The sequence below is a fragment of the Ceratotherium simum genome, chromosome 26 (genome assembly GCF_057802395.1).
Source record: "Ceratotherium simum simum isolate JZ-2026a chromosome 26, ASM5780239v1, whole genome shotgun sequence".
NCBI lineage: Eukaryota > Metazoa > Chordata > Mammalia > Perissodactyla > Rhinocerotidae > Ceratotherium > Ceratotherium simum.
Genome location: NC_141925.1, coordinates 11,058,486 through 11,635,201, shown reverse-complemented (window position 1 = coordinate 11,635,201; position 576,716 = coordinate 11,058,486). Strand labels below are relative to the sequence as shown.

The 576,716-nt window shown below is 42.7% G+C and overlaps 2 protein-coding genes and 1 long non-coding RNA gene across 3 annotated transcripts; 1 reads left to right on the top strand and 2 right to left on the bottom strand.

Moving 5' to 3' along the window:
* Positions 1–97,634: 97,634 nt before the first annotated feature.
* LOC147913565 (uncharacterized) lies at positions 97,635–116,232 on the bottom strand. The gene is made up of 2 exons (XR_015556437.1): positions 116,102–116,232; positions 97,635–97,776 (listed from the first exon to the last, which is right to left on the bottom strand). It is a non-coding gene; the product is annotated as an uncharacterized LOC147913565 (long non-coding RNA).
* Positions 116,233–300,298: 184,066 nt separating this feature from the next.
* SHISA9 (shisa family member 9) lies at positions 300,299–574,986 on the bottom strand. Its single transcript, XM_014793427.2, has 4 exons — positions 574,301–574,986; positions 560,506–560,633; positions 330,747–330,902; positions 300,299–304,382 (listed from the first exon to the last, which is right to left on the bottom strand). The coding sequence occupies exons 1-4, from the start codon at positions 574,984–574,986 to the stop codon at positions 304,003–304,005; spliced, it is 1,350 nt and encodes a 449-aa protein (XP_014648913.2). The 3' UTR covers positions 300,299–304,002.
* Positions 387,593–388,600, top strand: LOC101404228 (inositol oxygenase-like). Its single transcript, XM_014793428.2, is given in 4 exon segments — positions 387,593–387,683; positions 387,686–387,814; positions 387,817–388,226; positions 388,379–388,600. Coding segments are annotated over 4 exon segments (852 nt in total).
* Positions 574,987–576,716: the final 1,730 nt, after the last annotated feature.

Genomic DNA, 576,716 nt, shown 5'->3' with positions numbered 1-576,716 from the left:
ACTCCTATTGATGAGTATTTAGGTTGTTTCCGGTCTTTCTGTTTTATAAACAATGTTGCTGTGAACTTCCTTGTGCATATATCTTAATGCATTTCTGCAAGGCTGTGTAGCATAAATTCCGGGTAGATCATAGGATATGTGTCTTGCAGTTTGTATCGTAGCGACTAAATTGCCTTCTCAGAGGCTGCCCTGATTTGCACACTCAGTATTTGCACAAGCTCTCACTAACATTGTGTATTATAAATATCTTTATAGTTTCCAGCCTATTGGGTGAAAATTAGCATCTCGTTGCTTTAATTTGCATTTCTTTACTTATGGGAGAGGTTAGGCATCTCTTCATATGTTAATTAGCCATTTGTTTTTTTCTTTTCCTCTCCTTTGAACTACTTGTTTGTGTCCTTTGTTGATTTTTCTACTAGGATATTAGCTATCTTTTATTTCTTTGAAAGAGCACTTATTCAATGAAAGAAATTGATTGTTTCTCTGTCATTGGTGTTGCAAAAATAGTTTTTCCTCAGCTTATTATTTTTCTTTTGACTTTATTTTTGCTGGGCAGCAATGTATTTATTCCGATTTATTCAAATTCCATAATAGTTCCTAAATGACATCCACTCCTTTGGATCATCCACCTAATATCCTCTTAGTTCTTTGATTCATTCACTCAATAAGTATTTATTGAGCACTTATTCTGTGTCAGGCATTGTTTTAGTGTCCAGAAATAGAAAAGAGAAAAAATAATCACAAATCATTGCCCTCTAGGAGCTAGTGAGAAAAGTGAGATAACCAAAAAGCAAGAAAAGTAAAATATATTGAATGTAGATGACGATAAATGCTAAGGAGAAAATAAAGCAGGTGAAAGCAATAGTGTGTCATGGGGTCTGGTCGGTGGGGTGGGCTGGCATGGGGGGATGGTGGTGGGTAGGGTGGTAATTGCAAATTTTGAATTTTCAAAGCCTTATGTTACTGTAAATGTGACATTTGCATATAGATCTGAAGGGGGCAAGGGAATGAGCCACATGAATCCCTGGAAGAAAAGCCTTTTGGCTGGGAAAACAGCAAGTGCAAAGAGACCACGATAAGAATAGCGGGGCAGCCAGTAGGAATTGAGGCCAGAGAGGAGGGCAGATCAATGGCCATTGTGAGTGGTAGAAGCCAGGAAACGAGCATGGAGACTATGGTTCTGACCCAAGTAGTAAATGATGGTTTCTTGGATCAAGGTTGTGGCAGAGGTTGGACTTTGGATGTATCATGAAGGGGGAGCTGATGGAATCTAATGAAGGATCAATATGGGATTTGACAGAAAGAGAGGAGCCAAGGATGGCTCCAATTTTGGTCTGAGAAATAGATGAATGGTGTCAGCATTCACTGAGATTGAGAAGGGATGGATTCAGAAGCACATGATCAAAAGTCCAGTTTTGGACATGTTAAGTTTTAAATGCCTATTAGGCATCAAGAAGAGATGTTGAGTGGGCAGTTGAATATATGGGTCTGAAGTTCAGGGGAGAGTTCTAGGCTGGTAATAAAATTTGGGAGTCATTAGCTTAGAGATAATGTTTAAAGACATGAGGATGAATGAACAAGGAAATGGAGATAGAAAACAGACATCCAAGGACAGAGCCTTGGGACTCTTCAAAAGGTGGCAAGAAAACCAAGGGTCTGTGGTGTCGTTGATCCATAGCCTCTGATACCTAAGGTGAGTAAGAGTTTAGTAAGAGTCTGAAGAGTAAGAGTAGGAAATCGTGTACCAGGCAGAGGGACCAGCACGTGCAAAGGCCTGGAGATGTGGAAAAGCCTGGTCTAGGTCAGGATTGTAAATTGCGGGCTGGCAGGCCTCATCTGGCCCACTAATGTATTTTGTTTGGCTCAAACAGGTTTTTTGGTTTGTTTTAGTGGAATTAGTTGCCAACATTGAAAATGGGGAGATTTCACATTTTAAAAAATTCAGATATCTGCCATCTCTTGAATAATCAGTATATTTGGCAACACTGGGCTCACATTCCCACAATTGCTAAATAGCAGCTGCCCACTTAGAAAGCATTGTGTGGTTTGCTGCAGGAGACCCTGGTCTGCATCATTCACTTGTAGTACCCATTGCAAAAAGCTATGCCCTAAAGCTTATAAATCAGCACTTTTTTCAGTATGTGCTCCTCTTCCCCCTACCCCAGGACAGGGTGTTGGTGAGTTACTCCTGTTGAGGGCACCTTCCAGCTGGGTGTCAGGAAGCCTAGGGTTATGTCCTGGTTCTATGACTCACTGTGCAATCTGAGTCAGTCCTATAATTAAGGCGACCAACTGTCCTGGCTGGCCTAGAACTGGGAGATTTCCCAGGATATGGGACTTTCTGTGCTAAAACGAGGAAGGACTCAAGCAAACCAAGATGAGTTGGTCACTTATCTCTTCACTTTAAACCACCTGGTCCTCCAAGTTGAATGGCAGGTATCAAAACTCATTGTGTTTTTCCCTAAGATACTGACCTGCCTTCTGAAACCAGTTGAAGACGAAACTTGCGATAGAAAAAAGACTGAATTTGAAATCAAATTTTTATAATAGTGAGAAATTACAGACAGGCCTTGATGATCATCATCATATTATTATTATTATATCATAATTATCATTGTTACTATAGTTATAATAATATAATAACAATAGATAACGCTTACTCCATGCTGGACCCTGGACTAAGCATTCTGCCTGCATTGTAACTGCGGGCGCTCCAGGACCAGTTAACTGACCTCATCTTATCAACAGAGTAATTCAGAGTGGTTTTTCAGGAACGGAGACCCCTTGTCCAATTCAGGCCACTTGAGACCACCTACCCATCAACTGGGCCTGTGCAATGCCCAATAAGTGAACTTTTTGACATCAAGGAGCTACAAACTCCACCCTCAGATCATGGTAATGCTGCCATTTTGTGAACATGCGTCCTATGAATAGGCATGAAGCTGGACTATGCTTGCACAGGTCATCAATTACCTCACTTCTCCTCACCTCCAGTCATCTATTCCCATACTTCAGACCACCCTGCCCTTCATCCCATATATTGTGCCCCAAGCCCTGGATCAGGGAGACAGATCTGAGAGCACATGCCCCTGTCTCCTTGTGGATTGATCTCGCAATAAAACTGATTTCTTTTCCCAAAAACTGATGTAGTAATAATTGGCTTTTTTTTTTAACACACATTGGGCAAGAGAAGCCCAATTTTGTCCAGTGACAGTACGGACTGTTATTATCCCCTACTACAGACGAAGAAGCTGAGTCTACTTGTGTAAAGTCACAGAGCTAGTAGGTGACAGAGCCAGGATACAAACCCAGGTCTGTGTGTCTCTGAAGTCCACACTATTCTGACCAGAGTCAAAAATCCAAACAGAGATTTCTCTGTGTGGTTGGCATTGCCTGGATGGTTGTATGCTGAATAAAGTACTTCACCCTGTATTCTTCCAGGTCAAAGACCTTCCTGTGCCTGAGAAGTTGGGGCCCAGCAAGCCTCAATGAAAAGTCACCTCCTTCTATTGCATTAGTTATCTCGTTATCTTGTTTTATGACAGTGGCTGAAGATCTTGGCAACACAAGCCACATGATCCCCCCTTACTATTGGAGTTCTGAAATTTGCAACCAAATGAGAAGAATGGGGGAGCTGCCTTTTCTGATGGGCTTATGGAAAGTTCTCCCCTCCTCCCCTCCTGGGTTCCACAATTGGTGGGGAGAAGGAAACTGTCTGCTGCTCTCTGAAGCTGAGCTGTGAGTCTCAGGGATAAGCCTCTGAGCTATTTCTTTTGTAGGAGTCATTTGACAACTTACCTAGAAACCAAAGCCATATGCAAGCCTGATCAGAGATGCAGGTGCATGAGCTCCCCTTCCATTCTCATTTTGAGGATTCTGACATCCGTGGGAGGCTGGGCACTCTATATCAGACAACTTTAGTGAAAAATACGCTCTTTATGGCTTCCACTCATTGATTCTACCCACCTCCTCTTTTTCACCTATCACCTTGGGTCTTTGCAGCAGACCCAACACTAGCCCCAAACTTGCTTGCCTTCACTTGACTAATTCCCACTTATGCTTCAAGAAATGCCACTTTTCCAGGGAAGCCATTCCCAATGCTTTAGACTAGGTTAAATCCTCTATTACATGGCCCCACAGCACACTGTAGTTACCTTTCCTCAATACCCTTCCCACTTGTAATTTGCTTAATGTTTCTCTCCTAGTCGACTAGAAAGCTCTATCAAAGCTCTACCTATAATTTTCAAAAAGTTAAAAACATGACTTTCATGCAAATATAAATTGAACACATGTCTAGATTTTATTTCACTCTTTAATGAAGGAATCAGTAAAAAGGTAAAACTTATTCAAAGAACATTTTGAAGAACTGGGTATTAATAGGCATTTTGAAAATAAAAAGTTAGAATAAAATTACTAGATTAAAAGAACATGAAAACACCAATGCGTAAAGATACATGCACCCCTGTGTTCATTGCAGCGTTATTCACAATAGCCAAGACTTGGAAGCAACCTAAGTGCCCATCAAGGGAGGAATGGATGAAGAAGATGTGGTATATATACACAATGGAACACTACTCAGCCATAAGAAAAGATGAAATCCAGCCATTTGAGACAACATGGATGGACATTGAGGGTATTATGCTAAGAGAAATAAGTCAGAGGGAGAAGGTCAAATACCGTATGATCTCACTCATAAGTAGAAGATAAAAACAACAATAAACAAACACATAGAGACAGAGATTGGATTGGTGGTTACCAGAGGGGAATGGGGGAGGGAGGAGGGCAAAAGGGATGATTAGGCACATGTGTGTGGTGATGGATTGTAATTAGTGTTTGGGTGGTGAACATGATGTAATCTATGCAGAAATAGAAGTATAATGATGTACACCTGAAATTTATACAATGTTATAAACCAATGTAACCACAATAAAAAAAATATAAATAAAATTACTAGGTTAGGTACAAAACTGAGTAATGTCCTATAGGACAATAAAACTGTAACCTCTAGGGCTATCTTTTCCACTGCATAGAAATCTGTAAGATGACATGTCACTTCATAGTATTTGATATCTAATCCAAGAACAAATAGCAAAGGCAGTACAGGTACATTCTCTAAGAGAATTAAATAAATCTCAAGTGAGCAGAACTCTTAAATAATGCTGTGACATGACATTGAGAAGACATGTTATGCAATTTTTTGGTCTTATTTCTAAATTTTGGATAATTTCTCCTAACAGCCATGTGGTCAGGGTCCCTTTTGTGACGTTGCTCTAGTGTCTAACACAGTACTTGACAGAGGATTTTTGCTATGGTCAGGATCTAGTGGGGAAGCTGTCAACCACTCACTGAAATCAAAGAATACTACGTAGCAAGTTAACTTGAAACCCGTATTAGTCGTCTCAGGCTCCATCACAAACTGCCATAGGCTGGGTGGCTTAAACAACAGAAATTTATTTTCTCATAGTTCTGGAGGCTGGAAGTCCAAGATCAAAGTCCTGTGACTCAGTGCTGGTGAGAGCTTTCTTCCTGGCTTACAGAGAGCTGCCTCCTCACTATGTCCTCACATGGCCTTTCCTTGGTGTGTACACAGAGAGAGCAAGAGAGAGGGCTCTCTGGTGTTTCTTCCTATAAGGACACTGGTCCTATCAGGGCCCCATCTTTATGACCTCATGTAACCTTAATTACTTCCTTACTCCAAGTACAGTCGCACTGGGGGTAAGAGCCTCAACATAGGAATTTGGGGGAGGGGATACATACATTCAGTCCATAACAAAGCCCAATTTTTGTGAGTTGAATTGAATTGAATCAGATGTGAATCAGGTTTATTCTCTTTTATACATGAGAGATTTGTCTCTTTTATACATGACAGACCTTCAAGGTCTCTCCTTGTTCTGGATAAACTGTGCAGACTTCACCATTAAATTAGTGTCCATCCCATTACTATCATCACTCTCTCTTCTGGATATAAAACAGTTCATAGAGATCAGTATTAAGCAGTGCAATAAAGCTTTTCTTCTCTTATATGGAATCAAGTAATAACTACTGGCTAAGATAGTGTAACAAATATCTGTCATTTTTATCTACTTAACATCCATTCCCTCTTCTTCTGGTATCAGATGCTCAATTATCCTCTGGGGAAGCACACCTCCCCTGCTCTCAATGTATGTGGTTCAGGAGGGGTTTACTCCATTCTCACTTCTGGCTATAGCCAAGAGATTCAGGCATAGCCAATCAGAGCACAACTGGACCTCACTGGTTTATGGTTGGGCATGTGATTTGACCTGGGACAATCAAAGCCTTACCTAGGACTTCCCCTAGAGCTACCAAGAACCAGTCTTTGTCTTTTCTTTTAAGGATGCTCAGCTTTTAGAACATAAACTTGAAGGGGCTGGTGGCCATTTTTGCAGCCTTGTGATGATATCCTGAGAATGAGGATATTGGAGGCTGGCTTCCCAGAATATCACCAAAACAACCTGCTGATAACACAAAGTTGAGTTGGTTTTTACCACTTTACTACCTTGATAGGATCTCAGTAGCATCTCAGAGGAGGGAGGACAAAATTGAGATATCTATTGAGATTTTGAAGTTTATTTCAGATGGGTCTCTAATGTGGGGACTGTTAGAATTAGTAAGGATTGTGATCTAAGAGTTTAGAATTAGTAGACACAACGCAGCAAGATGAGAAATTTGAGATGAGAGGTTCAAAGAATCTTGGGCATAAAATATTGTTGAATGCTTTTTATTGAAGAATTGATGGGTCTTTCACAAAGTTCCTTGAACAAACAATAAGGTTATTTGCAACTTTTATCTTGCTGGGCAAGAGTTTTCTGGAATAGTAAAATTATGTTGATGAAGACAGTGAAATAGTAAAGTCATGTTAACATAGAAAGTAAGCTGTGGTTTACTTTGGTTTAAGCACTCAAAGTCAACATAGTGAAAAGTAGAGAGATGAAAGAAATGATTTCTGTTAGCATCATTTGAATTACTGAATCTGGAATGTGGGAGATTGAATCACTCTCTCTCTGCATTAGAATTACACATTCATGTCCTTTATCTTGCAACCACAATATCTCCTAATAAACAGGGTGGATTATATTTCCCAACTCCACTGATGCTGGGCTGGTCACATGACTGGTTCCGGCCAACAGACTGCGGTCAGGTGTGACGGCTGCCAGTTCCAAACAGAGACCTTAAAGCATTCGTATTTCCACTCACCCCTTTTAAGATCCTGTGATCAGCCATGAGGTGATTCTGCTCAAATTGCCACTGCCTCTTTGGCTGGACCCCAGACTGAAGACCCATAGAGCAGTCAGAGCCAACCAGAAGTTCTGAGTCCAAGCCCAACCTCTATCAGCCAAAATGTAGCTGCTGCTATGGACCTATGAGAAAGAAAAATAAGTGTTTGTTGTCGAAATCCACTGAAGTTTGCAAGTTGTTTGTTACACATTAAAAAATGGCTAACATTCAGAGTTCACCTTTGGACTTTTATGTATATGATCCAGTCAATTCTCCATGTTGCTTTAATCAATTTGAGTTGCAGTTTTGTTATTTATTAGCCGGGAGAGTTTTCTCTATTAGCATCTTTTTACGGCGTTGCATCACTTTTGGCTTGCATAAGCCTCTAAGACATCCTGGGACTTTCTCATGGGAACCACAGCCAAGCCTGATCCTCTCCATTGTCTACTTGAGAAATTGATTTTTTTAAAGCAATATTTATCCCTGTTAACGCACATCTTTTGGCTGGTGCCCAATGTTCCAGTCTAATGAGATCTTTCTCAATTTGATTCTTTCATTCTGGAGATTAGCCGTCCCATTCAGCATTTTGTCAATCATAAATTGGACCCTCATGCCACGCGAGTCTCTGCCAAGCCCTTGATTTCAATATAATGATATCTCTTGGCATTGCACTAAAGACTGACCTCCAGGTTGACCCAGAACCACACAAATAATCATTATTTAGGCCAAGTATTCTAGATGAATGCCCACAAGACAGAAATATCTTTCAGCCCATTTTTTTGCCACCATAATGACCGCAGAGGAATTGAAATCAGGAGATATTACGTAGCCGTGGCCTGAAGCAAATCTTCCCTGATGATATTTTCCATATCTACCAGCAACAGAGTGACCCAATTTTCAAGACACTGAAACCGGCAAACAGCCATTGATGATTAAGTAGCTAGTAACTATGGGGGACTGGAATTTGCAAACTCAAAATTTGTTTCTGCCTGAATGACATTTTGACCCCCAACCCCACTAACTGACCAAAGGAGTTTGGGACGGGAGGCCTGTCCCCAGTAAAGGCCATTACTATAGATATCTCTGGGTACCTGGGTGGGTCTTGCTAAGCCCATTCTTAGTTCCAGTTACCCTTACTGAGAGGCATTTACATTTGGAAAGAAAAATCTCCATTTGTAAAGGTTTCTTCCTCCTTGCACCAGAAAGCAGGGGGGATGGCCTTACCTAGAAATTTATCAGAATGGAAGGTGAGGACTTAAATCTGCATGATAAACTTACTCATTGTTAACTGTGCTGTTTGGGCAATATGCTATCTGACTCCCACTAGGTTCCTATAGATGACATCTCCCTGGAGCCTGGGTCACCATGGTAATGGGTGTTTTAGCTTTTTTTTTTTTTCAGGAACTGAACCCCTTGTCCACTTCAGGCCGGATTGAGACCACCAACCCATCAACTGGGCCCTTTTGATGGCAAGAGGTTGGAACTCCACCCTCAGGGCATGCTAATGCCGCCATTCTGTGAACATGTGTCCTACGAAGAAACATGAAGCCTGACTGTGGTTGCGCAGATCATCAATTACCTCATCTCTCCTCACCTCCAATCCTTTCAGACCACTTTACCCCCTTCCCCATAAGTACCCCTGAGTCCCTATTTTTGGGGAGGTGGATTTGCGACTTGTTCTCCCGTTTTCCTCACTTGGCTGCCTTGTGATTAAACCCTCTCTTTCGCTGCAATCTCGTCATCTCAGTGATTGGCTTTCTGGGCGGCGGGCAAAAACGGACCTGGTGAGGTAACAACAGTGAGTAGGAATCCATATCTCTCTTGAAAAAATAAAATTGCCCAGCTCTTGAGTTCTAGTACTGCCCATGATGTAAACCAATTGACCTTGAGTGAGTCACTTATAGCTTTCCTCTGACTCTCTCACCGTAACTTGGACAGGATGTCTAAATACCTCTTCAAGTCCAAAAGACCAAGGCAGTTTTATAAACTTGTTCAACCTACCTCTGCCTCCTAGACTGACTATGTATCAGGTATAATTTAAAAATCTAGGGAACATGCTTCACATCAGTTTCCGTAATACATTTCCCAATCCAGCAATTCACAGTATTGCAATTTTCGATTAGCTCGTGTATTTGTCCTGCTTATCTCTGAGCAAGGATCAAGTTGATGTTGTTATCAAGATGCTTGACACTGTTTCTGGCACGTAGTAGGTATTCGGGTAAATATTTGGTTGGTTGAATGACTAGAACTTCTTCTGAAGCTCTGTATCTGTGTCTTTGTTGGAACAGCTGGATGATGTTCATCATTAGCCTGAAGCATTGGCTAATGTTAAATTTAAATTAAAATACACTCTTGGGTGACTACATCTTCAATTTCATGGTTGATTCCTTTGTGATTGACTTATTAAGCTAAACCAAGTGTTGCAAACTAAGATACCTTGAGGGGCCAGGAAGGAAACATAATAAATGAAGATGGCCAGGTGCAACTGAAAAATAACTTGTCTCTTCACGGGAATGGATATCCAGTGTTGCTAGATAGTCTACTTTTTCAGCATTGGATTTTTTTATTTTTATTTTTTTAGTTTTAAAATATGCTTTTAATAAATGTAAAATTTCCTGATTTTTAGGTTTTTTAGAAATTGGAAATGCTAAAATTTCTAAAATATTATATGGGTCAAATAAAATACATCTGTAGCCTAGATCCAACAGAGAAAGAGAGTTAAATGTTTTACACCTGTAATGGTATTTTAATTTGCAATGAATATTTAATTTACAATGAACAACTTTGGGTAATATCAAATACTGTGTTTATTGTTGAACAATACCAACCCTATAACATTGATAAGGATTCAATTAAGGCCCAATTTTGAGGCCTGAGGTTCGATTTTAGTGAGCATGTATCACAAAGGGTTCCCTGGATAGCAATTTACAGGAAAGATTACGGAATTAAAGATCAATCTTTAGCAACATGCACTAGTATTTTACTAAATAAGATAGATGCCTTGAGTCAGTCTTGTTTCCAGGTAACTGATCTGCATTATGGCTGAAATAATGGAAGTGTTGTATCACCCTTGAAAACTCCCTACCATACTCCCTGACCTTGCCCCACAACGTTCTCGATGGTTAGCCATTAATATTCATAGATGGAGATGGGTCTCTTAATTGCTTATAGCTTTCAGCCCATCAGTTATTGTTCTTGGTTCATCCCACTCAGTTTAGCAAGTTGGAATTTTCTGATGTATTTGCCAAGATAGAAACTGGAATCTCTTCTTGGAAAAATGGGCGCGTTAATCAAACTCTACAACGCCCAACAAGCAGAAATCCATCTGAGGGTTTCATTTTATTAAACATTAATTGAAAAACATATTTAAAATTCATGCCTAATTAACTCTAGATACCAAATTGATAAAACATCATATAGCATTAAAAAAAAAAAGCATAACAAAATATTCGAATAAGTCTGCATGTTATGTCTAAAAGGACCTCCTGTGTTTCAGATTTTGCCTGCTTATGGGAATCTGAATTTAATTCAGATCTTATTTTATAATAATTAATTTTATTTACTTAATAAATACAATTTAATTATTAAATTAGAATTCTAGATTCCTGAGAATGATAACTCCAGTGAGGAGAGAAGCAGTGGGAGAATTAAGACAGGGAGGAACTGAATGGAGTGTAAAAGTGGGGTGCTCACCCACAGCAGGGATTTGATCTCTTATGCCAATGCCTGTCAATTTGTAAGAAGGGTGGGCATGCTCTATTGAGAATGACTTTAAGACCACACACTAATTCAGAGGGGAAGAGTGCTGTAATCAATTAGTAATGTCTGCTACCGGCATAGGAAGAAGAAATAGCAGTATGTATGCCATATGTATGCCACTCATTGTTTAAGTAGAAGAACTAAAACTGAAAATATATGTAGGATTATCATAAGTTCCAATTTGCCTAGGACAGTCTCAATTTATGCCTGATCAATTAATCCCTATTAATTATGCCCAGTACCTCCTTTATTTTCAAGAGATTCCTAGTTTAGATAATAAATTATATATAGCCACCCAGCAAAAATTCTTGCATAATTATCATTAGTTCATTAGTTTACTCAAGAAATCCCTACTTTTGGGCCCTGATTACTCATTATTAGCCACAACCTTCCTTTCTCTGGGCCAGAGTTTTCTCAATATTCTGCTCAAAACATCTCAACACAACACAGCCTTTGTTTCTTTAGACACATGCATGAGTCACACTTCCCATCTAAATCAGTCTACAATATATTCTGGAATACAGCCATAAGATCACACTCCTCAGCCACTCCTATATCCCTGATAATTCTCCCTTCTTCCTCCCCACAGTAGCTCCTGAAAAAAACATATTTTAACCTCTCTTCTGAATGGAGCTCCTTTGTATTTTCTGCCATCCCAGGTATCCTGTCTATATCAAATAAGTGTTGATCTTCAAAAGCCCAGGTCAGCAAAAGACTGAAGAATACGTATGTCTCATATTTTTTTCCACAGCAGTTTCACAAGACTTTAACATCTTTGATTCTGTCTAGATTTTCCAGTTGAGTTCCCAAGGGTATAGCCTGTGTCCTCTAAAACAAACATCCACCACTATTGAAGTTCCTAGCCATACTTGCTCTAAAAGACACACCCATCAATTTGCTTGCTGTCACCAGGCTCTGGAATAAGCCAGAGTTTCTCAACCTCAGGAATATTAACATTTTGGACTTGATAATTCTTTGTTGCGTGGGACTATCTGTCCACTTTGGGATATTTAGCAGCATCTCTGGCCTCTACCCACCAGATGCCAGTAGCACTAGCCCTCCCCCAATTGTGACGACAAAAGTGTCTCCAGACACTGCCAAATGTCCCCCGCAGGTGAGTTAAAATTGCTGCAAGTTGAAAAATACTGGAATGGGCACTCTGAATATCATGACAAATAAACCACTCTTTCTGTCCTTGAGCAAGTCGTGTGAGCAGACTCATGGGTAGGCCGGTATGGTACAAAACCGTAAGTGCCCTGGTAAAGGGTTGGCAAAAATTCTACGGGAACCAAAGAAGGAGAGATGAACATCTTCTTGGATAGTCAAATAAGGCTTTACAGAGGATGTGCCTTTGGGGCTTTGATGGTAACTTAATATTCCACAGACGGGAAAGAAGGGAAGGTCATTCCAAGCAGAGGAACAGCATATGCAAAGGTGCTGAGATATGAAGGAGAATAGTGCGTGTGAAACAGAGTAAGAAGTTTGGAGGGGATGGAGTGATGGGTACATTGGGAGAGTGTCAGGGAGTTGGGGATAAGATGGGGACCTAGATTTAAGCCCAATTTGGAAACCTGCTAGGATATGGAGCTGGACTTCATTAGTTGGGTAACAGAGAATCACAGAAGGCTAATAGATGGATATGGTCAGATCTGGGCTTTAGAGGGTCCACCTGGGTGTTGACTAAAGGCAGGAAAGCCAAGTGGACAGCCCTGTCTTTGGCATCGGGCTGCCCTGGACTGGGATCTCACTCTACTGTTGACTAGTATGTGGGACCTTGGGCAAGCCATTTCCTTTTCCTAAACCCCTGCTTCCTCCTCTGCAAAATGAAGATAATCCTACCTACCCCACTGGGCTGTTGTGAGGATTAAACATGTTAATCCATGTAATATGCTTAGAGTATCTGAATGTAGTCGAAGCTCATTAAATAATTTTTTTTTTTTTTAGATTGCAAGGAGGGCTTAGAATTGAGACTGAATGCAGGAAGACCAGTTCAGAGGAGGTAATGAAACATGATGGCAGCATAAACTAGCACAGTGATTGGGTGATGGAGAGATGATGAATTAATTCCCACTTGATGAGTTGACTTAAGAAGTTTATATTCTCCAGGCTCCCAGCAGCTAGAGATCCAGTTCTCCAAAGAGATGCCTCATCCCTGGTTTCCTACCACATCCAGCTCTGGACAGTCCCACTCAGGAAGTTTCCACCACCTGCAACCTCCTGACAATGCGAGCCTGCCATCTGAGAACTCTTTGTTCAGAAAGGTTAATTAAATGCGGAGCCACACTTGGAGAGTACATCTTTTTTTTTTTTTAATTTTTATTTATTTATTTTTTTCCCCCAAAGCCCCAGCAGATAGCTGCACTTCATAGTTGCACAGCCCTCCAGTTGCTGCAGGTGGGACGCGGCCCCAGCATGGCCAGAGAAGCGGTGCGTGGGTGCGCGCCCGGGATCCGAACCCGGGCTGCCAGCAGCGGAGCGCGCGCACTTAACCGCTAAGCCACGGGGCCAGCCCTGGAGAGTACATCTTAATATCATTCTGCCTCATCTGTGTTTTCCTGTTCTTTTCTGCAGCCTGCCTTCTGTCCTGAGGAAGAGGGCTACAAATGACCTGCTTCAGGACCAAATAACAATTTAAAAGAGTGGAGATTCATTAAGACAGCACTGATGGTGACTGAAGTCTCCGGAACGGAGAAACAGCCCAGAGGATTTCCATTCTCTACCAGTTTTCTGACCTTAATTTACAAGGCAGAATTAAGTTCTGGAAACCTCAGAACAGAACAAAATAATGGAACTACAGGATTTTAATCACTGGTAGAATCATGAAGAGTTAGTAAACCTCTAACCTTGTCATTTAGTTCTCTCTTTTAAAGGAAGTTTCTATATCAGTGACACATAGCCTGAGGGGATTACTATTTCCTTTCATTTTCAAAATTAATTCACTCAAAGATATATTTTAAAAACAAACTATGTGCCACAGCAGTGCCAGGTGTTGGGAAAACAGTGATAAACAAGATTGATCCAGTCTCTGCTCTTAGGGAGCTAACTTCCAAGGTGGGCCAGACAACAAAGAAAGAACTCCTAGGAAAATTGTGGCAATTATGAAAAAGGTCATGAGCCAACTTCTCTTTATGTAACTAAAGGAAATGGATCCCAGTTTTAAACATGCTTCTCAGGGTTTTTTTCCAGATCATAAACGTATGAAGCAGACAGACAATTTCATATCCACCTCTGGAAATTTTTGGAGTTGACTTAACTAGATTGAGTCATGGGTTAATGATCCAGAGTTATTATTACTTTCTTACACATCTAGGAAGTCAGGGCTCCGTGGAAAAAAAGAGAAATCTTCCTTGTTTTAGTTTTCCATAGCTAGATGGAGTTTGGTTTCTTAGGGCATTTTGGAAGGACTTGAGTAACAGTATTAAAGTAGAGGATGGGAATGTGGGCCCTGGAGTCAGATGCTCAGGTCCAGATCTGTGCTCTGCTACTTACTAGCTGTGTGACTTTGGCGGACTGGTTCACCTCTCCATGTCTCAGTCTGTAAAATGAGATAACACCCCACTTCTTAGGGTTGTGAGAACTGAATGAGATAATGCATATAAAGGCTTAGCAGAGTGTCTGACACACATTACACATTTTAAAAAACAATATAGCAGATAAAGGGAGGTGTGTTTTATTGCCAGGCAGGATGGAGATGACCGAATTGGTCTCTCAGCAGCAGGAACTGGCGGCAAGGGTTAATAAGTTCAAGTGTAGGTTTGCTAGCTCCTAGCTTTATTTTTTTTTTTTTTTTTTTTTTTTTTTTTTTTTTTTTTTTTTATTTTTTTTTTTTTTAAAGATTTTATTTATTTATTTTTTCCCCCCAAAGCCCCAGTAGATAGTTGTGTGTCACAGCTGCACATCCTTCTAGTTGCTGTATGTGGGACGCGGCCTCAGCATGGCCGGAGAAGCAGCGCGTCGGTGCGCGCCCGGGATCCGAACCCGGGTCGCCAGCAGTGGAGCGCGCTCACTTAACCACCAAGCCACGGGGCCGGCCCTCCTAGCTTTATAAGTGTGGGAAATTCTGTTCCCCCCTCTAAACCCCAGCTTCCTCCTCTGCAAAATAGGGATAATAACGATCATCTTCTGAGGCTGTAGTGAGGCCATGAAGAAATGTATGTAAAACATCTAGCATGGTCACCAGTACATATCGCGGTCCTCAATACATGGTAAGGGTCACCGTCATCATCTCATTATTGGGGTCAATTGTGTTTGCTGCTTAACATGCTTTTTCCATTCCTGTCTGCCTTAGGTTGTGTTGCCTGGAAGCAGAATTTGCAATAGGGATTCTTGTGCAAGTGGTTTATTGAGGGAGTGCTTTCAGGACAAAACTGTAATGCTCCGTTATAGTTCCCTTTCCAAGGGAAGCAGGAGAAGGAAGGAGAGGAAGGGACACAAAGAAGTGTTTTCAAACAATGTAGAGCCTGAGCAGGATCCCACAGGGAGCTCTGGAGCCTGAATTGTGACACAGAGGTTGTCCTATCCAGAGACCAGGGAGCTGGGCCTTATAACCCGGTATCAGTCAGTCATTGGTTGCCGGCCATTCCAGGGGAAGGACACAATTCCCCAGGCATGTTTGGTGAGAGGGCTCCTATCAATAACAAGGCAATCCTCCAGAGAAGGGAGTAGTTTGAGCTGTTAGCAGCAAGCATCTGCAGCTGGGAGATGGATGCACGGGTGTTGTATTGAGGATCTGGGTGGGGCACCGAGAGCACTGCCTGCACCCTTCTAATGCACTTTGATTTTCCTGGTGGATCCACTTTTCATACTCTCAACTCTCAGGGTAGGCTTGTGACCTGGCTAACAAGAGTATCTGTTTTGCCCAGCCATAGTAATTGGTTCAGGGATGATCATGTGATCTCATGAGAGCCAATGAACACAAGGAAACTTGTGCTAGGAACGCTGGGAGAGAGCTGCATGGTCTTTTATGCAGATGTTGCTAACAATTATGGGTTTATAAACTGGGTCCCCCAGGGGCCCAACATGGAGTTTAAGAATGAAGATAGCCCAGTGAGTGGTAGAGTCAAGTGATAGAAACAAGGCAGAACGCAGTTAAGTCCCTGTATCAAGACGTACTTGAAGTTTACTCTTAGACTTTCAAATTATATGAGCTCATTTTTGCCTCTCCTTTCCTTAGTTCTCTGAGCTGGGAGTTCTGGATAGAGTCCTGCCTGATATCATCGCTGTAATGGACCCAGAAGCACTATGCAAATTAGAAGCAGTCAATCAATTTATAGGATTACTGTTGTTATGTAAATAAACTTCTCTTTTAACTGAGTGAGCAGAGCCTTCCAAGATAGGGCAGCTTTCCAAATTAGGTTTCCATTGTCTCCGGAGGAGGAGAGGCACATAGGCGACTCAGAGGACACTAATGCTGCCCCTATCTCTGAGAAAGAGATTCTCCTGCCAGCTTTCCCTGAGAGCCGAGGTCCAGATGCCAGCAAAGTGACCTTCAAACAAAGTGGCCATTGCAAGGCTGATGGCCCAAACCAGGCCAGAGGAAGGGATGGAATCACTTCAGAAGGAAAGGCAGGCAAAGGTAGAGGTGGGGAGGGGGGCAAATGGGCAATGTCTTGATATTGTTAAAAGATAAACTGAGGCATATTAAAAATTTTACGTTTCTTTGAGCAAAAACCTATTTGAATTGGGCAGTTCCAAACCGGAAGTGGTTAGGAGCATTCCACCAATAGGAGCTGGGGAGAGACTTGTATAGAGAAGATTTGGAAGCAAAGCAAGGAAATTATTTGGCTGTAGCTTGAGCAGTTGTGTTATTTGGGAAAGCCTGACTGGCTGTTTGTGATTGGCTGTCTTTGGGTTTCAACTTCTGAACCTTGAGGCATTACAAACCTAGGTTTTGGTTTGCTTCCATAGGCTACTAAGTCATTAAAGCCACCTCAGTCTAATGACTTCTTTGTTTAATTAATTTAAAAATATGGACAGAAGCAGTTCACTAGCAACAACAAAAAACCTTTTAGTCACACAAAGACACCTACTGATAAGGCAAAATGCATTAACCTTACTCATGGTTATTAGCATCTTTTTAAAGTTTATTGTATTTTTATTTCCATTTCTTACTCTTTTTTTTTTTAATTTTTCTATACGAATACAATATGCACTTGTATTACCCACTGACCTCATCACAAGATCTCAAAACTAGATGCAGTCAGAAAAAGAGACACAAAAATTTGTGAAAAAAAATAAAGGTGTTTTAAGAGCCACCGACACATTTCCACTAGACTGAACGTGGTTTCTAGCCTTTCCAGGCAAAAAGAACACCTCTACAAGTCAATTTTGGAAACTTTGCGATGCCTTTTCTCTTAGTTGGAGGATTCTTCCAGCTTAAAGGTGGGGAGGGCTCTGGCAGTTTTGGGGTGTTTAGGGGAATGAGAATTCTAAAGCCACAAGGTAAAGACTTTTTTTGTGTGTGTGAGGAAGATTGGCCCTGAGCTAACATCTGCCAATCCTCCTCTTTTTTTTGCTGAGGAAGACTGGCCGTGTGCTAACCATCCATGCCCATCTTCCTCCGCTTTATATGGGACGCCGCCACAGCATGGCTTGCCAAGCGATGCGTCGGTGCACGCCGAGGATCCGAACTGGTGAACCCAAGGGGAAGACTTTTGAGGAGGGCCAGCCAGAACCAGTGGAGTGATAGGTAAGAACACTAGACAAGAAGTGACAGGAGAGAAAAATGAACTGTGGATGAGCCAGTGTGGAGAGAGGGAAACAAAAAGTGTGGATCCAGGTTCCAGTCAGGTGGGTCCTGCCTGCCTGGCTGATTGGGTCAAGCTGGTCAACTGTGCCTGGCATACGGTACCCCTGGCTGGGTTGGTGTAGCCAAGAGATATATTTTCCTTGAGCAGCATTTTTCAAAGCGCAGTTCAGGGACCACGAACATCAGCTGATGTTCTTTTCCAGTTATTTTAGCAGTTTAGATACTTTGCATTTCCATATGACTTTCAGAAGTGGTTATCCAATTTTACACAAATAAAGCCAACTGGGATTTTGAATGAGTTTATATTGACTCTATAGATCAATTTGAGAAATGACACATTACCAATATTAAATCTTTTGATCCATAAACGCCATATATCTCTCCATTTCTTCAGATGTTCTTTAATTTCTCTCAGCAATGTTGGATGATTTTTAGCGTACAGATCTTGCACAACTTTGGTCAAATTTATCCCCAAGTGTTTCATATTTTTGGTGCTGTTGTGAATAGTATTATTTTATAAATCTCAACTTCCATTTATTCATTACCAGTATATAGAAACAAAATTGATTCCCAAAATATATTAACCTAATATCCAGAAACACTGTTAAACTCACCTTTTAGTTCTAGTAGCTTTGTGGTAGATTCTATAAAATTTTCCTTATAAATGATTCATATGTCTGTGAATAAAGACAGTTTTACTTTTTCCTTTCCAATATGGCTGCTTTTTATTTCTTTTTCTTGCCTTACTGCACTGCTGGAACCTCTAGAACAATGTTGAAAAGAAGTAGTTCAACGAGGAGAATCAACTTACCTGATTCCTGATGTTGAGGGGAAGGCATAGAATCTTTTACCATGATGTTTGGTGCTGGCTGTAGGTTTTTCATAAGATGCATTTTCTTAGGTTGATGGAGTTCCATTCTATCCTAGTTTTCACAGTTTTTATAATGAATAGATGTTTGTTTGTATAGAAAGCTTTTCTGCATCTATTATTTTCTGATCATACTTTGTTTTTTTCTTGTGGGCTGCTCTTACAGTGAATTCAATGGATCAGTTTTCAAATGTTAAACCAAGCTTGTATTCCCAAGGTAAACTCCACATAGGTATGATGATTCTCTCTTTAAAAAATGTTAAGTTTGAAAAACAAACACAGATACAGAGGACAGATTGGTGGTTACCAGAAGGGAAAGGGGATGGGGGGAGGGTGAAATGGGTAAAGGAGGTCGATTGTATGGCGATGGATGGAAACTAGACTTTTGGTAATGTGTTAGCCGTGTATATGTTTTCGATCTTTTTGCTTTTGTCCTACTTGTGTAATTGTATTCAAAGTGGCTTCACGTAGTTAGGCTTTAGTGGGAATTTGCTTGTTCATCCAATCTGACAATCTCTGCTTTTTAATTGGGGTGCTTAACCCATGTATGTTTAATGTGATTATGTACATAGCTGGATTCAAATCTTCTATAGCTGGATTCAAACCTTCTATATTGCTATTCGTTCTCTATTTTCTTCCTATTTGTTCTGCCTTCTTTTCGTTGAGTTTTCTTTATGATTCCATTTTGTCTCTTTGTTGGCTTGTTAGCTGTAATATTTTGGGTTTTCTTTTCAGTGGCTGCTTTCTGTTCATAGTATACATCTCTAGCTTATCACAAATTATTTTCAAGCAATATTATACCACCTCCATATAATATAAGAATCTAATGATATTTTCATTTCCTTCCTACTTTTGGCTTTGTGCTACTTTTGTCATATATCGTACTTCCACACAAGTTATGAATCCCATGATACGTTCTTATTATTTTTGCTTCAGTCAATTGTCTTATAAGGAGATTTTTAAAAATAAGAAAAAGTCTTACCTATTTACCTACACATTTACTATTTCTGATGCTCTTTATTCCTTTCTATGGATCCAAATTTTTCTGGTATCACTTTCATTTTGCATGAAGGAAATTCCTTAATAATTTTTGTAGTATAAACCTGGTAATGGATTCTTTCAGCCTTTGTATGTGTGAAAAAAATCTTTATTTTACCTTTAAAAAATTTTTATCTTTATTTTTGAAATATATTTCCACTGTGTATAGAATTCAAGGTTGATGATTTTTTTAAAATTCTTAAGGATGTTGCTGAACTGTCTTCTGGCTTGCACAGTTTCCTGTGAGAAGTCTTCTATCATTCACATCTGAATTTCTCTGTGCATTTTTATTCTCTGATTACTTAAAAAAATTTTGCTTTCTCACTGGTTTTCAGCAATTTGATTATGACAAGCATTTGCATTATTTTCTTCATAATTCTTGTGTTTAGGATTCATCATGCTTCTTGGATCTCTTGGTTTATAGTTTTCATCACATTTAGAAATATTTGCATTATCTATTCAATTACTTTTTTTTCTTGCCACTATTTTCCTTTTGGAATTACAATTACATACATTTTAAGCCATTTGAAATTGTTTCACAGCATACTAATCTTCTGGATTTTTGTCGTTCTGTCTTTTTTTCTCTCATTACTATTGCTATGTCTTCAAGTTCACTAATCTTTTGCTCTGTAGTGTCTAACCTGTTTTTAATCTCATCCAGTGTATTTTTTTTATCTTAGAGATTATACTTTTTCCTTTCTAGAAGTATGATTTGGGTCTTTTAAAATATCTTCTCTACTTAACTCATTCATTTTCTCTACCTTCTTGATCGTATGGAATATAGTAATAATAGCTGTTTTATTTTCCTTGTCTACTTATTCTCTAATATGTGTCATTTCTGGGTCTTTTTCTATTGATTAATTGTTCTCCTCATTATGAGTGATTTTTTCCCCTACTTCCTTGCATGCCTGGAAGTTTTTATTTTAATCAGCCATTTTGAATTTTACCTTGTTGGGTGCTGAGTATTTTTGTAATCATATAAATATTTATGGGCTTTGTTCTGGGACATAGTTAAGTTTGATGCTTTCTAGGCTTGTTTTTTAAGTTTTGCTAAACAGGCCCTTTAGTCTATGGCTAACATTTCCCCACTAATAAGATGACTTTTTTCAGTACTCCTTATATCCCATGAATTATGAGGTTTTTGCTCTCCAGCTGGTAGAAACACAAACTATTCCTGGCCCTTTATCAGCTTTGGGGATTATTCTGGGGTTGAGTTTTTGACAAGTCTCCAGGGGACTTTTAGGTACACCTAAGTTGTGAGTTTTGTCCTAGGCAATTTGAAGATGCTGGTAGAAACCAGAAGTGACTGGGCTTATGAGATTAGTCAGGAAAAGGGCACCCACAGACTCATAGGCTACTTTCTGATCTAAGGAATCTCAAGTCTGTGGAAGTATTTTGATAAATTTTTTATCATTTAATCAGAAGGGAAAGGGATTATATACCATGTTGTTTCTAATAGGCTCTGTTTCAAGCCTGGGTGTTCTGTAGGCTTCATGAGCATAGCACATAAGGTGGCTTAGATAAGACTGGAGTAAGCTATTCTTATTGATCATGCAGCCTTAAGACTGTTAAGCTCTTAAGGACTTGTGTTTAGATGCCCCTGGAGGCTGGAGCTGAAGGACTTGTGGTTAGATGCCCCTGGAGGCTGGAGCTGCTGGACACTAAGAGGCCAATGGGAATACTGTAGACTCAGAAATGCCATTATTAATGCATAACATATCCAGCCAACACACAGAAAGACTCTTGATTATCTGGTAGACAGCAATAGCAACCTCTTGGGAAATGGTTTATACCCACTTAACTTGCATTTGAACCACATGCCATCCAGGCCAGGGGATCACTTCAAGTCCCTCATTTAGTCACCAAACTCAGAGATCATTCCAGACAGGCATTTTTGTCCCCATCACCCCACTGTTTCCACAGGTCTTAATCCACACAAAGGCAACAGCTGTGAAGGCATCATGTCTTATCCCAAATATGAGTATTAGCATTAAAAAAATTATTAGAATTTTATTAACAACTTAAAAATTTATTTGATTCCACTAGAATATAAGCTCCACTAAAGCAGGGATTTTGTCTGTTTTTCCTACTGCTATATCCTCAGAAGCTAGAGTAGTACCTGGCACATAGTAGACGCTTAATTAATTTTTGTTGGATGATTGAATTTTAAAAGTGACATGAGGGCCGGCCCCATGGCTTAGTGGTTAAGTGCGCACGCTCCGCTGCTGGCGGCCCGGGTTTGGATCCCGGGCGCGCACCGACACACCGCTTCTCTGGCCATGCTGAGGCCGTGTCCCACATACAGCAACTAGAAGGATGTGCAACTATGACACACAACTATCTACTGGGGCTTTGGGGGATAAATAAATAAATAAAAAAATTAAAAAAATAAATAAATAAAAGTGACATGATAGCTCATGCTTGTCATTGAAAGTCAAATTACACAGAGTAATATATCAGGAAATCCAATGATTAACCTCCTTGTACTCCAAACTCTTCCCCCCGCCAAATTAGATCACCAATGTCTAGTTTTGGTATTAGATATCTTTTTTCATTTTTCACAATGCTCAGACAGAGATATATAAAATTATACACGTTTGTGTTGTTTATTCTTTTGTTTTTTTCTCCTGCTTTTATTTTCTCTTTTCTTTCTTTTTCCCTCACTTTCTTGCTTTCCTACTTAATATATCAATGATGTCTCTCTAAGCTGGTGGTCTCAACTCTAATTGCACATTAGAATCAACTTGAGAGTTTCAATCAATTCCAAAGACTGGGCTCCTCTAAGGTCAGTTGAAGCACTTTGGACGTTGGCATTTTAAAGTCTCTTTAGATGATTCTAATGTGCAACCAGTGTTGAGAGCCCCCGATCCGGTCTGGTACTTACAAATGTAACTCATCAATTTTAATAGCTACATAATATTTCATAGTAAGGATCTATCAAAATCTATTCATCTGCTTTTCTACTCATGTTCATTCAGGCTGTAACTGATTTCCTTCCTTTACATTCTGTTGTTTGGTGCAGAAAGTTATATTACTATACCATTTTCTCCATGGGTTATACCTATCATTTTATAATCTCTCATTTTGGCTCTTGGTCTTGAATTGTATTCTATCTGACGCCAATGTTATCACTGATGCTTTTGACCATTTTTGTGTTTGCCTAGTATATCTTTACCCATTGATTTATTCACAAACTCTTGTGTCACTTGTTTTAGACGTAAACAGCACATGGCTGGAATTAAACAAAAAATCCTTATCTGAAAGTCTTTGCTTTTTTATAGGGATATTCGCATTTTAAATAAGAATCCAGAAAGACTGTAAAGTCTTCAAGCCTCAGATTAATGGGCATCAGAGTGGAGTGTCAGGAACCATGCCAGCCTGATAGATCAGCAGGACGACCATCGCCTCCTCACCCTCCCAACCCTCTGATTCCTGCATATGCAGCTGTCACACCAGGCACTTATTGCAAATGTAGACTGTTTCTTTCTTAATTTTATCACTTTTTCCCTCCTAATTTTCAAGAGGCTTAAATTATTAGCACTTGTCTAAACAATGTAGCTTCGCCTGGTATCTCTGAGGAAGTGTTGCTGATAACTTCCAAATGATGTCACCCTTGAAAGCACAGCTCCAAAGCACCCATTCCATCATGGGCATTGTTCAGAAAGTGCCTGAATAATTCACAGTGACCCACATCCCTGACACATTTATAAAAGTGAAAATTGAAAAGTAAATGAGGGCCGGCGCTGTGGCTTAGCGGTTAAGTGCGTGCGCTCTGCTCCTGGCCGCCCGGGTTCGGATCCCCGACGCACACCGATGCACCGCTTCTCCAGCCATGCCGAGGCCGCGTCCCACATACAGCAACTAGAATGATGTGCAACTATGACATACAACTATCTACTGGGGCTTTGGGGAAAAAATGGAGGAGGATTGGCAATAGATATTAGCTCAGAGCCAGTCTTCCTCAGCAAAAAGAGGAGGATTAGCACAGATGTTAGCTCAGGGCTGATCTTCCTCACACACACACACAAAAAGAAAAGTAAATCAGAAACTTTACTTCCATGTCTGGGGCTCTCAAAGCTCCGTGTATTCCCTACGTACCAACATGTCTCATCAGCAGGGGTGGGGAGAGGCAGAAACAGTCTCCTATGGGAGCTGAAGGATCAAATTCCCTCCAGGATCTCTTCTCATATCCTCAGCAGCAAAGTAAGCATTTTGGGGAATTATGATTCCCTGCCCCACCTTTCGGGAGCTCTCCATGGTAACATTTATTAAACATGTATTCAGTGCCAGGCACTGTGTTAAGCATCTGAATAGATTATTTTATTTAATCATCACTACAACTCTATATGAGGTAAGCACTGCTAGCTTCCCATTCTGCAGATGAGAAAACCAAGGCTCCGAGAAGTGATGTCACTTGCTCTAGGTCACCCAGCAGGTTAGACAAGGATTAGGGATTTGACCTCAGATCAGTGTGGTGCCAGAGTTATGACTTTACCTCCTATGATAACTTGATTCAATGTAGTATGAAGGGCCCGTCCTGATGTGGTCCCTGCCAACCTCTCTGGTCTAATGTCTCTAATCTGGACCCCCACATTCCCTCACAACTATGCTCTAGAGATACCTAATGCCCCCTAATGTGCTTCATTATCTTGCCCCTCCACTCCTTTGTTCACACTGTTCATGCTGCCCAGAAGCGACCACTGTCCTCCATGAAGAATTCTATCACAGCTCCAGTACACGTTACAGCTTCCTGTGCATTCACATCTCCCCACTCCACCCCCTTCCAGAGTGAGCTCTCTGAGGGCAGGACTGTGTCTCACTCACCTCTGTATCCCGAACACCTAGCACACATCTGGCACACAGCAGATGCTCAATAATAAACAAACTGGACATTGTCCCCCACAACTTTTTCTTTCTCCCCACTGTGAAAAAAAAAAATCAAGTCCTTTTGTCATTACATTCCTCTTCAGACAAGTAGAAGGCACATTTGTTTCCATCACTTTATTGGTTTCCCCTTATGTTGTTGAGCTTGAACACTGGATTATCTACAGCACCTACAAGGCCTTGGGCACGCTTAGGTTTCATCTCCAGAAATTAGAAAGACCAGTGGGGCATATGTTTCCCAAAGCTGGTTCTACCTGACTGCTCTGCTCCCACGAGGTTTAGTCATATGCAAATCTCAAGGTGAATGGGTCTAGAGATTTAATGCACAGCATGATGTCTATAGTTAGTGTATTGGATGTTGGAAATTTGCTAAAAGAGTAGATTTCAGCTGCTCTTACTATACACACTAAAAAAGGTAACTATGTGAGAAGATGGAGATGTTAATTAGCTTGACTGTAGTAATCATTTCACTCTGTATACGTATATCAAAATATCATGCTGTATACCTTAAATATATACAATTTTTATTTTTTCAAAAAAAGATGAATGGATGGCTTCCATCAGCACCATCTTGGGCAAAGTTTCTTTTCCTCATCTTACTTCTCACGTGGTAGAAAGAAGAGTGATCCAACGTTGATTCTGGGCTAGGGGCTAAGTACTGGGGGTGTGACAATGATAAAGGCACATAGGAGGATGCCCTCGCGAATTCCAGTGCCCCCAGGGGCTGAGAAGGAAACTTAAGTGAGAGAGACGCTTCAGGTGGAGACTGGGGCAAACTGGAGAATGCAGCCGTGCTTCAAGGGGCAGCCTCTTCTCACTCCTGCCAAACGTTGCCATGTGGGAATTCTAGTCTACTGCTGTGAGAAAACTTCAAAATACTACTTGAGAAAACTCCTCAAGACTACTTAGAAATCTAGATGTTTGTATAAAATGTGAATTTTAATGATAGCTAATAGTTTTAAATTTAAAAAATCTTTATGGTCCAAACAGAACACATCTTTTGGTACGATCTGGCCTGGGTTTGCCGGTTTTCACCTCTGGCTTGGATTTTCACACAGGGCTAAGCAGAAAAATTGATCTGGGTTTGAATTTCCATTCCATCACATGTTTCCTCGGTGATGATGGGCAGGCTGTTGAACATCTCAGAGTGCTGGTTTCTTCATCTGTAAAATGGGATGTCCTCCCAAGTCTTCTGAATCTAAGCCCATGGAAAGTCAAAAAGAGCAAGAGTTTTGCCCATTTAGTTTGCTGAGCTATCCTGGGCACCTAGAACAGTGCCTGGCACATAGTAGGGACTCAGTGATATTACTAGAAAGAATATATGTTATGCTCATCTGTCTTCAACACAGGGGATATGACGAATGGAACCCCAAGTGGTGCCATGACATGATTTGAACAAAACAGTCCATTATCAGTTAGGACTCATTTGCTTGCAAGTGATGGAAATGTAACTCCAATGGTTTACACAAAACAGGAAATCCATCGGCTTATGTCTTTATAAGGCTCAAGGCTTCAGGTACAGCCAGATCCAGGAGCACAAAATTGTCTCTTTCCATCTTTTGGCTCCACTTTCCTTTGTGTTGGCTTTAGTCACAGACAGGATCTCCTTATGCGGTGCTAAGATGACTGCTGACAACTTGGTTTTAGACCTTCCTAGGTGTAAACACCTTTCTCTGCAACAATCCCAGCTAAATTCTCATTGACTCTGATTGGGTCCTGTGTGCATTCCTGACCCATTCCCTGTGGTTGGGTGAATGAGATGCTCTGATTGGCTGGACCTGAGTCACACACCCATCCTTGGTGCAGTCAGTCCTCTCCAAGCCATGCAAATTAAGAACTGGGGAGAATCGTTCCCTAGAGGAAGAAGAGAGAGTAAATGCTGGTGACAAAAACAGTGTCTGTTCCAGACGCCACATCTGGATGATTCGGGTTTATAAACGGCTGCACCTAACCTTGCCTTTAGAGGGTCCTTGCATCTCTCCATTCCTAAAGATAGAGATGGCTACAGAGTGGTGGGCACCAGCTGCATACCTCCCACTACGCAGCAAGCCCAGGGCTGCTTTGGCCCAAGGCTAGTGAGGTAAGGGGTATTTGCAAACTCCTCCCCAGAGAGCAAAACACAGAAGAAATTTAATAGTATCATCAAGTAATCACGCCACACACTGGTCTCTTTAAAATGCACTCTTTCTTCCCTTTGATCTTGTTCTAATGGATAATGCCCATGGTACTTACTGTGACCTAAATCCCTCACAAGATTGCTGGAGAGGAAAACCACACCAGAAGAGAACAGCAGCCGGAATAGCAAGTGTAAGGGGCCAATTATTCCTGCTCCTTGAGACCCTGTCTACCCGGGTTGCATATTCATGGGATCTCAAACGCAGATGAGATGGCAGCTGCTGATTAAAACAGGCTCACTTTGTTGTAAGGGAATTTGGGGACTCCAGGGAAGCCTCTTGAAGCTGGTCGGTGGTGAAATGTCCTCTTCAGGGGTTGTTCTGTTCCTGCTCAGTGTAGTCCTTTGGAATAATAAAAAATCTGGATCTTTCAGCTTCGAGGAGCAGATGCTTGCCCTCCAGCTGGGTTATGTGGGGGGTTGAAAGTCTGGATATAGTTTGGGAAGGACAGGGTCTTAGTTTATCTACTGCGCAGCTGTCCTAATTTAGAGTCCCCCCTTTTTCAAAGGGACAGGAATGGAGGTAGGGTAGAGATGGGAGGATCTGTGGAAATTTGAATTGGAAGAGTGCTGGAGACTTGGTGTTTCCTGTCTGGGATGGTCTACAGCAGTGCTTCTCAAACTTTAATAGACACAGAAACCATCTGAGTATCTTGTTAATATTGCAGGTTCTGTTTTAGTGGGTCTGGGGTGGGCACCGAGATACTGCATTTCCTGCAAGCTCCCAGGTGATGTCAATGCTGCTGGTCCATGGACTACTCTTTAAGTACCAGAGTGTAGAGTGATGGTTCCCAAACTTGGTTGCATATTAGAATAGCCTGGAGAGCTTTTAAAAATCAAGATGCCCAGACCACACCCTGGACCAGTTAAATCAGAATCTCGGGGTGGCACCCAGGAATCAATATCTTTGTCAAGCCTCTCAGGTAATTCCTATGTACAGCCACGTTTGAGAATCAGTGGTGTAGCGGTTCTCAACCCTAGCTACTGCACATTATAATCACCCAGGGAGTCTAAAAAGTACCAATGCCTGGCCCCACCCCAGGCTGAATCTCTTGAGGGATTTGTGTTGGGGGGATGGACCTCAGCATTTCTATATTTTAAAAGCTTCAGAGCTGATGATCTGCAGCCAAGATTGGTAATCAGAGATGTAGAAGGAATCAACCTACATCAGAGTCATCCTCTCCAACCCTGAGATCTTGTGAATTACTTTTGCCATTATTATCGTTAGGGATATCATCACCACTTTTGGACTCAGGCTTTATCTCCTGAGGCTGATCTGCAGAAACTTCACTTCTACACTCCCATTCCCTTCTTCACCTCTTTTGCCTCTCCCCCCTAATTTCATGATTACAAAAGTAATACATGTTAATTGTTGGAAATTTGGAAATACAGAAAAGTACACAAGATAAAATGTACCCCAACATACCTCCAAATATAACTACTGTTCCAATGGTACTCCTTGAATATAACGACTGCTTCCTTTTTGGCTTCTATTCTTTTTTTTTTTAATTTTATTTAATTGTGGTAAGAACACTTAATATGAGATCTACTCTCCTAAATTTTTGTGTACAGTACAGTTTTGTTGACTATAATTACATTGTTGTGCAGATCTCTAGCGTTTATTCATCTTGCTTAACTGAAACTATATGCCTGTCGATAAGTAACTCCCCGTCTACCCCCTCACCCTAACTCCTGGCAACCATCATTCTACCCTTTGATTCTATGAATTTGACTATTTTAGATACTTCAAATAAGTGGAATCATGTAGTATTTGTCTTTCTATGACTGGCTTATTTCACTTAGCCTCATGTCCTCAAAGTTCATCCATGTTGTAGCATATTGCAGAATTTCCTTCTTTTTTAAGGCTAAATAGTATTCCTTTGTATGTATATACCACGTTTTCCTTATCAATTCATCTGTCGGTGGCCATTTATATTGTTTCCACATCTTCGCTGCTGTTGCAATGAACATGGGAGTGTTAATATCTCTTAGAGATCCTGATTTCAATTCTTTTGGATAAATTCCCAGTAGTGGGATTGTTAGATATTATGGTCATTCTAATTTTTGGCTTATATTCTTCTAGTCTTTTTTATTTTGCAAGTTTGGAGTTATTTCATAACCATATTTTTCTTCTTTTTAATATATCACTTCCCCATAGCATATCTTCTTCTATAAGATATTTCTTAATGACTGCACATTATCATGATTCATGTAACCATTCTCCTACTCTTGATAAATATTTATATTGCTCCTCACTTAAATATAGTTCTTTAAGAAAACTTCTTACATGTGGAATAGTGGGCTCAAAGGGCAGGAACATTCCTTTAGGAAAATAGATTCATACTGTCAAATTACGGCTTTGAAATTGTAATTCATTTTTGAATATCCAGTGCCTTGATATAGTAATCACCTAGTTGTTGAATGAACGAGTGAATGAATAAAGTGAGTCATTGCATCTCCAGCATTTAACAGGGCACCAGGCCCATAGGCTCATTCAACAAGTGTTCTATGAATAAATGAATGAATGAATGAGTAAACTCGGAAAAAAACATTAAAAAAAATGTTATCCATGGCTTAGATATGTCAGGAGGCTGACTCTAGAATATAATTTACTTTCCCCCTCATAAGCAGCCAAGCCCAATTACCTACAAACATTTCCCATAGTGAGGGCTAACATCACACTTTGCTCTTGGTAAGGCGTTGGGAAATTAATTGTTCCATTTCTCAAAGACCTTTACTGTGCAAAAAAAAAAAAAAAAAAAAAAACCCTCCACCGTAGCAATTATCTATAATTACTAATGAAAACAGGTGTCTTAAATGCCTTTTCAAAATGAGACATGAATGGTTCATTATCATAGCAGGCAACTACCAATACCCAATTTTCAATGGGATGTTGAGATCAAACAAAATGTAGAGGATCGTGGGGGCACACAAAGGGAACAGGCGCTTCCTGGATGCTGCTCATTAGACGAAATTTGGCGGAGGGGCAGAGGTTGACAAGCATTAAAATGAGAAGCAGAAAATTTCTTGGGGATGTGGAGCACTGCGTGGCTGAGAGAAGTATAAAATAGCAACAATGTAGGGGGATAAAAATCTCTTATTCCAAAAGCCTTTTCATGGAGTGAAATTAGCTCAATCAAGCTATTGTCTCTGACCTCAGTTTCTGCATCTGTTCAGTGGCCATGAGAAAACCTAAACTTACTTGGCCATAGAACTCCTTTTATATATAAGACATAGGGGTGTTGTGGGCAAGTAACTGAGAGAATGGATGAAAAGGGACTAGCATAGTGGCTGGTATGTGCCTGGAGGTCAAGATGTGATTCCATTTTCCTATTTCTCCTTTAAAGTTCTCTTGAATTCCCAATTACGGTGAACTTGTGATAATAAAGGGGACCAGGTACAACAGGGTATCTAAGCATTGCAGAAATTAGAAACCCGCATTCCCGTCCCTACACTTCCGGTTGCATTGCATGTTGGGAGTTATAACTCATGAGCAGATGCATAAAGCAAGGAGTCGACAGGAGAGAAGTGGAGAGGTGTCAGAACTTGGCCTGGCTGGCTCAGGACACAGTCTCCACACATTTGAGGGATGGGAACATTTATCTGGGGGCATTTGCTGTCCCAGCATCCTAGTTTTAGTTGGAAATAGTGAAGTGGGATCAATATTTCCTCTAATTTCATTCTTCAGGGACACCCTGTTGTAATCCAGAGGATGGAGCTAGTGGTATCCATCCCATTGACAACACAGCTAGCAGCATGCCCCCCTGGACATTGTGATTTCCACAAAATGCAAGCCCCAGGAGTTGTTCTGCTCTAAAAGGTTTCCACGGCTTAATACATTGGAGGAAAACTGAATACTCTCTTTCCTCCTGGGAAATTCGCAATGGAAAGTGACATATTACTGCAATGTGAGTCCTACAGCAAAGAAACCCGATTAACTGGGTTTACTCAGTCTTTCCTAAACCTATTTGGCCACAGAACTTTTTATATATAAGAACTGTTAACATCCCACTGAACTAGTGTTCTGTGGAGCACATTTTAAGAAACATCGGTTTATAGTCTTTTCTCTGGTTTCTCTATCAAGTTTTGGATTCTTATGTATCTTTATGAGTATGTTAATGAGAGACTGAGCAGCAGAGAGCAATTTTGTTTTTGTCCATATAACAGTCTGTGGATTTATCCTTCCTCCTCTCTAGCAGGTGACTCCGGGGAGTTTCCAATCACAGAATCCTCATCCTGACTCCATTACAGGGTTGCTAGACAAAATATAAGACACCCAGTTGAATCTGAATTTCAGATAAACAACTAATAATTTTTATTACATACTTATTTTGTCCTTTTTTTGTTTTGTTTTGTGAGGAAGATTAGCCCTGAGCTAACATCTGATGCCAATCCTCCTCTTTTTTTCTGAGGAAGAGTGGCCCTGGGCTAACATCTGTGCCCATCTTCCTCTACTTTATATGGGATGCCGCCACAGCATGGCTTGACAAGCCGTGCGTTGGTGCGCACCTGGAATCTGAACCTGCGAACCCCGGGCTGCCTAAGCGGAGAGCATGCACTTAACTGCTACTCCACCTGGCCAGCCCCTATTTTGTCTTTTTATTTGCTAAATCTGGCAACCCTACCATTAGGGTGGAGTGCACCCCAAGGCTGGCCAGTCATGGAACTCCTTTCCTCTAGTTCATAAAGCCTCTTCCAGGGGTTAGTATCCTAACTAAGCCAGGTTATTCAGAGAACTTCTGCAATTCCTGATTTGGTGCTGGAGGAAAAGGACTTTGCCTTTTGCATCACAAAGCTGACAGAATGGTAGTCAGTGACTGGGGACAGCCATCTTCTTCTCTATATGGAGAAAGGCTGTCTGTGGGAGGTGAAGATGAGGCCACCACCTACAGAGAAGGAAGCCAAGAAATGGAGAGAGACAGAGCTCTTGCAGCCTCAATGATGTCCTTTGATATTTACTCCTGCCTGAAACTAGTCCCATCTTCAACTTGCTAGTACACAAGCCAATACATCTGTCTTTTCCTTTATTTATTTTTTCTTTTCTTTTCTTAAGCTAATTTGAATTGCAACCAACATAGAAGCATACCTGGGACTTCTTTTCTGCTGTCACAGTCCTATGTATTATTTAACACTTAGCATCTAGTATATTCCAGAGCTTGTGCTGGGTGTTTCTCTTTGCCCATCGCCTGACATTTAAGACTACTCAGGTCACTGACTTGACCTTTATCCCACAATCAAACTCATGGAACCAGCACTTCCTCTAGGGGTCTTCCTCCCAACCCCAGCTTCCCACATCCGAACACTGCTGGATTGCTAGTGGGATTTGAATAGAGTCCTAAAGGATCAGCATACTTTAGCGCAAAACCCAAGCAAAAATATCAGATGCAGTTTTGCTGCAAACCTTCTGTCGATGGAACAAGGAGAGGTTCCTGTCCAGAGTTTGCTTTCTCACTTGGAATGCTCGACAGTGGAGCAGTTGTTCCACGTCAGCATGAGGGTGAAGTCATGGGAATCTCTTGGGTATGTTGTACGGGAAGTGAGGCCAAATGCTCCTCATTCAAGCCCGTGAGTTATGTAGGGAATGCAGTGACTGATGGAAGGAGGCAGCTGCTTCCCTCAAAGACATTCATGTGAGTGAGTCATGCTTTTCTAATATTCTGGGACTAATAGCTGCCAAAGAGTTCACTTGACTTTGCAAATTTCTGACTTTCATGTATATATCATTCAAAAACATTTTAAGAAAATAAATAATGTGGAAACAATTTTTGTTGTTGTTCAAGGACTGAGATGGCCCTGTCATTTCTCTAGCTTCCTCTCCCCTTTTTGTGTATAGCTAATGATCCCGCTGCTGTGAATTACCAGCAATTCTTTGGGCAGTCCATGGCCTCTCAACCCTGTCTCTTTGCATACACTCTTCCCTCTTATTGGAATAGTTTTTCCATCCTGATTCTTACTTTGAAATCTACCTGTGTAACTGCTAACATTCTTTGGACATCTGGCTCAGTCATCGTCTTCCCCTTTGAGCTCTCTTTACCCTGCAGGTGGTGCCTCGCCTCTTTGATTCCACAATATCCTGAATTTACCTCTATCATTGAACTAACACTATATTGTAATTATTGGTATATTTCTTCACTTCATCTCTAGACTGTGAACCTTTTTAGAGGTGGAGATTGTGAGTTTTTCATCTCCATGTCTCTAGAACCTAGCATGGGACCTGGCACAAGAATATTTGTGGATTAATGATTTTTTTTTTTTTAAATAGCAATTTCTGAAATCTCTGTTCTTACTTTTGTGAGTCCCTTGAGGGTGTTTGGCCTCATATGTGTGTCATAGTGTAGCGGAAGACTGTTGTTTTCCTTGTATCCATTCCCCTTTCTCCTCTTTCTACCAGTCTTGAATTTTGGTAGATTCTTCAGGTACTGGGAAAGCTGATGCCAACAGCTGGTTCTATGGTTAGAGTATGTGACCCAGCCCAGCCAATCAGCAGTGTCCATCCTGCTGGCTATGGAGATTGGTTTGGAGTGGCCATGTGACCTAAGCCAATCCAATCAGAGTGAATCTCAGGTCTTTGACGGGAAACTGCACCACAGAAGCTCTTTTCTTCTGGATGCTGTGTTGGGTAGATGCTAAGTCTCAGACTCTCACAGACATTTTGCTACTGTGAGGGAAGCTATCCTCAGGACACAGCTAAGAGAACTGCAGAGAAACCGAGCTGCAAAACTGCAAAGCCAATGATATTTTCAATCTCTGGAGCCACCCACCTTGGAAATCCATCCTAACTGTAGACTTTTCTGTTGCACAAGTCAGTGAATTCTCTGTCTTGCTCATTTTAAAGCCAATTTGAGTTGTTTTCTATTACTTGCAACACAAAGTCTTGACTGATGCTCAGAGCCCCTCTTTCTTCTCCACGAACTTTTTCTAGCAAGAGCTACTGCTTAAAATCAAGTCCTTCATTCCAATTGGTGTGATTGACTTTAGCTGAAAGTGTAGGCTGCATTTTGATCTTCTGGGAATATCCTTTACCTTATTTGTAATCCACCTTGTCAGCATTTATTGAACATCTGCTCTGTTCTGAGCACTGGGCCAGATGCTCTGTGACATCCTAATAATAGCAAAGATCCCATCTGCAGATTGCTGGTAGTATAGTGAAACGGAAAGAGCCCTGAACCGTGGCTTAAGAAATACATGCTTGCTTTGACCCTATTTGCTTTGTGACTTTTGGTTGATCACCACCCCTCCCTGGGTTTTAGCTTCTCATCTATGATGTGAGGGCATTGGTTGATAATTCTCCAAAATCTTTTCCAGTATTAACATGCCACATTCTGATTACAAATAATGTAAATATGCTTGATGTTGTCTGGTCAAAATAGAACTTCAGGCTTATTTACCTAACCAATATTTGTTAAGTCTACTATGTTCGAGGTGCTGAAGACACAGCATTGAACAGAACGGACAAAAGCACCTGTTCTCCTGGAGCTTATGTTCTTATGAGGGAGGCAGACGATAAACAAATACCTAAGTAAGATATATAGTCTGTCCTTAATACTCATGGATTCTGTATTTGCGAATTTGCTAAAATTTATCTGTAACCCCCAAATCAATATTCAAGGCACTTTCACAGTCATTGGCCAATGGGTGCAGAGTGGTGAAAAATTTGAGTCACTTAATGCACACATTCCCAGCTGAAGTCAAACCAGGTGATGTGCTGCCTTCTTGTTTCAGCTCTGACACTGTAAACAAATGTCCTTTTAGCAGTCTGTTTAAGGCCGAGTTTTTCACATTTGTGCTTTTTGTTAGTGATCTCTCTGTTTACACCGGCCCATACGTGTAGTCTAGTGTTCCTAAGTGCAAGAAGGCTGCGCTGTGCCTTGTAGAGAAAACAAACGTGTTACATAAGTAAGCTTCATTCAGGTCTGAGCTTTAGTGCTGTTGGTTGTGAGGTCAATATTAATGAATCAATATATATTAAATAAGGTGCCTTCACATTAAAACACAAAAAACAAGGTGATATATTGATTGGTTGACAAATATGTGATGACCAGATGCTTGCAAGAACCTCATCCTGTGTTTTCCCAGGAACGAATGGTTCAGTGTTTGCTAATTCAGAGTTCACTTCAACTTCGTGGACCACAACTACCGCAAATAACAAGAAGCAATGGATGCTATGTCCGATTGTGGTAAGAGCCACGCAGAAGAGGAAAGCAGGGAAGCAGGAAAGGGAGTCCCTATTTTAAAAGGGTGTTAGAAAAGTGTGTTTCAGGCAAAGGCAACAGCAAGAACGAGAACTCTGCAGGGGGAGTGGGCTCTGCACGTTGGAGGAGCAGCCTGGAGGCCGGTGTGGCTGGAGAGGAGAGATCCAGGGAGGGGGACAGCGGGAGGAGATGGGGTTGAGAAAGTAGCAGAGGCCACGTCTTGTAGGGTTTTGTGGGTGGCGTATGGACTTTGGCTCCACTCTTCACCAAATGGGAAACCACTGGAGGGTTTTGACAGTGTATGGATATGATCTGAGTTAGTTTTAACGGAGTCCTTCTGGCTGTGGCATTGAGGATAGACTGAAGCGGGACAAGCAAGAGGGGAGGAGACCAGTTAGGAGGCTGTTGCAATAACTCGGGCGAGAGCTGATGGTGAATCTTGAACAAAAGACCTGCATTGTCACCATTAGCCTCCTCCCTGCGCAGATGTTGCTGGGAGTTTGAGAGGCTTTCTCCTGTTGCAAAAGTCCTTGAACTTGAGTAGTAAATTATTCTCAAAGTTCCATTAGCGCACCTTGGCACGGTTCTCTCCTCAGACGCCCTGTCCCGTGCTCCTCCTGAGAAGTGGCTATAAATAACCTGCGATTCTGCTCTCCTCAGGGAAAAGGGACCAGGAGTCGCCTTCCAGACACATTAATAACCACCCTCTCCTCGCCCCCAAATTAATCTTGTTATGAGGCAGCTTTGCCACAGGTACCTTCTAATCATCGTTTAATCCCGACACTCAACCATCCTGTGATTCAGCAGGCCGTGCTTCTCCTTAGTATCCTCAGAGGAGCACTGAGTTCCATTGAATTTCCAGCCAAATATCTTTTCCAGAAAAATCCATTGCATTGCATTTGGGAGATTGTATTTTTGATCTAATTAACTGAATTCATCTTTATGACTGATCCACGATTACATGTAATTTTGAACAAACTGTGTGCAAAATCTAAGATTCAAGAAGAAAGCAAGAGATTTGAATTCGAGTTTCACTAACTCCTTAGGGACAGCAGGGGAGAGGAGGGAGGAGGGAACTGGCATTTGTTGGGCACTTACTCTGTTCATTCATTCATTCATTCATTCAATATTTATTGAACACCTATTATGTGCTAGGCATTGCTCTAGGTGCTGGGGATAGAGCGGAGAGACAAGACATATATTAATCAATTAGATGAGAAGCAGAATGGTGCACCAGCTGAGAGCATGGACTCTGGAGCCAGAATGTGCTCAGACCTTAACCTCGGTTAAGTGTGTGACCTTGGGCAAGTCACTTAACCTTCCTGTGCCTCGGTTTCATCATCTATAAAACAAGAGATAATAAAAATCCCTGGGTCACAACTCATTAATTAAATGAGCTCATGTTTAATGTGTTTAGTGCCAGGCTGGTTGATAGTGGTTGGGAAGTGGAGTGAATAAGCATGTCTCATAAAGGAGGAGTTTAGGGAGATCTGAGAGTGTAAAGGGGATTGGCCTTGTCTAGTTAGGCACTGTGCTCAGTGCTTTGCATAGCTCATCTCATCTAAGTCTCTGCACAATCTCAAGAGGTCCACCACATTTCCTCTTCTTCCCAAAAGGGGAAACTGAGAACCAGGAGTACGAATTTGTTGCTGCTGAGTACACAGAGCAAAATCTGTATGGCAACATGGGTAATTGAACCTAAATAGATTTGATTCCAAAGTCCTACTTCCCCAAGCCAAACTTCATTTTGAGGCTGAGAGGTGGAAAGTTATTTTACCCCTAAATACGAAATACCCTGCCCCTTCCCTCCACCTGAGTAACATTGGGGATGGGGGTCTTTAGGAAGAGAACAATGGAATACCAATGCAGTAGGCAGCCTTAATGCTCAGCCAGTCCAACACTCCCTTTATACTACACGATAACAAATGGCCACGATGTGTTTTCTTGAACTTCTCTGGGGGTGGGGAACTCACTACCTCCCCAGGTAGTTCATCTCATTTCCGGACCTCTTGGTTTGTCTGAGATGCCTATTGTACAAGGTCGCACATTCTCTCTCTTGCTCGTGTTTAAAGCAATTTGACTTCTTGTTCATTCAAAAATTGTTTGTTCTCATTCAGCCCACATGTGCTCTTTGTTTTCCCTGCGTTTGAAGGAACTACCCAACCTTCCTGGGTTTAGGTGAAAGAATTTGTTTTCTTCCCCATAGCAATTTTTTAGGAAGGCTCTGAGAGGGGTTATATCGTCTTTATTCACTGTAAAAAAGGCCTCTATTTTGGAGACAGGACTGATGTTTTCTAAACCAAGACTAGGTAGTAGAGTCTGTGATACAAGTTTTGTACAGGTAGAATATTCTAGAGATAACAATAGCTAACATTTATTAAGTGTTTTATGACCAAGCACGGTGCTAACATTGTATGTGGATTGTTTGCTCACTTGATCCTCACAATAACTCTATGAAATTTTTATTACCCCTGTTTAGTAGATGTGGAAATCAAGGCTCAGCGAACTCGTTACTTGTCTAATAACATGTAATGTGGTGGAGTCATTTTTAGAACTTATGTCATTTGACCCCAGAGTCCACTTTCTGAACCATCAGGCCACAGCCTTCCTGGTTCATAAAAGTTCTAATGATGTCATGTAAAGTACTGTGTATAGTCTACATTACTACATGGCTGCAAGACTAACAGTGTGTTTCTGTGCCTAGTGGCATACTTGGCATATAGTAACTACTCAGTAAACACTAAATGAATGAATGAATGACTTCATGCATAGGATTCATACAGCCTCAGAGTGGCTTTTTAAATTTACTATAAAAAAATCCTTCATTAAGTAGTAGATAATAACAACAATAAACAAACACATAGGGACAGAGATTGGATTGGTGGTTACCAGAGGGGAAGGAGGGAGGGTGGAGGGTGAAAGGGATAATTGGGTACATGTGTGTGGTGATGGGTTGTAATTAGTATTTTGGTGGTGAACATGATGTAGTCCATGCAGAAATAGAAGTACAATGATGTACACCTGAAAAAAAAAAAAAAAAACAAACTATTGAATTGTACACTTTAAATGGGTGAATTGTATGGTAATGTGAACTCTTTCTCAATAAAACTGTTAATAATAAAAAAAAATCAATTTTCCTTCATTAACCATCAAGTTAATATTGAATATGAAAAGCCTAATTTCTTGGAATTGGAGTTTTGGAAGCATACTGGTAACAGTAACCTTGGGTTTGGGGAATTGAGAGCATTTTTTGGACCCAGAATCCTGCAGTGACTCACCTTACCTGCTTTTGTCAGCTTAACCTTGGTAATTACCGGGTCTCCTCTAGGTTCAACCTGGGGCATTAAGAAAACAAAGTTGAGAGCTCCAGTGTCAAAGAGATTTCAATGCTATTTATTTTTTCATGAATTTACTATAAATAAATTCTTGGGTTCTTGAAGGAAGCAATAAGCTGTGGATCATTTGCACACTCATGCAGCCCATTCATTTATTCATTGGCCCAGCTATGCAATGGAATGAAGGGGACTGTGTTCATTGTGCTACAAGCAGCTGGAGAGTGCATGCCACTTCATGCTCCAGACTAATGCGTCTGCAGGAGCTGGTGATTCAGAGGTGGGAGGTCTGGTGGAAGGCGCAGCTGAAATTTGGAACCAATGAGTATGTGTCTACTCATAGTTAGCAAAGTCCCCAGGGATCGCAGTCAGGGGCCATGAGAAGGTCAGGGGCACAAGCTCCTTAAATGGCAATATTCACAATTTACCAATCCCATTTAAACAGTTTGTTTGGAATAGTTGTACCATGAGCTGAAGAAGTCCCGCAAAGCAGTTTTCCAGAAGCAGGAGGATACGGTGTTTTGAAGATAGGGATTCTTTGGCTCCCAGGTCCACTACTTAGTTGTTTGAATTTCTTGTCAGTCTCATCAGTCTGTGTGGAATTTGGGTGAGGCAAGGTGGTTTACTACAAATAACAAGCTTTTTTAGAACTGATCAAACTGGGTTCAAATCCTGGTTCCACCACTTACCAGTCTCTTGGCCTTCCCAAGCCTCAATTTCCTCATCTGTAAAATGGCAATGAGCATATGTAATCATTCAGAATTGTTTGAGGACTAATGCAATAATGCATGTAAAGTTTCTGGCATAGACGTGATTTTCAAGGTCAGGTCTTATTGTCTTCCCAAGTTCCAATACAAAAAGATACATACTACCAATGCAAAAGGATAAATTCTATTCTTAGCTAGTACTAATTGTATATCAGAAATCTGATGCTTGAAGTTAATAGAAAATCCAACTCAAGTTGCCTTGAATAGCAAAAGGGACTTATTGACTTGGGTAAACCAGCATCCCAGAAGATCTGACTTCGAACAGGATTTGATCCAGCTTACACGGGTATTTTCCATCTCTCCTCTTGGAATACCTTTCTTCTGCCTCATCCTAAGAGTGACTCACCTCATTATTCAAAATGGCTGCCAGGAGCCTGCAGGAGCCCTATGCTTCCTTTCCCAAGGCAGCAGGAACCAAGAATGCCTTTCCCTATAGCTATCTCAGGTAGGCGGGGAAGATTTTTTTCCTCTAGCAAATAGATTTCTTATCTCATTGGCTCAAAATGTATCAGATGCACTGAGCCAATCAGAGTGGCTTCCTGGAGAATGTGGATTGTTTTAAGCCAGTCAGAGCCCATCATTGGAGGTGAAGATGGGGCTGTGTGTGTAGGAGCTGGACTAATACCCAGCCCCAAACTGTGGCTTCATTACCAAGTGGAAAGGAGAGTAGATGCCAGTTGATTTTTTTTATTTTGACTTTCCCCTAGAATAGAATAAAAGTCTTGCACCATTTTAGAGGAACTCAGAGGTTCCTCTAAATTTTAATAGGATGTTGTTTTTAATCTTTTGCAGCCCTGACTCATTTATTTTGTGTCACAAAGAGATGAGGATCATCATTTGGGTTGGACTCTAAGGTCTCTGGGCCTTCCCAGCTGGAAGATTTCATGCAGCCCCTGTAACAGTGGAAACATGCTCAGTGGTAAGGGAGTTAATTGGTACTAACTAAAGCACAGTGTTACAGTTTGGTGGTGATTTAGGGGGAAATGATGGTCAAGGCTTAACAACGATGCCACAAGAAATTTGCTTTAGAATTCAGTTGCACAATCTGTTTTTTTGTAAATAGTGGCTCAGATACTCAAAATCACTATGCCAGCTCACAAGCCAGGAAATGCTCAAATGAAAGCATGTGTTCCTGTCTGGGAGTTTCGATCTAATCGTTTCTCTCTGCTAGGGCAGTGATATATTAAACCTGGTGATATTTTAGACTGCAAGTCACATGACTCAAGTCCGAATCCCTGCTCCACCTTTCACCAGGTGGACCTCTGTTTTCTCACATGTGAAATGGAGATATTCATGGTATCTCCTGCAAAGAGTTGTGGTGAAACTTAAAATGGATAATGTAAAGCACCATGGCTGGCACAGAGTGAGTGCTCCATAGCTATTATTGGAAGTAGAAGAAGACTGGAGAGGAATAACTGTAACCTTAGTCAATTATAATCTACACTCTTTGTGTTTGTTTCCCCATCTGAAGACTGGGGGTATCGATGGTACCTACCTTACAGAGTTGTTGAGAAGAGCAAGTGAATTACAATACATCACTCAGTGTCTGGTGCATAGTAGGTGTTCAGGAAGGATATAGTCCATTGGTTCTCAATCAGGAATGATTTTGTCCCCCAGGGCCACTTGGCAATGTCTGGAGACTTTTGGTTGTTACAACTGATGGAGACATCTTGTATAGAGACCAGGGATACAGCTAAATATCCCCCAATGCACAGGATAGCCCCCCCCCAACAAAACATTATCTGGCTCAAAATATCAATAGTGCCCAAGGTTGAGAAACTCTGCTACAGTCCAAATCCTGAATGTGGTTGTCTTTTGCTCCTTTTGAGGCTTTTATGACTTCTGTTTCCCATGGAAATTTGTTCCCATGGAACAAAGGCCAACCATCAGAAGAGAAGAGAGCCAGATTAGCCCCGTGAAGTGGGTTCTGGTTATGCTCATTTAAAAAGTCTGTTTAAAAATACAGCTTTAAAAAAAGTCTCATTATTCTAAAACACCCCAGGGTCTCCGCCATCCTGTGTCTGTCTTCCAAATCCAACCTGGGTTCAAATACCAGCCTCATCAGTTGTGACCTGGAGCAAGTGATTACCTCTGTTATCCTCACTTTACTCAACTGCACAATGGTGATAATAATACATTTACCCCCTAGGGTTGTTGCAGGGATTCTGTGAGTTAAAGGAGCAGAAGCATTTAACAAGCACAATGCCGGGCACCATAGAATATGTCTCATCGCTACTGCGGTCTTGGTGGTTGTTAACTCTTAAATGGCATCGTGACACCTGCCCTTCCCACCTTTTATTGAGGTTTAAGAATAAAAAGAGAACACAGATGTGAAAGCGTTTTCCCCCCAAAAGTCAAGAGGAATCCTAAACGTAAGGGCTGCTGTTAATATTAATTTACGGGATGGCGAGGAACATCAGGGAGACTCCCTCTGGTGAGGATTTCATGAATTTCAAGAGCGCATATCCAGTTCCCTGCAGAGCCTAACCTCCTCATCCTCAATTTCTTTGCAGAGATGAATACCAGACCTCTTGTTCCCTGGGAGCCTGCATCTTATTTTCTGACTGCTTCATGGATTCCACTACAATTGATTTTCCGTTTTGGAACAGAAAAAAACACAAAGCAGGAGCAAAAATGCATCCTCCATCCTTTACAAATTGTATTTTTTTTTGACCTGATCATTTAGGAAAACAGTGTGAAGCCCCTTAGTGTGTGTGTCTGCATGCCAGGGGTGGGGGGAGGGGTCGCATGGGTGTCGTGTGAATGCTTCTAAGTACTTATGTATGCGAATGCATGTCCATGCATGTGCCCACAGTTGCATATGTGTTACTGTATGTGGCCCTGTGTACCTATGTCTTTATATGTATGAGTATCTCAAAATTCATATATAAGTCTCTATGTGTGCCTGCACATTTGTTCTATGTGTGACTGTGTGAGTTCACTAGTTTTATGTTTGTGTTTGTAAATACTGTCAGAGAAGAGGGAGAATCCCCCTCCGCCCTTTCCCTCAAGGTTTTTATGGCTGGCCAAATAATTAAAAAGACAGGCTAGTAGGAGAACTTAGTACCAAGTTTAATAACATGTATACATGGGAGAAACCAGGGAAACTGAGTTTCTCAACACAATAGTGGCGATTCTCATCTTAAATACCATCTTCAGCTAAAGACAAAGGAAGATGTTGGTGGTGGGGAGAGAGACAGAAATTACAGTAATCAAGGGTATGCAGATTTAAGGCCTCATCCTCCACAATGATAAGTTTCTAGAGAGGCCATCTCCCCTTCCCCCCAGCACAGAGAGGGAGATACCTTTACAAATGGAGATTTCCCTTATAAATATAAATGTTTGGCTGGCAACTCTTTGCAGGGCCACCTAGAGAATGTGGCTGGGAAGAGACAGAATTTTTGATAAGAGGGGCTTGTTGGGGCCTTTCCTATTGTAACATCTATTTTGCATTAGATTACAGCCATCATATGATAGTGGCTCCTTCCTGGAACAGGTCTTCTATGTTAAATTCTTTAGGCAGTTTGGGGGACGTCAAGTGTCCGTCAGAGAAAATAATCAAGGTAAAGAGATATATTTCAGGGTGGCCAATTTTGATCTCCCACGGTACATAAGTGGATGAATGTGTTTGCTCATGTGACTATTTTTTTTTTTTTTTAAAGATTTTATTTATTCAGTTTTTTCCCCCCAAAGCCCCAGTAGATAGTTGTATGTCATAGGTTCACATCCTTCTAGTTGCTGTACGTGGGACTCGGCCTCACGTTGGACGGAGAAGTGGTGCCTCAGGGCGCTCCCGGGATCCGAACCCGGGCCGCCAGCATCAGAGCGCGCGCACTTAACCGCTAAGCCACGGAGCCGGCCCATCATGTGACTATTATTATAAGTGTGTGGATGCATGTGAATTTTCATACATGTAGGCACACATGCATGTGGATATCTGTGCATACACTGAAGGCTGTGAATACAAGTCTGTGTTTGTGCTTGTGTGTATTTTAGTGAATATTATCAATGACTGTGCATCTGATACATTTGTGTGTGCTTGTAGAGACATGTGTGTGTGCATGCATGTGTGTGTGTGCATGTGTGTGTGTGTGTGAAAGAGGGAAAGAGAGAAAGAGGAGCCAAGATCTCCAGTGGATTTTCGTCTTTGTGTCCATCACTCCTTGGACTGAATGTGCTCTCCCCACTTGGTCAACTCGAGGAAGAAACAGGGGCAAAGACCATGTACACTCAGAGGGAAAAAAGTTATTAGTCAATTAGTTCCTCCTCCTTTCACAGTAACTGCTTACTGATATTTTAAAAAATGAGAGTGTATTAAAAATGTGGGGAGGAAGCAATTTTTAAAAAGCTTCTTTGTGTATCTGACATTCCCAGGAAGACCTGGAGTCAGAAAGGCCAGAATCTCACCCATGAATCTCATGTCATTTCCGTTCCAACGACCCACACATTTGAGAGAATGTGCTGGAAATTCCTAGCTTAGCCATGTGTTTGCTGATCCATGCTTACGAGCTGCCACTTGGACAATTTCAAAAATGATGAGGAGGACATTTTGCTGGTGTGAGAAGGAGAAGCTAGTGGATTTTAACTCTATGATCTCAGAAAATTCAAATTATATAGAGAAGGTTTGGGCTGGTGAGGCCCTTACACATTATATAGTTTAACTTTCTTGTTGCATGGATGAGGAAACTGAGGCCCAAGGCAGGAGAGTTTCTAGGGGCTGGAGAGACAGTGGTGAACAAGATGGGCCAGGCTCTATGGTGCTTAAAACTTAGCAAGGGAGAGGTGGAGGTCTAACCCCTGCTGGCTCTGCTCTAGCCGCTCTGCTTTCTTTCTGTTCCTCCAAGCTCTCTCCTGCCCCAGGGACTTTGCACTTGCTGTTCCCTCTTCCTGGAATATTATTTTATAATTTCCATTTTTTTAAATAATTTTATTTTATTTATTTTTCCCCCCAAAGCCCCAGTAGATAGTTGTATGTCATAGCTGCACATCCTTCTAGTTTCTGTATGTGGGACGTGGCCTCAGCGTGGCCAGAGAAGCAGTGCCTCGGTGTACGTCCAGGATCCAAACCCGGGCCGCCAGCAGCGGAGCATGCGCACTTAACCATTAAGCCACGGGGCTGGCCCCCTGGAATGTTCTTGACTTCACATGGTTCACTCCTTCTTGTCATTCAGCTCTCAGCTCCAACGTTGTCTCAAATACTCCCTATCCTCATTGTCACTTCCTAGCAGATCACCCTGTTTATTGCCTTCCTAGCTTTCTCACTAAGTAAAATCATCCCATTTATTTGTGTTCATATGTTTACTTTTTGTTTCTCCCAACTAGAATGTGAGCTCCAAGAAGACAAGAATCATTTATGTCTTGTCCCCTGGCAAATATCAATTGCCTAGCACACAGTAGGAACTCAAAAAATATTTGCTCAATGAATGATTTAAGTAAAGGAATAAATGTAGAATTTCTCAAATGAATAAGTTTTATGAAGAAAAGAAAACAGTCTCTCTGAGGCATTTGAGGTAAGAGCTTGGCGATGAAGAGTCAGCCGTGTGAAGAGAGAAGAGAAGGACGTTGGCCCAAGGCGGGGAGGAGCTTTATGGAGGCCAGTGTGGCTGTGGCAGAGGAGGAAGGTGGAGAGTCACATGGGTGAGCCGGAGACAAGAGCCAGATGACGTCGGGCAGGAGTAGGCAGATTTTTCCAGTAAACGGCTGTATAGTAAGTAGTTCAGGGTTTGTAAACTATAAGGTTTCTGTTGCAACCACTCAACTCTGCCGTTTCCAGAGAAAGCAGCCACAAACAATACAAAGTTGAATGGGCTTGGCTGTGTTCCAATAAAACTGTCTTGACAAAAACAAGCATTGGGCTGAATTTGGCCTGAGGGCCGCAGTTTGCAGAGCTCTGATGTAGGGCACCTGTAGGCTGTGGGAAGGGGCTTGTGTTTCATCCTCAGGGCATTAATCTTATGACTGATGTTTTTAAAAACCATCACTCTGCAGGCTGAGAATAGAATGCAGGGAGCAGGAAGAAGCAGGGAGAATGAGAATCTTATCGCCGTTGTCAAGGGAAGAGAGGTGGTGGATTGGAAAGGTCAAAACACACAGGAAGTTAGTGGAGAGCTGGACAGAGCTGTGAATTCCTAACTCTCCTCTCTGGTTCCTCATTTCCTTTCTTAGGGCCAAAGCCAGCTCCCACATCGTTCAGATGTACCTGAACTTGACTTTCTTGTTCATCTTCCTCAGCCCCTTAAACTTACAAAAGACCCATCTGGAAAATGGACTGCTTGGGCTTTCCCCAGGGGAGAAGACTGAAGGGGGGCTCTGAATGGATGGTGCTGGGGCAGCAGAGGCGGGACCCAAACCCCCAGCCAACCACAGCCCACGACTTTGTCCTCCAAGATCCAGAGGCTAAGGAGTGAGTGCCTGAGCTCATTTATGCTCAGGAGAAAATGGAAGACACACACCACACACCATGCACACATAACACAAACATACACGTGCATTTACACACAACCACACACATAAATACACACCATGCACACAGACATACACATAACATAATCATACATAAATGCACACCCCACATACATATCATACACACGCACACACACATACACACACACACACGGGCCCAGAACTTCGAGTGAGACAAACTTAGGGTCCAATCCTATGTAGACTTGGACAGGCAACGCAATTTCTCTGAGTCTTCCCTTCTTCAAAAGGGACTCGTAGAACTTTGATCAGGATCCAAAAAAGGAAGTATCTTATGCTTGAAATCCTATGGTCTCATCACAGTTGACAACCTATTTTTATTAATATCTAATAATAATATTAACTATTAATTCATGATGATATAGTATAATAATAATACATATTATAATTATTAAATTATGTAATATATGTAGAGGGCTTGGAATAGTGCCTGGTGCATAGTAAACACTCAGTAATCAGTCATTATTAAATGTTTATCATGCGCTTTACTGTATTAACAACTTTAACCATTCCAACAACCCTATGAGATAGGCATTATTATTAATAAAGCAAAAAAGTACAGGTGAGATCTTCCAACTATATTTCTTCTGGAGTGATCATGTCGACAAACACTAGTGTGAGGCCCTGGGGCATGTGTGTGTGCATGCGTATGTACACGTGCTTCACAAACCACAAAAGATCCTATAAATGGAAGAGTTTATTGTTCTACCAAATAAGTGATTTAGAAAGAAACATATTTGGGAACAATTTCTGAACAAACCCTGTATATGTAATCTTTTTTTTTTCTTAATAAATAACAAATTTATTGCTCACATTTCTCGAGGCTGGAAGTCTGAGATTAGGGTGGTTGGGTGAGGACCCTCTTCTGGGTTGTAGACTTTTTACTGTGTCCTCACATGGCAGAGGGGGCGAGGGAGCTCTCTGGGGTCTCTTTTATAAAGGTACTAATCCCAGTCAATGAGAGCTCTGCCCTCATGACCTAATCACGTCCAGAAGGCCCCACCTCCTAATACCATGACCTAGAGCATTAGCTTTTCAACATATGAATTTTGAGGGAACACAAACATTCAAATGATATGACGAATATGTAAAAGAAAAGAAATTCTTATGGTTTTTTTTTTTTGGCACTCTGTGTAATCCTAACAATCAGAAAATACATCCAGGGTCATGCTAACACTTGACTAGGAAGCAAGATGTGGCCTGTGGTTCATAATGCCCATTTTCTCTAGAGTTCAGTGGGGGATGGTTTGTAGACTGCATCAAAATTGGTCACTCGGAGTTTATGGCTGCATTGGGAGACAGTGTGGAATCACACTAGGAGGTCCAGGCTTGTAGTCAAATCCTGGCTGCCTCACTCGCTAGTTGTGTCATCTTCAGCAAATCCCTCAATCTTTTTGATCCTCGGTTTCCATATCTGTAAAATGGGCAAAATAGTAGTCTTTAATACAAGGCAGCTGGGAGGATTAAATGAATTAATCCATGTAAAATGTTGAGCAGTTTCTAGCATAACAAAAGTGCTCAATGAATTTTAGTTATTCTTAATGCTCACTTTATACTTTGAGATGCTGTGATTTAGTACCAGCACAACCTTTACTTAAGTCTGGAAAATAAGGGCCCATCAACATTCTGCTCTGAGAGCTTCAGTTCTCAGCCCCAATTATTCTGGCTTTATTTATCATCTTCTGGGCATATAAAAGCCTTGAAGGTAAGGGCCAATCCCATTTATTTCTCTTCCTCACTGGACTGAGCACAGTGGATCCCATATTGTGAGTGTTGTCCCTCACTCCAAATGTCAAATCTTAGCCTTCTTCCTCGAACCACAGCCTTTACTACTGAAACCTACCCAAGTCTGACTCCCTGAAATTTCCTGGCAATGGTGTTTTTCTCAAAATTGCTCCTCTAACTTACTGCACATCATTATGCTGTTGCACTTTGAGATTGGAAATGGCCTCAGTAAGCCATAGGCCATGTTTGTTGCTAGTCACTGACTCAGTACCATAGCTGGAGTCAGTCTGACACCCACACACTCAGTCCTACGAAGGAAAACGTCAGTAACCTTGTTGTGTAGTGATTCACCAGCTCTTCTCACCCACTCCGAGCTTCCTCTTTCCTAGATCACATCACTGTTCAGTTCTTGACTCATGGCTCTGGTTCCATTTTTTCCTGCAGTTCCAACCTCTTGGGATTTTGCCCCACCATTTCTGAACTCTGCTTGGATTGTCCTCACAGGTTCCTTAGTTCATACTCCTTAAGATCATCTGTTTTTTGTATTTCCTATTCCTGTGGGGAATTGACTCCTAGGATGTTCATTCATTCAGTGTATTGATTAAGCACCCGCCATATTGAAAATAAACACTCTCCTATCCTGTTACAGTTTATATTATAATGTGGTTTCATTTTCTTTCTAGTACTTTTCACCATCTAACATTATACTATACTGTACTTATATAATTATCTTCTTTTGTTTGAATCCCCCAACCCACCCACCCCTAGGAAATAATGCCCTTCCTAAGTGCAGACATCTTTCCTGTCCTGTTCACTGCCGTATCTCCAGCACTTCACAAAGCACCGGGCACAGAGTAGGTACTCAATAAACATTTGTGGAATAAATGAATGGGCAAAATGTTGAAGTTAGTATGCTGCAGAGAAATGGCAAAGGCAAAAGCTTTGGAACCAGACAGACCTAGGTTCAAATCACCATTGGAATTGCTAAGCTGGTAGGGTGCAAACCACTACTGTTGGTGGCCATTGCTTAGCAGAACCTGCCTGACACTAACGCCAACACAGGGGAGACATATAGGATGAGGAGATTGAGACGTTTCTAATGATGTCACTTGATCCTCAGATCCATCGTGCCTAAAGCTGGGCTACTCCTTGATTTTTCTTTGTGTCAGCCAATGAATCCTCCCTTTTGTGTTCAGCTGTTTCTTTTGATTTAAGTAAGTTAACTTACACTCCTTGCAGCCTAAAGAGGCCTGATTGATACACCTGTGCATTTTGCTGTCCTTGAGGGTGGGCGTGGAGAACAGAGCAGAGCAGAAAGGATAGATCATTCTGCTTAGAGTTGGGGGGAGCACACTTATTCTTTGTGAGTCCCACAACCATACTTCACCTCAGTTTGGGCTCAGAGGCAGTAGAAAGACTGCCTGAGATCAAATCCCTGCTTTGCCAACTGGGAGCTGAGTGATCTTGGGTGAGTCACTTACCCTCTCTGAGACTTAATTTCCTCCCCTATACAATGGGGATAATGTTATATAACTTGCAGGGTTTTTTTGTGATAGTTAAATGGCAGGATCGTTGTGAAAGTTCATCCCCTGTTCCTGGGCAATCACCCCGTGTAATAATTTCCTAGGGCTGCTGTACCAAACTACCACAAACCTGGTGGCCTAAAACAACAGAAATCTATTCTCTTACGGTTCTGGAGGCCAAAAGTATGAAATCAAGGTGTTGGCAGGACCATGGTCCCTCTGAAGGCTCTAGGGGAGAATCCTTTCTTGACTCTTCCAGCTTATGGTGGCCCCAGGCATTCCTTGGCTTGTGGCAGCATCACTCCAATCTCTGCCTCTGACTTCACATGATCTTCTCTGTGTCTCTCTGAGTCTTTTTGAAAATCTCTTATAAGGACACTCATTGTATTTAGGGTCCACTCTAATCCAGTATGATCTCATCTCAATTCTTACCTTAATTACAAAGACTGTATTTCCAAGTAAGTCACATTCTGAGGTTCTGGGTAGGCATGAATTTTGAGGAGGACATTATTCAATCCACTATACCCCATAACCCGAAAACTCGGCTCTTTGTGTTGGATCCTCTCTTGTCCTTCATTCTGTGAGTTCACCATCCTTTCTGAGTGACTGATCCACTCACGGATATGAGTTCCCAAGGATCATCCTCTCTCTCCTGAGCAGTCTCCTCTTTCAATCAGTAGGGTTGAATTAGATAGTGGTTCAGCTCTTAACAATCTTGTGAAGAAGATGCTGTCACTGAAGACCCAAACTAGAAACTATCCACATGGCCATCAACAGAGAATGGGTAAACAAATTGTGATACATCCATACGATGGAATACTCTTCAGCAATAAAAAGGATAAAACAATTGTTTATGCAACAACATGGATGAATCTCAAATGCATTATGCTGAGAGAAAGAAGACAGACACAAAAGAGGACATACTGTATGATTTCATTATATGAAAATTTAGGGAAGGCAAAGCTAAACTATAGTGAGAGAAAACAGAAAGTGATTGCTTCTGGGGTTGGGTAGAAGAGGTATTGACTGGAAAGAGTCATGAAGGAACTTTCTGAGGTGATAGATATATTCAAAATAAGTTGAAAATAATGATGGTTACTTGGGTGTATGTATCCAAACTCCTCGAACTTCGCTTACATGAGTGCCTATTACTGTATATAAATTACATCTTTAATAGAGTTGCTTAAAAAATAACTGAATAATAGAGTGAGGGAACATGCTGGGGCACTAAGAGAGTCTTCTATAAAGGGTTTAATGTGTGTATACCTGTATATTTGTGTATGTATAACTGAATACTGAGTTCAGGAAAGAATGTAAGCATTGGGTTGAAAGTTAAGCTAAAGACCCTTAAAGGTCCCTCCAGCCCTACTGTTACATGACACTCCAGCACTGACAGGATATGTTGGTTGCTGGGCCTTATTCTCCATGGATCATGTCTCCTGGCCCCCAAGATGACGTCAAAGACTCTCAGAGAGCATGAGAACTAACGTTCAGAGCAGGTTCCTTGAGTGATCAACTTCCAACTGTCAAAGTTCTGGCTTTCCAATTAACTCATTGAAGCCATTTCCTTTCTCAGTATGAATCAACAGCCTTTTCTTATCATCCCTGTACACATTTTACATCCAATGGCATTTTTTAATCCAAAAAGATTGTGTTATTAAAGTTTTGTGTGAAGCTGTGATTGCCATCCTTGGAACTGAAGACGCAATCAGAGGAGAGAATTGATGCCTTATAATTCAATGAATGGATGTGTTTCTGTGGTAATTTCTTCAGTAATTACTTGTGTAAACTGTGTTTCTGTAATTGAAACTCAACAGTGTGTGGTAATTTATCAAAATCTATAATTTATTATAGCTTTTCCATCTTGTTTCTTGGTTTCTCTGCTTGTCCTCATTAGAATGTTGTCCCCTCACCACCACTTCAGCCCATCGTAACCATTTAGACGAGGAAGCAAAAACACACATTACATTTGGGAAAAAGGTTCTGAGGGTCTTAGACGGAAGTTTAAAATCCATTTTCCAAAGGACACAGTTGTTATTGTTGTTTGCAATATATATCTTCTGACAGGCTCTAAGATGTGATTTATGAAATGGTTTTAAAGAGATTGTCTACTTCAAGTGTCTAGATAATAACACCATTTTTCTCTTGTGGTCCCCGAGTATTCTGAGTGTGTCTCACTTTTGTTCACAAAAGCCTGGAGAGGGAGGCAGATATTGGGGTGTGTGTTTTGCCAGCAGAGGACATTCAATCACAGAGCCTTCTGAGAGAAAAGCTATACCTCCTGACCTGAGGAATTGACATGGGGCAATGGCATGGGGCAGCTATTTGAATCCCATTTCAAGCCCATGCTAAAGCCACCCAAATACCCAGGAGCTGTCCATGGTGCTTACCACCATTTCCTCTCCAGTAGATCACAGCTATCAAGACAGGTGTGTTGGGCCAGCCCCGTGGCTTAGCGGTTAAGTGTGCATGCTCCACTACTGGCGGCCCGGGTTCAGATCCTGGGCGCGCACCGATGCACTGCTTCTCCGGCCATGCTGAGGCCGCGTCCCACATACAGCAACTAGAAGGATGTGCAACTATGACATACAACTATCTACTGGGGCTTTGGGGAAAAAAAAAAAAGGAGGAGGATTGGCAATAGATGTTAGCTTAGAGCCAGTCTTCCTCAGCAAAAAGAAAAAAGAGGAGGATTAGCATGGATGTTAGCTCAGGGCTGATCTTCCTCACAAAAAAAAAAAAAAGACAGGTGTGTTTGAAGGACCCTAAACTCAAAGACCATTGAAAGAAACTTTAGAGAAATTTCCATAATCTAACATATTTTAAAGCAAAATTTATTTGTTTCATTATCAGAATGAGACACAGAAAAGAAAAAAAAAAGTAGAAAATAACATTTGTTCTCCCACCACCAAAAGATAATCTGTTAGTATTTGATGTAGTTTCTTACAGTATTTTTTTCCTCTGCATAGTTTATATGTTACTTGATATTATTATTATTATTATTTTGCTGGGAAAGTTTCACCCTGAGCTAACAACTGTTGCCAATCTTCCTCTTTTTTTTTACCTCCCCAAAGCCCCAGTACATAGTTGTATATTCTAGTTGTAGGTCCTTCTAGTTCTTCTGTAAGCCACCACCACAGCATGGCTACTGACAGATGAGTGGTGTGGTCTGCGCCTGGGAACCAAATCTGGGCAGCCAAAGCAGAGCATGCCGAACTTTAACCACCAGGCCATCAGGGCTGGCTCTTACTTAATATTACTTTATATTGTATATATAGTTTCTCCACAGCATTCAAAAATAATCAAAAATTTTCTTCAGGATTTTTGAGGTACAATTTTCACACAGTAAAATTCGCCCATTTTGGTGAACAGTTCTCTGAATTTTGACAGACGAGTGCCACCACCATAATCAAGTTATAGAGCAGCCCCATTGCCACTAAAAATTCCCTCATAAACCTTTTAAATCAGCCTCTCTCCGCACCTCCAGTCCCTGGTAACCACAGATCTTTTTTTCTGTCCCTCTAGAAAAACATTATTTTAATGACTGTATAATACTACAGTGAGTAGATACCATATTTTTCTTAAAAATTTTATTTCTGTAAAATATTTAGTTCTAATTTTTCCTATTATAGATAATACTGTGATGAACATTTTTGCACAGATAGCTCTTCCAGGATTTTAGGTAATTACCTTGTTATGGAATTCCAGAAATGGGATTGATGCATGAGAGGTTATGAAAATTTTTATGCTTGAATCTAGAACCTGACACCAAATTAATACCCTTGATACTAAAAGTCCAAAGGAACCATTTATAAAAGCTTCATAGGAGAGGGGGGAGTATGTAGAATTTGGAGAAGGACAACAATAGCGTTGGGTACCAACATTTCTGATCATGCCACTATTCTATTTAGTCTTCAATAACTTCTCAAGTCACCTCAGAAAAACTATCTCAGCTTAACATTCAAAGTCTTTTATCATCTATGCCCATTTCCACCCCCAAATCCTGATCTATATCTATGGTATACTCTATATGCGCCTACTACTTGTGCTTTCCTAAGTGTGCCGCATTCTCTTATGGTTCCTGTCTTTGCACATTTTCTCTCCTTTCTGAAAAACCTCCTTTCCTCTCTGCTGTCCCCTTCCTTTCTAACCCTCTTAACCATCCCTCAATGCTAGGATGGGCTAGGTGCCATTGCTTTGTGCTCCCACAGTCCCTTCTGCTTATCTCTATGTTTGGACTCATTCACTCATCTATTCAACAACTATATAATGAGAGCCTACTGTGCTGGGTGCTATGGACATGGCAGCGAATGAGAGAGACAAAATCCCTGTCAAATGGGAAAAGACACTCCTGCAGGGGGGGAAATGATATTGGGGCAGAGACCTGAATGATGAAAAGAAGTAGCCATAGGAATAGGAGGAGGAAAGTGCTTTAGGCAGATGGCAAAAGAAGTGCAAAGGTCCTGAAGAGTGAAAGTACTGGCCCATTTGAGGGAGAGTAAAAAGGCTATATGGCTGGAGTCTAGTGAGTAAGAATAAAAGTTGTAGGAAAGAATGTTGGAGAGGAAAATAGGTCCAGATCATTTAAGGCCTTGTAGGTCATGACCCAGAGTGTGATTTTATTGTAAAAATGACGGAACAATTAGAGCTTTTTAATTAGGAGAGTGACAAGATATGATTTGTATTTTAAGAGCATCATTCTGACTTCTGGCTGAAGAAGAGGGAAAACAATGGAAGAAAGACTACCAAGTAGGAGACCATGCAGTCACTTTGGCATGAAACAATGGGGGCTTAGGCCAGTGGCCAGCAAACTTTCTCTGTAGTGGGCCCAATGGTAAAAATTTTACATTTTGTGGGCCAAATGGTTTCTGCCACAACCACTCAATTCTTCCATTGTAGCATGAGAGCAGCTTAAGGCAATATGCAAGTGAATTAGGGTGGCTATTTTCAAATAAAACTTGATTTACTGAAACAGATGGTGGGCCAGATTCAATCCAAGGGCCATAGTTTGTTGACTCTTGCCTTATACTAAGAGTTATGGTGAAGGTAGTGACAAATGATTAAATTAAGCCTATGTATTTTTGGATATGGAGTAGGTTTTGTCAGAGAAATCAAAAGTTCTGTTTTTGACCTGCATAATTTAAGATGCACATTAGATGTTTACATGAAGATTTTGAATCAGTAATTGGAGAGTTGAGTAAAGAGTAGAGTACTGTGGAAAGATTGGCTAGCAATATTAATTCTGGGATTATCAACATACAAGTGATATTTAAAAATAATAAGAATGAATGTGGCCCTCCAGGGAAGGAGTTTAGATGGAGAAGATGAGAGGAGAGGAGATGGGAGGAGGGGAAAGATGAGGTTAAGGACTGAGCCTTGGAGCATTTCAGCAATTAGAAGTTAGTATATGAGGAAGATCCAGCAAAAGAGATGGCAAAGGAGCTTCCAGTGAAGCTGGAAGCTGGAAATAAGAGTAACTTATTTCCAAATTCAGGTGAAGACAATGTTTTAAGAAGGAAGAGTGGCTAAATGTATCAAAGATTGCTGGGAATTCTTGTAAGAGGATGACTGAGAATTGACTGTTAATTTTAGCAACATGGAGGTTATTGGCAAGCTTGGTAAATGAAATAGTGGAAATAAGAGTCATATGGATATAGTTAGGATAAGCCTGGAATGTGGGGTAGTTTGCTGTAAATAGGAAAGAGAAATGGGTTGGTGGATGGAAGGAGACGTAGTATCAAGGGTAGTGTTCTTAAAAATGAGAGTTACCATAGCTTATCTGTGTGCTTATGGGAATGATGCACAAAAAGGAGAGAATTGATGCAGGGGAGAGAAGGGATAATTGAAGCAGTGAAGTCTTTGAGGAAGAAAGAGCCATAGTGGAGGGGTTGGCCTACCATAGACAGTCTATCCAGCGTAACAGGGAAGTCAGAGTTAGTCTGTACAGAGGCTTATAAATTTAGTGGTGGGGGTGGGATGATGAAGACGCTCTTTTGAATGCTTCTAGTTTGTCAGTGAAATAAAAGAAAGGTCATCAGTTTTATAAGGGCAGGAGAAGAGTCATTGGAGGTTGGGGGAGAAGATGTTAAATAGTCATCCTGGAAAAATACATAGAAAGGCAAACTTTCCAGGGAAACATAGTAAGATTTTCTAGTAGGACTCTGGTTATAAGGGTAAAGTGAGGTCAGTCAGCTTGGTGTGTGTTTTCTCCAACCATGTTGAAAAGTGGGCTGCAGGCACAGAAGAGGTGAAGTACTGGGTTTAACCTGGGCTTGACTTGGCTAGGGAAACAAAATAGAGGGAAGGAGAGGTAAAAGAGTTAAGAGTGTTTCCAAGTGATATGGTTTAGTGCTTGACCATGAACCTAAACTGAAGAAGAAAGTAAGAGTGGACAAGAGGTGATCAATAGTGAGGTACTGATGGGAGACCAAGGATTAGAGGACTCAGTGGTGGGGATGAGTTATTGGACTACAGGGTCCCACAAGGAGTGAGCTGGAAAGATAACAGGGTATACTCAGAGAATGGAATACTTAAGTTTGAGATCTTAGATCTGGTGCACTCAAAGTTCTAGGGTGTAACTATGCAAACAAGTGGCCAAGGTGAGGCAGAAGAATGGATTTGTGGAGGTAAGGTGGTCAAGGACCTGAGAAGTTAGATCCTTGGATGGATAATTGGATGGATAATTTATATGGATATTGAAGCCACAAGGAAGGATGACAGGAATAATAGTGGACAGCAAGACAGTGACCCAATTGCTAAAATCTTCAGTGAACGAGAGTGAGTGACTATGAAGTCAGCAGAAGACTATGTAAAGAAGGGACTGTGGATGGTAAAAGCTTGGTGTGAACTTCAAAGGAGCCGAAATTTTGGAAGCAGAAAGGAAAAGAAATGACCTGGAAGCAGCCACATTGAAACAAAAAGGATACTTTCCCACCTTCTGGCACATGAAAAAGAAATTATTGCTCTAAGGGGATAGTCGTGTTTTGGTTAGCATATATATACATGTATAGTAATACTCCATTATACAGGCAAGAAAACTGAGGCTCAGCAAGATTAGGGAACCTGCCCGAGGCCATAGCGCAGCTTGGATTCAAGCCCACATCTGCCTGATTCCGGAATCTGTGTTCTGGTTTGGTACAATTCATGAATCTGAACATCACGCTCTATTCGGTTCTGCCATGTGTTACCTCTTCCGCCCTGGCCATGTAGCTTCCTCCTTCGAAGATCATCCACTGAGGTTATTCAGAAGGCTCTTGGCATTTGTAGCCTTGTCCAGGGCTGGGGTTGGCCTAGAATCCTTGATTGTGGCCCTTGAGGTTAATGACCTCGATAGGGAATTGACCCTTGACTTCTCCTCTCTCCCAGATTCTATTCAGGGCAGGGACAAGTTGGAAATGACAGCTGGTTTTCATTCTCTTGGTGCTGACAAGGAGATAATGAGTCAAATTGGCCTCAGTTATGAAATGAAGCCCTGGAAGGAAATCAACATCAGACTCTGTAGTGGGGAGAGCAGAGAAAGGGATTTCAGTTAAAGTGGTAACTGCCAACTTGGTTGGCATTCACCCAGTCTCTTTAAGTCTTCCTTCCTCTTCATGTCATCATTAAATGAGACAAAGCGGGCAACTGGTAAATGGGAGAAAAGTAGGAAAATGCTCAAATACTGTGATAGTTAATCTTTAATACCTCTCCTGTAGGCTCTGAGCCATACACTGAACATGGGGCATTCTACCTGGCCCTCACAGCAATCCCACGAGATGGGTGTTTCCCCCACTCCTTGCCCCTTTTACAGATAGGCAATTGAGTCACAGTGTGATCTTACTTGAGGTCACACATATATCTCTGACTCCAAAATCAGCCCTCTCTCCACCTCATGGTGGTCCTTCCCTAGGGACCCTATTCATCTGCCTTGACTTTGCTTAGAAGCTGGAGGGAAGAAGAGAGGCCAGATCAGGAGGCCAAATCAAATTACCTTGTGGTCTTCCTCTCCTCTGTATCATGGACTCTAGTACTTGGCTGCCTGGGTTTAAATATTGCCTCTGTCACTTACCAGCTGTGTGACCTTAGGGAAATGACTTACTCTCTCTGAACCTCATTTTCTCCATCTGTAAAATTGGGATAATTATGACACTCATGAGGTTGTTATGTGGATTAAGTAATTTAAGTATGGTAAGCATTTATAACTGTGGCTGGCACATAGGAAGAATTAGCTATTATTTTTATAGTTGCTGCTTTTGTTTTTATTATTGTTAGCTAGTAACAATGATAATGATGCTGGTGGCATCAATGATAAGAGCTAATCATCTGTTGTCCCCTTACTGGGGTGCCAGGGTTGACTGTAACAAATGGTTTACATGTAGTATCTTAATTAACTCTCATCAGTTAGGATACTTTTGGGTGTAAATAACAGAAATTGCACTTCCAGCTGGCTTACAGGATGGGTCACTAATTCCTGCCTGTAACAGGAAACTCAGAAGTAAGGCAGGTTTCAGTGTAGGTTGATTCAGAGGATCAACAGTGAAACAAGGAGCCAGGCTCTTTTTATCTCTCTTCTCTGCTTTTCTCGGTGTTGGCTTCACCCATAGGCTGGTCACAAGATGGCTGAAGCAGTGACAGGCATCCCATCTAGACCAGACAACATCCAGAAATGGAAGAGACTCTTGGAGGAAAGGAACTCTTCCCAGAAGTCCCCAGTGATCTTCTGATCTTGTCTCATTGACCAAAGTTGTGTTCCATGACCATTCCTGAACCAACTGAGAAAATAGGATTTCCTCCAGCCCAAGCAGGTCCCCCTTGGAGCTGAGGAGGAAACTAGCCTTCCAGAAGCATATGGCTGCCTGGGAAAATCACGCTCTATGAGGAAGAAAGGAAGGGAGATACATTTGGGCAAAATTAGGGTCCCCTATAGATAGATGCTGTTATTCCTTTTTAATAGAGAAGGAAACTGAGGGTCTGAAAGGTTAAGTAATTTCACATGGTCATCAAACCAAAAGTGGAACTCAAACCCAGCTATGTATGACCCTAAAATACATGTTCTTTAGGGCCACACTAAAGTTTATGGGGTATGGAGAGGAGATGTGACCATTTTTATTGAGCACATACCACGTGCTGGGCACTATGCAGACACTTTACAAGAATCTTATTGAATTCTTTTAATCAATACAATGAATTAGGCATTTTAGTTCCATTTAATGAGGGAGGGTAAACTGAGGTTAAAACAGGAGACGTGGCTTGGGAATCTCATAAGTGACAAAGCCAAAATTTGGCTGACCTCAAAGCCCAAACTTTCCCTATGACCCCAAAATAATCAAACATCATTCTCACATTCCTCTACTATTAGGGATTCATATGAGGAAAAATCAAACTTTTAATGAGAATCCTGATGAACTACAATTCAATGACCCAGTTTTCTTGAATTTTTATTTTGGAATAAGACATTTTCAAAGCATGCGCCCCAGTGAACTTTTTCCTTTTTTTTTGTACTCTGAGCTCTGTGACCTCTTCTTTCCACCTGACTTCACTGAGAACTTTTGGATGAAACCTCTTAATTGGCTGCTCTGATGCCCTCTGGGCTGTGTGGAGTCAGGAGTGTGGGAAAGGCCTCCTTGGATTATGAGATGGGTTGCCTCATCTTCTCCCTTAGCCATGAGCGAGGGGAGAGGTGAGGTGATTATGATCACTTGAAACCCAGGTCACACTCAGATCTTGGCTGGCCAGCCCTCAGCAGTTTCTCCTCTTTGTTCCCTGAGATCTCTTCTGGTTCTAAGACACAGAAATTCTGGTTGGTTGAGGCCCCAACAAAGCACCAGGCAGTATATTAGTGCTTAATTTTTACAACATCCACGTGAAATATCGGTATCCTTTGTAGAGACGAAAAAGACTGTGGTTCACAGAGGTAAACTAACTACTCAAGATAACACAGTGGGTGAGTGAGGGGTTGAACTGACCTGTGTCTGACTCCAAGTCTTCCATTTTTCTATTGTGTTTCCTGGATTGTAAATTCCTACAGGGTATCTACCAAAGTCCTGTACTTCTTTGCATCCCTGCTCTATATCCTTCACATAGCCATATTAATTTGTTATTTTGGTTGCAAGCAACAGAAACCCACTCAGACTAGCTTAAGCAAAAAGAGGAATTAATTTTAAGAATACTGATGTCTCACAGAGCCCAAGGGCAGGTCTAGACTCAGGAGCAAATGGGAATGATCAGGGTCTTAAATGCCCTGTAGACTCCCCACCCCCACCCCCTCCCACCATTATATGAGCTTCTTTGTGTATTTGCTGCATCTTTCTTATTCATTGTATGATAGCTTCCTTTACTTCCCACAAAATTACCAAAAAAGTGACTGCTGGAACCTTGAGTTTATATGTGACTAGATTATTCACGCAGAAGACATTTCTTCTTCCTTTCTTTTTCCCTCTCTCTCTCACCATCTCAACCCGCTCCAAATTCTGTGTTCTCAAGGAAGGGATTACTTGGGCTGCCTAAGGCTTGTACCAACTCTAGTCCAGTTATCTGTGTCTAAAGCCTGAGAGTAACGTTGTTTCAAGATGGAGTCTCCCCTCGGAATATCGTGGATGAGGGAGGGGGACGTGATCTCAGAAGAATGTGAGGGGGAGATTCTAGAAGTTGTGGTCATGCTGGATAGACAACCTAATAGTTCTCCTTTACAATAAACATTATAATAGTGCTTACACATTAAGAATATCTAGTGAATAACATGTGAAGCATATGGAACAGTGTCTGTTGAAGTAAATGCTCTGTAAATGAAGCAGGTTATAGTACTGGTCACTCAGCAGTGTTTATTTCTTCTTTTTTTTTTTTTGAGTCTTGAGATGGAAAACATTGAGTTACCATTTGGAGAGGAGAAAAAGTCAGTGTATGAGCTCAGAGGGACATGGAAAGAAAAGGCCACGGAGTTCTTAGAACTGAAACTGGTGCATGCTTATTTCTAAGGCAGAGGTCCTTTGGTTACAGAGAGACTCGAAGTATTTGTGGATTTTTTTCTCCTTCACTTAAAACGGTATTCGTAACCATGGATGCACATACGCTTTTTTAATGCAGAAGTGATCTCAACTACTTCTGCATTAAAAACCTGATGCTTAGGTCCCACCTCCAGGGATTCTGCTTCAATTGGCCTGGGGTGGGGCACATGCATCAATTTTTCAAAAAGCTTCCAAGGTGAGTCTAACACACACAGAAGGGAGAGTCACTGTTTTAACGTGAGAAGCAGTTGCCTGAGGACCTCAGCCTATTCCAAGATCACATTAAGACCAAAAAGCCACAGGATCACAGACAGGCAGGGAAGGTGCAGTTTGCCACAGGCAGACATTGGCAAGGCTCTGAAGTGAGGTACTCTCCAGGAGGTGCTGTGCTGAAGCCATTGACGGGTCTCTTCTGGAGTAAGACCTGCTTTTGATAATTACAAGAGAAATAACTGAAACTCAGGTGGATCTTGTTAGTGTCAAGCACACTGCCACTAGGCTCCAATTTGCTCTGCCCTTTTAATTCATCATCTCCCATTTGAAACAGTATAACAGCATATTAGGAAGAGCTCTCGAAGACCTAAGATGATGGGATAACAGGTTCAAGTGGCCATTCCTGATAGACAGCCAAACTTTAAGAACAGAAAGAGAGTGTACACTGGCTCCATTAGCTCACACCAGGGAAGGCCACTCCAGTCTTGCTGTTGGCTTACTTTCTACATAGTTATAAATGCCCTGCCTAGACAAAGCTGATAACAGCACCTTGAATCTGTACAACACTTTGCAACCAATAAAGCTCCCTCACAAATATCTCAGTGTTCCCCAAAGTGTGATAATATGAACCATAGGAAGTATAAAAGATGATTTTAAGTGGTACATGGAGATTTTTAATAGTTCTCTTAATGCATATTAGGGGAAACATAATTATTAAGTGAAAAAATGATTTCACAGGTATTATTTCTTTTGATAAAGGAAATGATTAAAGTTTTTTCCTCCCTCTCGTAGTGAGTTGATTTAAAGAGAGGTATTAATTTAAGGTGGTAGGTAGATATGGTAAGAAACTGTGCTGGGTTTTGAGGATGATCAAAGTTTGGGGAGCACTGTGTTATTTCACTGAGTCACCAGCAACCCAGGGTAAGTAGGTTGTCACTTGTTCTTAGCTTCATTTTATGGGTTAGAAAATTGGGGCTTTGAGAGTTTAAATAACTCATCTGGTTTTTTTTACAGATTAAATCCATGTCTTCTGAATCTAACTCCAGGCTTCTATGACCTGGCTCTTCTACAGAAAGTCCAAGTCTAAGAGAAAGCCTGTTTTTCTAGAAGGTGAGAAAGGACTTCTCAGAGTCATTCGCATGCCCTCTATTGTACCTATTCGGATTAGTGATAGTGTGGCTCTGCATACATAATAGAGTGGACTAATTTAGTGGTTCTCTAAAGGTGGTTCCTGGGACAGCAGCTTAAGCATCACCTGGAACTTATTAGAAACACAAATTTTTAGACCCACTCTAGAACTACTGAGTCAGAAACTCTGGGAGTGTGGCTCAGAAATCTCTGTCTTATCAAGCCTATAGGGTGATTCTGATGCACACTGAAGTTTGGGAACTATACTGTGCTTCTCAACTGGAGGTGATTTTGCCCCTAGGAGACATTTTTGGTTGTCTCAACTGGGGCTAGATGGACATCTAGTGAACAGAGGCCTGGGATACTGCTAAGCATCCTACAATGCACAAGAAAGCCCCCCACAACAAAGAATTATCCATCCCCAAAATGTCAATAGTGCTGAGATTAAGAAACCCTATGTCAGACTAATTGATCTTGTCTTGATTAGCATTGTGGTTAGCCCAGTGGAGCTATACTAGAGACTAAAAGTTTCTTAAAATCTTGGCTTACTTTGGCCACTGGTTGACTAAGTAGCATGATTTCCATTTTCCAGTGCTCAGAGATGAATGGTCAGTGGGCAAGGATCTTCTCCAGGCTGCCTATGGCCATGTTAATGATAACAGAAATAGATATCAAATTGTGGTCAGAGTTGGTGGTGGAGTCCAGCCCAAGAAAACAGGGCAGCCCAAGGCAAATGTGTGGAACTTGTGTTTGGTGCACCCAACCTTGTCTCTCTCAGCACCCAGAACTTCAAACTGTCCCCTTAAAGCTAAGATGCCACCCCTCCAGAAAAGGATGCATATCCAGTTCCCTGTTAATGAGACAGTATAGCATAATGGTCATTAGCATGGTTTGGGGAGTCAAATTATTTGGACTCAAATTTTAGCTTTGCTATTTCTTGGCTGTGTGACTCTAGGCAAATTCCTCACTTTCCTGAGCCTCAGTTTCCCCACCTGTAAAATAAGGGTGATAGTAATAGCAGTATTTTCCTCTTATGAGGATCAAATGGGAACAGGCAGGTAAAACTCTTAGAACAGTGCCAGACCCATAGAAAATGCTTGCCATATGCTAACTATAATTATTATTAATTCTCTGTACAGTCTCTCTAGGTCTTGCATTTGTCAAATGGCAAATCTGTCCCCTTCGTGCTCGATAAGAACACTTGATGCCCACCTCTTTGGGCTCATTCCAGCTCTGGTCTCTTCCCTCCACCTCAGATCTGACAGTGGATGCTACTTATCCAGAACCAACCTTTTCTCTCTCCTCACCTCTGACATGTCAGCTAATGAAATGCATCATGTTCTCCCTGCTTCCTGGACTTCATCCTGGCCCTGGAAGGTTGGTGTGATTATTACCAGTGGGGACGGCACAGGTGTCTGGCACTCCACCAGCTGCTCTAAATCTCAAAGAATGCATTTTCAATGATGGGTTATCAGCATCAGGGAAGTTATTTTCAGGCAAGGGGTGGCTTCACCCCACATAGGCAGGCTCTTGTTGCAGCTTTCATAAGGTCGGCCTAGCCCAGGTTAATCTGGCTGTCAAAATAACAAAGGGGAAGAATCAAAATCTGTCTGCTTTCATTAAGTCCAACCCTTGCCTGCATATTAGACTATGTGTAAATCAACCCAATATAGAAGGATGGCTGGCCTCCAAGTCAAGCTAGGTACAAGGGATGGGGGGGTGGTGGGACTCCTCATTAATGGTGGAAGCAAACAGGGTCAACATCATTAATAGCAGAGCATCTCCAATTTATCTTCAGATGATCAAACCACCAAGGAAGGGGCTGATGAGGGAAGCTCTGAACGTGTTATTAGGATGAGAACTGTTCAAGGCTCTTTTCCTTCTGTGTAACCTCAGAAATATGTCAAAGGGCTCCCAAAGGGCTCCCAGCTCATACCATCATCTACCTGATGCAAAAGCCTTTTTCTGTCTTTGCATCTGAGTATCACAGTGGGAAATCTCCAAGTCAAAACAGAAAAAAAATGGGGAAGTTTCACACAGGTGTCTATGCAGTCTTCTTGATAACAATGTTCTCATCTTATCTGGAATTATTGGAGAGCAGGTTGAACAGTCTTTGGAATCCAAGGCTGGGTGAGGAGAGAAGCCAGGGGATTCAGACATTATGGGAGCTCCTGTCAGATTTGTTGTTGTTGTTGTCGTTTCAGAGTTCTGTTTCTGGGCCACAAAGTATCTCCCAGGGTAAGTGTGGGCTTCACGCAAAAATAAAGTCAACAACCAGGCTCCCTCCTTCAGAGGGAGTTATTCCTCAAGTGTTTCCGCCAACCTAGGAGGAGAATACTGATGGATGGAGACTTCTACTTCAAAAGTTTGTTTCGTTTTTCAGGGAGAAGTGATATTTTGGTAACTCATCCTAACTACAGTTGTAGGGAAAATCTGCTAACGGTTAAGAGCATTAAACATAAGAAACATGAAACAGTTAAATGGCAAAGAGGATGACGTGCCAAGCCCTATGCTGGGCATGGGGCAGTGGTCTCACCTCGGCTGTGCATTAGGATCGTCCTTGGCCTTCAAAAACAATCCAATAAAAAAGCACAATCCTGTGCCAAACCCCAAACTAATTAAACCAGAACCTCTGGGGATTCTCCCAGGCATCCGCATTTTTTAAAGCTCCCCAGGTGATTTCAGTGTGAAGTCAGGGTGGAGAACCACTGACCTAAATGGACAGAGTTGAATAGGGCACAGCTCCCTCCCTTGGGAAAGTAAATGGAGGCGATCTGGGACATAAATACAGGTGATTCAGGATATTAGATGCACTGATGGTAATGTACATAAGTTATAGGTGTTTGGAGAGAATGGAATGACTGGTTTTTCTTGAGAGGATCAGGGAATACGTCTTTGAAGAGAAAATGTCAGAATAATTTTGAAGACAAAGGATTTTACCAACTTGGGAAGCGAGAAAGAAGATCGGAGGGAAAAGGAAGCGCACATGCTGTGTGTGCAGGTAGAGAAAAGCCAAGAAGATGCGGGAGATTTCCAACCCATACCTATCCGATGTGGAATAATTTGTGCAGAGTGATCACATCCAACCTGAAAGCTGATCTTGATTGAGGAGAAATCAGCGGCTAGAAAAGTCCCCTTTTCCCTTCAGTGGAGCTCACAGAGTCAGAGCGAAGAGCTGGAGGGCAGGGCACCTGCAGAGATGCCCTACCCAGATTAGAAGGTGACAGAGAGGACATTGGATAACATCCAAACTTTAGTGCTATTAATAATTTTTAAAGCATTTGTTAGCATTTAATAAACTCCATGTGGCTTTGAACCAGGACACCAGACCTCTCCCCCTGACTTTTTTCTTCTCCTTGGCTCTCCCGCTGAAGAATTTGATCTTCATGATGACAGGCAGCTTTAGGAACCTTCTCTTCCCAGAACGTTTTAGTGGCTCTATTACACCACATCCATGATGGGAGCACCTCAGTCGTGTTTTTGGTAGCATTTACCCATGTCTGCTCACTGACCAAGATCCATAATTCACCAAGATTGACAGTTGAGCAGAAGCTCTGAGTCTTCTTTAAGCGGTAACGCCCCATAGTAACCTTGCCGAAGTAACCTGGGTGTATTTGTCTAAGTTGATCCTGTGGTGATGCCTGCCATCAGCATTACCTTGGCCTCTCTGGTGCTTCTAGTGCTTGCTGATGTGGCCATCATTATGGCTCACATGGCCCTAAAGTTTCTGGGTCTCCTTCAGTCTGGATAGCACATCAGTGACCAAGACAAATGAGATATGTTTTAGAAGTTGTGACATTTTCATGAGTGGGTGCTGTAACTAATAGAAACAAAGACAACTGTGGCTACAGACATACGATTAATGAAGACTTGGTGCTTGGTGCAAATTTTAAAGACATGGTGTGAATTTTGACAAGAGCATTCATGTTTAGAAATACTGCTTGAGGTCAATATCATTCAAGCCATATCCCCATGGCCAGGTGAGTTGTGAACAGGCTTATCCATCATCTGACATCTTGTCAGTTACCACAGTTAGTAGCGGAATTACTCGTAACAATGCTGCAACGAATGCTACAACGACAATAATTTTTAAGAAATTATTGAGGGCTTACTATGCCCTAAACGTGTTGACTATTTTAAGAAACTTTGATTATTTTCTGCCACTTACACTCCACTTATTTTACTCTTAATAGTCATCAAACGTTTTATTCACATCTTGGTTTACTCACATTATGAGGGTAATATTTTGAAAAGTTTAAAGAGATGCTTTTTCTCTCTTTTGTGGTCAATCACATTCTTCCAATACAGTATGAGGGAAGAAAAATGCCGCCTTGGGAAAGAGAAGGGTGCAGAATAGGGAACGTTATTGTGAGAGAGGGAGAAGTAGCAGGAGGCCCATTCCTGCTCTTTCAGGTGGGGTGGGAAGGATCAAGTTAGCAGCTCAATGAAGCAGGTGGTGAAATGCATGGATCTTTATCCACCTCTCTGGGCTGAGGAGCAGGGAAGGGAGACCAGTTGGATACACTGAGGGGGAAGGTTAAAGCAGAAGAAAGTTTTCTTTTCCTGCTTCCTATTTGGGATCTGAGAGGAGAGGGATTTATAAGATGTCCCCCACATCAACATGGGGTAGCTACTTCAGAGCCAACTCAGAAGCATGCTGTGGTTAGGGTAAGAGTTAGTCTGAGACAGCATCTTAAACCTCCCCTGGCTCTTGTGGGGACTGGAAAAAGCTAGAATTTTTTTAAATTATTGAGGGACCTGGATGTTAGCTGAGAATGACTGGAGAGCCCGCCTTAGGGGTTGCTGCTCCAGAGGGGAAGCAATGTATGGTAGGGTGCCATAGCTTGGGCCACCTGGCCTGGGGGCTGAAAGGGAGTGGTCACCTCACAGGGATCTGCAGCTTGAGGAGAAGCAGGGAGGGACTCATCAGAGGCCCTGTCTGGGCTGGGAGAACACAGATCTCAAGTTCACCAGTCACTGGCTTCCAGGTCGTATGCCGCCAAGCAGGGTGCCCAGAAACCAGGCAGCGAGGGACATCGCCATGGAGACCAGAGGAGCTGCAATCAGTGGAGGGTCTGGGTGGGTGGCTCCAAGCCCCCTCCTTTTCCTGCCACCCCAGTGCTTTGTACTCCTGCCTCCAGATCCTCATTCAATACCCAATGGAGAGGAAGCATAAGGAGAGGAGGAGGAGATTGGGAACACTGGGAAGAAGCTGGCGTACCCTGAGAGACTGAGGTATTACATCAGACTGAGATAACTTGATTCAACTAAATTTGGGTTTTCCCCACTACCCCTGGGGATAAGGATTTGTGAGGATTATCAGGTTAATTCAGGAAATATAAATGGTACATTTTCTTTGAAATCTGAGTCTAATGTTCAAATTTGTGACCCAACTCTATTAGCTTCCTAGGGCTGCCACAACAAATCATCACAAACTGGGTGGCTTAAAATAACAGCAATTTATACTCTCGTGGTTCAGGAGGGCAGAAGTCTGAAATCAAGGTGTCTGCAGGGTTGGTTCCTTCTGGAGCCTCTGAGGGAGCTTCTGGCGGTTGCCGGCAATTCTGGGTGTTCTTTGGCAAGTAGACATCACTCCAAACTCTGCCTCTGTCTTCATGTGGCATTCTCCTCCATGTGTCTGTGTGTCTCCTTTTCTTTTCTTATAAAAACACCAGTTATTGGATTTAGGGCCCACTCTAATCCAGTCTGACCTCATCTTAACTAATTATATCTGCAAAGACTCTCTTTCCAAACATTCTGAGGTTCTGGGTAGACATGAATACTTGGGGACACCATTTAACCCACTACACCAACAATATTATTTATTTCTTCCTCACTACCTGTCAGCTCAATGAGGGTGGTGAACAGGTCAGTTTTATTTACCATGTTTGACACCTCACACAGAATGTGTTCCCAGCATGTATTTATTGACTAAATCAAAGAACGGATGCACTCAATCAGTTATGACTTTGGCTCCTTTCTTATAATCTTTCCATCCATCCCAGTAGTACCTCTGTAGTCCATCTTGGGTCAGACTACACTTCTGTCTTCATCACCCAGGACCTGCGTACCCAGCTTCTGCCCCCGCGCTTGCCTGCAAGAGCTTTCTCCAACACTATGGTTTCAATCTTATGTGCAAGCCCCCAAAACTTGTTCCCCTCTGCTTCTGAGTAGGGAGTTGTTACTGAACCTTCGTTCTGCCTAGCAATTGTTGAGAGAGAGAGGGTTCTTGCCTCTGCGCAAACACGGAGGACATTTATTCCTCACATTGTATGGCTGGAAGAGGCCAAGCTCTGTCCACCCTTCCTGACCCTCCATTAACTCTGCTGTTTATCTGAGTTGAGGATTAACCTGGGCAAGACACGTCCTCTGCAGGAGGGAATGTCTCCATGCAGAATTTCGGAAGGCTTTTGATAAGCCTGCCGTGTAATTAGGAGATAAAATAAGTCATAGGCAACTGATGGGAAATGCAAAAAAATAGGTTATTCAGTCTGTTGAGGCATTGTGCCTCATCTGTAGTGTAACGGTGATTACTTCTTATGGTTTATTTTTGCTGTGTGCTTGCAACAAAAGAGATCACTTAGGCAGCCTTGGTCAAATATTTAGGACCTGAAGACTAGATTTAATATAGTGACCAGGTGCCAAAACTGCTCTCAAATCCCTGGGAACTTACATTTTCCCTGTAACAAGTGCATCCCCGGATCTAAGTGTGGTCAAAATCAGATCCTTCTTCTATCCTCAGCTCTGCCAGCCTACTCTAACCCATCTCTCCTCCAAAATGCTCCTACGTTTGCTTGCAAACAGTGAAACTCAAGGTTAAAGCCCTGTCTGTGGAGTCAGACAGAGCCTAGTACAAAGGATTATACAGTTCCCAAAATGTAAGTAAGATAGACACTGGTCAAAATGTGATCCGCTGACCAGCTATACACTTAGTTGTGTGTCCTTGGCCAGTGCTCTCAGCCCTGGCTGCGTGTTAGAATTACCTGGGGAGCTTAAAAATCCTAACACGCAAGCCCTGCCCCAGACCAATGAAATCACTGTCTTTGGGGGTGGGACTGAGGCAACAATATTTCTTGAGACTCCCCAGGCAATTACAATGTGCCTCCACGTTTCAGAACCAGTGACCTCAGACAAGCCATTCGTCTCTCTAAGTCTTGGTTTGCTCTTCTGTAAGTAGAGGCAACTTCTATTTTCATAGAGTTTTTTTGAGGAATAAATGACAATCTGTGAAACATGCTTAGTACAGCGCCTGGCACTTAATAATCTCTCGGTATATGATAGCTATTTTTTTATTATTTTTCTCAAATGGTTTCTTATGTCTTATTTCAAAAATAAGATGGCAAATTTTTCTCTGGAAACTGTCTAATACATTTTGTTCTTAATTAGCTAATTAAACAAGTATTTATTATGGTACATCTCTGTATTAAATACTATTAGGGAAGAGGGCTTAAAAATAGATAAGGCAAGGCTTCTTATCTCCAAGACCTCAACATGTATGGGGAAAGGTGATGTAATGTACGTGGCTCAAACACCAAGTGGTTGGCGTACTTGGAAGACTTCTTAGAGAAAGTAGAGCCTGACATAATTGGCTCTGTAGAATGAGTAAGTCCGAGATGGACATCTCAGTACTGGGCAAAGAGCATGCAGGGAGAAAGAACAGCTTTTACAAAGATGAAGGGGATGAAGAACATTGAATGTTTTCCCAGAAAAGCAAGTAATTTGTGTCTCAAGAATGCAGTCTGTGAGGGACTACAATGGTAGAAAAGAACATAAAGGTAGGTAGAGACAAATTATGGACGGCCTGGAAACCCAAGGTAAAAGAGTTTGGACTTTTTTGTCTTTTACTGGTTGGGAGTACAGGTTGTTGGTTGTTAAGATCTTCTTACTTTTAGGGGTTGAGTTGTGCAGATAAAGAACAGTCCTGCTTGCAGCATTCTATGATGCCCAACCACACCAGGCTTATTAGCACCAAGCCTTGTACAAAAGAGTATATACTTTCCAAAATGTGTGTGAGGTAGACACTGGTCAAAATGTGGTGCATGGACCAGCAGCATTGGCATCACCGGGGGCTTGTTAGAAGCGCACAATCTTAGACCCAACTCCAGACTTATTAAATCTAAATCTGAATTTTAACAAGATCCCCAGTGATTCATATGCATATTAACAATTGAGAAACATTGGGCTAGCCTCTTCTCTTTGCTACATCTTTCCCAATCTCCATCCAGGTGAGCACTTGTCTCATCACCATGACAACTTGTATCCCATAATAACCAATAAGGATGTTAGCAGAAAGGACAAAAGGAGGAAGTCGGCAAATATAACCTTTACCCCCAATTTAGAAATGTTTTGTTTCCAGGAGTCTCTTGTGGTGATACCAATTTCTTCTTTTGGGCACTCCTCGTGTTTTAACATGCAATATTTACTTATTAATGCTGGAAAAGTCACCAGTAGATCTGGGCATTGTTGCCACCAGTGACCTCATTCAGATGCATACGTGCATTTTCCGAAGTTCAGCAAAAATACTAAGTGTACATAAGTCTTAAGAACTGTATCCTTCTCTAATCACCTGATATCTTGATTGCCAACAGATAGTATTTAAGTTATGCTCTATTAGTAAGAGTTGCACAAATAAGGGCAAAATAGTATGAGAAACATGGTACATTTTCTTTCCTCTCTTAGAGATTTATAATGTATGCTAACATATTTAAGATTCTACGGTATCCTATAGGAAATAAGCCTGCTTAATTTACTGTTCGCAGTATGTGTCACCACAGGACTCACTTTGTGGATGCATTAATCTCTTGTGGAGCATAGTTAGAGAAATTCTGCTCAAGGAAAGAAATGGATGAGCAATGTAAAGAGGCATAAAATGAACTGCTCGCAACGCACTATTCATAGAGAAATAGAGGGAGAGAGGAGATTGTGCCAAGATAGACCCAAAATCCATTGATCTCAGACTTCTATGCTCTAACAAGGTCCTCAATTAGTCCAGATCAATTCTAATTGAATAACTTTTTAAGCCTCTCCAAATTTCTGAATAAATTGTTGGTGAATGGAAAAAATATTAACCAATTTCACAATTAGAGCCATATACAACTTCTGTGAGAGGGATAAGGGCTTTGGTGCCAGACATATCTGTGACCCTGGGTAAGTTCTTCATTTGTATGAGTCTTAGTTTTCTCATCTCTAAAATGGGGATAATGATTTCCATATGACAGACCTTTGTGCGTATTATTCTTTTTGCTTTAAATATTCAATTATGTTTTAAACACATTTAAAATGTAAGAAAAAATTACGTATATACCCATGTAGTTACCATTTCTGGTGTTCTTCATTTTTTCATGTAGCTTCAGATTTCCATCTGAAATCATTTTTCTTCTGCCTGAAGGAATCCCTTTAACATTTCTCTTAGTGCTAATCTGCTTCTGGTGAATTATTTGGATTTTGTGTCTGGAAAGTTCTTTATTTCACTTTCATTTTTGAAAGATATTGTCACTGGGTTTAGAATTCTAGGTCACCAGTTTATTTTTTCTTTTTTTACTCTAAAAATATTGCTCCACTGTCTACTTGCTTGCCTTGTTTCTTATGAAAATTGCCGTCATTCTTATCTTCATTCCTTTGTATATAATGTCTTTTTTCCTCTAGCTGCTTTTATGATTTTCTGTTTATCACTGGTTTTAAGCAATTTGATTATGATGTGTCTTGGTGCAGTTTTCTTCATGCTTCTTGTGCTTAGATTTGTTGAGTTTCTTGGGTCACTAGGTTTATAGTTTTCATGACATTTATAGAATTTTTGGTCATTATTTCTTCAAATATTTTTTCTGTTCCCCACTCTTTAGGGTCTCTAATTACACATATATTAGGCCAATTGAAGTTGCTCACAGCTCATTGATGCTCTGTTTGTTTTATTCTTATTCTTTCTTTTTTTTCTTTGCATGCCACTTTGAAAGGTTTCTATTGCTGTCTTCAAATTCATAAATCTTCTCTTGCAATGTCTGATCTTCTGTGGATTTCCTCCAGTGTAATTTTCATCTCTGGAAGTTCAGTTTAGGTCTTTTGTATGTCTTCCATGTCTCTACTTAACATGCTTAATCTTTCTTCTACATTCTTGAACATATAGGATATAGTTATAATGACTGTTTAATATCCTTATCTAATTTATTCTATCGTATGTGTCATTTCTGGCTCTGTTTTGATTAATTTATTATTCTCCTCATTATGGATCATATTTTCCTGCTTCTTTGAATGCCTGATAATTTTTGTTTGAATATCAGATATTGCAATTTTAGCTTCTTGGGTGTTGGATTATTTTATATTTCTATCAATAATTTTGAGCTTTCTTATGGGATGCTGTTAAGTTATTTGGGAACATTCTGACCCTTTTGAGGCTTGCTTTTAAGCTTTGTTAAGAGGGATCAAAGCAGCTTTTAGTCTGGGGCTAATTTTACCCCACTACCAAGGCAATATTCTTCTGAGTACTTTACCTAATGCCCTACAAATTATTAGGCTTTCCACTCTGGCTGGCAGGAATAGAAACTTGTCCTGGTTCTTTGTGAGCTCTGGAGACTATTTTCTCTGCTAGTTTCAGGTGGTTCTTTCCCTAGACTTTGGTAGATTTTTCACAATAATGTGCTGATCAATAGCCTAGGACTTGAGAGGCATTTTCTTCAGATCTCTCTCTCCTCTCCAGTACTCTTCCCTGTGAATTCTAGCCATCTTGGTATCTCTGAATTTCCAGCTCCATCTCAACTCAGAGAGATCACTGGACTTTGCCTGAGTTCCCCCGCCCTACACTGTGGCCTGAAAACTCTCACAGTAGTAAATTGGCACAATTTGTGGGACTTACCTGATTTGGTTCCTTTCTTTCAGGGATCACTATCCTGCACTGCCTAATGTCCAATATCTTAAAACAGATGTTTCATTTATTGCACCCAGTTTTTCAGTTGTTTCAGGTAGGAAGATAAATCTGCTCCCTGTTACTTCACCTTGGTTGCAAGCAAAAGATTCTATCAAGAGGGCTCAATTTTAAAATATATGTGAAAAATGCCAGATGCAGGCAGTCAATAGATAAACAATATCCATTTACTTCTCCTTATAATTTGTGATCTTAAACTGAGGTCTCCTTCATTTATTCTAGACCTTTCTGCCTCTTCATTCAAAATAATTCTTTACGGGCCGGCCCCGTGGCTTAGTGGTTAAGTGCTCACGCTCCGCTGCTGGTGGCCCGGGGTTCGGATCCTGGGCGCGCACCGACGCACCGCTTCTCCGGCCATGCTGAGGCCTCGTCCCTCATGCAGCAACTAGAAGGATGTGCAGCTGTGACATACAACTATCTACTGGGGCTTTGGGGGGAAAATAAATAAATAAAATTATAAAAAAAAAAAAAAATTCTTTAAAGGGCCAGCCCTGGTGGCCTAGTGGTTAAGTTTGACATGCTCTGCTTTGGTGGATCAGGTTTGGTTCCTGGGCACAGACCCACACCACTTGTCTGTCTGTGGCCATGTTGCAGTGGGGGCTCACATATAAAAAGAGGAAGATTGGCAGCGGATGTTAGCTTAGGGCAAATCTTCCTCATCAAAAATAATAATAATAAAAATGCTTTAAATATCACAACCGTGTGCAAATTCCCCATGTTTAGCAATAGGGTCTTATATCAGTTGCAAATTTCCCCAGATGGTTTACAGAGAAGTATGAGAGTCTGATTTCATCCTATAAATGATTTTTTATTTGGATACAACTACAATCTGGGCTGTCCTTAATTGATTTATTAGTAGTTACTCTCAATTTATGAATATTAGCCAAAGTTTTGTCTTTAGCCAAGATACATGGCTAATGTAATGATGTACCAAAAAAGTGAACCATGTGCTAAATTTTGCTTTCTCTAGGTATCCAGGCTGGGAGAAAAATCTAACTGGCCTATAAGGGCGGAAACAGATGCCATCTAGTGGCTGCTGAGCAAATTGCAGGCATAGTTCTAATATGTATTAACAGGTTCTACTGTGATAGTTCCAAGGCTAAAATACCTAGATGACAGAGGTCCTTGATCACAGAGATGATTAACTCCTGAGCTAATTTTTTATTTTACAAAAACTTAGAAAATTTACATTTCTCAATAATGAATTTGCACGTAGTAACTACAGTGTCATTGATCATTCTTTCTTTGGGTCTGAAATTATAAATATATAAAAATAATGACTACTACTTAATAAGCAAATATGATGTTCAAGTCATCATTTCTAGGCCTCAAAACAACTGTGCAAGAAAATCACAAGTCAGAAAACAGAGGTACTTTTATCAATACAATGTGCTTGTCTGCTTGTCATAAACTGGTACGAAAGTCTGTTTGGTAGTTACAATTTTGTTTCGTAAGATTATGAGAATGAATGAATGATTACCACACCAGTACAGTTTGTAACATGATATAGAAAAATGGATATTGTCTTTGGAATCAGGTAGATATGGATTCAAATCTCCACTCACTAATTAGTTTTGGGATCCTGGGAATATTACTTAACTTGTCAGAATGAGCCTTAGCTTCTTTACTATTAGTAAAGTAAATAATTAGTAAATAATAATAAGATCCAGCATTATTTGAGCACTTACTATGTGCCAGCCATCATAGTAAAATGAGGTAGGGCTGATTATCATTATCTCCATTTTATGGTTGAGGAAAAGGAGGCTTAGAGAGGTCACTTGCCCTAAATGACATGGTAATAAATGGAGAGCCAGGATTTGAATCCCAGTTCACATAAGGATCATGCAAAAATAAGGCAAAATGACACCAATCTTAAAAAGCAGTTGATAAGAGTGAAATATCATGAATTATGTTCCTGATACATAGTCATCAGTAAATGGTACTCCTCTTTTCATCACTGTAATTTCTTAAAACAAGGAGTCCATAGGGGGAGATTTAATCATTAAAAAAAAATAGTTCTTGGTGGTGAGAACACTTGCCGTCAATGGGCAAATTCAAATGCAGAAAGTGAAGGAAACTTTTAGGATATCTTAGGAATAACGTTGATTTACTTTATGTGGGCCCCAGGCCTGAGGGTTTATGTGGATGTTCTCAGATCATCTTTGCAGCAGTCATATGAGACAGACACTTTTATCATCATCATTTCTATTGTGAATTGTGGGGGACATGTCTACTTTACTCAAGTTCATCAGTAAGGGCAGAGGAACAGAGATAATCTTTGAGTCTAAGCAGTCAAATCCAGAGTTCCAACTCTAACCACTAAAACATACTGCCCCATCGTAGTTCTTACACTCTGTTCTCAACCAGCATTTTTGCATTTCTGACTGAAACCACCTATGGGCTGGCTTCCAGGATTGTCATAATCATTCAAGAAGATTCTACCCCACTCATGGATGTAGCATCCCATTTCAAGTTAATATCACAAGTTCAAGACAGGTTATGCAAATATTTCTACCGCACTTCCCATTTTGTAATTACCCTCCTGTCACAGCCTGATTTCAGATTCCCATTCATGAAAGCCAATTTGGAGCCAAGGAGGGTTGAGCACACAAAATCCTGGAAATCGTATGAGAAATCCCTTTTCCTCCCAGATTTACAACAATTAAATCCTTGCTAATGAAGTGCTCATCAGTTCTTCAGGCGATGGAAGTGATTGCCTCTGCAGGTAGCAATCATTTCCTGCAATTGCCACAATTATCAATTTCCACCAGGATGATTGGAATTTAGCAATAGAGACTCAATGAGTGGATGGTTTTTCAAGATATGAACTAATATTAGAAACTTGCCAATGAGAAATTGTGTCTTTCCCCTGATGAAGGTCTCTTAGAAAGAGAGCAGTGGTTAGAAATGATCAGCATTTTGGAGTCTCTTCCCTTATAGAGTTTAATGCACTGTGTATCCCAGAAGACTGGATGGTTTTTAAAATCTATCACGGATTTTATCTTTCATCTTCACTGCCCCTACCAATTATTTTCCCGGCACACATTCACTTCTGACATAAGTGTTAAATTCTAGGTAATTTTTAACGCTGGTGATGGTATCAGAAGTATATGCCGCCACCCCCCTCTGAAAAATACTTTGGCAGCATGCATGAAAAACCTTAAATTGTTCATACTCTGTACTTAAAGCAGAAAGGTAGGAGAAGATTTAAACACTCAGTGTTGTTTCTAATAGAAAAATATTAGAAAACACTTCAAAGCTCGACAACAAGAGAATAGTTAAATAAATTATAGTTCATTAAATGATGGCATGTTATGCAGGCATTAAAAGTCATGTTTTTGAAGAGTAGTTAATGACACGTGGAAAATGCTCATTATAGAATGTCAAGTGGAAAAAAATAAACACAATCAGAGTTAAATAATAGTAGGTGTAATGTAATTTATTAAGCATCCATAATATGATCCAGAAAAGTAGGTATTTTTATCATTAAAACATTCTGGGCACCTAAGAAACCAACAGCTTTGGAAAAGAACGTCTTCTTGAGCCAGGCTACGTGAAGCAGGAAGCGTACCTCAGTTCTGGCCTTCGGACACCCAGGCTCAAGGACAATCTTTGCTGCTCTGGCCCCTGGTTGGGGTGATTCAGACGTGGGAATACGCCCCACCTCGTACAGGGCTGGCAGTCGCCCTGCAGCTGTCTCCTCTCATCATGTATGATTCCCTTCCCAGAATGAAACATCTGGTAAGCTCACCCACACTCAGGTTTTTGGCACTAATAGTGACTAATAGTGAGCATGGCCCTGGAACCCCTGACATAGGAATTTAACAAGGAGCCCAGCCTCCTTAAAAACATAGATTAAAAACATAGATTCCTGGGTCTTTCAGAACTCCCGAGTCAGGATGAGGCTGTGGATTCCACATCTTCAAGAACTCCAGTGATTCTTATGTACACAATTGTCAGGGGGCCATTGCTCCCAAGGAACCCACTGCCAAAAGGAAGAGAATAAAGAGGGGAATCTTTAACCCAGTGACAGGTTCCACAGGGATGATGTCTGGGGGCAGAAAATCCCTTTAATTACGTTAGGTCAGCAACCTCCTACTAGGATCCTGGATCTGTTTGTCCCACTTGGGTGACCTTGGCCTTGGGAAAGTTACTTTGCTTCTCTGAGCCTCATTGTTTTCATCTCTGAAATGGGAATGACAACAACAGTAACAATAGTAGTGAGAATAAATGTTATTATTATGGCTAGACCTACCTTATAGAACAGCAGCCAGACTAATCCTTGCCTGAAATGTGAGTGTGCAGTGATTCCTCAAGCCAGATCTTTAACATGGCCAGCAAGATCCTATATGATCCACTCTCCACCCCCATAAGCTCTGTGACCCCTCTGTGCTCTTTGCATTTGTTTGATCAAGCCAAGTACACCCCACCATAAGGCTCTCCCATTGGCTGTTCCCTCTGCCTGGCTAGCCACATGTCTAATTCCACTGAGTCTTGTGCTCAAGGTTGCCTTTTCCAGGAGACCATCCTATTTAAAATTTCACCCCATTCCTCCTCATCACACTCCCAATCGCCCCTCCCTTGCTTTCTTTTTTATTGTGCACTGCACATGTCACCTTCAAACATACTGTATAATTGGCCTTTCTATGATCCTTATTGTTTTTTGCACACCTTCTCCTCTGTATACCTGTTGGAATATAAACCACCCCAAACCAGGGATCTTTGTCTTTTTGTTGTTGTTAATCAACAACACCAACACCCCAAACACCTTGAACAGTGCCTGGCACATGGTAGGTGCTCATAGATAGTTGTGGAGTGAATGCATGGGCAAATGAATGAACGAATCAACAAAGAACTTGATGAATCTCTAGTCTCTCTTTCACAAAGGAGATTGATAGTTTCTTAAGGCAGGATGGCTTTAAAGTTCTAGTATTTACTTATTTACCTCTTGTTTTATGTGAGTTTTAGCTAAGTCTCTGCTAATCTACTATATCCTTCTTGCCAAAAGCCTTTGTGTCTCTGAGAGGGACCTAGATCTATGTACAGTTGACTTGGACTGTTCAACAATTGGCCAGTGAGTGAGGGTTTAGAGACGCTGTTTGCCATGGATGTCATTAGAAAAAAATGTCCCGGAAGAAGATGGGTTAAATGCATTGCCCCCAGAGACATTCTGCAATGGAGGCAGACCCGGGCCATAGTGTGTTCCGTTAAGACAAGCTTGTGCCATCATGTGGATCACACCAGAGGACCTTCTTGATGCCATGAATTTAATAAAATTTCCCAAGTTACTAAAACCAGTTCTGACTCTCTGTCTTCTCTGAGTTCCTCCTGAGACCCCCAGAAAACAGGACTACTGGCTCAGAAATCAAAATGTGTTTAGTGGGGAGATATTGTAGACTGTAAAACACACCACATTTTAGTGGCAGGTGGTGTTATTATTATAATTATTGTCATTGTTATTATTTATTTGGTCTCCACCATACGTGTGAAGACTCTTGGGAACTGTCCCTGCTTCCTTGCTAGAAAAGCCTTCAAATTTGCCTCAAATTGGACTGAGTGATATAATTAGCCCAGAACAGCCACTCATTGTTAGCCTGATAAAAGCAAGTTTTCTCCAGGCCAGCTTGCTTTCTCCATTATCTCAGGCCTCCACTGAGGTGATCAATAAAGATATATAAAGCACCCAGAAGGGCACCATTCCCGGGAGATGGGACCAGGGGACAAAGCCACTAAAAGCTTCTCAGTGCTGCTTGGACCCCCTTATGCCAGGCCCACTTGACTTTAATGATTGTTTTTATCATTCTGCACTGCAAGATGCAATTTATCCTTTCTGAGATTTCAGAACAGGATGCTCTTTTCTTGTGCTTGGGTATTTTTCAGATAACCATACTGGAATTCTTTAGCAATCCCTCGCAGTGGCACAAACTAGAAAGCAGAAAGAGAAAAAATGATCAACTCATGGAACATTCAAACTCGATCTAGCAGCCTTTCTCTAATTCCTAGCATGGAGGGCAGAGAACAAGAGGAAGCCGGGGGAATCAGAATGACTTTATCTGATTATCTCAAACATTATCTAAAACAACAGGGCAGTGGGATGGTCCAGGGTCTCGGTTGGGGAAGACCTCAATCCCAATCTTGATTCTGTCACTTTTCATCAACACGAACTTGGGTAATTTATGGAAACTTTTTGTGACTCAGTTTCTTCATCTGTAAGATAAGAACAGTAATACTTCTTGCGGAGTTGATGTGAGAACTAGAGATGATTACTTAAAGATCTTGGCACATAGTGGGTACAGAATACATTATTGTTATGTGGAGAAATGCCCATTTCGAACTCCCTGAGGGCTGGTGGCCCATATGTTGTAAACAGTGAATTTCATCACATCACAACTAAAGTCCTTCTATTTCTCAATCCTTCTGTATTACTGGTTGTTTTTCCCCCTTAGGCAAAGATCTCTGGTGATGGTGATGATTTCCATAATCTTGTCACCTTGATTGCTGCTGTCATTGTAAGTATTGAAATTAATTTTGATTTCTTTTTGTTTCTGCTGAGCACTTCGAATGTGACTAATGGGATTATTTTTGGATTTGGCTTAGAGCAGTGTTCTCAGCAGCTTGAAGAGCAATGCTGGCCTGAGTTTTCCATGTGGGGCCACTTTCCGCCCAGGGACTGCAAGGGCACTGGAAATCTCAGCGAAGAGCATCAGGTGGTTGTGATCATTTCAGCCAAATGGCACATAAATGGTCTGTGCTTTCTGATTGTCAATTCCCTCTTGTACATCTCAATGAAACCTTATGTGTTGATCTTACTACAATTTGGGTACTGAAAGGAAGGAAGAAAAAGAAAATTGAGTGCCTAGGCATTATGTTGCTTTATATGAATTATGTGACTCCTCACAAAAATTCCAGGAGCTAGGAGTAGCTACATGACTTATGCTAAGCCCCTCAAATGCTCCTTCCCTGGATTTAGTCCTGAGTGAAACGGTGGATTCATCGTGATCGACCCTGTTGCAGCTTCCAGAAGAGACCAGCCTAGCATTCTAAAGCTTCCTGAAGCTGTACTTTCTGAGCCTAGTTTTTCAACTTTCTTGGTGCTTCTTGGAGCAACCCTACATTCTTCCAGAAAGCTCCCTTTCTCCCTTAGTTAGAGTCAGTTTCTGCGATCAATGACCAAAGAACCCAACTGGTACATCCTCCTATGCACTTTACAATTTTTAAGATACCAGTAGTCACTAACTCTCTCTCTCTCTCTCTGTCTCTCACTTCTGTTGCTGTGCCTAGAATACCATGCCGACCTGGCCCATCCACCTGGTCCTTCATCCTTCAAGACACAGATCAAATGTTATTTCCTTCCCTGAATATCCCAGGGAGACTTGATGCTGGGTCCTCCATTTCCCCCATAGGGCTGTGTCAAGCCTCAAATGCGGCATTTATTACACCACACAGCTATATCTGTTTGCATGTCTGCCTTCCGGCCATGTAACTCTCCTTTGGGGTGAGAATGGAACCTCTGAAGGGTACCTGTGTGACACCGAGCACAATGCCAGGCACAGTCCCCTCAGTTATTGTTCTTGGCGCATGTCAGTAGATGGATGGATGCACCGACCCTGTGCAGGGAAAAAAGGTCTGAGAGTTGTCAGCTGTCCAGACTGAGAGCACATGCACTGAATTGTCTCAGAATAAACCTTTAGTGGGTTTGTAATCATATGTTCAAAATGCCCTGGGCCAAAATCAAAGAGTTTATTCTTCCTGATGTGCAGAGGACAAATAGTGCAAAGTTACTGTGACCTCTAAGATTCTGCTTTCTTCAAAAATAGCATGGATTTTTTTCTGATTATAAAATCTGTACAAACATATTGTAGAGAATTTATATAATACAAAAAGGCATAAAGGAGAAAATAAAAGAGTCACCCATGACCCCAGCACCCAGAGCTAAATGCTGGCACTTTGAAGGACTTTCTTCTGGTCTTTTCCACTATGTATCACAATTTATAGATGTAGTTATTTATGCACTATTCTTTGTTATGAGCTTTCTCTGATTTGATCTTAAATACTGTCCATTTTCCTTTATGTACGACTTTTAGAGTCTGTATGGTATTCCACCCTATAGAGAAACTAATATGGAGTTATCAATCCCCTCGCTTGCCATAACTATGTTGTCCTGCTTTGGGGGCATGGTTATAACTAACACTGAGTTGGGGGTTGTGAGGGGGTTTAATAAATAGCACCCTTCTTGTTCCTGCCCAACTTCAGAGCCAAGTGAATGTTGGACACCCAGGGAGTCAGGACAGATGGGGACCAAGCTGTCAACTTGGTTACTGATTGGTTACTAATTTGGAGGATGTGGCTTAGGTGGGGCAACAGAGAACTCTCTGATACTGCACGCTAGAATATTTTTTCCAGCTTTATTGAGATACAATTGACATATAACATTGTGTAAGTTTAAGGTATTCAATGTGATGGCTGATATATGTATATATTGTGAAATGATTGCCACAATAAGGTTAGTTAACACCTCCGTCACCTCATATTGTTACCATTTTTTTGTGTGTTGAGAACTTCTAAGATCTATTCTATGGTAGCTTTCAAATATACGATAGAGTATTGTTAGCTATAGTCACCACGCTGTACGTTACGTTCCCAGCACTTATTTGTCCTATAACTGGAAGTTTGTGTCCTTTAACAGACATCTCCCCATTTTCTCCAGCCCCCAGTCTCTGGCGAACACCAATCTGTTCTCTGTATCTATGAGTTCAGTTTTTTTAGAGTCCACGTATTAGTGAAATCATACAGTATTTGTCTTCCTCTGTCTGACTTATTTCACTGAGCCTAATGCCCTCAGTGTTCGTCTATGTTGTTGCAAGTGGAAGGATTTCTTTCTTTTCCAGAGCTAAACAATATTCTGTTATATATATATGAATATTATTATATATGATTATATTCATATATATTATGTTATATAAAAATGAATATTACATATATATGATTATATTCATTCATTCATTTATATATATATAAATATATATTGCATATGTATGTAAATATATATGAATATATTCCAGAATTTGACAGGCTTACTCATGCAGGCACAGGCAGTGTGGGCAAACCTCAGGCCTCCCGGGCAGGCCTCTCACCATACATTGGGAGAAGATACCAAAGGCATGCTCTCTGAGGGAAGGCAGATCCCATAGGAAGGGAGGAGGGAAGGGAAGGCAAGACTGCTCAGACCCAGTGTCTTCTCCCAACTCACCAACCAGACGGGTCTCTCCCCTGTCCCTGGAGCGACCAACAAGTAGTACTCCAGTGGGTATCTTCCACCTCTCTGATTGCGTTGGATATCCTGGAACACAAATCCATGAGTATTTTCTTAAGGTAGATTTCTAGAAGAGCCACTTAAGGAGACTGAATATTTTTAAGACTTTTGAAACTTATTTCCATCTTGTTTACTGCAAGGTGTTTTCCATTTTGCTTTGCCACCAGCAGTGTACGCAGTTGCCATGTCACTGAACCTACATCAGCATCCAGTAGTGTCACTTTAAAACTTCTCTTTATTTGATGGAAAAAAGGCAGCTTATTTTTTCATTTTTGTTTATCTGAATAGTAACAAAATTGATCAATTTTTTCATCATTTTGTCATTTGAGCTTCTTTTTGCTCTGAATTGTCCACTCATGTCCTTTGGCCATTTTTCTACTAAATTTTAATATTTTTTATGGATTCATATGCTAAGTATACCAAATTTATCTGACATATTTTTAATTTGTTTTTTTACTTTTATTTTGTTTATCATTTAAATAAGTTATATATTGTTGAATTTGTTGAGTGTTTGCTTTGTGATTCTTCCATTGCTTATAAATTTCTTCCTTTTCAGTTTTAAAATAAATATTTGTCTACATATTTTATGATTTTATTCATATATTTGCATTTAACATTTTAATCTGGTTAGAATTTATTTTGGTGTGTATTGTTGGGTTAAGTTTTCTTTGCTTTCATAACAAACAAATAATTAATTGTCCTTGCACCGTTTATCTTTTACTGCTATTTTATGTAGTATCTTATTAGAATTTTAATATCTAGCAGGATAAGATGCCCCTCACTTTGCAACATTCCTCTTTCCTCCCAAATTTCTTGGTCACTCTCATCCATTTATGTTTCCAAATGAACTTTAGAATAATTTTATTAAGTTCTAAAACAATCCTTTTTAGAATTCTTATTTGCATTGAATTAAGTGCATTAATTAATTTTAGAAGAAGTGATATTTTAATAATATTGAGTTTTCCTATTTAGGTAAATGGCGTATGGAGGACTTCAAATCTTCATGTGGCTCCCTCGGCCAAGAATGCTCGTGTGTGTGTGTGTGCGTGTGTGTGTATGCACTTGTGTGTGTATGTGTGGGTGTGTTTTGCCTCTTAGATCTGGGTGTTTTTCTTTTTTTTTTATTATTGCTACTGTAAATTGATTTTTTTGTATTTTCTAATTCCTTTATTTCAAATATATAGGAAAGTATAGACTTTGATTTTGTAACTCATCACCTTTAAAACATACTTATTATTTCCATTTTTTTCCAGCTCATTTTTTTCTAAGTAGGCAAACATATCTATGGAAGTAGTAATAAATTTCCTTACTCCTTTATTTCTCGGATAGCCTAGAATATTCAGTACATTAATAAGTAATAGTGGGCTTTCTTGTCTTATTATTAATGTCAGTGGAAATATCTCCTTATTTGGTGTTGACCGTTAAGACAATTAAAAAATTGTTTTCATTTTATTCTAATGGCACTAAGCCTTTGTTTTTAATGTAATGATTGTTGACTTTATCAAGTGCCTATTTTACATATTAGGATGCTTTTATCATTGCCTCATATACTAATAGCAACTTGGAGAGCTGGTGGAGATTCTTGAGTCATAATCTCCTCCTCAAATCTTGATTTTATGGAAGAAAAGTCTGAGAGCAGTTTGAAGTTTTAATCTTTCTAGGTAAACCTTTTTGTTTTTTCATGAGGAAGATTGTCCCTGAGCTAATCTGTGCCCATCTTCCTCTACTTTGTATGTGGGACACTGCCACAGCATGGCTTGGTGAGCGGCATGTATGTCCATGCCTGGGATCCGAACCTGTGAACCCCAGGCCACCGAAGCAGAGCATGTGAACTTAACCACTATGCCACTAAGTAAACCATTTTATAAGTTGTTTTGTTTTCTGCCTGGCTGCATGTAGCATTTTTAAAATTTATCCTCAAAATTTTGAAACTTTATCAGGTTATTTCTAGGTGGTGTCATTCACTGTATCTATCTGCATTACAAATTCAAGTCATCCATAAATATAGAAGATGTTTTGCTATTTTATCTCTCCGATTATTGCTTTTGTCTTATTTTTTATGATTGCCTTTTTAAGAAACATCAGTTAGTGACGTGCTAAATCTCTGTGTTTGGTCCTACACACCTATCCTTGTATATCTTGCTATTTCATATCTTTGTTCTTTTACACTGCATTCTGGGTGAGCTATGTTTGTTTTTGTTACACATTGTTGGTTAGTTTCTATAGTATTCTGCACTGCTTTCAATGTATGATCTAATTTTGCAGTTACATTTTGTATTTCTTTACAATGTTCCTGTATCTCATCAGGACACTTTCTTCTCTGCCCTTCTTTCACCCAATCCCTTTTGTAACACTATTACATATACTTTTCCTTGAATATTCTTCATGGATCAAATATTTTATTTCAATCACTAAACTTTGAATTAATAAATTCTTTTCAGATTCTAAAAGTAACATATATTTACTGCAGAAAGTTTAAGAAATACAGAAAAGTACACAGAAGAATATAAAAATGACCATTATTCCATTAGCCAGGGGGAAAAAACAATCACTGCTAATATAATGGAGTATTTTTTTTAGTCAAAATTTGTAAGTCTTTGGTATATATTTATTTCTTAACTTTTATTTTGAAATAATTATGGACTCACAGGAAGTTGCAAAAATAGCACAGGGAGTCCCAGGAGCCCTTCACTCTCCTTCCTCCAATGGTGCCATCTTACAGAACTTTAGCATAATATCAAAACCTGGAAGTTGACATTGGTAAAATACTGGTTTCTAGACACAGACCTTATTAAGATCTTATTTTCACCATTTTTTACATGCATTTATTTGTTTGTGTATGTGTATAGTTATATGCATTGTTATGCCATGTATAGATTCATGGAGCTACTACTATAATCAAGATATAGAATTGTTCCATCACCACAAAGGAGCTCCCTCAGACTCCTTCCCCCTTATATTCACACCCTCCACCCAATCCTTGTGCCTTGGCAACCACTAATCCGTTTCCATCTCTAGGGTTTGTCATTTCAAAAATGTTATGTAAGAGGAACCATACAACATATAACCTTTGGAGATTGACTTATTTTATTACGCATAATTCCCTTGAGATCCATCCAGGAAGTTGCATGTATCAATGCGTGGGTGGACCAGAATTTGTATAACCATTCATCCATTGAAGAACATTTGAGCTGTTTCCAGCTTTTTTCTATTATGAATAAAGCTGCTATGCACATTCATGTGCAGACTGGGATTCTTTGGCATTCATTGTTTTTAAATCCCACTTTTAAAATATAGCATTCTATTGTAAGCATTTCTCCATGTCATTATTTAGTCTTTGAAAACATGGTTTTTAATGGCTGCATAATATTCTACCATATGGATGTGCCTCAATTTACTTAACCATTTCCCTCTAAGTTCCTGTTTCCTTGAATTTTATCAAGAGCATACCAGATGCTTTTTAAAATTTTCTTCTCTTTCTCAGTAAATCTTTTGAAAATGTGAACACTTTCTATGCATTTTGAGTGCAATGTTCCATGTTTTTTATGATAGGAAGTTGTTTCGTAGACCCCAGGTGGTTAGCTTGTTATTCTTCTTCTATTTTCTCAAAAGTGAAGAGCAGTTTAGGCAGGCTTGGTATTTGCTGAGAGACAGGTTGGGTGGATTTTCCCCTATGTCCTTAATTGTCTACCTGGGTCCAATTGGACCTCCATCCCTTAAACCTTTTGATGGATGGCTGATTAAAGTACCCCGCTGCCAACCATATTTCTGAAGCCTGGTGGCTATATTTTGAGAGTGGCAGAAGAACAATTTCTGCCCCACTGATGTTGCAGTGGGAATTTATTCAAGGATTATTTAACATAGTATGTAGTCCTTGCTTTGTCACAAGCAGCACGTTAAACACTACCCACAGTACATCCTTTCTACTTCTCCTTCTCTCTCCCCGATTCCTTCCACTTTAGTTCTCACATCTTGCATCCCAGATGGCAATAAGCAACTGCTGTTCACTCTCTCTCTTTGCACCCTGCACCATGTCACAATTCCGGCCATCAAGTGAATATAATAAAAAAGGCAGTATTGAGGGGGGATGGGAGTCAATGAATTAGGAGTCATGACCTCATCAGAATGTACCTCCTATGTATCAGAGCCCCATGTGTCTCAGATATCAGGGGTCAGGGAAAATCTATTACCTTTTCCCTTCCTAATCTTGCTGTTCTGCCTCAGGTGGCCAAGAGTGAATTCTTCATGGAAATTTCTTCTGGAGTCTGGCCAGTGCTGTTGCAACCACGCATCTTGGAGTGGTTTGAAATTATTTTAACAGAAAAGAGGTGCTGTAAAAATCAGGTGTCTCTAGACTTCCACCCTCATTCCCCAGAAGTCTGTTATAGCTTTGTGAGCTAAGAGAATGATACTGGGGGCATTGTCTTTTCTCCTCCAAATGATGATGACTGTCAATTCCTCAACATTTCATTGTTTAAAAAGCACTTTATATGCATTATCTCAGCTCATTCATCCAGTTTCTGAGCACCTGTTATATGCCAAGCACTGGGGACACTGAGTGAATGACATCTTTTTTTATTTTTTCTCCTTTTTTTTGCTTAAAACTCTTCAATGGCTTCACATAACACTTAGAATCAAATTTCGATTCCATACCCTCACGACAGGAGCTGGCTCTTTTTGTCTCTCCAGCCTTATCTCCTCTTACTCTCTCCATTCTCCATTTCTCTCCAGCCACAGAGGGCTCTGGCTGTTTCTCAAATATACTCTTTCCCGTCTCAGAATCTGTTATTCCTTTCGCCTGAAATTCTCTTTCTTCATAGTCATATAACTTGCTGCTTCTTGTCATTCAAATCTCAGCTTAAATGTCACCTCTTAGAGAGGTTAAAACATTCTGCTTTGAATTATCTAATATTGGAAACAAAAGCATTCTGCCCTAACCACATCATTGCTTGTGCTATCTGTGATCAATCAATTAATATATCAATAATTATTTATCAATAATTAGTAAGTGCCCACTATGAGTGCACTGTGCTAAGCCCTGTGTACTCAGTGGTGAATTGCTGAACATGGGTTCTGACTTTTTGGAGTCTACATTCTTTTGGGATTTGACAGTTTTCAACTAGACCAGACCTTGGCAGAGGATGGACAAGAGAGGTGAGACGAGATGATGTCAGCCTAGGAAGACAGCTGTGAGGCTCTGAAATCCCTCCCAGGAACTCTCACGTACTTCTCCCGTCTGATTTCTAATCTGATCATTTATGAGCTCAGATTCTGAAGGAAAAATGATTAATTTTCAAAGTGACCCAAAGGCTCTGCAAGAGCACCATTAACCTTAGCTATTGAGGAACCTGGCCCGCCTCCCAGCTCCAATGCCAGGAGTGATTCATCCTATTTGAGTGAGGACACAGAGGCCCGAGCACGCCGGCCCTGGTGTTTGCCCATAGAACCTCTGTTTGACTTTTGCTTTTCCCCTCCTTGTGAGGAAATTGACTAGGGCTCGTTGTCATGGTGACACAGGATGCTGAGAACGTTGCAAAGGGGAGGTTTCCTTTGTTCTTCCTTCTTGATGGAGGAGAGGTGAGATGGGGAGGGCCAAGAGTGGGTTCTGGAATCTAAAACAGGTAGATACCTCAATTCCATAGGCCACTAGCTCTGGTTTAAAATCCCAACCCTGCCACGAACAAGCTATTTGATCCCAGCAGGTTGCTTAATGCTGGTTAGCCTCAGTTTCCTGAAATTGAGTATCATGAGCTTTGTTTTAGAAGGTCTCTGAAAAATAAATGAAATTATTTCTGCTTAGGATAGTAGCTGGTACATAGCAAGGCAATCAATGTTTGCAATGATTACTTTTATGTCTACTGCCATCATCATCATTGCCGCCATCATCATCATGGTCATCACCAATAGATCCCAGTAGCATCTTTGTAGAGGAAAGAGTCAAGGCAAAGAACAAAGAGAACCAAGTTCAAATCCTGATTCCACCATTTATCAGCAAATCTATTCATGTATCTGTCTCAGTTTCCTTATCTATAAAATGGAGACAATGAAATCTATTTTTCAGGCTTATTTTTAAGTTTCAGTGAACTTAAGTGAAAGTATCTGGTACATAGGTGCTTAACACAAATCAGTTGAACCAGAATTTGAATATAGATCTTGCAGCAATATAGCCGTTGGGTTTAGGAAGTCTTTCATGGCTAAAACTTGAAAGGGTCTTAATAATTAAAGAAAAAATAAAAACAACGTTCCCCTTCTCCAGATAGTGAAAACCAGAGAACATCTTACAACCTGTTTGAAATAACAGTTAAGCCTTTGTTAACTTCTCTGACAGTCTGATATTATCATCTTCACAATAGAGTGTTGAGTAGTCAATTGGCTGATCAACAGGCTTGCGGAGCACCTTTGTGTTTTAAGTGTTGTGCTTGGCACTCTATAGGAGGAAGGAAGACACAGAAAGCTTGAGTTAATCAACACATAGATTGCACCACGAAGAAATGGAACAAGGAATAGGAAGATCCTGTAGTTCCCAGAGGAAAGCTTCAGACTCAGTTTTTCCCGAAGACTCCCAGGTTCTGGCCACTATATGTCTTCTTAGCCACATTTCCTACTGTTCTTCACAAACACCCAAAGCCCCCGCAGGTTGATTGTGTTGTGCACTTTCACATCCCAGTAACTCTGTTCCTGCTGTGGCTTCTGCCTGGATCAGCCTGTCCAAAACCTTCTCTGTCTCTTCAACTTGGCAAACTCAGCAAAGCTCCACATCCCCCAAGGGTACCCTCTTTGACCTTCCATCCTGTGTGCCTACCATACTTCTGTCTATATTCTATTCAGTTGAATCATATGAAGTTGCCATTTTGTAGGTTAAAAGTGGTTGAATATAATCATTTTCATCTGGTTTGATCAAATTCCCAGTATTCTATGTATGACTCTGTGCACTGGTTCCAACCCCAGCTCCACCACCTCCCTGCACTGTGGTCTTGGGAAAGTTACTTAACCACTCTGTGCCTCATTTTCCCCATTTGTGAAGTGGAGATAATATAACCTATCTCACAGCATTCATGGGGGATTAAATGAGACTGTATATATAAAATTTAATAGAATCTCAGGCATATAATCAATGATAAATGAGTTAACTGTTATGTTATAATCATTGCTTTATTTTACTGGGCTCCTCTTTTAGACTATAAGCTCATTGAGGTTATGTACTGAATATTATTTGACCTTGTTCTTCTATTGCCAATAAAAGCATCAATGATAAGTGACTAATAGATGTTTATTGAATAAATAGAGACCTAGGTTTGAGTTCCAGTTCAGGTATACACTAGCTGTGTGATCTTGGGCAAGCCACTCAACCTCTCTGAACCTCTCTTTTTTTTTCATCTGTAAAATGAGAATGATAATTTTAAAATGACTTTTCTATCTCCTAACATTTCTCTAGCTACCAAATGGCATTCATTAATTCTACAAATATTTTTTAGTGTCTGTTTTGCATGTGCCTGGGAGTATGCATACTGCTAAAATATTTTGGGGGTGAAGATTCTTTGTCAGCTGTAAAACTCTAATCACATGTAAGGGGTTACTTATAGAAACAATCAGCCATTGGACAGGAGAAAAAAGATGTCTTATTGTGAAACTTCCCAGATGATAGAAAAAAATTAAGCATTTATACTGATTATGAGACTTGAGGTCTGACAGTAGGTCAATAACAGTCCATAATTAGATTTTTAAAAATTGTCCTCAAATAACATGTCACATTCTTTGACGTAAAATTAGAAATAATTTCTTTTTCTACAACTGGAGGAAGTTTGATGTCCTTAGGCCATGTGTATTTAACGCAGAGGGAAGAAAGGTAGGGAAATAAAGCCGTTAGGGGTTTAAGTGGGAAGAGAGGGCAGAGATGGCTGCTGGGGTCAAGTTTGCTGGCTAACAAGCCTCCCTGGTGGCCCATCATCTTTCTAAAACACCAGATGGAATGGTTGGAATGGACACTATGGTTTGTTACTTTGGATATGAGTCAAAATCAGGTACTGACCTTGTTAGAAGGTCTCTGACCTTGTTGAGTAAGATCAGTTGCTTTAAAAGGGATTCTCCTCCTTCATTCCAGACTATCCCCACCATCCCATGCTCCCAAGAGTATCTCCATTGCCCCAACCCAGACCGTCCCGGCCCAAATGCATATGTAAGCAACGGAGAAGGGGATAGGAGGCATTCATTCAGAAAAGAGATCAGGAAGATGGGCAAGCAATCATTTAGCCTGGTGCAAAACCAGGAAGTAAACATCTCCAGGAGAAAGGGGGTGTGGAGAGAATTACTGTGAGTCCCCGCTGAGTGCCTACTATGTGCCCGGCACTGGAGTAGATGATTTACACACATCCTGCTAAAAAGGGATTGTTCTGGAAAATCATTCTTCTCATATTATAAACGGGCAAATTCAAAGCATAAATGATGTGGAGTAAAAATGAGTTGGCAGTAAGTCTAAACTTATTTCAAAATAAAAATTAAAAAAAAAAAACAAAAAACGAGTTGATAGCTGTTAATCTGCTCCCTGGATGTTGACTCTTGGTTGCAAGTGATAGAAATCCAATGAGTCTCAGAAAAGTGGAATACTGGGGTGACCCACAGAAGCCAATAGGGCAATGTGACTGGGCCTCAGGTCTAATTGGAACCTGGGTCTTGAATACTCTCAAGATGATCTCTTCTCCCAATCTACCTCTTCTCTGAGTGGTTATTCCATTTTCTTTCTCTCTCTCCCCAGACTGGCTTTCTCCAATTCTTACCAACACCTCTCAAGCTTTCTATAGTCCTGAAGGCACATACGACTTCCTTCTCAGTTCCAGGTCCTCGAATCTCAGAGAAGGAATCTGATTGGATTAGATGCCCATTCATGGACCATCTGGCATCACCTCTATCCAGGAGTGGGGTAATATATTTCTAATATGGAAGCTTCTAGGATAACCCTCTGCATGGAGTGGAGAGGGGTGACAAAGGATGTCTAGGTGGATACTCAGCATGGGGGTGAAGAGGTTATATGGCAGAAGAACAAGGAGTTAAGTGTTGTTACTGCAGCATAACTTGACTGATACACCTGCCGTTGTACAACCAAGAGGCAACATTACCCAACTAACAATTGCTAGTCTCTGAGGCCTGGCTGTAAGTGTGCTGGGCATCTGATTTGGATGTGGACTGGAGCAATATGAGAGGGAGAGGGATGGAGGTCAATAGTTATGCATGTATAATCTATGTCTTGTTCTAGTGCTTTATATACATACATCTCATGCAGTTCTTATCCCCATTTTGGTGACATGGAAACTGAGGCTCAGAGATTGAGGGGTCTTGCTCAAAATCACAATTTTAATAAGTAGTAAAAACAAATTCTAAAAGCTGTGCAGTTTCCCAAACCTTTATGATGCTGAAATCAAGCTCATCTGTGACTGGTTTTCTCTCCTCGCTGGTTATCTTTTCAGACTTAGAAAAAGTTCTCAGAATAAAGTTAGGCAGCAAATATCTGGTTTCCTTCCAATTTCTGTAAAGCCTTTGGTTCCACTTTGGCCTCAGGGGTGCTTGCCAACATCTCTGAGTCAGTCAAACCATCCCTTAAAAAATAAAAAGTGCAACCAACTCAGCCCTAAATGATTCATAGGACCCAACATGCATATTTATAGGCTACATCCAAGAGTGAAATCCACTCAAGGCTCTCTTGTTCACACCCCCACGCATCTGCACGCCTGTATCAGGCACTTGGAAGAACCAAAGACCCTGCCACTTATTCACCCACACGTGTCTATGATGGAGTCTGAACTCTCAATGAACCACCACCAACCCACGGAGCCAAACTCTAAGTGGCCATCTGTGGAAGTGGAGTTCTGAAATGAGAATTCTGCTCTTGGCCCCCAGTAAACATTCTTCTAGTCAGTTTTTCTGAGAGTTACATCTCAAGCTTGAGGCACCACCACTCTCTTCCCTTGGAGGTAAGGGAGCGAGGGCATTGGCATTAGAGTTGGACAGGTATAGGTTTGAGGATCTGCTCCTCCTGTCTCGGACCTTGGACGTCCTCTTAATCTCTTTGAGAACTTAATGTCCCCTGTTTAAAATGGAGCTGTTAATAACCTGCACCACAGAACTGTTGTCGTGAGAAATCATGTGGACAGAGGTTAAGGAAACCCACAAGGCATAGCAAATGCCCCTGGGGTAGTAACAGAAGGCAACTGACACCGTCCCAAAGCCTGAAAGGGTAAGAGGAAGAGGTGGTTACTGGCATCCAGAGAAGGCAGTTGTATGGACAGGGCTTCAAAATAGGAACTGTGGTCTTCAGCAGGGTGATGCAGACAGCTCACCCATGGTGACCTGGCAGGGAGGCAGCCAGAGGACTAAATACCTTGACCATACTCTACTCATCCCCTCCAACTTCTGCTGGTGCCTCCCGTTGGTTGAATCCATCTGGAAGCTGGAGGTTGAAAGAATATGTGCAGTCTATACAAGTTAGCATTCCAGCACCCAGAGCAGGATGGAGAGGGGTGGAGAGTGAACTTGGAAGGGCCAATAGAAGACATCCAACTCAAGTACCAAAAGGAGGGAGGGATGCACGTAGAGTGCTTCATCACAGTGTTTGGCATGTGATATGTGTTTAATAAAGAGTGGCCCTGATTATTTAATCAAAGCATGTAGAATTGGAGATCTACCATATTGTGATTTTTTTCTGTTTCAGTTTTGACATTCAATTTTATAGAAATTTGGGGAAGATAGTTTCCATTCTCAGTGTTATTTGCCTTGCAGATTTGCAGATCCTCATCATCCCAGTGATAATCTCTGGCACATTCTACCTTTCTTCTTAGGGAAAGCATTCATTGATTCATTGGTTTATTCATAATGATTTACTCAGCACCTTCTGTGTGCCAGGCACGGTACGGTGACCTGAGCCCACGGTGGTGGGCACACACCTGGTCTCAGTGTTTACTGGCTGGCGGAGGGCAGAGACACATAAGCCGTCAATTACAAAACAGTGTGTGAGATGTGAGATGGGGAAGGACAGACGGCTGGGGGAAGCGTGGAGGATGCACCTCCACAGCACAACTGGAGCTCCAGCCTGACACTGTCACTGCCAAACCTTTGAAAAGTGAACATTCAGGGATTAGCAAAGAGGAGAAGCTTTTCAGAAAGGAAGATCAGTCGTTAAACGCAGAGGTTTGAGGATTAGCAAAGGCAGTTGTCAGCTCCAATTTTGGTGTCTTTCCAACTCTTTGGTGTCTTTCCAACTTTGTGGCGGGGCATGTGTTTAAATGAATAAGATTAGGGTCGTTTCTAATTGCGTATAGAAAAAAGGCTCTTGTTTATGTGCTGAGCACATTCTTTCCCAATAATTAGCTTGACAAAGCTGAACAAAGAGTAGTTTCTGACCCTTCCTAGGCAATTAAACATAAGTGTTTTATCCTGTCTACAACGCTTCCACTGCCTTCTGAGTTTCTGCTGCCAAGGAGTGGTGTGCAAGGAATGCACCCACATATAGTTCCTTTTCCAGCAAGGAAATCACTGTGGCATCAGGAGCTAGAGTCGTGATGGCTGCTTTGCACTATTCTCAGCCTCTTATCTCTGCCTGTCTACAAAAGAAGGCAACTGGGATGAGAGTCTGACATGGTTTGCTCCAGAGGATACTTGGCATAGTGTGGTGGAAAGAGCACAGTTCAAAAATGGCAAGACCCTAGAATGCCCCCTCCTGGGAATGCCTGGGAGTAACAGAGGAGAAATGGAAATGCCAATTGTCCTGAGAGAGATGCACCAAGATTCCCAAGATTCTGAATGATGGGCATGGTGCAGAGAGCAGGGGGATACGACAGAGTGGGGATTGTTTTGAGCATCCTTCTCTCCCTATTCCTCAAGCTCTGAGAAAGAGCAACCAGCTGCCTCTCATGTTCCAGAAAGGCTGAGAGGGACTGAGGCCTGGAGCAGCCATGGCTCTGACCAGATGGGATAGAGTGCTTCTCAGGGGGTGCTAGCACAGACTGATAATGACAGCCCACATAGACATCCCTTAGCACAATGTTACTCTAGAAACCCCAGAACTTAGCCACAACTCTTTGAGAAAGGAGAGGAGAAAAACCCTGAAATAGTCCAAGATTTAGTTTTCTCTGCTTGGTGGAATTGAAACTCAAAACAAAAATTAAGTGTATTACAGAAAAAGAAAGAAAGTTTCCTTTCTTGCCATCATTCCTTCTCTGCCACACATACACCAAGCAAAGCACAGGTCCAGGAGTCAGAGGAGCAGGGCATAGGGCTCTAGTCTTAATTGCCAGTTAACAGCTGTGAGAACCCATTTTACAGATGAGGAAACTGAGAGACAGAGAGGTTAAGTAACATGTGGCCAGTAAGTGACTGAGGCAGGATGCTAATTCAGGTCAGGCTGGTCTCTGAACCATCTTGTTTTCATAGACATGACTCTGTCCTCTGGGAGGAATATATTTGCATTCCTGAAATGGAGGGTTCCAAGTGACATATGATGCAGGTGATTGTCAATTACCTGGTGGAATATAGATTATTATTATTAGCAAGTATTTCAATGGCATCTCCTAGAGTCAATTCATTGGCTCTTAACAAGAGAAAAATTGCAGCAACAAATTCTGAGGGCCTTATATCAGTGCCAGCAAAACCAAGGGAGCATGTGATTGGATAAATAATGGTCCCCAAAATGTTCAAGTACTAATAACCAGAATTTGTGACTATGTTACTTTACTTGGCAAAGGGACTTTGCAGATGTGGTTGAATTAAGGCTATTAAGATGGGGAGATTATCCTGGATTATCAGGTGGACCCAATGTAATTAGAAGAGTCCTTAAAAAGGGGAGGGAGGAGGGTCAGAGACCGATTCCAAGATGGAGATGTGACAAAGGAAACAGAAGGAGGAGTGATGCAGGGCCAAGAGCCAAAGAATTGGAGCAGCTGCTAGAAGCTGGAAAAAGCAGGGAACTGAATTCTTCCAGAAGGAGGCCTTACCAACTCCTTGATTTTAGCCCAGTGAAACTAAACCTCTAGAGCTGTAAAATCATAAATTTGTGTTGTCTTAAGCCACTACCATAAATTACCTTTATGGCAATTTGTCACAGCGGCAACAGGAAACTATCACAGGGCGTTACCTATGGAAACGTTGGATGCCCTGATGGTGCATTAGAACCACCTAGGCAGCCTGTTAAACGCATAGCCCCCAGCACCACCCGAGACTTTAAGATTCATTAGATCTGAGTCCAGCCAGTGAGTCTGCATTTTTAACACCCTCCCCTTCCCAAATCCCTAGGTGGTTCTGATTCAAGAGGACTGAGAAATACTCAAGTAGAGAGAGGAAGACTAAGAGGATGTGGAAGGTTGTTTTTCAGAAAACAGGTGATGATTTTTGGAATATGTGTGGCAGAATCACTAAACCATAAGTAAGTTATTTATAAAATGCTAGACATCCCTTTCAGGGATGATCTAGTTCGATGCCTGCATTTTACAGACCTAGGAATGGATGCAACAGGAGGTACAGGGTTTCTGGAGAGTAAACTGTAGAGTCTGAGTCTGGACCAGACTCCAGTGTTGCAGGATAACTCCATTTGACCAAAGCACGAGGGCAACCTTGGTTCTTTCTAGAGTGTGATTTCTTGTTTTGGGAAGACCACATTTATATGAAAGTGTATGTTTTTTCTTAGGTCTACAGACAGCTCAAGCCAGATTGAAAACCCATATGCTCATATGTAATTTTATGGACTGTATATTTACATATTATCTTTTCCTTTTTTCTTACATTCTTATTTATTTTCTATCTATCATCTATCTATCCTATCTATCTATCTATCTATCTATATCTATCTATCTATCATCTATCATCTGTCTATCTATCATCTATCTATCTATCTATCTATCTATCTATCTATCTATCTATCTATCTATCTATCTATCGATTTCCCTGGCTTTTAAGAAAGTTTTCTATTAATTGAATTTCATGAATTCTTATAGGTCACCTTGGGTTCCCAGTGAAATGAAAAGAGGGGTGTATTTTTTAAATTCTTTGAGCAGTTTCTCCAAAACTGGGATAAAAGACATTAAAATCAGCCATGAACATAAAATAACTGTAGGGGGTCCTCCCTGAAATTCTCTACAGTAGGATCAGGAGCCGACAATATTCTCAAACAAATTATAGCACAAACACTGGTAGACCAGAACCCTAAACTGGGGCGCTGTCCTCAGAGATTCCTGCAGGAGTTTATATTTCTGGAAAAAAAAAATAACTTGAGAATGTGTGTGCATGCATGTGTGTCTGTGTGTGCTCATGCACATGTGTGTGGTACATGTGTGCTTGTGTGTGCATGAGTTGGAGAGCTAAAAGGATAATGAGAGCCCTCAGGTGAAGAATTAAATATATTTGTCCCTACAAGGTAAAAACTTTCAAGGGCTTAACCCAGGAGAGTTCTCTAACATTGCTCTCTAACTCCACGAAGAAGCCCCAAGACTCTCAGCATTGACAGGAGAACTTTGGTGACAGTCCCTAGAACAGAACCACAAGGAACAGGGAAATGCCCCTAAGTGACTCAGGATTCCTTTTATGTGTTTTAAAATATACACAGACAGTAGATTCTGTCAAGATCCTGACATGTTCCCCTGGCAGGTTCCCTTTTTAGTTAAAGAAACGGCCCGATGGAAGAGGGACAGAAATAATTTCAGATGAAAATGCTGAGATGGCCCCCAAATGAAAGAGGATCCATGATCAGAATACAGCGGGTCCCCAGATAACAAGATGGGGAGAAAACCCAGAAAGTCTGATCTTTTTAATGCAGATTCCAGTTTGCATTGGGAAATCTTTCCCCTCCTCTTTTATTTTGGAAGAAGGAAATGAGAAAGGGAGAAAGAAAGGGAGGGAGGAGTGTGGGAAAAAGAGGGTTTGTAATGAATTTCACATGAGGACAGGCTGGGACCCCTTCTGCAACCTCATCTCCTTCCACGCTCTCTTTCACTTTATGGTCCAAGCACATCATAGTCCCCTGAACTTGTGTGTTATTTCAAACACCTGTGATTTTACTTGGACTGCTCTGTCTGCCTTCGAATGCCTTTTCTCTCCTTTTTGTATGGCAAAATCCTTCTCCTTCTCTTAAATCACTTCCTCTAAGAGAATCTTTCTAATTACTTTTTCCCAGTCTGTGGAAGGTGCCCTCCCCTGTGGTCCGATGGTGTCCTGTGCTTATCTCTATCATGACACTAGTTATACTGGATTGAAATAATCGCTTCTGATTCTGTTTTCCAATTGGACTGTGGGCTCCTTGAGGACAGGAGGATCTCGTACTCATTTTTGATTCTCTAGTGACCAGCCCAGCACCTGACACACAGTAGGTATTCAATAAATCTTTGCTAAGACTCCTGCAATAATTTCCAGTGGAGCATGTGAGGAGAAAGATTAAAGGAAAAAATCCGGAGGTACTTGTGGCTGAGTGACAAACAAGCACAGAACAAGCAAAGAACAAGGTGGCTAAGTGGGATGGCAGGGAGGGTCTGTACAGTTCTGACTCCTGGGTTTCTCCTTTCAAACACTGGAAAATTCAACAACCATAACATGAGGTTAAAAAAACTAGATGAGATTAACAGGAGATTAGTGTGGCAGAAGAAAAGATTAGTGAACTTGAAGACATAGCAATAGAAACTATCCAAAATTAAATAAAGAGATAAAACAGAATTTTAAAATATTAACAGAGCATCAGTGAGCTGTGGGATGAATTCGAACAGTCAAATATAAGCTTAATTGGATTCCCCAAAGGAGGGGAGCAGAAAAATGCTTCAATAAGGGTTACAGAGCCAAGATTTCAGAGCTAGTTTAAATAGGAAAATCTACTGAAAGCAAATTGGAATAAGCAATGGTAGGAGACATTGCTTCAATCGTTCGTATGTATAGGCCAGCAGGTATATGTTTTATAGATCAATGAGCCCATTTAAAGAGTCAAGAGCAGGGCATAGAAGCATAGCACTCAGATTCCTTTTACTTTTTAGGAAGAGTTTGATCCATATCTGCTCCCATCAAATTGAACAACTCCCTCTTGAGCATCTCATTCTGCAGAAATAGGACATTTCCATTCATTGCTTAGGTCACTCACCTGACCCTTTCTTCACTTGTCTTTGATGCTCTGTTTGTTACACTGAGAAGCACAGACAACAGTTCAGCCCTTCTTTATCCTCTCCTGGTTTTTTGATGTAATACCAGCTGACACATATCAGATATCCTGTGTAAGGAATATCCTAGAAATTACAATGACCCTTTGCTCCTCTGTGGCTGTATTCTCTAAGGCTGCGTGTTATTCAGGGTAGGCTAGGCTTTCCTGTAATAAAAAAAAAAAAGCCTTAAATTCCAATGGATTGACACATAAAAGCTGATTTATTGTTCATTCAAAATCCACTGCAGGTCAGTCAGCTCACTGGGGTAGTCCCTTCCAAGATCATTCGGGGATCCAGTCTGCTTTCTTCTTGTGGCCATCACTAGGTGCATTCAGGGCTGCCACTGCAAGGGAAGAGAAAGATGGAGCATTGGGCAGAAACTGTTACTACCTTAGCTTGCAGGTAACACACACCACTCTACTCTTGGTCTATTGACCAGGATTAGTCACTTAAAGGGGGCTGGAGAACAAGATATAGATGAGCACTAATAATTTCAAACAGAGCAGTGTTCCTACATTAAATACATAGAATACAAGTATTTTGGATGTTAATAACTTAGAATTCTAAAGTTTTTAAAGATTATATGGTATAGCGGTGCTTGTGATGACCATGTACCTCCCTTTAGCCCTCTGATTTCAGCACTGTTGTAGTGGACAGTTCTCTGCCCCATTGTCAGTGTCCCATATGAAGAGTCATGAAGTCTCTCCATTCTGCTTTTCCCAAAGCTGGAGAAGGCTTAGCAACTGATCAACTCAGAAGTACACGAAGGTTCAAGTCCCTTAGGGTAACTTCTAAATAATGAGGGATATGAGTCAGTGGATAAATGCCTAAGCTTTTTTATCCTCCAGCAGGACAATTCTGTGATGCATTCTACATGAATCTTTAGGGGGTCCTCAGCAAGACTAAACCCCAATTGTCTAGAGCAGTAATGACTTCATTAATACACTCTTGACTGGTTTTCTTCTCTGTCCTGCCTCTTTTTTCCCACTCCCTCACTTCTGTTCTCTGAAATCTCTCAATAAACTAACTATACTCCAGTCCTTATCCTAGTGTCATCTTTTGGGGGAAACACAAATATGGTAAACACAAATATATGGTAAAATAAATTTGAAAAATATTGGGTTAGCTGTAGTTAAACATGTTTTCTATGTTACAAGAGTTTCAGCGCTTGAACATGCTAATGTTAATTATGACTCTTCAAGAGGAGAATATAGAACTTTGAGCTTCCCAAACCCAGATTATAAACTTTTACCTCCAAGGCAAATTGCAGAATTAGCACTCCATGAAACACATGTTAAGGATGCTTGATCTAAAGTTTTTACAACTTTTATTATTTTTGAATAAAGAAAAATATTAAAAATTTTAAAAGGTGTAGAAGAATAGATAGGGGAAAGAAAAAGATTTTAAAATGTATCAAAATATGAATATCTCATTTTGTAACACCAATAAGAAAAGGAATATTGGCTACAACGTTGGTACCTGGCCTCAAGAAGGAAATGTCCAGTGGCAGGTCCCAAGAAGGGGCATGAAATGGCCAGATATTCCTTGGAAAACTTCCTGCAACTTCTGTTGGAGAATGGAACCATGTGCTCTTTAGTTGACAAGAGCAAACTCTTCTCTCCTCCCCCACCCCCCTTAATTACTGTGCTGGATGGTGAAATTAAACTCAGCAGGTAGGCAGCTCCTATACAGATTTCTGGAGCTATCTCATGCTCTGGTTAATTGTGTCAGCCTGTGGAGGCTGATTAGCATAATTAATCTTACCCTGTGATTACCTTGAGGAGGAAGAAGTTCTGAATGCACAGGTGGGATGTGCTGAATGAGCCACTGTGCCTATCTCTAAGTGACAAGGAAGCATGGGCTGGAAAAGGTATGAGAACCAGAGCTAAAGTCATTTGGGTGAGCATGGAACTGGTCTTCATGGGATAGGAGAAAAGAGGAGAGGAGAGGCAATTTGCACAGGTTGAGACCCATGGGCCAGGATGTGTCCACATATCTTTATATTTTTGCAGAGTTTCAGATCTAGTCTCTGCTAGGAGCTCTCTGAGGACCAGGTCTTTGTCTTCTACATTTCCTAGCGTTCTCTCATCATTTGGTGCGGGGATGGACCTCCTATAAGTTTTGGGTCAAGTAAGATATTTAGGATAAGATGGGAAAAGCAAATAAAAAAGAATAGGATGGAATTTGAGGAAGAAAAGAAAGTATTATATTGGAAAAATGGAGGAAGATAGCAGGTTGGGTAGATGGATGGGTAAGTAGATGGAAAGATAGACTGATGTGTGGCACTGACCATGTGCCGGGCTCTGTGCTATAAAGCAGCTCCAAATCTGCTTTATATATAGGATCTTGTTTAATCATCACAACTCACTACACCCATTGGCTCTCAACTTAAAGATGCATGAGAATCACCAATAATGCTTGTTAAAATGCATATTGATCAGTTGCACCTAACAAGATTTTAGTTCTATAATCTTCAAATAGGAGCTAGGAATCTGCACTGTTAATAAGTGGTCCAGGTTGTTCCCATGCAGTTGGTCCTAGGACCTCACTTTGAGAAATGCTCTTTACTGAATGAATGAATGAACATAACCTTTGAGGCAGTTATTATACTAATCACTTTAGAAAAGTAAAGAGTGAGGAGCAGAGCAAGAGAGTAGCTTGTTCAAGCTCTCACAGGTAAGATTTGAGGGTATATATGTCCCATATTTGCCCTCCCTGCTGTAGGAGACATTTAGGGGAAGTTATAAAAGAGATCCTCCATGCTCTTCAGCCCATTTTATTAGTGTGGAAAAGGAGGCAGAGGCCAAGGAGGATGTACCCAATTTGAATAATTCCTTCCTTCATTCATTCAACCAATATTTTAAGCATGTACCCTGTGCCAGACATTGAGATTGTGATAATGAACAAAAAAAGACATGATTCCAGCCTTTTTGGAGTTTATGGTCTAGAACAGATAGACATGAATGAGAATAATCTCACAAATACAACCTTCTAAACTGCTCCAAATATTTTTTTACAAATACAGTGTTTATGGTGTTACAAGAAGATGTAATAAGGGGCCCTGACCTGGCCTTGAGAGTCAAGGAAGGATTCCTATTTGAGTTGGTGTCTTCAGTATGAGTATGAGTTAACCAACTGAACAGGGTAGGAGGGAGAGCACTCCAGGCAGTGGAAAAAGCAGTTACAAAACTCTGGGAGGAGAGGGAGCAGAGGGCTTGAAAATCTGAGAGGATGCGAATTAGGCTGGAGTATCTTTAGAGCTACATTTCTCGGGAACCAGAGTATGGTCTGGGTAATCAGACAAGGCACATCTCTAGCTAAGAAGGATGGAGACACAACCATGGTTTGGGGGTGGGGAAAGGCAAAACTATCTTAAGGCAGGTCTATATGTCAGAGAAACTAAATCGGAAGGAGAATCTGACACGTCAGAAGCTGGTCTGGAACGTAAGGAGGGTCTAGGAGAAGAAGTTTGGGACTAAGCTTGTGAATGAAGTGAGGGTGTTAGGGACCTGTTTATTTGATGCCAGTTGCAAAATCCAGGGGCTTAAAGGAGCCCTGTGGGATTAAACAAGGCTTTTGAGGGGCACATCATAAAGGAGGATGGAAAGACAAATTCCCGCCAGTCCCATTGTCCATTATAATGCAAACGTCTGCTTTTCTCTCCCACCCCAGAGCCTGACAGCCATTTTGGCTAGTTAATCAATACACGAATACTGAACATCCACAATGTGTCAAGCGATATGCTGGGCAGTGGTTATACCGCAGTGAACAGAATAACTAGCTCAGTTACCGCCTCCATGAAGTTTACAGAAAAATGGGAGAGACTCTCATTAAGTAAATAATTACAGATGTGATCAGTGTGATGAATAAATAGGACAAGATAATGAGAATTTCACCAGGAACCTCACCTAGCCTGAGAAGTCAGTGGTTGGGAGAAGAAGGGGGTGCTTTGAGGACATGATGTTTAAACTGAGACCTAAAGAATGAGGAATGATTAGGTGGGTGAAAAGTGGCTGGTGGGGTGGGGTAGGATGAGTGCATGTAGGGAATGCACAACTGCATAGCCCCTGTGATGGTAGGTACTGCAAACAACACAAGCCACTGACAGAGGGTGTGTGTGGCTCAAGAGAAAAGGTCCATTGAGAGAATAAACCAAACAGGTCACGAAGGTTTGGACCATGTGGGGGCTTGCAGCCATGGCTCACTGAGTGACTTTCTTCCAAGAGAAATGGGTGAATATTGACAGATTCACACCAGAAAATGGCAAGAGCTGGTATTTTTATTCTCCAGCGTGCTACATCTCAGCAGAGCATAGGAAAGGCATTCCTGTTCCAACCAGAGGCTGTGCCTCACCTCAAGGGAATGGAAAGTATCCAACAGCTATAAGAAGGAAGAAAATGCACAAGTGTCTGGACTCTCATGCGGCTGTGTGACTCTGAGCAACTCACACCCCCCTTCATCTGTTCCTCCAGCCACCAAGCCACTGCGCCCAGTATCAGTAAGTATTTGTTGACTCATTGGAGATAAATATACTTGCTTTCCAGCCACAACCTTTCTCTAGAGTGGAGCTATTTTTTCCGCTTTAAAAGGCCTCTTGAAATACTAGAACATCATTTAAAAATGAAATCTTGCTGTAGATTGATATGTTCCAGTATTCCACGAGAAGGGGAATAAAACCACATCCTTTTAAAACCTGATGGAAGAACAGGGAGAATAAAACTCTCTCAGTCTAACGGTGGGAGTGAGATGAGTTTTGTTGTGATATTAGTTGCTGATACATTTCTCTGTTCTTTTGAAGGGAAATAAAATACTCTCAAGATTAGCGACGCGTATAAGCGGAGAATTTCTGGAGCATTCACACGTGCAATGTGTGTTGCAAGTCTTCCTTTCTGAATCGTTTTTGCTTTTCAGTTGAGGGATTCTTCTAGTGGAGACAAATGAACCGAGTATTAGGCGAATAGGGAAGAAAGCAGGAAACACAGCTGGCGACCCATGATTCCACATGGGAGTAGGAGAAGTGAAATGAGACAAGCTTCACATCGTGCTGCCCCCTTGGCTCCATCCGGCAGTGCAACCACTGGAATCTATCAGTAGAGAACCATTCTCCAAATAAAGGGGCGGGAGACTTGTTCAGTTTAAAGGTCAAATAGCAAATCATTTAGGCTTTTGAGGCCATGCAGTTTCTGTGGTTGTAGAGTCAAAGCAGCCATAGGTAATACACGAACGGGTTCGCCTGTGTTTCAATAACACCACTTATAAATACAGGTGGTGGGCCACGTTTGCCCCGTGACCTGTAGTTTGCTGATTCCTACTCTAAATCACCTCAGTGGCGTCGCCTTCTTTCTCAAGAGGCAGAGAGAAAGCAGAAAGGACTGGGGGAGGTCAGCCATATGTGGGCTTGAACCTGGCTCTATCTTTAAAGGCGTCTGATCTTGAGATAAATGACTCCAGCTTCTTCAGTCTCTGTGGTGGGCATGTGTTGTAGTTGCTGCCTAGCCTCCCCTCCTCCTTCTTGAGATAACAAGATCACAGGTTTTTATGGGCTGGGGATCTACCTCTCCACCACTCTCAACCCAAGTGGTTCTGGTGAAGAGGACTCCATTCCTGGATCCAGAGGTGAATCATGTGACCTGGGACACAGCGACCAGGTCACCCCATCCTCCTGGCTTCAGCGCTTGGTTCAAGATGGACACATGACCAAGTCAGGCCAATCAGAGTCAAGGGGATATATTCTAAGACCTTTGCTTGAGTTTGGAGGGCAGCATGCTGGAATAACCAAACCTAGATAACCTGGAAGCAATTACTCAGGATCTGCAAATGCAGCCAACACAGAGGACAGCAGAGCCAACAGAGAGAGACTGAGTCCTGATGTCACCATTTGAGTCCTGGATCCAATTGGACTTGAAGCCAAATCTATGGGTGGATTTTTCAGTTTCATGAGCAAATTAATTTCTTTTGCTTAAGCTAATTTGAATTGGATTTTTAGTCCCTCGTCTCCAAAAATATTCTAATCCATAATCTCCTAATCCACCTCAATTTCCTCATCTGTAAAATGGTAAGAGTGATGCCTGGACAATACAGTGTGTTCTGATGAGGAAATACATGCGAAGCTGTACATAAAGCATGTATCACAGAGCGCTAAAGGTAATTTGGTGCCTGCAGTGACTGCTGTGGTTTCCCATGAAATCTCTTTCTTAGGACCAAGGCATTTATTCCCCAAGCTGTCAAGAGTTTTAGCTTCTGGGGACTCATAGCTTAGTCTCTGCCCTGGACTTGCCATTGTTTATACCTCTGCTAGGGGTAGCCCACATCCAATAAATGGTCAGCAGGGGCGTGCAAATGCCCAGTCCCTGTGTGTCAATTTGGGACAATCCTGAGGGGGCATCCTAGCTCCACAGCTCCCCATAGTACCACCAGAGGCCTCTGTTGTTCTGCTCAATCCTTGTCTCTTACTCTCTCACGGATGCTGTTCCTAAGGTCACCCCCTCAAATCAACCTGGCCAAAGATGGTGGCATTTTACCTTCATGCCCCACACCCCACTAGAGATCCCGTCCTTGCTGGACAAAATCTTGTGCCCTGGACTTTTCCTTTGGCCTCCAGATCTACCAGAAATGACCTGCACCATGTACATCACCATTTGAAAGATGATTCCTGGGGTTATTCTGTGCTTTAGAGCAGTGGTCCTCAACCAGGGGCAATTATGCCCCCCGAAGACATTGGGCAATGTCTGGAAACATTTTTGGTTGTCACAGCTCAGGGGAGGGGATGCCACTGGCATCTAGCGGGTGAAAGCCAGAGACGCTGCTGAATATCCTACAGTGCACAGGACAGCCCCCCATAGCAGATAATTAGTTCTCTGTCCCCAAATGTTAATGGTGCTGAGGCATAGAAACGCTGCTATAAAGTTAATAGCTAACAGCAGCATTCTCTTTGATAAAAGGTTATGTTTTAGAATGCGGCTTCCATTATCCTTTATAAAAACATCTTTGATCACCTGGATCCATAAATATCAACGTTAGAAGGAGACTACCCACCTATCTGAGAGTTCATGAAAGTCTTTATCTAGATGTAGGACTTCATACATTTTTTAGGTCCTTATTTTTCTCAACTGTAAAATGGAGATAGGAATAGAACCTACCTAGAACTTTTGTGAGGACTGAAGGATATTATATGCATGAATCCCTTAGCAGAGTGTCCAGTACATAGTAGGCACTCAATTTCAGCCACCATTATTATCTTATTATTATTGTTAGTCACTGTGAAAATTTTCCAGTTGCTCTACTAAGGGGAAGTGGATCGGCAGTTTTGGGAATAAAGGAGGCAATTTCAGCTTGGACCAAAACAAAATATAAATGAAGTCCCAAGAAGGATGCTTTAGCCTGAGACAAGGAAGTCTGGTTCAGACTCCAGTTACAGAGTTGAACTGTATATCTAAAGCCTCTGAGCACTTAGACCAAGATGGAGAGACCTGAGTGGGGAAAATACAGCCTGCCCTGGTTTTGTGGGGTTGTGAGTTTTGGACTAATCTTGGACGAAGCTTAGCAGCCATCCATGAAGAAGCCATGGTAAGAATGATGAAATCTACCAAGTGCAATTCTCAAACTTTGGAGTCCTCTACTAGATCAGGGAAGGCTTTGGTAAATTCTTCCTGCAAATGGGGTGATTATTATTTACAGCTCCCCTTTATTAAACCCTCACTAAGTGCCAGGCAGTACACTAGCTGGAAAGCTTCTGCTATTCCTCACAATTACTCTCTAAAGGAAGTTAACAGAGTTAATAGAATTATGCCCATTTTACAGACAAGGTAACAGAGGCATGGAAAGTTTAAATGAGGAAACTGCTATGTAATTCTCACAACACACATATAGTGGGGTGAGCAGAAAGGAGTACGTACTTTGAGTCTGGGAGAGCTTAGACTTTTCTTTCTATTAATTAGCATTCCTTTAGGGCATAAGGTAACTAGGAAAATAAAAATAAAAAAAGAACAACCCTGTCAACTAAATAGTGAAGTAATTAGATGAAAGTCAATATTAACAAGCTTCTGTGATTCCAGGGACCCTAAGGCAAGGATTCAGAAGCCTCTGCTACTTAGCAATTTTGTAGACTTGTGGCCTGTGGGGAAGGGATGTGACATAGGAATCGATTCTTGGCCAGCTGATTAGTTGCTCAATATTTCCTGAGCAGCCAACAGTCCTGTCCCAGCCAGAACCATGAGGATGCTGCAAACAGTAACAGGTTAAATACAGAATCTGCTGAGAAAGCTCTTTTTTAAGGAAATAGAGCCCCCTGCCCTATACATATACACAATTTGCAAAGAGCGTTTTCTCTGCTTCTCGACCTTGGCTAACCAAAGCACCAAGCCAAGTAGAGGATCATCACTCTCAGCATAGTTGACATTAAATTCCCTCATTTCTGCAACTGGAGAGGGTAATGGAGCTCAAGGGCAGGTCTTCAGAGAGTAAGTCAAGCTGTCCAACCAGAACGGGCCCAGGAATCTCCCTAGACTCTTCTCTCTATTTCAAGACATTTAAGCAGTCTATCTCCAAGTAATATCGGTTCTACCTCTACTTTCCTTCTACTGCCCACCTAGTCCTCTCCCTCCCCTTACCAAAAGAGTTAGTTCCCATCCTCAATTTCCTAGAAATGTTGCAACATCTTCCTAACTGGTCACCCAACTCTGTGCTCATTCTTCCTGATCCATCTACCCTTTACAAGAAAGCCATGGTGAACAATCTGCAGTTTTGATTATACCATCGTCCTGTTTAGATGGTCCCAATACAATAGGGTAAAATGAAGCTCCTTAACATGACATAATATGCTCTGAAATCTAGGCCTTACCTACCTTTCCAGCCTCATGTCTCACCCCCTCTTCCTCCAGGCCCCCATTATATTGAGTGATTTTCAGTTCCTCAAATTTCTTTACATTTATACATGCTGTTTCTTCTGTCTGAATTACCTTTTCCTTCCTTCTCCAAGCTGAATAAGATTAAACAAGGTTTAGTTTTACTCATTTTTTAAAGACTCAAGGGTTAAAAATCCCCTGGATTGAGTCAGGCACTAATCCCTCTGCATTTCTGTGGCCTCCTCTTCTTACCTCTTGTGGTGATTTAATCCTATGTCCACAAATTCTTTGACATGCTTCCCTTCGAAATGAAGAACCTAATTCCCCATCCCTTAAATGTGGACCAAATATAGTGACTTGCTTCTAACAAATACCATGTGGCAGAATTGATGGAGTATGACTTCTGAGGCTAGATCATAATAGATATCTCTGCCCCCTCCTTGCCCCTTCTTGGACCACTCACTCTGGAGGAGGCTGGCTACCATGTTGTGAGGACACTCAAGAGCCTGTGGAGAGGCCCATATGGAAAGTAATTGAGGACTCCAGGCAACCACAGCAACATGTGGGTGCGCCATCTTAGAAGTGGATCTTCCAATGCCAGTCAAACCTTCAGAAGACTGCAGGCCAAGCAGATATCTTGACTACACCCTCATAAGAGATCCTGAGCTAAGCTATGCCTGAATTCCTGACCCACATAAATTGTAGCATAATACATTGTGATCTTAAGTCTCTAAGTTTTGGGGTCATTTGTCATGCAGCAATAGATAACTAATACATCTCTAGAGCCCAACTGCCTGGTTCAAATCCTGGCTCTGCCTCCAGCTAGCTCTGTGACTTTCAGCAAGTTACTTCATTTCTCTGTGCCTCAGTTTCCTCATATGTTAAATGAAGGGAATGGTGTTAACTGTTTCCTAGAGTTATTATGAGGATTGAGATAACGCATATAAACTACTTAGCTCAATTCCCTGCACAAAGTGCTTAATAAATGCTTGATATTGTCATAGAACCATCACATTCTACTGTAATTGTGGTTGAGATGTCTCTTCCACTAGAGTGCAGGGTACTTGAGGGCGATGTCTAAATCTCATTCTTTTTTGTCACCTTCTACCTAACACATGGATCCGTACCCTATGTGAATGGTAATAATCAAACGAATGCCTTTCAAATTTCTTTTGGAATCAGGAACCAGTATAGCATTGCAGCTAGGAATTTGGAATCTCAATAGGTTCCAGTCAGGGCTCTACTTAAAGCTACCTCTTGTAGCTGTGTGACGTTAGGCAAGTTATTTAACTTTGCCAAGGTTCTTGTTGCTCATCTGTAAAATGAGGATTATATTAAGATTAATCTCAGCATTTGTTTGGATTATCAATTGCTGCATGGAAAACTATGTCAATACAGAGGTATATTAGTCAGCGTTCTCCAGAGAAACAGAACAAATAGGAGATATAGATAGATGTAGATACAGATATATAGAAAGAGGTTTATTATGAGGGATTGGCTTATGTAATTATGGACACTGAGAAGTCCCACAATCTACTGTCTGCCAGCCAGGGGCCCAGGAGAGCCAGTGGTGTAATTCATTCTGAGTTTGAATGCCCAAGCGCCAGTGTCCAATGGCAGCAGAAGATGGATGGCCCAGCTCAAGGAGAGAGAACAAATTCACACTTTCTTTGCCTTTTTGTTTTATTTGGGTCTCAATGGATTGGATGATGCCCACTCCCATTGGTGAGAGCAATCTTCTTTACTCAGTCTACCAATTCAAATGCTAATCTCTTCTGAAAACCCTTACACAGACACACCCAGAAATAATGTTTTACCAGCTATCTGGAAATCCCTTAGCCTAGTCATGGTCACACATAAAATTAACTATCACAAGAGGCTTAAAAGCCATTTTCTTGTGCATCTACAATCTAGTCAGAGATCAGTAGGGAAGGCTTCTCTATGGCTACTCCCCTTTGGGCCAAGGATCTCCTTCTAAGATGGGTCATCCTCATGGTTTCCAAGTTGATGCTGTCTATTGGAAAAGTTCAACTGAGACGAAAGGCTGGGGACCTTGGTTTCTCCCCATGTAGACATCTTTAGGTGTCCTAGGTTTCCTCACTGCATGATGGCTGGGTTCAAAAGTGACTGTCTCAAGAGAGAAAGCCAGGCAGAGCTATATCTCCCATTATGATGCAGCCATGGAAGTCACATAGCATTATTCACCATACTCTATTATCCTAGACAGTCACGCAAGCCACCCAGGTTCAAGGGAAGGGGACATAGACTTCACTTCTTGTTAGGAGTGGCAAAATTCTGTAGGGCATGTGGAACAGGAAAATCCAAACTATCATGGCATTATTGTGAGAATTAAATAAGATAATGAATATAAAGTGCTAAGCTTGGTATCTGGCACAGAGTATATATTTGATAAATATTTGTTAGGTGAATGATAGATGATAAATTCCACTTTTCCTAAGGGACTAGACGATGTGCTATTTATCTCTATATCACCTGTGTCCAGCGCACGGCAAGACACATAGTAGGTGTTCAATAAATGTTTGTTGGATAAATGAACACATCAATAGGCCTGGAACATAGTAGGTACTCAACAATTATTTGTTGGATGGGTAAATACTTTGTCAGCAAAGTGAATTTACAGTTCTTTAGAGATTCACTAAACCTGGAGGGTCAACTCTCTTGGGTTCAGCCACCAGGAGAGTGCCTCAGCTAGTCTTTGAGGACATTAAGGACTGCCTAAGAGAGACAAGTGTGCCCAGGTTGAGAGAGCTGTCATAACTCCAGGCTTGGGTTTTCATTAACATTAATGCTACCTCAGCAAGGGCACGTCCTTCATTTGCCAAATATTTTTGGAAAAATCAAAGTTGCCCTGTTGCTCTTTTGTTTATTGGGTAAATGACATAGTGAGAAATGGGTTACTGCCTGAGACAGCAAAAGACACAAATGGAAAGCTAAGGGTGGCCTAAAAGGAGCAATGAAGACAGGATGGTTGTGTTCATGCCACATTGAGGAGCTGATTGGGAGAGAGTGATGGTTCTGGAAAGCAAGTCCAGTTTCTCTGAATGTGGAATGGGATTTACTTCAACTCTAATCATGGTCTGCATCATTATAAATCCAGACCAACTGCAGTCAACCTAAGATAACTCATACCAATGAGAAGATAGTTAATGCCCATAATATGGACCTCACTTACCTTGGGCCACATCATTGCTAGACCCATTAGTTCTCATGAGCTTCTCTTGTTCTCAGATACCTTCCTGATAAGCCCTGTTACATTCTTTTAAGTATCCAACAAGTCTATTGGAACCTATACCATATGACAGACACTGCACTTGTCCCCAAAATAGAAATTACTGGAAATTCATGGGCTTTGGAGGAAACAGTTATTCTTGCATGCCAGCCCTGATCCTGGCATTTACCAACTGTCTGACACTGGACAACTCACATAACTTTTAAAATTGAGCTTTCTCATCTGTAAAATGGGACTAATATGATGGATCTTGGGGACTTGTACAGATTAGAGAAGTGAGCATAAATTTTTCAGCATACAATAAGCAATCAATAAATGCTAAGTCTTTGGGCCGGCCCCGTGGCTTGGCGGTTAAGTGCGCGCGCTCCGCTGCTGGCGGCCTGGGTTCGGATCCCGGGCGCGCCCGGACGCACTGCTTCTCCGGCCATGCTCGGGCTGTGTCCCACATACAGCGACTAGAAGGTTGTGCAACTATGACATACAACTATCTACTGGGGCTTTGGGGGAAAAATAAATAAATAAATAAATAAATAAATAAATAAATGCTAAGTCTTCATATTATTATTATTGTGACCCTAATGGTACCATTCTTCGCCTCAAGGCACTCACAGAGGTGATACATTTTGAGGTTGTTTATGTGCGTTCTGTTTATGTAACAATAGACACCATCTCCAAGAGGGTCTATACCTCTCCTTTGGCATCTTCCATGAATCCAGCGTTGCTGGGTATGCAGTAGACACTCAATTATTGCCCACTGAATATGCAAATATATACGTCTAAGGATCATATTAATAATCATATGGAGCTTGATACTGATGGTAAGGATATCTAAGGACACAAACTTGTTTCTTTCTCCATACTCATTATCTTAAGGTAGAGTAGCTTCCAATGGCGAGATATCAGCACGATGCCTTTCTTTTGCTTCTTTGCTTCTAAGTTAATTGTGTTAGAACACCTCCAGTAAGGTCTCCAGACATGATATGTAGAGAAAATCACAGCCTAATATTAGCAAACTCCAGGCTGGAAAAGGTGAAGAAGAATGCATATTTCCCTCTCCTCTGAAATATAAACTTTCTCTATCTGATACATAAACTCCAATGATTTCAGCTTTTGATGTATGGCCTGGGGCACCAAATAATCTGGTTATGGCTTATTTGGAAAAACAAAGGAGATAAGGCCCTCTGAAAAAAAGAGAATGAAAAATCAATAGGCTAGGACATCTCCAGGCAAAGGGTGAAGGTTCTACACTAATTTATCTTGTTTCCCTTGATAATACTCCCTTTACATCCTACTCCCCTTGTCATATGTCTGGTGACATGACCATGGTGGAAGGAGGGTGGAATTAAGTGAGGGAGAGTGAAGCTTTGTTTTGCAAAGTCTTTGTAAAATCCTCTCTCCCTGAGGCATGCCTAGACCAAGACTGCTTGACTCATAAGGCAAGGGCGTATGACAAGAATATCTAAGATCCTTCCAGTCAAAGAGTCTCCATAATTTTTATATCCCATGACCCCAAAAGAACCACAATTGTTGGAAGGAGAGGGTGAGCCATAATAGAATAAGTGTCCTCAAGAGGTTTTTCTTATTATTCCCTTTGTTTCCTTCAGATATGCTTCTTCAACAGGCTGACTGTCAGGATGAGTACCTCAAAGTTGGAATATGTCTTTATTATCCATTACTGTATCCTCCGTGCCCAGCACAGAATATAAAATATGATAGGTGCTCAGTAGGTTACTTCATCCATTCATGGAACAAATATTTATTGACCTTCTAATGGCATGACATTGTCCTTGACATAAATGAAGGAAAGAATGAAGGAAGGAAGGAAAGAAGGAAGGAAGGAAGGAAGGAAGGAAGGAAGGAAGGATGAAAGGAAGGAAGGGAGATGACAAGCGAGGAATTTTTCCTAAGGTCTTGCCTATAGAGGCCCTAGTCATATTTCCTATTTCTCATATGGAACCATTACTTCATTAAATTTTCTTCTTGTTTCTCAGGTAAATTACTTGGACTTTCAGTTCCTGTTTAGGGGCTGTCCTAAGCATAAAGGGTGGCAATAGGAAGTTTTGGAAACTGTTTATTGGTAGCTGAGTAACCAACACAAAGAAACTCAGTTCAAGACGAATCAATATTATAGATGGTAAAATGTTCTGCCTTGAATAAAAAGGACAAGGGAGAACAAACAGCAGCTGGAAGGGTGAAAGGCCAGACAGAACTGGTATCTGTATAGAGAATCAGCCAAAGGGAGGTATTTAGAAGTATGTGCAGGGTCCTTCTTTTTATGTGATGACATGGGGCAGGTAGGTGGCTGCGAGAGTTTGATAACCATATAATTAGAGGGAACAAAGTCCCCACAAGGACGCTTTCATTTCTGACACCAATTGCAAGTTCAAGGGGTCCCCAAAGCCACCCTTAGTTTTGATAATTTGCTAGAAGGATTCATGGACCTCACTGAAAGCTGTTATACTCATGGTTACAGTTTATTGTGAGGAAAAGATACAGATTAAAACCAGTCAAGAGAGGAAGTGCATGGGCAGAGTCTAGGAAAAGTTTCAAATGTGGAGCTTCAATTGTCTTCTCTCCATGGAGCAAGGGACAGCGTGACTTTCCCAGGACTGGTGTGTGACCAAATGCACAGAATATTGTCAACCAAGGAAGCTCGCTTGAACTTCTAGGGTTTTTATTAGGGTTTGATCACATAATGCTCATGGGACAGATGTTCTGGAGTTAGAACTGATAATGTGGAGCTTGCCATTAGTCTTCAGTTCCCTCATAGGTGGAACTGATATTCTATGGCGCAAAGCCTCCATTATAAATCACACTTTTAGACCATCTGGTGGCCAGGGTCCCCAGGCAAAGGCACTTCTATTAAGACTGACATTTCAAAAGTCTAGGGATTATATCCAGTAGCCAAGGACAAAGGGTAGACCTCTCCTTGGGTAAGATTAATTCTTCACTGCACAGTGGTCTTAAAGAATCGACATTAGCATCCCGGAATTGCTCCAGTGAATCATTCATTCATTCACTTCTCTCTGCAAAATACTGTGCTGGGCTCTGTAGGGGACATGATTCTCGCATTGACTCAGATGTGACCAATAATGGGAGACATGGAGCAGGTGGAAGATGGAAAAGTGACCTAGCTAGCTAGAGAGGATAACACTAGAGAGGGAAACAGTAAACTTCAAGTGCACAGTCTAAGGGGAATGGTACTCTCAGTTCTTACTCCAGAAGAGTGAGAACGAGAAAGTCCAACCATGTGACCAGGGGGTGGTGACAAATCATTCACATCCGTAGGAAACAGGAAAAGAGGAGTCACTGGCCAGATGTTTATCCCATTTTCTTTTCTTTTCTTTTTCCCCCCCATTTTATTTTCTGCCTAGCACTTACTACATCTGAAATTACCTTCTTTACTTATTTTTTTTTCTTTAGTATTTGTCTCTCTCAGTAGAATAAGAGAAGATGTTTGTTTGTCTTTCTCACCACTCTAGTCCCAGTTCCTGAAAGAGTGCCTAGCACAAGGTAGGCACTCATTATTCATTTGTTAAATGAGTTTTATCCCAATCCCATGCCACAAGAAGGATCTCTGAACTTTCTACCTACGGGGCTTAGGTTTCCCCCGCTAAATCAAAGAGAAACTCACAACCACCAACAGGGTGTCTAGCTCCATATCAACACCCGTTCCTTCTTCCAGCAGGGGAGTGATGCACTGTATTAAGGGAAACAAGAGGCTACTGGAGGTGTGGTTCATCTGTCCATTTAGACCCGCTTGAAAGCTGAGGGGTAATTGTAGATGCAAACCTGCCACATTTAACTGTAAAAACTCCATATTGAGTTTATAAAGAATCGGGCACTTAGCTTCATGTTTTTACATCAACACATGAAGGCATTTTGCAAGGGGTTGAATGAACATAATTATCAATTTCCACATGTGTATTACAATTCAGCTGGGGTCAGGCAAATGCTCCTGCTGACACAGGCTGTTGACAATGGCAATGAGCACTTCCACTCACTGCTCTCATCCGTGTGCAAATTTGTGTCACTTTCTTATGATGCCATTTTATTGATTTCCACATAAATCCCTGGTGAATGCAAAAGGCTGAAGCTGCACTTGAAATCAATCCAATTGGGGATGGGGGACAAAACAGAATTTGACTTTGCTTTCTGTAGAGGAAATTAGAAGTACATTTTGATGGTGAGGTGTATAAATTGGTACGGAATGACTTGGGAGCAATGCAGAGGTGGGCTTCTTTTAGTTACTGGGACATAAGAAATTCAGACAAAGGCTGGGGCCGGAGATGATACAAAATATTGAATAGCAGAAGAATCTTTTGTTTTGGAGAGGAAACGTGTACTAAATTATGTATATAAAATGAATTTGGATAAATTGTTGATAAAGGTATAATTATGTAGTTATATATATTTGGAAATATTCTGGTGTAGAAATTGAATGGACTAAAATAGCAGAGTTAGAACATTATTTGGGCAGTAAGGTAGAAAAGAGATAGCTGATTACATTTTTCTGGTAGCGATAATGAGGTGAGCCAAGATCACAGGTGGAATTCAACCAAGTGGAGTGGAGAGTGCTACTAGGGGTGAAAAAATAGGTTAAACTCCAAATCGCCTGGCTCTGACAACTCCTTTCCCTCAGGTTAATGCCTTTGTAATGAAGAAAGCCACATGCCTAGAAGTATAGAGTAATCAGGGGCAGGACAACGTGGGTCCAACAGCTCCAGTTTGGAAGAAGGTCTAAAGTGGAGTATCAAAGACGCATTCTCCTTCCTTCTGTCCATTCCTACTGATCCACATCCAACGTCTAATGTCACTTAATGGACTACCAGGCACAGTGTGGCTTCTTTTCCTTGAGGCAGTGTCTACACGGGCATCAGAGAAACTCTGCCTGCATTTGAATCCCAATTCCATCACTTACTATCTGTGTGACTTTGGGTAAGTTACTTTCTGACTCTTTTGTCCTCTTCTGTAAAATAAGGATGATAACCCACATCTAGAGTTATTGTGAGAGTTCAATGAGTTTGTACAATGCCTGGCATGTAGCAAGCAGTCATCAAACATTTTGTATTATGATATGTAATAATTTTTTTTACGTGAGCCAACACCACAGCATGGCCACTGACAGATGAGTGATGTTCATCTGTGCCTGGGAACCGAACCTAGGCTGCCGAAGCAGAGCATGCCGAACTGAACCACTAGGACACAGGGGCTGGCCCATGATATTTAACACTTTAAAGGCAGGACCCACGAATGTGAGTCTGGGTGGAAAGTGTCAGTGAAGGCAAAATCCCTTCCCAGTGCCTCTCATACTCTGCCAATCTCTTGGTCCTTTTTCCTCTTGCCTGAACCTTTGCCCTCCATTTTCTCCTTAGTTGTTTACATTGAAAAAGTTTCTCCTTCAATTCCAAAAACAAGCAAGCAAACAAACAAACACTTATAGGGAAAGAGGGTGTACAATGGTTTTGGAAACTTCAACTTTTATTAACTGTGCATGGGTGGTCAAACATGTCCTGTAGGGGGAGCCATTCCCCTTCCCTCTTGTCTTCTTAGAACCAGGCTCTAAAAGAGAAAGTTCTGCCCTCTCAAAAGGATGAAGTAGATATGGTTGCCATCTTGTTACCTCTCATTGGTACTCCTTGAAGGGGGAAGAGTTTCTTATCTGATTTATGAGATGAGAGGATTATAAGATAAGTTGGACCAGCCTTCTCTATTGGAAAGAATTAATGTGCTAAAGGCACCTCTGTACTCTTGATGAGTGAGGTGACCTATGGTCTTTCATGCAGCCAGTTGGACAACAACCAGTCAGACCTAAACCTTCCCCTACGTGGCCCTTATATAATTTAGCAATTGGCATAAAACAAAGTACCTTAAAGCGTAGGCTTAAAACAACAACCATTTCTGATTTTTTTACATGTCTATGGACTATCTGAGTAGTTTTGCTAGTTTGGGTGGGCTCATTCATGCATCTTCAGTCAGCTGGAGGATTAGCTAGGGGCTGGCTGGTCTATGACGGCCTTGCTCTGCTCCACGTGTCTCTCATCCTCCAACAGGCTAGCCCAGGCTTGCTCTTGTGATGGAGGCAAAAATCTGAGTGAGTAAAGATTTTATTTATTTATTTATTTTCCCCCCAAAGCCCAGTAGATAGTTGTATGTCATAGCTGCACATCCTTCTAGTTGCTGTATGTGGGACACGGCCCCAGCATGGCTGGAGAAGCAGTGCGTCGGTGCGCGCCCGGGATCTGAACCCGGGCTGCCAGCAGTGGAGCGTGTGCACTTAACTGCTAAGCCATGGGGCCGGCCCAATCTGAGTGAGTAAACCTAGTTGTACAAGAGGACGAGAACAGACCCCCACATATTTCAAGCCTCTGATTGCATGAAGCTTGCTATAATCTTATCTTACAAAACAAGTCACCCATCTGCGCCAGAAAACTACAGAATGACAGGCGAAGTGTGTGGACACAGGTAGGCCAGTCATTGGGGCCATTAATGCAATCAATTACCCCAGTCCCAAAGTCTGCAATATGGGAGTTGGGATATACACAGTTTGCAAAGGTGAGAACAAACAGTCTTACCTGGGGAGGCTAGGACAGCTTTATAATAGAGGAGATTCTTGAGCCAATCTTTAGAAGAAGAGCATGTATTCTCTAAGAAGAAGGGAGTGAGCAATCCGGGAAGAGAGCACAGCTCACGCGGAAGCTCAGCGGTTGACACAGCTTGGTGCGTTGGAAGAAATGGCAGTAGCTCAGCTGACTAAGTACAGAGGTGCCTCCTGAAAGGTGAGGTTGAGCTAAATAGCTTATGTTTTACCTTACTGGAAACCACCGGAGGTTTTTGTACTGTTGAATGGTGTGATCTGCCTTTTTTTAGAAAGCTCACCCTGTCCAAGGGCTAGGGAGAGGAGGAAGAGCCTTACACTCACCTGATCTACAAGTCAGGAGACTTTTGTTGTTAAATAATGCTCTTTCCTCCACCCACTCCATTTTGTTTAGTTCTATTGTTCCTGTCGGGAACACAGCTTAGTGATTTAATTCACAAACTTGGAAGCCAGCTCTTTTCATAGTCGTCAGACAATAACATACCCGGACTCTCGCCACTAGAAAAAAAAGGAAAAGAAGAACACCAGAAATAATGGCTGGAATAAGAAGTGAGGCCCCAGTTCAAGGCTCTTTCTTGCATTTTCATCCTGAAGCATCTATAATTAGACTGGGGAGAAATGATTCCTTTAATTCATGTTATTTCGTGCAAGATCGTTAGCAGTATTCAGTCCTATCTTTATTACTCCTGTGCACGCTACCTCTGTAACAGTTGAGAGCAACAATGGGGTTTTACTTATCTTCAGGAAGCCAGCCCATTCTTTTGATGAAGGAAAAATGGCCCCAGCCCCAGGTTGCCATAGACACTGGAGAAGGCTGTCACCAGAGCCACAGCACACCTATTTCCTGGTGACATGCAGAATTAGAGGTACTGGGGAGTCAAAGGGAAAACTAGCCTGATGAAACAAAGGGTCCCTTCAGCTCCTCCTGACACACTGTTTGCAGAAGCACCTCCCACCCCCGTGCCCCTTCTCCCTCTCCCTGCCTCCCTGAAACCAGGTGAATGATTTGAATTCCAAGGATGGAGGCAGTAATCTCCACGCTTGGCTCAAATTCATGTACAAAGCAAAGACCTTCCTTAAACCAGGTGAGTGGCTTCCTGCGGTTTCAAACTTCTTGACGTGCCTATAAGCCCTGAGAGATTTGTCACCTGCCTATGTCTCCACACTCCTCAGTCACTCAGCTACTGCCATACTGTCTCCTTTGAGTTCATAAATATGAAAAGCATTTTCCCACATAGGGCACCTCTGTCCTGTCCCCCTTCCGAAATTCTCTCTCTCTTTCCCTTTGTGTGGCTGGCTCATTCTTGCTCCCCAGGTCTCAGTTGGAAGGTTACTTTCCACGGAGACCATGCCAGACCGTTATATCTAGAATAGTTCCCCCACCTTGGTTATTCTCTATCATATCATCTGGTCCTTGCCTGGTAATTTTCACAATCTATAATTATCTTTTTTTTACTGTTTGTTTATTTGTGGCTGGTCTCCCCCATTAGGGTGCAAGTCACATAAAGGCAGGTGCCTGATTGATGTACGTGCTTATCTCTGCCTGGTTTCTTCCCAAAGCAGACGCTGAGGCACGGATTCAAACGGTTTATTTGGGAGATGAAGGAAGTGCAGTTGGGAGATGGGAGTGAGACAAGGAAGGGAAGGCAGCCAATGAAGGGCTGTGTTAACAAGTTACCATAGACTGATGGCTTATAACCAACTGGAATTTACTGCTCACAGTTCTGGAGGCTGGAGGTTTGAGATCAGGGTGCTAGCCTGGTCAGGTTCTGGTGAGATCCCTCTTTCAGGTTGTAGATGGTTGACTTCTCCTTGTGTCCTTATATGGTGGAAGGGGAAGTGAGCTCCTGGGGTCTCTTTTATAAGGGCATTAATCCCATTCATGAAGCCTCCACCCTTATGATCTAATCACTTCCCAAATCTCCCAAATACCATCACATTGGAGATTAAGTTTTAACATACGAATTTTGGGGGACACAAACATTCAGTCCAGAGCAGGTGTGTTATCAAGTGAGTTACCATTGGGACGACTAGGGTATAATCCTCCTGGGGATCTCTAGGAGCCAGCGTAGAACACACACCTCAGAGTTGCCCCACCTGAGGAGCGACAGAGCTGTGGTAGTTACACACCAGCTCCCATCAGTCCTTGAGGGCTGTTCCCACTGAGCAGGAAGTCTCCAGCACTGTCAGCCTGCCATGTCCATGGGCAGAGCAGGCCCTGGTGGCCAGAGAAAATCTTCAAGTGAAGAGTTGTGGATGCTAGTGCTGAGAGTTGGGTGGTGTGTACCACACTGATAAGGTGTAAGAGGAAATGGAGGGGACACTGATAGCATCTGTTACAGTGCTCTAGAGACATCTTTTGAATGAATACATATTTGCTATGCCTTTTGCTGTGGCTACTATCTGACCCTCAAGAAATGTTCAACCTATCAGGTCAGACAACTAGCACACATCAAAGAAGAAAAAGCACACATTTGGGGCTCAGGCAGAGCTGGGTTCAAATCCAGCTGCATGACCTTAAACAAATTCCATGACCTCTCTGAGTCTCAGTTTCCTCACCTGTAAAATGAGGATAATAATTCCTACCTCACAGGATTATTGTAAAATCATAGAGATGGTGTAACCAAGTTCATAAGTGTGTCTGGTGTATAATAGGTGACCAATAAATCTCATTCTCTTCACCATGAAATAGCAGCAAGTTCTACATGGCAGTGTGTGGTTAAGGGCTAGATTGGACAACAAAACTAGGAGACCCATGAAAGCCAGAGTGGTCATGAATGGCTTCTAGAGGAGGTAGATATGTTTTGAAGAATGGGTGGGGTTAGCATGGATCAATGCAAGATGGGAGACCCTGGCTAAGAATAATATCCAACTCTACTTATCAGTGGCTCATCATGTCTTAGATCCGGTGGGAGGCACTTTGTGTATGTAATTCCTCATCTGCCTACAATATAACCCTGTGAGGTAGGTATTATTAACCCCCTGCCCTCAACCCTGAAGATGAAAAAACTAAAGGATAAGTTACTTATCTGAGGCCACTCAACAAGTATGTAGCTGAATATGGACTCAAAGTAAGAATTGTCTTTGGAGAGCTTTGTAGGCAACAGTGTGGTTATTCCCAGAAGGTACCTACAACATAAAGGTGGGGGTAGGACATGTGGGTGAGAGCAACTGAACAAGAGTGACAAAAGCCACGTGGAAATAAGGGGCTGGCCAAAAATACTACGGAAGAAAGTCAAGTGTAGGCTTTATATGATTAAAAGGATGCAAGAGTCAACACGCTGTAGTTTTTAAATTGAGGTGAAACTTACATACAATGGAGTACACACATGTTGATGCTACAACCCAATGAATTTGCATCTCTGTATACACCCATGTAACCACCACCCAGATCAAGATACAGACTGTTCCAACACTCCAGAAGGTCCCCTCATGCCGCTTTCTAGTCAATAGCTCCTCCCTATCCCCAAGAAATCACTCTTCTAACTTTCGTCACCAAAGATTAAATTTTTAAAGTAACATCTCTTTAATGGTTAAAAGGAATACATGCTTGTTGTAGAAAATTCCTACAATGACAAACAGATAGAAAAGAACAAGTTAAATCACCCATAATCCTACAGCCCAGAAGTAATCACCTTGAACATTTTGGTCTATTCCTTGCTGTTTTTATTGCACGTTTTTTATTTTAACTTGAGACCATACCATATATTCAATTTTATATTCTGTTTTTTTAATTAATCTTTAGGACATAAGCATTCTCCCAGGTTAATTACAAATTCTTTGTAAACTTCATTTTACGTGGTTTCAAATATTCCATTGAGGAATTCAGCAAAAAGTACTGACCAATTTCCTAGATGTTGGCTATTTTAGTTTGTTTCCAATGTTTCGCAGTAATGAATGTCTTTTTCCAGAAAGCTGTCTGGGTTTCAGGCTGTTTATTAGAATGGGAGTGGAAATACTGTGTTAAAACAATACATATTCTTCAAACCCTTGATACGACTTGTCAATCAGCTTTCCGGAACAGATCAATCTGCATTCCTTTCATCTGGGTACACAAAGGGCACCCATGTGCTTCACACTCACCAGCATTAAGCACTATTGTTTTTTTTTTTTAAACTTGAAGGACTATCTGGGAAAGCTCAGAAAAGCTCTCGAACTAAAAGCTCTCTTTAGTGTCCACTCTGAAGAACAATGCTGGTTTATTTTTTCTCTCTTATTCTGTTATGTTGAAATATTCTGAATAGGTGACCTCAGAAGTCACTTTGGCTCAACATCTGGAACCATCAATGAACAATGAGTAGGGAGCACATACAGGGGACATTCGTGGGCTGCCTTGGAGCAGGGTCTCAGATGGCCTCCCGTTATATAACCTCCTTCAGAAGAGTACATTCTGTTTACCTCTTGCTTCATCACAGGCATGGAGAAGGAAGAAGTTGACAGACCCCATCTGTGACTTGGGCAGCTTCAGAGGGTGCCTTTGTGAGGATGGGAGCAGTGTGAGAGCTGATAATTACAGTGTAGATCACAGCTGAGAGGCATAAGGATCAGGACCAACCTAACATTTAGGTCAGACTTGATAATGGCCTTTGAAGGCATGTTCCACTAGTTAAAATTACCCTCCCATCTCCAGGAAATCTGGCCTTTTGCACTGGAATAAAAGTCCAGGGTATGTGTGTGTACTCTCTATAGGACACTTCCAAACTTGCTTCCAGGAAAACCACTCCAGTGAATATTCTTCTCCACTATAAGCAGGAAAACCCACTTCTCATAGACTTTCAAAAAGCCCAAAGGAGTAATTCCAATGATGGGGGTATCTGGGATCAAGAGGTTCATGTGATTGGATGGTCTCCATCTAAGCCACCTTGGAAGTACAGCTTCCTTGTCTGAGGTTAGATACCCCTGGGCCTGTGCTTATTGAATATAGCTTTCCTCTCCAGGGTCTCCTCCAAGTGACTTTGGATCACAGGACAGTCACCATCACCCAATTACTTTTGCACCTCTATTCTCAAATCTCTCATGTTAAAATGATGGGCACACAATGATTTTTGTTGTGAATATGTGTGTATGTATATGTGTCTTTTCCAGGATACATTGTTACGTGCTGTAATGTTTATCTACAACAATAGTTAATGACATTTCTGTGACAGTCTTTCAATATCTAGGGGGGGAAGGAAAAAGAAAATATTTTTGCATGTAAACAGTATGCAACTGTTGAGTTTACGCTCTCTGAGTCTCCTGAACCCTCACATTCTTGGTTCCTTTGTGTTTATTCTGTGATTTGCTGTTTATAATGCATGTCCACCTAACCCCACCCAGAGAAAACGATTCCAATTTCCCTGGAGATTAGACTGGAACTACAAAGGCAAACGCCTGGATGCTGGACAGCCCAGGAGGCCCAGATTTACCCATAGGTGCAGCATCTGTACAGGGTTGGCAGGTGCCCTTCCTTCCCCCACCCGCTCCATGTTGCTGGGTTAGCTGCCCCACCTTGTAGCCATGCCATGAGGCCAGGGACTGGGCAACAAGGCACCAACCTTTCTACCCGTCTCTGTCATTCCTCCCAGAGCTCCCCCACCTCCATGGGACACAGTGAACGTGTAGGGTGCAAGTCCCCAAACCACTTCTGGACTTAGGAACCCACCTATTGCTCCTGCGGGTTCTCATTAAATGTATCCAGAAACATCCCCCCTCCTCCAATCCAGATACTCTCGTAATGGATTTTTTTTTTTTTTTTTTTTAAAGATTTTATTTATTTTATTTTTTCCCCCCAAAGCCCCAGTGGATAGTTGTGTGTCGTAGCTGCACATCCTTCTAGTTGCTGCATGTGGGACTCGGCCTCAGGATGAACGGAGAAGTGGTGCCTCGATGCGCACCCGGGATCCGAACCCGGGCCGCCAGCATCGCAGCGCGCACACTTAACCACCAAGCCACAGGGCCGGCCCCCGTAATGGATTTTTGAGAATAAAAATCTGAAAGGGGTGTGGTGGTGTCTTCAACTTCTGGCCGAAAACACTCAAGCCAAAGGCACACATATGCCAGGCTGCCTTCTTCAAACGGGGGTGGGGAGAAAACACAAAATATAATACAAAATATGGATGGATTCTGATTCCATCCACAGCCACACACACACACACACACACACACACACACACACACACACACACTTAATCTCAACTCTACTGTCTTGCCATACATATATGTTCTCTTGTTTAACTCCTATTTATCCTTCAAACCCCAGCTCAGAATCTCATTCTCTGGGACACCTTATCGTCCCACCCCACTGATTCAAAACAAATCGCCTCCCCCTTCTGCTGGCCTTGTTTTACTTGCCTCGCTGAACTCATGACACCAAATTATATTTTTGGTTTTTACAGACTATGAGTGACTTGTGGACAAAGACCAATTTGTTCCCCCATATTTGCCCTCCTAAGGTTTAACTCAGCGCCAAGCACACAGTAGGTGCTCAGTAAATGTTTTAAATTATATTAAATGTTACAGTAAAACTGATCCCTAGTTTGTAGAAATAACAATACTTACAATGACCACTTACCATATGCTAAGCATGATTCTAAGTGTCTCTTTTGCACTCACTAAATCCTTACTGGTCTGCGAGATAATATTATTATCCTTCATTTTACAGATGAGGAAATAAAGGCCCAGAGAGGTTCAGCAACTTGGCCGAAGTCAGACAGCTGGTAGGTGGTGGAGTGAGGATTTGAGTCCAAGTCATCTGGTTTCAAGTAGAATCCATGAGTTTATCCTGCCACTCTTTTATATTGTCCCCTGAATAATCACATAGCCCTGTGAATTAAGACCAAAGGGTTCAATTATAGGAAAAGAGTAGTGAATTAAATGATTTCAAATTGACCTAAGAATAACTCTTTCCACTGTCGCTAATACTTATGCCAATATATGTTCATTCATTTCTTCCGTCCTTCACTCCTTCTACAAATATTTATTGACTGCCTACCGTGTTCCAGGGACTGTTTTAGAAACTGGCTTTCAGAAATAGCAGGAAAGGACATAGCCTTTATCTCCAAAAGCTTAGAATATAAATTCATTTCAATTCAACTCTCTTTCAACAACATCTCCTGAGAACCCCCTTTGTGTCAAGATTATGCTTGATAATAGAAATACAAAAATGAATCAGGAAGAAGCTGAGTTCCCTGAAGAACTCATAAGTGGTAGGGGAGACAGACACATTGGCAATAATTAAAATGGAAAAGGGGTGAAAAAAAACAGAAATCTGTGTGAGGGAGACTGAGCCCAATTCTAGGACTCTATGGAAGGCTTTCTGGAAGAGATACAGTTGCATTAGAACCTTGAGGGATCCACCAATGTCAACCAGGTGGAGACAGCTGGGACAGCCCCAGCAAAGGCACAGAGATGAGGAATAATTCTGCATATCTATCTACAAGCAGTTTGGTGCTGCTAGAACAAAGTGAGAAGCAACAACAGGAGATAAAGTTGGACCATAGGAACATGGATAACAGAATGTGCTGGAGAAATAAAGAAAATGTTTCCATATGACCTATGAGTACTTCCATTTCCTAGATCATATGTAACAGAAACGAAAAGGAAACAAAGTGGTCTTCCTGAAGGGGAGGGGAGGTGATCTTCCTTCTAAGATGGTCGTGTAAAACATAGATCTTGAAAGATAGCTATTAGATGGACAATTATTGCTTCTCCAGGCCAAGAATTACTTCTCAAAGAAGTAACTGGACTTCCAGGCTGGACTCCTACTTGTATGGGAAGAAAACTGCCCTTAAACAAGATTGATGTTCATATTATTCCATAAGCAACAGAAAATAATGTCAAGGGGGAGAAAAATGAATAAAGACAGGCCTGAGAAGAATAATGAAGGGGCATTAGTGGGTGGTTTATGATGCACGGCATTTTGTTAATGTTAAGCTTTCCCAGGTGTGTCATATAAGTCACAGAACAAGGCAATGCATGGAAGTTTTATTTTCTTGTGTGAAACAACGAACCCCTATGAAGTAAATAAAAATAGAAGTGCTTGGGTACATGAGGAGTTGATTACCAGGGCAGAAAATTGATCAAAGGGATTATGTCCCACCATGTAGCAACAAAAATAACCACTACCACTTATATTTGTTTGCTACTTTAAGATCATCGGGTGCTTTCACAATGCATTATTTCCTGTGGTCTTCTCTCAGCTCTGGGAAGCAGAAATTATGCCATCCCCATTTTACAGATAATGGACAATGAGATGGATGGGTCTTGCTCAAGATCTTTCAGCCCATAAGGAGCCAAATTGGAATTCAAACTCAAGTGCACTGACTCTAGAATTCATTTTGTCTGTATAACACCCTCCCCCAAACACCACCTCCTAGCAAACACTCTTTAAAGAAGGTTAGTTAGAACTCCTCCATCTCCGTAGTTCCAAAGTCACATTTAACCATCAACCTTGATAAAATCTCTTCAACACAGATGAAGGTCATATATTTGGAATAGCTGGAATTCAAATAATATTGTTTTCTACTCTTCTCTAGTGAACGTCCCCAGAAGAAATGGCTTGTTGTCTCAAAAAAAAAAAAATGTGTAATGAAAAATCTTCTCACAGGCAGCCTTAAGACTGTCTGCTCTTGCCTTAGAGTGAGTTATAACTCCAGAGAAGCAAAGCAGACTCTCAAAACTGGAAGAGAGGTGGGTAAATTCAGCTGCCCAACATAGTTTTATTTTATTTGCAGAGAGTGTTGTTCTGAGCCCTTTCTTTCTTTCATTTTTAACTTCTTATTTTGAAATAGTTATAGATTCACTGGAAGTTGCAAAAATAGTACAGAAAGTCCCATGTACCCTTCACCCAGCTGCCCCCAGTGGTAACATCTAACAGATCTATAGTACACTATCATTTCAGAGCTTTTTAATTTTTTTTCTGAATTAGTTACCAAAACTAAATAAAACAAACAAGGAAAAGGCAGCATCAAAACTAGGAGATCTAAAAGTTAGAGTTCTGGTCTTTCTTGGAAACCTGGAAGATCTCTGGTAACGTGCTTCTGCATGGGCACTATTGATGGCTAGCTGGTGGCTGCCCCTTCTCAACACGCAAGCACCCTTCATGTCTATGAAGCTTCATTCACTGGCATTATCTACCTGGCCTCTGGAGGCAGCTCAGTTTTAAATACATTCTTTAGAAGGTGAATGACCTTGGGGCAGCACCTCCCTTAAGGTATGGAATTATACGGCCTCAGACCCAAACATTACAGTTCCAGGGCAGAACACCTCTGAAACTGGGGTTCTTAAACTGGGGTCCACAGATCCCTATTGTTGAGATTTGGTGATCCAAGGAACCTAGGGACATTTTTGTGCCCCTGTGACTCTAGAAGGTTTAAGCATTTTCAGTTTAGAAGGATGTGTGATTGTTGCTTACATTTCGTCTTCTATGATTCAGCTCATGCCTCCCCCACAGACAGATATGGAGTTCCAAGCACATCTCACATATATATTTTTTCAACTTTTATCTTTGCTTAGGTCATTGTGAAATAAAATTTATTCCTTCTCTGCCATCTACTGATCCTCTCCACTCCTTTCCCAATCCCTACTACTTGGTCTCATTATTGCTGTTGTGAGTTGGATTAATCCCAGGCCTTGGAACACCCCCATACCCCTTCTTTACACAAAATATATGCAGGTTTTAGGCTAATGGAAAAGACATTTGGAAAGGAAATTCGAAGCAGAAAAAGGGTATCTATGAATAGAAAAATTAGGAGACATGAGAAGAGATAGTTCAGTCTTGACATTTTCAAATCTGGATGTCTTGTAGTTGCTGTTTTGAAGCCAGACAATGGCAAAGGCCTTCTTTCTCCTTTTCCTCCTCCAGTAAAGAAGCTTAAACTCTATCCCTGATCCCCAGTGCAGCAGGAAACTGGATAGACAGAATGGAATGACTGACACCTCTCCCCCACAGCCAAAGAGAAGAAGAGAGGAACACTACCGGAGAAAGTGAAAGCCTTAAAGGGATAAGGGTGCCACAGATTAGGAACGGGAAGTAGAGGAGATATAAAGGAGAGAGGTTTCCATCTAAGGAAAGGGATCCTCAAGTATCTAAAATGAACCCCACTCCCACCCCCCCCACACACAATATTAAGAAGCCATCTCCAAACTCATAAATTCTGTGGGGGCATTTGATAGGGTTGTAAGGGAGGAAGGCATATTCCTCTACCCTCTAGGTTCTTGTGGCTGGTCTAAGAATGAAATTGACATGAGACAGAATAACAGGAGAAAACCAAATAAATTTAATAACAGGTATACATGGGAGAAACACAGGAAAACTAAGTGACTTGCTAAAATGGCCAAAGCCACCACCTTAAATACAATCTTCAGCTAAAGACAAAAGAGGATATTGGGTGTAGTGGTTTGGGACTTCAAAGGGGAGGAAGGCAATTCACACGCAGCTGGAAAAGCGAATGTTTGGTAAACAAATGTTTGCCATGCCTTGCAGACACAATGGGACACGGAGAGGACTTTGATGAAATGGGCCTTGCTCAGTTCCTCCCTGTCCACCACACTAGTTCATGTTATATTATAGTTATCTATGGTGATAGCTCCTTCCTGGAACAGGCTTTCTATCTTAAATTCTTTTAGGCAGTTAAGGGGAAGGTCAAAGTTTCTTCCTGAGTCTTTTGTTCTTAAAAATAATCAAGCCAAAGAGACAAATTTTGGGGTGGCAAATTTTGGTCCCCCACAGGGTAATAGTGAAACTGGACTATTTACCAGATCTCCAGTCCTCCAATAAGAGAGAAGACTGTGACCCTCCCAGAACACACATCCTCATCTGTTGTGCCTGCCTAAGTATTAACTCAGCCCTTAATAGCATTTCATCTAATCATAGCCCCAGCTGCCCATGCTGGTAAATCGCTGAGATCACTGCCCTTCTAATGGAAAGTTTGGAAGGTCAAAAAAAGCAGAGTTGACTCCCAGCTGGGCTTTTGAAAGCTGACCTTTTATTTCCTCCATGGCTCTGCAGCAGAAGCAAATCCTCATTTCCCAAGAAGGTCCCTGTAATTGGGTTTAACACAATGGCTGCAGCGGAGACGCTTGATGAGCTGGAGACTCAGACTCAAAATCAAAGAATTAAAGATTTGAGAGCTCAAGGGTCCCCAAAAGCCATTTGGTGCAGTCTCTTGCCTTTGGTTTTGACCATTCTTTTATGAAGATGTAACAAGTCCTCCGCCTTGGCCCCCACATTCTGGGCATGTCACACCTGAAAGACAGGCTTTCCTGGACAGACAATTCTAGAATCACTTCAGGTAACCTTTTAAGTGTTTACTTTATCAAATAAAAATGTCCCAAGAACTGTGCCTACATTTCCTTTGCCTTCTTGTTAAGGTCAGCTCCTCTAGTTTTCTCATTAGTGGAGATGGAAGTGATGGAAGGCACCTCATTTTGTGAAGGAATGAAGACAGTAATTAAGTTGCCGTGTAGTCTTTTCCTCTCTGGGCTAACCAATCCCAAGTATTTTTAACCTTTTCACATGGGCCCTTTTTTCTGACCTTTTAATGAATTTTCACTGCTTACCTCTGATCCTTCTCCAGAGGTTACATATTCTTCACAGTGTGCCAGAACTTTTCAATAGTAATAATGAAATGATTACTATTTTCCCCGCAGTTGTAATAGCAGACTTTAGTTTTCTGGAAAATATCTAGTAACGATTATATGCCTAATTTTCTTTTCTTTTTTATATTTTATTTATTTATTTATTTCCCCCAAAGCCCCAGTAGATAGTTGTATGTCACAGCTGCACATCCTTCTAGTTGCTGTATGTGGGACACGGCCTCAGCATGGCCGGAGAAGCAGTGCGTGGGTGTGTGCCCGGGATCCGAACCTGGGCCGCCAGCAGGGGAACGCACGCACTTAACCACTAAGCCACGGGGCCGGCCCAATATGCCTAATTTTCAGCTACATTTCTGCAATGACATTCCCACCAAATGCATCAGCAATGCTCTCTTCTTTTGCAACTTAATGTTTCATCTACAAAATAAAATGATTATTTAAGGTTTTTTTTCAAATAGTTATTGAGGACATACTAAGTAGGTAAGAGTGTGTTATGTGCTGTAACAGATAGAAAATAGGTAGCTATTTTGAGGTTCTTGTAATATAAGCACCATAATGATGAGCAACAGGAACTGAAACCCATTGAGCACCTACTCTGTGCCCAGTCCATACTTGATCTCTTAATCTTTCTAGAATCTCTGCAAAATGAGCGATATTGTTACCAAACCTCTTAATCTCAAGTTCTTGTGCCCAATGCCCAGCAAGCCAAACACTGAGATATTGGTGCTTGCAGATGAGAAAGATTTATTCGAATTGGCCAAAACAAATAGGTGGGAGCCTGGGTTTGCTCAAATCCACCTCTCTTAGAACAGAAAGCAGGAGGGTTTTATAAGCTAAGGGACTTGGCAGGATGGGCTTCAGGGAAACAAAGGGGTCATTCCTGATAAGCCTCTGGGCAATCTGACTTCTGGGCTTCAACAGCTGCTGAGGGCCAGCCATCTGGTGATCACAACCTCCCCGAAGGCATTCTCTTTCACCTGCAAAACAAGCTCACAAATCCTCGAGACACCTGAGTCACCCCTCAAGTTAAACAGGAAAAACAACAAACTGGTTTAATATCTACAGTACCCCTCAGATACCGGGCTTCAATATCATTGCTAATTTCCAGATGAGCAAACTAAGGCTCAGAGAATTTCAATGACTTGCCCAAGTTCTCACGATTAAGTGGTAGAAAATTTCTATAACCCCAGTCTTGCCTTGCCCTAAATCCAAAACATTGAATTTTCAGTGCTTTGGTTGCTTTTGCTATGCTCACATTTATGACCTTAGATCCTTTCCCCTATAAGTCAAGGGTCACCTTGAACAGACACAGCTGATATTAGTACCTGTTATATGTGATAAATGCCATTATCCCCAAGAAGTCAAGGGGGAGTTTACAGGAGAGCATTTAAACCTATCAGGATCTTCACAATGGAATCGCTGTGACCCTGTTCTTTATGGTTTGAGAAGCAGTACAAAATGGAGAGTAAACACATGGACCCTGGGACCAGGCCGGTTTTCATCTCAGCTTCTCCACTCACTGACTGTGCAGGCTTGGGCAAAATGCTTCACCTCTCTCTGCTTCCATTTTCTCATCTGTAAAATAGAAATATTGACAGTGTCTATCTCATTGTGCTGTTGGGTGTATTAATATGTCTAAAGTGCTTAGAACTGAGCCTAGAATAGATAAGTATTGAGTAATTAGTAACCATCACGATCACAGAAATCTCTTCTCCCCAGGGTGTAGCAGCCAGTAATGTCCATCTTTTAATGTCCATCTTTTCTGGAGCCAAATCATCTTTATGGTAACCATGGCAAACAGCCCCTCAAGACGTTTCCATGACATTATTTTTTTCTTAAGCAAAAACTTGAAAATCTCTTTTCAGAACCAAAGATATCTAATTTTTGCAGGCCAAAGGGAATCTAGCTTTCCGTCAGAGCCATAAAAGGCTTTAAGCAAGGATATGGGGGATTAGACAGGATGTCCGAAAGCAATTAACTACACAAATGGATGAGACAAAAATCAGATCTATCTGAAATACAAGGTCATTATGTTTAAGGTAACTGTAGAAACTTCAGCCGGAATAGGAAATGGGAGAGAATTCTAAAGTGTTTTGCTTACCTGAGTAATTTATTCTTTTCTTTTCTTAAATATAAAATTTATACTGAAGTATAACATATGCATGGGAAAGGACACAAATCTTAAATGAACTTTTACGAAGTGAGCACACAGGTGTAACCAGGGCCCAGATCAGGAGACAGAGCATTGCCAGAACCTCTCTTACCTTATTCCACTATTAAATTTTCTTCACACAGCCCTAAATAGGAATGACAATTTCAAATGTTTAAAAATAAACCATTTTGCTTGAACTGTCAGAAGCTATGGGATGAACTAATCTTTTTTTCTCAGATTTTGGCCAAGGTTGAGTCCGCCAAAAATAATTTTTCAAAGAGTTTGGATAGTTTCTATATTAGCTGCTCATTGAAAACTACCTTTTCCCAGTTATATTCCAGTGAACCCAAAATTGTAAAAAAAAAAAAAAAATTCCCATGGAATAGACGTCATTTTCCACCAAGTTGGGCTCAATCATGCACAGTTGTCTGTCTGATGTTTTGTTATCTAACTGGTGTGTGTGTTTTATCGTCTCTTCTCAGCCACATTTCAGATTCCTTAAAAGGAGAGTTCTCGTTGAACTTTTTTGAAGTCTTGGCAGTTCTGAATACTCATGACATATAGTTATCTCACTATATTTACTGAAGAAATGATTCAAAGAATGGGTGCATCTATCCTGTCAGGCAGTATGTACTGTTAAAATAATAGAAGTTCTACTACACAAAACAAAGCAAAACCTTGATACGTTCCTGAAAGCTGGTGTTTTCATTAATTAGCATAACAGGTCAAGTAAATAGGGAAGAAATGATGTTTGAAAAAGAATAGATTACCTACAGGGCTGAAATCTTGTCATACAATACATTTGCAGTGTTAGTGTATTTTTCATTTTAAAGAGGGATTATTAATTAAGCCCAAAGGCATTCTCTGTTCACAGTGTTTTCTGAAATGCACCAGTCTCTTTCCAAACAAAGGAGAACAAAGAATCCAACAAAGAATCCAACTACTTTGTAATAAGAAGATTGACTAGTAGGCTGGTTGAATTTCCCTGAGTTACTTAGCTAAAGTTCTGCTAAACACCTGGAAAGCCAATCCCCCTTAACTTGCTCACTCATTCATTCACTCATTTATCCCTCATTCCAATGAGAATTAGTGAGTACCTACTGTGTACCAGGCATAGCTTGTCCTAACAAGCTGCCAAAAATCAGGCAATACGTGGTCTGGAACCAAAGCACATAGAGGCTCTCTATCCTGGGGATATGAGGTGAAGTCAGGGGCAAATTCTTCCTCCAAGCTCTGCTCAAATGCTACCACCTTGTAGGGGAGCAAAATTTGTCACCCTGAAATGCGTCTCTTTGGCTTAAGGATTATTTTAGGCTGATTATTTTAAGAACTAAAAGACTCAGGCAGTTTTTCTTTTTTATCTCCCCCTTAACCGCCCAAAAGAATTTAGATAGAGGATGTGTTCCAGGAAGAGAGCTATCACCATAGATAACTACAGTGGAGTATGAAGTAGATGTAGTAGACAGGGAGGAACCTAGCAAAGTCTGTTAAAATTCCTCTCTGTGTCACATTGTTTCTGCACGGCCCAGGAAACACTTGTTTACCAAACATGCGCTCTTTTCATCTTTCTGTGAATTGTCTTCCTTCCCCTTGAAATCCCACACCTCTACCCACTTCTCCTTAGCTCAGGATGGCATAGAAGCCTCAATTGCCTGACTGTCTTTGGGCCTTGTATTCTTATGGAGTCTCTGTACGTATGAAATTAAAGTTGATTTTCTTCTGTTAATCTGTTTCATGTTAATTTAATTCTTAGACCAGCCAGAAGAACCAGAAGAGTAGAGAAGAAAGTTTTTCCTCCTCGACATCCTCCATGAATCCATCCATCTGTTCCCCCTGCATTCCCAAAGTTTTTACCCTATATCTCCATTTTCGCTTATTTCCTTTTGTGTTATGTTGTCACCTTGGATGCAGTGAAACACAGTGGTAAGAGCATTTTAGAATTTTAGAATTCTACATTTTGAATTTTAGAGCCAGATTGAGATTTGCGTTCTAGCTTTACCCCTGACTTGCTCTGTGTCCTTGAACATAGGAATGAATCTCTCTGGACCTCCGTTTCTTCATCTGTGAAGCAGGGATAATAAAAACTTGCCCTGAGATCTAATAAATGTAATGTGTTTCATGCACATAGACATGATAGCAATTATAACTAACACATACAGCACTAACTGAATTTCTCTGAGTACTTTCAGTATATTAACTCATTTAATTCTCACAATAACCCAGTGAAGTAGGCACTTGGGTTATTTCAGATGAGAAACTGAGATACAGAGAGGTTAAGGAACTCTCTCAGTGTCTCACAGTGAGTTAAGTTGTGGGTCTGAGTTTTGAATTGAGGTGTATTGCCTTCAGCCTTCATGACCTTACCACTCTGCTCTACTGACTTTTCCAGAAGAACATGGTAGAAATTAACGGTAGCGATTATTATCCTTATAACAAACACAATTTTAATCATCTTTTCCCGCCAGTCTGTTAATAACATCTCGAAACAAAAACCATGCCATATTCATGCATCTGTCTTCCCACGTCTACGCTTAGTGCATAGTAGGGCCACAATGTGCGTTTGTTCAATTGAATCGAAAGACTTTTCCTAAAAACAAAACAAAGCAAAAGAAAACAAACAAATACAAATCTAAGGGATACACTACGTTAAATTATAATTCTGTCAGTTTTTTTAGATAAACGTTTGTTCCATGACCCTTGAGACTTGTGCAAAATGCAAATTTTGGAACACGTTAGAAAGTCACCCTCCATTTCAATCATTTCACAGCTCATCAGCTTCCAATTCTCTTTTTCCTCTCTCAACCCCTCACCATAAGCCGTTCTTAGAAAATACTCCTCACCTTCCATTCCAGATTTGCAATTTCTATTTATTTGCAGCCTTGCAAATAGTCACCTGTACCCTGGCCCGGGGGAACAAGCATCTATGCTAAGAGATTTAAAGAGAACACAGATGTCCTACATCTTCTGAACCTGGAAGTACAGAGAAGAGGAATGAGGACAGACTAACCATTTCAATTGTTCATACAGCTTTTCGTCTTTCAGAGACTATGAGATAGAAATTTATAACATGAGACTTTACAAGCCTGGGCATAACATAAAGACAAGTTATTTTTATTCTGATATTTGAATTGAGTACCTATTTCCTTACAAGTCTTAATTCCCCAACAGGTCTTTGACCTGAACTCACTGTTAGAAGTCTGGGTCAATCCAGAACCAGTTGTTTAAACCAACTGACTTTCAGATCGACCAATCAGTGGGGAAAATCATGCCTACTACAAATTGGGTCACTGGGTATGGTGTTGGAAAACAAAAAACAAAAAAATAGTGAACTGAATGCTGTTCTTTTCCCCCCTCTTTCTTGCTTCAAGCTGTTGTTTTGCTGCTGGTTATTCAGCTTGATAAGGCCTTGGTAAAAATAAGCTGGATATTAGAAAATATAACCAAGAAATCATCCCATATTTGAATTGGATGGATATTTATAGGTGATCAACTTCAGCCCCTCCCTAAATCAGAAATCTCTTCTGGCCATTCAATTATTTCTGCCATTTGACATCTTCTGGGTGTTTCCTCAGTTCCAGGTATTATGACAGGCAATGTGGCTAAAGAAGTGAGCAACTGAGTTCTTGTCCCAAAGGAGCTTACCCTGTACATGTGGAAAGAGGCAGTTAAATAGGCAACTACTGTGAAATCTTGGGGGGTCAAGTTCAGGATGCTGAATTCAGGCTGGACCATGAAGGTGGTCTGGGCAGGTTTCCTTAGGTAGAGACAACTGAGGTGGGTCTTGAAGGATGTGTAGGAGTTTTCCCTTATCCAGATGAAGAGGTTTCCCAAACAGCCTCTGCTCAACCATTTCTCACGAGGAGAACCTCCCTCCTTCTCCAGAGGTTAACCATGTTGGTACAGTAGTCAGAAGACTCGAGCCCAAATATGCCTTCCTTTAACACCTCTCTTGTCTCTAGTTCTGTGTTTTGGAACAATTCTTTTCGTTCTACAGGGTCCCATCAGATGCTTGAAGACAGCCCTTACGCCCCCTGTCACTCCCTTTTATCAAAATAAGCATCTTTTAATCACTCCTCAAATAACTTAATATCCAGTTCCTTCATCTTTCTAATCTCCCTTTGCTGGTAAAAATAAAATGAAATATCTACTGAGTCTTTTTCAGGGCCTATCCCAGCACTTTTCACTTATTATCTCCCTCCTCACAACAAATTCTTTGAGAGACTATTTTTACCCCATTTTACAAATGAGAAAACGAAGACTCAAGAAAAGTTACCTGCTCAAAGTACACACCAGAGCCCTAGCTTTTAGTAGTTAATAATACTGCCTCCCAGATTCCCACTGATTTCATTAGAATGATCAGAGACAAAGACTTGAGATGCCCTTTGCCACCTTTTAGCCGAGGAAAAGCATTATCTCAAAGAAGCAGGATGCCCTGGAACCAATTAGGATATAGAAGTGAAACCTCTTTCTATAGTTGTATTTGGCTTGGCTGCCCACGTTCTGAGTAGGGAGGACAATGTTTTTGTTAGAAGAAGTGTGACATAACTATCACAAGTTCGTGGAATCCACTGTCTAAATTGTGAGGCCTACGTCATATACCCTATAAACACAGTACATCGTGTGCTGAACCCCCCACCACATCCACGCAAAGACCCTGACACTGTGGGAGTCTGCAGGGCCCGTGCCTGCATCCCTGTCTTCCTATCTTTACGTGTTTTTATGAGGTTCTTCACCTTCTGCCCTTCATTCTAGAAAATGAAAATGATCATTTACATATTTTATGAGAAATTGTACCATAGACCATGGGCGATTTTGCCCATCAGGGGACATTTGGCAATGTCTGGAGACATTTTTGGTTATCACAACTCGGGGTGGGGGGGTGGATGCTACTGGCATCCGGTGGGTAGAGTCTGGGTATGCTGCTAAACATCATGCAGTGCACAGGACAGCCCCCATAGTGCTGAGGCTGAAAAGCCTGCAGTAGCTACGTTAGCTCATTTGTCTCTCATTTTCCATCCCTTTTTCCTCTTCCCATATTTCTCTTTTTTCCTTCTTCCCTTTTGTTTTCCCTTTCCCATTGTCTCTTCCCTCTCTCTCTAATCCTCTCTTCTATTCAACTTCTTTCCCCTCTCAATGACAGATAAAATAAAACACTGCTTTTCCTCACTGAGCAAACTTTACATCTAAAAACCCAAATGGTAATGTTGCCAAAGGCAAACAACATGGTAGCCTTTAGGATGCCAGGACTTGTGAAAGTGGGGTGCCCCATAAATATTTCTTCCTCTGAGATACAGACCTGCTGGAGTTTGCAAACCATCACATCACTAAAGGGCAGCATGAATCTTGTGCCTTGGCAGGTAAGAATCCAGGTATCTGGAAAGACTCAATGTTCCCCACTTTCAAAGGTCATCTTCTGAACTGGTCAGACACAGTACCATAGAGGATCATCATTAGGTTATTAAGGACTGTATTAATCAGCTTGGGCTGCCATAAAATACCACAAACTGGGTGGCTTAAACGACAGAAATTTATTTTCTCACAGTTCTAGAGGCTGGAAGTCTGAGATGGAAGTGTCTGCAGGGTTAGTTCTTCCGAGGCCTCTCTCTTTGGCTTATAGGTGGCCGTCTTCTCCCTGTGTCCTCACGTCATCTTTCTTCTGTGCTTGTCTGTGCCCTAATCTCCTTGTCTTTCTTTTACTTTTTATTTTCTCCAGCTTTGTTGAGGTATACTTGACAAATAAAAATTGTATATATTTAAGGCATACAATGTGATGTTTTGATATATGCATACACTTTGAAATGATTACCAAGCTAATTAACATATCCATCACCTCTTCTTATAAGGACGCCAGTCATATTGGATTAGGGCTTACCCTAACGACCTCATTTAATGTTAATTACCTCTTTAAAGGCCCTTTCTTCAAACATAGTCACATTTTGAGATGCTGGGTATTAGGACTTCAACATAAGAATTTTAGTGGAGGAACATAATTCAGCCACTAACAAGGACATTGCCACTACCCTTTACCCCTTGCTAAATTGCAAATACCCCCATTATATGCTAATATCCTCTTCACCTGCAAACTATCTTAATTCATGCATAATAAAAACACGTTCAATTAGTCACCAAGTCATTTTAATTATAACTCTAAAATACCTTTGAAATGAGACCTGTCATGGGTTGAGTTGTGTCCCTACCAAATTCGTGTGTTGAAGTCCTAACCTCAGTGCCTCAGAATGTGACTTCATTTGGAAATAAGGTCATTGCAGGTATAATTAATTAAGGTTAGGTGACACAGGAGTAGGGTGGGCCCCTAATCCAATATGACTAGTGTCCTTATAAAAAGGGGAAATTTGGACTCAGACACAGATGTACACAGAGGGAAGACGATGTCAAGATATACAGGAGAACGCCTCCTGAAGATGAGAGCAGAGATCAGGGTGATGCAGCAGTAGCTAAGGAATGTGTGATTACTAGCAAACCACCGAAAGCTAAGAGAGAGGCATAGGAGAGAACAGTCTCCCTTACAGCACTCAGAAAGAACCGACCCGGCTGACACCTCGACCTTGGATTTTTACCTCCAGAACTATAAGACAATACACTTCTGTTGTTTAAGCAACCCAGCTTGTTGTACTTTGTTACAGCAACCCTAGCAAACTAATACAGGTCCCCTCCTCTACGTGCCCATAACCACAGCTAAAATTGAGGTCTTCATCATTTCCCACAAGGTCTATTGCAATCAACTTTAGGCACTGTTGCCACTGCAAGACTTACACCCTCTTGTTCCACCCATTCTCCACCCACCTGCCTCATGATATTTCTACAATTCAGGCATCCCCTTGTATGAAATCTTCACCATTATCCTCAGGACATGAGCCAAGATCATGAGACCAGCACACAAAATCAAGGCCCTCCATTAATAAAATCACTTCTCTTCCTGGAGCATCATCTATCCAATTTTTGGATCTCCTAAGTTTCTTCTTAGGGTCAGGATTCATTTGGGCATGAAATGGAAAGGATGACCCACTCTCAGGAAACTAAGTTACCTTCAGGAAGCTATCCAACAGGATTGGAGATCACCAGGGTCTCCCAATCTGACTTCTCTTTCCTCTCAGAGTGTGTGTTTTTGGGGATAAGAAACCTTCCAATTGTTTTGAGCTCTTGGTCACTGTACTTGACAATCCAGCCCTTGTTATCTCCTTGGTGGTCCATCCAAGAGGGTCCCCACTGATGGGATCCAGCCAAGGGTATAGCTCAGTCATACAAGTGTTTTATGACTGCATTTCTTTTCTTTTCCTTGTTGGTGATGCTAAGCATGAATAATTGGTTTCATCACGCTGGGTTATGAGGACGCTCTTCCACAGAAAATTACCCACAGCAAATAAAAACAATTCCATATGGCAGCCCCATTCACTGCAAGACTGGTTAAACCTTGACCACACAGTTTGTGCTGGCGTTTCATCTTTCTTATTGTCTTGGCTGTTTGCCAGCGTCATGGTGTTCTGTGTCCTCAGTGACAAATTCAATCCAGAAACTTCCTTGCAAGGTTCTCTTCATCCTTAGATTCCTAGTAGTTCTTTCTGTTTTGTCCTCAGGGCAGAGTTTAAACCTCAAATACACTTCTTCTCCTGGAAATCATTCAATGTCCAATAAATATTTATTAAACACCTACAATGCTATGTACCAAGCATTCCATAGAACTCCAGAAATGCTATATTTCTATAAAAGATGAGGCTTTTGACTCATTATTGAGTGGGTTTTTGCCTTCAATGCTTTTTCTAGTTGCGAGTATGAGTTGTTCTGGAATAATACCCTGTTTGCATCTCCTACGGCTAGATCAGTACTTATAGTCTGTCACCAGTCTACTTTTTACCTCATCTCCTGCTGCAGCTCTACTTATCTTCTCTCAAGTCCCTCTTCACACTCTAGCCACATTGCATTTCAGTCCTGACCTATCCGTGCTCTCCCATCTCTATGCATTTACTTCTCCTCTACCCTGGACCTGAAATGGAACTTCCCATCTTCAAGATCCAACTCAAGCCACATCTCCTCCACAAGGCTTTGTCTATCCTTTTTTAGTTCTTCCACCTCTCAATTCGAATTATTCATCCCCTACAATTCTTTGAGCTTTATTTTTTGTAATTTTATTTATTTATTTTTTCCCCAAAAGCCCCAGTAGATAGTTGTATGTCATAGCTGCACATTCTTCTAGTTGCTGTATGTGGGACACGGCCTCAGCATGGCCAGAGAAGCAGTCCATCGGTGCGCTCCCGGGATCCAAACCCGGACCTCCAGCAGCGGAGCCCGCGCACTTAACCGCTAAGCTGTGGGGCTGGCCCTGAGCTTTATTTTTTGGTTAAACTGCGATCGCATCTTAAACTATTTTGTATTACAGTAACCTGTTTACACTTCTGCCTCTATCAGAGAGGGAGAAGAGGGAGTCAGAAAGTCAAATCTTGGCTCAACCTTTGATGTGCTCCTTAGCTTCTCTTTCTTCTTTTGTAAAAAGCAGGATAATAATAGTACTTGCCTTTGAACAAATATTTCATTTCTTTCCCTTTGTCATGTGACTCTGGCTAATGAGTTTGGACAAAAGGGACATGTGACGTTTCTAGGCTTGAGTGTCAAATTGATGAAATGAGATGCTCCAGAGCTCTTTTCCCTCTACAGTGCCAACCAGCAAAGTTCCAGATGCCAATCAGTATTTTCCAGATAATACCTGCTCTGCTGCCTGGTCTCAGAGCAGCAGAGTTTCCAGCTAACTGCAATAGACATGTCGCATGAGCATGAAATATACCTTTGTTTATAAGCCTGTGAGATTTTGGGGTTGCCTGTTACCGCAGCATAGCCTACACTATCCTGACTGATGTACAGGGTTATGATGAGAATGATGAGAATTAAATATGATAATGTAAGTCAAATCCTTGGTGATGCTTGGCAGATAGGAAGTGCTCAATCATTGCTAACACCATTTATAAAGCACACAGTGAAGCAGAGGTGATGTCAATTCTAAATCATCTACGTCCAGCCATTCAATTTCAGTGTTATATTTTGATGTGGTCTGAAAGTTTCCACAAGTGAAGAAGCTTTATTAGGTTAACTCTGCGGCACTTGATTCCTCCTAATATATTGTTCTGTCTGAAATTCAGCCCTCTAGCCTGTCTTGACCTTATTTACTAGAACATCAATAGAAATATTCATTAAGTGGCCGTGGTTTTAAGAGAATGTCAAGAATCTCTATGGTGCCCTTCAGGAGAGGGGTCATTTTCTTCCATCACCTTGGGGGCAGAAGGAACGTACAGAGATAGTGTGTCCCAGGGGGACTTGGTCTCCTAGATACAGAGGCTCCTTGGTGCAGTGGCTAGGAGAATGGTTTTGGAGTCAGAGAGATCTGTGTTCAAAACTGACTCTACTACTTTCCAGCTCTGTGAACCTGTCACCGAACAAAATTGGGATTCTCTGCTCAATGGACACAAACAAGCCAATTAATTATGGCACCAGCCTCTGGGGGGAGAAATCAGCTTTTATTCTGCAAGATCCAACTGCAGGGAGACAGGGGGCATGTGCTCTCAGATCTGTCTCCTTGATTCAGGGTTTGTGACAAAATTTAAGAGACTAGGGAGAAGAGGCTGGCATGTGGAAATGCTGGTGAGACAGGTTTTGATTGGTGGCCTTTAGGCATTTATGAGAGGGTTCTAAACATTTATGATGAGGTTCTAAATATTTATGATGGGGTTCTAAACATTTTTGCATGAAGTGAGGAAGGAATTTTAACACTGGATCTTCCTGAATGTGGGACCCCTCACTTCTGATAAGAGCCTGACTTTCAAGTTCTGGTTGTGTCCTGGTCCTTGGGTTCCGTGGGAAGGAGGATCTTTGGTTCTGAGGTTGTTTCAGGTCATGATTTCTTCTTTTGCACATGCCCTGGCCACACGACTTTGTAATTTTTCTGAAAGACAATCCCTTAATCACTTTGTTGATGAGAGATGAGACTGTTCTAACTGGCTCTAAATGGACCTGTGGTTACAAATCTAGGGGAGCTGACTAACCTCTTGACACTACAGATTTCCTTGCATAAAATGGAAAAAGGAACAGTGCCTACCTCACAGAGTTGTTGTGAGAATTAAATGAGATAACACATATAAAACACCTGGCAAAGTGCCTGGTGTGTAGTAAGTTCCCAATAAATGGAAGCTATTATTATTACAGCAAGTTGCGGCTCAGACTACATTTTCTGCCAAATACTCCACAGAATCCATTGAACTGTGAAGTTCCTATTATAACAGGAAGGAAAAAAAGAAAGAAAACAGTGACCTTTGATGTTGGCTTGGGAAAGAGGAGATAACTCTTCTGTAGTCTGTTTCCCACCCATTAGCTTCCCCTTACAGAATGGCTGTTGGGAAGGAAGCACAAGTAACTTGACCTTGAACTGTGCTTAAGAACTCCATCTCCATCTATAGGATCAGCAAAACAACAATACAACTCTAACTTCCTTGTTTCTTCTTGATCTTTGAGTTGCTTAAGAATTCTTGGAGGAAACAAATGAGTAAATAAACAAAAACAACAACTCTCAAATTGTTTCTTTCCAAGGTGATATTAATCCAGAATGGAAATCAGGAAAATAGAAAGCTAAAACTTTTTCCTGTTAACGTAAATGAGTGGTTCTCTTGGAAGGGAGAGTTTATATGGATGTTATGAAGTTCTTACTTCCTTCTGGTGGCCTGAGACAGGAGTTTCCTACAACCTGGAGGGATAAGGAAGAGACTCAGTTCCAAGAGAATGCGTCACAGCCTCAAGGCTCACAGAACTCGGAGAAACGTTTACTTATGATTATCAGTTTATTACAAAAAATATTATAAAGGATAGAGGTGAATAGTCAGATGAAGAGGTACATAGGGTGAGGTCCAGAAGGATCCCGACCACAGGAGATTCTGTCACCATTGAACTCGGGTTCACCACCCTCCTGGCATATGGATGTATTCATTGACAGCGAAGCTCATCAAATCTTGTTGTTCAAGAGTTTTTAGGGCCGGCCCAGCGGCTTAGCCGTTAAATGTGCACGCTCTGCTGCTGGCGGCCCAGGTTCAAATTCCGGGTGCTCACCAACGCACCGCTTCTCCGGCCATGCTGAGGCCACGTCCCACATATAGCAACTAGAAGGATGTGCACCTATGACATACAGCTATCTACTGGGGCTTTGGGGGAAAAAAGGAGGAGGATTGGCAATAGATGTTAGCTCAGAGCTGGTCTTCCTCAGCAAAAAGAGGAGGATTAGCATGGATGTTAGCTCAGGGCTGATCTTCCTCACACACACAAAAAAAGAGTTTTTATATAGAAAGCTTTATCTGTAAGGCCCTCCCCTCCCTCTTCCCAGTGGACAGTGGGTGGGGTTTAAAATTCCAACCTTCTAATCAGTTGGTCTTTCTGTTGACCAGCTCCAGCCTGAGGCTATCTAGAGGCCCCACCCTAGTGACCTCATTAACATAAATTCAGATGTGCTCAAAAGAGGTTCCTATGAACCACAAAAGACACGCCCATCACTCAGGAAGTTCTAAGGGTTTTAGGAGCTCTGTGCCAGGAACTGGGGACCAACACCAAATACATTTCTTATACCACAGCCCCTGCCTAAGGCAAGAGATTACCAGTAAGGGACTTATTCTGAAAGGGATAGTGTTGCTGGTACCCAGGTATACATGATTTCATTATTTCCTGTTTTCTGATTGTCCCAATTGGTCCTTTCCTCTCCCAATCTTACTGCATCTAAGCATCAGCCCATTGCTAGTGCTGCCTTGGAGGGCTAGGTCTGTGGGGTTGATGCACAGGAGACAGAAAAGCCTTAAAGACAGTGATGATATGGCCAGAGGTAACCAAGAAGCGGGTGGCACTGGAGTAGCAAATGAGAGGGGACTGTCTACAACGAAGTCATTAAATTCAGGAACACTTTGATTCACTTAACGTATGCTTATTGAGTGCCAGCTATGTGCTGAGCACTGTGACAGATTGCTTTCCAGTGAAATACGCAGGAAGGGAGGTGATTTTCTATAATTCCACAGAATGGGGGATGTGTGATAAGTAACATACTAAGATGGCCCCAAGATTCCCGTCCCTTACTGGAAATCGTCTATATAATCCCTTCCCTTTGAGAGTGAGTGGGACCAGTGAATATGACTGGATATAACTCCCTAGATTAGGTTACTAATCCGTTGACTTCAAGTGAATCAAAAGAGAGATCGTCTGGGTGGGCCTGACCTAATCAGATGAGCACTGAGAAGGGACAGGAGTCTTCTCGTAAAGAGAGTCACAGCATGAGAAGGACTCAATCTGCCCTTGCTAGCATAAAGTTGAGGAGACGGACATGTGAGGAGTGTAGGCATCCTGTTGTAGCTGAGGGCAGCTCTTAGTTGAAAGGCAACAAGTAAACAGGGACCTGAGTCCTACAGTTGCAAAGAACTGAATCCAGCCAACAATCTGAATGAACTTGGAAGTGACTTCATTCCCACAGCCTCCAGAATGGAGCATGGCACAGCCAACACCTTGATTTCAGCCTCATAGGACCCTGAACAGAGGTCTCAGCCATATCATGCCCTGACTTTGTTATTAGCTCCTGGATTGGTGGTAATTTGTCATGCAGAACCAATACAGGGGAAATGAATTATTTTATTTGGCTATTAAATGAAAGACTGCTCCCAGGAAGCTGAAAGACTTAGGGATGATATGAGCAAATGATGTGTCTCACTTGGATATTGAAAACAGGTCCAGAGGATATAAAACAATATTTAACTGTGAGTATCTTTGAGGGGTGGGGTAGATGATAGGTGCTATTTCTTCTTTTTGGTTTTCTCTTTATTTGAACGTTTCACTTTTATGATAATAAAGATAATAACAAAAATAAAGAAAATGATTTCCAGATAAACACAAGGTCTCAGATGGCTAGAGGCTGGTGGTCCTTCTGCAAAATGAGTAGACAATAATTTCTGTTCTGCTTGGAAGATCAAAGCCTTCATTCCTCTCAGGCAAACATTTGGATACCTGACCCCTGAGCTCAGGGAGGCTGTTCCGAGAAGATACCCAGAGCAAGCCCTGTGCGTCACTGACTCATAAAGCTTACAGCTGATCGAGGCCACTCCTCTCATTTTATAGGTAAAGGAACTGATTCCCAGAGACATTGGGGAGGCTGTGCCACTGACGTGTGGTAAAGTTAGGATAGGAATCCAAGTTCTCTAACATCACGTCCAGTGCTCTTTTCTTTCTACTCCAAAGTTGCCACACTGGACTGACATATTATCAGGCCTAAGAGACTGGTGTACAGTGAGATGGAACAATCTACCAACTCAGCCTCTGGACTGTGAAACTTCTTGAAGTTTCAAAGGTGGGAATGTAGGGGATCAGAATTTTCCACCCCAAAATGTGTCTCTGTGGCTTGATTATTTTTTAAGGAAAAAAAACTCAGGAAGAAACTTTGACCTTCCCCCAATTGCGTAAAAGAATTTAAGATAGAAGGCCTGTTCTAGGAAGGCACTATCACCATAAATAACTATAGTGTAATATGAACTAGTGTGGCAGACAGGGAGAACCTGGCAAGGTCCATTTGATCAAAGTCCTCCCCATGTCTCATCATCTCTGGAAGGCATGACAAATATATTTGTTTACCAAACATTTGCTTTTCCATCTCCATATGAATTGCCTTCCTCCCCTTTGAAATCCCAAACCACTACCCTCAACATCCTCCTTTGTCTTTAGCTGAAGATGGTATTTAAGATGGTGGCTTCAAGCCATTTTGGTGAGTTACTCGGTTTCCCTGGGTTTCTCCCATGTGTATGTGTTATTAAACTTTGACTTTCTCTTGTTGTTCTGTCTCATGTCGATTTAAATCTTAGACAAGCCAGAAGGAGCTAGAGGAATAGTTCTTTCTCCCCTACAGTGTCCAGCGCTCCCTTCTCTTTACTCAAAATTTCCCACGGGAACATTCGATTTTAGAGCAGGAAGGAGTGAGGCCCTCATTAGACAGATGAGGAAATAGAGACATAGAATTGGTGAAATGATATCACTAAGATCTCTCTCCAGACAGTGGAAATTACAGGGTTAGAATTCAGATGTCACTGTGTCATCCAATTGTCTTATATCAACCATGTCAAATGTCATTTTTCTCCAGTCTATTTGAATGTTGGTGGCATTAAGAAACAACATTTTTTTAATGTCATTTTTTAATCTAATGCTTGTAGCAGGGAGAGGAACGTATTTGCCACTTACATTGTGCCTTAGCCTGGGGGCATAAGTCACCCCCACATACACGTGCCTTTGGTGCCTCCCTCACTTCTGTGCTGGCTCTAGGGGAGCATCTGCAGAAGGCATTTGAGTGTGACATCAAGGGCCACACTTTACTAAGGGGTCCTTCAGAGCCCTCTCTCCTGAGCCCTCCTTTTCCCGTGGCCACAGAAGGAAGGGAAACAAAGCACCTCCAGTCGGCGGTGGCTCTGCGATCTCAGTCCTATACTAGATGATAGAGGGAGCAGAAGCCCCATGTTGGGTATAGGGCCCCACGTAGGCACACCCCATGTTTGTCACCAGGCATTTAGCTTTTCCTCTGCATCCTGCCCATCTGACATTTCTTCCAGTGTAACTGGAAAGGATTTGCTCCAACCTGGGATGTCCCCAAGGCATCTGATGAAGTGGAAAATGTGGCCCCTGAGAGGTTTTATGAGATTTCAGACAAGAGTTGTGCAGCAGAATGGCCTGGAAGGGGAGAGAATTAATATTTGCCGATACCTACTGCATGTCATGCATTGTGCTAGGTCTTTTCCATACAACAAAATACTATAAATTAAAATTTACTGAGTGTTTACTGTGTTCAAGTGGATGAAGTTCATGGCTCAGTCAATTAGAGCCCGAGGATGATATATCAGAATGACATGGAATGCAGAAAGTGCTTGTTGTCAGAAATGACACAGAGAAGAAATGGCGCTGCCTCCAGGAGATCCGAATGCAGTGGACCCTCTCCTACCTGGCATGGGCAAGGGATGAAGACTCTTAGCCAATTACATATTCTCTTTGGAGGGAAAGGCTCACTTCCAAGTGCTCTCTAGGTTTGCATTAATCAGTGCCAGTTTAATCACTGTTGAAAATGATGTGGAAATCTACTCTCTCCTTGCCCAATGTGTGGGAAGAGTAGCAGTTGGATCACTGCTTCCCCCTGAAGCAAATTTTAGCTGATTGGCTTGGAGTAGCCATAATACCATCTTCTCCCGAGTGGAATCAATTCTAGGTGAGAGGATTTCAGTGTTTGGCATCTGCAGAATCTCAGCTGTTTCCAAACAAGGCTGATTATGATACATCCTGATGCTAGAGAGGAGATGAGTGTGTGCTGGGGCCAGGGACACTTCACCACTTGTGTATTTCTTGGGGTAATTCCAATTTCTTGAGACCTCCAGTTTCTCTTTCTCCCTCCCTCTCTCTGTTGCAGCCGTACTGAACTTTCATTAGATTCTCTAATGAAACTCTCTCTCACCTCTGTACCTTTCAAACAGCTGTTTCTTCCACATGGAACACTTCTCCTACCCTCCAGAATATCCCTACTTCCACAAACCATCTGTGCTAAGAACGAGATGCTTCCGGTCTCAGGTTAAATGTTGCTTCCTCAGGGAAGTCATTTCTGGCTCCTCCACCCCCTAAGATCAGGTTAGATCCTGTTGCGTCTTCCTTTCTCTCCTCCAGGCTTCTCCTCGGCTGAAAGCTCTGTGAAGGGAGGGTCACATCTACCTGTTTAGCATTATATCCTACTTGACCAGCACAGTGCTAAGTACACAATGGACCTAGAGTAAATATCTGCTGGGTGAACAACTTTTGCATCATGTTCTTGTCAACAACAGTGAGCTTAGTGTAGATTTCAGTAAACATTCAAAGGTTGAGATTGAATGTGAAGAGCGGAGCCCTAGCAAGCTATGGCTTATGCGCCAAATGCAGCCTGCCACTTGGTTTTGTTGGAATTGGTTTTACTGCAACACAGTCATGTCCATTTGTTTACAGATCATCTCTGGCTGATCTTGTGCTGCAAAAGCAGAGTGTAGTAGTTGCCAGAAAGACTACATGGCCCACAAAGCCAAAAATATTTACTATGGCCAACCCCTGGTCTAGATTCTTTCCTTTCAATTCCAAGAAGAGATGTAAGTAAATAACTACTCCAAAATACCTCCTCTCCTTTTGATTTTTCAATCCTTTCTTATAACCACATTTAGTTTTCCCATTAATCTTTACAACTCCAGAGTTCCATGCATTACACACTAAAAATGGCTAAGGTTTAAAAATTAAAATTGTTTATGAGAAAGTAATTGCATCTTGGGCCAAAAGTCATTCAAAAACATTTCACAGTTTTGAGATTTCTTCCATTCTCTGCTTCTTCTCTGCCTAATTAAATTTTACCAACTACCAAAGCACAGATCAAATTTCCCTCTTCCAGGAGGCCCCGCTGTTCATTCCAGCTCTCAGAATGTCTTCTTTCTCTGAGGTTATTCCTACAAAACTTAATACGTGAGCCCTTTATTTGGGGCTCCCTGGTGACAGCTCTTCTGTTGTCTCATGCCATTATTTAATGTATATTAATTTTATTTTCCCAATTAGATGCTACACTCCTGAGGGTGAGATCATTAAGTACAAAGCTTGAACTAAAAATGTTATCAAATGTAATCCACGTCTTCACAATCCAGTTTGTACACATGGGTTTATATAAGATTGAATACCCACATTTCACTAGTTTTGCTTCAACTCCTCACAAAGAACCACCAGGTCCCTGTAGAGTGTCCCTAGTTTATTTCTGAGAATTTCCCAAGAGTTGTCTCATTTGTGCTCATTAACCATGCTGTTAGCTCGGCCACTGTGTGGTATGCAACATGTTCTTTCTCCCCTGCTCTGCCCTTTGCTGTTGATTCTACCTCTTGGGCTGGCTGAGGGTGTCTCAGTGTGACCATGCCAAGTGTACTATTTCTTTTGTTCCCAAGGTTAGACTGTGACTTGCAGGTCTTAAGATGCTTGAGCCATATTGTATGGCTCTGAAATCATGCAGAAGGTGAATAGAATTACCCCACCCATGTGCTGCTTTACCATCTGGGCCACAGAGCTTCTCTGCTTGGTCCCACATCACCAGAGCTCCTGTAGCTTCTGCTCACTCCATGGGTCCAGGCAGGAGTCTCTGGGTCTGGTTGAGGGATCCAACAGACCTCTTGTGATGCTGTTTATTTCCTCTGTGATAATGAGTCTCCAAAGACGCCCCATCCCTAAGAAACTCACTTGCTGGTATTTATGCCCTTAAGTTGTCTCATCCCACAGTGAATCTGTGCTGGCCCTGTATAACTAATAGAATGCACCAGAAGTGATGCTGTGGGACTTCCAAAGCCAAGTTCTAAGAGGCTTTGCAACTTCCACTGTGGTCTCTTTCAACACTTGCTCTGGAGGAAGTCAGCTATCATGTAACTAGGTTGAGTATCCTGAGACTGCCATATTGTGAGGAAGCCCAAGAAAGTCATATGGAGGGAAAGCAGTGCTGGTCAGCCTGCAAATCTTCTAGCCACCTTAGCCCAGGCGCCAGGCATGTGAGTGAAGTAGTCATCTTGGACATTCCAGTTTCAGCAGATGCCATACGGTAAAGAAGAGACCCCAGACACACAGGCCCCTGGTTGAGTCATTCCTGCCCTCTCCAGCCATTCCAATTACCCCTGGCATTGTGGAACATGGACATGCAGGGTAGCACAAGCTACCCTTCCATGTGCTTTCAAATTCTTGACCCATGAAATCATGAACATATTAAAATGGTAGTTCTTTTATGCCACTAAGTTTGGGCTATTTTGCTATGCATCAGTAAATAACTGGAACACCTCTTTCCACTTCCTCCTTGAAAGATCATGCTAATAAACATGTGTAGGTCAATCACTCTAACAGCAAATTAGACATGCCTCAACAAGCCATATTCTCAGAGATGAATATAATCTAATTTCAGGCTAGAGCCTGTATGCCCAAATGTGTCCTGTATCTGTTGAATGAAGGAGTAAAGGAAAAAAGAAGGAAAAATTTAAAGAAGGTAGGGAGGGAGGAAGAAGATAAAAGGTTCATGGTTTCAGCAAGAAAAATACAAGATGGGGTTTATGTGGGGCATCATTTGGCATTAACCTTCCAAGGTGATTTTCAAAGTTCCTCCAGCTTTACCGTGCCAAAGTTTAAGCACCCTCTATTTGACTCTAGTGTTTGGTGGATAAGTCATAGTGACCATGTTACAGGGCAACTGGACCCACCCTCCTTGCTTTGCTCCTTGGAATTAATCAGCCCATAATTGTCTCCACTCAGTGAAGCTGCAATAGGCTGTTCCTTAAGCAGGGGTGGCCACACATCTTCCCACCATCCATGCACAGGTTGTCTTTGCAAGGGCTATCTACTGAAGTAGCCTGTGATGGTGAGGCCTGCCCAATGTGTGTGATGCATGTGACTATGCCATTCAGTCAACCTGCTTCTGGTTTAAGAAAAAGGGATACAGTAGTAGTCAGTGGGTTGAAAGAGACTGACAGAGAAGACTTGCAGAAAGAAATGAAGACATTATGATAGAAAACCAATCGAGAATTAACTGAGCAAGTAGCTGGTCGTTCAGCCTTCTGCTGTTTCTGGCTACTTCTTGGTTCCAATTCAGTTCTTATGAGTGACTCCTCTGCCCTTTAATGGACAGAGCCAGTCTCTGATTTTCTTCTTTGTAACTTAAAACCTTCCAAATAACACAAGTGACAAGAAGAGAAAGTTGGCTTCCATTTTCACTTTATAAGTGCCTCCACCTCTGAATTCCCCCGAGTGACAAAACATCATAAAACATGAAACATGTACCCTTCTCTCCTTCGGGTGCCAACCATCCTTCAACATATTGTCACGATCCTGTGCTGATGTTAACAGTCCTCTAACTTCCCGAAATGACTGCATCTATCCACGTCTTCTCCAGTTGCCACAGAGTGATAGAAGCAGTGATTTATTCAAAAGGAGCTTTCGGCAAGCAGAAAGTTATAGCCCTCATAATTTTCCCCGTGGCTGCCCTAAATTTGAGATAAACAGCCTTTCTCCATCTCAGTTAACATTGGATTTTGATTTAAACATTTTCTTTACTTCCAGCACTAACTTAAGGGAATTTATCCCAATATCTTAGGTTTCCAAGTGGTTTTCACAGGAATAAACCTGTGAATCAAAGTGCTTCTGGGCATCCCAGGTCCTCCCATCATGAAACGTGATGTCACATGATGGTTAAGATGTGGACCCCAGAGGCGGGCTGCTATGGTTGAATACCAGCTCTACTGCTTATCTTCTGTATGATCTGGGGTAAGGTAATTAAGCTTTTAAGTCTTTTTTTCCCTTCTAAGAGTGGAGTGACAATTGTATTCACTTTGTGATGTTGAAAGAATTAAGTAAACTCATGTATAAAAATATGAGACTCTACTGTAAGCCTATCATAAAGTACCAGATACTATCCTTATCATATATAAATATTTCTAATAGCCTTCATCTAGCTTGTTCTTAACTTTGTGTGAATTTCCCTTTATTTTTTCATGTTTTGAGATTTTATTCATGTATAATAAATCTACAAAAGGGTGCACAGGTCATAAGAGTACAGCCCAATGAATTTTCACAGACTGATCGCAGTTGTGTAACCAGCCCCAGATTAAGAAACAGAACATCACCAGGACCCAAGAAGCATCCACCCTCATGTCCCCTTCTGGTCACTACTTCCCAAGGAGAACTGTTATTCTGACTTCCAATACCATAGATGAATTTTGCCTACTTTTGAATTCTATATAAATACAGTCTTCCCATATGTACTCTTTTGTGTCTGGCTTATTTTGCTCAATATTATATTTGTGTGATTCACACATGTTGTTGCATGTATAATATCCCATTATATATAATAGCCCACAATGTGGATATACCACAGTTTATTTATCTTTTCTACTGCTGATGAGAATTTGGGTAGCTTCCAGTTCGGGGATGTTCTGAATAGTGCTACAAACATTCTTGTACATTTCTTTTGGTGGACATATGCACACATTACTATTGGCAATGGAAAGGGTAGTTCATAGAGGATGTCTATATGTGGTTTTAGTAGACAATACCAAACAATTTTTCAAAGCCATGGTGCCACTTTACACTCCCAACAGTTGTATATAAGAGCCCCAGGTGCTCCTCATCATCACTAGTATTTCTGTCTTTTCTATTTAAAGCAGATATGTTGATTTTGCTTTTGAAAATTAGTCTGGCAAAGAACAATGAAAAGAACACTACAGTTTTAAAAAATCTAATTTGAGCCCCTAATTCTGATAAATAAATGGCAAGCAACAGGATATATTGGAGCATATGAGGAAGCCATTTGGAGTAAAACTAATTCAGTGTGAGCTTGTCTTTCCAAAAGTGCTTGTGGCCTTTGAACATGCATTATACATCTGCTTTGAGCAATTAACATGTCTCAAAGACAAGAACAAATGCCTTTAAGATAAGGATGCAACTTCCCCCACATTGGCATTTCCTTAGGGAAAAGCATTTCTCCCTAGGCTAAGATCTGATTGCTGCACTCATCCTGTGACCACCCAACTCGAGACAACAGACCTGCTACCTGCTGTGCCCATCAATCACTGTGCTGGTTGGGCAATCTCATTGCTATTGTATAAGGGACATTGCAATCATGTGTTAAATGCTCTTTGGCAGTGTATAACCGCTCTGTACACCCCACTTCTTTAGTGCCCTTCCTTCCTTGGAGAAGGAAGGCCCCAGGCTATATGGTCCTCAAATTTGGCTCATAATAAGCTCATCCCAATTTTGATTTATAGATTGATTAATGATTATTTGTTGACAATTCTTTAAATATCCACTTCCTAGATGTATGATGTAATGAGTCATTCTACTTCTCTGAGCCAATTTCCTTGTGTTTAAAATGAGGTAATAATGTCCCCAGGGAATTCAAAGCCCTTGTTTCAAGGAATGCTGTGTGGGCATTTGTGTACTCCTACTCCATCCTGTTTTCAAGTCCATTTTCTCCCTGTTTGCTAGAACTTACTCATCCACTGGGGCTGTATACCAGTAACAAATTGTAATCGTTAGGTTGAGGTAGTAATTTCTCTGGTTGGAAAGTCAGGGCTTAATGGGCCATGCTGCTGTCTCCACAGGACTTTTGAATACAAGATTACCACACAGAGAGGTGGCATAGGGTTTGTTTTCCTCCTGTTTACTAAATTAAGAAGTGAAAACAGAACCTGGTGATAATTTAAAACTGTACACATATTTTAGGACACCAGAGTCTATCTCATTTGTTGGCCAAGTGTGATATCTCAGCCATGAGGACGCAAAATTTAAGTCACGGGGGAAAAGCCACAAAAAGGACTTATCAAGATGATCTGTAAATGTTGGGACTCAGAGAACAGATTAATCTGGTCACAGAAATCACCTGTTTGCTCTGCAATTGCCTTCAGCTCCAGCCATTGCTACAGTTCTAGGATGACCTCAGACAATGTGATAAAATGATTCAGGTGCAGCCTAGGGAAGTCTTGCTGCCTCTTTTTCTCAGTATCCCACTAAATATATCCTAGTAGATACCCAGAGTAGCAACTAGCTGATTCAGACATCTGGTAAACCAATTTATGCCCACATGTATACTTGCAGACTCCCAAAACAACAATGCACATTTAACTAGAAACTCAGCATCAAAGACCCTTTCATTCACTCTACAAGCCAAGGGTCTTTAATGTTTTCAAGAGAGAAATTTCTTGTTTTTAGAGCTGTAAGGAGCCTCAGAAATAGTTCCATCTGCTTGTTTTACAAATGATAAAAACTGATGACAAGAGAGGATACATGACTTACACAAGGTTAAATTTAGTGACAGGCCTTGTCTGTCCAAATTTCCAGATTTTAGTTCGTGGAATTTTTTTCAAATTCCATGAGGAAATTTGGAGGTGGGCATGTAACTGAGAGTAAAGACCCTTGTTGTGATTACATGGGGGTCTCTTTCTGCTGAAAAATGTTACAAACTGCTCCTCATCCTTGAGAGTCAATTTCATTGTCTCCTTTGTGAAAATTTCCCTGAGCTTTCACTTGATCCAGATGAAATTAATCCCTTCTTTTTGCGTGTGCCTAGAGTAATTTTGTATATTTCTCTATTATACCACTTCATTCATTCATCCGTTATGTATTGATTCATGTATGTATGTATGAATGCATTCTCCAAGCATATCACATTTTATTGGAGTTTGTTATATGATTGTCCCTCTCCTCCTTGAATCCGAGAGCTGCCTGAAGTCAGGGATCACAAGAGGTTCATCTTTGCATCTTGCAGAATGGTTATCACAGTGAGACAAAGACAGACAGAGACAAAGAGAGAGATGCAGAGAGAGAAAGAGAAAGAGAAGAGGGGAGGGAGACAGAGAATGTAGGGAAGGGGAAGGAAGAGAGAGGAAAGAAAAGAGAGAGGAGAGAATGTAGATGTTATGAACATCTGTTGTTTTTGCCTTCTGAGCAGCCATATTCCCTTCTTCTCTCTCCAGCATCTCTATTTTTATCTGAGAAACCAGCCTTCTCTACTCCCAGCCCATGTAACTCATGTGGGGCTGACCTCACAGTCTCTAACTCCAGGGATGGGCACACAAGTCAGGCTGTCCGATCTGCATGTTCTACTCTTTGACCATAAGGATGGGCAAGTCAGACTAGTATAACTCAATTCTGGGACTTCTATTAGAACTACTGAAAAGGGAAACTGTCTTTCCTCTGGGTTCAAGGGAGTGGGTCTGAGTCTGCTAGCAGCAATTTTGTCACCATTAGGAGAAGAATCTGCCAGTGACAGAAACGTATTCAGACAGAAGCAGAGATGGATAAAGACAGATTCCTGATGCTGTTATTTGAGCCCCTTTATCCAGCTGTGCCTGAAGCTGACATCTTTATGAATCTAGTTACATGAGCCAATATATTTCCTTCTTCCTGCTAAAAAAGTCCAGTTTGAACTAGATTTTTTTATCTGTAACCAACAGAGCTCTGATTAAGAGTTATAAGAGAGAGAAAAAAGATAAAAGAAGAGGAGAAGCTTTGAGCACCATTGAGTTCTACTGGTAGGTCTCCTCCACTGATTGGGTGTTCCTGGTCTAACACTTCAACAGATCTAGTGAGTGGACCTTCCTGTTAGGCGGGAGGGAAAGGCCACGGTGGAAGACCCATGGTGAAAGTATGTTTGGAAAATGGCCTCCTTCTCAGCCCTCTGCAAATTACTCTACCTACCTCTACACTTAGGAATGGCATAACCGTGGGCAAATCTCTTTCTTATATACAGCAACTTTAACCATAAAATGAGGGTTTGGCCTATTTTTTCAAAGCCCCTTCTATCTCTGACACTCCAGGAGCCTCAACTGGTTCTCCCGAAGCTCCTACTCGGTCTCATTCCCAAAGGTCTCTCTGAAGCCCACTATAGGGCATCTTGGGTGAGCAACCATCTTGGTTTTCTCAAGGTTGAGAGGGATCCTGAGACATGGGACTGTTAGTGCTAAAACCTGGAACATCCCAGGAAACGGGGACAAGTTTGTCACCCCAGACTGACATCCTCTCCTCAGCTATCACAGCCCAAGGGTAAGGCTTCCTCTGACAGATCATATATTAAAGAGACTAAAATGACTGTGACTGTCTCCAAGCATTTCAGAGCTTTGCAACAGTGAGTGCCTTGTAAAAACATTGTTTTACTTTTAAGTCTCATGATGATAAAAGTCAATCATGGTATTTGTAGAAAAGTAGATAGAAATGATAGATAGATAGATAGATAGATAGATAGATAGATAGATAGATAGATAGATAGATGATTGATGATAGATGATAGATAGATAGATAGATAGATAGATAGATAGATAGATAGATAGATAGATAGATGATAGATAAATAGATAGATAGCAGGTCAAATATTTCAGCATGTGCTGACAGTTTGATGAGTTTTCCCAGGATGGATATCACTTCTCATTGAGTAGAGGATAAGCTGCTTTATAATTGATAACCCAGAAAATGATTTAATGGAGTCCATTTGTAGATCTCTTAGAAACTTGCCGTTTTCTGCACTTAGAGCAGGGAAGAGGCCCTGGGGGTGCTACGGTGAAACTTCTCCGAAAGATAGAGAATATGGTGTACAAGAGGAGACTTAGGCAGAAAGGATTAACTGGGATTCCCCTCTCAAAATTTTTTTCACACTTGATGACCCTATCATAAATGATAATAACAGCTACAATTTATTGACCACTATATATACTAAAAAGTTTGGATACTGTGACAGCCAGCTCGATGTCTCCCCGTGTGAGTTTTCTTCTTCTTCTTGGCAAAGAACCCCTGTGTTTTAGGTGGGCTTGTAGCCTTCCAGAATAAAGTCTACATGATCCAATTTCTCTTGAGGATATGGGCAGCCACATTTCTAAGTTCCAGCCAATGAAATGTGAGCAGCAGTGTCATGTGCAACTTATGGGTTGTATCCTTAAAGAAAAGGGATATGTCCTTAATCCCCTTACCTTGCCTTCACTCATCTTACTGCTTGGAATTCAGATGTGCTGTCAAGCCACCTTTGCTGACGCAAACTAGAACAGCCTAGGGATGGCAGAGCAATAGGAGGGAGGAGACTGGATCCCTGAATGACCTCATGGAGCAGAGATGCCCTACTAGCCTGGACGGATTGCTTTGGGTCTCATCTTCTTTATATTTAAGTCATTATTATTCTGAGCTGCTGATACACAGGGATGAACTAACTAATTCACACACATTATTTCATCTGACCATTGCTATAGCTGTTTCTGAAGGAGAGCAGTTAAGTACTCTGCCCTTGACCACGTACCTCTGCTAGTGGCTGAGCTTCTGGCAGAGTCTAGCCCTGATTCACACAAAGTTTGGGCTCCTAATCACCATGCTCTACTGCCATTTCCACTTTTCCTTTAATGTAGTGCCTTCTAGCTTTCAGTATTCTATAACTATTATCTCAATTGAGGCAGGAATTATTACTGTCCTTATTAGCCAGGTCAGTTAGATAACTTGACGAAAATCATCTAGTGAATTGGTCATGGATCGAGGATGAAAATCCCAGTCTCCAGACTTGAACCTTTGCCCTCTTCACTTGTCTCCACCAATATGGCTCTTCTAGAACTCCATCAGCCTCTCCTAATTTTTTTTTCTTAACACTCTAAGCAACTCCTTCAAGTTTTAGGTTCAAGAATACCAATGACAGTTGTTTTCTTTGAATTAAGGTGTATTTGACAGAAAAAAATGAATTTTTTAATCAAACGTAAATGAAGTTATGGTCAATTTCAGTCTCTTCTCCCACAGATAGTATCTTTCTCACTGGGTTTATTCATAATTTTTATCAGTGAAAGGGAATTTACTTTAAACACCAGCTCTTTGAGCAAACAAATGATCTAATTCAGGCATAACCTGATAGGATTTGTTTATTAAGATTTAACAACGGTACATGATTCTTATCATCAATTTAGCATCCTTGAAACAGCTGCTTTTTCCCCCAGTGCTAAAGTTTCTGACAAACGCTCTATTTTTCTTGCATATTTTCTGAACTGTAGGTTCTAATTCTGTGTTCCAGTTAATTAGCACCGTCTGTAATTTTAGACAACCCATATCTGTTAAGGCACCCAAAATTCCATCTTTGTTTCCAAAGGTGGCTGTTTGTTGTACCAGAAGGTGCTTAGCTGCCGAAATAAACAGATGATGTACCACTGATGAAAAGCGCTGCTGCCTCATTGGGCAGATGCCTCTTGGTGATGGTGACTAAATATAGCATGCCGATTTTAGGGCAAAGACGTAATTTTAAAGAGTAATAATAAAACTATGGATTGGAAAGATGGCACTTTGATTTCCTGGTGACCGGGATTATAGAGACAGTCACCCTTTTCAGGGATGGAAATGTTTAACCCCTGAAAACCAAAGCCTTATCATGAACAGATTTCATACTGGAAAAACCAACTTTAAAGGTATGTCCACCCAGAGGAAGAAAAGTGTGGGTCAAATGCTTGTTTTGGTCCTTTGATTATAGTAATGAAAACACATTCGGGAGACAAAAAAGAAAGTATTGTGGGAGGTACCATCTTAAACAATACTAATACTACTGGAAATATAATAGCTGCTGCCACATTTCAAAGCTCATTATGTGCCACATGCTGTGCTGGGCACTTTATATTACAGGTTCATTTAATCCTCGCAACATGCCTATGATCAGAGGAGGATGTATTTAATGTGAAGCAGACAAAGCTTGTTTAAGGGCCCTCTCACTTGCATGGACCTTTCTAAGGCCCTAGCAATGTGCTCACATGATCACATATTTTCTTGAAAATTTTCAAAAGTCAAATGTTTTAACTGCAATGGTTTGAGGCTGCTAATTCTTTCTACTGGACATTCTCCTTTGTTCCATGTTCCCTCATGTTGGTTGGTGCTAGAGATGCTGAGAGCATTTGGGGATTTGGGATTTGGGATTTGGGATCCAGCTATGGTAATGCATTAGGGTAGGGTTTAGTGGGATATGCTTATGTGGTTCTCAGTCATTTCTGTGTATAGTTAAGTTACTCAAGCTGCCCTAGGATAGGGATGGCTTCCCGGAATACTCCTGCCCCCACTGTGCTGACTCACCTGCTATCTTGATACAGCAGGGCCAGAGGTGTCGTTGCAGTGGGAATGGAAGAAATGAAGGTAACAGAGGAGAAATTAGGTTTGAAGTGTTTGGAGCCAGAAGCTAGTCTTTGGGAAATTCTTCTACAGCATACAACTCGTATATGAAACAAACTCATTAGAGCTTTTCCCAAATTTGATAAAAATCCTAAAAACTTACATGACATTACTAACAATGAGTTGTGAAGCTGAAAGAAAATTTTCTAAGCCATCAATAATAATAATTTTTTATCAACCATGCTAGAAAAAAGTCAGAATTATTTATTCTTTCTATAGAAAATATACATATATATATTTTTTTTTTGGTGAGGAAGATTGGCCCTGAGCTAACATCTGTCACCAATCTTCCTCTTTCTGCTTGAGGAAGATTGTCCCTGAGCTAACATCTGTGCCAATCTTCCTCTATTTTGTATATGGGACGCTGCCACAGCATGGCTTGATGAGTGGTATGTAGGTCCATGCCCGGGATCTGAACCTGTGAACCCTGGGCCATCAAAGCAGAGTATGCAAACTTAACCACTACACCACTGGGCCAGCTCCTGCAGAAAATATTTTTCTAAAGTTATTGTCATAGGAAGACAGAGTATGCAGCCTGAATATAAAGAATAAAACTTTATAGAGGTTTATTAGTCAGTTATTAATAGACTTACTAGTCAGTTATTAATAGATTTATTAGTCAGTTATTAATAAAAACTACTATTTAAAAATTTTGTGATGTTTGGGCATTTATCAGCTTTTAAAATTTGGAATCTGTTATGGCTTTCTTTTTCATTCTAAATAAATATTCCTTTTTGACACCTAATTTTTGTATTTTTAATTTTTTATTCTTTTACTTAGAATGTATGGAACAGTGTAACCTTCAGATCTCAGAAAAATGTAAAAGTGGCTTAAGCAATAGAGATTTTTATTTCTCGTATAATAAAACATCTAGAGATAGAAGGTTTCAGAGAGAGTAGATTCAGCGTCTAAACACTAGGCTCTGTATGGTTATTCTGTGATTTTATTGGCTTTCCCCTTATGGTTGCAAGATGGCTGCAGTAGCACCAACCATCACAAAATCATACAAGAATGTCTAAAATAATGAAGAAAGGAAGATGGGCTCACTCTCTTCTCAAGTCTCTTTCTTGTTGTTAGGGAGGGAGATCTTTCTCCAATATTCTCCAGCAGATTTCCCTTTATATATCATAGTCCAGAAATGGGTGACATGGCCTACCCTAAAGCAGTCATTCACAAATGGGAATAGAATTATTATGATCAATCTAGAAATCAAAATTCATCCCCTAGGACAAGACACATTGCCTTGAATGCCTGAAGGAAAACACCACTCTATTGTCAACAAAGATAGAATGACTATTGGTTAGGCAACAATATGTATTAATAATAGCATCATTGTCCCCTTTTTGTACATGAAGAAATTAGGGCTTAGCGATACAATGTGATGTGTGCAAAGTCACACCATAGAAAGTGGTGAAGTTAGAAAACCCGTACATGTTTGACTCTGAAACCCAAATGATGCCTTACACTGTGTCATATATCCTTCCCAACCCACAAGGCCACGCCTCTGGCGTGTACTAGGAAGTTGTGGGACTTTGGGGAGCAGGCCAAGTGCTGAGGAAGGAGTATAGGGCAGTAAAATGCTGCCAGAAAGTCTCACAAGATGAGGGAGGAAGAGGGGTACTCCAGGTCTGAGTCTGGAGAGCAAATTTTAATAGGGACCATTATAGTTACCCAAGATACATTTTATTGTTATTGTTGGGTGAACAGGGAATTTCAGGTGGTGGGGGATGACATACATAAAATAATAGTGGAAAGTGCCTGAGTTGAGGGTAAGGAAAGACTGGGTTTGAATCACAACTCTACCATTTACGAGATGTGCTTCCTGGTTGAGTTATTGGCTCTTGCAATATCTTGCGTTTTCAAAGAAGAGATATCTAGCTCTGGCTTGATGGGGTCAAAGAAAAGGCAGAGGAACCACCGGCTTCATGCCCCTTCCTTTTCAGGAGAGGAAACAGGCCAAGAGAGGTCAAATGATTTGCCCAAGAATGTCCACCCAGTTGGTACCAAAGCCCTCATCTACAAAATTAGGTTACTTATCTCTCAACCCATCTTTTCAAGAGCACCATTTTAGACCTCAAACTGGGAAACCATCATTCTGTCCTTTGTTACTTGGAAAACCTACCCAGAAGATGAGTTAATGTTAATAGCATGCTTCTTTTCTTGTGGGAGCGTGTGTATGATGATTCTTAGCGGCACCATCTAATACTGTGATTAACTGCTGCTTTTGAATTACTGTCTCCATTTCCAACACAGTGTTTGGAAAATGTCAAACCAAATAGTGATCAGGGATAATGTTCCACATGGGATTAGCATGATTGCTACTCAGAGTGCATTCTGCAGGGGATGGGCTCTCTCTTCTGGTCCTACAGAGTTACTCATTCATCCATCCATCCATTCATTCATTCCACAGAGATGTACCACATGCCAAATACACTGCTCTGAACTCAATTTAAGACTGCAATCAGAAAGAAAAGAGTTATTTTTTAAAATTAGGTCCTGAAAAGCAGTTCAAATTTATTTCTAGTTTATTTCTGGTCACATAGTAGGGATATGAGAGAATGGACATAGGACAGGTAAGTTTTGATAAGGGGAATGAGGAAAACCTCATGGAGCTCTATGGGTCAGAGTCTTTCTTAGTCTGCTCAGGCTGCTCTAACATATACCACACATGGGGTGGCTTAAACAACAGACATTTATTTACTCACAGTTCTGGAGTCTGGACAGCCCAAGATCAAGGTGCTGGGCAATTTGGTTTCTGATGAGAGCTCTCTTCCTGGCTTAAAGTTATTCTTCTTCTTGCTGTGTCCTCACATGGTGAAGAGAGAGTGATCTCTGGTATCTCTTCCTCTTCTTATAAGAGCGCCAGCCTTATTGGCTTAAGACCCCACCCTTATGACCTCCTTTAACCTTCATCACCTCCTCACAGGCCCTATCTCCAAATACAGTCACATTGGGGATTAGGCCTCAACATGTGAAGGGGGAGGGCATAAACATTCAGTCCCTAACAGGGTCTTTATAGGGAATTGAGATAGCACATATGGGCCTTGCTCAGTCTTTCCGCTATAGTGTGGTGGGAAGGGTATGGCTCTGGGGCCAGATTGGCAGTTTGAATCCTGGCTTCTCCATTGTCTAGCTGTGTGACTTCAGGCAAGTTCCTTAACCTAACTGTGCCTTACTTTTCTCATTTATAAAATGAAGCTGATATCCATATCTAACTCATAAGGTTTTTATGAAGATTAAAGAAGTGAATGCAGGTTAAAAGCTCAGAAGAGTATCTGCCACATAGGCACTCCACAAATGCTCTTTAATCCTTGGGAATTTCATTACCCCGACAACTTACAGCAATGTTTCCCAAAGTGTGGTCAAACTCTCCAGATCTTGGCCTGGAAATACGCATTTTAGCACATTCCCTAAGTGACTTGGATGCAGGCTTAAATTGGAGAATCACCAGCTCACCGGCCAGGAGAGAAGTTGGTTAAATTTGTCTGGTTCATCCACACTATCTTCATTTGGTTCTCAAATACAAAAAGTTTCTTTCTTCCAGGGGTTGAAAGAAGTCAGTGTCAATAAGAGAGTGGCCCCCTCACTGCTCTGGACCACTGACATCCAGCCTCCTAGGCTGTGTCCTGCCACACCTGGCTCATTTGGGGTCAGTGCGATCTAACAGCTGGTTGCCAGCATGAAATGGAAACAGGCAAACTGATATGTTTAGACATGGAGTGAGGATTGTTGAATGAATTTTTCACTTGTTACCTGATGGAGGCAGCATTGTGGGGACCCTGGCAGCAACTGTCTCCCTTATTTGAGATGATGCCATTGAGGGGCAAGGAGAGCTGTGGCTGAAGCTCCTCTGCTAGATTCAGTGGGGGATGTCTGGATGTGGCCTCCATGAGCACACTGGGTCTTTCTGAAAAAAAGTAGTGATTTTATGTTATGATGATTTGGCTCTGTCCAAAACCCAGAAATAGCAAAATTAAAACCTCCAAATCGATAAATAGTATTTAGTAAGAGTTTATGGTGCATATAAGAACAGTTTTCAGACTGGGAGCTTTCAAATTTAGAACTGATCTGAAGCTCAGGGGCATGATATTACAGGATGGCTTATAAAGTGAAAATGAGGAAGTTGTTTAACCTTTAGAATCATTGGTTATTATAACGGGAGCCTCCAGATGGCAGGGGATTGGTTAAAAGTGATTACCTTATTCCCTCACATAGGAGAGATGTTGTTTAAGGGCACAAACTTGCAAGTAGCAGATAAATAAGTCCTGGGGATCTAAAACATAGAATAGTGACTATAGACAACAATATTATAATATAAACATCAAACTTGCTAAGAGAGAGAACTTAATTATTCCCACCAAAAAAAGAAATGATAATCATGTGACACAATAGAGGTGTTAACTGATGCTACAATAGCAATCATATTGCAGTATATACGTGTACAAAATCAACATGTTGTACACCTTAAACTTACACAATGTTCTATGTCAAATATATTTCAATAAAAAATAAATATGAAAAAGTGATTATCTTATATCATTTTTAGGAAGATGACTTAAGTTTCTTTTGATTGATGAAATAAGCTAGATTTAGTTTGGCTTAAATGGTTTGTCTGCTTAGGGAATTTTCAAGTCCGGTCTCCATTTTGTATTTAATTCGAACAGCCCTAAAAGGAAAGAAGACTTTGGTCTCAGTTTGGTCCCCCAGAAGCAGACCCAGAGGCAAGGATTTGAATGGAAAGAGTTAACTTGAGAGGCGGTTACTGGACACACCGAGTTGGGGAGGGAGAGCAGAGGGAAGTGTGACAGGGGAGAGAAGAAAGCCAATTAGTGGCCGTTATCAAGCAAGCTACTAAGGTGGGTCATTGTGCCTCCATTCTCTGGGCGCTCATTTAATAGGTGCCTCAGAGTGATTCTACTGAGGAGGAGGGAGATGGGGCATCTACTTCCCAGTTTCCTGTCCCTCATTGGTTGAAGATTGATCTAGAGAGCATTTACTTTCCAGCATTTCTGGCCTGTCTCACTTGAGGGCCAGTCTTGCTCTCGTGGGCTGGAGAAGTAGCAGGTATCCACAGTTGGACATTTGGGGTGTGTAGAGGTGAGTTCTCACACAGGTGGGCAGGTTACTGACAGTGTCTGCTATGCTCCGAAGTATTGGTAGAATGACTGCCCCTGTGCCAGGTGCCTTAGAGGGGTGAAAATGATAACAGCCAACATGGATTGAGAATTTATTGTGCCCACTGCAAATATCCTCTACATCCTTGCTACTCAAAGTGTGGTCCATGGACCAGCAGAGTCAGTATCACCTGGAGGCTTACTAGAAATTCAGAATCTCCGGGCCCAGCCCAGGACTGAATCAGAGCCTGAATTTTAGCCGGATCCCCAGGTGTTTCAGATGTACACAGGCACCCTCCTCATTTCCATGCTGGAGAATCATGGCCACACCTCGCCGGCCTGTTGTGCAGCATGGAAGAAGTGGGGAGCTCCAATGTAAGGCCAACAAGCCACACGCCCATGGAAGGAACCAGAAACAACAGTGTCAGGAGTGACGTGGCAACTGGTCAGGAGGTTATGGATGAGAACATAGATGGACTGGTCTTAGAAGACATGTGAAGCATTCCTGGGGACTCAGAGAAATATTTGCGGGAGACCTTGGGGGAGGGTAAGGTTATGTGGTTCTTTGTTGGGGACAAAGAACCATTGCAATTTAGGTGTTGGTGTTAATTTGGCTCTATCTGTGCTTAAGCCAGGCAAAGCCTGGGCCCTTTAGAATACATCTGTGTATGTCTCTGTACTAGACAGTTAGCACTTAGAAGGAAGGACCCAGATCTTGTATCACTTTGTATTCCCAGCATCTGGTGCACAAAATTGGTGCTCAACTGATGCTTGCTGAAAGGCCCAGTCAACTCCATTCATTAATTTATTCATTCACTCATTTAACAAACAATTAGTGGGTGTCCATTATAGCCCAGGCACTGTGTTAGAATAAACCACATTAGTAGCTGCCCTTGTGAAGCATATAAACCAGCAGAGGATGGACAAGCTCATAAAGTTAATATATAATTGCAAATTTTGAAAAATGCTATGTATATGGTATGTAATGATATGGATTAATGGGGAGGGGGTACTCCTTCAGACAGGGTATCAGAAAAAACCCCTTTGAGGACTGAGGTTTAAGCCAAGAACTGAAGAATGAGAAGGATTGAGCCAAGGGAAGGTGGAAAAACATTCCAAGCAGACATCACAGCATGTGCAAAGTCCCTGAGGCAAGAATTAATGGAGTGGCTACATGACATATAAGAATTATAAACCACACCCCAGATTTCTGCTCACAGAACAACTATCCTATTTAGGCGACAGAAAACCTGAAAGAGGAGTTGAGTCAAGTCTGTGTAAGAGAAACCAGGTATGTGTGTACCTTCTGGATTGATTTAGTTTGACTCCAAATAAAAGGGGAGCCATCCATTTGGAAAATCCAGGTACCATGGAGTTTGAGATTCTATGTGACATTAGCATCTGGAGCCTCAACATAAAATCCTGTCTTATAAATCCTTCTCATTTGTTACACTTTCCCCCACTCTTGTTCATAGGAGATGATAAGCATGAGTCACGGGATTCAGGATGTGTCATAGTGTTACATTTCAGGGCCGTGTTCCAAATAGAAAAGAATTATTATTTTTTTTTCTGAATATAATGAAGAAGTTCTAGCTCTGCTGTTACTATTTATGCGACCTTGAACATGTTACCTAAACTTCCCACACCTGGTTTCTTCCTCTCTAAAACGTTCATAGTGAGGCCCACCCCACATAGATCACACAATGTTTACGAGAATTGGTTCAGTTTAGTTCAATAAGCATTTATCGATCACCTAACAGGCAATCACTCATTTGACAAATATTGATTGATTCCCTCTTTATGTATTCCAGGCACTGAGTTAGGCTCTGGAGATATAAAAATAAGCAAGATAGGACTATCCCAGCTTCCAAGAGCTTAGGGTCTACCAGGAAAGACAGAGGCTTAAAGTGTAGTGGATGTGAATTTAAAACCTAAAGGTGAGGATGCAAGAAATAGTAAAGATATTTATTTTCTGTAAATCAAATGAAGTACCATTCCCTGCCCCCATCATGTCTGGTTGGCAGAGAATTCAGCCTCAGGCATTATTAGGGCTCACTCCCTCAATGTGGGGCTTTGCAAAGGACCTTGATTTCAGCCTCCTGAGACTCTGATCAGAGAACATAGTTATGCTCCTGACCCCTAGAAACCGTGAGATAATAAATTTGTGTTGTTTGGAGCCACTAGATTTGTGGTAACTTGTTGCACAGCAATAGAAAATGAATACACAGGTGTCTCCAACCTTCCTTTGGTTTCCTCTGGTTTCTGTCGAGCACCCTATTGTGCAAGCCTTCACAGGTCCTGCTGTTGTTTCCATGACACTTAAGAAATAGGCATTCTTGCTGACTGGGAGCTCAGGCGTTGGGGCTTAGCCCCTCTTCAGTGCAACAGACCTCCAAGTCCTTGTGCTGAGCACAGGTCCTCATTGTTCATCCTCGCTGTGGGGGAATCTCTTTTTCTCACAGGTAGACCCCAAAGCCACACTTGTCTCTTACCGTTCCCCTTCTGAGATGACCCCAGCATGGCTTAGGATTTCACAAGATACAGAAAAAAACAGATTCTGATTTTGCTTTAAAATGACATGGAAGCAAAAGGTCCTATAGACTCCTCAGAATTAGTGTGGGGGAGAGAGGGAGTGTGGAAAGCAAAACATTGCTGTCTCTTGTTTGTTTTGATCCTTCTACAGCAGTGAAAACAAAACACAAATAAATATCTCAATATATTTTCCTACCCCACCGGTGATGACAATATTCTGTGACAAGTGCTGTGACAGGAGAAGCACATGGTGCAGCAGGGACTTGTAGCAAGGGCCACCAGCATTTTCTGGTGAGCCTTAAGGAAGATTTACCGGTGGAAGTGGCATTAGACTGAGAGCTCAAGAAGGAGAAGGAGTAGCCAGGTGAAAGGGTAGTGAGGTGGGGGTGTGGAGAGAGAGAATGTGTTATTGGCTCAAAGCCAAGCGAGACATCACATTTGAAGAGTGGAAACGCTGAGCATGTAGTGGAAAGAGAAGCGGATGCAAAGTAGGGGGAGATATGGCTGAATACATAAGGAGGGGCCAGGCCAGGAAAGATCATACAAACCCAGTTAAAGAAATTACATTATTTCTGTATCAGTCAGCTTTTGCTGTAATAATTCTGTGTAACAAAGACTTCCCAAACTCACTGGGCTATGAAAACAAGCATTTAGGGTTTGCTTACAGGTCTCTGGAGAGGCTGTGATGTTTCTGGGCTTGGCTGGCATCAGCTAGGTTTGAATCTAGGCTGGGTGTCGGGTCTGCTCCACCTGGCTCCTCATTTTCGTTGGACCAATGGCTACGTGGGACATGTTTTTCTCATGGCAGATGGTAGATATGCAAGAAGGTGAGAGGAAACATAATGTTTCTTAAGGTCTCAGCTGGGAACTGGCACAACGACAGTTCCATTCAAGTTCTATTGGCCAAGTCAAATCACATGGCCAACTCAACATCAGTGGGGCGAGGAAGGTCACTTTGCCCACAGTGGGACGCACTGCAGAGGCCCACGGCAAAGGGCATGGATGTACAATTTCTAACTCAGGGAGGGAGGAAAGAAGTGGGAATAATAACCCAACTTATCATAGCATCCTGGGGATAATAGAAACCTATGCCAGGGTTTCAGGGAGAGCTGTGAACAAAATGATCAGATCAGCAAAACACTATGCTAATACGAGCAGCCACCACTTTCAAGAATCCTGAGGGGTACAGCTCTCCCTCCGTGATTCTTGGTCACACTTGGTTACCTGAGCCCTGAACAAATTGGAATACCCAATTTGGATGGCCAACACAGTCCCTTTCTGCCATCTCCTCCTGCTCTAAATCTCTACAAATGACCAAAACAATATTATTAATAGGAGAAGTTCCTAACATCGTTGGAAAACAAACGGGAAGTGACATTAGTGGAACAGCAACAATGAGAAATTCCTGTGAGGAAGTAGACGGGATCTGACTGAAGGAGGCAAAGTTGGTGGGAGGCTTGGGGACAGCACTGGCTACATAATGTGCAGGGCCCAGTGCAGAGTAAAAATGCTGGGCCCTCGTTAAAAAATTATTAAGAATTTCAAGATGGTGACACCAGAGCATTAAAATAAGCCCGGGCCCTTCTAAGTATGGGGTCCTTTGCAACTGCACAGGTCATTTGCTCATGAAGCTGCCCACTTGGGGCATTTCAATCCCCCTGATGGTGGATATAGTGAGCAGGAGGGGGTCGGGAGCAACCATTATGGGAATTGGTTTGGAATCAGGTTTGGAACTGGGGTAACTGAGGGGTTCAGAGAACATCTTCTCCCAGGCCTGAAACCCTCCACTTGTTCCAATCAGTGGACAGAGTTGGTTCTCCCAGGCTGGGGCATTGTATTCATTTGTTAGCACTGCTGTAACCATGAATCACAAACTGGGTGACTTAAAAAACAGAAATTTATTGTTTTACAGTTCTGGAGCCAGAAGGGTGAAATCATGGTGTCAGCAGGCTTGGTTCCTTCTGAGGGCTGCGAGGGAAAGATCTGTTTCATGCCTCTTCTCTAGCTTCTGGTTTGCTGTCAATCTCTGGTGTTCCTCGGTTTATAGAAGCATTACCCCAATCTCTGCCTTCAGCTTCACATGACATTCTCCTTGTGTTATGTCTCTGTGTCCAAATTGCCACTTTTTATAAGACACCACTCCTACTGGATTAGGGGCCCATCATACTCCACTATGACCTCATCTTAATTGATTACATCTGCAATGACTGTATCTCCAAATAAGATCACATTCTAAAGCGTGGAGGGTTAGGACTCCAACATATGAATTTGTCAGTGACACAACTCAACCGATAACCTGTATGGTGGGTGGTTGAGCCAGAGGTGCAGGGTCATGCCCTGACATAGACTACTTCACTCCTAGGAGACTAGCAGGAGACTAGCACACCTCACATGGCAGCCCACCGCTCCTCTTCCCCGCAGTCACAGGCAGCAGATGGCTGTAAACAGACACCAGCAAACCTGGATCATCAAGCACTTGGGGCCAATCAAATGTCAGGTAATATGATAGTTGCTTTTGAAGAACATCATTTGATTAAACTGCATCACTTATCCAAAACAGATGGACTTTTCATAGTCCTCTGACAGTCCCTGAGTTATTACCTTAATTACCCAACAGGTGCAGTCATTTCTTGAGCTACCTTATCTGCAGTCAGGTTACAGAGCTCAAAACCTTGTGACTTGGCTCACTGGGTTATCAGAGATCAGAAGTTGTCCACCTTGGCTCCACACTAGAGCCACCTGGGGAGTGTTGAGAATACTGATGCCTGAGTCTCACCGTTTAATTGGTCTGGGGTGCAACCTGGGCAAGAGATTTTCCTTTTTAAATCTCTCAGGTGATTACAGTGTGCAGCTAAGGTTGAGAACCACCAGCTTGGAACTCTCCCCGAAGCCAGCCATCTGCGTGACTGTAATGATGCGTATTGATCGCAGACGGCGTTGCATGGGCTTGTTGGGGGTTGTTTGTTGTTTGAGGCTTTCAAATTAAATGCTTCAATATCTGTAGGCTTTAACTCTGTAGCACCATGGGCTCTATTTTCTTTTCTTTAGCCTAACTTCTTTCAGTAGCTAAGGAGACAAATATTTGCTGTATGGAGCTTTACTTTTGCTTACAAAGACAGCACCTCAGCTGGAAACTGAGGCTGGCAGCAGCAGAGTGAATTGAAACTAAAACTGAATTGAATAGATAATAGGCTTGCATTTAGTGCAATTTTTTATAAAGAGCAATAATGGGGGACATAGCATCTTTTCTCCGAGGATGCAGGTTGATCTTGCTTACTCTATTCAGCGGAAAATGTTGGTGTACGGCTTCCGTGAATCTCTAACAATCTCTCTCCCTCTCCCTCTCCTCTCTCACATTCTCTTCCTTTTCCTTTCTCTCTCATTGACTTTCTTTCTATCCTCTTTTATTCTCATTGTCTTTCTCCTCTCTTATGTCATGTCTCATATCGTCTCTCTCTTTCTTCCCTTCTCTCCTCAAAATTCTTGGTTTCCCAGATTGTCATGGTTAGGTGGAGGGAGGGGGTAGATTCAACAGCCAAAGTGCTATGAGAATCAAGATATGCTATGTGCATACCCTGAAATCTCATGGGATATCTCATATTGCCTCTTGCAAAAGCTGTGAGGAGAAACTGTACAGCCAGGAGAAGTGACCTAGGTCTTTGTGTCTGTTTCCATCAGCCCGTGAAGTCTTTCTCTCTCAGAGTCTTCTCTCTCCAATCTGCTGTGGCCTTCTGTTTGCTGGTCCCAGAAACTACCTGGGGAAGCTGGCTACACAAATCTGGGAAATAATAATAGTGAATGATGATAACATGCTTCTTACGTGCCAAGCACCCTTCTAAGCGTGGTTGACAGATAAGGACAGATGCACAGAGACTGGAGGTGATTTCAAGCCCAGGCTATCTGCCCCAGAGTCTGTGCTCTTAAAATTTGACTTTCCATTGCAAACATTTCAGAAAGAGGCAGTGGGAGAGGGAGCAAGATCACAGACAGAGAAGGATAGAGAGACAGAAAGAAGAAAGCAGAAAGACAAAAGACAGAGACACAGAGGGACATAGAGAGTCAGCCACCAGAGAACCGGAGACAGAATGGGACCACAAAAACCACCACCCCAACGGAGCTGAGAGAGAGAGACCTGGTGAACACACTTCATACTGCTCTCTGAATTGGGTAGAAAAATTCCACGTCTGGGGTCTCATTTAGATAAGAGACTTCAACTGTATGAAATGTGGGTTTGGTTCAGGTTCGGTTCAGATGTGGTTTGGAAAATATTCTGATGTCATGGTTCACTGGTTTTAGAAAATGTCTGTTTGCTTCTGGTTCACCTGGTGTCTTTTGAAAGGAGAGAGAAAAAATTTCCTTTAGTTTTAGGCTCAGTCCAGAAAAAACAAATAAAAAGTAAAAAATAATATTTAACTTCTATTTAATTCAGTCTTCAGCAAACCAAGGCAAAGCATTCTGATTTTTTTCCCCAAGGTTTATCATTTTCACTTACCAATTGGGATCTTCAACGACCTTTTTTTTTTCTTTTTAATTGATTTTTTTTACTTTATTTTTTTATTGCAGTAACATTAGTTTGTAACATTGTGTAAATTTCAGGCATACATCATTATACTTCTATTTCTGCATTGATTACATCATGTTCACCACCCAAATACTAATTACAATCCATCACCACACACATGTGCCTAATCATCCCTTTCCCCCTCCTCCCTCCCCTCATCCCCTCTGGTAACCACCAATCCAATCTCTGTCTCTATGTGTTTGTTTGTTGTTGTTTTTATCTTCTACATATGAGTGAGATCATACGGCATTTGACCTTCTCTCTCTGATTTATTTCGCTTAGCATAATACCCTCAATGTCCATCCATGTTGTCACAAATGGCTGGATTTCGTCATTTCTTATGGCTGAGTAGTATTCCATTGTGTATATACACCACATCTTCTTCATCCATTCGTCCCTTGATGGGCACTTAGGTTGCTTCAAAGTCTTGGCTATTGTGAATAACGCTTCAATGCACAGGGGTGCATGTATCTTTATGCATTGGTGTTTTCATGTTCGTTGGATAAATACCCAGCAGTGGAACAGCTGGATCATATGGTAGTTCTATGCTTAATTTTTTGAGCAATCTCCATACTGTTTTCCATAGCGGCTGCACCAGTTTGCACTCCCAGAAGCAGTGTATGAGAGTTCTCTTCTCTCCACATCCTCTTCAACACCTGTTGTGTCCTGACTTGTTAATTATAGCCATTCTGATGTGAGTGAGGTGATATCTCATTGTAGTTTTGATTTGCATTTCCTTGATAGTTAACGACGTTGAACATCTTTTCATGTACCTGTAGGCCATCTATATATCTTCTTTGGAGAAATGTCTGTTCAGGTCTTTTGCCCTTTTTTTAATTGGGTTGTTCATGTTTTTGTTGTTGAGAGATGTATGAGTTCTTTATGTATTTTGGAGATTAACCCCTTATCAGATATATGGTTTGCAAATATCTTCTCCTAACTGTTAGGTTGTCTTTTCATTTTGTTGATGGTTTCCTTTCCTGTGCAGAAGCTTTTCAGTTTGATGTAGTCCCATTTGTTTATTTTTTCTATTGTTTCTCTTGCCTGGTCCGACATGGTGCTTGAAAATATGTTGCTGACACCAATGCGGAAGAGCGTACTTCCTATGTTTTCTTCTAGAAGTTTCATGGTTTCAGGTCTTACATGCAAGTCTTTAATTCATTTTGAGTTAATTTTTGTGTATGTGTAAGACAATGGTCTACTTTGATTCTTTTGCATGTGGCTTTCCAGGTTTCCCAACACCATTTGTTGAAGAGACTTTCCTTTCTCCATTGTATGTTCTTCGCTCCTTTGTCAAAGATTAGCTGTCCATAGATGTGTGGGTTTATTTCTGGGCTCTTGATTCTGTTCCATTGATCTGTGTGTCTGTTTTTGTGCCAGTACCATGCTGTTTTGGTTACTATAGCTTTGTAGTATATTTTGAAATCAGGTAATGTGATACCTCCAGCTTTGTTCTTTTTTCTCAGGATTCCTTTTGCTATTCAGGGTATTTTGTTGTTCCATATAAATTTTAGGATTCTTTTTTCTATCTATGTGAAAAATGTTGTTGGAACTTTGATAGGGATTGCATTGAATCTATAGATTGCTTTAGGAAGCATGGACATCTTAACTATGTTAATTCTTCCAATCCAAGAGCACGGAATATCTTTCCATTTCTTTGTGTCTTCTTCAATTTCTTTCAATAGTGTTTTATAGTTTTCAGTGTACAGATCTTTCATCTCTTTGGTTAAGTTTATTCCTAGGTATTTCATTCTTTTTGTTGCAATTGTAAATGGGATGGTATTCTTAATTTCTCTTTCTGCTGCTTCGTTGTTAGTGTATAGAAATGCAACTGATTTTTGTATATTGATTTTGTATCCTGCAACTTTACCATATTCGTTTATTAATTCTAAAAGTTTTTTTAGTGGATTCTGTAGGGTTTTCTATATATAAAATCATGTCATCTGCAAATAGTGACAGTTTCACTTCTTCCTTTCCAATTTGGATCCCTGTTATTTCTTTCTCTTGCCTGATTGCTCTGGCTAGGACTTCCAGTACTATGTTAAACAGAAGTGGTGAGAGTGGGCATCCTTGTCTGGTTCCTATTCTTAGAGGGATAGCTTTCAGTTTTTCACCGTTGAGGATGATATTAGCTGTGGGTTTGTCATATATGGCCTTTATTATGTTGAGGCCATATATTATATTTCCTTCTATACCCATTTAATTCAGAGCATTTATCGTAAATGGATGCTCTATCTTGTCAAATGCTTTCTCTGCATCTATTGAGATGATCATGTGATTTTTATTCTTCATTTTATTAATGTGGTGTATTACATTTATTGATTTGTGGATGTTGAACCATCCCGGCATCCCTGGAATAAATCCCACCTGATCATGGTGTATAATCTTTTTAATGTATTGTTGTATGTGATTTGCTAGTATTTTGTTGAGGATTTTTGCATTGACGTTCATCAGTGATGTTGGCCTGTAATTTTCTTCTTTTGTATTGTCCTTGTCTGGTTTTGGTATCAGGGTAAAGTTGGCTTTGTAGAATGAGTTAGGGAGCTTCCTCTCCTCTTAAATTTTCTGGAAAAGTTTGAGAAGGATAGGTATTAAGTCTTCTTTGAATGTTTGGTAGCAAAGACCTCTTTAAATCAAGTGCCTAACTCAGTATTTTCCTTAGAAGTAAGAGGGGATGATGATGCGTGATGGAGGCCCATTTCTGGGATTTGATCATCCAAAAGCATCCATCCTAGGAAGTGGGTCAGCTCTTTGGGGGCAGATGGAACTCATCAGTGATTATAGCCAGTGGAGATATTGCATTGTGATTTTTAGGCCAATCCTAGTCTCCCCAGCAAATCAGTTTTGTTTCTTCAATTTCTCAATGCAGTGAATGTTTTGACATTACAGACCAAAGACCTGTCCTCTGTGGTACATTGGTGGGACCCTGGGTCATTGAGGGGAACTGTTTCACTTCCAAGTGATCTTGGAATGCTGCCATCTATTCATTTTATGCAGTAGTCACTCAGCTATTAGGTGGAGACCTAATTTATTTCAATAAAAGGTCTACATCCTTCAGGAGGTGAATAGATAAATAAACTGTGGTACATCCAGACAATGGAATATTATGCAGCATTAAAAAGAAATGAGCTGTCAAGACGTGAAAAGACATAGATGAACCTTAAATGCATATGACTAAGTGAAAGAAGCCAATCTGAAAAGGCTACATAATATATGATTCCAACTATACGACATTCTTTAAATTTTGCTGTGAACCTAAAACTGCTCTAAAAAATAAAATATATTAAAAAATTTTGAAAAGGTCTATGTATTAAAGACTTAATAATCTCATTTGTTAGGATGCTATTAGACATGGAAACTCCCTTTCCTCCTCTTCTTTTCCACCCTCTCTGGCATTAGTTCCTATCTTTCATTTGTATGGGGTTCTCTCTCCAATCCAAATTTATTCATGATGGAACACCTACCATGTGTCAAGTTTTTCTGTTTTACAAAGGAGACTTAGCTTCTGAAAGGCTACAAATATTGTTGAAGCCCAGAGAGCTAGCACGTGATGGAGCCAGGATTTTCAAACACAAGATATTCCAAATTCTGGGCTTTCCCACTGCCTCCCCATCCTGAGAGTTTGCTGAAGGTTTGGCAATCATTCCCATGCAGGTTTCTGTAGGTTCCTATTTGACTCCCCGGATTGAATGCTCCTCATTCTCCTGTTCCATATTGCCATTCACAAAGACTATCCCAGGACTTGTAAGTGGAAGCCACCAGGACTCAAATTTCAACTAATAGGAATTGGTTTGCAGGGTGTAGAGCTCCCCAGGGTAGAATGGGCTGCCTCAGGCAGTGTGGACCTCCCCATCACCACAGATATTCAAGTAGACAATGGGCAAACAGAAAGACCAAGGATTCTTAAACTGGGGCTCATGAGTGGGCTGAACTGGGAGTCTGAAATTGCCAAATTTGGAGTGTTGGAGATATATATACCTTTTTCTTGGAGGAGATTATCAAACCCAAGTTTTCAAAATTGGGTTTGACCCAGTGGTTGAGAACTGTTGAGACCAAGGGTGGAGGAGAGAATGAAATGAAGTTATGTCTCAAACTTAACCATCTAAGACTCTCCTGTTGAGTCATTTTCATGAGCAAAAATGGGTCATCAAGAATAATACTAATGCAGGCCTTAGCTGAAAAATTTGGGTCTTCCCCTGTACTCCAGCATAGGGCTCAGGACTTTCTTGGGGTCAGAGCAAAATATTAACTGTAAATAGGCATAAGGGATCTTACTGAAGTGATGGAAATGTTCTAAAAGTGTTTATTCATTTCCTAGGGCTACTGTAACAAAGCCACACAAACTGAGTGGCTTAAAACAATGGAAACAACATAAATTCATTCTCTCACCGAGGTTAGAAGTCCAAAATCAAGGTGTTGGCAGGACTGTGCTCCATCAGAAGCCTTCTAGGGGAGGATCCTTCCTTGCCTCTTCCAGTTTCTGGTAGTCCCAGGAATTCCTTGGCTCATGGCAGAGTAACTCTGTTGTCACAGGGCATTTTGTCTCTGTCTAAATTTCCCTCCTCTTATAATAAGACATCATTGGATAATGACCACTGGATGTGATCCAAGGACATATGGGATTAGGGACCACCCTATTCTAGTATGACCTCATCTTAAACTTAACTAATTATATCTACAACAACCCTATTTCCAAATAAGGTTACATTCTGAGGTACTTGGGGTTAGGACTTGAACACGCCTTCTTTGGGGGACATAATTCAATCCACAAGGAAATGAATCATAGTGCTGCTTACAAACCTGTATAAATTTACAGAAATAGATGAATTTTATCATATGTAAATTATACCTCAATCAAGTAATTTTTAAAAGTGGCAAGAAGATTTTTCAAACCATTGCTGGGGCCCTGAAATTTATATAGACAGCACTGAATTTTAACATATCATCTGAAAATTTCAAAGCCATATTTAGTGAACCAGCTATTCCACTTCTCATATATAGCTCAGAGCTCACTCACCTGAGCTTAGATATAAAAAAATTAGAAACAATCTAAATCTCCATCAATAGGGAAATGGTAAATAAATTTAAGTATAGCCAACCATGGAATACTTCACAAAAATTACAAAGAATGAAATAGTTTGATATTTAGTGACATGGAAAGGAATCTAAGACATAATGTTGTGGGGAGAAAAAAAGGCAAATAACAGACTGATACAGAAGGCATGATACCATTTATATAAAACACAAAAATCAACATCAAAGAAAATTATGCTACATGTTTTCTGAGGATATATGTCTAATAAAAATAAGATTGAGCAGTTTACTATGTGCCAGGCACTGTTCTAACAGACTGACACATATTAACTTATTAAATCTCAAAACAAGTACTATTATTATACTCTATTTCATGGAGAGGAGGCTGAGGCACAGAGAGGTTAAGTCACTCCTCCAAAGCTACTGAGTGATGGAATCAAAATTTGCATCCAGGCTTGTCTGAATTCAAAGGGCTATTTCTTCTCCTGCTGTTTCATGTATTCTAGAAGAATACACATAAAAGTAACGAGTAGTTACCTCCAGGGGTGAGGTGGAGGGGAGTCAGTGACTCTAGACAGTAATCAATGGGATTTTAGCCTCTAACTTTTTTTGACAATTGTAGGAAATAATACAGAGAGGTCCTGTGTACCACTTAGTTTCCCGTAATGATAATATCTTGCAAAACTGTAGTAAAATATCATAGCCAGGATATTGACATGGCTGTAATCCACTGATATTGTTCATATTTACCCACTTTTACTTGTGTTCATTTGTGTGTGTGTATTTAGCTCTATGTGCTTTTTTTAAGACTGTTTTTTGAGCAATTTTAGGTTCACAGCAAAACTAAGAGGAAGGTGCAGATTTTCCCATACAGCCACACATGCACAGACTTCTTCATTATCAACATCCCCCACCAGAGTGGTACCCTTGTTACAATTGATGAACCTAGACTGATGCATCTTTATCACCCAAAGTCCATAGTTTACATTACAGTTTACTCTTGGTGTTCCCTAAAAATCCTCTCAGTTCTGCATATTCGCCTCCCCCCCCCCCACATACCTGGTAACCACTGATCTTTTTATCATTTCCGTAGTTTTGCCTTTTCCCGCATGTAATATAGTTTTCTTCTAGTAGTTTTACAGTTTCAGATCTTTCATTTAAGTCTTTAGTTCATTTTGAGTTGATTTTTACATATGGTTTGAGATCAGGGTCCAATTTCATTTTTCTGCATGTGGACATCCAGTTTTCCCAACACAATTTATGGAAGGGATGTCCTTTCTCCATTGTGTGTTCGTGGCACCTTTGTCAAAGATCAATTGACAGTAAATGCATGGATTTATTTCTGGGCTCTCTATTCTGTTCCATTGGTCTAAATGTCCGTTTTTAAGCCAGTACCATACTGTTTTGATTTGATTGTTTGTAGTATATTTTAAAATTACGTAGTGTGATGCCTCCAGCTTTGTTCTTCTTTCTCAAGATTGCTTTGGCTATTTGGGGTCCCTTGTGGCCCCATATGAATTTTAGAATTGTTTTTACTGTTTCTGTGAAAAATGCCATTAGAATTTTGATAAGATTTGCATCAAATCTGTAGATCTCCTTGGGTACTGTGGACATTTAAAAACTCTTAATTATTCCAACCCACAAACACAGGATATCTTTCCATTTATTTGTGTCTTCTTCAATTTCTTTCATCAATGTTTTATAGTTTTCAGTATCAAACCTTTTACCTCCTTGATTAAATGTATTCCTAAGTATTTTATTCTTTTTGATGCTGTTGTAAATGGGGTTGTTTTCTTAACTTCTTTTTCAGATACTTTACTGTTAGTGTATAAAATGTAACCGATTGTGTATGTTGATTTTGTATCCTGCAACTTTATTAAATTCCTTTATTAGCTTCTAACAGTTTTTTGGTGCCATCTTTAGGGTTTTCTCTATATAAGATCATGTCATCTGTAAGTAGAGACAATTTTACCTTTTTCTTTTCTATTTGGATGCCATTTATTTCTTTTTCTTGCCTAACTGCTCTGGCTATGACTTCTAGTACTATGTTGAGTAGAAGAGGTGAGAGTAGTGTCTTTGTCTTGTTCCTGATCTTAGAGGAAAAGCTTAGAGCTTTTCACCATTAAGTATGATGTTAGGTGTGGGCTTGTCATTATGGTCTTTATTATGTTGAGGTACATTCCTTCTATACCTAATCTGCTGAAAGTTTTTATCATGAACCGATCTTGAATTTTGTCAAATGCTTTTTCTGCATCTTTTGAGGTAATTATATGATTTTTATCCTTCATTCTGTCAATGTGGTGTATCACATTTATTGATTTGCATATGTTGAACCATCCTTGCATCCTAGGGAGAAATCCCACTTGATCATGGTGTATGATCCTTTTAATGTGCTGGTGAATTTGGTACTGTTGAGGAATTTTGCACCTATATTTATCAGGGATATTGGCTTGTAATTTTCTGTACTTGTAGATCCTTATCTGGCTTTGATATCAGAGTAATGGTGACATCATAAAATGAGTTTGGGAGTGTTCCCTCCTCTTTAATTTTTTGGAAGAGTTTGAGAAAGATTGACATTAATTCTTCTTTAAATGTTTGGTAGAATTTACCCATGAAGCTATCCAGTCCTGGACTTTTCTTTGTTGGGAGGTTTTTGATTAGTGATTCAATCTCCTTATTAGTAATTGATCTGTTTAGATTCTCTGTTTCATCATGATTAAGACTTGGTAGGTTATATGTTTCTAAGAATTTATCCATTTCTTCTAGATTGTGAAATTTGTTGGTGTAAAATTGTGCTTAGTAGTCTCTTATGATCCTCTGTATTTCTGGGGTATCAGTTGTAATATCTCCTCTTTTATTTTTTATTTTATTTATTTTAGTCTTCTGTCTTTTTTTCTTAGTCTAGCTAAAGTTTTGTCAATTTTATCATTACAAAAAAAACAACTCTTAGTTTCATTGATCTTTTCTATTGTTTTTCTAGTTTGTGTTTCATTTATTTCTTCTCTGACATTTATTATTTCCTTCCTTATGCTAACTTCACTTAGTTTGTTCTTCTTTTTCTACTTCCTTGAGGTATAAAATTAGGTTATTTATTTGAGATCTTTCTTTTTTCTTAATGTGGGCTTTTATTGTTATAAATTTCCAGCTTAGAACCGCTCTGGCTGTCTCCCATAAGTTTGGTATGTTGTGTTTCCATTTTCTTTTGTCTCAAGATATTTTTTAATTTTCCTTTTGATTTCTTCTTTGACTCACTGATTGATCAAGAGTGTGCTGTTTAGTGTCCACGTATTTGTGAATTTTCCAGTTTTCCTCCTGTTATTTCTAGCTTCATACTATTGTCATTGGAAAAGATACTTGGTGTGATTTCAATCTTCTTAAATTTATTAAGACTTATTTTGTGACCTATCATATAATCTATTATTGAGAATGTTCTGTGTGTGCTTGAGAAGAATGTGTATTCTGCTGCTGTTGGATGGAGTGTTATGTATATGTTTGTTGGGTTCATTTACTCTAAAGGTTAGTCCAAGCCCAATATTTCCTTATTGATTATCTGTCTGGATGATCTATCCATTGTTGAAAGTGGGGTATTAAAGGCCATTGGTATTATTGCATTGCTGCCTATTTCTGCCTTCAGAAATTTGCTTATTATATTTAGTATTTGCTTAATATATTTAGGTGCTCTGATATTGGGTGCATATATGTTGACAATGATTACATCCTCTTGATGAATTGTCCCTTTATCATTATATAATGACCTTCTTGGTCTCTTGTGACAATTTTTGACTTAAAGTCTATTTTGTCTGATATAAGTATGGCCACCTCTACACTCTTGGTTATCATTTGCATGGAATATTTTTTTTCCATTCCTTAACTTTAAGCCTATATGTGTCCTTAAATCTAAAGTGAGTCTCTTTTACACAAGATATATTTGGGTCTTGTTTTTTAATCCATTCAGCTACTTTACGTCTTTTGATTGGAATATTTAATCCATTTACATTTAAAGTAATTATTGATAGGCAATAACTTATTATTGCCATCTTGTTAATTATTTTCTGATTATTTTGTAGTTCCTTTCCCAACCCTTCCAGTAAAGTCATCTCAAACATAATTAAACATTCAATGTTTACAATATAACTACTTGTTCATTGATAGGCGTGACCTAGTTAGAATATGTAAGTTCACTGCTGAGTCAAGCAGTATACTTTGATTATTTTTTTCAGTTATGTAACTTTATGTTTTCCTGGAGTTGATAATTGTCTCAATTTTTCATTTCCTTAGTTTTCTATGTATAAATTACTTCATACTTTCCACAGAACTCTAGAAATCCATTTAACACTATTTTTCTCACCATCAAATGATTCAGTTATTCTATTGATTCCATTGTTTTCCTGGAGATACTCTATTCCTATCTCTCAAATCTCTCTGTTTTCCTGCTTCAATCTGTTTTAGTTGCTCTCTAGGCCTACTTCCCAGCTGTCACCTAGGGACTTCCCTTCAAAACCATTTTTGAAATTACCTTTGCCTCTATTCTCTGTTGGATCCCTTCCTTAGGAATTTTATTATATTTTTCTGTATTTGGTTTACTTCTTCTATTTGGTGGAACACATTGTCCAACAGCTTTCTAAGAACTTGCAAATTTGAAAAAAGAAAGAAAGAAAGAAAAATTTCTCCCTTGTACTTGATCTATAGTTTGAAAGAGTATAGATTTTTTGTAGGAAATCATTATTAATCAGAATTTTGAAATCATTGCTCTGTTGTTTCCTAGTTTCTAATGCAATTAAAAAAAAAAACAAACCTCTAATACCATACTAATTTCCAATTCTTTATACATTATCTGCTTTTTTTCTTTTTTAAAGCATTTTAATTTTTTTCTTTGCTCCCTTTGTTTTAAAACTTAATGATGATATGTCTTAGTTTGGCAATATTTTTTTCTTCTGGGCACTGGGTTAGGAAGAGAGTGTTTTTCAAACCTGGGAAATTTTCTTGTCTTTTTTCTTTGATAATTTTCCTTCCTCTATAATCCCTGTTCTATTTTTTGAGAACTCTTTTTAGTGAAATATTGGACGTCTTGGGTTGATGCTTAAATTAAAAATATGTTTATAAGTGTCTGTGTGTGTCTTTATCTTTAGGTCTTACTTCTTTGAGATGGCCTTCATTTTATCTTGCAACTCTTATGCTTATTTAGTTCTTTAAAATGATTGGTTATGATGTTTTAATTTAAAAGGACTCTTTCATACACTGATAGTTCTCTTATATGGTATGCTGTTTCATAGGTGTTTCATGAATTATAATATAATGTAATATTAGCAATCATGATAGCTAATATTAATTGAGTCAGGGAGTACTTTTTAAGAACTTTACAAAATTAGCTATCTAATCCCTGGAACCACGTTGATTGAGGTAAAGGAGTGGTTCTCCAAAATAACAGAAAGGCATTGATAATAGAAGAAAAGGAAATGGATGTGGAACATCAAAGGTGACAGATCCCATGACAGAATGATTCAAAGCATTAAATGTCTCCCGGGACCCAGGCACTGTTGTAGGCACAGGGGCTGTGAACATGGAGAGGGGAATCAGGCACCATCCTTGCTGTGCTCACATCTTTAATATAGTTGGAAGCTAATGTCATTTGCCACTTGTCAGCCCCTGATGAATTCCTCCCCCAGTGCCTTGAAACAGCCAGAAGCTCTGCAGGAAAGGCAGGCTGGAGCAGGAGAAAGGAAGGGAGGGGACCTAGGAGTTTCTCCTTCTTTGTGAAAAACTCTGATGAGAAAATTGTCAGCTGTACTCCTACTCTCTCTGAAAGTCAGTGTGATGTTGCATCCATCTTAATCACCATCAGAGAGAGCAGGCATTTTAATAAGCAGCATTATTCATGAAAACTTTGTTCTCCTTTCCCACTTCCTTCCAAAATAAGATAGACATGAACTTAGAATGAACTCTTCATTTGTCTCCTTCTTGCTTCTTCTTCATATTCAAACCTACTACCTTCTCCTCATGGCCCCCATTCTCTGAACATCTTCTGTGGAATAGGTGAGGAGCAACTGACCACCTGGGGAGAGGGAAGGTGTGGCTGGAGGTGCCTGGGTCCCTAGAGGGTAGGGCTCGCTGGACCTGCCACGGGGAATTGAGACATGAAGGAGATGGGATCCCTGCTGTGGTGGAACTGAGAGCTCATTCACTCAATCAGTTGCTTATTTAACAAGTATTAATTGGTCACTTAATGTGTGCTTTGCTGATAATAGAATCAGAGATGATTTCCATCCCCAGAGGAACTATCAATTCTTTTAACAAATATTTTTGAGCTGTGAGACAGACCCCAGACAAGATCATTAGAATGCATATGGTCCCTGTAATTCATTGCATTGTAGGAACAGTTATTGATCACCCATATGTTTCAGGTATTATAATAGATACCAGGCTTATGGAGACATAGTATAGAGTCCAAAACCTTGTGCTGCTCAGAGTCTAGAAGAGGAAAAAGTTAGGAAAAGAAAAGAAATCCATAAAACACATTATGTATTATAGTAAGTGACATGGATAACAGGCCCATCCCGCAGCTTCACCATGTGGTTCAGGGAGCTGACCCCACTCTACCCTCAGGGATGCGCATGTGAACAAGGGCTGACCAAGGAGAGCATTGCATCCTCCTGGACCCAGCGATTGTTTCAGAGACAGGTGCAGGACTCAGGCAGGATTAATAACACAACTCAGAAACTTTGATGGGACAATTTGTAGTAGGCACTCTATTTATGCTAGGGTTTCTCAGTGTGTACAGTCATCCTGTTACCACATGGAGAGAGTCTGCCTGAGAAGAAAATCAATGCAGAGTAAAGTGGAGCAAAGAGGTGGAAAGAGACCAAGCCCTCATGACATTATTTGCATGTCTGGGCCCAGGCATACCTAAAATAGTCATGTCAGGGTAATCCCTAAACTGTTCCAGTATGTGGGTCATTAAATCTTCCCCTTGACCCAAACCAGTTTGAGTGCTGTCCTTAAGTAAGAGAAGACCTGAGACATCATCTATCCCAACTTTGCACGCTTTGCAGAATCAGGAAGTGTCACATGTCAGATGTCCCCAATTTCCACACTGAGGATTTTTTTTTTTATACAGAAAAAAACTGACAAAACCAAGGCTTAGAGAAGTTAATTATTTTTCCCAAGGTCACACAGCAACCATGTGACAGGATTGAGATTTGGATTCAGGCTTGCCTGATTCCAAAGAAAACGCTCTTAATCATCACGGTGGAGGCCCCACGAAATTTCCACTCAGAAAAGGTATTCTTAACTGTCAGTCACTGGAAGTTTTATGCAGAAATTCTGTGTGTGTGTGTGTGTGTGTATCTAATGCTCACAAAATTTCTATGAACTGGACAACTTTATGCTCATTTTATAAATGAGGAAACTGAGGCTCAGAGAGGTAACTTGGACGAGATCACATTACCATTAAGAGCCAAATCGTGCATTAAAACCTAAAACCTTCCAGTTCCAAAGGTCCATTCATGCTCTTTCCAGCAATTCAGTTTCCCAGACTTATTCCACAGTGGCTACAAGGGATCTATTTATATCTCCAAGAATATGTAATCCACGGTGCACATCTGCAGTCCATCTTGCCACCGTTCCATAAGTCTTCACCTAGTGCACATTCCAGACCCCAGGGGAAAGAAAGGTGCTGAATTATTTGGGTCAAAATGGCATTTTAAAAAGATACTCTTCCTATCTTCACCTTCAACAGTCACAGAGATATCGTTGTGTAGTTTACTTTCAATCTGACTTTAAAAATAGCACACACATGGTGAAACTCAAACAATACAAAGGTATTTACAATGAAACCTGGGTCTCCCTCCCACTTGAGATCCCAGGATCTCTCTACAGAGGCAGCCGCCACCAATGAAGAGGCAGCCGCCACCAATGATTCATATGGTTATTCCAGAAACTATCTGTATACACCAACACCCATAGCTCATAAGTTCCACGCATCTAGAGCAATGGTTCTTAACGGGATGCTTTTGCACCCCCCTCCCCAGGGGACATGTGGCAATGTCTGGAGACATTTTTTATTGTCACAACTTGAGAGTGGCAGGGATTGCTACTGGCATCTAATGAGTAGAGGCCAGGGATGCTGCTAAACATCCTACAGTGCACAGGACCGCCCCCACAACACAGAATTATTTGGCCCAAAATGTCAGTAGTGCTGAAGTTGAGAAACCCTCATCTAAAGGAATCATTTTCTGACTTGCTTTTAACACTTAGCAACATTCGTTGGACATCTTTCCATACCACCTTATGCTGATATTTTTCAGTGTTTTAAACAGCTTCATGGTATTCTATTATATAGATAAGCCATAATTCATTTAATTAGTCTGCTCTTGATAAACGTTTAGGTTATTTACAGTACGGGGCAGTTGCAAACAATGCAGCAAGGGGAAAGCTGGTCTAAATGTGTCTTTGCACACAGATTAATGTACCCTATATGATATATTCACAGGGGGTCGATTGCTGAGCCAAAAGGAAAACATTTTTTCTTTGTTGTGACAGGTATTTCCAAACTGCTCCTCAAAGAAGCTGCAGTGGTTTACCCACCCACATGGGAGTGAATGCGAGTGTTTATTTCCTCACACTCTCACCCAAACTGGGTTTTACCAAACATTTTAATTTTTGTCCATTTGATAGATAAATAATTGGATCTTATTGCTATTTAAAATAGCATTTCATTAATTATGAGCATGGTTGAACATCTTGGATGTGCCTAAGTTCTCTGAAGTTCCTAGAAATGGCCCCCTGTTGCTACGGGAACGGAAGATGTGCCCTTTCAGAAGGAGGATTTATTTTAACACCTCTTTCCCCAACTCTGAGAGCCTGACTGATTCGCTGGCAGAGCCCTCAGAAAGTGTGAAGATGATGTCAACACACTTATGTTGGCTTGAAGCCTACATATTAGAGCCAGGTGGGGAATCCCAAGCCAGACCACCTACTCCCCAATGTATCCGAGGCCATTCTAGTCCTTACCTCTATGAACAGAGGTGGTTTTTCTAGAGAGCCCAACAGACTTGAAAGCTGCAGAAAATTGGAAGCTGGACTGTGGCTGTGAATAAGCAGATTAATTTGTCTTAGGCTGATTAAAAACTAAATTTCTGTTTCTAGGAGTGGAGCTGAGAGAATATTCCTTATTCTGTAAATGATGAGGTCTCTATATCAAGAAGGAAGATAACCAAAGGGAAAGTAAATCACAAGAAAGCTTTAATGTCCCTTCCATCCTCCCAGGAGGCAGAGGAGAGGGAAGGATTATAACATCTCACCACCCAGCAAGGGCACGATGCACACCAGTGGTGGACTACCTAGTGAGCCCCCAAGAGCTGGATTGTGCCTTGAATGGTTAAGGAATGAGGAGCTCTTCTTCCAGCGTGGACGACAATAGCAGCCCATGAGCAGTGTACCTGTGCTGTTGCTCAGGCTGCCCAGGGGACAGAAAGCTATGGGCTGGCTTTTTTACATGGCAAGCTGAGTATCGAGATCAACTAGGTGTTCAGGGGGATGAGCTGCCCAGGGTCACTCACCAATTCTTTCGCAATTGTGTTGCCAATATCAATCATTCATTTATATTTCAAACACTAACATTTGCTCTTAATTTTAACGCCTTATAAACTTAAAGGGAGGGGAGGGCAAAGAGAACTGTCCCAATAAATCTATTGTTATGACTAGATCCCAAATCATGCCATCAATCTCTCTGAAATATTGCCTGTGGTATATTTTATAACTGCCCAAATATTCACCGCCCCTCCCTAAGAGAGGGTTATACATTTTTGCCCATTAATATCGGGCTTGGCCATATGGCTTGTTCTGGCAAGTGGAATGTGAACTAGAATGATATGGGCCAACTATGAGCAATGGTTTGAAGAGTCATTGTGTGGTATTTCATCTCCTCTTTACAACACTATCAGCAGATAATGTTCATGGGCTTCTTCCTCCAGCCAGGATACTTGTTTCGAGTGCTATAGCTTTTTTTTTTTTTTTTTTGGTGAGGAAGATTGGCCCTGAGCTAACATCTGTGCCCATCTTCCTCTATTTTATATGTGGTTCGCCACGACAGCATGGCTTGATAAGTGGTGCATATGTCCATGCCCGGAATTCGAACTTGCGAACCCTGGGCCCCTGAAGCAGAGTGCACAAACTTAACCACTACATCAACGGACCAGCCCACTGATTCCTATAACTTTTGAAATCAAGACCTGTCAGCCCTCTAACTTTGTTCTTCTTCTTCAAGATTGTTGTGGTTATTTGGGATCCCTCGCATTTCCATGTGACTTTTAGGATCAGCTTCCAACTGCTGTGAAAAGAGGGGCTAGGATTTTCACAGGCATTGTGTTGAGTCTGTAGATGAGTTTGGGGAGCATTGCCATCTTAACAATATAAAATCTTCTCCTCCATGGACACAGGATATCTTTCCATTTATTTAGGTCTCCTTCAGGTGCTTGCAGTGATGTTTTGTAGTTTTCAGTGTACAAGTCTTCCACTTCTTTCATTAAATTTCCTGTGTATTTTATTATTTTTGATGCTATCATTAATAAAACTTTCTTAATTTCCTTTCTGGATTGTTCCTTGCTAGTGTTTAGAAATACAGCTGATTTTTGGAAGCTGATATTGTATTGTGTTACCTTGCTGAAATAATTTAATTTATTAGCTTTAATAGTCTTGTTTTTTCCTTGGGATTTTCTGTATACAAGATCACGTCATCTGCAAATAGATGCCAGAATGCCAGTTTCACTTCTTTCTTTCCAATATGAATGCCTTTTATTTATTTTTCTTGCCTAATTGCCCTGTCTAGAAACTCGAGTACAACGCTGAATAGAAGTGGCAAAAGTGGACATCGTTGTCCAGCTCCTGATTTAAGGGGCAAGCTTTCAGTCCTTCACCATTAAGCATAATGTTAGTTGTGGATTTTTCATAGATGCCTTTACCAAGTTGAGGACGTTCCTTTCTAGTCCTAGTTTATTGAGTATTTTTATCAGGAAAGAGGGTTGGATTTTCTCAAATGCCTTTTCTGCAGCTACTGAAATGATCATGTGGTTTTGTCCTTAATTCCATTACTGTGACATATTGCATTGACTGATTTTTCATATATTCAACCAACTTTATATTCCCCGAATAAATTCCACGTGGTCATGGTGTATAATCCTTTTTGTATCTTGCTGGAAATTTTTTTTTTTTTAGCATTTTGTTGAAGATTTTTGTCACTATATTCACAAGGGATATTGGTTTGTGGTTTTCTTTCCTTGTGATATTCTTGTCTGGTTTTGGTATCAGAGCCTAATATTGGCCTAATAGAATGGGTTGGAAAGTATTTCCTCTCCTTCTATTTTTTAAAAAGATTTTTGTAAAAGATTGTTGTTATATCTCCTTTAAACATTTGGTAGAATTTACTAGTGAAGCCATCTGGGTCTGGGATTTGTTTTGTGTGAAGTTTTTTCTTAACATGATATTCAGATCTTTTTGAGCCAGTGTTGGTAATCTGTCTTTCTAGAAACTTGTCCATTTCATCTAGAGTTTCTAATTTGTTGGCTTACATTTGTTTATAATAGTCTCTTAAAGTTCTTTTTATTTCTGTGAGGTTGGTAGTAATGACTCCACTTTCATTCCTGCTTTTAGCAATTTGAGTCTTCTCTCTTTTTGTCTTGGTCAGTCTAGCTAAAGGTTTATCAATTTTGTTTATATTTTCAAAGAACCAAAGTTTGGTTTCATTGATTTTCTCTATTGTTTTTCTTTTCTCTATTTCATTAATTTGCTCTCTAATCTTTATTATTTCCTTCCTTCTATTTGCTTTGGGTTTAGTTCATTCTTCTTTTTGTAGTTAATGTAGAAGGCTAAGTTATTGACTTGAGATATTTCTGATTCTACCACCACCACCAAGGTTTGTTGTTGTTGTTTTTGCCACTGCTTTTCGTTTATTGACTTTCTTGGACTAATTATTTAAAATCTGTATTCCTTGCTATGTGTGGACATTGAAGTTTCTACTTGCTTAGCTTAGCGGTCAGCTAATGATTAGACAGAGATTTCCTTAAATTCTTGAAACCAGTAAGTCATCCAGCCTTTGTCCAGGGTCTCTCTGTGTATGTTCGGCCACCCCTTCAATGCTCAGACAGGCAGTTCACAACTCTTCCTTAGCGTTCACCTCCTACTTGTGCAAATCTTCAACGTCAGCCAACAGTGAGAAGTTAGGGTCTTCTCAATTCTTTCCTGAGCATGTTCATAGCCTGGGCATGCACACAGTCATATGCATGTGTGTAGCCTTCTAGATGCACAGGAACATATCAGAGATTTTCAAAACCCTCAATGGACATCTCATTTTTCACTTTTTCCTTTTAAGTTTTTTGATCAGCTCTTTGTTTGCTCAAATTTTTATTGCTGCCTTAGGCAGCTGCTATGTTAAACAATTGCCACTGATTGTTTTTGACAAATGCCTCCAGGGAAAGTGTTGTTCACACAGAGAAGGCTCTGAGTCAGGTCGGATAAATACAAGCCTTTTTAGTGGGTGTTTGCAGGGAACTGTCAGACAGGTCAATAATGACAATTGTTGGAGAACAGTGCTTCTGGAGAGCGCTAATCTTGCTCTTTCCCTTCCAATGGCTGCTAGGCTGCTGATTTTCACTATGGTTGCAGGCTATTGGTTTTCAAGGCTATCACGGAACTGAGGAGGAGAGTTAGAATGGAGCAAGTTAAAATGCCACAAAGCTCTCTGTTCTTACCACCATTTAGCTGTTTTTCTTTTTCTTTTTTTTTCTTTTTTGCAGGGGAAGATTCACCCCAAGCTAACATCTTCCCCCTTTTTTCGCACCCCCCCAAAGTTCCAGTACATAGTTGTGTATAGTTGTAAATTCTTCTGGTTCTTCTATGTGAGCCACCATCACAGAATGGCTACCAACAGACAAGTGGTGTGGTTCCATGCCTGGAAACCAAACCCAAGCTGCCAAAGCAGAGTGTGCCGAACTTTAACCACTAGGCCATCAGGGCTGGCTCTAGCTGTTTTTCTTGAATAACTGCTCCCTAGATTGTTGCAAGCCTTTGGTTAATTTCCAGAGTTCTGAAAAAGTTGACTTTTGACAATTTTTACTGGTGTTGCTTATATAGAAGAACAGATTTTTGGAGGTCTTTACAACGCCATTTCCACTGATGTCCCACTGATGGATGTTAAACCTGAGTCTAAATGCTTTACTTTTATAATAATTTTTTTAAATGTCTCTCTCATTAAACTGAAGGTTCCACAAGGGCATTAATTCAACTTTTCTTGTTTACGATCATATCCCTCTGCCTAGTACAAGGCAATGTAGCAAGCACTCACCACATATTTGATGAATCAAGTAAGGTATGAATGAATGAATGTTCCCCATAACCAATCAAGAATTAAACCTAATGAAAATTTAAAACTAATCAGTTATCTTACTCAGGTTAGGTCTTATTGCCATATTATCTCTATTCTAAAATGCCTTAAGTTGTAAGATACACCATCAGTTTAGAAACTGACAGGAAAATTGACATTTTAAATATCTAAATCAATTGTATGTCACATTCCAATTTGAGAAATGTTTTAAAAAATGTGAAAACAATGTGTGCTTTAAATTCGGAAATGTGGCAGTACTCCTTATTTTATAGAAAAGGAAACTGGGGTTCAGAGGTCTGTAAGAATCTTCCCAAGATCATATAACCAGCATGCAGCAGAGTCAGATGTTAACCAAGGTCTGATTTCAAGAATGGCATCCTTAGCCATGAATCTGTGGAGGAATTAGTACAGGACGGTAGCCAGGAACACAAACTTTGGAGTCAGAAATACTTAACCATCTTAGGTGGTGCTTAATGAAGGCTATGAACTGGGGTGAATGACTGACCAGAGCCTGCTTCAAGAGACCAAGGTCTGCAGTCTCAATTGTCCCAAATCTCAGCAGTGTGGCCCTCATTCCTGCCATTGAGATGGTGCTGCTTGTATCAGGGTGTCAGAGTAGAAGTTAGTTGGGACATGCCACAGCCCCTTTTGCCTTACGATGAGTTACAATTAGGCCTAAAATTCTGTGTCTGCATCATATTTTCCAGGAAGAAGCTGTGTCATCCAGTCTTATCACAGATAGGGTGAATATAAGCCCCATGGGGACAAGAATCTTGTCTGTCTTGATCAGCCTTATTTTCCCATGATCTAGCCCAGTGCTCAGAACCAAGCTGATATTTGTTGAATGAATGAATGAAAGACATTGGGCATTAAGAACTCTGAGGTTACCATAAGCCTTCTCCAGCTTAGAGCATCCTACCCACTTGGAGACTTTCAAAAGCTGACTGAAGGATGCAAAATCCCAGGATTCCACAAAAGGAAGGTAGGACCATGATACTCCCCAGCTCTCTTCCCTAAGGACAAACTCTTCAGCAGTGGCAATGTATCAAACCACAGTCAGGCATTTATATAGTCTTTGATTCTATATATCTCCCTACCAAGCTCACTGTACGTTCTCAGTATCTATATGTTGATTGAATTGATGCAAAAATGAATATACAGATGTCAGGTAAGGAGCAGATCTTGTATCATGAAGGAATATCACTGATCTTACTCCCTTTATCACAAACCTCACCTCATCAGGAGTACTTCAACCATAGGTGTTCACTTATCGAATCAAATTAGAGTAGGGAGGTACTATGGCAGTGGTTCTCAACCTTGGCTCCCACGGTGGAATCACTCAGTGGGCTCTACCCCACACCTCATGAATCATGACTCCCTCAGGTGATTCTAACGTACAGCCAGGGTTGAGAATCATGAAGTATAGAAATTACCTCATTTGGAGGGTCTCAGACTTCAGACTCATTGGCTTCGACTGGAGAGCTTGCTTAAAAAAATCCAGATTCCAAGAATCCTCCCCTAAACCTGGTGTCTCAGAATCTGTGAAAGTGAGGAGAGCCATCTGGATATTAGCAAGCCTCCCAGTTGCCCAACCCAGATGAGAACTGATGATCTGGCTTTACCCTTTCACTGTACACAGGAGGCAGCAGCAGCCCAAAGGGGAAAATGATTTTTCCGGGTCTGTATCTCTCAGGTTTCAGTTCCTCCTAATAGACATAGCGCTCAACCAGAGTAGACACAGCATAAACGTTTGCTGACTGAGTAGTTTTGAACAGTTTTTACTCTCTTAAGAGAGGAAGTATATCATTGTAGTTAAATTCACAGGATCTAGAGCCAGACTTCCTTGGTTCAAATCCCAACTCTGCCACATACTAGCTTGGTCACTTTGAGCAAGCTACCTAACACTCTGCCCCCATTTCTCATCTATATCATGGGAATTATAATAGAACCTACCTCATAGGGTTGTAAGGATTAAATGGAGTTAATTCACTTTGTTGAGTTGACAGAAGCAGGAAAGAAAATAGAGAAACTTACTTATACTAAAAGATTCCTCGTTGTTTATCTGAAATCCAGGTTTAACTGTGTGTCCTGTATTTTTATTTGCTAAATCTGACAACCCTATCACTTAGAAACCTAGAAGAGTGCCCAGCAAGTGCTAATAAGTGTTTGCTATTATTATATTTTACTTTTTCTTATTGAGCCCACTCTATTCCATGCCTTTCTCAGAGTAAAGAGCCCTTCAGTACCTTATTAAATTGGCTTCCAATAATGTTAATCCATGGCCATTCAAACAGAGGATAGATTAGAGCTTTTCATTACCAAGCAAACACACACTCAAAAATAATATAAATTTATGTTAAAAACAAGATCATAGTGGGAACACTTAAAATAGTTAACTGAATGAGATGTTTTTGTGAACCTTCACATGTTTGAGCCACTCTCATTTCCACACAATTAGGAAAATTATAAATTATTTTGCTCTTGAAAGAAGGTGCACTCAGTAACACCTTCTCAAGCCAGTTCAGGTTAACAGTGTCGCTTCTGGGAAATAAACCTTTTTTAATAGAACTTCCTTTTATTTGTTTTCAAGATGGTACCAGAAAATCAGCGTTTGAATCCTGGATCTACTACTAATTAGCTCTTTGGGTGAAGGAATTTTGTGTTTCAGGACCTTCGTTTCTTCATATTGGAAACAGGGCCACCTTATCATGTGGTCTCAGAGATTCCTTTAAGGACCATTGACTCTACTCTCCCTTTCCTACTGAGGTCTGTGTGTGAGCAGAAAAGGCAGCCAGCAGGGCAGGTAAGGTGAAGTGTATTTGCAAACACAAGTTACATTGGTGGTTACCAGCCCGGAGGAGTGAAAACGGAATCCGTGGTTACAAAGCCCTGGAACACGTGTTATAGCCCAACGTTCTCAGTCTAGGCTGCACATTGGAATTGGGAACTTGTAAATTCAACACCCATGCCAGATCCCCACTCCCAAAGATGCTGCTCCAGCTGGTCTGGGGAGGAGTCAGGCATACTTAAGCGGCCGAGGTGTTGCTAATATGCAGCTGGGGTTGGGAACCACTGGCCTAGCTGGCCTCTATGAGCTCAGATTTTGTCCTCTCATATCCCTCTCCAACTTACCCCAAATCCTCCAAGATGAGGCTCACAGGATCACATGTCACATTGCTCCGGATCACTTGATTTTCATTTGCAGGTGGCTCTGCTCATTAGGATGCAATTAGCACGAAGACAGAGCCCCCTACTGGATCAACCTGGAAGTGACGGCAGCAGAGTTGAGTCTTAGCTGTACCTTCTGCTTCTCCCTGCTGAACACCCTGTTATCGGCTCATCTCAGTAAAGCGTCTGCAGCATCCCCATACTGTGACTTATACATCTCACTGTCCAGGATAGGTTTTCCTCACCCCACCAATTTATAACATTTCATCTCTTTGATTACTATGAAATGTTTTGAACATACTGAAGAGTAGAGATTCATTTAATAAACTAGCATGCCGCCACTCCCATCTCCCAGAGTGAACAAATGTTAATGCTTTGTCAGACCTTCGTTTGTGGTTTGCCCTAATCTTGTGCCCCTAATTTACTCCCAGGTGTTAACCACTACCCTGAAATTAGTGAGCACCCCTCTTATCCATGATATTATAGCCTTTCTATATACGCAAATGTAATAAACCACATAGGATATTGTTTTGTACGTTTTTTTAAAACCATACACAAATGGAATCACAATGAACACGTTATTCTGCAGCTTTCTTTTTTCACTTGGCATTAGTTTGAAATTTATCTAAATTCAGTTTATTCATTTTAACAGCTGTCTAGTGTTCCATTACGTAAATATTTAACACTATTTATCTATTCTAGTACATTTTCTTTCTATAAAAATAACACTTAGAATATTTCTAAACACACATATTCACATGTATATGATCTTACTGGCTAAAGAGTCTCCTCTCCACCAGGAAAAATGTTTGATTATACACCCAAATGTGTGCGTATTCATTTATACATGGTGCTCTTATCCCACTGTCGATCATATGTTAAATATTTGTAAAGCTTAATCTCTTTCTTAATTTTAAGTAAAAATAAACTATTAGAAGTTCTAATTTTTCTTTCCATATCCCAGTGGGATTTTTTTCACACAGCTTGCTTTGGAGGCAATTGCTCTCACCAAATGCATTTTGTGTATTTATTACATAATCTAATGTTTTTCCGTCCTCTAAGATAATTCACTGCTGATCAATACAACCTATCAATTTCCCACCAGCTGTATGTGTCTTTTAAAAGTCTTCTCTCAGTGTTAAAACAAGCCCACACTGCATTTCCCACGTTCTTTCTCCCCGTCTATACCACCTGTCCCTCTCCCATCAGGCTTTAAAACCTATATAATCCAATCAGGTTCCAAGTTACCAACGGACTTGCTCCTGATAGTCTAAGTCATGTTCCCTCCAGTTAGTATGTTTCTGCATGTAGTGGTGATACCGTGTATGTGTGATTTCAGAAACATATGAGGTTGGTTTCTTATAACACCTTGGATAACAGTGACAAGTAAGAGTCTACCTGTGCTACCAAAATTCCTTGAAATTCCCCTTTTCCCATATCTATGTGTCAGAAGCCACCTCTGACTCCCCAAGGACTGGAAAAGTCTGGTTGCAAAATCATCCCCATGATTCCACCTGCTAGTGCGCACTGCTCAGATATGGCTGATTAGAAAAGCCTTTGCAGGGGATCTCAGCCCAGTTTTTTTTATTTATTTATTTATTTATTTATTTATTTATTTATTTATTTATTCATTTATTCATTTATTCATTTATTTATTTATTTGTGAGGGAGATCAGCCCTGAGCTAACATCCATGCTAATCCTCCTCTTTTTGCTGAGGAAGACCGGCTCTGAGCTAACATCTATTGCCAATCCTCCTTTTTTTTTTGTTTCCCCAAAGCCCCAGTAGATAGTTGTATGTCATAGTTGCACATCCTTCTAGTTGCTGTATGTGGGACGTGGCCTCAGCATGGCCGGAGAAGCGGTGTGTCGGTGCGTGCCCGGGATCGAAACCCGGGCCGCCAGTAGCGCACTTAACCACTAAGCCACAGGGCCGGCCCTCAGCCCAGTTTTAAGGACTTGTTGATTGACTTGGTTGATTAATCACTTGAAGCACAGTAGGGAATTGCCAGTCTGTGGACTTTTTGGAGAAGGCTTTTCTGAATTATAGATGATTGCAGCCATTGACAATATGGATTTGGATTGTAGCTACGGGGCTAATGGCCTGGAAGACTGTGGGATGCCCAGGGACAAGTAAAGGCTCATTAGCAGGTCCATGTTCTCAGCCCAAATTTTAGGGAAGGAGACCAAGATTGGCTCGGTCATGTGTGTGTGTCTGTTTATGTGCATGCCTATTTTGGGAGGGATCTTCATTTTCTCAGCCTATTCTGCTGGCTGTTCATCTTGTTTTAAGATTGGGAGCTGCATTTCCATTCCAAATGATGCAAAATTTGATGGAAGCTTGATAATGAGTCAACATACTTAAGGTTCAAATTCTGGGGTTTCCCAAAGTGCCTGGCACAGCATAAGAGCTTAATAAATGGTACCCATGAGTGGCATCTTCCCTTCCTCTGTTTTATGTCTCCAGTTTGCCTGAATTCAGACCTCAACATGACTGGGTACCACAGAGTGAACTCTGCACGGTGCCTGGCATTCAATAAGCACTCAACACATGGTAGTTGCAAAAAGCATGATCTCTGAGTGGCTGTCGGCAATTATTGTTGGACAATTATTTAGATGTTCACCCTGGTGGTTTGTTTAATTCTTTGAGTTTAAATTTTGTTGATTGGAACTCCTTGTGGCACTAGTTTGACAGTTGAATTTTGAATTTTATTAAGATCTTTGAGAGACAAGAGGAATTATACATTTTAGCTCAGAATTTTACAAACTAGATCCTTGCTACTCAAAGTATGGTGGGGACCAGCAATATTGGCATGATCTGGGAGCTTGTTACAAATGCAGAATCTCAGCATCCCCAGACCTACTGAATCACAATCTGTATTTTAACAAGATCCTCAGGTGATTTGTATGTGCAATAAAGTTTGAAACGTATTTACCTAAATATTTATATTATATATGAAAACATACTTCCACTCTCCTTAAACAGACATGTTCTCTATTTGTGCATGCTGATTCTGTCTATAGAGTCAGAGTCTACAGACTCTGTAACATTATATCTGATCAGAATGTTATATTAAAGCACAACCTGTTGAGTAATCTGCAAGATCTTTTTAAATGACATGAGCTGCTTAAACAAAATACTGGCTATTTTGTCAATGAGTGAGTAACTGCTGGCAGTTTTGTATACACATTTTTCACATGGCCCTTGAATTATCCATAATTTTCTAGACCCACTGCAAGACAAAATTATCAATATTATACCATGTGATGATAACACCAAAGTAGGAGCTCTATGCCTTTCAATACAAGGCAATCTAGAAGACTTCAGTGGAGCTTTTATCTTCTATGAGATAAAACTTTCCTTGGGGGAAATTTCTTGAGTTATGGAGTCATTCCACTGTTGTCCTCGATTTTTTCAGAGGTTCAAATCTATAGATCGTTCATGAGGTCCCACAAACAGATGCAAACCTGAGAGTCATTCCTGACTCATCACCATCATCATCACCATCATCACCATCACTATTTTCGGAACATAGTTAAGAAGTTCCAAAGTCCTTGTATGTTACCATCTACTTCTGCCTCCTTCATTGTTCTTTACCACAAATTGTTCAATTCCTCATTCTTACAACCCACACAGGGACTGAATTCCTAACCCTGACATTGCCAGCAACATGCTCAAATGAGCACAATGCTCTGACCAAAGAAATAAACCAGATACCGATTGTTTCATTGTTAACTGTCACTTGCATTATTCAAAAAGTGATTAATGTTCAGAGAAGGAATCCGTTCGGAGAGCACAATTCCTTAGATATTGGGCATAAAGCCTCTTCCAGAGGTTGATCAGAGAATAAATGAAATATGAAAAAATCTTTCAGGAGCCTCATCATTAAACTGTCTATTCAATAAAAATATTCCCCAATGTTCATTATAATTGGGTCTTGTCTGTTTAATATTGTCTATATGGTATATTGTCTGTTGAATAAAAATAGCAAATGGTGTTAATTACATTTGGGTGAAAAAAATTGTCTTGCATATTCATGGAAAGACATAACCACCCAAATTCTCCAAGTTGAGTGAATGTTGAACGGGGAAATATCTCGTGGTGCTTGTTCTAAATTCGCTTCTCTTTATTTTCTCTGGGTGTCTCTTGTCTTTGCGTAATTCAATGTCTTCGGCAAAGAGATAGTTGCTTTTCCCTCCTCCTTGGAGCATGTGAACATCAGAGACTAGCCTCTCCTCCCTCCCCGGATTCTGGTCTATTTCATATTTTTGTTAAGGATCTAGTGGACACAGGTCTTTCCGAGGAAGCCCAAGCTAGTTCTAAAAAGCAGAGTAAATCTGTCAGTGTGGTGCTAAGCCAATGGCAATAAAAATAAGGAACACCTCTGGAGTGAAGGCTCTCAAACTGAGCGGATCATCAAAGATATGTGTGTTTTTGTTTTGTTTTTTAGTATAGATTTTTAGCCCCACTCTTTAGATCAGGGATCCTCAATCTTGAGCATGCATCTGAAATCACACGGAATGTTGGTTAAAATACAGATTGCTGGGCCCCACCCCCTGAATGTCTGATGCAGAAGGTCTGCAGAGAATGTGCATTTCTAACAAGTACCCAGGAGATGCTGATGTTGCTGGTCTGTGGACTGCCCTTTGAGTACTTCTGCCCTCAAAGTCCTGAATCAGAATATTCTGAGACTTGAGAATGCATGTGTCTACCATGCATGCCAGGGAACTGTACACCCAAAAGTTTAAGACCACCAATGTAGTGCATTCTTATTCTGAAGCCAAGACTGTGCTAGATCCAGCACAGATGGTGCAGTAGAGGCTGGGCCCTGCTTGCTTCTGGAGCCCTATCCTCCAAGATCCCCAGCCCTGCTGAGGTCCTAGCTCTACCAACCCACTTAACAGTTCTCCAAAGTCAAAGCTGTTTGGCACCTTCACTTCTTTGCACCTGGTTTTTCGTCTGTCCAGAATGCTTGTCCCCACTTCTCTGTTTCATCCTTCCAAGCTCAGTTCAGAAGCCGTATTCCTCAGTACCACCCTCCCCTAAGGAGACTTAGTCCTTCTTCAAGGAAAAGCTTCCCTTCAAGGAAATTACCTTACCCTTAAGGAAATCTGGAGGAGGAGTCATGAAATGAATAACTCCAAATTGTAATCCTGCCTCTGTATTTTGCTGGGCCTTATGCATACTTCAATGTTGGGCTTATTACCTATCATTGCAACAGTTGTTTTCTATGCTTGATTCTCCTCTTAGACTGTGGCCCCTTGGAGGGTCAAATCCACATCTTTTTATCTCTGTGTACCCACTTCCTACAGAGAGTTGGTCACATGGTTCAGTATTTCCTAAATGTTTTTGAGTTCAATACAGCACAGCTCTTCTTCCCAAAGGGATACAATCTTATAGTAACACTAGGGCAGCAGATGTGGAAACCTTAATTATATTATTAGTTGGCATCAGAATTCCTTTTATACGTGGGGACTGTTTTTATTGAGAGGAATCCTTGGAGAAGTCACTAGGGGCTTGAAGAAAAGCTCAGAGTGCCTGAACTTTGGGGAAAAAAATCCAAGTAATGAAAGAAAAGTATCCGTGGCTCCATGTGACAAGAAGAAAGGAAGGTGTCTTTGCTCCTGGGGTGGGGAGAGAAGGAATATAGAAAAAAGGAAAAGAGAATGGGGAAAGAGAAGAGAGAAAGAGATCGAGAAAGAGAGGAACTTGCTGCCAGCGAGATGGCGTGAGGCTGAGGCACAAGATGGGATAAGTGGCACATGAAAATTCTCTAGTCCCAGGATGACCAAGGCACTTCAGTAACAGTTGAAGTTTTTTGTGTAACTTTGATTGGGAATGTTTCTATGTCTGCCCTGTGCACCTCGTAATTTCCAATAAAATTCTCCAACTCACAAATGCCTTCTACAAGTGCTTCTGTTAGTGTTTGCTTTGGGGAATAAAGGAAGAGGCTGAGTTTTGTCTCTGGGTCAGCACAGTGAGGACTGAGGCAGGACTCGTGGAACAACGGCAAGATGATCTGTGAGATGAAGCGATTCAGTTGCTTTAGGACGCCGCTCAGTCCAGAGACACTCACGGAGCATGACAAGGTGCTGGGCATTCTTCTAGAACTGAGGATACTGCAGTGAACAAAGTGGAAAAGTTTACATGCTGGTGGGGGAGACATTTAACATCCCTGGGTGCTGAGGGCTAAGGAGGAAAGTTAAGTACGACAAGATGAAGGTGTGATGATGGTACCTGGCAGTTGACGGAAGCCTCTTTGAGGAGGAGATGTTGGAGCAGAGACCTGAATGAAATGAGAGGGTGAGTTGTAGCCTATCCAGGATAAGAGACCTCCAGGCAAAGGGAATAGGTGGAAAAGCCCTGAGCTGAAGAATGCTTGGCCTAACTGGGAACAGCAAGGACACCAGCATATCTGGAGCAGAGTGAGTGCAGGGAGGAGTGGAAAGAGAGGAGGTCAACCAGACAGCAGGGGCAGATCATGTGGGCTGTTGAATGGCAAAGAATCTGGATTTTACCCTGAGTGGGGTGGGGTGTGGGATGGGGAACCATTGAAGGGTTTGGAGCAGGGAAGTGACATGGTCTGATTTGAGATTTTAAAGGCTTTTTCTGGCTGCTATGTGGAGAATAGACTATGAGTGGCAAGGGTGGAAGGAAGGAGAACAAATTACCTTAAAAATTAATGGAAATTTTGAGGAAGGCTTTGAACTTTCCCTGACCTTGGAATTGAGGTTTATGTCCAACTCTTGCAAGGTTGCATGTGGTTGGGAGACCCTCGTGACATCTGGATTTAGTACTGCTGCTACTTCTACTATTGTTTACTATTACTAGTAGTAACAGTAATAACATTACTTCTACTACTATTACTACTGCCATTGCTGCTGCTACCACTACAGAGTAATAAACATTTACTATGTGGCAGAAACATTGAAGAGTGATTTGCATATATAAATGATCTCATTCACTTGTCTCAACAAACCTATGGGATAGGAGCTATTTTTAATCCATATTTTACAGATGAGGAAACTGTCAGTGTACCATGTTCAGTGAGTCACCCAAGGTCATGTGACTATTAAGTGATGGTAATGGGACTTGACCTTAGGCCTTTGACTCCAAAGCCTGAAAATCTGTACCCCTCTTCAGTAATGACAAACAACAGTGAACAGTTAAGTGTGAATGCAAACAAGACATATGGGGGGAATAACCGATTAAATAAAGGCTCGTTCATTCAAGAAATCATTTGTGGGAGACTACTGTGTGAAACAGAGGAGACATCAGCATGGGTGAAGGCAGAAGGGAAGAATGTGAGAGGGAGAGAGTGGAGATGATAGAGTGGGAAGTAACAGCTTTGGGGACGCGATGCCTTGGGAGACGTACAGGTGGAAAAGCAGAGTGGCTAAGAACATGAGCTCTGCAAATAGGAACTGGATGAACCCTCCAGGTCCCCAGGTACTCACTCAAACAACTTTGGGCAAGTTCCTTGACCTCTCTGTGCCTCAGTCTTGTCACCTGTAAACGGGGATAAAAATAGTACCATCCCTATAGGGATGTAAATGAGATAAAGTATGTAAAGCTCATAAGATGCTTAGCATATAGCAAATACTCAAAAAAGGTGAGCCATTATTAATTTAGAGAGAAGTGGACAACACTGAGAAACACTTAGGGTTTGGTGATTGATTAGAGGATGAGAAGAGGAGGACTCCCATGTTTCTGGGTTAAGCAACGGAGGGGATAGTGGTGCCATTCATTGAAATAGATGACCCTGGTGGAAAATCAGGCTTTTCCAAGACAACATAAAAGTTTTGACTCTAGAAAGAGAGTAGTCTCATTTCCCTAAGAATGAAAAGAAAGAGAAAGGTGGGCAAAGAGATATAGAAGAAAGGAAGATGGTGGATTTTCTCAATCTTTAAGGGAGAAATTGAATCATCCATGAGTGTGGGAAATGAAGAAGGAAGAGTGAGTGTTAGAAAAAGGGAAGAATACGAGCTGGCTTGGTGGTGTAGTGGTTAAGTTCGTGTGCTTCACTTTGGCAGCCGGGGGTTCACAGGTTTGGATCTTGGGAGTGGACAGACACACTACTCATCAAGCCATGCTGTGGCGTCATCCCATTTACAAAAATGGAGGAAGATGGGCAGAGATGTTGGCTCAGGGCCAATCTTCCTCAGCAAAAAGAGGAAGATTGGCAATGGATGTTAGCACATGGCCAAGATTCTTCACAAAAAAAAAGAAAGAAAGAAAGAAAAAGGCAGGAATATTTCACATAGCTGTGGTATTAGTTTGAATCTCCCCCAAACAGAAGCTGAGACAAGGACTTGGGTGCAGGTAGTTTATTTGAGAGGTTTTCTCTAAAAGTAGGAATGAGGGAGTAGGGCAAGTGAGATGGGAAAGAGTGGAAAACTGACAAAGGGGGCATTATTGAGCTGATTACCACTGTGAGCAACCAGAGAGAATCCCACTGGGGACCCTCCGAGGAACTGTGTGGTTGTAGAATGCACCTCAGAATGCCCCCTCTGGTGGCTGGGAGGTTGGGGCATTTACCCACTGACTACCATCTCCTATTGGCTGAGGGTTGCCATGTTGGCGTTAACTCCTCAGTGTTTCTAGGCTCTGCCTATGTGTGGCCTGAGTGAGCTGCCACCATTTTGAAAAAAGCCCTGAGACAGAAAAGTGGAGAGACACAGTGGGGACTTGAGGTGGGACACTGGCAGTGAGTGACCATTCAACTACAGTTAAAGTCAGAGGTGGGCTGAGGGAAAGTGACACTGGGCACCAATAACATCTGCTAGAAAAATAAGCGAGTAATAAACCTCCAATCTTACGAAAATCCTGAAATGTGTAAGTACCTTTAGTGTCATTTAAAATAGGAAGACCTGAGGCTCAGAAGGTGAAAGTGAGGTGGTAAATTGGGGTGTAAACCCACATCAGATGGAATCCAAAACTTTCACAATTTTCCCACCCACCACGCTGCCAGCCTTCAGCAAAGAACTCTATTAAAATGAAAATGGCTGCAGTACTAATGGGCCAATTCTTCCGAGTACTAATTATTGGAATTTTGCTGACTTCTTGTTCTCCTGACCAGGATCTAAAAATATGACTTCTTGAGAGACTGGATACATAGACTCTAAAGAGGAAAGTGAGAGCCACAGAGAAGCCAAAATTGAATATTCTTCTCCGGTTGAAGTCCAATGGATGAGAATTGCATTTCTCAGCCCAATCAAGAAATTCTTTACCTCCAGAATATGTAGCTATTAAAGTTCTAGGCTTCCAGCCTCAGATGAGAAATTCCAAAAATTCCATCTGTAATTTGCTTAGCTCAGCATTGTGCCTGGTGAACTGAGGTATTTTTCTGTTTTCCTCATTCTGACAGATACTTCTAACACTGTTTGGTCCTAAAACACCTTGTCTTCTAGGCCTGTCTACCACATCGTGTTCATCTTCCTATGGCCATGCGGAAAATAGCAAAGAAAGCAGGTGTTAAAGCTGCTGTTGAGGGGCCAGCCCCGTGGTGTAGTGGTTAAGTTCGGCACGTTCTGCTTTGGCGGCCCAGGTTTGCGGGTTCGGATCCCAGGCACGGACCTACACCACTTGTCAACCATGCTGTGGTGGTGACCCACATATAAAGTAGAGGAAGATTGGCACGGATGTTAGCTCAGGGCTAATCTTCCTCAAGCAAAAAACGAGGAAGATTGGCAACAAATGTTAGCTCAGGACCAATCTTCCTCAGCAAAAAAAAAAAAAAAAGCTGTTGTTGACATCTGGAACTCAGCCCTTAACAGTCTGACGTAGGTCAGGCATACGGTAGGGGAGAGGGTTCCAATCCTTCTCTAACCTGGGACCTTCCACTGCCTGGTTGAAGCACTTTGAATTGTGCTGAATTTGTGAGAGGTCTGAAAATAAAGTTTTCTTATGATCTGTGTGTCCTGCAGGATGAAAAGCAGAGGAAAGGGGAGAGCAGGGGAGAGAAATATCTACTTAGCTTTTACTTCTGCCAGCTACATCCTCATAGATTATTTCATTTAATTCCCACAGGTTAGTAACAGATCTAAGAAAAATTAGGGTGATTTTTTTTAAGGTTCAAAACCTCAGGCTCAAAGCCAAGATGTGAACTCAGGTGGCTGACTTCAAATCTAGGTGGCAGATATAGCACCTCATGGTGCCACTTCCTCTCCTGCCCCCAGGTAGACATCACTAATCAACCAGGCGTCTCCTTCCACTGATGTCAGAATCCTTCTCACCTCAGTGTCCCACAAAGTCATCACACCAATCAAGTAGAGAGTAGTAGAGCCAACTGACACCCTTCCCACTTACCACAGATTTGCTGGCAGAAGGAAGACTCTCCTTCATCAAGGAAGGCCATACCCATCACAGGGCCATACTATTGCCGTCCAGACCAATCTGAAAGATCATCTCAAGACAATACAACAGCACTGACATTCCCACCAGGACCCCCTTTTATAGTAACAAGGAGAGCTGTATATACCCTTCCTTCCGTCACCCAACAGCAACCACTGATAACAGGTCAATGCATTTATTTCCAGTCTTTTCTCATTCCAGAAATTTTGCAGTTGACTTGAACTTATCTGTGATCATACTGCAGCTGCATCTCAAATCCTGCCTTCTCATGTACAGTCATGTGCCACATAACGTTTCAATCAACAACAAACCACACGTACGACGGTGGTCCCATAAGGTTAGTACCATACAGCCTAGGTGTGTAATGGGTGACACCATCTAGGTTTGTGTAAGTACACTTTATGATGTTTGCACAATGATGAATCACCTAACGACGCGTTTCTCAGAATGTATCCTGTCGTTAAGGGATGCATGAATGTAATGGCATAACAAAAGCATAAAACAAACTCCTATACCATAATAAACTCTCCATTTGTTAATTTTTATTTCTGCCTCAGATACATGAAATCAAAGAAATCAGACCACGCACTCCCTTCTCCCACTCTTCTGCACCCTGTGGCTTAGAATGCTTCTTTAAGGGAGATATAAGAAATGGGCATTGCTACTCAGCTTGGGTGAGGCGGAGGGTTTGGGGTGGGGGAAGTATGTTTTGGTGTTAGACCTGGAGGAATTCTCCTTCAGCTGTCACTTCCTCCCTCCACACTCACGATTGATATTCATCTCTGCAGCCTCCTTTGATGTCAGCAAAACCATTTTATTTGGGCAGTAGCCAAAAGGACCGTGGCTGATTCACCACCTGTTGTCCTTCCCCCCCCGTTCTTCCAGCAGTGAATTTAGACAAACTCTTCATAGGAGAGCAGTGTCTGCTATGGTACCGCTGTTCCCCATGTTTGATCTCAAGTCTCTTGCCGGGAGCTTATATTTCAGACTAGAGTAAATTATTTACCGGCGTTAGCAACCAAGTCCTGTGTTATTCAAAATACAAACCTGAAATATCGGAGCAATCAGACCTCACCAGCTGATACTATTTATGCTTTGCAGATATAGAGACAGATCAAAGGATGAATCATAATTATCCCAACACATCAATTTTTCCAAGTGAAAGAGGGGGAGAAGCCATTTCCTCTGGTGACTATGAACTTGGGCAAGTGTCAACTTCTCCTCCCCAGATCCATTACAGCCTGGGAGGTGGAGGGCAGGGATGGGCAGGCAATCAGGACATGGGGCTGGCTTTAAAACTGTCCTGGCTTCCTTCCTTTGCACTTTCAACCTCCTTTCCACATCAACAGTCCTTGGTTCATACCTTTGCTCATCACAGTGTGTTGTTTTTCTTTCTGTCTCCTTCCTCTTCTCTGCCACTCACCAGTCTAGGAGCTCTTGAAGGACAGGAAACCAAGTTATACCGAAGAACGTGTTTTATGGAAGCAGTTACCATTTGCTTTTTTGTCCACCTGCTGGGCAGCCTCCTTTGGGATGGAGAAAAATAAGTGGCTAGTGGCAGGCAGCTAGGTAAGTAGGTAGGAGACTGGGCTTTGGAATGGCATAGATCTGAGTTGAGTTCTAGCTCTGCTGCTTTTTGCTGTGTGACCTTGAGAAAGTTACTTAATCTCTCTGATTCCCAATTTGCTCATCTGCGTAATAGGGATTGTTCTGAAAATTGATTGAGACACTTCCTATAAAACAATTTATGCATAGAAAGAGTTTAGCATAGCGCACAGTACCTGCACACCAGGGCTCAATAAATGATAGTTATTATTACTGTTGGGAAGACCTTGCAGGCCTTTTTATAGGTCTATGAAGCACTGTTGGTAGAGGATACTGTGGGCATCATGTTCTCTGGAACAGCTGGGTTCTGTGTAAGATTAAGTTTTCCTCACCCTGACTTTGCCAAAGCCTCTTTTGGAGAATAAAGAGGGATTCTGTGTAATAAGGAGCAACATCTTAAAACCAGCGACTCAATAAGCCATTCAGAGTTAATACTTCATTGCTCGCCCTTTCCCTCACGGCATCTCTCTCTCTCTGCAAAAATGAGCATGGCAGCTTAGCCAAGTCTTGGAGTGACTTGTGCCTCTGGTGCCTGAAGGCACACCTGGAGAGGACCCACTTCTGCAAATGCATCTCTGCCTTTGGGATGCGGAGGCACAAACTGAAGCTCCCAAGAATGGCTTTCAGAGGACCAAGCCCTGAGTCTGAATGGGTTCCAGCCTCAGCTCAGCGGACAAACGTGTGCATTTATCAGTTTAGGGGCCCTTCAGAGAGCTCTAGTAAAAATAATGGACCACCTAACTTCTGCACATCTTCTAAGGAATTAGATCTATCTTTATACCTCCCTTCCAGACCAGATAAAGACCAGACCCCTTATCTGCTCAACTAAACAAAAGTAACCATCCCTACGTGAGATTTATTACCACGTTTTCGTGATTCTGAGACTCCCTATTTGTAAGACACGTCACTGATTTGACAGCACCTTTCTGGAAGAAAAATACAAAAACAAATGCACACATCAATTTTCAGTTGTAGTGTGCTTTCATAAATGTTACATTGTGGAAAGATGTGCAACTTAGAATAGAAAGAAACTCAGTCATATTAAATAAAAGGGCACTCGTTGCAATAGAAATGCTAGCACTGTCAATGGATTAGAAAGCCCAGCAAGGGCTGTGTGAAATTAGAGTCCCCAGCTGCCCTACCCTCCTTCTATTTCTATCCCATGGTCCTGAGGAACCCTGCACCTGGCATCCAGAGAGCTGGAGCTTAACCAGAAAAGTCACATACATATTTGTAGTGTCTGTCCCCATCATTCTAACCTCTCTCCTCATTTAGGCAAGTTTTATATGTCCTGCAGAACTCAAGGCGGCCACTATAAGAGACCCCTGCCCCTGTAACTCACCATGTGTTAATGTTGTGGGTGATTAAGATACACCGAATATCAGCAACTAGGAGAATCTAAACTGATGGCTGCATTGTAAATCTCATTGGTATTTTGCTGGTGGGAACTAGAAAGACAAAGTGGGTTGATATTTACCACATATATGACTATCTACATGGGAATTACATGCTTCTTTATTTATCTCTTTGGTCCAAAAAATAGATCTATTTCTTCGGTTACAAAGACCCCCTTACCGGAGTAAAGAATAGAGTGGACACATTAGTTTGGTAATTCCAAAGAACAAATTTCAAGAGTGCAAGTGGGCATGAGTGGGAAGTCTTTGAAAGTGTCCTTATGGCCACTAACCTACCCACGTCAGATGTCCGTTTTGGCAAAGGGGAATTTTAGTCCACATCAAATGGAGAGTGGGAGGGGAGAAGAGCTGATGAGGCCACAAAATATACAAAGGAGGGGACTCTGTAATAGACAGCTTTTGGTGGGATGAAAAGTGGTTCCATGTATCATTCCCTTCTCTTCCCTGTGGAATCTACAGAGGTAGATCGGGCCTCCACAATTGCTGTACATAATCCCTCCTCCCTAAGCATCAACTGCCTAGACCAGAGATGATCACCTGATTCAAACAGGGCCAATCATATTCTCTCTAACAGAATTCAGAATCCAATCAAGAGCAGCCTTTCAGTCTCTATCTGTGGTTGGCTAAGAGAACAAGTTATGGACTCGGATGCTTGGGGTCAGCTCCACCACTTCCTAGCTGCCTTACCCACTGAACCCTTTCTTTCTTTCAATTGAAAAGTCAAGGCAATAATAGTACCCACATCATCTAAGATACTTGGCACATTGTTCTTGGCTGCCAAAAGTGTCAATGTCAAAAGTGCTCAATAAATACTAACATTATTGTTGTATTAGTTTTCTATGGCTGCCATAACATTTTATCACTAATTTAGTGGCTGAAAACAACACTAATTTATTATCTTACAGTTCTGTTAGAAATCCAACACAGGTTTCACGCTTGTGATTATGTGATTACATCGGGCCCAGCTGGATAATCCAGTATAATCTCCCTACTTTAAGGTCAGCTGATTAGCAACCTTAATTCAATTAGCAATCTTAAATCCCCTTTGCTGCATAAGGTAGCATATTCACAGGTTATGGACATTAAGATGTGAACATCTTTGAGTGGACATTATTCTGCCTACCACAATTGTCATCAAAAAATTGGGAGCTCTGGGGCAGCAATAGAACAAGGCGAAGATGGTGAAGAAGAGGAATCTGTTCTGCAGGAGAGTGAAGACAGGCCAGACACGTAGAGTTCTGGGGGTTTCCCAGTTGGCAAGTGTAGCCCTCCTAGAGGCCCATCTTCATTCCTTCAATGGCTTCCCTGAGACACCTCCTGATCTTTATAGCAAATTCTCCCCCTCCATTTTTTTTTTTTTTGGCTCCAGCAAGCCTAAGTGGGTTGCTAATACTTACAGGAAGAGGACCTTTATTTCCTTGACATGAGAGAAGTAAGCCTTTATTTCCTCGTTCACAAACAAAGCTGGCTGAGTTGGTTGCTTTTGGTGGTCCTTTGTTGTTCTTGAGTCAAGGAATGAAGGCAGAGAATAGGAGATGACCAGAACACCAGAGACCTGGGTGCCATATTTAAAGAGAGCAGCGTGAATAAGTCTCAAAAACCTAGTGCAAAGGAAGAAAAGTAAGAAACAGGATGGGATTTATAGCATAATACCATTCATGTAAATTCAAAACATGCACAAACACCATATTTTTTCAAGGGTAAAGGTATATTTAAAATGTGCATAAAATATAGAAGGTGACTTGAAGGATGTTTATTAAGTGCACTCACATGGATACCTGGTAGAGAAAAAGGGGAAATAAAGATAATACAATAAAATAAAAGAGGCTCATACCACTGGATGATGATGATGACATACCATGGATGGGAGAGTATGTCATTTCAGTTCTTTGTTCCTGACGTCTGTAGTTAAAGACAACAGCAAAGGTCAATAATGACCTTTATACTTCAACTCCTATTTCAAAGGAATTGTCATAAAATGCTACCTTTAATAGAAGAGTTGTATTTAGTCCACAGTGGTGCAGTAGACTCAGAGACCTCCAAGTATTGTAGATAACTGAATCGCCAAGTCTGGACTAGTCTACAGTAAACTAGGTTTTGCCTGCGAGCTTGACCATCATATGCCCTATAAAGCTGTAAGGGTCTTCATCACATGAAGATCTCATGGTATCACAGCTGGTTTAAACTGTCCCCTCATTCACTGTGCCTTTAAATGTACCCAAGCCAGTAGCTGGGTGATCCATTAAATGAGTCACAGCAGAGAGTCACTCAGAAGCTACAGTTGGCTGGCCACCCTCCACTTCCTTCTATATTCTACACGCACTGGGGATACTGCACCCCTTTTGGGACTCAGTTTTCTCTATCTGCAGAATGGACAGAATGTCTTAGCTCTTTCCTGATCAGGGGAGCAAAGAGGGCAATATCCTCTAAAAGGATACCCTCTATTATCCTAAAAGAAGGATACCACCTTTGAGGTCCTTACCATAGTACAATGACCAAGAGAACAGGGATTGGGATCAGGTATCATTGGCTTGAACTCAGGCTCTATCATTTACTGGTTGTGTGATTCAAAGCATATAACTTCACCTCTCTGTGCCTTCAGTTTCTCCATTTGTAAAATGAGAATTACAATGTTATCTGTCAAAGGTGCTTAACATCATGCCTGGAAAAGGGTAAGAACTCAATACATATTGCCATTGTGTTATTATTGTTGCAACTATTATTATTGTCAACATCATTACCATATTATCCTATTTGGAGGCAGATGTGCAAACATATTGCAAGGATCCCATCTTTAGAAAATAATTTTGAAATCTTCAGCAAATCCAGAGAGACCTCAGAAGTAAAAAAGAGCATAGAGAAGGAAGAAGGAAGAGCCAAGGAAAGAATGATGGAGCATTTGGAAAAATTTGCAGCACTTGGAACCATTCCTGGTACATAGTAATTTCTTCTCTCTATCTCTATCTCTATCTATAGATATGTCTATAGATATATAGACTTATAGGTATATATCACATATATTCATATACATATGATTCCTTAGTAGATGAGCTACTATACAACCAAGATCTAAATGATGACCAAATACAGACCTGTTGGCTAGGTCTCCAATCTCATCACTCCTCTCCTTGATCGTCCATAAACTCAGAGTCAGGAAAGCTCTGATTCTTCTCTGTGAGTCACACTCAGCGAGTTTCTTGGATGATATCATTAAAAGTATAATAATCACAGGATTGTCTTGTGAATGGAATGGTACATACTGCTGATGAAATTGTCATTTGTCTCTGCCAACAGTTAATGTTTTGAAAGCCATGGGCTATGAGGCTGAGAGTGACCCTAAGGCTGTGGCAGAGAAGGGCATGGTCTTAAAAGCCCTGGACTCAACTTATAAGATGGTTTTTGCTTTTGTACTATGACAACGATGATTAATTTCATTCAAATTATCCTTTCTCTCATTGTTACTCCAGCGTGTTTTTCTAAACGCTTTGCTATGGATTAGTATTGATACTGAGGTTCCTTGGAGGGCCCAGCCAATGCAGCAAAAGCTTCCCAGGATGTTTACTGATGCTCTTCTTCTATTGATCTAATTAAAGATCATGATGCCTAATATAATTAGTTCAGTTGGCCTTTCTGTCAGGATGGTTCTTACACCTTTAGACATGTACACACCACAGCTAAATTGCTCTGGGATAATGAATTGCAATTCTGAAGGAAATGGCTTTCAGGGTACAAATATGTGAATCAACTAGGACTTTAATTATAGGATTTCCCTTTTTTTTTAGCAATTGATGTTTATTTTCCTCCTAGACTTTCTTCACCTAGAAGCCAGATACCCAATGCCATTTTGTAGAATATGCTTTAAATTCTTGACTTAACGGATTGTCCAGAGCATGGGGTGTGGCAGCCGGTGATTAGTACTTTAGTTCAGATGATGGCTAGAATTTTATTTTATGGGACAAGAGTGAAAATGGGAAAATGTAAAGGTCTTAAGAAAGCAAAAGTATATAATATCTAGATCACACGTTAAGGGATCGACTTTGGGAAGAGAAGAATGAAATCAGTAGAGGTATTGGGAAGCTTGGCGATTTGGTGACAGCAAGATTAGGGAGTTTTCATCTGAAGTTTTGCAGTTTCTCAGTTAAGTATGAGGTAAGCTCATCAGGTGAGAGGATAATGGGTTAATGACAATGATAATAATAATATTAGCAGCAACAGTAGCCAACATTCATTTAGTGCTTCCCATGCACCAGGTAATATTTTAATCATTTTGCCTACTTCCCATGCACCAGGTAATATTTTAATCATTTTGCCTATATTCACTCTTAATCTTCACAACAACCTTATGAGGCTGGACTGGATCTTGGAGAGCAAGCTCAGTAGAAAAACATCATAGGCTGTAAAACCAGTATCTTGGTTTCATTTTCTCTCTCACGTTTTTATTGGCTCAGATATAGCACAGAGAAGGCAGGTGGCATCCTGCATCTAGGCTTGGGTTTTGCCAAGCAAACAGGGTGGAGAGAGAAAAGGAGTCAAGGATATTGAATAAATGGGCATCTGGAAGCAGGTAATTGCAGATAAGTCATGAAATCAGAATAAAAATGGGAATGAAAAGAAGAAGGGGCTAACGAATGTGGAGAAAGTAGTGGGGTAAATGGCTTTGAGTCATAGTAAAGTTGAAGAATTATTGTATTAGAGTTAGTTGCCTTTAGACTGGAAGAATGGGAGTTTGCAGCCACAAAGTAGGAAGCTGGCATTTGTGATCTTTATAGATAGTGCAGTGTTCAGTGATGAGTTCTAAGGCACGACCCTGAGGTGGTAGCTGAGGTATAGAGGAGGTGACATAATAGACATGATCAGATTTGTGCTTGGAAAGATAAGCAATATGGACGGGGCAAGCCTGGAAGCAGGGAGACGATTGAAAAAGAATTCCAGTCATCCTGGGAAGAGATCATGGCAGCTTGGCTACGATGGTGGCAGTGAGGGTGCAGGTGATGAAGCAGATGGGTTGGGGAGATAGTTAGCAGGTAGAATGGTGGATGAACTCGGTGGGCTTGACTGAGTCGGGGTCAGGGAAAGGGATGAAGCAAAGTGATGCCCTGATTCTAAGTCCTGGTTTAGACAACTGGGTGAATGTTGGTCTGGTTCAGTCACAGAAAAGGACTGGGAAGGAGAGAAACATTGAATCCAGAGTAGACATGCAGAGTTGAAGATACTTTAAAAGGTTTAAGATAAACTAAGATTTCTGTGGTACATATAGACAGGATCCTTAGATGTTGTTTCAATGTTTCATCTTCTGGAAGGAGTTTTGCATTTGACTAGGTTACTAATTAACTCAAATAAGGTCTGCGGGGGGAAAGAGTGTTGAAAATGGAGAAATGAAGATAAAAGTTAGAGAAGGCATTATAAGAACTGAAGATAAGACCCTACCAGAACTAGAAACAACTGATGGGGCGCTCCCTGGCCAGGCCGGGGAGTCTGCTGAGCCAGGATATAAATAACAACAGGTAAAAACTACAAACATCTTTTGTGTTTCTCAGAGCTGTGGTCAGTGTTGTTGCCTATGTTGTGTATCCTCATTTTGAATCATCTTGGAGGAAGAAAACTCTCAGGTATTTTCACAATCTCCATCTCCTGATGGCAGCATGAGGGGCCTCATCAGGTTGCAGATAAGAGAACCCCACTCACATAAAACTAAACAAAATATAGGAATTCAGTGGAAGGATGGTGAGGGCCTTTCATGGAATCTAAAGAAAATGTGGAGAAAAGCAGGCTTCAAGAAGGGTGGGGTGGGTACCAGGACAACTCTCAAATCTCACCTTCTTGTTCTATCCATCCCTGATACTTACTCATTAGCTCAGCAAGTATTTATTGAGCATCTGTGATGGGCCAGGCACTGTGCCACGTACCAGGGATACAAAACTGAATAAAAGTAAAGATGACTCACCCCAATTCAGCCTGGAGTCTGCTGGGAGATATGGTCATTAATTAAATAATCACACATACAGATATATTATTGCAACTGGGGCTAGTGTTAGGATGGAAAGGCACAGTGCAATGAAGGCCCACAGTAGACAAATTTGACCCAGGCCGGGAGGTAAGAGAAAGTTTCCTTGAGAAAGTAAGCACATAAATGGTACTGGTAAGATGAGGAGGAGAGTAGAGGTACTGGTGTTTCAGGCAGAAGGAAGAGCATGTGCAAAGGCCCTATAGCAAGAGGGTGCATGGTGATCTCAAGGGTCAATGAAGCCCATTGTGGCTGTAGCACTAAGAAGAAAGATGAGATGGCATGAGATGAGGCCCTGTAGGTGCATGATGTCTAAGGCCAGACTAAACAGGTCCTTATCCCAAGAGCAATAGGGAGCCACAGATGTGTTTGAAGCAAGGAGAGGGTGATTGTTTTTCAAAAAGATCACTCTACCTGAACTGTGGTGTAGGGTTTGCAGGAACTCAGCTTCCAATTCTCAGCTCCTCAGAGAGTGAATCTGATTGGCCCAGTTTGGATCAGGTGTCTAACCCTGGCCTAATCCTATAACAGGAGGTGGGTTCACATGGCTGCTGAGGACCACTTCAAGGGAAGTTTTCAGAAAAGATGAACTGGATAGAATCCGCCAAATAACTATGACATCAATTCACATGGTACCATCACTTTCCATGTTATGAAAACGGAAAGACTATCACTGTCCCCTAAATGTTCCCAACATCCTTTGGCAAAGGCAGCATCTGGGAATTGAAGAGTGCAAAGGATTTTGGGAAAGACACTTGGCCAAACTATTTGTGTGTCTGTGGGCAGATGGCTGAATCTCCCTTCCTTCCTCCTCTGTAGAGTGACAGATCATCACTACAGCCACTGTCTCCCAGGCTGCTACACCATGGTCTCATTCTAATGTCATTTTATCCCCAAAGGGTAGAGATAATCACCTCCATTTTATAGAAGTAGAAATGAAGGTTGAGCTTATTTTAAACCAGGAATAACTTCAAAGTCCATATACGCTTCATCATTTTCCTCCTCAAATCTCATAGCCCTCTACATCAAATGAATAATTATTATTATGATAATTATTATTTTTTTTTGCAGGGAAAGATTAGCTCTGAGCTATCATCTGTTGCCAATCTTCCTTTTTGTTTTCCTCCCTAAAGCCCCAGTGCAAGGTTGTATATCCTAGTTGTAAGTTGTTCTAGTTCTTCTATGTTAGCTGCCACCACAGAATGGCAACTGACAGATGGGTGCTGTGGTTCTGTGACTGGGAAGTGAACCTGGGCCACCGAAGTGGAGCACACAGAACTTTAACCACTAGGCGATCAGGGCTGGCTCATCATTATCATTCTTAACAAAAATAATAGCAGTATTGAATTAATAATGCAATTTATACAGATAGCTAAAATGTATAGTACACCATGTGTCAGGCACTGTTCTAAACACTTTCCATGTATTCACTCATGTAACCCTCATAACAACTTATGAGATAAAGTATTATTATCATCTCCACTTTACACTTGGGTAACTGAGACACTGAGAAATTAAGCAACGTGAAAGGAGATCAAAACAGTAATCAAAAACCTCCCAAAAAATAAAAGTTCAGGACCAGATGGCTTCCCCGGTGAATTCTACCAAACATTCAAAGAAGACTTAATACCCATCCTTCTCAAACTCTTCCAGAAAATTGAAGAGGAGAGGAAGCTTCCTAACTCATTCCATGAAGCCAACGTTACCCTGACACCAAAACCAGACAAAGACACCACGGAAAAAGAAAATTACAGGCCAATATCACTGATGAACATCGATGCAAAAATCCTCAACAAAATACTAGCAAATTGAATACAACAATACATTAAAAATATTATACACCATGATCAAGTGGGATTTATTCCAGGGATGCGAGGATGGTTTAATATCCACAAATCAATCAATGTGATACACCACATTAACAAAATTAAGAATAAAAATCACATGACCATCTCAATAGATGCAGAGAAAGCATTTGACAAGATACAGCGTCCATTTATGATAAAAACTCTGAATAAAATGGGTATAGAAGGAAATTACCTCCACATAATAAGGGCCATATATACCAAACCCTCAGCTAATATCATCCTCAATGGTGAAAAACTGAAAGCTATCCCTCTAAGAACAGGAACCAGACAAGGATGCCCACTCTCACCACTCCTATTTAACATAGTACTGGAAGTCCTAGCCAGAGCAATCAGGCAAGAAAAAGAAATAAAAGGGATCCAAATTGGAAAGGAAGAAGTGAAACTGTCACTATTTGCAGATGACATGATTTTATATATAGAAAACCCTAAATAATCCACCAAAAAACTTCTAGAAATAATAAATGAATATGGTAAAGATGCAGGATACAAAATCAACATACAAAAATCAGTTGCATTTCTATACACTAACAACGAACTAGCAGAAAGAGAAATTAAGAATACCATCCCATTTACAATTGCAGCAAAAAGAATGAAACACCTAGCAATTAACTTAACCAAAGAGGTGAAAGATCTGTACACTGAAAACTATAAAACACTATTGACAGAAATTGAAGAAGACACAAAGAAATGGAAAGATATTCCATGCTCTTGGATTGGAAGAACTGACATAGTTAAAATGTCCATGCTTCCTAAAGCAATCTATAGATTCAATGCAATCCCTATCAAAGTTCCAAGAACATTTTTCACAGAAATAGAACAAAGAATCCTAAAATTTATATGGAACAACAAAAGACCCTGAATAGCAAAAGGAATCCTGAGAAAAAAGAACAAAGCTGGAGGTATCCCACTCTCTGATTTCAAAATATACTACAAAGCTATAGTCACCAAAACAGCATGGTACTGGCACAAAAACAGACACACAGATCAATGGAACAGAATTGAGAGCCCAGAAATAAACCCACACATATATGGACAGCTAATTTTCCACGAGGGAGCCAAGAACATACAATGGAGAAAGGAAAGTCTCTTCAATAAATGGTGTTGGGAAAACTGGTCAGCCACATGCAAAAGAATGAAAGTAGACCATTATCTTACACCATACACAAAAATTAACTCAAAATGGATTAAAGACTTGAATGTAAGACCTGAAACTATGAAACTTCTAGAAGAAAACATAGGCAGTACACTCTTTGACATCGGTCCTAGCAACATATTTTCAAGTACTATAACTAACTGGACAAGGGAAACAATGAAAAAATAAACAAGTGGAACTACATCAAACTAAAAATCTTCTGCACAGCAAAGGAAACCATCAACAAAATGAAAAGACAACCTAAAATTTGGGAGAAGATATTTGCAAACCATACATCTGATAAAGGGTTAACATCCAAAATATATAAAGAACTCATACATCTCAACAACAAAAACAGAAACAACCCAATTAAAAAAAGGGCCAAAAACCTGAACAGACATTTCCTCAAAGATACACAGATGGCCAACAGGCACATGAAAAGATGTTCACGGGCTGGCCCTGTGGCCCAGCAGTTAAGTTCGCATGTTGTGCTTTGGCGGCCTGGGGTTTGCCTCTTCAGATCCTGGGCATGGACCTCCTCACCGATCATCAAGCCATGCTGAGGAGGTGTCAGGTATAGAAGAGCTACAACTCTACAACTATGATACACAGCTATGTATTGGGGTTTTGGGGAGAAAAAGAAAAAGAAAAAGAGGAACATTGGCAACAGATGTCAGCACAGAGCCCATCTTCCTCAAAAAAAACAAAAAAGAAAAGAAAATATGCAACCGGTATTTAAAAAAGAAACCTGAATTAAGAAGTTTCCTTCATAAAAAAAAAAAAAAAGATGCTCAACATCATTAACTAAAAGGAAAATGCAAATCAAAACTACAATGAGATATCACCTCACGCCTGTCAGAATGGCTATAATTAACAAGACAGGAAACAACAAGTGTTGGAGAGTATGTGGAGAGAAGAGAACTCTCATACACTGCTTGTGGGAGTGCTAACTGCTGCAGCCACTATGGAAAACAGTATGGAGATCTCTCAAAAAATTAAGAATAGAACTATCATAGGATCCACTATTCCACTGCTGGGTATTTATCCAAAGAACATGAAAACACAAATGTGTAAAGATGCATGCACCCCTATGTTCATTGCAGCGTTATTCACAATAGCCAAGGCTTGTAAGCAACCTAGGTGCCCATCAAGGGACGAATGGATAAAGAAGATGTGGTATATATACACAATGGAATACTACTTGGCCATAAGAAATGATGAAATCCAGCCATTTGTGACAACATGGGTGGACCTTGAGGGTATTATACTAAGCGAAATAAGTCAAAGGGAGAAATTCAAATACTGTATGATCTCACTCATAAGTAGAAGATAAAAACAAAAATGAACAATCACATAGAGACAGAGATTGTATGGGTGGTTACCAGAGGGGAAGTGGAGAGGGAGGAGGGTGAAAGGGATGATTAGGCACATGTGTGTGGTGATGGATTGTAATCAGTCTTTGGGTGGTGAACATGATGTAATCTATACAGAAATCGAAATATGATGATGTACATCTGAAATTTATACAATGTTATAAACCAATATTACACGCGATTAAAAAAAAAAAGAAATTAAGCAACATGAGCAGGTTACGTAAGTAGTAAAGCCACAACTTGAACCCCAGCAGGCTGGCCTCAGAGTCTAGGTGATTAAATACCATGCTGTTTATATTCTCTCTCTCTCTCTCTCTCAGTACACACACACACAAACGAAAGGGGGAAAATAACCCACTATGACTATTAATCATGATTTCTTATCTGAATACATTTAAAAATGAAGTACAAGGGAATGTCCACTTGTGAATATGTGGTGTGTATGGTGTTGTTGCTATTATTATTGTCTCCATTTTACTGATAAGAAAACTGAGGTTCAGAGAGATGAATTGCTTATTTGGGATAACACAGATTGTAACTGTAGGAACCAGGATTCAAATCTAGGTCTATTTGACCCCAAAGCCCTATTGATATTAGGAAAGAATTTCCCATCATCCTCTCTCTGCTGGTCCATTTCAGCCCTTCCTGAATGAACCTTGGGACCCTTGTGAAAGAATAAAGAAAAAGACCAAGATGGTAAAAAGTGCCTATTAGCCCTTAAGTCATGCCAGCTCCCACTCTGTGACATCCATACACCCATACCAGGCTGTGTCCTCATTTTCAAAAACGAAGTCACAACATGGGATCGATCTCCAGTATTTTCTGCTTTGGTTATAATCTCTGGCATGGAATGAGTTATTCAGACTGTTAATAGCTAACAGTCCCCATAAATAGCAAGAGGTGGGCCAGCAGGGTAACAGGTGACACTACTTCGCTCTCTGCCATACTGTATCTCTCTCTCTGGTTACAACCCCCCACCCCTACCCCACCGCAATTCCATGTACCAATCGGCCATGAATTATACATGTACCTTCTGGAGTTTGATGAAAGTTCTCCCACCTATTAAATTGCCAGGTTCTCAAATCTAACATAAGTCTAATCCAAACACACTTAGGAAAATATTGTGCCATTTGTTCTTCTATTATTGTGCCTTTTGCTTTATTGTATCATGTATTCAAAGTGCCGGGAGCTTCTGCTTATTATATATTCAGCTGGGGATTACAAACCAGGCAAATGAGTCCGTGACACAGCTCAGAGATGTTAGAAATCCACAAAACATGGCCTCAATCATTCCACCCCATCACGCAGGAGGAAACACCTCCACTGCCCTGGAAGCAACTAGCAGAAAAAGATGGAACCTATAGTAGAGAAGCAGAACTTTGAAATAAAAATCCCGAAACAGAGAAAGCAGGGGCCCCTTCCTAAACTTTTCCCTGGCTTACTATTGCCCATGAGTGAAGAAATAAACTTTTTAGGGAAGCATCCTAGGTTCTTTATGATACATCTTCTTTCTATCTGTGCAATTGCTCTGGCCCCAATACGCTTTCTTTTCCAGCCATTTAAAACTACAGCAGATCCTTGGCATGTCCATATTGAACAATCCTGTTATCAACTATCTATGAATGACTCTGAGGTCCTTATATTGATTAGGATTTTTTTTTTTTTTTTAGTTCCAAGTGAAAGAATCATAACTCAAACTGACTTAAGCAAAGGGAAGATATTGTTAGGCTATACAGTTGGGAAGTTCAGGGATCAGAAGCTTCAGGTGTGGCTGGATCTAAGGGTTCAAATGACATCAACAGGACTCAGATTCTCACCATCTCTCAGTTCTGCTTTTTTCTGTGTTGGTGTCATTTTAGATAAGCTCTCTCCCTAAGAAGACCTCTAAGATTGTTTGGCTCACATCCTATCACTTTAACCAACCCAAAACAAAGATCATGCCTATTTTTTTTAAATTAATAATAGAAAAGCTTCAAGTACTTACTAAAAACTTGAGTTGAGAAAAAAATCAGAATATTGCACATGAATATTCCAGTTGAGAGAATCTCGAAAAGTCAGATGATCTGGCAACATCAGGCCTTCGTTGGTAAATGGTGACCACGGGCTGGCTGCTGAGAGGAGGCCCCCTTGATACATGGCATGTACTCTCCAGTTTATTACCATCCCTCCCACAGCCTATTGTCTCCCAAACTCTAGAGCCAGGCATCAGTTGTCATTTATCACCATGCTTGCATTGTTGCATTTGTTTTAGAAGAAAAGTATTTCTTTGTGGTCACATCTTTAAGTGGGACAATTAAACACTGAGTTTCCTTACACCTGCTCTGCTTTTGTTATGTATATTGCCTACCTAGCTTCTGAGGGCATGGAAGTTTGAGCCTCCATGGGAAAATAGTCCCACTTTGATGGTGTGGTAGGTGGGAGAACCAGGGTCCAGGGGCGGACAAAGCCATGCAGACAGAATGAAAGACAGCACCGGTAGATGTTCATCCACAATTTGAATACTCCACCTCCCCCTCACCCAAAACTGAATCCTCCGCCCAACATTTGGTCCACAGCTAAATTGATGGCTCTTGGCAATTGTCCAAAGGCACGTATGTAGGAAATGTATTTCTCATCTTCCACATTGGTCATCCTCCTGGGATGGAGAGAAAGCCATCTCCAGCTATTTTAAGAAAGCAATGCCGTAGGTTGCTACGTGCCTTCAACAAGGAAGCTTCCTTCTGGGATGAGGATGATTCACTGGGTGCTTTTTGCCTGGGACCAGGAAAAAACATATATCTGTACATCTTTTGTATAAATCCCAGTATATCTAAAACAAGGACTCACGTTCATAATAGGAACCACGAAATGCGCATTTTTTTAGTTATTGGTGGTTTACTTGGATCCTCCATGATCTTAATTGGCTCTTTCTTTGGCATAGAGGCCACTGCTGTTAACCCTTTTTAACATAAGGAAGGACAAGTATTATTCCTCCACTTTTGAGTTGGAGAAAGTTCATTCTGGAAAGGTTAGACAGCATGCCTGAGTGCACCTGGGCAAGTCTGAGCAGAGTAACTACACAGCCTTTCTGCTAACCTCCTGGAAAAGAGGAAACCAAGGGACTTCTGATCTGACGAAGTGCCACGCTGAAAGTCCTCCCTTTAGTATTTAACTATAATTAGCGAGAACCATCCATATGGCGACTCTTCTCGGGCCAGATGGCTGGTTGTCAGGCGGCACATGATCTTTGCTTTACTTTGAAGGAGACATGAGTAATCCTGGGGATATTAATCCAATGAGGGTTATATTTATCTCCATTTGTTGGGTTGATAACACATCTCTATTTCTTCTCCAGGCATCAGGGGGTACAGGGCACAAGCACCAAGATAGTCCTGCCCAGAGCAGGAAATAGGAAAGGAAATAGGCTGCCTGCATTCTGTGGTTCTTGCTTGACTCCACAGACCCATCCTCTAATGGCCTCAGCCACCCTCAAAGGAGCATGGGAACCTTGTCAGACGTCCAAGCCTTAGAGTTTGTCCAGGCAGTATGACAGATGAGGAGACTGGGGTTCACAGAGGGTGTGCAGCCAGTCCAAAGCAAGTTAAAGATGGGACTGGGGTGACAGTCACACGACCTCTCTTCGGTTTTATGTGGAGGTGACATCCCATTTTGCATCTCCTGAGGCAAAACATGAAAAATTATATGGTTACCCTATTTTCATTCTCAAAACATGAAAAATTATTTGCGTATCCTGTTTTAAGGGACTACAGTCACCTTCAAAAGGAGGCAGAGCGTAGGTATTTTCAGCATACATATGGCAGGAGTAGAACCAGAATCAGGATTCAAGGCAATTCTACAAACAACCTATTCCATCCATCTCTCTCTTAGTCCACAAGCTTTCTCCCTAATGATGGCTCTGCCTCTTATCTCTCAACTCCGTTACCCTCTCCCTCTCACCTAACTGGTCCTCCTCATATTTTACGGGCCGTAGCCCAGAGGAAGCCAGTCCGATTGGCTCTGCTAATAGCCATCAACTTAATAGGCCATCTTCCTTTGTGGCAGGTGACCTCAAAGGTCATTGGCCAACCAATGGATGAGCTACAGACCCCAGATCCAATCAGAACTGCCCCAGGGAAAGGGCAGCTTAGCTGACAGGGACTGGGGGTGGGGCCATTTTAGCTAGAAGAGGGTGTTGGGCGTGGTGAACTTTTAGTTGTAAAAAGCAGGGTCCTCCTTAGGACTTTGTTAATGATCTTTCTTAAAATAATAACACACTTTTATTGAGCACTTCCTGGCACCAGCTAAGGTTTATTGCATATGGAAATCAATAGATATTTTTTAGAAAAAAGGTTAGAATAAAGATCTCACATTTGTAAAGGTACATATGAAACATTTTATAGCAAGGACAAAGGCAGTGAGAACATAATCCACAACTAGGACCAATATCTAAATAAGACTTTATATAAGCTTTACGCTTATTTTCTTATTTAATCCTCACACAATTTTACCCAGTATGTGTATTCCCCATTTCACAGATAAGGAAATGGAGGCCTAGAGATTCTATCATTTGCTTGGGGTGACTCTAATACAGCTTTTAAAATGCTGTCTTGACCCCGCTTTGAGGCCCTGGCTAGAGGCTGGTCAGTTCTCCATCTTGAGCAGACAATTAAGTTCACAACCAACCACCTCCGTTATGGGGTTCCAGCACTCCAGGCCAATACATCCGCCTAACCACTCTGGCGCCAGGTACCGGACAACCTGGGACAGTGCCTATGCCCCTGAGCCTGCTGGAATTATTCGAATTAGCCAATCCTAAACCTGCTTACCCTGCCTCACCTCTGAAGAAACCACAATAAAGGTGCTTTCCCACAGTCCGTCCATGTGTCTCCTCCCCCACCCATGACAGACCTGGGTGCTTCCCCTGAGGGGCCCTGTGTGGCATGCTGTTTCTCCCCAGGGAACCGTGAGTGTAACAAACTGCGAAACTCTTCGTGGTTTCTCTCCCTTGATCTGCACCTGGTCACACCATACTTCACCCAAGGTGATATGTTAAAAAGTGACCTAGCTGGGAAGAGGTGGAGCCGGGTTTTGGACCTAGGCAGCCTGGCGTCAGGAACTACACATATGATTGTGCTGCACTGCCTCTCATTCACTGCCAAATGCACCTTCCAAGGACAGCTTGTTGACAACCAGCTTGTTGCTCTGTGTTGACTCTGACCTTGACACAGACATAATTGCTATAAACAGCTCCAGCCCTTCCTTTCAGAAGTTGTCTTTGGTATCTTTTACCTCATTTTCCAGTCTTTTTCCAGTGTAGATATCTATTCAATCCTACCCTGAAGTTCCTTGATATCAAGTAAAAGTTTCAGCCAACATGATTTGGCAAAATTTACAGTATCTTTATTATTTCTTATTGTTGTTATTTTTCAATTTATTAGTAGTCTGGAAAGCCCACACGATCTAAAAGTATGAACTTCGGCTGTGGTATAAAAGAAAAAGGAAAAGACTCAAAATATGGGTAGCACCTCCCTGTGACTTTGGTTAAGTTATTTAATCTTTCTAAATCTCAGTGTCTTCATCTGTAAAATGGGAACTATATTTTCTACTTTCTAGGGTTATTGTGAGGGTTGAATGAGAAAATGTCCATGGAAGTGCCTAGGAGAGTCCCTGGCACCTGGTACTTGCCCAGTAAATATTTATATCCCGGCCCAAATAGTTCCTCAGGCATCGCCACTTAGCTATCTCGTGTGGACTTCCAACAGTCACGCATCATTTTCCTTCTTCATCTTGAAGTCTTTGCCCTGAGTTCTTTCTTTCTCCAGGATATCTGACTATAATTACCTCTGAGTCTGATTCATTACCTACTGACATATTCTCCCATTTTTGACCTCAACTAGCCCTTCACACCCAAAGCCCTACTCTTCCTCCCTACTATGGTCATCAGCTTTTGTGGATGGTTGACTTGCCTCATCTTTGCCCCATCAAAGAGACCTAAATCAATTAGGTCTTCTCGCTTTTACTGAGCTAGAGATAGCAAATATCTTTCAAACTGAAAGCTGACTGTGATTGTGTAAGGTGGCTGAGTTCTTAAGATTCTAAGTCCATGAATAGATTCAGTGAGAAGGAGTTCCATGATTGATAGCAATGTCTGCCTGGGCACAGAGTGGATTGATTAGCAATGTCTGCCTGGGTCAACCCATATTCCATCCCTACTCTATGCTTACTATACTGATTTGCTCCTAGAATTGTTGGCACACCATGCTGCTGGTCAGAATGCAGATGAGCTCATGGGGAAACACTAAATGCATAAGCCTCCACTGTCAGTTGACAAACCACTCAAATTCTTTCTCTCCTGGTTCATCAGGAGCTCCATTTTCATATACAAAAATGCACGTTATGTGATTGACTTGTTATTGCATAAGGAAAACAGATCCGCTGAACCATCCTTCCCGGGTAGTTCAGGGAATTAAGCCATTAGATTCTCTCTCCATCTTTTTCAACTGGTTGCAATGAGCCATGGAATTAGGAAAGAAAACTCAGGAGAAACAAGGTATGACTGTTTCATTTTTTTAGGACACAACAGCAATTGCATTATTAGTGCAATTACTCTTTTATTAATTAATTACCCTTTAAGGGATACCCACTACCATCCACCTAGCAGTCTGATAAGATACAATCCTTATGACATCTCATTCAACTTTATAACAACACTATGAGGTCAGTACTATTAGTATCTTCATTTTACAGGTGAGGAACTTGTCTATATTCACACGGCAGCTGAGTAGCAGAGCTGGATTTCACCTTGGATGCTGCTTGTGTCCAAAATCTGAGTTCTTTCCAAAATATCATGTTGTTTCTGGGCAAGAGTCTGGAAGTCTGTATCTACAGGTCAGCCCTCTTCACCTAAACATGTCCTTTCCTTATTTGTTATTTAATTGGCATTTGAGATGGAGACTCCTCGTGTGTGTGTGTGTGTGTGTGTGTGTATGTGTTTCTGCAAGCAGCTTGGCTTTCTGCATTAGATTGGATTTAGAAGATTTGAGTCCAAAAGACGAGGCTGTGAAGCATTCATCAGCTGGGTCATAGAACAGAGGCCATGGGAGAAATCTGAATTGGGCCACACCCCCAAGCCAGGAAGCTCCAAATGAGCCCGTCTCCAACCCCTGGTGTATTAGTTTCCGAGGGCTGCTGTAACAAAGTAGCCCAAATTGGGTGGCTTAAAACAACAGAAATTTATATCTCACAGTTCTGGAGGCCAGAAGTCAGAGATTAAGATGTCAGTAAGGTCATGTTCTGACCTTACTTCTGAAGACACTAGGGAAGGAACTGTTCCATGACTCTCTCTTGTCTTATGGCAGCCTCAGACATTCCTTGGCTTATAGATGCATCACTCTAGTCACATGGCCATCTTCTCCCTCTGTGTCTTATCATCATCTTCCCTCTGTGTGTGTTTGTTTCTGTGTCCAAATTTCCCCTTGTCATAAGGACACCAGTCATAAGTCATACTGGATTAGGGCCCACGTTAATGACCTCATCTTACCTTAATTACCTCTGTACAGACTCTGTCTCCAAATAAGTTCTCATTCTAAGGTACTGTGGGTTAGGACTTCAATGTATATTTTGTGGGGAACACAATTTGACCCCTAACACCTGGGTTCTCTGTATGGGAATCAGAACACAGGAATTAGCTTTGCAAATGGAAAGAATGAAAAGTTACCAGAACCAAAGGTGGGATTCACATAGCCTCTTAGAAGGTTTCGGTTCCTAGCACATAAAACTGGAGTGGAATATCCTGCTTTAGGAGGGGTGGGCAGGGTACATGTGCTGAGTACCTACTATGTGCCAGACTCCTTGTTCAACACTTTACAGTCGTTACCCTATTTAGCTCAATTAGTAGTGGGTAAACGAGCATTCATATCAGTTCATTAATCCTTCACAACAAACCCAGGAGGTAGGGACTGCTATTGTCCCCATTTTACAGAGGAGAAAAGTGAAGCCCAGAGAAGGGAAGACGTCTCAGCCAGCAGGACTAGAATTCTAGATCAGGAGCAGTGAGATTGTTCTTCCCATCATTGGCCATATGTGTCCATGACGATTGGCTGGTGACCACCACTGGCTCAGACTTCAGACAATTGGGCCAATGACCACCAAGAGGCAGATTCTTCACCTTAGGGGTGGTGGAAACATGAAAAGCCCAAGAAAGAGGAAACCAAAGACAGAGTCCATTGACCAGTGACAATTGTCCATCCCCAGTGAGGAGAGAAAGGGATTAGATTTCTAGTCTTGACGTTAAACTTCGGCATTAAACTTTGAAACTTGGCCTCAAAGTCCAAAGATCACCAAATATCAGTTTCCTCATCTGAAAACTGGGGACAGGAACATGGCGAGGTAAATCAAATGGAATGAGATATGTGTGAAAACGAAATGACGAAAAGGTTGATCTTTTTTAGTTTCCATGGTTGTAGTTAGAGCAGACACAGACACTAGATAAGATGACCTTTTCTGAGAGACAAGGCCTTTCTTATCCTTTGTGACAATGTTATGGAGTTTTAACAAGGAAGCACAAAGCAGAAATTATGTCAGCTAGCAGGGGCAGTGGCGAACTCCCCCAACCCACATCTTTTTGCTGCTAAGGACTGGATGGTCACAAGGCCAGGTAGTTTATGTACCAGATATTCCTTCTGTTCCTAACTATTTTAGGACATCCCTGCTGATCTGCCTCATCCTTGTCTCCCAAACCTTTTAGTGGATGAATGGAAACCTGGGTTATTGTCTCCTCAAAGTTAGACAACTTGTCCTTCAAATGCATTATGTGGCTCTTGGTTCTGGAAAGTCTGAGATTGTTGGAAGATGTCCAGAAATTCCATTCACCCTGAATGCCATGAAATATATATGGCACTAAAATAGGCAGACTTGGAAACCTCCCTCCTTCCTGAATGTTGGGAGGGCAATGTTTACGATCTGTGTGCATCTCAGTCAAATATATGTCTGGGGATGAGCTTGAGACTTATCAATGAGTCCATCAGGGTGATAACATTTCACACGTTACCCAAACCAGCTTCCTCCTTTGCAGATGACCTGAAGAACCAGACGAACCTGAAGAACTTTGCAGCTGGAAGGGTTCCAGAACCAAAATGGTCCTGCCTGCCCCTGGCTGTGGCTTTATTTCCCTTCCCTTGAAAGAGAGAAGACAGGCTGTTTGGTGTTTGGATGGATGTTCCAATCACACACGTGCGCTGATGACCCCAGTTTTGAAGGTCTGAGAGCTGAACCAGAGAACACGAGTTCCTTCTCTCTTCTCCAGCGAAGGGTAGCTCCTCCAGACCTCCGGCTTCTAAGACAGACACTGCAGAGGACCTCTTGCTGAGTGAAGAAGAAGGATGAAAGGTTGGATATTTTTAAAAGACAAAAACAGACTTCAAAAGAGAAGTCAATTTGGAGAGGGCAGAACAACTCCCGAAGCAGCTCAGCACACATCGGGCATCCCTGGGAGTTGCTGACAGCCCAAATGCCAGACCATTCAGCACCTCTGGCCCCGGAGTGGATAGGGGAGGATGAGTAACACCAGGACAGCACACAGAAATGCTCAAAGTCAAATGCCCAGTTATTCTATTGTGTCACTAATGATTCTCCTACATGGGGCTTCTGAGAGCCCTCCTGGACCCACACCCCTGTTGGACATTTTCATCCCCAGTTCCTCTTCTTTCTCTGTGGAAAAATCCACCTTAGCTATGCTGGGGCCTCTGAGGACATCTGAGCAGTACAGCTTCTTCGCTGCTCTGAGGGAGGGTTCTTTGTCCTTGTTTGGGGGAAGGATATCCTTTTTAATCAAATTTGAAGCTTCTTTAGGAACACAAATGGATCTGGGAGTGAGGATGGGGACTCGCCCAGCCAATTAGAGCAATGGAATCATTCCATGGTTATCATCTCCCTCACCTCCAGGGTTTTCTTGGGCCAGTATTCTCTCACCTGCCCTTTCAATATTTCTCCAGCAAGAAATGGTGATTACTCAGCCACCGTGTTTACAGTAAGTCCTCCCAGTCCTTCATGGGCATTGAAAGGATCTGTAGGGGAGCAGAATTTGTCACCCCAAAATGTGTCACTTTGGCTTGATTATTTTTAAGAACAAAAAACTCAAGAAGAAACTTTGACCTTCCCCCTAACTGCCTAAAAGAATTTAATATAGAAAGCCTGTTCCAGGACAGAGCTATCACCATAGATAACTATAGTATAACATGAACTAGTGTGGTAGGGAGGAACCTAGCAAGGCCCATTTGATCAAAGTCCTCTCCATGTCACATTGTCTCTGCAAGGCTTGACAAGCACTTGTTTACTAAACATCTGCTTTTCCATCTCTTTGTGAATTGCCTTCCTCCCCTTTGAAATCCCAGACCACGACCCCGAACATCCTCTGTTGTCTTTAGCTGAAGATGGTATTTAAGGTGGTGCCTTTGGCCACTTTGGTGAGTTACTCAGTTTTCCTGGGTCTCTCCCATGTATACATGTTACTAAACTATGCTTGCTTGTCTCCTGTTATTCTGTCTCATGTCAATTTAATTCTTAGACCAGCCAGAATAACCTAGAAGGGTAAAGGAAAATTTCTTCCTCCTCTTCTTCCTTCCTTCTCCTTCATAACTTCCAAAAGCTCAAGACATAGGGGACCAACTTGTCCCAGTCAGTCTGGGTCTCTTCTGGCTCTAGCACTTAAAGTCCCACATCCAGGGACTCTTCTCAGGCGCAGACAAATCAGGACAGTTGGTCATCCTAGAGGTATGTCCCTGCCTCTTCCAAAGGGACAGGCATCTTCTGTATAAATACAGAGGGTCTCTAATTATTTTTTTTTCCGGGTGTCACATCTTTTACTTGAGATCTACCTCTAGTCTTTTCTCTTGATTTCTGGCCCCTCATTATTCCCCCTAAACGCTAGTACCTAATTTCTACCCCATCCAGGTTAGCAGGAAGGACAACTGGTCCAAGATAACAGGGAGCATTTTCTGAAGGGTATCAGGAAGGGGAAACAGAGCAGGAAGCCAACCTAAGGCATGCCAAGCACTGTACCAGCCACTTAACACACACCACGTTATCATACCAATGTGGGGTAAGTAGTATTGTTGTTTCCATTTTCCAGATAGGAAATTAAGGATTAGAGACATTAAGTGACTCACTGGAAGTCACACTGCAAACAAATAGTGGAGCTGGAATCAGATTCCATGTCTTGTCTGGAAAAGAGTAGAGGTCATCCTGGAAAGGAAGTTTGAAATTACAGCTATAAAATTTCCCAAAATGTTGAAGCCAAGGGAAAAAAAATCTACTGCGATGGAGGAGAGCAGATGAAGCAGCAATGTGGGAAAACTGAAATATATGCATTCCTCTTTTTTAAAAAAAATTTCAGCACTCTTTATGGAACTTAAGTCACTTTGTAAGCTTTGAAACATAAAAATGTGTTATGTATAATGTGGTTTGCTCATAAAATTATCATGTTTGGTGTATTTAAAGACGTGAGAACATAGGAAGAAGGAGCTTTTCTCTTTTCTGAGAAAAGTTAAAACATTTTGTAAAAAAAAATATTAAAAAGAAGTTTTCTATCTTTTCACCAGATGTTCACAATTCTGTTTGCAGCCAATAACTTCTCTCTTTCTCTGTTAACCTTTAGGAATGTTCAGACTGACCCTCTGGGGTCCCCTCACCTGCCCAGGGGCCAATGCTCAGCATCACTATCCCCCCTCCACTCTGCATGCCCTTCTTCTCTCTAGTTGGGGGGTACTTCATGGCTTTGCAAGCCTTGATTTCTATGGTTCTTCCTCAAGTCCCAAGCTTTCATCCAGCTCTCTACTCAGTAGCTATTACTTGGTCTGCCTCTTCATAATTAACTATTCCTGGTGAGTAGTTATTGTCTGTGATAATTCATGGTGGCCACTGATCTCTGGGATAGGCTAGGTGCCAGGTTCAGAGGACTGCCTCTTTCAAGTGTTTAGAGGAGTGAGGCCAGGGGGCTGCCCTCTTACCACACCTGTACATCTGGTGGATATAGTCCTACATTAGGGTTCCTGGTTTGACAAGTGAAGTATGGGCTTGAGTGTCACTCCCAGTTGGCCTCTTGGCCAAGTGTCCATCACCAATGGCCCCAGATGAAGCCAAGGTTTTCAAAAGAGTTTGATCCAAAGACTAGAAATAACCTAGATGCCCGCAATAGGGATTGCTTAAATGATGATATATCTATAAAATACAGCTATTGAAATATCAAGACAGAGCTATGTCTTCCCAATATAGTATTATTTTTAAGGAAATTTAAGTGAGAAAGGCAAAACACAAAATACTTTGGAAATATGCTCCATTTACATAAAAAAAAGGGTAGAAATGTGATGGTAGGTGTATGTTTGCTTGTATGTCCATAAAATATCTTTACAATGTTTATGATACTCAAGAAGCTATAACAGAGAGATGAAGTAGGAGATTAAAGATAAAGAGCAAGAAAGACTTAATTGTGGCTAGATATCCTTTTATACTACTTATTTTTTTTTATCATTTGCATGTATTGCTTTTTTCATAGTTGGTTAACCAGATAGCTAGATATACAAATAAACAAATGAAAATTTAAAGGTAGTTTGACACATTGTATGCATTTAATAAGTATGCTGTAAATTAATTAAATGAAAAAAAATTGCTGATTGATCAAGTACCACTGCACAAAGGATAGCATGCATGTAGTCCAGTGAATCTGAAAATATTTGTTTGCCTCTTAGAAAGGAAGGTAAATGAACTTGCTGCCTGTCTGAATGTGCCTCTGGATGGTCCCCTCAGTCATTTAGTCATCCTTATAACAAACACTAACCGAGAACTTCTTATGTGCCAACACTGAGATGGACTCTTGTGCTGCAGAGATGAATATGACATGGCTGATCCATCTGGATCTCACAGTGAATGGGAGAGGCAGACACCTCAATACATCACTATGATACAATGTAATAAATGCTCAACCCAAAGATACTGGGGAATGATCCACTGATGGGATTATTGCAGTCTGGAGAAGAAATTGAGTAATTTCAGAGCTAAAAGGACCCTTAAGAATCATCTAGTTCAATCCCTTGGTGAAGAAGTTGAGGAAACAGACTTGACCCAAGGTCACACAAGGATAAAGTGGCAGAACTGAGTGTATGAGCCAAATACAAATTTTCAATTCTGCTGTGTAACAAACATCCCGAATATCTCAACAGCATGCAACGATAAGCATTTATTTAGCTCAAGTTCTGTGGGTTGGCTACAGGTGGGCTAGGGATTAGCTGGAGGAAGGGATTAGCTGAGGCGGCTCTGCTCTGCCCCATGTGCCTTTCCTCTAGTGGGCTATCCTGGGCATATTCTTCTCCTGGCATGGCAGAGACACAAGAAAGCAAAGGGAAGCACACAAGGCCTCAGAAGGCATAGTCTCAGAATTGGCATGGCGTCACGTCTGCCTGATTCTATTGGCTAAAGAGAGTCACATAGCTGAACCAGCATTAGAGGAGTGGGAAATTATTTTCTACTCCTTTAGTGGAAGAAAATCAAAGTCCCAAGTCAAAAGCCATGGACAGGAAGGGTGAAGAATTAGGGTCGACAATACAACCTACCACATGGATTTTTACTCATATCTTTGGGTCACAAGCCCAGTGCAGTAGGCTGCCTCTTAGGGAAAAAAAAAAAATTTCTAACGTGGGGAAGTCTAAATGCCCTGGTGGGTAGGGGTACCTATAGACTGTGCGCATGTAATCACACTGGTATTGTCAAGGGGAAACCAGACCCTTACTAGAAACCTGGCATTTAGGAGTTGATCGTTTCTTCTTTTCCAAAGCTATTCCAATCTATCAAGAATTCTGCAGAGGTGTGCAAGGGCTAGAGGATGTGGTGGTGAGGGGCACCTGCTCCACGCCCAGTTAGCAACTGAGAGTAGGGGTAAGGGGACAGAAGTGTATTTAAAGGAGTAGAAGAGACCGTTGCTTTCCTCCTTACATACCTTTCAAAAGTGGAATCTTTTCAGTTATTTATTAAAAGCTAACATATAAACATGATGTTGTTATGAGTATGATGAACTGTTTTTAGATGAGACAAGTGTCAAAGTGCAACCTTGAGGCCCAAAGAAAGGCAAGAACTAGTGCCTTTTTATGAGCTTGCTGATCTGCCAACCAAAAGGTGCAGGCTCAATCCCTGGCCTCAACAGGCCCCGCCCCCGACAGGCCCCGCCTCCAGGCTCCTTTCCTCCTCCATTAGGGCCTGGCTGCACCTCGAGCGCGTTAGGCGGGGAGAAGGGCTGGTAGGACTCTGGCTTGGTGTATTAGGAAGAGTAACCTGGAGTATTACTTTCATGGAGTGATAATGCCTGGTGTTTCCTGGAGGCGAGACTCTTAAAAATTGGTAAACACTATGGCAAGAGCTGAAATAACTGTTATCACACTGTTTAACACCTGAATTGTATATATTGTTGCTCGGGAAGAAGCAAATTTGGCTGGTGGGTGCTGAGGAGGTTGTTTTCAGGATAACTGGGTTGCAAAGACATTCTGAGATGAATCATTGAGTTACTGATAATAAAGCACAGAAGAGGAGAGAGACAAAAATAATAACAATAGCTATCCATATGTGGAACATGTATTATGTACTGGGTATTTCTCCCAGATCATTTTTCTCACTACCCCAATACGGTAGGGACAGGCACACAACCTAATAACCAATCAGACTCTTTCCTGGGACTTTGACTTTTACACGAAGTGATGCAAGGACTGTGGAAACCACTGAGGTTTGCTTATTCCAATGCTGGCACCTGAGTGAGACCACTGTGATGCTTAATTCTATGTGTCAACTTGCCTGGACCACGAGATTCCCAGATACTTGGTCAACATTATTCTGGATGTGTCTGTGAGGGTGTTTCTGGATGAAATTAATTTAAGTGGATAGACTGAGTAAAGCAGATGGCCCTCTTTCAATGTGGGTGGGCCTCATCCAATCTGTTGGAGGCCTGAATAGAAAAAAATGCGGGTTAAGGGAGAATTTGCTCTCTCTGTCTGACTGTTCTCAAGCTGGGACATCAGTCTTCTCCTGCAATGGAGTGGAACTTACACCACCAGCTCTCTCGGTTTTCAGGTCTTCTGACTCAGACAGGAATTACACCACCAGTTTCCTGGGTCTCCAGCTTGCAGATGGCAGACCATGGGACTTCTCAGCCTCCATAGTTGTGCGAGCCAATTCCTTATAATAAATCTCTGTATATACATGTGTGTGTATATATATATGATATATACGATATATATGTATCCTATTATATATCCTATTGGTTCTGTTTCCTTGGAGAACCATGACTAATATAACAATCAAAATCTCTTTATATATCTATATCTATATCTATATCTATATCTATATCTATATCTATATCTATATCTATATCCTTATCTTATTGGTTCTGTTTCTATGGGGAACCCTGACTAATATAACCATTAAGAGGTTTGTTCCAGGCCTTTTGGAGATGCCCAGACACTTTGTACTGTCTCTTCCTTTCTATCCTAGAGGCTACTCCATAATTTTCTAACTAATTCTTTTTTGTTTAAGCAATCCAGGGCCAGATTCTGCTGCTTCTGACCAAAGAACCAGAGCTGATAATGTAACCCTAGTAGATGGGTAAATACTATTCCCCTTTCAAGGTAAAAACAAACAAAAACATGAACAAAAAACAAAACAAAAAAACCCACCAGCAATTCACAGAGGTGAAATTAAGTCACACAGCTAGTGAGTGGTTGAGTTGGGATTTGAACCCAGTCTGCCTACCCCTAGAGCTGGCGCCCTTTATCATTCTTCCTCTGGGGTTGTTGACCAGAAGGTGGCTGAAAGCTGGGCTGGGATCCTGGTGTTGGCTCTTCACCAAAGCGAGCTACGGAAATTCCCAGAGACAACTGACCTGGCTCAGTTTGAAGCAAGGAAGATGCTAAGAGGTCAAAGATTCATAAACCTAAGGGTGTCAATTCTGATTCAGAGCCAAGTGCCAAATTTGGGGTCTGCTACTCAATGACTGGGGATTCTGCCTCCTGAGGGACCTGGGAGACAAGGTGTATGCATTGGCCCCACTCTGGGTGCAGACTTTGTGACAGGACATTGCCGGCCTGACTCCTGGCCAAAGACTGATCACATTTCATTTCCAAAAGCATGTTTGGTACAAATGGAATGATAATAAGAGCCAGCATTTATTGAACATTTATTTTGTGCTAGGTACTACCGTAAATGTTTCCCGTGGATTATCTCCTTTCATTGTCACATCAATATGAGCAGTATTATTATCTCCATTTAGAAGGGAGAAAACACATAGATAGAAAGTTAGGTGACTTTACTAAGGTCTCAGAGCTGGGATTTGAACCTAACCAATTTGATTTCAGAATGCACACTTTTAAGCAAACATAGCAGGACAATCCTGGGACCCTCAGATGCCTCATCTACCAGGAAAACCCTCCCCCATACATCTGTGTCTTACAGTGGTGGCTCAGCTGCTGGGACATGAATCAAGACACAGACTGGTTGGCAGCATCTTAGATTTTATTGACTGGATGGTATCTCTCATGACATGGGAGTTGAACAAGCTTTCAGGCCATGTTTGATCAAAGGGAGAAGATTTCACAAAGATTTTACTGCTCCAAAATTACAATAATGCTTCAAGTTTCCCCCACTCCACCCAATTTTGTCTCTCTCGGAAACACAACTTTGCAGCCACCCACATCTCTAGGATGGAATGTGGATGAGGGAGTGGGTAGAGGGAAGCTCATCTGGAGAGGCAGCTATTGTTATTTCCTTATTTTCTGACCTGAACTGCTTCACCTCAGCCTTTGGCATTCAAAATAGGCCTTGACTAGCCTCCTTGGCACTCCTGCTACACTTCATAAATCATACAGTCTAGGTTTTGCATGTGAAAAAGAAGGAAACAGGCACTCTCCACTTACCCACCTACAGGCTAGTTTTCATATGGCCCTAACTGGCTCTGAGCCTGGAGCCATATCCAGCTAGTTGAATTAGCTGTTAAAACAGGAAAGGATGGAAAACCATTACACAGATAGTGTCTGGCTACTCAGGGCCTTGTTGGCTCCAGGGTCCTTAGCAGCATTGAGGGAAGGCTGCAGATCTGAAGTTCAGTCTGTGCTCATTTCCAATTATCTTTTCATATTAGACCACTAAATGTCCATTACTGTTATACTTCAACACTGGCTGATTTGCAGATCTAGTTGGCTGAACTCAGTTAAGACACTTAGCTTTTTTGCGTCCATTCCAATCTGTAAAATGAGGATAATATACTACCTAGCTGACAACATCATTATGAGAATTAAAGGAGAGAATATTTATAATGCACTTAATACAATTACTAAGACATATACAATACATAGACGTACATAATATATAATCACAATTCTATTATGTTATTTAGAAAGCATTTCCTGAGTGCCTATTATCTGCCAGGTATTGTATTAGGTACTTAAAAAAATCTTATTTATATAATTTCTATTACTATCCCCATTTCTCAGCCAGAGAATTCTAGAAGGTCAAGTACTTGCTCAAGGTCACATTAGCTATTAATTGGTGGAGATTATTACTATTGTGACTATTATTATTATTTTCGTCACATGGAGCCCAACCCTCAAATAATACATAAATCCCATCTATAGATCACACACATCTATGTGCAAATGCAACCAGAGATTCTCAGACAGACATACCTGAATACATAAGGCAACACATACATTATACAAGCCATAGGCTACTTGGATTATAGAATTCCCCTCCCTCCATTTGCTGTCAGAATGTTCTTTGTGTTTCTCATTTCAGTGTTCTGCTAATCTGATAGATTAATGCAGGTGGGATTCTAATAATGGCTTTATTGCAATAATTTCCCCAGGGTAGCTGCATCTTTTTTTTTTTTTTTTTGATTTTTTGTTTATTGCAGTAACATTGGTTTATAACATTGTATAAGTTTCAGGTGTACATCATTATACTTCTATTTCTGCATAGATTACATCATGTTCACCACCCAAATACTAACTACAACCCATCACCATACACATGTGCCGCATTATCCCTTTCGCCCTCCTCCCTCCCCGCTTCTCCTCTGGTGACCACCAATCCAATCTCTGTCTCTATGTGTTTGTTTACTGTTGTTATTATCTACTACTTAATGAAGGAGATCATACAGTATTTGACCTTCTCCCTCTGACTTATTTCACTTTGCATAATACCCTCAATGTCCATCCATGTTGTCACAAATGGCTGGATTTCATCGTTTCTTATGGCTGAGCAGTATTCCATTGTGTATATATACCACAGCTTCTTTATCTATTCGTCCCTTGATGGGCACTTAGGTTGCTTCCAAGTCTTGGCTATTGTGAATAACGCTGCAATGAACACAGGTGTGCATGTATCTTTATGCATTGATGTTTTCAAGTTCTTTGGATAAATACCCAGCAGTGGAATAGCTGGATCATATGGTAGTTCTATCCTTGATTTTTTGAGGAATCTCCATACTGTTTTCCATAGTGGCTTAACAGATGAATTGTAGACCCCATAGTGCAAAAGCTGCCAGAATTATTTGTTCTTAGGGGAATTTCAGGCCTATAGTAGGAAGAGGAAGTAGGAAGGTCATTCATTCATTCAGTGTAATGTTATTGATCACCAGCTATGTGCCATACACTATACAAAACTCTAGAGAGAAAGCCATCACGAGAGAGACATGATCCTTGACCTCACAGGAATTAGAATCTGCTGGTGTTACAATTGTTCTTAACCATGCCCTCTCAATGCCATCCATAGATGGACGGAGATAGTCACAGTCTGGGGATCGCAGTTCCATTTAGAACCCTCGTTGTGGATTCCCAGAATCCTGGAGCTGTGCCATCCAATATGGTAGCCACCAGCCACATGGGCTATTCATGTTTGAATTATTAAAATTAAATAAGGTTAAAAATTCAGTTCCTGGTTGCGCCAGTCACATTTCAAGCGCTCAATATCTCCACCTGGCTAATGGTTACCATCTTGTGGGGCACAGATATAGAATACTTCCATCATTGCAGAGGGTTTCATTGAACAGCACCAGACTAGAGTATGAAAAAATGAAGACAGTTTAGAGACATTCAAATTCTACCCTCCTCTTTGTACAAATGGTGATACTGAGGTCCAGAGAGTGGTGGCCAGAGATGAGCCCATAGTTAGCCCAGCTATAAATGGAATCTTTCCGTTTCCAAAAAGTGCCTTTGCCAAATAATATCCCCACCCTCAGCCCTGCGCATCCAGCTTGTCAGCCTCCCTTCCCAAACCAAGGATAAGGAATCATTGACTTCAGATTTGACGTTGCTGTACAAGTTCCAGGGTAAGACTTGGCCTTCAGAAGAAGCCATTCTCCAGAGGTAACTTTGCTATCTCCCCAGGAGGTTGTGTGCATAAATAACTACAAGACAACAAGAAAGAAACCTTCCCTTTATGTGTGGTGAACTTGGCATGCATTACCTCTTTTAAGTCTTCCCCAAGCCCCAAAGAGTTGGTATCATTATTACATTATTACATTACATTACATTATTACACTATTTCCTTACTACGGATAAGGAAACCAAAGCTCAGATAGGTGAGCGAGTTGCCCGAGGTCACCCAGTTATGAAGAGAGAAACCTGAATGGGAACCAGGTTTCTTGACTTCTGAGCCCATTGCTGTTTGCCTCTGTTCTAATCTACCATTTCATTTTAAACCTTCATTTTAACAGGATAAGAAGCAATTATAATTGCAGATTTTCGTCTTTCCTGGCCTCGCTTCAAATTCAAATATCAAAACAAATGTAAAACCAAAGTTTAAACAAGAACCATCCCCACTGGAAAAGCCACACGCGTTCTGTTCCTTGCCCCATTTTTATCAGCTGTGTGCACATCTCCGCAATGCAGCCCCTGAAAACCTTCCCGTGGGACCTGGAAGGAGCCATAGTTGAGAGACCAGGTCTCCTGCTTGAAACTCAGTACTGCACCTAGTGGTTAAAGGGTTGAAGGGTTAAAACTCAGATCTGGAGAATCACCGCTCCCCACCAACACTCAAACACTCCCTTCTCCATCCCGGAAGTCAGGGAGGGAGAAACAAATGATGGGAAGGCTCACCTGAGGTTGGGCTCTGTCCAACCACAGCCTCGGCTATGCCATTTCAAATCTGTGTCAGGCAAGGAGGAGAGTCGGCTTCATTCTTGTGCAATAAAGCGTTATCATCTCTCATTTGTGTAGGGTTTACCTCCTAGTGTCATGACGACTGAAATATTTGAGTTCTCCCGATAGATCTCTTAGGGAAGGAGAAATGCAGCTGGCTGGAGAGCTTTCTCACCAAACAGTTGAGTTTGTTTTGCAAAAATAAATATGGTGAAATGAGTTCCCGGGGAGTGCCTGAGTCCTAATGGGAGCACAACCCTGAGAAAGTAGACTAGACCCATATCTTGTAGGGCTTTGGATGTCAGCTAAGGAATTTGGACTTGACTTAGGAAGTGATAGGGGATGGTGGAAGTGGGTTTTTGTTTGTTTTATTTTTAGCAGAAGATTGCCATGATCTGGGTTCATTTGATCTTTTTGCAAATATTAAGCATGTACTGTGTGCCAGCTACTCTTCTACGCCCTGGGAATTTAAGGATGAACGAGACAGACATAGGCAAGTTCTTACGGAGTTTATATTTATGTAGAATAGTGGTTCTCAACTGGGGGCAATATTGTCCTCTCCCCCCGAGGGACATTTGGAAATGTCTGGAGGCAGTTTTGGTTTTCATAAGTGATGGGGAGGGGCATTTGCTACTGGTAAGTTGGAATAGAGGCCAGTGATATTGTTAAACATCCTACAACACACAGGACAGCCGCCCACAACAGAGAATTGACCAAATATCAATGGTATAGAGGTTGGAAATCTCTGACCTAGTAAGTCATAAATTCATGAATGATACAGATCTTTTCTCCTTGCATAGAAATCATAGACTCCACCACCGGTCTGGGCACAAAGTACATTAATAGTGGATCAAATAAAATAAGGCATTTGTGGGATGGCTTTAGAAATTATCTATTTATTTACTAACGCAGATATTAGGTATTTCAGACATAAAAATTTGAGCACCTGGGATTTTTTGTTTCCAAGTGAGAGCTCCAGAAAATTAAACGTGAGGCATTTCCAATTTTAGGGATTCCAGGTGCTTCTGGAAAAAATGCTTCATGAAGCTCTAGCTATCAGGAAGATTCTGCAACAAACAGCCATCACCATTGACATTTGCCACGTGAAGGGACGAGCAGTAGCTATCATTTGTTAAGCACTTAATATGTGCAGGGTACTATGCTTTATCTCATGCATTCCCCTAACAACCCTGTGAGATAAAGCTGTCGTAATCGCCATTTTACAGATGAAGGAACGGAAGTACAGAGGGGTTAAGTAACTTGCCCGAGGTCACCCAGCTTGTAGGCAGAGGCAGCACAGGAGAGAAGGCAATTGGACCCCACAGCCTGCACTCTTCACCCAAATTTCCTTTTGGGGGACTCCTACTGTACGTGGTACTGGGGGACCACCAATGAGCATCCCCTGCCATACTCATACCAGGCCAACAGACTCTGTCCTGAAACATTGATTCTTGTACTTTGTGACACAAATTTAGGAAAATTAAACAGCTGGTCGATAAAGATCCCTTCAAGCAGATGTTTGAAGACTCCTCGGCATCTAGACTCCTGGGTCCCACTTCCCTATCCATTCTGTGAGCTGCCTCTCTTCTCACCACTAAACTTCCCCTTCTGCTTATGTAAATCACTGTTAGTTTCTGCTGTTTGCAACCAGAGAATTCCGGTACAAAAAGACCCAAGAAGGGGATTCTGGACTTCCTGGGTCCTACTGGTTTCTGAAAGCAGCTAGGGAGTCAGTCTGTGGGACAGAGAAGGTTGGAAGGTGTGAAGACAGGCCCGAGGCTCAGCTGAGGAATGGTGGAAAGGAAGGATAAGGAGCCATCAGGCCTTGTGCCTTAAGTGCGTGGAGAACAGATTACGTGCAGCTTCCTGGAAGTGCATGGGCTTGCATCGAGCTGCCGAGATTTAAACTTTGGCTCTCTCTTACTGGCTGTATAACTTTGAACAAGTTATTTAATGTCTCTGAACCAGTTTCCTCTTCTTGAAGAGGGTGTATATTAATATCTACTCTGTGGAGTTGACGAGAGGACCAAATGCGCTAACAGGGTATTTCATCACCTCTATGGTACACATTTCCCACGTTCTATCATCTCTGATAATTGGAATGTGGCTTACAATTGATGGTGTATCATAGATTATTGGATGGAGTTTTTTCATTTTTCTTAGTGGTGCATAAAGTAAAAGTGGAAGTTATTGATGTCTTCTTAGATTCAGTGATACAGTATGCCTGGACTGTTGTTTGGGCTTAAAATATTAGGAATTATTGTTCCTACTTACATCATCAGCACCTAGCACATCATAAGCTCTCAGTAATTGTGGGCTCAAAGAAGGTCCCTCATGAGTTTGAGCCTGACCTGAAGGTGCATTTGAACACCTGAACTCCATAAAGATCAAGGAGAGGTCCTACGCCCGGCTCCCTTCCTGGGGAGAGAGGTCAACAGAAATCTACAAACAGAATCCCCTAGACAGGAAGAAATGATGAAACTCCGGTTGCAATAAATTACTCTGGACAGGTTCTCTGTGATTTCAGGGAACTTTTGCAATCATGTTTCTTATTTACTCCACAATTTTCAATACAAAACCACTGACTCCCCCACCTCTGCTTCCTGGCCCACGAACAATCCATCCAGACCTATGGGTGGCAACTAGGGACTTGACAGTGAGTAAGTGATTGCTTTATGCCCAGTCTTTGCTTGGCCAGTGATAAGCTCTTTCCAAATGCCATCGCTCGCCTTCAGCTTGGCCACAAAATGGGACATTTGCAGCTCTCTGGTATTGTCCTTGTAATTGTTCAGATCACAACACTTTTTATCAGCTTTTATTTACTCCAATTCACAGATGCAATTGTGAGCATGCAGTTCATCTGGACATTTTTATCAATATTCACTCATGTTAAATAGTTGCCCGGGGAGAGGGGGATTATAGCATGACGATTAATAAAGCAAGCACTGGCATATAATTGCCTGGGTCTTCACTCCTAAATATGTGACCTTCCTCCTTAGGAAAGCTGTCCAACTGCTTTTCAGCCTCATTGACCACATCTGTAAACCAAGAGTAATAATAGCTAACAATATTACGTACTAGGCACCACTCCATGCAGTTAACATAAAATACTTTATTTAATCCTCACAACCATCTACAAGGTGGGTGTCCTATTAACACCCTCATTCTACAGATGAGGAAAAGGGCACTTCAAGGTGTTACATAACTTGCCCAATTACACAGCTAGACAGTGGCAGACTGTCTGTCTCCAGAGTTTATGCTCTTAACCACAATTCTGTGTTGCATCCCAAACCTGAGAGAAATGCCTCCCTGATGGCAAGAGTGTGGGAAGATTAAAGGAAAGAATGAGTGTGAAGCATATAGCTCAGTGCTAGGCTTTATAAACACAATGTTGGCTACTGTTGCAACAGCTTCCATTTATCAAGCACTTATCATGTGTCATACACTGTGCTATGTCCTTGAACGTGCAATCTCTCTTGTCCTCACAATGACCATAGGAAATAGGAATTATTATTACCCTCATTTTAAGGACAAGGAGCTAGGTTTAGAGAGGTTTTACTTTACAAATTACTATGTACCAGGCACCATTGTAGGTTCCATGCTAGAGGCGATTTGTCCCAGGACACACAACTATTGAATGGACTCTAAGACCCATTCTCTCTCCATTAAACCCATGGCTCCGTCAACAGGTTCTATCTGACAAGAGTGCATGGATCATTTCAAGAGGACCAAGTTAAGTCTGGGGTACTGTTATGAACCATGATGACCAAAGAATAGGAGTTGTTCCCAGCCCTAGAATTGATCCTAAGATGCTAGAGCAAGAAGGGAGCTTGGCGATCATTTAGTTTCAGCCTTCTCTTTGCAGTAAGAGGAGGCTAGAGACCTGCCCAAGGAACAAAGCTTGTTAGCAGAGCCAAAGCAAAACCCTTTGGCTTCTGACTCTCAGCCAAAGGATCCTTTTTGCTAGCCACGCAACACAGAGAGAGGGCAGCAAACTGCACTGAAGGGCCTCCATTCAAGTCTTTTAACATAGAGTTTATTTTGGCATTATAAAAGCTGTGCATGTTTGCTATAGAAAATATGGAAAATACGGAAATGAAGAAAGTTGCGACAAAAATAGAATGATCCTGTTTCCCACCACCCAGAGATTTGTAGATAACTTGGCATGTTTCCTTCTAGGCCTTTTCTTACGCATAGCTTTTTGTTTGTTTTGTTTTTAGTTTTTATATACTTGTGAATGCACTGTTATACAATTTGTTACCAGCCTTCCCACTTAAATTATAAATATTTTCCCTGTTATTACAGACTCTTCATAAAGTTTTTTCTTCTCAATAATGAAATGCAACAGTCCCCTCCCCTGTTCCTACCCCCCTCACACCCATACCTATTAAGATCCCCTTGGGAACCACTTTAACTGTTTACATTTAAAATTTTTATGGATGTTACCTCTATATGGCTAAATATTGTGTGACTAGTAGATTTCTCTACTTCAGGAATTACCTGTTGATTTCCTGAGATAATAGATGGGAACTGAGTTCATTTCCACCACCACCTATAGATACATCCTTCCCTCTGCCTCTTCTCCCAATAGTTATGTCTTCATTATTTTTTATTCCTTTCTTGGTTACCATTACACTTATAAATAGCATCTCTAAACCTCACTTGCTCTTTCTATTAATTGTATTGATTTTTTATTCAACATTTTGTAAGATGAGGATCTTGTTCTCTTCCTTGACACTTCTTAACTTTTATTAACTATAGTATTTCTTATAATTTGTCAGTTTTGATAATGTTTATATTCTCTCCTGAATCCGTAATTGAGACATTAGTGCTTTCTCTATAGGTTGATTCTGGAGCTTGAAAACTAATAAACAACATTTACATTATTATGAAGAATGGGAATATGTTAAAGACTGCATAATATTCCATATTATGGTTGTACAACAATTTATCTAACCATTATAAATAAAAATTTAGAGGTTTTTTTTTCTATTTTGCTATTATAAATTACATTGTGATGAAAATCTTTGACTTTTCGTGTCTGTGTCTGCTTCTCTGATGATTTCTTTAGGAACGATACCCAATAGTGGCCAGTATGGTGCCCAATATATTGTGGATTCTTAATATTTGTCAAAGTAATGGATGAAGTGTGGCAGGTCTTAACAGTTTTAAGGCTCTTGACTACTGAAAAACTGCTTTCCAGCAAGTATACTAAATAGACACCATGGAATGACCATGAAATTCACGATTGAGGGTGGGGATAGGAAGAATAATTTCTATTAGCTCAGTTGAGAAATAAAATAGGAGATTGTGACAATGGAAGTGCTAGAGCAGAGGTTGGCAAACTATGGCCCACCAGCTAAACCCAGCCCACCATCTGCTTTTGTAAATAAAGTTTTATTGGAACACAGCCATGCCCATTTGTTTGTAAATTGTGAATGGCTGCTTTCCTGCTATGGCAGCTCAGTTGAGTCATTGCAACAAAAGCCATAGGACCCATGATGTCTAACGTATATACAATCTGGCCCTTTACAGAAATATTTGTAGATTTCTGGGCTAGAAGGTCTTGAAGAATAAAGCCAAAGGTTAGCATACACTGGTTTCAGAAATTGAGTGAATCAGCTGAAGTGGTTCCTTATCCCTCTTCCTGGACATCCTTCCTGAAAGCCATGAGACATGTGCCCATAGCCCATAGATGTGTGCACCATGTCTATTGCAGGAGAAAAATAACAAACAGTTGTATAGTTGTACTACGTTACAAGCAGGATACTAAGGACTTTACATATTATTAACTCATTTAATTTTCACAACAGTCCTATGAAGTAGTTACTGTTATCATCATCATCTCATTGTTATAGATGAGGAAACTGATGTCAAATAACTCGCACACAATCGTAATTCTGGTAAGTGGTAGAGGGAGGAATCACATCTGGAAGTCGACTTCAGAGCCTGTGCTCCTAACTGCCACATTATAACACCTCACAGAGAAATGAGAGGAGAAGGAACCAAATAGAGCAATCTCCACTTGCTTGAAAGTGAAGTAAATACAAATTTTCTGGAGTGGACATTTTGTGTCCTCCCAGCTCACAGTCGCCTTCCTTAATTACTGTCCTAATCCCAGGGGTAGTCTTCTGGTGGCACTGCTTAATCAACAGGACTCAGCCTAGAGCTGTCTAAAAACCCACCAAGGCACTTGACCTGAGCTGGACCAATCAGAGTTTTTTCCCTCCCAGGAACTGAGTGGAAGAAAAAGCCAATCTCTCCATGGGGCTGGGCTTGAAACTCACATCCATAGAAGCTATTTAGGATTGCCAGATAAAATATAGGATTCTCACTGAAATTTAAACTTCTGATAAACAATGAAGAATTTTTTAGTGTAAGTATGTTCAAATACTGCATAGGACACACACTAAAAAAAAAAATTCTTCATTTTTTTATCTGAAATTCAAATTTAACTGAATGTCATACACACACATAAGACATAATGTATAAACTGTATCATATATAATACGTAACATAGAAAAATATTTTTGTGTATATAATTTTCTTGCTAAATATGGTAACCCTGTGAATACCCTTGTTTTGGAGAAAGCTTGCATGCAAAGCAGGAAAGATCAAGCAGGCACACAGAGAGAAGCAGAGACAAGAGAGAGGAAGTGTCTCCCAGACCATGACTCAATCCCGTCCTATGTTCTCGTCCTTGGATTCCATGTGAGCTCCCTCACATACAACCAAAAGCACCCTTAGAAGATAACCCTTCAGTAAAAAATGTGAATGTTGAAGTGTAAAATCAATGCCATTAATTATAATGCAGTGGGGAATATAGACCAAACATTTAAATCCATCTCTCAAATTTTGCTAGTATTCTTCAAGATAGACTGGTTTACATGGACTTACAATCACACAAAGAAGTTTTTCTTTCATGCCCACCTGATTGAATTAGAAGACCTCTATTAAACAAACATGGCTCTAGGCATGATTACATAAAAATCAAGATAGCAATTCTAGGGGTTAAAAGGGGGCAGGATAAGACTGAGGATGGACATGCAAAGGACTTCAATTGAATCTATAGTGTTTCATTTCTTAAACCATGTGATAAATACTTGATGTTCACTAAATTATTCTTTATACATGTTTTATGACCTAACTATTTCATAGTAGAAAAATAGAACTTTTTAAAAAGCCTGATGGCAGTTTTTGAACGTAGTTAAAACTGTCTACACATGGGTTGGATGGAAAAGCTTTAAAATCTCTTTGCTCTCTATTTGATGTTCAAAATCCAAAACTGTGTTTTTTGAGGTTTGGTCCGGAGATCCCAGGAGTGTGGTCATGACCCATTTGGAATCAGCTTTCTCAGTACAAAGGTTTCAGCACCTAGAACAGTGCCTGGTAAATAGAAAGCCTTCCATGGATATTGAATAAATGGATGGCAAAAACACTAAATTCACAACTGGACACCCTCCTTTATGTTAAGGCTTCCTCCATCTCCTGCCATACACCTTGTCCCCTGAGATATGGTTATGCTAGGTGCTATGCTGAGAGTGAGACAGGATTGGCAGGAGGGAATTTGAAGGAGTTATTGTCTTTGGGATATTTAGGATATCTTTTATCCTGTATGTTTGTCTAAGACCCATGCTCAGAGGGACACAATGTGGCCAATATTGTCTCCACCGATTTTCCTGCCTAAATGTTCTACCTTGAATAGTGTCACCCCCAACCCTTGGTGCCATGGTTACAGGAGATGGGATGGAGAAGGACCAGAGACCATTATAGTCTTGTCCTGCCATTCCACCTCAACTAACAATGCCATCTGAAATTTATATGGTGCTTTTCTTCCACATCATCACTTATAAGCACTAGAACAAGATTCTCCCCAAAAAGGATGGGCCTGGAACAAAGACTACTTTGATGAATATAAAAGAACAGTTCATACAATCTGCTGCTTCGGAGGTTAAAAAGTCCCAGAACATTCTATTTCCTTTCTTCACGGTCCTGTTATTCATGTGGTGCCTCAAAATAATTATTTTCTGAGAGGATCTTAGCATCCCAGATGCACTTTGAATGTCATGAAAGAGCAGAGGAAACATGAGCATTAGACATGGCAAGAGGTAAGAACAGAAAACAAATTGCCCGTGGCCTGTGACGTATGGTGCCCGGAATAAACACAGCGAGTTTCGTGAAAGCAAGTTCATTTTATTTACAGTGAAATCCAACTTTGATTGCTGGCAAGGCCATTAATTGCCCTCACCTAATCGTGGAAATAAACCTATATAAATTTTCCTGAAAATCCCAACTCATTGGGTGGATAAAAAAGATGGTCTTTTTTAAAGGTGAAACATTTAAAAGTCACTTTCATAAAGTAGCAATACCTGCTTTCTGTTCATTTCCTCTCTGTTAAAAGTGTCTAAACAACTTATTGATTCCTATAAACAGAAAAAGCAGAAGAAAAAGATCATGCACAAACCGAATAAAGACTTAGAGGTTTATTATATTAGAGCTATAATTCAAGCAGGCTTTGGAAAGAACTTTTGTCTAATTAGTCATTGTAATCAGGTATCTATGGGAATAAGTGTTAATGCTTGGGATAGACAACCAATTAATCATATCTACAGTCAGCATAATGGCTGGCATCAGGCTCCATGCTTATTAAACTCCTATACAACAAGTACAAAACAGGCAGATACTCTGTGCTTTTACTAGAACAGAAGGCACATCCCCTTTCTGCATTGTGAGACCCCTGTGATAGCTCATCCCCAGATGTCTGAATCCCAAAGCCTCAACCAAGAGCCAAGGGGAAAAACAGCAGCAGAAAATACAGGGGAAGCACACGAATGGTCAATCCATTCAGGAATGCATGATATTTACAATAAATGACATTTAAAAAAATAATTACCATGTGCCAGGCAGTGGACTGAGTCCTGTGTGTATATTAGATTATTTAATCTTTATAACAACTCTGCTATATAGGTGATATTATTCTCATTTTACAGACAATGAAACTGAGCTTCAGAGTAGTTAAACGACTTGTTCAAGTTTGCACAGATGGAGCTGGGCTTCAAATCCAAGCCAGCCTGACTATAAAGTCTGTGACTTATCTATTTCTTAATATCACAGAACCATGTGTGTAATATGTTAAATGAAATAGGATAAAACCTCTACATGCAGTGTAATTATTTCATTCATAAATACTTATTGAGTACCTACTATGAGCTAGGCACTGGTGCATATACCTAAATAGATATACATACACACACATACACGTGTGTGTGTGTGTGTTAGTTTTAAGATATGTCCACAAATTCTTTGATGTTTCTCACTTCTAATGAATAGAATAAAGCAGAGTGACAGTGTAGGACTTAGGAGACTATTATAAAATCACTCTGGCTTCCTGATTATTCTCTCACTCGTGGATTGCTTTGCTCTGGTGGAAATTAGCTACTGTGTGAAGCATCTCTTCGGAGAACCTCACGTGGAGAGGAACTGACACCTCCAGCCAATCACCGCATGGATGGGCCATCTTGGAAGTGGATCCTCCAGCCCCAGTCGAGGCTTCAGATGACTGTAGCCATGGCCAATGTCTTGATTGCAATTTTGTGAGAAACCCTGAGCGGCTAAGCCACTCTCAGAACTCTGACCTTCAGAAACTTAGTGTTCATTGTTTTCAATAACTAAGCTTTGGGGTAATTTGTTGTACAGCAATAGATAACTAATTGGTGTGTGTGTGTGTGTGTGTGTGTGTGTGTGTGTGTGTGTGTGTAATATCAAATAGTGACCAAAGAAAGCTAAAGAACAGCAGTGTGGTACATATCTGGGACCTGTTCCAAAGGCTCACTGCTTTTTATAATCTTCTTGCGTTCTCCATCAGAGTTGACGGCACGTCCACTCATTTGTTCAACCAAATAAAAAAAACCCAGATCACCCTTGACTCCTTCCTGCGTCTATTCCTCACTTCCTACAGATTGGTTCACCAAATCACGACAATCCCACTTCCTGTATCCTAAATGATCTTGCTTCCCATCTTTTACCACTCTGGCGTACTCATTTGTTCAAAAAGCATATTATTTGCAGCATCTTCTTAGTGAACTCCTGCTCATACATCAAGGCCCTAGAACTCTTCATTAGTGCTAGATCCCCTCCACCAGCTATGTATCCTATGCACACTTCTAGCTTTCCATTTTCAATTATTCTCTTTTCATGCTGCTAGCCCATGAGTTACTGGGTAGAGACTGTCTCCTTCCCCTCAATGTCTCCTGTCTCTACCAAGGGCCTGGTAAATGCTGTGCTTTGAAAATATTACTGTGCTGATTATCTATTGCTGTGTAACAAATTATCCCAAAACTTAGTGGCTTAAAACAACAAACATTTATTATCTCACACTTTGCAGGGGTGGGGCGGTCAGGAATCTAGTGTGATTTAGTTGGGTTATTTGACTTATGGTCCCTCATGAGGCTGCAGTCTTCATCTCAAGGGTGGACAGGGGGACAATCCACTTCCAGGCCCACTCATGTGGCTATCAGCAGGCCACAGGTCCTTGTTGCCATGTGGACTGCTCCATGGGACAGCTTGCAACACAGCAGCTGGATTCCATCAGAGCAAGGGAGAGAGTGAAAGAGAGGAAGAGAGGGTGAGCAAGGTGGGATCCAGCATCTCTGTGACATATTCACAGGAGGGACATCCCATCACTTTTGCCTTATATTTATTAGAAGCAAGTTACCAGGCCAGCCCAGAGAGGTGATTACACAAGTGCCTGACTACCCAGAGGCAGGGATCGCTGGGAGACATCTTAGGGGCTGTTGACCTTGAATATCTTGACCTTGTCTCTCAGGACAGGTCCAGCCTTGAGTCTCCTTCACCTTCTCTAAGAGCCATCTACAACTCCTCCGCTAGGTGCCCCTCCTGGAAAACATGAGCTGACTCCTCTGCTCCCTGGCAATCAATGAATGGCAGTTCTTTTCTTAACTCAGTTCATCCATTCATTTACTCTGTATTTCAACCCTCGGCAGTGCTTAACCTCACTCATGTTCCAGCTCCCCACCTGTAAAATGGGATTAATAATAGAACTCATAAGGTTGTTGTGAGGATTAAAAATACACATAAAAACTCTTAACATGGTTCTCAAAACAATGTAACTGCTCAATAAACAAAAGCAACCCTTTATTGTTGTTGTTTTTGTTATTACTATTTTGTCCATGAAGGTCAAGATACCTAGAAGGCAGCTTCCGTGTGGTGGGTGATGAGAAGACACCACTCATAAAAATCTTCCCAGAACTAGAAGTTGAAAAACCTCTCACTTCTAATGAATAGAATAAAAGCAGAAGCGACAGTGTGGGAAGAAAACATAGCAGCTCACTGGTGCACAGGTTGGATGCTCCAAAACAGAGGTTGGAAATGGATTGAGAATCAGATCCCCCAAATTAAGTATGAACAGAAACCAGGCTGGCGAGTGGGACTTTTTGTACATTTCCTGCTTTAAAAGAACCCAGTTGGTTTCCTAAGCAATTAATGTGGTCCTTTCAAAGTTCAGAATAATTCAGCTAGGCTAAGGGGCCCCAGGGATATGAGCCTTACTGTAGGTGAAAGATGAAGCCTAGGAAGAGGAAGGGAAATGACATTTATTGAGTGACAGTTGTTAAGTCACTCAGTACATTTGGAGTTCTACTTGCATTATCTCATCATTCTCACCCAACCACGTTAGGTGGACAGTTAGTCCTATACCCCCTCTATAAAAAATTTTAGTGAAATTCACATAACAAAATTAACCATTTTAAAGTGAACAATTCAGTGGCATTTAGTACATTTGCAATGTGTGTAGCCACCACCTTTACATAGCTTCAAAACATTTTCATCAACCTAAAGGGAAACACTATACCCACCAAGTACTGGTTCCCCATTCCCTCCCCACCCCCCAGCCCCTGGCAACCACCAATCTGCAGTCTGTCTCTGTGGATTTACCTATTCTGGATATTTCACATACACGGAATCATACAATATGTAACTTTTTGTGTCTGACTTCCTTCACTTAATGTTTTCCTATAATGTTTTTGAGGTTCATCCACAGAAATCCTTTTTTTTTTTTCCTGAGGAAGATTTGACCTGAGCTAACATCTGCTGCCAATCTTCCCCTTTTTGTATATAAGCTGCCACTGCAGCATGGCCACTGACAGATGCGTGGTGTAGGTCCAGGCTGGGGAACTGAACCCGGGCCGCCAAAGCGGAGCACACTGAACTTAACCACTAGGCCACTGGGGCTGGCCCCAGCATTCCTTTTTATGGCTGAATAATATTCCATTGTGTGGATGTAGCACAATTTGTTTATCTACTCATCCACTGATGGACATCTGGGCTGTTTCCACCTTTTGCGTACTGTGAATAGCGCTGCTATGAATATGCGTACCAGTATTTGTTTGAACACCAGTTTTCAGTTCTTTGGGGTATATACCTAGGAGTGGAATTGCTGAGTCAGATAGTAATTCTATGCTTAACTTTATGAGGAACTGCTTCATATTCTCTTTTTACAGATGGAGAAAATAACATGAATGCTATAAAATGCTTTAAGTTTAGAGTAATCAAGCCTCTTAGAAAAGTCATTGCCATTTTCACTGGATCATAGCCCCAGGAGGGAAGGCTTCCTGGAGGAGGTGAGATTAACTAAAGGGAAGCAAGTCACTCCTGGGGGACAGAGCAGAGCAGGAGATGCCAAGGGGAAGGAGATGCTCAGCAGAGTGGCATGGCTGAGATTCTCTCCTTCTGGGATGTCCTAGGTCGAGTTTTGTGAAAGGAGACTGGGTCCCACGGTGACAAGAACAGAGGCAGTGGCAGGTGGCTTAGTCTGGTTGCAGCCGAGAGCCTGCTTAGAAAGACCTCAGGCCAGAGGGCTCCATGCATTCCTGCTGGGGTATCTGGCTGCCGGTATCATTATTCACTTCCCAGAGTTGGAGAAGCTGATCTCTGTTGGCTTTAGTCTTAGAACTATTTCTTCCAGGAGAGGCTTTGGGGCTCTGTCCGCTTTCTGATTTAGACACATGTACCCACACGTGCACACAACTGTGGGCTTTTTTGCTTTCTAAAAATATAGGTTAATTTCCTGCCTGCACACCTCAGTTCTAACAGGCACAAATGAGAGATTACAAATAGATTGTTGGCTTTTCTGTTTCCCCATTAACAATCACAACACAGCTGGTTGTGACAAAACCAAGAGACAAAAATCTGGGTCCTATTGTGTGATGTGAAAGGAAATGACCAGCCTAGATCATGCCACCCCATTCTCTAACAAAACCTTCTGTAGATGTCCGTACCCTTTAAACTCAGTGTGTATTCCTCTTGCCAGGCACTCCAATCTCTCTGCAATAGCAAAATTGCCACCATTATCACTATCATCTCAGTTCCCACCTTGCATCATGTACGTTCCACGAAATATCTTTTTAGCCTTCACAATAACTCTTCCAGATAGACGAGATTATCTTCATTGTACAATAAGGAAGGTGAGGTTCCAAGAGAATAAATTTGGCGGGATCAGGGTTTGAACCCAAGTCTTGGCTGAACTCTGAAGCCTGTGCTCCTTCTGCAGGGCTGTGTCTCCCCAACTTCATTCACCACTCTGTAGAGTAGATCTCTAGAACTTATTCACCTTCCACAACTGAAACTTTGTACATTTGACCAACATCGTCCCATTGTCCCCTCCCCCCAGCCCCTGGCAACCACCATTCTGCTCGCTGCGTCTGAGTTTGGCTATTTTAATAGCATTTTTGAAGGAAGGAAGAGATAAAAGAGGAGAGGAGGAGCCACAGAGTGAAACTAGACAAAGAAAGAAAGCTGACCCAGGAGACAGAGACAGAGAGAGAGAGAGGAAGGAGGGAGGGGGGGGAGGGGAGTAAGTAGAGGTGCTGAGGAGAGAAGGAGGAGAGAGAGATCTTATCACAAGGCTCAGAAGTGCCCAATTTTGTACATTTGGCAGAACCCACATTTCTCCTAAATAAAACCTGGTCCCTTTGAACGATTTCCCCCTGGCTGGGGGCCAGCGGAGGAGAGTGTAGACAGGAGACAGCCACACAGGCACATTTATTGATTCCAAATAGACTCCTCTGGGAGCACATCAGAATGATTTTCAGGATTCAATTGAATTGATGCGTTCTTTAAATTAAATTCTTTCATTGCAGCTCAGCTTCTCAACCATCACCCAGTTCTGTCCTAAAGGGGCTCTGATTCCCAATTAATGAATAAGACCTTGAGTAATCTGACACTGCGTTTCGCTGAGGGGCAGACCAGATGACAGAACAGGTCTGGGAAACGCAGGAACACATACCTCTCTGGTTTTTCTCCTGGAGGACACACCTGAGCTAGTTTTGGGGAAGGGAGGGGGAGGAGCATGGTTACATTTGCAGGGAAGCTCTGAAAACAGGTCCTTGTTCTAGGGGAGCTGGCTTCTCTTTGCAGCTTGGTACAGCAGGAGATCCCACTCAGGAACGGAATCCGGAGGTGGAAGGGGCTAGGAAGTCAGCACATCTTAAAACGCAGAATTATTGGAGAGAAAGGTAGGCAAGAACTTGCTAATTCTGGGCTCTGTTTCCTCTGCCTCCATCACCTTGAATTCTTTCTTTTGCTTGGATCCAGGTGAAGTTTCACATCCCGGAGGAGGGAAACTGCTTTGAAATAGGGGCATTGAGATGGAAGTGGAGGCTGAACACAAACCTGGGAAGGTGAGTCCTTTTGGGAAACCACACTCCTACCTGGAGCTCCACGTGCACTATCTCATGTAATCCTCACAATAATCCTATGGAGTAGGTAGAACTAGCACGTGCATCTCACAGACGAGGAAACTGAGGCACAGAGGAGTTAAGGGATTGCCCATGAGCATGTAGTGGGGATGTGGTATAGCCAGGATTTGAATATAGATTTATCCATCTCCAGTTCTACAGAACAGTTAAAAGCATGGATTCTAGAGCCAGCCGATCTATATTTGAATCTGAGCTCTTCTCCCTACCAGGTGTGTGACCTTGAGCAAATTACATAATGTCTCTGTGCATCAAGTCACCTTTAGTAAAAGGGAGATAAGTCTACCCACTTCACAGGGTTGTGAATAGTGAATGAATATCAAAATCTAAATGATCTAAAAGTTCAATCATGTAGAGCAGTGACGGCCTATACACGTGCTAATGGGAGTTTGGCAATGAATTTTTACATTCTTAGCCACGAAGCAATATTCAGTGAAATAAGAGGGAGCGTCAGTCTGTGGGAGGGTGTGGTTTGGATAAGGGGAGAGGGATATCTCAGCTGGACTTGACTGGATGAGCAGGAAGTCATGGGGCTGCCTTTAGGAGCATCCTTCTGTGGGTCCCTTCCAAGGCAGTCTTTGCCCTGTCCTTGCAGCTCCAAGGGGAGCCAAAGAGACTGCTCATTTCAGCCATGAGGATCTGGGGACAGGCCTCCAGGTGCCCTGCACAGGGAGCTTCCCTCTCTGTGACCAGCACCCAGTGCTGTGCAGGAGGGAGGCTGCACGTGCCCTTCTGACAAAGTGAGCCCTTTCCGTGGCTCTGAAAGCCATAACTAGGCTAGATCTCAGCATGGCAGCCAGGATGTGTTCGAGTTTCCAGCTCTCCTTCCTTAGGGTGTGTTAACTGAATAAACTCTTCCAAAGAGCTGCACATCAGCATTTCACCAGATAAAGTATGGTGGTGGCAGAGTTCCCGCTGTGAGGCAAACTGGAAGGCAGAGTCCATCAGACAGAAGTGGGTTCAAATCCCAGCTCCACCACTTACCAGCTGTGTCCCTGGAGAAGCTACTTAACCATTCTAAACCCTGATTTCTTTCTCCTCCGTAAAATGAGAATAGTAATACTACCAACTTCTTAAGGTTGTTGGTAATGATTAAAATGGGATAATCCAGATAAAGCTTTCAGCAAAATGCCTGGGAGATAATCTCTTAATATTTGTGAGTTATTATTTTCATTATTGATAACATATTGATGCTAATAATTAGTAAAATTGATAATGTTAATAGAAAATTAGAGTTTTCAGGTCAGTCTTTCCAGTAGGAGCTTCCTCATCAGTTCCTTCCTGTTTAGTAGGGTCCATCAATGGCTACATCCTCTCTGAATTTAGGAGCCATCTGAAGGACAGGATCATAGCCAGGAAGCCTGCTGAGAGTTTCTAGAAGGAAAGGAGCATCTCTATATGTGAATCAAGATCACCTCGTTTTTTCAGTTGAGCAGCAGATGTCAATAGTTTGGATTGGTCACCTGAGCATAATTCCCGCATCCTAGCAGGTGCATTGAAGGTAAGTGTTTCAGAAAGCAGTGAGATCAGTGTTGGCGGACAAGGGAGCATCTGAGGTTAAGTTCCCCTTCTTGCTCTGACTGTCAGGAAGCTCGAAGCCAACAGTCAGACGATTCTTCCTACTATTCCTCACTAAGTCAAACCTTTTCCTGCCTAGGGGACTTTGTATCTGCTATATCCTTGCGGGGGAGTCCCTTCCCTTAGGTATGTGTATGGCTCTCTCACCTCATTCAGGTGTCTGTCATTGTCTTAGTTCAGGCTGTTATCCCACAGAATGTCATAGACCAGGTGGCTTATAAATAACAGAAATTTATTTCTCACAGTCCTGGAGGCTGAGAGTCTGAGATAAAGGTGCCAGCATGGTCGGATTCTGGTGAGGACCCTCTTCTGAGTTGCAAACTGCTGACATCTTGCTGTGTCCTCACGTGGCAAAGAGCAGGGAGAGAAAGCAAGCTCTCTTGTGATTCTTATAAGGACACTAATCCCATTCATGAGAACTCCACCCACATGACTTCATCTAATCTAATCTGCCTTTTGAAGGCCCCACTTCCTAATACTATCACATTGCAGGGTAGAGTTTCAGCATATGAATTTGTGGAGAACACAAACATTCAGTCCGTAACCGTCATCTTGGGGACACCATCCCTGACTGTCCTATTTCAAATCTCAACTCTGCCTCAGGCACTCTCCAGTCCCTAACCTGTTTTTAACTTTTTCCTAGGACAATGGGAAGCCCCAACTACAGGCTGAAGTTGATCTAGTCACAAAAGACCCCACAGTGAAAATTTATACCAATTTCCTGTAAAATTATCAAGAACCTTAAAAATATCCATTCCCTTTGACTCAACAATTTGACTCACAGAAACAGCCTAAGGTAATAAAATGAAATACAAAGAATGGTGGGCAAGAACATTCATCCAAGTAGCATTTATAGAAGTGAAAAGTTGGAAATCACCTAAATATCTCACCATAAGGGAATAGATTAAAATGTTATTGAACATCAGTGTATTGGAACATCATGCAGGCATTTCAAGTCTTTAATACGGTGGGGAAGCCATTAGATGCAAAATAAATCTGGATATTAACATTTACTTACAGTGTAATTCTGAGTGGGTGCATGGAAGATGATATTTCAAATCGTTAAGATTATGGATGGAAAGAAATGCGGGTGATTATTCTCTTCACTTTTATATTTTCTAAGATATGTTTACAATGAATATGCATTACATTTATAATAAGGAAATAATATTGTCATCTACATGAGGGATTTTTTTACAAGTCCCATCATGTGTCTCATTGCCATGAATGCAATTGTCAGTCCCATCAACAGAATGTGGCCCCTGCAGGAGGATGTGATCAAGTACATTCCCAGCATCCTGGACACAGTGAGGCAAGGATCTGCTTTTTTTTTCTTTTTTGTGTGCTGTTCAGAAAACAGCAGGCACAGCAAATAACAACCCTCTAGATAATACAAATGGGTAAATATTGCCAGGATTTGTTACATAAAGTGCTAAAAAATATAACTTGAGGATGTAACCACTTATTTTCCCACCTTCAGAAATCTCAGCATCTGTTCCTGCCAAAAAGATGGAGGGTGGGGAATTTTGCTGAAAAAAAATTCATAAGTCTTTTCTTTCATACTGACAAAGGAAGAGGTGGGGTTGATAATGGAGGAAAATGCTTCATTAAATAAAATAAGAGATGTGGCTGTTGTCATTACTGAAAGCACAGGGAGCTGGGTTGTGCAGCATGAGAGTGACAGGTGAGACCTATGGAGGGACTGGAGATTAAGGGACACTTTTTAGATTTGCAAGGAAGGTGGGGAAAATCCTTCCCCTTCTCTATCTAGTAGACACACACACAGACACAGGCTCAAGAGAGGCAGGCTGATTCCCCCAAGACCTGTCTTGTGATTTGGGGCAATTCAAGGAAAAGGAGAAAAAAAGTCCTCTCTGAATCGATATTCCTTCCTCTGCATTTTCAAACTTTCTCTTTGGCAACCACAGGCATTGTTCCTCTCTGTGTGCCTTGTGTGATGAATTTTTCATCACTGGTTTTCACATCCGTCTTGCCTTCCTAGGGGTTTTCCTTCCTTTACCCACCTGTCCCCTTCCCCTCCTAATTCTTGACAACAATGTCAAACCACACCTGCCTGGCACCTGAGACAGCACTCACCTGCCCAAGCCCCTGCAGGAAGGTGAACCACTCAAGGTGAAAAGGCTCACAGCTGGCCCCATGCCTGCTCTGCAAACAAAGGCCAGTCTCCGCCCTGGGATCCAGTTCTAATTTCCAACGCCCTTTAAAGGACTGGCCAATGTCAGGCAGTGCCTACCTGACACCCTGGGCTGATGCCAGGACAGGAGAGTCGGCCAGAGTTTTATGAAGACACTACTGGGATCTTGGAGATTGATTTTTGAAGCTTTGACTGAGTTCGGTACTTTTCCAGAAGGGTAGGAGGTCCGGAGTGGCTGGGCAGCTGCCCTAAATTCAGGCTGATAAAATTCTCCTGATCAGACCAACCCTGTAGGTTGGATAATGATTTTGTGTGTGTGTGTGTGAGGAAGATCAGCCCTGAGCCAACATCCATGCCAATCCTCCTCTTTTTGCTGAGGAAGACTGTCGGCTCTGAGCTAACATCTATTGCCAATCTTCCTCCTTTTTTTTCCCCAAAGCCCCAGTAGATAGTTGTATGTCATAGTTACACATCCTTCTAGTTGCTGTATGTGGGATGCGGCCTCAGCATGGCCAGAGAAGCGGTGCATCAGTGGGCGCCCAGGATCAGAACCCAGCCAGTAGTGGAGCATGCACACTTAACCACCAAGCCACGGGGCCGGCCCCTGGATAATGGTTTTAAACTGGAGGTCTTAGTCAAATTCCAGCCCATAAGTATATTTTCCTTGGCCCGCACAATGATTTTTATTTATTTAATTACTTGCCAAGATGTAAAACTTGAATGATCCCATGCGAAAGTCTGCATTTCTGACTCTTTTTTAATAAAGACATTTGGTTGTAGAGTGTGATGTTGAAGAATGCGAACTTGGGAGCCAGATTTTCTGGTTTAGAATCCCAGCTCTGTGATTGAAGGCAAGTTACCAAACTGCTCTGTGCCTCAATTTTTTCACCTGTAAAATGGGAATAATAATAATAATACCTATCTCAAATGCTTGTTGTAAGGATTAAACAAATTAATATAAGCAATGTTTTTAGAACAGTGCCGACCATATGTAAGAGTTAGAACAGTTACTACACTATGTTGCTATTAACAGTGGGCAGACATTCACAACAGTCATCTCCCTCGCTCAAGATAGGGCATAACCTCGCCATTTAGTTATGTTTCCCACCCCACTCATGTAATTCATTCATTATATTAGCTGTCTGACCTCCGTAAGTATCTGAGTTTGAGGCCCCCGGTACAAATGAAGATACAATATTTGCCAATGTGGGACCTTTGTAAACCCATGAGGGTAATACCACCTTGGACAACAGCCTGGAGATCCCATATCTGCATATTTCCTGGCCAGGAAGTCTATGAGCATAATGACTGGAACATTATTTCCTGCTTCTGACTTGGCCATGTGACTTGGTTTGGACAACCGCATGAAACAGAACTGATGATGTGTCGGTTCTGAGCCTAAGCGTTACATGTGTCCTCTTGCATTTTCACCATTACTATTGAGAAGAAAAGGCTCAGGGTAGATGCTGGTCCCAGGAAGAAGAGAAGTGATACATGAAGCAGGCTTCCCAAGTTAAGGTGACCTATCCAAATCCAACATAGAGTAAGGTCCCAGCTGACCTGCAGAAGTATTAGCAAACCCAGCAGAGATCTGCTGAACCCAACCTACATCAGCCAATCCATAGTGAGTCCATGCTCATATGAGATATGAGAATAAATAGTTGTTATTTTAATCCTCTGAGTTTTGGGGTGGGTTGCAAACCCTAGCTGATAAACTGTTAAATGGAACCCCTTAGCCCCACCCAGTGACTGCACAAGGCACTGCAAATTTTTCCAGGATACAGTGATGATGCCCTCTGTGCTAGGTATGACCAGAAGCTCTCTGAGAAGTGGGCTGCTCTCTAACTGACATGAAGAGTCAAATATTCAAAAGTCAAAGTGTTGGATAGACAGCTGGCAGTTGGGTGCCCCAACCCTTCACACAACCTTGGACAAAACCCCAAGACAGAGCAGGATACAACCCAAAGTGCTTCATGGATTTTCTCAGTTCCCGTGGCTTATTTTCCCATGGTTCTTGTCATCTCCACATCCTCATCCATACACACAATGTCACCAAGTTTTTGTTCCTTTGTTTGTTTTGACTATTTATTCTGGCTACACCATGTAAGAATGGACTGATGGAGGCAGAGTCAGGAAGAAAAGTAAAGAAGCTATTGGAGGTGTCCAGGTGGGAGATAGTGTTGGCTTGAATGAAGACTGTAAGAGTGAGGAAGGAAATCAGTGAGCAGATTCAATAATAAAAACATCAATAACAACACTTATCAGGTGCTTGTTATGTGTCAGCCACTGTTCTAAGAGCATTACATACATTTAATCAACAGTCTTATGGATCAGGTACTATTACTCTCTCCACTTTACAGATGATGATGATGACGCCAAAGTGACCCAGCCTATAAGTGGTAGATTCATACCCAGGAAGTCTAGATCCTGAGTCTGGGCTCTTAATCACTGCATGATTCTGCTACTGCATTATTTAAAAGCTTTGCAGGTGGTAGAATAAAGAGGACTTCATGGTTGATTAGCCATAGGAGGTGAGGAACAGGGAGTTCAAAACAGTTAAAAAAAAACATAGCCTTCTCATTTGTTCTAGGGAAGAGTGTGCATGTGTGCCGTGTGCATGCCCACTTACAATGACAAACAAGAAAAAGTTCACTCACAGAGTAAGATTTTGATTAAAGAAGAGAAGACTCATGAGAGGATGATTACTGTCACCAAATGTTTGGAGGACTGTGAAATATTTGGTTCTGACTTGTTCATTGGGGATCAAAAAATTAGGATTGGGACAAATAGGTAGAAGTTTCTGAGAGAAGGATTTGATTTCAATGTAAGGAATAACTTTTAGTGGTGAGAACTTTACATGGATGGGATGAGCTGCCTTGGAGGTATGGAGAAGCCTGGTAGTTGTCTGAGCAGGGTCTCAGCATCACTTGGCAGGGACAATGAACAGGAGAATCCAGCAGGTGTGTGTGTGTGCGTGCGTGTGTGTGTGTGTGTGTGTCAGATAACAAATAAATGATTTCAAAACAATTACAGGACGACTGTGTGAGAGAACTTGTTTTGAAGTTGTCTGCCACAGCTAGGTGCTCATTTCAATCTTGAGGAATAAGTGGAGGCTATTTGAAATCTGTTTGCCTCTCTGATTTTTCCAGTTAATGCAGTAGCCACGACTCAACAAGATAGACAACAATTTGGAGGGCAAAAAATCTAGGTATTCTTGGCTTTGTCTTGTTCCTTAAAAAATGATTCTAGCTTGATGAGGAGCACATTCCTTCTCTCTAGAACAGAGATCGATACTGGCTTTTCTATTAAAACTACCAAGTGTATTTTCTTTATTTCCAAGAGGTGACTGCTGGGAGCAGGGAGGCAGAGTGTCCTCATTGAACTGGATGCCCTAGAATTTTGCTCTTTAGAAAAACTTTTAAAAAGTGCTTTGTAAGAGGTCACCCTCTAGACAGCCCCTTAGGGCACCATATACAAGGCAGCCTCAGAGTCCTTCACTCCCTCCCTGCTCTTGTCTTGAAGTTAAAATTTCTTTCTGTATGAGTCCCCCTTATCTGAGTGGCTGGTGCTATCTGGTATGGACCAGATTACCAATTCTAGGATGAAGAGTGGATCTCTGGGACTTGGACTTGACCACATGATGGAGGCTACCAGGAAGAAGAGAGATCAGTGCAAACTGGATATTTGAGATAGAATTCAAAAGATGGAAAAAAAAACCTCAGAAAATCTGCCACTAGATTTAGTATGAGCACAGAGCTAGGTAACAGAGTCTAAATAAAAATATAAGGGAAATGTAAACATAGGGTCATTCCAAAAGGTGAGGTACAAAGGTAGGAACTAGGAGGAAACCCCAGCCTTTCTTGAGGTCTGAGCAGGGATACCCAACTCCTCTGTTGTAGGGTTCCAACTGTTTGATATGAAAAAGAGGTTTTTAGGAGTGGCCTGGTTTAGAAGCAGCAGTCAGAACAAACACATACACATATTTTGAGTTGTAATTGGACTCCTGGCAGTCACAGCCTAGAGGCTCTTAGAAATCGAGGTCTCAGTCCGCTTTTGGCTTTTGCCTAGTTCAGCACCATGGACAGACCACAGAGGCCATGGTGGCTCCACACTTGGTCTCTGTTTTTTAAGATCATATTTTAAAACAAAAATGAAACTGACCATGGGGAACCCCATTTAAGCTACAAAAAGAAAAAGAGGAGAAATTTATATGACTAGGTCATGAAATCCAAGGGAGAGAATGCAATTGACAGGAGGCTCTATCACCAAGAGATGAAAAGTCATTTTCTCCATCTCTCTCTGCAGTAGCCATGTGTCATGTTCTTCATGATGTCTCCTAGGAAGCCCAGAGTCAAGGTAGTAGCTTGCCTTCAAAAGTGGTTAAGGACATAATGCTATGTATTTTTTTTTTTTTAATAATTTTTTATTTATTTATTTATTTTTCCCCAAAGCCCCAGTAGATAGTTGTATGTCGTAGTTGCACATCCTTCTAGTTGCTGAATGCTATGTATTTTTAAGTCGTTTCTGGCTCCATTTTAGTGCTGTTCTCTTTTGTTTTTAAATTACCTTGCATCTGTTTTGAATTTGGGCTTTCTCTTTTGATATTACATATTCTTTTGTGTTATATGAATCTTTTCTGAAAAATAAATGTCAATATCAAATTAAAACACACACTTGAACATAAACTGACATGTATGCATATATGTGATCACATGATCTACATACACATGCTTATATTTTCTCTCAGCACCACCCCCATACACCACCATCACAACAAAAAAATTGAGAGGTGTTTCATAAGCAACATGATCCAGAGAAAATACGTAAAATGTATTTCTATAATGAAGTTAGTAGGGTTATTTTGCTGTTCTTGTGGGGTCTTTAAATTTCTAGACTGTCAGAGATGAAAGATGCAATTTGCAAAGATTACCAAAAAAATAAGTTATATCCCATATGACCCGTGGCAATGTAACTTTGCCACCCCTCTCATGAAGAGCTGGAGTCTGTTTCTTTACATCTTGAGTTTGGGTTAGCCTCATAAATTTCTTTGACCAGTTGAAAGTGGCGGAAGTGATATTGTGCAAGTTTTTGGAGTCTAGATTTCAAGAGGTCTTGCAGTGACCATGTGCACTCTCTTGGAGGGCTTTTCTGAGACCGTCATGTAAGGAAGTAGATATAGCCTCTTGAAAAATCAGAAGCCACATGGAAAATAACCAAGGCATCCAGTCAGCAGCCAGCCTTTCCTTCCATAGCAGCTTCAGTGCACAGAGCAAGCTGATGACAGAGGATTAGAACTTAGATCTCCAGGCTTCCAATCTCATGTCCTTAAAGAGCATGTTCAACAGTGTAACTCTCCTCTGTGGGAGAAGGCAGCTGCTGTGAGAGAGAACTCTGTAATACAGTAGGAAAGGGACCACGCTGAGTGTCAAAAGACAGAACTGTAGCCCCAGCCCAGTCAACAACTTGCTGTGTATCTATAAGCAAGTAAAATGACCTCTCTGGGCCTCAACCCCCTCCTCTGTGGGATGAGCAGGTTGGAGAAGCAAATCTCCAAGGTCCCTTTAAGTTCTAATAGTCCCTGATGGTGTGACTCTAACGCATGCCTTCTCAACTCTTTAGTCACAGCAGGAGCTCAGAGATTTTACCGTGACAGGCTGGAAGCCAGCGAGGGGGAGGCAGGGGGTTGCATTTCATTCTGTCAGCTCCCCTTCTTCTAAAGGGTAACATTGTCACTCACAGCTTATCTTGCTGTGAACTTTCCTTAATGGTTTAGTTGGATTCAGGCTCAGATTAATCATCCTGGGCAACAGGCAACACGACAAACTCATCACTAATTAATTGGCAGCAACACAAGATACCACTTTCCCTGGTGCAGAAGGTCTGTTTTTATAACAGCCTCTAGCCTCCTAGGTCCTAACAATGGTGTGCCATTTCATTTTCTGTGTGCTTATCTTTGCTAAAAGCACAGGTGAATGCTCACCATGGGGAGGAATAACAAGGGGAAGATTCAATTCAGGAAAGTGCGTTTCTGTTTACATCTTCATTCCCAAAACCAATGTTGTATTTAGGGGAGAAGTTCTGTTTTGGCTATCTTTTGTAAATAAAATGTTTTCCCTTGCAGTGTTAAATAAAAATTCAATACTATTGCTACACATGCAGTACTATAAAAGTAAAGATTAGGTCATACCATAAATAGGCTCTCAATTTTGAGTTTCAACAGAATATTTTTATCAAAGAGGTATAATCACACTCAGCTATGCACGCACCATACCACCTATGTTCAATGCTAAATCTCCAGTACACACAACAGTAAATGTTCATTGAAGGAATGAATGAGTCTCTCTTACAAAATAACTACACTTTTATCCACTTTCTCACCCTTTATTAATTCCTCAAATCACAGTATTCTTGCTTTTATCTCCATACCAGCAATCTCAGTATTAGTCAAGATTATTAAAAAATTATAGAAGCATAAACACAACTCAAACTAGCTCAGGCAAAAAAGGGAATTTTGGGATCGTATGCCTGGAAAGAAAGTTGTGTAGCTCACAGTGATCAAAGGAAAAGATTTGGGAGTTTGGGACTTGAAGATTCATCCTGAAACTCAATGCTGCCAGAAATCAATCAATCCACAAACCCATCCCCCACTCCCTGCCCCCACGTGAGGACACAGCAAGAAGGTGGCTGTCCGCAAGCCAGGAAGCAGGAAGAGGGCTCTCGCCAGAATCCAACCGTTCTGGCATCCTGGTCTTGGACTTCCAGCCTCCAGAACTGTGAGAAAATGAATTTCTGTTGTTTAAGCCACCCAGTCTGTGCTATTTTGTATGGCTGCCTGAGCTGACTAATACACCAACCTAATCTAGTTTTCCTCTTATCTCTCTGATATTTTACCCTTTTATGCTCTTTTCTTGGTTGATTTTTACCTAGTCCCATGTTTTCAATAATCATTGCCACTTAAGCCTCCCAGATACAGTCTTCAGCTCAGATTTCCCACATGAGCTACATATTAACATATCTTGCTACCTACTATCTAGTTCCACTGGTGCCTCACACTTAGATAACCTAAACTGAACACATTATCTTTTCCCAAAGCTCCTCCTCCATCATTGTTCCCATCTATACTCTTCATCTCTGTGAATGGACTTGAATTCACCCATTAGCAAAAGGGTGTAGACATTGATGCAACCTTCTCCCTCACCCTCAGATTCTACTTATTATAGCTACTGAGTCATTCTAGAACTCCTCCATTTATCCTCACTTTTGCTAACAACACCTTAGTGAAAGTGACTGCCATTGCTCAGCCGGATTTCTATAACACTCTCCTAAGCGGTCTCCATGATTCCAGTTCTGCTCTCTGTAATCTATTCTACATTCTGCAGCCAAACTGGACTATGCCATTCCCCTGCACAAAATTCAGCACAGATCAAAGATCCTGCATGTACTGATTCCCACTTACCTTTCCAGCATTATTTCTAGCTCTTCCCCCCTGCACACTCTTTACTTTAGCTATGTGGATCTACTTACAATTCTTTGGGACCATATCGTTCTCACTAATGCCTCTGAATGCTTGAATGATCTCTTTTATCTAAAAACACTTTCCATTTCCCTTTATCTGATTAACTCCTACCAGTCCCTCTGGTTTTAGCTTAGCTATTCTTCCTTTGAGAAGCCTTCTCTTCCCCCCAAATTTAATGAGGTTCTTGTGGGATCTCATAGATCACGTTATTAATCTTATTGTAGAACCACTTTACAGTATTATAAATGAAGTGCTTACTTTTTCCCTCTTCTGTTAGACTGTGAGTTCCTTAAGTGTAGAACTAGTATTTGGTGTCTGTTGTGGATACTTAACTGATATTTGTTTAATGAGGGAATCAATAAAGTAATGAGTGAAAAAACCTACAAACCCATACCCACACTCCAGTTGCATAGTGACCATAATTCATTCAGCTCAGCTCTTGCTAAAAAAAGAAACCACAAACAAACTCTACAATTTCACCTTTTTAATGAGAATGTTTATAAGATCTCTAAAAAGTATCAGTTTAATGGCTTTATATAAAAGGTCAAGAAGATTATGTGTCCTCTATGCTAATGCCATTACCCTCTTCTTGGAAATCTCTTCTATCCATCAATGTCTGCTGTTCTGGGGTACTTTGAATGAAGATCTGTTTTATCAACAATTGTCCCCTAGTGACAGACACACATTAAAGCTCTCAGAAGGATTTGCAAATGGCGTGTTCCTTCTTGTTACTCTTTTCCCTAATATTGGCTTAATTGTTTTCTAATCACTGTGGAATAACAAACACTGGCTGTTATATTTTACCCAGACAAGTGGCTCACTCAGATCTGTTTGCCTGTTTTATCTAAATTCTTGACTTTGATTTTACATGGGTGTGAATAAATTTAGTGACAAAGGAAATGTTTGGGTATAGGTTGTTACTGAAAAATAGGATATAAAATTATAATTGGAGACTTCTGGTCAAATGTGCATGACTAAAATGACAGAACAAAAGTATACACATATTCAAAAAATTCATAGCAGAACTGGAAAGATGGGAAGAGCACTACCAATACACTATGAAGGAAGAGAAGAGCAGCTGAAAGTACTCACAATGGGAGTAGATGAGATAAAGAACAAATGGCCATGGGTTGTCAGCAGGGTGAGGAATTAAAAGATAGAGCAGTTAAGCCAGGCCCTGAGTATCAGAGTGGCTGTATTGTCCTTTGTCCCTAGGATAATGTTTTGTATACAGATCTTTTACCCAGAAATTCTGACAAAGACTCCCAGAGTGGGATCTATGGCCAGTGCAGTGGGGCTGTGCCTCAGACAACTTACAGCTTCCAGGAAAGACAGGGAGATCCTATACTCAAAATGAAAAACCCTCCACTTATGCAACTTATGGGAAAGCCCACTTAGTCTCCCATCGCCTCCTCCACTCCCTTCTCTTATAAAAACACCAGCATTAAGGTCTTATGATCTAAATCTGCATTCACTGCCAAGAGAACATGAAATTTCACTTGGACTGAGGAATTACTCCCCAGCTGCCAACATCAATCAATTGAAATTTCATCAATAATTATGAACAGCAACCAATAAATCTCATACATTTGAAGAAACCTAACAGTGTGAAAAAGAATTTCAAAATACAGTAAACAGCAAATTAACGTGTGAGGGAACAGTTAACACAATAAACTGAAGGAAACTTATTGAGTTATCACATCAGTAAGAAAGAACAGGTTGCAAAGGAAAAGAAAACACCAGAACTCTCAAAAGCAAAATTTTAGAAACACAATTGCCAAACTAAAAATGAAAACTTAGTAGATGGATGGTCTGCATAGAAGAAGGGATGACAATAAAGACTAAAATATGGACTGGGATACTAAGTTGAGGGATTTGCTCAGAACTGGTGAAAAAATGTCAGACATGGGGGGAAATGTTAAGATATATCAGAAGGTCCAACGTATGTTTAGTAACTGTTCCAGAAAGAATGAGAGAAAATTATCAAACAAATAACAAAGGAAAATTTTCCTAAGCTGAAAAAAAGACTGGCCAGGTAATCAGCCAGGGTATTTCATTTATTCGACAAATTTTTATTGACCACCTGTGTGTCAGGCATTATTTTAAATGCAGTGATAAAGAAGACAAACATCACATGTAAATACGTCCTGGTGAAGTTATCTGAATTCCAGATATTAAAACAAAATGCTAGACTCTCCTGCTTCTGGCTATGATAGAATAACTGGTACTGAGCTAGTCTTCCCTATGTAAACAACTCTAAAACTAGACAAAATATATGTCAACAGATTTTCAGACAGTGGAAAACAGGCAGCATAAGACAGTGAAATCTGAAGGAAAGGACACTCCTAGTGAGCCCCATGATAGCACAGCTCTCTGCCTGGGGAAAATTTCCCCCGTGTGACACAGGGAACTAGGGTATGAGAAAAGAACAACAGTTCTGGTAAGCTGAGGAAGCATAGGTCAGAGTTTGGGACATCTGAAACGAAGCAGCTTGGAATCTGTTTAATGAACGAATCAATGAAATAACGAAGTAACGTTCGATGAAGGCATCAAAGAGACGGAAGCTGTGCAGAGAGGGAACCCTAGAAGTCCATGCAGGGGGTCCCTTGCAAGTCCACGGATGAGAGCTAGGTTGTCCATTTTCAAGGTGAGACCTCCCAAGTTTTACTAGACAGCATCTGCTGTGGGTTGAAAATGGAATTAGACACTAGAGGTCAAAACCACAATGAGCTATCACCTCACACCTGTAAGAATGGCTATCATCAAAACGACAAAAAGTAACAAGTGTTGGTGAGGATGTGGAGAAAAGGGAACCCTTATGCACTGTTGATGGGAATGTAAACTGGTACAGTCACTATGGAAAACAGTTTGGAGGCTTCTCAAAAAATTAAAAATAGAACTGCCATATGATCCAGGAATTCTACTTCTGGGTACTTATCCAAAGGAAATGAAAATACCAATTCAAAAAGATATATTCACCTCTATGTTCATTGCAGCATTATTTACAATAGCCAAGATATGGAATATGGAAGCAACCTAAGTGTTCATCCATAGATGAATGGATAAAGAAGATGTGGTGTGTGTATATATATACATATATATATATGTATATATATATAATTCAGCTGTAAAAAGAATGAAATCTTGCCATTTATGACAACATGGATGGACCTAGAGGGTATTACACTAAGTGAAACAAGTCAAACAGAGAAAGACAATTACCATATGAATTCACTCATATGTGGAATCTAAAAAACAAAACAAATGAACAAACAAAACAAAACAGAAACAGACTCATAGATACAGAAAACAAACTGGTGGTTACCAGAGGGGCAAGGTATTAGGGGGCAAGTGAAATAGGTGAAGAGGATTAAGGGGTACAAACTTCCAGTTATAAAATAAGTAAGTCATGGGGATGTAATGCACAGCATTGGGAATATAGTTAATAATATTGTAGTAACTTTGTCTGGTGACAGATGATAACTAGACTTATTGTGGCGATCACTTTGTAAGGTATGTAAATATCGAATCACGGTGATGTACACCTGAAACTAATATCATAGTGTACTTCAATTATACTTCAATTTAAAGAAGTGCTAGAGGAAGAAGAATGCCAAGAGATGTTGGTGTTCTGGCCCTAGAGTGGAGGGATCTTCTTAACACATCCTTAACACACCTGAAATCCAGCTGAGACACAAGAATGCCTTATTTTAGAATAAAGACACAGCCTAGAGTAAGACCTACTCTTGGCATGCCTTAATAAAGCCTAAAAACAAGCCCTACTAGGATCTTCAGGGGAAACAGAGTTTAGAGGTTGAGTTAGAGCTGAGTTAGAGAGGTTTGATAAACACTTTTTCATAGATTTACACCAGCAAAACATAAAGCCAAACATGCACAAGTTCATGGTGATCAGCCAGTAGTTGAACTGCCTACTAGAACAAGAATCAACATTTTTCAGAGAAACAGAATCCAAGGTCTCTATAATATATTAGTCTATGTCCAGTATTCAATTAAAAACCACTAGCCATACAAAGAAACAGGAAAAAGTGACCCATAGTCAAGAAAAATAAAGTTGTCATCCCCAGCTTGTCCAACTGCGGGGCTAAGCAGACAAAGATTTTCAAGCAGCTATTACAAATATGTACAAATGATTGAAGGAAAGTCTTAAAAGAAAATATGGCCATAATGAGTGAATTGACAGTAAATCTCAGCAATTAAATGGAAACTATAAGAAAGAAACAAATGAAAAGGCTAGAAATTAAAAGTATAATAATTAAAAGTAAAATAGCTGGAATTTAAAAACTCACTGGATGGGCAAAAGAAAAAGTCAGTGAATTTTAAGATATTTAATTGGAAGTTATCCAATCTAAAAAGTGAAGAGAAAAAATATTGAAGAAAAATTAACGGGGCCCCAGGATCCTGTGAGACAACAAATGATTTGACATATACGTTGTTAAAGTCCCCCAAAGAGAACAGAGTGAAACTGGAGCAGGAAAATTATGAAATTAATGACCTAATATTGCACTTTATGAAAGCAGAAAAAAAAGAGCAATGTAACTTAAAGGGAAGGAAATAATAAAGAGCAGAAATTGATGATATGGATAACAGAAAAAAAAGAGGAAATGAACAAAGCCAAAAGTTGCTTCTTTAAAAATATCAACAAAATTGATAAAGCCCTGGCTAGACTGATTACGAAAAAAAGGGAAAGAATGCAAATTACAAAATCAGGAATGAAAGAGAGGTTATTAGCTCCACAGATCCTAGAGGCATTAGAATGATAATAGGGAAATATTAGCAAAGAAATTGAATTTATCAAAAACTTTCCCACAAAGAAAATTTGAAGTCAAGGTGGTTTCATCGGTGATTTCTATTAAACGTTCATGGAAGAAATCACACCAAACTTACACAAGCTCTTTTAAAAAATAGAGAAGGAGGAAGCTCTTCTCAACATGTTTTGTGCAGCGAGCTCAATGCTGATATTTAAACTGGACAAAGATATTCCAAAAATGAATAAAATCACGCATTAAAATCACTTCTGAACACAGATGCAGATATCCATAAAGTATTGCTAAATCAAATTCATATATATGATGATACATTATGATCACAAAAATTAAAAAGACAATGCTGAAATATTGAAGAGAAAGGAAAGAGATTTATATAAAAAGAAATCAGAACTATGTTGACTGATCGTCTGTTAGAATAACAGAGCAATGTCTAAAGTTCTGATAAAATATGATTTTGAACATTTATTTCTGTATCAAACAAAATTGTGTATGCAGTGCAATTTCAATTATGTAAAAATATGCATATAAAATGTCTGAAAAGAAATGTGTGTTGAACACCTAGCCAGTCACAGTGTTAAGAGTTTGAGAAATATTATTACACTTGATCCTCACAGCAGCCCTATGAGGTAAGGATTACTTGCTTCTTTAGCGACCAGTCTCACACAGCTGGCAGAGAAGAGAGCTGACCTCAAATCCTTGCCTTCTGAATAGGAGAATATTTGACCGCATGTCTTGTCATCAGATTTGAAGAATTTACACTTCACATTGAGCGACAGATATCCCTGCTACATCCAATAACCATTGCCCCAACTCAGAAACTCAGAGTGGACCCAATGACCAGCACTCTGGGCCAGACTTCCAGTGGAGCTTGGCAATTTGTGCTTGACAAGGGGACAACTAACTGAATTCTCAGCATTGGCTGATGTCTTTCTGCGGAAGGGGATTAGCAAGGTCTCCCTGAAACCAGGAGGAAATCCCCCTGGGTTTCCTCCAAAGGGATGGCTATCATTACTAAGTGGCGTTTCCAGCTTCAAGGCAACATGAATGACTTTTTCAAGCGTTCTGATTCCACACAGAGTGGGCATGTCATGGAATTCGAGCCACTTGACATGATCGGGAGCTTTGTCCTCCCTGCTCCTTTCAGGGTCAGCCACCAGAAATTTGGCTCCCTTCTGTCTGCCCACATTATGTCCACCATGGGGAATTAACAACAACTTCACTGCACAGCTGCTAAAGGCTGGAATCACTAATTAAAATTTAAAATAAACCATTTACAAGCCTTAGCATCCGAAACTATAGGAGTGGGTAACCTCTTCAAGGCATTTCAGCTGATTAGCAAGGGAAAGAAACCTTTTTTTTCGAGAGGATATTAGCAGTATAAAGTGTATTCCTTAAGCATATATATAAGTAATCAAACCATAAAAGCTGACATTAAAGCAGGACAATCTTGGTGCGTATAACAATGGGAAATTTATCCAGAGCATCAAAATGGACTCGTGTGGGGAAAGTGAGAGCTAGGATACTAAATTTAAAACATTGATGAATAAAAGTGGCAACTCAAAATGATGGCCTATCTTTCCTTTTTATCAAGTGCCCCAGCAACTCTGGAATAGTCCAATAACTCATGGGCAAAAACACATTTTTGTGTTTTGATTTTATGAGGCTCCAAATGAGAAGTAACCAAGCTAATGGCACATGTTCTAGATACTTGTCTAGTCAAATAGGTTACTTTTGCCTAGGTGAGAAAACTGGTGTCTTTCTCAAGTCACTAAAATGACTTTCTCAAGGTCACACAGCAAGTGATTCATTCCTAAAAACAACCTCGTTGGAAGAGCCCAGATTCACTTTCAACCTTGGTATTTTCAGTTCCAACCCGCTCAAAACTAATGTTCTCATTGATGACCCTGGGACTGCTAGATTTGCAAGTGCTTTCTGATCTCAGAGACATAAAGAGCCACAGACTTAGATAATTCATGACAATCCTTCAGTTTCTTAGTTTACTGAGGTTTGGAGGAGAGAACAAGAATTCACTGAGCCTCTACCCTGTGCCTGGACCTATGGCCTCTTTGTATAAACAATCTTGTTGAATTTTCATAACTGCCTTGGGCAATAGCCATTCCCATTTAACAGACCAAGAAAAAGTCTGGAGAGTTAAGCGACTTGCCCAGAGTCACACAGCTGCTCAACTGCACTGAGCAGATTTTGAAATGCCTCCATTAGGACACATCATGGAGATGTCTCACCAGTAGGCTGAGGTCTCTTTGTTTGCACTGGTATGGGAAGGTGCATAGTCGGAAAGTGGGTGCTTAATAATACTTCTGTAGACTGTTCACTCAAAGCTATGCCACCGGTACTTCAAATACCAGCAGAGTCACCCATGGTGGACAGGTTTCAGCGGAGCTTCCAGACTAGACAGACTAGGAAGAAGGACCTGGCCACCCACTTCCAAAAATATTGGCCATGAAAACCCTGTGAATAGCAGCAAAGCATTGTCTGATATAGCACCAGAAGGTGAGGGGATGGCACAAAAATACCAGGAAGGGATCCGCTCTGCTGTACAGGGTTGCTAGGAGTCAGAATTGACTCAATAGTGTTAACGACAACAAGACTGTTCACAGCTGATGATGGGCTGAGTCAGTGTGATGCAGTGAAAACTACCAATTCTGATGGTAATCAGCTAGGGGCATGGCCAAATCACCACCACTGCTGTGATTCCATGGCTTTCCCGGTTCAGAAAATGAGAGAAAGCAATAGTTTCAGTTCTCCTGAGAGTTTAAAATCCCAAATAAAAACAGAATGAGTGAGAGAGAGAGGGAGAGAGTATCGGTGAGTCAATCAGGAAAGGCTTGAGTACCGACAAAGGACACAGGTGGTTCTAAGGGCGGTGGAGAAAATGAAAATCCCATTTGACACACCTATAGTTCTGGTGGTGAACAATGGGATGGGAGTAGATGATAAAGAAGAAGAGAGAAAGACAATAGGCTTTTCCTGAGGCAGAGAACAAGCAGACTGATACTTATTGTACATCTTCCACCTGCAAAGCCACGCTACCTGTACGTGTGTCATTTCACTTAATCCTCACATAACTGGTCACAGCTATTCTATAAACTTAGTGTGCAAATATGGCGACACTTCTTTTAAATTTCCAAGTAATCTTCGAGTCCTCAGCTACTAGATTGGCAAGAAATCAGATCAAAAAATCTGATAGCCCTCTCATGGGTGTCCCCATCAATTTCACACACACCAGAAAGAACTATGGTTTTATGCAGTCTACATGCAATGGCGCCAGCCCTGGTGGTCTAGTGGTTAAGATTTGGTGCTCTCACCACTGAGGCTGGGGTTCATTTCCCCATCAGGGAACCACATCAGCCATCTGTCAGTTGTTATACTGTGGTATAGTGCTGGAAGGTGAGAGTGCAGTGCAAAAAGACCAGGCAGGGTTCTGCTCTGCTGTACACGGGGTCTCTAGGAGTCAGAATTGACTCTGCAGTATTAACAACAACATCACATGCTAGAGGGTGGGCGGAGCGGAGTAGTTGTCCAATTTCCACACTCAAACAGGAAAATCCATGGCTTTTAAACAGTCCACTACCACCATTGCTTCTTGCTGCCTCACTGAATTGCTTTTATAAACACCTTTATTGAGGTATAGTTTATGTATCATAAAATTTATCCATTTCGATTGTGTACTTTGACAATTTTCAGTAACTTTACCAAGTGGTGCAACCATCATCATAAATCAGTCTGAGAACATTTTCACACACACACTCCCCCGACAAGATCCCACATCCCCATTTACAGATAATCATTATTCCCACCCCCAGCTCCAAGCAACCACTGATCTGCTTTCTTTTCTATCTTTTCTGGACATTTCATATAAATAGAATTATACAATCTGTGGTCTTTGTGTTTGTTTTTTCTTTTTCATTTCACATAATGTATTTGAGGCTCATCCATGATGTAGTACGTGTCAGTAGTTCATTCCTTTTTATTGTTGAAAAGTATCCCATTGTATGGATAGACCACATTTTCGTATCCATTTACCAGTGTCCACACAGACTTGCACATGGATGTTCATAGCAGCATTCTTTATAATAGCCCCAAACTTAAAACATCCTAAATGCTTTTGAAAAATTGGTCTACACCTGTGGTTTTCAAGCCTGGCCACACAGGATGATTTTGATTTAATGGGCTTCAGGTAGAGCTCACAGCACACGCTTGTTTTCAGAGCTTTCCAGGTGATTCTACAGGCCAAGAGAATCACTGTTCTACAGAGTGTAACAAATAACGTTTGTCTTCTCTCTCTACGTTGATGTTACAGTTCCTGGATCATCATTGTGTTAATTTTCATTTTATCTCATTCCTTCTGAATTAAGCTTGGCCGAGGATGCCCAGATGTGAGCTCCATATTACAGAACTTCATTTGAGTGTCAGACTTGGGACGTACCCCTGCTATGTCCCATCCATTTCCCGTCTCAGGGTCTGAGGTCAGTGGTCAGGTGACTCTTTCTCTTAAACCCTCAGAAACCAAATGCCTTATATACATCTTCTTTCCAAGAGAATAGGGCCACTTGATCTACATCCCAAGTGAGTCTCCAGACCCTACTCCCTATTCTAGGAGATGCTACTTTCAATGGCTCAAAAGTGACTTCCTCTCTAAGGGAGACTCCAGGTGATTCCAAGGCACCAACTACTAAACTTCTAAATAGAGGCTACTTTTATGACTCCAAGGCGCTCTGTTCCTCCTCATTTCCTGTGTATTGTACATTTTTCTTGATTAATAAGACAGAGGAAAAAATACATTCAGTAACTGCTGTGTCACAACCTGAAAAATCATCGCATTGTGTAAGTTTATTATCATCCTTATTTTCAGACATTGATTCCCAGCTAGGTTAATTGGCCGAGGTCATACAACTGATAATTGCAGATCAACACTTCAACTCAAGTCTTCTTGACTGTGTCACTTTCTAACTTTCTGCTACAATTTGCTGGCTTCTCTCCACCTTGCTTCTTTTCAGAGCAAGGATTTCCACGTTCCCTTTAAAACGCAATTTAATTGTAAATACATTCTTGCAAAGCTCATTCTGTCTCCCTCATTTTCTCCTTTCCTTCCTCACTCTCCTAAGAGAGAGTCATTAGGAAGGTACATTCTGTTTCTGAGTCTGCTTTGCCTTGTACAAAAGGTCTCCTTCCAAAAACCCAGTAGAGGTGCCCTGGAGAGTTGCAATGGTGTCCTTACACCCTCCCAGTTGGGTCTTTAGAATCCTATAGCCTTGAGAAACACATCAGCCCAATGCTATAGAGTCCTAATCCTTGTCTCAGGCAGGCTGCAGCCTACAGACCCTCACCATCAGGGGAAATATAAATTAAAGGCAAACTCTATTTTTCATTGAATAAATAGTTGCATTTTGTTGGAGTCTGGTAAACAAGGCAGGGCATTGCTCCATTTAAGCCCTTATCAGAGCCCAGCAAACACTTCCTCCCAATGTGGCTGGTTTTAAATTTTCTGTGGCAGGCAGAGTGATGATAACTGGGTCAGCCTCTCAGGTGTCTCATTCCAACACCCTTGCATCCAACTATAGCTAACTTCTGTCAAATGTCAGTCTTGCTATTGGCTGGGGCGGGTGTGTAGGGGTTTGGAGGGTGGGGGTGTGGGCAGCTTTCTAGAGGTCAAGTCTCATCAAGTTTATGGTGATTGCAAGGGCATGGATTTTGGTTACCTGGACCTGGGATCAAATCCCAGAGCCCCTATTTATCAGGTATATGGCCTTGGGCAGGTATATCACCTCTCCAAGTCACAGATCCCCACCTACATCTACAGATTTATTTCAGCCATTGCCTCCTTTATTCTTTCTCTTTATCCATTCTTCCTTGAGTATATGACCCCCAGGACCTTTGCATATACTGTTTCCTCTGCCTAGAACACACACAGAACATTATAGCTGAAAGAGGCCATTTTGCCTACTTCCCTCATTTTATAGATGAGGAAACTGAGGTACAGAGAAGGGAAGTGACTTTTCCAAGATCACACAATGAATCAACAGCACGAGAGTATACTTGGCAGAGGCCCACAAGGGAGCAAACAGAGAGGTGTGGGCGGGGAGCACAGGAAGCATAAAAATCTGCCTCTTACGAGAAGTGTGTTCTGTTTATGATCATCAGGCATCTGCGCCTTCCTGGATACGTGGAGAAAGATTCATTCCTGTGTATGCCCCAGAGGGTAAGTAGTGCTTTGCCATTTTCATATGAGGAAAGTGAGGCTTAGAAAGATTGATTAGCATTTTCAGTATATACACTGGTAACTGACGGAGCTAGGATTTAATCCAGTGCTCTCTGCCTTGAAAGCCATATTATGCACCCTAGAAGGACACAGGTGTGCTTCAATACACTACATTGCTTTGCTTTCAAACATCCACAGACTATTCCCTTCTCAAGGATCAGCTCAAAATCACCACCTCCTGAGCACCTTTCTTGATACCCCTTCCTGAACAGACATTCTTCTCTTTTCTCTGTCACCATGGCACTTTGCATGTACCATTGTGGAGCTCCCCTAACTCCATGTTATAGTTATTCCTTGACCTGGATGTTTCCACCACTCGATCCTTGCTTATTGAGGACCAAGACCATGTATTAACTTCTACCTCTGTCCACTGCAGACACATAATAGCTACACCTATAACTGGTAATGGGTTTATAGGTACACCTGTTGTTGTGTGTCCAGTTGAGAACATAACGAGTATTCAGCAAATACCTGCTGGATCTGTCACAAAGCTGGTGATGGAGGTTTTCTCCAAGAATTGCTATTTATTCTGGATGCAAGTTGATTTTTTTTAATGAAAATTCCCAGGATTGGCGTGAAGACATTTTAGCTCATTGGGAAAGAAATATTGTAAGGAACTGTGCCCACCATAGGAAAAAGGAAAACATGCTGACATTGAAGATGGAAACAAGACCATTAACACTACAGGGAGGGGTTCCTTCACTTGCTCTGTACATGGAGAACGTTATGTGTTGCTAAGCATCATGCAAAGCATGAGTATTTCAAAGAGAAAATTTTTCATCGAACATGAGGAATGGCTTATTCATCTCTGCATCGTAAACGTCTCCCCAACTCCACCCCCTTTCTCAGTGTCTAGCATATAAGCATCTATTCAATCCCAATCGAATTGGGAGAGTTTCAGGAGAGGAAAGATGGGTGGTATGTGGGGTCCTTGAAGCCCTTCCCCATGGATTTATGTGGCAGTTACATCCGGCTACATCTCTCCTGGACCCATAGTCCTTTAGTCTGTTTTCTCTCCGCTAATGCTTTCCTGGTGAAATCCTTTGACCACAGGAATCCTTTGAGTCACAAGAATGTCTATCCCAACACTCGGAAGAACAGTGCCAGGTGCTAAAGCAAGAAAGACTAAGAAACAAGAAAAGCACCCCCACTCAACGTACTAAAAACCGAGCCAAATTCTCACAACCACCCTGCAGGGGCCCATTAGTTTGATTTTACAGATAAGGAAGCACAATCCGAAAAGTCAGCAGCACTCCCTGGGACACAGAGAGGAGAAGCAAGGAACAGACCCAGGTTGGTCTGACTCACTTCTAATGCCTTATAATAACCCAGCCAATGGATTCCATCGTTTACTCAACTATCCCCCCTCTAGTTATACATTTCGATTGCGTTCTCCTTTCCACCATTGTAAACCACACTGCAAGGAAGTCTTTTAATACAAAAAGCTTTGGTTGCATTTAGGGCTGCCGCCTTGGAGGTAGAATTGTTGAAATAAGAAGCATGGGTATTTTTAAGGATCTCGATACACATTGCCAAATTGCCTTCCAAAAGGGCTGTTCAAACGCACATTGCCTCCAGCAGTGCCCGGGAGTGTCAATTTCACGACACCCCCATCAGTTTGGGTATTCTTGTTTTTTGGAAATGTTACACATTTGCTAGCTGAAAATAGTATCTCCATTTTAATTTGCATTTCTTTGATTACTCGTAAGGCTGAGCATTTTCCCGTATGTTTAAAGCCATTTTGTTTCTTCTTTGTGATTTTTATTTTCCTGTCTATTTTAGCTTTCAGAATCTTGGTGATTTTCATAATGATGTTATAAGCTCTGTTACATTAACCATATAAAGCCCTGGTTTGTCATCTTTGCTTAGAATATTGTCCCATTTTGCTTCCTTTTAACATTTTTCAAACCAAAGACTTCAAATATATATCTAGTTAAATACATCAATCTTGTATTTTGTGATTTTTATACACCCATAGTCCTCTCTGTTTCAGCAACTCAATAAACATTTAATTTCATTTTGTTCTGGTGCTTATTTTTATCAAAGGCTTTTATTCTGTCTGGAAGGTTTATCTTTTTCTTTTTTCAGTGTTAAATCTGATGTGAGGATCAATCTGACTTTTTGCCAAATTGCCAACCAACATTTGCCCCAGCAGTGTGTACTGAATAATCCCTCGGCTTCCCCAAGGCTTGTTATCATTTATTCAAGTCTTATTCCCGAAAGTGACTGTTTTCCTCCTTCTCTGAGCTGTGGAAATACCTGTGCAAATGTCCTTTCTTCTCTCTGTCCCACCCACCACCACCTACCCGGTGGTTCCTCCTCCAGCAGGGTCCCCAGAGCTCTCTTTGGACTTCCAGCCTCACAGTTTCCTATCTTGAAAGTTTTTTGCATTTGTAATGCTGGCCTACATTCTGGGAGACCTAGACCACTCTGAGCAATTCCCACTGGGAAAGAGCAACAGCCAGTGCCTGTGGGAAGGCTGCACGTGTGTTTGAACCTGCCAACACTGCCCCCATCCAAGCTATTTCTCTCTAGCCTGGACAAGCCTCAAGGTGGGAACAGCCTGCACGGGATTCTAGAGAAGGATTGCAGGTTCTGAGAATCACAGAACCCTCATTTTGGTCCAAGATTGGGAAAAGAACTCACCCCTATATAAGAGAACTAAATCCTTATCGTCCCAAAGAAGGAAATCAATAAATAATGTCTGGGAAAAATTAGTCAAGAAATAATAAGATATGTATATTTAGAAATATAGAACTAACTTCCTGGAAGAAAGGGCTAACCATTAAAAATCCTTGCCTTTGGGAGGGTACCCAAGTGGGGAGACATGGGAAAAGAGGACTTCTGCTTTTCCTTATAAAACTGAGTGATATTTTTGACTTTGCACATGCGATTGCTTTGATATAAAAATAATATATTTTAAAAAGCATCCACTGAACATGACAATGCAAAAACAAAACGAAACAAAATCTGCACCTACTTTCTTATCTGATGTCTGCTGAGCAGAAGTGAATCTTTCTTAAGATCTTAAGAACAGAAATTCTCACCATCCAAGCCTGCAGATGGAGATGAATTAAAGTTTAGAAGATTGCAATGTGAATTGATGGCCAAAACACTTTGGATGTTGGCAATTATTCTTTTAAAAACAAATCCTCTCAAGCTGCTTGCTTTTCTTTGATTATCTTTTGCCCAGAAAGGAGTAATTTCTGTCTCCCATAATAAACTCTCCATTCTTGGAGAGAAGGGATCAGTACGGTATTAGTTTCCATATCCTCAGCATATATCACGTGGTTTGATGATATGGATATGCTTGGTGAATATTTGTTGAATGAAGGATAGGATAGGATGGAATAGAATAGAACAGAATTCCCTTGGGTCTCGGGAAGTCAATGTGTCCACTCCCTTTCCTCCATGTGGAAATACATTAAAACCTCCTGTGACTGAGATATATCTTACCTTTGCTATAGGTCTCTGATTCTGGCAGTGTTTTTCATTTAGATAACATTTGTAAAGTACATGGCACAGATTTGGCCCATCTCCAGATTCCATACCCAGGTCATTTCTTTCCTCATCTTTCTCCTTGATGATAACAATCTCTCAGATTTGCATCTTACTGTGGAGTTTTCGAAGTTCTTTCACGTGCCTGTTGTATGCAATCCTCATGACTCTACCATGAGGGTAATGTTACCCCACTCAATTAGAAGATAGGCATGGAAAGATCACATGGCTTGTCTGAAGTCTCAAAGCCGATAAGTGGTAGAACCAGAACTCAAACTCAGTTCTTCTGTCTCCAGGTCCAGCCAATTTCTGAATCCAACACAGCTGCCACACTGTCTCTTTCATGGGGTAGGATCCACAGGCTGTCATGTTGCCAGTTGGAGGAAGAGACCTGGGGACTCGGGGTGGCTCTGGTATTGAGCGCCATGGTTTGCCTACAAATTGTCCAGAGCCTCTAGGACTCAAGGGCTGGAAAGGCCAGTGCCAAAAGTAAGTACTCTTTTCACTCAACATTTATTATTACTCCTAGACCAGGACTCATTGTCAACTCAAACCTAAAGTTATTAAGAGGATACTCTGTAACACAACTCAAAGCTAGAAACAAGAGAGATAGTCTGTTTAGCATAATAAAGTATAAGAGTGGGGCCGGCCCCGTGGCTTAGCGGTTAAGCACGCGCACTCCGCTGCTGGCGGTTCGGAGCCCAGGTGCACACTGACACACTGCTCATCCGGCTATGCTGAGGCGGCGTCCCACATACAGCAACCAGCAGGATGTGCAACTACGACATACAACTATCTACTAGGGTTTTGGGGAGAAAAAGGGGAAAAAACGAGGAGGATTGGCATGAATGTTAGCTCAGGGCTGATCTTCCTCACAAAAAAATAAAATAAAATAAAGTATAAGAGAAATACTAGTATAAAACTAATCTTCGCAGTACAAAAGATTTTACTATATTTTCGATGCTTCATCCTGAGGTCAGACAACCAAGAGTTTCTTGGTTGTCTGGTTTTCTCTACTCTCAAAATCTAAAACAATCCCTCTTTTCCCCCACCTCCATTTAGTTGTGAAAGTAGACACAGGTGATGGCAAATGACAGCACACAGGGAGGACATACTATGATGGGGGACAAAGGCACTAAGGCTCAGAATTATGTAAGTAGTTATATCAGTGCTTATAAAATTTTGTGGATCAAATTCCACGTTAAGAAATGGAGGAAGGATATGAATCTTCTCCTTGAAAAGTGAATAGGTACATACACAATATTTTTTTTCAATTTTACATATTTGGTTGCTTCACAAGATTTTTAAGCCTTTTTATTCTAATTTATTTATAGACTCATGGACAAATTTTTGAAATAGTACAGAGAAGTCCCAGGTACCCTTCATCCAGCTTCCCCCAATGGTGGCATTTTACATAAACATAGTACGTTATCAAAACCAGGAAACTGATATCGGCACAATCCCACACCAGATCTTATATCCAGTTTCACAGGAATTATGGATCCCTGCAGACTATCTATAAACTCCATGGCTATAGACTCATCAAGTTAAAAGCCCTTGCGTTAGGTTGTAACAACTCCCCTCACCAGGGAAAATAGCTAAGAGAGACGTTCATGAGAAAGGGTGGTATAGTTGGATTGAGATGAGAGCAGCAGAGTGAAGGGCCTGGAAATGGGGTTTAAGATATGAGACACATTCTGAATGCAAGGAAAAGTTAGTCATGTTGTAAGGCAATTTAATGTAAGTAAACAAGGGTTTTGGTACTTAGATTGAGAGGAGGAATAAAGAAGGGATCCCCGTGGATCCCTTGGGAGTGGAGGTGAAAGACATGCATGTACCTAGGAAGAGTGATTTAGAAGGAACAGACTAGAGAGACAGTTAATGTCCCCTTCCGTAACTTAAGGCTAAATGACCAAGAGTTGGCTTTACCTCGCTCAGTTGGATGATCATAGTGAATGTGGTAGACCTCAACCACCATGCTTCATGTTGGGGTGGCCCATCACTTGGGGGGAATGCTAGAATCTCTTCTTTCATTCCTTTCTTCCTTCAGTCATTCAACGAAAAAGTTTTGAGAACCTGCTACCTGGGTTAGAATAGGGAAGCTCTATTGGTCCTACTATGGGCCAAGTTAAAAAGATAAATACGATAGAATTTCTACCTTTAAGGGCCTTCCAGGCAGGTAGGCAAGGCAGCAAGTCAACAGTGTAATACAATCTGATAGGGCCTCTAGTTTAGACAGAGTGTGGTGAGAGCTAAAAGAGACTAGTGTGGTTGGAGAAGAAGGGAGCTGAGAAATGAGGCTGAAATTCATCAGAAGGCTGTGGATTCCAGAATCAGGAATTTGGACTTAAAGTTGTTTCATGAAAACCAATACATTCTAGCTGTGATTACCCGTGTAGGTGTTCAAGCTGCCACACATCAATTTATAGCTGGAATCAACCCCATTCTTTTCAGGCACTGAGCATATCAGGACCAGTTTTCCTCATTGCTTGGTTGATAGCCTGTTTTTTTGCCAGATAGTTTGAGGGCATTCAAAGGTGGTGAGGATGTTGGTTTCCTTTCACTCTGAACCTCAAAGGGAACTCTTGGCTCTTATCTCCACTTTCCAGTCTCTGTAGAGGAAGCCCACCTGGGCTGGCTGACTTAATTAATGTCTGTTATCTCTCTGCCACTTTTGAAGCTGTTGTCAGGTTGTTGATGTTAAAGCTGCACAATGACACACCTGTGGGCTATACCTGCCAGCAAACTCCCATCTACTGTCATCCTCAGCCAGAGAACTTAGAGACAAGGCAAGACAGGTTTTGATTCCTGAGGGTGTTCATATCTGATCCTGAGAGAGTTGGCCACAGACGTGTTTGAATCTCACTAACGCCCATCTCACAATATTCTTTGTCAAAGTCTTCTTAGGCTCATGAAAGCCATGGTCACAAGCCCATAGCCATTACAGGGCATAGAAAGTGTTCATGATCACGTGGTCTCAGCACATGGCATTTGGTGGACAGAGGACACCATTAATCCACCAGCTTCAACCTATAGGAAGTTATTATTTAATATTGAAAACAGTGGGTTTAGATTATAAGAAAGGGCATAGTGAATGTCATCACAGTGCAAGGATCTGGATGCCCAAAATTTCATTTCTGGTCCACTTGAGAATAAATTTTCAAGCTCCATGAGCTTGGAGAGAGCTGGTGAGAGTCTTGGGTTCTGGAGTTAGAAAGAACCTCAGTTTGAACTGGACTCTGACACTTATCAGCTATGAAGACTGGTCAAGTCACTTAATGTTCAGTGCTCAGCACAAAATGTGAGTACTGTCATCATCATCATCATCAACAACAGCAAAATCGTGATCGCCATCATCACCATCACCGTGACCATGATGATCCTTGTCATCTATAATCCCAACTATAATCTACAAACAGATCCAGGCTGGGTTGGATTCCTCTCCTATGGACTCCCAATGCACCCTAAACATCCCCATCTTAGAATATATCACATTTTACTACTATACTCCTCAAGGGCATAGGCAATATAGTTTTGGTTGGCATTTTATCCCTAGTTCCTAGGAATGTGCTGGGCACACAGTAACTATTTAATAAATTATTAAATGAATGAATGAAAAAGTAGAAGGGAAGGGAACCAACTCTTACTGAGCACCAATTGTATGCCATATGCTTTATAAATTTATTTCTAATCCTCAAAGTAACCTTGAAAGGTTTCCATTTCCATTCCCATTTCTTGGCTGGAGTAATAAAGACCCTGGAAAGTTAAGTGACTTGGCCAAGGACACACAGTTCATAAGTGGCAGTGACACTACTCAGACATATGTCTGTCCAATGATTTTTTTTCTACCGGGATGATTCCCTAATGAAGCAGAAAATTAATTTATTCAGAATCTTCTTTACTTTGACTATTTTAGGTAATCAAAGTTTTACTGTCTCCAAATGGGGCTGTTGGGGTGGGGCACTAAGGTTGGAGAGGTGGATGGCAGATGGCTGAATGGAGTCAGAAACACTAAATTACATGACCTCAGGGCTGCAAAGATTTTCTAGTCAGATTCCAGCTACTTGGAATCAAGAAAATGCACAATTTTTGTCCACTTGCAAAACTATCCATCCATACAGGGCGTGCTGAGAAGTCTGGTTGTGATGTTTTTATTTACAGAGAGCTGCTTTCAAAATCTCAGACTTCTTTGCAAAGAAAATGGCAAACACAGGTTTAAATCACCAATAAAATTAAGTGTTTAAACTGAGTTTTCCTCCAAAAAGCACATAGTGGGTAGATTTCTGATATCATCAGCTTCTAAGTAGCACAGACGGGAGTCTAAAACATTAAGGGAAGAAGAGCATTCCAACACTAAAGGTCAAGTTAAAGGCTTTTGCATAAATGTTTGATCCCAGGTGGACACTCGTAAAGAGGTGGCAACATTAGCAAAGACATCTGGATTATTCCTTAGAAGCACAATACTTAAACTGGTGGAAATGATACCTGGAGGAAATGATATCTGCCCACATCTTTCTGCTTTACAAAAAGAAGTGATCAAAATAAGATGATATTGTAAAGGTAAAGCATCACATAGTCAGACCAAGAGACCTGAATCCTAGGGATAATAATGATGGTGGTGATGATAATGATGGTGGTGGCGGTGGTACGATCATTGAGTAAGTATCATATGACAGATATTGTCCTAGTCAACACCCTTTGAATTTTATCTATTTAACCCCTTACGGATTTGTTATTATTAGCCCAATCTTAGTGATGAGGAAAGAGAGTACCAGAAATTAAGTAACTTGCCATGTAATTAATAAGAAGTAAGACCGACGCAACTTAGACCAGCTTAATTACTTTCAGTTGCCCTATGCAGTATCTCCAAGAATCAACGAAGTCGCTTTCCAGGGTGATAACAAAGCACCTCATGTCAGTAACAACAAAGAAAGAAAACATTATCCAGGGAAGGTTTCCATACTGAAGGCCAAACTTTTTAGCCAAGAGGAAGTGTGATGTCCTGGGGGAAACAGAGAAGGTACAGAATTCTAATCCCATCTCTGCTCCTATAAAACTTCCTGAATGGACAGAGCATCTCTGGCAGACCATTTGTACCCTGGCTTCATTTCTAGAGATGGAGTTCTTAATACTGGGCTCAAGGGAGCCAGAGGTCAACATATATGAGCATTGGGAACCCATGAATTCCCCACAACTATACCAAACATATTATGTGTGTGTGTATTTTCCTGGGGAAAGGGTCACATCAGATGCTGAAAGAAGTCTAAGACACCACTCACCCTCAGCCCCACCACCAAAGGAAGGTTTTCAGTCCCTAGGTCTATAAATTGTCCCTTGTGCTCAGTAAGCCCTGGACTATCACTGCTCAGAAAGGCAACAAGTTGTAGTAAAAATAGCATTCTTTCATTTACTCATTCATTCATTCAAGTAGTTATCAATTGCCTTACTTTACACACAATTCTAGAAAATGAGAATTCAGAGGCAAATTAATCTTGAGGACCTGCCAGTCTAGCAGAGAGAAAGGCACCTAAGCAGATGATTATAAAACAGTATGTTACAATTTCAACACTGGAAATTTACCGGCCATGAGGAGGAGCATTTAATTCAGGCTGAGAGGGCCAAGAAGATTTTGATCTGAGTCTTAAAGAATGAGGAGAATTAACCAGATGTAGAAGGAAAGTCATTCCAGGCAGAGGAAAGAACCAGGCCAGGTGGCAGGAAACAGTATGGTGGATATAAGGGGAAACTTCCAACAGCCTAATTGTCTAGAACATGAAAAGGTAGAGAATGGTGAAAGATGAGTCTGGGGAGGTTGCAGGACAGGTCATAGGGGGTGTTCTATGACAACTTTGTATTCTACAGGGAAGGGATCCTATTATAGGGTTTAAACAAAATTTTAAGTGATCTGGCTGCTGTATGGAGAGGGGGTTGAGAAAGATTTGTTATATTAACCCAGGAATGAAGTGATGAAAACTTATACAAAGATAGTGGTCATCTCTTTCCCTTGTAGACTGGACTCATGTCCTAGTCTGTCTTTTCTGTCACTTGCCCCAGATCTACTACAGAAATCAACATATAGCAGGTACTCAAGTAGTATATGTTGATTGAATAAATTAATAGTAAAAATAGGGAGGTAGATAACATGTCTGAGAAATATTTAGAGTATTAACTTGGCAGAAACTGGAAATAGTTTGGATGTGGAAGGTGTGAAATAGGAAAATTGAGGCAGCTTCTCACAGCCCAAGCTTTGGAGTCAGCCAGATCTGGGTTTAACTTCTGTCTTCTGAGCTTGAATGGTGTTCGTTTGGGATAACACACATAGGAATGGAAGATGGGGGTGATGGTTTAATGTGGATGGACCTCAAGATAGAATTAATCCTTTGTATGTAGATGAAAAAGAGAAAGAGTGAGAGAAACAGAGAGAAGGAAAAGAGAGACATAGAATTCCAAAGATAGAGAGCAAGAGGGGAGAAACAGAGAGTCAGAAAGAGAGACTGTGTTTTAAAGGGAGGCAGACTTTAGAGGCTGAGAAATGCCTGAAACAAAAAGGAAGAAAGAGATCCAGACAGAAAGAGAATGTTAGAGAGAGAGAGGCAGAACCAGAATAGAAGAGGGAGAGGGAAGCATGAGAAGCCAGGTGTCACTGATGCTCTTGAACTGGTAAAATCAGGTATACAAGTGTGTAGAGTTATTAGGCAGGTGCTCAGGAGGATGAGTAGAGGAGAGAAGAGGAAGACAGAGAAAGAAGAAAAAAAGCAAAATGAAAGAGGCCCCTGCTGGGAGGAGAGGGAAACAGACCCAGCTCCTCTCTTGCTGTGCAGACAATCCCAGCTCACACCGGATCCTGCGTTACCTGTTATTAATCTGCTGATCCTCACAAGACCACGTTGCCCCTGGGCACACCTGCTCAACAAGACGACTGGCACTTAACAAGCCTGGAAGCAACTGTTCCTTCCTTTGCAAAGGAAGTTCTCTCACTTTGCCCTCAAGGTGTCCACCGAAGATTCACTGGGAAGCCCCAGAGACAGCAGAAGTTTGATGTCACATCAGGAAGATTCGCCCTGAGACTGGGTCAGGTTCTGGGCGAGGTGATTAGCTGGGCCAAGAGGCCCCTTTCTGGAAAGAATGTCGTAGTAGGTGCTGACAGCCCTCTGTACGATGGATGGAATAGTTCAGAAACAACAAGAATAATGAACAAGCAATCCGTCTACTCCAGGGTCTGCTATTACTGCCCTTCTAATTGGGTGTCTCAGGGTCTCTTGGGATTCCCTAAACTAGCACTTTTCCCACAGAGACCCAGGCTGGAGACATAAGAACTCATAATAAACATGCTGATTGGAACTGATGTCCATTCTGGAAGCGGTGACAGGTTATCCTGTTATTTTATCTTCCCTCAAGATCCCCTGTGAAGGCTGGATATGAAAAGTTGTTGACCAGAGAAGAGACTTGAGTTTGAATCCCAGGTCTGCCATTTCCTAGCTGCATGGCTTCAGGCCCATCACCTCCCCAGCCTGAGCCTCACTTTCCTCATCTAAAATTAGGGTTAATAGTTCCCACCTCATATGATTTTTGCTAATGTATGCAAATTGCCTGGCACATAGTAGACTTTCAATAAATGATAGCTATTAGCATTATTATTATAGAGGGCATCTTCGGCCAGGATGCAAAAGACTGACAGCCTGACAAACAAGAAACCAGAGCTACATTTTGAAAACTACCACCGGAGTGTGCAGTAGCCCTAATTAGAATTCTCATTAAGTTCTGATAATGAGAAATGTGCGAGAAGACACTTTTCAATCTCCCAAGAGAGAACAGGAAGTGGGAGGAATTAAAAAAAAAGTGAAGAAAAGAAAAGTAACTTTCGATGGCATCTTATTTTTATCTTCTTAATCGTAGTGAGTGTCAAGAGAAATTAGATGAATCCTCTCTTCTGTGCTCACCTTTTGACCGAACGGGGGTGGTTCATAATACTCTTGTCCAAGGATAATTTGTGCCCAAGTGGATGTATAGCCCTCCCAGCTCAAGAACTGGTGGACCCTCAAAATAACTGAGTACATTATAGGACGGAGTATGGTGTGAGCAGGTGGATTTGGATAAGAGGTTCAGGATTAAGGTTGTAATTGGCAGAATTGCTCTGGAGAACCCCTTTATGTGAGGTTTGCCCTGTGACACAGGTACAAAGTAGATGCTTAAAGGTGGTTATTTTGGGAAGTGATCCTAAAGAAAAGGAGGAGGGGCTGGGAAGAGTGAAACAGGGGAAAAGGAAAAGCCAATCCCAGAGAGCTTTGTGGACCTGATATCCACTGTGGATAAGTGGGCCCCAGCCCGCTAGGACCTCTGAGGAGCTGATAGAATGCACTTAGAATTGCCTGCCCAAGACATGGAAAGTAGGGAATATGAACCATCAGTTCCCATCCCCCATTGGTGAAGGTTTGGCCCATGGGGTGTTAACCCCCTCACACTTCCAGCATTGCACATGCTTCAGAATGGCTGAGCAGGTTCCTGATGTTATCCTACATGATGCAGGCAGGCAGGAAGGTGCTGAGGCAGCAAGTAAGAGCTCTATAGCACACCTGAACCAGGTATCATCTGGGTATCCCTGCTCCGCTGGTTGCCACAGCCACGGCTAAAGTAAAAACAATTGGCCAAGAGGAAGTGAAGTGAGGCTCAAGAGGTATGTGATATAGGAGGTAGGGTGAGGGGCTGAAGTGTTCACTAGAATATTCTCTGTCTGAAGTCCTTTTGTCTCTGAGAATAGAGAGGTGGGAGCTTGCAGGTGGTGCAACCTCACACACAAAGTCCACCATCTTTGATTCTGTGGGGCCTCTTAGAGTTTTCCCATCTGCTGTGTCATCTGTTCCTCACAGAAATCCTGCAGGAATACAGGGCAGGGATGAAGAGCCCTATTGCACAGACAAGGAAAGATGCTCAGAGATCTTCCACAACCAGGTTGGAGTACTGGGGGCAGAGCCAAGCCAGAGCCCGGGTGTCTAGAAGCGATTCTCAAACAGTGGTCCACCAACCACCCACATCAGAATCCCTGGTATGTTCCTTAAAATGACAGCTCCAGGGCCCCCAGAGCTACTGAATCATGATATTTGAGTCTCAGAACTGTTTTATGCAAGTCACCAGAGTTCCCTTCTCCATCTGCTGCAGCTGCCCCCACTTCACAATAAAATGGTAACTGGGTTCCAGCCAACAGAGTCTGCTTCCAGGGCCCTGAATCTAGATCTTTCTCAAGCCCAAAGCTAATTGTCCCCCAGAATCCTGGAATGAAAAAAGGTTGGTGGTTATTATAGGAGCACCTAGTGGGTGCCATTCCAAGACTGAGACACAATGAAGGGAGAAATCAGAGATTTTTGAAAGCAGAGCTCCTGGCCAAGATGACCAGAGCAGTTGTTAAAGATCACAGCCTGTACACACATGGGTGAGGGAAATAGTGTCCAAGATCACGCAACGAGCTCAGAACTAGAATTAAAAACACATTTCCTGGCTCCTATCCTAATGTGCTTAGGAGTCCACCCATTGGCAAAATAACAAAGAAATAGCCCCAAAGCAATTAGCCATATATTCTATTTGCTGTTCCCCAGGACTCAAGACTGCTAGTTGCACTCATGCTCCCCCACCACAGACACTCTTCTGCACCCCCAATCTTTAACTGAAGCTCTGGATGGTTTTCTGTTATCTTCAAATCACCTTCTGTCACACCTGAGGGTCTGGGTTGAATTGAATTCCCCAGAACTTCATAGACTCTGCAGCCTTCAGAAGGGCCCTCGGAAAACAGCAGCAGGAGGCAGGAACTTGACAAGGCAGAAGGCTGGATATTATCCAGTTAATGTGAAAACTAGGTCTGTGGTGAGGGTAGAAGGATGCAAGGCAGAAATGTAGACAGGAAGAGAAGGAAGAAAGAAGTGAGCTGGAAGGAAGGAGAAGAGAAGCAATGGCATCAAAAACAAGACATAGAAAGAGAAAGAGTCAGAGATAGAGAGAGGGAGAATATATGAGGACACAGAGTCTGTAATTTACATGTCTGCCTCCTCCACTAGATGCCAAGGTCTTGGAAGGTAGGACCTGTGTCTGATTTGTTTCAGTGTACCAACGCTTACCCCTGAGCCTGGCATCTAGCAGATGCTCAGTATATATTTGTGAAATAAATCGGTGACCACAAAGACATCTTTGTAGAACAAACCTACAAAAAAAAGTGTATTGTGGGCGTAGCAGTTGGGTGCACACTCTGCTTCGGCGGCCCAGGGTTCGCAGGTTCGGATCTCCGGCGTGCATCAATGCACTGCTCGTCAAGCTATGCTGTGGCAGCGTCCCATATAAAGTAGAGGAAGATGCATATGGATGTTAGCCTAGGGCCAATCTTCCTCAGCAAAAAGAGGAGGATTGGCATCAGATGTTGGCTCAGGGCTAATCTTCCTCACACACCCACACAAAAGTGTATCATTATTCTTATTTTATAAATGAGAAAATTTAAGTCAGAGGCTAAATCAGTTGCCCCAAGTGCCACAGGCTATAAGAAAGGGACCGAGACTGTATCTTAAACCACATTGACCCCAAAGTCTCCCATTAGCCATATTTGGACAGGTAAATCCTTCCAACTTCCTCTGCTTATGAACCAAGGAAAATTCATCTTACTTACTGGGGCTAGTTGGGCCAGGGCTAATGTCCCCCAGAAATCAGAAAAGGGAGGTAAGACTGACATAGTTCGTGCTTCATCCAGATGCCCTCATATCCCTTCTCCTATTTTCATGCACCAGTCTTCCAGATTCCATTTGCCTTTGCTTCTAACTACCATCACCTGAGACTGTCTTTGGAGGCCTTCCCTAGAACTACTGGCACTGCTTTCCCCTCACACACAGCTAGCCAGAGTGCCTGGGGGTTCCCAGCCCTTTGGCTAATGATGGGCAGGTGTGTAAGAATGAGTGCCCAGCTTCCCTGCTTGGAATAGGTGCAGATTCTGAGGAGTAGTACACACCAGAGCTACTTTTGTGGGATGTTACCTGAAACTGCACTCTTATTTGGCTTCTTCCCCTTCTGTCTAACTTGGGTCATTCCCCTACCAGTTTCTCTTGGGATCCCTTTCTTCCTTGCACAGGAATCCTTGTCTTGGGATCTGTTTCTGGGGATCTCAACATAAACAAAAGGCAAAAACTGAGCTACCTCATTAGCCTGGTTTCCAATAAGTAGGAATCAATGCTAAGCAAATGCTTCGTATTAACAACAGCTCCAGTTTATTGAAGATCCACTGTAGTTAAATGTTTTACATTTCTTATCTCAAATGCTCACACAACATTGCACGGTAGGGATGATTGTGTTCCTTCTAGAGACGAAAAAACCTAGGCTCTGAGAAATCTTCCCCAAGGTCACATAGCTAGAGTGCTAGGGAGGGGATTTGAACCCAAGGTTATCTGACATCAGGGCTTTCCCCTACCCATGATGTCTCTCTGTATGGCACTTGCTTATCCACGTGTCCATCTTCCATCTTCCTTTTTTGGAGAGGAGGGAGAGATAGTGGCAGAGGGACCCTTGTATCCTCAAGGCCCAGGACAACACCTAGCACATAGTACATGCTCTGTGTTTGTTGAGTGAATAACTAAAGGAGGTGCTTTGCGAAGAACCAAACACTCAGAAATATCTCTCAATTTTCTCCAAAATTCTGTTGACTCCGTTTGAGAAAGTATGGAATACCCATGCAGCAGATTCCCATTACAAATCATGAGACCCAGGATAAAGTCTTTAAGACCTGCTTGGTGTTAACTTTCGGTATCCTGAGGACTCAACTGACACCCAACCTGTAGAATTCCTGTATATTCAGCTCAACCGCCTTTGATAAGTGGACAGCAAAACATGAAAACAAAATTACAGCATCAAAAACAGCTTCCAATTACCAGATAATAAGGCACCTGTGCCTCATAAATTGCTTCTTTAGAATCTTCCCATTTTGTACCTTTTAAGATGAAGACAGTGGAGTGTTCTATTTGGATGTTGAGATTTTAGAAAATGAGGTGCCCTTTTATAATGTTTTAAAAAGAGGCATTATAAGATTTGAATCTAACTGAAACCTCTGAACTTGCAGAGAGGAAAAATTCAAGAGGATGTGACAAAATTATTTCTAGCAACCATGACATTTCTTGATGTGAAATGCTTTCTTTGAACTGTACAACACAGCACGAGTTGGAATTTGGAATTTGACAAGAAAATAAGCGAGATGCCAAGCTGAAGATGGTAGACATTCTTCTCCTATAAAGATTTTACCTCCATAACCTGATCATACCTGTAACTTTGAGAGAGCTAAGTGGGATGCTAGAAATGGTGGAACCAGACCATCTAAACCAGATTAAGATTACCACTCCAGCACTCGCTCTCTGACCTTAAGTAAGTCATTTAACTTCTCAGTTTCCTTATCTATTCAATGGAGTTACTAACCTTTTCAGAGTTTCTGGGAGGATTAAAGATCAGGTATGCAAATCTCTTAGCACAGAGTAGATGGTTAGTTAAGATGATGATGATGACAACAGACGACATTTATTCAGTGTTTTTTTGTGCCAGACTCTGTCCAAGATGTGTCATCTGTTGTACTTGTTAAGGAAATTCTAGCTACTGTAATAGATAAACCTTGAAATTTTAGGGCTTAACACAACATAAGATTATTTCTCACTCATTTAAGTTCAATTAGTGGTGGGAATGGTTGTAAGGGAAGTCACTGCTTCACAAAATTATTAAAAGACTCTTTGAATGAGTCTTTGGAGCTGACCAAGACTCTGCCATCTTCAACATATGGTTTCCAAGGTTGTGCTGGGCGTTGACATCTATCCAGCATATAAGGGAGAGAGTTGGGAGGATTATCCTGGAGGTTCTTATGGACCAGTTTTGAAAGTGTCCTATGTCACTTCTACCCATATTGTCAAAAACTCAGTCACATGACCCCCACCCAACCAGATGCAAGGGGAGAAGGGCTGGGAAGCATGGTCCTTCCTGGGCAGTCATAACTCTACATTATGTCTTTGTTGGGCATCATCCATTTTGCTGCTCATGCATTCCATAGGAAAGGCCTCACACAACAAACTTGAGGTGTGGGTGCTATTATTTTCCCTATTGTTGAAGATGGAGAAACTGAGGCATATAAAGTAATTGATTTGATCCCAGGTAAGTTAGTTGGCTATCTCTCTGAAAGTGATAGAAATGTGATATTGTGCTCAGACACTTACTACTCACAAAAGACATAATAACTCAGACTTTTGCACTAGAGGGGCCTTAGATACAATCTGTGGCATGCTACTTCTAAAATGGCCCTAAATGAACCGAATCTTATGGTCTTCACAGCCTTGTGTAATCCTTTTCCCTTGAGCAACTTGCTTCTAACCAATAGAATATGGCCATGTTGAGAGGTTGTCACTTCTGTCGTTAGATAACAAGAGACTGTGACTTCTGTCTTGCTAGCAGATGCTCTCTCTTGCTGTCTTTGATGAAGCAAGCCACCATATTGGAGAGGTCCACATGGCAAGGAACTGAGGATGGCCCCTGGCCAAGAGCCAAGTAGGAATCAAGGCCCTCAGTGCAACAATTCTTGAGGAACAGAATCCTGCCAACAACTACATGAGTGAGCTTGCAAGCAGATCTTTCCCCACTTGAGCCTTCAGATGAGACTTCAACCCTGGCTGACACCTTGATTGCAGGCTCGTGAGAGACCCCTGAAGCATAGGACTCAGCTGAGCCATGCTCAGATTCCTGACTCCTGATAATAAATATGTGTTGTTTTAACCTGCTAAGTTTTGTAGTAATTACATAGTTATGCAGCAATAGACAACTAGTAAACCATCTAAAGCCAAGAGTTCACAATATTTTTTACTACCATGGATCTCATTAATTATGATTTTATCCCCTATAGACCTCTAGATATGGAAAATTCCTTCTATTAAGTTAACCACATTCATTGAGCAAGAATTCATTTTCTTTCCCATTTAAAAAATTCATCAAGACTATATCTAATAGGGTCTGCAGTAAAATCAAGTCTCTGACCTGCTCACAACATTACCAACAGCCTAAGAATCAGAAGAAAAGGCACCACATCAAGTTCAGATATGTCTTACCCAAAGCAAAGAAGCTTAGTGTTTCTTCTAATCTCTTCTGCAAGGCCTAGGGTATGTGACGATTTCTGAATGAGGTTTTAAAATACTGAAGATAATATTATCTGGGAACTGCTCTCAGAGCTTTGTGTAGATTGTCTTATTTCATGCTCATAACAACCCTCAATAGGTGCTATTATTATGCCCACTTGGATTCAGACATGGATCCTCTGACTCCAGAGGTCCTATTCTTAGCCAAAAGATTACACTGCCTCCTAGAGAGGGGAAACGACTTTCCCAAGGTCATACAAAATTAAGGCACACAGAGTTACAATTCCTTGTTTCCTGTCTGCTTGCCTCTTCTTGTCCTGCTCTCTTTCCACCTCACAGACACTAAAGCATTCTGAAGATCAAGTCTGTTTTGTTGGAGAACACTTGATGTTAAGTTGAAGGACATTAACATCAACTGAGGCAGCATTAGGCCAGTTCAATGCATCCAGCTCATGGTAGGAGGGGATACTGACCATTGGATACTACCTGAATCCAGAAGAGTGTACTTTTCCATGGACTTAACGGTATATCCTTTGAACAATCAGAGTATACATTACAGTTCCCAATTATTTATCCCAAAAGAAGTGAATGCAGGTGTGGATCATGCAAGAATGAAGTGGACCAGTGTGATAGGATTGGCTTTCGAACTATAAAAATCTGGGTTTAAATTCCAACCCTGCCACTCACTGGATGCATGATCTTGGATGAGTCATTTCACCTCTCTGAGCCTCAGTTTACCCCATCTCGAAAATGGGAATAATGCCTCTTCTTCAGAGCACTGTTGAGAGGACAAAGTGAGGCAATACATGTACAGTGCCTAACTCAGTGCTGGGTGCATAAGAGAAGCTCAAAAATTGGTAACAGAAGGAATTATTGCTGTTATTATCACTATGATGAGTATTATCTTTCAAGGCGGAGACTGTCTGAATTTATGAGGATACTTATTTCGGTCTTAGGTGATGAATATATTTCTAATGGGATTGATTTTTAAAAAACAGAATTTGAAAATTCCGGGATAGTGAGGTCTTTATAATTGAGATTTTCTAAGCACTGGGCTGGGGAGAGCTTGCTTTGAATGGTGGACGTTATTATTAACTGCTTCCAACATATCTTTGACTAAATAGTCCCCAAACAAATCTGACAAGAGCTTCCTGAACCTCTAACATCTGACTTTCTCCTCGGGGAGGAGTGAAGAATAGAGGACATCACTACAATCTACCCCAGGGTAGTAGTGAGGACATTTAATATAATTGCTCAAGAAATTTATACAACATGGTATGTGGTCAAGAGCTTGAGGTTGACTCAGAGAGATCTTGGTTTCAATTGACTCCGCCCCTGACCTGCTGTGCTAATTTGTACAGGTTTAACCTCTCTGAGCCTCAGTTTCTTCTTCTGGGAGTGGGAGATAATAACAATGCTATTTCATAGGGTTATCATCAGGATTCACTGAAATAATAATTATGATAACAAAAGCTAACTCATAAGTGTTTACTGGGAGTTAATGAATGTCTTTTAATCTATTATTTTATTTCTCACAACAGCCAATGATAGAGATCCTATTATTATCCCTATTTTAAAGATGAGAAAATAGAAAGGTGGACAGAATAGGTAAGTAGCTCTAAGTCCTGCTAGTCTGTGGGTGCCTAACCTAGACCCACAGATCCTCAAGGGGATCCATGGATAGAATTCAGTAGGTTTGGTGACTTGGATGGTAAAAAAAAAAAAAAATAGTGAAAATCTTCATTTTCACTAGCCTCTAACTGAAATTTAGTATGTCTCTCAGTTATAAATGTAGGCAACAAGGGGCGGAGTCAAGATGGCGGCGTAGGCAGACTCTGAACTCACCTCCTCCCATGGACACAGCCAATTTACAACTACTCGTGGAAAAATTACCCCTGAGACAGAACTGAAAACTGGATAAGAGGAACTCCTGCAACAACGGACAATCCTAACTGGGGTAGAAGAGGCAGAGACTCCCTTCTGGAGAGGAAAAACGCCGCCTTCACAAGCCGCCAGCTTCACGGCCGCCGGGAGCAGCTCACAGGTACGCAGCCTCCCTGGAGGCGCGGGGTCCTGAGCCGGGGAGCGCCCCCGCTGTGGGCATTTTGTGGACCCAGCACAATCGACACCAGTGGCATAATATCTGACTTTGCTGCTACTAAAGCATTGGGGAGCACCCCCAGAAAACCCGGTTCACAAAGAAACTAAAACTGGCTCTTAAAGGGCCCGCGCACAAACTCACCCGTTCCAGAAAGCATCCTAAAATCACCAGAAAGAAAGGTGCACAGTGCTTCGGTGACAAGAGACTCACCTAATAGGCCCTGAGTGCATCTCGGTGAGGGGTGAGACCTCTCCGGGGACTGGGACATTGGCGGCGGCCATTGTTGTGGCCTGGTGTGAGCGTGCTGACACAGACGCCATTGGAGTTCTCCCTGAGGCCTGCTAGCCCAGGGTCTACCCCACCCACTAGAGCACCGATTTAATCCAGCTCAGCCAGGGCAGGCAGCCCACCCTAGAGACTGGCCCCACCCAACAGCAAGCCCTCAGGCAACGTGTGGGCCTGCATAGATTGGTGACAGGATGCTCTGCAGCCTGGCAACTGAGCTGACTTGAGCGGGGCAGGGTGTGCACAAGGAGCGGGTGGAGAGTGTGGGGTGGTGGCGGAGTGTGTGGGGCTCCCGCCTTGGAGAGACTGGGTCCGCTTGGGGAGGTCGGGGCGCTCACACGGGGCAGGACTGTGTTGACTGTGTGTGTGGACCTCTGGGCGGCAGGGCTTGTCAGCTGCAGAAGACTTGTGCTTCTCAAAGACCCACATAGGAGGTTTGCCCCACCTTCCAAAGCCTGAAATAATTGGGTGCTCCTGTGCCTGAGGGCAGCCCCACCCAGCTGCAATCCTCAGAGAACTGACAAGAGACCTAATAGGCTAGAGGTTTACACCAATTGTAAGGCCCTGAGCCTAACAACCTGCCACACTGGGGGCCTACTCACTTAAAAGAAATACTGCAACACAAATGTGGTATTAGAACTTACAGCCAACTGTGCTGGGGCTCCCCACACCTGATAAAGAGACTGAAGGGCCCACAACAACTACAAGCAGCTGAGCATTACAACAGCTGGCCAGGAGCATAACTCAGCCTCCCTGGGCGCCTATAGGGAGAGCTAACAGGCCACAATAGAAGGACACACGTAGCCCACATAGGGGCCACCCCTGGAACATTGAGAACTGAGGGAAGCATACTGGAAGCCTCCTAAGGCATCACTTACATAAGGTCACCTATCCAAGAGCAGGAGACGTAGCTGACCTACCTAATATGTAGACACAAGCACAGGGAAAGAGGCAAAATGAGGAGGCAAAAGAATACATTCCAAGTAAGGGAACAGGACAAAACCCCAGAAAAGGAACTAAGTGAAACAGAAATGAGCAATCTACCCGACAGAGACTTCAAACTAAGAGTGTTAAGGATGCTCACTGATCTGGGGAGAAGAATAGATGAACTCAGTGAGAATGTCAACAAAGAAATGGAAGATATAAAAAAGAACCAATCAGAAATGAAGAATACAATACTGGAAATGAAAAATTCATTAGAGGGACTCAAAAGCAGAGTAGAGGATACAGAAGAATGGATCTGTGAGCTAGAAGAAAGACTAGAAGAAATTACCCAAGGTGAACAGGTAAAAGAGAAAAGAATTCAAAAGAGTGAGGACAGTCTAAGGGACCTCTGGGACCACATCAAGCGCACTAACAACCGTGTTATAGGTGTCCTGGAAGGAGAAGAGCGAGACAAGGGGGCAGAGAATTTATTTCAAGAAATAATAGATGAAAACTTCCCTAACCTAAGGAAGGAAACAGACATCCAGGTACAGGAGGCACAGAGAGCCCCAAACAAGATAAACCCAAAGAGGCCCACACCAAGACACATCATAATCAAAATGTCCAGAATTAAAGATAAAGAGAGAATCCTAAAAGCCGCAAGAGAATATCAAGTTACATACAAAGGAAACCCCATAAGGCTATCAGCTGACTTCTCTGCAGAAACCTTACAGGCTAGAAGAGAATGGCACAATATATTTAAAGTGCTAAAAGGAAAAAACTTACAGCCAAGAATACTCTACCCAGCAAGGTTATCGTTCAAAATGGAAGGAGAGATCAAAATTTTCCCAGATAAGCAAAAATTAAAGGAGTTTGTCACCAAGAAACCAGTGTTACAAGAAATGTTAAAGGGACTGACTTAAGGGGAAAAGAGAAGACCACAAATAGGAAAAATTATCTATTTCCACGATTAGAACGTAATGGACACAAATGCACAAAAAAGAGGTTAGATATGATATCAAAAACATAAAAGGAGGGAGGAGGGTAGTTAAAGAGTACAGGTTTCAGACAGAGGTCAAACTAAAGTGACCATCAATTCTGTATAGAAGAAGTAAGGAACAGAGAAGGACTACTAAAACACTGAGGAAAAAAAAAAAGTTAAAAAATGGCAGTAAGTACATACTTATCAATAGCTACTTTAAACATCAATGGACTAAATGCTCCAATTAAAAGGCATAGGGTGGCTGACTGGATAAAAAAACAAGACCCATATATATGCTGCATACAAGAGACACACTTCAGACCTAAAGACACTCAAAAACTGAAAGTGAAGGGATGGAAAAAGATACTCCACGCAAATGGCAATGAAAAGAAAGCTGGGGTAGCAGTACTCATATCAGACAAAATAGACTTTAAAACAAAAACTGTAAAAAGAGACAAAGAAGGGCATTACATAATGATCAAGGGAACAATCCAACAAGAGGATATAACACTTGTAAATATCTACGCACCCAATGTAGGTGCACCTAAATATATAAAGCAATTATTAACAGACATAAAAACAGAAATAGACAGTAACACAATAATAGTAGGGGACTTTAACACTCCACTTACACCAATGGATAGATCATCCAAACAGAAGATCAATAAGGAAACATTGGCCTTAAACGACACACTAGAACAGATGGACCTAGTAGATATATACAGAGCATTCCATCCAAAAACCGAAGAATACACGTTCTTTTCAAATGCACATGGAACATTCTCAAGGATTGATCACATATTAGGCCACAAAACAAGTCTCCATAAATTTAAGAAGATTGAAATAATACCAAGCATCTTTTCTGACCACAACGGTATGAAACTAGAAATCAACTATAGGAAGAAAATCAGAAAAGCCACAAATACATGGAGATTAAACAAAATGCTACTGAACAACGACTGGGTTAACGAAGAAATCAAAGAAGAAATCAAAAAATACCTGGAGACAAATGAAAATGAAAATACGTCATGCTAGAATTTATGGGATACAGCAAAAGCGGTTCTAAGAGGGAAGTTTATAGCGATACAGGCCTATCTCAACAAACAAGAAAAATCTCAAATAAACAATCTAACAATGCACCTAAAGGAACTGGAAAAAGAAGAACAAACAAAGCCCAAAATCAGTAGAAGAAGGGAAATAATAAAAATCAGAGCAGAAATAAATGAAATAGAGACCAAAAAACAATAGAAAAATTAATAAAACCAAGAGCTGGTTCTTTGAAAAGATCAACAAAATAGACAAACCTTTAGCTAGACTCACCAACAAAAAAGAGAGAAGGCACAAATAAGTAAAATCAGAAATGAAAGAGGAGAGGTTACAACAGACACCTCAGAAATACAAAAGATTATAAGAGAATACTATGAAAAACTATATGCCAACCAATTCGACAATCTGGAAGAAATGGATAAATTCTTAGAATCATACAACCTTCCAAAACTGGATCAAGAAGAAGTAGAGAATTTGAATAGACCAATCACCAGTAAGGAGATCGAAACAGTAATCAAAAACCTCCCCAAAAATAAAAGTCCAGGACCAGACGGCTTCCCTGGTGAATTCTACCAAACATTCAAAGAAGACGTAATACCTATCCTTCTCAAACTCTTCCAAAAAATTGAGGAGGGGGGAAGCTCCCTAACTCATTCTACGAAGCTGACATTACCCTGATACCAAAACCAGACAAGGACAACACAAAAAAAGAAAATTACAGGCCAATATCACTGATGAACATCGATGCGAAAATCCTCAATAAAATACTAGCAAATCGCATACAACAATACGTTAAAAAGATTATACACCATGATCAAGTGAGATTTATTCCAGGTATGCAGGGATGGTTTAACATTCGCAAATCAATCAACGTAATACACCACATTAATAAAATGAAGAACAAAAATCACATGATCATCTCAATAGATGCAGAGAAAGCATTTGACAAGATCCAGCATCCATTTATGATAAAAACTCTGAATAAAATGGGTATAGAAGGAAAGTATCTCAACATAATAAAGACCATATATGAGAAACCCACAGCTAATATCATCCTCAATGGTGAAAAACTGAAACCTATCCCTCTAAGAACAGGAACCAGACAAGGATGCCCACTGTCACCACTCCTATTTAACATAGTATTGGAAGTCCTTGCCAGAGCAATCAGGCAAGAGAAAGAAATAAAAGGGATCCAAATTGGAAAGGAAGAAGTGAAACTGTCACTATTTGCAGATGACATGATTTTATATATAGAAAACCCTAAAGAATCCACCAGAAAACTTTTAGAAGTAATAAACGAATATGGTAAAGTTGCAGGATACAAAATCAACATACAAAAATCAGTTGCATTTCTGTACACCAACAACGAAGTAGCAGAAAGAGAAATTAAGAATACCATCCCATTTACAATTGCAACAAAAAGAATAAAATACCTAGGAATAAACTTAACCAAAGAGGTGAAAGAGCTGTACACCGAAAACTATAAAACATTTCTGAAAGAAATTGAAGAAGACACAAAGAAATGGAAAGATATTCCGTGCTCTTGGATTGGAAGAATTAACATAGTTAAGATGTCCATACTTCCTAAAGCCATCTATAGATTCAATGCAATCCCTATCAAAGTTCCAACAACATTTTTCACAGAAATAGAACAAAGAATCCTAAAATTTATATGGAACAGCAGAAGACCCCGAATAGCTAAAGGAATCCTGAGAAAAAAGAACAAAGCTGGAGGTATCACACTCCCTGATTTCAAAATATACTACAAAGCTATAGTCACCAAAACAGCATGGTACTGGCACAAAAACAGACACACAGATCAATGGAATAGAATCGAAAGCCCCGAAATAAACCCACACATCTATGGACAGCTAATCTTTGACAAAGGAGCCAAGAACATAGATTGGGGAAAAGAAAGTCTCTTCAACAAATGGTGTTGGGAAAACTGGAGAGCCATATGCAAAAAAATGAAAGTAGACCCTTACCTTACACCATACACAAAAATTAACTCCAAATGGATTAAAGACTTGAATGTAAGACCTGAAACTGTGAAAGTTCTAGAAGAAAACATAGGCAGTACGCTCTTCGACATCTGTCTTAGCAACATCTTTTCAAACACCACATCTGACCGGGCAAGAGAAACAATAGAAAAAATAAACAAATGGGACTACATCAAACTAAAAAGCTTCTGCACAGCAAAGGAAACCATCAACAAAACGAAAAGACAACCTAACAGTTGGGAGAAGATATTTGCAAACCATACTTCTGATAAGGGCTTAATCTCCAAAATATATAAAGAACTCATGCATCTTAACAACAAAAAACTACCAACCCAATTAAAAAATGGGCAAAAGACCTGAACAGACATTTCTCCAAAGAAGATATACAGATGGCCAACAGACACATGAAAAGATGTTCAAAATCACTATCAGGGAAATGCAAATCAAAACTACAATGAGATATCACCTCACGCCCGTCAGAATGGCTATAATTAACAAGACAGGAAACAACATGTGTTGGAGAGGATGTGGAGAGAAGGGAACTCTCATACACTGCTGGTGGGAGTGCAAACTGGTGCAGCCACTATGGAAAACAGTATGGAGATTCCTCAAAAAATCAACGATAGAACTACCATATGATCCAGCTATTCCACTGCTGGGTATTTATCCAAAGAACTTGAAAACACCAATTTGTAAAGGTACATGCACCCCTGTGTTCATTGCAGCCTTATTCACGATAGCCAAGACTTGGAAGCAACCTAAGTGCCCATCAAGGGACGAATGGATAAAGAAGCTGTGGTATATATACACAATGGAATACTACTCAGCCATAAGAAACGATGAAATCCAGCCATTTGTGACATGGATGGACATTGAGGGTATAATGCAAAGTGAAATAAGTCAGAGGGAGAAGGTCAAATACCGCATGATTTCCTTCATTAAGTAGTAGATAATAACAACAATAAACAAACACATAGGGACAGAGATTGGATTGGTGGTTACCAGAGGGGAAGGGGGGAGGGAGGAGGGTGAAAGGGATAATTCGGTACATGTGTGTGGTGATGGGTTGTAATTAGTATTTTGGTGGTGAACATGATGTAGTCCATGCAGAAATAGAAGTACAATGATGTACACCTGAAATTTTTACAATGTTATAAACCAACGTTACCGCAATAAACAAAAAATTAAAAAAATAAAAAAATAAAAAAATAAAAAAAATAAATGTAGGCAACAAACCATCATGATATTAGCACTGACCTGGGACTATGTCTCCAACAGAATCACGAATATTGTCACATCAAGTTGTGACAAAACTTGTAGCAGATAACTCAAAGAATCATCTGTGCTCCTTACTACATTGAAACCTGTCATTAGATCTTGTTACTTAATGCATTAGTTAAAAATCACATATATTACTGTATCACAACTGTGGGTTTTTAAAACATTTTCATCACTGTATTTCAAAATAATAGGTTTCTTTTTAATTCTGTGTATTTTATTTTATGCATTTAAAATCATTATTCTGAGAAAGGAGCCATAGGCTTCACCAGATCTCCAAAGAAGTCCATGGCGCAAAAAACGTTAGGAACCTCCAGACTAGTCCATAGCTATTAGAGCAATGGAAAGCCCTTAGCAAAAAGCCAGGTACTTAGCAAGTGCGCAGTGTGCAGAAGCCATTACAATAATGATTATTGTTACACCCAGCAAAATCCTGTTCACCCAGGAGCAAACTTTTGGAAGTGATAAGGGACTCAATCCTGTTAACTATACCAAATGCCACAGTGATGAGGAGGGGGAACACGCAATCAAGTGAGAGAGCAGGATTGAGATTATCTAGCCCAGCCTCCTCCTTCTTGGAATGAAGAAACAGAATCCCCAAGGCTAGTTTCAAACCCCAAGACACATGGCAAATTAGTGCTGGAATCAATACCAGCAACCAGTTCTTCTGGAGTCAGTTCTCTGTCCATGATAAGACATGACCTTCCAGAACTGGACATAAAGCCAAAAGGTGCAAGTTCCTCTCTCTGGATGCACATACCTCCATACCATTTCCTTCTGTATCCAGGGCCCACAGGCTGAGTCCACAGATGCTGCATGATTAGGGAATGCAGCATCGTGCAATGCTTCTCCGGGTGTGGTCCGGGAGCCACTGCATTGCGACGAAGGGGTATCTGTTACAAACACCAAGTCCTGGGCCCCCATTCAGACCTACTTCACCTCTGTGGGAGGAGCTTTGGAATTAGCATTTTTATCTGGTTTCCCCACTATTTACATACTCATCCAAGTAAGAACTACTGGTACATTAGTTAAAGTATGAGATCTGGAGTTCAAATCCCAGTGCTACTGCTTAATAGTTGAATCAGTTGGGGCAAAATTATTCAAGTTTTAGATAGATCTCTCATCTCCAAAGCTAATAGTGCCTACCTTATACAGTTGTGAGGATCAAATGTGGCAATGCATGTAAAGTCTTCAACAGTGTTTGGTACAAAATGAAAGCTCTACAAATATACTTTACATGATTGTTGTTGTGTATGAGTTGTAACCAAGTGGCGGCTTTACTAGTGGATTTTTTTTTTTTTTTTAGTGTTTAAACCCCCCCACCCCCAAAGCATGATTCCCTGTCCTTCTACTGCATCCATGGGGCTGTGATGCGTGCTGATTAGCGACTCTACCCAGAACCATTCCTGAGTACTGCAGGAGCATCCTCTGCCGTCCAGAATTCTCTGATAACCAGAACTCTGACCCAGAGAGAAAGAGATAGCCCATGGGATCTCCTCTGGGAAATACAAAGTGACCCTGTCACCAATGAAGGATCTCTAAATCCCAGAGAAGGGACCCTTACTCTGACTGCAGATAGTGGTCCACTATCCCCTTTACTTGACATTGACAACTTCTCTAAGTATTCAGAGAGTGGAAGCTTCATTCCCAGGAGACCTCGGACCTCTGGCTTTGAGCAGCCCCTGTGACTCCTGCCCCATCCCTTGTGTCATTAGGACTTGTGTCCTTAGTACACAATGGCTGACTTCCAATTACTGTAGGTGCATCTCTGTGCCTGGGGCTTTCTCCTACGCCATGGAAATCTCTCTGCCCTTGCACACAACAGCTTGGGAGTGTCTGAACATTATTGATCCCCGAAAGCAATGCTCAAATGATGTCTGATGGGAGTTGGCGTGTAAAGAGCCCAGCTCCATCTCCACTTGGGTGGGATAATTCTGAGTGTGTGTTCTACACCCTCTCCCGAAGTTTCCCTGCAGCATTAAACTCCAGGTGCTCACAGTGGTAGCTGGCATGATGAGGCGTTCTTTATTGGCTTCTTTCCCTTCCCCATCTCACCTCCCCACCAGTGTTCCCTTCAGTTCTCAAATAAACTGCTTGCACTCAAATCCTTGTCTCAGAGACCCTTTCGGGGGAAACATATTAAGGTAAGTTTCTGCCTGAAAATTTCAAACTTAATGCTAACAGAAGCCAGGCAGGAAATAAAATTTAACAAATAGAGGAAGAATCCAGTCTCCTATCCTTTCAATATTTGTGTTTTCTACAACCCTGGTCGCTGGTAAAAACAAAAGTGCACATATCAGCAAGATTCTTGACCATTAAGGATAAATTTGTTAGGATAGGAGACCTAGTAACAGTATATTTTTGTAAGGCAGGAAGTGAACTAAGAGATGTGACACAGACTCTTACCAAAAAGGTTTCAAACAAAAAGTCTTTGTATATGTTGCTATTAACTAGAAATTTCCTTTACCTCCAACAATTTCCCACACATTCTGAGTATTATAGATTTAGCCCTCTATGCTAATACTTGAATTGCTCAGTGAAAACTCAGATTAGGATGCAGGGCCCTGGAAAAATACATGGCGACCCCAAGAGCATCACATATAGTCAGTTTTATTGCCAGGTAAGAAATTCATATTAATATAGTGAATACATATGTTTACAAATAAACATTCTTAGAAAACAAACAAATGTTTTTTTTTCTTCATTGTAGGAATTATTATTGGTATCATAAACTCTGCAGTTGTCGACAAGTAGTAACACAGGTTTACTTGCAGAACATACGGTTACTAAAATATTTGCACATAAAATATCCTCCATTTACACAAAAAACTGGGTCGGGGGTTTAGATGGGGATGCCAGGCAGAGCCCAAGGTGGATGGAGGCTGAGATGCTCTGGGAGGGCAAAGGGATGTCAGACTCTGGTCCCATTGGGTTGGAAGTAAGGGGACAGCTAAAAGCAAGAAGCAGAGGCTCACTGAGGGGGAAGGGATGATCTTTCCACTTTCTTCTGGTTTCTTCCATGTCTCCTCACTCTAGCTACAGGATCCTTGTTGATACGTGACAGTCATAGTTCAACAGGTCATCCTTCATGATGCTCTTTGAGTATCATGAGGTCTGTCCACCCTCCCTAGAAGAGGCCAAAGAATAACTTCCCTGCCCAAACATCCCCCCTCAGTTCGGCTCCCAAAGCCAATTGGAAGGTAATGAGCCTGAGAAGTACTCTTCTTCTCGGGCTGTCATCACTGCTACATTGCTACATCTTACTGACCATGCCGCAACTCTGCTGCCAGAATTATAGCTACAGATCCCAACTAACAACATTCACTGGATGCAGTTTACTCAGAAGAGAAGGAGCATGGAGGATAAATAAAATCCTGTAGATTCAGAGACCAAGAAAGGTCCTTAATCAGAGTTGGGATAGAGGTGAGACGAAGTGAGTTGAGGGCAAAGAGCAAAGATGAGCTAAAAGGGAGACGAGAACTACAGAACTTTTGAGCTGGAGGGAATTTCATAGAGAAGCCGACCCCGTATTTCCTGACGTATGGGCTGTGTACCACTAGTGTATGCAAAATGATTTTAATTTGTACATGGATATAGCACTAATTAACATGGCGTGACATAGGAAATGATTCCCTTTTCATTTTTGTCAGTCCATCGATTACTTCAAGGAGAAAGTCACCATTGGGTGCTCACATATCTTTAACAAGTCTTTAACATCTGATAATCTCTTTTTAATAAAAAAGGAGAGAGAGCTCGCCAGACTCTCAGTTCAGACTCTTCCACAGGCAACAGTATCTAGCTAGAACTTAACCATTGCTTTGTTGCCTCTGTATTTACTTTTATACTTACTTTCTATTTATGATGGTTGATACTGGTTTTCTATTTGTGATGACCGCGGGAAGTTTTCCTTTTAAAAGTTAAGTGTGGGGGCCGGCCCCCAGGCATAGTAGTTAAGTTTGCACGCTCCACTTCGGTGGTCCGGGTTCGTGGGTTCAGATCCTAGGCGTGGACCTACACCACTCATCAGCCATGCTGAGGTGGCAACCCACATACAAAATAAAAGAAGCTGGCACAGATGTTAGCTCAGGGCGAATCTTCCTCAAGCAAAAAAAGAGGAAGATTGGCAACAGATGTTAGCTCAGGGCGAATCTTCCTCAAGCAAAAAAATAGGAAGATTGGCAACAGATGTTAGCTCAGGGTGAATCTTCCTCACCAAAAAAAAAAAAAAGTTAAATGTATTAAAAATGAATCAATTTAGATACAAATATTATAACGGTGATACACAGAGATGTCAAAAGTGCAAGTACCCAAACAAATAACATCAGTCAAGGAAACACTGACCAAGCCCAGTGGTGTTTGCTCCACATTGGGGAGGGCTGGAATCTCAGCAGAGGCTGACAAAGGGGGCACAAAGTCTCCCAACCCTGCTTCGCCCAGCACAGAGCCTTGCTATTTATGTGGATCTTATATAGGGTTTCTGTGCATCATTTCATTTTTTTAAATGGGCAAAGAGCTTAAAAAGCTTGATCTAGTCTCAATCCCTCATGTTTCAGATGGGAGACTAAGGCTCAGAGAGATAAATATCATTGTCAATGTCCCCAGATCAGCCAGGAATGAAAAGAATAAACACTTGGTTTCCCCAATTCCACAAGCGGAGCGCCAGGTAAGGCAGAGTGTTGGAGTTCAGCATTCCAGGAAAGGCTCTGAGTGTTCTTGGACCAGATCATGTGCAGCTTCTGACACCAGAAGAGCTAGGGGTCTCTTGGAGTTTCCTGTTAATTAGCTAAGACCTTTAGGGACTGGTTGCAAACTTCTCACCTTAAATGAACATCTCTTCTCTCTCAGCTCCCCTCTTCGGGCTTCCACTAAACAAACTGAACTAGTAGGGATGTCTTTGTTGGGACACCCAATGGCCATTGGCTATGAGAATCAAGCAGAAAATTCTGGATGGGCAATGAATGCATTTTAGTATCTGGGGAAGTGGTTTGGAGGGATCGTGGGATACGGGACCCAGAAATGCGTGATAGGTTTGGGGAGCTAGAAAATGGTAGGACTCATGGATTTTTGACAGTGTGGGAGGTCTTCATCTTTAGGTACCCCTGGCATTGCAGCAGCCCCCTCAGAGGGTGTGATAGGGTGGGCTCACCAACGAAGGGAGGATGGAAACATCTTCTACTACTGCAGAAAAACAGGAGGGAGGAAGGCAAAAAGAACACAGGTTGCACTTAAGAAACAAGACTGTCATTAAACAGTAACACATTGAAGGCACCACCCACGCTTATGACATTTTCAGTCCAAAGCAGTTGAAATTTGGCGGCAGCGGCAGCGGGCTGAAGGGGGAGTCGGGAATAGACAGTTAATAGAGGACTAGTTTCTGTGTCTCTGTCTTATCTTGGAGGCAAGGGGAAAACACCAGAAATCAGAAGCTCTGGGTCCCCCTCTCACCTCTTGTCAACTTTTCAACTGTGATTTTTCTTTTTATTGTTCTTGATGTCACTGTTGATTTCCTAAGTCTTGAAGATTTTGGACAAAAATTAATTTGCCGTTCTTGTCTGTTTTTTAGCGGGCTTACATTTTATTTTTCTTTTTTAAAAAAAGTTATTTAAGACTCTCTGGACCCTCTCCCCACCATAAAAGCCCGTCCCTCCCATTTCCATGATCATGGTCTTTATGGGAGTTCTCGAAAATGTTCTTTCTTTCCCATCAGTGTCCGTGGGTTCAGGGTCTATTTTTTGTGTGTGAGTTTGAGTGTGTGTTGTTTTTTGCTTCCAACATTGATGATATGAAAAAGTTCTATAAATAGAATGGTTGGGTCCAGTTACTGCTCATGCTCATCAAAATTTGTGTCCATGTCACCTTCACCACTTCTTGGGATTAGAAAATGCTTATAATGTGCACAGATTTCTCCCCAAATGACTCCTCTTCTCAAGGACACTTTTCTCCTGTGTCCACCCTCATTCTCTACCCCCACTTCCCGCCCCGGCTCTGTCACCCCGACACAGACAGCCCGTGGCCAATGGTATATGTGCTCAAATGGGCAATTTCTCTAAATTGTGCTACTTTTTTGTTTTTCATCATGGATTTCAGTTTCAAGGTAGGAGGAAAGGAAAATTAGCCCCCTGGTTTGGGCATGTGACTCTGCCACCTTGGGCCTGAAGTCGAAAGAGTGTGCCTCAGTCTCCCCTTTGCTGTATTGCTGAACGTCCATGCTTCGGTCTTGCTCAGCTGCCTGCCGACACGTGTTAGGCATGACCCAGGACAAGCGTGATTCCGTGCCACTGGTAGGTTGGTGTGGAGAGTGAGTGTGTGGGTGGGCGTGTGGGGGAGGACAGGGAGGGTGTGGGCCGGGATATTTTTTGCCTCTCTCAGTCGCGTGTGGTCTCCAGGATGCTCCCTGCAGTGAAAGCTCAGACAGTCACTTCTGTTTTGCTGTTGGTGATGAAGTATGGCTGTGGGGGCGGGTAGTGCTGGGTGCGAGTTCCCAAGGGGTCACTGGAGCCCGACTCAGCCGTGCCAAGCTTGCCCTTGTTGCCGTAAGCCTGCCGCCGGAGGGACTGCTCGTTGGGGTCCCAACCCTTGAAGTTGGTGGTGGAGTTGTAGGCCAGGGGATGTGGGGGCATCTTGTTGGTGCGGGACTTCTGTCCGTTCTGCTTGGCAGGGCCGTGCTCAGGACTGAAGGCCCGTGGCTCGTCCTCCACCCTTACAGGGTGCAGAGGTAGGTTCCCCTTGGAGGCCAGCTCTGCCAGATGCCGTCGCTTGGAGTAGAAGTCGTCATTGACCTTGTCGGCTGTACAGTGGGACAGGTGGACGGAGCAGGGGAGGAGGGAGCAGAGAGAGGGAGAGAGAGGAGAGAAAGACAGTTAGGGATTGGCAAGTCAACCCAAGAACAGCATCAACGTGGGTCAACAGTCCAAACGAGACACACACTAGAAACTCCACCTGGAACAGACAGAAGGAAGGACAGGGTCATGCCCTTTTCACAAACAAGAGCAGGACAGAGAGAGGCAGGGCATCCCCAATGGAATCTCTAGATTCCCTGAAATAAACACTTCTCCCCCACAGCGACACTAGTACTCTGCCATCCTTGGTTTTCTTATAAAATGCAAGTGTTGTTTCTTCGTTATTAAAATGATGCATTCTTGTTAGAGAAAATATTGAATACGTTGAGAAATATTCGTATCTATCACCTACCACTCAAGACAGCTGATATCAACACTTGGGTATATTTTTTTCTGATCCTCTCAATAAACAGAGTTTCATTTTGGACTTTTATTAGTATGTTTGTTTTTGCAGTTAAGCAGATCTGTGTTGAAATTCCAAATCTGCCACCTACTCATGGTGTAATTTTGGCTACTTAATAAAAGTTAAGTAACTTCTTAACTTTTATTACCATCAGCTTCTGCCGAAAGGAAAGTAGTTACAATAAAAAATACATTTCATAGGGTTGTTTGGAGGGTTAAACGATACGATGGTGTCAAGGGCTTAGATATTAGCCATCATCATTATCCTAATTATCATTATAAATAACTTTAGTTTCTTATGTAACATTCTATAAAGCATTTCTCCATGTTGCTATAAATTATTAATAAACAGCATTTTAATGCCTTCATAATGTTTCTTTGAGTGGAACTATTAAAATTAATCAGTCCTCCTATTGATGGACATTCAAGTTGTGCCAATATTTTGCTAATATAAATAAAGCTGAGATGAGAATCTTCTAGACTAAAGCTCCCTTTGTATTTAGAATTTTTAATTTAGAATAATTCTAAAAATATTTTCTTAGTCTACATCAGAGGATGGCAAACTATAGCCCATGGACCAAATCTGGCCCCTGCCTGTTTTTGTAAAGTTTTATTGGAACACAGTCACATCCATTCATTTACCTATTGTCTGAGGCTGCTTTTGCTCTGCAATGGTAGATTTGAGTACATGTGACAGAGACTGCATGGCCCACAAAGCCTGAAATATTTACCATCCAGCCCTGAAATGAATTACCTGAAGTAGAATTATTTGGCCAAAGGGTGTAAACATCATTAAGGCCCTTGATACATATTGCCAACTACACTACAAAAAGAGTAATACCAATTTCCACTCCATTTCACCATACTCTCTCCAGCACTGATTTTTTTCTTTCTTCTTTTTTCCTTTCTTTTTTTCATTCCTTCCTTCATCCCTCCCTCCCTTCCTTCCTTCCTTCCTTCCTTTTCCTACCCCTATTTGCTTGATAATTTTATGAGATCTTCTTTTATTTTATCTTACAATTCCTTTATTATAAGATCCTCTACACTTTTTAAATTAATTTCTTAGCAATAAACCTTTGAACTTACATCTGTCAGGAGACTGGAAATATTTACTGCTCTTTCATGCACACTTCCAACACCCCATACTGTTAAATGTGTGAATTTATGTAAATTCATGGAGACCATCACAGTTTCATGTTTCTTTTCTTGTTTTATCCTCTCAACAACCCTGAGAGGTAGGAAAGATGGGGATTTTAACTCGTGCTTGACAGATTAGGAAACTGTCAAGCTCAGACACACTAAATGATTTAACTAAAGTTACCCGCAGCTAGTGGCTGAGCCAGGGTAGGACCAGAGTCCTGTAGACAGTATTTGATGCTTTTGAGAGGCTGTAGAGGGAAAGCTTTGGTTTCAAGGCCAAGTGGCCAAACATATGCCCCACTTGTCCACCCTGGGTCTGTAGCAGACACCAATCATTGATCACAGCACTCTTTCCCAGCAAGATTCCTTCGCAACACCACACCCCAGGAAGCCACATGTTAACTTTCCAGGCTTAATACAGTGTAAGATGTTTCCGTCCCTGTTAAGGTAAATAGCCCTGACTGATGCAGTGTTTCAAGAGAAAGTCCCCTTTCCTTAAATTCTAGAGCTGTCTGAAGATACAGAATGTTAATGCCAAAAGAAACCTTGGAATAGGCTACTGAAGATGTGAAGAGCACACATTCCTGAAATACCCTTCATTGCTTAAGGTGGCATGAGTTAAATTTGAGTCAATATTAGAACCCCATCTTTCTTGCCTTCCAGAGGAAAGTTCTAGGTTTCCAATGCCATGATGTTTCAACAGCAGGATGCTCTGATATTCCCCCTTGGACTTCAAAATTCATCTATCCAGTTACCTCCAGGACAGCTTCACTGGCATCTCTCACTCATGTGGCCAAGCCTGAACCCATTAACCTTGCTCAGATCTGTTCTTCTTCATGCTCTTCCTTCTCTCTTGCATGGGAGTACCAAGGATCTAGTCACTCAAGCCAGAAACATGGGAGCGGTGGTTGACTTCATCTTCCTCTTCTCCTCCAGCACAACTGCTAACCCACGAGGTCCTTCCAGCTGTATCTAACAAATGCTTCTCTAACCTACTCCATTCCTCCTCCCTACTTTGAATATTGCCCCACTTCAGCCACCAAACTGGTCTCCCTGCCTCGAGTTTCACCTCCTCCAGTCCATTGTCCACACTGCAGGCAAAGGCATATTTCTAAAATGCAAAACTGACCATGTCCCTTGTCTGCCAAAACCCCTTCCAGCAATTTGTTCAGTCATTTAGTCATTCATCAAATAGGATGGGCCATGTGCTAGACACTGGAAATATAAAAAAGAATCAGAAACAGACATGGTTCCTGCCATAATGGAGTGGGCATCCTAGTAGGGAGGGACAGACAGTGGCCAAATAATTCCACAAGTTACATAAAAGTAGAAATATGGTAAGTGCTGTGAAGAGATATCCAGTCTTATGAGTATTTGTAATGAGGTCTCTGGGCTGGTCTGAGAACCAGATGTTGGAGCTGAGGTGTCTCACATCAGAGTCTGCTATTCATCTTTCAACACTCAGCTAAGGTGTTGCCTCCTGAGTCCCTCGGGTTCCCTCAGCTACCCCTGCTCTCTCTATCATTGCACTGACCATGCTGTTTTGTAATCTTCCATTTTCTCCTCTATTTCCTCCTGCTAGACCATGTGTGCTTTGAGAGCAGAAATCTCATCTTTTCATCTGTGTGGCTCAGAGGCTCTCCATCCTGGCAGTATCTGGGGGAGATTTTAAAGCATTCAGATTCCTGGATCCCTCTCCCAAACAATTTAATCAAAGTCTCTGAGGGTCTGGCCCAGACATAGATTCTTTTAAATCCCCATGCCCTCACCCCAGGTGATTCTAATGTACAGCCAGAGTTGAGAACCACAGGTACAGTTCCGGCATCTAGTAGGGAGCCAGCACATAGTTTTTTGTGGAGAACTAAAGGGAAGTGACCTCCCACTCCACTCCTGCTATCCCCAGCTGCCCTCCACCTCCTCAGGTACCCGTCCCTTCTAGGACATCTGACAAGGCCAGATCCCTCCATGATAGGCTCTTCTCCATGGCACAGATCATAGCTGCATTTTTACACTTGTTTATGCAGTTCATTCATTCTTGTCTGTCTCTACCACTAGGGTTCTAAGAGGGCAAAGTGAGGACTGATTTTTGCCTATCATTGCATAAGCAATGTCCAGTCTAGTTCCTGATATTAGGTACTCAATAGATATCAGGTAGTCAATAAATATTCAGTGAATGAATGAATGAACAAAATACCGTGAAAGCATAGAGAATATCAGGGCAGTAGGGGCGTGGCAGCTCCTTTCTCCCTTTCCCTCCGGTAGTCCCTTACTGAGAGTCTCACTCATGCTCATTATGCCCCCAGTCATGATCCAGAATCACTCATTCCCACATCTCTCTTTCCGGACAATGGACTAGTCTAAGGTCTGCTCAGAGTGAGGGATGCATTTGAGGGTTCCCGTTTCTGACAAACCAAGAAAACTGATTATGAAGTAGGTGTCCCAACAGCTGGGTTAGGTGATGTCTTCTCAAAAAGTTCAAAAGTAAAACCAACACAGAGGCATTCAACACTTGCCATATCAGTGCAAGTGTGGGTAGAAGCCTTCTTAAAGAGGAATCATGGATTCCCACGTGGAGAATCTACACTCTTGTTCCCACCCAACCTTGAGTTGGTCTCTTGATGCACCAGGCATTGGGTGCCTCCTGAGCACAGAAAGTGTTTGGTACTTGGGGTAAGAGTGGAGTGGACAGGAAAATCTGTGGGCTCTGGAATCAAACACACCTGAGTTGATGAGACCTCAGGAATGTCACTTAACCTTTTGCACCTCTATTTCCTTTGGTGTGAAGTGAGGATAATAGAACTACTCTCAGGTTTATGGTGCGGAATAAATTATATGAGCTGGATAAGCTACACAGCACAACCCTGGAATATAGTAACTATTCAATACATCTATTTTGTCTGTCTCCTGGCTTACGAAAGCAGCACTGGATTAAATCCAACAGACATTTATTGAGTGCTCACTCTGTGCCAGGCAACCTGCTAAGCACGAAGGAGGCATCCATCCAAACCAACCACCCTTCTTGCCTTTCCGCCTTCCCTCTTTGCTTCCCTCCACCTACCACGCGTGTTGAGCGCCTAGTCTGCCCTACGAAAGGGCATAAGTGGGGCCCTGATCTGTGTGGGATGAGAGGCTGGTTAGGGAAGGCATCCTTGAGGATGCTCTTTTAGTTGCAATCTGAAGGTGAAGCATAATAAACAGTGTTCTAGGTAAGGGACCATGCGACGTATTGCAAAAACAGCCATAATACTTTGCAGTTCCTTCCATTAAAAGGTGGATTCTGTTTCCTCACCCTCTGAATCTGGCCTGGACTTGTGACTGGCTTTGACAAGTAGACTGTAGCAGAAGTGATATCATGCATATCCCGATACTGGGCTTTTAGATAGCTTCTGCTATCAGGCTCTTGGAACCCTGCCTCTGTGTGAAGAAGAAAGTCCAGGTTAGCCTCCCGAAGGATGAGAAGGCTCCAGGCCAGTTGCCCACGCTCACCACAACCAACAGCCTGCTGACTGCCAGATACCGAGTGAGGCCACCCTAGAACACACAGCCATTAGTTGACCTGCCAACTGACCCCAGATACTGAGTAAACCCAGCTAAGAACAGTCAATCCAGAGCAAACCAGAAGAACTTCCCAGCTGACCAAGCATCACAGGCCCAATAAATCGTTGCTCTGTTAAGCCACTAAGCTTTGGGGTAGTTCCTTAGGCAGCAGTAGATAATTGATACAGAACAACATTTGCAAAAGCCCTGAGCTGGGAAGGAGTGTGGTAGTTTCAAAAAGCTGAAAAGGTATCTGTGCTGTAAAGGGAAGAAAGCCAGGGGTCACCAGATCATGCAATGTCATCTAAGCAAGTTATGCCATCCACAACTATCTATTTGTTTGACCATCCTCCCTCCACTAAACTCGGAGGTGCTTTAGGGAAGTGCTGAGTAGACACAGATTTGTTGCCTGGGGCATGAAATTGTCCTTCAAAGAGTTATTTTCAAGATTATTTCAACAGGGATGTGGTTGGTGGCTAGGTGGATGAACTGTTCCCATAACCAGGAGATGCAATTGTCACGAAACCCAGTTTCTGGGACCCTCTGATTTGGATCCAGAGGAGGAGGAAGAAAATGCTTACCCAGCCACACTTGGCTTCATGTGGTGTGGTCCCTGTCTTAGTATATTAAAAAGCTCCTTGTGAAAGAAATAACAGATTCACTGAACAGCCTTGTAAGCCCCATTAATAAATGCATTAACCTAATCAGCCCCACTACCTCGTGGGCAGACGGCCGACAAGCCGACCACGAAACAGATGTGTGAGCCTTTGAACAACACCAGTCCTCTCCGCTGTGATTTTTCTTCATTTAAAAAGAGGACGAAAGAATGAAAAAGGTGCTTTCCTTCCAATGAGCCTAATTGCCTTGAAGGAACCAAGGTTGTAAAATTAAACTGTACCTTTCTCCATCTGTCTCTGTCTTAATTAGCAGCAGACACTTGCACAGGTGTGGGTGGGATGGAGCCTCGCTTCCGTGGAAAGGGAGAGAGTCAAGGTAATAACCAGTTTTCAAAACAAGCTGCTCATCTGAGGGTCTCAGCAGGTGGCCTCCCACCTACCTTCTTTCCTTGGGCCAAAGATACCTTAAGGAGGGGTTCCTACAGCTCATTCTCACTTGGTGATATTCTTGGGTCTCAGGTGATGAATTTCACCTGGTAAGCAATGTCCCAACCTAAGCTTTCACCATTCCTCATTTGTCCCTGTCTTCGTTCCAAGAATAGGTCAAAATGGAGTGATTAATCTTCCCATCACACTTAAGAATAAAACCCAAATTATTTGCAGTGGCCCTCGAGGTCTGCATGACCCAGCCTCTCGCTATTTGTTCACCCTCATCTCTTCCACACTTATTATGAACCCATCACAGAGTGCATTCATTTCCTAGGGCGGCCATAACAAATTACCACAAACTGGGTGGCCTAAAACAACAGAAGTTTATTCTTTCACAGTTCTGCAGGCCAGACGTCCAGAATCAAAGTGTCGGCAGGACCACGCTCCCTCTGCAGGCTCTAGTGGAGGATCCTTCCTTGCTTCCTCCAGCTTCTGGTGATTGCAGCAATCCACAATGTTCTGTGACTTGCAGCTGCATCTCTCCAATCTCTGCCTCTGACTTCACATGGCCGTCTTCTCCGTGTGTGTTTATGTGTCCAAATTTCCCTCTTATTAGGACACTAGTCATTGGATGAGGACGCACCTTGATCCAGTGTGACTTCATTTTAACTTGATTTAATCTGTAAAGACCCTATGTCCAAGTGTGGTCATATCCTGAGATTCAGAGTGGACATAGATTTTAGGGGGACACTATTCACCCCAGTACACACAGCATTCCTTTCTCTTCCTAAACACACCAAGCTTTTCGCCATCTCAGAGCCATTGGACCTTGTCCCTACTGTTGTCCCTCTGCCAAAACGCTCTTCTTTGTCACTGTACATCTGGCTCCTTCTTGCCAATTGGTTCTCTGATCAAAGGTCACTTCTTCAGAAAAATCCCTCCTGATGACCCAATCAAAAGAGAGTCCCCCATGCCCAATTGCTGTCCTCACCTCTCCCTATTTTAATATGTTCTTAGACTGTATTGTTATATGAGATTATCTTTCTTAACTACTTGTGTATTGTCTGTCTCTCTTGACTAGAATATAAGCTCCAATTCAAGTAGAGATCCTATCTGCTCTGCTCACTACTGTATCCCCAACACTTAGCCCAGCGCCAGGCACATAGTAGGGCTACAATAATATGGAAGGAAAGGAATGTACCAGAGATATTTCAATTCCAATGACATTCTCTAAAATATTAGAAATGGGCATGATGTTTCATCTTCTCATCATCTAGTCTGTGATGGTTAATTTTATGTATCAACTTGACTGGTCCACGGTGTGTCCAGATGAAACATTATTTCTGGGGGTGCCTGTGAAGGTATCGCTAGATGAGATCAGCATTTGAATTGATGGACTCAGTAAGGTAGATTGCTCTCTGCAATGTAGGTGGGCATCCTCTAATTTGTTAAAGGACTAAATACAACGAAAAGCAGAAGAAGGGTGGAACCACACCCTTCCCGCCTGCCTGCTTGAGCTGGGACATGGGTCTTTACAACATCGGCTGGCTCCCCTGGTTCTCAGGCCTTGAGACTTGGACTGGAAAAATCCTAATACCTAGTCCATATCACAGAAGACTGAGTGACCTGTGCTTTCCAGAGATAGAAGTACTGAAGCGTGGGTTAAGTTTCTTTATTTCTGGGGCCGGAGAACCAGGCTACTGCCCAGCTCCATACCCTTGGCTGAAAAATGAATATTCTTTAGCAGTCCCAGCTCCGGGGAGGTAGAATGAAGTTGGGAGAAGGAGACAGAGATTGGTTAAAGAGCCTGCTTGGGTATAGCAGAAGGCTGAGTATTAACGTGGTCTTCCTCCCAGTTCCCCCATGGCAAACTGAGAAAAGCTCACCTTTACTAAGGATGTGCTCTGTTCAATACTCAGCTAGGCAATTTACATTTGTTCCCCCTTTAATACTCTCGATATCAAAACGAGGTAAGTGCTATTATTGGTCTCACTTTATAAATGGAGAAACTGAGGCTAGAGAGCTTTGGCAACTCATCCAAGTGAGGGAGCTGGGATTTGAACCCAGGAGACCTGGCCTGGAATTGATGAATTTGTGGCTATAACACTCACCATTTATTTAACTACTTGCCTGCTGTATAGAAGAGAGTCTTGTTTCCTTAACAAGGTTCTCTCTGCAGGAAAATATTCCTCCAAAACTAAATAAAATAGAGGACAGAGCGAGAATTATGCAGAGAAGATGCTTTTCTTTATTCCTCCTCTCAAAACATCAGGGCTTGGGGTAAACATGTAAATACCATATTCTCAAGAGGAAACATCAAAATGTCACAACCGGAAGCATAACAAAGCCCCAAACTCCCCCCTGAGGCAAAACACGTTTATCCTTTTCTTCTTTAAGGTGGGGCAGGAGAAAGGAGCTGGGGGTGATGTGAGACTCTCCCTGCCAAGTTCTGGTTCTTCCGGCATTCAGGTTGGCTACTGCATTACAAGAGGTATGGGTCTCACATCCTCTGAGGGGCACTAGCATTGGCTGGAGTGCTGGCCAGTCACCAACTGAAAGATGGCCTCCAGTCACAGAGCTGGGTTGGATAAAGAGCTCTATGCCTCTCAGAGAACTGAGAGGAGACCGAGGTTTCTTCATCATCACTCTAGGATAGGCACTCTCCAGATGCTTTACATGTATTATCTCATTTAGTTGGCCCCCCACCCCACCCCAAGCCAACGAGGTAAATGCGGTTGCCTGGGCTCTTCACACTACATCACACTAATTCCCTCCATGACAATGTAGTGGATCATAATTTGAGATGTTAACCAATATCTCAACATCGCTTCAATAAACGGTGTTGGGGAAACTGAACAGCTACATGCAAAAGAATGAAACTGGACCGCTTTCTTATACCACGTACAAAAATAAACTTAAATTGGATTAAAGACTTAAATGTAAGTCTTAAAACCTGAGACCACACAACATTTTTCCTTGTGCTTCCACTATCCTCTCCCCACCACTCAGAAAGCAGCAATCACTTTTGATGATGACAAAGAGCCAAAGTGTTGGTTTTGAATCCTATAATGGTGGGCTCCTGAGTCTTGAAAGGCAAGACTTCAGCAGTAAGATCTGGGAATGTTGAGAGAGAAGAAAGATTAATAAGATTGAGAGCTAATTGCATCAAGAAGAATAAAATATCTAGGAATAAATTTAACCAAGGAGGTGAAAGACCTGTACTCTGAAAACTATAATATATTGATGAAAGAAATTGAAGATGACACAAATAAATGGAAAAATATACCATGCTCAATCGACTGGAAGGATTAATATTGTTAAAATGTCCATATTACCCAATGTAATCTACAGATTCAATGCAATCTCTATCAAAAAATACCAATGGCATTTTGCACAGAACTAGAATAAATAATCCCAAAACTTGTACAGAACCACAAAAGACTCCGAATAGCCAAAGAAATCTTGAGAAAGAAGAACAAAGCTGAAGGTATCACGCTCCCTGATTTCAAACTATACTACAAAGTAATCAAAACTGTATGGTACTGGCACAGAAAAGGACACACAGATCAATGGAACAGAATAGAGAGCCCAGAAATAAACCCACACTTAATTATTAATTAATTAATTAATTAATCTATGACAAAGAGGGCGAGAATGTACAAGGAGGAAAATACAGTCTCTTCAATAAATGGTATTGGGAAAACTGGACAGCTACATGCAAAAGAATGAAACTAGACGACTTTCTTACACCATATACAAAAATAAACTTAAAATGGATTAAAGACTTAAATGTAAGTCTGAAAACTTGAGACCACAAAACTCCTAGAAAACTCTTAGAAGAAAACATAGGCAGTCAGCTCTTCAACATTGGTCTTAACAATATTTTTATGATTTGTCTCCTCAGGCAAAGGCAACAAAAGCAAAACTAAACAAATGGGATTACAACAAACTAAAAAGCTTTTGCACAGTGAAGGAAACCATCAACAAAATGAAAAGGCAACCTACCAAATGGGAGAAGATATTTGCAAATGATATATCTGATAAGGAGTTAATACATAAAATATATAAAGAACGCATACAACTCAAAATCAAAAAACAAACAATCTGATTAAAACATGGGCAGAGGACCTGAATAGACATTTTTCCAAAGAAGACATACAGAAAGTCAACAGACACAAGAAAAGATGCTCAACATCACTAATCATCAGGGAATTGTAAATCAAAATCACAATGAGATACCAACTCACACCTGTCAGAATGACTATTATCAAAAAGACAACAAATAACAAGTATTGGCAAGGATGTGGAGAAGAGGGATCTTTGTATACTGTTGGTGGGAATGTAAATTGGTACAGCCATCAGGGAAAACAGTATGAGTTCCTCAAAAAATTTAAAATAGAACTACCATATAATCCAGCAATTCCACTTCTGGGTATTTATCTGAAAAACAAAAACACTAATTCAAAAAGATATATGCAGCCCCATGTTCACTGCAGAATTATTTACAATGGCCAAGATATGGAAGCAACCTAAGTGTCCATCCATAGATGAATGGGTAAAGAAGATGTGGTGTGAACAGACAGTGGAATATTAGCCATAAAAAAGAATGAAATCTTGCCATTTGTGACAACATAGATGGACCTAGAGGGCATTATGCTAAGTGAAATAAGGCAGATAGAGAATGACAAATACCACATGATTTCACTTATATGTGGAATCTAAAAAAGAAAACAAACAAACAAAACTAAACAGAAACAAAGTTATAGATACAAAGAACAAACTGATGGTCGCCAGAGGGGAGAATGATGGGGAGATGGGCAAAATAGGTGAAGGGGATTTAGAGGTACAAACTTCCAGTTATAAGTCATGGGGATGTAATGTACAGCATAGGGAATACAGTCGATAATAGTATAATAACTTTATAGGATGTCAAATGGTTACCAGACATCCATGGAAAAAATTTTGTAAGGTATATAAATGTCAAATCACTATATTGTACATCTATATTGTACACTATATTGTACACCAATACAATTGAATTGTAATATAATATTGTATTTCAACTACATTTCAATTTAAAAAAATGATATTGAGAGCTTGAAGGATTTAGTGCACCAAGTTTATACAGTATATAACAATGTTTGGAAGAACGCACACCTGATTTTTGTGACTGTAAATTCTTCTTTACAATGTGGTAGAAAGAGCATGAACCTTGAGAGTAGGTGGATCTGAGTTCAGATGCCAACTCTTCCTCTTTTAAGCTTGAGATCCTGAGCAAGTTACCTACACTTTCTAAGCTTCACCATAAAATTGAAAATAAGAATGCCTATGTGGCAGGGGGTTGAGGGTATTGAAGAGAATCATGTAAAGTGCCTTGTATAATGTAAAGTACAAATGTCCTTGCCTCATAGTAGGTATTTAATAGATGGTAGCTGCTATTGCTATCATTGTTAATACATAAAAAGAATATAAAATGAGGATAAAAAGGTCTACTTTGCAGAGTGCTTTGGAGGAGTAAATGAGACAAGGAATGTGAAAGCACAAACCATTATGCATGGCGCGTAGTAGGACTCCTTAAATGTACACTCCATTTGACACGATGTTGTAGCAGACTGCTATTTGTCTCCCAGATCTCTTATACCTTTTTCGCTGGGGCACATAGCTGCCCAGCCCTGAACTAGATTTCTCCAGCCTTTTGGGGAGCTAAATTTGGCCATGTGGCTGATCTCTCACCAATGGAACATTAGCAAAAGTGATGCATTCAAATTCCACTTCACCTTACTTGCTTAAAAGAAAATTACTCGCCCTGGCTCTCTTCCTCCTGCCCATAGGCTATGACAGCAACCAACTATAACAATGCAGATGAGGACAATACGATAGGGGGCAGTAAAGCAACAATGTTGGAGGAACCTGGGTCCCTGAGTGATAGCTTGGAGTAAAGCTGCCCCACCAACCTGGACCACTCCCCTTGGGACTATTATATGAGAGAGAAATTTACTTCTTTCTCTTAAGCCACTGTATTCGTGGGGACTTTTGGTTCAGTAGGACAATATTTACTTTTTACTTCCATAGGAATGTTTTCTAGGTCTCTGCTTTTTTTTCTCCTTCACAAGCTGAATTAAAAAGTAAAAGGGGGTACAGTTCATGTTGTTAAAAAAATACCCAGATATTTCTCTCTTTTTTTGACATATATGCTATAAAGCTGTGCAGGTTCCTGAGGCTGTCTCAGCAGGCAGAAACAAGAAAGGTAGGAAAAAAGCCTGGCTTGTCGGGCAGGAGAGGGCTGGTGAGGAGACGGGAAGACTTGTCTTTATGGCAAATTAGCCCCATTCCACCTGGTTCTGGGCCTTTCTGCAGAGACACAAGTACAGAAAATCACATTTGAACCAGGTCCTAATGAAGCTCAGGGCTTCTGGCTCTTCCCGCAGGGCTCCACATCTTTCCTGAAGTCATAGCTCTCTAAGAGAGAACATTGGAAAGGGGAATCCAGGAGCCTGGTCTTTTGTTTCTTCCCCTGAGGTCTCCCAACAGGAGGTATCGCTGCCTTTGCTGGAGAGGATTCTGAAACAGTGCCTGGGTTGAGCTTTGCACCAAAGTTGTCCAGGCTGCGCCATGAGCCCCTTTGTTGTGGCTGCAGGGAGCCCTCTGTGAGTGTCTTGCTGCCAACAGACCTCTGAAACCTCAAGCCCTTTGTCTCTTCCCATAGGCAGTCCTGCTGTGCAGTCTCCACTTTCTGAAAGGCTGTTGAACAAAGGTAGATGGACTCATGCTCCAGCCATGGCTGACCATACACAGAAGTGTCCTGGATGGAAATTGTGCATTCATTCACTGTCCTTCCATGTATCCTGCATTGCTGCTCCATAAATGGAGATATTTCTTTTCAGAAATTCATTATATTTTTTGTCTTCTGATCCACCTCCCAGCTGGTGAAATTTTATACAACTGGTGGTTTTTCAAATGAAGTAAATAAAGGTTAACTGTCCTTAATCCTACATACCTCCTTCCAATTTGCTGTAGCAAAGGACCATCTCAAAGTAGATAATTCTAAGATTTGGGACCCTATGTTAGATTAATGCATGAATGATCTTAATTCTTCACCCTTCTGTGTATCCACACTCTTTTTATGTGACTTTGAAACTCACCCCCAAAAAGGAGGATCTTGTTTCCCCACCACTGGATTCTGAGTTCACCCGTGTGACTAATGAATGTTAGCAGACATGACACAAACAGAAGTTTGAAAAAGTGCTTGCTGGTCTTTGGTTGCTCTCCTGCACCTCTGCCATCATCATAAGAACATTTCTGGGCTACCCTCTCTGAGGATGAAAGATACCTGGATCAGAGCCAAGTCACCCCAGTCATTCCAGCTAAAACCAGCCTGGATCAGCCAACATCTAGCCAACTCCCAGATACATGGACAAACTCGGCTGAGACTAGAAGAACCTCCCACGTCAGCACAAATCAGTGGCACATAGACTTCTGATCTAAATAAATGCTGAGCTAAATAAATTGTAAGCCACGATTTGAGGTCATTTGTTACACAGCATTATTGTGGCAACAGATACCTGATACAAATACCAATCATTCAGTCACCCTACTTCCAGAAAGAGCCTCAGATTTTCAGGTGGGGATCCACCTCTCCCCTACCCTTAATCTATGTGGTTTGGATGTCATACCCCTCCACTCCCCCATTGCCCAGCCATTCCCCAGTAACTACAAACTACCCATTTCATTGCCCTCACCATAACAATTTGTTCAGAGATGGGCATATATCAAGGTAAGCCAGTCAGAGCAAAGCCTGGGATCTTTACTTATAAAGATAGAGAGGGCTAAAGAGATCAATGACCCAAACCTTCCATTTTATAGAAGAGGCAGCTGAAGCTGTGGGCCCAAGGACCCCCAACCGAGTAGAAGCAGCACTGGATCTAGAATACAGGTCTCCTGACTCCCATTTGGTTGATTTTTATGCTATTTCCCAGAGCCTCTTCAGAAAAGACAACAGCATGCTCAATTTCGTGTAATAATTTATTAATAAAGTGTATGTCAAGTGTCTACCATGTGCTGGGGGCACTGTGCAAGGTGCTGGGGAAGTTTGAAATGAATGGGATCTAGTTGGCTTAGCCTCAGAGGGACATACTTTCAAACTCATGAAATGTTTATTGCAATCTTGCTGCAATGGCATTTACTGTAAAGCAGAGAACCCTTCACTGGCTCACTTCATGCCCTTTGGGTTCCCAAGGAAGCTCATCAAAACTCCAGTGCTTGCTGTGTGCTTTTCAAAAGAGGCCAAACTCAGGAGCTGGTGGGATTTGATTTTTATTAAAAAAAAATCACCTCCCTATCCTCCACCTGCTCTGTACCCTAGTGCTCACCAGCAAGCCAATAACTCAAATCAGAAAACTGCAAAAGCCTGAACTTCATGAAGTAATGTTTTAAGGTTGCTTTTAGGTGGGCATTTCCACAGGGTATGTGCACTCCAACAGAACTGTAACTCCACTTACACATTTTTTATTGCCTTGTGCCTTCTGTAGCATCTCTTGGATGAACATGGATCACTGAGCTGTATCCATTTTCTTAGAAAAAAGAAAGAACTAGAATATATCAAGTACCTACTATGTACTCGACATCGTTTTAGCCATCTCCCATACATTATCTCACTTAAACCCTCTTAAAGATAGGTGACAAATCAATATTATTTTTCCATGTGACAGAAGAGAACTCAGACCCAAAGGTATTGAGTAATTTGACTGTCAGATTACCCTGCCACGGCTGATAAGTGGCAGAGCAAGAAACCAATCCAAGACTGACAACCTCCAATTCTCCAGCTGTAGCCCCAGCTCAAACCCCAACTAAGAAAACAGTTTTATTTCAGCAAACAGCAAAAACACTCATGTTTGGAGGATGCTGGCATGTGAAAATGGTGTTCTAGGGCCAATTGTGTTTGCATATAGGATTTGATCTTAGGAGAAAGTAGGTCCAAACTTTAGTGTACATCGAATTACCCAGAAAGTGGATTTAAAAAATGAATGAAAAATGAAAAAATGTTGAGGCCCCACATCCAGTGGTTCCAGTTCCTCGGGAGTGGGTGGGTCCAGGATTTACATTTCTTAACAAGCATCTCCAATAACTCTGGGTCAAGTCTTGAAGCCATTCTTTGAAGCCTGGGTCCTGGTCCTGGGTGTGATGCAATTTTCCTATATGACTTTGGGCAACCTCATTTATCTCAAGGGGACTCAGTTCCCTCACCTGTAAAAGCAGAAAGGCTGAACACGGTGTACTTACTTCACTGTCTTCTTTGAAGTGTATTACTTGCATGGTCTCGTAAAATTACTCCCCCAAACCCGATGGAGTGTGGATATTACCATTGCCTCTGTTTTGGCAATGGTGGAAATGGACGTTCGGAGCCTGTGAGTGGCTTGCACAAGAGCACACAGCCTGATTCAAATCACAGTACTATGTTGGCAGTTTCCTCCAAGTTCAGTGCTCCCTTGTTGCACTGGACTAAGGGACAGGTCAGGTTCAAAGACTCATTTTGCAAATTAAACATATTTTGAAAGACATGGCTTCATATTTAATAAGAGAGTCCACTGGGCTTGAGATGGTGGTGTCTTCCATGGCAGGTTATAAACAAATACGCCAGGAGTTCCCAGAGCTGGGCATGGTGGGTCAACAGCAGTGCTCCCTAAGGGGCGACTTGCATGGGAAACTGCCAGTAGTGAAAAAACAAACAGTGCTAAGTGGTATGACCTGTTTGCCATTTCCTATCCTCGCAGGTATGGTTCCTCTCTAAAGTGAGTTACAGTCAATGCTGTGGAAGCAGGAAATGTGTATCTTCAGGGACCCTGTCCTTTCTCTTTCGCAGCTACCAGCCTCCTCAGGTGGCATCTGCCCCAGTGCCTACTTCTCTGCTCATGCCCTCTGTTCCCAAAGCAGGCTCCTTGCAACATTCATGCCACTGGATGTTAAGATAACTGGTTTTCTTGAAGAGAAAAGAGATCAGACGTCAAAAGTGTTTGGGAGCAACTAAGAAGGATGTGCAGCTATGACATACAACTATCTACTGGGATTTTGGGGAGAAAAATGGGAAAAAAAGGAGGAGGATTGGCAATAGATGTTAGCTCAGGGCCAGTCTTCCTCAGCAAAAAGAGGAGGATTGGCATGGCTGTTAGCTCAGGGCTGATCTTCCTCACACACACACACACACACACACACACACACACACAAAGTGTTTGGGAAATGATGTGTTTTACAGAGTTTGACAGTTTTTGTAACCACGAGATTTTTTCAGAGCCTTTCATTTGCTCACCTGGTAATAATAGTAATAATAATACTAGGGATAGCCTTCCTGTGTTTATCACTTTCCATATGCCAGGCATTGTGACATGTGCTATACATGTTATCCCATATTATCCTCACAACATCCTCTGAGGTAGGTGACAGTATCATCTCCATTTTGTAGATCAGAAAACAGGAGCTCAGAGAGGTTGAATGACTCGCTTAAGGAACAAGAGTCCAAAATGATGGGGCCACAATCGGAACCCAGGTATGTCTGAGGCCCATCACACACCTTGCTTGTGTCTCCCTTTCAAGAAGATGGCAGAGTGTAGGAGGCGGGGGCCATACAAACCCTCCAACTTGTTATCATGTCTCACGCACACTCAGGTCTGGAGGTTGAGTAGAAAAACTAGAGGAAGGTCAGTGACCCCAGAAGAACTTGGGCCTGGCCCTCTCTGGGACCCCTTTTCTCCTCCCCAGAAAAGACAGGATTCCTAAAGCTGCATTTAGCAGGACAGGTGAAATTAGCCTGGGTTGGGTAGAAAAACAGCTTCCATGCCCTTGCTTTTGACCCGTCCTGAAATATTTTCTAAATGCATCAGACAACAACTGGCTGATACAAGCACAGGGATGCTGACTTGCCTCCAAATGTTGTCACGGGAATCATAATAGCTTTGTTTTTCACAGGGGAGGGAAAAAAAAGTTTATGCCTCAAATTAGTAGGTCTGTCATGTTCCAAATTGTTTGCATTTCTAAAAATGGCCATTGACATGTGAATAGCTATTATCTAATGCAAGACCCAAAAATCTGCCTCTCTCAAGGCAACAACTGGGTAGTCAAGGGATTCTCATTAGACACGCGGGTCTCAAGTGATCTCTCCCCAAACTGGAATACAGTGCAGCCCCCTTCCCTGCCTCCTGACCCTCCAGTGCTCAGGTCGTTTCCAAGCCTCTGGGACCTTGATCAAACTCCCCTCTGCAGAACCCTCAGTTCACAGAGAGATACCTAGAGACCCAAGCGAAGGGCCTTTGTTTCCCAGAAAGATTTCTCTACTGCAGTGGTTTTCAAAGTGTGGTCCCCAGACCAGCAGCATCAGCATCATCAGCATCACCGTGGAACCTGTTAGCAATTCAACCCAAGGCCTAGTGAATCAGAAGCTCTGGGGTGCGGCCCACGAATCTGGGTTGTAACAACCCTCCATGGAATGCCAGTGCATGCTCAAGTGGCTCCAATGTGAGAACCACTGGTCAGCCCACTGCTCCCTCCTCCCCACTCACGTGCACTCATTTACTCTATTCTGCAGTCTCTTAATTATCCCTCTAGTCCATTTTCTTCTCTCTATCCTCTACCCACCCCAGTTCAGGTCACTGCCCACTTGGATAATTGCCTCCAAGTGGGTGTCCCAACTCTAGTTTACCTACCCTAATCCATTCTGCATTTGGAAACTAGAGCTATCTTTTGAGAATGCAAAAAATGGTCGTGCCAGTATCCTGCCTAGGGCCCTGCAATGTCTTCTCATTTCCCCAAGTTCAAGGTCACTAGAGAGTTCTACCTTCACCTCCTTGGGTCAGCTACATTCTGTCCACCACCAAATCCAACAAAGCATAAGGAGTGAAGAAAGAAGAGAACCAAGTTTCCGATCTGTTCTGAAAAGAGCTGCTCCCATTGCAGCCCAGTGGGATATAATTTAGGCATTAGAGTCAGATAGACAAGGTTCAAATGGCAGCTCCACCACCTAACAGCTATATGACTTTAGACAAGCAAAGACACTTCACCCAGACACCCATGGTCTCCTCTCTAAATAAGAATGACAATGCTTTCACAGCTGGGTCACTGGAGAATTAAATGATAACATGACGTAAAGGGCCCGGCACTCTGCCTGACCCACAGTAGGGAGTTAATAAATTGGTCCAGTCACCTAGCTAGTTAACTCACAGACTCAAGTTGACCAACTCCTTAACTTTGATGCTCACCATGCTACCTCAGGAAAGTTGAAAATAGTGTTCTATTCCCTACAAGGCTAATCATTCCCCAGAGCCTGGGCCAATAATCTGACTCTGTCGATCTCCCTCAGAAGTTGTGTTTTTTCCGCTGCATTAATTTACCTCGTGTCTTGCCACTTGTCTGTGCAGCTTTCTAAGAAAACCCAACATTTCCCGGATGTCTTACCTGGAATGGTTTCTGATAGTGACATTTTCCTTCAGGCAACGAATACTGCAAAGAAGCAGCAATTCTTCAACAACAGCCCCAAGCGCAGACACACCACACCAGGCCCACACGTACACACACACACACACACACACACACAACACCTACATGCTGGAACTTAGACGGACTTGCAGGTCCACCCAACGCGGACACACACGAGCACTGGGTCACACACAGACACCAGGACTCTCTGTGCCTTCACTGATTAATGTCATATCCAACAACACCTGGACAAAAAGGCTAGAAAAAGCCATACGGTACCTTTCGGTGACTTAAGTGTCGCCACTGCCCAGTCACCATCAGAACTTCCTAAAAAAATAACAATCAAGAGATGCTGATCTGTTTGCTGGCTGCCCGTGTTCGCTGTGCCCTCACACCCAGGTGCTGCTGCTGGCAGCCCCAGCTGCAGCCTCCAAGCGGGGCAGGCCTCCAGGGACCTTGGAACAGGGCAAGGGACCAAATGTGCAAGTGCAATTATGTGCACATCTCTTTCTGCAAGGCCTTGAAGCAGTCAGTATCAAGATAACGCCCAACAGAGGATCAAAAGAAGTCTCCTGGAAAAGGCCTAGATGTTTTACATAAGGGAGAGAGAGAATTCTTAGGCGGTGAATCTGGCTCTAAATTTCAACCTTCTAAGAGAGAAAGGAAAATTTAAGTTACATGAGGTCGCTTTGGCTAATGACAATACTCTGTTGACAAGAGATAAATTTTGGTCCTGTTTTACTGCAATCCCCCTCTTGAAAAGGAGGGGTGCATTATTAGCTCCAATTCAAGGCTGGGGCAGGCTCTGCAGACTGCAATTTTAAACGTTCGGTGGCAGGCCCCCATGGGGTAGGGACTGCCCAGCACATACTCTGTGTTTGAAAACTATTGTTGAATGAATGAATGCTTTCAAGTTTCTCCACGGAGTCACTTTTCCTAAGGTATGAAAATTCCCCTAAATGCTAAAGGGATGGAGGTTGTTATTTGAAAATTCCATAATGCCTAGAATTTTGGTTATAAATCAGTTTCTCCAAACTGAATCTCATTTCAGATGTACTGAATGAGCCCTGGGGGAATCTCACAGTATTAGCAGAACCCCATGGTGACCTCTTTCATAAAGTAAAGGATGGTGAGAATGACCTTGGCTACATCCTACCCCGGTGTCCTTGATAGGGCTTCTCTGTAAGACTGGGTTTTACTCTGGGGCGGGGCAAGCCTACCCACGTATCTGTGCAGCAGCCTCTGCCCATTGGCTGGAGGCCTGACCAATCAGCGTGCACTACTAGCTCCCCTTTCCTTTCTTAGGAATCTACCTGGAAAGACCAAGTCCTCAATATTTCAGCACAATTTCCAGAGACACATCAGGCTGCCAGGGAGGAGACGCAGGGAACAGTCTGTGATCGGAATGATTACAGAGCACAGATCTCGCCCCATTTAAACTTTTCCGGTTGGCCTCCCAGGCGTGCCAAAGGACACTCAAATCGCCACAATCCCCCTGCGGATATGCACTCTGCACTCTTATCACTCACAACAGAGGAGAAACTGGAGTGACAGGGGAAGAGTGACGAATTTAAAATTCAGTGGGACTCGCCCAGGATGACGATGTTTCTTCTCCCTCTGAGCTGGGGTCATTGACATCTGGAAAGAGTGATGTCGCTCCAGATCTTCCTATGTGGGTGGACACAAGCCCGACCCAGTCACTGAGTCATGGACCCCAAGGAAGCCTTCTTACTCCCTATCAAATCTGTCACTGTTTGCCTTGACGGCAGGAACCACGCCAGGGTTACCTCTGTCCCCACTACCTAAGACAGGGCTTAGCTCTGGCAAGGCAGGAACAAGTTTCATCTCATAAATCCATTGCTAATAAGGGCACTTACTCAGATGCACACATTCTACCAAGTATCTAGTTAAGGTCCTACTATGCCCTTAGTGTCCCTAGTGGACATTAGATAAACACTTGTTGGGTGAAAAATTAAATGCTTATTAAAAGGAGATGAGATGGAATCTAAAAAAATAAACAAAAAACTGAACTCATAAATAGAGAGAACAGAACAGATTGGCTTGGTGGTTGGGGGGACTTGGGGTGGGAGGGGCAAAATGGGTGAAGGAGGTCAAAAGGTAAAAATTGGCAGTTATAAAATAAATAAGTCATGGGGATGTAATGGTGACTATAGTTAATAATACTGTGTTGCATATTTGACAGCTGCTAAGACAGTAAATCTTAAAAGTTCTCATCACAAGAAAAAAAATATGTGCGGTGATAGATGTTAACTAGACTTATTGTGGTGATCATTTTGCAATATATACATATATCGAATCATTATGCTGTACACCTGAAACTAATATAATGTTATATATCAATTATATCTCAATTTAAAAACAATTTTTTAAAAGGGGATAGGCCTAATGCATTGAGAGGAAGGGGACATGAGGGAACTTTCTGGGTGATGAAAATATTTCTTATCCTTACTCTGATGTTGGTTACCACAGTGTATGTATATTTCAATAATCACACTATTGTAAAATCACGATCTGTGTATTTCACTATATGCAAATTACACCTCAACTATAGTATACTTTAAATATGTTATACCTCAATTATGCTCAGCATCATGGGAAAACTTTTACCTTCAAACAAAGAAAAACAATTACTACCTTAGTAAGCTCTCCCTTAAAAAGGAGGGAGAGCTCCTTCTTTTTGTCTATATCCTTCTGATGCCAGGAATTGCTCTGTGGAAGATAGAATCATTTCGTGGAAAGAACATGGATTCTGAATCAGGCAATCCTGAATAGGACTCTCAGCTCTGCCATTTACTAAAAGTGTGACTTTGGAAAATCACTTAACTATACTGAGCCTCAGTTTCTCTATCTTCAAAACTGTAGCACTAATATATCCCTCAGAGGTGTAGTGCTTGGGAGTTCAATGATATCAGCTCCCTTTCTGTCATAACTTAAAACAAAATTAAACTAGTAGAAGTCAATCCATGGCAGGAGCTCAGGCATCATTTAGGGTTTCACTCATGATTCCCACAGCAAGAGTAAAGAGGGAATTCCCACCACGTTGAAGTGTATTGTTGCTGTGGTTTTAAAAACTGCTATTGGAAAGTGTAACATGGTCTGGCAAAATAGTCTATCGTCTGTCAAATAGCAACAGAGAGAATATTTTCTTAAAATTTTCAATTGAAAACAAAGACACCACAGCACTTTATCAATAACGCTGGTACATCCTTTATCTTTCTCTCACTGAATAGCCAAGGTGGCATTGAAGCAGCTCAAGGGCACGTGGTCAGGAACCTTTGGCAGCCGAGGAGTTCAACTCTTAGACACCTAGAGGAAAAGCCAGACATGGGGTCAAGAGGAGATAAATGCCAACATGTGGGCAATTTTCTGTTTGCAAAGCCCATCAGGAATTACACGAAAGGGCAGTCTTTTTCCAATTCTGGAGGCAGGAGTCACTCCTCTCTGAACCATGAGGTGACACTGAGGGATATTTTCACAAACACCTCTGCCTTATAAACATTGACCTATGAGGAAACCATACAGTGGGTTCACATTGTAACCATCCATCATGTGGGTGGCTCAGGCCAGAGAATTTTTGTGTGTAACTGAATTTTCAGGGTACATTTTGGCTCAGTCTATTACACGACACACTTCTCCACTTCAATCTTGGTGGAATATTTCTAAAATGTTTAAACCCACAATTCTGACTTAGTAAGGAGAGAGGCCATTGAGTGAAACGGAACTTTTCTTTGACGGATTGTAGTAGCCATATATCTGGGCATGGGTGTTCATTGTCCATGGATATTCACTGTCTGGCTATCAGTGGGGAGAGTGAAGAGGTTTGGGCTGCATCTGCTGGCTCTCAGGGCAGCTCAGGAAAGCCATTTGCTGTTTTCTTGCTTGTTTATATAAACAGATTCCCAAAGTGAGTTAGCTTTCATGTATGTCTTTCCCATCAAACTGGAGTGAAGAATATGGATCCAATTCCCCCCTTCCTTCAAAATGAAATCTGGGCAATTGCATGTTAATCAAGGTACCAGTGTATCTTGGGGAATCAAGGAAAAATCAGACCAATGAGCAACTCTAGTCTGGAGACTTTAATATGCTGCAGTATTTACTGAGGGGCTGACTATGTGCAGGTTAAGCACTTCCCGTGCACTATATCATTGAATCTTCCCAAACTACCGTTAGCGGTGTATTATTATTATCTCCATTTTACAGATGGGGAAACTGAGACCTGAGAAGGTTATGTAATTTCTGCAATTACTTGATAAATGTCTGGGCTAGATCTTGAACTCTGTCCTGACCAATTGCAGAGGCCATGCTACATTCTGTGGTCTTGCCAATCATCTCATGCTCCTGACTAGATGTGATGGCCATCACCTGGTACATTCACTGGTTTTACAAATATGTATTGGGACTGCTTATTAAGTTCCCCACCTGGTTCTAGGTGCTAGGGATATACTGATGAATGGGATAGACTTGGTTCATGCCTCAGCAGACCTACAATCAAGGGACACCAGGTTAAATGTTTGGAGAATGAATGAATGAATTGAACAAATGATAATTCAACCCCATCACTGCTTCTTGTACAGAATCCAACGAAGTTTATCCTCTGACATTTCCCCAGCATGTGCTGATCTTTTACCCCTAACTGGGCAGTGAACTTTTTGGGGACAGAGACCATTCTGCAGTCACGTGCTTTGTATGACCACATGTTTTATGCCCAAATCCATGAACCGTAGACAGAAAAGAGCTCTCTTTAAACACAAATGAGTTTGATTACAACAAGCAAACTATAAACTAAACTAAACTAAACTAAATTAGAAAGGAAGGCAGGTTGGGGAAGTATTTGTCTCAGGAACAACCAACAGCTACCACCCTCGTCTCCCCAGAGTTGGTTGTGAATGAATGGGACATATTTAATGGCCCCCAGGTATTCTAATAACTGGAGTGAGTGGAATTGTCTAATCTTCTAATTTTAAAATTAGAATGGAGCTTGGAAACCACATAGTTTAGCTTACTCATTTTTCACACGAAGAAGCTGAGGTCAGAGAGTTTCAGTGACCGGTTCAAACCAACCTGATGTTCTGGATATTAAAGCCGCCAAGAGAAATTTATTTTTCAGAGGTATTTTTGAACTTTGCAGTTAACCTTAAAGGCTGTCCAAGCCTCCCCTTATTTACTGGATTGAAATTTTTAGAAAATGAGTCTGGTTAGCAGAGGTTGCAGAGCTTTCAACAGCAAACCATTTTTTAAACAACTTCTCTCCTGCGTGGTAATGATTTCGTTAATGAAATGCATTTCATCATTCACACCATGGTCACATTATGCCTTAATAAAGAACCCTTGAAAGAACGTTTATTATGATATTTGCATTCCATTTTGTGCAGGCACATGCTGGATTCCTGGGTAACCCTGTGGGTCAGACAGTCCCTCAGTCTGCTCCTCACCAGACCTCCACTCACTGGAAATGCTCAAGACCTCCATGAGTCAGATAAAGTCCCGTGAACTCCCACAACAGTCAGAGAAGAAGGGTGGAGGAGAAGAAGAGCACATCAACCGTATCCAAGGTTGGGGAGAGCTCCCCATGTGAGATCCTTCAGAGTTTTCTAGAAGATTAGGGGTGCCCCCTTACAACTAAGCTATTCTTTGGTTCTTGTCAAAGACAAGCTCATTCATTCATTCAGCAAACATTTCAAGAGTTCTTCCTTTGTGGAAGAAAGGGTTACTCAAGGAGTGTCAAATAAATTTTCATACTGCACATTTAAATCCAAATGCACTGCAGACATTTGCTATGTATAGGCACCTTGCATAAATCCTGGAGAGAGTTAAGAAACTCTGTTGTAATATCCATCCATTATTTAACCAAAGAGCTACTAGGTTTTGAGGGAGAACAAGACACTGGGGCTAAGTGGAAGAAATGAGTTGTTGAGGGTAATGTGATGAGTTCAAAAAGAAAAAGACATCTGGGTTGATTTTTTTAATGCCAAAAGAAGAATCAAATATAACAGCAGACACTATTTATCACCTAAATGCAAAGCTCAGAAAGGGGGGTGGGCCACCAAATAGTGTATGAAGGCTTCCACAGTTACATTGGCACAGATGCCCTGACTCTCTCCTAGGCAACAGCTCTCATCTCTTCCCAGTAATATTTGAGTCTATTTGAACATGCTTAGGATGCATATGCTATGCAAACATGCAGTATGGAATAGAGCGAATCTGTGGTCATGGGGTATGTGTGAGGGTTGAGCTGGGTGTAGAAATTCAACATGAAACGTGGGGGAGTGGTATGCAAGGTCTCATGAAGCTTCAGATTTAGCAAAGCCTGTGTCAGTCAGCACAACCTGTGTCCTTGGTATTATAAATTTGGCTCAACCCCTCTTTGAATGATTCCATCTGGAAGTCCTAAGAGATTGGGGAACTGGAATTCCTAAAGATAGACTTTTGGCTCCAACACTTTCTAAGCTCCCAAGTATTTGCCCGGCCCTCTGCTGGGCACCAATATGCTGTTTTGTGAATCTGATGTTTGTAGACCATGGCTACCACAAGCATCAGAGACGTGTGAGAGTGTCTGTGCTTTGGTTTCTGTTGTTAGTTTATAACAGAATTAGGATATTTCATACTGGAGTCGATCAGCAAGCGTCTCCCATCCCATCTCTAACGAGGAGCTTGGCAGCGGGGGAAGAAAAGATGATGAGAAGCTGATAATAAAGGAAAGCACGTGGTCTGTGAGTCTTCTGCCTGCCCAAAGTTTGACTTTGCTGTGGTCGTTGCTTCCATCCTATAGAATCCTTCCATGAGTGATGTGGTCAGGAGCCTGGGTCACTGTCACACTCCCTCACTTACGAGTGGGGGAGGGTAGTGGCTGGAGCACAGGCCCTGAATGATAAAGACACAGGTTCAAGTCTCAGCTCTGTCACCCACAGGCTGCTTGATTTGGGGCAAGTTAAATTAGCCTCTTTGAGTCTCAGTTTCCTAATCTGCAAATTGGGATAATAATTGTGCTTCCTCTTTGGATGGCTGTGAGATAATGAGACAGTGTGTATGAAAGGTCCAGCGCAATGTCTCCTGCTTGGTAAGAACTCAGTTAGTGATAGCTCCAGCCTGCCCACCCCAGTAAATGTTTCCATCCTGAAGAGCAGAAGCTGCCTGGGATGGGAACGTGCACGCTTACCGACTTCTCAGAGATGGGACAATGCACGGATGACGGGTGTTACCCACTAAAGGTCGAGGCATTCAGAGACAAAGTGTCCTGGATTCTATGCCTAGGTTCCCTGGGAATTCGCTAGGACAGATGGTGGACAATGAAGGGGCTGAGGTGTCAGTGGGACCACACAAGCATCCAGCTCCCCCACGTACCCCTCGCCTACCCACCCTGCCCCATACACCAAGGTAGAACTTGATCTGGGTCAGAGAGAAAGCAGCCGAGGGGTCTGGTCCTTAATAACCTGCGTCCCAAGTAGAGAGACCCAGAATATATATAGAGATATAGCGAGATAAAGAGAGACAGAGAAATAGAGAGAGACAGAGAAAAAAAGAGAGAGGGAGAGACAGAGAGAGAGTGATAGAGAGACAGAGAGAGAAAAAGAGAGACAGATATTTTAAGAAAGAAAGAGAGAGACACAGAGAGATAGAAAAGAGAGTAGAAGAAAAAGTTGGAGAGAAAGATCTAGAAAGAACAGGAAAGTAGAGGAGAGAGGGGAGAAACAAAACCACGCTTACCGACGGCCTTCAAGGAGGCATACTTGTTGAGCTCTTTGCCCGGTGGCTGCTGTTCGTAGGGGTTGGAGATCTGGCCCAGGTTGGGGTAAGAATGTGGATGGCCCATCTGCTGGAGCAAAGGGGAGGTGGGCACTGCGTTGTTCATCTGGGTGGTGTCTGGAAGTGAAGAGACAGAGGGAGATGGTCTCAGACAAGGCAGGGCATTCTACCCATCCCCCCCATTGTCACATCTCTGAAGACCAAAACTCCCCACCCTTTGGGGACACCCTCAGGGGACATGAGAGGAAGAACAGCAGAGGATGAGCAGACACATTGAGGATAACAGACTCATAATCTTCATTGTTGAGCAGCCAAGGATGGATGGGTAAACGGTAAAGGATGTGCCTAGAACTTCTCCACCCCCCCCCAATAAACATAAGGTCCTATCATTGTAGGGGCTATTTTTGTTATCAAAACAATCTATGTACAAAAGGTAATCAACTTCAGTCATAGTCAAGGACACACAAGTCAGAACAACGAGAAGCCATTCCTTTGGCAAGAGATCGGCAAAAATTAAAAGGATTGAAGGACACTGGCAAAAATGTTGGAGACTGGGTAGTCTCACAAATTGATGGCAGACATGTGATTTGCGATATTTGCAGAAAGGAATCTGGCAGTGTGTATTGAAATTTAAAGTGCATGTGTATGTTGACCGAATAATACCACTTCTAGGGATTGAGCCTTCAGAAATGTAAGCATCAGGATGTAAGGAATTTGTTCAGAGATATTCTTTGCACCATTGTTTGTAAGTGAAAAAAAAACCCCACACACAAAGACAATATGAACTCCTATCAATATGGGAATTCTTAAAGAAATTATTATACATCCATATAATGTACATACGTACATATATATGATGGTATATCATGCAGATGATAGAAAAAATAAGTTAAAAATCAGTTAACTCTATACATGTCAAACAGGACAGTTTTTTATGGTTTATATTAAGAGGAAAAAAGCAAATGTCAAAGTAATACAAATAATATAGCACTTTTGTTAAAGAAAAGAAAATCTATGTATATTTTTGTGTGCTATGGTTTGCAAAGACAAAAAAAAAAATACGTGAAGACACACAAACTGAATATTGGCTCCTTCAAGGGAATGGGATTTGTGGGGAGAGAGTTCAAGAAGGTTTCTCTGAGGAAAGTCTTTGAGTTGACATCTGGAGATTGAGTTGTCAGTTAAGTGCGGTGGAAGGTAGAGGGTGGGGGAGGGTGTTCCAGGCAGAGGAAACAGCATGGACAAAAGCCTTGAAGTTGGAGGGAACACTGCATTCTCACAAACTGAAAGAATGCCCCCTGGCCTCTAGCCATGCATGGCTGGAAAACAGAATGTGAGGAATGTGGGATGAGGTGGGGCTAGAGAAGCTGGCAGGACCCTGTGGACCTCATTAATGGTTTCCATCTTCACCGTGAGAGCAATAGGATGGACGGACTGGAGGCAAGAGTGAAATAGGACAGGGAGTCCAGGTGAAATCATTATGGCTCAGTTTCAGGCCGGAAATACAGTTCTCTCCAGCTTAATGAAGCACATGTGTAGATCCAGATAAACATTGCAGTAGATGCTGGTGGTGCCTTGAAAGATCCCCAGCATGCGCATTCATTTCCCAGTTGCTGTGTTGGCTGCTAATAGCTCACAGCTGCCCCTAGTATCCTAGTACCTAGTACTCTAGTACCCTAGAGAATTGCTCTTTCCACTGATGGGAGCCACCACTCTGGGCTTAATGCACTTAATGCACCTCCCCTCAGCACCTTGGGTGGTGAGCAACCAATGCCCAGCTGACACTAAGGTACAAAGATCAGCCTCTTGCCTCAAGGTGGGGATGACTTTATGGAGCAATGGGTGGCCCAGGGCTCCCATGGAGTGGGACAAGTTTAGAGCAGGGGTCAGCAACGTTTTCTGTAAAGGGACGGATTGTAAGTATTTTAGGCTTTGCAGGTCATACAGTCTCTGTTGCAACTACTCAACTCTGCCCTTGTAGCAAGAAAGCAGCCATAGACATTACGTAAATGAATGGGCGTGGCTGTGTGCCAAGAAAACTTTATTTACAAAAACAGGTGGTGGCTGGATTTTGTCTAAGGGCCATAGTATGACAGCCCCTGGTCTAGATTATCTGAGACTGAGACCCCATCCTTGTGTGGTTCCTTTATCTTTCCTATTTTGTTTCCCTCACAACCTTAGAGGTGTGTGTGTGTGTGTTTTACCTAAAGAGCACTGCCTCAGATTCTCCTGCACTTGAACCCCTCTCTCAAACCCTGCTTCTAAGCAATTCAACCCATGACACGTATGGAATATGCTTGGCTTTAGAAACCAATAAACCCAAATGGAAAGAGGCAGGGATACCACAGGCAGACACAGAGATAAGGAGAGTGTTTTTACCCCTGCACATGCATGGGCCATCACACAAGACCAACTGTCTAATGGGAGTGTCACCAAACACATCCAAGTAACCCAGCCTCTGGCCGGCATCCAAAGAGGCGGATGTATCATTCTGCCATGATAGCTCTTTGGCTGACATTCAGCTGGGGCAGGAGAGGCCCAAGATTAATGAAGTAACGGTGGAAAAGGGGTTGCATAAGGTACAGCTTTCACTGTAGCCTGGACCCCAAGATCCTCTGACATTTTCCTCTCCAGAGCAACCTGCTGGAGAGGTCTGTCTACTTCCCCTGGGCAAGTCAGTCCAGACATGTTTTGTGCCTAAAGGTTGGTCCAGGAGAAAGTGGTTTGTTGTAAGTTCTCATTGTTTGCTGTTATGTGGTTTTTTTAGTGGACAGCTACTCTTTTTGTGTCTTCAGAACCACCCCTTCCGTTGGCACTGCTTCATCCCCATTTGAGTCATGAATGAGCTGCCAATCAAGGTAACTGTCTTAGTTTGGATTTTCCCAGAAGTCACTGAGATAAGGATTCAGATGCAAGCATAAGTGGGAGGTGATCTCAGGAAATACTGGTAGAAAGGGGGGGGGGAGTGAGACAGGGAAGAGAAAGGAACAGATAAAAGTGCAGTGCCAAGCACAAGGAAACTCTGGTGAACTGGAGTTTGATCCCACTCTGGAATTCTGGTAAATGGTGTTGAATGCATGTCTCAGAATTCTGTCAGCCCTGGAGCAGGGAGCCCCTTAGTATTTATACACCAATTCTCATTAGTCATTGGTTGAGGGCTGCTTCTGGGAAACAATAATTCCTCAGCATTTGCAACCCACCATGTTCATGGGCAGAGTGAGCTCTGGTGGCCAGAGAAACTCTGACCTAGAGATGTAAGAGCTGGCAGTGGAAATCAGGCCAGGACCTCACTCCTCTGACCACAGAAGTGAGCATGTGACCCAAATCAGACCAATCACAACACCTCCTTCTTCTCACAGTGATTGGGCCAGAAGTGAGCATGTGATCTAGGCTGGGCCAATCAGAGTTCTGCCCAGAATTTTTCTGTTTGGAACCTTTGGAGTCAAGGAGCTATGAGGCCATGAATTTAACTGAGTTTGAACCTACCACGTGGAGAAAATGTTTCTTGATTGTGAGGGAATAAGGACAACAGGAGAGAGGCAGAGGGGATAGGGAAGCCCCTTTCTAAATAACCTAGTATGCTCTGGAGTTACTGTTACTTGCAACATAGAGTTCTGACTAATGCGTTGTAGTCTGGATTCACTCTGGGAAGCTGGAACTGACCAGAAAGGAGGCTGCTCATGGGGCTATAAGGCAAGTCCTGAGTACTGTGTCAAGATGGAAAAGAAAAAATTTTTCTTTTCTATTTCCCCTGGGTTTTCTACAGAGCTTTGGTAGAGATTTCACACAGCAAGTTGCCTTAGTAGTACATAGAGAATGTCCAAGGACATTCATAAACTAATTAACTAATATCTTAATGGCAGGTCTTTTTTTTTCTGGAAATAGATGCCAAACACTAACCTGTCTAGTTAAAGAGCTGACACCTTCCAAGCCCATCATCCAACACGAGGCTTTTCTCCCATTGTCTTTGCTCCCTCAGTCCCAGATCCCACTCACTATGCTCAAGTCCTGTTTCCAGTCCTACCTGGGGAAATGCTACACACTTCATTAAAGAAAAAAAATCTGTAGAGATGTTCCTTACCACTTGGGACAGCCTTTTATATTATTAAACAGAATATTTAATATTCCATTATAAAGCATTTGCTTTTGGATTATTTCTCCCAAGTCCTGAGCTACCTCAAGGGCAGTGAGTAGTTACTTAATGTAAGTGGGCATGACCGAGGTGGCCCACCAAACTGATCCCTCACAAAAGAAGAGACCAGGCTGCCCCAAAGTCACATTCCTGCCATAGGAACCATAGGAAGCAAATTTCTGGCAGTTTTAGATAGCCATTTTGTGCTAGCTTCCAGGCACTGAATATTCAGAAATATTGAAATCCAGTCTCAGGGCAGCAATCAAGAACTATTAAACAGATATTTGTGACTGGGCTTTTTAAATGTTATTTTCCTTTTACTGAACAGGAAGATGGACCAGACCTGGCAACCCAGTTTCTCTGTGAGTTTTCCACAAATATATCCAGCTAAGGAGGAGAAACAAAAGTGTAGACGGGAGGTCAACCCAGGTTGGCATCCAAGAAAACAGAACAGTAGGGTGAGTGAAGAGTGAATAGTGGGCAAAATCTGGGTTATAATCTGCACATCCAGCCCTTGCCAATTGCGAGAATAAATATAAAGATAGCTAGCTAGCTAGCCAGGTAGATGGATGGAAGGAAAGATATAGATAGATAGATAGATAGATAGATAGATAGATAGATAGATAGATGGACATAGATATAGATTCGAATATATGTAGTATGTGTATTTATATGTATATATGTACACACACATATATAATATTATATATATATATATATATATATATACACACACATATACGTAATTTATTTTGCACAGTCATGACCATAGAGGGAATCCATTAGGACCGACAGTGTCTTGCCCTCAGCAGGATGGTTTCTCTTCTAGACGTACCTTGGCCCCAGAGATATCTTACCCACCTCACCCCTGTAGAAAGGTACTTCCTACCCAAGGCCACAAGAAAACTTTCCCTGCCTCATTATAATTTTGCAACTCATTCTGACCCTTAGAAATAACTAGGGACCTGCTGTTCTGTGATGCTGCATTCCTTCAAGCCCCCCAGTCAGCAAACAAGAGGTTGATGATGTCCCTGTGTTCCCCTTCCTAAGACAGAAAAGGAACCTCAGATAGTTGACAATCATTGTCAAAGAAAGTTAAGATACAATTACCTAATTGGAAGCATCTGGCAGACTTACACCAAGGTAACTACCGTGTAAGTACCTTGATGAGGTATATCTTAGTCACTAAAGAGAAATGAAATGAATGCAATTCAGATGGGGTTAGTTAAGGTAAAAATGCTCAGTTACAAACACCGGGATGGGGCTCTAGGTTTCTCAGTGCAGAAGAGACAAATAACAACTATCAGAAACTAGACCAGTTTGGCTCATCTTGGAGGGAAGGTAACAATAGTAAGTCTTTCAAGGCATATAACAAGGAAGAATAGCACAGAAAGACACACGAAGGTCAACTAGTACTGTTTTATGGAACACATATGATGTGCCAGTCACCTGGTAAAGAACTTCTCATACACTATCCCCTTTAATCCCAATATCAACCCTATGAGCTAGTGCTATAGGAATGATATATCTTTTTAAATAAACTTTTTATTGTAGAGCAATTTTAGATTTAGAGAAATACTGCAAAGATAGAACAGAGAGTTCCCATATGCCCCAGACCCAGTTTCCCCTATTATTAGCATCTTATATTAGAATGGTACATTTGTTACAATTAAGGAACCAATGTCAATATATTACTATTAACTAAAGTCCACAGTTTATTCAGGTTTCCTTAGTTTATACCTAATGTCCTTTTTCTGTTATAGAATCTCATCCAGGTACCACATTAAATTTATTTTCCATATGTCTTTAGGCTCCTCTGGGCTATGACAGTTTCTCAGACTTCCCTTATTTTTGATGACTTAGACAGTTTTGAGCAGTACTGGTCAGGTTTTTCATAGAATGGCCCTTAACTGGAATTTGTCTGCTGTTTTTCTCATGACTAGACTGGGGTTATGTGCTTGGGGGAGGAAGACCGTAGAGATAAAGTGACATTGTCATCCTAACATCAAGGATACATACTACAATGTCTTATCACCATTGATGTTTACCTTTCACCTGGCTGAGGTACTGTTTGTCAAAGTTTCTCACTATTAAGTCACTCTATCTTTCCCTCTCACCACACCAACCTCTTTGGAAGGAAGTCACTATGCAACCCACACATAAGAAGTAGGGAATTGTGCTTCACCTCCTTGAGTACAGAGTATCTACATAAATTATTTGGAATTCTTCTTCGTGGGAGATTTGTCTCTTCTTCTCCATTTAATTATTTATTAAATCCTTTATCTATATCAGTGTGGACACATGGATATGTATTTTATACTTTGAGTTATAATCCAATACTATTTTATGTATTATGTATGTATTTATTTTTGCTCAAATTGTTCCAGGTTTGGCCACTGGAAACTCTTTCAATTGGCTCCTATGTCCCCTTTTTTTGAGAACTTACTTTCTGGCAATACAAGATACTCTAGGTTCATCTTGTATATTTCCTGTCTCAGACCTAGAATCAGCTATTTCTCCAAGGAGCCTGGTTCCTTTCTATTGGAGAATGGTGTTAGAAACCAAGATCTGGATGCTGGGTGTGCTCATTGCTTCCAGTACCTCTCAGCTGACAGAGTAAGGAAATCTATGTGTGTATACTAACTCGTATATATACACATATCTATAATTTTTTATATATGTAACCTATATCTATATCTATATATGTATGTTTTATATATGTAACCTGTATCTATATTAAGCTAAACATGAATTCATCCTGATATCTCCAATTCTAATCCATTATCACCTGGATCAGTCTAGCCTCTTCCCCATGTTCATCTGTAACCTCTCATCCCAACAACGAGAAACCTGGCTCCCATTATACACCACCCATTTACTTTGTTTAGTTCCAGTATACATGTCTAGCAATATCAGAATTGTTAACTCATATCCCCATGGGAAACAACTTTATCAACTAGAGTGCAGCCTTAAGGACAACGCGTTTTTCAAGTTATTAATATGTTTTTCTCTTTTGTCTTCCTGAGTATATGAGCTTTGCCCTAGATGGCCCACGGCATCGATATCCCTGGGTGAGGCTGGGAAATTGGGATTTATTACAGAAGGAACACAAAGAAAAATGATGATGATGATATTGATGATAATGATGAAGAAGGTGAAGACACTTATATACATAATAGACATTTATAGAGGTGTTATTAGGTGCCAGGAACTATTCCATATATGACCTAATCTAATCATTCCAAGAATCCCTGTGAGATACTATTATTAACCGCATTTTGCAGAGGAGGAAACCAAGGCACAGAGGGGTTTTGTAACTTGCCCAAAGTTACACCACTTACAAGTAGCAGAGCCATGCTTTGGACCTGGCAGTCCGACCCTAGATTCCGTGATCTTGGGCACTTCCCTACTGCCTATAAGGGAGTTAAATTCAAATTTCTGACTTTCAAAAAATGATTTTGTAACCAGACAATAATAAAATTTTAAGTCATACTTCTGACTTTGGAAGGTGTTTTTTACTAAATTCTTTTATCTCCACTCTTTAGCATATTAAGGACCAGACTTGGTTGGCAAGACCACAGAGTTCTTGGCAAGGGTGGAAAAGAGAGAAAAAGGAGTGGGAAGCCTGACTCCTCTGACTCTGGGAGATTGTGCGAATGGAAAGAGAGATATGAGGGAGACTAAGCTCATGTCACTCAACTTTCCTTCTTTGGTCTTCAGATCCAGGTTGGGGAGAAGAATGGTGGATGAGCTGAGTTGAGGGAAATGCTGAGGACAGGGGTCTCTTGTCCTATTTCCTTGTTTGGGACTCTGGGAAGAACTCACAGTGAAGAAGCTCTGAGCTGTCATAGAGTAGCTGAGCCAGTTAACAAACAGAGTGGTGTGGTCTGACTACAAGATTGCCTAGTTGGCACTCCTCAATGACCCTTATCTACCAGGCCTGAGAGCAGGGGTCCTGACACAGAACCTCTCACTGTGGGGCAATGGGTCTCACATAGTGGTGTGGAGTGAGTTTCCTTCCAGTTTTTTCTACTCTCCTTTCTCTCCCAAGCAGATGGTTAGCACAGGCAACTCAGACAAAAGTCATATACTCAGAAGGGCCAAACAGAAAACCACATTAACCATGTAAAAAATTTACCCGTTTCTCTAAGTATTACAATCCCATTTTACAGATAAGGAAACCGAAGCACCTCAAGCTTTGAGGTGCTCGCTCAAAATCACACAGCCTGTTAGTAACTATCAGAATTCGATCCCGGGTTTGTTTGATGGCAAAATTGGTGTTTCCTCCGCTAAGCTAGGCTGCCCCTAGCATGGACCAGGAAGAAACTGGCGGCTCAGCATTGAGCCTCCTCTATGGAGAGAGATTCTTTGATCTTGAGTATCTTCCTTCCTGTAAAATTTCCCACTCACACAAGTAAACCACTGGCGAGATCTACACCTTTTTGTTTCCTCTTTCATCCAGAGCAGAGAACTTACTGCTATATCCAGGGAACAAGCAGGCCTCCTCCAATCCTGAGAATCCCCTACTGCCTTAGGGAACCCACCTGTGCTCTGTCCTCTCCAACTTGGCTTATCCACCCATTCCTCCTCACATCTTTGAGTGTCTGTGGTGTGCCAGGCGTTGTGCTTGGTGGACAAGTACTAGTCCTTACGCCACTTACTAACTAGAGGAATTCACACAACCGTTCCAGAGCTTTTTCAGCACTCAGAGGTACCACATTTCTGCCTGGCCTGCGAGGCCATGTTGGTCCTGCCCAGGGTCCTTCTTCATCCTCTGTCTTTCCAACACACTCTCTGTGCCCCATGTTGTAGCCCCGTGGTCACTCTCCACAGAACACCATCCAGAATAACATAATGAAAGAAGAAGGGAGCTTTGAGTCAGTCAGTTTTGGATTCAAATTCTGGCTCTTCCATTTACCAACAGCATCTTTGGGTGTGTTATAAAGCCTGTCTGAGCCTTAGTCTTCTCGGCTCTAAAATGGGACCATAATGGCTTCCTCATGGGGTTGCTGTGAGGCTGCAGGTACACCATGCTTAGCATCACACTGGAAACATAGTAAGCACCTGACATATTGTGGCTAAAGCTTTACTGCCTCCAATAGTCCAGGAAACCAAGACAACATGATGGGGTGGCCATGAGAAGAAGAGGGTGTTAAGTTTCCATAAGGCCCCCTCTGGACTCAGAAGTCTTGGACATATTCCAGATATTCAGTTGTCTCAGAACTGGACAAATGAGAGAGAAAAGGCAGAAGATGTTCCTGCAGGGGCCAATTGCACCAGTAATTCTAGTAATGACAAGAAAAGAGAATAGACCTTCACAAATCGTAACAGGGCTCTGGCTTTTAGCTCTCTTTTCTTTTCTATCCCTTCCAAACCTTTATGCCCAGCATCCTTTTTTAAGAGAAAATCTGAAAATTGTAGTTTGAAACACCATGTAAATTTTTCTCTGGCCACAAGCAAGCAAGCAAAAAAAAAAAAAAATCAAATCCAACTCAAAATTACCCTGAATTTGTCAAAGAAGAACATAGCAAGTTAGGCTGTCACAAGAAAAGGTTTACGTAGAAAGAGAATTAAATCCATTATATTGAATCTTGATGGCAGAAGGATCATCAGGGATTTTCAATGGATAAAAAAGTGGACATATATCATTGCAAAATCTTTGGCAAATAAGGCATTTGTGTGACCCAAGCGTTTATATCTTTAAGCATGCGATTTTTTTTTATTTTGACCATTTAGGATGGTAATATTTTGAAACTGGAGTTGTTAAATATTTATTTAATGTTCACTTTCAGCCAGTTTTTATGCAGGCTCTCGGCGAGAGAGGTTCATTTCAAATCTCAGTGTTGTGCTCCAAGGAGATGACAGTCTAGGGTAGGAGGCAGATTAAGAATAAGTCGGGTGAGATGGAGGACAGTTGAAATCTGCACAGTTAGTGCTATGATCCAGCAAAACACAGAGTCCCACGAAGGCACAAGGGAGAGGGTATCGAACTCAGCTTTAGAAAGTAGAAGACCTTCTTCAACCAAATTTTGAAAAAGTGAAACTATCCGAGACAGTAACAAGAAGAGAGGGCCATTTTAGTTCAAAGTAGCATCGTGTTCAAGAAACTACAATCTATTGGTATCACTTCTGAAACAGGACATCTCTAAGATGATTTAACTCACCACCAATGGCTCAGCATGATTATAAAAACCAAAGGTTGTTTTATGTTCCCAGCAGCCATTTCCCCAGAAGTCAATTTCATGAACCAGCGCAACAGTGGATGTTTGCCTCTTCGCTCAATAGCCCCAGAGTGCTAAGATTGTTTAGTTTCTGCTCCTTCTTCTCTTCTCCTCCCCTAATTCCATTTATTTAATAGTGTTCTTTTCTCCTCCATCATGGTTAGCCTGTTTTATCAGCCACATGGTGAGCAGCAGCCAGTCCTCTTGGACTTCATTGTGTGTTGTTTCCAGTCCTAATGTGTTGTGGATGAGAAACTAGGTAGCCAAGCTTGTTAGAATAAATTGTAAAGTAACAATTAGCCGTATGTAAAAACACTATTTTCTTCTGCAAAATGCTTTCCTTTTTTTCTCCGTCTTTCCCAAGCTAACTCGGAATCATCTTTCCAGTCTGAGCTTAAACATCATCTCCTCCAAGGGACCTCCCTTGCCCCATCCTATCCTAAACTCTCCTGGAGCGCTCTGTATTCGCTTGCGAGGGCTGCCATAACAAAGCACCACAGACTGGGGGGCTTTAACAACAGAAATTTATTATCTCACAGTTTTGGAGGCTAGAAGTCCAAGATCAAGGTGTTGGCAGGATTGGTTCCTTCAAAGGGTAGTGAGGGAGAATCTGTTCTACACCATTCGCCTAGTTTCTGGTGGTTCGCTGGCAATCTTCGTTGTTCCTTGGCTTATACTGCATCACCCCAATCTCTGCCTTCACCTTCATGTGGCATTCTCCCTGTGTGCGTGTCTGTGTCCAAATTCCCTTTTTTATATGAATACTAGTCATATTGGATTAGGGGCCCACCTACGCCAGTATGACCTCATCTTAACTAATTACATCTGCAACAACTCTATCCCCAAATAAGGTCACATTCTGAGGTCCTGGGGGCTAGGACTTCAACATATCAACTTGGTAGGGGACACAATTCAACCTATATCACTCCCTTTACTTCCCTTCTTTATCCATATGAGTTCTTTTATTTACTTTCAACACCTTTTATTCCCATGCCTCTGAGGTCAGAGAAGTTGTTCATCTCTTCCACCCCTCCATTCCAGTGCCTAGTCTAGCTCCTTGCATGGAACTGAATTCTAACATAGGAAAGGATGAGAAAAAACATTTTTCAGGCACCTGCTATGTGACAGGCAGTATGCGAGGAGCTTTACCTAAAAGTCAGCTATTTCTCTAAGAAAAATGCGTTGAATGTTTTGGCTTATCAACAGCCATTTTAGTTGCGCTGAAATTTCTTTTTTCCTTTTGGAGTGTATGTGCAGTGGATAAGTGTTTTGTTTATGGACCATTTGATGCCTGGGACAGCAAATGACAACAACAAAAAAGCAAAGTGATGTAACAAATGAGAAAATTGGGCTCAGCTTAACCAAACATGAAGGATGCTGCATTGCTCAGGAGTGTGTCCTTCGGGAGACACCACAGCGCACCTGCCCCATGGATGGAGGATGAAACACGTCCTACACCAAGTCTCTAGTGGAGACGATTCTATACTGGGGTTGGACGACCCTCTGAACAGTTCCACATCAGGGTTTGTTCAAGGAATTTTTCAGTGTGCATCAAAAAGGCCTTTTTAGCTCATGCCAGTGCATGAGGCATACTACCCATTGATTTCCTTTTCATCCATTTATTTTGTCTATTCAAGAGCCCACTTGAATTGGGGTGCAAATCTCCCCTACTTAGAGTCTGTCACAAAGAGTATATGTGACATGAGTCTCAAAGTGTCTCATGAATGGTCATGAGATTCACAGCGATGAACACTACTATCTCTCTCTCCCTTTTCCAGATCTTCTAAAGTTCCCCCAATAGCATCCTTTGTCACTCAAGATGCCAATCCCTCCTCTTGAGAAGTGTCTGAGAGCAAAGTGAGGTGACAGAGAGAGAATAGATTGTTTAGAGACAGGAGACGTGGGTTCAAGTCCTCTCCAGCAACATATCAGCTGTGAGGCCTGAAGCAAATTAATTGACCCCTGGAGCTTGCATTTCATTGCACATGAAATGGGGGCAGTGGGAACTAAGTATTACTGAATGCAGCACACATGCCAACAAAAGAATTGAAACAGAATCTCGAAGAGATATTTGCACACCTGTGGACATTGCAGCACTATTCACAATAGCCAAGCTGTAGAAGCAACCCAAGTGTCCGTTGACAGATGAACGGATAAACAACACATGCTACAGGAGTCCCCCTTATTCATGGTTTTGCTTTCCACGGTTTCAGTTGCCCATGGTCAACTATGGTTTGAAAATAACACTACGTCACAATGCCTACGTCATCCACGTCACTTCATCTCATCACATGGGCATTGTATCATCTCACAGCATCACGAGAAGAAAGGTGAGTACAGTACAATAAGATATTTTAAGAGAGAATGTATTCGCATATCTTTTATTATAGTATATTGTTATAATTGTTCTATTTTATTAATTATTGTTGTTAATCTTTTATTGCACCTAATTTATAAATTAAACTTTATTACAGGTGTGTACATATAGGAAAAAAGATAGTATATATAGGGTTTGGTACTCTCCACAGTTTCAAGCATCCACTGGGGTCTTGGAATGTCTCCTGCATGGATAAGGGGGGACTACTGTACATTCAGACAATGGAATACTATTCAGCTTTAAAAAGGAAGGAAATTCTGACAGACGCTACAACATAGATGAACCTTGAGGACATTATGCTAAGTGAAATAAGCCAGTCACAAAAGGACAAATGCTGTATGATTCCATGTATATGAGGTACCCAGAGAAGTCAAATTCATAAAGACAGAAAGTGGAATGGTGGTTGCCAGGGTCTGGGAGGAGGGGGAATGGGGATTTATTGTTTAATGGGTACAGAGTTTCAATTTTGCAAGATGAAAAAGTTCTGGAGATGGTCACACAACAATGTAAATATACGTTATGCTACTGAACTGTATACTTAGAAATGGTTAAAATGGTAAATTTTATGTTATGCGTTTTTTACCACAATTTGAAAGAAACAACACCACACACGCCAAGTGCTTTATCCACACACACATCCTTCATGATACCCAAACCCATTCCATAAGTTAGGCATTACCGTGCTCATTTTGCAGATGAGGAAACTGAGGCAAAGGGAGGCAATGAACCACTTATTTAAGGTCACATGCAGCAGAGCCAAAGTCAGCTGTACCCAAAGCCAGTGCTTCTCTTCCACACTAACTGATTATCTATGAGGAGATATAACTAGATACTTCCTAAAAACACTGACCTTAATGTTTGGCATATGTAAGAGTCTGTAATGTTAGATTCTTTTCCCCATAACATTTCTATTTCTAAAAAATATCAAGCCCTAATAAAAACAACCTGAACATTTTTTTCTCTGAGAACATTCAAGGTGCTGATTGTTGAATAAACCAAATCCTTTCTAATTATAGGTTGAGCAAATTCATTCATTGAATCACCCACTTATCAAGTAATCACCATGTGCCAGTTGTAGGCCAGGTATCTTTCTGGGTGCCGGGGAAAGAGAAATGGATAAGACCCTCTCCTGCCTTTGCGAAGGTCATGGTCCAGAGCGGGGACAGATAGGTAAGCAACGTCCCTATAACACACATGATATTAAAAGTAGGTACAAAGATCAGAGGCAACCTCTTTTCAAGCTGGGACATACCTTATAGTAATCCCTCCTATACCAGATTCCTAAAAACAATTATCAAAATATAAAAAGTTAGCTTAAAAATGCAAAATGAAACCAAGATGAGCTATCATTACATATCTACAAGAGTGGCAAAAATGAAAGAAAATAAAAAATCTGACAATGCCAAGTCCTAGTGAGGATGTGGAGCAACTGAAACTCTCACATTCTGCTGGTACATTGTAAATGTATACAACTAATGGCCCCTTGGAAGTGTAAGCCTTGGGTTCCTGGACAAGCTGTTAAGAAACTAAGTTAACCACAGGCCATTTGCTTCACAGACTCTTAGGAGAGTTTCCTAACCACCTGATAACTCTCTCAGGTTATAAAGCCATCAATGTCCTGGGCCAACATCAACCCAAATGAAGGACCTAAACAAACATTTCAAGCCTTATCCCACCAACACTATCCTGCTCCCAGCATAACACTTAACACCCATATCCTTCAGCCAGGGAGAAGTAACAGAGGGAGGTTTTGGCTATGACCCTCCTAATGGCCTTGTCTCATCCCTTCTTTTTCCAATTGGACCACGGATTCTTGGATTTCCATCGTGAACCTCAAAATTATTAATTCATAGAAGAGATAGAAGAAAACCTTCACTTTCCCCAGCCCCATCCTCCTTCCCGGAGGACCATCATGGGCGCCAAGGCCAGGAGGCATGCTTACTTCACAGAGGATTTTCCCTCAACTACTTGAGAAGGAAAGGAGGAGGAACGTGGGTTTGCTTGGGTGTAAATCCTGGCTCTGCCTTTTAGTAGCTGTACAACTTGGAGTAAATTTCTTAACATCTCTGATTCTCTGTTTCTTCAGCTATAAAATGGTGATAATCATAGTACCCATCTTGTAATAGTGTTGTGAAGATAAAATAAGATAAAGCTCGTAAAAATGTTTATGCCTAGCATATAGTCAGCACTCAATAGATATTAGGGAGTTTTTATTATTGTTGCGGAAATATCCGGTCACCCAAAACTTTACATGTCAATAAATGAGATGGGAATAAAGTTTGCTTCAATTCTCAGATCACTTTATATTTAATATCAGGCCTTTCTAGAATTACTGATATTATTGCTGAATAGGGCAGCAAAAATAATCCTGCTGGCCTCTGAGAAATTGGACCTAGAAATAGACCAAGCTAGTTAATGTGTCTGGACACCACCTCATCATCTTCTGCTTCTGGGTAAGATTGCTGAGCCCAAACGTGGCTTCTCTCTAAGGCCTTGTAGACCCAAGGCTGGAGGCTGGCTTCTCTGTTCCACGTTCCCAGGTCCCTGGCATAGACAGAGGCATGGGAGTGGGAAGTTGTCTGCATTGCTGGGGACAGGGAGGGCTCTCCCAGTGTCTCAGAGCTGGATGACTCTGCCACATAGCCAAGTGGTTAAATGTTAAGGGCTGTAAATGAGGCTCATCTGTCAGTCATGGGCAGGCACCAGCTCCATTTGCTGTGTCAGGAGCCTGGAGAGTGATTGGAGGAAGCAACTCATAAAGCAACCCAGGCCAAGACGGGAGGCAGAAGCTTCTTCGTGAGATTGTAGAACTCTGTATCTTGAAGACTCTCCCAGGCCCTTCAAAAGTTTTACAGGCGGAAAAGAAAAACACAAGACCTAAAGAAGGAGTAGGCTTGTCCATGGTCACTCAGCAGATGTGCATCGGTGCCAGGATGTGAGTCAGCTCTCCAGAATTCTAGACTACTTCTCTCCCACACACACACCTGACCCATCTTACACCTAACCCATGGGTGGAGGACACGCTCTGAGCAACTTAAGAAAAAATATCCCAGTTCTTTTCTCTATGCTCACACTTGTTCTCCAAGTTCAAGCCTCTCTTCCTTTCTAGAGAAGCTCAGAATAGACCTGATCACTCACTCATTCACTCATTCATTCCTTCAACAGATATTTTTGGAGTGCCTCTATGTGCAAGGCATCATCTCAGGCATTGAGAATACCTCAATGAAACAAGGGACCTGCCTCTGGGAGCTCACACTTTAGTGGGCAAGACAGATAGTACACAAAAAGAAAATCACATGAATGGATACTTACAAATATGTCAGACTTTAAAGAAAAGGTATTGGACACTAGCTGTACCTAATTCATGTGTTATGGGATATTATGAAGAATACTACTTAGCCATTAAAAAAGACAGAATTGTGCCACTTGTGACAACATGGATGGACCTTGAGGGTATTATGCCAAATGAAATAAGTCAGACAGAGAAAGACAAATACTGTATGATTTCACTCATATAGGGAAGATAAACAAACACATAGATAAGGAGAACAGATTGGTGGTTATCAGAGGGGAAGGGGATGGGGGAGGGCGAAAGGGGTAAAGGGGCACATATGTAAAATGATGGATGGAAACTAGACTTTTGGTGGTGAACACAATGTGGTCTATACAGAAACTGAAATATAATGACGTATACCTGAAATTTACACAATGTTATAAACCAATGTGACCTCAATAAAATAATTAAAAAGTAAGTAAATAAAAAGAGATTACAGAAAAAAAGAACTGACTGCCACATTTTCCCTCCAAACTTCTTTTTATATAGAGACCCTTCCTCATTGGGCAGACGGCCATAGGGCAGGCAGAGTCTTGATGGGGACTTTGCGCAACAGAATCAGACAGCAAAAGAGTCAGATTCCAGGCTTTTGAGCTTCAAAACATAGCACTGATATGGGTGAGCATTTGCTGAGCTAGTTTTTTGTTTCTGGCCCAGAAGATATGAGGAATTCTGGGCTACAGGAGAGGATGAAGTTAGATAAGAGAGTAACTGAGTGAGCCGTTATTGTGTGTTCTCTGACATGGGGTTCTGTATGCTGCCCATGGTAGAAACAACATGCAGATCTCTGCAATTCTCAGATCCCCAAGCACAACTGAGAGCTTGGCCCTGGCTCGGGGATATTCCCAGCTGGTGGGCTGAGCAGGGACAAGGTGAGGCAGAGAGAATCAGGCGTCCCCCAGGCAGCAAATGAGGAGGCTCCCAGCCCTGGGTCCTCAAAGATCAAAGGCTGGCAAACAGTCTATAATTGGAGTCCTGTGCCCTCCCCAGCCTCGTAGTAACCACACGGATGAATAACATTATGGCTTACTTATTGTCTCAACAACAGATTAAAAGCAGAAGAGATGTGGGGGATCCAAGAGCTGCAGCCCTATGAGGCCATTATCCGTCTTGAGCTTCTGCCCACTCCACCACCCACTCCTCCATGTGAGGTTATAATATAACAATAAGCCTGCAATTATATTTTACTTGTGAAAAAAAAATGGTGGTGAGTCAAAAGGGCAGCTCCCAGATGTAACTGGCACCACTGGTTATGTAAGTGGGAGGGGGCCAAGTCTTGGGCTGGATCCAGAACCTCCACTGCGTGTCCATGTTCTTGGGTGTGTCTGGCTGCCCTGGGCTGGGCCTCCCAGTGTCTTCGCCCTGGCTGGTATAAGACCACCAGACACAAGAGAGGTAGTGGTTAAGATCCAGGTTCTGAAAGGAGACTGTAGGACTTTGGACAGACCTTGGGGTCAGGACCAAGAGGCATAGCAGCAGGCATGGCACGGACCACATGACTTGAGACTGAAGAAGTAAATGGGCCCCTCCGCAGGTGTAAGGACGGGTGCCTCGTGTCAGCCAAAACCAGACGGGCTGATGCAGCCATCAGTAGAAACCACCGTAGACACAGGATGACCAGAGGCCGGGCCTGCACCCCAAATACGCCTGGATATTATGTCAGCCCCTCTGAATTCAGATACAATCCTAGGGACAAGGGGGCAGGTAGAATAAATTGAGTAAGGAAATGTTAATTGGCTGATGTAAGTTTTTAACATCAGGCAGGATAAGAACATAAAACAGAGATTTAGCTAAGTTATAAATGTAAATATATGTGCATATATGTAAATATATATGTATATATACATGTATTATATACATATAGATATATGTATGTAAAGAAATATGAATATATTTATTTTTATTTATATTTATATCTTAGCTTAATCTCATATATTTATATAATTACATTATTTATAATTACATTAATTATAATATATTATTATATATATTACTAATAATATATAATATATATTATATTATATGTATAATATATACATATACATATACATATATATGTATACATATATATACATACGTATATATACACATATACATATGTATATATACATACATATATATATATATATACATATACGTATGTATATATACATACATATATATATACATATACATATACATACATATATATACATATACATATAACATATAATTATATTAATTATAATATATATAATTATAATAAATATGTATTATTATATAATATATAAACTATATTTGTTTATATAATTGTTTATATAAATATATAATTTATATATTATATAATAATATTTATAAAATGCTTTCTATATTTTACATGTATTTATTTATATTTATGTATATATGTGTATATATATTTACATTTCAGAGGGAGAGAGAATGAGAATGTCCCTCAGTTCAAATCCCAGTCATGCCGCTTAATAGCTTTATGGCTTTGGGCTTAATTAGTTGCTCTTTTGCTTGGTTTTCTTATATGTGATGTTCTAACCAGAGGGATTCTTGGAAGCACGTGGAAGTGTGGGAGAGGCCATTTTTTATTGTCAAAGTAATGAAGGGGAGGCTACCAGTATTGTGGTTAAAAGTCCTGCAATGTGTGGGGTCCCTCATAGGGGTTCATCGCACCCAATATGCTAACGGCGCCCCTGCTGAGAAACCCTGGAACTAATCCCAAGTCACTTTAAGACGAGCTGGAGAATTGTTTCTAACCAGCCCTGCGTCTCCTACAGGTCACATACAACCCTCACCTTCTGCCTGGCCAGTAGTGGGTGTGAGACTGTCTATGCTACCTCAGAACCCTGCCATGGGCATGTCCCACCCAAATCACTGAACCTTCCAGCCTCCAAAGAGCTCTTATCATCCATTCTCTCATGTACTCCTCACAGCATCTCTGGAACATAGGAAGAATCACCTTGTTAAAAAGGGAAAAGTGAAGCCCAGAGAAGGCATCCCATGGACAGACCTGAGATTCTGGCTCAGATTATCTCACTCCAAATTTGAGTCCCTTTTGGTGCCCCATGCTGAGGGCTAGGACCGTCACAGATTTCTCTAGTATTCTGGTTGAGGTCTGTTACAAGCACTCAGGTAGTACCTGGGGGTGGAGCATAATGTGGCTTTTTCCCCACATGAGGAGTCTTCCCTCTCTCAGAGCTCCCTTCACCCAGAGAGAGTAAGGGAATCCACTTGGCCCCTTTGGATCTCTCTTGCTCCCACGGGCCTCCCCAACCCCATTACCAAGAAGAAAGAAGGGCCTGGAGCGCCATCGTCATATGAAACTGGCTTCTCCTACACCTCCCCATCTTCTGAGAGAAGGGCACACCACTCACCCACTGCTCAGGTCAAAACTCAGGCCTCCTCCTGGACTTCATCACCTCATCCCACAAGCCCCAGCAACCGACCGAGTCCTATTCATCCTTTCTCATAAACTTTCCTCAAATTTTGTGGTCCCCATCCCTTCTCCCAGTTCTATTTCCATGTTCCCTGAGCTAATACAGGCCACCACCGTCTCTCCAAAGGGAGGAGATAAAGGCACCAAAGGGCTCACAGCTCTTCAACCCACAGGAGATGCTCAAGGGTGGTGACAATGATGGAGGGGAGCTTCTGTGAGCAAATGTGGGGGCCAGATATTCACTTGCATGAGGAGGAGGAATATGTTTATTCTCAGAACCTAGAGAAAATTCATTTGTTGGGTAAACATACAGGAGGCTGGAAGTTGTCATATAAGAAGGCCCAAAACAAAAAAAACCAAAAACAATAATTGACTATTTTACCAATGGATGCAAGCTAGAGGCACAGAATAATAAACACGGAGTTAGAAAAGACTTTGGAAATCATCTAGTCCAACTCCTCATTTTATGATTGGGGGTGGATGGATGGGAAACTGAGGCCCAGCGAGGTGATGTGACATGTTTGAGCCAGCCTGTGGGCTCTGCCATGACACTGACTCTCTAGTCAATGTTCCCAGAACATCTTTTTCCCATTTATTTTTCTACTTAATGTCCTCTCACCCCTGAAGGCTCAGTGCAGCCATCACCTCCTCCAGGAAGTCTTCCTTGAACTCCTAAGTTGGGTTAGGTACTCTACTCCTTTGGCCCTGGCAGCCTTCTCAGCTGCCTCTGGCATAGAAACCACTGATCAGACCCTACTGTAATTGCTGGATTTTTCATTTATCTTTTCCACTAGACCCCAGTTTCTTAATCTTGGCACAATTGAAATCTTGGGGGGCTGTTCTGTGCATTGTAGAATATTGTAGAGGCCAGCATCCTTGGCCTCTACCCACTAGATGCCAGTAGGAACATCCCCCCAGCCCCCAAGTTGTGACAGCCAAAAATGTCTCCAGACATTGTCAAACATCCCTGGGGTGTGGGGCAGGGGCAGGAGAGCAAAATCACCCCAGCTGAGCTGATGTAGACTGTGAGGTCTGTGAGGGCAGAAACAGTGTCTTTTCATCCTGCATATTCCTATCATGCAGCACAGGGCCTGGAACATGGGATACATACAATAAATTGAATCTATACTTACGGAAATGCATATATGGGGTGTGTGTGTGTGCGCGTGTGTGTGCTTGTGTGTGTGTGTGCATGTGCATGTGTCTGTGGGCATGCAGACACGCACACGCCATTCCCACGTTGTGGTTTCCAAAATAAATTGTCAACGGATACAAGATTTTTTGTTCTACTGGGATGCACTCAACACTTCTGTCTGTTTATGTTGCATTGTTGAAACAAAAGTAACAAAAAATGTTGGTGTTAATCAGAATTTAACAACCCTTTGTTTCTGGATTGGTGATTTTGTGTGTGTGTGTGTGTGTGTGTGTGTTCATCTCTTTTGACTGATGACAGTTCCCTTTCAAACAATATTCACTTGGAGAAGAAAATGAATTTTCAGTGAGACAAGAAAACCCTTTCTCCATTCCATAAAAGAGACATTCTTGGGTCATTAAAGCATCGTTATACGTTGAGCTCCTAATGTGCTGATCTTTACTTGGGAGCACATGGCAATCACAAGGAAGAATTTTTATTGCCAGATAAACAGATTGGGAAGTAAGATATTATGAAATATGCTATTAGGTGGCAGATAAGTAATTAGGTGACAAGCGAAATACATTATTCGGCATTTCAAAATATTTCCACTTTATCACTAGTTCATTAAAATCTCGCCTCCTCTCTCAGGGCCCACCAGGAATTTACATCAAGATTATTTACCAAAAAAAAAAAAAATCATCAGGATAAGTGAATTGTGATTAAGTCATATGATTGTTTTTAACACTATTCTAGGAGCCTAAACAGGCGAAAACAGGCTCAAATTGTCGCTGGAAGGCTGAGGGATTGCTATTCTTGCCAGCAAGAAGGTGGTGGTGAAATGCTGTTGTCATTATTATTCCACAAAAAAGTATCTGAGGGGCCATGGATGGTGCCAGAAGAAAGGAGACTAGTCCAAACCATTATGAAGATGATTGTGCATCTTTAAAGAGGCTCTGCACGTTCATTTGATGCCGTGACTAACGACTGGACTCAGGAATGAATTCCCTGAGGAAGAGCAGTCAGCGAGTTACCTGGTTTCTGCGCAGCCATCTATTCCTAACGCCAGCTGTTTGTTTCAGTAAGGACTTCTTACGCATCGTGCCATAGAGATGCACAGGTGTCATAACCAGGAAAAACTTGCTAATCCCCTGCTCATCTCTGCAGAACCAAGCAGAGGGTTAGTGCCCACTTCATACTAACTGATTGACCAATTTGATAACCAACTGGCTTAATAAGAGCAATAAGCAAAGCAGAGTCCCTAGTTAAAAAAAAAATAGCCTTGAGTCCTAAAAGGTAAAAGAAGCAAAATATATTCTTCAGTTAGTTGGTTTTTTTCTCACTGGGAATATTAGCTTGATAAAGGCAGAAGAGAGGAGGGAGGGAGGGGTGGGGGGAGAGAGAGAGATGAGGGAAGGAAGGAAAGAAGGAGGGGAGGGAGGGAGAAAGGGAGGAAAGGAGCAAGGAAGGAAGGAGGGAGGGAGGAAGGAAGAAAATTTTCTTACACACATGCATACAGCATACCAAACACTAGGAGAAGCCTTTGCACTTGGATTATTTCATATAATAGCTAAATTAAAACTAGAAGTAAGTCCTATTATTAGTATCATTTAATACATATGGAAAGGATCAGAGAGAGAAAGCAATTCATTCAGTATCCCATAGTTAATGTTACATCTTCATCTATCGTATGTATGTGTGTCTGTGTGTACATATATTTGCAAACATGATCATGTCACCATCTAAAATGCCCCAATGGTTTTCCATTCTCTTAGAATAAAGATGACAGTCCTTCACATGCCCTCTACAGCCCCTGCCCACCTCTCCAGCCACATATGCATTCTCTCCTAGAGCAGGACCCTTGCCAATACTGTTTCCTCTGCCTGAAACATCCCCCTTCATCCACTCACCCCTACCTAGTTAACCCCCTCCCTTCCTTCACATCAGCTTCAGAGGGAGCCTTTCCTGACCCACCCTGACAACATCAATGACCTCAGTTATTCACTTTCTCAGCACTGCATACTTCCTTCATCCATTACATCTACCCCGTTTGCAGTTTTGCACCTATCTCTGTAATTTACTGATTAATGTATATCCCCTCCATTACACTAGAAGCATCTAAGTTCAGGGACGACTTCATTCACCACTGTATCCTCGGCAGCTAGCACAGTACATGGCATGCAGAGTGGCTCAATAGATATTATCATAGGGATGAATACATGAATATATATTTTAAATGCCTATATTCTTAAGTACATGTGTAAGAATTCAGAACTAGATTCTGATGTCAGCCAGAGACCCAGTGCAACCCAGGAAAGCCCCAAGAGAAGACAGTGATCAGGGCTGGGACACAGAGCATAAGTTTCCACCCAGAGCAATCATCCGTCATCATTAGTTTTGAGGGAGGCTAGAGATAGTCCTACAAAGACTGCGTTGCTCTCTGACTCCTGGCCCGGGCTGCTCGTAATGGTTTTAGAAACCCAAAGCCAGGAATCTGACAAAATGTTTTGTTTTTTAATCTCTCTTGAAAATGACAGATCAGCTGTTTGATATTTTTCATAAATTCTTCAGCCAGAGTTGCGTTTTTCCATCCACATTTCACATTAAGGATTCTCTATGAAAATGGCTATAAGAGAGGAATTTAATGAGATTAGTATATTTTTTTAAAGCTCTTTCTCTCTAATTAATACCCCAGAGGGGGAAATTTTTCCTAACATAATGGCCTTTCAGTGTTAAAAGGGCTTAATATTATGGTAAAATATGTTAACTTCCCTGGCACTCTGACCCAACTGATAAAATGAAAGAGGAGCGCATCTGTCTTCCTGGAGCTTCTGCCACCGCAAATGGTGTTGTTTTCGGTATTTTCATAATGAACTAATCAGCTGCTTACTCACTAATTGCATCTACATTAAAAACTTATTACCCTGAAAAAAGGCTGCACTGTAATTGACCTTCCGACTAGAGCTGGGAGGGTGAGGATCACGTGGCAAGTGTAAGACAGAGGAAAGGGCCAAACCCAGGGCAGGACATTTTTTCTACTCTGAGACAGGTGTGAGGTCTTCTGGGGGGTCACCATATGCGAGGAGCTGGAATTCCAAAAGCTGGAAGCTGCTCCCACTTTGCTAAGTAGGGTCCATGCCTCAGTGGGTCTCACTATAATTATCAAGATGATGAAAAACAGCAACTATAACGGTGACAATCACTCATTCAGCAAAGTGCTCACACCAGGCACAATGCACGCATAATCTCCAATTCTCCTGACAACTCTGTAAGGCATGTATTGATGCCACCCTTACTTATAGAGAAGCTGGAGCTCAGACAGGTGAAGCAACTTGCCCAAAGCCACACAGCTGGTCAATGGCAGAAGTGGATGTGATTCATGCCCTTCTAACTTCACATCCTGGGCTCCTAGCCTGCCAGGCGATGCGGGAAAAATGAGAAACTACATGCCGATGAGATCTAGAGCAAATTTAAGCTCTCTAGCTGCTCCTAAGCTCTCACTGCCTGCTAGCCAGCTTTCTCATGGCAGCAGTTCATAGCCTCTTCAAAGGCTCCCTCCTCCCTTTCATGGTGTAGTATAGAGAGACAAGGCTTTGCAGTTCACCACACCTGGGCACACAGGAAGACTACATTTCCCAGCCTCCCTTGCTGGTAGACTGCAACCATGTGATTAAACGTTGGCCAATGGAGTATTGGCAGAAGTGATGCAAGCCACTTCCAGGCCACTGCTGTGGCAATTTTGGAGGCCATGTGTTTGGATGGCATTGCTACAAGATGGAGGTGGGCTACCCAATAACCAGCAGAGTTTGTGTAAATAAGAAATAAAGGTGTATTGTACTAATCTATTGAGTTTCTAGGTTTATTCATCACTACTGCATAGCCTAGCCTCACCTAACTAGACTACCCTCTCAAAGAATAATCATATGTCTCTATTCTGCATTCAGTCAACAGACATTATTAAGCGCCTCCTATATGCAAGGCACCAGAGATACAGAGATACAATGGCAATCAAGACAGATACGGTCCTGACTCTCTGTGATGGTTAATTTTATGTGTCAACTTGACCAGGCCACAAGATGCCCAGACATTTGGTCAAACATTATTCTGGGTGTGTTTGTGAGAGTGTTTCTGGATCAGATTAACATTTGAGTCAGTAGACTGAGTAAAGCAGACTGCCCTCCCCAGTGTGGGTAAGCCTCATCCAATCTACTGAACACCTGAATAGAACAAAAGGCTGAGGAAGAGGGAACATCACCTGCCTGACTACTTGAGCTGGGTCTTGAGCCTACCGGCTTTTGAATGGAACTTCTACCATATATAGACAGATAGATAAATAGATAGATAGATAGATAGATAGATAGATAGATAGATAGATAGATAGATAATCTCCTGTTGGTTCTGGTTCCCTGTAGATCCCTGACTAATACACCCTCAAAGAGTCTAGTGGGGGTAGAGAGATAGTAAGTAGACAAATGAATGTACAAATTAAATAATTACAACCTATGGTATTTTCCATGAAAGAAACCAACACGTTCACTGATATTGAGAATTATAGGCGGTCAGGAAAGGGCTCTCTAGGTAGATGACATTATTTTAAAATGTAGGTTTTATGATTATGCAGGTATGGCAAGGTCAATAGATCAGGACACAATTGCCATTGAAAAGATAGTTTGTTATACTCGCAGATCCCAAGAGGAGGAGGCACATCACACCATAGGGGCCGCATGAGGAAGCACCAAGGTCACTCAGGAGGCAGAGGAAGGAACAAGGGGAAAACACGGGCAAGAGCCTTTATTGTGGTTTGTGCAGGAAGGAATGGGAGAGGCAGGGTAAGCAGGCTTAGAAATGGTTCCTTTGAATCATTATGGTGGGCTCCGGGGTATAGGATTGTTTCTAGCTGTCTAATACTTAGATGTGGATGATTGGGACAGGAGAATTGTGAGTGGCCTGGAGTGTAAGGACCCTGTAAAGGAGGTAGTTGGGGGTATGGGCTCTGGATTTGGTTGATTTGCATATGAAAGTTACGCTTGAGGTGAGTCCTTTGCTACCTCCAGGAACTGGCTAACCCCAGGATGAGCAGTCCCTCCGGGGTCCAGCAAGGCCCCAAGATATCAAAGCATCAAGTACTGAAACTAGAAAATGTGGTTATTTCAGACATGTGAGCTGATACTTGAATAATGAGAAGCCATTGGCCATGGGAAGAGCAAGAAGACATGCTTGAAGCAGATAGAACAGCAGGGGAAATCGAAGCTATGAAACAGAGAAGAAGTGGGCAGAAATGTAGGGAGAAAACCAAGTCAAGGTAGGTGAGAGTTCCAAGAAGAAGACAGTGGTCAATTGTGCCAAATGCTAATAGGAAAGGAAGTAAAATGAGAATGGAAAAGCATTCTCCTAACGAAAAAAACATCTTGATAGGGTATTCTACCCACTGCCTCCTCTGTGTCCCTACTTCCTCCATCATGGTCTGGCTTCTTTACGCAGAACTACCTTGTTAAGGTCACTGGTGGCTTCCCCCTCATCACATCCAATGACCTTTCCTTTGCCCTCATTTTTTTTTTATTGATGTTTTAATGGTTTCTAACATTGTGAAATTTTGGGTTGTACATTTTTGTTTGTCCATCACCATATATATGACTCCCTTCACCCCTTGTGCCCACCCCCCACCCCCCTCCCCCACCCCCACTGCCCCTGGTAACCACAGTCCAGTTTTCTCTGTCCATGTGTTGGTTTATATTCCACATATGAGTGAGATCATACAGTGTTTGTCTTTCTCTTTCTGGCTTATTTCACTTAACATAATACGCTCCAGGCCCATCCATGTTGTTGCAAATGGGACAATTTTGTCTTTTTTTTATGGCTGAGTAGTATTCCATTGTATATATATACCACATTTTCTTAATCCAATCGTCAGTCGAGGGACACTTAGGTTGCTTCCACTTCTTGGCTATGGTGAATAATGCTCTTTGCCCTCATTTTTGACAGCTTCTCTGCAACATTTGGGGGAGGTTCCAGGGACACAGCGGTAGACAAAAGAGACAAAAATACCTGCCCTCATGGTGGTGACATTCCAGTGGGGGAGGAAGACAACACAATAGACAAATATATAATGTCTGGTAATACTGAGGCCATGGAGAAAAATAAAGCAGGAAAAGAGAGAGAGAGCATGGGGGGAGAGGGGAGAGGGCTTTTATTAAAAGAAGGGGCTAGGGCCGGCCCCGTGGCTTAGCGGTTGGGTGCACGCGCTCCGCTGGTGGCGGCCCGGGTTCAGATCCCGGGCGCGCACAGACGCACCGTTTCTCCGGCCATGCTGAGGCCACGTCCCACATGCAGCAACTAGAGGGATGTGCAGCTGTGACATGCAGCTATCTGCTGGGGCTTTGGGGGAAAAAATAAATAAATAAATAAAATTAAAAAAAAAAAAAAAGAAGTGGCTAGGAAAGGCCTCCCAATCTTGCCTTGTCCACCATTCTTAAAAGTGTGCACTTGATGCTAAAGCAAAGGGGATGTTCTAAGACTGCTAAGCAGGGGAGTGCCATGACCAGATCTGTTTTATCAAGAAGGCTGAGAAGTGAGGGAGAAGTTGGCCAGTGCCTTATAAAGAGGGAGCAGGCAGGAGAAACAATGAGAAGAAAAGCCCAGTAGTGTGAGAGAGTAACATAATTGTGAGGACTGTTTGTAGTCTGACATGGCTGCCGTTGAGAGAAGGGACTTGGAGAAAAACCACAATTGTGGGCAAATCCCTTCACTTCTCAGGACACGGATTATCTCATATATGAAATGGGAGATAATAAACTTACATTTGCATGATAAAAGAGAACACATCTAAAATCCCAAACACAGTCTTCTTGTAAGATTGAACAGCAGGCATTAAAAACATGATAGCAATTATTATGAGAATAATTTCTCATTGAGAATTCTGTGGCTGGAGAATCACAGACTCCAAATGCTGAGTGGCTGATAATATCTGCCATTTTCTTTAAAGGTTGTACTGAGCCCACCTTGTGGGACCAATGCTGTCTCATGGGCCCAATTTAAAAGCTCCTCACTGTTTTTATAAAGATCTGTTGACATGATTTATTGGGAACTGTGTCCATTAACATTTTTAAGTTCTCAATAAATCTGCCAACCACCCTAGGAAATTAATCCTAATAATTCACAGCAGAAAGAACTTTGCTCGCTGATCAGCGTATGAGAGTGTGTCCATGCTCCTGCCTGTTGCGGGAAGGGATGGTGTGTATGGAACTGTGAACATTCTGAAGACAGAGAAGAAAGACATTGTAAAGTGCCTTCTCCACTCACAGTTGGAGGAATCTAAACTTCAGCCTCAGTTTCCCCATTCATCCAATGGGATATGGAATGTGATAGAAAATTTCCTAAGCTTATGACACTTTTATAGTTTTTGCCAAATTTTCCCACTACCTATTCATTAAATAATTAATTAATTAAATACTGTTTGTTAAATATTTCTTCCTAAACTCAGGTCTAATATCAGTGCCTTTGCTTTCTTCTAAGCAGTGACACCTATAAAATTGCAGATTGATGTGCTAGTTATATTTTTTCTAATAAATCGTGATTGAAATTATAATAAATTCATTTATGTACTCCCTAAAGTCTTCTTATGGGCACTTTGGGACACGTATACTACACTGAGCTGATGTACTAGATAGGCAGTGAGTTGTAGAGGTTATGACTCCAGGCTGTGAAGCCTGACTGTCTGAATTCTTGCCCTACTTCCGTTGCTTTCTGGGTGATTTGGAGCAACTCACTTAACCTCTCTCAACAATACATAAAAATAATACATCATGGCTGATTGTAACGATCCCATGAATCCAAGGTTAGTTTAACATTTGAAAATCAAACAATGTAATTCATTACAGTAACAGTCTAAAAAAGAAAAGCCATATGATCATTTCAGTAGATGCAGAAAAATCATTTAATAAAATCCAACATCTTTCAGCAAACTATGAATAGAGGAGAATTCTTCAAACTGATAATGGGCAGCTATGGAAAAAATACAGCTAACATCATATTTAATGATAAGAAACTCAATACTTTCCCCCTAAGGTCAGGAACAAGGCAAGAATATTTCTACTTTCACCATATCTATTCAACATTTTACTGGAGGTTCTAGAAAGCATAACAAAACAAGAAAAGAAAAAGAATCCATATTGGAAAGAAAAAATTAAAACTGTCTTTATTTTCAGGTAAGATCATCATCTATGTAGAACATTCTTCGGAATCTACAAAAATGAAAACCCTATTACAACTAATAAATGACTTTAGCAAGGTTGCAGGATACAAGATCAATATACAAAACTCAGTTGTATTTCTATAGACTAGTAATGGACTATTAGAAATTGAAAGGTGAGAAAAATACCATTTGCAAAAGCATCAAAATAGTAAATACTTAGAGATGAATCTGAGAAAATATGTGCAAGTTCTGTACACTGAGAAGTACAAAACCTTACTGAGAGAAATTTAAAAAGACCTAAATAAATGGAATGATACACTGTGTTCACGGTTTAGAAGACTCAGAGTTGTTAAGATGTGAGTTCCCCAAATTAATACATAGATTCAATGCAATTCCAATCAAAATCCAAGCAGATATTTGTTGTAGAAATGACAAGCTGATTCTAAACTTTGTATGGAAATTCTAAAGATCTGTAATAACCAAAGTAACTTTGAAAAGTAGAGTAAAGTTGGCTTAGAGATGTTAAATAACTTTCCCAAGGTCAAATGAAGATCATGCCTCTCCTCCCTTAAATGACATTTGGGACTTACTGGGTACTCATCTCGCCTCTCTCCCCAGGACCTGTTCTAGGGAGGTTACTTCCAAACACGTTTTCTCATTTCATCCTTACCATGACCCTAGAAGTTTAGCATTCTTAGCTTCCTTTACAGACAGGAAGACTGAGTCTCAGGTAAGTTAACTGACTTGCTCAAGGTTACTTAGGTTCTGTCCATGTTCTTTAAGAACATGTTCTTTGAGAAAAAGAAAAAGATATGGGCTGACTTAGAATTTCTTTCTTCTCTCTCTCTCTGAGATATTATGATTTCCGAGAAATATATATTTGATCATTCAGATGACCAAAATATATATATTTGGTCTTTATCCATGGTTCCTGGCTCACAGTTCCCAAAACCCTTGGAATTTCCTAAGTGAAGAGATTAACAAATGTGTCTTTTGTTATGTTAATGAGATAACTTTTGGACCACACCTACGAATGGGGGCTAGTTTCCAGTGGAGCCAACCATGTGATTGAAGGGTTTGAATTTTCAGTCCCATCTTCCCCACTGACCTTCAGGGAGGGGAGAAGGGCTGGAGGTTGAATCAATTGCCAATGGCCGATGATTTAATCAATCATGCCTATGTAATGAAGGCTCCATAAAAACCCAAAAGGACTGGGTTGAGAGAGCTTCCAGGTTGGTGAACACTTGGAGATTTGGGGAGATTCGGGCACTTGGAGAGAACAGGGCAACTCCATGCCCTTTCCCCATACCTCACCCTGTGCATCTCTTCCATTTGGCTGTTCCTGAGTTATATCCTTTTAAATAAACCAGTAATCTAGTAAGTAACATGTTTCTCTGAGTTCTGTGAGTGGCTATAGCAAATTAATCAAATCTGAGGAGGGGGTTATGGGAACCTGTGGTTTACAGCCAGTCCGTCAGAAATACAGGTGACAACCTGGGCTTGTGACTGGCGTCTGAAGCGGGGGGCGGGGACACATGACACATTGAACCCATAACGTGTGTAATCTGACACTCTCTCCAGGTAGACAGTGTTAGAATTGAGTTAAATTGTAGGACGCCAGTTGGTGTCAGAGAATTGCTCCTCGTTAGTGTGGGGAACCCACACACACATTGGAATTGGTATTAGAACCTTCCACACACTCTCTCTCTCTAGCAAATAGAAAACATTGTAAATAATGCATTCACCTTAAGAATTAGGATAGAGAAGAGCAGTCTTTGACAGCTAAGATAACTACTCCAAGGTAATAAAACAAGATGTGCTCAAAACCACTTCTTCTTCTTATATCAGGATTTTTTCATGTAAATGACTAACTTAATTTGCTTTCCTTCCCAGAACACTTGCAAGTGAAGTCTTTTTCAAGTGTTCTGACATCTACTTTGCTGAGATTCTCTCCCATTTTCTCTTATACAATGATCATATAGCTACATGGTAATAGGCACCTACTATGTCAAATGGCATTACAACAAAATCCTGTGTGTAACACACTGTCAAGGCCCCAGAGTGGCCTACTTATTTCCAAGTCCATTTGCTATAACCCAGTTCTATCACAGAAAAGAATTTGGACAAGTCTTAAATTTGTTTTAATGGAATTTCGTTTATCATTCTAACAATCTGTTGTAGGTATTAAAGATGTGCTCTACACCAAGCACAGTGATTGATGCTAATGCAAGGTATGAAAGAACATCTCTACCTCTCTGTTTTTCCTTGACAGCCCTATAAGAATCACCTGAAAATCTTGTTTAATTTGTATCTTAATGATTCCTATATCCAAACAAATACCTCCCTTCTCTGTTTCCCAAGAAAGAATTATACCATCCTACATCACTCATAAATCTTAAAAATTCATACTTATTCTCCTCATTTTTCTAGACCAGCTAGGCCTCCAAAGAACCTGAGACTGATATGCATACTCCCTGTCCCCAAACACGGAGAATGCATATCACCACCCCCTTCCAAACACCCATCCTTCTGGCTACTTTTACCAAACCTTATGTTACCTACTTGAGACTGTTGGGGCCCACATGGGCTAATTCATCTTCTATTGACAGCCACGTCTGAGGTCTACCTCTGTCATCACATTTTCCCCTTCCCCAGTATAAAGTCTCTACAGAAGTAAATTTTTAGAAACCTCCATTTCTACACTGGTAGGGAAAAATAACCAGAAATGGGTTTTTCTTATGGGACAGAGTTCAAACTCTCTACCCCCAGCCCACCCTTGATAACTTTATCTTGCATGTAGTGTTTATCCCAAAGGACTCACTGTCTATGAAAGAAGCTGGATGATATAAGAGTCAGGGATGAAAGAGCTAGAATGCAGAGACAAGGAAGATAGATTGGTTCATCACTGCCTGGGTCCTGGCCATGGGTTTGGGCCAACATAGGAGACTCAGGATGGCTGGGACAGAAAATTGCTTGAGTCCATGTGGACGTGGCCTCTTAGCTGTAGGGAGACAGTTGAGGTTGAGATGGGACAAGTGCCAAAAGTCAAGACCAAAATGAAAGAGTGTGATTAACTGGGTCAGAAGCTGGTCAGAAAAACGTTGCAAGATAGGTTAAGAGAAGTTGCCCAGAAATAAGACAGAGCATTGAGAGAGTGTTAGGCTCCAGGTCTGCTGTGGGGCTAGCCACATGAGCAGCTGAGTCTGATGACATAAAGGCCTGGGCAGCTGGGGAAGATACCTCAGGTGATGTCACAAAAAGTGACCCATCAACATAGTAGAGGCCCCTCCTCCCTTGACTTTTGACCATCCTGGGAGGTTCTACTTTTCCGCAGACATCTCCAAAAGCCTGGAGCTCCCCATAGCCTATAATTCTCTCTGCTTACAACTCGCTGGAGCCAGCCAGGACAGAAAAGTCTGAGAATTTCTATGGCTTCTTCAAAATACATATGTCTTTGGCTCTAACCAAGGTTTGCCTTTTCTAGCAAATTACTTATAAAGCTCTGGCTCAAATGCCAACCTTTCAATTTCTCCTGTCATGGGGACTGGGGCTAGAGAGAGACACCAGGGTCATTTCAACACCAGTATCTACCCCGAGGCTGAGAATCTACTTGTTTCGTTGAAGCCATTCTGTCTGAAAGGAGAGTGTTGATTTCTCACCTACCCTGTCTCAGCCAGAGGCAGCGCAACCAGGAGGCTTCAGGGAGACATCACTTCCCTCCCTCAGAAGGCTCCTAGCAGAAGTATTCTGATAGATCTATGTACTTATGTGACAAGGAGGTTGTTAAGTGTTAGGTTCAGAAGGCCGTATCTTTAAACTGAGCCCAAAGAGGTATAAAAACTGTCCCCACACAGCACACACTAGAATCGTCTCATCAGACTTTGATTCTCATATTCGATGTTTGGGTTTGGGCCTCCTGATTTGATTGCATTGGCAAAACAGGACCTAACTTTCATTATATGCACCCCACTTAACCCTCATAGGACTTCATGATCTTCTGCTTTAGGTTTTGCTATTTTGTAGGACATAATTTGAAGGGACCAGGACCACCTATGCAGCATAATATGCAACTACGGGAGGGACTAGTGTTACTCAACAAGTGTCAACGGAAGTACCTCTTTGATGAACAGTATACTCTAGTCACAATAGCAGGCAGAGACCAAGAGGTAGAAGGCACAAGTTTGATTGCAGAAAACCCAATTAACTAAGCCAAGATACTAAGTACTATTACTCAAACCCTATATACTACTCTCTCCTTCACTCACTGTTCTCTAGCCATGTCAACTTTGTATGTACCCAGAACACACCGGCTCCTACCACCACAGGGCCTGTGCACCTGCGGTCCCTCTAGCTGCAACTCTTTCCCCAGGGTCTTCACATGGCTCACTCTTCCTTAGAAGGGACTTCACTGACATCCATTCACCAAGTTTCCCAACCTTCCCTGATATCATAGTTTGAGTCTTCCTAATAGTCACCCACCACATTGTGAAATTATTTTATTTCTTTACTTGTTTATTTTCTCTCTCCCCTACTAGAATGAACATTCTCTAAGAGCAGATTGCTTGTTTGTCTTATTATCTACCTCATCTCTAGGGCTTGGCACATAGTAGGCCCTCAGTAGATATGTGTGGAAGGAAGAACAAGGTAGAGGAAAAAGGGGAGGCATGAAGTATGAGCTTACAGGTGCATTCACAGAAGGGAGAAATTTCTGAAGACTGAATAGTCATAGAGAGCTTCACCCAGGAGGTAGACTTGAATCTGGGCCTTAGAGAATGGGAAAATGATTTGGACATCTCCATGAGCCTCTATTCTCTTCTAAGAGAGGCCACCTATAGGTATCTAATACAAGGAAGGTTTTGGTGACATAGAAATGTAGCAAACGTTTATTAAGAGAAAAGCACATGCTCAAAGGAAGCTCTAATTAATGAATCCAGAGCCACTCAAATCTTTTTATGTCAATCTCCTGAGTGACATTTTACTCATTCTAGGCAAGGGAACAAGACCATTGCCAATGATGAGCTCCTTCTCAGAACTGGACAGTCCTGGGTTCCCTTCCCTCATATCGCACAAGTAGCTATTCTCAGGAATTTCCATGAACCACCGGAGGTCTGGAGACAAATCAGCATCATAGACCAAGGCAACCTCTACCACTTACAGACCTGGGAAAGGGCAGCCTTCTGGGAACCACCCCTAAAACTCAGGCTCTAAAGTACTTTCTAGAAACAGGAACAAGACACAAGCATTTGTTGAGCACATATAATGTGCCAGGTACTATGCCTAAGCACTTCATGAGGCTTAACACATGTAACCTTCACAATAATTCTTAGAGCTGGGTCTTGTTTTCCCAATTTTACAGAGGAGGAATCAATATTGTAGTTGACAGTGTTAGTTTATTTGAGTTAGTTTTTGTTTTGTTGTTGTGTTTTCAATCATCTTAATCACTTCTTCCTCTGTTTGGGGAGCTCCCCACCTTATGAGAGAGAGTCTACCTCCTAGAAGTTGAAAAGACCAGATACTTGCTTTCCCAGCATCCCTTGCTGCTCAGGCAAGAGCATGTGACCTAGGCTTGGCCAGTCAGACGCGTCAGCCGTAGACTTCGCATTGGGAGCTGGTGGCACAAGAAACATGGATGGTGAAGAAACCATCTTGGCAGCAGAAATATGGGGGCAACATCCAGTGTTCTCGGGGGGCAACAGCAGAGTCCTCACAGGAGGGCTTCTGTGGCATGGTTTTGGTAGTGATTCTGGCTGCTGTGTCTCTCTTTGTCTTTGCTCGTTTTCAAGGCTAGTTTCCCAGACACCCTGGAAATTCTATGACCTCCTTAATATCCTTTCAACAAATTCGTTTTCTGCTGGAATCATTCAGAGTCAGGTCCTTTTGCTTGCAACTAAGAACTCAGGCTGATTCAGCCTTAGAGAAGACAAACAAGTCCCAGTCAGGGAAAGGCAGAGCTGGGATGGGGACGCTGGGCAGTCTGAAGGCAAAACTCGTGCTTTCTCCATTATTTCTACTGCTCTGAGGGGGAACACTGGAAAAACTCTGATCCCGTTTTACAGATAAGGCACAGAGAGGAGAGGGAACCACCCAGTCTGGAAGGGACTGGGACCCAGGTTTGGGCTGCAAGCCCCTGGTTCTTTCTAATGTACCATAACTCACCCTCTACCCCTCCATTCTGCACCACCACTTCCTGACATAAAAATCTTGTTTCAAACTAACTGAGGAGTCCACGTTAGAGGGAATGAGACCCTGCAGATGAGTAGAAGCAGGAGCATGTTGAAACCAGACAAACAGAGAGGTGGGGGCTCGCTGGACCTTGAAAAGCTATTTCTGCAACTTTCTTCTCAGAACAAGATTCAAATCTGTGATCACCGCCAGTTCTTGGGAAACTGGGAGAGGGAAAGAATGATGGTCTGGGGGATGGGGGCGGGGGGTCTCCCTCCTGATAGCAAGCAGCGAGGACAGCTGAGAGGCAGCGATAGTCATCTAGGGGTAACAATGAACTGCTCTGATCCTGTTTTCACATGTGCAAAATGGAAATAACACCGTTAGCTGCACAGATCTGTCCACAAGAATCAGCAACAGCAATTTTAGCAACAACCTATAGCACTGAACACGTGCCACACACTGTTGTAAGGGCTTTTCATATGTGAAGTCTTTCAGTCCTCACCAAAACCTTAGGAAGTGGGTACTTTCGTGATGTCTGTTTTACTAATGAGAAAGTGGAGCACAGAAAGGTTAAGTTGTCCAATTACAGCAAGTAATGAGTACAGCTGGGATGCAAACCCAGGTATTCTGGCTCCAAACTCAGAGACCTTCAGTACTGTGCTAATCAAGTATTACAATGTATGCAATAGAGCTTTTCAACTGTAAATGGCTTCACACATATTAGCAAATAACTTACTTGATGCCAGGATACATTAGAGGCTCTAAGAAGAGAGATATATCTGACTTGTAGCTCAGCACCCAGCCCCATGTTTAGCCTACACTAAGCATAGAAAGCATGTTAGTGGAATGAATGAATGAATGAATGAATGAATGAACGAATGAACAAACACGTAAGATGAGGATTCAGATGGTAGCAAGGAGATGGAGAGGAAGGAGCCACTTGGAACCAAGAAAAAGTATAATATAAAAATAAGGCTCTAAATAGGGATTGCCTGATGTCTGCTTGAAAAGCCCTCGGCCAAGTTTCCAAAGGAAATTTGCAAATCACATCTATATATCTTTCGTATAAAAAAAAACCACTCCATAAGAGTTCAGTTCCTCCTCTTTCATGCCTTCATGTTTTGATGGTGCACACAGCATGGAACCGTGTGCACAGATGAGAGCACATCTGGTTTTACCTATGCATAGATAGAGGTGTGCATAGAATTCTGTGTATAAACAGAATCCCACAGGTGTGCCCCACTTTGGGTTGTGCAAGGACATAATTTTATATTGTACACAATTGGACATATCAATGAGCGTTTGCAAGATTGGGCGCATATGCACATGTGCACGCAGTTAATAATCAGCTAACACTAATTTGAGTTTACCACGTGCCAGGCTCTGTCTTAAGCACGTTGCAAATATCACCGCATTTAATCCTCACAGTGGTTATGGATGCATCCATTTAAGCACGTGCGCATGGCTCAGTCTGAGCTGTGCACACACAGATTTCTGTTAGGTAAGCACAGGCTCAGACTGGCTGTCAATTCTCTGCTGCTTAACCCAAGCTACATGAATAACACCAGAAAGGCACACTTTTCTGGGCTGGAAGGAGTAACAATGAATTAAAAGATAGATCATAAAGTCCTTTCAAAATACCATCCACTTAAGAAACAGCAGACACCCAGCCTGCGTTTTCTTGCTCTGTAAACACGTTCCCACCACCCCACTCACTTAAATCAGGCTCACTCCACTTTGGCATCCCCGCAAACACATTTTTTCTACAGTTTCTTTTTCAAAAACAAGATTGCTCCCTCGGCAACTGTTTCCAAGCACATTCTCTCGTTCTGGGAGAGGGAAGGAAAAAGCAGAGAAAGACTCTTGTTACTATACAGGGAACACAGAACAGAGGCAGGGGGAGAGGAGAAGTAGGGAAGAGGCAGAGAAGTGGATGGTATAGTAAGATGTGCTTCCCCAAAATGGAATCGGCCAAATGCCCCCCCTGACCCAGAAATATTTCCCCGGGGCCCAGTGATTGCTATCTGGTTCAAGGCTGTGGTCTAGGTACCCCAACTAGGATTGTCCTTTACCCCCACCGTGTGTGTGTGTGTGTGTGTGTGTGTGTGTGTGTGTGTGTCTGTACACACGCCCATACTATTAAAGGCCAGGGTGTATCTCTGAAGCAGCCAGGTGGAGCTAATGAGGAGATCAAAATCATTTCCCTCAGAGAGGGGACATCTTTTAACAACGGCCTTTTCTCAATCATATGTTGACTACTTACAGTAGCAAAAATAGTCTCTGTGGCAGGATGTGGGGGTGGGGTGGGGATGGGAGACTAGAAGAAAAGAACTCTTTCCATCCCCATCTATTTCACTCTAATCTATGCCTTTAATCCAATAAGTAATTCTGTTCATTCTATTCTATCTGAATATTTCATTCTACGTCATTCCACACATTCCCAAGCTATTCCATTCACAGCCAGTCCTTCCCATTCAAATTGCAACTCATTCCATTTGATTCTAGTTCCATCCATTCTGTCCTAATCTGCTTCCATTTCATCTCATTCCATTGCAACTCAAGCTCTTCCCTCTCAAACCATTGTGTTCCAATTCATTCCATCCCATTCCATTTCATCCAATTTCATTATTTCATTGTCTTCTTAACTATTTCAATTTGTTCCAGTAACTTCCACCACAAGTATTTCGTCAGCATCTACGATGTGAGCAGCTCTGTGTGCCATGAGGGATATGGAGAGAGGGACAGATTCCCCATCTTTGCACTCTTCTTGGGAAGACAGAAAGCAATCCCTACAAGATAATATGAGAACAATGTAACCCTATCTGCCTTCACAAACCCAGTTGAATCAAGAATCACAGGCAAAAATTTGAATTCCTAACTCTACACAGATCATGAATAAATAACCAAGACTGCTTTGGTGCCACACAGAGTAAAAGCCAGACTAATAAGGGGTCAAATTCCAGATCTTCTCCTAACCAGCTGTATTAGACAGGGTTATGTACCAAATAACCTCAAAAATCTCAGTGGCTTAAAACAAAGTTTTATTTCTCACTCATGATTCATGTCTCTCATACATTGGCTGGGGGTCTGCTGCATGGCATCTTCACTGCCAAGACTCAGCTGACAGAGCAGCCTCTATCTAGAGTGTTGTCCTAGTGTGGTGGAGGGGAAAAGCACATGGCAAATTATGTATCAGCTCTCAAAGCTTCCACCCAGAAGGGATCCACTTCATTTCTGCTCACATTTCACTGTTCTAAACAAGTCACATGCTTCTACCCACATTCAAAGTTCAGAGAAGAGAAATCGCACTTTGGAAAGGACAAAGACTAGGGAAATTCTCATATGCTTGGGTGGAGAATTGGAAATATTTGGTTGACAGCTCTAATGACTGCCACACCAGTTGGGTCTCTATAGGCCCCTAACTTAACTTCCTATAGCCTCAGTTTTCTCACCTGTAAAATGGGGATAATTAAAACCTACTTCTTAAGTCTGTTGTAAATGTTCGATGAGATCGATATAGAAAGAACCCAGGACATAGAAGGCACTTAATAAATATGAATTCTCTTCCCCAAGCCTCTGCATTTATCTCCCTGCCAAACTCCCTGCAAAAACATCAGAGACACAAACTAGATGGCTCTTATCTGGGAATAGAGAGGAGCTTTCAACCCCCCACCCCCATCCCAGCACTCAGATCTGTTGCCTCTTTTTGCAACAGGAGTTTCAGCCACGTGCTTGTTGACGATCCATCTGCTTCGCAAATGCAATTATATCACAACACTGATTTCCAATGGGCACAGCCCAATACCCAGAGATGCTTCGTTCTCAAACATTGCAGAAAAAAAATACCATCCTCCCTGGAGCAGAAATGTAATCAAAATGAACGATCGGCAAGTACAATATTTTCTCACACTCCAGAGAAGATTGGCGAACATCCTGGAACATCGGGTTTGGACCCCTCCAGAGGACCACATCTCTCCGCTTGGTGGAGCTTGTAATGGGTGGAACTGGTAATCTGGGGCATGTTTTGGCCTTATGTAACGACCTTGTCAGAAGCAGGATCTGAGGACCCCCTCACCTTATGGGAAGTCACACATTGGAGTTCTACCGCAAGGTTCTAGGACAAGGGGCACAGGATACCTCTACTATCCACTGAACACCCCAACTGGGAGAAGAGCAGGAAAATTCCACTGCCTATCAATTTATGAAGCCAATATTTATCAAGCAGTTCCTCTGTGCTAAGTTTAGGGACAAAACTATGATTTTCCATCCCTGAGTGGATTGCAACCACCAAGCTTTCCATTAAAAGCCCAACATGGAAACAAACGTTTAGAGGCAAACCCTGTTTTGGACATGTGTTGTTTCCCCAGATTGATATCTGTATCTATTTCCTATTGCTGCTGTGACACACTACCACAAACTTAGTGGCTTAACACAACACAAATTTATCATCTTACATTTCTTAAGGTCAAAAGTCCAAATGGGTCTCACAGCGCTAAAATCAAGGTGTTAGCAGAGTTGCATTCCTTTCTGGAAACTCTGGGGGAGAAGCATTTTTTTTTTTTTTTTTTTACCATTTTCAGCCTCTCTAGAGCCTAGAGACTTCCCTCATTCTTTGGCTCCTGGCCTTCTTCCACCTTTAATGTCAGCATTGGCTGGTTGAGTTTTTCTCATAATGCATCACTCTAACAATCTTCTGCCTACCTCGTCCGCATTTAAAGGACCCTTGTGATTACATTAGCCTACCTGGATAACCCACTACAATCTCCTTATCTTAAAGTTAACTGATTACCAACCTTAATTCCATCTGCAGCCTTAATTCTCCTTGCCATGCTCCAGAACATATTCACAGTTTCTGGGATTAGAATGTGGACATCTTTGGGGGACCATTATTCCACCTACCATGTTATCTATTCTTCTTCTAATGCAGTTTTGATGAATCCATCAAACTGGGTGTTCTATCCTTGAACTGGGTATTCTATCCTGAATATGTGACCCAAGGCAGGCCAATCAGACATCCTGCCCCTACGATTTGAATCTTGCTTTGAGTGACCCAATCATGGAAAATGGCTGAAGTTCAATCATCTCAATGACAGAGCATGCTGAAAAGACCACTTTAGTTCCAGTTCTCTGAAACTTCCCTGGTCTCTTTCCTTCCTAAATTGAGGTTCTCTAGCATTGCCTCTGATTCTGTGAGCTATCCCACATTTCTTCCAATAGACTATTTATTTATTTAAGTCATCTAGAATTAGTTTCTGTTGCTTGCAACCCACAAGCCCTGAGAGATTCAGACTCAAAGAAAGACATACGGAGATAAGCAGAGAAACCCACAGAACCTAAAGATAAAGCAAACACACAGACAAACTGTCCTAAGTTGTATGGAGGACAGCAGACTTATTTTGAAAAAAAAAAAAAGTGTGTCTGAAATAAATAGCTCAACCAGATGAATTTATTTCTAGGGAGTGGTAGACTCGTCATATGCATCTCTGGGTATTTTCACAGCTCCATTGTTGGAACTAGCCCCTTTTATTTATTTATACGAAGTGAAAAAAGCAGTATGATAAAATGCACGAAATAAGGTTTTTGCTTTGTTTTCTTCTCTGATCTTTTTCTCACATAATTTAATCTAGGGAGCCATACTGATCCCTACAGGCAAAAGCTGCAGAACTGACTGCTACTCGTGTCCATTCGTTCATTTAAAATAAATTATAACACCTACTCTGTGCCAGGAACCTTGGGGATGTGGAGATGAACAAGTCAGACTCCCTGGGCCCAAGGGTCCTATTTATTCATTCATCTAAGAAAAGTTCTCTGAGCATACCTACTAGGTGCCACCTAACACGTGGTCCTGTTCTCATGGAAATGAGAGTCTAGAGATAAGGCTATAAAGAAGGCGTGTGCTGATGTGCAGAATGGTCAGCAGGGAAATCTGTTTTTTCTGAATGAGAGAAATGCATTTGGCTAATTAATACGCATATAAAACATATTGAGTTCAAGAGTTTGTAAAGGTTTAATTATGCAGTAATGTAAATTTGGAAATGTTCTTTACATAACAACAGTAGAGACTGATACTAATTGAGGAGAGTTGAGGGAACATGTCTTGGTGGATAAGATATATAAAGAGGATTCAGCTACAGTCTTTCTATTCTTGAGACCTTAAGAAGAAGCTGAAATCTTTGTCGTTCAACCAAATGGAGAGGGGACACGGTCCACTGAAAAGCAAAGAGATTGGGTACTGCTGTTGGTTGTTCCATTTGTGGAGCTTCCTCTTCGTGTTAATGATAAGATAAAAATAAAATGCATATGTAAGTAAATATGCAATAATTAGGGGCAGAGTAACCCATACTCTGCGGGTTTCACCTTGGAAATGCTGGAATAGAGTCTGAGAGACGTTTAAGGTGACAGCAAAGAGGAAGATAATATGGACAAGGATTCGGGGATTCAATCAAAGGGATAGATCAAGGTTGTATTCTTGACTACATCTTGCATACGTATGATATCTACCTGGGGTTTCTTCCATGGTCATGGTTGAAACCAGACTAAATAGATCAAGTGTCCATGGGTGCACATTATTTCACCTGCCCTGCCTGTCACCATCACTGCATGGGGGGAGCCCTAGACAGTGCTTCTCAAGCCTTACTATGCAAATGAACCACCTGATTCTGATTCTGTGGGTCTAGGGTAGGGTTGAAATTCTGCATCTCTAACAAGCTCCCAGGTGATGATGATGACTCCCCAGCACACATGTTGAATAGTAAGGCTAGGAGTAGACTGATCTCATTATCTTGGAGACTGTTGTGAGCCCTCCTTCTTAGCTACTCTCACTGTCTCTTGCTGCTGCCAAAGAGGACCAAGTCTGCCACAATGATGACGGATGGGGATGGGGGTCACTGTGCATAAGGAGCAGTGAGAGAGCAGAAGAAACCTAAGTCTGCCTTGGGGTCTCTGGGAAGCCCATCCAGGACAAGTGACATTTGAGCCCTCACTTGAAGGGTGAGTAAAAGTTTGCCAAGCCAACAAGGGAGAGGACGGCAGGGCATAGAGATGAGACGGTATGAGAAAAGACACAGAGGTACGGTCAAATATAGTAAATTTGGGGAACTAGTAAAAGGTCAATATGAGTGAAGAGTAAAGTGCTACCTTCAAAGGAAAAATAAAAGATCAGGGCTTCCTTGGAATTCAATCTTGGCCAGAGTCCACACACAGAAAACAGGCTTGGTTTAAAGAAAAATGATAGTGATGATGACTATTGAGTGTTTCCTACGTGTTGGGCACTGTGCTACACTCTTTTCTTGATTATCTCTTTTGGACATCACAACAATCCTCATTTTAGAGTTGAGAAAAGTGAGGCTTAGAGAAGTGAAGTAACTTGCCCAGGGTCAAGGAGCTAATAGACGAGGGAGCTGGAATTTGACCCAAGGCAACCTGACTCCAGGCACTATGTGCTTTAACCACTATGCTAACTACCTCCCACCTGGTGACCCAGTGGCCACTCCATCCCTGCCAGTAGGTGGATTCCGGAAACCCTCTTTGACCCTGTGCCCAGTGAGCATGAGCAGCAAGGCCCAAGGCATTAAACTGTAGTCTCTCTGCGTGCGACCCCTCATCTCTATTCCCAGCTGCCCTTCAACACTCAAGCTCAGAACTTGAGTCTGGTCAGCTGGAGTCCCCACTCTTTTGCCCAGACATTTGTCTCACATCAAGAGAGCCCGGGAGGTATGTGGCAAGAACAGACCATTTTTCATATGTTGGTCTTGGCCTCAGTCTTCACCAAGCAGGGCTCACTGTGGTCAGGAAGCTCATCTAACTGGCTGAGGGCATCACTTCCCCCCAAATATTCCATCCCTTAACCAGAACAGTAAACATCTCTTTGCCTAGAACACCTGCTGCTGCTGCTGGTGGATGAAAGGGCTTTGCACTCCCGTCACCAACAGTAGAGCAGGCACTGACGTCAGAAGTCAGAGCGGTTGGAGTTACATAATCCCCGAAGCAGCTTGAGCACGGAATAAGGCCATATTTAACCTCAGGGGAGCTAGAAATAGGCAAATAGAATTTTATTTCCCCATACAATTTTTAAGCTTTAAATAATATTTTTTTTAGTGATCCTAGGCAAGGATTGTGTTTGGTCCCAGGCAATTTTTTCACTGTTGAATTATGATCCCTAGGAAATAAATATGGTATATATGCATGGCATAGTGATGTCATATTTGTGTGTGCGTATATGTGTGTGAATGAGGGTGGATGTGTGGGTGTGTGGGTGTATGGTGTGTGTGGATAGATATAGATAGAAATACGGATATGAATATGGATATAGATATAGACATAGACATAGATACAAATATAGAATGTGGGCTGTAGTTTGCTGTGGTGTGGTGGTAGAGGAATGAGTGTCGATGTGACTTGGGTGGGTAGGTGAGTATGAGGTGTGTATATATAGCGGGTGGGAAAGTTTGGATACAGGTGTGTGGTATATTTCTGTGGCTAAGAGCATGGGTCATATGGGTGTGTTGTGGAAACTGTGCATGGTGTGTATAGTGTTAATATGTCTGCAGGGGTGTGTAAGGGTACGTGAACCTAAGGCATAGCATATGCTCTTGCTCATGTGAGTGTGTGGTGGATATATTTTATTGAGTGTGGGAATGTATATTTGTGTGTATTCAGACTGTGTGGGGATGTGTGGGAAATGTATGTCAGCAGTGTGCACAAGTGGGTAGGGCCGGAAGTATAAGCTGAGCCTGCCGGTGTGTGCTGGAAGGGGTGTGTACCTGTTTGTGTGTATGTGTGTGTGTGCATGCACACGCCATGCCCGATGACACCAGGAAAGATGATCACAGAGTCATGAGCACCTCTCTCCAATGTTTAGAACATCTTAGGTCTTCCTCCACCATATTTCCAGAGACCTATTTGAAGGTGTTCCCCAGAATGCTGACCCACTGCTTTCCTTTGCCCCTCTGGGACTCCAGCCCCCAATTATCTCTTTGACCAGGCACAAAGTGTCTGGGGAAGTTAGCATTTCTTGGTACTTATGGGCTTCTCTAAAACTCTGGTCTATAGGCAGAAGTTTTCCCACCTGATGGAGTTGGTCAAAAACAAACCAAAAAAAACCTGTCCTGAGAAGAAATAGCCTAGAGTTGAAGCTCAGTTCACATTCTCCTATAAGAATTAAGAAAACACAGTGTGGCTTAGAAGAAACTCTCTAGTCTTAGGACTTCTAGTTTCTGTTCTGTCACTATGGTTCTGTCTGTGGTTTGACTTTAGGCAAACCCTTCCTCTTCTTGGTTCTAGAATATTTGTCTTAATCTTACCCACTCCAGCCATGAATTTACATATTTAACATGTTCAATGGCTCCCTACAGCCCTTGGATAGAGTCCAATCTCCTTAGCACACCATCCAAGACCCTCCATACCCTGACTCTACTAGTTTCTCATTTCCCGATATTCTTCCATGCCACCATATCTTCTAGGCTCACCAATCTACTGACTGTTCCTCAAAGGCAATGTTATCTCAGGAAAGAAACACATGTCACTATCCTTTGTGCTGAATAAGTATAACTCTGTCTTACCTTCTGCAAAGAGATCAACAAGGACCAGGAAGGACACATCCTGCTATACTCATTGATTGATTGATTCATTCATTCGTTCAAAATATTTGGGGGTAATTAATAAGTTTCAGAAACTCAGTTACCTTCTAGAACACAGTAGTCAGCCAAAAAGACATGTTCCCTGCCTTTGTAAAGCTTATACATTAAAATTAACTGAAATCAGACATTTCTCCAGAAACCTATTCCCATAACCTGTGCCTGAGTCTGGAGTGAAGGAGAGTTTGAAGGAAAGATTCCATCCATCAAGTTGGTGTCTCATTAGTCATGGCTAAGAGCATGAGTTCAGGGTTAGGCATACCTGGGTTTGAAACTTGACTCTGCCAGTGTTAATATGTGTGGTCTTGGGCAAGTTTCCTAAGCTCTCTGTGTCTCAACTGCTTTGTGTAACAAGCCTACCTCAAAAGGTTGAATGAGATGCTGCCTCATAGTAAGGGCTCAACAAATGTTTGCTTTGAGAAGTATATACCATTCGTCCCAATGGGCTTGGACCATGCTCCTTTCGTTTCCTGAACTCGGGAATTTTGATTTCAGTTAAAAATCCTGTCTATTGGGCTGAGGCTTCCAGTGTCTTCTCAACTCAAATAGTGATTTTCACTGTGAATTTTTAATGATGTCCTAGGATGGAAGCCCCGTGAGGTTAGGGATTTTTGTCTGTTTTGTTCACTGATATGACTTCAGTGTCTAGAACAGTACCTGGCACACAGTAGGCACTCACTAAGTATTAGTTAAGATAATGAACACTGCACCTGTCAGCAGATTGCAGAAATTAATCTGTACAATCATTACTATTATTAACAACTGCCACTTTCCACATGAACTGTACAATGTGCTCCATAACTCATTTCTAATTCTCTCAACAAAATCATGAGGCAGGCCTTGATTATCCTATTTTATAGGTGAGCATGCAAAGTAATCTAGGACCCAGTGATGATAACAACTTGCCCAAGGCCACACAATTGCTAAGTGACAGAACTGGGATTTGAATCCAAGGTTGGTTCCAACACTGTGCTGTGCTGCAATCCAGGCAGTCCTGTGGTTTCCTGGGGAGAAGCAGAGAATCTTTCTTCCCTCTCCACCCTCTGATGGAGTCACCAAACTAGATGGTGAAAAACACAGGGAAAGAGGCTGGCATTAAGGAAACAATAGGGCTGAAGAAACTGCATTGTCAATAACTGCCGAAAAATCATGACACTAATTAAGAAAGATGCTCCTTGTTCTGCCAAAAGCTCTATCTTCTTGCAGGGATCAATAAATCAAAAATAATTGTTTACTTTGTCTAGGCTCTTTCCCTTCTCTTATGCCTGTATTTTTTTTCCTTCTTCCTTTGTATAACAGGAAAGTTGATAAAGGAGCCTCATTTTCACTAATGAAAGAAACTTAATTTTTTTGGCACTATATCCTTCATTAAGAAGAGCAAAATCCACTTAGTGGTGGCTTCTGCCACCTTCCATTTGTCCAAACCAAGGCCCAAGATCAGCAGAAGACCAGTTTTAGCATGAAATTCAGGCTTCCTTCAAATCTATTTCTATTGTTTTAGGGAAGATATTTAATGATAGATGTTAACAGCCACTAAAAATGGTAACAGCCCTCTCCTCACTCTTTTTCTCCAAATCTCTCCACTCCTTCCACACTCAATAGTGTACACAAGGCCAACAGTGAGGTGGCCCCAAAGAACCTGGCATCTAGAACCCAGGTTGTCCACTGAATACAAGACAGACACCAGAGTAAAGATAAGTAATATAAACCTAAAGAACTAGTAAAAAACAAACAAACAAAAAAACCCTCCCAGACTAGGACATAACAGCAGATCCATCCATCAGAAGGGTTCTTGCCCAGCCACACACACAAGGAGAGTAGAGGAAGAAGACATTGGCCATGCCCTTCTCAGGACTGTTCAGGACTTGTCCAGGACTATCCTACCAACTTAAATACATTTTATGGCAGATGTAATGGTCAAGTGGTATGCTGGTAAATATTTAACAAGATTTCTGGGCGAGAAAAGAGCTCTAATTTGTAACATTTGCTAACTATCTTGGTGTAAATATTCCCACCATGGCCAATGGCAAGCAACCAACATGAATGTTGGTTTTGGGAAGAGATGTATGTGTACAATTCATTGAATGTGGATTTGGGAGGAGATGTGTACGATTGGTTCTTGTAGGTCAAAACAAGTAGGCTCTGGCATCCCCAGTGATACTGCCCTAGGAATCCTTTGATTGTAATTTAGCTTCCTGTGTGGTTTGGCCCATGGGGGGAAACTCACTTATCTGCCTCAACAGTGTGTGCTTAATGGCTGACTCTTTTCGTCAGTGGCTATAAATACATTTTCTTGATGGATTACAGATCAATCTAGTGAGAGTCACTTGCTGGAACCAGACCACACCAAGAGAGCTAGCCAACAAGGCTGGGAGCAGAGCTGGAGCATGGTGAACAGACCACAGTACGGCTTCCCATTGGGGATCACTGCAGCTGCCCACTGGCCTTCCCTCTGCCTCGTCTGAAATCCTTTTCACCCTCTATTGTGACAGTTTGCTTCCTTCCTTATCAGTCTCTTCCAGTAGCCTCTGAATTCCAGAAGGATAGGTATGGGGACATATTCATCCTTCCACACTGTGGTGTTGAGCTGAAAACTTTCACTAATATGTTAAGTGACCAGGCTAATTAGAGTAAAGGAAACATCTATTGAGGACCTTTACCCACCCCAACATGCTGCTAAGTTCATCCCCACTAACTTGAATATATCTTCTTCCATAAGACATATAAAAAGGGAAATTAGGGAGGGCCTTATACACACTCTATAGCATCTTGAATCACATCCTCTCTAAAAAAATTCCTGAAGAGTGTGCTAATGTACTTTAAATTCATTCAAAGTAGTAAGGTTTCTGCCTCATCATGGAAACATCCCCCTACTCAGTAAAAAATGAATGGTAATAGAATATGAACTTGGGGTAAACAAGAGAGGTCCCTTGAGCCAGAGGATGGACAATCGAAAGGACTATTTGGCAATGCATTGTCTGCAGACTTCATGGGGAGGGGGCAAGATAACTTGAACATGTATAACTCTAATATCAAGACTTGGAGTTTGAGTATTTGAGACTACTGGTTCTACTTGAAAAGTTCCCATTGAAGCTGGCCACAGAGTTGGATGATAAATTGGGTTCTGATTACCTGCATTTAGCCAGAGTGTGAAAACCAAGTGGAATCTGGAGGAACTCAGAAGCTGCAAAGAACTAAACTGCCTGGCTCACAAGTATAGTTTGGGGACTCACACTGTATAACTACAGAAGGGAATATGTGCGCCGTTATTGAGGTGGAGTTGGAGAAGTCCTAATAAGTAGTGTGGCTACACTATTCAGCCCAGTCATGCTGGACATCCCATTTATACTACAATTATAATGATTCCTGGGCTCCTACTTCACCTAGTCCACACCCAGACAAGAAAGACCTAGAGTCAGACCCAGCAGAGACATCTTCAACTGGCTATGGGTTCAGGTATGAACCTCAGAAATGTTCCTAGAATGGGAATGCTTTATTTCAAGTAGAATAAAAAGCTATGTTTAGTTCAGCTTGCGTGCTGGGGAATCTTTCTACCATCTGAGTTAATTTCCTGCCTCAGCATGGAAGATCTACAGATGTGTCCCTCCAGGGTTATCAATGTGAGCTCTCATTCTCAATGTCCAGTATGACAGCTGTAAACGATATGGGAGGCAATGGGGAGGCAGCAACTGGCCATTATGTTTTTAGACAAATTCCTGTGATTCACCTACTTTCTTATTTGACTAACAACAAGTAATGGCAATAAACCTCAGTTAATTAAAAGGCTTTTAAATGGGAGACATCTTTGCAACTTTTCTATAAATCTAAACTATTCTAAAATAACATTTCAAAAAACAAAAAACCACTAAGTAATTTCCAGTGTATTGAGATGTTGTGTAGGTTTCATAAAATGGTTGCTTTCCTGTTTAAAACTCTACATGGGTATTATCACCACTACATAAAAAAAAGACTGCATAGAAAAAAGACCAGAGAAAATAAGCAAGAATTATAATAATGTTTGCCTTTGGAGGGTGGGCTTCCATAGGTAAGGTGGAGGGTTTTTTCCCCCACTTCTTTAATTTTTCTTTGTCTTCTAAATTTTCCACTATTACTTTTGAGGGAAAAGGGATTTGTAAGAAAGGCTTCACTGTTGCCCGACCATCTACAAGGCAAAGCTTCTTAGCATAATATACCTTCATTATCTGGCCTTGTTTCTCTAGCTTCATCATCCACCATTCCCCCTCCTTCTTGAGACACCAGAATTTCTGGATAATTTTAAATGCACACAGCTGTCCCAGACATGCTCTGGGACATGGTTTCACAACTTTGGGTCTTTGTACATTTAATTCTGCAGCTTCAAATGCCTTCCCTACTCCCCAGTCCAATTTTTGGATGTTTCCTTCAAAACCCAGCTAAGATATCATCTTTCTTGGGAAATCTTCCCTGATCCCACCAGGCCTCCCTACAGAATTCACACTCTCCCCTGGCTGCTGTACACAGGTTTCTATCTCTGCACTTGTCACTCTGACTGGTATTGATCTGTTTGCATGCTAAGCCTGACTAAGAGATCACTGAGGGCAGGGCAGTGTCCGATGTGTTACTGCATCCTAAGGACAATGACTGGCATAGGGAACTCACTGTAATAAATCTTTGTTGGGTGGATTTAGTGAATGGACTCACGAGCATATGTTTGGCTACCTACTCCCAGAAGGCAGCACCATCTACTTGTGAAAGAAGACTTGACCAAGAGCCAAAAGCCAAAGCAGAGAGCCAGAGCCAGAGCCAGGCCAGGAAGTCTGGTGAGAGGTGGGTGAGACCATGACAAAGGCACAGGGATAGAGATGACCAGGAACCTCATCTGAGTCCAGTGTGAGTGACTCTGAGCAGCAAGGGCTCCCTCTCCTGAGGTCCCAGGGTGAGAGTCGTAACGTTGCCTTGCTGCGAGATGCCAAATAACAGATTCTAACCTGACTTGTCTTGTTTACTCACATGTATGTTAAACTGTTAGGAACAAAATACGCATCAGAGATCATCAAATCCAGTGGTTTGTAAACTGCATTTCCCAGAAATCTGGGATTCTGTGGAATTATTTCAAAGATAGGGAAAGTGGGGAAGACTACTGTTGCAGACCACGTCATGGGCACTTCAACTAGGGTGGCTCCATTTGTAACTGGCTTACATATTGGCACTCCACAGAAAATTCATGAAGAAATGGTTCTGCTGATAAAATAAAGGAAGGTTTGGAGGGAGGGAGAAAGAAAAAGAGAGAAGGAGGGAGGGGGAAGAAGAAAAGAGAAGGGATGAGAAGGAAGGGAAAGGAAGAGAGAGGAGGAGAGAGGAAGAGAGATGGAGGGAGGAAGGAACAAGACGAAGGAGGGGGAAAAGAGTAAAAGAGAAAACTAGAAAGAAACGGAAGTAACTAAGGAAGGAAGGAATGAGAGAAGGAAGGAAGGGAGGGAGGGAGGGAGGGAGGAAGGAAGGAAGGCAAGGGAATAATGGAGGGAGGAAGGTTAAGGAAAAGAAACAAAGGAAGGAAGAAAAGAAGCTACTAATACAACTCAAGCCTGAGAAAACAAAGAGTCAGGAGAGAGGTGATATTTTTGAAGTCACAGGAAGGAAATGGCACTATCATGATGACAAGCCTAGTCCTCTCATTCCCAACTCAGTACTCCATGTTTGAGGACAGAAGTTCCATGAGCTACTTCTTCCTCCCCTCCACCCCACAATGCAATAGGGTGCCCTAATAGATGCTCCAAGCCCAGGATGCCCAACAAAGTGAAAAGCAAAGGTGAAGGTGGGTATTATGGAATTAAAAGCTTTAAATAGGAGATCAGACATTCTGGCCATCTCATGAGCCATGAATCCTACAAAAAGATGTTGCCAAATAGAGAATCCTCCTGACCTACTCACATGAATGGGGGAAATGATTCATAATTAGGGCAGCAATTGTTTGCATGTAAATAAGAGCTGACGTGCCTGGAAATCCCTTCTCCTAAATGGCTCAAATACTTCCCTTGTGAGGCATCCACAATCCTGAATCACTGAGAAAAATCTCTCTTCAAAGACCGTACAAAAGAGAACTTGAGTAAGACTTGGAGGGAGGGTTGGTGGAGTCTAACGTCTGGGGGCTGCCATATTTGTTCATTCAACATGCACTTTCTGAGGGCCTCCTATGTGCCAGATACTGTCCTAGAAGATGGACATACAGCAATGAAGATGCGGTCCCTGTTCTCAAAAGCTCCAAGTCTAACAGGTAGACTGTTCTGATTATAACAATGTGTGATAAGGTCTATCAATGATGTAGGAGAGGGATGGTGGAAAGAAAGTGCTAGCACTATCTCAGCAAAGGAGAGTCAGAGAAGAGTTCCCAGACCAGTGGTTCTCAAACTTTAATCTGCATATGAGTTACCTGGGGATCTTGTTAAAAGCAGATTCTGAGTCAGTAGCTCTGGGATGGGGCCTCAGATTTTGCATGTCTAACAGGCTCCCAGATGATGCTGATGCTGCTGTTCACAGACCACACAGGTGGAAGCAAGGTCCTAGGATACAGTCACTCAAGACATGGTCCATGAGCAGCATCACCATCACTTCGAGTTTGCATAAACGCAAATTCTCAGGCTTTACTCCAGACCTACTGACTCAGAATCTCTGGAGGTGGAGCCCAAACATCTGTAGTTTACCAAATTCTCCAGGTGATTCTTATTCATGCTAACATTTGAGAAGCAGCATCTTTGGCGATCTAATTGAATCGAGTTCTAAAGATAGAGGTAGGACTGCCATGTTAAGAACTTCATACAATAGGATCTACTATAGATTCTACTGTCTGCCTCCCATTTCAGCTCCAATAAATATTTTTCATTCAATTCCATTTGGACAGATAGAGAAGGTCAACACCATTGCAAAGGCAAAACTGCACCTGACTTTCCATGAGCTGAGACAGGCTTGAAAACTCCTGGAGGGGAAAGAAGGATACACCGTGTTGAAATGCCACAGAGATCACAAGTGTGTGGCACGTGTGCCACCACTTCCTAATTCTGTTCCTGTAACAGACGTCATTAATCAGTCCCTGTTCGTTATCCTGTTTAGCCCAGATACTATCTTAGAAACCTCAACCCAACTCTTCAGGCATCTCCTACTGACTGAGAGAAGCTTGTACCTAAGAGGAAATCCTTCTAATCCTTTAACTCATCATTGACTGAGAATATTAGTCAAATAAATGTCTTATCAGGTACAGGGATAAAAGAGCCACCATCATTTTTCTTCATGGTGTGGATTTCCCATGAAGAGGAATCTATATTCCGGGGTCATCAGGTGGAATGACCAAACTACCTATTCATCAAGAGACTTTTGTACATCTCATCCAAGGGGAAGAAGAGAAAGGGGGAGGAAATGCACATTTACTGAGCCCCCACTATGTGCCATGCACCTTCCTAAGAACTTTACATACAAAATAGTTCACCTAATCTTCACTATAACCTTGTGAGGTAAATGCTGTCATCTACATTCTATAGAGGAATTTCAGGGCAGTTAAGGGACTTGGGTGATGTCAAACAGCTAGTGGAGATCTTGAATTCAAGCCTAGGTCTCTCTGGCTTGAAATATGGATCATTCTCCAGTACATTCTAATAAAGAGAGGCATTACAGATATGGTGTTGATAAAAAACAAGACCACAGAACAGCAAGGTCTTCAGGATGGCTATTCCTAGAAAGTTCTAACAGCTAAAAGAGGAGTGGGTTCTCTTAAAGGGCCATTCTTGACCCAGAATCTCTGAGTTTCAGATGACCTGGGACCCAGATTTCAGCTTCAGAATTACCTGATAGTGGCCGTGGAATATTTACCCCAGGAGTGCAAAATCCTTAAGGAGCAAAATGGTGGCTTTATCAGACAAAACTCAAAGGAATGAACTGTTGGTTTAATTACTAATTCTGCAACCTGGTTTACTTCCCTTTGTTGGCCCTCAGTGGGAAGTATAATAAAATAAATATAATGAGTACATCAATTTTGTTATTGATATTATTGTATATTATAATAATAATTACATTATTATCATTGTTACTGTTATAACAATGTCACAGGTTGGGTTCTCCAGAAGTAGATGCTGAGATGGAATTTAGAATGCAAGATGTTTATTGGGGATCAACATCTCTGAAGAGAAAGGGAAACAAGATTGGCCAGAGTGAGAAGTTGAACTGCAATCAGGCTTGAAAAGTCTGGGACACCCCCAGCAAGGAGCTCTGGAACGAATGTTGTTCATCAGGGTTGTCGCTCTTCAGGCCACGTGCTCCAACCTTTATATGTCTGCCTTATTCCATCACTAGATGCTGGATGTTCTGGGAAGAATGTGATGAGGCAGCTCTCTACAGCTGAGGCAGACCCTGAAGGAGCTGAGAGCTATAGGCTATCTGCTGACCACACTCCTTGTAGCTGGATAGCAAGTCCTTCTTTGAAGGAGGGTCCAGATGGTGCATCTCTATTTACCAAAACTAATGATGACTACTGATATTTAAAAGGGGCTTTACAATTTATGATATTTTCATATCTGTTAGCACACTTGCTCCTTGCAATCCAGATATAATTATGGCGTGCTGTAGTAGATTCTGTTGTTGTTCAAAATATTTGCTGTTCTTTCCTAGGGAAGAATTACTTTATGCCCCATTGACATCAGGCTCAGTCATGTGACTTGCACTGGCCAATGAGATATGAGTAAAAGTGATGTGTACCACTTCTGAGCAGAAGTTTTAAGAGATTGCGTGTGCTGTCATCTTCTCTTTTTTTTCCCTCTGCTAAGAGTCTAGAATGTCTCACACAGGGGCTGCTCCTTCAGCCTGGGTTCCTGAGTGAAGGCACATGGAGCAAAAGCTGTAGGCTCTCCACAGTGGATATGCATGTGAGATATAGAACTGTGCTGTTTCACCCCATGAAGATGTCTGGGGATGTCTGTTACCACAGCATGACATAACCTCCTATCACCTACAAGACATGAAGCCCAAGCTCTTCAGCAAGGCTTCTTATAATCCAGCCTCTGCTCATCTCTCCAGTCTCATCTCTCACCATGCCTCGCCTCCATGCTTTGCTCCAACCACATCAAACTCCTTTTTATTCTTGAAAAGATATTACCCCTTCTCCAAAATATTTTCTACTCTATGCAATTGTTCCTCACTCCCTCCTCCTAGGCAGAAATTACTCCTCCAATCTTTCCCATTGGCCTAGGTAGAAATTATTTTGTTAGTCCCTTCCCAGTGCCTGGGACAGTGTCAGGCACTCAGCAGGTGGTCAACGAATATTTGTTGAAATAAATCATAACTAGTGTATACTGAGGCGTTAGTGTGTCCGAGGCACTATACTAGTGCTTGATGTAGATTATTTAATATAATTTAACTTAAATTAAGGTAAGTATTACTACCATTCTCCACTTTACAAATGGGAAAACTGAGGCCCAGAGAGGTTAAGTAACTTAGTTGGTACTTGGCAGTGACAAAACCAGGCAGTCTGGTTCTACTACCCACTTCTTAACCATTGTGCTCTTGTAGCAAGCCATGTGTGCCCAGATTCTAACAAAGTTTCTTACATTGATAAATGGTAGCAGTGGTGTATCAAGTCAGAACATTTGGAGGGATCTGCCCCTGGTGCAGGCATAGAGAGAGTACATCAACTGTAGGAAATTTAAAAGCAATAATAAAATCAACTAAAATTTGGTCTTCTTTATTCTATCACCATGCACTGGCAATTACAAACAATGTCAGTGATAAAATATTCTTCCTGGCCAAGTGGATCATTTTTATCCCCCACCCTCCTTGATACAACACTGAATGGTTGCTAAATGAATGAACGAATGAATGAACTAGTTGATAGAATTGATGATAATGAGAATGACGAAGATGTAGCAGCTGACAGAGAACAAGCCAATTACTTCCATGACTTTCAATGAAACCAAAGCCCATCACCTAGTTTGACAAGTTGAATGCCTTGGGTAATGTGGGTGAAATTGGGGGAAAACCAGCCAACCCAGATGGATGAGCCTGGCATTCCAGAAAGGATGAAAACCATCCATTTTGCAAATCCAAAGGGCCTTGCATCACCCAGCAACCTGAGGTGTGGGGACAGAGAAATAGCTCACCTTGGTGCCCTACCTATGCCAGCGACCAGAGCTGCAGAGATGCAAGTAGGATTCAGGAAGGAATCTGGAACCTGAATTTGTACAGACACTATTGGGCAATGACCCAAGTCTCAACAGCCCATTGCTCACCAAACTATTATTCCATCAGGAAAAAGAGAAATGAAAATCATGGACATTCCTTATGAGTAAGTTCTGTTTCTTCAGCCTTTGATGATAATTTTATGGACATTTTCTCATAATAGAGAATGGGAATTTCAATATTTCCACACTTCCACATCATTGCAGAATTCCCTAAGATTTGGGAATATCAGGGAAACCAAGGTCCAGAAAAATAAAGGATTTGTCTAAGATCCTACCTAGCTCTGTAGTCCCAATCTGGGAGATTGCTCACTTATTTGTCTACTTGTTGTCTCTTTGGCTAGATGGTGAGTTTCTGGAATGTGGAGATGCTATCTCACTCTTCTTTGCTTCCTAAGCTATCAAAGTAGCCCTTGGTTTGTGGAGTGAATAAATGATGACTTTGCCTCTTTCTGTCATGGTCTAAACTGGTGACTCTCTCTTAGTACATCTTGCTCAAGTGATTGACTCAGTTGAACAGAATGTCCTCCCCATTCATGGAAAGGACCTAGGGATCTGGGCCAGGGGACAAATCTCAAAATGTTTGGTTTCAATCAGACATGCTTCCCATAAGCTGCTCACTTTCTCCCCAAAGTTTTCTCCAATGACTTTTAACTGATCCTATCAGTGAGAAGGTCTCAATTAGGGGTTAATTGCTTTCAATACTTTTTCTTAACATCTGTTAATTTCTCTCTTCATGAGGAAAACACATGTCAGGACTTGCCAAATAGTAATGAGGAAGAGGCAGTGACATTGGAGGAGTAGTTCTCAACTGAGAAGAGATTTTTGCCCCCAGGACCAAGGGGACACTTGGCAACGTCTAGACACCTTTTTGGCTGTCACAACTGGGGGAGGAGGATGCTACTGAATCTAGAGGGTAGAGGCCAGGGATGACCCTAAGTATCCTAAAATGCACAGGACAGCCCCCCACAGAAAAGAATTATCCAGCTCAAAATGTCAATAGTGCTGAGGGCAAGAAACTCTGTGTTAGGGGCACTGGAGGTTAGAAAGAGTAAATGAAGGAAGTCACAAGTTCCATGTTGGGAAAAATAATAATGATGATAATGATAATAGTAGCAACAGCAGTAAACACCTATTAGGTGACAGACACTCTTTAAATGCTTTGCTATTAAGTACTTAATAAAAGTTTCTTACACACATAGTGGACACTTGATGGGTTGGAGGAGGATATTTCAATCCTCACCCAATAGCCCTTTGAGGCAGGGACATCACTATACCCATTTTATTAATGAGGAAACCGAGACACCCAAAGTCACCCAGCTAGTATGTATCAGAGCTGCTATTCCCACTTCAGCTGCCTGGCTCCAAATCTGTATTCCTAACCACTCTGGTGTATTGGAAATCGGGGAAGTTTCTGTTCTGGCTTCTGGATTCATTTCTTTAGGAAAGAGACGCAGTGTCATGTGCTTGTTGCTGAGTTTAGAATGCAACAAAGCAAAGCATTTGCACTTCTGTAGTTTTTGTGGAAGGAAGGCATCAGGACTGAGGACCGAACAGTGACTAATGTTTGCAGGTGGGGGGAACAAATGGCAAATCCATGAGTCCGAGATCGGTTTCTATTTCCACCATAGTGGTAATGAGGGAGGTTGTTGTCGTGGAAAGAACATTATGTCAGGAAGCAAGAAACGAAGATTCGGGGCACAGCTCTGCCACAAATATGTTGTGGGACTTTGGGCAAGTTTCTTAAGCTCTCAAGCCTGATTTTTCTTTTTGGCATTTTCCATTTTAGCTCTTCTACTGCTTGTGTAGAGCAGGAGTTAACAAACTATGGCCTAGGACACGTTAACTTGCTGAGTCCAGGAGGAGGGTGGATGGTCACTCATTACTGAGGGCCGAGGCCAAGGGGCTGGGTGGTGTCTGGTCACTTATGTAACCTGTGGGCATATATGGGCACATGGGCCCATGGGACTTACCTGCCTGCCAGCTCTGCTCCTCCCAGGATGAAGGTGGTTGTGGGCCCAGACCCATCCCTGGTCTACCGGCCTGATATGGATCCAGAGACAGCCAAAGACAAGGGCAGCTTCCGAAACTACACCTGAGCCCACTCCTGGACCGTGTCTGCGCCACCTACAAGCTCATGCATACGTGGCAGACTGTGGACTTTGTCAGGAAGAAGCACGCCCAGTTCGGGGGCTTCTCCTACAAGAAAATGACTATCTTGGAGCTGTGGACATGCTGGATAGGCTGGTGGATGAGTCGGACCCAGACGTGGACTTCCCCAACTCCTTCCATGCCTTCCAGACGGCTGAAGGCATCCGGAAGGCCCACCCTGACAAGGACTGGTTCCACCTCGTCAGGCTCCTGCATGACCCGGGGAAGGTCCTGGTTCTGGCGGGGGAGCCCCAGTGCGCGGTCGTTGGAGACACCTTCCCAGTTGGCTGCCGTCCCCAGGCCTCTGTGGTTTTCCGTGACTCCACCTTCCAGGACAACCCCGACCTCCAGGATCCTCGATACAGCACAGAGCTCGGCACGTACCAACCCCATTGCGGACTCCAGAATGTTCTCATTTCCTGGGGCCATGACGAGTACACGTACCAGGTGATGAAGTTCAACAAATTCTCCCTCCCCCCGGAGGTAGGCAGGGGTGAGGGGCCAAACCAAGAACCCAGCTCAGTCCAGCCCAGCCCAGCCCAGCCCAGCCCAGGCCAGTCCAGCCCCAGGCCAGTCCAGCCCAGCCCAGCCCAGCCTCGAGCATGCTGGGTGGTGTGCCTTCCTCCCACCCCCAGGCCTTCTACATGGTCCGGTTCCACTCTTTCCACCCGTGGCACACGGGGGGCGACTACCGGCAGCTGTGCAACGAGCAGGACCTGGCCACGCTGCCCTGGGTGCAGGAGTTCAACAAGTTTGACCTCTACACCAAGTGTCCCGACCTGCCGGACGTGGACAAGCTGCGGCCCTACTACCAGGGGCTCATCGACAAGTACTGCCTGGGCATCCTGAGCTGGTGACCGGCCTGCCCACCCCGCCCAGGCCTGGCCGGGTGCTCCATGGCGACAGCCACTGTCAGACACAGTGATGACCCACCCCGGCCTCCCTGGAGCACCCCACACACCCACCTACAGTCAGCACTCCCCTCCCTGGTGGCCCCTCTGTCCAGTGGCAATAAAGACCTGTAGCAGCTAAAAAAAAAAAAAAAACAAAACCCAAAAAACCAAACTATGGCCTATAGGCAAAATACAGCTGTCACCTGTTTTTGTCAATAAAGTTTTATTGAGACAGGGCAACACTCATCTTTTACATACTGTCTACAGCTGCTTTTGTGCCACCATGGCAGAGCTGAGCAGTTGAAATAGAGGTTGTATGGTACACAAAGCCTACACTATTTACTCTGTAGCCTTTCACAGGAAAAGTTTGTTGAGCCCTAGTGTAGAGTTATCTCTTTGTGGATTTTCTTTCTAAATCTATGAAGTAGGAAAATAAAAACTCACACCTGTCCTGCATACTACACTGAACTATCGTGATGCTCTAATGAAATGACATATGTGAAAGTACTTTGAAAAAGTCCTAAGAAATAGATGCATCGTGGTATTAATATTAAATGATGGGATGCAATGTGACGCGGTAAAAAACAAATGAGCAAAAAAGCAGCAAGGGATTTGGAACGAAGCACACTTGAGTTTGAATCCAAGTCCAACCAATTATTACTGTTGTGATTTGGGAGTAGTTATTAAATTCTTGAGTCTCAGTTTTCTTAACTGAGGATAATATTATTAAACCGAGGAGGGGGAATAAGGCATAATGGGGGTAATTATACTTAATTCCTAAGGTTGCTGGGAGTATTAAATAAAATATATTCAATGATTTATTCATTTGTTCATTGAATATGTCATATTGGTGCCCCACTGTGTACCAGGAGTGATGCTAATCACCAGATGTAAGCTGTGCTCAGACAGCCACGGTCCCTGCCATCCTGGCACATAGAGTCTAGTGGAATAGACAGACTTTGAGCAAGAAATTTCAGCACATGAAAGTTCACTGAAAACTGGGAAGGCCATTCAAATCAAGTGGTGGCATTACTAGGACTGCTACTAACGACTGAGAATTTTTCAAAGGTACGAGAAATTATCTGGGTTCCCAGTTGTGAGGAGCCTTTGAGGGGTGCTGGGGGATTCACAAGAGTGGGAGAGCTTAACCCAGGGAAAGGAGAAGGAAAGATGGTACACAAGCACAGTGCTATATAGATCTGAGCACTGGCTAGGATATGGGGTAAGAGATGGCAAAGGGAGAGACAGGAGAATGTGAAAAAGACAGGCTTAGAGGTTAAATTCTCCCTACTGAACATCATGGGACCAGGGATAGCAATACACATCCACCAGGGATGCCTCCTTCTCTTGCAGAAAGTAGCCCCTATAAGCCCCTCCAAAGAAGTCCATGCAACTGCAAACACACAATACAGCATGGCACAACCACACTCATGTACACAGTGGCAGACGATGTATGCATTTTTACTAAACTGGTTCCCTTTTCTTCCTGGGAAACTAGCTACATCATATTTACCATCCTCCCTTGTAATTAGATATATCCATACAATGGTTCTGGCCAATGGAACAAAACCGATAGAAGTCATGTTCTCAAAGCCTATCCTAGTAAAAGCCTCCCATCTAGTTCCCAGTCTCTCACTCTCTCCTACTTTGCTGGTCAGATGCAGAAGACTCAGTGGAGGACTCCAAAGCCCTAAGAGAATGGCGGAGCCAAAAGATAGAAGGATCCTGGGTCCCTGAATGACTGCATGCAGCAGAGCTCCCTGTGATACAAACAAGAAATAAACATTGATTATATTAATATTAAACTGAGAGTTTGGGGTTGTTTTTCTCCTTCATAGCCCTAATCAATAAATACAAGTCTCTTATTTTCCCTTTATACATTTACTGCCACTGGAATGGAAGCTTCATGAAGACAAGAACTCTGTCTTCTTATTCACTCCTCTGTCTAGAACAGTCTGACATAAAGATGCTCAAAACATTTGTAGACAAAAATATTAGCAAGTCGAGGCTATATAAAAATGGCAATCAATGACCAGAGTCATTGGAAAGAAGAAATAAAAGCATACACACAAAACTGCTCTTCTGTAAACAGCAAAGTTTTGTTCAGATATCAATTTTTACCCTCACCACACTGAGTTTGCACACACCCAGGCATGGAGCACGCATAGACTCATAGTCGCACTGAGTTCTTACAGCATTCTGGTGCAGACACAGGGACACAGATGCAGCATGGCTGAATTCTTACAGCATGATGAGAACCAAAAGTGCTCATGTCCTAAACAGAATAAGGGACTTCCAGACCCCATGTTCACATGGGACCCGTGTCCGTCTCCCAGTGGGACATAAGCTGGCCTCACAGAGTCAGACCAAGCTTAGGCTTTGGGCCCAGATAATCTGGGAGAATAAGAATGTTAACTCACACTTACTGAGTTCTTTGTAGCTGCCCAGCACTGTGATAACAGTGTTATACATGTCCCATCTTACTTAATTCTCTGATCAACCCTACATGGTAGGTACGTATTATTATTATCTGCATTTCACAAGTCAGCAAATTCAGGCTTAGACAGCTCAAGGTCAGTGGGGCTTCCTAGATGCTTGACCCAGGGCACATGCCTTTACCCCTCCACCACTCTGTCTTCATTTGTAAAACGGAAGCAACAACACACACCAATAAGTTTATTAGGAGGATGAAATTAACTCAGACAATGCATGTAGAATTCCCTGCAGATCACCTGGCATTTAGAAGGAGTTCAGAAATACACCACCTCCCTTCCCCTCCTTTGCCCAGGAGAACCATTTCATCCTAGTCAAGGTTCTGGGCTCTAAAAAGCAGCAGCAAGCAGAGGCTGCGTCCCGAAATGACTCCACCACCGGGGCCGGCCAGTGTGCACCAAACCCTCAATAGTATTTAAACTCTGTCTGGGTACCTAATTATCTTAATTATGCAGAATTCAAAATAGCACAGTCTGTGCGCACCCCAGGAAAGGTCCCATTCACAGACATGGGCCTATTAAGCCAGAGAAAAGCATCTAATAAAAGAATTTAATGATTGCAGTACTTAGAACAGGAAAGGTGGACAGGTCATCGTTGCTGGAAGCTGGGCTCTCCCCGATGATCCCTCCTTCCCCTCTGAGCTTCTCAGGATACTTCCACCTCTGAAGTGCCGCCTCTTAGCATCAGCCTTCCAGGCTTCCAGGGCTGGGACTCTTTTCTCTCTTTACGTAGTTTAATTCTCACAATAATCGTGTGAGGCAGACGTGGTTAAGCCCATTTTACAAACAAGGGGACTGAGCCTGACAGAAGGTTGGTTCTTCTGGAACAAAATTCCTAAACTCACCCTGCAGCCTGACGTGCTGGAAAACTGGTCACACTTACAGCTTAAGAGTTCATGTTTTGGGGAAAAACAGGGGCCAAAGAGAAATCCCTTAAAAGTTGGCCTGTAGAGTCCGCTCTTCCTTCCCCTCTCTCCCTTCCTTCTCTTCCCTCTTCCTCCTTCCCCTCCTTCCTAACTTCCTTTGTTCTTTACTTCTCTTCCTTTATTCTCTATTCCTCCTTTGTTTTCTCTCTTTTCTTCCCTCCTTTCCTTTTTTCTCTCTCTCTCCCTCCTTCAGTGTCTCCCTCTCTCTTCTTCAGTGTCTCTCCCTCCCCCGCCCTTCCTCAGTCTCTCTCTCTCTCTGTCTCTCTCTTCTTCAGTCTCTTTCTCTTTCTCTCTCTCTCTCCCTTCCTCAGTCTCCCTCTCTCCCCCCTCCTCAGTCTCTCTTTAGCCCTCTCATTCTCTCCATATTAATTAACTACCTACTCTTGGCCTGGCCTTATGCAACACATTGGGATCATGAAGATCAATTAGACATTGTGTCTGTCCTCAAGAAACAAACACTCAGGTGAGGAAGGGGGACAAAAAGCAAAACAGACAACAGCAGTGGTGAGGTAAGCATTATTATGGAGGGAATCAGAGGAGCTATGGGAGTGTGGAGTAGGCTATGGAGAGACTTTCTCTTCAAGGCAGCCCCTACATCACTGTCCAAACTGCCGTCCAAACTCAAGATGTTACCATCTGCACACATGAGGCTGTCAAGGCTTTGTCAGCCTCTGTAGGTCATTGAGTTCTCAACTTATGCAATAAGATGCTTAAGGCCTCTCCATGAGTGAGGATATGTCATGGAATTGGACCCTTTCTCACATTCTGTCAAGTTCAAATAGGGCTGGCCATTGCTGAGAGAGTCAAACTCATTGTTAAGAGAAGAAGAAGGTAGTCTGCTGTCTGCCTGCTCTCTGTGCCAGGTAATGGTCAACAGTCAGGCAATATCAGACATCAACCAGCTAATGTCCAACATTAGCTTCAGAGCTGATCAATGCTCAGTGTCTATGAGAACAGATTAATGAACAATAAACACATAAATATTTCTCGAGCAGCTGTTATGTTTTTGCACTAGACTGGGTGGTTTCACAATCAGCAAGTGTCTCATGTCGAGGTAGTCTTGTGTAGACGGGATGAAGTATCACATTTGGAGTCAAACAGATATTGGTTCCTAATTGTGGGGTCCTGGATGAGAAACCTCAACTCTCTAAAGCGCAATGTCACATTTTTACAACGTGGATAATAATACCTACATTGCAAGACTGTTAATCAAAATGGAGACTAACTCAGTGTCTCCTCCATCAAAAAATGAGAATGTAGTAAATGATACTTATGATTTCTAAAGATCATGACTATGAGTCATCATAATGGTTCTGGGAGACAGGTATCATCATCCTCTTTTCAGTAAAGATGCAGAGACTCACAGAGGTGAAGCCATCTACCCAAAGACATACCAATAATAAAATGGAGAGCCATAATTTGAGACACGATCCTTCCACCCAGGATATCCCATCCCATCAGGAAAGTTACTATCAGGAAATCAATGGCGAATTCACGCATCAAGTTGGTCCAGATTGTGATGGACACCACTGGGTTTGGTTTTATTAACCTGTCCGGAGCTGATAGAATCTGCGGTGTACCTGCCCCCCTTATCCCAACGTTCCCTGGGAAGTTACCAGGTAAACTGCAAATAGAGAAAGGTTCCAAATGCTTCCTGCTCTAACAGGTCCACTCTCTCTTGGGCTTGGGGAACTGACACTTCTTCTCTCCCCCGCCCCACTCCAGCCAACAACTTTGGTCACGTGGCAAGGTGTCTCCAAAGCCTTTCTTTCCTCTCAGCTTGAGAAAGCTCCAATTTGATGATTGTTCATTATCCCCCCATTTAGACAATTTTCAACACACAGTGGAACCTTTAAACAGTGTGAAGAATGTTGTCAATCTTTCTGCATGCTGCCTCTGCTAGGCATTAGGAGGTAAATTGACTGTGCAGCGGGAGGGGAATTAGGAACACAATTTCCATTAATAGTAATAGGGGAAGCCAAGTGGACCCTGACGTTTGGTCACAAGAGGGAGGCATTAGAGACACCTGTACAGAAGAGCTGGACTAAATCTGAGTCAGGATTTGGTGCCCTCCCATGAGGCCTTTCCTCACCAAGGAGAGCATCCCCAAATGCAGGGCACAATGGTGTGGGTGGAGAAGAGAACAATTATATATTGAGTACCTACTGTATGTAAAGCACTTTAATAATATTATCTCATTTCATCTTCAGAATAACACCAAGATTTGAGAATAGTATTCATATTTTTGGATGAGAATATAGAGGTAAAAACCCAAAGTCACACAGCTCCTAAGGGATGGAGCCAGGATTTGAAATGTGGTCTGTCTAGCTCCGAAAGTCCCGTTGCTAATAACCACTTTACTATGAGAAGGGCTTGCTTCCTGGGCTCTTCCCAATGTCTCTCTGTTGCCCAGATTGGTCTGCTTCTCTTGGAGACAGTTGAAGAGTTATAAGTTCACTATCTTCTGTTATAACACAAAATGAGATCTCTGCCCATTCTCATTGGATTCTCAGTTTCTGCCAGCTGGGCTCACCATCCACCTCATACCTCTGTTTTTACAAAGATATAATTCATCTGCCCTTATCCGTGCCATTCAACAGAGTACTTCTCCTGTATTACCCAGAGTGGCTACTTCTCTGCTTCATGAGCAGGTATCAAAGAAATAGCAAATGAGCCACTAATCCCCCATCCCACATCCATAACAGGCATCAATAATCAATTTCCCACTGAGGAGCCACTACCAATGAATCAGATTAGGCACTTGAGGTTTAATCCATTCACCATCCCTGGCCTAAGCCAATCATAACTCCTAACTAAATGAATAAATTTATTCTTTTTGGATAACAAAATCTCTACTTTCTTGCCTCACTTCCCAAGAGAGCAGAAAACAAAATTGGCTATATTCTAATGTGCACATTTACAATCACATGTCTTTTATTTTTCTATCCCCCACATACTCTCCCAAAGATTTCGATCCAGACAGATATCCTAGTTCTCAAACCCTAGTTCCACCACATTCGTTGAGTTATACAACGTTAGGCAGGTTGGCTTCTTCATCTATAAAACAGGCATAATAATGTCATCCCTGCAGTGTTGTTTGAAGATTAAAGGAGAAGTCATACACACAGCACCAAGCACAACGCCCAGAACAATGGACATTTCATAATGTCAACACGCTTCTCCCTTTTCCCCTCGTAACCATCAATTAATTACACTTGCCTATTTGCTCCTTATAGAAAACTGGTGCTGAATAACACTGCAAGCCTGTAAACCCAGGTGACACTACATATTTCTCTTCCAACTTCTTGAGAAAATGCCCCAACATCTTAGGGATAGCTCCTTCTTCCTCCACTGCCACAGCCTGGCTGGTTTCCTATGTTACAGAGATTTTTCTTCCCACTCCCTCTAGCATTTAGGAAGGACAGGACTCTCAAGTCAATATGAGGATAAGCCTTTGCCAGAGGCAGAAACAATTGCTGGTGGTTTGGCAAGAAATGGCCACATCCTAAAGGGATCGCAGAAGAGGACCTTTGGCTGAGCAACAAAATTCTGCAATGGCTGGTAACCACCTTCAGCTGCATTGCACACAGGCTGAATTTCCATCTCTCCAAATCAATGTCAGTCGCAGTGTATTTATTCCTTCAGCAACAACAACAAAGGCATTGAGCCCCTACCGTGGGCAAGGCATGTGCTAGCTCTACTGACCATCACTCCATGCACTTCTTCAAAATGAGCCATTTACTGAAAAAATAATAACAGCATCTGACATGGATTGAGAGCTTCCGATGTGCTAGGCACTGTGGTTTTTTGTTTTTGTTTTTGTTTTTGTTGTTTGGGTTTTTTTTGATGAGGAAGATTGTCCCTGAGCTAACATCTGTGCCCATCCTTCTCTATTTGGTAAGTGGGACATTACCACAGCATGGCTTGATGAGCAGTGTGTAGGTCCGAGCCTGGGATCCAAACCCATGAACCTGGGCCACTCAAGCGGAATGCACTAACTTAACCACTACGCCACTGGGCCAGCCCTTGGGCACTGTGGTATTTTATGTGGACTGTCTCATTCATCCTCAGAGAATCCCATGAAATGAGACTTTTATCATCATTTTACAAAAGATGAAACTGAAGATGAAACAGAAGGATGCTGAACATGCCTGTTATATAGACCTGTCTTCTCTGTGTGTGTGTGTATGAGTGTGTATGTGTGTTTAATTTAGTGATCTACTATAAAAGTCATAATGTTTATTGTAAAAATTCTGAGCAGAAATGGACAAAATGAAAGGTAAAATTGCCCATTTCCCTTCCTGTCCTCCTCCAATAGGATTAACACTGATATCATTTGGTGTAGATACTTACGGACATTGCCTAAGCCCAAAAGGGCAAATTAAGTATAATTCTTCATATATTACACCTCTCTTCTGTTATAGTTTTTGTATTACTATCTTTAATGTTTATATTTTTAGTTTAAAAAGTCATACATGATTATTATAGAAAATGCAGAGACAGAGTCTCTTAATTGCCCATCACACTACTCTGCCCAGACCTGAACTGGGTTGGGCAAGTGCAGTATAGTGGAGGAAGACCACTGGGCTTGGAGACAAGTAGACAAGTTGATGTGAATGGAATCCCAGGTCTCTCCCTTGTTAACTGAGTAACTTGAAAAAATTCCTTAACCTCTTAGACTCTTAGTTTTCCTATCTGTAAAATGGGTTATTAATTCCTACCTCAAAGAAATACATGTGCTTAGCAAAGTGTCTGTCTTACAGGTATTAAAAATATAAATAAAAACTGTCAATTCCTTTTCCCTCCCTAAAGGCGTTATTATTTGATTATCCCTGCCCTCCACACCTTCTTTCTCCAAGAAGGCAGCCCTCCCACAGCTCGGGGCATCCTTCATGTCTCTCTTTCCTTCTTTGCCAACCTTCCAGGGCTATTTCTCTCTCTCCACATTTTCCTCTTTCATAAATATTTGCAAAAAGTCAGCCTGCTCTGTCTCATTGTGTTTTCACGCCTTGTTTTCCCACCTTCTTAGCAGAGCTGATTTGACATAAATATTTATGTGTAAAAATATGTTTTCCCAGTCCCCAGTGTTCTCTACCCTACGTGCGGGCATGGGGAGCCTTGCGGGCACTGCTAACACGGTGCTTCCATGCAGCCTGGTGGAACGCCGGGGCCGCCAACCTCATCCTGAGTCGTGGAGAGGAACAGACGCTTGGTCAGCAAACCCCTGTTAACAGGTCCCCTGGTAACAGGTCCTCGCTGATAAGCCAAAGGGCTCCAAAGCTCTCGAATGGAATTTATCTGCTTTCACTGCATTAACGTTAGACAGTCCCATGGGAGTTCCCTCAGTGGTGGGAGTAACTCTGCAATCATACTAGCTTGGCCAAAGCTAGAAAGTACATATATCTAATTGTACATCTGCACCCTTCCTTCCTTTAATTCATTCTCAGTGCTGCCTATAGACACACGTACACTAGCTGTCCCCTCCTGTGGCCAACTATAACCACACCATTTTTAAGGCCACGTTAGCTGTAGTCACCCCATTCCTACCTGTCCTCTAAGACCACACCGTCTTCATTTCTTTACATCTCTCTGTCTTCTTCTCATCCTCCCTAGAGTCCATTCTCCTCTTCTAAGGTCACTCACCATCCTTCTTCCAAAAAATGTACCTCCTAGCTATTGTTGCTAGTGAAAGTAGACTCGCATGTAGCATAAATTTCATGCAATCCAGAACAGCAACAACAAAATGTCAGCCCCTTTTTAATAGTCAGTACTAATCTGATATAACTAGTCATCCAAGAACTCAGTAATAGCATGTTTGCCTTGAGCTAAGCTCAAGACCCATAGGATAGTCCTCCAGGGCTCTGATCAGGGGGAGAGCTGTTTTGGGTGCAGCCCAGTTCACCCCCAAGCCCCACTGGATCACTTTAACTAAAGGAAACAGCAAATAGGGAGACTGCTGCCCATGCCTTGTGGGAGGCTATGAAGAGAGGCAGCTTAATTATAATCAATTTAATTATGAATAATTAATGATTATTATTAATAATAATTATTTGATACTTATATAATATAATTATTTAATAACATATAAATAATAATAATGATTACTAATTAATGATAAACATGCACATTACATCAATAAGTGGAACCAGGATATAAACAATCTATTAAAAGAAAAAGACTCTCAGACTAGGTAAAAAAAGATCAAAATCTAGCCTTTATTTGTATGTCATAATGAAATTACATGATGAATTATTAAAAAGAGCACTGTATTCAAACCCAGAAAACCTGCGTTCTAAAATCAACGGTACCATTCGAGGCTGTGTGTCCTTGGGCGAGGCACCTCCCCTCTGCAAGCTTCCGGTTCCACAGCTGCCAGTCAAGAACCTGGCTAACTCCAGGGGAGGCTCAAATGTGGTAAGGAAGGGGCAAAGTTTTGTCAACTTCAGAATACTCAGGGCTTGCTCCTCAAAGTGTGGTCTGCAGACCAGGAGGCTATGAGGGACAGGTGATGAAGGTTGGACTCTAAGCTCAGAAAACGTGATCTAGAACCCTGGCATTCTCACTCACTAGCTGTTTGGCTGTGGGCAAGTCAACAAATTTCCCTAATCTCAATACCCTTATCTGTGAAATGAGGATGAAATGTGCTATCTGCATCATAAAGTCGCTACGAAGATTAGAGGAGATATCGTAAAACGTGAGAAATGATAAAGGTGTCATAACTACAGACACAGCTGAGACTAGAAACGTAATAGGAGAATATTATTTTAAAGTTTCACCATAAGTTAGACATCTAGTTGAAATGGTCATTGTTTCAAACAAAATTTACCTTACCCAACTGACCCAAGAAAAAGTAGAAAACCACAGAAGACCAAAAGCCATTTAAAAACTGAAGAAGTAGTTTTTACTGTACTTCTATTTCCATTTTTCTGCAAGTCAAACATTTTTCAAAATTTCAAAATCAAAAGTCAGGGCAAAAAATACACTCACACAAAGGCGCTATCCCCAGATTGTTTTACAGTCAAATTCTAGCAAACCTCTAAGAAATAGATAACTCTCATTTAGGCAGACTGTTCTGGAACACAGAAAAGGATAGGAAGTTACCCTAAGTCACTTTGTGACACCAGTTTAATCTTGGTACCAAGACTGGACAAAGACTGTGAGAAATGAATTCTAACCCAACCTCCCTTATTGGACAAAGACCACACGAGAAAGCCAATCTCCATTGCAAGTGTAGATGCAAAACAGAATGAAGGCACCTTAAATGCCTGCCACCTGATCAATCACTGGCTTCAATTAGGAAGATGTCATGACTTACAGATAAGGATGGTAACATGTCCTAGTATGTGCTATTATTATTATTATTATTATTATAAAAATAATAATTTTGGGGGCTGGCCCAGTGGCACAAGTGGTTAAGTGCACGTGCTCCACTGCAGCAGCCCAGGGTTCGCCAGTTCGGATCCTGGGCACGCAACGACACACTGCTTGGCAAGCCATGCTGTGGAGGATTGGCAGATGTTAGCACAGGGCTGATCTCCTCACAAATAATAATAATAATTTTGTGTCCATTCCTCTAGCACTTTCAGCTTCTTCAAAGTGCTTTAACAAAGGAAACCACTGATATATAAAATTAAAGCTAAACATCTCTAGGGAAAGAATGCAAATCTTACAAACCTTGAAAGAAAAGTCAAACAATACAGGTGGTGTAGCCAGCCCGGTGGTGTAGCAGTTAAATGTGCACACTCCGCTTTGGTGGCCCAGAGTTCGCAGGTTCAGATCCCGGACGCACACCGACGCACTGCTTGTCAAGCCATGCTGTGGCGGTGTCCCATATAAAGCAGAGGAAGATGGGCACGGATGTTAGTCCAGGGCCAGTCTTCCTCAGCAAAAAGAGGAGGATTGGCAACAGATGTTAGCTCAGGGCTAATCTTCCTCAAAAAAAAAAAAAATCAAACAATACAAAATAAACACCACCAACAAAAGTGAAATCAGTCTACAGGCCTGAGACACACACACACACACACACACACACACACACACACACACACACATCCCAGAGCTTACTAATTAAATTGAAGGTGAGACTTGCTGGAGCAGGAGGGATAATGGGGAGATGTATGTGTGAGTGAATATCCACATTTTTCAAACTTTTTCACAATAAAGAATTAAAAGAGTCCACTTAAATTTTATTGTTAAAAAATGAAGAAAAAGAATTAAATGTACTGGTTAAAAATATAAAGATGACCAGCAGAAGCACTTTAAAAATAACTATAGAAATCATAGAAATAGCAGGAAGGGAGGAAAAACTGAGGCCAAAAAAAGATCTAAATCAGTGGTGCTCGTTAGAACACCTGGGGAAGGTTTTAAAAATCCTGATGCCTAAGCCCCATGCCACAGCAAATAAATCCGAATCTCAGGTGGGAGCCGGAGGTTGGAATTCATTAAGTTCTGTTTGTGATTCCAGTGTGTGGCTGATGCTGGGAAGCTCCAACCTACAGCAAAAGATACAGGCAGGAAAGGAAAGAAAACAGCAAGGATGTGCAAAGAACGAGAACATTACCAAAAAATGAAGACAGAATTAATACTAAACGTGCACCTTACATCATTAAGTGGAAATATGATAAAACAATCTACTAAAGGAAAAAGACTCTCAGACTGGGTTTAAAAATCAAAATCTCACCTTCGTTTGCATGTCATAATAAATTGCATGATGAGTTATTTAAAAAGGTGATGTATTCTAAGTCAGAAAACCTGAGCTCTAAAATCAAAGATATCATTTGAGGGCGTGTGACCTTGGCCAAGACACCTCCTTTCTGCAGGCTTCTGGTTCTACAGCTGAGGACCTGGCTATCCAGGGGAGACTCAAATGTGGTAAGGAATGGGCAAAAGTGCTGCCAACTTCAGAATACTCAGGTCTTACTCCTCAAATGTGGTCCACAGATCAGCAGCATTGGCATCTTCTAAGAGCTTGTAAGAAATGCACAATCTGTGGACCCACCCCAGATCCACTGAATCAGAAACTGCATTTTAACAAGATACCCCAGATGACCCGTGTATCCCTTAATGTGTGAGAAGCACCGCTCCAGGTAGCTATGTGACCTTCCCAAGAGTAAGGAAGACAGGAATTATTGCCTGCTCTTGCTGTCTCATGCCTCTGGTGTGTGATTCCCTCTACTGAAATGCCCTCCCCCTTCCTTGTCTGGCTGACTCCTTGATCTCTGGGGCACTCAAATAAGCTCCAGAAACACCCACACACATACCTCCCTGCTGAGTTACCTGCCCTTCCTGTGTCCCTTCTGTCACAACATTCACCTACTATATTGTGTCATTGTTGGTTGACGTGTCACCTCCCAGCAATAGACTGTGAACTGTTTAAGGGCATTTCAGTAAGCACCTACAATGTGCAAAGGTTCTGGCATAACCAGAACTTAGCGCAGAAACCACCCGTACCAGTTTCCTGTGGCTGCTGTAACAAATTACCACGAACCTGGTTTAAAAACAACAGAAATTTATTCTCTCGCAGTTCTGAAGGCCAGAAGTCTGAAATCAAGGTGATGGCAGGGCCATGCTTGGGAGGATCTGTTCCTTGCTTCTTCTGGCTTCAGGTGGCTCCAGGATCTCCACCTCCGTGGTCACACTACCTCCTCTGTGTATCTCTTATGAGGACACTTGCCACTGGATTTAGGGCACGTAGATAATCCAGGATGACCTCATCTGAAGAACCTTAACTTTATTACATCCGCAAAGACCCTTTTTTCCAAATAAATTCATATTCACAGGTTCTGAGGATTAGGACTTCGCTATATCTTCGTGAGGGCTACTGTTCAGCTCACAGCACTATCTCATAATAGGTATCCCAAAAAGTCTGCTGTATGAATGCTACCCACTTTACAGATGCAGAACCCGAAGCTGAGAGTGTTTAAAAACAAATAAACAACAACAAAGTCTTCCTAGTATCACACAACTGAAATAGCTTTGGGACAAATACATACGTCTGTCTCCTGGGTCTTTGATCCTAAGATACACAAGAGCCCTAACCTATATTAAGTGCAATGTGTTTACTGCACACACTAAGTGCCAGTAGTCGTGTTAGGCACTATACATCTATGAAATCTCTTTGTCCAACAACAAAGGGTAGACACTATTGTCACCATTTTTCAGATAGGGAAACTGAGATTCAGCTCAGATAAGAAACATGTCCAAAATCTCATAGGTGACAGCCAGCATCAAAGTCAGGATTTGAACACAGAGCCATCTGGCTCCATTCACACACTCAGCAAATATTTACTGAGTAGTGCCTAGCATGTGCCAGGACTGACTGGGTTCAAGATGAACTCTTTTCCAGATGCTTTTCTAAGCACAGGCTCAGAGAGGTCAGTGTCTAGCTGCAACGCCAGTGCTCTGCTCACTGCTCCACACTGCCTGGCTCTCAAACACCACCTCTGCTCCACCTTCTCAAAGCACTTTTCACATCTGAAACGTCGGCTCCTTCCTGAGCCCTTTAGCAACGTCACTCTGCCATACCATAAACCGTGTTGCTCTGACACGCTCCCTCAGAGCCAAGGACCATTAGAGCCAGGAACATCTTGGGAAGTTCCTGTGAATGAGAAGCCGAGGACTTGACATCTTCATATTGTCCAACACACACACACACACACACACACACACACATGCCTAATGCCCCATGTCAAGTAGGCTCCACCATTAGTTCTCTGCCAACCTAACAAGTGTTTTAGAGTACCCAGGGACCAGCTGGCATGTATGTTTAAGTGAAAGGTGGATACAAAATAAGATCAGATAGATGAGTAAGCACAGTCCCAGGATCAAGGAACTTACAGTACACTGGAACATTCAACCCATGGACAACACTACAGATATAATCTCAACTATAAGGCAAGGCAGAGAATAAAAATTTGTCTTGGATATCCTAGAGTTATCCATGCAGGAAGCGGTATTTGAACCTGGCTTAAAAGGCTGCTTAGATTTCCACAAGCAGAGTTGAGGAAGGAGTGTTGGTCGTCAAAGGGGAGGGTGTTTCTGAGGAAGAAAGTAAGAGGATTTTGTTCATAAGAATGTCAGCACTGGAAGGAACAGCAAGTATCATTAGTTTAGGGTTTGCAAATGCAGGAGCATCCAGGTAGGGTTATTGGTCCATTGGTATAAACCAGTATGATAGATTTATCAGTTATTCATGGCCGAATTTAGACTGATTGGGCCATTTCAAGTTTTTATTATCTGGTGCCTGGGGCATATGGATTGTTAAATATTTTGAGTATCACCCCTGCTACATGAATGAGGCAAGAAAAATGAGTGAGTGGGTGAAAGAGAACAGTTGTAAAATAGCTAGACAGCCAGCCAGAAAGATGATAACTAGGTAGATACATAGATGATGATGATAATGATGATGATGATGGAGGAGGAGGAGATAGAGGAGAAGGAAGATAGATACAGGATAGATAGATAGATAGATAGATAGATAGATAGATAGATAGATAGATAGATAGATAGATAGACAGATAGATAGAATAGCTGACTGGCTGGGCAATGGATGGAATGGATGGATGGATGGATGGATGGATGGATGGATGGATGGATGGATGGATGGAAGGAAGGAAGGAAGGAAGGAAGGAAGGATGGAGCTAGGTGTAATACCTAGCTAGATAGCAATGCATATAAAGCCTTCAATATTTTGACTTCGCTAATTGTTAAATCTCCATGCTATGGCAACAACAGTCATTTATTTCTAGGAATATTTTAACCAAAACAGGTAATCTCCAAAATTTTTCCAGGCACAATTCCAGGCTTACAGCAGGTAAGTATTTGCTGAATGAGTGAATGAATGAATGAATGAGTGAGTGACCCCTGCTAGGTAGTTAACAGCAGAGGCTACATTGACTGGGAATCAGATTAAACGTCGTCTTGACTATGGCCACAAAACCCTTTCCTCTCCATACTGGCACTGGCCTTTTTCCAGTTTCCACTGTGTTCACCCTTCCTCCTCCATGGGTTCCAAGAACACAGCCCAAGAATGCAAAGAAATGAGCCAGTAATTTTCAGGACATTCGCAATTCCTTGGCTGGGTCCCCACAGCAACTGAATATTAAGCATATTAACTCTGATCTCGCTGCCCAAATTCCTTTGTATTAGATGTAATAATAAGCCTCTCAGGCAAGACAATTTTCCCAGGGCTTCAATGTCTATTCCTGTCCACTGGGTGACACCTACAAGTCCTGATGAAAGCACCCAATGAATTCAGAGATGCTGCACCAAGCAAAGATGACCATCGTCCACTCTGTGTGATAGGAAGTTTGGATTAGGTAACCTCCAGGCTTGATCAGGACGGGCACTGCCTGGAAAAAAAAGATCTCTCTAACTCTACCCTAACCCTAACCCTAACTCAACAGGCTGTGAAGCCCTCTTACCCAAACACACAGTAGATGCTGTATTATTGGTCCCTTGGGAACCACCACCATCACTACAACTACTGAAAACACTTTTGGTTTAGACCTGAAAATCAGGAAGAGGTGTTCACATCTGTTGCTCTTACCATCAGGAAGCTGAGATGGGATAAAGGTGAAAACAGACCCTGGTTCCAAGAGGCACAGGGTTTGGTTGAGGGAAAATGTCAACCTCACACACTACTTGGCCTTCACAAAGGCAAGCTGGAGCCGTGACCCAGGGTGCCCTTTAGTGGTCCCTGAAAGGCACCACTGAGAGCCTCCTCCCAACGCGGAAATCGTTGGGAAATGTCCAGATAAGAGACGGAGCCACAAACAACTCAGACCCACAAACCAGAACAAGTCATTTGCTAAGCCTCAATCGATCCTAAATTTGCTTAAAAACAACCAAACAAACAAAAAAAACTGCAAACTCACAGTTTTCAATGAGAGTTACAATTTAGAATCACCTGTGTTCGTTTGCCCAGGACTGACGCCAGAGATACCAACTCGGTATGCGCCGGGTGTGGCCCTAGGGTACATATTTTGAAAATGTTCCTCTGGAGATTCTAAGTCATAACCTGGAAAAGTCCCATAAACTTAATATATTTCTAAGGTATGCCTCATGAATGAAAACCGAAACCTTTCCTTTCCTTCCTCCCTTCCTCCTTTCTTCAATTCAACAAATATGCATTGAATATATCTTGTTAACCAGAACATCAGATTGCTTTCCAAACCTAGCAAAAAGTTTTATTTGGCAGATGATTCAAGTAAGCCCTCAAGCCTTTCTCTGTCCAGTCACGGGGCAATCATAGACCACTCCCCCCAAAACCCTTTGCCTTTTTGTTTTTTAATGGTGTGACCATCTGGACTTAAGGTGGAGAGGGCTCTGGGGTTATTTTTAGAAGACAAATGGAAAAGAACAAGGGCCCTTAAATCAGACAGACCTGGTTTTGAATCTCAGATCCATTTCTTAGCTCTGTGTCTCTAGGCAAGTTTCCTAACCTCTCTGGGCTTCAGTTCCTAAATCTGCAAATACAAGATAAAATGGACCTCCATGATATCAGCCTGGACAGATGATAACTGAAGACCAGATGGCCCCTCACCTAGCCAGGGACGATCACACTTTCCCTGCTTCACATGGAACCTATTTACAGAATCAAAATCTTTGGGGTAAAGCAATAACGAATTGCCTGGGTTTACTTGGAACAGACCAAGATTCAATTTTGCCCACCTGGTAAAATAAAGCCTCAAAATAGAAAATTACTGGGGCCGGCCCTGTGGTGTAGTGGTTAAGTTCGGCATGCTCTGCTTCGGTGGCCCAGGTTCACAGGTTCAGATCCTGGGCGCAGACCTACACCACTCATCAGCCATGCTGTGATGGTGACCCACATATAAAATAGAAGAAGACTGGCACAGATGTTAGCTCAGGGACAATCTTCATCATCAAAAAAAAAAAAAAAAAGAAAGAAAGAAAAAGAAAATTACCCTAGTAATGAAACAAATTTAAAAATATTAGTAGTTAATGTTTACTATGGTCTTTCTATGTATCCATCGCTATGCTAAGTGTTTTACCTAGATTATCTCAGTTAATCCTCAAAACAGGGAGGTATTATTTTCAGTCCCATTTTACAAAGGAGGAAACCAAGGCACAGAGAAGTTAAATAAATTACCCAACGATCTTCCACAACCAGGGTTTGAACTCAGGCAGCCTGATGCCCGAGATCACCTTCTTAACAAGCAAGGAAGGCACACTTCTTACACCCTTGAGCTTGCAGGCTGAGCTACAGTGAAATTTTGGGAACTCAGTTTTGAACTTTTTTAAATCACCTTCAGTCCCGTTAAGGGAGGACCTGTTACCACCAAAGAGCCCGGTACCATTGGCATCTGTTCAATTTAAAAGGATCTCTTGTCTCTCGGACATAGAAAGGTTCAATTCAGTACCGTCTGTTTGAGACTAAATTCCCCAGGTTTCCACGGGATGAACGAGGCCACGTGTGGCTCTCTGATCATGGGCTCTCTCTTATCACAGCTCCTTGGCTGGCTGACTGGCCTCACTGACCCGTCACACCACCAGGAGACCGTCTCCGAGTCTCCAGCAGCCTTTGATTCTTGCCAAAGTTTCAGGTCTCCCCTCTCTGTGCTTTTGGATGTTGAAATAGACCCAAGCAGTAGCTGAGGCTGAAAAGGGACTGATTCTCAAACACGACTGATTCCTCCCAGAGAAATAGGAGCAAACATCGCACGCTATTCATACCAGCTACTGAGGTTCACCTTTCTAGCACAACATTCATCTTTTTTGTCTGTTGCATGAAAAGCTCTTTTCAGCAGGGAAACATTGCAGCTGCTTTTACAGGACCGCACCGGTCTCATCTAGAGAAAAAGCTGAGTTCAGACAGCCATAGCTGTCTTTGTGTTTCCTCTTCCTCCGGGTTGGCTGGGGCAGGCAGGGCAGGCGTGAAGGAGCGACTGGGGGGTGGAACTGCTCCAGCAAATGGCAGGGGCGTGGAAGGTCCTGCAAATTTCATTGCAAACTCAGCGCAGTCACATGTGGAGAGCATCTGGGGTGACAAAGGATTCTCAGACATCACCCTTTTGATGTGGCCAGGAGGATATCTCAACAGGGCTTAAAAACTAAGCCATTAGTTTCTTGAAAACTTCAATAATAATCTTACGATATGACCCAACAATTCCACTCCTAGATATCTACCTAAGACGAATGAAAACTTACATCCACGTAGACTTGGATGACAATGTTTATAGCAGCATTATACATAATATCCCCCAAATGGAAAGAGCCTGGATGTCCACCAATGGATGAATGGAGTGGTCTCTGCATATAATGGAATATTATTCAGCAATAAAAAGAAATGAAGTACTGATACCTGCTACAACACGGATGAACCTCAAAAACAGTATGCTAAGTGGAAGAAGGCAGACACACAAGACCACATATTATACGATTCCATTGATATGAAATAGCCAGAATAGGCAAATTTATAGAAACAGAAAATAGATTAGTGGTTGTCTGGGGCTAGGAATGGCAACAAGAACAAGGATTTCACAGGGTGATGAAATCTTCTAAAACTGGATAGTGGTAATAGTTGCACAACTCATTAAATTTACTAAAAATCCCTAAATTGTACACTTAAAATGTGTGGATATTATGCTATGTAAATTATACCTCCACAAGATTGGGTTTTTTAAAACTCATAAAACATTCATATTTTTTTAAATTACTGAACGATGTGTGTATCAGACACCTTGTGAAGTTGCCACCATCACCCCATCCCTGAGCATAAGGAGATACTCGGTAGGGAAGGAGGCCAGCGTCGAGTTACCCCAGAAGGCTGGAAATGGGATATGGGTGTCTGATGCCCACAATACTTGGTATCTCAAAAAATAAATAAATAAAATAATGATTTGATTTTTAGAATCCTGAAAAGCTCGTAAATATCAAATGACCCTGGAGCCAAGAGATCCAGGTCAAAATGGTTACCCTGAATCATCGTGTACCTCTCACAGGTCTGGAGACAGCAGTCTCATCTGTCCCATTTCACAGGATGCTGATCAGACCACCCTGGGAGGTTTTAGCCAGCTCAAGACACTACATTTTAGGAGGACCCAAGTTTGTATGCGACTTGCTTAAAAAAAAAAAAGGAAATGATTGGCTCAGATTCAAGATTTCCCCAGCGGTAGAAGCAATCTACTCTACCCCAATCTGCTTTCTAGTTCCTATGCTGATTTTTTTCCCAGAGGTTAGTAAACACGCCCTCCCATGTGTCTTGAATTTAAGGTGGACTTCCTTATCAACTTTCCTGGCCCACCCTCCTTTAATAGCACCTCTTCCCCCACTCCCTGTCCTCCCACTAAATTTGTTCTGTCCTTAGCTCTGATCACCACCTAAAATATTACATACTCACCACCTGTGAGAAATGCCCTTTAAGATGTCCGGGACTCTCTCTTTATTACCAGCCAAATCCCAAGTGCCTAGTGCACTGCTTGGCCTGTGACGGTGCTCTATGAATACCTGTTGAATGAATGAGTGAAGTGAATGAACTTAGGATACTACAGTTGACAAGTTCATTAAAAAGATGAAATCAAATCAACTTTCATCTCCAGGACTCACCACATGTAGGGCTTGTGCTATACCCTGGTTTTTGTGCTACCAAAAACCAGCCTGGACCCTACTCATGCCCTCTCCCTAGTCTGGTCTTTGGTGACTCAAGATTAAGGACTAGACTGTGTGCCTCAAACCCATTGCCACCATCTTCGTTCATCCCCATTCAGTCTCCCAAATAATCTACCGGAATTTGGTTTCACCATCCACCATTTATTCTCCAACCCAATATCATAACATTTAAGGCTCTTGATGATGTGGTCCCAATCTACCTGGTCAGTCTCACCTGCCAACCTTACTGTGGCTCTCATACAAGGAAACAGCTAAACCTTAACGCCCTGCTTCCTACTGAAGAACCTGTTACCTGTCTTCACCTTGCCTGCCTATCTAATTATTCGATCTTTGCTAAATCTAAAATTCAACTCTGATAATTTTACAAGTATATATTATTTCATTCACTCCCTCACTCACTGAGCATTTAAATAAAAACAAGACTCGCCATTTTAAAATGCCTACTATGTGAAACAGAAATTTCACTTGCAAGTGACAAAAATCAACTTAAGCCAGCTCAAGCCAGACAGAGAGAGAGAGAGAATTTATTGGTTCATGAAGCTGGAAAAGTCCAAGCATGACTGGATCCAGAAACTCAAACCATATACCCAGAACTCTCTTTCACTCTCCTTTTCTTGATTCTGTTTCCTCTGGGTTGGCTTCATTCTCAGGAAAGTGCTTTCCTACATGGTGGCAACATAGCTCATTGTTTATATGGCCCTTAGCGCCCATCATCTCAGAATTATGAAATGTGCCACTTCCTGGTATTTCTAGCCAAAGTCCCAGAGAAGGCATGGATTGGTCCATCCAGGTCACATGTCCACCTTTTAACCAATCCCTGTGGCCCAGGCAATTCAGCACTCTAGCCAGGACAGCCATAGTCATGGCACCATCCGGGAGCTGGAGATTAAGCTAACATCAGCTGAACTGAGTGGGCTGAGAATGAACAGGACTGGGAACCCAAAGGAAAACAAAACTGTCCACCACACCTCGTTAGCATCAGACTCCATGCATGCATCACCTCACCAAATCTTCACAAATGCCCTGGGTAGGTATTGTTATCCCCTAATGGGGAAACTGAGGCTCAGAAATCTTAAATGAGTCACCCAAAGCCACAGAGCTACTAAGTGGTGGAAGTAGGGTCTCACTCAGGAACTTACACACACCAAACTCAATCCTATATGTCAAGCTCTGTGCTGGGCCCAGAAGATACAGAGACAAAAAAGACACAACCTGTGCACAGGGGAGACAGATGTACAGCATACAATTATGATATAATGTGATCACACATGCTATAATTCACACCAAAATTTGGGAGGTGACAGGATTTAGTAGCCAAGAGCTTGGGCTCTTGAGTCATTGAAACCTGGGTTATAATTCCACCTCGGCTGCTTACTAGCCGTGTGACCTTGAACAAGTTGTTTGATCTCTCAGGCTTAATTTACTCACCTGCAAAAAGGAGGAGAGTAGGGCTGCAGGGACAAAGGCAAAGAGGTAGAGGGAGAACAGTACCTTGGAAACAGGGAGACCAGGGCATAAGGAGGAGACAAACCTGGGTGAGATGCAAGAGTGAAGGGTGTCCATGGTAGAAGCCAAATGATGAAGACTTTGAACGCTAATCAATCATCCAAGATGGTGCTCTAGACTTCAGTTCAACGTTTCCCAGCCTGGAAGCTCTATGTCCCCCACCAAGCAGTGCCAAGTTTTCAGAAAACCCCAGAGATGCTGAGGGACATGTAAGGATGGAGTTTCTCAGCCCCTGGCAGCTCTCTTCAGCAGATGAACTTGATTCCTCTTGACGGCACAAGCAACTGCCAGGCCCGAAATGAAACTGGCTGCTTAGAAAGTTCAGCTCCCTTTCCATGCTCTATTTTCTCTCTCCCCAGACTCGCAGCCATCCTGCTGGCACGAGCCCAGACCTCCCTCCTCCAGAGTCTCCCCACAACTAGTCTAATTGGGAGGCTGCGGGAAGCCCCGTAGAGACATCCTGCCCATCCTCCTTCTAAGCCTCCTTGCAAGAAGCTTTGCAAAAATAGGAAGCAAGAGCCTGGGAGCCAGGGGAGACTGGAAGACTTATGGTAAGAAAGAAGGAAGGAGGTTGGTGCCCTGGAATGCAGTTCAGACAGGACCCACTTGGGACTGAACGCGGCAGGCAATAATGTTAATGTTGCATCTCCCTCAGTCTTAGACACCTTCAATCCATGGATGCACCGTACATTCAGAAACATTTTCCAAGATAAAAGAAAGCCAATTACATTGCTAGCTGTACACTCCTAAGATACATTTCAAAAATGTTAACAATATAAAGAATGTCTTAGTATCAAGGAAAGATAACAATAAAAGTGAACTTTTACTGAGCACATAGTATATAAATGTTCATTTTTCATAAATTTTAATCTTTTGTTATTATATTTTCTTGATGCTAAGCACTTCTCATGCTCTAACCAATTTTAAGCCACACAATAACCCAAAGAAGTAGTATTTATGCCCATTTTATGGATAAGAAAACTGAGGCTCAGTTAAGTTAAGAAATCCACAGCTAGTAAGGAATGGAGTGGGAACTTAAATTAAGGCCCATCTGATTCAGAGCCCATATATTTAAAAAAAAAAAGTTATTAAGATATAATTTACATACCATAAGATTCACCCATTATAAGTATACAATTCTGTGATTTTTAAAATTAAATTTATAGAATTTCAATTATTACCATTCTCCAGTTTTAGAAATTTCCAGCATCCCAAATAGTTCTCTCATGTCTATTTGCTATTAAGCCTCGCTCCCATCTCCAGTCTCAGACAACCACTAAGCTACTTTCTGTCTCGACAGAGTTGCCTTTTCTGAACATTTCACAATGAAATCCTACAAAATGTAGCCTACACATCTGGCTTCTTTCATTTAGCATGATGTTTTGAGGACCACCCATGTTGTAGCAGTTATCAGTATTTCATTCCTTTTTTATTGCTGAATTATATTCCACTATATGGATATACCACGTTTTGTATTCCATTCACTGATTGATAGACATTTGAATAATTTCCACTTTGGCGCTATTATGAATAATTCTTGTATGAATATTCATGGCTATGTCTTTGTGTGAACATATGTTTTCATTTCTCCTGGGTAGATTCCTAGGAGTGAAATTGCTGGGTCGTATCGTAAGTTTATATTTAACTTTTTAGTAACTGCTAAACTGTTTTCCAAAGCTGCTGCACCATTTTACATTCCCATCCAAGCTCATACTATTAAATATTACCATATCCTACCTTGAAGCCAAACTGAAATTCAGACATGTCTGAGTGTGGAGGAGTGGTGAACTGAGCCCCCTGGGACAATGCTTTTACATGAGTCCACTGCATGCAGGCATTGATTGGGGATGAAGAAGAAGGCAAGAGGCTTTGATATGCCAAGAATGGGAGGTGGGGATGGAGCAAGAACCAGGTACGTGGCCCCTGGAGCAATCTAGAGAGGGGACGGATGGAGACACCAAGGGCTGTGTTTTCATGAGACACTTTGGTGCAAAGCCCAAGCAGAATGGCTTTGGAGCTTAGATAGTACAGTCTCTCCCAGAGTAAAGGGAGAGATGGTTTCTTCTCATTGCTCTGGAAACTTTAGAGTTGGCACCTTTGTGAACATTGTGAGACAGAGCCCATGGTAGGGTGATACGTGGGCACCAACACCACGAAGAACCCTCAAGAGCTTCTGAAGCTCTGCAAACATTGACAACGAGGCCAAAGTAGAAGAAAAACACATGGCAGACACTGTGAGACGAATGCAGTGGACAAAAGCAAATACACAATGAACCCGCTGTAAGAATTCTAAGACGTAATAGGGGGGATCTTTTCATGGGAAGAAGTCCTGTGTGTGTAAATGACAATAGAAGCCAGAAAATGTGGGCAATCCTTGCCCATGTGACTCCATCTTGCCACAGGCTGAGAAGCCTGGAAAGGCTGGGTTACGGTGTTCAAGAGCAGAGCTGAGTCTCACCTGAGACTTGCTCTGCAGATGCGGCCCTGGCTTCCTTCCCATCAGCCCCTGCTTCTCACCCTCACCTGCTCCTGGGACGTTAAGGACACTCTGTGACCTCAAAGGTGCAATAATTCACCCCCAAAACATGATCACATCCCCCCATTCATAACCAAAACTCTATAAATCAGGCTTGAAGGAGAAAGCTATATCATCAAACTCATACTAGGAGAAGAGCTTTGAGAAGAGGGCTTCTGGCCTGTCTTGGGAGATGGACAAGGATGAAAGGCAGGGGCATGGAGGTCCCAGGGGGTCTCTTCTTTAATGCACAGCATAGCCTTTGGAGTCTCACACATTCGAGTTCTGATGCCACCGACTAGTTATATGACTCTGGATAAGTCATACCATCTCTTTGCCTCAGTTCCTTCACGTTATAAATGAGTAAACTACCTCACAGCCTATTGGGAGAACTAGAGATAATGTAGCTAAAGAAATCTGCGCTTTGTAGGCCCTCAAGAAAAGTAGAAATAAGAAAAGATAAAAAGGATACTGCTATATGAATAGACTATCAGGAATTGTCACCTCCCTCTGCCAACTCATAACCTGCCTCCCTTAAGAATGAAAAGTCTGGAAGTTGCCTTAGTAATTTATCCTGTAAATTAAGACAACTTTTGGCCTAGGCAGAATAATAATTATTTTTTTCCCTGAACAGTGACTACATTGGATGCCACATATTGATTGGGGATTAACAGGCACAAAACAAGTCATGGAGAGTGAATTCTCCCCGAATGTCAAGGGGAATCAGTGAGCATCCTAGTGGCAGAAAAATGGGGAAGGGGTGGGGGGAGTCAGGAGGGAGGATAAAAGGAGGAAAATCAATTACAACGTCATGGATGAAATGTTTCCCAGGGCCAGCTGTTACCCTGACTTTGCTGTGTGATCAATTGCCCAAGAAGGCTGCTTTAGGGCATCAGATAGGATGGAGGGAAATCTGCCGTGTCTCTCTTGCCCCTCAGTATTTCAGAGGGGCAGCAATGGCTACCGTGGCCACACTCAGAGACGACGGACTACCTGGGCCAGCGGGTGAGGACAGAAGGATCTGGCAGAGGTGAAGAAAGTCTACCTCTAGGACACACAGGACAGATCAGAATTCTGCCAAAATCGCAGACCTTAGCCTGCTTGTAATTCCTTCTGAAGCTGCCGTGGCCTGGATGTTGAGCCCGGAGCACTCTCTTCATGCTTGGGGATGCAACAACAGAGAGAATCCTAACTGGTCAGGCACGTGAGGTTCCGAGTGCTGGGGACAAGCATGGAAGATCTTGCAGAAGGACATAGCCCCAGGTGGCTCTCAATCAGATCTGTAGCCCCAACTTCAAGAGATTCAAACTCAAAAGGAGGAAGGAAGAGGGACAGGCAGGGAACATAAATGAATAAAGTGGGCCTGGACTGGGGGTGTGTTGGGAGCACATACCCCAGCTGAAGGAGGCAGCCCTCCTCAGCATCATCCAATCGCCCACACGGGAATTGGGGCCTGGTGTGGCCAGATTCTCCTGATGGTCCAAGCAAAGCCCAAATGTGGAATTTACTGTGAAATCATTTCATTTTCAAAAGCCAGCCACTAGTTTAAAACAGTTTTTCTTATATACATAATCGTGTAACCCAAACAAAACATGACTGTTGTCCAGGTCTGCCTGAGGGCTCCAGTTATGTGACCCGGCACCAGCCAATATTCTCTGTCTTTAAGGACATTTGTGATACCCTTTCTCCTAGAGTGGAAACTTTGGGGGGCAAGAGCAAGCTTGCAGCCTCTCAGTCTCTCAGACAGTCCTGAGCACAGGGTCAGGCCTGGAGTGTGAATGAGCTGGGCGAGCATCCATCACTGCTGTACAAGTTACACCCTCAAGGTAATAGAAGCCAAAAAGGGACATTCAGACTCAAGTCCTGGTGCGTCCTGTGATGCCAACCCACATGGCATGCCACCCCATAGGGTCCTATCTGTGTTCTAGTTCCTGTTACAATTCACCGGGGCACGTTTTTAGAAACAACAATTTGCTGATGCCAGGTCCCAATCCATCCACTCGAAAAAACAAAACCAAACAAAGCCTACAGCCCAAATCCTTGTGGAGACTCAGTAAAACTAGGCATATTTGTATTTGTGCTGGAAAGGTGCTGCTGATATGTTTTGTTGGGTACAGTACTTAAAAAGACAAGTTGAATTACTAGCGAACATATAAAAGCTGGAAGATTTGATATTAAAATCCACATTTCTGAGTTCTCTTGGGGAGTTAGCTCTGGGGACACTGAGCTCACGTTCCCATACAGTGACAACCGGCTGGAGCTGAACAGAGCTCCACTTCAAGGGCGGCGTGTTCTTCACTGTGTTACAATCTCCGCTTCCTGTTGAATCACACCCAGCCTGGCCCCAGTTGGTTCTCGACACCGTCTTCAGGTGTCAAGGGCATGGTCAGGGATGGAAGGCTCAGAGGCCCACGTGGAGACCACAGGCTCTCCAGGCTCCTGGATTTTGCTCAAGCTCAAACACGGCAATCAGAGTGGGACTCATAAAGTACAAGTCTGATCATGTCACTTCTCCGCTCAACACGGCCCAGTGCTCCCAGCTCACTCAGCAGAAAAGGCAGAGTCCTCAGAAGAACCCACAAGGTCTGAGACGACTGCCCGCCACCCTGAGACAGGGCTTCTCAATCTCTTGCTTCTCCCCACTTCTCTCCCCCTACCCATTCTGCTCCAGCCACTGGATTCCTCACTGTTTTCAGGATGCACCAAAGCACACTCTTGCCTCAGGCCCTTTGCGCTTGCCATCCCCTCTACCTGGAACGCTCTCCCCCCAGATATCTCACTGCTCATTCTCTCACCTCTTTCAAGTCAAGGCTGAAATGTCACCAGCCAAGCTGGCTCTGGCCAGCCTACTCAAAATCACAACTGTATTCCCTCCCCAGCATGCCTCCTCTGTTTTATTTTTCTTCATTGTTCTCACCATCTTCTAATATATTACAAAATTTAGTTATTTATTTGGTTTAATATTTGTCTCTCCTCTCCTAGAATGTCCCACTACATAAGAAAAGAGATGTGCGTGATGTTTTGTTTACTCTCTAGGTGTCATTACCTAGATCAGGGGTCAGCAACCTTTTCTACAAAGAGTCAGAGAGTAAATGTTGTAGGCTTTGTAGGCCACATGGTCTCTGTCACAACTACTCAACTCTCTCACTGTAGCACCAAGTCAGCCATAGACGATACGTAAATGAATAGATGTGGATGTGTTCCAATAACACTTTATTTATAAAAACAGGCAGCAGCTGGATTTGTCCTGCGGGCCATAGTTTGCAAACCCCGGATCTAGAACAGTGCCTAGTAGACATTACATACTCAATAAATATTGGTTGAATAAATTCAGCAGCTTTAATGTCAGTCCCTTACATATATATAAAACACTTTCTTTTAACTAACTACTCGTTTCATCATTTGCTCTTCACAACCACCCCATTTTGCAGATGAAGAAACCAAGGCTCAGAGAGGCAAAGAGCTGTCCAAGGTCACAGAGCCTGGAAGGGGCAGAGCCAGACCTATCAGCACCAGGCATCCGCCTGACTCTGGAACCACCCAGCCTCCTTGCAATCCCATTCAACTCAGCACTGAGCTCCGCTCCCAATGTAGCAACTGCCACATGCCCAGAGTGGACAGGAACCCAGAGCTCGTTCTTGAAGAGAATCTGCACATTCTGTCCCAGAGACCACTCAAATCCTTTGGGTTAATTCCAGAAGTCACTTTCTCTGAGCCTCCTTCCTTTCTCGCTATAGCCTGGAAGTGGCTCCTATGCTCCACAAAGAGAAAAGGCCCCCCTCACTTGCAGAGAACAGGATTCAGAAATTCAGAAGGCAAAGCGAGAGCCCAGGGCCAGCAAGTGAGAGGAACACAGAGACTCCCTGGCTTGCTGGGACTTTAACGGGTGTAAGGCAACACAGAACAGCCAACACTGAATTAGTTAAAGAAAAGAGTAGCAGCCATTAACTATAAGAGCTGGCATTACGGACGCCAATTACACATCAAGGATTCACTCAGCACTTTACGTACATTATGTCTAAATCTTATGATAATCTGACAGGGAGTATATTTTCACTCCATTTCTACAGATGAGGAAACCAAGGTTCAGAGAGGTTGTCACTTGCCCGAGATCACACAGCTCCTGTGTCACAGTCAGGATTTGAGCCCAGGTTTGTATGACTCTTCAGCATCAAAATTAAGGGCGCATGCTCTGGAGCAAATCAACCCTTGTTCAGAACCTTGGACAGAGGACTTCCTCTCTCTGGGCCTCCGTGTCTTCCAGGAAATGGGATGATAACAATAGTACCTAACACACAGGTTGTTGAGAAGATTCTGCATGTAAAGCCCTAACACAGTGGCTTGCACAGTGAGCACTCAGTTAATGCTGACAGCAATCACCATTAGCACTACTAGCACTGGGGCTGGAGCTGGTACCACAATCACTAGCAGCTTCTTTGCTCTGATTCTGAGGACTACAAGGTTCCCACCCTCGGCCAGGGGCAACCTGGTGAAGTAAGATGCTGTCTACTACCATATTCTACTGTACCCACCTCAAAACTCCTTCCCTCTCCACCCCCAGTACCCAGTGCTGTTGAGCTGTATTCTGTATAGGAAGGACACCCCCACCAAAGTCAAAGCCCTGAAGACTGTATGATCAGGCAATGCTACCATAATGTAGGCCTTCCCACCACCTAGTGGCCCATCCCATAAAGGGCCTGTTCTCTGTTTGGGCTAGAAGAGGCAAGAGCACTGTTCTAGAAGTCAAGGGTCCTGGGTTCAAGGCCAGACCTAACACCAACTCACTGTGTGGCCTTGAGAAACTTTCTTCCCCTCCCTGGACTTCCATTTCTTCCAGTATTACATAAAAGAGCAGAACTAGACAGTCTGTAAGGACCTTCATAGGGCTCTCTACAAGAATTCACTCACTCATCCGTTACCTCAGTTACTCATACGTTCATTCAACAAATACTTCTACATACTAAGTGCTTAGGGTACAAGACAGACACAGTCCCTGTCTTCATGGAGCTGACCTTTAGTGGGGAAGATAGATAATAAATGAGTAAACAAATATATAACTTCAGGGAGTGATATGTGCCTTGAAGATAAATAAAGCAGAGTAAGAATATAGCGAAGGGAACAGGGGGTTACTTTCAAACAGGGGTTAAGAATAGCCTCTCTGTGCAGGTGACATGAAGGGAGAGAGTCATCCATGAGAAGTCTGGGGCAAAAGAGTTCTAGGTGGAAGGAATAGCACATGCCAATGCCTTAGCTGAGAACAAGCTTGGGTCTCCATGGAACATCAAAAGGCCAAAGAGGGTGGAAGTGAGCAGAGGAGGGGGGTCTATGCCTGATAAGGGCTCATGAATTAAACTTCCAAGATAGGACCTGCCTTGACCCCAAGGAATCACAGTAAGATTCAAGCACCATGAAAGGCCTTTGGGTATCTATGAGGACACCAAATGGGGGATTCCAACTCTACCCAAACAGTTTCTCTGCCTGGAACAACCTCCCCCACCTTCTCTACATTTCCCAAGATTGAGTTTGGGCACCAGCCCTGCCCAGGGATTCTTCTCCGAGCCCCTAGCCCCAGCTGGGTTGGGTGCCTCCCTCTGTGCTCCCACAGACGCCTACATCTGTCACATGTGGTCATGGTAGATAATTATTGGTTTAATCGTTTGCCTTCCCCACTAATCCATAAGCTTCCTGAGGGCAGGGACCATATCTTGTGTCTCTGCATTCCCCATTGCCTAGCTCTGGGCTTTGTGCACAGTAGGTGCTCCGTATATAATCAAAGTAGCTTCCATTTATTGAAAGCCTACTACAAACTGGGTCTATGCTAACTTTAGGTGCATTCTCTCATTTAATCCTCTCAACCACCCTACGACATAGGCATTATTATTCTCATTACATAGATTTGGAAACTGAAGCTCACAGCAGTTAAGTGACTTGCTCAAAGTCACCCAGCTAATACCTAGTAAAGTAGGGATTCAGACTCAAGTGTTCCTGGCTTCAAAGCTTTCACTCTTGGCCACCTGAGCAGTCATTCTCAAAATGTGGTCCCTGGGCCAGCAGCGTTAGTAACACCTGGGAACCTGTTAGAAATGTAAATTCTGGGGCCAGCTCCGTGGCTTAGCGGTTAAGTGTGCGCGCTCCGCTGCTGGCGGCCCGGGTTCGGATCCCGGGTGTACACCGACGCACCGCTTCTCCCGCCATGCTGAGGCTGCGTCCCACATACAGCAACTAGAAGGATGTGCAGCTATGACATACAACTATCTACTGGGGCTTTGGGGGGAAAATAAATAAATAAATAAAATTATTAAAAAAAAAAAAAAGAAATGTAAATTCTCAGGCACCCTGCCCCAGACCTAAGGAATCAGAAACTCTAGCTGGACGACTCAGCAATCTGTGTTTTCACAAGCCCTCCAAGTGATTCCAACGCACGCTCAAGTCTGAGAACCATTGTGCTAGTGTTTATTGTCCATATAAATCCACTCACTATTTACTGAGTATTCACTACGTGTCAGATAGCATGGTAAATGCTGGGAATACAGTGATAAGAAAAGACCATCACCAGCTCTTGCCTTTATGAGGCTAACTGTCCAGCATTTGTTGAATGAATGTTATACTCTATGATGCTTGGAACCCAAGGCTAGGGATCTGTAAAATACGGACTGTCTGGACCACAATCTTTTTCCTTGACACATGGCGAATATTGTGCCAAAAGTCCATGAGAGCTAGAACCAACCTGAGGAGGATGCTGACAGCCCCCCAACACTTTCTTTTTTGGCTTCCCTTCCCTGGCCCAATGAGGTAGCCATACTCATATCTGGGAAACTATAATTTGCCTCTTTCACCCACTGCCTCTTCCCCATTTGATTAAGACATGCAACCTCGGCAGAATGTAGGGGATCAACCAAAGCAGAAATGAAACAGCAAAGCTGACCACTTCCCAGCATCCTTTGCTTAGCTTGAAAGCGCAAGGGCAAATTGTGTATTGTGGGCTAATGGTCTGGTTGTCCCCAAAGCAGAAAAACATTTCAAATGGGTGCCTGCCAGTGTCCTGAGAAACACGTTCCAAATACAAGGTGCCTGCAAGTAGGGTCACAAATCATGATTGCTCAGAAAGTTCTGCTCGTCTCTGTCACAGTTATCCCTGGGGCCCAGGAAGTATTTGACAAACATTGAACCCAGCAAGTCTGCTCTATCAAGGAGGTGGGGGGGTACTGATCACATTTAAAGAGAAGAGGAGAGGAGAAAAAGGAAGGAATATATCTTTACCAAGCATCCATTGTGTGCCAGGCACTATACTAGCTGCTTTACATACATGTTATCATTAATTTTTCTGACACTCTTACACAGTCAAATTAATATGTCCATTTTAGAAGAAACCAGGACTCAGAGAGGTTAAGTGACTTACTTAAGGACACACAGCGAATACGGAGGAAAACTTGAATTCAACCCCAGCCATGCTTGACCACAAAGACCATGGTCTTGTCGATTATATAAAACATTACTTCTCGTTTATACCCAAAACAAAGTCCACAAGCCAATTAGGAGGCAGGCCCAGAAAAGTCCTTCACCAGGGAAAATATATTTCATCCCTAATTTCAAAAGTACGAATCTCATTTAATAGGGGAAATGACGTATGTGGTGTTGACACTGAGACAAAATGGAATTAAAGTTGGCTTTCCCTCTGACTTTGAGAAAATATTCTGAGTATGTTTTTCTATTTTAGGCACAGTTACAACCCGAGCAGTCAAAGTGAATTAGTTTGGGGGATATTTTTTTTTTTTTCATTTTTGCCTAGTCATCTGTAAACAAGATCTATTAAAATAATTAAATGCAAATTCGGTAATTTCCGCAACATTTAACTCAAAAATAGCAGATTTTATAAGAATGGGTATATTTAGCACTAAATTGGCTCTTAGCTTACTTTTGTCTAATGGCCTATTTTAAAGTCATCTTCCAAGGATGGGAAGTTCGGTGGCATGTTTTGTCAACGGTTGTGCAGTTCCCAGGGGGGGAAAAATGCATCTTCTACCCTCATCCCAGATCAGAGGAGCACAGTTAGGGAATCTGTCATATTTTACCTTTTCTCCTTTCTTGTGACAATGACAATCTTTTCTTTCCCAGAATTCCTTTTGCTGGTGCCTTGATAAAGGACAAAGAGAGAATGGAAAAGTACCAACACCCTGGAACCTGGGCAGCCTCTTTGAAATGGGAGACTTGTGAAAGAGCCTGCTCCTGTGGGGCACTCCTTTCTGGGCTGTGGCCTGGAGCTGGGCAGGGTGTCTGCAAAAGGCAGAGGAGGGAGGAGGCAGACAGAAAGGGGAGAGAAAGCCACACCTATTTAAATCCTGGTGCCTCCCTCTTCTGCCGGAGGAGCGAAGATCTGAGTCAGCGACAATTTCGTCTGACCTGGTTTGACCTCCCGCTGTCTATATCCCCCCCAGTACCGTGCCCTGTATACGGAGAGGCCTGTCACCTCGGAGATCCCAAGGGTACAAAGGCTGAGGTGGGGGGAGGCCAAGGAAGAAAAATACCAAACTTCGAAGGAAATTCTCAAAGCACACCTGAGACCTGGAAAAAAAAATCCAAGTTTCTGATTTCTCATCTGCCTGCTCTCCCCATCTCCCACATGCACATGTCATATCTTGAATTTTAATAAAGTCGCTCTTTTCAGATCCTTACCTGGAAATCCAGGACAGCTAATGCTCCTGGGTCCCCTCATATGTGGACCCTTCCCATCCTAAGTTCTAAGCTATACCCGGAAATAGTCATGAATAACCACCATTCTGCTAACATTTATCATAAATTTTACAATGAATGTGCCATTTTATGCATTATTTAGTTGATCTTGTCTAAAGCTTTGCCAAGTAAGTCTTATTAGCGTCTCCACTTTACAGATGAACAAACAGAGGTCTAGAGATGGAAAGCAACTGGACCAAGATCACACAGCTAGCTAGTGGCAGAGTCAGGCTTTTCTGACCCCTTTGTTACAGTGAGAGGATCTACAATAGAAGTTCCTCCCGCCTAAGTCGTCTTGTCTCTGAGGGTGAACTCAAGTCCTGGGCCAACACCCAGAAAAAGAGAGGTCCAGCCCCCCAGGCTGGCTGTCCCTTGTTCCCCACCCCCTCCAACACTGCTGCTGCCAACCAGATCCAGGACTCTACATCCCTGGCGAAGTAGGGGACGTAGAGTCCCCTACGTCTGAGGGGACTCAAAACTCAAAGTCTTCACAACTCAAAGTTGTGTCCCTTTCCATCCCAGCTCAGTATTTCCACAAATGGGTTTTGGTGTCAAAAACAGCGAGATTCATATTCCATCCCTAACATTCATATAGTCTCTCCAAGCATGATTCTTAGAAAAAGAAAATCTTTTAAGGCATGAAAATCAGCCTTTCTCCAACTTCCATCCATTGATCATTGTTTTCCCCTTAGAGACAAGCACATTCTCTCTGCCTTAACATATTCTTTTTCTCAATCCTGAAATACACGGTATGCTAAATTTCATTCTAATCCATCCCCTTTTCTCCATTTTCACTAGCACCACTTTGCCCGGGACACCACAACCATCTCTTACCTACACAACTGAAGGATCCTCTAAATCTACTCTTGACTTCTTCCAATCCACCCTCAACTCCATTGTTGTGCACTCTGGATAGTTTCCTCCAATCTATCTTCCAATTTACTGCCTCTCTGAAGCTGTGTCTAATCTGTTGTTTAACTCTGAAATTGAATATTTAATTGCAGGGATGATATTCTGGATTTCTATAAATTTTAGTGGGCTTTTAAAAAAACTTCCTCTCTTTTTCATTATTGTCTTTCATCCTTCTTTTATCTCTTTGATCATTTTAAACAAACTTATTTTATAGTCTCTTCTAGATAGTTCTAGTGTCTCAAGTTTTTGAGAGGCTACTTCCGTTTATTGCGCCTGCTAACTTTCCTTTATGGAAAATGCCTAATCATGTGGCCTGTAATTTTTTAATTATCAGCTCATCTTCAACAGAGATGCTCTTATTCTGTAAAACTCCTGTGAGCCAAGGGATGTAGAAGTTACCCTAGAAAGTGATGGGGGTGGAGGTGAGTCTTGCTCTCCAGGTATTTCCTTGGCCCTAGATTAGTTTATTCCTTAATTGATTATGTTAGAATTTCTACACCAGCTGAGTATACCCACACATGACACATGAAAGATTTCTCTTCTCAACCTTGAACTCTGGGCAGGTAAGGCAACAGTCTTCCTTGGACATGTGGACAGAGTTTTTCTAACCCCTTAAGAAAGGAGGCAGAGTTCTAGCCTTATGTGGGGGGCGTCAGTTGCAACTGATATGTATGTGTGTATATATATATATAATCTCCAATAGTCCTATGTGTTTTGAAGAAGAGAGAGAGCTATGCCAGTTGAGTCTGCCATATTGCTAAGTATATTCCTCTAGGCCACAACTACCAGAATGAGACTTCTAAATCACAAATCTTATACTGTTACCCTACTCTGACACACACACACACACACACACACACACACAGCCTCAGTCCTCACACCCACTCCTGCTTACCTTCATTTAATGTCTTCCCCTTGATTAAAGAGCCAAATCTCCATCCTCAGCTCTCAGCAAACCCATTCTCACTGTACTCTCCAGCCACCCTGGTGTTTCTCAAACAAACAGGTCTCAAACAGACCTTCCCACATTGGACATCACGCACAAGCTGTTCCCTCTGCCTGGAATGTTCTTCCACTCCCTCCCACAACCCCCATTCCTGGTTAATTTCTCTTCATCCTGGAGATCTCAATTTGAACATCACTCCTGCAGAGAAAAGCTTTCTGGCTACACACTAGGTCAGGTCGCTTGTTTATATGTTCACACGGAACCCTGAACATCTTCATAGCATTTACCACAATTGTCATTTTAATCACATGAAGAGTAGTTTAATTTTTGTCTTTCCCACCAGACTGTAACCTCCAGAAGGAGGAACCCATCTGGATTGTGCACAATAAATATTTGTTAAATAAATGTGAGCGCCCTGGCTCCAGCCCTCCGTCATCCTCACTAACATGCACCTGAGTTCACTGCATTTTCCCACAAGCCTCTTCTGAATCAAGGACACCATTGTCTGGGAGGCTTATTCACCACATAATCGAGATTTTTTTCAAGCAGTGGGGGGTCATTGAGTTCATGGGGACATATTTCCACAAAGCGACAGCAGCTGCCTTGGTTGCCCGTTTTCAAAGAGAGGCAGCCGAAGGAGACTGGCTGGGTTTGAAAATGGCTATGTTCATGCAGGTTTGGTCTTAGGTCTGCCCTCTTCTCTAGATGAATTTGGGTTGCTTGGTTTTTTCTGGGCCCCAGTTTCCTTGTTCTTAAAATAAAAGGGCGAGTCCAGACAGACTATAAGAAACTGTTCTGCTGTTTTTGAGAAAACTGATGGCAGGAATAACCTCATTGCAAGAGGTAAGAGCTTTGCATCTGTGTTCCCCTTTCAATGCCTGCTGGCAGTGTGGGCTCGGGTAAGTCCCTTGATTGCTGTACATCAGTTCCCATGTCTATAAACTAGAGGTAATCACAGGCCCTATCTCCCTCCCCCTTTGTCACCAGATTATATCCAGCAGGGTGTAGTGGAGGCCATTGGTGCCCTATCCTGATTTGCTTTACCAGGAGGGACCCCATCCCCCAGCTGCTGTGAATGATGGTTGCTAAGGACTCACAGCCACCCTCTTCTGCAGAAAATTGGCTCCAGTTGCATGGGAGCTACCTCACCAGCGAGGTTACATCCCCCAGCCCCTTGGAGCGGCCCACAGCCAATGAATGAATAACACAGGAGCACAGAAGGCCAGACCCCTTGCCTTAAAGTGGGACCAGCTCTGAGATGCAATTGATGCTCCAGAGCTCACCATGTGATCAGGATGAAGACCAGCTGAGACCACCACATCCCTGCTAAGCTCTTTCTCCTGCATTATCTTGCCTTCCTTGCTACCCTTCTCTGGAAAGCATCCCTCAGTAAATCACTTGCACAAGAATCCCCATCTCAGACTCTGCTTCTGGGGAACCCAATCTAAGACACAAAGTGAGGCACTCTTGCTTTACATACGTCATCTCACGAGATGTCTACAATAATCCTCAGAATAACCCAGTCATATGACCATTGTATAGATGAGGCATGAGACCAAGAGAAACTGGGCAACTCGTCCAAGCCTGAGTCTAAACATGTTCCTATTCTGTTGCCTCACCTGCCTCCTGGAGGAGCCAGCATGAGCGCTATGGAGGCAAGGAGAGACAGAGAAGGAGCAATAGCATCTACTTCTCAGGTGACTCCTTTGCCAGCCAATGGGTGGCCCCCCTGTTGGCTGCCTGCCCCTGAATCCTTCAGTTATGGGGAAGCTCAGGTGCACTTGGCACATCAGTTCTGAGCCAGGTACACACACACACACGGCAGGGTTGTTAGGGGGGCAAAACTCCAGGCAAAGCTGGTGGAGCAATCCAGTGGAAAAGTTGGCCCAAACCAATTTCCACATCAAGAGGCAGTGAAGGAGGTGATGGACTCTCTTGAGAAGGGAAGAATGTTCTCTGAGACATGCACCTGATAGCCTCTGGACATGATAATTTTTCACCTTTTCTTTATTGCTATTTTATTTAAGAAATAGCTTTTAGGACACAGACTTGAACCCCTGACCCACCCACACACTCACAAACTACCATTGCCAAGAATATTTTTTATTGCCTACTCAGCATCCATTCCCGCCTCTCCTTTCAATCATACCCCGCTTCTCATTTGGGAAATTTACCTCCATTCCCATCTCATTTGCATGGTTTGGGTGGAAGTGATCTTTCCCTCAGTTCTAAGGATTGACCTCCATTCCTCCCCCAACCAGTGATTGGTTCAGAGAAGAGCACGTGACCCAGTTTGGGACAATGAGAGAGAGAATACTAGGACTTGAGTAGGTCGTACCTGAAAAGACATTCTCTCTTCTCTGAAAGGTGGAGACTGAAGACGGAAAGTCTGCAGCTGTTGCAGCTGTTTTGGGACCAGAAGAAAAGAGGATGGAGCTACTGATGACCCACAAATAGGTGCCTGAGGATGGAGCTAGGACCATGGAAAGGCAACGCAAGAGGAAATCAGGTCTTTAAACTGCTAGATCAAGCCCCACCTGAATTGAGCATCATCTCTTGACTCTCCTCTTGCTTTAGTCAATAAGTTTCATAAATTGTTTAAGCCAGAGTGATTTGTGTTTTCTTTTTGTATACAGTGCAAAAAATCTTAAGTGATATGTAGCTATTCTGCGTGTTCTCAAGGGAATGAAACACTTCCAGGTAATACCTCACTTCTGCTTCAAAGAATTCACCCCTACAAGATTCCCTGTCCTTTTTTTCTCCCCCTTGGGATTTTCTGTTGTTGTTGTCATTGTTGTTGCCTTGGCAATTACCTAATGAGTTGTCAGTGTCTCCTAAGTATGGCAAAATATGGAAAAGATATTTGGTGCAGCCTCTGTCTCCACTTACAATCTCAATTATGAATCTATATTATAGGAAGTAAATTGTATCATCCCCCCATTTCCTAATCTACTTGATCAGTAGAGGCCATCTCGAGTGCTGGATTGAGAAATATCCTGAAATCCAATCCTGTCCAGAAGGAGTGCAGTCATGCTGTGGTGATATACATCATTGATGTAGAAATTAGGGGTTGAGGGTGGGGCTGGCACATATTGGCCCCTTCGGGTCAAAACCATACCTTGAAGACCTGCCACAATGTCTTAACGTTCCTTGCAGCCAGAAAGTCCTTCCTCACATTCTACCTAAATAATTCATATTGCAATTTCAGTCCAGCTTTCCTTTGCCTATTCAGAGTGGCCGTGAGGACTAGCTTGTCAGCCTCGTCTGACCCTATTACATTCATGATAAAGAGTGCTATAAAGCTGCCTTTCCCATCTCTTCTTCTTCCCCATGCTAAATGATCCCTTCCCACAGCTTTGGGTCTAAATCTAGACGAGGCACTCCCTCTCCATTTAAAATGACTGCAAAGTCCAGAAAGCTAAGAGGCTCCGCCTCTGGGGATCACATTTTCCATCCTTCCTTGGGTATAGCAAAAACTGCCTGAATTAAATCAAATGAGACTAGGAATGGTTTTGAAAATCCCAATGCTCCATAGTCTAGTGACTCCCTTCTCCCACAGCACGTCTCTCTTATATCTCCAGTGATAGTCAATACATGGCTAAAGTTGGACATTAGTCAATAACTGCAAAGCATTCATTGGGATTCTGGTAAACGACAACTAAAGAAAAGGAGGTCCCATTTGTACAAATACACCATGCCCCCATTCCTGTCACACCTGCTCTTCTTTCCAGAAATGTGCTCTTCCCCAATGTCTGTGGTCTCGGTGAAACTGTAAATCACTGGGTCTCACCTTCATCTACCCAGCCAAGGGGCAGACATACGATCCAAGCTAGACTAAGAGGACTCTTCCTGGACCTTACCCTGAAATGGAACAAAACAAGACTGAGATCAAGGTTGGAGCCGATCAGGTGGTGGTGTCTAGACAAGACCGTCCAATTATCCTGCTTCCTCCACACCTGGATGCCCTGGTTCCTGTTTCCTAGCCTTCCCTTCTCTTATCCATTCAGTGTATTCTCACTTCACTTACATTAGCCAATGTTGGTTCTGTTGCTTGCATCAATGAACGCTAATGTGTAGTGTTAACACTCCAAGAAGGTGTTTCCTGGACTTTTAAAACCTGATTATATATTTTAAAAATATCCATTTCACACTTGTTCTGGCAGGACATAAGAGTTTGGTCCTGGGAATCAATGGCAAAGATTCTCTGTATATAAACTGAATAATGCCATGACAACAGGATTTCTGTCAAGGAACGAGAGTAATCTGAAATTACTTTTGTGATGTTGATCTAATGCCTCATTAAAATTAGGCAAATCAGGGTGAATGCAAATGCCATCAAGCTGAGTGAACATTGTCAGGAGAAAATGGATCTTCCAGGAGAAATGAATTGTTTATGGGGTGTCAAGATTGGCACAAGCATCCTCCTCTTGATATGGCACTTTTGCAAAAAATTTGAGTGTAATTTGCTAATTGCACAGTGCAAATCACTTAACAGTGGGATGGGTTTTGTGCTGTTATTTTTAATGACCCACCTTTTTCTCTGTGTTGCTTTAGTTCATCATCCTCAAATGCTGATAATAGTAACAACAACAACATGCAGTAAAAGGTTACATTGTGTGAGACACTGTACTAAGTATCTTGACTGCATTACCTGAATCCTTCTTCACAAGACGCCATGAGATAGGATCTGTCATCACCCATGTTTTCCAGACGAGAAAATGGAAGCTTAGCGAAAAGTCAGTCCAAGTGTGCAAAGCTGGTAAGGTACACAGCTGGAATCCAGACCCTGTATCCTCAATCACTATATCATAGCCATCATTAAGTGTCTTCTACGTGCCAGGGGCTGTGCTAAGCATTTCACAGAGGTCCTATGTCACATTTAATCCTCACCACAATCATCTGAGGTAGGTTTTATTATCCCCATTTTACAGAAGAGGAAGCTGAGGTTCGGAGAGCTGAAGTAACTTGCACAAGGTCACTCAGCTAGATTCAAACCCAGGTTGTCCAGCTGCTACAGAGTCCCAGCTCTTAACCACCCTGTGATGCCTCCTCTAGAGAAGGTTAGGCATGCCCTCCCTCTTTATCCTCCTAATTAATTTCAAAAGTATTATTGAAGAGTTTGAGAACTACGCCCCCCCAACCTCCAGTGTCTAGTACTCGGTTTCACATCCTTTAGAATCTCCATCATCGAGTTGCTGCAGGATTAAATGAGTTGATATATAACCTATCAAATACTTAGAACAGTGCCTGACACACAGTAAATGCTATATACACATTTGTTCTTTTTCTTTCTTATCATTATTACTTAAGAGAATCAAACAAGTACCTGTTTTCATTCCAACCACTTATGTGTTCATTACAACCATTATGTTTTTATTCAATAAAGCAGATCTCTTGGGATTTCTATTGCTTAGGCTTCTATTCATCTTCCTTGGCTTCTTTTTACTTGTTTTTGCCACATTTTGATGATTATAACTTGTGTGTCCTTACAAGTAATCAAAACAGAGGGATATATATATCAGGCTTTTCTTTAATGTAAACTGGACTTCCGCCCCCAATTAATCCAAATTGACTAAGACTGGCTGTATTTAGAAGTGGCAGCAGTGGGGATGGGAAAGATGCGCTCCTCCAACGTCTCTTCACGGCCTCCTTCCAAGTCTTTTTGTCTGGTGTCCACCTGAGGCTGGAGTGACAACACCCAGTTCTCTCATCTTGCAAAGATTCTTATTGAGTACTTGCCTTTTGCCAGGCTAGGGGGAGCTACTTCTTCTCAGTTGGGAGGAGAAAATGTAGTAGAGGACTTTGGGGGTGTTTTGCCATCCCCTGCCTTCCTAATAACTGCTCCCACTCATGGAAATGGGCCTATGGGGTCATTTTTATACTAAGCAAGCCCTACCTACTTCCTGGCCATTCCTGATTGAACCAGAGATGATCATCTGATCCAAGCTGGGCCAATCAGATTCTTTGTCTTGAAAATTTGAAATTGACAGAGACCTTCCTTGGTCTGGGCTTGTGTTTGAACCAAGAAGTCAAGTAAATGCGGGGGTCAAGATTTCAGTTTTGAGGAGCTCATCTTTTGCCATGTGGATAAAGTGGAGAAAGCTGATCTGGACATGGAGAGGGAATGAAAAATGTCAGAAAGAGAGGAGATAGAGAAAGATGAATCCAATTGCTGAACAAACCTGATAACAGAAGATGTTCACGCAGAGAGGAAGGCAGATAGTTCTGAGGTGTTAGTTCAGAGGTCTTTCCAGTTCCTGGCCCTGGTACCTCATGAAGATGGGCTGTACTTCTGCCCTTGGAGGCTGTGAGATGTTTCTGGGTCTTTCCAATAAATAAACTCCCCTTTAAAAAATTTTTTTGATGTCATATTGGTTTATAACATAATGTAAATTTCAGGTGTACATCATTATATTTCCATTTCTGTATATACTGCATTGTGTTCACCACCAAAAGTATAGTTTCCATCTGTCATCATACATATGTGCCCCTTTACCCCTTTTGCCCTCCCCCCACCCCTTTCCCTCTGGTAACCACCAATCTGTTCTCCATATCTATGTGTTTGTTTCTTTATCTTCCACATATGAGTGAAGTCATGTTAACTGTCTTTCTCCTCTGACTTATTTCGCTTAGCCTAATACTCTCAAGGTCCATCCATGTCGTCACAAATGGTACAATTTCATCTTTTTTATGGCTGAGTAGTATTCCATTGTATGTATATATCACATCTTCTTTTGCTTTATCTATCTTGAGTGGGTTTCTGCTTCTTGCCTCAAAACCAATCATAACCAAGGCAAATTGTCACTGACACTAAGAGTTACTGAATGCTCTTGTGATTTTAATTTATGCAAATGACCTTAAAAGTGATTTACTCATTAATTCAACAAATACTTACTGAGGGCCTACCAGGCACCATGACAGGCATGGGGGGTACAGTGTCAAACACACTAGAGACAGCTATTAATCTTTGGAGATGACAATCAAGTAGATTCTTGGAAAAGAATGGAGATACAGTAAAAAAAACAATTATTCCAAGATGTTATTGCTAATGCCACACAACAAGGCTTCAAGAAGCCCATCCAGTAACTTACTTAACTAAAGCCCATTCAGTTACTGTTTGACCTTAAACCAAGTCAACAAACCTTTAGGTCATTCCACACCTCTAAAATGTCAGAGGAGTGTGTGTGTGTGTGAATTTGGAAGAGGGGTTAACTGAGATTAACAGATTGTATCATATATGACTTTATACCCTGGTGCCTCAAACAAAGGTGCTCAGATTTGGAATGTTTCCCGAGGCAGGGTTAGCACCTTAGAAAGAACACAAAATCTGAAGTTAGACCAGTGGTTCTCAACAGGGGGTGATTTTGCTCCAGGGGGACAGTGGCAATGTCTGGAGACATTTTTGGTTGTCACAATTGGGCGGGAGGGTGCCACTGGTATCTAGTGGGTAGAGGCCAAGGATGCTGCTAAACACCCTACCGTGCATAGGACAGCCCCCACAACACAGAATGATCTGGCCCAAATTATCAATAGTACCAAGGTTAAGAAATGCTGAGTTAGGGGCCGGCCCGGTGGCGCAAGTGGTTAAGTGCACGCTTCCACTGCGGCGGCCCGGGGTTCGCCGGTTCGGATCCGGGGCGTGCACTGACGCACCACTTGTCGAGCCATGCTGTGGCGGCATCCCATATAAAGTGGAGGAAGATGGGCATGGATGTTAGCCCAGGGCCAGTCCTCCTCAGCAAAAAAAAAGGATGATTGGCAGATGTTGGCTCAGGGCCGATGTTCCTCACAAAAAAAAAAAAAAAAAAAAAAAAGAAAGAAAGAAATGCTGAGTTAGACAAACCCCGGTTCCACCTTACCAGCTGTGTGACCTTTGGCAAGCTTTGTTTTCCTTGGGCCTCATTTCATCTTCCGTAGAACGGGAATCAATAACACCTTCAGTAGAGAGCTCTTGTGAGGGTTAACTGAGATAACGTATGTGAAGTGCCTTGCATAGAGGAGACAATCAATGCCCCCAATAGATGTTATCAACTGAATGGGCTACTCTTGCTCAGCACCTCCAGAAGTCTCCAGGCTGAGTTTCCAGAACCAGAAGGATCCCTTGGGAACCCCTCGCCTTAGCCGATGCTTCTCCCAGCCCAACCTGGCAGGTCCCCCATCTTCCTGTCTCTTGCAGGCAGCAGGCACAGCAGAGCCCCTTGGATTCAAAAGACCTTTGTAAAGGTTCAAGCCATGAGGACGTGTTCAGGATCTCTTGGCTTTACGGCCTAGAGAGCCAGGCAAGTGTCTCTTGCCATCCAGGCCCTCTGTCTCCAAAAGACGGACACCAGATGCTGGAGATCAGCACATGGTGAATAATGGAAACTTCTCAACTCTGTAATTAGGTGGCATGTTAACTTTATTACACCATCCAAGCAGATGATTAGGAAATTTCCACGTCCCTGCTCTGCTTCCTCGGTGGTCCTGCCCCCCAGATGTGGATCAGGGAGTCAAACCTCATGCTCGTCGGCTTTGCTGACCTCCCATCCAGGCCCTGTTGCTTTGTGCAGCGTGCCAGAGTGCATTATGGTGCAGGGCAGATATACGATCCTAAATGGGTATGTGCGTCTCTATCACAAACAAGATTCACTTTCCTCCCCTGCCAAGTGCAGAGAAGCAGAGATAACTAGCAACAAAAATAATAGTAATAATTATAACAGTAAAAATAACAATGTTCCTGCACGTGTAGGAAGCTGGCTAGAGAAGGATATCTCTCCTTTGGCTTGGCATGGCCAGACAGGGAAGGAAAGACAAAAGAAATTTACTCGCAATATAACACTCCTCAAGGCTAAACACTTTCAATTTTTAGCGTGCATAAAAATCACCTTAGAGGCTTGTTAGAGCATAGACATCCTTGGGCTGATTTTGATTGTTGGGCAAGGAATGGGGCCTATGTATCTGCACACTCGGAGAGGTCCTCCTCTGAGCCAGGGGGTCTCAACTTTAGTGTGCACCAGAATCACCTGGAGGGCTTTGTGTTAGTGTCCTGTGGCTGCCATAACAAATTCCCACAAAGTGGGTGGTTTAAAACAGAAATTTATTCTCTCGCACTTCTGGAGGCCAGAAGTCCGAAATCAAGAGGTCTGCAGGCTTGGTTCCTTCTGCAGCCTCTCAGGGAGACTCTGTTCCATGCTTCTCTCCTTGCTTCTGGGGGCTGCCAGCAACACTTGGCCTTCCTTTGCTCATAGACACATCCTTCCAATCTATGCCTCTGTCTTCACATGATCTTCTTCTCTGTGTGTCCTTTCCAATTTCCTCCTCTTCTAAGGACACTTGTCAATGGATTTAGGACTTATCCTAATTCAGGATGATCTCGTCTCATAATCCTGACCTTAATTACATCTGGAAAGACCCTTTTTCCAAATAAGGTCACATTCACAGGTTCTGGGTGAACACAAAAATCTTTTGAGGGGCCACCAGTCAACACAGATTGCTAAGCCCCACTCCCAGAATTTGCATTTCTGACAGGTTCCCAGGTGATGCTGATGCTTCTGGTCCAGGGACCACCCTTTGAGGACCACTGCCCTAGGAGAAAACTCCACATCCAAGGGATTTGATGTTCTGGTATTTAACAAGTGTCAGATGTCCACACTGAATACAACTATAAAGATGGAAAAGACTTTTTGCCCCCATCTTTCATCCTCGACCACTAATAAGTCCCTGCCCTGACTCCCTAGTGACCCCAATTAATCTTCAGGAAGCAGTAAGGCCTACTGCACAGAAAAAGGGGCGTTGAGCTGAGTCAGACATAGCTCCGCATCTTGGCAGCTGTGTGAGTTTGGGCAAACCATTTCATCTCTCTAAGCCTTAGTTTCCTCCTCTATAAAATGGGGGTAAGAATCTTGACTGGCCCAATAATAGTTCTTGAGAGGACTGAATGGACCATATATGTAAATATAGCTAATGCTAGAGCTAAAAATCTCAGCAAGCCAGCAGTCCTGAGAACGGGCCCAGATGCTGATGTGGGATGGGCACATGGCAGCAGGAAGGACTCTGGCTCTAATTTGGCCATATTATGACCAGAATGGAGCGTGTCCTGCCCCATCCCTTCCTCTCCTGGCCCCGCAGAGCTCCGAATTCCTCCCCTCCCACCAAGCTACTGCCCAGCCACGTCTCCAGACCCGATGATGACCAGTAATCCCACGAGATGTGGCCACCTCCGCTGCATTTTCCTAGGATGTGCCTCATTAGCTTTGATCTGGCTGCCTTACCTGCACTGGGTCCCAGGTTTATTTCCAACCACCGCTTCACTACATCACTGAACTGCCTTTGACACTTTGAGGACACTGGGGAGATGGCCTGGTCCAGCCAACTGCCTGCTAGGAGACGGATGGGCACTCAGGCCTTCAGAAAGGACTGAGCTGGAACCAGGGACAAGAGACCGTCTAATCTCCCAGGACTACAGAGAAGCAGGGTTCTCTTGTTGGCATCCCCACGATGCTAAAGCAGTGAGCAAGGCTCACACAATTCAGGAGGCATTATGGGGTCGGAAAGGCCTGGGTTCAAACCAGGGCTGCATCAGTAGCTAGCCGTGTAAACGCCAGAAACTCCTCAACCTCTCAGAGCCTCAGCTATTTCATCTGTAAAATGGACATAATAAGAGAAACTGCCTCTCAAGGTATAAGGAGGATTCAATGAAATAATCCACATTTACGTGTTTATCAAAGTGCCTACCTAGCATAGAGAAAGCGCTCAAAAGTACCCTGCTGGCTGAGTCTTCTCCGTTACCTGGGAAAAGCACAGGGCCAGAATCACAGGTTCACAAGACCCCAAGTGGATGGACATAGAACCCTTGTCACTCTTTTTTTTTAAATATACATAACATAAAATTCGCCGTTTAACCGTTTTTAAGTGTACAGCTCTGTGGCATTAAGTAGATTCACACTGTTGTGCAACCCTCACCACCATCCATTTACAGAAGCCCTTGTCATTCTTGAAAGAGGAGTAAGCGCGTGTAACGTGTTAGTTCTGAGGACTGCGGGGCTCCGGCAAGTGGTGGCTATCGACTCAAGAGAGAGAAGGACCAAATCAAAGGGTGGGGGTGGGAGAGTAAGAAGGTGGGATCTTGAGAAGTCATCTCACCCACCCCCTGCCTCTGTGAGCACTGATCCCACATCTGCCATCCCTTCTCTCGAGTTCCCAAGAAAGGCGGCTGTGCAGACTCTTAATAACAAGACACACCTGGGTTCAAATCTCAGCTCTTACCAGCTGTATAGCCTGAGCCAAGTTCTCTCTCAGCCTCCCTCTCCTGATCTGTAAAATGGGGAGAAAAATATCACCTACTGCATACGTTTGCTAACGAGCTAATGTATATAAAGAGCTTAGCAAATAGTGACTGATGAGCAGGTGATAGCTATTATTATTAGAGCCCCCTCACCCCTACCCCCCAGCCAAAGCCTCCTGCATGTGTGCCTTTTTGGAAATTTGTTAGTGTGGCCTCGTTCTGCAACTCTGAGTCCTCATTAGGACAGGAAGTCCTTCCCCAGCTGAGGACCCCTGCCCACCAAGGCACACTTGGGTTCCTTTCATGTTCCGGGGAATGTCCCTCCCCCAAAGGGGATTGAGGATGAGAATCACCCCAAAAATCTGCCCGCCAACCCAGAGGCGGCCCCTGGCCAATCAGATGTGCTCACCCTGCAGTGGTTTCCTAGGTAACCACTACTCCTGTGCCAACACAGAGAGACAGGGCACCGGGCGAGGGGGGACCTGGGGAAGACACAAAGAAAGACCCAGGAGTGGCGGACTGACAGAGAAAGGGTCAGAGACAGAGGGGGACAGAGGACGGATACAGTCATGGAGACGAACTGACACAGGCAGGGATACAGGGGGAAGAAACAAAGAAGGGTGGAAGGAGGGGAAAAAAGGAAATCCCATCTCTTCTCCTGCTGTTTTCTCACACACACGCATAATCACACATACATACACCCACATACACGTATACATACACCCACATACACGTATACATACATACACAAATACACATATATATACACACACATAAATATGCATACAAATACATCCACATATACACATATATACTTACATACGCACATACACACATTCACACACAAACACACACATATACACATTCAGACACATATACACACATTCACATACCCTCACAAACACACACATACATATATACACACATTCACGTGCATATACACACATTACACATAATAACAAATACATATACACACAAACATATATACACATACACACATAATACATACACACACATATATATACACATATACACGGGCACACCTATACACATATACACACATTCAAACAAATACACATACACACATATATATACACACACAAATCACCCACATACAGACACACACACACACACACACACACCCCTTTTCCCTTTGTGAGTCACAGGGAAGGCGGGGCTTCCTAACGGCCCACTGCAGTATTCATTGGCATTCGGGCAGGCTGTCAAAGCCGTGCCTCAAAATCACTTTATTTATGGGGTGAGGGGTGGAGGGAGAGCCTGGGGAGACACCAGGCCGGTTCCCATCTGAAGCAAGGCCGCTCCTCGGCTGGCCTAATGGCTGCACAAGGTTTGGTTCTGTGAGGGGAGCACCCCAATGTCCCTTAGTAACAGGGAGAGGGGGCATGAGCACACGGGTGTCTGTGCATGTGTTCACACGCCCTTTCATGAACCTTTTTATCTTCAGGTCCACAGAACACCAGGAAAGTGGTGAAAATAAGCACTATTTATAAAGCATTTTCTATATGCCAGGCACTGTTCACACGCATTGTCTCACTTCATCCACAAAACAACAGCTGTTGGCCCATTTTTTGGATGGGGAAACTGAGTTACAGGAAGGTAAAGAGTACTGTCCAAGGGCCCACACCACAGATGGGGAAACTGAGGCACAGGAAAGTGAAGAGTGCTGTCCGAGGTCTCACACCTCTCAGTCACGGACCCACACGATTCCAGCCCAGGGAGCCCAATCTCAGAGCCTATGTGCTGAACCACTCAGCCACCCAGCCCTCTCAGAATAAGCGCCCCATCCCAGCCAGCCTGGTACCGACTGTGTAGTCAGTTAATGCCAGTGTCTGGGGGTTTGAGGAAGTGACATCTAAAGTGAGATCTGAAGGCTGAGGAGGGGTTGGGGGAGGATGGAAGTCGGGGTGGAGGGCAGGAACGAGGGGCATGCCAAGCAGGGTAAGAAATGGCGTGGAGGCCTATTACGAAGGCTGGTTGGAGTCAGGCTGTGGCAGGAGCAACGGGTGCAGGTGGAATTGGAAGGATGAGTGAAGGCGGTGAAGGCAGGGCTAAGCTGCAATACAGAGTTTAGACCTACCCTGAGGGCAAGGCCAACCCATTGATGACTTTTCCTTTAGGAGAGGAATCACATGATCAGATTTGCCTCTTAGAAGGAACACATTGGCTTTAGCTATGAGAACAGATTGAAGGAGGTAAGCGTGGCTGGAGTGACACAGAATCTCATCTGAGTTTCCCCAGAATGGCAGGTGAGGAAACCGAGGGGAGAAGCCATTTGTCCAAAGTCACTCATCTGGAAAGTCGTGGAGCCCAGATTCAAACTTGAGATCATCCAACCCCAGAGCCCAGCTCCTCAGCACCTACATGAGCCCCGCACATCTGGGTGTCACTTGTAGGCTCATCAATCTCTTGGCCAACAAGAATCTGTAGGAGATTCCACCTTTGCCAATTCTCCTGCATCAGGACCAGATTCCACACCCAGTACTGAGAAAGAAAAGAAGTGTAAGCGCCCATTCTGCCTCTTCTGGGAGTTTCCCACAAGAAAAGTCTAATTCTCCATGTAGTGTCATTACTTGTGTCCCTGGAGTCCCCACAGGCATTATCTATTCCTTCCTATTTGAACATCCGCCCCATGACCCAAAGCATGCAAAGCTCTAGGGGAGCATTGATTGTGCTCCTGCCCAGTGTTGGAAACATACTTTCCCCAAATTCCATGCCCAGCCTGTGATCTAAAAGCAGACACTTATAACAAGACTTCTAGAGTCTCTATAAGTGAGGACCCTGGATTCTAGTGTAACGTGCCACCTATTTGCTGAGAACCTTCGATAAGTCTGGGGAACAGTGTAAAATAGATCTGCCAGATGTAACTGACAATAGATGCTCCATTTTGGATTCACTGGATTGACAATTGTTACGAAAACAACAGCACATATTTATTGCACACCTACTATGTGCCAGGCATGGTGCAAGGCATTTTCTAGTCATTACACTTTAATTCTCAAAACATCCCTATGTGGCAGGAATGGTTAGTATCCCCATTTTACAGATAAGGAATGTGAGGCTCATAGAAGTTAAGTGACGTGACCACATTAACCAAATTATTAATCAATTCATTCAACACATATATTGAGTGCTTGCCGTATACTAGGCACTCTTGAAGATATTGGAGTTACTCCATAGAACATGAACAATAAGAATTGGTTCTCATGGAACACGTATTCTAGAGAAAAGAGACAAAATAAACAAACATAAAAACATAAATAAGCATGATGATGGTGATAAGTGCTATAAAGGAAAGAGAAAAAATGGAAAGGTGATATTGTATCAGTCAGGATCCATTAGGTTATGTTGCAGTAACAAACAAGCCCCAAGTCTCAATGGCTGGTCCATCTCTCAGTCACACTACATGTCAAATGCAGGTGGGCAGAGAGATATGGTCACTGTAGTCCCTCAGAGACCCAGGCTGACGGAGACTTCATCTCAACGTATGTTCCATCTCAGTGTGATTTCCATGGCAACAGAAAGAGGAGACAGAAAATGACACACTGGCTCTTAAAGCTTCTACTGAGAAGTGACACATGTCACTTCTGCTCACATTTCACTGGCCGTAGCAAGTCACATAGCCACCCCTAACTTCAAAGTGGGTGGAGGAGAGATCCTACTCGGTCCCTGGGAGATGGAGAGACAGTATTGTGGTCAGCTCTCCTCATGTCTCCCTCGGGGAGGGATGGAGAGTAATTGAGGGGGCTGTTTGAGTAAAGAGATCAGAGAAGGCCCTTTGGACAGCAAATTGCAGAACTGGGATTTGAACCCTGGTCTTTGACAAGCCCACACCTTCGCACTGGGCCAGGCTACTAGGATGAATTATCAGTGGACCCTGGCACAAAAGACAGCTCATCTGCCACAGGTACACAAGACCAAGACTTGCACATTGAGCTGTGGGAGTCAGTGCATTGTCAAGGTCTAGTTCAGGGTGATGAAAGATCTGCAAAGTCATCCTGACAAGCAGATATTCTAGGAGCTCCAGACAACAGTCACTGCTTCGGCCTTTCTTGGAAAATTCAAAGGACTTATACCTTGGTTCAGAAACTTCTATTTTTCCTTCTCTATTCCTTTCTACAGCAGAGCTGTGGTGTGGAAAACATGGCAAGGCTTCTAACCCTTCCATAGCAACAGAATTGTTAAATTAGGCAAAGAGCATTAAAAGCACTTAAAAAGAGAGACAGTCTCACCTGAGAACTAAAAACATGGGTAACAGGCTACCTGGATGCCTGACGTTCCTGTTTTTACATCAAGTGCCTAAACAAATGCGTCCTTTTCATGTGAACAAAGGTAGTTCCAGTTGGTTGTGTCCTGGACATGGTTTTGACCTTCAATTCTGTCCTTTTCTCTGGAAGCTTCACTGGTCCATTGCTTCTATGTACACCCAGTCCTGACCCTAACAATGAGCTGGTGTCCAGACCAGGGCCCGACTCACATGGTGGTGAGAGGATGGGTTTGAGAGAAAGGAATAAAAAGGGAGGAGAAAAGAGAGAGACTGAAGGAGGAAGGGAGAGAGAGACAGAGAGAGAGAAGGAGGAAGAGAGAGAGAGACTGAGGAAGAGAAAGTGGGGGCAGAGAGAGAGAAAGAGAGGGAGACTGAGGGAAAGAGAGACTGAGGAAGAAAGAGAAAAAGAGAGGGAGAGAGAGAGACTGAGGGAGAGAGAGAGAGTGGGGAAGAAAGAGGGACGGGGAGAGAAGACCAGTGTTGATAAAGTGTGCTCATTGTCAAGGATGCAAATGGAGGACCAGAGGAATCATGTGGGCGAGTGCAGCACAGACATAACTGACACTTTTGTGAGATGAGGACCACAGTCTGGGAGACCTAGGGGAGATAAAGGCCAGACTGACCACATTAAGGGAAAGGAACTAACGTTTGCCAAGTATCCACTCCTCACGTCCTCCCCCACTGCACAGGTGAAGATGCAAAGCTCCAAGAAGGATGTAGTTTGTGGTCCATCTGGTCTCAGCTCAAAGTCACACCTCAATGAGGCTCCCTCATTTGAGTACCCTCCTCCCCATCACCCTCTCCCTGGGCCCTGCTCGGTTTCCTTCCTGCCAGTGAAGTCATCCTGCTGGTTCATTTCTTCTCTTGTTTCTTGCCGGCCACCACAGTGAGAAGATAAGCTAAGTGTGGGGACCTGTCTCTGTTCATTGACTCCTGCATCCCCAGCATCTACAGAAGTGCTCAGCACATAGTAGGTGCTCAACAAATATTCATCGACTGGGTAAATGAATGACTGTGACCTGCCACTACACCTCTTTGAGTCTCAGCAGGAGAAGTTGAGAGTCCAGAGTCAAAACACAGGAAATAGGAGGGGGAGGCAAAGCCTTGGGTCCAGACACAGAGGTGCAGGAGATCCTGAGCCTCGAGCCAGCACAGAGCCTGCCCCAGCCACGAAGCCTCTAAAGCGAGTCCTGGGCAGGGCAGGGCAGAGCCGAGGGCTGGGGTGGGGGTGGGGGTCAGAGACTGGGGCTGAGCCAGGCAGAAATGGGCCAGGGCTACCCCAAGAGTGGGCGCTGGGGAAACCTCTGCTTTTTCCTGGTGCCAGGACACTCAGGACCCCGAGTTTTCAGGGTCCTGGTCACCACACCCAGTCTCCCAGTTGGAGAATTTCCCCTGGCCTCTGCTTCTGGGTCCTGATTATTGTCTCTGGTGTAGCCTCTAATGCATATGAGCCCTCGGTTAGAAGCCATCACCGATGCTTGCTGGAAAGTGACAAGATATAAACAAAAATGCACAATAAATAAAAATAATCTGCTTTCCTGGTGTGAAGAAAGGAGAGGATGCTGAAGGACCCGGCACTTAGACATTCTGCATAATTATCGCATGGATGCCCCACAATAAATCATTGAGGTAGAAGTTCATGTCCCCATTTTACAGATGAGAAAACTGAGGTTCAAAGATCATAATGGGGACGGATAACCTGTTTTGAACACTTTGTAAATGCCGGGAACTATCCTAAGCACTTGACATGAACTTTTTTTCACAACCAACTTTGAGACATAGTGCTTTTATTAAACTCACTTTAAAGGTAGGGAAGCTGAGGCACCATGAGACAGGGTCACTCAGCTGGTAAGCAGTAGGTCTGAAAGCACACCCAGGCAAGTGTCTGGCTCCTGAAACTGTGGTCCCTCCATCAGGAACCAGGACAAAGGGAAGCAAGTGAGCCACTCTCCTTGGGTGCAAAATATAAGAGGGGCATCAAAAAACTGTCATCAAGATAAATAACATTTTAGTGCAAAAGTTTTAAAAATCAAAATTAATTTTAAGGGGGCCAGCCCTGTGGTGCAGCAGTTAAGCGCGCATGCTCTGCTGTGGCGGCCCGGGGCTCGCAGGTTCAGATCTCGGAGGCGGACACACGCACTGCTTGTCAAGCCATGCTGTGGCGGCGTCCCACATAGTGTGGAGGAAGATGGGCACGGATGTTAGCCCAGGGCCAGTCTTCCTCAGCAAAAACAGGAAGATTGGCAACAGATGTTAACTCAGGGCTAATCTTCCTCGCAAAAAAAAAAAAATTAATTTAAAAAAATGCGTGATGAAAAAATATCAAAATTTAAAACAAAGGCAGAATCACTAACTGTGCTGGGCCAGGCCAAATTAGAGCCTGAGGCAAAGGAATCATCAGTAACACCCTCCTCACCCTAGTGCAGGAAACTCCTGAGTAACCTGGTGTCATGGGCTCAGAAGGGACGTCATAACTCACACCCTCAAATAATAAAAATCCCAGTACTCTTCGCAGCACTTTAGCAAACATTCTGCAACTGAAGCCTCAGTAAATCCTGTTGAGGTACTCAAGACCCAAATTAGGGTCTCTGTTTTTCGGCTGTGGCAGCTGGGACACAGAGAAGTTAAGCAACCTTCTCTAGGTCACACAGCAGCATCGGCTGCACTTAGACACAGTCCTGGTTCTACTCCATAGAACTTCCAGGTGCAAACCAAGCCATCATCTTTGCCCATAAGATTCATCTGAACACTTCCTCTCTCTTCCCAGTCTGCACGGAGTTAGTTGATCACTCCAGCTAAGGTTGCCGGATTTAGCAAATAAAGATACAGGATGCCCAGATAAATTGCAATTTCAGATAAGCAATGGATAATTTTAATATAAGTCCCATGCAATATTTGGGACATACTTATACTAAAAAGTTATCTGTTGTTTATTTGAAATTCAAATTTTTCTGAGCATCTTGTATTTTATTTGGCAACCGTAGCTGCAACTGACTTGGGATGACAAAAACAATCCGGTAATTAAAATAATCACTTATTGGACACTTACCTGCCATCACTTGCTCCCTCCCTCCCTCAAGTCCAGCCCCATTTTCCTTCTGTCTGTCCCTCAGGCACAGCAAGCTCTTTCCAACCTGAAGGACCTCGCACATGAGCACATGACCGTCTGTCTGCTTAGACTATTCTTTCCCCCACTATTCAGTGGCTTGGTCTTTTCTGTCCTTTGAGTCTTGGCTTAAATGCTTCCTCCTCAGGGAAGCCTTCTCATCACCTTATGTCCCATGTCTCCCACTCTCTCTGCTTCTTGTTTGTTTGTTTTACAGCAGGAATCACAACTTGCAATTTTATTATGTGGCTGGTTACTTGGTTTGGGGCTTCCTTTCTGCAGTGGATTGCAAGCTCCAGAGGGCTGTGGCTGGGCCTGTCTGGTCCTGTCTCCCTCCATCCCCAGCACATAGCAGAGTGCCCAGCACATAGAAAATGCTCCATTGATGTGTTGAGCCGATGTCACCATTGGGCACCCCTAGTCCAGCAGCATTTTGCCTGTCCCCAAAGCATCCTCCCAAGTGACCTCATATCCACATCCCCTGTAACCCAGACAGTGTATAAACCTGCCAAGTTCAAAGGCTTTGCTCATATAGGACAGTGCTAGACCTTGGAACTCACCAACTCTCAGATTACTTCCCTTAACAACAATAACAACCAAAAAAAAAAAGTATTATATAACTCTAGACGGGGGAATAGTCATCAAAAATATTTCCTTGCCTAACATCATCCTGTTATTATTTTGACATCTGTGTAGGCTGCAGAATGATTCTTTTAACGCTGTGTGTGCGGCATATTTATATCTCTGGCTGCAGCACAGAGCATATGCAAAGGTTTCAGAAGCCTATTCTAGTAGGTCCTGCTTGTAGGTGTGTCAGGCCCGTGTGCAGGGGGTGAAAAAGTGTCTCTGTGTTTACTACAGTTAAGGGGATTAGCTTCCAAGTGGCAGGGGAACAACCAAGCCCTGCTTTTTCTGTGTGCCAGTTCCTTTGGTCCCGATGGAGACAGGAACATTGGGAACAAAAGGTCCCCATCGCCCATACCAAGCACCTGACTTGAAGGGGACCCATCTGATTCCAAATAATAGCAGCAGCAGCCCCCATCCACTGAGGGCCTGTCATGCCCAGCGCTGTGCCAGGCTGTTTCCAGGCCTTATTTCTTCCAATCCGCACCATCACCCTCTATGATCAGTTACACTCTCCCCACTTCTCAGAGAAGGAAACAGGCCCAGAGAGAGGTTAAAAAAGCCTGCCTCGTGTCCTCCCATCAACAAGACGCAGAGCAGGGTTTCAAGGCAGACATGCCTTCTAGGGACAGCCTGGTCAATATGTAACCGTCCACACCAGCAGCCCCTGTCAGAGAAAGGAGAGAAAGAAGTCTGAGTGTTTTTCCAAGGGATGATGACTGTCCAGCCTAAATAAGGGGGCACAGTGGGGCCCAGCGAGGGAGTGGAGAGAACTGGGCCTTTGGAGTCAGGCCACTCGGGGTTCAGGGGGGCCACCTGCACATCACTGTCCTGTGACCCTGGCCCAGGGTCACGACATTTATGAATCCCGTTTACCTCACCTGTAAAATGGGGATAATAATACTAATCACGACCTGTTTTAGTTTGCTATGGCTGCAGTAACAAAGCACCACAGATTGGTGGCTTACACAACAGAACGTATTCTCTCACAGCTCTGGAGGCTGGAAGTCCAAGATCAAGGTGTCGGCAGGGTTGGTCACTTCTGAGGGCTGTGAGGGAAGGATGTGTCCAAGCATCTCCTCTTGTCTTATAGATGGCCATCCTCTCCCCGTGTGTCTTCACATCATCTTCTCTCTATGCACATCTCTGTGTCCAATCTCCCCTTTTAGAAGGACACCAGTCCTGTTGGATTAGGGCCCACCCTGTGACCTCACATTAACTTGATTGCCCCTGTAAAGACTCTGTCTCTGAATAAGGTCACCTTCTGAGGTACTGGTGCTTAGAACTTCAACATACGAATTTGGAGAGAGGACACAATTCAACCCATTACACAACCTCATAAGAAAGTTTTATTGATGAATACAGAAAATAGATACGGAAACATCCTCCCAAACGTCTATCCCTAAACACAGCCATCACATACCTCCACCAAATGGTCTAGGATTACGTAGTGCCCTTTCATGAGCTGCTTGGTTAGTTGGTAATGGTGCTAGTGTGTATTAGTCCCGACGTGGATCCCCCACACACATACTCTGGCCAATGGCAGGCCAATGTCATGGTGCCAGCATGGTGTACGGCAGCCCTGAGTATGTGCAAAAGCTTTCAACGACCCATCCCGACAAGCTTATACTTGCAGCTCTATCGGCCTTGGAGTGAACGCTTGGAAGAGGATCTTTGTGGCTCTAGTATTTTATTCTCCGCCACTTCCCAGCATCACAGCTTCCTCCCTAGGCCTCAACTTTGCTCATCTGTAAAATGGGGAAGATAATGAACACCTATTATGATAGTTGTGAGAAAAAATAAAGGAAGGAGTGTCAAGTGCCTCACAGCTCGGGGCAAACATAGCAGGTATTTGTCAATATGAGGTCCCCTTGCTGAGACCACCAGTGAGCCTCTGAGTACCAGGCAAAGGGCAGCACGATGGGTCCCAAACTTAGCAGATGTTAGAATCACCGGTTCCCCTAGGGGTGAATTCAGTAACTCCAGGGCCATGCCTGCGGACCTGCATCTCTAGCAAGCGCTCAGGTGTTATTATCACCAGACAATAAGTAAGTCAAATTGATATTCACCCAATCATTGGAAAAACTTTTGTTTTTCACAATTCATATGCCTGGGCCCTGCCTCACCCCCAGCCCCCCTGAATCAGAATTTCCAGGGGGCCAGACCTGCACATTTATATGTAGAAACAGCTCCCTGGGAGATTTTGTGGTGCACTCTTGATTAAGAATCACTGGTTTAGAGGAGCGATTCTCAAACTGCAATGTATCAAATCCCCTTGAGAGTGTATTTAAAATGCAGACTCTAGGGTCCTTACTTCCCAAACTCTGATTTTTGTGTCTGTGGTGAGGCCCAAGAATCTGCATTTTTTTAAAATTTTTATTTACTTGTTTGTTTATTTTGAGTTCACATTGGTTTATAATATATAAATTTCAGGGGTACCTAATTATATTTTGACTTCTGTATAGACTACATAGTGTTCATCACCAAAAGTCTAGTTTCCATCTGTCACCGTACACATGTGCCCTTTTACCCCTTTTGCCCTCCCCCCACCAACCTCCCCCCTGGTAACCACCAATCTGTTCTCTGTATCTATGTGTTTGTTTGTTTCTTTATCTTCCACATATGAGTGAAATACCATATGAGTGAAATCATATGCTATTTGTCTTTCTCCGTCTGATTTATTTCACTTAGCATAATACCCTGAAGGTCCATCCACATTGTCGCAAATAGCCAGATTTCATCTTTTTTATGGCTGAGTAGTATTCCATTGTGTATATATACCACATCTTCTTTATCCATCCATCCATTGATAAGAATCTGCATTTTAACAAGCTTCTCAAGTAATAAGGATACTGGGAATCTGGGACTCCCTGCCTGGAAAATATCACCTCCTAAACTAGCTGGATCCTACGAAGGACTCGGGGTGCTTGTCTCCATAAACAAGAGTCCCACTCCATGCAGGTTGCCTAGTGGAAGGCAAGGGCAGCTCATGCTCACAATGTTCCACTGACTTGTCACTCTGGGAGCCTCAGCTGAGAACAAGGTGGCAGCCCCAGGAAGAGCATTACATCCTTGTACTCAGTAGCGCCCTCTGTTGACAGGGCCATACACAAAGGCTGATTCCTTGGACTTCCGGTTTGCATTTTCCCTTGGCAACTTGTTTTCTGTCCCCAACCCTCCCAAAAATCCATACTCCCCTTTGCCAGCCTCATAGCTAATGTACCACATAGGCTGTCTTCAACCTAAACTTACAAACCTGCCAGACTCACTGTCTCCCCAAACCTCCGTATCTACTTTCTCTCACTTCTTCCCCATGGTACTGGAGGGTTAAGCAGTCCAGAAAAAGAAGCCTTTGTTGCATTAATTTGAGTACTCTTTTCCCACCCTAGTAAGCTGATGCCTATACAGCACTTGCGGCCGTGCTTGGTAGTCTTCTGAGCATTCTGTGTATGTTGACATTTGATCCTCAGACACAACACTATGAGCAGAAGGCATACTTTATAGTGGAGGAAACTGAGGCACAGAGAGGTGAGGTAACTTAGCTAAGACCATAGAGCTCATTAAGGAGCAGACCCTGGAATTGAACTCAGGCAGTCTGGTTCCAGAGCTTGCTATGTGCTACCCATTCAAATCTGCCATCCCATAACTGATTGTGATCTAGTCTTCTCTTTATTCGTTGTATAGGAGTCCCTCCTCAGACCTAATGGTGGTCTACATGAATGACCTTGATGTCTATAGATGATTCCAACATAGATGGACCAACACAGATCCCAATGACCATGAGGAGTGGATTTAGGGGGTGGGCTTTTATCTCCTTGCGTTCAGGCTCCTATTAGGTAATTGTAGCTTTCCGTAGACAAAGCCTGGTTTGCCTCCACCCTCCTACCAACACCTCTTCAATCAGAGTGAACATCCCCCTGCACACCTCCTGTCATTTACTGCCGAGTAATGTGCGCACGCTCTCCCTGCTCTTCTGATGCCCTGGAACAAAGAATTCAGAAGTCAGCCCATTTAAGCATCTGACCGCCATGTCTCATGCATCCTTCTGCCCATATTTCCTGAGCTCTTGCTATGTGTCAGGCCCTGAACTGTGCCCTGGGGAGTCCATGCTGGGTCTTTACCCTCCCAGAGCTCAGGATCTACCAAGGGAGACAGATCTGCAACCCATTAAGCACATCTGTGTCCCAAGAATCATGCAAACCCCATGTTATGGCATCAGCAAGAGGCTAGGTCTAGATAGCAACCCCTGTGGGCTCCACTTAGCAGGGACTCATTAGCTGTTACCAAGGACAGTTGGTAGTTTTTCAGCCACTGTCAGCTGAGCACAAGAAATGTTTTTTAAGAACACATCTTGGTTCACAACAAATAACAAAACATCAACTTTGCTGCACCCTCGATCATTCCGGTGATTTCTCTGTTGCCCAAGAATGTATTTCAGTGTTTCTCCAGGTGGTACACAGCCCCCAGAGTGCTGGGAAGGAAGCAGGGGGTGGGCATGAAGGGTGAATGTAGAATCCTGCTCAGCTACCTAAATCAGAGTGGGATGCTGGCTCATTCTTCACTGGGTCCAACAAACTCGCATTACAGTTCTCATGAAACTGGGATTCAAACTGCGAGTCAAGAGACCTTCCTGTGATCGTCGCCAAGACTAAGAAAACAGAGGTCCTGGGGCACAGGATCAGAGAGAGAGCCGTTCATTCATCCCCCAATACTTAGGTGGAGCCTGCTGTGTGTCAGGCCCTGTGCTAGAACTGGAGAGACAGTAAGGAGCAAAAATCAACATGGTCATTGCTCCCACTGGGCTTAAAGGAAACAGGACGGCAGAGTGTTGACAAGCACAGACTCCAGAACAAGGAAGCCTGACTTCTAATCCCGGTTCTATTTACTTAGGTAAATCACTTACCTTCTATGTGGTTCAGTTTCCTCATCTGTAAAATGGGGATAATCATAGTGCTCACCTCATGAGGTGGTTGTGTGGATTATATAAACTCATACAAGTGCAGTGCTCCGAACAGTGCCTGGCATAGAAAAAGAATTCTAAAAGTGTGAAACTATGATGATGATGATAAAGATGGCCAAGTTGGCGGGAGGGCTATTAATTTGACAATGATATATATAAAAGGAAACTTGCATCTGTGATCATTGAGACACTTTGAGAGTATACACTTAAGGGATTTGATTTGGAGACATCAGGAAAATTTTCCCTAAGGAAGAACTGTTTGAGTGGAAGTTTGAAAAACAAGTAAAAGCCAACTCAGGTTAGACTAGAGAGAATAGTGAATCAGAGAGCGGAAGCAGCATGTGCAAAGGCTCTGTGGCAAGAGGGTGCATGGAAATTTCCAAGCACTGAAAGGAGGTCGGCGTGAATAGAAGGCAGAGAGTGAGAGGAACATAGCTCAAGATGGGGCTGGTGGTGCAGGCAGAGGCCAGAGACAGGCAGCCCATGTTGAAGATGTCTCTAATCTAAGCATCTGCCTCGAGGCAAGTCTAAACCCTCCCCATACCAGGTGATTCATTATTTGCCTTTTTATCAACCATCTCCCAAGGAGTTCACAAACCCCCTTAGCAAAATCCTACAGTTGCCCTGAAAGTAAGTGAAATTTGTCAGCTGTTTTTAAAAGGAGGTTATGACAGAATGTTAAAGGCATTCTCCTTGATTCGCCAATAAGAATTTCCATGGCTGTGTGTGTAGTCAAACGACTTACGAGGCTCCTTGGTTCCCAGAAATATCGAGGAGTTTAAAATAGAACAGTCAGCATTTGCTGCTTGGGAAACTTCAGTGTTACACGAAAAGATGGAAACACGAGGAAGGGAGTAACATCCATTGAGGGCCAATGGTGCGTGGGGCTGAGCCGGCAGTGGGCTCCACACAGGTATTTCTTATTTCGTCCTCATTCCCCCCGCCCCGTAAGGTAAAGATCATTATCACCCCCACTTTTACAGATGACACAACTGAGGCTCCTCAGATGGTTTCCCTAAGGCCAGTGTTGAAACCAAAAGCCAAATCTGTAGCATTTCTACTACCTTGATGAGAGGTCAAGGTGGGGAAGAAGACAAAGCAATGGTCAAAGGTTGGGTTGTCAGGTTAGCTGGTCCTCTCTCATTAGGGTGACCAACTTGGCTGGTTTGCCTGGGACTATCCCGGTGTTAACACTGAATGCCCACATCCCAGGAAACCCCCTACTTCCAGGCAAACCAGCATGGCTGCTCTCTCTGCATCCCGTGCCAAAGCAACCAGGAAAATCCTCGCAAGGCAGGATCCTGAGCAAATTTTGGAACGAGTAATATTGCCGGACATGAAGACACCTTGTTGAACGGCAAGCTTGCTCATACCCTAAACCCCTATAAACTTAAATAAGAGCAGGTGAGGATAAAGGATTTTAAGAGCTGATGGCACACAGAGTGACCATGTTTTCCAAACCTAAGAGTAGAATCATTTATTCCATGATCAAACGACTGTTGAACTTGGACTAAGTGCCAAGCATGGTTCCACGTGTGAGGAACACGCAGCTATAATCTGTGCCCTTATGGAAGTTACATTCTAAGAGGGAAGACATAAAATTAAGCAAACCTATATGTAAAGTAAATAATTTCACCAATTGATATGGGCTTTAAAGAGGATAAAATAGGTGATGGGAAAGAGAGTGACTAGGGCTGAAGTGGCAGGACATCTCTGGCTGGGATTGTCACAGAGGGCCTCTGGGGAGGTGACACTTGACCCAACACCTGGACTGTGAAGCCATGTCCGACATCTGAAGATGGAAGATTCCAGACAGAAAGAGGAGCAGGTGCATATATGCAGTCACTGAGGCGGGAGGAGCTTGGCGGGTTTAAGGTTTATGAAGAAAGATGAGGGAGGCTGAGGTCAGCGAGGATGGGGGGGCGGGTCAGGCAAGGGGAAGTCAGAGAGTGAGGTGATGTTTCATCCACGTGGACGGAAAACCTCCGGAGAGGCGCCATAATGGAATGATATAATCCAATTTACTTTTTAAAAAAGAACACTTGGACGGCTATATGGAGGATGGTTGTGAAGGGGCTGGAATGGCAGCACTAAGACCTGTTAGAGGCTCTGGTTGCAGCTCAGGTGACAGGCGATGGAGACTTGGACCAGGGGAAGCAGCGGAGACAACAGGAAGTGATCAGCATGACGGAAGGAAGTGATCCACTACGTGATGGAGGCGAGATGCCAGCACCTGAAGGACTAGATGCGGGGAGCAGAGAGGGAAGGGAATCTTAAAGGATGGCTTGATTTCTCATAGCTGTATCAACTTGAGTCACTCACTTAAATTTTCTGAGCCTCAGTTTCCCCAGCCATAAATGAGAATAACCATGCCACAGTGTGAGTTACTCGAAGAACCTAATACACGCCGAGCACGGGGCCCAGCCCAGGTAGCATTTCAAAAAAACAAATCTGTCTTTCCATTAGCGTGTTGGAGGTCTGGCTGCCACTGGAAAAGAACAACATATGGTTAAAGAGACTTAACTTCATCCAGGAAAACAGAAACGACTCTCCAGCAACTTGGAGCCATATGGATTTCTTGGTTCGGTGAACTCATCTGAATAGGGTTTTTACACAGCCTCTGTCAGTCAGTTGTATTTTTGCCATGGATGGGTTCAAGAGTCAATTATTTCCGTGCAATTGGCAGCCTTGGGTATTTAAGAGATGTGGTTGATTCATTCCTCATCAACCAGGGTGGGGCAAGGGAGGAATCTCTCCTAATAACGACTGTTTGCAGAGCTCTCAGAAAACCAAGCCCAACAAAAGGACTCCTTGGCCTGCTTTCTTCGCTCCCCCACACATGACCTTTAATCATCCTTAGAGCCAAACAGTTCTGGTGACATGTTCACCGAGAGTTATTATAGAAAAACTCTTTCATTTACACAGCCCCGGAGTCTATGTCCAGAAAGGGGGCAGCGGGGGGGACATCTCTAAATCACTAATGGATGCATAAAGCCCTTTGGAGACTGGGTTCCAATTTGGAGTGTTATACAATATTGCTTGTTTCTTCTTTTCTTTTCTTGGTTTATTATTATTTTTTCATAACTGGGGTTTCTAGCATCTGTGGATAAGCTAGATTTACTTGGTCTTTCCTTAAGGATTTAAGACTTACAATGAGAAGTATTAAAAGTCTAAAAGTGCTTTAAAAACACAAAAACTGTATGAGGGCATGATGGAGGGCAAATTGGGATCTGATTCAAAGGCGCCCTCCCTCTGGAAATACGGACTAGCTGCCAAGAGTGACTTTTATTAGCTCACTTGATTGTTTAAATCCTGTTGTCCTAATACAGCTGCTGCTCATGCCACTAAAAAATAAATAAAATAAAGAAAGAAGGTGGGTAGTAAGAGCTAATGGCATAGAGTGATCATATTTTCTGAACCCCAAGCTGGAGCGTGCAGGGCACACAGAAGTAGCTAACATGTATTCAATAGGTACTCTGTGTTAAGCATTGTTTAGAGGCATCATCTCACAAACACTCCCTGAGAAAGGAATTATTATTAACCCCATTGTTCAGATGACAAAACTGAGACCCAAAGTCACACAGCCCAGGAGCGGTAAAACAGAACTCTAGAGCACTCTAAGTTATACGCTTCTACACATAAGGGTTTACTCATGAGAGACACATGGCAGAATATTTGGGATTTTCCTGGTGGATCCTTCTTGATGAATCTTTAGGAGACAGGATGTCCCATGAAAAGAGCTTGAGAATGGAACAGCAAGACTGTACTCTACTCTGTTACTGGATTGTTACGAAACTAAGGAAAGACAGACGATATTTCCACGCTCTGGTTTCCCCACTAAGATCGTAAATAATATTTACTGTATTTTTTGTTACAAATGTAATAGATGCTTACTATAGAAAATTATAAAACAATGTACAAGTATAAAAGGAAAAAATTAAACATACTCATAGTATTTCCACCCAGAGATTAGCTTAAGCATTCTGTTATATATCAGTATATCTATATCTATATCCATATCTCTGTCCATATCACAAGTAAGATCATATTATTCATATAATCTTGTTACCATGCTTTTTAAAAACTTACCAATACATCCTAGACATCTTTCCATGTCAATAATTATTCTACATCATCGTGATACGGTGTCATAATATTTCATTTATGTCATATGCTCTTTGTTGGGCATGTAGTTTGACACCTCCAAGCTGATTTCCTTAGGATGAATTCCTAGAAGTTGTGCCTGCTTTTGAGAAGAAGATGCATAACCTGTATCCTTGAAGACTTTGAGAGGTATACGTAGGGACAAATGAGAAAAATATCAGGAGTGGGGTTCCACGTGCTGTACCAGGCCACAGAGAGGGAGGATCTGATACCCATGTCATCCTCCTCCAGTTTGAACATCACACAAGGTAAGAATCATCTGGCAGCATAAGAGAGTTGGGGAGAGGAGAGTACAGCCAGGACATTCTGACTGCACTGCCCCAGGAGGGAAAGCAGCAGGAAGCAAAGAGGTCTCATTATCCTTTCAGAATTTTTCCTTTGTCTAATTTTCCCCTCTTGACAGGGAAGATTTAAGCTATGGCTAGAGAAGAAATTCACGCTGTCAAGAGCTGTTCCTGTCTTAGTTACAACACACGAAGCTAGTCCCACCATCCCCTGCTCCCTCGCCACTATCAACAATTCAGTGGGGGCAAAGAACAGAGGGGACACAGTTTCCTCCCCAGTGTATGAAGAGCAAAGCCAAACTGGGTCATTTCTTGATGAATCCTCATTTCAAACCTGGAGCAAGAGAAGCAAAGGGAGTAATTCCCTGCTGAGAGCTGACCGCGCCAAGCACAGGGCTGGGTACTTCACAGGCAATCGTAAAACAAAGCCTAGGCCATCTGCTCAACCTGCTTATTTCACAGCTGGGGAAAGTGAGACTTAGAGACGTTCCTCAACTCACCAGAAATGGCACAGTTGTTGAGGAGCAGGGGCATCCCAGGGGCCAGGTATGTTAACTTCTAACCCAAAGCAATCTGGGACCCTTCATCAATGTTGGTTTTCTCCCCTAAGCTGTGAAACACTTCCATGACTCTTAGAGAGCTACTCGGCAAAATACCAAGAGAAACCCAACACACACACACATAGACACACACACACACTCTCTCTCTCTCTCTCTCTCTCTCTCTCTCCCCCCACCAAACATTCAAATGGCTGCTCAAGTCTTAGGATTTGCCAATAATTCCTGACTAACGCCTGCTGAGCCTGGAACAAAAAGGAGATTTCTTCTAGGGTTACTCTTCCTTTTGGAGATTCTCACACACTGGACCAGAAACGTTTGTTGAATGACTAAAGGGCTTAATGAGTTGAATGACAGAATCAATCAATAGACAATAAGAGAAATAACATATTAAATGAATGAGTGAATGTATTTAATGGAATAATTAATCCACGTCTTAATGGTCTACTCAATGAAACCCACACATATTTGATCAATTAGATCTCCTGACCTCTGACCACTATGGAGTTCTCTTGAAGTCCAAAGCTTGTCTTAGAACAGAGCTGCCTTTCTAGACTCCTAGACCCATAAAGCGCTTTTTAAAAATGCTGTTATGTCCGTAAGCCATTTTCAATGGCTCAAAAAGCTTATTAGAAATTGCACACTCAAGAGATGCCCGGATTTGCTCTGGGTTACATAAATGCTTGCCCTCCTTAGCACACCGATGGGAAGTTCTGAGGATCCATCTGATTCTGAGTTATGCAAAATGAAAAAATCAAACAAATTACTTGTTACTTCATCATCATACTTTGTTTGAGATATGCCATTTATCAAAACAACAGAGTTTGTGTGGGAAAACAAATAAGAAATGAGGTATTTGGTATGCAGATGTTGGAGACACGCTACCTCAAAGCTGAGCCTTCTGCATCTAGCTCAAGAAATTCCTGGTGTGGGGGTTGTCTCCTGGGATGAGATCCTTCAGAAAGCCTCAGAAGGCTGAGTGATCAATTCAGTTAACCACGAAGCAGGAATGCTGGATGCTGAAAATAACACGAGCCTTGGAGCCTGCTGGACGGGGTTTGAATCCACTTACAGACAGTGTAAACCTGTGCGCCTGTCTCCACTTCTCTGAGTTTCCATGTCCCTCTACATGAAGGAAGATTAATACCTACTGCTTTACAGGGAGATGGTGATGGTCCGATGCAACGATGCATTTTAAACACTCATCATAAGGTCTGGGACATAATAAGTGCTCAGTACACTTCAGCAATTTTATTATTAAATATTATTAGTAGGATTAAGCCCATAGGGTAGTGTGAGTCTCAAGTGAGACAAAGGATGTCAAGATTCTAGCACGGATTCTGACACTCAGGGTGTAGCTGATATATTTTTATATCTTGCCAATTTTTCCAGATGGCCCTATTGGAGAGTTTCTGTATTTATTCTTTTTCTGAAGGGCAGAACCGTTATGCGGTAAACATCCCGGCACCCTCCAGATAGCCACTATCACAAGGCTCATTCCCATGCCCTGGGCAAGCAGACGGACTGCAACTTCTCTCTGTTGCCTAAGTGAGTTTGTTTCAAATAAAAGCTGCAAATCTGCCACACTCTGGGGCTGAATATGTCCCAGCATTGGAAGCCACAGCTAGAGGCCCTGGCCCTGGCCCCAAAGGCTCCAAGAAAGTTTCCTGATTTTCCCCATGATGGATGAGGCACCACAGACGGATGGTCTGACTGATGGAGGGACAGGCAGCCTGCTGGCCAGCGGCAGGGAGTGAGCTGGCTCTCTTCTTCCCGTGGTAGGCAGAAGGGGCAGGGAAGGATTTATTAAAGCTCTGAGGAAACCACCAGAGTACGTCTCAAAACACTAGTCCCAGAGGCATTAAATCAAGGCAAGGATGAAGAGTTGGGAGTTGGGGAGATCTTCATGGAACAAACTTCTAACCTTCCTCAGTTTATCTTTCCAGAAAATACCAAACCAGACCCACTGGAGAGAACCGCAGACTAACCATCATCTTCAACATTAATATCGCCTGGCAGGTTTCTTCTCTGTGTCCAGCACTGGGCAGAGCAGCATGTGAGGGGAGAGGGGAGTGTAATAGGAACATTGAGCAGGGAAAGCTAATCTAACCCAGAGGTTCCAGGAAGACACCCTGGAAGAAATGATGTTGCAGCTGGAGCACCTGGAATTAGCCAGGTGAAGTAGTGGTATAGCATATTTTAGGCAGAGGAAATGATATGAAAGACTTGGAGGTGAAAGAGAGACTAAAATGTCTAAGGAGCTGAAAGTTCATGATGGCTGAAGTGTGAGGGAGGAGGGAAGTGAGAAGAAGTCAGAATAGACCAGGACCAGATCATATAGGGTGTTATAGGCTATAGAAAGGAGTTTAATGGTCCTTGTTAGAGCCACGGGGAGCCATGGAGGGCTTTAGACAGGAGGAAGCTCAACTGAATTCCCTTTTATGAAGCGTGCCCTGGCTGCCTTGGAGGGAATATCGGTTCTCTCAATAACTTGCTGTGTGATTATGGCTTATTCACACCTTCTCTGAGCTCCTTTTTCTAGAAAGTGAGAAAAGAGGACTGATGATACGAAATCATAGCAAGAATCTGTCATGGCTCCCCCCACAGCAGGCCCAGGAAACCCTCTGTGTCACACAGCCCCTAGACATCCAGAAACTCTGCTCTCTGGGAGTCTGGATCCCATATCTGGAATGCCTCTCACACTTAGAAGCAGCTCAAAAATCTTCTGTCAGCCCATATAGGACCTGAACTTAGGTTCAGAAAATACAGCCTCCCTCAATAAGGTCCTTTCTGGCTCAAATACACTATGATTCTACATTCATCTTGGACACAAGAAGACTGTGTACAATACACAGCCAGAGAGGAACACTGGCCTCTCCCCAGGAGTCGATGAGATATCTGTCTGGCATCAGCATCACCTCCGGACCACAGCTTCTTGGTGATGCCTGATTAATATGCTATTGCATTTGGAGAAAATTAACAGGCTTTGATGGTTATTTGGAGTCTGCCTCCTCAATTCCACTGCGAGAGAGTTATGAATTTAAACAAACATTGACATATAATAAATCTGTGCTCTGCACACTCGTTGGAAGGTCTGACTTAACAGGCCTGACCATCTTGAAATTTGGACTGAATTCACAATGGTGACGTGGCCTGGCTTATCAGGGAAGACAAGCCGCAGCTGGGAAAACAACAAAAACCTTCCTTTCCAGGCAGCCGGTGGCCTCTCCCGCAGGGGCAGCCACGCGAAAGCACACCAGTCACTCTCTATCCCATTATCCGGCTTTATTTTCTTCCCGGGACTTATCTGGGTCTGAAATTATCTGGTTTATGTCTTTGTTTACTGATTTATCTCCCGTAGACTGAGGCTCTGCAGAAGATTCACCGTTCACCATTGTAACCCCAGCATTTTCAATGGGGCCAGACACACAGTAGCTGCTCAATAAATACTTCTTGAGTGAATAAGTGAGTGAATAGTCTTTCATGATTCATGTCATACCCATGGACCATCTATACTATTTAAACCAAGATGGTATGGTGTCATGGTGAGTGGCGTGGGCTCTTGAAAACCAGCATTGTATTCCTTAATCTGCCATTAACTGTGTGACCCTGGGCAAACTACTTATCTGTCTGCACCTGTAAAATGGGTTAATAGCACCTACGTCATAGTAAGCATACAGTGAGATAATACACATAAGATACTGAAGACAGCACCAAGTAAGTACTCAAAGTTGGCCCTTACTAACTTATTTTTATAGCAACTCACAAGTTTGACTTAAATACATTTTTAAAACTTTAAATTACTCCCACTAATAATAATAAACATGTTGAATCTCTATAACAACCCTATGAGGTAGGTAATGTTATTATCCCCATATTACAGATCAGGAAACTGAGGCACACAGAACTGGCATGAGAACACAGAGCTATAGGAATAGCAGAGCAGGGATTCAAACAGTCAGCGGTGTTCCAGAATCTATGCGCTTAACGACCACACCGGGCTGCCCCATGGAGTACTCACGTGGCTTTTCAAATAGGGACTATAAGCATCCACATAAATATTAATTTTTATTTGACTTTCTATGATAGAAATATTTAAGCATGCAAAAAGTGGAGAGAATATCATTCAAAAAAGGTTTTAAGTGATCACTCAGCTGCCACCCTAGGATCATCCTAGGAGCCACCAATGTGTCATTCGCCACATGCTGGGAAGTTGTAGTGGTTCATTTAATCCGCCAACAACATAACCAGGTCCCCCCTACCTCTGGGCCTTCACACATACTGTTGCCTCTGCCTGGAATCCTCCCGTAACCCCTTCTTCTGGTGTATTTTGCTTGCCTTCCAGTCTTAGCCCCACAGCGTCCTGAGGACACCTTCCCTTGAAGTCCCCTCCTTGCACTGAGACCAGAGACCTAACTGTTAAAATCATTGGTTCACTGCACCTAGTCCCTAAGGTCTACATACATTTCATTCACTCCCATATAGCCAGCACCTATGTCAGTGCTGGCACTTAGCAAGCACTCAGTAAACATTTGTTCTGTTAAAGTTATCATTTTATGCATGAGAAAGCCAAGGTTCAGAGAGGTTCAGTAACTTGCCCAAGGTCAGACAGCCAGTTAACAACAGGGCTGAGATTCAAACTCGTGTCTTTCTGGATCCAAGTTCTTCCTGCCGCACAGATATCCACAAGTGCCAGCTGAATTTGACAGTTGTCTGTCAGAAATTGGGGAGCTAAACTAGATTTCCTCTAGGACCCCTTCCCTCAACCAGATTTTCAGATTCCGCTCCGTAAAATCACAGGTTGAGTGATCACAAGTTGAGTCTGCAAAATCCTGTAAGCCAGTTTCCAAGCAAACTCTAAATAAGGCCCTCTCCTCTAATTTGGGGACCATAAAGACACATTTCTTTGGCCAGGCTAAGTTCTGGAGCACGATACAAAAAGAAAAAGTATTTTATTGTCTAGGAGGAGACAAGTGGGGTAAACAAGGGAGCACAGGGGGAGGCACAATGAAGTGATACAGAGAAGCAAGCCATGGGCTGTACGACCCCAGAGGGTCGGGAACTGGTTCCACTGGGAAGGATGCCTAGGGGGCTTCTTGCAGGAGAGGAATTTGGGGCTGGGCCTTGAAGGATCAGTCAGCAAAATTTCAATAAGCCTAAGCTAACCAGGCATTCTTGGCAGAAAGAACAGCAAAAACCCTGACATGCAACGTGCATGGCTCTGGACTATGGAGCATGGGTTCAAAGATGGATGCGGTGTTTGAAGGGCTGTCAGGACAGTGAGTTCAGCTCGTGGAAGGCTAAAGAGTTTGTACCTCCTGCTGCAGGAAGAGAGATGTCAACTTTGGGTCAGCAGAGAAACAGAAGCACATTAAAATCCAATTCAGGGGTCATGGAGCAACCACAAAAGCCCCTGTGATAAGCAATGGGTAGCTGTTTACCAACCCCATGTCTCTTTCCTCCTGGGTGGTCAGCTATGCATTTCCCAGGCTCCCTTGCAGTTATAGGTGGTCATGTGACTGAGTTCTGGGCAACAGAATACGGATGGAACTGATGTACCCACTTCCAGGTCAGGCCCATTAAAACCTCCCACAGAATCCTCCACTCCTCTGCCAACACCCCTCTCCACCACCTAATGTCTAGGTATTGATGCCCAGGCCAACCGTGAAAACCACATGATGAAGTTGGAACTTGCTTCATCATCCTGGGTCCTGGAGTGACTGCATGGAGCAGAGCATCCTATCCCTCCCTGGAATACATAATCAGACTTTCTGTGAATACAAAATAAACTTCAGTTTTATTAAGCCCCTGAGATTCTAGGGCTCATCTGTTCTGGAAGCATTACCTTAACCAATATACCCCTTGAGTTAGTTCATTCCACAAATCTTCTTTGAACGTCAACTATGTGCCACAGATGCTTGTAGGCATTAGTGATACAGTGGTGGATGAGAAAAGGGCCCTGCTCTTACGCAATTTTAGTGGGAGGAGACAGACTGTAAATATGTAAGCAAATAAGATCATTTTAGACTGCAATAAGAGCTATCAAGGAAATAAAACAAGATGCTATAACTCCAGAGTAGGGAGCAGGGCACTTACCCTGAATAAGGCAGTCATTTCCCTCCGCCTTTTTTCTGAAACATCAAACTCGGTTTCAGTACCCACAAGCATTCTAGACACTAGAGGACCAGAGAGCAGTCAAAAAGGAGGTTACTCTTGAGATCCCCTTCAATGAAAAATTGGACATCCAACTCAGTGGAAGCCAAATGATTTTGGCTTGGGAAGACTTGGACGAGAGCAATTGAGGCATTCGTTCAGAGCCTGGTCGGATGCTTACAAAGAGTGTCAATGTTTGGGGAGTCTGGCTCAGCTACATTTTGTCCTATAAATTGCTATTGCATTTCCCATTAATCACAGCCAAAGCCAATCCACCATTTCATTAATCCTATATACCAGCCCCCCGAGGAACAAATTCTGTCAATGAGCAGAAAGCAACCACAAGGACGGAATCAAAACTTTGCCAAGGAGCAGGTGAGAAGCCCCCTACAGATGCTAGTCACTGTGAACGCAGGGTTTCAGGGTGAAGAGGAGGTGGTCCAAGACTCCCCGTTTTCCTTAAACTGTGGGCTCAAACTGTGTTCTGCCCACCTTCTGCCCAGCAGATCGTGAAAGAGCTTGGCAGTCATACCAGTTATTAAAATACAGAAATATTTCCATACTTGTCGGTAATAGCCACTGCCCTGAGAACCCTAAATATCCACCTGATTATCCAGATGCTGCACTCCCTCTCTCAAAGCCCCCTAGAGCTCCTCCCCATCCAGAAACCAAAAGATCAAGCCAGGCATTTGGTGAGTGGCCGAGGGGGAGCTCCACGGTCTTGTTAACTGGATGCTGCTCATGTCGTAACATGTGTTAAATATTCTTGATGCTACCCCTGGACCTACATCAGAATTCCCAGAGTTTGTTAAAATTGCAGATTCCTGAGTCCCACCAAACACTTACTACACTGGAATCCACAGAAGTGAAGCCCCCAGAACTGGTACTTCATCAAGCTTCCCCAACAAGCCTCGTGCACTCTCAGGTTTGAGAATTGCTGGCCTAGGCACTGCCTTGACGTTTTGCTAAAATGAGAAGAAACTGGTTTGTGCATTCATTTGATCTGATCAGCGGTTTTGAAACTTGATTAGAGCCTCAGGACACTTCCTTAAAACAAACTCCTCATCAGGATTTCAAAACACAAAATAAATCAGAGTAGATCTGCATACAGCCCCTTGTCTGCAAGCCCAGGGCTCAGGATGGCTGGGGAGGGTACAGCGTACACTACAGAAGCCTTATCTGGGGCCACCCGGCTCCAACAGGGAATAGAACAACCAAAGAGAGAACAAGGCCTGACGCTGGACATGAGGGAGGAGCCAAGCAGGTTGCAAAGCCGGATTATGGCAGAGCAGAGAGAAAGGGATGGGCCAAGCCCAGAGTGGAGCCAAAGGCCAGAGTCCTCAGTCTGGATCTGCCGTGATGAGCGCTGGAGCCCAAGGCACAAAGGGAGATCAGGTGTGGGACAGAGAGCGGCAAACAGGAGACCAGGTTGGCCGAACAAGCAGATTCCATTCGGCCAGAGTGGAGATGGTGATGAATGGGAACTTCTTTGGGGGGCCTGCACTGCTCCTGTGGACAGCTACACTGCTCTGATAAAAGTATCAGCATCAGGACAGCACACCCGGCTGTGAGCTGTTGGGAGATGTGTGTTTTGTTCGATGCTGCATGCCGGGTATCTCTCCTAGCACTTGCATAGAGTCTGCCCTCAACAACGCAGTATTTATTGCATGGATGGATGGATGGATGGACGGATGGATGGGTGGATGGATGGGTGGAGGGATGGATGAAGGACTTTGTATCTGCTACAGGATCCCTATTACTCACCTCTGAAGCAAAGGTGCACATTTCCAGGTTGGGGGTCACTTGGGTGAGGTCCAGGACCCCACACATGCTCCCCACTCCAAGTACCAGAAAAGACAGGTTGGCTCTGGAAAAGGGGCTTGCGAAGGTCAGTAGGGCATCTTAAGACAAGCAACGTTTGCTTATGACTCTTTAAAAACATATGTTACTCACTTGCACCAAAAATCTACCTCTAAGAGTCCTCAGACCTTAGCATGATAGTAAGAAGGAAAAGAAGCTTTTCTTTACTGAGTGACTCCTTAGTATTTTTAATTCAAAAATTCTATGGGATGTTTTATGTATCCGACACTGTATAAGGCACTAATGATAGAGCAGGGGGAAAAAATAGGCCATATCCCTCTCTCTTGAAGTTTACATTCTAATGAGAGAGTCAGGCCATAAACAGGAAAACATGCAAATGAATGAGATCATTTGGAATGTGATCAATGCTAGAAAAATTTTAAACAGGGAGATTCAAAAGAAATAGACTGGTAGGGTAGGAAGAAAGGAGACCATTTGTAGAAGTGGCATTGGAGCTGAAGTCTGAATGACAAGAATGAGTTGGTCATGCAAATCTTAGAGACTGCAGCATACCAGGCAGTGATAACAACAAGTACAAAGGCCCTGGGGCAAGCATCATATATTTGAGGAATAGAAAGGAGGCCAGAGTGATTGGAACTGAGTAGTACAGGCATAGGGAGGGGTAGATGAGCAAGGAAGGGAGGCAGAGACCAGATCGAACGTGCCTTGCAGGGCACAGTGAGCAGTTTGCAGGTGGATGGGTTGATGATCTGATTTATGTTGAAGGACAATTCTGGCTGCTATAGAACTGACTGTAAAGCAAGAGTGCAAGAGTGGAATCGGGGAACCCAGGGAGGAGGCTGTGGCAGTCCACCAGCAGCGACAGGATGGTGGCTTGGACCAAGATGGTGCCAAGAAGCAGAGAGATTCAGGACCCATTATGTAGGTGGAGCTGACAGGAGAGAAAGGAATCAAGCAGACCAACAACCCATGGGGATGATGAGGAATGACTCATCCCCATTTTTCAGATAAAGAAACTAAAGTCCAGGTCACACAGCTGGAAACTGCCAGGGCCAGGATCTGAAGCCAGGTCTCCAGCGCCCCCTTGTTCTTTCCCCTCTGCCTTTTTTTTTTTTTTTTTTTTTGTAATGGAGCATCTGTTCTTGTGGTCACTGCCAAAGAACAGGTGTGTGGGGTTTGTGTGTTCCCTGTATGCCAAGCGCTCTTCATTTGGGGAGGAAAAATGAGCCTCGCACTAGTTAATACCATGCGGCTTATTGATTTAGGCAAATGCTTGGCAGCTCCACTTCATCTTCCAAAGGGTAATGTAATAATGACGTGCATTTTATACAGTAGCTTTCTCTGGGCTTGGAATATACCACCCTCCTTCATCCCACAATCTCCTCTATGAGTTATGGAAATAAACAAACCCACGGCATTGACACATCACCCAGGCAGGTCTTTCTCCAAATAACAAAGCTGGGGGTGAGAGCATAGAAACAGCTGGAGGTAGAGGTTCTAGAATAGCTGTATGACCTTGTACAAGTCACTTAGCCTCTCTGCGCATTGAGTCATTCAACAAACATTTATTGAGCTTCTTCTATGTGCCAGACACTAGTTATTGAGTGGTGAGTAAAGTAGACATGACATGTGGTCTCTGCCTCTATGTTGCTTATAGTGTAGTCGGGGAGAGAATTAACAAATGATCATGTTAGCAAACATATAATTTCACATTGCTGGTAAATGTGTTTAAAGAAACATGCAGGGTGAGATTAAAGCTCAGATTAGGCATCCCAGGGAAAATGATTGAGCTGGATTCTGAAGGATGTATAGGAATTAACTATGAGATGGGCAACTATGAGGAAGGGTGAGAGTGTTCCAGTCAGTAGGAACAGCATGTGCAAAGGCCTCGAGGCGAGGAGTATGGTATACATAGGAGGACCTGAAAAAAAGCAGGGTATTTGGAACAGAGTGAACACGAGTTGGGGGCTAGGATGAGTTGAAGCTGGAGTGGCAGCAGGGGCTACATTGTGCAGGACCTTGTGGGCCACAGTAAGATTATTCTAGTTGCTCTGAAAGAAATGGAGGAAAAAGAGAGAGATGGAGAAAAGAAGGCAAACTACAGAATGATTAAACAGACTCATGTATTACCATGTGAAAGTTTTCATACAGGATTGGAATAAGGATACTGTAGAAGCTCAGGGAAGGGGTCTCTAACCCAGCTGGAAGTGTAATGGGGGAAGAAAGACAAGGAAGACTCTGAGAGAGGCTGACAACTCAGTTCTTGATTTAAGGATATTTGGGAGTTAGAGAGATGGTTGAGGCAGGAAAAGGCATTCAGGTAGAGGGAACCACATAGGCAAAATGCAGCACAGCATGATGCATTCAGGGACATGTGAATCATTCAGTAGGATGAGGATCAAGGGTGCACAGGAGCAAGGAAAGAGCCTGGTGTAGTAGTTAGGAACCGGATTTTGAATGACACTAGATGCTTATGAGGAAGTTCCGTTTGGGAGAAAGTGTAATACATTTGATAGAAGACAGTGAAACGATCAGGCATACATGTCTCCAAAGCTCTAGGGTCAAGGCAGGGAAAGTGGGAAGACCAGTTAGGAGGCTACTTCTGGAGTTCGGGGCAAGAGATGGGAGCTGGATCCATGGGGATGACAGTGTGGATGGGAGGTGATGCTGGCAGGCGAGAACCCCAGGTTTGAGCTCCTGGCTTAAGCCTTTGCCCAATCTCCTATGAGAAGAGTTCATCTCTGTCCCATTCTCTCACCCAGCATCCTGCCCAGAACCTCAGCCTCCAAAGCTCTCTTAGCTATTACTCGCATCCTCCCTTGCTGCTGCCCACCCCCCAATCTTGGTCAGATGTTCTGCAAAATCAACACTGCTGATGTGTGTTATGTAATGCTGTTGTTTCTATCTTATGAGAACTACAAGGGAAAAAGTCTGCCTGACAAGTAATTTTGTATGTAAAAAACAATCTGCCGGAGGCTTGGGGAAATGCACCAATAGTTCCTCCCCATGTTGGCACGTACACCTGCTCACCTGATGACTACTCTGCCTTCAGACTCCTTAGAAACAGAACATGATTACACAAGAGAGGCAAAAATGCCATTTCCCCTTTCAAGACCTGGGACCAACATTTTCAAGTTTAATCTTGTGTGTGTGTGTGTGTGTGTGTGTGTGTGTTTCATTGTTCCCTGCTTCCCTTTTTCTTATAAAATTGCACTGAGGAAACGTTTGATGTCTCAACTGCAAACTGAGAATAATAACAGTGGCTGGTGAGAATAAAATGAAATACTGCATATGAATAGAGTCTTACATGATACTTGGCACATAGTAGGCATCCATTAAAGGGTTTTTTTTGAACTGCTTACTCTGTTGCCAGGCTCTGTGCTGCTTTACATCATGGAACACTGAGGCGCTGTCCGTGGTTCTGAGTTTACTTTTGCCGCTGGGAGCTTTTTCCTCCTAATTTCTGGAAGCTGATTATGCCACACTCTCCACCATCTCCCAGGAATTCCTAACCATATAACTTTCCGAAGACATAATTTACAGCCTCTTTAGAAGTCAACTCTATTGAGTATAATTTATATACAATTAAATGCACCCATTTTAATTGTCCATTTTGATGGCTTCTGACAAATTTATATACCAGTTTAACCATCACCACCACCAAGATATAGAACATTTACATCACCCTCAAAAGTCCCCTTGGGTCCCATCTTAATAAATTCTCCACCCTCAGCCTCACCCTCAGAAAAACACTTATTTGCCTTCAGTCACTATAGATTTGATTTGTGAGTTCTAGACTTCATATAAATGGAATCATATAGTATGTATTCATTTATATCTGCCTTCTTTCTCCCAGCATAAAATTTGGAATTCATCCATATTAATGCATGTATCAGTAGTTTATTCATTTTTATTGTAAAGTAACATCCCACAAGTAGTTTGCCTATTCACCTATCGATAGACTCTTGAGTTGTTTCCAGTTTACGGCTGTTGTGAACAAAGCTGCTATGAACATCAGTGTGCAAGCCTTTGCACAGACATGTTTACATATATCTTGAGTAAATACCTAGGAGTGCAATTGATGAATCACATGGTAAGTGTAAGTTTACCTTTATAAAAAAACCAGGCAAACTGTCTTCTGTTGTACCATTTTACACCTGCAATGTATGAGAATTCTAGTTGTTCCACATTTTCGTCATCACTTGATATCACTTTTTTTAATTTAGCCATTCTAATGAGTGATATCTTATTATGATTTTAATTTGCATTTCCCTGATGACTAATGATGCTGAGCATCTTTTCATGTGCTTATCAACCATTTGTATATCTTCTTTGGTGAACTGTTTGTTGAAATCTTTGCCCTTTTAAATATGATTTTAATATTGCCAACAAATCCAAGATCTTTAGGGTAGAAGTTATTAAAACTGAGAATCATGGGAAGATATAATCAACCTCAGGATACCACAATCCATGAGAATGTTCCCTTTACTCTGAATTATTGAGCTCTTTGGACTAACAGCCATGGCCGACATGGGATTCTGGGTGTGGATACACCACAGAGAGGTAGAGAGATTGTCTTGTTATCTCAGACCAACTCCTTACTAGCTGGTTGGCCCCATGTAAATCACTTAAGCTCTACAATTCTCATCTCAGTTATCTACAAAATGCAACCTTTTTAAATGTGTTGGGGAGACTGAAGCCAGTGTATATAAGGTGTCTGTTGCATAGTAGATACTTAACATACGGAGCTGTTAATTCTATCCCAAACACATCAGTTTTCTGTTGTCACAATAATGATGCTTAAGAAACTATCCTCCAAAATACTGTAGCTTTGAAAAAAAGGATTTATTTAGCTCTCAAGTCTGTGATCAGTGACTTAGGCTAGGACTGGCTAGACAGATCTTCCAGTCTCAGCTCAGCTCATTTACGTATGTAGGATTGGCTGATGTTGACTAATCTAAGATGATCTCAGATAGGGTAACTGGGTGCCCCAGCTCTGTTTCACATGTCTCTCATCCTCCAGCAGGCTAGTCTGGGCATGATCTCTGGGCAATGGTGGAGGTGCAAGAGAGCACAAGTAGAAATACACAGGTTTCTTCAGCTCTAGGCTCAGAACTAGCACATAGACACTTCTTCCATATTCTACTGGTCAAAGCAAATCACAGCCCAGATCAAATTCAAGAGGTGGGTAAATAGCTCTACCACTTTGATTATAGAAACTGCAAAGTCACATGGAAAAGAGTGTGCATGCAAAGAGAGATGAAGAATGGGGTCTCTCATTACAATCTGCCACACAAAACAATCTCCAAGTGGATCAAAAAGATAAATTTAAATTACTCCCTGCTCTCATATCTCACTAACTCTGGACCAAAGCTGAATATCTATGATCCAATTTCCCCCATCCCAGAAAAAAGAACACCCCGATGACCTGACTTCTGTAAGATGTGAGTCAGCCTCACTGTTCATTAGCAAGTCTAGCAGGGCCAGGAGGTGAAACAGAAGCTGAGAAGTTGGGTCATTAGTAAGGAGACGCTGATGGTGCTCATTGCCCCTCCCCTTCCCCCCACCAACTTCATCCCTCTGTGTTCCCCTCTATCTTACTAAATGGGCTAGATTCCAAGGAGCCAAGCACACTACTTTTCTGCCTGGGGGAGGTGAAGACTCTGGCCTCAGATAGAGGTATCTTAACAAGCCTCCTTCACTTTATCAACCATGGGCTAAGCCATTTTGGACTTGAATGGAGGTAGACTGGAGCAAGTTGAGAAGCCTTGCCTTGTTATGGACACCTGTTGGATAGTCTGACCAACTCACAGTGACCATTCCTGTCGGTTTCTCCATCTATAGACATAACAGTGGGCTCTTGGCAGTCTATTTACACAACAGAACAGCAACACTCCCATACCTGATTCAGGTCATTTGAAGGCAACTGGCCTGCTGATCCAAGCTGGGCCAGAATCCTTCCTTGAGAATTTTGAATTGGGATATTCACTCCCTTCTGGTGGCTGGCTCTGCAATAGTTTGGGAAGTGTAGGGTTGGCAGATTCTGCCCATTACAAAGAGCGTGCGGATCAGACAGAGCAAAGAAAGAAAGGTTTCAGAAAAAGAAAACAATGAAGCACAAAGTAGGAAATAGAATCTAAATGGCTTCCAAATCCTTGATTTGGGTAACTTCTTACAGTGGAATTTTGTTGTTTTAGCCTGTCTAATACTCATTCTTCCTATTCAGGTACCAGTACTTTGAATTTCCTTTGAAGAACCATCCTTTTCCCAGTCTCAGTCCAGGCCATTTGCATAAGAGCTGACCACACCCTAATCCAGGGGAGGGTATGTCAACCAAACCTGGCCAAATAACAGCCCTGCATCCCTCTGGCCACAATTATAATTTCAAGGATGGGAATATGACCCAATTAGAGCCAGTAAATCTCAGGATTTAGGCAGATAAGACTAGAAGAAAGAAGCACTCTCTCTTTTCTAATAGACTTGAAGCTGTGTGGCTGTGAGCTGGGAACTGCCAGCCACCATCTTGGCACCTCAAGGAGAAAGCACGCCTGAACCAACACAGCAGACCACAGAGCTGAGCCATGCAAACCACAACCCAGTGACATAGCATGGCTGGAGTTCCTCGATCCAACTGTGACTGAAGGAAGTCTTCTGAGAACTTTTTAGTTACAAGCCAATAAACTTTTTTTGTCTTAACAAGGGCAAGTTGGGTTTTCTGTTTCTTATAACCAATGGTCATAACTATGACTTCCCTGAAGCCATGTTACATTCCTGTCCATGAGATATCCCTATAGACTTCGAATAAATTCCTCTTTTCTACCTATAAGGCTCAAGCAGTTTCTCTTACTAACAATCCAGAGTCATAATTGAGGTCTTTCTACTTTCCATCAGATGAGGGTACTGTACTATTTACTCTGTACTGTGCACCATGCCAGGCACTTCCCTGTATTATATAGTCAGTTTTGCTATAGCACAACAATGCACTCCTAAAAATCACTGTACCATGCAAGACTGTGCAATAAAAACCACAGAGTTTATGGAGAAATGAGCTTGGGGCACGACGCTCTAAAATTTCATCAGCAATACGTATTAAAAACAGAGGAACTTAATAAAAATGGTAGTACAGTTTTACACAAATGAAGTGGTTTTTAAATACATACATACTACAATAAATATGACACTTCACCTTGGAAAAGATGTGAAGCTGGCTTGTGGAGTGTCAGAAAGACAGCAGCTTATGCGTTGTGAGGTAGCAGAAGCAATATCAGTTATCTGCAATCAGATGGGAAGTTGTAACACCAGACGTGGCTGGGGATGGCTCATACTTTAGGTGTCTGGTAACTGTTTGAGGTGTGTGCACGTGTGCATTTTGTGTATTCCTACGTGGCTCAGTTCACTGAGTGCAGTTTTCTTTATTCATCTATTGTTTCTCATTGATGAAACTGCACATAAGCAAATGTGAAACTAGCATTATGTTCAAATTTTTCCTAATATATCGATCTCGTTGGAACAAATTCGTGTTTTCAGGACAAGGGTCATAGCAGAACTAACTATCTCATATGAGCCTAACCTTAACCGTATGATATAGATGTTATTTCTCCCATTTGAAAAGTGAAGACATTGAGGTTCAGAAAGCCAGTGAGCGGCCAAGCTAAGATTCAAATCCACATCTCTCAGTCTCTAGTGCTCACGTGCTTTCCACACCGGCATGCTCCATCTGAACACCAGTGCTTCCTATGATACATGTATAAGTTGCTTTATCTTTTGCTGTCTTCTTGTCAGGTCTCAGGAATTACACAAGATTCTGTACTGAAATTTCAAAAACTTGGCACAGTATGTAGTGACTGCATCATATTGGTGGCTCTACCTCAGTCATTCCATCTGTAAAATGGGGCAGTGCCTGTTTGCTACCCACCCACCTCATGGAGAAGGTACAATGGCTGAGTACACTATTGACAAGGCAATAGCGCTGATATGGCTCACGAAGCACGAACAACAGCGCCCTCTTCATTCAACCCACTCCATTTGACAGAGGAGAAAATTTAGGGCCAGAGAGAGCAGAGGACTCATCAAGGTCATACAGGAAGGCAGTGGCGAGAGAGGGATTAAAATCTGGGACAGCAGATCCCTAGCAAAGTCATTTCCAATATGCCTGGAGTAAGACCGATTGCAACCATGGTGCCCAGTGGCACTTGCTTTAGCCATTGTTTGCTCAAACTAACCCCTCTCCATCAATGCAACAGAGCTGCAGGATGGCCAAGAAGAGTGTGTTCAGCCTTTTGAGCTTTGCAATCCTGCAAAGTCACTTGGCTGCACATAAACCCAGAGCTCATTATTCTGACACTGAGTAATCGCCCTATGCTCGGAGCCAGGCTAATCAATCACTCTACCAATATTTACTGAGAACTCCCCTGTCAGTGACTCCCTCTGTTTTCGCCATGAACAGGTCCTTTGGGATTCATTTCCCCCATCGCATTCCCCTCCTATAAATGTTTTTATAGTTTGCCTACCTAGCAAACTGCATTTATTAAAGAATAATTAATTCTTTTCTATCTTATTTTATTCACTAAAACCTTAAAGAGCTGCCAGTCAATGCCTCCAGCCTGCAGGAGATTGCTCTTCTAGACTATGACACTATACAATGTGGTGTGATTCTAGCCAAGAGCAGAAAAACGTGATGTTTCAACTCACACATGGGGTCTGGATCTCAGGCTGGGTTCCCTCAAGAAGCAGTCTCTGACATAAAGTTTGAATGCAAATAGTTTATTTAGTAGGTAGGAAGGAACGGGGAAGTTAGACAGGAAAGGGGTGTAAGCCAATCCAGTGTTGAAGGGCATGTACCTGCAGGGGGTAACTGAGCTCAATCTTGAGGTGGGGGAGGGGGAGCCCCTGGGAGATGCTGTAGAATGTGCCCAGAGTTGTCTCACTCAAGAGATGAGGAAGATGGATATCCATCACTGGCTGAGGGCTACTCCCAGGAGCAACAACTCTCAGCACTTCTAGCCCACCTCACATGCAGGAGAGTTGTCAGAGAAAGCCCTCAGACAGAATGACCGGGAGGTTCTTGTAGCAGGATGGCATCAGTGTATATGGGAATGAAGAATGCCCAGGGAATATGGCAGGGCACCAATACATCTGCTACACCCAGTCATAGGTAAATACGCCATTCTTAAAATATATTAAATATTAAAAATAGTAATAATAGATAATATTGATTAAGTGCTTACTGTGTGCCAGGCATTATGTAAACACTTGATGTGAATGATCTCATTTAATACAGTAGCGTCATGTCATGGAGTAGGTCTTACAATTATCCTCCTTTCACAGATAAGGAAATTGATTCTTGGAGAGCTTAAACATATTGCCTAGGGTCAAGTGACCAAGAAGAAACAGAACTGAGATTTGAACCCACATGTGTCTGACTCCAATGCCTTTGTCTTTCTGCTACTCATGCTGGCAGAAATCACAAAAGTGATGAGACAGAGGTGGGTCTGTCTTATTCTGGAGGATGAGGGGTCTGAAAGAAAGATGGGTACTCAGCCACGAAGGTTATGTCTAGGGAAAGTCTATGTAGAAGACTTCTATTGCGTTCACATCCGTTCCTCCACCTTCTGGTGGAGCACCTCTACTTTCCTTCTAAAGGAACTCCTCCTCCATTCACACTCTATAGTTTTGAATGGGCTGATCCCACCCCCTGGCTCTAGCACATGACCCAGGCCTGACCAATCAGAAAATTCCACTATCATCCCCAGAGAGTGATTGGTTCAACACAGGTGATATGACCCCAACTATTCCAATGGCAATCTATGCCGCAACTTTTATATAGGAAGAAGCTCTCTTTCCCTTGGGGTTGCTGAACCAGGCGACTCACACGATTGAGGGCTGTCTTTGCCACCACATGAGGAAAGCTTTCCTGAGAATTAAGCCACATAGAGGTAGCAGAGCCTAGAGATAGAGGCAGAATTTTTTATATAAACTTCATTGAGGTATAATTGACACGCAAGCAAATGCACCTATGTTAAGTGTACAGACTGATGAATTTTGACACATATTTACAGTCAAGTAATCACCATGACAATCAAGAGACTGAGCATTTTCATCACCTCAAAAACGTCTCTCACCTCTATTTGTAGTCAATTATTCCATCCCAACTCCAGGCAACCACTGGTCTACTTTCTATCACCATGGTTTTACCTTTTTAGAATCTCATATAAATAGAATTATACAGTATGTGCCTGACTTCTTTCACTCAATATAATGATTTTGAGATTCAACCACATTTTTGCATGTATCAATATTCATTCTTTTTTATTGCTGAGAATTATTCCCTTGTGTGAATATACCACAGTTTGATTATTCATTCTCCTGTTGATGAATATTTGGGTTGTTTCCAGTTTTTTGGCTATTATGAATAAAGTTTCTATGAACATTAGTATAGGTTTCTTTGTGTGGACATAATTTTCCATTCTCCTAGGTAAATATATAGGAGTGGAATTTCTGGTTTCATATTAAGTGTCTGTTGAATTTTATGTTTCACTTTATAAGAAACAAAAGGCAGACTTTAAACAACCTCTTTTGAGCACCCGTGTCTAGCTGGATTCCTGGACTTTTTATTACATGACCCAACAAATACCATTAATTGCTTAAGCAAGTTTGAGATGGGTTTTACTGCTATTTATAACTGGAAGAATACTAATGGAGACTGTCTTCTAGGTAATAACATCCATAAGTGTTGGCCAGTTTCCAAAGAAAGCTTGGAATCTTCACCTAACATGTGACAACCAATAGTACAACTCAATATTGACAACAGAAATCTTGGGGATCCCAAAATGTTTTGCTGATCAATAGATGAGCTATACCCCCAAACTCTGGGGTACAATGGTTGAGGTGGGCGGTCTCTCTGCAGGTCTCTTCGAAACCACAAAACTCCAGGTAGTTATGGTACCCTGAAGGCATAGCCAATGACTTTTAACCCTATCACCTAAAGTTTGGACTCTGATCCGGGAGGGGCACTGATTTCCTCTTTCTTTGGCCAAAGTCTCTGAGCTTCACATTCTTCTCCTATAAAATGGAGATAACATGAATTATCACAGCTAATTGGGAGTTTTCCATTGTGTCAAGTCTTTATATGCATTATATAGGTCATTTACATAAACAATCTTATGAGAAGATTCTCATTATTACTCATATTTACAAATAGGGAAATTAAGACTTAAAGAGGTTAAGAACTGATCCACAGTGAATGTAAAATGGTATAGTCACTATGGAAAACAGCAGAGTTTTCTCAAAACAATCAAGAACAGAATTACCACATGATCCAGCCACCCCATTTCTAGGTAAATAACCCAAAAGAATTGAAATTAGAATCTCAAAAAGATATTTACCCTCTCATGTTCATTGCAGCATTATTCACAATAGCCAAGATATGGAAACAACCTAAATATCCATTAACAGATGAACGGATAAAGAAAATATAGCATATACACACAATGAAATGTTATTCAGCCTAGGGAAATCTGGCCACATGTGACAACATTGATGAACCTGGAGGACATCATGCTACGTGAAATGAGTCAGTCACAGAAGGACAATACTTCGTGATTCTACTTATATGAGAAATCTAGTCAAACTCATAGAAGCAGAGAGTAGAAAGGTTCCCAGAGGCTGGGGGAAGGGAGAAATGGGGACTTGCTGTTTAATGCATATATAGTTTCAGTTATGCAAGATGAATAAGCCCTAGAGGTCTGCTGTATAACATAATGTCTATGTTTAACAATACTATATCAAAAATTGTAAAAATTTGATAAGAGGGTAGATCTCATGTTAAATATTCTTACCACATATATATTTTTTAATTTGGAGAAAGAAAAGAACTGACCCCAGTGAGGAAGAGGGAAGTCAGGGCGTCATCTACGTCTGTTTGACTCCCAAGCAGGCACTGAACTACCACGTTCTATTCATCAGTAAATGCATGTCAAGTACCTATTAGGAGCGAGGCTCTATGCTGGTGGTTCTCACCCCTGGCTGAACATTAGAATCCTCTGGAGACTTTAAAGAATCCCAATGCCCCGGCTACACCCCTAAACAATTAAGTCAGAATCTCTGGAAATGGGATCAAGTCATCACCATTTTCTAAAGCTCCCCAGGGGTTCCAGTGCAGAGCCAAGTTCAAGGACAGTGGTCTGGGGCAGTGGTTTTCCAACCTGAGCATGCATGAGAATCATGTTGTTAGCACAGACTGCCCAGGCCCATGCCCAGAGTCTCTGATTCAGCAGGTCTGGGATATGTCCTGAGAATCTGCATTTCTAACAAGTATCTAGGGAATGTTGATGCAGCTGGTCTGGGGACCAACTTTTGAAAACCATTGGTCTACGAAGATAGAGAAAAAGAGTAATTAGCCCTTGCCTTTAAATTTGTCCATATCTAATAAACAGGCAATTATAATACGATGTCATAAGTATTATGACAAATGAAGTACAACAAAAGAAACTTAGAGAAGGGGGACATCATAAATGCTTTGAGGTTCAGAGAACTTTCCAAGAGGAGATGATGCTGTGCTGAGTCTTAAAGAATCCTCTTAAAATACTGATGTCAATCCCAAGGTGACTATGAGCATAAACGAGATGGGTAGTAAAACACCAGCACCGAGCACGGCTCATAGTAGGTACTCAATAAAAGCTCTCCCAGGCCAAGTCACAAGGCTCCCACAGTCTTCCACCCAGACATCCCTTCCCCAGGACCTGCCCTCTTTCCTCAGCAATGATGCTCACCGCATCTGCATTTGACAGAGGTACCTGGCAATGAGGTACACTTCCAGGCAAGCAGAGACCTCACCCCACAGACAGATGCTAACCGGGTGTCAGGAAGCATCGCAGAAACCTGCAGATTCAGCCAACCAGGAACTGTAAGACTCTACTGCATAACAGGCATTGTTCAAGATGCTTTATGTGCATGACCTGCAAAGATGGGCATTATCACCCCGAGTTTAGACTTGAGGGAGCCAAGGCTCAGCTGAAATAACTCGCCTGTGGTCACATAGCCCATAAGTGGCAAAGGTAAGATTTGAACCTGGGTCTGTCTCGTTCCAACCTTCTCTTCTTATCACACTGCACTACCTCTCTCAGAAAATCCTGCCTGGCTTGCTCCAATCCCAGCACCGGTGGGAGTAAGGAATCCAAACCCTTTCATATTTATCTGTGGGACTGGCTCCTCTGTAGCGCCAAATGGCCAAGGGTACCAAAAAGGGCATTGCCTCTGTGCCAGCCAAAATCTGCCTCTGTATCCCTGCCTCAGGAGGCTCCGGGCCGACTGGGCTGTCCAGCACCTGGGTTCTGGCTGCCAAAGGCAAGCAGGTGAACGCCAGCTTGGGGGAGGCCCAGGATGAGCAATGATAGCTTCTCTGTCGCAAGATAAACGTTCTAGGCTTGGTCTCTCCCTACAGCTGCTAGTAAGAGGCCGTGCAAATGCTTCCTTTATCCTAGAAATAACGTGGGCTCTAGAATCCACAGACCTGCATTCAGTTTCTATATGTGCTCGAGCTACTTGTTTGCTTGCTCTGAGCTTCTATGTCCATCTTTAAAATGGAGATAAATCCCTGGAATAAACCAATCCACCAAGTATTAGCAAGGATTAACGGATATGAGAAATGGAGAGATTTAGCCCGGTTCCCGGCACATGGTAGATGCCCTCTTACTGCTACTTCTGTCTTTCTCAGCCTCACCCGTCCCTGAATTTTAGGTGGTAAATCATATTCTGTGGTCTGTTTTTATTCCCTTCCATCTTCATGTTTTATCCCCTTCTGTAGTGGGTTGGATAACACCCCCCCCAAAGATTGTCTAAGTCCTAATCCCCAGAACCTGCAAATGTGACCTTATTTAGAAAGAGGGTCTTTGCAGATGGAATCAAAGTAAGGATCTCAAGATGAGATCATCCTGGATTACCCAGGTGGGCCCTAAATCCAGTGGCAGGGGTCCTTGTAAGAGAAAGGCAGAGGGAGACGTGAAACATACAGACTCAGAGGGAAGAAGGCCAGGTGGAGACAGAGGCAGAGTTTGGAGTGATGCAGCCACAAGCCAAGGAATGCCTGGAGCCACCAGAAGCTGGAAGAGGCCAGGAAACATTCTCCTTATAGACTTTGGAGAGAATGTGGCCTACAAACACCTTGATTTCAGATTTCTGGCCTCCAAAACTATAAGAAAATAATTTTCTGTTGTTTTAAAGCCATGCGCCGTGTGGTAATTTGTTACAGCAGCCACAGGACCCTAATACACCTTCTCTCCCCACATTTCCACCTCAGCCCACAGTGAAAAGAATGGTCAGTTATTCAGGTCTCCATCCTCTTCCTCCCCGCAGCTCCCAGTCCTCCTACTTCCTACGGGAAGAGAAGTTGCTCATCTGAAGGTTTGGAGTTAGGTGATACATTAATCGAGCCACATTTTACTGGTGGGCATGATAGCAGAGCTTTAAATATCAGAAGCCAACCTCCCCCTCCATATTCCACCTTCTGCCTTCACACATGGAAGACTGTTTTGCAAACGTGCCCTCAGCAAACATGTCCTCAGCAGGACCACTGGAACAGAATTTCTCAATGCCATCACCACTGTTTGGACTGGATAATTCCTTGTTATGTGTGTGTACAGAGGGGAGGGGGTCCTATGTATTGTAAGATATTGAGCAGCATCTCTGGTCTTTTCTCACTAGATGCCAAGAGCAACCACGCTCCTCCAGTAGTGGTGATCAAGAATGTCTCCAAATATTGCCAAATACCCCTGGGGGAGAGAGGGAAGAGGCAAAATTATCCCTGATTGGTTCATCCCTGCTCTAGAGGAGAGGCTAGCACACATGAGCCTTGTCACAGGAAGGGTAGGAACACCCCACCATCTTTGTCCATGAGGTTGAATGAGCAAGTCCAGCTTGGCACACCCAGCCCTTCTGGATTCAAGAGAACCAGGAGTAGAAACCCCTATTTAGGTTTCTGGGCTTCAGCCTCTTGCCCCAGAGAATCACCAGAGAAGCCCAGGACTGGGGAGATATTAGGTGTTTGCAGCTAACAATAAAAGCAAGACTCTGTGTCCTTGTGCATAATTCCTTCAAAGAGGGGTGAGAGACTGGGTATCAAATTCACACTGAATGCCTGACAATTATAACTGCAGAGGTCTGGGAACCTATCCCTCCAACATGTCAGACTGCTAGTATAGTTTGGTACACTTGGACCATGTAATGCCAAGGGGAAGGGATAGCGGCAAAGTGAAGGATATGTAGGAATCAGGTCCCAAAGAGTCTTGAGTGCCATACTGTTATGGATTGAATGTTATGTTCCCCCATAACTCATATTTTGAAGCTCATATTTTGAAGTGTTTAGAGATGGAGACTTTAAAGGAAGTAACTAAGGTTACATGAGGTCATAGGGGTGGAGCCCTGATCCAATAGGAATGGTGTCCCTCTAAGAAGAGACACCAGAGAGCTCTCTCTTTGTCTCTCTCTCTCTCTCTGTCTCTCTTCTTGCACAAACATCAAGGAATGGCTATGTGAGGATGTGGTGAGAAGGCACCATCTGTAAGCCAGGAAGAGAGCCCTCACTAGGAACCAAATCAGCTGGAACCTTGATCTTGGACTTCCAGTCTCCAGAACTGTGAGAAAATAGATTTCTGTTGTTTAAGCCACCCAGTCTATGGTATTTTGTGATGGCAGCCTGAGCAGACTAAGACACATTCAAAGGAGTTTGGACTTTGACCCATAGATCAAAACTTTCCAAAGTTTGGCTCCTGGACCATCTGCATCAGAATCTCCCAGAGGCTCTTACAAATAGAGATAACCCACATCTACTGAATTAGGTGCTCTAAGAGAGGGGCCTAGGAATCTGCATTTTCACAAGCTCACCAGGTGATATTAATGCACATTAAATTGTATAACCAAAGCTGATAGGTGACTGGAAATCAATAAAGGATTTTAAGCAGGTTTGTATTTTGGAAATATTAGCAGCTGCAGTGCGTCTCCTGGACTGGAAGTGACTGTGAGGGAGGAAGAGGGAGCACTGAGATAGCTCCACGTATCCTACTGGGGACTCCTCTCTCTGCTACTCTGAAAATTGCCTTCATCCCCATGGAAGCCTCTCCTCTTCCCTCACCTTGCTCAAGGGTATAGCTCATAAAGGATGATCCATGGGGTGGAGGATCTGTGTGCTGGGCAAATGCTAGGAGGTAGCATAGATGGACTGAGGATAGGAAAAGCGAACAAGAGAAAAGACCAGGAAGGAAACAGGAAATGCTGAGAAACTGGTCTTAACTGACCATTGTCAATGGCTTCCTCAGGAAGGGGGGCCAACTGACATGAGACTAAATTCAAATTGGAGGCCAGATCTCTCTTGCCAGATTTGGGGCCAGGGCTTTGGGTGCAGGGCATAAATGATACGGAGAGCCAGGCCAGCACTAGCTCAATAAGCCCTCCGCACAGTAGAGTTCTGCTGATTGTGAATGCTTTCAAGACAGGCATAAAGGGTGGAGAGCAAAGGCTGGCCTGGGCAAGGGCCCAGCCATAGCTGCCTCTGTCCAGCCAAGGGTTGGGGCTCTGAGCCAGCTCCTCAGTGGGGGACAACACAGAACTTAGGGAAGACTGAATGGTCTTGGCTGGTATAAGGAAGAAGTCCAAGTCCAGGACCTTCTCCTTTAAGTAGCCAAAAATCTCCTTTGAGAGGGGAATATGGGCATGAGGTGGTTTCCTTAGGGCCCAGGTGATTCTTTGTTGGATGAAGGGATTAGATGATACGGCCCCTAAGGCATAGACATTCTGGATGGAACGCATGAATGGGTTGGTATGACTTGAGTAGGGTGGAAGTTAGCCGAGTTCATATCCCTGCAGCAGTGGTATCACACAGCGATGTATTCAAGCTCTTTATCTGGTATTTACAAGCTGGGGAGCCAGTTATTTAACCACCCTGAACCTCAGTTTCTCTTATCTGTGAAGCAGGGATAATGTATAACCTACCTCGTAAGGTTATCATGAGGATGAAATGAGATAATCCGCAGAAAGTGCTCACCACAGTGCCAGGCACATAGCGGCCAAAGACATCATCGACTATCATTACTGTTGCAGACTGAGTTCATTACTGATGTTACGACTAACATAACATCATGTTGCTGTTGATGATGTATCATTATTTTCAAAGAATAAGAACTTTCAATAAGACAGATCTAAATGGGAATCCCAGCTTAGCCAGCAGCCATGAGACTTTCGGCAAATTGCTTAACAATTTTGAATTTCAGTTCCCCGTTTTACAAAATAGGGGTAATGATTCCAACACGGAAAGCTGCTTATGTAGCTTTGATGAGATAACGCACAGAATCCCAGCTCCCATCCTCTCAGAAGAGCAAGGGTTCCCACGGCTCAGGGACCCCCGACACACACACACACACACACACACACACACACACACATTCACAGAGTCCTGCTCCTCCTAATACCATGGAATGCTCACTAGGTTAAAACTGCCTTTCTTGGGGACTGTGTTCTTCAATGTTTCTGACAAGACAACCTGTCCCTGGTTTTCCAAGATAAGTCTTAACTTCATGTCACTTCAAGTTTTCTACAAAGTCCATTCCTTTAACACGTGATGTAATGCTTTTCTAAGACTTTCGATATAAAGATAGTCATAGGTCCAAAAAATAAATAAAATGAAAAGTGCTGATTTTGAGTTTGGTTATTAGCCTTGTAGGATTTCCCTAATATAAATGTAAGTGGTAAAGACTCCCCCTCAGCTGAGTCTTCTTTCCAGAGACAAGAATATTCTCTGCCCTCACCACCTCCCATTACACAACCAATCACGTGGACTCATGCTTGTGAATTGCGTTTACTACCCACCCCATCCTCCCCTGCGTAGATAAGTCACCAAAGATCTAACAGCTCTAGGAATCCATGGTGTGGAGAAAGACTGGGAAGGCTTTCCAACTGAAAGCACTAGGACTGTTGAAGCCATCAGTGGCTGAGAAGCTAAAGAAATTTATTTGTCTTTGTGGAATTGGCACCAGACTTCAAAGGTGTTGATGAATCAGCTGCTTCAGCCACCTTTGATCTCCAGGAGGAAATCTGTGTATCTGTGCAGAGAGTGACAGCCCCCTCCAGCTACAAACTACCCAGGCAGCCTGCCTGCCTCCTTAGGAGATTTTTAGGCTGGCAGTGCCCTTGCAGCCCCCAGGAGAATCCACCCAAGATGCTCAGAAGACTTGGTTCAGAAGTAAAGGTGAAAAAATTCAGTCTGTTCTCAATTTTCCATGGTATTGAGGAACAGGGAGCATAGTGCAAAATAAAGAGCATTAGCTTTAGAGATGCAGACCTGAGTTCAAACCCTGGATCTACCACTTATCAGTTAGGCAAATTGTTTAACCTCCTGGAACCTTGGTCTTCTCATCTGTGAAATGGGAATGTTGTCTTTCCAGGTTGTCACAAGAATTAAAAGAGATTGTGTATGTGTATAAGGCAGGCATCAGCAAACTTTTTCTGTGAAGGGCCAGAGAGTAAATATTTTAGGCATTGTGGGGTCATATAGTCTCCATCCTAACTACTCAGCTCCGCCATTGTAGCACAAAAGCAACCACAGACAATACACCAATGAGTGGCCGTGGCTGTGTTCCAATAATGCTCTATTTAGGAAAACAGGCAGCCAGCTGAATTTGGCCCATGGCTGCAGTGTGCCGACTCTTGGTGATAAAGCATGAAGCCCAACATCAACACATAGAAGACAATCAATAAACAGTGACTTTGACGATGCTGATAGCTATGCTGATGAATGGGAAAGAGTCACCAACATCTATTGAGCACTTCTGCGTGTCCAACACTCTGCTAGACATGGAAGGGAGAAATAGCAGGCATGTAGGTGAGGCCCCTACCATTGAGGCATTGTCATGTACCAAATAAGTAAAAAATGGGTGAAAAGGAATGCAGAAATGAAAAAAATATCAGAGGGATGTCTTTGAGTCCTGTGACTCCATAATATTTTAACAATAGGACAAAAGCCCAGTCAGGATATCTGTCTGTGTCTGTGTGTGTGTGTGTGTGTGTAACAGCTTAATTCTCGTTCAAAAGACAGCATCACATCTCAGATTGGTGCAAAGCAGTAATCCAAGATGAGATTCTCCTTGAAAATGCCCCTCTTGGCCTTCATGCTCTTTCTGGAGTCAGAAGGAATAACCAGGGATGTGATTGTCAAAGCCCTCCCGTTGGAGCTATTGCCAATATAAGGAAATAAGCACAAATGAAAGAGAGTGAATTGGATTAATTAAGGACCTTATCACTTGCTCTTTTTAATTACCTCCTAGCAGTCATTCCCAAACTGCTGTCAGAAGATGTTAACAAGTGTGCCCAGAAAACAAGAAAGAGAAGGTCAAATGATTTTAGGAAATGCATCCCCTTTTTTTTGTTTTGGTGAGGAGGACTGGCCCTGAGCTAACTAACATCCACTGCTATCCTTCCTCTATCTTGTATGTGGGACACCGCCACAGCACGTCTTGATGAGTGGTGTAGGTCTGCACCCAGGATCCAAACCCGCGAACCCCAGGCCCCCGAAATGGAGTGCACAAACTTAATCACTATGCCACTGGGCTGGCCCCAGGAAATGCCCCTTCTTAAGACTCACAACTCGTACAAACCTATCAGAGACTCCTTTGAATCCTGAAGCCAAGAATCCCATTTAAACACGTTACCTCGGGAGTCAGGCAAACCCGAGTTTGAATCCCAAATCTGACACCAGCTGTGTTATCTTGCACACATTCCTTCAACCACTCTGGGCCTCAATTTCTTCATCTGTGAAATGGGGAGAATAAAATTACCTACTTCTTTTAAGTTGATATGAGGATTAAATGAGATGGTACATGTGGCTCATCTGGCACAGCTCCCATGTGGAGTAAGGGCTTTAAAGGTAACTATTCTTTTCCAACCTTATTTGACCACATTAATATCCAGATCCAGCAAACTTAGGCAAAGCAGGAGGAAATGGGGAGATGTGAGAAGGAGTGCCTTGTGAGTTAAAGAAGAAAGTGGTTTAGAGCTGGACTTACAGGCTCATAGCAGGATGTTTGGTAAATAAATGCTTGGCATCTCTAAGTGCTAGATGCTGGGGGACGGGGCAAGAAAACTGGATTTCATCTGAGGCCACTCAGAACTTAGAGTTGAGTGGGTTTCCACTGGGTCCACAGCCCATAAGTCACTTCCAGCAGCCACTGGCCACATGCTCCAGGCAGATAAAAGCTAGCTTCCTTCCAGGCTCTGAACATCACAGGCAAAGCCTTCAAGACCAACACAGCCCCAGGCTAAGAAACCAAGGGCTGCCAGCATCCTTGTCTCTGGGCTCATCATTCCAGAGGAAGCTGGTGGTACCCAGCCCCAGCAGAGGACACACAGCCTGCAGGGAATGTGTTTCTGGTCAAAACTGTAGCCTTCCAAGCTCATTAGCACCAGGCGCGTAGAAGCCTGCCAGCTCTGGGGTCCCTGATGCGGTTCACAAGGCCCACCTCATTGCCAGAAAGCCTCCTCTGATCCCAGCACGGAGCGTGGGAAGGTCCTGCCTCCTTGGCCCCTGACTGCTTATTCAATAACTTCAGAGAGGGAGAGACAGGCAGCAGAAAAAAGCAGGTCCCCTTCTCCCTGTCTCCCACCACTCCCCTCCCTCCAGGATGCTGAAAATAGCCTAATTAGATTGTCCCCCTGCCTGGGTGCCGTGGAGATGGCAAGCACAGAGGCTGTGACAGCTTTCACACACCCTTCTGAAAGTTGTCTCTCCTCCCCGTCTGGCCGTCACTGATGGAGAGCCAGGGCCCCAGCACTGCAGGACCAGGGAAGAAAGGATGTCACAGGCAGCAGGGATGGGTAAGTGGTTTAAGTCTAGAGGAGGATGCTTGCAAAAGCATTAAGGAAAAAAGACTGTGGACCCTTGTATGATGCTGTGGCCAAGGGCAGTGCTAACCCCCACCTTGTTCTCTGCATCTAAAAACACTCAGCAAGCATGGACGACGTGTCCATGGGCAGTGGGTTAAACACAGGAGTGCTGAAAGTTTCTCATTATTTATTTCAAAGGAAAAGAAGGTACACTCCTGCCCAGCTCAGTGGTCTCATCTCCCCCTATTCTTCCTCCCACTCACTGTGCTGTGGCCATACCAGCGTTCTTCCTACACGTCAATCACACAAGATTGTCCCTACCTCAGGGCCTTTGCACTTGCTGTTCCCCCTGCCTGGAACTCTCTTCCCCCAGATCTTCCTATGGCTGACTCCTCTGCATCAGTCGGGTCTCTTCTCAAAGGTCACCTCTTCAGAGAGGGCCACCCTGAACACCTGGTTAAGGTAACCCCATCTTTTCACCCCACGATGTCACTTTCTTAATATTATTCTGTTTCATTTCTCCTTAGAAATGATCACCGTCTAAAATCATCTTTTCTGTGTGTTTATTGCCTGCCACCAATGCAGGAATGTAAGGCACTATGTCTCTCTTGGTCCATTGATGCCCATATTAGGTGCTAAATAAAAATATTTTGGAAGAAATGAACGAAAATATCGGGGTGGGGGTGTTCATTCAGGCAGATACTTGGCAAGTATATATATTCAACTAGCATTTCTTACAGGCCAGATACCTGATGTAGAAGGCATCTGATTCCAATAATGCTTGATTCTGAGAATTTAGAGGTTAACGAGTAAAGATTCAGACTCAAAAAATCTATAATGCTAATGACTCTGATTTTCTGGTTATATAATTCTATGTACTTGAAATCTCAGCTAAAATTCTATGTCTGTTATTCTAATGATTCAATGTGCCAAGTACTAAGAGGTAGTTTTAAGTCTGAGAATCCACAACACTAACGATTCTGAAGCTAAGAGTCTCTTCACTTCTCATTATTTATTTGAAACGGATTCTGTCAAGCTGAGTACAATATTCCATTGTCTAGGGTGGAGGGTCCTAATGTGGGGGCTGTGAGCCGAATCTGATGCACTAACACATTTTGTTTGACCTCCTCAACGTCAGCCTGCAAAGTGTTTTTTAAAAATTAATTTATTGCCAATATTTAAAATTTGGGAAGTTTCACCTTTTAAGAATTGGATTTCTGGCTTCTCTTTTTTTATGGAAGGGAAACACTGGCCATGCTGAGCCCCCACTCCCACCAGGCAATGACAGGATGCAGCTGGGTGTTGCCTGCCTCTTCCAGGCAGGACAGAGGTGCTGCCGTTTCCCATCTCACACTGGGGTGTTCCACTGCTCACCCAGGCTGCCTGGCCCTTGTAGGCATTATGAGTCTGCAACCTCGGATATGAAGCTCCAGGATCCTGTGATTGTGAATCCAAGTTCTAGGGTCTGTTTGAGACTCTTGCAAACTCTGACTATAAATAAGGAAAGTTATAGAAGAGAATCGGTCACTGCCGCCTCTGCAGCCAGGTTCCTCAGAGGTTTCTGATTCCAGTTCTTGGCTCTTCAGCCTTCCCCACATCCTCTGGTGCTGAAAATAATCTGGGGGACAGGGGAAACGGAGGAGGAAATGAGATAGTCGCAGAAGGCAGGCCTTCCTGCAAACAAAGACACCCCCAAGGCATATGACCCTGAGCAAGGCGTGTGTATTCTCGGCTTGCTCCTGCTGACCTGCCTTCTGGAATGTCCTTCCCAAGACCCAGATCAAATCTCACCATCTCTTCAGGAGCCAACTCCCAGCTCCTCTACCTACAGCTGGAAAGTCTTGGGCTTAACCCTTCTGTGTCCCAGTTTACTTCCTCATTGGTAAAATGGGGTTATAACAGCACCTACTACGAGTTGTTATGATGCTTAAATAAGAAAAAAATACACACAGACACACACCCTTAGAATAGAGCCTGGGACACGGTAAATGTTCGTGGTGTTAGCTTTTATTACTCCCCATCCTCGCGGGGGTCCTTCTCCTCTGATTTACAAAGGCTTTGGAAGTATTGATTGTTTATTATAATCTGTCTTGTGTTGCTCACTTACTGTTTAATGGATATTTTATAGTCCTTGTACTCATTTAGTCAGTCATCAAACATTTCTTAAGGCACCATCTTAGTTGGGTTCCTGCTGAAGCAGACACTGAGACAAAGATTTGGGTTCAATGGTTTATTTAAGAAGATGAGCCCAGGAAGTCCCAGTAGAGGAGTAGGGACATGATATGGGGGAAGGGTAGGTTAAGGAGCCGGTTACCACTGACCCAACTAGAACACAGTCACAACAGGGACCTCTGGAAAAGGGTGTAAAAATCATCTCACAGTTGTTGCAGCCCAGGAGTAAGGAAGCTGGGCTGTTAATCCTCCAATGCTCATCCTTATTTAACACATATTTTTAATTATTATTTATCCACCAATGTTCCCTAGAACGTTAACTCCCTGGGATTTCCATCCTGCTCCATTCACATCCCAGGCACCCTCCTGTGACCAGAGAAAGCCCTCAGGCAGAGTCGTGGGTGCTTGCAAGCTTGTATGGGAAAGTGAAGGAATAAGGGCGGGGTACCAATAGTGTCTGCGACGGTCACCTGCAAATGCCAGGCACCGGGAACACTAAAACACTGCTCCTTCCATTGTAGGATTTAAAAAGAGAGACATGTGAACAAGCAGGCACCATGGGAATTGCAGGAGTGGAGACAGATTACAGGGCACAAGAGGGGTTTCCGAGAGGGAGAGGCCAGTTCTCTGCAGGCAGGTCTAAGAAACAGCTGCAGAGAAGACAGACAGACATGGCAAAGGGTTGCAGGCTCATGCTCAAACTGTGAGCAGACCTGCATGGGCCATGAGCTGAGGCTGGGGAAGTGTACCGAAGAGGGCAAGTCATGATGGGCCCTGCAGGCCTTGTTAAAAAAAGCTTGGGCTCCCGCCCTAGGGCAATCAAGGCCCTCAAGATTTTTGGTTTTTTTTTTTTGAGAGGAAGATCAGCCCCTGAGCTAACATCTGATGCCAATCCTCCTCTTTTTTCCTGAGGAAGATTGGCCCTGAGCTAACATCCTTGCCCATCATCCTCTACTTTTTATATGGGACGCTGCCACAGCATGGCTTGACAAGCAGTGCATCGGTGTGCGCCCGGGATCCGAACTGGCAAACCCCAGGCCACCGCAGCAGAGCGCGCACACTTAACCGCTTGCGCCACCAGGCCAGCCCGAGGCCCTCAAGTTTTTTAGCAATGGAGAAATGTGATGTTATTGAGATCTTAGATCTCTCTGGCTGCAGTGGGGAGATACGGTGGAAGGAGGCAAGAACAAAGGAAACCAATATGGCGGCCATGGCAATAAATACAGGCAAGAGAGAAACAGCAGTTGTGGTGGGAGGGTGGAGAAGAGGAGGCTGATATGAGAGATGTGAGGATACGGGAGCCACACGACTGGGGACCTATCAGGTGCAGGAGGTGTGGGAAGAGGGAGGAGTCTAGAATGAGTCCCCGTTCTCTGGTTTGGGAACTAGGTGGTGGAAAGAACCATCTGCTGAGATCCATAAAATAGGAGGAGGGGCTGGTCTGGAGGTAGAGATGATGAGTTTCTCCTTGGATGTCTAATAGAACGTCAGGTATACATTTGGCTATATGAGTCTGGAACTCAAGAGAGAGTTTAGAGTGGGAGATAGACGTTCTCTGAGGGCAAGGACCTGATCTGCTGCTCATTGTATTGTCTCTAGCATCTAGAACAGACTGGCACATGCATGATACCCCATAAATATATATTGATTGAATTAGGGAGTGATTTGGGGGGGCTCCTCAGCTTTGATATGGCTCTGAGGCAGCAAGTGTGGAAGTGATGAAAAGAGAGCTGAAGACACCTACAGTTAGAAACAGGCAGGAAAAGGGTAGCCTGAGTTGGATGGTCTGAGAGATGGAAGGGAAGCAGAGAACATTGAGCCTGAAAACCAAGGGAGGCATCAGTTTCAAAGATTAGAGAGTGGCCAGTAGAGTCGAACACGAGGTGCACCCGAGTGGGCTGGAGGAGAGTACATCGACTCAGCAATGGCTGCCTATGTTCCCCAATGAGCTGTAAACTTCTGAAGGCAGGTCCTCAGGCCTTTCATCACAGGGCCTAATCCAGTTCACTTCCTCATTTCTTCCCTCACTTGTGCATCCAACAAATATTTACTAAGCTTCTGTTGTGAGCCAGGCATCATGCAAGGTATTGGCAACACAATCATGAACAAGGCAGCTAAAAATGTCTGATGAGTGAATGAATGAGTGCATGAATGAATGAGTGAATCAAGTCCCCAGGTGACTTGCAAAGTCCTTAAAGACAGAGCTCTGAGTCATGCTTCACTGGCATCTTCTTTGCCCTCTGCCATAAGTTAGAAAGACAGAGAAGGTGCTGGATAAATATTGACCATGTGTCACGGGCTGACTGGTGTGTTGATGGGTGGCGGGGGAGTGGGATCCTCCCCCTGATCCCGAGACTCTCACTGCTGATGACTTGTGGTTTGACCTCTCCCATTCCAGGTTTAGAGAACAAGCCAAGGGACAGGTGCTCAGAGCAAACACACTCACCCAGGCTGCTGAGGTCACTCTGGCCCCTTCCAGAAGGAAGGAAAGAGTCTGGCAGGCTTATTTTTCTTTCCTTAAAATGATGCAAGTGCTCAGATGTGAGTCTCTTCTTTGCACAGATGATATGCTAGCTAATAAAAGCTCGTCTCAAATCAGTGTCTTGGAGCGTGTGTGTGTGTGTGTGTGTGTGTGTGTGTGTGGTTTCACTGCCCATCTGTAGCCTGAGCTGCAGGGAGACATATGCCTTTGTGGGTGACTTTGCAATTGAAAAGGACTCCAACATTCTGTGCTCAACTCTCTGATATAAGAGCCTCCCACTGCTTCAGACCTTCCCCGGCTCGCAAGCTGAGGTCACCCAAGAACCACCATGTGGCAGCAATGCTTTTCCAAACAGGCAGCGGTCCCTGGGGCGCTGAAGCCCAAGGGGCAAAGTGTCTGTTTGCAACGAATACTTGCTCTTTGTCCCGCCAGCATCCACGCCCCCTTCTTCTGGTAACAGCTCCTCCCCTCCCCCACTCTCCAACCATGTGGTCAGTGCCCAGTTTCAGGGGTTGGCACTTGTCCCAGGCCTGGCCAATCAGAAGGACCCCGCTGGCCTGAGTGATGGAAGCAGAGATGAGAAAGTACTCAAATTTGTCCAGTGAGAGTCAATCTCAAGACCCTCATGGGATCTACTGAGTGGGAGGAGCTTTCTTTCTGGAAGCAGAAGAAGGAAAGACCTGGATTTAAATTCCACCTCTGTCATCACTTACTAGCTGCGTGCCCTTGGACAAATGACTTAACTTCTCTGAGCCTCGTTTTCCTCATCAGCAAAACCTGCATCCACCCATATGGTACTTGCATGGTGCAAGATAACTTGGAACATAGTAGGTGCTTCATAAATGTTGGTTATCCCTCACCTATACCCCCAGACTCTTCTCCTTCTACACTTCCTTAGTAGCTGATCTCCTCTGTCTTGTAACCTTCCAAAACTCCCAAATTTAAATCTCCAGCGCTGGCCTCTCTTCTGAACTCCAGGCTCATCTATCCAACAGCTGACTTGAGATCTCTGTTTGGATGTCTCTCAAGCGTCCCAAACTTAACAGTGCCTCAGATCAAGCTAATAAGCCACTCTTCTCCCAACCAACTCCACAAACCGGTCACCTGCATCTCAGGAATGGCACCTCCATCAGTCTTAAGTGCCCATCCTAGAAATCCAGCAGGCATCCTCGATACCTCTCTCTCCCACCATCTTAGCTAAACCATCACCAGGTTCTGTCGATTGTATCTCCTATATATTTCTTAAATCCATCCCCTTTTCAACATCTCCTCCCTCCCACCCTAGGCTCAATCACCATCATCTCCTGCCCAGATGACGGTGCCGATCCACTCTAGACCACGCATCTAGAAATCTCTTTGTAAAATGTAAATCTAGTCAAGTCAATCCCCCTGCTTAATGCCTTCCAATGGCTTCCCAGGGCTCTTCAAATAAAATCAAAATCCTTACCTTAGCTCAAAAAAAGAGCATGAACTTGTCCAGCCCAGCCCTCTGGCCTCACCACTGACCACGCCTTTGGCCCTGACTTTGGAGATATTTAACACACTGACCTGGCCATCAAGCAACCTGGCTTCTGGTTCCTAAACTGTCACGGGCTTCCTGCTGAGCCTTGACGGCATAACATCCCTCCTCTGGGTCTGTTTAAAAGGGACAAGTTGGTCAATAGGGATCCTTCCAGATCTGTCAAAAGTTGGGCTTTTTCCTAAAGCCCCTTTGAAGCAGGCTTAAGAAAGAGACCCACAGTCCTCTTCTCAGACTCCTTCTGACCACTTAGACAGCAGAGTGTCAAGAACATGCAGAACACCCCCACCCCAACCTCCCCTCCCTGCGTTATTTCCTCCTGGGTCCAATACATTGTTCTCCCGGGACAGCCCTGTCACAGAAGTCATAGAGAATGCATGGCCAGTACCGGCATGTCCAACATCCATAATTAGTCCTGCCACACGGAATATTATGGATGTTGTAACTTCCGATTATTATTTGTTGTTGCTAGTGGTCTTTGCAGGTTGCTTTTATGCCCTCTGCCTTACGATGGAGCTTGCCATTCGAGCAGGTTGGGTTTTTGTACATGGCCAAAACAACTAACTCTTACAAATACACGAGAGTTTGAAGAGTTCGGAGTCCCATCAAGTTTAGGGAGACAGTGTAGAGAGTAGAACAAAGACTTTGAGGGCAGAGAGATATGGGTCCAATTCTGGATTTGGCCATTTTCTAACTTATGTAACTGGAGCAAAATGGGTCTTGTTCTTCCCACGATTGAAACCCTTCCACGGTTCCCCAGTGACTTAAGGCTAAAGTCCCAAGTCACGTCTGTGGTGTTGAAGACCCTGCATGATCTGGCCACTGCCAACTGCTCGGATCTCATCTTGCACCATGCCCCTCCCATCTCTCACTCGGCTTCAACCACACCAGCCTTCTTGCCCCTGAAATCTTTCCCACTTCAAAGGTTTTGCACGTGCTGTTCTCTCTGACTGGAACATGCTCCCTTTGCCAATACCTACAATCTCTGGAGATTTCAGCTCAATGTTATTCTCTTAGGGACGCTTTCTTTGATGGCCTCAAGATTCAGTCATTGATCCTTGGGGATCTTGGCCATCCCCAAGATTCAGTCTAGTGTCCCTCTTAGACGCATTCATAGCATCCTCTAATTCAATTTCTGCAGCATATATCATGATGGTCATTCAGTACCTTGGACAAGGATGCATTTTCAAGCCTACCTTCCTACTAGAGAGTAAGTTCTATGAAGATAGGAACTGGACTGTCTCACGGTGCATTGCCAGCTCCTAGCACAGCACCTGGTAGATAGATTTTTATCAATGGAATGAATGACTGATTAAGTGATTGAACCTCTTTGAGCCTCTGCTTTTGCACAATGAGGATAATCATGATTAACTCCTAGGATGATTGCCGGGAGAAGCAGTGAGATTCTACAGGCTTATTATCACGCCTGGCACACATTAAGGGGATGAATAAAAGGTCACAGTTTAGGAACACGGAGCATGGTGTTTCCAAACCTGGCTCTTCCAATTAGCAGCCATGTGACAATGAACATGTGGCACTTCTGATCAGTCAGATCTGTTGTGAGGATTATGAGATCCCGTATATGAAGGTCCTGGCATATAATAGGCACTTTATAGAGTACAAATGCTATCAGTCTAAGTTAGGTCAGTGGTTTTCCATCACAGGGAGCTTCATAAAGTGCTGATGGCCAAACCCCATCCCAGACCAATGAAATCCATTTATCTGGGGGAGGGTCCTGGGCATTCACACTTTTCCCATCATTTTTTTTTTCTTTTTTTTTTTTTTTGGTGAAGAAGATTCACTCTGAGCTAACATCTGTGCCAATCTTCCTCTATTTTGTATGTGGGTCGCTGCCACAGCGTGGCTGACAAGCGTTGTAGGTCTGTGCCCGAGATCTGAACCTGGAAACCCGGGCCGCCAAAGCAGAGCACGCAAACTTAACCACTATGCCACAGGGCCAGCCCCCCCGCAACATTTTTATTATGAAAATCTTTAAGCACACATAATAGTTGAAAGATTTTTACAGTGAACACTCATACATATACCCACAACCTTTCTTCTACATTTAACATTTTACTATTCTTGCTTCATTACATATTTATCCATCTATCCACCCATCAATTCATAATTATTTTTTATGCATTTCTTCTTTGAAATTGCAGACATCAGTATATTTCCCCATAAATACTTCAGCATGTCTGTCAGATCATTAATTAAAGTTCAATATTTGATTACATTTTTCTGTTTTGAGATGAAATTTCTTTAGAATGTAACACAGATCTGAAGTATACCATTTTATGGATTTAACACCCAGGAAACCCCAATCTCTATCAAGATATAGAACATTATCAGCATCCAGAAAGTTCCTGCAGGTCATTTCTCAATCAATCCCTACCTTCAGTCCCCAGAATCAACCACTGATTTTTGTCTACCATAGATTAATTTGAGGCATTGCAATTTTAAATGCTCTAGAGGAGAGTCTCGTGAAGTCAAATTCAGAAAAAATGCCTAGGTAAATGCACCCATCCTGTCTCAGGAGAGGAGAGGGGACCCAGGGAGTAATAGAAAGGCCTCTTGACCCTTAGTCAATGGGCTCTTGGGATTGGCCAGCTAGAGGAGGAGAAGAAGGAAACGCTTGGAACTGCATATGCTATGAGTCCATTTACACAAGGTTCAGGAGCATGCAAAACCACTCCACGGTGACAGAAATCAGCACAGTGGTTTCCTCGAGGGGATGGGTGGGGCTGACTGAGCAGGGCCATAGGGGAATTTGGGGGTGATGAAAAGGTTCTTCATCTTGATAGGGGAGTTGGCTACACGGGTATATGCATCTGTCAAAACTCATTGAATTGTTCACTTAAACTATGTGCAGCTCCCTGTATGTAAATTATACTGATTAAAACAAATTCTAGGCTAAGGATTTGGTGGTTGGGGGCTGCAGAAGCCAATTACATGCATGCTGAGCGGTCTGATCCCCAGAAGACTCAGCACTGGGTGCCTTCTATAGAGCTAATTTTGGCAGTCATCTTTTTCAACTTTTCTTAGGCACAAAACTTTGTTTTTTCAAAATCAAAATATTATTCAGCATTCCAAAATAATAGACCAAAAGGAAGCTTTTCTGTTTGAAGTGGAGATAAGCAATTGAAGGTCCCTCAAAGGCCCTCCGCCTCAGGGCCTCCGCTTCCACCCTGCAAGAAACTTGAGATACATCCAAAGACCCTTAGGGATCATGGATGCCAGGTTGAGAACCACCGATCCAAGGCAGCCAGCAGGACTGCTGAGTTCAGTTGCACAGTTGAGCACTGCACAACTTCAGACTATGATGTGAATGGCATCCCTTGGAGGTGTGCAATGCAGCGGCCCTGGGGGCCATGCTGGTAACACAAGCAAGTGAAGAAGGCCTGGAAAAGATGATAAATGGTAACTAGCACTTAGCCAGAGCATCAAGCTCAGAAGAGCGTGGTGGGGCTTGTAGCAAACTGGTGAACACAGCCTTGTTAGAAGAGGACAGCTGCTACTCACCTCCAACTGATGGTTGCTATGTGGGAAAGCCAGCTCGGCACTGCCAGATCTGAATTTTTTCAAGAGAAGCCAAAAATCTGGATCTTATATGAAGTCTCCTAGTTTTTAAATGCTGAGAATTAAATTGATTTAAAAAATATTGTGTAGCCCAAGTCAAACATCTACATGACAAATCCACCCTTCCGGGTCACCAATTTGCAACTTTTTGTTTAATACGTTAAGCAAAAAGTATCTGAGTTCTTGGCAACAAATAAAAAGAGGTATGTATGCATCACCCCTTTGTGCCCTGGATACATCCAGGGATTGGAGCCGTCTGCCTTCTGAGAGTCAGGAGACTTCCGTTACACCTTCCTGCAATTTCCAAGGAATTATGCAATCGGCATTATCAGGGACACAGGCACAAACCACAGCTCAAGACGCACAGGAAGCACTGTGGATACTGCTTCCTGCACATCTGTCCACCTCTTGGTCAATGATGCACTTGAGTGACCGCCATGGCGAAGGCGGGAATTATGAGACTGTGGTACACAGAACCCCACCTCAAGCAGCTCAGCATAAGCACGCTGTAAATGAATAAACAAGGTGAACCTGCTTAATTAAAATGCTTATTAGATCATCTAAAGGCAGGCTTTTCCTTATAAATAAATCAATAGAAATTAATGCAAATATCTTATTTCTCTTCAAGCCCTTCTTCCGTATGATTATTTGAGAAATCCTCTGAGCCTTGGGAACTCTAATGGCGTGAAGGTGGAAGCCAAGCGAAGGAGCAGTAGAGAGCAGGAATAAATTCAGAAACCAAGCATATCGCTTTTGTTGGGCTGAATGCCAGATGGCCATTCAAAAGACACTCTTGTTTGGATTTGCGACATCCCTACTCAGGCCAATGTTTCTCAAGTGTGGTCCACAGACCTCATAGAATCACCTGGGTCGATTCTTAAAAATTCAAATCCCTGGGTCCTACCTGATGCCAACTGAGTCAGAATCTTCATGGGCATGGCCAAGACACCTGCTTTCCCAGCAACCATGCTCAAGAGACTCGGACACACACCCTAGTTCAAGAAACACTGGACCAAATGATCTTATCCACTCCTGTGGCTTTGAATATTGTTTACATGCCAGTAGGAAAAAAAAAAGCATATCTTTATCCCAGAACTCTCTTGTGAGAGTTCTCACAAGACACGTAAGTCCATCTGTAGACTTGACAGCTCTTCGGCATCTCACAGGTATCTCAAATTAACAAGAATAAACCTGAACTCTTTATCTTCTTAATCTTAGTAAATGGCACCTCCATCCATCCAGCTGCCTGTGACAGAATGTGGGCATCATCCTTGACACCTCTATTTTTCTCACCCATGACATCATATCCCTGACCATGATCCATTGATCATACCAGATCTACCTCTGTAAGGGTTGGGTTTTGCTGCAGTAGCAAACAACTCCAAAATCTTAGTGGTTGAAGACCACAGTGAGTCAACTAGAGCTCTGCCTGACCCTGCTGGGCTTACTCTCAAGATGCAGGTCAAGTTCAGGTCTACACCATGTGTCTCCTCATTCCAGTACCGGGATGATGGAGCACCACCACCACCACCAATCTGGAGCTTGCCATTCTCATGGCAAGTGACAGGAACACAAGAGGCTGGTAGACACATACCAGTCCTCTTACAGCCTCTTCTCAGACTGTACTGTGCCAGTTCTGCCCATATTTCACTCACAAAGCATGTCGCACGGCAAAGCCCGAAATCATAGGAGTGAGGAAGTATATTCTTCCAACGGCAGAGAGGAAAGTAAATATTTGCCGAATAATGATATAGTCCTCCGTGACCTCCAAAGTATATCCCAGATCCATCCACTTCTCTCCATCGCCATGGAGAGAAGTCACCATCCCAGCCTGGTCCAAGTTACCATCATCTCTCGACTGGATGTCCACACAGCCTTCCAACTATCTCTCTGCCTTCCGTGGCTCCTCCAATCTGCTCCCCAGAGGAGCCAGCGTGATCTGTTGACAGTGTTGATCTGCTTATATTGAACCCTCCGATGGCTTCTCACTGCACTCAGGAAAAATTCAAACTCCATATCCCGATTTCTAAGGCCCTACAAAAGCTGTCCCCTGATGACCCCCCTAGCCCAGGGACATTTAGCCTTGGGTACATGGACCCCCATTGGGTATCTAGTTTCATTTCCTCCACTTTCTGCCATCACTCATGCTGTAGTCACCGTGGCCTTCCTTCAGGTCCCTCTAACTCACCACCCACTTTTCTGCTCCCCAGTCGTTCCCTCCACCGGGATGCCGTTCTAGATGCCATTCTCTCCACCTGGCACCCCCGCTCCATTCTCCTTGCTACCTGTGCTTCCTCCTACTCACCTTGCAGATCTCTGTTTAAAATACCCTTGCTCAGAAAGGCAAGGGATTGCCTAGTCTAAATGGACTCCTCGTATAGCTCCTTAAATAACCTGTATTTATTACAAACTGAAATTATAAGTGGAGTAACTATCGACTTGATGTCTGCCTCTCTGCTGCAGGGTAAATTACACGGAGGCAGGGCCCGTATCTATTTCACCCACCACCAAGTCACCAGTGTTGGACATGGCGCACATCCTAGATGCTTGACGATTGGTTGTTGAATGAATACCCAACTCTCTTCTACTGAGCATCTTGGTCCTTCCTATATTGTTTATTTCATCCTCATGCCTGATCTAGTTATATTAACTCAAGGACTGAGGCTCAGAAAGGTAATGTGCCCAAAGTCACATTGCTAGGAAAAAATCAAACCCAGATATGAATCCAGTTGTGTCTATTTCCGGGGTCCACACAATTAACTATGTATTGTGCTATGTTGCTTCCTCTAGAGGAAACCCAAAAGGAATTTCTTGGGACCTGTCACAACCTATCATGCCCCTGTTCTTTGCAATCTAACCCAGCCTCAAAAAAGAAGACAGTCAGCTCCTTCCCCCTCCAGAAAACACTCCTGAGGGTAGGCACAGTGGGGGGCTCATGGAGAGACTGAGGCTGTCTCATTCTCCTCTCCTCCCAACGCTCATCATGAGACATGTAATCTCTTTTAGAGAAGGAGATATAAATACACACAAAAATGAATTTCTTAAGAATCCAAGATGGAAAGGAGGAGTATGTCACAGGCAGTGCATGCATGAGGCCAAATGGATGTACAGACAATACAATTAGAAGTGTGATGTAAACTTTCTGTGCCTCAGTTTTCCCTGTTGTGAAATGGGATCATAACGATAGTACCTACCTCGTAGAGGTGGGGGGACGAAGCAAAGAGCTAAAGCATGTGAAGTGCTCAGTTTTGCCTAGTATATGGTGAGCATTCAGTTACTACCCCTGGAACGCATGCCCTTTGCAAAATGTAAGACACCACTTGTCATTTTCCAAAGCAAAAATGACACAGTGACAGCTGTAGATACTACAGTTACAATAGTGAAGAAAGAGATTCCATGAGAAAATTGCTGAAAACAACCTTTTATTATGGCTAAAAGAGCACTGATCTCTGAGACAGAAAAACTGGGATCTAGCCCAGATTCTGGGTCTTACCATGTGACCTTGGGCAATCTTTCCATTCCTCTGAGGCTTAGTTTTCTTGTCTGCAGTCAAGGATGTTAGTAGCGTTATTTCTCAAAGTTTTCATTCTTTTATCACCTTTGGTTTTTAATCTACATACCACCGATTATATTACTTATTTAATTTTTTTTATTTATATCCATTTACTCAACAAATATTTGTTGAGCACCTACGATATGCCAGACACTCCTCTAGGCATGGAGGCACTGTTCTAGATGACTCTTTTGTGTTACTTAACATCTACTTTACATCCTAAGCAATAATATCCATGAACTCATGCGACTGATAAGCTAATGTAGGTGTTTTTTCTAATATACATTAAAACAAATGCCTAGGGCTGGCCCCGTGGCTTAGCGGTTAAGTGCGTGCACTCCGCTGCTGGTGGCCCGGGTTCGGATCCCAGGCGCATACCAACACACCACTTCTCTGGCCATGCTGAGGCCGCGTCCCACATACAGCAACTAGAAGGATGTGCAACTATGACATACAACTATCTACTGGGGCTTTGGGGGAAAAAATAAAAAATAAATAAAAATAAAAAGTAAAACAAATGCCTAAATATTAAAAGATGGGTCCATTAATGTTCACCTATAATCTAAGGTGCTACCAGTGACACAAGGAGGGTGCTTTGGGACACATGGGCTTGGGTAATATCTAAGATCCCTTGTAACGCTCAAAATTGTACTGTTATGAATTCCTCTGAAGAGAAGATTGACACAGCTGATCTTCCTCTCTTCCAACCCACTCTGCTAGAGCGATGTAGAGAGTGACGTTAATTGAGTAATTATTCAGCAATTGCAAGAACTTTCTTTCTGAGCTGAAGACTAGGGCTTTGTCAGTTTGAGAACATGTTTGAACTTCTTGGTTTTCTGTTTTCAATTCACACTCCAAACTTCAGGCATCTTCATCTCCTTCTCTTCACTTACATAGGACGTTCGTTTACACCCAGGCAATGTTTTCATCTTCAAAGAATATTATCAGCTTTCAATGACTTCTCTATATCTGACAGGGGAAAGGCTCCAAGAAACCCATAGTCATCCTACTAGACAGCTATTCTCAAACAATGTTTAATAAGTTATGCATAATGAGTCAAAGACGTATGTTCTGAGTTGCCTTTGAAATCCAAAAAAGATTAGAAAAGGAAAACTTTCCCACCAATCAATTAAAAACCCCTTAAACTTCAGTAGAAAAGTGGGCTAAGGACATGAACCGATCGTTCACAGAAGAAGAAATACAAACAACTAATAAGCATATGAAAAGGTACTGAACTCTTTCACAATCAAAGAAAATCCAAATTAAAACAAGAGAGCATTTTTGGGGGGTTTCAAATTAACAAAGGGTTATAGCACAATAATTTTCCCTGCAAGCTCAAGTGGGGTGAAATCAGTACTTGTGTTGGAAGAATGACATTTCTACATTTCTGGAAAGAAATTTGATACTATGTTTCAAGATCCGTCAAAGAGGTTATAAGCGTTGACTCAGTAATTCCCCTTCTAGGAATGGTAGGAACGAACCATAAGGAAATCATAGAAGATCTGTCTGCCCAACATGTTTGGTTTGATGGACAAGGATGTCTATCATGGTGGTATGTCTAAGATTAGGGTTTCTCAACCGCAACACGATTGACATTTGGAGTAGGACAATTAATTCTGTTGTAGGGGCTGTCTTGTGCCTTGTAGGAGGTTTAGCAGCATCCCTAGACTCTACCCACTAGAGGTCAAGAGCACACCCACCCACCCTCCGTTATGACAATCAAAATTGTCTCTAGACAAATGTTCTCTGAGGGACAAAATCCCCATTGAGAACCACTGATCTAAGAATAAAATCTTTTAAACTACCTAAATGTCCAAGTACAACAAAATGGTCAAATAAGTTATAGTCTATTCATATGATAGAATATTATGTATTCACTTAAAATGTTGTTTTTAAGAAGTATTTAATGACATGGAAATCTAATCATAATAAAAGAGTATGTGAAAAAAAGCAAAGAATAAAATTATTTAATTAGCCATGTATTCTTAGAAAAACAACCCAAATGGAAATAAAGCAAATGCTCATTGCAACTATCTTTAGGTAGTAGGATAAAAAAGCAGTTTTCATTTCCTTTTTCAAAACATCTCTTGGTTCTATAAGCTCAGAGAATGGATTTGTAGCCCGGAAAACCTGGCTTTACATCTCAGCACTGGCACTTTCTACCTCTTACTGACTCTTACTAACTCTTAACCTCCGAGTCACCGTGACTTCATCTACAAATCGGGGATAACCATGTGCCCACTGCAAAGAGCGGTAAAGAGCAAATGAGATAATGCATGTAAAGTACTTAGCAAGGTACCCAGTAGGTTATAAGTACTCAGTTAAAGGTTAGTTTTCATTAAGAGGTACTACCTTTTTAATTAAAATCTTTTTCTTAAAAAGAAAACAAATACGCAACACCAAGCCAGAAGGAGCTTGTCTAATTTCTCTGGGGAGACACACTGTCTGAGAAAGAGTGATTGCTGACGGCTGGGCATTTGGCACTTGGCAGTATTCTCTTAGTGGGAGAATGAAGACAGGGATGAAAAATCCACCTGATAGAAGGGGACGACCTGTGGGAAATCGTTATTTGAATTGGACAGGACGAGGAGAGAGCTTCAAGTGAAAAGTATTGAAGTGTCAACAGCCATGAAGAGTTTAACTTCCTAACAGTTTAAACTACGTATGAAGGACCTTACAAAGAGGCATTGGGAATTGGATCTGGAAATGTTACTGCGCATGCTGTGGTCCATTTGGACTGGAGCCTGGAGGGGCAGGAGTCCCAGGTCCTTGGAGGAAATCTAAGAGGGCAGTGGGTGCTGCCCTTGGGACACACTGAAAGTATCTGGAGACGTGGCTTCAAGATCTTGACATCTTGTCCTGCAAGCTCCTTTTCCTCTTTGGGCCTCTGACTACTGATGTATTTAGACAAATACAATAAGAATAGGAAAACTGGAGACTGACCTCCTAGAGGTGAATCCTGGGTCCACCATGTACTAGCTATTGTAACTCTGGGCAAGTTACTTACTGGACCGATGGATCTAAGCTTCCATTTCTGCATCCACAAGAGATGGATGACAGTATCTGCAAGTACTCAATAAATGGCAGCTCTAACTGCTTTCTTACAAAGTTACTCCAAATGGAAAACTAGAACCTTCCTCAAAGTGGAATTAACCCTTTTGAAACTTTGAACACGGGGTAGATCAGTGAACAGATGCACAAAGGACAGAAGGCAACAACTCTCCAGCCCCATCAAGACTTCTCGGGTGTTCCAGGGCTTATCACAGGGCTTCTGACCACAGTTCTCTCTTCTCTTCAGCTCTTATTTACCTGTGCTAGGGCCTGGGCAGGTACTGGGGCTACTGGAATGGTCAAGAAACAGTCCCTTGGCCTCCAGTTGCTTAGAATCCAGTGGCGAAGACAGATACAGAAGAGACAGATAAACTTCATTTGAGTGTGATACCATCTAGTGAGAAGAGAAGCAATATCAGGTCATGGTTAACGCTCAGCTCCTGGAGCCACACTACCTGGTTTTAACTCCAGGTCTTGCCAGCCATGTGAACGTGGACAGGTTACTTTGCCTCTCTAAGCCTCAGTATTTTCATCTATAAAATGGGGATGGTAATAGCAGTGCTTCTCACTCATAGGGTTGTTGTCAGGACAAAACAAGGGGAAATCCTTAGAATCACGCCTAGGACATGGTTAGTGTTTAATAAATGTTAACTGTTACCACTATTAAAATCTGGGTGACTAGACGTAGGGATCTGGGAAAGACAGTCTGATTCTCCGACCTGCAGAGGGTTGAGATCCTCCCAGTGAGATTCAGTCATCCCTTCCATATCTGGTCTGGGCAGACCTCAGTGCTCCTGATCTCACAACACCTGAACTCCCCCTCAGCATCACCACATAGATCCAGAAGAAACTGTTAGGAGTCAAGATGTCCACTTTCATTGTTTTAACCACCTCCCAAAAGACCACAAAATCTGCAAAAGTAATTCATCCATTTTCTAAGTGAAAAGGAGATTCCAAATCTCTTCTAAAAACAATACTCCACTCTCCCCATCTCCACACATACACACCAAAAGTGGCAGAGAGAGAGGGAGAAAGGCAGAGGGAGGGAGGGAAGGAAGGAAGGAAGGAAGGCAGGTAGCCCTTTAGCAGGGCAGGAAAGAATGATGAGGAAATAATCGTGGGCAGGGCAGGACTATCTGAGGATGAACAGGGGCTGGACACCTGAGCACACTCTCTCCTGCCTCACCTGACAGAGCAGACAGGTGACAGGTGTCTGCTCTGTGACTATTCCACCTGAACACCTGCTTACCCAGAAGTCCTCTCAGGTCACCCTGGGTAATCCTCAAATTAAATGGACTCATGGTCTCATGGTGATTTCCAACAGAAGCCAATTCTTCCTTTTCCCTGGCATGAGTCTGGACATTTGGGCAGACAAAAATTCTTGAGGGTTTTATTGAACAAGGGAGGCATTGTGATGTCTGGGAGAAATGCCACTACAAAATGATAAATTTGGGCCAGCCTGCCTACCATTCTCAATTCCTGATACACACCACACACATACACACACACACACACACTTCTGAGTAACCCCGTGTGTGCCTGTTGACTGGGTGATAGACAAAATATTAAACAACTCTGACAGTGCATCTACTGACCAATCAGAATGGACACTGACCATAGCTTTGGAGAACGTTCTGGAAGTCCCCTGCTGTTACCCTTTTAGTTAAAAAAATCTTGGGAAGATTTAGGGGATCCAAGGGAAGGGCCAGGGTGGCAGGTGAGCCCTTGAGGTATTAGGGTGGTGGCTATCCCCAATTGGCCTGGAAGTACTTCAATATTTTAATATCCACTCTGGGTATACTGGTGCATACCAGCTACCCTAGACTGGGTTCTCTAGAAAGTAGACTCTGAGATGAGGATTTGTATGTGGGTGATTTATTAAGACACTGTTCCCAGGGAAAAAAGCAAAAACAAACAGACAAAAAACCAGTAAGGAAGCAAGTGAAGCGGAACAAAGAAAGAAAGGAAGCTCAGCCAGGACACAGACTTTAATCAAAGTCTCACAGATGGTCCCTCGACCTGATCCCACAGGGGAGTCTGCAGCGTAAATCAGCCCCACTGTTGGCCCGATCTAGGGCAAGGGAGCCCGGCTTACATATTCATGCCCCAGGAAGTCATTAGTTAAGGGCTGTCCTGGGAGCAAAGCAAAGCAGTTCCAGTAGCTGCCCGGGAAGTCCTCCGCACAAGAGCCACTGGTAACGCCTGTCGGAAGCAAAAACATATAAAGTCAAGGCTGGAGACCATGAAAATGGTAAAAAAAAAAAAAAAAAAAAAAAGATTTAGTGGATCTCGGTGGAGTGCCAACATTGTCCACAACACCATCTGAATGTTAGCCCAAACCCTTTGATGGGGAAGGAATACATACAAATGATGACTATAGTGCATATAGTAGTATGGGGACTTGGTCAAGTGCTCATCATTTCTCTTATTAGGCAATTCATTTCTGGATGAACTCCCTGCCTCCAGTCTCACCCCCTTCAATCCCAAACAGTCATAAGAGCTAAAATGTATAGAGTGCTCACAACGGACCATGCAGACGACGTGTCCAACCTCATAACAACTTCTCGAGGTGGTCATATTCTTCCCATTTTACAGATGAGCAGACTGAGGCTCAGAGAGTTTAAGAAACTTGGAAAAGGTTTCACAACAAATAGGTGGTAACAGAGAAATTCCAATAAATCTCAAGTCTGCCAGACCCCAGAGCTTAGGTTCTTTCCAGCTCCCATCCCCACCCAACGCCACCTCCTCTGGATGCAAACGTGAGCCAGAAGCAGACCCTGAGATGAGGATTTATGTGCAATTCAGGTAACATGCAACACATCGTGAAGGAAGTGCTCAGAGAAGAAACCAGTAAGGGAGAGCAAGAAGCAAGACAGAGAAAGGGAAGAAGGTGAGCAAGGGGTGATTTCAGAGAATGTGCTAGCCTCAGCCTGATCCCATATGATGTGTACATCAGGCTTCAGAGTTAGTTCCACCTTGAGGGTGAGAGAACTGGGCTCTTGTATGCCTGCCTCACTAGGCACCCAGAGCACGCAGACTTCCAGGTAGAACAGCTCCACTAACCCAAAGGAGTCCTTCAAAGGGAGTCGCAGGAGCAGACCATGAGAAGCAGAGCCGACAGAAGCAGGCCCAAGGAATCAGAGGAGATCTGAACGATACACGGGCATCCATCACTCTTATCCAAGCCCAGCAGCACTTTGCCAAACCCTAGGCTTTACACCCCAAGAACCAATTTCCCCATTATCTGTGGAAAAAAGTCTCCTTTCTTGATATTCTAAAGATCATCTAGAAGACCATTTTCAAGAGGTGATTACCTGAGCATGGCTCTAATCTAAGGAAAGTATCCCATTTTCCCCCTCTATAGACAGAGAGAGACATAATCAAGTCACTTGTCCCTGGATCTTCAGATTTATTCATTCAGATATCAGTAAATAAGAGAGAAGGTGACTGTTCCCAGAACTTCAGCAAATTGAGCTCATATTTGGTGGCTACATAAAAGGCCACTGAGATTTAATATGAAATCCTTCTACAAGGAAGATGACTGAATACATTACAGGGGCTTCAATTTTTACCATGGCAGATACTGAATGCGCCTTTCACTTCTTTCTGCCGCTCAGTACCTCTGCTCGTTCCCTTGATGCTTGAGGCTCCGATATTAAGGAAGCTTACAGAGATGGGAATCCGTGTATTGGCAATAGAGTGACAAGGGCAAATTAGTAGGAAGGACAGGGGCCCCAGGCTGGAAAAGCTGGGAATGCCAGATCCCACATGTGGAGTCCAGGATGGTCTTGAGCTTCAAAATCAATGTTACCTACCAAGTATTTAAATAAAAAACACCAACAGCCAAGTGGAATGGATGCCAATATGGGAGTCCTGAACAGGAGCCAATGCCGAGAGCCAACAGGCACTCACCATCTTCATCATGTCCCATTTGGTTATAAGAAACAGAAACCCACTCAAACTCGCTTGAGATAAAGGGGGCTTTAATTGCAAGAATCAGTGGTAGAGAATAGAGCTCAAAAGGGTGAATAACCAGAAAGTTAAAAACCGAAACCACTCTCTATTCTCTGACACCACATTAAAAAAATATTGTTTACTGAAGCCCTACTATACATAGGCACCGTGTGAATGCTTTATCTGCATTATCTCACAAGTAACCAACACAGAAACTCCCTGAGGTTCAAACATCCCCCATTTTCAGATGGGGAAACTGAGGCTCCAAGAGGTTAAGGAAACTTCTCAAAGTTGCACAGCCTGAAAGCTGCAGAATTAGGATTCAAATTCTGTCCTCCAAACTACTGCCGTCTGCCACCGGCCACATAAACTGTCTCAGCCTCCCTTTCCCTGGGTCTATTATATTCTGAATGCTTCTCTCTGCAGGGTGGCCTTTTCTGCCTCAACAGGCTTGTGAGATGGCAAAATGGCCACCGCAAATCTGGTTCTAAATGGCACCAAAAGGAAAATACCAGGATGGGAGACTTGAGCCCACCCAGATCAATAATTACAGTCAATGGCACCCAGTGACACATCATGAGAGTATCTGTGTCTTTTGGTTCAAATTCTCAAAGAGTCTAATTGGCTTCTCATCTCTTCAGCTATGATGATGGGATGGGCAAGATAGCACCTTATGAAATGAGGGCAGCTAATGCGTAGGGTGTCAATTTCTTTATGAACTGGGTGTGTGAGTAACGAAAATGGTAGGTACCTCTAATGCCCTCATTTATTCATGCCACACTTCTTGACAGAGCATCTCATTCTTCCCAGGTACTTTGCTAGGTACCAGAGCTTCTGAGACTAAGAAGTTATCATACCTGCCCTTAGGAGGCTCATAATGTCTGAAATAGACACATAACTAAACCATTGCCATCCAGCAGGATAAGTGCTGTGGTTGAGACAAACAAGGAGTACTGCCATCTTGCAGAGGAGGCATACCTGGTCTGGCCCAGCAAGTTGGGGAAGAGCTCCTGAAGATGGTAATACATGAACCCCGTCTGAATGGATGAGTAGGCATGACCTACTGCACGAAAGTACAGTGCATGCCTGAAAAGCGTGACTTGCTGGAGAGCTTTGGGGAATCGAGTACAATGGAACGGCAGAGAGTGTGAAGTAACAGAAAATGAGGTTACAAAGGTAGGCAAGTGCCAGTCCATGAGTGACTTTCTGTGCTATGAAAAGAGATGTGACCATTTTCTCAAGAGGCAATGAAATTGCCTCTCTAGTGCAGTGCTGTCCAATAGAACTTTCCATGATGATGGAAATGTTCTAAATCTGCACTGACCAAGATAGCAGCCACTAATTACGCACTTGGCATATGACTAGCATGACTGAGGAACTGAATTTTTTATTTTACTTAATTTTAATTAGTTTAAATTTAAATGGCCACATGTGGCTAGTGGCTGCCATATTGGACAGCCGAATCTAGCAGTTAAGCTGTGGGATCTAGAGGCAGACTTAATGCTGGCTCCAAGCCAAACTGGTTGTGTGACTCTGAGGAAGCTCCTTGACTTCTTTGTACCTCAGTTTTCCCATTCATAAAATGGGGTTAGTAATGTCTTTCCTAGGAATGTTGTGAGGATTAAGTGAGTTGTCCCCTATCATTGCCCTGGGGCAAACAGTGCCTAACTCCACAGTCCAGCTCAGACTTCTGGTCCAGATGCTGTCAGGGATAAAATCAGGGCAGGATAAAAGCTGTGTGCTTGTGTGATGCTGAGAAAGCAGGTGAGGACTAACTGACCTCGGGGAAGTTGACCTCAAAGAAAGGTAAGGACCTTTCCCCTCTTTGTGTCCCCAAAGTGTCTCCTCTTAGTGTTGCTTCCCTCACAGGCAAAAAGTGATGCCTGAAAAGCCGTTCTGAATGGTGAGCAGTGATTGACTGTGGGTTCCTGGTGTCTGGGGCTCTCCATCCTAGGGCTCATCTACCTCCTACCCTCTGAGCCCACTGGAGCCCACATGGGCGTCTGGCCTTCGCCCATCTACATTACCCATCAGAGTAGCCCAACATGTCCAGGGTAAAATGAGTTCACAACCCAAAATAAGAAGACATTTGAAGAGTACAACCATTTCAACAGAAAAACAACACACTGGGTTACAGATTCCAACAAAAGCACAAATATTAGAACAGATGGAATTAGAATTTAAAATTAGTCTTTTATTAAACATATTAAAGAGATAAAGAAGATATTAACAATATAAAACAAGAACAAGAAAATATTTGAAAGAACCAAGTTGAAATATCAGACGTAAAAAATGTAATAATTGAAATAAAGAACGCAATGGATGGATAAATGGACACAGAATGGATGCAGTTGAATAATGAATTAATGAACTGGAAGACAAGATTGAGGAAATATTCTAGAAGGAAGAAGAAAAGACAAAGTTTTTTTAAAGCTAAGTGATATGGAATATAGAAAAGAATCACTAATAACAAAATAATGAGATTCCCAGAGAGAGAAATAAAAGTGAAGAGGAGTAAATATTTGAAGAAATATTGGATACAAATTTCTCAGTATTAAACAAAAAAGGGGGTCTACAAAGTTCCAAAGAGGAGAAATGAGGAAAATCCCACATCTAGACACATTATAGTAAAAGTTAAGAAAATATCAAAAACAAAGAGGAAATTCTAAAAGCTTCCAAATAGAAAGAGATAACCAGATTTTTAAAAAGAAAGATTGAGGTCAGAATTTTTTCATCACAGCAATATTGGATGCAAGAATACGGGAAGTAATATTTTCAAGGAATTAAATGAAAAAAAAATAGAACTTACAATGTTATATCCAATGAAAACATTCAAATATAAAGGTATAATACTCAAATATAAAGGTAATATATGTAAAGGTAAAACATTCAAATATAAAGGTATAATACAAAATATTTTCAGGCATAGAAGACCTCAAAGATTTGCCACCCAAAGCCCCACATTGAAAACAATTTTGGATGAATTACCTAAATAAGAGGAAAGACATATCCAGGAGATGGTACCAGACGTATAGATGTAGGTCAGCAAATGCCTTGATTCTGTCTATAAAAAACAGCTAAGACCAAATAAAAAGAGAAATTATACCCATAAAAACACAAAATGAAAACTGTCCAGAGCCTACTCAAAGTGTGGTCCCTGGACCAGCATCACCTACGCTTGTTAAAAATGCAGGAACTGAGGCCCCACCCACAACCTACTGAAACAGACTCTGCATTTTAATAAGATCCCCAGGCGATCTGAATGCACATTAAAATTCGAGAAGCATTAGTCCAGATATTGTTAAAGTAGTAGACGTAATGGCGAGGAGGGAAGAGACAAAGGGATGAGAAAGCATAAGTTCTCATCAGAGGAGAAACAGAGATATCCGCTTTTGAAAAGAAAGCAAGGATTAAAAATAAAAAAGTGAGACAGACTGAAATAAATTAAAATGGATGAACAGCAGTCAAAACAAATGAGCTATAGGAACACACAACATTATGGAGGAATCTTAGTAAATGGAGGAAGAAAAGGAAGTTCCAAAAAGTTATATACAGCATGATACACATTTTACAAAATTAAAAGCAACCAAAATAAAAATATAAACATTTAGGAATATAAATAGAAGGAATAAATACATCAAAAGGAAAGCTAGCAAATGATGACCGAGGACTGAGAATGGTGGCCTGGTTTGGATGGAGTGGGCTGATAGGGAACCATACGGTTAGATGCGCATCATCATCAATATCCTAGCTTTCACTGGGGCATGAGTTTACGGGTGCTTATTACATTATTAAAAATAATAAACTATAACCATTAAACATAATTAGCAAAACAAAAGCAAGTCCTGCATGGAACAATGAGAGAGTGTTATAAGCCAAGGATTATGATCAATCCAGTTTTGTGGACCTGAGGTCCACAAACAAAAATCCAGCATCTGGCACAGTGTCTGGCATATAGCAGATACTCAAAAGGTGCTTAATGAAGAAATAGAGGACTTTGGCAGCAGTGTGAAGGATCAGTCAGAGAGGGATCAGATAAAGACCAGCAAAGAGGGCGTGGCTGTGTAACCCAGGCAAGAATTAATGGAGGTAGGAGAAATGAGAACAGGTGAGGAGAGGGTGTTATCTGAAGATTTAATGCAATATAGAATCTACAGGACTTGGCTGATTAGATACGGAGATTGAGAGGGGAGGGGAATCAAGGTTGGCAACCAGATTCTGGGATCCCAAAGCTAGATCATGAACAATCCCATAATTCGAAGAGACTGTGTCTTGCTGTTTTATTCCTCCCATATTTTATTACGGAAACTTTCCAATATACAGAAAATTGAAAAGAATTGGATAGTGAACACCTACATACTCACCACCTAGTTTGTACAATTAATACTTGGATATGTTTTCTTTCACACACATCTATCATTCTACCCACTCTCCAGCCAACTACCAACGCACCGTTTATTTATCATTAATTATTTTTTAAGGAGAGGGTTTTCTTACAGGTTCTGTCACATGCGATGGGAAGAAAACAAATTTAAAAGAAAATTTCTCACCTCATGAAACATGGAATGGTGTGCATGGAACGGTCTGCAATGATCTCAAACCACCCCCCCCAACCCACCCAAGGTGGCTGCGCTCCTATGGGGCTGTTTATAACGTCACTCACATTAGATATTGAACAGATTACTCTGGAAACAAATACTGTTGTCCTTAATTGTTCTTTATGGGAGTTTATGGAAGTGGCAGTTTGCATCATTGGCACTGGACTGGGGTTTGGAAACAGACTCATTGCCTAACGTTTCAAATTATTTACCATTACATGGAGCGTAATTCAATTCTGAGTGCTTCAAATAATACTCAGACGTCAGTTACAATCAAAATCGACTCCTTGGGTTACATAGTGCTCTCCCCTCTCCATATACATCAGCAATCATAATTTGATGAAATAGGGCTGCACTTATGAAAATTCTTCCCCAAGGGGGAATAGAAGTCAGGCTTGTTTCTTCCAGAATAAACAGTGAGCAGTCCAATTTTCCTATAGCAAGTCAGTGGTGCCATTTTGGTTAATGAAAAGTGCAATCTAGATGTGGGCCAAAGGCAGGCTTCCATTTTATTTTCTGGAGGACAGCATCGTATCGCTGTGTTATCTGCCCATTACCAATCACTCTTTTTCTCTCTTTCTCTCTGTCTCTTCTCTGTCTCTGCACCACCTAGTCCCTCTGCAAGCTTCCTTCCCCCCATCCCCCACCCTTATTCACATAAGGTGAATAACTCCCTCTCATTCTTCACAACTTTGCTCAAGTGTCAGATCCCAAGAAGCCTTACCTGATTTCCCCCAAGTTGGACTGTGTTCTTCAAGACACCATATGCTTCCCTCTATCATGAGTTCCTGAGGGCAGGAGCCATTTCATTCATTTACACGCCCAGTGCCTGGTATAGGATTATCCACCATGGTCTTTCTCATCTCATCCATTCATCAGATATTTGTTGAGTATCTACTAGAAACTTGTCTAGGCTTTGGGACACAGTGGTCAATGAGACAGGAAATGTCCTGCCTTCATGGAGCATATAGTCCATTGGGAACATCACCCTTACACACACACACCCCCATGACAGAGCTGCCATATTCCTATAAGGGCCCCATCTCCCTTTCAACTGGAAAGATAGAGCCTGAGCTTTGATGCAAGAGAAATCTGGGTTCAAGTCATGAATCTAAAACTTACTAAACATGTAGCCTCAGGCAAATTTAAATTATTAGACTTTTGGGACTTCAGTTTCTTCATACATTAAATGGGTGTGATAAAAATCTACCGTACAGGGTAGGCTATGAAGACTCAATTTCTAATGCACGTAAAATATGTATCCAGTCCTCCGTATGTAGCATGTGCATGATGATTTGTACCTATAACTATAATTATCATCAGTCACCCCAGCACAAAAATCTTTAATATCTCCTCATTATGTAAGACTACAAAACCAAATGATTCCAAACCAATGTCATAACTCTGCTTGTAGTCATTCCTTCCGTACGTTGATATTTCCCATCCTCCTCCTTCCAGGTAGAATCAGACTTCACAACCCCCTTGAAGTTAGGCATAGACATGTGACTTGCTTTTGCCACTGACATGTGAGTGGAAGGCTTTAAGAGCCGCTGCATGACTTTCCGCATTCTCTTCCCCCTGTCTTGGAGACTGGCAACATTCCAGATAATGGAGGCCCTGAGAAGCTGGGGTCCTGAGTGGGTACACTTTGGAGCAAGGCCTACCTGAAGTAGACTTGTAGCATAAATAATACATCTTTTTGTTTTAAACCACTGAGATTTGGGGACTGTTCGTTACTGCAGCATAACCCAGACGATTGTGACTAATACACATTCTACCAAGCCCTGATCCCCAAGAAAAGCCCAACATGCTCTCTCTGCTCACACTGCTCCCTCTTCTCCCACATCACTCAAGCTCACCATGTTCTCCTCCTCCAGAAAAAGTGTGCAACCCTAGATGTTCTTTGATTCATTTTACGTGCCATCTCTTTCTAAAAGCCTTCACTGGCTCACCTTCAGCCACTCTCCTCCAAGGTCCCTGATACATGTGCCCATTTCTACCATGCTATTTCACTTTCTCTGCCTAGGGTGACATTCCAGGCAAAGCTAGGCTTGGAACCAGGGTAGTCTGACTCTCAGCCACAGGGTTTTACTGTCTTCACTGTAACACTCACCTGCCTGAAAACCACTTGTTACTTAACACCTGAAAGGCACTTTGCAGTGGAAAGCCATAGCGACGCTTTAGCACACCTGGAACACTTCAGAAAGATTCTGAGAATAGGGGAAATATCTTTGGTCCGAACATACAGGATAACTGAATTTTGGAGGAAGTGAGCATCTTTCCAAATCTCTGTGATTCAGTTAAGAGGGTAGCAGAATAAGAATTATTCTGCAAGGGTTGCTGAACCTCAAACCTTTCAAGCTAAGAGATGATGCACCCATGGCAATGACCACAAAAGGACAGAAGAAAATCCAAAAGGCCACACTCTTCAAAAATTAATGAGTTTCTTTTCTTAGAGCAATCAGTGGGGAAGGCAACTCATGATTGATTCAAACATGTTGCCAAGTGAAACTAATTGAGAATCACAGTCCAACTTTGATTAGCCAAGATGCTCTGGGTCATCAGATTTTCTGAGGAATTAAAGTTTAACTATAAATTTCTATTGGTTTAATGTTCACTGCCAAAAACGCCGCTCAAATAAATACAGCTATTATCCTTCATAAGGCAGGCCACTGAGTATGACTTCAAGTCCCTCAAGGATGGCCAAGAATCTTGTCAAATATCTGGGTCATCATCCATCTCCTGTCAGTCCCTTCACCCACAAATTCTATCTTAAACTCACCAATTCCTAATTAGGCCAGGCCTACTTATAATACCATGCCTTTGCCCCTCAGTTACCGCTGCCCGAATGCCCTTCCCTGGTCATCACTATGTAAATATTTCTAGTAATCCCTAGACACCAAGCTTCCCTAAATCCCAACTGTTCTGACAGAGCCAATAGCTCTAAAATCTGAGACCCTCAAAACACTTTGTTCATGTGATTGTAATAGCTTTGACCACAGTTTATGGCAATTCATTTGTTCACTTATCTGTCTCCCAACCCACTCACCACCCTACAACAACCCACACTTAACCAAAACTCCTCAAGAGCAGGGAATGTATCTTATATAATTCTGAGTTCATAGCACTAAACACAGTGCTTTGCCACAATAGGCGCTCAACAAATATTTGTTGGATGGATGGATGAATGAATGAATGAATGAATGAGAGTATTGTTCATGTATGTTAACAATGTAGAAGAGTTCGAATCTCAGCTGACTCTGTAGCAAACCCGAAAGTTTATGTAAATATATAGAGAGATATAGATACAGATGTAGAAGCAGATAGAGATAGAGATAGAGATAGGGACAGAGATAGACATAGCTCCAGGTTCAGAATAATTTTCACATTGAGTAACCTGAAGATGCCAGTAAATTGAAGATTCTGATTAATAGGGATATCACTTAGAGTTAGAAGTCACTGGCTAGCACAGTCAATGTATCCCGGGCAGTTAGGTACATCCTTAATTTTCAGAAAGTAGAGTCTGTGTCTTTAGGAGACCTTGGTGATTTTTGCCTGCCTGGTTTCCCTGCCCCCTACCTCTGGTAAGTTCCTTTAAGAAACTACCTCTCTCCTATTGGATACAATTTTGCAGGACTATCAAAATGTATGCTCTCTCCTGGCCAAGAAGCGGTCCAAGCTTGTCCAAACATATGCTTTCTCCCCATAATTTGAATCATGAACATGTGAATGCAAGGCTCAGCCTAGATAGGTCTTCACTGCCATCCTCTAGATACCCTGGAAGCCCCTGGTTTCTGTCCTTCTGAAGCCTCATACTTCAGCCTTTCAGATGGCCAGAATTGATCTCTGTTGCTTGCCACCCAAGAATCCTGACTGTGCTAATGCTAGAGACCCTCCTCTAAGTCTTCATCCCTCCCTGAGCCCCACTCTCAGTAATAACCTTGATGCCACTTATGCATAAGGAAAGCAAGCACACTTTTATGCCATAGGCTGCAGAATCCAGACGGGAGGTTGGAGAATACTTTGTTAATCCCCTCCAAATAACACCGGGACACAAGAAGAGCCTTTCGCAAGGCCACGTAGCCAATTGGTAGCAAAACTGAGACTAGTACACTGACCTCGGAAGTCCCAATCCACAGTTCTTTTCACTTTACCCAAATCATTGACGCCATCCTTACCTCTAGAGGTCTTAAAACAAATATTTATATCTCAAAATTTCTTAGGGATCTATCATTAATAGGTAAAGTGGTTGTAAAAATTCAACGTGTTATATATACCTAAGTTGCTTAGCCCATATGTACTGAAAAAAAGGCAATATCATTAATATCTGCCGATTTTACTAAGTGCATTTTGTCTACAAGAGGAAAGGGGAGTGATAGGCTGAATTAGTCTTTTCTTGCCAAGTGGCCTGACAACTCTCTGCTCTGAAATCAAGATGTTCCACTCACCCAGTGATTGCCCAAATGGAATTAACTAGCTTGGTCCGTAGCCCATATCTCCATGGGAATCAAGCATCTCTTCCCAAGTACCACGAGAATTGAGCTGTCCATTGAAACACAACGCACACTCCCTGTGACTTTCTACTTTCCTAAGGAATCAGCTCAGTCCCGATCCCATATCCTTCCAGAAAAGCTGATGGCATTTGAAAAGGAAAATAAGTCCAACAGGAAAACTTCCTTTGAATATTGGACTCAGCTGCCAGGCTCTTCAGGGAGAGGGAATGAGATGTAACAGCCTCCAAAATGGGCCTTTGCTTCTACTTTTGCCCAGAAAAATCCATTCACCAGAAAAATATTACCCAATTATATCATTCCACTGATCAAAACCACTCAGTGGGTCCTGAGTCACTCATAACTGCACTGTCCAATATGGTAGGTGATAGCTGCATGCAATTATTCTAATTTAACTTTGAATTAATTAAAATCTGATAAAATTAAGAATTCAGTTCCTGAATTGCACTAGCCACATGTGTCAACCACCCAATAGTCACATATAGTTAGTGCCTACCATATTGAATAGAGCAGATATAGAACATTTCCATCATCACAGAAAGTTCTATTGGATAGTGCTAACTTAGAAGAAAGTCTAACCTCCTTACCGGGGTCTCAAAGATTCTATATGAATTCACTCCTTCCAATATCTCTCACCCCATTATGTGTCACCCTTGTTCTTGTTCCCTTGGTTCCAACCACACTGGACTCGTTTGGTGTTAGACTTTGCCAAACTTTTTCCTGCCTCAGTACCTTTGCATCTGTGGTTCTCTTTGGCTGGCAGACCCTTCCACTCTGCTCTACTGTTTCTTCTTATCTTTCAAGTCCTAATTCAAATACTGCCTTTCCAGAGAGCCCTCCTTGACCACTCTAGCTATGTATCCCTCTAACATTTTAATATCAGTGCTTACAACTCTTAGTAATGTTCATACTTATTTACTTGTTTCTTCCCCATGCCTCCCCCCGACACACATGCTAAAATATAAATTCCAGGGGAGCAGGGATTTTACCTAATTTATTTACAACCACATCCCTAGTGTCTAGAAGTTGCCTGGCATAGAGTAAGGGCTCAAGAGAAATTTTTGTGGAATGAATAGACTAAATATAACGCGAAGACAGACCAGGATCCATGGGCAATCCCAAAGAGAAAGTTAACATGAATAACCCCGTGGATACCACTAAAATTGAGCTGAACGCTGAGCTTGAAAAGGAGCTAGGAAAGTCTGCCAAATACCAGCTTTCTCCATTTTTACAGGATTTTCTTTACTTCGGCTGCTTTGATTAATTGCCTCACAGATCCACCCGAAGAACAACGATGATGGCATTAATAATAATGGCGATCATAGAAATAATCGGGTACAGCGCATGGTTTTCAGTGCTCATCCTCCTAAAGGGAGATGATCCACACAACAGCACAGGGCAAGTAAGTAGATGCATGAATTTTTTAAATGACAGCATCCCCAGAGCACAGGGAGAATGCTTGCCTCCCCAGTTATGCATCAAATTAGGCCACAGTTCCCCCCACTCCCTCACCAAGCTTCAGAGGCTGACTCATGCTTCATGGGAAGACTTTTTCCCATTCAAGACCAGGCAGCCAGCCAAGAGACAAGAGGATTTCTGCCTGCCTCTCCAACACAGCCGGGCACAGCCTCGTCTCCCCCATCACCTCATTCCCCATCAGTGATCAGAGGTGATCTGAGCCTCCTGGCTCCTGACAAAGGCTTCAGGATTTGCTAGACAGCCCCAAAAGCAGGTAAGCTGAGGGGTCCTCACAGCCTTCCCTGCACAAACTTGGAATTTGGAGAGGACAAGGTCAGCAGGTGTCATCTTTTAAACATTTGCCCCTAGGTTTTGATCTTGCCATTTAGGCTGGAAACCAGTACCTTGAAGATTGGGTAAATGGGGAGCCCCTGGCAGTGCCCATCTTACTGCCCAGGTCCCATGGTGGGGTCTTTAGAGAACGTCTGGTTTCCCTTCTCTCCAAATTCCCACGACATCTCCAAACTGTATTCTTCAATCGATCTTTAACTGCCTTGTGTAATCAGCATTTCATTCATTCATTCAACAAACGTTTTGTGAGTGCTTACTGTGTATCACGCCCTGTTCTAGGCACTGGAGATGAAAAAACAAATTAAATAGATAAAAGCCACTGCCCTCGTGGGCTCACATTCTTCTGATCCCACTTTAAACATGTGCCCCTGAAGAATTGGCATATTATCTGCTATTCATTTTGCCATTATTCTTGAATATTTGAACACATAAAAAAAAATAAAGGATAACATGATAAAGCCCATTTTTTACCACTCAGCTCAAGAAATAAGAAATTACGACTACTCAAGAAGCCCCCTACAGACCCCTCTCCATCCCATTTTCCTCCTCCTCCCACCCCGAGGTCTCCACCATCCTGAACTTGGTGGTTATCATCCCCTTGAACATCTTCTTCATCTTAATCTAGTGCATGGTCTCTGAACAGTTTATTATATGGTTTTGCCTATTTTACATTCTGTGTGTATCTTCCCAAACTCACTTTTTGGCACATTATTATTTAATGCATATCATTGTAGTTCGTTTGCTTATTTGCTGTGTCTAATGCAAACTTAACACTGAAGCATAATGCCACACAGAAACATGTAGACAGCATGAGTGCACAGAATGATGGATTTCCACAAAGTGAACACAACAGTGTAATCAGCACCCAAACAAAAGAAAAAAATCATTTCCTGAGTCCCAGCAGCTGCCTTCCCATTCACCACTCTCCCCCTAGGGTAACGAGTTTCATGATAGTTCCACTAGAGATTAATGTTTCTGGTTCTAGAAGAGGGATCAGCAAACTATGGCAGACTGCAAATGATGGGCCCACCACCTGTTGTTACAAATAAAGTTTTATTGGAACACAGCCACACTCACTCGTTTATATATCGTCCGGGGCTTCTTTTGCGCCACGATGGGTGAGTGATTAGCAACAGAGACCGTACCGCCCACAAGTCTGGAATATTTACTGTCTGTTCCTTTACAGAAAAGTTTGCTGACCCCTATTCTAGAACATCACATACATGGAATCATCCAATCTGTCCACCTTTGGGTCTGGCTTCTTTTACTCAACAGTCTGTGAGACTTACACAGGCAATTGTAACTTGTTCATTCTCGCTGATGTATGATATTCCATTTTACGATCACATTGCCATTTATTTGTCCTTTCTACTATTAATGAGTGTTTGGGTTGTTTCCAGTTTGGGCCATTAGGAATCAGTGCTGCTATAAACATTCTTGTACACGTCTTTTGGTGTAGTTCATTCATTGTAATTACAGCAAGGTAATCCATTACATGAGTATGTCATCATTTATTTATTCTTTCTCCTGATCATGGATATTTAGATCCATGGTTTCCAAACTAGTCTGCAAACTGGAATTATCTGGGAGCTTCAAAACATGGTGACAGCTGTGTCCCACCCCCTAGAGATTGTGATTTACTTGATATGGCAAGTAGCCTGAACTTCAGGATTTTTTAAAGATCTCCAGGTGATTCTAACATGCAGACAAGTTTCGGAACCACTGCGTTAGATTGTTTCCAATTTTTTCACTTTTACCAACAACACCGTAATAACTGTTTTTCGCATGTCTCTCTGTGCCCATGACAACAGTTACTTTAGGATCTACACCTTAGAGAGAAATTGCTGGTTCAGAGGGTATGAGCATCTTTAACTTTCCTAGAAGTTTCCAAATTGGTCTCCAAAATATTTCCACCAACAGGACCATATCTTATTCATTTCTAGACCCCCAGAGATTATCACAAGTCCTGGCACACAGGAGGCCTTCAGGAAACTTCTGCTGAACAATTAAAATGAGGAAAGAATTCAAGAGATAATCTGGACAGCAGCCTTCCTTCCAGAAGAAGGATATTTAACCATTCTGGATAGATCTGAGACTTTCCCAGGTTCAAAGGCTCGGTAACCACACCTGACAGCCTCCTCTGAGACTTCTTCTTTTCATTCATTCATTCAACAAATATTTTTATGCACTTACTATGTGCCACGCACTGTGCCAGAAATGAATGAGATAGGAGCTTCCCAGTCTTCAGAGCAATTAAGCTGCGTGTACAGATCCCCCCAGTGCCAAGGAGAAAGGGATCTTCACAAAGACTGTGGGGAGTGGGAGAAGCAGCCTAAACTCTGAAACGCACAGATAGGTCCTGGCTCTGCCACTTACCAGCCACGTGACCTCGAGCAAGTTACACAGCTTTTCCAAGCCTTGGCTTCCTAATTTGTCAACGAGAATAGCGAGGCCTTCCTGGTGGAAGGATTATGATGGTTGTAAAGCACAGACCTGGTACAGAGTTGGCACTCATTGCTGTTATCATACAAGAGGTAAAGTGCTGTAGGGATCTGAGATGGGGAAGCTCTTTCAACAGGGAAGATCCAGGGAGGAGGTGACATTGGAGCTTGGTCTTGAAGGCCAATGGTGGAATTGGGACATTGTGGAGCGGCGGAAACGGAAGTCCCCAAGGTGAACAAAATCACAGATGCTGGAAAGCACAGGGTTCCTCAGAGAACACTTGAATATTCCATTTTGATCAGTGGTGCCCAAGTAGAGGCTATTTGCCCTCCAGGGGACATTCGGCAATGTCTGGAGACAATTTTGGTTGTTATAACTCAGAAAATGCTAATGGCACCCAGCAGATAGGGCCCGGGGATGCTGCTACACACCCCACAACAGAAAGGAAGCCTCCCGCAACAGAGAGTCATCCAGTCCAAGATGGCAACAGCACCGAGGTCAAGAGACCCCAGTTTCAATGTTGGTAAGAAAATGTTCCCATTCTTCAATTCCTGAGATAAGCACTCCATCTCTTTACTATTTTTTCAATAAACACCATTTTTTTCGTCATCCATTTCAAGCACAATGTTGTTACCATTTATTGAGCTCTTACTCTGTGCTAGGTGCTCTGCTAAGCACTTTACACGCATCGTCTCATTTTACCCTCAGAACAACCCTAGGAGGTAGGTGACGTTCTAAAGACGAGAAAACTGAGGCTCAAGGAGACCAAGGCCACGTTGTGGCAGAGGGACTAAATTCTGCTCCACCCTATACTCCTCCTCCTGAAAAGGCAGTCACCTCCTAAGTGACACTGGCGGTCAGCCAGGCCCATTCATTTTTTGCCCGAGTAATTTAGAGTTTGTTCATCTGATTCCAATCCAGCTGAGAGAATTTTCTTATTACATCTCCAGCACCTGGTAGAGTGCCTTGCACACAGTAGGTGCTAAATAAAAGAGAGACAGAAAGGAGATTAGTGTCTGTCAGGGGCTGAGGTGAGGGGGAATGGGGAATGACTGCTAATGTGTTTCTTTTTGAGATGATAAAAATGTTCTGGATTTGGATAGTGGTGATGGCTGCAAAACTTTGTGAATGTACTAACAACCACCGCATTGTACACCTTAAAAGGCTGAAATGTATGGTATGTGAATTGTATCTCAAATATATATATACACACACACATACATATTTCAAACAGACTTCAAACAGGGCTGCAGTTTAAGCACATCACCTCTTAAATTTCCTAGGGGCTGAGTTTTTAAGACAAAAACAATGATTTGGTGAAATTGCTGGATCAAACCTTTCCTGAAGGAGATATATATACATATAATATATATATAATATATATAATCTCCCCCATATATATATATGATGAATAATACGAATTTTATATATATGTATGTAACATATATAAAATAACAATCGGCTAATTCCCATGATCACTAATTATAGTTGCTTATTTGTATAGAATTCTAATAGATATCTTTTCTCAATTGAGCCTTTTGATAACCCCAAGAATTAAACAGAAATTACTACTCATGTTTACTGTGGGGAAACAAGGCTTAGGGGGCTTTAAACAATTTTTTTGAGGTTAACACAGCTAGGAATTCCCTCCATTCTCTGTCATGTTCTTAAGTTCTGTTGATCTGCTCCTCCGTACTTCACAAAAGCTTGGCAGTCTGGTGAATTCTTTCCATCTCAGACCAGATTGTGTGTCTGTAAAATATTACCCTTGACCAAGCCACAACATCAGACTTCAAACAGGGCTGTCATAGAAACACATCCTGTCTTAAATTTTCCAGGGGCTGAGCCTCCACAACAAAAACAATCACCTGGTGACATTGCATTGCTGGATCAAACCTTTCCTGAAGGCCACTACACCATTGGACATTTTAGTTACATAGCCAATAAATTCTCTCTGTTATTTAAGTAGCTTGAATTCTGTTGCATAAAAAAGCAGAAAACCCCAAAGTCTTGATTTATATACCATCACCCCTTTGGCTCATGTTACACCCATGGTGCTCCATAGAATTACCTTTGAACATTTTTTGTTTGTTCAGGCAATGGATATTTATTGAGTACCTGCTGTATGCCAAGATCCTGGACCTGAGGACAGGAGATACATTTTCGCTTCCTCCAAGATCAGCTCTGTCTGTATCTTGGCTCCAAGTTCTTTTCAAACTCATCATCTCAGGCCAGATCTGGAAATGGCCTGATTCTTAACAGATCCAGGACAGACCTGGGGCCTGGTCCAACTTCAGCAGCAATTTGTTCTAATGAAAATCATGATGTGTCAGTGTTATTAGTCTGCAAGCAGCAGCCCTTTGAAGATTCCTTGTTTTGCAGAGAGCTTTTCATTTAGTTAATTATGAAGCTGTGACTTGAAGGGCCCCAGAAGCCCCCTTGGTGAGGACCGGAGGGAAAGGATTACATGAATGATTCTCTCTCGGCTACAACATCCAGAACATGTTCAAAAAAAAGAAAAAAAAAACTTATTTTAATGCCTTCTGCCTAAGGTGAGTATTCTCTGGCTCTGGGCTACATTTTCTCAGCCTGCCTTTCACCACTCGACTCAAAGTCCCCAACCTCACAATATCTTGTGAGAACATGGGCCCGAGGAGCTAGAGAGGGGAGGATTTAAATCCCACCCCAACAACATCCCAGCCCTATAACCCTGAGCCAGTTATATAACGTCTTTCTGCCTCAGTCTCCCCATCTGCAAAATGGGAGAAATAATAGTAGCGACCTCCTAGGGTTATTATGAAGATTAAATGATGTAAGTACACAAAACATTTAGTAAGGCACTTGTCACATAATAAAGATTTAAAAAATGCCACCTATTATCATGGTTACTGTAATTATCAACTATCCTACACACTGATGCATCTCTTTCTCCTCTGAATCCCCACTGCCCATCTTGTCTCCCTCATGCCCCTACTACATTCCCCTTGATGTGGTTATTTATGTCCCCGTCACATCCCTCCTGCTACACCGTGAGCCCCTGAAGCCCAAGGCCACGTTGCGTGCACCTCTGACCCCCATGCCCAGCCCGGGCTGGAGGAGTGGGGCCAGACTGTTGTCTTATTGATGTCTCCCTCCTCCCCAATCTGTGTCCCGCAGAGATGTGCTCCGTGCTCCTCACCTTGCCCACTCATCTTGCTCAGAACATGCTCACACTTTCAGCTGACCCTTAAAAACAAATGGTATTTAATGTGTATAAAGTTTCAGTTACATAAGATGAAAAAGTTCTAGAGATCTGCCGTACAGCAGAGGGACTAGAGTTAACAATAATGGACTGCACACTTAAAAATTTATTAAGAGGGTATATCTCTCATGTTATGTGTTTTTTTTAACCACAGTTGTTAAAAAAAGCAATGAAGTATTGATACCTGCTACAACACGGATGAGCCTTGAAAACATAAGTTTAAGGAGCCAGACTCAAAAGGCCACATCTTGCGTGATTTACATGAAATGCCCATAATAGGAAAATCCATAGAGATAGCAAGTAGATTAGCAGTTGCCAGGGCTGAGGGGAGAAGGAAATGTGGAATAACAGCTCATGGGTGTGGGTTTCTTTTGGGGGTGAGGAAAATGTTCCAACAATGAGAGAGGTGACAGATGCACAACTCTGTGAATATACTAAAGCTAGGGAATTGTACACTTGAAAAGGGTGAATTCTATGATATGTAAGTTAGATATCAATAAAGCTGTTTTTTAAAAAAACGAATGGCACCAGACCCAGGCTACCACTGTCCCTGGGCATCTCTGGGTGCGAGCAACAGAAACAGTTGTGGTGAACCCAAGCAGAAAGGGACATGAGTGGACGGGGAGCTTAAAGAGTGGATGAGAAGGCTGAGGACTGGGCTTGGGAGTAGGATTGGGGTCAGGCGACAGGAGCCACGCTTTCTCCCTGTCTCCCTGAGCACCCCCGAGGGAGGAGTGTGCTGCAAGAATTACCGCAGAGGGCCGGCCCTGTGGCTTGGTGGTTAAGTGCGCGTGCTGTGATGCTGGCGGCCCGGGTTCGGATCCCGGGTGCGCATCGAAGCACCACTTCTCTGTCCATCCTGAGGCCGAGTCCCACATACAGCAACTAGAAGGGTGTGCAGCTGTGACATACAACTATCTACTGGGGCTTTGGGGGCAAAAAAAAAAAATAAAAAAAAAAAAAAAAAAAAAAAAGAATTACCGCAGAGGCCAGGCCCCGGGAGAAGAATTCTGATTGGCCTAGAGTGATCACAAGGTCTCCCTCTGGTCAGTCCCAACAAGATGCAGCTAGTGAGGGGAACATAATTCCCCAAATGGAAATCGAGGTGCGTTAAGGAAGGGGAAATAGATGCAAGTTGTCTTCAACAGCTCAGTCTGCCATGCAAAATACCACAGACTGGGTGGCTTAAACAACAGACATCTATTTCTCACAATTCTGGGGGCTGGAAGTCCAAGATCAGGTGCTGGCTGATTTGGTTACTGGTGGGGGCTCTCTTCCCAGCCTGCAGACACCTGCCTTCTCCCTGTGTCCTCACATGAGAGAGAGAGAGCTCCAGTGTCTCTTCCTCCTCTTATAAGTGCACTAATCCCATGGTGGGGGCCCATCCTCACGAGCTCATCTAACTCCAATCGCCTCGCAAAGGCCCACCTCCAAACACCATCACATGGGGCTTCAACATGTGAATCTGGGGAGATGCGAACATTCAACCCACAACACAAGTGAAGATGGTAAGCGTCATTCTCACACCTGGGGGACTGAATAGTAACCGTGAGGAAGTCAGAACAGCCAGAACTGACGGCGGGGCAAAGACTTGGGGTCGCATCCTGACCTGGCTCCCACGGTCCGTGGGCAGGTCCTTGAGCCTCTCTGAGCCTCAGTTTCCCCCTCCTGCCTCCTAGGGCCATTGTCTTGCGAATTCAAGGGCACGTGTGTGAAACGACAAGGGCACGGCGCTGGTACATGATGGCCGGGCAGTGGAGGGCTCTTCCTTCCCGCCTGGCTGGGGGGAGCTCGGCCAGAGTGGAGAAGGCAGGCAGGGCGCCAGGCCTCGGGAAGCAGGTCCAGCCACGGCCAGAGGCCTCCGTGCTGAGAGCGCTGATGTGCCTGTCACCGCAGGGACAACTGATCCCATTTTAATTACTCTTACCAGGCCTAGCGTTCTGGCCCCGTGGTTCTCGGTCTCAGGCATGCTGGAAGGCGTGACTCCCCAGCAGGGACAGGCCGGCTCCAGCAGGTATGTGTGATCACACCTGATGGCTGCCAGATGTGCAGGGCTCGGCCAAGCCTGACTCTTCATGAGGAACTCGCTGTTCCCCGGGGCAAGGTTCTAGTACGTGTGTTCCTGCGGCTGATTTACAGGTTGCTCTTGGCGGGCAGAACGAGCTCTGGTTTCACCAGCATTTTGGAATAGGATGATGTCGCCTCCCTCCCCTTCAGTCTCCCCTCTTCACCTTGAAAACACCCTATTCGGCCTTCAGGGCTTGGTTCCCGGGGCCTCCCTTAGCTCTTCAGCCTTATCTCTGGTCCCTCCGCTGGCTCCACATACACACTTAATGGCATCATGCCTCTGGGCCTTTGTCCCTGCTGTCCCCTCTGAGGCCATCACCAGCTCGTCCCCCAGCCAATTCCTCCTCATCCACAAAAACTTAGCTCAAGGTTCACCTCTTCCAAGAAGCCCTCTGTGAGCGCCTCCCATCTCTCACTATATGCCCCTTCTCTGGGTTTCCTTGTATTTATTAAGCCACTTATCAAATGGAAATTGTCCGTTTCCATGCCTGATTCACCCAAGACACTACCTCATCATTTTTACCCCTAGTTCAGAGGCCGACACATAGCAGCTGCTCAGCCAAGTGAGGGAGGAACCTTGGGGGCTGAGTACAGACACATTATAAAGGCAAAGGGACATCCTCACAGCAGGGAAAGGTGCACATCAGAAGTGGGCTGGCTGGAGGAAAACGGCCTGAAGCCCAAGCAGAGCATTCAAGGCCCTGCATGGTCTGGCCCCCACCCTCCTCTCTAGCTGCTCCCCCACATAGGCTCCACAGCACTCACATTTCCCCTGTCATGACCCACCGCTTCCTGCCTCCATGCCTTTGCACATGCTGTTCCCTCTCTCTGGAATGCCCTTCCCTCAAAATGCTCTCCACTCTCCACCTACTTGTCAAACTCCTCCACATACCTCAGGACCCTGCTAAAGCATGCCCTCTTCTTCCCCGAAGCCTTCCCTGATTCCCTTCCCCCATGTCTTCATACTGCACTTGGGTCTTGCACGCATCTGGCTTAAAGCCTCTGTCACACTGTATAAGGGTTATGTGTGGAAGTCCTATCCAGCCATTCTGCTTTCTGTGAGCGCAAAACCTGCTCCTGATTCATCGGCATATTCCCAACACCTAACCCAGTGCCGCACACATAGCAGGCACTCTGCACACGGCCATCAAGTTAATAACTGATCCATCTTGCCCTCCACAGGGTCACCTCCAAGAGTGACCTTGAGGGAATCACCTCACCTTTCTATGCCTCAGTCTCCTTGTCCCCAAAATGGTGGTGACAGGTTGTTGTGAGAGTTAAATGTGACAATATAGGTACAGCACTCTGTGTCCGGCATACGGCACGTGCTCAACAAAAGTTAGACAACGTTACCCGCCAACGGGGGCAACTCTTCAACAACTGTCAAAGGTGAGAGGCTGATGAATTACCGTCATTAAGACGAGAGTCTTGACAGAGGAGGAAGTATGAGATCAAAGGGCTGTGGGTTCAATAAACGATTAAAACATCATTATTGGACTAAGATGTACCCGAAAGGAGAATGGGAGTTGAATGAGGGTTTCCCATCGAGAATCGAGAGCCCACATCCCATTAACCCTGCCCCACCCCCAAACTCACACCATCGCTGTTAGAGCCCAGCTCATCCCATTTTATTCAGTTTTTGAGGAATAAGCCATACACGCGGCTCAAAAGTCAAAACCACGTGAAAGGCACACATGGGGAAGTCTGTGGCCCTGCTCCTGTCCCCATCCATCTTGCTCACACACAGTACACAGCCGTTTGTGGTACTTTTTTCTTCAACCTCCCCATATTTCCCTATTCAAATACATGTAAATTCGAATACTATCTAGTCTCAGCCCCCTCTCTTTCTGACACTGTTCTGACCTTGGTTTTTGCCATTTAACGTGATGTTCTGGGGACCTTTCCATATCAGGATACAGAGGTCATCCTTTTTCTTTGTTATGTCTGCAGAGCATGCCATTGTGGGGACACCCCACAGCTTATTTAACCCACTCCGTCGACGGAGCTGTCTACACTTCGGGCCTACAGTGACCTTCCAGAAGTGGAATTCCAACTGTGTTTTTCTCCTGCTTTACCCACTTCGGTGGATTTCTGTTGCTCTCAAGAAAAGCGCCAAAATCTTCCCCCTGGCCTCTGAGACCTCGCCTGATCCACGTGTTCCCCTCTCCGTGTCCCCCTCCACTTTCCCTGCTCCGGCCACAGAGGTCTCTTGTCCATTCCTGCGAAGACCCAGGCCACTCCGCACCTCAAGGCCTTCCCAGAGCCACGCCGTTCCTTCTGCCTGGATTGCTGTTCCACACTCTCCTCTCCCTTGGCCAGACTTTCCTACCCGTCCTCCAGGTCTCAGCTCAGGCAGCAATTCCTCGGGAAAGCGTTCCCTGACCCCTGACCAGATGCTCCCATCTCATGCCCTCCTGTCGTCCATTCTTCACTCCACGTGTTACCAATGTAATGTCACGAGTGGTCGCACCTCTAGCTCTTTAGTGTCTGGGTCTCCCCAGCTAGACTCAAACCTTCGTGAGAGCAGAACCTTGTTTACCTTCTTCATCACTGGATCCTCGCTGCCTATAAAGTGCTTGGGGAGTGAGAGGAGGAGGGAGAGAGGGAGAGAGGACAGAGGGAGGAGGGACGGAGGACAGAATGAGGAGGGAGGAAGGAAGCAGGGGTTAGGAGGGGTTGGGAGGGAAGAGAGAAAGGACAGGAAGGGAGGGAAAGACTGAGGAAGGAGGTTAGGGAGGTAGGGAGGGGAGGGGAGCAGAGGGGAGGGAAATAAAATGGATTTATTATTAAGCCAACTCCCCGTACCTGGCACTATGATAGAGACTCTGATAGAGGGAAAGGAAATGATAAATAGAAAAAAAAAAACCTGCTTGCTGTCTGGCTGGATATGATTCATTTACACAAGAAAATGTAACCAGAGTTCAAGGCTACACAAGATCAGGGCCAAATGCCAAATGAGCACACCAGGCAAATAAACACATAAGGGCTGGGAGGCCTGTTGTGACCTATTTATAAAGCATTTCTTCAAAGGTTCCATAAATACGTAGTCCCCAATACTCTATAATTAGAATCCGTAATTCCTACTCCTGAAGGAAACCTTTGCACTTTTAACATTTCATTTTAAATGTAAACTATCTTTATGGGGTTGGTTTTTAATCAAAAAAGCATTTTAATTCAAAATAAATATTATATGCTTCCCCCAAACTCACACTGAGAGTGTTTAAACTGCTGGCTTAAAGGTGAGTGTGGGGGGCAGCGTGATACAAAGAGGCCCAGGCGGAAGTGGGGGTCTGGAGTCTACCGGGCTGTGAGCTCATTTGCTGGGTCATCTTGAGCAATCAGTTCACCACCCCTCCCCAAGGCCTCAGTTTCCTCTTCCACATAAGGAGCTCAACGAAATGACGAAGAAAGCGTGTTCCAGGCCTGACAATGGTTGTCTCCCTCTGCCTTGCTTGCTTGACTCCAACAGAGAGGACTCTGTCTCTCAGGAGTCTGAGCCTCTTGTCTTCTCTAGCTCTCTGAGTTCTCCCTCCTCAGAAGAGGATAGTGCAGGAGATGAGGCCAGGGTTTCATCTGAGGTCTCTGCAGAGTTTGCAAAGTCACAACCTTTCTTCTGCAGGTGTGGACACCCCAGAGGAAGCCCCTAGGAAATCATTTCTGAATTAGTGAAATGAAAGAATAAATGAATAAATAAACTAACTAATGGATCTTGCCCAGAGAAGCCAGCCAGCTGACCAGCGGCTTGCCCAGTATGGGACTATTCCCAATTCCTTGTGTCTTGCACTGCATTGCTTTCTCTGGGAAGCAGGTTCATTATTAATCCAATAAAATATTTACAGGGCATCTATTATGAACCAGGCCTTGAAAATCTAATGTTGAACAAACAAGTCCAAGCAATCTTTGAAAACGTAAATCGGATCACATCACTCCCCGACATAAAATCCTTCAATAGCTTCCCATTGCAATAAATATATGATGCAAACCCCTCACCACGGCTTTTAAGGCCTTGCCCACGTCTTCCCCTATGATATTATCTGGTGTCACCATCCCCTTTGCCCCTGTGCCCAGCTACACTGGCCCCTGCTGAGATCAGCCAAAGCACAACCAATCCTGTGACTCAACTGTCGTGGGAGAAAGTTACCTCAGTTACATCAATAACTGTTGATGTAAAGGACTGAGATTTAGGGGGAGCAGTATTTGTTACGCAGCATTATTGCAGTAATAGCTGACTAATACAGAGTGCCACCATTTACTAGATACATAATCTTAGCAAAGTCACTTAACCTCTTTGAACTTTGGTATGCTTTAAATTTTTCAAAGATATATTCATCTCTTTCCCACTTACCTCATGGAGTGACTGGGATAACAGATGAAAAGGGCTTTATAAACTGTAAAAGACGATTGCAAATATAAGAGAGCATCATCGACATCAGTCTTGCGAGCCCAGACCCAGGGGAAGTCTGTGGCTGTCCTGACAACAGAGCATGACTCAGCAGGCCAACGCCAGCCGTCTGTTATGAAGACATATTGCGTCCATCACACACACACTCAGAACCAAGGCCCACACTCCTGGCCTGCCAAACAAAGATGTGGGCTTCAGAGGGAAATTTCCACCAGCCAGGAACCAAAAGATATTTTTACTTCTAAGGCTTGATCTGAGGGAAACGATCACGGGTACCCACAAGCGTGGAAGTACACAGATGTCCATTATAATTTTGTCCACAATGGTGAAAAATGGAAAGCCATCATGACATCCAATAGGGAACTGGATACATCCATACAATGAAATACAATACGACCATTGAAAATAATGTCGGATGAGGAATTTTCTTGCAAACAATCCTCCTTGGAAACCTAGGAGATCCACAGAGGTGATCCAGGAGCCAATCTGGGCAAGAGAAGACAGCAACTGGGCAGAATTTCATTTCTTCTATTTCTGCTTCAATCAAAGAAGCTCTGTTTTTACCTCTGTTACAGACTGAATGTTTGTGTCCCCCACATTCGTGTGTTGAAGCCCTAACCCCAACGTGATGGTATTAGGAGGTGGGGCCTTTGGGAGGTGATTAGGTTTGCATGGATCACAAGGGTGGAGCCTTCGTGATGGGATTAGCGCCCTTCAAGATGAAGAGACACCAGTCCTCTCTCTCGCTGCCCTGTGAGGACACAGCAAGAAGGCTACCATCTGAAAACCAGGAAGAAGCTCTCCCAGGAACCAAATCAGTTGGCACCTTGATCTTGGACTTCCAGGCTCCCGAAAAACAATGTCTGAAAAATAAACATCTGTTGTTTGAGCTACCCAGCCTATGATTTTCATTATAGCAGCCCCAGCAGACTAAGACAATCTGTCTTATAAATTTCATTTCCAAAGCAGCAAAACAAGTTGGAAAACCATCACTGGAGAAGAATGTCAAGGTGCCTCTGTCGAACTCTGAAAGCGAAACGACCAATTACAAAATAGCATTTACAGTCTGATTTCATTTTGTAATAAAAAGGAAAAAGAGAAAGAGAAGGAGAGAAAGGACTGGATGAATACTCTCCAAAATGTTAGCAAGGTTTATCACTAAGTGCTAAAATTAAAGGTTACTTTTTATTCCTTCTTTTTGCTTCTCAAAACATTCTAAATGTTTGGTGATGAAGACATATTACTCTAGGAATAAGAAGCAATATGCAAATATACCTTTTGTGTGTGTCTATAAGAAATAAGGCATGCCACCACGAGGAAAAGCGAACTCAGGGGGACCTGAGCTGGTCACTGGGAATACAATCCATCCTCCCCTCCCCGGCACCCCATTGGGAACAGACACTCAGAGATACATGTCAGCCCGCAGCCTGGAGGGGCTGGTCATTCTCAGAGGTGTGATGACCACCAGGCTGGAGAGAAGGCTGCTGATGGAAGGGGTCACTCGGCAAGGAAACCAGCAAGCAATGACACTAAGTGAACCGAAGAGGAGAAAAAACACTTGTGAGCTAGGATTGATGGCAATCCGACCAGTCCTACAGTGGCCACTGGCTAGAGTGCTGGGCAATCCCAAGGGAAGCAGAAGTAGTTCAAGACGCGGAAGATTGAGAAGGCAGCTTATGAAGCCCTCAAGGAGAAACCACCGGAAACACTAGACAAGAGAAAAACCCCCTGGCTTCAGCCTTCTCATATGTTAAAAGCAGATACACTGGGGGGCCCGTCCCGTGGCTTAGCGGTTAAGTGCGTGCTCCGCTACTGGCGGCCCAGGTTCGGATCCCAGGCGCGTACCGACGCACCACTTGTCTGGACACGCTGCGGCAGCGTCCCACTTACAGCAACTAGCAGGATGTGCAACTACAACATACAACTATCTACTGGGGCTTTGGGGAGAAAAAGGGAAAAAAAAAGGAGGAGGATTGGCAATAGATGTTAGCTCAGGGCCGGTCTTCCTCAGCAAAAAGAGGAGGATTGGCATCAGATGTTAGCTCAGGGCTGATCTTCCTCACAAAAAAAAAAAAAAAAAAAAAAAAGCAGATACACTGGGGCCGGCCCAGTGGCGTAGTGGTTAAGTTCGTGTGCTCCGCTTTGGTGGCCCAAGGTTCGCAGGTTCAGATCCCAGGCGCAGACCTATGCACTGCTCATCAAGCCATGCTGTAGCAGCGTCCCATATACAAAATAGAGAAAGACTGACACAGATGTTAGCTCATTGACAATCTTCCTCAGCTAAAAGAGGAAGATTGGCAACGGATGTTAGCTCAGGGCCAGTCTTCCTCACAAAAAAAAAAAGAAAGAAAGGAGATATATTGCATCAGGCTGTTAGAGGAAATAACACAAACAAGACGTGCGGAGCTGTCCACCACGCACCATACTGAGTGCATAGTAGATGCTCAGTGAGTGCATTCGTTCATTCCCTGCCCTCTGGGTGTGGAAATAAGACATGTGCTCGTGACAAGATGGGTGAGGAAAGCATAGTACTTTATGTTGTGGTCTCTGGAATTACAATCCCTGGGCTGTAATCCCTGCTCCACCAATCAATGGCTGTGTAATTCGAGATGTGCCATTTAACCTCTATGACCCTCAGTTTCTTCATCTGTAAAATAGATGTAAGAGTGATATCTATTTCATAGAGTGTTTTTTTAGGATTAAATAAGACAAAAAATGTAAAATACTCAGCATAGAATCTACTCAGTCCTTAGTATGTGCCCAATAAGAATTAGCTACTATTATTATTCATTAAAATATACAAGAATTAAGGAGAAAGTTCTATTTCTACCGAGCTGACAGGGAAAGTGTCAAGAAGAACTGAGAGGGGAACGCATCCCCCCTCAAACCACCAACCACCACACTCACACACACTGCTATCCACGTGATCTTCCAACAACACAAATCCAACCACGTCACCCCTTACTTAGAATCATTCAATGGCTCCCCATTGCCCTCAGGATAAAACCCAAGTTCCTTAGGCAATCTGAACTCTGCCCACATTTCCAGTCTCATGAGCTGTTATTTCCCCAGGTCTCCTCTATGCCATCTTTAAGTACTTCTACTTCCCCCTGAGCATACCGTGACTCTATGCCTTTGCACAGCCTGTTCCCTCTGCCTGCCATGCCCTTCCTGACCCCTCTTTTCCCACTTTCTACATTTCCAGGCCAACACTGTCTTCCTGAAAACTCATCCTTCAAGTCTCACTTCATCTTGTCACTTCTTCTGAACGGTCTTCCACAATCATTCCTCCATTGTCGCAGGCTGAGACAAGATCATGTGCTCATCACTTTTATAACAGTTCTCAGCAAGCCTGAGCCCCAAGGCTGTCTCTACCCTGAGGCAGTAAGAGAGAAATAGGTCTTATTTATGTCTACTTGGCTCTCTACATTAGGCCCTCTATGAGTGAGTGATTAGAATAAGTCAATGAAGCAAATATTCCATAAACCAATGTCCTAATGCCTCCTGATGGTCGGGAGCACTTGGAGCCAGGAGCCTGGGTTCAAACCCCATCCCACCACTGATGAAGTTGGCATCCTTGGGCAATGACTTCATCTTTCCATACTTCAGGCTCTCATCTACCAAGTAGAACTCATCATAGTTCTATCTCTTTGCACTGGCATGAAGATTAATCAGGCAGGGTCTGTGAAGCACTCCACTATATCCACTATATAAGCATTGGCTGGTTTTATTCTATTTTTTAGGCCTCCTTTCAAATGCCACCTCTCAAAAAGACCTCCCCTGCCCCCGCTATCCGAGACACCCACAGACACCATCCCTCTCCATTCCCTTGCCCTTCTTTACCTTTTTCACAGCCCTCCCACTTCCTGAAGTTGTATTATTTACTTATTTATTTACATATTTAGTATTAGTCTTCCCCACTAGCAACTAAGCCTGACTTAATACACGGTGCCTAGAACAGGCTTGACACATAGTAGGTTTTCAATAAACATTTGTGAGAGGAAAAGAAGTCAGGAAGGAGGAAGATGTCAATTCTGCCTTGAAGGAACAGGATTGTGATAGGAGGAGACTGAAGACTGGGGAAACCATCCCAACATATCAATGGGTAAAACAAAAATGGGAAGAATCTATTGCAAACCAGCTGAAGGGACCTCTAGGAGATTCTCAGCATTTACAAGAAACGAAAGGGCCATGAGGCTCCTGGAGGAAATGCACGGAGCCAGGGGAGACATTCAGGTCCAGCCTAAACAGGTCACAGAAAGTTCTCTGGAGGCCGAAGAATTATTTTAATTGAGAGATTCCACCTTGGGAAACATGAGTTGCAGAGCTGCCATTTCCCCAGAATTTTGTATTAATTATTTCCCGGCCTCAGGCATTCTATGTTAATTGCTTTCAATTGAAAAACTCCATGTTTACGTTTGTGTTGGCAAAAGCTGCAGGGGTGGGTATCACTGAAAAAAAATCACTTAAATCCCTAAGCTGACACTGCCTCCACCTTCCAGGGTAGACCAGTTGCACAGACCTTTGGAATACGAAGTAGCATCTTCAAATGCCATATTGACAGGCATATGTTTCTCTCCTCTGATTCTGAGAAGGAAATGAATGTTTGGTCTTCTTTTTTTTCCTTCTGTGTATTTCTCCATCTTTAGCCTCTGATGCAGGAGAGTTTCACAGTCCAAGCTCCCTGAAGTTAAAGTTTCCCCTAAAAGCTTCCTCCTTTAGAGACAAAATATCTAGAGGTCAGTAGTAAAGGCAGGGTAAAATCATTTGGGAAAAGAATTCTTTCCTAACCAGGAGAGAAATGGGACACCAATAGTCTCACTCAGATCCCCTTTACCAGACTGGTACACCCCTCCGCCACCACCACCCCCGGCTGGCATGAGCCTTGGCTGCTACAAGTTCACAATCGATTTTTTTTTATTTAGCACAGGGCTCAGAAAACTACAGCTCATGGGTCAAGCCCACCATCTGTTTTTATTAATAAAGTTTTATTGGAACACAGCCATGCCCATTTATCATTTCTGTTTTGTCTGTGTCTGCTTCCCTCTACACCGGCAGAGTTGAGTAGTTGCAACAAAGACCATATGGCCCACAAAGTCTAAAATATTTACACTCTGGCCTTTTGCAGAAAAACTTTGCCAACCCCTACTCTAGAGCAATGTTGTCCAACAGAAATATAATGAGAGCCACAAATGCAAGCCACACTAAAAAAGAAAAGAAAAAGAAACAAGGGAAATTAATTCTAACAATATATTTTATTTAACACAGTATATTCCAAATATTATTATTTCAACATGTAATCAATTTTTTAAACTTTTTAATGATGTGAACAACTATTTTTTCATACTAAGTTTTCGAAATCTGGTGTGTGTTTTAAACTTGTAACACATCCATATCACAATTAAAACCAGACACATTTCAAGTGCTTAATAGCCACATGTGGCTAAGGGCTACCATATTGGAAAGGACTGCTCTTGAGAGTCTCCTTTGGTTGAATAGGAGATGCCTCACCTAGAGGCATGAAATAATTTACACCTATGAAATAATAGAAAATATATATATTGGTCTCTGCCCCCAGTTCCTGGCACAGAGCTCCTAAAACTCTTGTAATTTCTTAAGAGATAAGAGCACTAGGAACATCTTTTGTTCTAATATTTGGACTTTGACCTTAGTTCCTGACAGAGCTCTTAAATCCCTTGGAATTTCCTGGGTGATAAGAGTGTCTTTTGTTCCGAGGAGGCAACTCTTGGTGGGCTCCCAGATGAGGGCTGGTCACCAGAAAGACAAAGCCATGATTAGAAGCTTGGAACTTTCAGCTCCGTTTCCTTTCCTCCAGGAAGGAGAAATGGCCTGGAAATTAAGTTAACGATCGATCATGGCTACGTGATGAAGTTTCCATAAAAATCCCAAGGGTATGGAGTTAAGAGAGCTTCTGGCTTGCTGAACACTCAGAGGCGCTGGAAGAGGGGTGCCCCCAGAGAGAGCATGGAAGCTCTGCGCCCCATCCACATTCCTTGCCCTATGTATCTCTTCTATCTGGATGTTCATTGGAATCCTTTATCATATCTTTTTAATAATAAAATGGTAAACATAAGGAAGTGTTTCCCTGAGTTCTGTAAGCCATTTTAGCAAATTATTGAACCCAAGTATGGAATCCCAATATATAGCCAGTGAGTCAGGAGTACAGGTGACAAACTAGGACTTGGAATTGGCATCTGAGGTGGGGGAAGGGGGTAGTCTTGTGGTACTGAGCCCTTAACCTGTGGGGTCCGTGCTAAATCCAGTTAGTGTCAGAACTGAATTGAATTGTAGAACACTCGACAGATATTACATAGAATCACTTGACGTGGGAAAAAAATCCACACATCCGGTGTCAGAAGTGTTGTGAGTGTGGTAGCAGCGTGAGAGTAAAGGAGAAACACTCAGGAGGAAAAGGAAGTCTTTCCTACACAACACCACAGCCCATGACTGCTAACATGGAGATATAAAAGGTCAACCCCATTGCCTCAAGGAGGGACCAGCTCTGTGGCGCAATTCATGCTCCTGAGCTCCCCACGGGATCAAGCAGTGGCTGGGCTCCAGGGCAGACCACGTTCCTGCCTCGCCCACTGCTGCCGCCATCGCTCCCTTCCAGATCTCTCCTGAGAGCGCCCCCACAATAAACGACTCGTGCAAGAATCCCCATCTCAGGCTCTGATTCTAGGGAACGTGTCCTAATGCAGACAGAAAAGAGTACAAATATTTATTGAGTACCTATCACATGTCAGACACTTAATAACCGTTATCTCATCTCACCACGAAGCTACGAGGCGGGAAATATTAGCCACATCTTACAGATAAAAAAACTAACGCGGATGAGTACATTCAGCCACACAATAACATATTGTGGAGTTATTTAAAATTATACTTACAAAGGTACATGATAACGTTTAAACGCTTATGGTATAATGTTGATTTGGAAAAATAAGACAAAAATGCATTGTGTGAATATAAGTGTTTTTTAAATATGAACGTTTAAAAAAAGACAAAAGGGATATATACCACAAGGTTATCAATAACTTACTTTGGGCAATTAGAATTAATAGTTGCTTATTTTTCTTCTACTTTCTACCATCGTGTATTTTCCAGTTTTTCTAAAGTGAGGAAGGGCTCCTCTTCTGATGAGATTTAACTTGCTTTGAGGGCAGTGGAGTGTAACAGCTTGGTTTGGTTTGGAAAAATCAAACCAAGGTTCAAATCCCAGCTCCACCACTCCCAAGTTCATTGACCTTGAGCAAATGAGTTCACGTCTCTAAACCTCAATTTTCACATCTGTAAAAGGGGGACAATGACATATATCTCATAGGGGTTTTGAGAGGATTAGAGATTCGTGTTTAAAGTTCTTAGTACATTGCCTTGCACATAGTAGGTTCACAGCAGATGGCAGAGCCACAAATGGAAGCTGTCTGGCCCCAAAAGCCATGGCCTTCACCCTACCCCATGCTTCCTCAAATGTAATCTGTCGCTCCCCATCATGATCTTCCAAATCCTCTCAATTCAAGTTGCCCCAGGCTCTCCAGCAGAACCTACAATTGGCAATTTTGAGTCAAGGAACAGTCCCCACTCAGGCGGATCGCTCTCGCTCCCATATATGCATAATTATGCCACTTGAGTTCCATTTCTCAGGGGAACCAGGCCTCCATTTCACAGCTGTACACGAATAGCTTCAAGGGGCAGGGACTTCTTTCCCCCTTCTCCTTCATGTGATTAATGAGACTTAAATTGGCCCAGTGATAGATGAGTTATCCTAAAGGCATCAAATATTTAAAACTGAATTCTCCCTTGACAAAAATAGTCCATGGGTTTCAAAAGCTACTGGCCCGATGTCCCCGGTCGCTGGCACGTGATGTCTGCCGGTGCTGAATTCATTCTAAGCGTTCACCAATATCAAGGACCGAGATACCCTTTTCTCCTTTTGCTGTTCCTATGAAGGCAAAGTGTGTGCTTTTCATCTTTATCTTAAGTGACCAGACTTGTTTATAGCTGCTCCAAATAATTACGTGGGAATGCATTTGCGTTTAGCACACCCAGACCGTGCACTCCTCTGATTAAGGGTTTCTAAATGGAATTCTTCCCTGGAAACGAGCCTTAAGTGGATTTATTCACTCAAACAAGCTACTGTCCCAGATATCCAAGTGATCCGTGCGGAGAAGTTTCTGTACCACACCATGCCCCCTTGGTACTGTCTTCCACCTTTTTTGGGGTGTATTTGCTTCCCCTGGATCCACATCAACCTGCTGGTCCTTGAAGGTCTTCCAGATGCCTCATCCCTAATCCAAATCTTGCCCTTCCTCCAAGTCCCAGAGAAAAGTGACCTCCACCATGGGGCCACACGGGATTACTCTGAACTCCTCTCTCTTCTCTGAACCCCTAGACTAGTTGCTGGGAATAGTAAATATATTGGCTTTGAAGGCCATATGGTCTCTGTCACAACTACTAACTCTGCTGCTGTAGCACAAAGACCCATAGACAACATGTGAACAAATGAGCGTCGCTGTGTTCTAATAAAACTTTATTTACAAAGCAGTGGAAAGCAGCATTTGGCCCGTGGGCTATAGTTTGCTGACTCCTGCCCCAGAGGCTTGTAGTGGCCACTCTCAGTGCCTTGCTCAGATCCCCTTTACCAGCTGTTAATGGCTCACAGCTGCCCCCTTCTCCACCTTGGCCATGGATGCCGTCTCTCCTAGAAAGTTGCTTTTCCCCTACATCCTTCCAGAGGGCAGCCAGAACTCATGAATGGCTGACCCATCCTGAGATAAGACATTAAAACCCAATGTCGCTCCCTACTGGTATTCTCTTATTTCTTGACTGTCTTATGCTTCCAAGTTATATCTTTCCCAGTAAGACTGTGAGATTCTTGGACGGTGGGGAATGAAAAGGAGACTATATCTTCAGCACAGTGGTGTAGGACAAAGAACACTGGCTTTTTAGTTTAACAGACCTGGGTTAAAATCCCGGCTCTGTCACTGGCTTGGTTTGTGACTTACAACAACAAGAATAACAATAACAATAACAGCAGTAATAGCAGGGACCACGTCTTGGGCAGTATATTATATGACAGGAACTACGCTAAGCACTCCTGTTAGTTATTTCAGCATCTTCACAGCACCACAATTAGGAAGGTTCCGTTGCTAGCCCATTTGTAAATGAGGACACCTAGGATCAGAAGGTGCCCGAGTCACCCACTTTGCAGAAGCGAGCAAGAAGGGTTACTTGAAGAGTTAATGGTGATTACTAACACAAAGGTCAAAGTGCCTAGCAACCAGCAGATGCTCCAAAAATATTTCACTTTATTATCAGGTCTTACTGTTAATTGACTTGTATCTACACAGCAGACATTCTATTTACTTGACTTGATCTTGCTATGCAAAATTTACATCCCACATCCTCTCATAGTTTTTCACTTTTAATGGGACAAGGAACTCTAAGATGAGAAAATAAAGCTTTATGATGAGTTTCAAGGCAGTCTAGCCTCCCCCCACAGAAATAATCTGAATATCCTGCAACGGGAAGGGCAGTGCACCACATCTACTCATGTATTTATTCAACAGATATTTAATGAGTACCCACATACTTGCCAGCTAAGGGTGGCAGCCAGCCTCCAAGATGGCCCCCAGTGATTCTCACGTCCTGAAATTCACACCATCACCAAGAGTGCGCCATCTTGAAAACGGATCCTCCTGACCCAATCAAACCTTCAGATGATGGCAGCCCCAGCCAACATCTTGACTATGACCTCATGACAGACCCTGAGCCAGAATCATCCAGCTAAGCTACTCCTCAATTCCCAACTCATAGAAACTGTGTGAGATAATAAATGATTATTGTTGTGTTAAGCCACTAAGTGGGATAATTTGTTATGCAGCATTAAATAACATAATATAGCACTCAATGGAACATTACATGACAGTTTAAAAGAATGTTTATGAAAAGTTTAAGTTCATAAGAACAGGTCAATGAAATACTTCTTAAAAAACAGACAAAACAAAAAAGCAAAACAGGACACACAAAAAGATAACACAAAGAACTTTAATTCACGAGGACAAGTTAATAACATTATTCTCATTTTAAAAAGGAGATGAATTTGTATGTACCATACGTAATGAGTGCTTACCATAAACCAAGTACTCTACATACATTAACTCATTTAATTGTCAAAACAACCCTCTAAGATATTATTATTCCCACTTAACAGTTGGGGAAACTAAGGCTCAGAGAAGTTAACTAACTTATTCAAGGCCACGTAGCTAGTAAGTGGTGGAGTTTGATTTCAACCCAGGACTGTCTGACTTTTAACCCTATTTTTCTAACCATCACTTCTACTGCCTATGGACAGAATAAAAAGGAAATGCACCAAATTGTGTTTTTTTCAGGAATTTTTTCTCATACTTTTCACATTTTCTACAAGGAACACTTATTCCATTTATGACCAGAAAAAATAACACTTTTGTTTTTATCAATAAAAATAAAACAAACAAAAAGGGTTCTCTCTTCCAGGAATCCCAAAGAGAAAGGAAATATCCATTCCAGTTTATCACGTTTTTCAAAGGCATGTCTATTGGCATTCAGGGTGGGATAATTCTTCCTCATGAGGGTCTGCCTCATGTGCTGTAGGACGTTTAGCACCACTGGCACCTCCCTGTCCATCAAATGTCCCAGAGCAGATACTGTCTACCCTCAGCACCCTACCAGCTCAGGGCTCACCTCTGCACCAGCGCTGCCAGCTGCAAACACCAGCAACTCTGCCTGAGAACTTTTGTTCTGGCTGGAACACACACTTGGTCCCCACACAGGGCAAATGAGAAGTGCCAGAGCATTAACACCTCTGGAAGCAGCCCTCAACCCATGTTGAACTAGGATGGTGGCTCAATTCCCCAACATCCTTGTCCCTCAATTGCAATGACGGAGGCACGTTCTCCTCTCTCTCCCAGAGCTCCCAGCAGTACTGAGCTACAATTGCCCAGGTGGTAAGTGGCCTGATATGACACCTTTTATTGGCATCCCTATCATGCTTACCCTCACCTCACAGCATTTTCTGGGATCACCTCCCAAATAAACGACTTGCACTCAAATCCTTGTCTCAGGCTCTGCTTCTGCGGGAATCAAACCAAGACAGTTCCCCAGGCATGCTGACACTGAAAAAGTGCCTCCACATCTCCAAACACCCATCCTGAGGCATGGGGGTAGGGGGCAGTACTCTCCTGCATAGAAAACATTTAAGTTTCACAGCTGTTTTCTAGCTAGAGACCTCTGGCTCTAAGAAAAGCACATGGCAAAGTCATTCACAGAGAACTATCCCCCAAAGTAGTATATTTAGCACAGCCTCTGTGCCTGTTGCCGCTCTCCCATTCTCCAGCTATTTCAGGCCGGTCCCTCCCTGCAGTTGAAGAAACAGCAATGATTTTTAGTCCAAAATAACCACACAGCTTTGCAGTATTCCAGGAAGGAAATAATCAGAATAATAGTAATGCCAGGAGTTGACATTTATTGAGTGCTTGTCATGTACCTGAAAGAGGTGAGACTTCACATAAATTATTTATTTTAGTTCTCCTAACAAGAAGAAATGTGGCTGCTTAGAGGCCAAGAATGCCTAGAAATCAGGCTTCAAAGTGGGCCAGCTCATTTAGTCAACAAAGATTTACTGAGCATCTACTAAGTTCCAGACAGTTTGCTAGGCAGAGGGATTAAACAGGGGCCAAGTCACACAAGGTCCCTCTTCTCTTGGAAGCCACATTCTGATAGAAGAATGGTTTTCAACCAGAATGAGTCTGCCCCCCAGGAGACATTTGGCAATGTCTGGAGACATTTTTGTTTGTCACAACTGAGAGAGGGGGCTGCTACTGGCATCTAGTGGGTAGAGGACAGGGATGCTGCTAACCATCCTACAGTGCACAGGACAGCCCCACAACAAAGAACAATCTGGGCCAAGAAGTTGAAAGTGTCAAAGTTGAGAAACCCCATAATAAAGGAAGGGGAAGACAGAACGACAAAAAACAAATAAACCAAGAATTTCAAGATATGAACCCTGAGCTAATGTCTTCCTCTTAGCTTTTGTTATCAGTCTGTTAAATGATATTTACATTTTATGAGCCCCTCACCAACATCTACAAATGGAGGCAGTGTCATTTTTTAACAGCTAGGCCTGGAACAGTACAGAAGTCTTGGCCATACGCCGTGGGTAAACAGAGACAAGGTTTCCACCTCCAGCACATTCCACAGCTCAATCTGATACTGAGTTTGCTGACTGTTATCTCTAATCAACTCCACCTCCTCCTGTAAGGAGAGATGCACTGATGTGTCTATTCAGTCTGTTTACACATCTTATTTATTTATTCTGCCTCATTTCACAAAGGGTTTAAGGCAGTGAACTAAAATATAAATAAACCATCAGACATCAACACCAGAGACAACATAAATTAAAACAAGGGGTGTGCAGGGTTTTTTATGATTGATTGTTATCTCTTTGGAAATTCCCCCTCAAATACACCACGTGTTCACACACACACGTAAATACACACACCCTCTCTGTTCCACAGTGATCCCATTCAGTCTGCGAGATTTGGATGGAGCTGACTCCACCCACATCCAACCATGGACACATGATCCCAGACTGACCAATCAGAGCACCACGCCCCCTGGTCAAAGTGATTGGTCCAGGGATGGGCATGTGACTTATCAGAGACCAATCATAGCCCTCTCCAAGGTTTTTTCCAAAGTTGTAGAGAAATACGCTCTCTTCTCCGGAGTGTGAGGATGATGCTGGATTAGGGCTGCCGGGAGCCATCTTGCCACAACAGGGAAAGAGTCTGTCTGAAATTTAAGTGCAGGGAGGCAGACAAATTCTAGAGAGGGATTGATAATCAGAGCCCTGAGAACATTTGTTGAGACCTGGCTATGACCCTGAAGGTCTGTGACATGGCTCACTAAATTCCTCTTTTTGTTTGCATTAGGTTTCTGTCACTTGAACCTAAAAGATCCTGACTTAGTACAGGGCATATGCCAAGATGACAGCAAAATGGAAACCAAGGAGCAGGAGATGAGGGTCCACGCAGGTTTGAATTTGGCTGGGTGCTTCTGAGTAGACAAAGTGAAAAGGGAAAGCTGATTAGTTACATCATTCTCATTATGCTGCAATGAGAACATTCAAGCTTCTTAGGAGAGGCAAAGCTATTTCCTAGCCCGGGCTTCTCAAACACAACGGGCTTTGTGGAAGAAATACTGAGAAATGAAGGATGGTGTCCTCATTGATTGCCACCCTTTAGCGAATGTAATAACGGGACTTACAAAGTTGCTACTTACAGACTCTGTTATGAATGCCGAGGGACTCACCCTTACATGGTTGGTCAACTTGATTCTGTGGGATCGGGAGAGAAGCCATGTGCTCTGAGTATGCACGTTTCTGAAGGTTCTCTTTGCACATGAACATTCCTGGAACTGTTCCAGAAGATTTTAGCCACTACTAATTCTCAAGCCCATTTCTGCGCTTTCCTTCTCAGAAATAAGCTCATTTGTACCAACTTCTGAGGTTCCACTCTCCTCCACCAAGAAAATTAGAACCTCCCACCCTTCAGCCCTGAGAAAGACTGCACCAAGGTGCCTGTAGATGCCAGGGGCTGTCCTCGAGAGCTTCCCTCTTCTTCACCTCCTGTCTCCATGATTAAGTCACGCTCTTGGGATCTCACCTTACCATCAGGCTGTCACCACACTGAGGATCTCCAATGGCTCCAGCCCAAGTAACAGATTGTTCCAGGCTCCTTGTCCTTACAAAGCAAAAGAATGCCACTGTGCCCCTAAACTTGTCTTGGGGTGGTGATGCTCTGATGAGGCATATTCTAACCATATGCTTCACTTGAGTACCATGGACAGAGGCAGGTCTGCAGCAAAGTTTTGTAACTGTGACACTAGGGAAGATAAGGTTTGGTTGTTTTGTTTGTTTGCTTGCTTATTTGTTTATTTTCGCTAACCTAGGAACTGTGCCAAGGGTTTTGCATGCATTATTTCATTTCATCTTCACAGAAATCCAAGGAACTAGATACTAACAACACCATTTCCTAGGGGAGGAGGGGGAGGTTTTGTACTTTGCCCAAGGTCACACCATTAGTAAGAGGCAGAACCCATGAATTTGAACCCATGTCTAAAAGACCCCCTAGCGCATGCTCTGGCCTCTGCCTCAGACCCTGGATGGTGGGCACCATGGAACCACAAGTGAGCAGAAGAACACCTTGCCCCTGGGGTTCCTCCAACCAAAAATGCCTTCCTTCCCATCAGGACCACATGTGAATCACATCATTGAATACAATATCTGGGAAAAGTCAACCTTTGATTGAGTATCTACCACCTACACCAGAGTAAGAATTCGTTAGCTGGATAATTAGGACTCTTAAGACTGTATTTCTCAAAATATGGCCCCAGGACTATCTACATCAGAATCACCTGGAAGAAAGATGAGCCTGTTAAATAGGCATATATCCCAGTCCCAACCCCAGACTTGCTTTCTCAGCATCTCTGCCCTAAGAGAATGAAGCTTAGCTGAGGGAACTTATATCAACAAGCACTTGCAGAGAACCTGTTCTATGCTGGGTATATATGCTAGGCGCCTTATCATTTCTGTGATGTTTCATCAAATATCACAATGAGGGCAGGGAGAGGCAGACTGGGAAAAGTTGATGGGGTGGGCAAAACACAAGCCAGGCAGATTTAGGGATTCAAATCCCAACACAGACATTTGGACGACTAACAACCTCCCTGAGCATCAGTTTCCCATGGGGTTGACTTGAATTAATACGTGAGCGCTGTGATTGGTGCTCAGTAAATGATAGTTCTCCGTCAACTGTAGGACCCCATCCAAGGTGTTCTTCTGTCCACTTGTGGTTCCATCCAAAGTAGAATGAAAGAGCTTGTGACCAGAGCTTACAAGATGTGTTTTTCACCACCAACAAACCTCTGGGGTGGGAGTGGAGGGGGTGATTATGGGGCAATCAGGGATTTTCAAAACAAAACACTTCCTGATAGAGCTTGTTCTTGAATCTTCCCCCAAAATATCATATGAATGTATTAATTTATGTATCACCCCAATGTTTACTGAGAGCACGGTACACACTAGGCATGGTGGGGAATGCTTAGAAGTGTTTACTCGAAGAGCTTTTAGTCTAGTTGGAAAAACAGATACTCCTACGGACGTTAAATTACACCACAAAAATCAAAGTCAAAGGCTACAAAACAGGAAAAATCAAAAGACAGAATGAGATTTAGCACCTGGGAGTCAATAAATGTAAGCTGACTTGGAGAGATCAGAAATGAACGAGGCACTAAGAGCCTTGTTGTTAGTGCCATCATGTTGATTCCAACTCCTAGCCACCCTGTGTACAGCAGACTGGAACCCTGCCCGGTCTTTCTCTGCCATCCTCTCACCTTCTGGCGCTGCATCACACAATGCTCCACTGCTATTCCTAGGGTTTTTCAGGGCCAGTTTTTTCTGAAGTGGGTGGCCAGGTCCTTCTTGCTAGGCTGTCTTAGTCTGGAAGCTCTGCTGAAACCTGTCCACCAGGAGTGACCCTGCTGGTGTTTGAAATACTGGTAGCATAGCTCTCAGCATCACAGCAACACACAGCCGCTGCAGTATGACAACCGACAGACGGGCGGTGTGGTTCCTTGACCAGGACTCGAACCTGGGCCGCGGCGGTGAGAGCGCCGAATCTTAACCACTAGACCCCCAGGGCTGGCTAAGGGCCATGAGAGTTGAGGACAAAGCCAGATTGATTACAAGGAGCTGAGCTTTGCCTTGAACTACTCAGGAGGTGGGAGATTCGCCAAGTGAGAAGGAGAAGGGCATTTCAGGGCAGAGCTGTAGGAGGACATTGGCAGCCGAACTATGATCTTGATTTCCCCAATGTACTGAGCTTCTGGAAGACTAAGACTTGACCCACCCCAAAATATGCATATTGGGGCAAGCCTTATTCTGCCTCTTCCTGAGAAGGGCTCCCACACCTGACCCGGGCTGTCCCTCTCTCACTAACCCCAGAGGAGAGCTATGGCCGCATAAGGGATCACAATCCATACTAAAAGTATGACCTCGGTTCATCTAGGACAGAATGGTGCCCGCCTGCTGAGATCCCTGGATACTCCTCAAGGGCGCCCATGGTTAGATTTCACCCACCTCTCTGGGTCCTCTGCTCCCCACCTTCTAAGATCACGTCTGCCACCAATCCTCCAGGCTCAGTTCACAGCCCCCAGGATGAGCAAAGATGAATCTGTGTCTAAACATACCAATAGAGAACAATCTCGAATATCCACTGTTATGAAATGAATGTTTGTGTCCTCCTCAAATTCATATGTTAAAGCCCTAACCCCTAAGGTGACTGTATTTGGAGATATGGCTTGTGAGGAGGTGATAAAGGTTAAATGAAGCCATAAAGGTGGGGCCCTAATCTGATAGGGCTGGTGCCCTTTTAAGAAGAGGTAGAGACACCAGAGATCTCTCTCCCTCCATCTCAGTGAGAAGGTGGCCGTCTGCAAACCAGAATGAGAGTTCTCGCTAGGAACCAAATTGGCTGGCACCTTGATCTTGGACTCCCCAGCCTCCAGAACTGTAAGAAAATAAATTTCTGTTGTTTAAGCCACATAGTTTGTGGTATTTTGTTATGACAGCCTGAGCAGACTAATCCATCTACTATTAAGAGAAATAAGCAAGGTGCAAAAGTGTTTATAAATGTTAATAAATACGTAGAATATCTTTGGGAGAACAGACAATAAATATTACAGTGGTTGCCTCTGGGGAGGAGAACTGGGAGCTGGAGGATAGGGGACACCTAGTGTTTACGTCCTTTTGTACCACTTGATTTTTTTTCTCCATGTACATATTGACTTATTCAGATGGATACATTAATTTTAAGTATGTACTATATTTAAATGGCAAAAGACATTGCCCAGAGGCCTGGATAAGCTGTCCTTCTGGAAAATCCCCAGCTCCACAAACCACCTAAAAATCCATGCCTAAAATTCCAACAAAGATGCCAAGCCAGGGCACTGGTGGGCTTGCACAATACAGGGGGAGGGGCTGTGGTTCATGAGAGGACTGGCTAATTGTATGAGGGAGGTATTTTCTGCTCCAAGTCATAACAGTGATCTCAGAAGAGACATCATTGGGATAAGGAACAAATAAATAATCCTCACTACCCCCTAGCCAGTCTACACTGTGCCAAGGGATGGGCAGGTCAGTAAACAGGCAGTTATATGGCATTATCCATGGGAACAAGTAGGGGTTTCATGGAACTATGCATTAGAGTCCTGTCTTGTGCAGGGATCTGAGGCCAGAGGGAGCAGCTAAAATTATATTCTGCCAAAATTACCCATGATGACTGTTTCTCTGGTTGAGCACCAGATGAAATAACTGGCTTGTGTTTGGGGGCCAAGTTATATGAAAAATGCATATCTCTAAATGCTAGAATCACACTCAGGAGAAGCTCGTGGGAAGTGAGTCTGTCGGAGGCAAAAGCAGACTCATGTCTCCCATCTCACTTTCAGCATATGCTCATTGTGCGGAATGATGAACAGCAATCCTTACATTGTTTATGTTGTGCGCTCTCTCTCCACCCCCCACTCGCCCATTCACTTCTCCCCGTCCCTGACCTGAGATCACGGAATGGAATTCACGTGTCTTAAAGGCATGTCTGCCTCACTCTACTCCATAGTAAGGTGAAAAATATGGCATTGGACTGACCTGGCTCCTCCTCCCACCATGGGAACTTAAAGAATTATTATAATCAGATCCCAACTGCTCAAGCATCCCCAGTTTCCTAGCAACCCTCAAAATGCTTTGGTGAAGGGTTGGAACAAGGACTTCATGGTAAGGTGGTGGCAGCTGTGTCTGAGATTGCTGGAGAGCTTCCCCAAATTGTCTTAAAGGCCTTTCTCGTCCATCATCCCAACAACCCAAGACACCTGTCAGTCAGAGACGTGATATAAGGCAGGACATCTGCTCAAGAACACCCAGAAGCTCAGTTCCCAATTCTTGAGCCTGGACTTCGAGGCCCTCCATTCACCAGGCATCTTCAGCACTCCATCACTCCAGCGGCAGCCCCTCAGCCCCAGGAAGTCTAGTCCCTTTCCATTTGCCTTAGCAGCCCTCTGCGCATGCACTCCTTGACCTGCTCATGTTTCCACTCACATCTCCTTGCTTACCAAGCACATCATCCTCCCCTCAATGCATCCCACATCTCATACCTCCCTTCCAATTATTTGAAGTCCCTCCCCCATGAATGATCTCCCCATGATCACTTATGCTGACTTTTGCTGGAGACATTGGATAGGTTTCATTATTATGCTTAACTAGAGACACAGGGCAAACACATCCCACAAGAGCTGAGCCACAGGGAAGGAAAACAATGCAGGAGAGATGGCCAGGCAATGTCTGGATGCTGGTAGAACTGAGTTGTATGGAGGGGGGCGTGGACAGAGGGCAGGGCATATATAAATCCAGAGGAGAGATCAGGCAGAAGACAGGATTTGTTCAGACCTTTGGAAGTTTGTTGGTTTCTCTGTTTGAATACTCAGCGTCCATTCCCTACTTCTTCTGCTCAGCATCTCACTCTCATTTTGGAGACTTTCCTCTCCCTCACTATGTGCAACCTTGGTGAGACCGTCAGTCAAGGTACTTGCCCTCCTTAGCCAAGGGGCAAGCATGTGACTCAATGTGGGCCAAGCAGACCCTCCCCTAGGACCATAAATCTAAGTGGAGTGGGCACAAAGAGAGAAAAATGGTTAGATGATTCATATCAGCAGAGGAGTTTCGATAAAACCACATCTTAGCTCGTGCTACCAGCTCTGGTTAAAGCTGCCCTACTTCCTACCGTCCCAAGCTTTGTTCTTCAGATGTTTCTTCAGTTCTACGAACCATGCCATATTCTTCCAAAAAGCTCCCTTTTTGCTTAAGTCACACAGCACTGATTTCCATTGCTTGTAACCAAAACACTCTGATATGGACTATTTACCCTGAGCCTTGAAGGATGGGAGAGACTGGCGGGCACAGAGGGGAGGAAAGAAAATTGTTAATAGCTCTGGCCTCCTCTTCCTTTGTTAGGCTGTTCTAAGGGGCTTGGCTGATAACTTTGAAATGGGCATAAGGCACACGCCTATCAATGAGGGCTGGCTGAAGGCAGGATGGATTGCCTTGGGAGATATTCAGTTTACCACCATGGAAAGTGATTAAGTAGGGCCAGGTAAACATTAATCCAGCAGCATTCTTCAAAGTCAGCTCTCCAGAATATTATTTCCTCTATCTATCAATAATTGTTACACAAAATGATGCTTAATAGATATATCAGTTTGAAATGAATACAATTGTAAATGCCTTTATTACATTTACTCTCAGAGTCTTCAATGTGCTAATATGTATTGAAAACCTCCAAGAGGTAGAGAGAGCATGTAATTTATTTGGCCAAGAAACTCTAATTTTTCAGAACATCTCAAAGGACTAACGTTCAGCAGAACACCCATTGGGAAGCACTATTAGAGGGACAGATCAATCATTAAGACACAATATAACAGATGTAAAGCGCCTAACATAGTGCCTAGCACACAGTAGGTGCTCAAAAATTGTACCTATAGTCTATAATTAGTATCTCACTTTGTTCTCATTTCTGAATAGCATTTCTTCACATTTATTTACATAACCTCTTCTTCTCCCTCACCAGACTCTAGCCCCCTTGGGCTTCCTTTATTTCCACAAGCATGATGAAGTACTTTCCGGCCTCAGGGCCTTTGCACTTTCTGTTTTTTCTGTCTAGAATGCCATTTTCCCCCACTCTTCACTTGGGTGGTTCTTTCTCATTCATCCATGGGTCTCACATTAATTGTCACTTCCTCAGTGATGTCAGCCTTGTTATTCTTTATCCTATCACCTTACTTGTTTCCTCTCATACTTATCACGAGTAACGACTCCGAAATTTTTTATGTATTGGATATGTGAGCAGTCTTCCCCTATTCAAATGTAGCCTCTAGAGGCCAGAGACCTGGCTTGTTTTTTGTTCCATTTGCACAGTGTCTAACTAGATAATGCAAGAAAAAGATTTGTTGAATAAACGTGTAATAGAGAAGTCTTTCTCTACATAAAGGATATTGAACAACATAATATGCCCCATTTTCAACAGCAGGTTTACAAGAATGCAAATCCATTCTTCAGGTTGTCCTTTGTTATATAAACCATGATTTTTTTTTTTTTTTGGTGAGGAAGATTAGCCCTGAGGTAACATCTGTTGCCAAGCCTCCTCTTTTTGCTGAGGAAGATTGGCCCTTGGCCAACATCTGTGCCCATCTTCCTCTACTTTTATATGCAGGACGCCTGCCACAGCATGGCTTGACAAGCAGTGCGTAGGTCCACGCCTGGGATCCAAACCTGTGAACCCCGGGCCGCTGAAGCAGAGTGCACAAACCCAACCACTACACCACCAGGCCGGCCCCAACCATGATTTTTAATTAAAAAAAAATCAAGGATATACTATTAAAATACAGTTTGGGGTTGGGAGTCCTATAGGAAACAAATGAATGGAGTTCAGCTCCGTAGTTTTATGATGGTCTGACTTGATGCAGATAAAGAGCTTAGAGAACCTAGGAGAATAGAAGGTTATCATAGCTCAAACTATCCATTCATGTATTCATTCATTCATTAAACACAGATATGCTAATCACCTACTATACATCCAAACACCATATGTTAGGCACTACGCACTTGAGGCCTTCCCAATCCATCAATTGGGTTTACATTACCTCACTTTATGTTACATTTATCTTCCCTCGTTTACAAAATCATAAGTCCTTTGAGAGGTTTTTATCATAAGTGTAGCAGAAATAGGGGTGTAAATATATGCACACAAGCTCTACTCTCCTATCCCTTCTCTCACAGCAGGCATGATTAATCAATCTCAGCACTCATGCCCGCTGAGCTTGAATACGGCCTCAAAGTCCCTTTCAACACTCCACTTCAGGCAGCCACTCCCAGTCATCAGTGATAGCACCAAAAGGAAACCAACGTGCTCCTCTGGGTGGAAGGGCGAGCCCAGGCATTGGAGTTAGACCACACTGTATCTGAATCCACATATCAGATGGACAGCCTGTGCCTGTGCACTCTGCCAGATATGGATAGTCCCATCCACTCCGCAGGGTTGTTAGGAGAAGTACAAGAGATAATGTATTTGAAACACCTGGCACACAGCGGGTATCCAATAAATGCTAACTATTGGTGTTATTACTTCTACCCCAAGTCAGCCTCACAGAGTGTTTCACAGACAGTGATTGCTTAATAAACTGGGCTGGCATAAACAGAAACCTCGCCAAAGTAACCACCATGGGACACAAAGATCGAAAGCCAGGAAAAGGTAACCAAGAACGACTTCTTCCCTCACCACCCCTCCCCACACACACACACAACATGATACATCCCATTTTCCTCCCGTACTTTTACTAAAAAGTATCCTGGGAGGCAAGGGATGCTCAGAACATTTGTGATTGAAAATCCACAGACCGCATCTTTTGTTCCTAAGTGCTTTTCTTAGATTGACCTGATTTTGCTCCAGGGGTGAGGATTATAAGATCTCGTGGCATATTTGGGGCGTTTTGGGATTCAGAGTCAAAGGGTAGGTACATCCTTGATCTTAACCACAGATAAGCCAGAGTTTAGGGCTTGTTATTGGATGATTGCCCAATTATAGGATACGAAATGGATCTGTGGATCTGTTATGTGTTTTTCTTCGTACCCACCACCTCTTCCCTCTGAGTTTTAAGACTTCCTTTTAAATATAATGATTAAATGTGGAACATAGCTGTTGGAGATTTGATAGTCTACTTGGCAATATCTTCAAATCAATATTGTGATCCTAAGCAGGGATTATTAAGGTTATTTTGCATCACCAGAGTTAAGTTTCTTTTTTTATTATCCATATCAACACAATATAGTCATTTCATAAATATTAAACACACCCATTCCCTTCTTGGCTTGCTTTCGTGCTAATGAAATTGAGAGCCAGCATGGATAGAGACATTAGGAGGTAATCTGTGGTACAGAGAAGCCAATAGAAATGAAATGGGGAGAATGCTATTGAAAAAAATCAATTGTGATTAAATTGGTGGACTGGACTTTAAAAACACTGCCTTTGTGTGACATTTCATAATTTCCAGGTAATACTCGAATATGTATTCATGATCTTTTAAATGTAAGCAGTTTCTCTTGGCATGTAATTTGGCATTGGCTAAACTCTGAAAACAATACTGAAGATATCGTCCACAAGAAATAAAACCCTGATGAATTGACAAAGAAAAAGTAATAGTAGCAATTACTTGAGAAAATGTGCCCAGTTATTGTATTGTGACAGCATTCATTCAACAGATTTTTATAGAGCACCTACTATGCACCAGGCACTGTGCTAGGCACTGGGGATACAGTGGGGAACAAGACAGACAAGGTCCCTGGTCTCATGAAGCTGAGATTTTGGTGGGGAAGTTACAAAAAAAACAAGTTAACAAGATGATTCTAGGTAGTGATATGAGCTATGATGAAAATAAATGGTGACCTAATAGAGAAGGATGGCGGTGGGATTCTGTACAGAGGGTGGGCTGCTTTCTGTAGGGAAGGCTTCCCCGAAAAGGTAACAGTTTAGCCAAAACCTAAAGGATGGGAAGGAGCCTGCACTGCAAAGAATTATGGGAAGAGTGTTGCAGGCAGAAGGAAGAAGAAAAGTAAAGTCCCTAAGGTGGAAGAAACCCTGGCTTGTTCAAAAAAGAGAAAAGAGAGCTCACTGTGGTCAAGTGGGTGCGAAAAGCTTGGGCCAGACCATGTAGGACCTTGTAGGCATGTGAGGAGTTTAATTTTTTAATTATTATTGCAATGGAAATGAGCAATGGAAAGCCCGACTGGAGAGTTTTAAGCAGGAAAGTGATGCAATGAAGTTAAGGTGAAGACCCAAATGTCACTACACCCCCAAACTGCCTGATGCCAAATGGAAATTGCAGAAGCAAGAGCACTAGATCTGCAGTTTGGAGATTGGAGTTCTGGTCCTTGTTCTGCCACTTAACTAGCTGTGTTCGTTTACACCGGTCACAACTAGTTAAGTGGCCAGGCTTCATTAGTTTATTCACCAAACATTTACTAATCGTCTACTGTGTGTTCAGGTCTAAATGCTGGGAATAGAGATACATGGAAAAGGATGCAATCCCAGAACTCAAAGAGCTCACAGTCTAGTAGGATAAAATCACAACAGAGTCAGCACATTTATGGATAGATTTGGGTATCCCTGGCTAGGAGGCTATAGTCCCAGGTGATTTTTGTAAGAATTAAATGAGAAAACATATGCTTTGAAAACTGTGGGTAATTTAAAAATGGTAGCTTTTACTTATAGCAATCAGCATTCTTTCCATTGCAAGTGACAGAAACCCAACTCAAATTGATTAAATTTGAAAGAAATTCATTCTCTTAAGTCACTGAAAAGCCCATGGCTTCAGGTATGGCTGGATCTAGGAACTCAAAACAATATCGTCAGAACTAAACTCACTCTCTCCACCTCTCCATTCTGGCTTTCTCTGCAATGGCTTTATTCCATGGCAGGGGTTTCCCCTTGTGGTGGCAAGATGGCTTCCAACAGCTCCAGGTGTATATCCTATCCTCCTAGCAACCTAGCAGTAAGTGATTTTTCTCTCCAACAGTTCAACAACAAAATTATGGACCTAGTTCTTACTGGGGAACTTTCCCAGTCTTGAACCCATCACTGTGGTCAAAATAACACTGAAAAAAAACAACAAAGTTGGATGACCAACACTATCTTATTCCAAAAATTAGAATACACTGGGGGAATAGAATACACTTGTTGGCTTAGGACCAGGTCAAAAGCTCACCCTTGGAGTAGAAGGATGAGATTAGTTCCACCTGAAACATGGATGAGGAATGGTTCCCCCATAAGAAAAATCAGGATGCTTTTGCCCAAAAAAAGAATCAACAGATATTAGGCAAGTAAAAGTAACAGACAGTTATTCAGTACTGTAAGTAAATTAAGGTGACCAGCTAAATACTCTCTGAATTTCCTTCTAGAGCCAACATTCCATAAAGTCACTAACTCATTCAGCAATAGGTATGGAGCACCTACTATGTGGCAGGCACTGAGGACAGAACAATAAACAAAGTAAATGAAATTTGAGTATGTAAACCATACATGGTACATACATATGGAAATAAAATGAAATATTCCAGTTTACATGGAATTAATAATTATATGTCTTGAGATCACATTTGTATCTATAAAGAGGCTATTATAAATGACAGAAACAAAGTTTTCAGTATCATCTTATGTGAATACTTTTTATTATATGTATGTATATAATACTTACATAAGTAAAATAATAATAAATACATGTTTTAAAGAAACAGTACCAGCCTATGAACCTAGCCACCTCTAAGCTGATGAGCAGAACAAAAATGTTCATAAGGAACAATCTTTTTAACCATGTTTATGCAATGCTTTTGTCAGCTTTTATCAAAGAATTATTTGATTGATGACCTTCTTTGACTTTGAATAGATGCACTAAAATTTTTAAAATAATGCCTCTGAAGAATGTGGCGCTTCCTCCATTCCTTGATAACTACTCAATAAAGGAAACCAAATACCACACACTGCCCTTGTGCAACTTCCAATTATGGACTTCAGGCAATTCAATATTTTGTTAAAATATCAAGAATATCTGAATATTTCAAAGAGCTTCCTTTGGATAATAGGTAAGGAATCAAACTGAGGCTGTGCTGCTCCAAAGCTATGAAGTCTATCCCTCCTTTCACATTCTTAAGTCCATCTTGGAGGACTGCCAAGTAAACATGTATTTGTGATCAGTAACTGTGTCCTAAATATTCACTAATATTTTCGAAACAGTATTAACCTGACAAGTTTCATACATGTGTAACTTTAAGAAAACCCATACATTTTCCTGGCCCTCAGTTTCATTATTTGTAAAATGCAGAGAATGGACTGACTATAATCACTATGAAGTCACATATACACATATATGTACGTGTATAAACCTATATTCATACACACATACATTGCCAATCTCTGTAGCCCTAGCACCAAGCCCCAGTGCCTAGGATATCGTACATACTCAATAAACACTCATTCAATGAGTAAGCCATTTAAATAATTGTCAATGATTCCCAAAAATGCAAATCCATGTTCTCATTTTCAACTAATCTAAAGCAAAAAAAAAGAGAAAGAAAAAAATTAAGGACGGTGGAATGAGTCTTTCATGAAGCTAACTTCATTTGCTTTAGGAATTGTATTTTATTTTGAGAACTATTTCTTACCTAAATTTTTGGTGTTAAAATGCCCATATCATTTATGAAATGATGGTGATAGTATTTAGTAGTGACTTTTTACATAATTTCCTTTCTTGGCAAAGTTGAAAATTAGCACACTATGTTGGTCCCCCGGTTCTCCTATTTTTTTTAATTTTTAGCCATCTTTGAAGCCCAAAGTGTGGTAAACCAAAGGCAAAATAATTCCTGAAGTTCCCTCCAGCTCCAAAATTCTATAAGATGAACTTTTCTCACTGGGTGGTTTGAACCGAATAACTACGTCCAGGGCGAGATTCAGCACCACGGCCAGATCTCCAAGGTGTGGGCCCATCACCCTGGACAAAGGGCTGGATTTCAATGAGTAAGATACAGTCTCTGTTTAGAGCATGGCAGTCTTCGTGCAAGTACACAACTCCAGGCCTAATACCTAAATTAATGAGTTTAAGTCCCCATTTAATGAAATATTCAGATTATGATTACACTTAGTTTCATTAACTGCATTCTCAGACTAATGGGATGGGATTTCCTTTTCAACTTGTAATTAACTTTAGTGAGAATTCTTAGTGGGATTTTTCAGGCAGCTTCCTAATACCTTATTATAAATTATTTTAATATATGTATTATGGTTTTAAACTACGTTGCTTAATTTTATATTGACTGTTATTTTTAAAAGAAGAAAAATTTCAATGCTAATCTTCAAGAACGGCAGAGTACCCTGAAAAGAATCTGTATTCAACTCCTAACAGCTGACCCTGAAGTTTTGGTCTTCCCATGTCAGATATGGCATTTTTATTTTCCCATCAAAAGCAGTGTGACCCTAGCCAATCAAAATCCTCTTCTCCCTTTATACAATTTGTATAAAATTAATCAGACCTGCAAGAAAGATCTATATTCTAAGACTGATGGTCCTCCTCTCAATCAAGGGTGAGAAAAGTCAGTACATGAAAATTTTCTGCTTCCTTTCACTCTGATTCGTGGAAAGTTGTTGGGAGTATTTCTCTCTCCAGACAAACTATCAACCTCTCAGGAAAATATCCTAATCTCTCTTCCCTCCCCTTCAGCCCCGATATTTTGAGGAGGCCTTCTGCATGCTCCCACAGCATCCTGTACTTGTTCCTATCATGCTGCTTTGCAAGTACCTGCTTACTCTCCCATATCCCCCAGCATCAGAAGCTCCAAGAGGATATTTGCCATTTTTGTCTGTCATCCTCATACCTCCAATTCCTAGCACATTTACTGACACATAGCAGGATTTTAATAAATATCAGTTGAATGTTGATTGATTAAATGGAAATATCAATGACAGGAAAGCAAGCAATTAGCTAAAATCTGAGTCCTCCAGGACAGAAATGGTGACTTTATCTCAGCTGGCTCACTTTCAAACATGAGTGTAGTCTAATACAGTGATTCTTAGCAGGAATGAATAAATAAGAAGAAAGAGAAGAGATTACATCTCTTCTGGTAATCTGGTACATCACCCAGTGCAGGTCCTCGGCAAAAGTATGAGAAAGATCATGAATAGAGTTCATGTTTGAACCCATATCTAGGGTCTGAACTCCTTACCAAATATCTCTGTGGCTTTGGGCAGGTTACTTAAACTCTCTGAGCCACAGTTTCTCATCTATAATATGCGAGTGCAATACCTATCTCAGTTATTTTATGGAGTTGATGTGAGAAGTAAAATGCATGCAAGTGGTAGGCACAGAAGAAAGGTTATTCTGTTTTATTATTACTCTTTTTTTATCCATACTAAGTGTCAACCACACAGTAGGCATGTTGCATCATTTAACCCCAATATGTAAATAGAAATGTTCTCCCAAAGGAACTGTGTCCAAAGATAGGCTTTCCCTGGTATGGAAGGAACAAAACTTGGCATCTTTTAAACTAAACCAGACACTGTGATAAGCACTTAGACTTTCTTTACAAAGAGTCCTACAGCTCGTTGGAAGCACTCTGGAAAGGCAATGCAAATCTAATTAGGCAAAGCCATGTGGCCGGCATTAGTATCAATTTTTGAAAAACGCCCAAGAGATGACTTACAAAAAGTGGTGATTCTTTTCTTTTAAGGGCTCTGTTTCTCTGTTGCTTGCACATGTGCGCGCACACACACATACACACACACCCCCTCACACATACACACAAGCTAATTTCCAAGTGGAAATATAAGACAAGTTTGGGGCCATACAGATTCCTACTGGCCTGGTCTGCCAGTGTTAACAAAATATTAAAATCAATATTCCTAACAGAACAAAAGCCCCTGTGTTTTAATGAGAATAGAAGAAAAACATAAGACAGGAAAAATGGCTAAGAATGGGACAGCTGCTCCTTCCAAGCTACTTCCTTGGGAAGGAATTGACAGTTTCTTCAGTTCTCATTTGCATCAAAAACATTAGTAGTAACAAACACACGCACACACGCAAATTGTGTTATCAACTGGCACGCAGAGCGAAAACATTTTCACTGTGAAGAAAACCGCACAATGAATTCATGCTGATGAGTATCATTGTCCCCTAGCGAATGGACCACTTTCGCACTAATGTTCACTCATTCCACAAATAATAATAGTAACAACCAACATTTTTGTTACTAGGCATTATGCTAAGTTCTTTGTATATGTTAATTTGTTTAATCCTCACAACAATCTTGCAAGGTAGATATTATTTTACTCCTTTTATAGAATGGGAAACTGAGGTTCAGAGAATTAAATTAATTTTTCTAAGATTGCACAGCTAATAGGTGACAGTGCAGATATCCAGTCCAGTTATGTCTACCTCCCAAGCCCATATCCCCTACTCCCTCATCGCACTCTCTCAAAGGCATATTAGCTGCGTTTAGTGAGTTTCATCCACATGTCAGAGACTCACCTATAATACTGAATACTTCAAGAGAAAACCAGAACTCTTGACCTAAAACCACACAAAGTCAATTCAGGCTACTGTACTGAACCTACAAGTGTTTTTAGCTGAGCCAGTATAGATCCACCCCTGACTCTTATTAACTCTACAATTTACTGACCTGTGTGTCAAAACCGTTACAGTCATAGATCTTAGATGGAACAGCCAGACTGCCCAAGTGTGGAAAAGAATTTAGGTTTCAAAAACAAGAGGGTTGGCAGCTGTGGCTTCATAGAAGAGAGTTAAAGCCTCACGTGAGTTGGAATTAGCCAAGTTCCCTCAAAAACCAAAATCCCAAGGATCCTGCTAATGGGTTTCACTGGGCTTCTTATGGAGCTTGGGCTAGAGATTCATTCATTCATGCCTGTATTGTTCATTCAACAAACATCTATTGAACACTGTAATTTCTTAGCACTGGAGATACAAGGGTGAATAAAACTAATGCCATCCCTGCCCCCACCCCAAGGAAGCTTAAAACAGCTATCTCTCCTCCACTTCTCAAGCATGGCCTTCTTGGAGAACCTGCCCCACTACAGTCCTGAGAAGGAGCCCTAAGATATTCTCCACCCCACCCAACTGATTGAACCAGAGTCAGACAGGTGATCCAGGGGAAGCCAGGCCATTGGCTGGTCAGAAACCAATCACATTTTCTCTCTCTGGATAATGTGAACTGACAGACACAGTGATTGAGAGCATGGAAACAGACAACACAGCGATGCTTTACTGGCCCACCTACTGGAGTCCCTGAGGTGATCCTGATTCCCGCCCTTCCTGAGCCTGGATATTCACCAGAAGATAACCCATGTGCGTGCACTAAAGTTCAGGCTATGGAGTCAGACAGATCTGAGTTTAAATCCTGGCTGCTCTATTTATTAACTATGACATCATGGACAAGTTCTTTAATTTTTAATTTTATTGTGGATATTTTCAAATACACACAAAGAAAGAGAGAACGAGATGGCCAACAGACACATGAAAAGATGTTCAAAATCACTAACTATCAGGGAAATGCAAATCAAAACTACAATGAGATATCACCTCACGCCCGTCAGAATGGCTATAATTAACAAGACAGGAAACAACATGTGTTGGAGAGGTTGTGGAGAGAAGGGAACTCTCATACACTGCTGGTGGGAGTGCAAACTGGTGCAGCCACTATGGAAAACAGTATGGAGATTCCTCAAAAAATCAACGATAGAACTACCATATGATCCAGCTATTCCACTGTTGGGTATTTATCCAAAGAACTTGAAAACACCAATTTGGAAAGGTACATGCACCCCTGTGGTCATTGCAGCGTTTTTCACGGTAGCCAAGACTTGGAAGCAACCTAAGTGCCCACCAAGGGACGAATGGATAAAAAAGCTGTGGTATATATACACAATGGAATACTACTCAGCCATAAGAAACGATGAAATCCAGCCATTTGTGACAACATGGATGGACATTGAGGGCATGATGCAAAGTGAAATAAGTCAGAGGGAGAAGGTCAAATACCGTATGATTTCCTTCAGTAAGTAGTAGATAATAACAACAATAAACAAACACATAGGGACAGAGATTGGATTGGTGGTTACCAGAGGGGAAGGGGGGAGGGAGGAGGGTGAAAGGGATAATTGGGTACGTGTGTGTGGTGATGGGTTGTAATTAGTATTTTGGTGGTGAACATGATGTAATCTATGCAGAAATAGAGGTACAATGATGTACACCTGAAATTTTTACAATGTTATAAACCAATGTTACTGCAATAAACAAAAAATTTAAAAAAAAAAAAAAGAAAGAGAGAACAGAATAATGAACCCCCATGTATTTGGTTATTTTCCACATTTTGTTTCATCTACCATCCCCCACAATTTTATATTTTCCTGATGATTTTTAAAGTAAATCTCAGGCATCACATTAGATGAGTTCCTTCATTTCCATCAGTCTCAGTTTTCTCCTTCATAAAACAGGTATAATGATACCTCTTCTATCAGGCTTTTTCATGTGTTGAACAAAAGTTTATGGCACTGCTGCCATGAGCCAGCCCAGTTCCTTCTACGAGGGTGCAGCTGGGACAATACAAAGCATTTGCTCTCATGGAGTTTACATTGTAGTGGAAGAGGAATAAAGAATGAGTAAGATAATTTCAGACAGAACAGAAGTTATGAAGAAAATAATGGGGAACAGTAGGTGACATGGGGGCCAGAGGTAGACAAGGAAGTCCTCTCTAATGAGATGGCAATGGGAATAAGATGTGAAAAGGAAGAGGCCTGGGAGTGGTGGGCTGTAGGCAGAAAGCACAGCAAGTGCAAAGGCCCTGAAGCAGAAATGAGCCAGGCTGATCGAGGGTTGTTTTGAGTATGAAATGAGTTACTACATTCAAAGCATTTAGCACAATGCCTGGCACACAGCCAGTACTCAAGAACTGTTAGTTATTATTCCTCCTAAGGGAGGACTCGTCACAAAACAGTACATTGGAGTGTATTTTGGAAACAGCTCTCTCTCCTAGAGTGCCAATTTTTGTGTGTGTGTGTGAGGAAGATCAGCCCTGAGCTAACATCCGTGCTAATCCTCCTCTTTTTGCTGAGGAAGACCGGCTCTGAGCTAACACCTATTGTCAATCCTCCTCCTTTTTTTTCCCCAAAGCCCCAGGAGATAGTTGTGTGTCATAGTTGCACATCCTTCTAGTTGCTGTATGTGGGACGCGGCCTCAGCATGGCAGGAGAAGCGGTGCGTCTGGGATCCGAACCCAGGCCGCCAGTAGCGGAGCGCGCGCACCCAACCACTAAGCCACGGGGCCGGCCCTAGAGTGCCAATTGATCTTTCAGGTCACTTAGCATATCCTTTAACAAAGTCTACCCCTGGGGGAAGACTTCCCCATTCTGTAAGCACTGTACCACAAGGAGAAGTCATGCAGTGTAGTGGTTAAAAACACAAACCTTGGAGTCTGACTGGCCCCATTTACATTCTAGCTCCACATTTCATAGTTGTATGAACTTTGGACAAGCCATTTAACCTCTCTGAGCCTCAGTTTCCCCATGCTTATGATGGTGAAAATAATAGTACCAACTTAATAAGGTCTTGAGGATTCAATGTGTTGGGGATTTAGAATGCTATCTGTGTGAGTTACCGTTAATATTACACCATCTCACATATTTTTTACTCCTATACACTCGTATCTATACTTGCCTTTTTGCCTGCCCTGGTCAGGAAATTCCCCCAAATTTTTCTTAAATATTTGGGAATACCCCTACCAGTATCTCCAAAAGTCAAGTATAGGACATTCCGGGTGCCTTGATAAATATGCACAAGTGAATGGAAATCCATTTGGCCCTAGATATGGGCTGTACAACCTCTTCAAAAACTAAACCACGAATCCACTTTTCATCTGGTTCCTTGTAAATCCACTTGGGAATGTCCTGGGGGAGCAGCGGGTGGGGTGAGGCTGGCATAGGAGCCTGGTCTTCCTGATGGATTCTGAGTCCTGAAACATCAAGTCAGTATTTCTCCTCAGTTTGGGATGAGATCTAAGTTGCTCAGATTATGCTATAAAATAAATAGTGTAACATCAACCCAATTCCACCGCGGGGCTGCATGTTTGTATGGAACCTGAGGGCATTTTGTCCCATGAGTATATGTGGCAGAAGTCAGGACAGTGACTGGTTCCATTCCAACACCGACCAGGTGAATAATTTTATGTGGATGTTTTTATAGACCCCAGGAGACACTTTTTACACTGTGGCAATAAAGGCTTTGTAATTGCTGCCAACTTATTTAGCATTGTTTTCAGTCTTTACCACATCATTAAACAATACTGCACAACCAAAATTTTACTATCAAGTTTGCTGTACTAGATACAATGTAGTATCCTGGATCAGATCCTGGAACAGAAACAGGACATTAGTGCAGAAACTAGTGAGATTCAAACAATATCTACAGTTTAGCTAAAAATAATGTAAAAAATAATGTTGATTTCTTAGTTTTGACAGGTGTACCACAGTAATGTCAGATGCTAACATTAGGCGAAGGTGCGTGAGGAGCATACAGAACTCTGTGTACTATCTTTGCAACTTTTCTGTAAACATAAAATTATTCCAAAATTAAAAGTTTATTTCCAAAAAAGTGTGCAGTTAACACAAACGAGTTGAGAAATGTTGATCCAAGTTGTAACCTTGTACCCACAGCCCCTCGCTCACATCTCCCATCCTTAAGACTAAAGGGAGCTTGTATTTACCCTGCACTCCCAAAAGGGATGGGGGGTGTCATTGCAGGCAGGGAGGCTGGGATGGGGGAGACAGATCACGTTCACAGAACTTGAGGACAAAATGCGCCATCAAAAGCAAACTATAATTATACAGAAGCCGAGAAGCATTTGCAGAAAACCACTCTCTCATCTGAATCTACATCCTGTTAATCAAAGAGGTCTAGGCCCTTCTGATTATCAGACTAAATATTTTTAGGCAGTATCACTGAATGCCTGGAAAGAACATGAACGGCATCAGCTGAAGAAAAATCCGTCTTCAGATAAAAAGGCAAGTCCTTCATATCACCAGAAAAATCAACCACAGAAATTTATAAAGAAAAGTTGGCAAAAATGTCCCCGTATTGAAGCTTTCTCCTCTCTATCTACCTTCTCCCTAGTCCTTCTCCACTCCCCTCCTTCCAGATATCCAGATTTCTACACTGACTGTTGATTTCTCTTAGTATTTGACCAAAGCACAAGGGAAAGATCAGAAGGTGATCTAGCATTAGTATTAAGATAAGGAGAGAGAAATAGATGGAGACAATCATTCTCTGAAACCAATGTCAAGTGGATCATTGAATAGAAATGAAAATGACATTCAAGTTGGGACTATTGAATTCCTAGTCAAATCTGGTAACTTGAATGTTTAGTGAACACCCTAAAAATGGCAAGATGTACCCCTTCTTAATGTATCACAGACAGATGCATCTTTCTTTCCATTTTTTGTAGTGGCAAATCTTTGTAGCTCCATAATGTCCAGAAAAGGGTTTTATATTCAATAGGTGCATTCTAATTCTGGTACCAAGAGCTGTTTAACTTTCCAGTTATCAGACTGGATTCCTTCTCTCCTAGTTCCCTATCCGTCAACGTGGGCTGTGGTGATGGCTTGGCTTCTTAAATCCCTAATAACTGATAAATATCAGTAACCTAGTCCTATCCTCTCAATGAATCCCCTAAATCATTCCTTCTTCTGAACAGGCAAATTTTTCCCTGTGTCTATAATATATAAATAGCTCCTATAAATCAATAAAAAGATAAGTCATTACAAGGAAACTTATTATTACTACCGACCACTGAATTAATTTGTTATATAAATTAAACTTATTAATGTAGACGTGTGGAAAAGCTGTATGCTTCTTATTTTCCAGGTAGTCCCAAGAATGCTAGGAAGTAAGGATTGGACCAATCTAGCAGGATTATATGAAATTAATATCTGTGGTAATTCTTGCGAGAAGGTGATGTTTGTGACATTACACCTGGAATTCTCCCCTGTAGTTTACCAGGAATGCTCTGGTATAATTCCACCCAGTAGAGCATTACAAGACATTTTTTTTCTTGGTATAAAAGATCACTGATTACTAAGACACAAATATAGACTAAAAGCACGAATCACAAATAAACCAAATTAACCTGTCACAAGAGACTTCTGGATTACTTGGTACCTGGAATCCATCTCCAAGAAGTAATTTATTTTCAGTATACCTTTAAACAAAAGTCCCTTATTCAAACAAGCTTCATTAATGCTCCCTGCTCTTTTGCCTGATGGAATGACAAAACTTGGGTGACTTCATTAAGTTTGTTATTCCACTTGAGTGCTGATTCAAAATCATCCTAAAAATTGAAACTTCAAATGAGAAACTAGTTAACAATCACCATTTATAGCCAGGGACTCAGCACCATTTCAGCCTTCTCGACTCCATGATCACATTCAATCACTTATGACGTTTGGGACCCACATATGTCTAGGTTCAACTTATCTCCCAGCGCCAGCTGAATGAGAATGTGCTCATTTCCATCAAAGCCAGAAGTGGACACAGCAATTGGGGTGTCAGAGTCGGTATGACTGATTCTATCTTTCGGGGCTGTGAGATTTGGTCATAAAGCTTCCACTTGCTGCTGTATTTTTCTCTAAAATATGGCTATTTCTCGCACCATTTTATGATCCAGTTCCTAAATAAATAATGTCGAATTACTTACTACAATGAAACTTAAGACCTTCCACGTGGTAGCCCATTTTCAAACCGTGTAAACATTGACTTTGTGAACATACTGCCACATTTCCAAGGCCGTGAAAAATTATCACCACGCGGAAACAGAGAATTTACATCACCGATGTCAAATTCCACAAGCTTATTCCTCTACCTGTCAAGTGTAAAAATTTGCAAGCAAACAGTCAAAAACTATGATTCAGCAAATAAAACACCAATGCATCTCCTGGAGGAGCTTCAGCAAAGGCGACCCAGACTGAAAAATGTGCAACGCCACAACTGATTCTGTTGTTAAGAACCTCCAGCCACAACTAACGCATCCTTTAAATTGTCTGGCTTTTGTTATTTTAAACCAAGCCCTCCACATTACTTTAATGTGGGGGTTACTTGAAAACGTAATTGCTAGGAATAACCATGGTAGTACACGGTTGTCAAAAGCTAAACAATCTTGTTTTTCCCCACTCCCACTAGTCAGTGCATCAGCTCCATAATGTATGTTGTATATACAGACATTTGAAAGGAAAGCAAATCTTTGGGAACACACCAAGATCCCCAAGTATGCTCTATCCACTAAAAAATACCTATTGAAACACAACGGTAAATGTAGCTCTTTTTTCATGGCAGCACAATGGAATGGAATTTGCTATTGTTGAATCACACGTACACACCGCAAACCAACAAAACCACAAGTCAACACACACGTGCAGAGTACTTTGTGGATTATTTTTATGAAACTCTAGTTTTATGAAAAATAGATCTAGTTCTTCTAACCTAGGATCTGTTCATTGAAAACAGTATGAAACCTAAAAGTCACAAACGGTCCACCTCAGGAGGCAGACAAATAAGCGAATGGACCATTGGTTAACAGATGACCCAATCAAGCTGAACCAACAAAATGGGTTATTGGCTAACAGATTAACTATTTAAGATGAACCAACCAAGTAATCCATTGGTTAACAAAGTACCCAACCCTGATGAACCAACCAAGAGGGCCATTAGTTAACAGATCCACCAAGATGAACCAACCAAGTGGTCTACTAGTTAACAGAAGAACCAACCATAAGAAACCAATCAAGTGAATCATTCTTTAACAGAGAAACTAACCAAGTGGAATCCAATGACTCCAAATGCAGCTTCATCCAGGAGAGATGGAATAAAACTTCTAATTAGACAACTAAAGAAACTCTTAATGAACCCGCACACACACCATGAAATCTGGAAGTGTGACCCCTGCCTGGGTCACCATGCAGGACTGGAAATGGATCGTGCGGCTGTACTTACGAAGATTATTTATGGGGGTTCTGGTGTCCATGTTCTCATAATGCTGGACATGGACCACGATGTTGAGGTCTCTCTCCATGTGGTCAGTGTTGCAGTGGCCCTGTGGCCTCATGACATCCGCGAGGGCCCTGAAAGGAGAAAGAATTTAAATCTGTTCATTCAAAACAATGATTGGCACGTCCTGTGCTGCAAGCACTGAGCTTATGAACAAAAGACAAGGCCTTTTACTCCACGGAGCCGCCATTCTAGTTGGCGGTGGGGAGTGGGGGAGAGAAAAAATATAAGTAAGTAAGATCACTGCAATTAGAGGTTATATGAGGACTTCATGCAGAACAGTTCACCTGCTTGTCACAACAGCCATGTAATAGCAGTGTTACCTATCCCATTGAGTTGTTGGGAGGATTAAGTGATGAATATATGTAATTGTCTGCACCCCATAGATTTAGTCCCCCCAGATATCTAACACTAGGTACCAACACTTCATGTACAGCAATGGCCCACTATTAGTAAAAAACAACAATCATTGTGTACTTACCATAAGCCAGGCACTATGTTAATCACGTTACATGCCTTAATTCAACTAAGCAGCATACAGACACCTTATGAGGATTATCACTCCTTCTTTGCAGATGAGTAAACAAAGGCTCAGAGAGGTGAATTAACCTGCTCAAGGTCACACAGCCAGTAAGTTGTAGCACAGGAATTTGAACGAGAGTCTGTACTCACAGCTGTGTGCATTGGGTTTTCTGTACTTGTCTTGACATGAGTACAGCCATGTTTGGCCGCTCCATTGACCTATAGCCACCAGCACACAAAGAAATACAAAGCTGTTTTCTGTGTGGTGGGAACTGGCCTTTTCCCGGCAACTGGCCTTTCTCCCATGGAGGGAGTTGCAAGCTGTAACAGTTCAAGGCTCTTGGAGCGTCGTAGCACGGGATGGACTGGCCATCTGTGCCGGGCTAAGACGATAACCAAAGAAAACAATGCACGTACACAACCACTGGGCTGGGACGTTAGCCAAGGGGCTCAGTGCACGTATGCCACTGATAACTGTTTTGTGCATGGGAACACTAGATGCTTGCTCTGTAAACTCTGGAACTGCTTATATAAACTGCTGGAAGCTGAGACCTGGTGAGAGTTCCACCTGTGGAAGGGACGCCTTGCCCAGGATGTGTGATCCTTGCCCAGCCGTGTCGATTGACAGGACTCTTCCGGCAGTGGGGCGTGGATGTTGTGAGTAATTGATTTACTGTGAAGTAACTGATTTGATGTGTTCTCTTTTTGGTCAACCTGGTGTTTCTCTTTCCGGTTGATTTGTGTCATTTCCCTTCAGTCGATCTGGTGTTTCCCTTTCCGATCGATCTGATGTTTTTCCCTCTTATTATATGACCTATTCAGATCTGCTGCTATCTCAGCTGATGTGGATGTTTTCCCTTTCCAGTCGAGCTGGTGTTTTTTCCCTCTTATTATTTGACCTATTCGGATCTGTTTGCGGACTATCGCCTTTACTATCCTCTATATAATAAAATATACCTTCAGTCCATTTGTTTGGAGTGGAAAATGTCTTTTACATCTCCGATCGAATCCCCGAACCTCTCATAACAGTACTATGGAGGATTTGGTGTGATCTGTCCACACCCCATGCTGGTGCCCCTCTTAATCAGTAGCTGGGGATGGAGGGAAAGCATAGAACCTGGGTCACCAACTGTGTTTCAGGCCCTTTCCATTTATCATCATGTTTAATCCCCTTGACAACACTCACTCAAGTTGAATCACACGTGCACACCGCAAACCGACAAAATCACAAGTCAACACACACACGCACGCATGCACACACACACAGAGTAGTTTGTGGATTATTTTTACAAAACTCTAATTTTACAAAAAATAGATCTAATTCTTCTGAACTAGGATCTATTAACTGAAAACAGCATGAAACCTAAAAGTCACAACTGGTCCACCTCAGGAGGCAGACAAATAAGTGAATGGACCATTGGTTAACAGATGACTCAATCAAGATGAGCCAACAACATGGGTTCTCAGTATTATTTTGCAAATAAGGAAAGAAGTTGAGAGGTGTTAAGTGACTGTATTAGTTTCCCAGGGCTGCTGTAACAAAGTACCACAAACTAAGGAGCTTAAAACAACAGAAATGTATTGTCTCACAGTTCTGGAGGCTAGAAGTCCAAAGTCAAGATGTTAGCAGGGCCACGCTCCCTCTGAAACCTATTGGGGCATCCTTCCTTGCCTCTTCCTGGCTTCTGGTGGGTATGGCGGAAATCTCTGGTATTCACTGGTTTGCAGCTTCATCACTCTAATCTCTGCCTCCATCTTCACACAGTGCTTGCCCTGTGTCTCTCTCTTCACATGGAAATCTTTCAAGGACACCGGTCATATTGGATTAGGGGCCCACCCTACTCCAGTATGACCTCATCTTAACTAATTACATCTGCAATGAGCCTATTTCTAAATAAAGTCACATTCTGAGGGCCACAAGGTTAGGACTTTAACATATTTTTTGGGGGGGACACAATTTAACCTATAACAGCGACCTTCACAATTACATGTAAACTTAGGAAAGATGCTCAGTGTTTGCATATGGAAGAGAGCAGAGATAACTGTCAAACAGATATCACACCTCAAGTTGGACCTCACCAACATGTTTTCTTCTCTTTATCTACCCTCCATTATGTGTTTATTTAGATATATGATTACCCTTGAAAGATATATAATATTGTAGGTATTATTGTAGATGTATGCATCTTTGACATAAGTGGTGTTTTGACCATAAACCTCATTCTGTTTCTTCCTTTGTTTGCACAACCTGAGAGCTAGCCATGTTGCTGAAAGTGAATCTCTTTCCTTTCTTGCAACTGCGGCATAGCATTCCAACACATGCAGCCCCCAGATTTCACTTGCTGCAGAGATGAGAGTCTCAATATGCAACACCCAATATGGCGGAGGAACTGACCAATCAGAATGGATGCCAGCCAGAAACATCCAGTTGTTTCATTGCAAACCAGCAGAAGATCAGCCCGGCTTATCCATCTCCCTAATTAGCGACATCTAGACGGTCACCATTCCCTGCCCCTATAAACAACGCTGCCAATACACATCTTCATACATGCCCCTTCTTGGACCAAGGAGACTTCTCCAGGGTACACACCCACAAGTGATGCTGCTGTGTTTTAGGCTATATCAAGATGCTCTTAACTTACCAGAACCCTCTGAATCCACATCAAGGGAGACAGAGAAGGAAGATGAGCTATTTGGGTGAGGCCCACATATACCACCTAAGAACTCAACGGTCCTAGCCTGTCTGCTGATATTTACCCCACTACAGCAATGATTCTCAAAACAGTGGTCTGCCAACCAGTGGCAGGAGCATCACCTGACAACTGGTTAAAATGCAAAATTTCAGACCCACCCAGATGTACTGACTCAGAAACTCCAAGGATGGGGCCCAGCCATCTCTGTTTTCACAGGCCCTCCATGTGAGTCTGCTGCACATTCAAGCTTGAGACTGTACTAGGGTAAAAGACGCCCTGAGCTCATGGGACAATGGGCCAAGGACCACAGCTGGTGAGAAGTTTCAGATGTTGAGACACAAGTCAACACAGCAAGAGACCCACATGAATTAGAGGAGAAGATTGAGTCTGCTAAGAGACGAGAGAATAACAGCAGCTCCCATTCGTTCATTCATTCATCCACTCAACAATATTTATTGCCTACTATGTGCCAGGCACTACTCAAGGCCCTGGGAATACAGCAGTGTATACGATGGACAAGATTCCTGCCTTCATGAAGCTTATATTCTAGGGGAGAAGATAAAAAAGTGTACATGTTAAATAAACAAGCAAGGGCTGCAAAAATGAAATAAATAAAAGTGTGACATGATCAAGAAAGACTGGTGCATAGCAGCATTATTCACAATAGTCAAAAAGTGGAAACAACCCAAATCAACTGAGGAATGGATAAACAAAACGTGTTATATGGGATGGAATATTATGCAGCCATGAAAAGGAAGAAAGTACAGATACATGCTACAACATGAATGGAACTTGGAAACATCATGCTCAGTGAAAGAAGCCAGGCACAAACAGCCACATATTGTATGATTCCATTTATATGAAATATTCAGAATAGGCAAATCCATAGAGACAGAAAGTAGACCAGTAGTTGCCAGGGACCAGGAAAAGGGAGGACTGGGGAGTGACTGTTTCATGTATATGGTGTTTCTATTTGGGATAATGAAAATTTTCTGGAATTAGATAAAAAGCACTCGATTGTTCACATTAAAATGGTCAAGATGGTAGATTCTTTAACAGAAATGTAAAGTGACTGCTAATGAGCAAGGGGTTTCTTTTTACAGGGATGTAAATGTCCTGGAATTAGATACTGGTGATGGTTGCTCAACTTTGTGAATATACTAAAAACCACTGAATTGCATACTTTTAAAAAAATTTCTAAATAAACAGAGAGAGAGAGAGAGAGAGGTGGGGTGATCAGGAAAAGCCTTCCTGAGGAGGTGACATTTGAGTTGAGCCCTGAACGATGAGGAGTTGATCACGTAAAGATGATGGAAAGAACATTCCCAGCAGAGGGAGCAGCAAGTGCAAAGGCCCTGAGGCAGGAAAGAGTTCAGATATTTGAAGGACAAGCAAGAAGGCCAATTAAGCTGGGAAACCGCAAACAAGGAGGGGAGTATTTCAAGATGAGGATTATCATACCCATTTTACAGAGCAAAAAACTGCTCAAGTTAACCCAGCTAATGAGCGGAGGGACTGAGATACAAACCTGAGTGTCTTTGAAATCAGAGCTCAGGCTCTTTCCCACCTCTGTGCAGTAAGGACAGTCTGAAACTCAAAGGGGCTGCATGGAAGGAAAGTTTGAGGCAAAGGGCAGAAGCCTTCCAAACCTAATTTGTCTTTTTCACTAAACAGGTTCTTCACCACGAGCTCCAGGGGATCCCCGAGCCCCTCTGGAATTGAATGAAAATTTTGCTTGTGCATTTTTCTCAAGCAAGAAGCTATAGCTTTCAACAGATTCTCTAAGGAGTCCCCCCAAAATTCCAAAATATTCAGGCTTTCAAGAGGATAGCAAAGGAACCAGGATGGCTATCCACGAACTTTGTCGGCACTGCCGTCTGCAGATCCTCTGGGCTTCTCCTGAGTGCAGAAATTGGTGAAAATCTGCAAAACTCAAGGACACTTCTCCCCAAGGCAGCCCCTCCCAGAGCACGCAGTGGAGACGAGGATTCTTGGAGACCTGCATGTCCCGGACAAGGAGTCTTCAAGGTGTGGTTCATTCACTCCAGGGACTGCGTAAAACGATTTGGCATGGGGGAAGGAAATATGAGAACTTCTCTGTATGGTCTGCAGTCAACAAAAATGAGAAATCGATTAAATATGTGTATTGATGCTGGTGCCCTCACTTGGAACACCCGTGTCAGATTCTAAGAATCAGGAACCTTGGACCAAGGAGGGTGCACCATCATTGGGGTGCACTGCCTGTACTGCACTCACGTGAACCCCTAATGGAGGTATGCAGATAAATTATCTAACTAGGCTAACCATCACTAGGGAGACATGCGGCTTAAAAATATCCCCCATAACAAAACCACAGCCTAAAGAAAATACTGATAAAGGAAGCACAAGAAAACTGGAGGTGACTCTCCCCTTCTCTTCAACAGCTTCTCGCAAGGTTACAACAATGATGGTCTATTCAGATCAAAAAAAAGTCAGCCAAAAATGATCAAAATTCTCAGGAGCAATATTAAAAATGCAATTTATTAATGATGAACTTCATCCTCAATGTGCATCTTGCTTTGAGAAATTAACTAATGATTGCATGAAGTCATTATGATTAGCGACAAATTTTAAAACATTTATTTCACCTTTAGCTCAGTTTAAAATTTCTGTTCTTATGTATCTTTATAATGTACCCAATAATTGATCACTGGTATGTGCATATAGTTATTAGTGAAACAAATGTGCATATATTGGGGTACATACTAAAAAAACATGTTACAGGGGCCAGCCCCACGGGCCAGTGGTTAAGTTCGGCGTGCTCTGCTTTGGCGGCCCGGGTTCAGTGCCCGGGCGTGGACTTACACCACTGGTAGGCGGCCTTGCTGTGGCAGTGACCCACATACAAAATAGAGGAAGACTGGCATAATGTTAGCTCAGGGCGAATCTTCCTCAGCAAGAAAAAAAAAAGTTACAAATAGGGATGTGTCAAAAAAATTTAATGAATTAGACAGTGGAAAGAACCAACTACGTGTACAAGCCAAACAAATGCCCGAGGATTTGGCATTTATTTGTGGCACATAGTTTGGGTGCTTCTCAAACTTTAATGTGCATTCACGTTACCTGGGAGTCTTGTTAAAATGCATATTCTCTTTCAATATGTCTGAGGCAGAGCCTGAGATTCTACACAAGCTCCCAGCTGATGAAGATGCTGCCAGTCCACAGGCTACACTCTGAATAGCAAGATCCTAAAGGTATTGTGATCGTTAATTTTATGTGTCAACTTGACTGGGCCGTGGGGTGCCCAGATATTTGGTCAAACATTCTGGATGTGACTGTGAGGGTATTTTTGGATGTGATTAATATTTAAATCAATAGACTAAGTAAAGCAGATTGCCTTCCATAATGTGGGTGGGCCTCATCCAATCAGTTGAAGGCCTGACTAGAACAAAATGCTGACCCTCCCCCAAGTGAGAGAGAATTTTCCTGCCTGATGGCCTTCAAACTGGGATGTCAGCTCTTCCTTGTTCTACAGCAGCCTATTAGCCTTTGGACTTGAACTGGGACATCAGCTCTACAGATTTTGGGCATGCCAGCCTCCATAATCACGTGAAGCAATCCCATATAACAAATCTCTTTACATATATCTCTCATAGGTTCTGTTTCTCTGGAGAATTCTGACTATTACAGGTACCTTATTGAAGAAACCACACTTTCCTTGATATCCCTTAACTCAGTTCAAAACAATTCTGTTGAAACATTGACATATTTGAGGTCAAAGATGATTGAATATTGGCAATTTCTTAAGGTTCAACTTAGATCAATTTACATGTCGATTTACTTGTATGTTACCCGTCTCCCACCATTTAACTGTTAGCTTTGTAAGCGCAGGATTATGTCTGTGCTATTCACCGTTCTCTCATAGCCCACAGCACAGTGCTGGGTATACCATAGGTACTCAATAAATACCTATTGAATGAATATATGAATGAGCGAATGAATGAATGAGGAGATGCTTTCCTACGGCATGTAACCCAGGATGTCAGAAACCAGAACTCCTATGTGCCAGGTACCGTTCTAGGCACTCCAGATACAACAGTGGAGGAGACAGCACCCCTGCACGCCTGACTGTGAACAGCAACAGAAGGAGACGGATAATAAACTAGCAAACTGGTAAATTAGAGAGTTAATTTTAGACCATAACGTGAAATGAAGCAAACAAGACTGAGTGAGGGGCTGGAGGGGGCAGGGGGTGGTGGTAACTAAGTCCGGGTGGTCAGGTACAGCTTCTCAGAGAAGGTGACAATTGAGCTGAGACCTGAATGTTGAGGAGGGGCCAGCCGTGCGAGTCTGATGGAGGAGAATTTGAGCCAAGCCAACACACAGCTCCGAGGTGGCAATGAGCTTGGCATATTTGAGATACAAAAAGGAAACGCTGCATCCCTTTTCTTTCCAATGACAGTGAGCACATAAAAGACCCCACATTTCCAAACAGAGCTCAGAGTCCCAGCATCTTGCTTCAAAGCCTCCAGGGGTCCCAAGGTCTAAACTATGTTCTGACTTTTAAACACTTGAATAGGATTCCTGAGAATTTCCTCTTGCACCAGAAGCCTCATTTATTTTTCAAGAACGCAGGAGCCATGGGCATAAGGTACCTTCCGGAGCAGTGGTTACACAGGTGTAGACATTTGTCAAAGCTCATCAAACTGTACGCTTAAAATGTGTGCATTTTATTCAGTAAACTACAGCCCAATGAAGGTGACTTTTATAATGCAAAAACCCAGTGCCCAAAGAAAAGCAAACATACCCTGCAAGAAAAAATAATTTAGAGACTTTTCTGTGGCCAACAGTACATGCATGCATGGGCTTCTCCAGACTGGGGAGCTGGTCGAAGCCACAGGATGGCCACAAATGTGTAGGAAGTAGGGGAGGTGGAGGGGAAGAGAGAGAAAAGGCAAGAGAAGGGGGGACATTTATCACTTGATGCCACTTCTTTGCAAGGGACTCCAGCCCTTCCGAAGTGAGTTTGAAAAACAGGCAGGATACTGTGCTGTGTAATTTGCCACTTGGATTTCTGATTCTCATTGAAGGTGGGCAAAATAATGACATGTGCTCCCTACTGGCTTCAAGTGTAGAGAGCTTCAAACACATGTTCCTGCCCCCAAGGTCATTTCTCACCAATGTCTCCGCCAAGAGATGGAGGGCTGGCCCTGCCGGGAGCAGATGCAGAAAATATTCCTAGCCGTGATCTTACAGCGGCTCCTTGAACTGGCCCCGATGCACGCGTTGTTATTTGCAGGGCATTGAGCACTTCTTTGTGATCTGAGAAGACTGAAGTCCTGTATGTTTGTGCTCAGAGGCAGTGCAGCCTAGTGTTCAAGGACTTGTGCTCTGGCCTCAGACTGTCTGGGTGTGAAATCCAACTCCTCCATTCACCAGGGCCTTGTTCATCCTCTTGGAAAGCAATCTGTGCTTCTCAAAAGGCAGATCATCATAAGTCCTACCTCACTGGGGAGGGACACGAAATCAAATGAGAATTTACACCCAAGCTTACAGCAAAATAGCAAACCCAGCAAGGGTCCTTCAACATCACCTAGGCCAACCATTTGCCACGCATTTAGTGTAGTCATACATGGATCTTCTCTCCTATTCTGAACTTGCCACCTCCTCCTGCTAAGATTAAATGCAAGTCTGGAGAAGTTATGAGACTTGGCCATCGTCACACAGCTAAATAGATGTAGCAGAGCAAGGGCTAGGCACCAAGTTCCAGACTATAACATTATCCTCCTCAGTAGATAAGGGGTAGAAAAGCCCAATAATAAAGATGATGATAAAAGGGTAATAGTTTCTGAGCAGTGACCATATATAGGCCCTGTGCTAAGAGATTTCCAAGACTGGTCTCAGTTAATCTTCACATGAGCCTGTGACATACAGATCATCATTATCTTGTTTTACAAACAAGTACCTAAGACTCAGAGAGGTGATATTTCCCAAGGTCACACAGCTATTAAGTGGCTGAGCTAGGATTGAATCTCGGGCCATCTGACTTAAGCCCATGCTATTAAAATCAGCCTGAGTGCCTCTCCAGCGACTGTAGGTAAGTAACATAACTAAATGAATTGGGTGAGGATGGCAACTGAGATGAACTTGAGAGCTTCCTAAAGAGGGCAGTCATCACTCAGCAACAACCAATAGTTGCCATGTGAAAATGCAGGTCTGGTGTTGCAGACCCACCAATTTCTCAAGAGAAATCCAAAATCTGGACTTCTGTGTGAAACCTCTCAGCTTTTAAACGTTGGCGATTGGTTCTAAGTTGGTTTTAAAACACCGGATATAATAGAGACTAAAGAGATTTCACAGCCAAATGCCATGAGCCTTGACTGGATCCTGGTTTGAAAAACCAAGCTCTATAAGACACTTTTAGTATAATGGGGAAAATTTTAATATGATTGGATATTTGATGATATAGAATTTTTGTTCATTTTCTTGGGTGTGATACTGGAATTGTGTTATGTGGAAGAATGTCCTTTCTTAGGAGATCCGTGCTGAAGTATTTAGGGACGAAGTGTTATGTTTGCAACTTATTCTCGAATGCTTCGGCCAAAAGAAAAAAGAAAAAAAGAGAGGGAAGGAGGTAGAGAGGAAGGAAGGAGGGTGGGAAGGTGGGAGGGAGGGAGAGAAGGAGGGAGGGGGGAAGGAAGGAAGGAAGCGAGGGAGGGAGGGGGAAAAAATGAATATATGGTGAAAGAGGGAGAGAGAGAGCAACAAAGCAAATATGACAAAACGCTAATAATTGTTCATTCTAGATTAATAGTTCCCAACTGGGGGTGATTCTGCCCCTGGATGACATCTGGCTGTGTCTGAGGACATTTTTTACTGTCACGACTGGGTTGTGGGGTAGGTGTTACTGGCACCTAGTGGGTAGAGGCCAGGGATGCTGCCAAACATCCTACAACGCACAGGACAGCCCCCACAGCAAAGAATGATCTGGCCCCAAATGTCAACAGTGCCGAGGGTGAGAAACCCTGATCTAGACGAAGGATATCCTGGAGTTCATTTTTATTACTCTTTCAAGTGTTTTTGTATGTTTAAAATGTTTTGCAATAAAAAATTGAGGAATACTTAAAAATAAGAATAAGAATACATAAGTATAAATACTTTGCAGACCAAAGAAAACGTGTCCGCATGGTTTGGTGACCACAGCTGGCCACCATTTGCAGTCACTTCTTCCAATAGAGGTTGAATGCAGCTGCTGCTGCAGCTGCTGCAGGAGCGGCCGGACAGTTCCTACATCGCATGCAAGGCCCCCCACGCCCTCCTGGAACTACCGTCCTTCTCCTGTTTTCAGTCCTAATCGGCCCAGTGGGAAGCAGGCAATGTGCTCAGAACAGTGACCCTGGAAACTGACATCATGGAGGCCTCTTCTGGGAAGACCCAAGAGCACTGATCACCAGGAGCAGTTTGTGACATGGGAGCAGCAACGTGCTGTAAGTCTTTGAAGGGAAGGTGCTTTCAGATGAACAGAACAAACCCCTCATCTCAGGGACCCTCACAGCCCAACACAAAACAAATTAAGAGGCTGCGGCCAGGATGTTAATTTCACCTGGAAGCCACCTTATAGCCTCTCTGACGCCAAGCTTGGTGTGCCAGCCCCACCCAAGCATCCCTTACGCCCTACAGGCAAAAGCTAATGAGCCCACCTATGGCTGGGACTCAAAATGATTAACCGCATAAGCAGCCCATGATGCATCTGGAAGGTACCTGGGGCAGCCGCCAGCACCACAGGGATACAGATAAAGGCTACAAACATGGAGAAAACAAGCAACAGAATGCAAATAGGAGTCCCATTGGATTAATTCATCCATCCCCAACCCTATAAAATATTCCCAAATCCAAAACTAGTCTTTCTCCAAGTGTGGACGACTTTATAGGAACCATTCAGGGAGGTTGTTAAATGCAGAATTCTGGGGCCCATCCCAGACCTATTAATTCAGAATCTCTGTGGACAGAACTCAAGAAGGTGCATTTTAGGAAGCTCCCCCAATTCTGATGCTCACTCAATCTGAAAACGTCTGCCCAGACACAGCTGAAACCAGGCGACAACGGACTGCACAGTTTCCTAACTGTGTGACCTTGGGCAAGCACCCAACCTGAGCCAAGATTTTCTCGTATGTAAGTGGGAATTCAAACAGCGCCTGTCTCATAGGGTAGGTGTGAGAACTAAATGAGGGAATGTTTACACCACACACACACACACACACAACTAGTACAGCGCCAGGCACCCAGAACTGGGCTCTGCAAATGTTACTTCCTTTTGCTTAGCAGTGATTGGCTGAACACTGAAAAGCCTGCAGAGCTTTACAAAAGTACAGATGCTCAGCCCCACCCTATAGATTCTGATTTAAATAGTCTAGGGTGGGGCCCCTGGCAACTGGATTTTTTAAAAAGCATTCCAGGTGACCCTAAGCAGCAGCCAGAGTTGAAAACCATACCTTAGAAGCTGCCAGTAAAAACCAACTATTCTTTGTCTTCAGGAGTATGCACTTCCACTCCATTCTGGAATTCCCAAAATGTCTACAAGGAGAGCCTGTGTTGAGACTCTGCTACCAGAGGACTGGGTACCCCTAAATCCCCCCTCCAAGCAGGCCTTTCCTGGTACCTGCAGAAGGCAGCGGCAACCCACTGAGCCCGGGTGATGCTTTTTCCCCTGCAAGGGGGCAGGACCAGGAAGTTGAGTCACTGCTGGGCCCTCAGGTACCTGGTGGAGTGCAGTCTTAACAGGAAAAGCCAGATCAAAGAGGGTCAGAAGCTAGCATCGCTTTCTCCCACAGGCGTCCAAAGGTTAGCACCTCTCCCCACCGCTCACCTCCCACTCCTCCAACGCCCCCGCCTCCCAAACACCGAGGAGGGCTCCTGTAAGCGCTGGTTTGCCAGAAAAGGGCTCCGTGGAGATTTCAGCAGAGGAATTAACCCGATTCTGCAAGGCAGCCTACCTATGCCTGGGTGAATCTCTCCCTACCAGGGCGACACCCGCTGCCGCAGTCCTGCTTCCGTATCTCACCCTCGCCTTAACACAACAGACCCCGGGAAGCAATAGGGACAGGCGGCGACTGCGGGGAAATGAAACCCGGCCGGTGGGGTTGGTGACAGGGCACCTTGGGGGTGCAGGAGGTGGGCGGGGCCAGCGCTTTACTCTTTTACTAGGTCAGGATTTCTTGAATCCCCTCAGAGCTTACTTCCGTGGCCAAGCCGTCAGCATCCATCCACACCTTCCTCCTGACCCAAACCGAGAGGAACTTCCTCATCTCTTCCCCCCAATCCTTCCCCTCTGGAAAAAAATCGTCGGATACTCTGCGTATAAATAGAAAATAATTACTAGTGAGGTGGTGGTGTTCCTTCGCCTATTTTTGGTGGGTGTCTTTGTTCAGAATTTTTAGGCAGCGCATGGAGCGCGTGCATACACACGCGCACACAGGCCCCCGCCGGAGGTGTGGAGGGGGGTGTGAGTGGGGGGGGGGGACACGGCGACTCCGGTGCCCATACGGAAAAAGACAAGGCTTGCGCCCCAACCATCCAGGCCGCCTGTCGCTCTTCAACCCCGCCCGCCCGGCCGTCACACCAACCCCTGGCCTCTCCCGGGTCTGGGGGCTGCTTCCCCGCGGCTGCGTCCTCCGCCTCCAAAGTTACTGGGTTGTGCGAATCAATTTAGACACTTGAAAAAAAAAGCAAAAGGCAAATAGCTCCATTAATCCCCAAATGCTTTCTCCCATCTGCTGCAACTTGCTCGTGCTGAGACTTGCATAATGAAGAAGGCAAACGGGAAAGTTGACGAATCAGGGTGTCTGGGGGGTGAAGGTGCGCGGGGAGGGGGCTCCAGCCCTGGGAGTCCACGCCGCCCGGGCAAGGGGCGCAGCGGAGGCCGCTGCCCCCGGCAGGGAGAGGTGGTGGCAGGAGAAAGGGGCTAGGGGGTTGGGGCGGGGGGCAGCCGAAGTCCCAATTCCAGGGACCTGGCAGCTCCAAGCAAGGCTTTTGTTCTCGCCCTCCCCTCCCTCTCCGCCTCCCTCGCCTCATTTTCGCGAGCCGTACGAGTTGCAGGCGGCACACACTCCTCCCCTCCCTCCCTCACACACGCGCGCGCGGGCTCACACACGCCCCCCTTCCTTTTCGGGCTCGCGTGCCCCTGTTTACCTAGAGGCTAGTATCTGGAATCCGAGGGGTGGACCCCTCCCCAAAACCCAAGACTTCGAGGCCATGGGCTCCCAGGCTGTATCTCAAGTCTGCTTCAATCCTCTGCGGGAGGGGGCAACAAGAGGGCGACGGGGGCAGAGACACACACACACACACATACACACAGGCTCATATATATCCACACCTATGCTGAGCCCAGCGCCCCCTCTCCGCGCTCCGAGCCGAAGTTGGCTTCCCGGGTGACATCCTCCAGCGGAGAGGCTGGGGTAGCGGGGAGCGCCATTGCCAGGGGGAAGGTGGAGAGGGGAGAGGAGAGCAAGCGGCCTCCGCAGGGGAGGGCAAGGGGGGAGGCAGCCCACCTGGACATGTGTTCCCTTTGGGGCCGGTGCGCTTTCTCCAGCCCCAGCTTGGTGAAGATGCCCACGAGAACCATGACGGCCACCACCCCGCAGATGATGTAAACGATCAGGTTGGTCTTGTCCTTGGTGGGGTCGTGCAGGGGGTCGTCCTTGCGCGCGGGGGGCTTGCCCGTGTTGAGCCAGAGCGGAGTGTCGTAGTTGGTGCAGGTGCTCTGGTTCAGTCGCCGCTTCTTAAACGTGCAGCAGAACCGGAAGCCACAAGTCCCGCAGCAGAAGATGAAGTCGCCCGAGCTGCAGTTGAACGGCGGGTCCCACTGGCCCATGACATCGAAGTAGCCCCGGCAGAAGTCTGGCGTGGGCGCCCGGGTCGGGGGCGCGTCCGAGACCCCCGCGCCCTCGCCAGCCTCTCCGGAGGCGGCCCCGGAGCGGTTGCCCCCCGCCAGCACCAGCACGCCTCCCAGCTGTGCCAGCTGCCCGTGCCCCGCTCGCTCCTGCGCCCGGCACACGCGGGCGCACAGCTCGGTGAGGAAGCAGCCGAGAAGCAGCCGGAGGACGCGGCGCATCGTGTCTCCCAGCCCGGGCTCGGCCGCTCGGCCGCCGCTGGAGCCGCTGCAGCCGCCTCTCGAGGCGCGGCCGAAGCTGCCGAGGCTGCTGCCAGGGGCTGCGAGCCGCCACGGGCCGCACATGCAGGGAGCGGCGGGGGGCGCTCGGTGGTCTGCGGCCACTGCGCTCGGCTCAGCCCGCGTTCGCCTCCAGCGCGCCGCGCGCGGAGGGGCCGGCCGGGGAGGAGCGCGCGGGGCCGGGCGGGGGGAGGATGAGCGGGGGCAAGCGCGGGGTGCAGGTCTGGATGGCTACAGGGGGAGGCGGGGGCTGGAGAGCGGGGGCGAGTCGGTCTGTCCGCGCCTCCGCTCGGCCGGCGGCTCCGGACTCGCCGCCCCGCGCCCGCTCGCGGAAGCCCTCTCACCTCTCCAGCTCGCCAAGTGCGCTGGAGAGAGCGAAGCGACACTTGTGGAATGAAGGGAGGGCAGGAGGGAAGGGGGAGGGGGAGGAGGGCGGGCAGAGGAGGCGCGGGAGGGGGGGCGGGCGCGAGCTCGAGAGGGGCGGGGGCGCTGGAGAGGTGACTCGGGCCGGCGGGCGGGAGCGAGTTGGGGGGCGTGCGGAGCTGAGCGAGGCTGGCGGGCGGGGAGGAGGGAGCTTCGGCAGCCGCCGAGGCCGAAAGAACAGCTCGGATTTCCCGGCAGGTGGAGGACGGCGGCGGGACCTCCCGCGCCCTCTCTGGGCGGGAGGCGCGGCTCCGACCTGCTCAGGGCCCAGAGGCGGCACCGCCCGTGGCTTTTACAGGGGTGCGTGCGCAGGAGCTGCGGCTCGAATCTGCCCACCGGGGAAGGGGTGACTCCGGGGGGATAAGGACAGACTAGGTGGCTTCCACTCCAAGACAGACTGGGGCGCAGTCTGATCAGGATCGCCCCTCCCAGGTGCGCGGGGCCGTTTTGCCCTTCCCCTTACTGCGCCCTCCAGCTAGACGCGCATTCCAGCTGGCTCAACTCCGGGGGCCGAGGCGAGGACCAAGGCTGAGCTGGCAAGGAGAGGTGGCAAGCTCCTGGGCCTGGGTAAGCATCCCCGGGAGAGGAGCTTGGGATGAACTAAAGTCAAAGAAGCGCAAGGAGTAGGGAGAGGCAGCAGACAAGGCCGAGGCAATGGCATGTCCCGGAAGGGCTTTCCTTGGGACTCTCCCAGGCCCCCAGACCTGCCACTTTCTGTCCCTCTTCGCCCTCGCAGCGTTCCCTGCGCTCCACAGGAGGGCACACCGCGGCGCCGCCTCTGCGCGCCCAGATCTGGTGCAGCGCAAGGCCTGAGCACTCAGCCCCAGCCGCCCTCCCGGACCTGAAGCTCGCCCATCGGTCTCCGGAGCCGGCTGGCCCCTGGCTCCACCGAGCCCCCCGGACATCCTCACCCGGGGCTGTGGAGCCCGGCCTTGCTTCCTCGGTTTCCAGCCTCCCGTCGCCTGTCAGCGTTTCCAAATCTGCCCTTGCTCCACTCAGCCGATTCCAGCCCTCCGTCGGCCCTCTCCCATTTCTCCCACTTCTTCCTCTCCTCTGCTTGAATTTGACTCCAGTAGCCCCCAAAACAGGATTTGTACCAAAGCTGCTACACCAAATTTAGATCTCCACACGCCCCTGCGTTTTGTTTTTAATTGCATTAACTAAGTATACACTTTGCAGCCCGCTAGGCGGTTTGCATGGAAATGATGTTTCCACCGCCTTCCTCTCCATTTGGCTTCAGTCGAGGGCTTCTCAGAGCATTTTCAAAGAACCAATATGGGCCACATATAAAATGACATACTGGGGTCCCCATCATTGAAAAAACATGGAGGGTTTTACCGGGACTCTATTGGAAGTTTTCTCACAATAAGAGT

Excerpts from the sequence above, each read along its gene's own strand:
- SHISA9 (XM_014793427.2), bottom strand. The coding sequence starts at position 574,986 with ATGTGCGGCCCGTGGCGGCTCGCAGCCCCTGGCAGCAGCCTCGGCAGC. Across the intron at positions 560,634-574,300 it reads CAAAGGGAACACATGTCCAG|GGCCCTCGCGGATGTCATGA; the intron begins GTGGGCTGCCTC and ends TTCTCCTTTCAG. Across the intron at positions 304,383-330,746 it reads TGCCTCCTTGAAGGCCGTCG|CCGACAAGGTCAATGACGAC; the intron begins GTAAGCGTGGTT and ends CCCACTGTACAG.